Source organism: Chiloscyllium punctatum, chromosome 2 (assembly GCF_047496795.1).
Source record: "Chiloscyllium punctatum isolate Juve2018m chromosome 2, sChiPun1.3, whole genome shotgun sequence".
NCBI lineage: Eukaryota > Metazoa > Chordata > Chondrichthyes > Orectolobiformes > Hemiscylliidae > Chiloscyllium > Chiloscyllium punctatum.
In genome coordinates this window covers 91,174,195-91,750,910 of record NC_092740.1, presented here as the reverse complement: position 1 = coordinate 91,750,910, position 576,716 = coordinate 91,174,195, and the positions used below count along the sequence as shown (strand labels likewise).

The 576,716-nt window shown below is 40.5% G+C and overlaps 3 protein-coding genes across 5 annotated transcripts; all 3 read left to right on the top strand.

The window, feature by feature from the left end:
* Positions 1-21,701: 21,701 nt before the first annotated feature.
* frmd3 (FERM domain containing 3) lies at positions 21,702-239,940 on the top strand. Of its 2 annotated transcripts, XM_072585498.1 has the most exons (15): positions 21,702-22,173; positions 93,676-93,780; positions 101,819-101,861; positions 114,256-114,334; positions 119,224-119,321; positions 125,864-125,987; positions 141,842-141,929; positions 152,885-152,983; positions 161,047-161,135; positions 172,184-172,247; positions 191,016-191,104; positions 193,407-193,481; positions 202,826-202,894; positions 204,207-204,328; positions 238,354-239,940. In XM_072585498.1, the coding sequence occupies exons 1-15, from the start codon at positions 22,069-22,071 to the stop codon at positions 238,953-238,955; spliced, it is 1,851 nt and encodes a 616-aa protein (XP_072441599.1). In that variant the 5' UTR covers positions 21,702-22,068; the 3' UTR covers positions 238,956-239,940. The 2 variants fall into 2 exon arrangements, with proteins under 2 accessions (XP_072441599.1, XP_072441609.1); XM_072585508.1 differs by lacking the exon at positions 152,885-152,983.
* A 22,590-nt stretch (positions 239,941-262,530) lies between these two features.
* On the top strand, positions 262,531-395,046 carry LOC140492364 (uncharacterized). Its single transcript, XM_072591285.1, has 15 exons — positions 262,531-262,620; positions 273,572-276,188; positions 279,862-279,976; positions 308,633-308,718; positions 312,210-312,365; positions 317,762-317,811; positions 319,003-319,153; positions 337,791-337,960; positions 349,981-350,135; positions 351,179-351,256; positions 370,250-370,439; positions 374,789-374,916; positions 380,880-380,996; positions 393,759-393,869; positions 394,587-395,046. Exons 2-15 carry the CDS (start codon positions 273,575-273,577, stop codon positions 394,711-394,713), a joined length of 4,248 nt encoding a protein of 1,415 aa, XP_072447386.1. The 5' UTR covers positions 262,531-262,620; positions 273,572-273,574; the 3' UTR covers positions 394,714-395,046.
* Positions 395,047-426,591: 31,545 nt separating this feature from the next.
* Positions 426,592-503,802, top strand: rasef (RAS and EF-hand domain containing). 2 transcript variants are annotated; one of them, XM_072585479.1, is made up of 18 exons: positions 426,600-427,464; positions 446,079-446,225; positions 453,502-453,592; positions 456,261-456,356; positions 457,413-457,490; positions 459,285-459,400; positions 459,506-459,574; positions 462,677-462,761; positions 464,278-464,369; positions 470,607-470,841; positions 471,970-472,110; positions 481,851-481,991; positions 482,990-483,137; positions 487,670-487,751; positions 492,982-493,096; positions 495,698-495,817; positions 496,777-496,853; positions 503,148-503,802. In XM_072585479.1, the coding sequence occupies exons 1-18, from the start codon at positions 427,166-427,168 to the stop codon at positions 503,254-503,256; spliced, it is 2,241 nt and encodes a 746-aa protein (XP_072441580.1). In that variant the 5' UTR covers positions 426,600-427,165; the 3' UTR covers positions 503,257-503,802. The 2 variants fall into 2 exon arrangements, with proteins under 2 accessions (XP_072441588.1, XP_072441580.1); XM_072585487.1 differs by lacking the exons at positions 495,698-495,817; positions 496,777-496,853; positions 503,148-503,802 and adding an exon at positions 493,392-495,638 and having other exon boundaries at positions 426,592-427,464.
* The last annotated feature ends 72,914 nt before the right edge of the window (positions 503,803-576,716 follow it).

The following is a 576,716-nucleotide window of genomic DNA, read 5'->3' as shown; positions in this document are numbered from 1 at the left end:
CCCCATAACCCTTGGTCCCCTTGATATTCAAGAACCTATCTGTCTCAGTCTTAAATATACTCAATGACCTGGCCTCAACAGCCTTCTGTGACAATGACTTCCAAACATTCACCACTCTCTGGCTGGAGAGGTTTCTGCTCATCTCCGTTCTAAAAGGTCTTTCGTTTACTCCAAGAGTCCTAGTCTCTCCTACCAATGGAAGCATCTTCCCAGCATCCATTCTGTCCAAGCCATTCAGAATTGTGTATGTTTCAATTAGATACCCCCATTATCCTTCTAAACACCATACAGTACAAAACCAGAGTCCTCAAATGTTCCTTAAATAGAGTAATAGAGTCATAGAGATAGCACGGAAACAAACCCTTCGGTCCAATTCATCCATGCTAACAAGATATCCCAACCCAATCTAATCCGACCTGCCAGCATCCGGCCCATATCCCTCCAAGTCCTTCCTTTTTATATACCCATCCAGATGCCTTCTAAATGTTGCAATTGTACTAGCCTCCACCATTTTCTCTGGCAGCTCATTCCATACATGTACTACCCTCTGCATGAAAAAGTTGTCCCTTAGGTCTCTTTTATATCCCACCCCACAAAGCTATGCCCTCTAGTTCTGGACTTCCTCACCACAGGGAAAAGACTTTGTCTATTTATCCTATCCATGCCCTTCATGATTTTTATAAACCTCTATAAGGTCACCCCTCAGCCTCCAATGCTCCAGGCAAACCAGTCCCAGCCTATTCAGCTTCTCTCTATAGCTCAAATCCTCCAACCCTGGCAACATCCTTGCAAATCTTTTCTGAACCCTTTCAAGTTTCACAACATCCTTCTGATGGGAAGGAGACCAGAATTGCACGCAATATTCCAAAACTGGCTGAACCAATGTCCTGTACAGCCGCAACATGACCTCCCAACTCCTGTACTCAATAATCTGACCAATAAAGGAAAGCATACCAAATGCCTTCTTCTTACTGTCCTATCTACCTGCAACTCTACTTTTAATGAGCTATAAACCTGCACCCTCCAAGGTCTCTTTGTTCAGCAACACTCCCTAGAACCTAACCATTAAGTGCATGTCCTGCTAAGATTTGCTTTCCCAAAATGCAGCACCTCACATTTATCTAGATTAAACTCCATCTGCCGCTCCTCAGCCCATTGGCCCATCTGATCAAGACCCCATTGTAATCTGAGGTAACCTTCTTCGCTGTCCACTACACCTCCAATTTTGGTATCATCTGCAAACTTACTAACTATACCTCTTATGCTCAATTCCAAATCATTTATATAAAAGATGAAAAGTTGTGGACCTAGCACTGAATTTTGTGGCACTCCACTGGTCACAGGCTTCCAGTCTGAAAAGCAACCCTCCACCACCATCCTCTGTCTTCTACTTGTGAGCCAGTTCTGCATCCAAATGGCTGGTTCTCCATGAGGTCTAACTTTGCTAACCAGTCTCCCATGGGGAACCTTGTTGAACACCTTACTGAAGTCCATATAGATCACATCTACCACTCTGCCCTTCTGATACTTCTTCAAAAAACCCAATCAAGTTTGTGAGACATGATTTCCCACGCATAAAGTCATGTTGACTATCCCTAATTAGTTCTTGCCTTTCCAAATACATGTACATCCTGTCCCTTAGGATTCCCTCCAACAATTTGCCCACCACCGAAGTCAAGCTCACCGGTCTATAGTACCCTGGCTTGTCCTTACCACCTTTCTTAAATAGTGGCACCACATTAGCAAACCTGCAGTTTTCTGGCACCTCACCTGTGACTATTGATGATACAAATATCTCAGCAAGGGGCCCAGCAATCATGTCTCTAGCTTCCCACAGAGTTCTAGGTACAACTGATCAGGTCCTGGGGGTTTATCCACTTTTATATGTTTCAAGACATCCAGTAGTTCCTCTGTAAAATGGACATTTTTCAAGATGTCACCATCTATTTCCCTATATTCTCTATCTTCCATGTCCTTTTCCACAGTAAACACTGATGCAAAATATTCATTTAGTATCTCCCCCATCTCCTTTGGCTCCACACAAAGGTTGCCTTGCTGATCTTTGAGGGGCCCTAGTCTCTCCCTAGTTACCCTTTTGTCCTTAATGTATTTGTAAAAGCCCTTTTGGATTCTCCTTAATTCTATTTGCCAAAGCTATCTCATGTTCCCTTTTTGCCTTCTTGATTTCCCTCTTAAGTATACTCTTACTTCCTTTATACTCTTCTAAGGATTTACTCAATCTATCCTGTCTACACCTGACATATGCTTCCTTCGTTTTCTTAACCAAACCCTCAATTTCTTTAGTCATCCAGCATCCCTACATCTACCAGCCTTTCTTTTCCCTGCTCCTCATCCTAGTTTCAAACTTCCAGCTCAGCACTGTCTCCTTGACTTGTCCGGACTTGTCCGACCTGCCTATCTCCTTTTCCACCTATCCACTCCACCCTCTCCTCCTGGACCTATCACCTTCATCTCCTCCCCCACTCGCCCATTGGACTCTATGCTACTCTCTCCCCACCCCCACCCTCCTCTAGTTTATCTCTCCACGCTTCAGGCTCATTGCCTTTATTCCTGATGAAGGGCTTTTGCCTGAAACGTCGATTTCACTGCTCATTGGATGCTGCCTGAACTGCTGTGCTCTTCCAGCACCACTAATCCAGTATTTCTTTTCACCCTGACAGGAATATACTTTCTCTGGACTCTTGTTATCCAGCCGTCCCTTTACCTGCGAAAATCTGCCCCCAATCAGCTTTTGAAAATTCTTGCCTAATAACATCAAAATCAGCCTTCCTTCAATTTACTACTTCAGCTTTTAGATCTGGTCTATCCTTTTCCATCACTATTTTAAAACTAATAGAATTATTAGATTAGATTACTTACAGTGTGGAAACAGGCCCTTCGGCCCAACAAGTCCACACCGCCCCGCCGAAGCGTAACCCACCCATACCCCTGCATCTACATCTACACCTTACCTAACACTACAGACAATTTAGCATGACCAATTCACCTGACCTGCACATCTTTGGACTGTGGGAGGAAACCGGAGCACCCGGAGGAAACCCACGCAGACACGGGGAGAACGTGCAAACTCCACACAGTCAGTCGCCTGAGGCGGGAATTGAACCCGGGTCTCTGACGCTGTGAGGCAGCTGGGCAGCACTGTGCCACCGTGCCGCCCAGCAAATTTGTAAGCAGATGTTAGTTATCTGTCAGAATAATAGAGTGGTTATGATTGGGGATTTTAACTTGGTTGCTGGCCCCACAGCGCTCCCCCACTTACACCTTAATCACGTCCCCTGCCTTATTTCCTAAGAGTAGGTCAAGTTTTGCACCTTCTCAAGTAGGTACATCTACACCACGAATCTGAAAATTTTCTTGTACACTTAACAAATTCCTCTCCATCTAAACCCTTAACACTATGGCAGTCCCAGTCTATGTTTGGAAAGTTAAAATCCCCAATCATAACCACTCTATTATTCTGACAGATAACTAACATCTGCTTACAAATTTGCTTCTCAATTTCCCTCTGACTATTAGGGGATCTATAATACAATCCCAATAAGGTGATCATCCCTTTATTATTTCTCAGTTCAACCCAAATAACGTCCCTGGATGTATTTCCGGTATGTTAAACTTTTCATTCCTGGGACCATTCTTGTGAACCTCCTCTGAACACTGTCCCAGGGCCACCACATCCTTCCTGAGATTATGGGGCCCAAAACTACGAACAATACACCAAAATGTGGTCTGACCAGAGCCTTATAGAACCTCAGAATTACATCCCTGCTTTTATATTTGTAGGAAAAGATTTGCTAACCTATGATAGGCCCACAAAAGCAAAGTTGGCCAAAATGTATCAAATCACCCAGAATTCCCAAGCAGCTCACAAGCCGAATCAGACAGCACGCAGACAAGGGAATACGCTTTAAGCTCCCATGAACAATGACAGAGCATCACAGATATCTTAAAGCCCAAAGGGCATTTTCAGAACCCAGCAATACCAAAGCCACACAAAAAGCAGGTTAGACAGACAGGCACCAGCAAGGATGTGCTCCAGGAACAGGACAATGGAAGCACCTCACCACTTCAGAGGAGAGATTCACCCCTACCTGTGAAGAGGAATGGAACCATTGATACTGTCAAGATGTTGCATTGTGTAAAGGAACAGGACAATCATCCGATATTTGTTTTCCAATTAGCTTGCTTGCAACTAGATTACTCCATTTCCAGATACATTGTAGTTTCCCATTTCTTAATCAGTGTCATTGTGCAGCATTACTATAAACCTGGTCTCACCCTCAGCTCTGGGAAGAGAAATCTGATCTACCTGTACAGACTGTCAGTTCTGTATCAGCTGGACTGTTTCTCTTCCAGTGATATCGCTTGCAATAAACTGTTTGTCAATTTCACTTTGAGCTGTGTTTTGTGATCTCTAACCTATTGGCCAAATTTCTCCGACAATATTCAAGTCCTCTCAAGATAAATGTCATCATTGCATTTGCCGACTGACTCAACCTGCAAGCTTACCTTGAGAGAATCCTGGACTAGAAACTCCCAAGTCTCTTTGCACTTTAGACTTCTGAATTTTCTTCCCATTTATTCTTGTGACCAAAGTGCATGACCTCACGCTTTCCCACATTGTACTCCACTTCTTTGCCCACTCTCCTAACCTGTCCAAATCCTTCTGCAGCCTCCCTGATTCCTCAATGCTACCTGTTCCTCTAACTCTCTTTGTATTGTCTGCAAACGTAGCCAGAATGCCCTCAGTTCCTTCATCTAGATCGTTAATGTATGATTTAAAAGTTGTGGTCCCAACACTGTGCCTTGTGGAACACCATTTGTCACCGGCTGCCATCCTGAGTAGCACCCTTTTATCCCCACTCTCTGCTTTCTGCCAGACAGCCAAGCTTTATTTCCATGTTCGCACCTTGCTTCTGACACCTTTGGCCCTTATCTTACTCAATAGTTTCCTGTGCTGCACCTTGTCAAAGGCCTTCTTGATGTCCAAGTGGATAGCATCCGTGGCTCTCCTTGGTCTAACCTGCTAAGTACTTCCTCTAAGAATTCTAGCAGATTTGTCAGGCATAACGTCCCCTTGATGAAACCATGCTGACTTTGCCCTATTTTACCATACACTTTCAAGTATTCAGAAATCTCATCCTTCACAATGGATTCAGGACTTTACCCACGACCAAGGTTAGGCCAATTGGTCTGTAAGTTTCCATCTTTTGCCTTACTCCCTTTTTAAACAGGAATGTCACATTAGCAATTTTCCAGTCCTCTGGGACCCTCCCTGATTCTAGCGATTCCTGAAAGGTCACCAGTAATGCCTCAATTATCTCTTCAGCTATTTCCCTTCGAACTCTGGGGTGTAGTCCATCTGGTCCAGGTTATTTATCCACCTTCAGGCCATTCAGTTTTTCTATCACCTTCTCCTTTGTGCTGGCAATTATACTCAGCTCTGTCCCCTCACTTTCTTGAATTTTTGGAATATTACTCATGTCTTCCACTGTGAAGACTGACACGAAGTAATTATTCAGTTCCTCAGCCATTTTCTTGTCCCCCACTACTATCACTCCAGTGTCATTTTCCAGTGGCCCACGTCCACTTCTGCCTCTCTTTTGCCCTTTATATATCTAAAGAAACTCTTACATTCTTCCTTTATATTACTGGCTAAATTATATAGGTTAAGGTGGACTAAAGTAGAGTATAATATGGAGCAGTAGGAGGTCATTTGCTTTCTTTTTAAGAATAGAGAAACAGAATAATCTCAAAGTGAGAAAGTTATAAATATTGATCTTCAGAAGGACTTCAATGTACTTCCACAAGAAAATCAAAGCTACCATACAAGAAATTAGGAAGTAATTTAGCATATTGGCCTTCTCTTGCAAGGAACTTCGAATACAAAAGTTAAGTAATTTTGTTATTTTACAGCCATGATGTAGAGGAACCAGTGTTGGACTGGGGTGGACAAAGTTAAAAAAAATCACACAACACCAGGGTATATTCTAACAGGTTTATTTGGAAGCACTAGCTTTCTGAACGCTGCTCCTTCATCAGGTGTCACAACCACAACCACAACCAGCTGATGAAGGAGCAGTGCTCTGAAAGCTACTGCTTCCAAATAAACCCTTTGGACTACAACCTGGTGTTGTGTGATTTTTTAATGTTATTTTACAGGATTGTGGTGAGACCACACCAAGAGCACTTTGTGCAATTTCAGTCTCTACATTTAAAGATTATTCTTACATTTGAGGCAGAGCAGCGAAGATTCAATACATTGTTTCTTATAATGAGCAGGCTGTCCTTTTTTGAGTGAGTAAATTGGCCAATAGGCTGGAATTTTGAAACATACTAGGTGAAGAAATGTACAAGGTGATAAAGGGGTTTATTAGAATATACAGAGATAGTAAAGATTATTTCTTCTGGCTGGGGAATCTAGTGCATAGTTGCACTGTTTCAGGAAAAGAGACTGTTAATTTGGACTCTGGATAAGAAGAAATTTCTTCCAAGATTATGAATTCTCTACCCCAGAGGGCAGCTCCATTTAATATGTTTAAGGTTGATATGGACAGCTTTTTAGTATCTCAGGAAATAAAAGGATATCAGGATTGGGTGGGAAAATGGAGTTGAAGGCAAACGTCAGCCAGTATAGTATTGCATGGTGGAACATGTTCGATTGGCTGTGTGGTCTACTCCTACTCTACTCCTATTTCATGGCACATTGGCATCGGTTTTGGAACCAGGGAATCTGTACTGATGGGACAGACTCCACTGAACCAATCAGGAAGTAGTGTTCTAGCGAAAAGGATAAATAGGGTAGTCACTAGGACTTTAAACTTGTGAGTCGGGGGGAACAGAAAGGGAAAGCGACAGGGTGTATGGAGTCAGGTAGAAAGATAAGCAGCAGGTTAGCATGTACGCAGTTCAAGGCAAACTAGGAATTGAGCAAAAAGGGAGGATAACTTAGGACATATTACTAGAGATATTGGAAATCATGAGGATAAGAAAATTAGCATTAAGGTGCTTTACTTGAATGCTTGTAACATTTGTAACAAAATAGATGAATTAACAGCACAAATCATCGTGAATAATGAGTATGTGGTAGGTATCACAGAGATGTGGTTGCAGGGGGTTCAGGACTGGCAGTTAAACATGCAAGGATTTACAACTTACCGAAAAAACAGGGAGGTAGGCAGAGGGGGCGGGATGCCTTGTAGTTAAGAATGAAATTAAATCTATGGCACTGAATAACATAGGGTCAGATGATGTGGAGTCTATGTGGGTGGAGTTGAGGAACTACAAAAGCAATAAAAAACCATAATGGGAGCTATGTACAGACCTCCTAACAGTGGTCAGGACAAGGGCCACAAGATGTACCGAGAAATAGCTAAGGCATGTCAGAAAGGCAAGGTCACGGTGATCATGGGGGCCTACAATATGCAGGTGGACTGGGTGAATAATGTTGCTGGTAGATCCAAAGAAAGGGAATTTGTGGAATGCTTACAGGATTTTTTTTTTTGGAACAGTTGTGATGGAATCCACAAGGAGCAGGCTATTCTGGACTTAGTGCTCTGTAATGAGCCAGACTTTAGAAAAGATCTTAAAGTAAGGGAACACTTAGGAGGCAACGATCATAGTATGGTAGACTTCAGTCTGCAGTTTGAAAGAGAGAAGACAAAATCGGATGTAATGGTGTTACAGTTAAATAAAAGTATTTACAGGGGCATGAGAGAGGAACTGATGAAAATTGACTGGAAGCAGGGCCTAGTGGGGAAAACAGTAGAGCAACAATGGCAGGAGTTTCTGGGTATAATTGAGAACACAGTACAGAGGTTCATCCCAAAGAAAAGAAAGATCATCCAAGGGCAGGAGCAGGGATGGGGGTGGGGTGGGGGGGAGAGGCAGCTACTAAATAGCCATGACTGACAAAGGAAGTCAGGAAATATATCAAAGAAAAAGCGAGAGCCTATAAAGTGGCCAAGAGCACTGGGAAATCAGAAGATTGGGAAGGCTACAAAAACAAGCAGAGGATAACAAAGAGAGAAATAAGGAAGGATTGGATCAAATATGAAAGTAGGCTAGCCAGTAATATTAGAAATGATAGTAAAAGTTTATTTCAATACATAAGAAATAAACGAGAGGCGAAAGTAGACATTGGGCCGCATCAAATTGATGCAGGAAGGCTAATGCTGGGAGATAAGGAAATAGACGAAGAACTTAATAATTACTTTACGTCATTCTTCACAGTGGAAGACTGGAGTGATATCCCAACAATTAAGGAGAGTCGGGGCCAGTGTTGAGAATGGTAGCCATTACAAAAGGGAAAGTCCTGGAAAAGCTAAAAGGTCTAAAAATTGATAAATCTCCTGGCCCTGATGGGCTACATCCTAGAGTTCTAAGGGAGGTGGCTGAGGAAATAGTGGAGGCGTGGATTGTAATCTTTCAAAAGTCACTGGAGTCTGGGAAAATCCCAGGTGAGGGCGGCACGGTGGCACAGTGGTTAGCACCGCTGCCTCACAGCGCCAGAGACCTGGGTTCAATTCCCGACTCAGTCAGTCGACTGTGTGGAGTTTGCCCATTCTCCCCGTGTCTGCGTGGGTTTCCTCCGGGTGCTCCGGTTTCCTCCCACAGTCCAAAGATGTGTAGGTCAGGTGAATTGGCAACAGTAAATTGCCCATAGTGTTAAGTAAAGGGGTAAATGTAGGGGAACGGGTGGGTTGCGCTTCGGCAGGTCAGTGTGGACTAGTTGGGCCGAAGGGCCTGTTTCCACACTGTAAGTAATCTAATCTAATCTAATGATTGGAAAATTGCTGTTGTCAGCCCCTTGTTCAAGAAAGGATCAAGACAAAAGATGGCAAATTATAGGCCGATTAGCCTAACTTCAGTTGTTGGTAAAATTCTAGAATCCATCATTAAGGATGAGATTTCTAAATTCTTGGAAGTGCAGGGTCGGAAAGAAGAGGTCAGCATGGATTTAATAAGGGGAAGTTGTGCCTGACAAACCTGTTAGAATTCTTTGAAGAGATAACAAGTAGGTTAGACCAGGGAAATCCAGTGGATGTTATCTATCTAGACTTCCAAAAGGCCTTTGATAAGGTGTCTCATGGGATGCTGCTGAATAAGGTGAGGGCCCATGCTGTTCAAGGTGAGCTACTGGCATGAATTGACAGAAGGCAGAGAGTTGGGATAAAAGGTTCTTTTTTGAAATGGTTACTGGTGACAAGTGGTGTCCCGCAGCATTCAGTGTTGGGGCCGCAGCTGTTCACTATATATATCATTGATCTGGTTGAAGGGACAAGGGGCATTTTGGCAAAGTTAGCCAATGATACAAAGTTAGATGGACAGGCAGGTCATACTGAGGAGGTGGGGAGGCTGCTTTATTTAGACAGTTTAGCACAGTGGTCCAGGAAATGGCTGATGAAATTCAACGTGAGCAAATGTGAGGTCTTGCACTTTGGAAAAAAGAATACAGGCATGGACTATTTTCTAAACAGTGCAAAAATTCAACAATCCAAAGTACAAAGGGATCTGGGAGTGCTAGTCCAGGATTCTCTAAAGGTTAACTTGCAGGTTGAGTCCCGTGATTAAGAAAGCAAATGTAGTGTTGTCATTTATCTTAAGAGGGTTGAAATATAAAAACCGCAATGTGCTTCTGAGACTTTATAAAGCTCTAGTTAGGCCCCATTTAGAATACTGTATCCAATTTTGGGTCCCACACCTCAAGAAGGACGTACTGGCACTGGAGCATGTCCAGCGGAGATTCACACGGGTGATCCCGGGAATGGTAGGCCTAATATAAGATTGTATTCATTAGAGTTTAGAAGGTTGAGGGGAGATCTAATAGAAACTTACAAGATAATGCATGGCTTAGAAAGGGTGGATACTGGGAAGTTGTTTCCTTTAGGCGGGGAGACTAGGACCCATGAGCTCAGCCTTACAATTAGAGGGGGTCAATTTAGGATGGAAATGAGAAGACATTTCTTCAGCCAGAGAGTGGTTGGCCTGTGGAATTCATTGCCATGGAGTGCATTGGAGGTTGGGAAATTAAATTTCTTCAAGGTAGAGATTGATAAATTCTTGATCTTGCAAGGAATTAAGAGCTATTGGAAGAATGCGGGTAAGTGAAGTTGAAATGCCTATCAGCCATGAATAAATGGTGGAGTGGACTTGATGGGCAGAATGGCCTTACTTCCACTCCTTGGTCTTATGGTCTTACTCCTATTTCTATTGTTCTTGGTTTCTTCATTTAGACATTCAAAGTTTTATTTACTCTGAAAATTCAGATGAAAATTTTTCAGAACATTTTCTGCAATTTGTACAGAATGGATAATGCAGTGTGTCCTGCTGACTAGATTAAATAATTACAATATTTGTCTATATGTAATTTGCATTATAAATGAGGAAACATAAAATAATAATGCAATAAGTTTATTCAAAGCTGTATTAAGAATTAAAGCTTTGTGAGCAAGAACTGCAGTTTACCGATGAAGAGAACTTTACCAAAGTTATGTTAAATATGGAGGTTGGAAGAACAGTGGGTAATATATAAGTTGTTGAAGAGGACTAGAAAAGCTGATTCATTTCGAGATTGTACACTACCTAACCTGGAGGAATGAATTCTAGGATTTCTGAAGGAAACAAGGGTAGAAGTTGTGGAAATTCTAATCACAAATTTGCAGTCCTGCTTGGTCACATCATTAGTGCCAGTGAATTCAGAACTGCAAATATAACACCCTTATTCAGGATAGGTGAAAACATAAACCTAACCAATAGACTGGTCAGTTAAACATTCCTCGTCGGAGAAACTTTTTGGTTCATATTCCAAGAAAAAATTAACAGACATCCAGACTAGTAAGAAGTAATATCAAGCAGCCAGCACAAACTTGTTTGGGGCAAATTGTATTTGACTGGATACATATTTGAGGGAGAAAACAAAAATATAAAGGAAAGGTAGTGTATGAAATTAATTGGATTGCACAAAAGAGCTGACCCAGATTTAGTGAGCTGAATGACCTTCTTCTGTGATGCACCATTCCATGATCCCATATCCAAATGTCATGAAGTAAATTTTATGGTCAGCAGCAAAGCAAGAGTATTCATAGTTTATTGAGAAGTAAATTTAGTAGCCTCTTTAATAAATATTTCACCATTATCACTGAAGTGGTGCTGCTTCTGAGTGCAATGCTTTTTATTACTGGACATGCTCAGCTTTAAGCTGGAATGATAGAATAGACTGTAAGATTATGATTAGATTCCCTACAATATAAAAATAGGCCCTTCAACCCCACACTGATCCTCTGAAGAGTAACCCACTCAGACCCATTCCCCATATTAACCCTGACTATGGGAAATTTTTAATGACCAATTCACCTAACCTGCACATCTTTGGATAGTGGGAGGAAACCGGAGCACTTGGAGGAAATTCATGCAGACATGGGGAGAATGTGCAAACTCTGCATAGTCAGTTACCCAAGACAGGAATTGAACCTGGGTCCCTGGTACTGTGAGGCAGCAGTGCTAACCACTGAGCCAATGCCAATCATATGTAAAGATTTTCACAGATTCTGCAGCCATCCCCTCCCACTCTCTATCAGTAGGAACAAAGAATTGATAAACACATTTTTAAAACATTTTTACATGGAGCACGTTAAAGATAGGGTATACATGGGAGTGAATATAGAAGATAAACTGTTTTTTAATAAATTAGCTTAAAAATCTACCAATTAAACATTTAATAGCACATCATGATTATGAATGTTATTTTAAGAGCCAATTCTGTTGTTCATCAAATCTCATTTAATCGCATTGCTATTTAAAGCTCAGTTAAATTGAACAAGGTGTAAATTTTTTATGCCTCAAAGTCTAAGAGTACTGGTGCTTGGTCAACTCAAAGGGGCCTGTTGTCAGTCAAACGTTCCAGCACAAGAAGTCAAGGGTATTGTCCAATAGCTGTCCAGTGGCTTCAACATGGTCATTCAGGTAGTTGTGGTCCACAGTGAGTCTTGCAGGTGCAGTGCAACCAGACTAGAGACTAGTGATAAGTCAGTCAGCAAGCTGCTCAGAGATAGCATGAGACCATAACAAATAGGAACAGGAGTAGGCCACTTGGCTCCTTAAGCCTCTTCTACCATTAAATAGGATCATGGCTGATCTGACATTCCTCACATCCACTTGCCTGAATTTTCCCATAACCCCGATGAATCAGGATCTTGTCAGTCATTAGTCTGGCATCTTTCCACGTCAGTCAAGGGTCTGTGCCACGTTCAGTCTGGGGATCTATTCAATGAATGTCAGATGGGTTATCAAAGGCCATGACTACGGTGGAAATATCATCTGTGGGAACTGGAGACAACATGCTGGATTGCAGAAGGAGTAATAATCGTGAAGGGGAAAGGGATAGGGAATGGAAGGACAAGGGATAATGCATAGGGGGGAGCGGTGCAGTTGGGGGTTATCAACAGTCATCATCCCCTTGGCTTTGATTTTTGTAGGAGTGGGATGTGAAGGGTGGCAAAGAGGGACTGTATAATTAAGCTTGGGGTAAAGTGGGGAGTTTAACAATTAAGTAAGAGTGGGAACATGGGAAAGATCAAAGCTGATAGGGTTCACAGGGTTGGAGGGGGCAAGGCAGAAAGGAAAAGAAAGTTTGAGAGAGAGTGGGCTCTACTTTGGTGTAGTGTGAAATCTTTCAAAGGGCAACAGCATTAAACGGATGCTTTGTCAGTACAGTTTAAAGACATCAAGTATCATACAATTCTGTATGTGGTCCTCCTGCTTTGACCTATTGTGTTGATTAAAAATCCTGCCACGAGCACTCTGACCACATCATTCAACAATACACAAATCCTCCTAATGGCTGCGAAACACAAGTCAGATCAGATGAACTAGGAGAAAGTGAGGACTGCAGATGCTGGAGATCAGAGTGGAGAGTGTGGTACTGGAATAATGTAGCAGGTCAGGCAGCATCCGAGGAGCAGATGAATTGATGTTTCGGGCATAAACCCTTCATCAGGAAGCCCATATCAGGTGAACTGTAAAGATTTACCCGAGTTGCAAAACTTGTAATCATTTTCCAAGGTTTCCCAGCTTTCACAAAGTGCAAGAGCTGCTCATTTCACATTCTGGACTATAAAATGTCCATATAGAGTCATAGTCACAGAGATGTACAGCATGGACACAGACCCTTCAGTCCAACCTGTCCATGCTGACCAGATATTCCAACCCAATCTAGTCCCACCTGTCAGTATCATCATCCTACGTAAAATGCTCTCTTTCTGAGGTATGAGAAATGTGCAAGGAGAGGTATGCCACACATACAATTTCCCACTGTGCGCCAGAAGACTTGAACTGCATACATTTGAATCATCAATCATGTGCAAGGTCCACATCAAAGAATTCCATAGCCCTCCTTGTAAGAGGCATCTGTGTCTCAATATTCTGAGGATGCTTTCTGTGATTGCTGAATGATACATTACTCAAGAGCTACTTTATTTCTGATATTGTCCATACATTCTTATTGAAACTGACTAATTAATTCAGGCTGTGGTTATTTCTGTGGCTGTTGGACCAAGAGGTTCCACTTTAATGATTGAAATATCTGGAAATATCTTGAAGTATCTGGAAACCCAGACCAGTTTCCACATCCAGTAAATGTGGAGCAGCAAACAAAACAGTAGTTTCCAGCCACAAATGCCCTCATGGTGTGTTGAAGATGCAGAAGAGCCACATGGAATTCAATGCAGATGAGAGGGGGGTAATGGCGCTATACTCTGATAAGGGGTGGAGGTCAGTATCCCATGACATAATGTTCAACATTTCTGTAATTGACTTTCTTCCACTGGGACAACTAAAACTGTAAGATGACTCCTTTATATCAGGTTCTCATGCAGATCGTGACTAGGAGTTCATTGCAAAGAACCCAGTGAATCCATCTAGATGTTGTGGGAGGGAGAAAGAAAAATTGTGAGTCACTCATGCAGTGAAAGCCACATTCTGGTGAGCATATCGTTGCCATGTCTCTGCAGCTGGCTGAAGAAGAAATGCCATAGATTGTTAACAATGTGGAAGGGTATTTACAATAAAGTTTCACATGTATCAACTTGTTATTTTAACTGCAACTACTGGAATGAAGTTAGACAGACTAGCCAAACTTAGTCACACATGATGTCCGAACCCTGCATTTGTATTTAACAGGGGATGCTGATCTCTGCATCATCAAAACATTTACAATCAGTGAAATATGAATTCATGCAACTCAGTTCCACGGAATGAGGCTTACAAATAAATCCTGCCTGTATTCCTTTGGCTGCTGCACTTTCTGATGCTAAAAACGCTATTTCTTCCGAAGAACATCCTCATTGAATGCTGCAGCCTTCTAAGTAGTAAGACACTGATCCTCATTCACTACACTTAGCCTCAGTGCTTTCTCCAGTTTCTGAAGCAAAGAATTCAAGAATTAAGCATTATCTGTCGATATGATGGTGTCCACGGTAGATGCAACCTGTCTGGAGGCCGCATGGATCAGAAAACATTGGTGGGGCTCTTCCAATCTTTGAGTTAGTTTCCAGGCTCCACCTGAAAAAAACTATCGATTGTTTCTGTGTCTGTGAATTTGAATGAAGTTATCATGAAGACACCAGTGGGTCATCTCCAGCTGGCTCTGAGCAGGTACCTGGCCTCTGGCAGTCATGAGTGCTAACAATCTGGGGAATTTCTTCTTGAGCCAGCTGCAGAGACATGGCAACATTGGAATGTGGCTAATATACCCCTGGAGCCTTAGTATCTGAGCTGGTGAACGGGTACAGAAGGTAGCCTTGAGGATCTAAAAATTTGAATTTAGGCTGTTGTCAGAAGCAACAAGTATATGTAAATTTTTATTAACCACAAAATGGCTTTTCAATTTAAAATAACACAACAAAGTGGCTGAAAGTAATGATTTGACTCTGTGAACTTGTGCTGTTGCTTTGCTGAGTTAAGCTAAATAAGAGAATACAATGGAGTTTTCATAATATGAATTATAAGACAGTGATTTGGTATTTGAACGAACCTTGAGCTAGCAAACATGTGGTGATTCTGTGCATATAACAATTTCTTTCGCAGGAAATATCATTGGATTAGCCTGTTGTTAATCATGTCACCTTATTACAGTTGAGTGGACTTTTCTTGTAATTAAGAACCCTCTCCCAGGAAATATCTTTGGATTAACTTGCTGTAAATCATGCCACTTTATTAAAAGAATTCTGGATAATCCAAGATGGAGGAAGGGAAACATTTCTGGCTGTAACAGCTGCTCCTTTTTTGAGGTATTTTAGGTGCTGGAGGTGATTTCCTCGAATTCTAGGAGCAGCAATTACTGTTTCATATGCTGTTGCTTTGTTTTGGAACTTTGGGAAAAAACAGTCAGAACAACGGCAGTTTAAAAGGGAGAAGAACAGACAAAGGAAGCACATGGTGAGGACAGTGCAGGAGACAGAGAGAAAACACCTGCACAGTTACTGCCTTTGCTGTTTTGAATTCATGTATTGCTGGACATTGGAGAGCATCTGAGAAAATTAACAAACAGTGAAATTCACAACTAATCTTGGAGGAACCTGTTTGGGCGAAGTTCACAGCACAGAATCAGATAAGTTAAATGTTGTTTTAAGTGTGTCCAATAGAAAGGCTGCAGTAATGAGTAGAGTGGGTTCTTTCTTGATTATATGTTTTTGGAGACACGTCACTTGATTAAACTTAAAATACAAGCCATAACTATTAATTTAATCTGGAGCAGTGTCTTGTAGAGGAATAAGATGGTGTTATTTTCAGGGCCTATAGATTGTGAAGGAGCAAAAATGGCCAGTGATATGTACTTCTTGTCAGGTGTTGGAGTTTAAAGAGTGTTTAAGGGTTACTGTGGATTATATCTGCCATAAATGCTGTTGGATGCGAATCTTATCAGATCGAATGGATCAGTTGGAGAGACAGTTAGAAGCAATGAGGAATTTGCAACAGCAACAGTATGTGATGGATGGCAGTTATCGGAAGGGGGGAAAGTCTCAGATACAGTCACATAAATGGGTTAACTCCAGGAAAGGTAAGAAAGGTAGGCACCTAGGGCAGGAGTCTTTTGTGGATATACCCATTTCAAACAGGTATGCTGATTTGGAAAATGTAGGGGGTGATGGATTCTCAGGGGAATGTAGCACGATCAGCCAAGCTTCTGGTATTGAGACTGGCTCTAATGCAGCAAGGGGTACATCGGCTTCCAAGAGATCAATTATGTTAGGGGATTCTGTAGTCTGAGGTACAGACAGGCATTTCTGTGGCCAGCAGCGAAGAAACAGAATGGTGTGTTGCTTCCCTGGTGCCAGGATCAAGGATGTCTCAGAGAGGGTGCAGAATGTTCTCACGGGGGAGAGGGGCCAGCAAGAGGTCATTGTCCACATTGGAACCAACCACATAGGAAGGGAAAAGGTTGAGATTCTGAAGGGAGATTACAGAGAGTTAGGCAGGAATTTAAAAAGGAGGTCCTCGAGAGTAGTAATATCTGGATTACTCCCAGTGCTACGAGCTAGTGAGGGCAGGAATAGGAGGATAGAGCAGATGAATGCATGGCTGAGGAGCTGCTGTATGGGAGAAGGATTCACATTTTTGGATCATTGGAATCTCTTTTGGGGTAGAAGTGACCTGTACAAGAAGGATGGATTGCACCTAAGTTGGAAGGGTACCAATATACTGGCAGGGCAATTTGCTAGAGCTGCTTGGGAGGATTTAAACTAGTAAGGTTGGTGGGGGGGGGGGTGTGGTGGTGGTGGGAAGCGGGTAGGACCCAGGGAGATAGTGAGGAAAAAGATCAATCTGAGACTGGTACAGTTGAGAACAGAAGCAAGTCAAACAGTCAGGGCAGGAACAAGGTCAGACTAATAAATTAAACTGCATTTATTTCAATGCAAGGGGCCTAACGGGGAAGGCAGATGAACTCAGGGCATAGTTAGGAACATAGGACTGGGATATCATAGAAATTACAGAAACATGGCTCAGGGGTGGGCAGGACTGGCAGCTTAATGTTCCAGGATACAAATTACAAATGCTACAGGAAGGATAGAAAGGGAGGCAAGAGAGGAGGGGGTGTGGCATTTTTGATAAGGATAGCATTACAGCTGTGCTGAGGGAGGATATTCCCAGAAATACATCCAGGGAAGTTATTTGGGTGGAACTGAGAAATAAGAAAGGATGATCACCTTATTGGGATTGTATTATAGACCCCCCAATAGTCAGAGGGAAATTGAGAAACAAACTTGGAAGGAGATCTCAGCTATCTGTAAGAATAACAGGATGGTTATTGTCGGGGATTTTAACTTTCCAAACATAGACTGGGACTGCCATAGTGTTAAAGGTTTAGATGGAGAGGAATTTGTTAAGTGCATACAAGACAATTTTCTGATTAAATATGTGGATGTACCTATGAGAGAAGGTGCAAAACTTGACCTACTCTTGGGAATTAAGGCAGGGCAGGTGACTGAGGTGTCAGTGGGGGAGCACTTTGGGGCCAGGGACCATAATTCTATTCAATTTAAAATAATGATGGAGAAAGGCCAATTTTGACAGTATTAGGCAAGAACTTTCAAAAGCTGATGGGGGCAGATGTTTGCAGATAAAGGGATTGCTGGAAAATGGGAAGCCTTCAGAAATGAGATAACGAGAATCCAGAGAAAGTATATTCCTGTCAGGGTGAAAGGAAAGACTGGTAGGTATTAGGAATGCTGGATGACTAAAGAAATTGACGGTTTGATTAAGATAAAGAAGGAAGCATATGTAAGGTATAGACAGGATAAATCAAAGAAATCCTTAGAAGAGTATAAAGGAAGTAGGAGAATATACTTATGAGGGAAATCAGGAGGGCAAAAAGGGGACAAGAGATAGCTTTGCCAAATAGAATTAAGGAGAATCCAAAGTGTTTTTACAAATACACTAAGGACAAAAGGGTAACTAGGGAGAGAATAGGGCCCCTCAAAAATCAGCAAGATGGCCTTTGTGTGGAGCTGCAGAAAATGGAGGAGATACTAAATGAGTATTTTGCATCAGTATTTACTGTGGAAAAGGATATGGAAGATATAGACTGTAGTGAAATAGATGGTGACATCTTGCAAAATGTCCAGATTATAGAGGAGGAAGTGCTGGATGCCTTGAAACGGGTAAAGGTGGATAAATCCCCAGGACCTGATCAGGTGTACCCGAGAATTCTGTGGGAAGCTGAGAAGTTGATTGCTGGGCCTCTTGCTGAGATATTTGTATCATCAATAGTCACAGGTGAGGTGCCGGAAGACTGGAGGTTGGCTAACGTGGTTCCACTGTTTAAGAAGGGTGATGAGGACAAGCCAGGGAACTGTAGACCAGTGAGCCTGATGTCGGTGGTGGACAAGTTGTTGGAGGGAATCCTGAGTGACAGGATGCACATGTATGTGGAAAGGCAAGGACTGATTAGGGATAGTTAACATGGCTTTATGCATGGGAAATCATGTCTGACAAACTTGATTGAGTTTTTTGAAGAAGTAACAAAGATGATTGATGAGGACGGAATGGTAGATGTGATCTATATGGACTTCAGTAAGGCGTATGACAAGGTTCTCCATGGGAGACTGATCAGCAAGTTTGGATCTCATGGAATACAGGGCGTATTAGCCATTTGGGTACAGAACTGGCTCAAAGGTAGAAGACAGAGGGTGGTGGTGGAGGGTTGTTTTTCACACTGGAGGCCTATGACCAGTGGAGTGCCACAAGGATCGGTGGTGGGTCCTCTACCTTTTGTCACTTACGTAAATGATGTGGATGTGAGCATAAGAGGTACAGTTAATAAGTTTGCAGATTACACCAAAATTGGAGGTGTAATGGACCGCTAAAAGGATTACCTCAGATTACAACAGGATCTTGACCAGATGGGCCAATGGACTGAGAAGTGGCAAATGGAGTTTAATTCAGATAAATGCGAGGTACTGCATTTTGGGAAAGCAAATCTTAGCAGGACTTATACACTTAATGGTAAGGTCCTAGGGAGTGTTGCTGAACAAAGAGACCTTGGAGTGCAAGTTCATAGCTCCTTGAAAGTGGAGTCACAGGTAGATAGGATAGTGAAGAAGGCGTTTGGTACGCTTTCCTTTATTGGTCAGAGTATTGAGTACAGGAGTTGGGAGGTCATGTTGCGGCTGTACAGAACATTGGTTAGGCCACTGTTGGAATATTGTGTGCAATTCTGGTCTCCTTCCTATTGGAAAGTGAAACTTGAAAGGGTTCAGAAAAGATTTGCAAGGATATTGCCAGGGTTTGAGGATTTGAGCTATAGGGAGAGGCTAAACAGGCTGGGGCTGTTTCCCTGGAGCGTCAGATGTTGAGGGGTGACCTTATAGAGGTATACAAAATTATGAGGGGCATGGATAGGGTAAATAGGCAAAGTATTTTCCCTGGGGTCAGGGAGTCCAGAACTAGAGGGCATAGGTTCAGGGTGAGAGGGGAAATATATAAAAGAGAACTAAGGGGCAACTTTTTCACACAGAAGTAACAAAGATGATTGATGAGGACAGAGTGGTAGATGTGATCTGTATGGACTTCAGTAAGGCGTATGACAAGGTTCCCCATAGGAGACTGATCAGCAAGGTTAGATCTCATGGAATACCGGGAGGTGGTATGAGTATGGAATGAGCTGCTAGAGGAAGTGGTGGAGAGTAGTACAATTGCAACATTTAACAGGCATTTGGATGGGTATATGAATAGCAAGGGATATGGGCCGGGTGCTGGCAGGTGGGACTAGATTGGGTTGGGATATCTGGTCGGCATGGACGGGTTGGACCAAAGAGTCTGTTTCTATGCTGTACATCTCCATGACTCTGTGTTGCTGGACAAATCTGCACCAGGCTGCCTTAATTTATTAAACTGGTATCCTTGGTTTAAACACACTGTACTCCTAGTGATTCTTTTTGACCGATCCTGAGACTGAGAGGCCCTGCAAGGGGGGTCTGGATCTTCAGCCTCACTCGTGCTTTCTCTGAGGGAGCTGTGGCTTCTTACTTAGCAGGAAGAGATTGCTTCTTCATGACAGATGGTGTGCAGATGCTACTGGTGCCTGCAGGAGACAGAGATAATGAGTTGTGAATTAAGGACAACATGCTTGGACATGATAAGAACATGTTCACAGTGGTGGTAATTGGTAAACAGCCAACACTTGACAATGAATTTTATTTAATTCTTGGAACATGGCTATTTTGTTTTGACCATAATTGCTTATAGTCCTCTCCTCTTAAGGTAAGGATTCCCTCCTCATACAAGGTGACATGACAAATGTTAGGTATCCCCATTACCTGACTTGGTTCTGTTTGCCCTATTTTGGCGACAGGAAGGGACTGAGTAATATTATAGCGGTTGGCACAGCTTTCTTGCTGGTGCAGGTGGGAGAATGTTGATGAGGTGTCTGAGTAGGAAATGGAGAGATTAGATTACTTACTTACAGTGTGGAAACAGGCTCTTCAGCCCAACAAATCTACACCGACCCGGCAAAGCACAACCCACCCAGACCCATTCCCCTACGTTTACCCCTTCACCTAACACTACGGGCAATTTAGCATGGCCAATTCACCTAACCTGCACATTTTTGGATTGTGGGAGGAAACCGGAGCACCTGGAGGAAACCCACTTGTGGAGTTAGTCTGTGGTTGAGATGGTTAGGAGCAATGGAGGGAAGCAATTGATGAGTGGTAAATCCATGGCAGGAAATGGTGCAGTGGCAGAGCTAGAAAGAATGTGAGTTAATAGAGGGAAGATGACTTGCAGAAGTTAGAGGGTCTTTAACTTTCTTCTTCTATTGCTGGGCATTCCTTTAGATTGTGAACACCATACTGACCAGGGTGGAGACTTTGGACCAAGTCAGCAAGGTCTGGTGTTGTAGTCACCTCTGGCAGTACCAAGGAAACGACACTATCCCGGGGTGCCAACTTGCCCTTGCTGGACGTCTCCGGGGCAATTCTTCTAACATTGCAATGGTAAAGGCCAGTTACTGGCTTGCAGCGATTGGCCTGGGGCGCAGCTGCTGAGTGTCTCAGCTGATGTTTGGTCGTTTTCACCGGAAGATATTCGTATTGGGACAGCGTCCAGAAGGAAAGTAATACGAGAGGAAGGTCAGGCCAGAACGATGAGCGGAGCGAGAAGGAAAAAGTCATGCCGGATAGCACCCCTAACAATTCAGCGCAGCTGGGTTCTCACCCAGCTTGTAATCATCTACAAAGATTCTCTTCAGCAGAAAACAATGGTTGCAATCTGTATCTAATTGACTTGTTTGGGGGAAGGGGTGGGGGGGGGGGGAGGTGGAGGTGGGAATTAATGCGAACAAAATTGCATTCAACTGGTAAATAATGCACCATTTCACTTAAATAAATCTCCCGTTGTGGAAATAAAGTAACATTGCAATGATGACAGAAAAATGTCAGAAGTATGTATCTAAATGCAGGAAATAGCATCGAATGGCAATGTGCAAGCAAACAGTACAGCCGTGTATTCCACATGAATGGGAGATGCTGTATACCATCCTCGCACGGCTCTTTGTTCCTGCGACGGCCCGCTCCGCGCGCACCTGCTGCGCGTAACCGCGAGGAGAGCACGGAGCGCTGTGATTGGCTGAGCCTTGACTTCTGGCGCGGCGCGGCGTGCCCGCCCTCTGAGTGAGGAGGAGCTGGATCAATGCATCAGAGAAGCATCATTGAAGCAGGCACTGTGAGCTCCAGCTACCATATACTGTACATCGAACAGGTGTTTGACTTCCAGCCTGTTCTTATCCAGCAACGGAAAGAATACTTTCTGGTTTAAAATTCTATTGTTGGAGTTTCCACCCTGCTTCTTATGTTCTTCTTGCCGTACAAATGTCTACGAAATCTTGAGTGAGCATCTGAGATAGACTCCGCTTGACGCAGTCAGTGTTCTTCTCCATGTGGTAGTGTTTTCTTCATAATACGATACACGCCCAAGGCGTTTTCAGTTCAGTCGGGAGATGTTTGTTTTTGAGGTTGACGGCTTCTATGATTAATTAAGAGAAATTAGAACAGAATGAAAATGCTCCGCTTTCGCAGTTCAAGTATCAAGTCCTTAAGCCAAGAGATCAAATGTACAATCAGACTGCTGGATGACACTGAACTACCCTGTATTATCCAGGTACAGTAATGGGGTTGATAGGTTTAACATTTAAAAATCTAGCCGCAAATAAACTATTTCGAAGATTCTTACATGAATTCAGTTTTCTCTTTGAAGCACGAGTATTTATTTGGTTGCTGTCAAAAACCTTTTGTTAATTTTCTTTTGGTAATATTGTTCTAAAATAGATTATAAACTAAAAGTACATGATGCATGTTTAATACCATATTATTGAAATACACTGATAGTTCCCCCGCCCTCACGTATCGTACTACGAAGTGATAATGACAAAATTATCACAACCATGTTGCCATTGGAATGATAACGATTAATTATAGCTTTTGATTTTCAGTTGATATCTTATGTGATTGGATACGTTTACTGATCTGATTCCAGTTGTTGCTCCTTCTGAAAATTTGTTTTTTTTTAAATAAATGGACAAAGTAAATATGTGTTGTATGAACGCACACATGGGTTTCAGTGTATTTATCGTGGAAATTTTTAAAAATTATTTTACACCTCTTGACTTCTGGACGCTGGTAGAGTGGTTAGTTATGAAGAGTTGCGTTCATCTTTGCCTTTGTGCTTTATTTGCAATACGTGAATTTTCTTCCAGCGCACTGATGCATATGGTCAGTTTAAGATCAATACATTACTCTATACCAGTACCGTGGAATCACAATAATAATGAAGCTGTTTTCACTTAGGATAACACCACATTAAATATAGAGGAAAACATTTCAGAAGTGTTTTATTTTCTTACATTTCAATCACATTATTTAAAGCATTTAGGTGTATATTTACAATTTTTTATCCAAGATGTGAATTACTGTATTTGGGCAACATTGATGAGTTGATATTATTAGTATTCCATTTTGTAGACAATTGTCCTAACTAAATGAAACAGTTCTACATATCTTGATAAGGATATGTATTTTGAATCCATGCCTGCCAATAGATATTATATATAATGTCATGTTCATTTATTTGAAGTAATAGCCTAGCTATTGGGAATAACTAACCCTAGAATAATTGATTTATCAAACATCTTATGTCTTGTTGTTGCAAATTAGTTTGATTGTTAGTCAAAGTTCGAGAATGTTTTCTCTAATATGGTTTTTTGGTCAATCATAGCAACCATTGTAGCTACCTTTTTATAAATTATATAATTGGTCTTCCAGCAGTAGTATGAATCATTGAATACACTATAGAAGAGGCCCTTCGGTCCATTGAGTCTGCTACAACAAAATGACTCTTATCTAAATCTACACTCGTTCCACTTTCTAGTACTTGTCCCATAACTTTGAATGTTATGACATTTCAAATGCTTATTCAAGTACTCTTTAAGGGTTGTTTCTACCTCAACTACCTTCCCAGCACTACATTCCAGATTCCCACCATCCTCTGGGTGAAAAGGAATTTCTTCACATCTCCTTTAAACATCCCGCCTTTTACCTTTAAAATTATGACCCCTTGCTATTGACTGTTCAACTAAGGGCAACATCTGCTTTCCATGCACTCTTTTCATGCCCTCATAATTTTATGCAACTCAATTGGGTCCCCTCTCAACCTTCTGTGCTTTAAGAAAACAATCCAAGGTTGTCCAACCTCTCTTCACAGCTACAGTGTTCCATTCCAGGCAAAACCTGGATCTCGTTGTTCCTCGAGTCTCATGACCAGAACTGCAAGCAGCATTCCAACTGTGGCACAACCAAAGATTTATAAATCTCCAACATAACCTTCCTGCTGTTATAAATCATATCATGACTGATATATGCAAGTGTTCCATATGTCTTCAGAACTATGTTATTAATCTATCTTGCCACCATCAGGGATCTCTGGACAAGCACCCTGAGATCCATCTATTCCTCTGTGCTTCTTGGTGTCCTACCATTTGCTGAGTATTGCCTTATTCCAAATGCATCACCTCACAATTTTCAGGCTTAAATTCCACTCTGTCACTGATCTGTCCATCGGATTAATCCATTTATGTTCTTCCATAATCTAACACCTTCTTCATTGTCAACCATCCACCCATTCTTTGTCATATCTGCAAACTTAATTACCCACTGCTCACCCAAACAACATTCTCATCTATGTTGTTTATATGTATCACAAACAGTAAGGGATGCAGCACTGACCTCTCTGGTATGCCACTGGACACCAGCCTCCAGTCACACAAACATCCTTCTACCATCAGCCTTTGTCTCCTACCATTAAGCCAATTTTGCATCCAACTTGCCAAATTACACCAGATCCCATGAGCTTTTACCTTCTTTAACAGTCTCCCATGTGTGACCTTGTTAAAGGCTTTGCTGAAATCCATGCAAATTATATCAACTGCAGTAACTTCATCTACAGACCTGGTAACCTTCTCAAAAAATTTTCGAACAAATTAGTTAGGCCTCCCTCTGACAAAGTCATGCTGACTATCCCTAATCAAACCTTGCCTGTCCAACTGGCGATTAATTCTCTCCTTCAGAATTTTCTCCAGTAGTTTCCCTACCACTGATGTAAGATTCACTTGTCTGTAATTTTCTGGTTTCCTGTATGAAAAATTGAACCACATTTTCTGTTCTCTCGTACTCTGGCACCTTCCCTATGGCCAGAGAGGAATTAAAATTTGGGTCAGAGCTCCTGAAATTTCCTCCCTCATCTCCGACAGCAGCCTGCGATGCAACTCATCCAGACCTGGGGATTTGTTGACTTTTAATCCCATCAAAACCTCCACTACCTCCTCACTCCATATGTCAATGTTCAAGAAGCTCCAATCTCTTTTCCCAAATTTTGTACATGCATCCTCCTTCTCCCATGTGTAGAAAAATGTAAATTACTCATTTAATATCCTACCAATGTCGTCCAGCACCACACACAGATGGCCTCCTTTGTCCCTAATGGGCACTCCCCTTAGATTAGATTAGATTACTTATAGTGTGGATAACCTTAGTTATCCTCTGGCCCTTGATATGCTTATATAGTATCTTGCCTTTTTCTCAATCCTATCCACCAGTTTATTTTCATTCTTTCATGGGAAAGTGGGCACTGCTGGCTGGCCAGCATTTATTGCCCATCCCTAGTTGCCCCTGAGAAGCTGCCTTCTTGAACCACTGCAGTCCATGTGGTGTAGGTAGACCCGCAATACCATTAAGATGGGAATTCCAGGATAATGACTCAGCAACAGCGAAGGGAGAGCAATGTATTTCTGAGTCAGAATGGTATGTGGCTTGAATGGGTAATCGCAAGTAATGGTGTTCCCATGTACTATATCTGCTGCCCTTGTTTGAGATGCAAGTGGTTATGGTTTGGAAGGTGCTATTTAAGGATCTTTGGTGGATTTTTGCAGTGCATCTCATAGACAGTACACACTGCTGCGATTGAGCTTTGGTGGTAGAGGAAGTGAATTTTTGCATCTGTGATCAGTCAAGCAGGCTGCCTTGCCCTAGATTGTGAGAATGTTCTTGAGTGTTGCTGGAGCTGCACGCATCCAATCAAATGGGGACTATTCCATCAAACTCCTGACTTGTGCTATTTATATGCTGGAAAGGCTTTGAGGAGTCAGGAGATGAGTTACTTGTCACAGTATTCCTACCTCTGACCTGCTCTTGTAGCCACTGTATCTACATAATGAATCCAGTTGAGCTTCTGGTCAATGATAACCCTCAAGATGTTAATAGTGGGGTGTTTATGGATGGTAACACCACTGAATGTCAAGAGGCAGTGGTTAGATTGTCTCTTATTGGAAACATATCACATTTACATTGTGCAACTGTTACTTGCCACTTGTCATCCCAAAACTGGGTATTGTCCAAGTCTTGTTGCAGTTGAACATGGGAAACCTCAGCATCTGAGGAATCATGAATGATATTGAACATTATGCAGTCATTGGCGAACATCCCCACTTCTGACCTTATGATGGAGGGAAGGTCATTGATGAAGCAGCTGAAGATGGTTGGGACGAGGATGCGACCCTGAGGAACGTCAGCAAAGATATCTTGGAGCTGAGATGACTGACCTCCAACAACCAGAACCATCTTCCTATGTGACAGAGAGTTTGCCCCCGATTACCGTTGATTCCAGTTTTGCAAAGGCTCCTTGATGCCACACACAGTCAAATGCAGTCTTGATGTCACTGTTGCCTTACCTCTGAATTCAGCTGTTTGAACCAAGACTGTAATGAGGTTAGGAGCTGAGTGGCCCTGGCAGATCACAAACTAAGTGTCTGTGAACAGTTTGTTACTGAGAACTTGCTGCTTCACAGTGCTGTGGATGATCCCTTCAACTACTTTACTGATTATTGAGAGTAGAGTGATGTGGCAGTAATTGTCAGGCTGGATTTGTCATTCCTTTTGTATGCAGGACATACTTGGGCAATTTTCCACATTGCTGGGTAGATGCCAGTGTTGTAGCTGTACTGGATTAGCTTGGCTAGGGGTGCGTTAAGTTCTGGAGCACACGTCTTCAGTACTACTACTGGAATGTTGTCAGGGCTCACAGTATTTGTAGTATCTTGTGCTCTGACCGTTTCTTGATGTCACGTGGAGTGAATTAAAGACTGGCAACTGTGATGCTGGAGACCACTGGAGGAGGCCGAGATGGACCATCCACTCAGTACTTCTGCTGGAAGATTGTTGCAAAGACCAATATTTTCTCATGACCCCTCTTTGCTCTAAGGAAATTAACTGGGGTCAATAATTTGTATTCTAATACATGAATGCTAATATCAAAATGGTCAAGATTCCATTTCTTAGTATCATTCAGCTGAGAAAACTATTATCTCAACTGGGTTTTGAATTTGGATTCCACTGGGAAGTATTTTCTAATTCTCACTTGGATCTAAGGTGGATATGCTTTTCTTAACAGGGTGGGTACTGCAGATGCTGGAGGTTAGAATCAAGATTAGAGTGGTGCTGGAAAAGCACAGCAGGTCAGGCAGCATTTTAGGAGCAGGAAAATTGATATTTCGGTCTAAACGTTGATTTTCTTGCTCCATGGATGCTGCCTGACCTGCTGTACTTTTCCTGCTTTTCACACAATAACACCACTTGACTGAAGGAAGTATTTTGAAAGATCTGAACTGATAATTTCTTTGCACTACAGAATTTTATTTTCATGCACTCATACCAAATAGCAATTGTATGTAATGACACAATGGGCGAGGAGAGCTATAATGTACTAAAAATACAAGTTTTTCCTTATAATTCATTCTTAGTCTTTGGGGATTGCTGGCAAAGCTAGTGTTTATTACTCACATCTGATTACTCTGAGAAGATGATGTATCTTCTTGAACCACAGTAGTCTTTTTAACTTTGGAAGTAGTTTGATACAATGGAGAGGTTTCGTAGACCATTTCAAAGAACAGTTAGTGTCAGCTTCTTTGTTGTAGAACTAGAGTCACAGGGAGTCTGGACTAAGTAAAGACTGTATATTTCCAACTTAAAAGGACACAGTGAAGTTGTTATGTCCAAAACATATACCCAGGAGACAAAGGCATACTGATATTTTCACTTGACTGTTAATCCAGAGAACCAGGTAATGTTCTGGGGATCTGGGTTCAAATCCTGCCACAGCAGATAGTGGAATTTGAACTCAGTAAATGTGACCAGGATGAAGTATTGCGATGAAACAGACTACTGATGGGAGGTGGAAGATCTGGAAAAATGGAGCACTAAGAATAACCTAGCTCTCAATGCCAGCAAAACCAAGGAACTCATTATTGACTTTCGGCAGGATGTTACTCATGCTCCTCTACACATAACAGCACAGAGGTGGAATGGGTGCAGAGTGTCAAGCTCTTAGTAGTGGTCATCCACAACAAGCTTTCTTGGACTCTTCATATGAATGCACTGTTTACAAAATCTCAACAACATGTCTTCTTTCTCAGGCAGCTGAGAAGATTTGGCACGATGACAAATACCCTTGCTAACATTTATAGGTGTGCTATTGAGAGCATTCTGACTGGATATATCACTACCTGGTATGGCAACTGTACCATTCAAGATCGGAGACGGTTACAGAGAGTGGTGAACTTGACCCAGACAATCACAAAGGCCAATGTCCCATCTATAGAATCTATTTACCAGGCCTGCTGTTAAGGAAAGGCTGCCAGCATTCTCAAAGATCCATCCCACCCTGGCAATGTTTTTCGACAACCTCTACCATCGGGGAGAAGGTACAGAAGCCTGAACACATGCACCAGCCAGTTTCAAAACAGTTTCTACCCTACTGTTGTTAGAATGCTGAATGGACTCTCAAACTTTTAACATTCGTCTGTACTTGTGTTTTGGTTTTGCTGCTGCTTACCTATTATTTACTATCTATGCTACTTAACTCTGTGATCTGCCTGCTCTCAAGACAAAGCTTTTCACTGTGCCTCGGTACGCGTGACAATAAATTCAATTCAATTCATTCAGGTATCCATTGCTGATTGTTGGAAAAACCCATCTGGTTTACCTGCCCTTTAGGGAAGGAAACTGCCATCTTTACTTGGTCTGGCTGACATGTGACTTCAGACCCACAGCTATATGGTTGACTCTTAAGTGCTCTCTGGGCAATTAGGTGATGGGCAATAAATGCTAGCAAGTCAGTGACGCCATCATCTCATGAATGAATAAAAGTAATATAACAGGTACAATACCGATAATGGATATTTGGACTGATTTCAAAACTCTAACAGCATTCAGATTAACTTGTAAATAATTGTTTAATGGATAATGTACAGCATCTGCTTGTATCTCTATCCATTCATACTATTAAAAAAATCATAAGCCATATAGACCAAGACGGTTCCATGTTTGTATGCTGTTGGATGTTAAGTTGCCAAATTTCAATTAGGAGGAACTATGGGCACTACAATTGCCTTTAATTTTTACCAACTAGAGGGACAGAAAAAAATGTTCATGGTCAATAGAGTGACTGTGACAGAAAGGCTCAACAGGTCAGGCAGCATCTGTGGAGAGAAATCAGAGTTAATGTTTTAGGTCCAGTAACTCAGAACTGATGTTAGCTAAGAAAAAGTTAGGGTGGGGAGATGGGGGTAAGGTATACATAATAGGTGGAGATAGAACCTACAGTGAGAGAAAGACAGTTGGACAGACAAAGGAGTAGATAATGGTCAGGTAAGGTGGAAGAATAGCTAATAATGGGGACTGTTAGTGGTTAACAATGGATAGTGCGATAAAGCAGACCATGTGAGGACTGTATCTGGAGTGCAGGGGTTGGGGTAAGGACATGGGAGAATATCAGAACTGACTGTAATGTTCTCTTCAGTCAAGTAGCCTATTGGTACTTAATGTGCAACCTTACACATTAAAATAACAAGCTTTTTGAGTAAAATACTGGAGACTGCTGGCACCCTGAGCACTATCCCATAGGCAAAGAGAGAGAGAGAAAATTTGAATAGGGAAGAAGGTTGCAGGAGGCTGGAATCTGTGCTAGTGATTAGAAATGACTTAAGTTGCAATAAACACTGAATGCATTTTTTTTCAACAGTTCGTTATCACTTAAGAAGTGTGAAGCATTTGCGTCAGCGCACCTAACAGTCCTCTTGCAATCTTAATACTATGCAGTAGAAAATTATGATTTCTGGCAGGTTATAGCATTAAGATTAGATTCCCTACAGTGTGGAAACAGGTCCTTTGGCCCAACAAGTCCACACCGACCCTCTGAAGAGCAACCCACCCAGACCCATTCCCCTACAATTACCCCTGACTAACCCACCTAATACTACGGGCAATTTAGCATGATCAATTCACCTAACCTGCACATCTTTGGACTGTGGGAGGAAACCGGAGCACACAGACACAGGGAGAATGTTCAAGTTCCACACAGACAGTTGCCTGAGGTGGGAATTGAACCCTGGTCCTTGGCGCTGTGAGGCAGAAGTGCTAACCATTGAGTCACTGTGCAACCCTCTGTTCCCATAAAATTGGTGACGTAACCCTCCTGTTAGCTGAAATTGTGAATAATTATTTTTCCTCAGGTGCTGACCATTTTCTTTTAAAATTAACCATATACCCTGAGGGTTTTTGTGACACAATAGTAGTGTCTCTACCTCTGAGCCAGGAGGCCTGGGTTCAGGTCCCACCTGCTTCAGAAGTGTGTATTAATATTTCTGAATCGTTGATTAAAAAAAATTAACCATATATTGTACTAAAAACTCTTTGAACATACTGTCCTTGCAAACTTCCACTCTATTTCCAACTGCGCTTTCTTCTCAAATCTTTGGAAGTGCTGATGCCTCCCAAATTTTCCCAGAACTCCATGTTTGAATTTCTCCAATCAGGTTCTAGGCCCTGCTACAATACTGAATCTGTTTTTTAATCACACTGGCCTTCTATGTGATTATGATAAAAGTAAACTATCCCTCCTTATGCTTCTCATCAGCTCTGCAGCTAACACCTGGTTGACCACACCAACGTGCTCCACAGTTGTCCATCTGGATGGGACTGCTTTCAACTGGTTCTATTCTTATATAATAAAAGTAGATTAGTGTGGATGCCAATATCAAAATGGCTGCATGGTGTGTCCAGCCCCTGGAAAGTGCCTCAACAGAAAATGAGTTGCTGTTCTCTAGCTTGTTTTGGGCTTCACTGGAACACTGCAGCAGGCCTGGGGCAGAAATGTAAGCAGGACAGCAGATGATGTATTGAAATGGAGTGCACCTGCAGGTTTGAATTCATTCTTGCAGACTGCTCAGTGATGCAAAGTGGTCAAGCAGTCTGTGTTTAGTCTCCCCAGTGTGGAGGCGACCACATTGTGAGTAGTGGTAGCAGTAGACTAGATTGTAAGAATTACAATTAAAATGCTGCTTCACAAACAAGGAATGTGTGAGGCCTTGGACTGTGACGAAGGAAGAGGTAAAGTGTTACATCTTTTACAATTTCATGGTAAAATGTTGGGATGTGGAATAACATTTTGGGTTAATGGAGGAATAGACCAGGGTGTTGCAGAGGGAACAGCTCCAATAGAATGCTGACAGAGAAGGGGAGTATCTGTTAAGCGGTGTTATGCTGGACGTGATGGAAATGTCAGAAAATCTACATTTGAATGCCAATGCTGCTGATGTGGAAATAGAGGAGTGGGGAATTCTAATCTGGTCCTTGAGGTAGGGGAAAGGATGAGATCAGAAGTGCAATTTATCTTTTTGCCATTGGATGCTAAATGTGCTTTCTGATCTTGATCTTCCGATTGCCAGCTAGTAATATTTTGTTACCGGAGGACTGCTGGTAGGCAAAAGAAGTTGCGGAAAGATGCTTAAAGTCTGTTGTGGCATCTCATGGGTAGGATGGCTGTTGTCAACCTCTCTCAGTTTCCCTCCTGGGAGCTGAAATCCAATGTACAATGTTGGCTTCTAACCAGGTAATGTGTCATTTGTGACTCAGTGAAACTATGACATTTATAGATCCTGCAGAATACAACATGAGTAGCTTAATGTATTTATACAGTGGTATGTTTTTGTTTGCTAATTTAGTTCCCATTCTCTTCCTTGACTACCCCCACCCTCCAGTCCCTCCCCTCCCCTCCCCTCCCCAAACCTAGCCATCCCCACTTCTGTTCTGAAGGTGTTGATTCTTTCCTCAGTGAGATACTTGCTGTTTGTTAATATGTTATTCATATCATCTCATAAGGGCTATAGCAAAGGATAGTTATGACTTAATGAAAAAGTGTTGCGCTCAAAGTTAGTGTCCCTACTTCTGAGCCATGTCGACCTGGGCTTAAGTCCCACCTGCTCCAGATGTGTGTAAAACATCTCTGAACAGGTCGATTAAAGAAAAAAATAGTGACTTAATGGAATAAGGGAACAGATGATGGATAAACTAATTAAGGGTTAATTGGGTACGAATTGGAGAAGTCAGTAAGTGGGACATGAGTTTTCTGGAGTATGGCTAACAGAAATAAAGCTCTCATTTAAAAAGGTGAAGTTAAGGTAGTGTTTTAAATCAACTATTCACACATATTACAACACAGTTCTGGAGCAGGTGGGACTTGAACCCAAATCTTGTGGCCCAAGGGTAGGACACTACCACTGTACCATGAAAGCCCTCCAGATGTGAACTTAATTATATTTAAACAGTATTTATCTTTTGGTGTATTCATTGAGTGTTGACCAGTTATTTGTGAGCAGCATCTCAATCCAACCAGATTCTGCCTTTTACTGATATGATCATATGCTCCTGCCCATTCAATTAGAGCTGCAGCTTGTTAGTTAGAATCTTTTGTTTTACTCCCTAACCTGTGCACAATGAAGTCAAGTTCTACGCCTGAATTGCTGTCCTTGATTAAATCAACTAATGCAGCAGTGGCCAAATTTTATATTGGGTTACTTGGTTAATCTGACTTAAATAATCACTGGGCAAATTTATTGAATAACTGGAAAAGTGGAGCATATATCTTTTTTAAGGGAAATTGGCAAAAAATCTTGCAGGATCCAGATAGTATTTCCACCATCTCTGTTAGGCATCATGGACTATGCTTCACTTCTCAGTTGAGAGCTTGGGCTAGCCACAATGAACAATGCTTTATTTTTTCCAATTAAAGCAGTAGAAGGAATAGATCTATCTGGAATTGTTCTGCAATTATTTTTCTTCATTACACTGTTTTACCCTAATGTAATACAATGATGGAAATCTTATATTGTGGTAACCCAAGGGACTGCAATAACTGAACCAATAACTGCTATATTGAAATATATGACAAAAGCCCTGTTTCATTAACAATGATTTGACTGGCTGATTTAAAAATTCAATTAGACTTGATGTATATATTTTATTGTTACACTAAAGTTCCTGTCACTAGCTGGTACTGCATTCAGTCCAACAGTAATCATCTCAGTAGTGTGTTGATTTGGAAAATAAACGCAATTCACATTTGAGTTTTGCTCCTTTGTTGCCGTTGGCATCAAGAGAGTGTATGTTGAGTGTTTATGCTTTCATTGGCATTTCTGAATCACACTTTTAAATAAAACTCATTTGTTAAAATGTTATGAATACATTTACTCAACAAATTAATGGTTGCCTTTATACTTCCAAGCACTGATTCTAAGCTATAATTGGAATTCATACGTTGCCAGAATTTTGAAATGATAACTTCATCCACTCATGCAATGTCGTATCATTTGAAAATTCCTAAGGGTTATCAGATTGCAAATGGTTTGAAATAAAAATGCTGAGACTTACATAAATCTTTCCAATGAAATTGTTCATGTTTCTGCTTAAAACATTTCATTTTACTTCATTGTGGCTTGAAGCACTGTATATATTTGAATAACATCTTATCTTGTGTGATGGTCTTTCTTTTAGCCAAGAAGCTTATTTTTCATATACCTTGTACAAAATTCAATCTGAGTTTCTTAAAGATCAAACCGTATTGCAATTATTAATTATTTACTGGTGATCATTATTGTTCATTAGTTTAAATTTACTATGGCAACCTCCACCAATCCTAATGGCAATCTTCAAGCCAATTGACAAGATTAATGTGTATCATGTGCTATATCCTGATTAGAGAAAGAAAAACAATTACGTGGCTCAATTTAAACAGGAAAAAATAGTGTCAAAATGGTTAAATGAATATCGGCAAAATAGCCATATTATCACGTGGAGAACCATACAATCAGTGAGAAACAGTAATGACCTCCTCAAAAGACAGACAGGGATGCGACCGAAAGGGCACCCTTCTTTGTCCAGTACTTACCAGGAGTGGAGAAACTATGCCATGTTCTTCACAGCCTGCAGCACAATATCAGTGAGGATGAGCACCTCACCAAGACCTTCCCTATGCCTCCACTTCTCGCCTTTAAACAACAGCCAACCTTAAACATGCCATCATTTGCAGCAAATTGCCTATCCTTTAGGGTAACATCGACCACAACACCACACAACTGTTAGGGCAACCCTGCAAGATGTGTCAGAGTGTCGATATGGATACAACCATTACAAGTGGGGACCCCACCTACCATGTACGAGGCAGGTACTCATGTGACTCGGTCAACATTGTCTATCTCATATGCTGCAGGAAAGGATGCCCCGAGGTATGGTACATTGGCGAGATCAAGCAGAAACTGCGACAATGGATGAATGGACAACGTGCAACAATTGCCAGACAGAAATGTTCCCTTCCAGTTGGGGAACACTTCAGTGGTCAGGGACATTGGGCCTCGGATCTTCGGGTGACTGTCCTGCAAGGCGGTCTTTGGGATATGCAACAACGCAGAGTGGCTGAGCAGAGGCTGATAGCCAAGTTCAGTACCCAAGAGGATGGTCTCAACCGGGATCCTGGATTCATGTCACACTACAGGTTTGATCCCACTTCACGATACACTTTTGCATTCACACACAAACACAAACACAAACACAAGCACGCACACACACGTATGCACGCACGCACACTCGCTCACTCGCTCACCTCACTCACTCACTCACACTCTCTCTCTCTCTCTCTCTCTCTCTCTCTCTCTCTCTCTCTCTCCCCCTCTCCTGCCACATGCATGCACACACATAAGTCTATGGGATGAATTTGCATTTGCAGAATTATAATTGCAGATACATTCTATTTTGTTCAAAAAGCACACAATCTGCATGTAGTCAATGTAAGCAGTCAATCCATGTGACATTTTATAAATTCATACTTTGGAAATAGAACCAGCCTGACTCAAGATTTGGATATACCTGTAGACAGAGTCTAACTTCACACCTTTAATGCATTGTCTGAACGGCGATGTCACCTTTTTTTTTAATAAAACCTTAAGTTATCTCAAGAATGTGACTTGAAAGAAGTTCTGGGATTTACATATTAATTAATTGAAATCTGCAGCCCATTTTAAAAGAGGAAAGACAACAGCAATCTAGGTTTGTTCAGTATATTGTATCAGTTGCATGCATGACACTGTGATCTTCTGCTATAAATTCTATGTCTTATGATCCTGCTCCACAGCTATCTGATGAAGGAGCAATGTTTGGAAAGCTAGTACTCCCAAATAAACCTGTTGGACTATAATCTGGCATTGTATGATTTTTAACTATTTGTTCAGAGAAGTGAAGGAAGATGGTATTTCACAATTCGGGTACCAGGTAGTACTTAAGATTTAAAATAAAATATTTAATTTATAACTTAATTGAGAAACAAACAAATCACAGCCTTTGCCATGTGAATTAATAAATTTCTACAGTATTTAAGTTAGCTCACTGAGCTTGAAGGTTTGTTTTCGGACACTTCATCACCATACTAGGTAACATCATCAGTGAGAGTCTCCGGTGAAGCGCTGGTGATATGTCCTACCTCTCTATTTATAGGTCTTGGTTTCTTAAGGTGGGTGATGCCATTTCTGGTTCTTTTTTTCCAAGGGAAGGTAGATAGGATCTAAGTCGATGTGTTTATTGATGGAGTTCTGGTTAGACTGCCATGCCTCTAAGAATTCTCATGCATGTCTTTGTTTCACTTGTCCTAGGATGTATGTGTTGTCCCAGTCAAAGTGGTGTCCTTCTTTGTATGTATGTATAGAAACTAGTGATAGTGCGTCTTGTCTTTCGATTTAGATCCCATCTACCTTCCCTTGAAAAAAAGAACCAGAAATGACATCACCCACCTTAAGAAACCAAGACCTCTAAATAGAGAGGTAAGACATACCACCAGCATTTCACCGGAGACTCTCACTGATGATGTTACCTAGTATGGTGACGAAACGTCTGAAAACAAACCTTCAAGATCAATGAGATAGCTTACATACTTATCATCTACCTGAGCTACAAGCCTTCTTAAAAATCACTATTCTATGGTATCGTCGTCAGATATCAAAAAAGAATGTGTAACTATTGGTCTGCAAAGGAAATATGATTGACTTGCTCTCGCTCTCCCCTACGCGCTCTCACTGTGTTGCCAGTTTTTCACAATCACACTTTGAAACAGTTAAATGGAGCATCGCTTCATAGAATGCAGGTCAGGCGCATGTAAAAAGATGCAGACACTTTGGGTTGAATTTACCAGAAACTGGCTGTGTCCATTTCAGGGACTTGCATGGAAAGTTTCTCTCCATGAACACTACCAAGTTATCTCGTACAGTTCTCCGCATCTCACCCCATAACCAGTGCACCATGCCTCCATAGCAACCCACTCATGCTATTGTGCACTCAGCAACAGTGGAAGTACTCACCACTGCCAGGACTTTTCTTGCTCCCTGGTGCTTGTGCCATTTCTAAAACTCTGCTGTGCTCCAGGTCAATCGCTGCCAGCTAGAAGTAGCTTTCACGGTACTTGTTGTAGGAGGGAAATGAAAGATATTTTTGAGGGAACTTGGCTGAGACATTGTTGCAAATACAAGGTCACATTCACAAGTACATTTGCCATTTTACACCATCACTCATCTGATCGACAGTCATTGCAACAGCGCCTATGAGAACCAAGCTACTCAAGTTACCTATTCGTGGAGTCATCTGACTTTAGAACTCTGTCTAAGGGAATGCTACTCTTGCTTTAATACCCAGTGTAGCACAACATTTTCTCATTGTTTAATGTGAGACCATCATGCACTGGAAAATGTTAAATTTTTATTTATAAAAAGCAAAATGAAGAAATGTCAAAAGCTCCATCTACGTCTGGCAATAGGGACAAACTGCTCAGCCTTTGATAAACAGCACATTTACAGTCTATGAAACATCACTGCACCCAGCTCATACCTATTGGAGCCGGGTGTCAAATAAGTCCTGTGGCTGGGCCTGATACTACAGCACTCTATCATACAGAAGGTGATATTTCTCCTGTTTAATGTCCTCACTTTCCTCCTTGGAAAATTGCTGCTACTGTCCCAGCTTTTCAGCATCCATCACATCTCTTCTTTGATCGCGCCAGTTGTGCAGAGTTTTGCAGCATACTAGGATTATGTGGCACACTCTGTCTGAAGTGTAGTCAGGGCCTCCCCTCCAAAAAATATCCCCAATAGACCGATCAAGTGTGTAATCTGTTGTCTGCTGCAGGATGGGCCTTGTTGAAGAATGTGGTGCATTGAATTACACTCAACCTGTCAAGAGGTTGCACAATCTTCCATGGTTGAAAAGGGTACCCCTTGTTTCCCAGTAACTATCATTGTAAAGCATCCAGCCCTTGAAGTGAAGCAGTACCTGAGAATTCATGAGAATGTAGGCATCATAATGTATTTGGCTTAGACTTCTTAGATGTACCAATGATCACAGATGAATTGTATATTGATGAATTAGAACCTGTTGATGCAGTCAGCTGATTTATGAAATAGTGCTTTCAACGTGACTTGTGTATAGTCTGTAGTATCCTAGACCGAGGTAGGGCAACCAGCTTTGTAGCTGAGCTGACTACCTGAGCTGCAGCATTGCTCTCGTCATGGGGAAATGAATGAAGCAGTGTGACAATGCACAATTTACATTGGTAATATGTTTTGGAATATTTATGGGTCAAGACTTGCAAGATCTCACACGGAGGCTCAGTGGACCATTGGGAACAGCCATTTACATAAACATTTAGCGCAATTATCACCTTAATGGCTCCAAGATAGGATGACTACCCACCCCTACAGGTTGCAGGTGCCACTTCAGCAGAAACATAATTCTGTGACTGTGACCTAGGAATCTGCAATCTGTGGCAACACTGCGCCCTCACTCTTCTGGAAGGAATGGCATTGAGGACAATTGATTCTGGGCTTTCTGAAGGAGCTTTCAGCTTCTTCATGTAAAGGTATGTCAGTAGCCACTGGAGTGGGTACAGGCAGTTGCTGCCCATTGAGCATATCTGAGGTGCTAGTGACTGCTGTCCAAGCTGGAGATTTATAGGAGTAAGTGGTGAACTGGATCTGCTAGCTATCCCCTCAGCCTTTCATGTCAGGAATTGTCACCATCTCTTATCTTTATTTTTAAAATATAGCAAGTTACACAGCCCCCAATATTGCACAGTAACAAAAACAAACTTCAGAATGAGTAATGGAAGCTTATCAAAACTAATTTCCAGTGTCACCTCTGGAGGTGGTGATATAGATCAGCCCCTGTAGAGACCACCAGTCCCTGTCGGTCTACATCATGCTTGTGGATTCTGATTGTTCCTTTTCCAAGGACACCTGTGCGGACTTAACCACAGAACAGGGACAGACAACCGGGTGCTAAACCCCTTCCACATCCCAGTGCATTGACCTGTTGATGACTATCTTGATGGATAGGAGGCATAGAGCTGAAGTACAGTCAAAAAAATAAAAGCAGTTATTTAAAAACAAAACTAAACAAGGGCTACTAACAAAATAAAATCCAAGCAAATGTGGAAAACTGCTTCCTCCAGGCTGGCACCCACTGAACCGACTTAACGTTTTATTGCCTGGGACTGCAGCATGCAACACTCTCCACCTCCAAGCCCCAGTGCAAAGAGGGAGGGCCTCCTTATGTCACACGGGATCTTCACCACCAGAAGGTACAGTAACATGCCAACGGTTTTTTTTTGTCAGTGGACAAAGACAAAGAAGTGGAGAATGTGTATCTGCAGACCATACAGGAAACTCCTCCATGTTGTTTTGAAGGGAATTTCCTCAGTGGTTCAAATTGTTGGGTGGGGGATCCTGAGGGATGGTTTGGCATCTAGGGTCAATGACAAATTGGGGTAATTTTCTCTAAAAGGTCACTGCATACCTGAGCTGCCTCAATCCCATGTGCATTTTCAGGGTTGAGTATTAAAGTCATCAGACTTTGTATAACTTTAGCCAAGTAGCAGATATTGGCTGACACTGTAAGGATTAATTGTGTCAGGACCATCTAGTGTCCACCATCCGCAAGGCTGGTGAGCCCAGCATCTCAAGCCCTATCCTTCCCCAACCACCTAAAACACTGCTGATGGACACCTATACGACAGAATTCAGAATCTTGCTGAATCCAGAGGGGATCTCTGGAGGTTGTGTGCAATTGGCTGTTCAGGAACCAGTGGCTGGAGCTGTGAATGGACTCACTATGTATTCCATGAGGCTGCGACCATTGTGGATAACACATTTAGTGAGCTGGTAACAGCATAAGTAAGGGCTACACAGAGAAAGAAATGTTGGGTGACCATCAGGAAGACCAGTAAACTTAGGTAGGCAATGCACAAGTCCTCTGTGGCCATTCCCCTGTCAAATAGGCATACCAGGTTTTGGATACTGGTGGGGGGGGGGGTGTGGTGGGGTGTGGTCAGGGGCGCAAGTTACCTCTTGGGGGAAATCAACATTACTGTTGATTTCCCCCAAATCAATGGTACCGCAATTGGTCTGTTGTACAGCAGGGAGGGTTGAAGTAGAGGCAAATGGTGGTGATGGGGTCTCAACAGTCATGGACACAGGCTTTTCAGTGGCAATGAATAAGGCTCCAGGATGGTTTATTGCATTCCTGGTGCCAACGTGAAAGATGTCACTGAGCGGGCACAGGATATTCTGAAGGGGCAAGATGAACAGCCAGAGGTATTGGGCCATATTGTTACTAACAACACAGGCAGAAGTGGAGATGAGGTCCTGTAGAAGGAATTTAGGTACTTAGGTAAGAAGTTGAAAAGCAGGACTTCTAGGGTTGTTATCTCAGGATTGTGCCATGTGGTAGGGAAGCCAGAAATAGGAAGCATTTGACAAGGTCCTCATGTTAAATTGGTCCAGAAGATTAAGTCACATGGCATCCACGGTGAGTTGGTCAGTTTGATACAAAATTGGCTTGGTCATAAAAGACAGACAGTAGTCGTAGAGAAACGTTTTTCTGATGTGAGGTCTTTGACCAGTGTTCTGCAAGGATCAGTGCTGATCCTGTTTGTAATGTTTGTAAAGTGTGTACATACATAAATGATTTGGATGAAAATGTAGGCAGCCTGATTAGTAAGTTTACAGATAACACAAAAGTTGGTGGAGTTGTGGATAGTGAGGATACAGAAGAATGTAGATTAGTTGGAAAGTTGGACAGAGCAATGGCAGATGGAATTTAATCTAGACAAGTGTGAGGTGATGTATTTTGGGAGGTCAAATGCCAGAGGAAGGTATACAACTGATGGCAGGTCCCTCAGCAATGTTGACACACAGAAGGATCTTCGGGTCTAAGTCCATAGTTCTTTGCAAGTGGCAATGTAAGTAGATGAGATGGTAAAGAAGGCATCGGTCGGGGCATTGAGTATAAAAATTGGCAAGTCATGTTGCAGCTGTATAAGACCACATTTGGAGTACTGTGTTCAATTCTGGCTGCCACACTATAGGAAGGATGTGGAGGCGTTGGAATGTGTGCAAAAGAGGTTTACCAGGATGCTGCCTGGACTGGAAATGTATTAGCTATAAAGAGAGGTTGGACAAAATTGTTTTCACTTGAGCGTCGGAAGTTGAGGGGATGCCCGATAGAAGCATAAAGAATTATGAGAGGTGTGGGTAGGATGGATAGTCACAGTCTTTTTCCCAAGACAATTGGAAATGTGACATACTCTGGGGGATAGGTTCAAGGTGAGAGTGGAAAAATTTAAAGGAGATATGCGAGGAAAGTATTTTACACTGAGGATGTAGCTGCCTGGAATGCACTGCAAGGGGAAAGGCTAGAAGGAATTGTTTACAAAGTTTAACAGGCACACAAACAGACAGGAAATAGAGGGATATGGACATTGTGCAAGGAGATGGAATTTAGTTTAGAATGGTATCGTACTTGGCACAGACATGGTGGGTCAAAGGGCCTGTTCCTGTGCTGTACTGTTTTAGAGGAAAATTTTGATCTTTTATAAGCTGCAATCTAAGGGAAAGCCAACACCCATGTCCCAAACCTTGATGAATAAAAGACAAACAATTCCTGGAAGAGGACAGAATTCAATAAGGAGAAACTGCATGTCTTAATTGAGGTATGCACTTGACAGCGCACTGCCTTGGAAGAAATTCAGCATCAAGGTCTGCAGTTTAGTTTCAAACCTACACGTGGACGATTTAGAAAATGCATATCAAAGAGGTGAGATTCAATACTAGTAACAGACAATGGCATGCAAATAGGCTTGTCACCATGCACTAGTGAGATTGTCACGTCACTGTTCAAAATTTGGTCGTAGAATCAGATGTCTTCCCTTGACATTAAGAATCTCTTCTTTCGATGTCGCCATATTTTCCTGACTGACACACCATTACCCAAGTTGTTCAAGGACCTGGGAAGATTGTTTTCAAATTTTCCACTGTCTCATTCTCCTTAGCTCTGCAATTTGCCTAACCCCTACAACTCTCAGAGATTTCTGTACTCTTCCACCTCTGGTCTCTTGCTGATTTGTGATTTTAATAGATTCACAATTCAGAGCTATGCCTTGAGCTGTCTAAGTCCTGAGTTTTTGAATTTCTTTTCTAAACCTGTTTGCTTTTCCATCTTTCTCCTCTAATACATTTAAAACTCACCTGTTGATCAAGTTTCTCATCATCCATGATTGTATCTTCTTATGCGACTTGGTGTTAATTTACAGTTAATAAACGTACTGTGAAGTGATTTGGGACATTAAATTCTGTTCAAGAGGTAAGATAAATGCAGACTTAATAGGAGGTCATTTTTGGCTGAACTTTTGCTTTGGGTTTGAAACAAGAGTTGGAATTGTGTCTGAATCTTGAACCCACAGTGAGCAGGTGATAGTCACTTGATGAGATTTTGACTGGAGTATCCTATTATTGGCAAAGAGAATTGTTCCCTCTTTAAAAGAGGGTTCTTGAAACTGATGGATATGCTTACTAGCAGCTTTGCTTTTTAATATCAATGTAAAAGCCCATGGTAAAAGAAGCATTAGATATACAAAATGGAGTCACAATTGGAAGACAATTGATGAAGATAGTGTCATTCTCAGATGTTAAGCTTTACTAACTAGCATAGAAGAAAATAGACCGATGTTAACAGTTGAATAAATGAAATGGTAAAAACTTGTGGAATGAAATTTAAAATAAAAACTGATGAATATTGTGAAGATTGGAATAAGTAATGGTAGAATGTAGTGGTTAAGTTAAATAATGAACAGGTATCTTGTCTGAAGAAGAAATCAGAGCTTCAGCAATAGCAAACAATGCATTCTCTAAACATAAAGAATCGTTCCACATGAAAATGAATTGATCCCTTAAAATCAGAATTATCAGTGCTATGACTTAGAGTGTCTTGATGTACAGGACTGACATGGATCATGAGGTAAGTTGACATCCAAAATCTTAAAGAAGCTCTGAAATGTGGTTCTAGAGAAGAATGGAATGGGTTTGTAGGTCTCTTTGGAGCAATTAAGAAGTTCTTGGGATGGTAGAGGAGGAAAGACTATGACTGAATATCATCATTATAGGGATGTAGAACAAGAAAACGAAAGGGAAGGATGATGTTAGAGAATTTGAAACTGAAAATGAGAGTCTCCTAAAAAGTAACTAAAGAAGAAAGTACAGGAATGTGAAGTGACTTTGGAAGGATATAAAAGCTGAATGTATAATACAGTAAGATTTCTTTAAACAGCTAGGAAACAGGTAAGAGATCTTATGTCCAGTTTTAATATGTTCAGATCAGTCCCCAGCTATGCTGCTCTCAGACAATTTCATTAGAAATGTTCTCATGTCACTCAAATAGGAGTGAATGTAAGAAAATGTTTCAATGTGATTTTTGAAATATGCACATTCTGTTTGCCAGACATTCAACATTGTCAGGTCACCACTGCTCCAAGCAATTTATGGAGAGCTGCATTTCACTGACAGTGTGTCTCTTTAAAAAACAATAATATAATGCAAATCTTAATACAAACTAGGAGCAGTAGTAGTTCATTTAGTTCCTCAAATTTACTCTGTGATTCAAGATGATCATAGCTGATCTGATTGTACAACTTCACAACTTGCTTTCTCATCTATCTTCGTGTCATCAGCAATTTCGACAACCATACCTCTGACTCTTCATCCTAGCACTTACATCAAATGTAAATAGTTGAGAAACCCCAGCATTGATCTCTGTGGTATACCACTTGCAAACTTGAAAATAAATGAGAGTGTATCTCATAAAATACTATAAAATTCAAACAGGACTAGACAGGGCAAATGCCAGAAAGATGTTGCTAATGACCAGGAAGACCAGAACCATGTGTCACAGTGTAAGGATATGGATAGGCCACTTAGAGTTGAGAAATTTCTTCACCCAGTGAGAGGTTGAGGCCAAAACATTGAAGTTTTCAGGAGGGACATAGATATAATTCTTAGGGGTAAAGAGTGTGGGACAAAAGTGGGAATAGGTATTGAACTGGATGTATGGCAATGATCATATTGATAGGATCAGGTTTGAAGGCTGAATGGCCTACTCCTGTTCCTGTTTTGTATGTTTCTATGTTTACAAACAGAGAAGTCTGACCTGTTCTGTCAATTTATACATGGTTTGGGTAACAATTCAGAGGATATTTGGAGTTCTGCATCTTAATTTTGTTTAGCTCCTCATTAACTATACAGGGCCTCTTTCTTTGTCCCGTCTGCAAAGATGCCTGCAAAGATTATAATGACTGGATCTTCCCCATTTCACTATAAGTTGCTGTCCAGCCCTGAGCAGGTATCCTGAACCCTGGCACTGGGAGGCGTCAAAGCTGTCTGGACTGACTATCTTTGCTGCAGATAGTGGTGTTGATTCCCCTTGCAAAATTTTTCCCCACTACCTCTACCACTACCACCCCTTGCCTTAATGGTTTCCTGTTCCAGTTTGTTCATTCATCCTGCAGTCCCCACTCTCACTGAAAATAATCTTATGTTCTTCAACTCAAACCACTTGAACAGTTGGAAAGGCTCAGGCTGCTTCTGTCCTGTCTTCCGGATCTCCTTACCTACTTTTCTCATGGTTACACCGTCTCTGAACATTGACCAAATCAGAGGAGCCTGTCTTGAGAGGTGTGACTGCCTCCTGTTACACATAATACAGGAGACTTGCCAACTGTCTGATGAATGTGTACCTGTTTCAGCTTCTAGCTCATAAACTGTAAGTTGAACTCTAAGCTCATAAATTCTAAAATTCAAGCATTTACCTCAGATGTGTTTGCTTTGAATCACATTGTCATCTAGGAGCTCCCACATGCTGCAACTCTGATACATCATCTGCTCTGCTTCGCTTCGTGTGTTTGACATAGCAACTTAATTACTCTATTCAGTCATATACTTACTTTTTAAGTGTGTGTTATAAACCCTGCCACCAGTAACTATATTATTTTGAGCCTTAGGAATAGAATACACTTACTATATACTCACCAGATAACTAGCTTTTATTCCTATACCAGTAAAAGAACCAATTCCTGGAAGCTGAAAAGTTAACAAAAACAAAGAAGCACTTCCTTCCCTTCCTCCCCAACTCTCTTAATTATTAACTCAGCGATCAGCTTAACTCACCATTAGATGTTAAGTTGCACATTTTGACTATTTTTCTACATTCCAAGTTCAAAAGCTAGCTGATGTAACTAACAGAGCGAACCTGTTTCAGTTGCTTCTTTAATTAACTCAACCCAAGTGCTCTTCCACTGGGGACCTTGTTAAAACTCTGCTGCAGGTGAGCAACTTTACAATTAAAGTAGTTAGGCTCTTGTGACACAATCGTAATATCCACGTCTGTGAGTAGGAAGGTTCAGGGTCGTGTACCACTTGGGCCAGAAATGTGTCACAAAATGTCCGAATTGATTGATTCAAAATGCTTAAATTTTATCTTACAGTTTTAAATGCTAACCAGAAACAAAATTAGGCATGTGCCAAAAAAGAGATTTTGACTCTCTTTACAATGATCTGCCAGCATTCACTCTGAGCTTGATACAATACCATTCATTATATATTAGTTAGTATTAGCTAGACTCAGAACAAATTACTACACTGTTAAAAAAAATTATCAAAAGAGGAAGATGGGAAAAGAACTAAGGAAAGATCAAACTTGTAACTCTTTATCATTTCAGTGTTACCTAACTATTGTAATGAACAGCAGCAACCAAAGAGAGTGATGAAGTTCAAAGTATGTGTAAAGATTTGTAGCTTGGTTGCTGGTTTCGATAGTTGTGGATATGTTCATTGAGCTGAGAAGTTGGTTTGCAGACATTTTGTCCCCGTTCTAGGTGAAATCCTCAGTGTTGTGGAGCGTCCTGTGAAGCACTGCTGTACTGTGTTGGTTGGAATTTATATGGTTTTGATTCCACTGCTTCCAGTTGCCATACCACTGCAACGAACAACTGGAACTGGCAACCGGAACCAGTGGGAGCTAAACCTTATAAATTCTAACTGACACAGTACAACAGTGCTTCACAGGAGACTCCACAATACTGAGGACATTACCTAGAAAGGATACAAAACATCTGCAAACCAAAGTTCTAGCTCAGTGAACATACCTACAACAACTGCAAGAGTAATGAACTATTCATGTCATTGCGTAAAATCTATATAGATCTAGCTGTCAGAATCTGGAAAATGAAAGAAAAGAACAATCGATCGAAGGTCATATGAAAATAACTCATTCTTTGCTTTCTGCTGTGCTAAGTTATCAGTTGGATGGCTCTCTGTGTAGTTTAAAAAATAGCAGGCAGAGCAATTCGCACATTTTTGAAAAAAGTCTCAATCCTTATTATGTTTAGAAATATTGCCATTATTTTAGTTGAGCAGTTTGGTGATTGAATATTATATGATGATTTCTTTTATCTGAAATATGTCTTTGGAGAGTTGTAGAGGCTTCTTTTAAAGTGAAGCATGATTACTCAAAACATAGGTACAGCTAAAACTCACTGGAGTTACTGTCCAATTTTGAAATGTTCACCATTATTTTTATTCTCATTATTTTCTCAGAGCTGCTCTCACAATGCTACAGCCAGTCACGGAAAGTAGCCCTACTTTCTGATAATTCCATACCATGCATTTTGATTTGTCTGATATGCAATGTACTCTTTAGCCTGTCAAGAGAATATCTGGTTTATTAAAATTCAGATATTGTAGACTGACAATATGTAAGCCTTGGAATCTCATAAATTTTGAAAGGAGTACTGTTGGAGTCAGATCAGCTATAACTATGCATCCTAGCTGGTGAGCTCTTCACTTCTTGTTTAGTCAGTATAACCCTGCTCATACAGATTTATTTGGAGAGTTTTGTAGTGCTGTGGTAGTGTTCCTACTTTTGAGTTCAAGTCCAGTCTCAGGATGTGATAGACAAGGTGGTGTGCCATAATGTGTTGTTATGATCCCAGTTATGATAATACTGGACAAGTTATATACCAGAATGAAACCTGGCTTGTTAGATAAAATGTTTAGGGTCTTGTGGCACAAACCCCCACCTTGGAAGTCCTTGGTTCAAGATTCACCTGCTCCTGTGCTGTGCCATAACATTCTGAGCAGGTTGATTGAAAAGATTTAGTTTGGGCTAATTAGGAAGAATCCCAGCTTCCAGATTCAGTACTGAGCCAGGTTAATTGGTCAATTTTCAACATTGGTCTAAATACTGAATATGCTACAGTTATATTTCCACTGATGTTGGGTGTAAGGAACAATTAATTATTTTGGATGCAATCCCAAATCCCAATGAAAGTGTTGAAGTACGGAAATCAACCAGTTGCTTAAAATGAATATATTTAGGGAATTTAGATTACAATTTATTTTTATTGGAGTTCAGTTATTTTAGTTTGGTATAATACTTTTTATTAGAATATAATGATTTGCTTTCCAGGATCTGGTGTTTTTACTACTATTGCAATGGAAAGATTAATTGTAAATGAATCTTAACAGCAGCAAATATAGCTGAACTTTGTATGTGAATTTAGAATTCAGTAATAAAATTGGAAAATGTTGGAAATACTCAGGTAGAGGCAGAAAGAGTTAATCATTTCGGTCAAACACCATTGGTCAGATCACTTGTGATCTGATTAAATGTTGTTGACGTGAAATGTTAACTTTGTTATCCTCTCCACATATGCTGCTAGACATGCTGAGTGTTTCCAATTCTTTCTGTTTTATTTCAGATTTCCAGCATCTGCAGTATACAGATCTTAGAATTCAGTGCTTTCACAAACTGAAAACTCTACTTGAGTTGCATGAGAAGATGATTGATAAATTGCTTGTATATCAATTGCTTGTGGTTTGTAATATATTTGATAGTTTAATGAAGATATGATTCTCTACATTACTTTTATAAACTGAATGTATAATATCCTCTTCTTTAATATTGACTGTTCACTTTATTTCACTGCTTTAAGGATATGGTCCTTAGATCTAGGCAAAGTAGTACTAGAAAGTTTATATGCTTAGAGTGGTTTTATTTCCAGATTTTTAATTGAAGTATTTATGGTTTGAGCAGCATTGATTTCTATTAGAACAACGGTTTTTGGTTTGAGACGTGAGCAGAAGTAAGTCATAGAGTCATAGAGATGTACAGCATGGAAACAGATCCTTCGGTCCAACCCGTTCATGCTGACCAGATATCCCAACCCAATCTAGTCCCACCTGCCAGCACCCGGCCCATATCCTTCCAACCTTTCCTATTCATACACCCATCCAGATGCCTTTTAAATGTTGCAATTGTACCAGCCTCTACCACTTCCTCTGGCAGCTCATTTCACACACACACCACCCTTTGCGTGAAAATTTTTCCCCTTAGGTCTCTTTTATATCTTTCTCCTCTCACCCTACACTATGCCATCTAGTTCTGGACTCTCTCACCCTAGGGAAAAGACCTTGTCTAGTTACTCTATCCATGTCTCTCATGATTTCATAAACCTCTATAAGGTCACCAGTCAGCCTCTGACGCTCCAGGGAAAACAGCCCTAGTCTATTCAACCTCTCCCTATAGCCCCAATCCTCCCAAGACTAATGGATAAAATTTGCTGTTCCCTTACTGCAGTACTTCCATACATTTTCCTGTTGTGACCCCATTTTAATGGCATGGATTTCATTTAATCCAAGAGAAAATTTTGGATCACAGATACTTTTCACCAGACAGGGAAGAAGCATCAGTTACTGAAAGGGTGGAGGTGGCTTCACTTGCTGTGGAGTAGCCAGTGAAAGCTTTCATTCTGGACATGAGGGACTGTGGTGGAGACAACAGGAGTTGACCATTTGTGGAAGATGAAATGTTAGAGTTTCTACACCAAAAAAAAATCACAGGCTTTTTTTCAGCAGCAATAATCAGGCAACAGAGAGCATTCTATTAGGCCACATATTCAAACAGAAATGAAGGCGAGGATTTAAAGAGGGTCTTTCAGTATTTGGAAATCAATCTGAGTTATACCAGTAACTATTGCTGCCTTAGAGCTTGTGACCCCAAAGTCTTGTCGTACTGCCTTAATGTTGAAGTTTATACATTTCAATTCTCTAAAGATCAACTATTGTGAACCTCTGCAGAGTAGACTTTATCAGCTTATAAGAATTGAATAAAGTACAGAATGGCAATTACTGTGTAAATCTTGTTTTTGTTAGTCGTTTACGCAGTGATTGCTGCTAGGGAAAGAAGACAAAAAAAGAAAGATAAGTCATAATAAAAAAGACCCCAGAAAATACTGGAAAAATTCAGTAGATCTTGCAGCATCTGTGGTGAAGAAAACTGACATTTCAAGTCGCAATATGATTGTCTTTCAATGAGTGGTAGAAATGTTTCAGTGCTGTTGAGAAAGTGGGCAGAGAGATAAGTGGAGAAACAAGAAAGGTCAGGAATAGGTTAATGTGCAGGAGGGATTAAAAGTGTCATGAACCACAGAATTGTTATAGCACAAGAGGAAGCCCTTTGTCCTATTGTGTCTTTATTGGCTCCCCAAATGAGTATCATACATTACTCTTCCTTTTCTAACACTGCACGTCATTTCTTTTCAAATAACTATGTAATTCTCTTTTGACAGTCTCAATTAAACATACCTCCACCACACTCTCAGGCAGTGGAAACACTTTTTCTTCATCACTTTTGCTTATTTTATTAATTACCTTTAATTCTCCTCATTCTCAATCTTTTGTTTAGTTTTTCTAATAAATAGTTGTAGGATGTGAGTGTCGCTGGCTGGCCAGCATTTATTGCCAATCTCTACTTCCCTTGAGAAGGTAGTGGTGAGCTGCTTTCTTGAACTGTTGTAGTTCACTTGCTGTGGGTTGACTCACCATGCCACTAGGGAGAGAATTCCAGGACTTTGACCCAGTGACAGTGAAGGAATGGTGATACATTTCCATGATTGCTGCTCTTGTCCTTTAAGATGGAAGTGATTGTGGGCTTGGAAGGAGCTGTCTGAGGATCTTTGGTGAATTTCTGCAGTGCATTATGTAGATAATGCACACTGCTGCTACTGAGCATCGCTGGTGGAGGGAGTGGATGCTTGTGGATGCAGTGCCAGTTAAGCGGGCTGCTTTGTCCTGGATGGTGTCAAGCTACTTGAGTGTTGTTAGGTCTGTACTCATCCAAGCAAGTGGGGAGTATTCCATCATACTCCTGACTTGTGCCTTGGAGATAGTGGACAGGCTTTGGGGAGTCAGGAGGTGAACTACTTGTTGCAGTATTCCTAACCTCTCACCTGCTGTTGTAGCCACCAAGTTTATGTGGTGAGTCCAGTTGTGGTTTCTGGTCAATGATAACCCCCAGCATATTGATAGTGGAGGAATCAGTGATGGTAACACCACTGAATGTCAAGGGGCAAAGATTGGATTGTCTCTTATTGGTGATGGTCATTGTCTGGCATTTATGTGGTGTGAATGTTACTTACCACTTTTCAGCCCAAGCCTAGATATTGTCCAGGTTGTGCTACATTTGGACATGGACTGCTTCAGTATCTGAGGGGTTGCAAATGGTGCTGAACATTGTACAATTGTTGTCAAACATCCCCACTTCTGATCTTATGATGGAGTGATGGTCATTGATGAAGCAGCTGAAGGTGGTTGGGCTGAGAACACTAACCTGAGGAACTCCTGCTGACATGTCCTGGAGCTAAGCTGACTGATCTCCAATTATTTTCCTATGTGTCAAGTGTGACTCCAACCACTGGAGAATTTGCCTCCTGATATCCATTGATTTCACTTTTGCTAGGGCTTCTTGATGCCACACTCGGTTGAATGCAGTCTTGATGTCAAGGGCTGCCACTCTCACCTCACCTCTAGAATTCAGCTCTTCTGTCCATGTTTGAACCAAGGCTGTAATCGGGTCATAAGCTGAGTGGCCCTGGCGGAACCCAAACTGAGTGTCACTGAGCAAGTTAATGCTGAGCAGGTGCTGCCTGATAGCACTGTTGATAGCATCTTCCATCATTTTACTGATGATCAAGAGCAGACTGATCGGGCAGTAATTGGGCGGGTTGAATTTATCTTGGTTTTTATGTATAGGACATACCTGAGCAATTTTCCACATTGTTGTGTAGATGCCAGTGTTGTAACTGTACTGGAATAGCTTGGCTAGGGGAGCAGCAAGTCCTGGAGCACATGCCTTCAGTACTATTGTCGTAATGTTGTCTGGGCCTGTAGCCTTTGCAGTATCCTGTGTCTCCAACCGTCTCTTGATATCACGTGGAGTGAATCAAATTGGCTGAAGACTGATATTTGTAATTCTGGGGACCACTGGAGGAGGTCAAGATGGATCATCCACTTGGCACTTCTATCTGAAGATTGTTGCGAGAGCTTCAGCTTTATCTTTTGCACTGATGTGCTGGGCTCTTCCATCATTGAGGATAGGGATATTTGTGGAGCCTCCTCCTCTCGTGAGTTGCTTCATTGCCCACCATCATTCACAACTGGATGTGGCAGGACTGCAGAACTTAGATCTGCTATTTGTAAGATAACTTAACTCTTTCTATCACTTGCTGCTTAAGTTATTTGGCTTGCAATTAGTCCTGAATGGTGGCTTCACCAGGTTGACACTTTATCTTCAGGTATGCCTGGTGCTGCTCCTGGCATGCCCTGCTGCACTCTCCATTGAACCAGGGTTGATTCCCTGGCTTGATGGTTGAGTAGGGGATATACCAGGCCATGAGGTGACAGATTGCGCTGGAGTATGATTCTGCTGCTGTGGATGATCCACAGTCCCTCATGGATGCCCAATCTTGAGTTGCCAAATCTGTTTGAAGTCTATCCCATTTAACACAGTGATAGTGCTACACAGCATGATGGACATTATTCTCATAGTGGAGATGGAACGTTGTCTCCTCAAAGACTTTGTAGTTGTCGCTCTTAGCAATACAATAATGGATAGATGCATCTGCAGGTGCAGCTTGTCTTGTTGGTTCCTTCACCACCCAGATTCTTAATTCCAAATTTTTTAAATTAAATCCAAATTCCACCAATTGCCATGGCAAGATTCCAACCTGGGTCCCCAGAAAATTAGTTGAGTTTCTGGATTAATAGTGTAGCAGTAATACCAGTAGGCCATTGCCTTCCCACATGGCAACACTTTTTCATATTCATGGAACAAAAGACAGAGGGAGTGGTGATAGTAGTTCAAAGTTTGGGAGAAGATTTGTAGCTCGGGTGCTCGTTGTTGTGGTTCTGTTCGCCGAGCTGGGAACTTGTCTTGCAAACGTTTCGTCCCCTGTCTAGGTGACATCCTCAGTGCTTGGGAGCCTCCTGTGAAGCGCTTCTGTGCTTTTTCTTCCGGCATTTATAGTGGCCTGTCTCTGCCGCTTCCGGTTGTCAGTTCCAGCTGTCCGCTGTAGTGGCCGGTATATTGGGTCCAGGTCGATGTGTTTGTTGATGCGCTTCACAGGAGGCTCCCAAGCACTGAGGATGTCACCTAGACACGTGATAGTAGTGTTAAAGAAATAAAGCATTGGTCCAGAGCAAAAATAGAAATTGTTGGGGAAACTAGCATGTTTTGTAGTATCTGTGGAGACAAAGCAGAGTTAACATTTTGAGTCCAATGACCCTTCTTCAGGATTTCAGCAATTTCTGATTTTGTTTTAGAATTCCAGCATCCACAGTTCTTTGTTTTGTGAAATTGGCCTAGAGCATGTGTGAATAACAGAATAAAGGTAACCTCTTGGAAATTAGACACATTTGGAGCATGAGATGGTCTGGCTGTTTGAATGGGAATGGGAATGGAATGTAGAAACAGGAAAAGCCAGTTCACAGACAGCTAATGGATGTTAAAAGCCTGTCTAATAAATGTAATATATATCTGGTCGAGTTAGTGTGCTTTTGAGAGCTGAACTGACACACACTGCATATTCTGAGTCATTTTGGACCCACTAGTTGGTAATGACAATCGATCTTCTTCACAGCCAACAACATAAACTAGTCATTTAATGTTTTTATTGATATTGCCCTTTCACATTAGTACAAGAATGGATGAAAGGAATAAGAGGACATGAGTATTAATTCAAATCTGATCTATGCATTCTAATGGTGAGATGCCAACCTAACACCTCAATCAACTTAAATATCTTGGAATGGGCTTCACTACAGAAGAAGTTGATTTCGCCGTGTTTTATAAAATTCCTACAGTGTGGAAAGAAGCCATTCAACTCATCGAGGTCATACCGACCCTCCGAAGAGCATACCACCCAGACCCAACCCATCCCTATAACCCTGCATTTCCCGTGGCAAATCTACTTAGTTTACACATCCCTGGACACTATGGGCAATTTAACATGACCAATCCACTTAACCCGCACATCTTTAGACTGTGGAAGAAAACTGGAGAATACCCACTCAGACGTGGAGAATGTGCAAACTCCAAACAGACATACAAACTTTCATCCCTGTGAGTAGAATTGATCCTGAATCCCTGCTGTTGTGAGGCAGCAGTACTAACCACTGAGCCACCATTCCATGTCCAGTTTCTAAGCTTCCCTTCATTTATATAGTTCAAGTCAGCACTTACTCAATTTAAAGCACATAGGAATATGGGAGCAGGAGCAGTCAATCGGTTCCTTGAGTTTGCTGTGCCATGCTAGATCATGCTGTCTGTGTAAAACATTGCCCCTCATGTTTTCTTTAAACTTTTCTCTTCTCACATGAAAAATATGCCCGCTTAAAATCCTGCACCCTGGGGAAAAGGCTCCTGCCATTCACCTTATCCATGCCCCTCATGATTTTATAAACCTCTATAAGGTTGCCCCTCAATCTCCTATGCTCCATTGAAAGAAGTCCCAGCCTAACCAGTTCTCCTTAGAAGTCAAATCTCTTTTGAACCCTCTCCAGCTTAATAACATACTTCTTATAACAAGGCGACACGTTAGTTCAGAAAAGACCTCATCAATGTCCTGTGCAACCTCAATGTACTGTTCCAACTCCGATACTCAGAGATCTGAGGCAATATAGGCAAGCATGCTAAACACCTTCTTAACCACTCTATTTAAGCATGATGCAAACTTTGAAGAATTATGTACCTGAACCCCTAGGTTTCTCTGTTCTACAACACCACCAAAGGTCCTACTTTTAATTGTACAAGTCTTGCACTTGTTTGTTTGCTATACCTCACATTTATCCAAATTAAACTTCATCTGCCACTCTTCAGCCCATTGACCCAATTGATCAAGATCTCTTAGTAATGTTTGATAACATTCGTCACTGTCCACAAAACCATAAATCATCCACAAACTTATGAACCATGACTTCCATATTCTCATTTAAATCCTTTATGTAAATGACAAATAATAGTGGACCCAACACCAATCCCTGTAGAACACTGCTGGTCAAAAGCCTCCAGTCTGAAAAACAACCTCCAATTGGCAAGCTCACCACAGCCTAAGTATCTTAAAAGATGTTTAAGGAAAGTACTTATTCTTGCTACTCTTGTTTTGGAAGTCAGTGATCTGTAACCATTTGCAAGAGGGAAACCTGTATTGTAACCATAGATCATTATGTATAAATTGACCTCATTTCTTTGGTGCATAAAGTCATGCTTTTGAATATACAGAATGCTCTACTTGTATTAATATTCTCAATTTTTCATATTAGAAATGCTTGTATTACTCAGCTTATGATGTATGTTGGCACATGGGATCAAATAGGTGATAAGGGAAGTGTTCTGCGAATTTGTGTAGGCATTTAAGGCATGTCCACACAAACCAGATTGTATATATTATGGCAAATGATGAACAAAGCTTAGTCCTCTAGCAAAACATATTAAACAAAACGAATGGAAAACGTAGCAGCTCTAGCAACATCTGTTGAGAGAAAAACAGAGTTAGCTTTTCAAGTCCAGTAATCCTTCAGGACTACACTCAAAACATGAGTTCTGTTTTGCTCTCAACACATGTTGCGAGACCCGTTGTTTCTCCAGCACTTGCTGCTTTTGTTTCAGATTTCCAGCAACTGTAAATTAAACATGATGTTGCTTTCAAGCCAAAAGTTGTAACACTTGCTCGCTCATCAATTAATTGTGCTGCAGTGAGGGAATTTGACATTAGTGAAGACCGGTGTGAGAATGAAACATGATGCTGAAAGCCAAATATGCCATCGGAACAGGGGCTAGCTACTGATCTGATCTTGACAAATACATATTGGAGAGATTCCTCAAAAGTTGTGAAATAAGTTACCTCATCATCAGAAATGAAATGAGTATTTGTAGGCTAAATCAACTCCTGACTCCAATGAAAATTTCAAATCAACAATTAGTTGCTATAACCGTCTTGTCTAATGAAGCAGTATTTTTGCAGAAGACCAAGATTGATCAGAGTCTATCAAAGACTTTGAAGCTAAAATTACCAGTTTCTAATGAATCATCATAACACAGCAGCAAGAACTTGAGTATACATTAGGTCATATTGGCAACATAAATCAAAAGTGCATCAATTTGCTCAACAACCAAACCATGGAGTAAATATAATTCTCATGAAAATAACTGGACATGAAAGAACAGACTCACAGAAGTACAGATCTTCATTACTGACAGAATGCATTAAAAGCCTGTGATAATTTTCAAATGTAAAACTATGCTGAACATTAAGTTTTCTGCATGGTTATTTGTTTATGTCTATGATATTGGTAGGGATGGAGTGAGATTATAGATCAATGATATATGTAATAGATACCCTACTGGTTTCTTGTGAAGATTACAACATATCAGTATAGGAGATGCGCAGATCCTAAATAATCAATGATATCAAGAAATGCTTGCAAAGAAGCAACACCAACACCATGGTTTTATCTAGTCTGTAGATCAACCTCAACCAGTAGAAATCTAAGAAGGAAACAACATCAACATTGCTCATGGAACTTCAATATGCAAATGACAATGTCATCTCTGCTGTCTTTGAAGAGCTTTGCTTAAAGTCTTTACGAATGCGTACTGAAGAATTGGTCTCAGCCTCAACCGTAAGAAGACTCAAGTTCCAGGTCTATTCCTCCATTAAGATCAATGGAGAAATCCTCCCAAATGTGGAACATTTCCACTACAAGGGAAGCTATCTCTCATCTAGGGCTGGCATTGATGCAGAAATCCAACATTGCATCCAATCTTTGAGCACTACCTTTGGAAGCTTAAGATTGAGAATCTTCTACTGAGAAGATTCTTGTGCATGAGATGGTTATCCATCTGATTCTTCTATATGGCTCTGAAACTTGGACCACATATGGATACCATTTCAAGACTCTGAAGCAGTACCATCAGTGTGCTCAAGATGGATTCTATGCATCAGTTAGAAAGGCATTTTACTAACATCATCATGGTTGAAGCAGCAACAGCACCAATATTGAAGCCATGGTCATCAAAAACAACTCAGCTGGGCTTAGGATGCCTGAGTTCTGACTACCAAGGTCGAAAAGTGCAGTGCTGCAACAGCACAGCAGGTCATGCAGCTTCTGAGGAGCAGGAGAATCGACGTTTCGGGCATAAGCCCTTCATCAGGAGTGTGGAGGGGGAAGGGGGCTGAGTGATAAATAGGTGGGGGGTGGGTGGGGTGGGAATGGGGGGAAAGGATGCTGGGAAGGTGATAGGTGGATGCAGATGGTGGGTAATTGTGATAGGTCAGTGGGGCTTGGAGTGGATAGGTGTGAAGGAAGATGGAGGGGTAGGACAGGTCAAGAGGTTGGCGGTTGGTTATGGGATGTGGTGGGTGGGGATGTTTGGAAACTAGTGAAGTCGATGTTGATGCCATGTGGTTGAAGGGTGCCAAGCCGGAAGATGAGGCGTTCTTCCTGCAGTTGTGGCTTGGATTTGGCGATGAAGGAGGCCCAGGATTTGCATATCCTTTGGGGGAGTGGGAGGAGGAGTTGAAGACTACCAAAGCAAGTCTTCTTTGCCCAACTCAAGGAAGGCACTCAAATGAGAGGAGGACCAAGGAAATGGCTAAAAGTCTTCTTGAAGGCTTACCTCTAAAAATGAAACATACGTGTCAATAAATGTCAATGCAATGGAGAGCCTCGCTCAGGAGAAACTGACTGGGTGGGAAGGTGGACATAGGAAGCGACACTATTCTTTAAGAACACCTGTTGGCAAGAGAGAGCCTGGAAAAGGGACCTGAGAAGGGAATGCCAGGGATCTCAAGGCCAAGAACAATTTCCACTTTTCAGAAACACCTGTCAAATGTGTGGCCAGTGATATGGCTCTGGTATTGGGCTCATCAGCCACACAACCTTTCACAGAACCCATGACCAGTGACATGGAATTTGCCAAGTGATTGCCAATGATGATGTTCAAACTTTGGATATACTCACCGAACCATTCAAGGATTATGTGTGCACCAAAAGAAAGAAGTGAATGGTTGATGGAGGAAATCTTTCCTAAGAAGTGGAAATATGAGTGCTACCCCAACTGATGTTTTGTGTGGTTTTGCTCTTAAATCATGCAATACTATTTGTGTACCAATTGTCACTAGATCATAAAAAAATGCAGAATATCTAATTCAGTGAATGGGGAGGAAGATGACTTATTGTTGAGGACCAACTCTGAAAACGAAAGCTTCACATCTGATCCAAATTGGGATCCTTAAGATGGTGCTGCAGCCAAAATCATTGAGAATGAATTTGATGAAATGAATTTGACAGTTTTAAAAGTATCTTTATACAATTAATTCATTCATTAAACTGTGCCACTTTAATATGAATTTCCATTTTACAAGGAGCTGAAATTTTCCAGCAGCCTGGGAATGAGCTAAGAAATGAGTGTTCTTGTGAACAGTCAGAAAGGGGAATGACTTGTTGTTTACCTGCTGTCAGGTCAACTTGCCCCAGCAGAAAAGGTGACAGAAGACCCTTCTGCAGTGGCTTACTGAGCCACAAGTCCCCACATAACGTTGTGTTCCTGCTGCTTGTGGTTTTCCAGATGGCTGGCAACCTTTCTCTTTGCCTGCCTGACCTCGCCATCAGCCTTCTATTAACTCCCAGTACTTTCTTGACTGGCTTTGATGGCACCAAACTGCAACTTCTTTTTGGCTCAATGGTGTTATCACAAACCTATGAATCCAGAAACTCAATTAATGGTCTGGGGACCTGGGTTCAAAACCCTTCATGGCAGCTGGTGGAATTTGAATTCAATAAATATCAGGAATTAAGAGACTAATGACCAATGTCAATTGTCAGAAAACCCATCTGAGTGACAAATGTTCTTCAGGGAAGGAAATCTACCATCCTTATCTGGTCTGGCCTACATGTGACTCCAGACCCATAGCAATGTCATTGACTTTTAACTGCCCTTTGAAATAGCCTGGTAAACTACTCAGTTATAGCCATCGCTATGAAGTCTCAAAAAAGAAATGAATCTGAATTGATCACTTGGCATAATCCTGGGCACCAGAAATGGCAAGAGCAAAAACAGCTCTGTTAACCCTGCAAAGACCTCCTTACTAACATATGGGGGCTAGTGCCGTAATTGGGAGAGCTGCCCCTCAGACTAGACAAGCAACGTCCTGTGTTCTGAAGAAGGATCACTAGACCTGAAATGTTACCTCTGCTTTCTCTCCACAGATGCTGCCAGACTCACTGAGTTTCTCCAGAAATTTCTTAATTTGAACCTGACATAGTCACACTCTCAGAATCTTACCTTACAACCAATGTTTCAGATACCACTGTCATCATCCCTAGATATGTCTTGTCCCCACCAACAGGACAGACCCAGCAGTGTTGAAGGCACAGTGGTATAGATTTGAGAGAAGGTGCCCTGGTAGACCTCAACATTCATTCCAGACACCATGAAGTTCCATGATGTCAGGTCAAACATGGGCAAGGAATCCTCTTGCTGATTACCATGTATTAATCTCCCTCAATTGATGATTGTGTTCCTCCATGTTGAACGACGCTTGGAGGAAACACTGAGGATGACAAGGGTACAAAATGTAGGGAATTTCAACGTCCATCACCAAGCGAGGTTTGGCAGCAAAACTACTGGTTCAGCTGGTCATGTCCTAAAGGACATAGCTGCTCAACTGGGTTTGCAGCAGATGGTGAGGAAACCAGCAAGAGGGATAAAATGCTTGACCTCATCCTCATGAATATGTCTGCCACAGTTCCGTCTGCCCATGAGAGTATTCGTAAGAGTGACCATTTTAGAGTCCTTGTGGAGACAAAGTCCCAATTTCACATTATAACACCTTTCCCGTTTTCACACCGATAGTGCTTTACAGTGTTGTGTAGCATTATCACTGTCCTAAATAGGACAGACTTCAAACAGATCTAGAAACTCAAGACTGGTACCTATGAAGCACTATGGTCTGTCAGCAGTAGCAGAATCATACCCTAATACAATTTATCACCACATGGCTCTGCATATCCCACTCTTTACCATTGCTATCAAGCCAGGAATCAGCCCTGGTTCTCTGAACAGTGCAAGAGGACATGCCAGGAATAGCACCAGGCATATCTAAAACTGAAGTGTTGACTTGGTGAAACTATCAAACAAGACTACTTGTGTGCCAAACAGCATTAGCACAAATGATAGTCAGGGCTAAATGATCCCACAATCAATGGATCTAAACTCTGCAGTCCTGCCCCTTCAGTTGTGAATGGTGGTGGACAATTAAACAACTCACTGGAGGAGGAGTCTCTGCAAATACTCTGGTGCCCAATGTTGGGAGAGCAGAGCAGATTAGTGCAAAAGATAAGGCTGACATAATCGCAGCTATCTTCAGCCAGAAGTGCTGAGTAGATGGTCCAACTCGGCCCCCTCCAGTATCAGAGAGGCCACTTTTCAGCTAATTCAATTCCTGCATGTGATATCAAGAAACAATTGGAGGCACTGGATACTGGAAAATCTATGGGCCATGGCAACATTCCAGCAACAGTACTGAAGACTTGTGGTTCAGAACTTGTTGCACCCCTAGTCAAGCTTCCAGTGTAGCTCCAAGACTGGCAACCTGACAGTATGTCTTGTTCACAAAAAGCTGGACAAATCCAACCCAACCATCAATCTACTCTCAATCATCAGTAAAGTGACTGAAGGTGTCATTAATGGTGCTAAAAAGCAGCCCTAGCTCAGCAATAATATGCTCACTGATGCCAGTTTGGATTCCCTGAGGCCCTGTCAGATTCTGACCCCGTTACACTTTGGTTCAAGCACCATCAAAAAAGCTGAATTCCAGAGATGAGGTGAGAGTGACAGCCCTTGACATCAAGGGCACATTCAACTGAGTGTGGTATCAAGGAGGCCTAGCAAAAGTGGAGTCACTGGTAATCAGGAGACAACTTTCTGGTGGTTGGAATCACGTCTGGCACATGGGAAGATGGTTGTACTTGTTGCATGTCAGTCATCTCAGCTGCAAGGCGTATCTGCAGAAGTTCATCAGGGTAGTTTCCAAGGCCTATCTTCAGCTGCTTTACCAATGAACTTTCCTCCATCATAAGGTCAGAGGTGGGGATGGTCATTGATGATTGAACAATGTTCAGAACCATTTGGTACTTCTCAGATATTAAAGCATTTCATGTTCAAATGTAGTAAGACCTGAACAACATCCAGCCTTGGACTGAAAAGTAGCAAGTAATATTCACACCACACAAATCCAGGCAATGGCCATCTCCAATAAGAGACAATCTAACCATTGCTCCTTGACACTCAATGGTGTTACCATTGCTGAATTCCCCCACTATCAATATCCTAGAGGTTACTATTGACCAGAAACTCAACTGTATTTGTATTATAAATATAGTGGCTACAAGAGCAGGTCAGAAGTTAGGAATACTTGTGTGAGTAACTCACTTCCTCGCTCCCCAAAGCCTGTCCATCATTTTCAAGGCACAAGTCAAAGGTGTAATGGAATATTCCTCACCTGCCTCACACTCACACACACATTTTACCAAGCAAACACACACTCTCTCATGCACTCATGCTCACAAGCACACACATGCACACAGTCACTCTGTCTCTCTCTCTCATGCATGCGCACACACATATAAGTCTATGGGGTGGATCTGTATTTGCAGAATTATATTTGCAGATACATTCTAATTTGCTCAAACAATGCACAATCTGCAGCCAGTCAATGCAGGCAGTCAAACAATGAAATATTTTGTAAATTCCACTTAGGAAATAGAACCAGTCTGACTCAAGATTGGGATACAGACAGACTCTGACCTCACACCTTTATTGCATTGTCTGAGCTGAGAGGTCACTTTTTTTTAAAATAAAACTTTTTTTTTAGATTAGGTTACTTACAGTGTGGAAACAGGCCCTTCAGCCTAACAAGTCCAGTTCTGGGATTTACATATTAATGAACCAAACCTGCAACCCATTCTAAAAGACTTAACAATAATCTAGGTTTGTTCAATATATCATTTCAGTTGCATGACTCTGCAGTGTTTTGCTATATATTCTGTGTCTTATGGTCCTGTTCCACAACTACCTGATGAACTACTGCTGAAAGCTAGTGCTTCCAAATAAACCTATTGGATTATAACCTGGTGTTGTGTGATTTTTAATTCTGTCTGGATGAATACAGCACAAGAAACATTCAAGAAGCTTGACACCATCGAGGGCAAAGAACTCGCTTGATTGGTACCATATCTACATTTAGTCACTCCATCACTTATGCTCAAATCTATAACATGCATTCAGAAATTCACCAAAAATCCTTAGACTGCACCTTCCAAACTCATAATCACTTCCATCTAGAAGGACAAGGGCAGCAGATATATGAGAACACCACCACCTCCAAGTTCCTGTCCAAAAACCACTCACCATCCTGACTTGAAAACGTATTGCTGATCCTTCACTGTCACTGGATCAAAATCCTGGAAATCCCTTATTTAGTGCATTGTGGGTCTACCCTACATCACATGGGCTACAGCGATTCAAGGATGCCACTCACACTACCTTCTGAAGGGTAGCTAAGGATCGGCAGAAAATGCTGGCCAGCCCGTGAGGCCCATGTCCCATATATGAATGAAAAATAAATTTAGCTGTGAGGGCTTACTTCATAAGGTGCTGCCTCTGCAGCAACTGTCACTTCTAGTGTCACTTCTGATTTATCAGTCTTCTGACTGGCGGCTCTTAAGAGTGGGCATTGTCCTTAAAAGGGATTACTACTCTGGTGGTTGCTGTCCAGAGTGTACCTGGAATGCATTAAGGTCTGGCCATAGAACATAATATGCTCACCTGTACTGTGTATCTACTGTCAATGTTAGTAATTCTAATTGGCAAAATAATAGTGGAAACTCACTATGATTGGATTTTTCCATCTTATAATTCTTGGTTTCTAGATTTTGCTGATTTAATACCAGAAGATTGAAAAAAAGGACTTGTTTAAATAATTGTTGGCACCTTTGGGTGATTTACATAATCAAATAAGAACATCTTAATAGTGACACAGGTGGATGTGAAGTTATCACACAAACCACATTAAGTGCAAAGATTTACAGGTATTTAAATCCTGTCCAGTTTTGACATTTTTCTTTCTCACGAAAACAGCGTGGAGATACAAGTAGAAGCAGACAAAGTGCCTTGATATATTTGTGGAGAGCACCCTACCAGTTGATTTGCAGTATCTGGTTATTGCAATTACAATACACATGTGATCCAATTTAGTGCTTTATGCTTTCTCTTTAACAGTTATAAAAGAATTGTGTGAATGCATATGATGCATATTAATATAGTCTGTTAAATCTTGTGCAGATTACAACACAGAAACTGAAAGTTACTTTCCATCTTGAAAATTTATAAGTATTTAGAATGCTCCATTTACCAAAATTTATGCCTTTGACTGACTAATGATTTTTAAATGGAAATTTCAGTTGGGACATTACTTCAGGAGCCACTTTCACTAATTGGATTTAATTTACACTGCTACAGTTCTGCTAATTCTGACAGCTGGGTCTGTGTTGCTATATAAAGATTAGGTGGGAAAATGTTTTGAAATGGCACAATGTATTTGCATAAACATTACCTTGCCATCTGACATTTCAAATTTATCACTAACTGTGTGTTTTATTTAGAGTTAGGTTTGTGCAGACTTCAACTGACTTTTCTTTGGAAGGTGGTTAGATATTGTACGTTTATTGACACAATTATGTCAAATTATGCATCCACTAGTCAGATCAGGGATTGAGCCCCATGCTGCTGGCACTAATCTGATCTATATGCTAACTGTCTAGCCAACAAAGTGACTGCCCCCAGATTTAAGCATTATCGCATAAAAATTATTCAGGTATCTCTTGGCTTAATTGCAAAATTTCAGTTGGAAGGGTGGGAGACACATTTTTGTGTCCTGAGCAATCTCAAGGTGGTCTACTTGGTAAGTCAGGATTGGCTGGGACTCAGGATTTATCTACAAAATTGTGGATATCCATTGAGCCCATTAGAGGTAGATGCTGTCCCTTTGAGTTTGTATATTTTAGCTGACCAATAATGGAGCTCCTGGGCAAGTCAGTAAATGTCAGGATTGCTGATCTGTGTATTTTCATCACTAATTTATTGATATTGACTTTGTCCAATTGGGAAATTGTACTGAATATGCTATTATAGGAAGGATGTTGATGCTGATTGTCTGTTGCATTTGATTGAATGTAAGTGTTGGGTATTAATAGAGATTTAATTTGAGTAGTTATGAAGAGATGCTTACTGAAACTAGAGGCGGAGTTGAGTTCGGAGGTTTGTGCCTGTAATCTGACATTTCTTGTGTGCCAAACAATGCTAATACCGGACAAGTCAGATTCCAGATTGAAACCTTGATTGTTAGGCCAATAGTTACTGTGGTGATTGGTCACTGAATGAATGTATTCCATGCACTTTTAACAGAAGAAAATTACATTTAATGTGCCAAAGAGAAAGTTCATATGTGTATATATGATAATTTTAAAAGAGCTGATAATAAATGGTAAAAATAATGATTTACTTTTCTTTCCCTGCAAGCTTATTTACAGTCACTCATCCCAGATAGTTCTTATCTTAACTTGAAAAACATCACATTCAACTGACAAAGTCACAAGCATTTCTGTTCAACAACTTTCTACATATTAAATAGATGTGATTCTTTCTATCTTTTCCAGAGAGACAGACACTGGCTAACTCACTGACTTCTCTTACTGAACTCTCCAAAAAGCTCAGAGCATTTTCCAGCCTGTCTATTTAGAGGGTTAAAACAGCTCAAGGCTTTCTTCCAGCTTTGGTAGCATCACACTGCCAAATCTAAACTGTCCTTCTGCTGATATAGATTTGCTTTGATTTCTGAACTGAACCTGCTTGTGGCCCTTGTAGGTCCTAATGGCTCAACTTTGTGAACACTTGAACAATTATCTCACCAGGTAACTTATTTACTAATTTAGCTTAAGTGTGGCTAACATTTAAGGAGGTAGTTCATGGAGCTAAGCAAAAACAAATCCCTGTAGGGAGGAAAGATCTAAGATAGGGATAAACCAACCATGGCTAATCAAGAAAGCTAAGGAGAATATTAAGTTGAATGGAAAAGCATATAAGAAGACAAAAGTCAGTGATAGTCACAAAGACTGGGAAAAAATCAAATTCTGGCAAAGGAGGACTAAAAAGGTAATAGAGAAAAACTAAACTGTGAGGGCAAACTAGTGAAGAATACAAATAATGAAGAACTTCATTAAATATATAAAAAAACAGAGAAATCAAAGTGAACATAGGCCCCTAAGAAAATGAACATAGAGAGTGACGATTATGTGGAATAAGGAAATGCTAAAGAAGTTAAACAGATATTTTACATCAGTTTTTACAGTGGAAGATACTTTGATCATTCCATTCATACTAAAGAATGCAGGGGTGGAATTAAGTACCATCACCATCACAAGCTAAATAGTATTAGACAAACTAATGGGACTAAAGACAGATAAATCCCCTGACCCTGATGGCTTCCATTCTAGAATCATAAGAAGAAATTGCTGCAGAGATACTGGGTGCATTGGTTGTAATTTTCCAAAGTTCCTTGGTATTTCTTTCAACGTAATATTCTCCTTAACATTTTTGGTTGGCCATTGTTGGTTTATCCCTCTTGTGGAATCTTTCCTCTTTACTGGGATGTACTTCTGCTGAGAAACATGCATTCTCTATTTAAGTGTCTGTCACACCTAAGATAAATTAATACATCTCTGAAGAAGTACCAGAGGATTGGAACACAGCCAATGTGACACTGACTTAAAAAGGGAAAGAGGCAAAAAGGGGTGACTATAAGCAAATTAGCCCAACATCTATAGTTGGAAAAATATTTGAATAAATTATTAATGAAGTTAAAGCAGAATGTTTGGAAAATCAAATTCTTCTCAAGGAGAGTCAGCATGACTTCCTGAAAGGGAAATTGTGTTGACTAATTTATTAGAGTTTTTCAAGAAAGTCTAAACCAGAAGATGGAGGGGAACCCGTAGATGTGTTGTATTTGGACCTCCAGAAGAAGTTTGACAAGGTACCCTATGAAAGGTTAAGTCATAAGATAAGAGTCCGTGGTGTTGAGGTAGTATATTGTGATGGACAAAGAAATGACTAATAGGCAGGAAACAGCGAGTAGGGAGTAAGGGGTTCTTTTTCACCTTGTCGACCTGAACCAGTGATCACAGTTGTTTACAAATATACATGAATGACTTGGAGGAAAGAAGTGAATGCACTGTAGCCAAATCTGCAGATGACACAAAAATATTTAGAAAGACAAGTTGTGAGGCAGGTAGAATAAGTTTACAGAGAGATATTGATAAGTTAAATAAGTGGACACAAATTGGTAAATGGAATATAATGTTAGAAAATGTGAAGTTGTGCATTTTCAGAGGAAGAAGAAAAGAACAGAATGTTATTTAAATGGAGAATAACTACAGAAAGCTGCAACACAAAGGGACTTGGGGATACTTGATTATGAAACACAGAAATCTAGCACTTAGATGCAGCAGGTGATCAGGAAGGCTAATGGAATGTTGACCCTTATTTCAAGAAGGTTGAACTGTAAGAATAGGGAAGTCTTATTGCAACTGTTCAAGGTACTGGTGAGACTATAACTGAGTACTGTGAGCAGTTTTGGTCCTCTTAATTAAGGAAGTATATAATTTCATTACTGGCAGTTCTCTTGGATGATCACTAATCTGGAGGGCATTTTCTTATGAGCAAAAGGTAAGCAGGATGGGATACTATTCACTGAAATTTAGAAGACTGAGAGGTAATCTCATTGAAACATATAAGATTGTTAAGGGGCTGGTAGGCTAAATGCTGAGAGGATATTTTCCCTCTTGGAAGAGTCTAGGACCAGAGGTCATGGTTTCAGAATAATGGGATGCCAATTTAAGACTGTGATGACAAAGAATTCTTCTCTCCAAGGGTCATCAGGTTTGGAATGAGGTTTGGAACTCCTTGCCATGGACATCTCTGTGGCCAGATTCCTTGAGTATGTTTAAAGTTGTGCTGGATTCTTGATCTGTAGGGGATTTTGAGAGCTATGGGGAAGGTGCTGGAATGTGGATGTGAGGAATGTTGGATCTGCCATGATCTTGTTGAATGGTGGAGCAGGCTTGAAAAGGCATACTCCTGTTCTGATTTCTTATGGGCTTAAGTCACAAGATTTTTTGGAAATGCTGTTTTGTGTTTAACATTCAAAATGACTTTTTTGAATTCCCCAAAGAATTACAAGTCCTCTTTACAGAACTAAAACCAAAAGCTAACTCCCCTCTCTTTAGAATCCATGTCTTTAATAATAATAGTATTTTATGAACCTTTAGGAGGGGAGGAAGGATGTGTAAAGTGATGGTTGAAACCTAAAAAAAAGTCAGAAGAAAGACTATGATCCTAATAGCCCCATGATAGCAGTGGCAGACAGCAACTGCACGTAGTTTTGATATTATTTGATATTATTATGAATCTTTGATTTGTCTCAAGAGTTTGAATATTATGACCAGTGGATATACAGACATGAATGACATCCTTACCATCAAGGAAACAAAGTAGGGCCTCAGTATTGCCACTCGTCACCAGAAGTCAAATCAGAAATAAAGTGATTTCTTTATTTGGTCTATGGATGTGGGTGACACTGGCTATGTTAGAATTTATTGTCCTTCACCAATTTTCCTTGAGAAGGCCATACTAGTTGTATTTTCAAATGCAGCAACTGACAGAATGTTACTAAGGGGGATGGCTAAAGCATATCAAGGGAACAACCAGGCTACAAGCTGTTGAAATGGCAATGTGAAAAAGACCTAAGGGAGGCACAGAAATAAAACAGACTAACTGTAGTGGTTTCCACAAAGATTACTATTTCTACAGGCCATTTAAAATGACATCTCAGTGACTTAATGCAGCTAGACTTTCTGTCTGGAATTTAAATGGAGCAACAGTGCTGTTTCATTAATTTCAACTTGATTTACATATGCCAGTCCACATATGTGGCTCAACTGTTGAGAAAATATAGGCAAAGTGGAGCATTGCAGAAGCACATTCCGAACCAGTTTCTTAATCACATTAAAACAAAGTTGGCAGACACCAGAAGGGAAAATGTTGCTGTCTTGCTTTTGTGGCTTTTTTTGCTTTCTTTGGCCAGTTTTCACTTATCTAAAATGCTATGTTTCCTTAATTACTTCGGTTTTTTGGTGTGAAGCGTTTTAGTTTCAGTGTAGAGTTTTGATACAATTAGAGTCATAGAGTCTTCGAGATGTATAGCATAGAAACAGGCAACTTTTTGACGCAGAGGGTGGTGCGTATATAGAATGAGTTACCAGACGAGGTGATGTAGGCTGGAACAATTACAACACTTTTAAAAACATTTATATGGATATTGGAGGGATATTGGCTAAATGTTGGCAAATGGGATTAGATAAGGTTAGGATATTTTGTCGGCAATATACAGATAAAAGGTGGGACACCATTTTAACAAAAAGGACAGTTTCGTATATACATTTAATTATGACCTGTGCACTGGGTTCCTTCGAAACTAAATTTTCTAGGTTTTCCTGTGTAGCATGAAATCTCATTTAACTGCTTTTATAGCAGTTGCTTGTTTTCTCCCAACATAAATAATTTTCAATAAACAAGAGAAATGCAAGTGACAATAAAAGCCACTATGTTTAATAGGCTGATGCCAAAGAACTCTATGGCACCATATGTAGCCTGCAATTAATGCAGTGTTTAGAAAAAGTAATGTTTTTTGTTTCCAAAAAGGATGATAATTAACCATCAAGTGAAGGTGGGCAACAGAGAATGTTTATCCTGACAACTTGAGTACCTGTCTCAAGTCCATTGGCTAGAAGGATTCAAAAGGATAACTGACACAAAGTGAAACACCAGCTGCTAGAAGTAGGGTAAATCAACAAGACCAGTCCTCATCAGTCAGTCCTTGTAGAGGTGAATCCTCAACAGGAAACTTTTTTTTTCAAAGGAACGTGATCAGAGGATTGAGCAAAGACCCAAGGAAAAGTTCTAACACTTTGAAATTGACCCACTCCATATCACTGCCTGTTTGTCCTCTGGTATCAGTGAACCATTCTCAATTGTCACATGTTTTATGTTTTTTGTCTAATTAACTGAAGTATCAATTCTAAACTGCTTCTTCGCAAACCAAAATAAACTGTTGGAAAATTTCTTATGAAATGATCAACTCCCTGTGGTAGGTAACTGTGATCACAAACTTCCAAAAGTCTAATCATTACCCTCTTTGAGTTCTATATTCTTTTTATTAATTGTTTATATGAATTAAATTAAGCATATTTGATAAGGTGACTGGACTAGTGAATGGGCAGGAAGCAGAAAGAGGCTAAATGGGGCATTTTTAAGTGACTGGGCTAAAACTAGTGGGGCCACAAGAATGAGTGCTGGGCCCTCATCTATTTATAATGTACATTTATGACATGGATGAAAAGTCAGAGAGTAATGTAAGTTTGCTGATGGTATAAAGTTGCATGAGAATGTAAGCTGTGAGGAGGGCAGAAACAGGCTACAAAGCAATGTTGATAGGTTAAATGAGTGGGCAGCAAAACAGTAGATGAAGTATAATGTGGGGAAGTGTGATGTTATTCACTTCATATCATAACAATACTCAAATGCATTGTTTTTTAAAAGGTGTTTTTTTAAAAACTTGTAAATGTTGTACCTATTGAAATTTGGATATACTTTGTATAAGGAACACATGCAAGTACAACAAACAATAAGGAAAACAAATAGCGTGGTGATCTTAATTGAAAGGGGATTGGAATCAAAAATTAAGGAAATCTTGCTATAATTGCACAGGACTTTGGTGAGACTTATGGGAGACTGTGTGCAATTTTGGTTTCCATATTTCAGGAAGGATATACATGCTTGAAGGCATTACAGCAAAAGTTCACTAGATTGGTTCCTGGGATGACATGGATATGCTAAGAGCCTGAGTAAATTGGCTGTATATTCTCTGGAGTTTAGAAGAATGATGGTTTCAGTTAGATCACCATTCAAGATTATGGCGGCTATGACAGAGTAGATACTGAGAAACTGGTTCCTCTGGCTGGAGACTCCAAAACAAGGGAATACAGTTTCACAATAATGGGCTGATCATTCAAGATTGAAATAATGAGAAATTTCTTTGTTCAAAATATTGACACATTGGAATTGTCTACCTCTGAGAGGTGTTAATTCTTTTGTATTCATTTATACGATGTGGATGTCACTGGCTTGGCCAGCATTTCTTGCCCATCCCTGGTTGCCTTTGAGAAGGTAGAAGTGAGCTACCTCCTTAAAATGCTGCATTGCAGTTTGTGCAAGTTGATCTATAATGCTGGTAGGAAGGGAGTTCTTTCATTCCACCGTGCATCATTATTAAACATATTTAAGGCCGAAAGAAACATTTTTCTGGTGTCTTAAGGAATCAAGGGATATGGGATAGTAGGCAGGAACGTGAGATTGAATTCCACATAGGCTTGATAGACTGTATGGTGTTTTGCTATTCCTATTTTTTATGTTGTTATGCTTGTACTTCAGGAAAAAAAATAGATATAGTGTTGAAAAGAGCACTCACATGAAAGATGAAATTTAATCCACAAAAGTATAAAGTGATGCATTTTGGGAAATTTGGGACAGTACCAATGATATAATTTCAAAGGTTTGGAAAAAAATGAATGTGATATGACTGTCCCTCAGAACTTTTGCTATTATTTTATAGAAAGCAGATGGGATGAAAGGAGGATTTGTGGAGAGAAACATACAATTCACTTCAAGTCACTTCAGAAATCACTGATGTCAGGTTTATGAAACTGTTAAATGTGGTGTCACTATAATGGCACATCTTATTGGTTCATGTGGCAGTGTGGTGTGTTCTGTGGTGAACCATAACACTATATATTTACCATAGATCCATGTTTGCAATTTACACAAAGCAAATTATTGATTTGAGACTGTATCAATTATAAATGGTGCTTTCAGATGCCAGAGTGAAAATTACTCACTTCACCCACTCTTTTTCAGAGTGAAATAAATTAGGAAAATTAAGAGAACTTGATGGACTGAATTTTTGCTGGATCTAATAAAATTAATCACAAGGGGCATTCTGTAGACTCCTTGAGGCCCACTTCCACTTTTAGGATTTTCCTCCATAAATGACAGAAGTTTACTTTAATCAACTTAGCATAGATAAATGTATTCAAATGATATGCTGTAAATGGAGAATGCAGTAAATGTTTGTCATGTCATGAATTCCATAGCAGCATTGTGCATTGTGTTCCCATTGTTATGGCTGATGGAGGAAGACTTTAAATCAATATTACTTCTCTTCTCCCAAGTGAAATGAAATCCCTTAAAGTCCCTCTGTTAGCAATTTGAAAATTGAGAAAAAACATAAACCTGTGGAATTCCTTACTACAGAAAGCATTTGGGGCCAGTTCATTAGATATATTCAAGAGGAAGCTGGAGGTGACCCTTGCAGCTAAAGGTATCAAGGGATTTGGAGAGAAAGCAGGAGTGGGATACTGAAATTGCATGATCAACCATGATCACATTGAATTGTGATGCAGGCTCGAAGGGCTGAATGGCCTCCTCTTGCACCTATTTTCTATGTTCCTATGTGCTTCAGCGCATGAGACCTGCAATGAAAATTTTTCACTCTCCCCAAAGGCATCCTCTCACTCACAGACATGAGGCTCAATGAAAGTGTAAATTAAACTGACCCTGGGAAAATAGTAATGTAAATGGCACACTCAGGGAATGCTGGAAGACCCATCCTGCTAATGTTATGGTGGGATTAACCTGAGTGTCCTTTTCACTCAAATATAGTAAATTTCTCTTGTAAATCTGTAGTATTGAGACACGGGAGCATTTGAGAGCGGTAATCTTCGTTAACTTTTTCCTTTTCCCCAGTCCAAGGATGCAAGAGCAATTATAACACTTGTCCTGGTGCCATGGCTGAGATCTTTCACTTCTGCACAGCTTTGGAGTTAAACCAAGCACAGTCTTAATTTGTGGAGTCCGCAGTACAATTACTGAGCAATTGATAGATTTGTATACATGTATATCATATTAACACTGACAAGTGACTGACAGATGGCTTATAATTGCAAAAAGATTCTTGAATCTTTTTCTTGAAGATTCACTATTTTTAAGAAGTCAGTTTGGTGAAACAAAGACAAATTGTTTATATGAAATCTGATTAGTAACTTACAAAATTTGAAGTTATAGGCCTATCATTACTTTGAGAGAAGATTTTTAAAATAAGATGAGTTCAGATAATATCTATCAAACATTTGTATTGTATAGTAAAAGAAAGAAAACTTCATTTGTGCACTGCTACTGCAGAGTGGCATGGTAAGGTTGTATTAATTTGTAATCAGAAATTACAAACATACCTTCAGGAAAAATTAGTTTATTCTTGTGCACTGGTAGTATAGATCAATAGTAGCATCGACTGAGGCCTTTAAAAAATATGCATATCAAGCCTATTAGTTGAAGGTGGTTTGCTGTTTGAGGGAAGCAAAACCATGTTTGCAAAAGACAGTGCAGAAGAAATTAATTGACCATAGTAATTTTGTTTCCACCAATATTTAAATCTTGAATTGTGAATTTAATCCTGTCAACAATGGACTGGGGTGCAAAGTAATGGGGTGCAATTAAAATGACCCCAGTTCCACTCTACATTCACCTTCCTCGATTGTCATAAGTCTCCCAGATTGCCAACTTTGATGGAGACTTTTTTTTCCTGAGCACTCTATTTTCTTGGCTGTGGTCATTCAATCTTATACTGCTGCACTTGGCTTCAATACCTGGAGTGACAATTGTTTGTACCTTAATGTACCATTGTGGTGCTTCCATGTTGTTTGAACCATGTGTCCCTGCATTCCCATTCTAGGCTAAAGTCAAGGCTTCATTCTCTGCATGCAACAGAGCGCTGCTGAGCAAGTGAGATTATTTACAATGTGCAATTTTGCTTCGGGTTTATTTTGTACACACCTGTTGGATTTGCATTTTAGTTTTTTTTATCTACTATGTATTGTGGGAAATTACACCCTTGAGTATAATCAGTGCCTTGACAACCCTTAGATGTTGCTTGGCACATCATCACATCTGTCAGCTGGGAGATTTTACATTTATTTATGTTTATGTTTATTTATATACATGTGTGCAATGTTTTCTAGCAATTTGATACTAGCATAAATAATGTTTTCTGGATGAAGTACTGACTGCGCAGTGAACAAATCCTGCTTGTTGCCGCTTATTTAGGTTAGTACCTTGCAAATTTTAACTGTCTTTGCCAGATTAATTAATATCATATTTAGTAGGTTTCTTTCTTACCACGGTGGCTCAGTGGTCAGCACTGCTGCCTCACAGCACCAGGGACCTGGGTTCGATTCCAGCCTTGGGCAACTGTCTGTGTGGAGTTTGCACATTCTCCCCGTGTCTGTGTGGGTTTCCTCTGGGTGCTCTGGTTTCCTCCCACAGTTCAAAGATGTGCAGGTTAGGTGAATTGGCCTTGCTAAATTGCCCATAGTGTTAGGTGCATTAGGCAAGGGGAAATATAGGATTGGGGTGGGTTACTCCGGAGGGTTGGTGTGGACTTGTTGGACCGAAGGGCTTCTTTCATAATCTAATCTAAAGCAGCATCAGTAATCCTAATGGACAGACAGAAGTGGAATTTTCTGCATGTTTATGCTAAACAACTTCATTTACAATTGAAATTACAATGATGTTAATTGCACAGTCACTTAAAAAAATTATTTTGTTTAATTTCTTGTCCCTAAAAAGTCTTTTTAAATTCCATTCATTTGAGTGAAATGGAATAATAACAGAAATTTTCATTGATTTATTGAATTCCAGCCCTTTTACAAAATGGTCAGTTTTTGTTTGCTCCAGGGATAATGTCATTCAATAATGAAGAAGGGCCAGGAAAGAAAGTGCAAATTGATTATTTGAAGAGCAAGATGAAGGCTAGATTGAGAGTAAAGGACGCCTCATTACTTAAATGCCCTGATCTTCAATCAGTATAATTTAAAATGTTGAATAGACTATATGATTTAAGTACAAATCATATAACACCAGGTTATAGTCCAACAGGTTTATTAAGTACAAGCTTTCGGAGCACTGCTCCTTCGTCAGATAGCTAGTGGAGCAGGATCATAGGACACAGAATTTATAGCAAAAGGTCATAGTGTCATACAAGTACTGCAATATATTGATCAAACCTAGATTACCATTAAGTCTTTCATCTTTTAGAATAGGTTGCAGGTTTTGATTCATTAATATGTACATCCCAGAACTTCTTTCAAGTCACATTCCTGAGATAACTTAAGGTTTTATAAAAAAAATTGTGACATCTCAGCTCAGACAGTGCATTAAAGGTGTAAGGTTAGAGTCTGTACGTATTCCAGTCTTGAGTCAGACTGGTTCTATTTCGAAAGTAAGAATTTTAAAAAATGTCACATGGATTGACTCTCTACAGATTGTGTGCTTTTTGAACAAAATAGCACGCATCTGCAAATACAATTCTGCAAATGCAAATTCACCCCATAAACTTGTATGTACGTGTGTATGTGTATGGGAGAGAGAGAGAGTGTGTGTCTGTGTGCGCGTGTGCTTGATGGAGTGTGTGCGTGAGTGTGATGGAGTATATGCCTGAGAGAGAGAGCATGTGTTTGAGAGAGAAATACATACAGACTCTAACCTTGCACCTTTACTGCATTGTCTGAGCTGAAATACCACAAGTTTTTTTTATAAAACCTTAAGCTATCTTTTACATATTAATGAATTGAAACCTGCAACCCATTCTAAAAGATGAAAGACTTAGCAGCAATCTAGGTTTGTTCAATATATCGCACCAGTTGTATGACACTATAATCTTTTGCTATAAATTCTGTGTCTATGATTCTGCTCCACTAGCTACTTGACAAAGGAGCAGTGCTCTGAAAGCTTGTATATCCAAATAAACCTGTTGGACTATAACCTGGTGTTGTGTGATTTTTAACTTTGTCAACATCAGTCCAACACCAGCATCTCCACATCATATTTAAAGTATATTCATTTAAAATGCTTCAAGCTCTCTTGTGACCAGGATGCAGCCTGAGTTCTCTGGTGAGGTGCAGTTATGAATATAACAGTCGGGATACTGGATGGTCCTGATAGCTGATGTTTTTTCTCCAATTTCATAACAAATACTTTTCTACATCAGTTGCTTGCTACTTTTAAAGCTACATTTCCAAGTTGTAACAGTTGAGGGTAAAGTTGGCTGGGAATGTTCAGTGGCAGTTTCTAGTTTTGTTTCTAAATTTAATTGCTGCAAAACTATTACTAATGCTGACTCCAACTTCTTCTTTCCACCAACTTTCTCAGTCCTTTCGGTGGGCACTGTGTCTGTACAGGTTTTAAAATATAAGATTTTGTATGGTTAGATCATCTGCATAACTTAGTCACACCATTTACAGAGTCTTGTAATTTAGGCCCATGCCACTAATACATTTACAGTTGTAGATCATTCAGGACCACACTGGTTCCTGGTCAAGCGATGATTTACCAGAATTTGGAGAGCAACTCAGCTACCTTTTCAGGGTGGTCTTCCTTTCCCATCTGGTGCCTAATACCCTACAATTACTGGTGGCCCAGGTATACTCCATAATGTCAGCTTTCTTGATCATCTTGTCATGATCGGCATTTATTAGTCTATGAAGCAATGTGTTTCTGTGAGAATTTTCATTGTGGAGAAATTAATAGCATGATTTTCATAGAAATGTATACAACAAGTAAAATAATTTATCATGGCATAATATTTTATAGAAGGATATGCTTGAAAGGTATTTCTAATTGACTTGATGGTTCTATACTTTTCACTTGATGTTTTTTGCACATTTATTATTGGACAATACCAGAATCTGAAGAGTAGAGAAATAGAAACACAGAAATAGGAACAGAATAGGCTATTTGATCTTTTGAGCCTGCTCTTTCATTCAATGTGATCATGGCTGTTCATTCCAAATCAGTACTCTATTCCTACTTTTACTCCATACCCTTTGATCTCTTTAGTCTTTGAACTATACTTACTCCTTTTTGAAATGATTTAATGTTCTGATCTTAACCACTTTCTGTGGCAGAGAATTCCATAGACCCACCACTTTCTGGGTGAAGAAATATCTCCTAATCTCAATCCAAAATGGCCTTCTAATAACCTTTAGACTGTGATCTGATTGTGGATTGTCTGGTCATTGGGAACATCCTTCCTACATTTATCCCGTCTGGTTCTCTTTGAATTTAATAGGTTTCCACAAGATTCCCCCTTTAGTCTTCAAAATTCAATTCATAACTGATTCCAGTGTCTCCTCGTTCATCCATCCTGCCATCCCAGAAATCAGTCTGATAAGCCTTCATTGCTCTCCTACCATAACCAGAACATCCTTCCTCAGGTAACAACGTAAAACTACACACAGTGTTCGAAGTGTCAACAAGGCCCAGTTCAATTGCAGCAAGACACCCCTGCTTCTGTACTCAAATTCAAATCCTCTCGCTATGAAGACCAGTCACAATTTGCCTTATTCTTTACCTGCTGCACCTGCATACTTACTTTCAGTGATTGGTGTACAAGGACACTCAGGTCTCATTGCACCTCCACCTTTCCTGATCTATTACCATTTAGGTAATAATCTATCTTCCTGTTTTTGCTAACAAAGAGGATATCCTCACAATAATCCACATTATGCTGCAAGCATTTGCCCAGTCACTCTCTCAGCTTGCCCAAATCACAGTGAAGTATTTCTGCATCTTCCTCACAGTTCACCCTCCCATCAAAGTTTGTGTAATCTTCAAACTTGGAGACTGGATGATTGTAAGACTGTAACTTCTTCAGGGAACTCAAGACTTTTGCAGGATGTTAGCTTGTTTGTAATCAAAGTAAGGAATTAGCTAAAGGAAATAAAGCAGCAGTTACTGTGAGGATAGATGATGTCATGGTGGTACATTTACAAACCCATATTAATTAATTTGCAGCTATTAGCAAGGTGAAGGACAGTCATTTGGAGGTGAGAACCTCCCAAGTGAGTTAAATAATATCTGCAACTGGAGTTAAGTGCAAATCCAAGGAATAGTAGATGTCACAAGCGGAGTATGGATTGGCAGGAATAGCAAGTAGTGAAGAAGGAAGGGAAATAGGCATAATAACAGAGTCAGCAATTAACCTGTCTCATCAAGTCCTGGAATATTTGGAGAACTCTGCACCTCCCCAACTTTTTTGTGGTGTCTATCAACATAAGATGCCTTTTGTGTTTTCACTATAAGTACTAATGCCAACAATTCAGTCATAGGTTCTGTTGAAATTCTGTGGGCTTGATTTCCTTGGTTTATAATGCTGTCAGCTTTATGTTATCCTGCATGTTTCTATCATAATATTATTCATTCTATTTGAGAACTGTCACATTCAGTACTTTATCATTCACTAACAGCTTGAGTCTAATCAGCATAAGCTCTTAAAATGTGCATACTCTCTTGTGTATTGTTGCAGTAAAATTCCAATCTTGTAAGTATTACTTTTTCATATCACAGTGCACTTTAAAAAATCTCTTCATGTAAATTCTGTACCAGCACTTAAATAAAAAAAGTCTGCTTGCCCAGTTAAGAATGTAATGAATTATTATACTTTTTAAGCCTCCACACAATTTGTGCTGCAAATACCTAAAGAACAATTCAAAGTACAGAAAGTGTGAAATTAATTTTTATATTTTTGCATAAAAAGTAGCATCGTTTTCTCTAACCCCTCAATCCTCATATCTAGAGCGCACAGAATCCAAAGTAATTTCAGTTTCATAAATAACCATGGTGATAGCTTATGTTTTGTTAGACATGTCTGTTCAGTTGAAGAAGAGTCAAAAGGAATCTAATTTATTTGATCTTGTAATCAGCAACTTTAAAGTTGATATAGGTCAAATTAGCTTTTACTTATATAATTTCTGGTGCATTTGTCTGGCTCAGGAAAAACTAAAAATTAGAGGCTTTTTAATTTGTATATGTTCATAGGATGTGAGGATTAATGGCTAGGCTAGCACTTATTGTCTATCCCTTATTACCTAGAGGGCAGTTGAAAGTCAACAACATTGCTTTGAGTCTGGACCTTTGTGTAGCCAAGAGCAAGAACATAGTGAGAACTAAAGATGCTGCAGATGTAGTATTGATAAAATGTGGATGCTAGAAAATCACAGCAGATCAGGCAGCATCTCAGGAGCAAGAGAGTCGCCATTTTGGGCTTAGTCCTTCATCAGGCCTCTACATGGTTGAGGCCAGATGCCAAATCGCCAAAACCTCCTCCTACTGTCCCCTCGACCATGACCCCACCTCTCATCACCAAACCATCATCTCCAAGACCATCCACAATCTCATCACCTCAGCTGATCCCCCATCCTCAGCCTCCAACCTCATAGTTCTCCAATCCTGCACCACCTGGTTCTATCACTTACCCAAAATCCCCAAACCTGACTGCCCCGGTCGACCGATTGTCTCCACCTGCTCCTGCCGTACCGAACTCATCTCTGCTTATCTTGACTCCATCCTCTCCCACTTGGTTCAGAGATTCGTCACATAAGTTCAAGACACCACCCATGCCCTCCACCTCCTCCATGACTTCCAATTCTCTGGCTCCCAGCACCTCATCTTCACCATGGACATCCAGTCCCTCTACATCTGTATCCTTCATAAAGAAGGCCTAAAAACCCTCCATTTCTTCCTCTCCCGCTGACTCACCCAGTCCCCCTCCATGGATACTCTTATTTAATTGGTGGAACTGGTCCTCACCCTAACCAATTTCTCCTTTCAATCCTCCTACTTCAAGTCCTGATGAAGGGTTAAGTCAGAAATATCAACTCTTGCTCCTCAAATGCTGACTGACCTGCTGTGCTTTTTCCTACACCACACTTTATTGACACTGTAGCCAAGAACAAGTGAATTTTGGCAGATTTTTTCTAAAAAGGACACAAGGCTCTTCTGGTAAAGAAAACAAAATACTCAATAGAAGTATGCTAATTTATACAAATTATTCTGGTATCCATAATTTTATGAACATCCTTTTACTAGCTGAATAATTTTTAATCGGCATCTGAATACATCTGAACATTTTTTTTGGTATGATTAGTCCTTACCAGAAGATTTTTATGCACCCATTAATGCTGATTGACAGTCAGATACAAACATACAGAAAAGGACAAAAATAGATCATTTGTCCCCCTGAGTCATTCTTTAGTTTCATGGCTGAACTATGTTTGAATTTAACATGATACCCCCCCCCCCCCCCCCCCCAACAATCCTCGATTTCTCTGCCGAAAAGAATCTACGTTTGTCTTAGAAATATTCAATGACCCTGCCTCCACCACCATGAGGGAGAGAGTTACAAGGTCATATATCCCTCTGAGAGAAAAATAAATGACCACGTCTGACCTCAAAGGGTGATCTCTAATTTTAAAACAGTACCTTGTAGTTCTGTGACTGACACACACAAGGAAATATCCTTTCCACATTCACCTTGTCAAGATCATTCAGGATCTTCTACACGTCAATCAAATTATCCCTTCTGAACTCCAGTGGAAACAAACCCAGCCTGTCGAACATATCTTAATAAAACAACTCACTCATTCCAGATATCGATCAAGTAAACTTCCTTTGAGCTACCACTAATGCATTTACATCCTTCCTTAAGTTAAAAAAAAACAAAACTGCACTCAGAGAAATGGTCTTACCAATGCCTGTGTAACTGAAGCATTACATCCTTTAATGTTCAATTCCTCGTGATAAGGGATAACATACCATTAGCTTTCTCAATTAATTTGTTACAAATCACACCAGGCTTAGGCTGAGATAAATAAGGTACAGTAATTCATTATTTTAAAAATAACGATCTATGAATAATCTATTCACAATATTCAAATACCTTTAACTAATTAATCCTTTATGCAAACAATTAATTGTATTCATTGTCCCAGTCCAGGATTTTACAAATGTTTGGAGCTGTCAATCAAACTGTGACAGACAGGAACCCCATGATAATAATGGTAGTATTTAAATTCTGTCACACAGCACAAACCTTTAAATGATAACTATCAAGCTTTATGTAAGGAGACAGAGTGAAGTAGAAAGCATGGATTTTGTTTAATTTTCTTTCAAAAACTTTAAAGGTCAGGAGATTTAAATCCTTTGGTTGCCTGACAATTCCAATCTGCTTGCTGGTTCCCTTGACAGTTTCAATTGGCTTGACAGCTCAAATACGTTCCAGTTAGATTACCCACTGTACACACATTCACATCTACTTTTAACAATCTCAAATGACACTTGACCTCTTCCAAAGAATAGCTGATCTCTCCCAAAGCATCCTTCAACCTATCTAAATGGATACCTATCTTTTGAAAAGGGTATCCTATCACTCTGAAGGACATTGGCATTTTTGATCTTTTCCTGAAAAGCTTAATCTAACATCCCAGTTGGATATCCCAGTTAGAACATGTACAAATCATTACAACATATATTACATTAGCTACTGTTTTCCCACAGAGGTTGTGCTGAAGACCAATCAGAAGGAGGGTGATACTGTTCCTGCTGAGAGAGAGCTGTTAGCAATATCAGCTCACAAGGCCAGGAGTGGAAGTTGGCTGTTCAGTGAAGGCAGGTTCCTCTGTGTGCCACAGATGTACACAATGCAATTTACCCTATTGCTCCAGTGAAACTGACGGGTGCTGTGTTTGATGCCAGGACTTCTGGAATCTACCTCCATCATCACTTTTACTATTATGAAACTTATGATCAAAATAGTTAATCATTTCCTATATCCTTCAGATTAACATCTTTCCTCTTCTAAACTCTTCTTCTATACCCACTTCAGGTAAAAATAAAACTGTTCTACAAAACTCTTTCGAATTCCCAACTGTCTGGTCTTTTTATTTCTATTTACTCCAACATTTCAGCAGCTATTGTTTTCTCAATTATAGATGTACCTCCATGTTTAATGTTTTTCAACATACTAATTCTATTACTGTTTTGTTTGCTTGAATGGCACACATCCAAAACGTAGACTTGAAAGTCATTGCCAATTAGGTCGGGTTCGATTCTAGCCTTGGGTGACTGTCTGTGTGGAGTTTGCGCATTCTCCTGTGTCTGTGTGGGTTTCCTCCAGTGCTCCAGTTTCCTCCCAGCAGTCCAAAGATGTGTAGGTTAGGTGAATTGGCTGTGCTAAATTGCCCATATTGTTTCAGGGATATATAGGTTAGGTGCATGAGTTGGGGGTAAATGAAGGGGAATGGGTTTGGGTGGGATACTCTTTGGAGGGTCGGTGTGGACTTGTTGCACCGAAGGGCCTGTTTCCACACAGTAGGAATTCTAATTGTAATCTATGTATATTGTTTTTGGGTCCTGCTGTCCTCGTTCAAATCTGCCTAGTATTCCATAATCATCTAGAATACATTGATTACCTCAGACTTCTCTTCACTACAGACTATCTTTTAAAACTCATCTCCCCATCCTCTTCCACTCTCACTTTCAGCAAGTGCAAATAGCTCAGGGTTCCTATATCATTAAAGTTGAAACTGCCTGTTCAGCTGCCTCTGTCATTTCCTTCCTCTGTCCTTAAGTACCAAGCTTAACTTTCTGACAGAATTTACATGTAGTCCTAAACTTTCATATTTTTCCAGCTTCTCTCCTATCATGCCCACTCTGAACCAATCTTATCCATAAAATCCATTGCCCGCTCCCTTGACCCAATTCCTGCCAAAACACTGAACACCCAACTTCCATTCTTCGCCTTGTCAGCTGATATTGCTCATAGTTCTCTCTCAGCACGTAATGTACCCCTCCCCTTTCAGTCTGCTTTTAGCACCACATCTTCACCTCTGTGGGAAAACAGTGGCTAATGTAAGATACCTGGACAAAGAAGTGTGTGAATTGTAATGTTTTGTATAAAGCTTGGAGGTGTAAAGCAGAGTAAATTAGCTTCCCTACAGTGTGGAAACAGGCCCTTCGGCCCAACAAGTCCACACTGACCCTCCAAAGAGCAACCCACCCAGACCCATTCTCCTACAATTACCCCTGACTAATGCACCTAACACTACGGGCCAATTCACCTAACCTGCACATCTTTGGACTGTGGGAGGAAACCGGAGCACCCAGAGGAAACCCACGCAGACACGGGGAGAATGTGCAAACTCCACACAGACTGTCGCCTGACGCTAGAATCGAACATGGGACCCTGGTGCTGTGAGGCAACAGTGCTAACCACTGAGCCACCATGCCACCCCTAAGTAGTTGGACACTTCTTGATGATAAGACTAGTTTTCCTTGCATATGCATGAAAATAATTGATTGTTTGACCTGATCCCTGACTCTTCTGAAAACTTATTAAGTTGTATGACAACAGTCCTGATCAGAGTCACAGATGATATACTGTATGATTTATATAGTGTTAAACTATTCCTCCTTTATCCTTGTTGGTCTGTTTGCAGTCTTTGAAATAGCTGACCATACATTATACTTTATTCTCTTGTACTGTTTTGATCACTCTGTCTGGTCACTATCTGAGGCTGAGTAAGACTATTTGCAATATTGGTGTTCCTTTTGATTCAGAGTGGAATTTTTAGCTGAATGTTCTGCCTGACACCAAAACTGTTCTTTTCTTGCCTGCAATATTACCAATTTATACATTTGTCTCAGCTTACCTGGGTGAAATAATGACCTGAATACAACACTTGCAATATCTTTGATCAAGAATTTGTTCACTCATTTGTCTCCTTTTGTGGTCTTGATATTGTGTAAAATATTGTGCCAAATTTGATTTGATGGCATCCCTATGAAACATCGTCAGATATTTGTCCATGTTAAAGGTGCTAGACAAAATTGTCACTAATTTGCCATTATTTCCCTCATCTACCTGTTGTAAGATATTGGTAACCTAGTGCAATTGGACAGAAAGGACACAGTGGAATTCTTCTGTCCCTTGAACCTGATTCCCAGGTACTTAACATTTTTTGGTCTCTGCTGAGGCTCACAATGTTTGGAGCTTTCTTCTTTGGGCCTGTTTTGTCTGCTGTTACATCAGGTGCACTAGTACTGACTTCGACCATTGCATTATGATGTTCCTTGATAATGCTGAAGGCATTTTGGTCAAGCCTTTTGGTGGCAATCATCATGCTTCAGGCTGTGGGATTGTTGAAGAAGTGGATAGAGGTATCACACAGTTTATGATGTGTTTGATGTTTCTGTTGGTCATCATCTTTCACTTTATGTTTCCTTTAGGTACTTTAAATTAATCAATATTTAACTTGCGTATCAAGCTAACTCTTCTGAAATATATCAGTGATGATTTTTATGTGATCATTTAGACCTAAATAAAATGAAATAAGTAAATTAGCACTTTTTCCTGAGCTGCTTCATAGAATTAATTGCACTTCTGAGAATGGAGCCCCTCATTACTGTACTAAGGGCTTCAATTTAGATGATATGCTCAAATTCTGGTGTGGGTTTTGGAGTCCCAACCATCTGACTTTATGGCAAAAATACTAACTGAACCAGAGAATTACTATCTCAGAATATTGCCTTAAACCTCTAAAACTTCAGCTACATTTTCTGTAGAGTTGGGCTGACATTCTTAGAAGCTGTCTGTTTGCTATATTTAGAGATGAACTTGAAATGAGTGCGTTTGAACTCCTGAATTTTCCTTGATTTGACCACTTTGGTGTTTGGGTTTGCTGATGGCTGAAAGATAAGTGGGACTGCACAGAATAGTTCTTTGTAAATACACACGCCTTTTTTTCAAATGTCACAATAAACATCTGTTTCCAAAGGCCTCCATTTGTTGTCTGTCATGTGATCCATATCACAAAAGCATGTTTGTTATAAAAACAAAAGGTCTTATGGTATGAATAGTGTCGGATAACTAAATCTGAATAAATAGTGTATTTTTTCCACCAGTATTAAATTTTGCATAGGGACTTCTGACTGCTCATTTCATTTGTCCATCTTGTAACTGCCTTCTGATTAGGATAAGGGAACATTGTGGTGATGGTAGGGATAGGTTTAGATACCACTTAAGAGTTAAGAAACTTTCATGACCCTCTTGTCTGTTGTTCGTTCATTTCTTCCTTTAGATTTTTTATATCTGTCATTGGCTGTAGCTATTATAAGACATTTGAAACCATGGTTCTGTTTAATGTTTTAATTCCTTTATCTTGTAGGGTTAGATGAGCTCCCCAACCTTTGATAATATTATTCTATTTCTTAAAGCATGCTTTATTCAGATTATATATTCAAAGTCCCTTCCCAAACTGAAGTCCAATTAGCACCTGACCCTTTTTATGAGAAATTAGCAACTTTGCAGCATTATCATTTATCTTGTATGTTAGTTGTATCACTAGAATGTGTGAATTTGCTTCTTCTTATTTCCAACTATAAATGCAAAGAGAATTAAATTAAAGATTTATTGACAACAAAGCTAGATATCTTTATTGTTACACTTTGTGTTAATTCATTCACTTTACCATTTTGTCACCATGATAAGGTTTGTTTCAAGTGCTTGCAATCAACTTTAAGAATGATCCACAACTGGAAAGTAATTGTAGAAAGCGTCAGGAGGAATTAAACATGAAAAAGACTAATGGTTGAGAATAGAGTCCTATGAAATTGAACGTTAGCTTTAAATATTTTCTAAACTTGTGCAGATTAGTTAGGTCTTGATTGTTCTTTGATACTGAAGCAGTCTGTACCAATATGCAGCTAGATCTGGACAATATTCAAGCTTGGGCTGATAGTGGCAAATATTATTTGCATCACATTAGTGCCAGGCAATGGTTATCTTTATCAGGAGAGAATCTAATCATCACCCCTTTACATTACATAAGATTACCACCTTTGAATCCCTCAAGGTCAACATCTTGGGAGTTAACATGGACCAGAAACTGAATGGAAACAAAATATTATCAATACTGTGGCTATGAAAGCTGAGCTACAAGTCAGAGGTTGAGAACTCTGTGGCAAGTGACTTGCTTCATGACTCACCAAAGTCCATCCATCACTTACAGGGTTCAAGTCAAGAGTGTGATGGAGCCCACCTGAAGGAGTGGAGTTCCAGCACACTTAAGACACTTGACACCAGGTAGAACAAAGTCGCCCACTTCCTTGATATTCTACCCACAACATTAAACATTCACTTCTGCAGCAGTGATGCATTGTTGTAGCAGTGTGTACCATTTACAAATTGCACTGTGGCAATGTATTTAGCCTCTTCCAAACCTGCAACCTCTGCCACCTAAAATGACAAAGGCAACAAATGTATAAAAATACCAGTTCCTCTGTAAGGCAAACACCATCCTGACCTGGCACTATAATTGCTGTGCCTTCATTGTAGTTGAACCAAAATCCTGGAACTCCCTTCCAACAACAATGTGGGTGTACCTGAACCAGATGGAATCCATTAGTTTCTTTTGGCAATTAAACATGGGCAACAAATGCTGACCTTGCCAGTGATGCCCACATCTAAGAAAGGAAAACCAAAACAAAATGATAATCATGCACACGGTAATACCATTTAGATAGTTTTGTTTCTATGGTGGAATTCTGCAGCACAGAAGAAGACCATCTCCGTAACTCTCTGGGGTGGAGAATTTTAAACATTCACTACTCTCTGGGAGAAGAAATACCTTTGCATTTCAATTTTAAATGAATTCTCCTTAATCAGTAACTATGATCCTTCGTTCAGGACTCCCCCATTACTGGACAAAGAAGGGTATCCTATTGGTTGCATCCTGAGGAGGTCACTACAGTTGCTCACATTTGCAGAATTATTTGTGCAGATACATTCTATTTTTGTTCAAACAGCATACAGCCTGCAGGCAGTCAATGTAGGCCATCAATCCATATACAATTTTTAAAAATTGTACTTCGGAAATAGAACCAGTCTGACTCAAGGTTGGGATATAGATGGACTCTGATCTAATGCCTTTAATATATTGTCTGAGCTGAGTTTTTTTTTAATAAAACCGTAAGTTATCTTGAGAATGTGACTTAAAAATAGTTCTAGGATTTACATTTTAAGAACCAAAACCTGCAACCCTTCCTAAAAGATGAAAGACTTAACAGCAATCTAGATTTGTTCAATATGTCGTTTTAATTGCATGGCACTGTGATCTTTTGCTATAGCTTCTGTGTCTTATGATCCTGCCTCATTAGATGCCTGATGAAGGAGCAGCGCTCTGAAAGCTAGTACTTTCAAATAAACCTGTTGGACTATAACCTGGTGTTGTGTGATTTTTAACATTGCCTTTATAAATGCTTTACAAACAGTCAACACACTTAGTCACCTGCAGAGACTTATTATCTGATGCTTCACTCACACCAGTTGAATGATCTTTTGATTTCTCAGATCTTGATCTCCTTGCCCATAAATTCTGTGTCTGTTTTGCCCTACTTTCTCACTGCAGCTGATGAAAGGGCTGCACTCCAAAAGCTTGTGTGATTTCAAATAAACCTGTTGGACTATAACCTGGTGTTGTGTGACTTCTGACTAAATCATAACTTGGACATTCTTCAAACGAAGTGTAGCACCAAATTATATGCAAAAACTGTATAGTTATAAGTCATGTTGGCTATAGAGCATGACAAAACAACAAAAAGGTGGGGGTGGGGGGGCGGGGTGGGCGACAGGAAAATGGTAAGCCTTCAAAAATTAGATAATGAGAAGCTGGAGACAGTATATTCCTGTTAAGATGAAGGGCAAGGCTGGTAGGTGTAGGGAATGCTGGATGACAAGAGAAGTTGAGGTTTTGATCAAGAAAAAGAATAAAGCATATGTCAGCAGAGATCAAGTGAATCCCTAGAAGAGTATAAAGGCAGTAGGAGTATACTTAAGAGGGAAATTGGGAGGGCAAAAAGAGGATATGAGATACCTTTGGTAATTAGGGTTAAGGAGAATCCAAAGAGATTCTACAAATACATTAAGGACAAAAGGGTAACAAGGGAGAGAAAAGGACTCCTCAAAGATCAGCAAGGCTGCCTAAATGTGGAACCAGAGGAGATGGGGAAGATACTAAACGAGTATTCTGCATCAGTGTTTACTGTGTAGAAGGATATAGAAGATATAGAGTGTGGGGAAGTAAATAGTGACATCCTGAAAAATGTCCATATTGCAGAAGAGGAGTCTTAAAACACATAAAGGTGGCTAAATCCCCGGGACCCGATCAGGTGTACCCTTGAATTCTGTGGGAAGCTAGGGAAGTAATTGCTGAGCCCTTTGAGATATTTGCATCATCGATAGCCACAGGTGAAGTGCCGGAAGACTGGAAGTTGGCTAACGTGATACCACTGTTTAAGAATGGTGGAAAGGAAAAGTCAGGGAACTACAGACGAGTGAACCTGACGTCAGTGGTGAGCAAGGTTTTGGAGGGAATCCTGAGGGACAGGATTTACACCTATTTGGAAAAGCAAGGACTGATTAGGGATAGTCAACATGGCTTTGTGCATGGGAAATCATGTCTCACTAACTTGATTGAGTTTTTTGAAGATGTAATAAAGAGGATTAATGAAGGCACAGCGATGGATGTGATTCATATGGACTTCAGTAAGATGTTCAACATGGTTCCTCATGGTAGACTGGATAACAAGATTAGATCACATAGAATACAAAGAGAACTAGCCACTTGGATAAAGAACTGGCTCCAAGGTTGAGGCAGAGTGCTACCTTTCAGACTGGAGGCCTGCGACCGGCAGTGTGCCACAAGGATTGGTGCTGGGTCCACTGCTTTTTGTCATTTGTATGAATGTGGATGTGAACATAGAAGGTGTGGCTAATAAGTTTGCAGATGGCAGTAAAATTGGAGGTGTAGTGGACAGCGAAGAAGGTTACCTCAGATTACAGCGGGATCTCGATCAGATAGGCCAATAAGCTGAGGGGTGTTAGATGGAGTTTAGTTTAGATAAATGTGAGGTGCTGCACTTTGGAAAAGAAAATCAGAGCAGGACTTATACACTTCATGGCAAGGTCCTGTGGAGTGTTGCTGAACAAAGAGACCTTGGAATGCAGGTTCATTGTTCCTTAAAAGTGGAGTCTTAGGTAGATAGGATTGTGAAGAAGGCATTTAGTTTCCTTTACTGGTCAGAGCATCGAGCGTAGCAGTTGGGAGGTCATGTTGTGGCTATACAGGACAATGGTTAGACCACTTTTAGAGTACTTTGTGTAATTTTGGTTTCCTCCTACTGGAAGGATGTTGTGAAACTTGAAAGGGTTCAGAAAAGAATTACATGGAGGTTTGGAGGATTTGAGCTATGAGGAGAGGCTGAACAGGCTGGGGCTATTTTCCCTGGAGTGTCGGAAGCTAAAGGGTTACCTTATAGAGGTCTATAAAATCATGAAGGGCATGGATAGGGTAAATAGACAAGGTATTTTACCCAGGGTGGGGGAGTTCAAAATTAGAGGGCATAGATTTAAGGTAAGAAGGGAAAGACATAAAAGGGACCTAAGGGGCAACGTTTTCATGTAGAGGGTGGTGCATCTCTGGAATGAGCTACCAGAGGAAATGGTGGAGGTTGATACAATTACAATATTTAAAAGGTATCTGGATGGGTATATGAATAGGAAGGGCTTCGAGGGATGTGGGCCAAATGCTGGCAAATGGGATGAGATTTATAATCGATATCTGGTTGGCATGAACAAGTTGGACTGAAGGGTCTGTTTCCATGCTGTATATCTCTATGACTCTAAATGACAAAGGTAATCCCTGTCCCAAGTTCAGATTATTTTTTTTAAATGTATGAAATTCAGGAATTAAATGCAGCTTAAACATGAAATTGACATTTTAAAGCAATTCAAAGCACGTGTAATCAGCAAATTGGTGATTGACTGCTTACTAATTAAAGGATACACATGTTTTTAGTTTTTGTGGGGAAAGGGACATGTATAAATCTTGGCAAGACTAAATAAATTTAAATAAATCAGTTTCAACTTCCAGCCAGAATTCACAATAAATAAATTTAATATCCTGGTTGAAAGATTCATGTGACTTGTGTAAAACAATGATCATTTAATTGCTGGCTGCTTTCAGAATGGAAGCCCAATGAAAACACACCATGCCACTAACAATGGGGCCCTATGCAAAGCTAACTTTCTATAGATGATTTAACACATTTTTACAGCAATAAGTGCAATAAATTCTTGAGTCTTATGGGGAATTTGCTGTGTTGCAGTTTTTGTTAGATTGATGGTAGTCCAACAATTAGTGGCAATTCATGACCCCTGACAAATCACATCATTACCTGAATTTCGAAAGTTTTGATATACTTAAATCATCAGTATTTTGACAACATGTTTGGGCCCATTCTGTTGATTCATGTTGCGTAAGCCCTATTTGAGTTAAAAATCCCTCCAAGTTAACAGTTTCATTTAAACTAGGACATTGTAGCATTAAATATTAATGCTTATAAAACCAACTAGTCAAGCAGTACACCAAACCATGTAAAATAAATGTTCACAGAAATGATGCTCATATTGAACTTATGTATTGACACAACTTCTTTCATCACGTTACAATTTGGGACTTTAGTGAAATTTCAAGTAAATCAACAACTAATCCTTCAAGCAAAAATATAATGTAATCTAATAAGAATTGAGACCAAAGATTATGCACGAGAATAGCTCTTTCTAACAAATGTTTGGTGAAGGATTCCTAGAGTGATATTCACCACATAAGTTGAGTCATGAGAATAAGTGTTATTCCCTAGTTTTTCTCACACATTGTTACTTTTGACAATCAGAGTACTTAATAAAGTTGGCTTTAATAAAGCTGTTTAAAACATATGCTGTCAACTAATTTAGGAATATTAATTGGGCTTGTACTGGAAGCTGCATATATTAATACAGAGAGCCCTGTTCTTTGAAGACAGAAACAATCTGTATGCACACTGCACCTGTTTCAATTCAACAAATAGGTGACAGCTGTTTGACGTTTCATTTCTAAGGGTAATGCTCTGACAATCAACAACAATCTGCCTGGTTTAAAATTTAAACAAATCTTGGCTGTTAACTGTCAATCAGCAGTAATGGGTGTAGTCTCCATGGCAATGCCTCTTTCTGTCAAGGTCCACTTGCCACATAATCAGCACCTCCACTTATGCTGTATTAATGTTGGTTTTCCCCTTGAACTAGTAATCTTGTGAAATGTCCTGATGACTGCGAGACCAAAAATGTTTGGACAAAATATACCTTTCCTCAGCAATAAATTAGATAACGAGTAAAGCATAATGGATTTCTTTCTTCCTCCTCATTCTTAAGGTTTTGAAAATGAGCATTTTAACTTTCACTATAGTTGCACTGAGAGCTAGTTTCATTTATCCATGTGTATCAGTCAGCATTCCATGCTACATTTGTTTTAAATCATTTTCTGTTTTCCCTTGGAAAATATCTTGCTCTGTTCTCTAAAATCTCGTAGGATTAACATTTTTATTTCTTGTCTCCTGTCAGGTTATTCAATAATTCAAAACATGAACAGACAGGCATGGTTAACAATTATTCACTTTTTTCCCCCAAAACTTATAGAAAATTGCAGGGAGTTCTGTTTTTAAAACTTAAAATTTTACTGGTGTATGGTATAAGAGAAACTCAAAAGAAAGATAATATTTCTGCCTACAGCAATATAAAAATTGCAATTTGAAATTCAGGATTGGAGGCAGTCCATAAAAGGTTCACAAGATTGATAGGAGGTTTCAAGGGACTGTTTATGAGGAAAGGTTGGGTAGGGTGGGCCTGTGTTTGTTGGAATACAGAAGAATGAGAGGTGATCTTATTGACACATAAAAGATTCTGAGGGGATTGACAGGGTAGATGCAGAAAGGCTATTCCCCTGTGGGGGAAGAGTGAGACCAGACAACATAATCTCAGGACAAGGGGTCACCCATTTAAGACAGAGGTGAGGAAGAATTTTGTCTCTCAGAGGGTAGTGAATCTGTGGAATTATTTACCATGGTTTTGTTGAGGCTGTGTTAAGCATGTTCAAGACTGAGACAGATTTTTAATCAATAGGTTTGAGGCTTATAGCAAAAGACAGGACTTACAGAGTTGAGGATGATCAGATCACCCATAATCTTATTGAATGTTGGAGCCGACTAAATGGGCTGAATAGCCTTCTTCAGCTCCTATGTCTTATGGTTTTAAGATGTGTTTGCTTGCTCAATTAAAGTAAGGTGTATTCTTAGTTCCATGTTACTATGACCGATGCCAAAGGTGGCTGTTGCTAAGATCTATGAAATATTCATCTGTTGCTGCACTGATCATAGCTTTGTGCTTGTGATTCATATTTAATGGATTGTTAAATGCTTGGTTGTTAATCTAATTTGACATCTTGCATACTTAATTTATAATCTGCAGGATCTCCTATTTCTCTATTCAGTTCTTCTCTTATGAGTTGACAAAGAACCGGCTTATTCTCTGATCTGAAGGTTTTAATGCCTTTGTTGTTTGGTGTTTGGCTGCATTCTATGGATATATTATAAAACAAGGACAGCATTTTATCACAGAATAGCTAGTACTCTTTGACTGTCAAATCCTTGATTTTCTGACAGGCTGGGTTTTACAAATTTATGATTGACAGTGTGAGGAGGTGCAAATAGACTTCTACAGTGGTTATGCATTGTGAATTGTCAGCTATTTAAATCGATAGTCAGCTTTTCACCTTGTGCTGAGTTATCAGTATTTTGTGTATGAAAATACATTTTATATTAGGAATTTGAGGTTGTTGGTAAGAAGTGTTGATCAAGTACAGTGTGTAGTACCTGGAGGCTATTGGATCCAATCAGCTTGGTTGGAATATAACTTTGAAAGCTAATGAACAATATTATTTCCATTGTTGTTTGCACATACGTTTAAGGTAGAAACATTTAATAATGAATTGATGCTTCCTTAGATTGAAATTGGATTTTGCAGCACAAGACCACATACTTATGTTCATTGGCAAATGATTTTCTACCCCCACCAATGAGACAGCTTGCCAGATTAAGCTCCAATCAGTTTGCTAAGAGCTGAGTGGTGAGTTTCTCCATGAGTCATAGGTGTTGACTTTGAGGTTCCGCCTCACCAGCTAATCAGAGGTCAGCAAATTCTGGGTCCAAGAGGTCATTGCTTGATGCTAGTCTTCAGGGGTTCCAATGGTGAGAAGACAAGTATTTTTCTTTTGGGCCTTGCAGGGTAGGGATGACAGGGAAATTGAGTGGTCAGAGAGGCAAGAGCTGTGGAGTCTTTCATGCCCCATGCATGAAGTAGCCACGGTAAAGTCAATGTCTTAATCTCTGCTCAACACATAATCACATTCTTTGGGAGATTTGCTGGATTATATGAAAAGTTGAACTGTCCCCTATTGCCTCTCATCCCTATCACCTGATTGGCCTCAGCCTTCCAAATGTGACAGAATATGTCAGGTCTCCCTGGTTTTCCAGTTGGGGAAGACGTGGAATCAAGTTGGAAGAGAGTTGAAGCCCTTAATTATGTACGATTTCACCACTGCTGATGAGTCAAAGAGGTCCCCATTGAACCTTCTAGCCCAGCACTGAATTGCTGAAATATTGAGAAGGGCGAACTCACTCAATTATTTGTCCTTCCCATCACCTCTAGAGAAGTAAAATTGCATCCATAGATTCTGAGGAACAGGTGACTTTATTTAAAAGCAATCCTGCTGGAAATCTGAATAGAAACAAAGTGCTGGAGAAACTCAGCATTATCTGTGGAATGACAACCAGAATTAAAATTTGAGTCTGATATGATACTTCTTCAAATTAAGTCAATGAAGGTATTTTTAAAGCAATAATACAATCTTTTAAATTCCTTTTTTTAGTTGTATGTTGATTTGTAGTGTTCTTAATCTATGATGCCAAAGTGCTCATCGAATCAACAGCAAATAGAAGCTATATAATAAAGATATTGATAGTGTCCACTCTATTACCTACGTTTCTACTTTCACTCCTTCCTGTCCATCCTTGGAGTCATTATTGGGTTATCTCAGGCCTCAACTTCATTTCATGGGTTTCCACATTGAAACTATTCTTCACTATTACCTTCATCTTCAGAGTTATGCCAACACCAGTATCTCTTCCCATTTCAGTTTTCAAAGGACCATTCCTTCCATGACACTCTTGTTTACCTTTTTGTTCACCCCAAAAATCCCTTCCCCATTTGCAAATGATCTCCTTATGCAAATGCATGAAATGCGAGGCTTGTACTTATACTAATTCCCTTCCCACAGTTCAGGGGTAACAACAACTTTCTTGCACTTCTTTCAACTAATATACCCATTTGTTGTTAATAATGTGTCCCCACTCCACCAGGAAGACCAAATCTTCTGTTCATTCCCTGAGTATGATCCCAAGCTACTGCCATGTTAATTTTTTGCTCACTCCTACTTTGATCACTTTGTTCTCAACCTCTGCCTTTCATTTCAGTTTAATGAGAAACACCTCCTTTAAATTAGGCTCTTTACAGCCTTCTGGACCCAACATTGTGTTTTCCAAATTCAGATAAAAAGCCCTCCTGCTATTTTTGTGGACACAGATATTAGTAGAGTTTTTAATATTCCCAGTTACCCTCTTGATCCATTTTTATCTGTTGATTTTATTTTTATCTGTTCCTTTACTGTTCTCTTTTCCTTCATATCATCATTTCAAAGGTTTTGTGCTTTAGATTTCCTAGTTTGCTTGGGAACCTCCCCAAATAGTGGGACCTTCATTCATAGGGTGAAAGTGGGGTGGGCTGTTGTCTGGTCTCTTGACCTCCAATGCTGATCAGACTCAGCCACTGACGCTGATGAGTAACAAGGCAGTCAAATTAAAGGGCTTGCCTCAGTTTTCTGTGACTTCATCAAATATGAGTGTTTTCCTCATATTTTAGACCATTTAATTTTCACTTTGAATGCTTATCCTATGCCCCTGCCCCATTCATGCCAAATCTAGTTTCCCCTTCAGCATACAATGGTCCCTCATCCTTTTCTGTGCAAATGCATGCTCCCCACCCCACTTCTAATGGCCCTTCCTTCCCTCTGTGCCAACAAATGCATTCTACTCTCCCCCAATAGCTCCTCATACTCATCATGCTGAATTCGTGATTTTGTCAGGTGTGAGTCATGCCCCCTTGCATTTATCATCATAAATGGGATGTTTCAAATGAATCCTGGTCCCAGCCACCATTTTGGAAGGTTTCCCAATCTCCATGACTCTTTGAAAATTTCTATAATCTCATTAACACAGACCTCTCTTTTTGTTCTTTTTTCCCTTCCCTCTTTCCTGGTCCTGTACTTGGTTTATAGCTGTTTTTACCCAACCTGATTAGAGGTCACCAACTGAAAGCGTTAACTTTGTTTCTTTATCTTCTAACAGTGCTGAATCTGATGTGTTTTTCTAATATTTTCCGATTTCCAGTATCTAATTTATTTTGCTTTACTCTTTGGATGAACAATACAAAATTCATTCAGAAGCATGATTTATTTTGTCACTTAGCCTCTAAAGGTATGAACTATTAAGTTTTCAAAATTGTTGAATCACTGTTATAATATTGTGGCCATTTGAACAGCCATTGAATAGAACTCATAGTTCATATCCTCAGTCAATTTTCAAATGATTTAATCTTAGCTCAGGTAGGAATAATCTGAAGCTATTTATTCAATCATAGAGTGAATATAACAAAATTGCAGCCCTATTATTTTAGCAATGTGCTGGTACTATCAAACTGTTCTGGGAATCTTTTATTGATTGGAAGTAATTTAATGGCCTGCATGTTGTCAGAAAGGTTGACCACAAAATGCAAATATAATAAATTAATAATGTGTGAAATGATGATTACACCCATTAATGCTTATTTGAGAGGAACACTGTTCTTTTTGTTTTGCAGAGAGACACCAAAGGTCAATTCCTCATTGATCATGTTTGCAACCATTTCAGCTTGTTGGAAAAGGATTACTTTGGCATTAGATATGTTGATCCAGAAAAACAAAGGGTATGTATTAATGATCTTTAGCCAAATGGAGATGAAAAACTCTTTTAGTTTCTTATAAGGCAATACGAAATAGGAGCAAGAGTAAGGCTTTTCCACCATTCAGTAGGATCATGGCTGATCTGACATTCGTCATATCCACTTTCCTACATTTTCCACATAACCCTTGATTCTCCTACTGATCAAGAATCTATCTATTTCAGCCTTAAATATGCAAGGACTCTGCCCCACAGCTCTCTGGCAAAGAGTTGCAAAGACTCACAACTCTGAGAGAAAAAAATCCTCATTTCAGTCTTAAACTGGCACCCCTTTATTCTGAGATTACACCCACTTGCCGCGGACTCTCCCCTGAGGGCAGGAAATTTTTCTCTCAGTATTTACTTTGTCGAACCCCTTAAGTATCTGATGTTTATGTGAGATCACTTCTTATTCTTTGAAACTGCAGTAAGTAGAATCCCAACCTGTTTAGCCTTCGCTCATAAGACCTCCCCACCGGGGAGCATCCTTGTGAACATTCTCTTATCTGTCTCCAATAAAATGATATATTTCTTTAAATAAAGGGACCAAAACTGCTTACAGCACTCCAGATGTGGTCTCACCAGCACCTTGTACAGTTGCAGTGAAACTTTCCTCCCATTACACTTCACGCCCCTTGAAATAAGGACCAACATTCCATTACCTTTCCTGATTACCTGCTGTACCTGCCTGCTAGCTCTCTATGTTTCATGCACAAGTACTCCCAATTCTCTTTGTGTTGAAGCTTTCTGCAGTTTTCTCTCTTTAAGAAATATTCTGTTCTTTTGTTCTCCCTTCCAAAATGAACAATTTCACACTTCCCCACATTATACTCCATTTTCCCACTTTCCAAACCTATCACATCTCTCTCTAAACTGTTTGTATCGCTCTTGCAATCTACCTTTCCAACTACTTTTATGACATCTGCGAGTTTGGTTTCAGTACATTTGCCTTGATCTCTGTCGAATCCCACTGATCACAGGTCACCAACCTTATACCCTCTCGCTGTTTCCTGCCCATTAGTCAATTCTCTGACCATGACAACATATTACGTCCAACACTGTGGGATTTTATCTTATGACTTAATCTTTTTTGAGATACCTCGTTGAAGCCTTCTGGAAATCCAAATACAGCACATCCACGGGTATCTCTCTATCCACTCTGGTTGAGACATCCTCGAAGGGCTCTAACAAATTAGTCAGATACAATTTCCCTTTCGTGAAGTCATGCCTTCTGCTTGATTAGGTTATGATTTTCTAAATGAGTTACTATTACTTCTTTGATAATTAATTCCTCTGCTGTTTCCAACAGTAGATGTTAGGATAATTGGCCTGTAGTTACCTGCTTTCGTCTCTCTTACTTTTTGAACTGGAGTGTGACATTAGCAGTTTTCCAATCCTCTGATACCTCTCCAGAATTCAAGGATTTTTGGAAAGCTACAATGAATGCATCCACTATCTCTGTAGCTACCTCTTTTAGTATCCTAGGATGCAAGCCATCATGGCCAGGGGACTTAGCTGCCTTTAGCTCTATTAGTTTGACTTGCACTATTTCTGCAGTGATGGTGATAGTATTTAATTTATCACTCATTCTTTAGTATTAATGGGATGTTCGAAGTACCTTTCACTGTGAAGACTGATGCAAAATATCTGTTTAACTCCTCTACCATTTGCTTGTTTCCCCATAACCAGATTTCCAGGTTCATTTTCGAAGGACTTAGGTTCACTTTGACCTCTCTTTTTTTCATATATTTGAAGAAGCCCTTACTGTCAGTTTTTATAATGCTTGTTAGTTTGGCCTCATAGTTTATTTTCTCTTTCTTTATTATCTCTTTATTGTCTGTGCTTGGTGGCACAGTTGTTAGCATAAGTGCCTCATAGTGCCAGGGACATGGATTCAATTCTAGTCTTGGGTGACTGTCTCTCTGGAGTTTGCACATTCTCCCTTGTCTGCATTAGTGTCTGCTGGGCACTCTGGTTTCCTCCTACAGTCCAAAGGTGGATTGGCCATGCTAAAAATTGCCTGTGGTGTCCAGGGGTATGCAGGCTAGTTGGATTAGCCATGGTAAATATGGGGTTATGGGGATAGGGTGGAGCTGTGCTGGGTCTGTTTGAGGTGCTCTTTGGAGCTTTGCTACAGACTCAATGGGCCAAATGGTCTCTATATGCACTGTTGAGATTCTACAATCCTAGTCCTCCTTTGCTGAATTCTGAATTTATTCCAGTCTTCGGAGCTGTCACTGACTTTGATTTCCTTGTATGCTTTTTCTTTCAACTTAATACTTTCCATTAACGTCCTTGGTTAGCCATGGTTGGTTTGTGCTTCTCTTTGAATCTTGCTTGTTTACTGGGATGTCTTCATGCTGAGAGTCATGAATTACCTGCTTAAATGTCTGCCACTGATTACTTACTTAGGGACAAAAAAAACTGCAGATGGCCCAGTCCTGAAGAAGGGTTACACCTGAAACGTTGTCTTCTCTACCTCCTGATGCTGCCTGGCTTGCTGTGTTCTTCCAGCCTCCTGCCTGTCTACTTCTGATTACTTACTGTCATTTATGCTAACCTATCCACCAAGTTTACTATAGCTAATTCTTTCCTCATTTCATTGTAGTTCTCATTATGCAAGTTATTTTCCCCTCCTTCTGAATACATAACTTGTACTGAGGTGTTGTGCCATGGATTCTGCCAACATTCTCATATCGTGTTATCTTCACTTGCAAAGATAGGCAGGGAACATCAGTTGTTCATTAGATCATCATTAAGCTTAATTCCAGCCTTGTTTGATGCTCCTATATGTGAACTTCAAATTAAGTCAGTGGATTATCATTAAGTCTCAGAGTTAATATTTTTACTGAGCAAATTGTTGATGCTCAAATGAGCTTAGGTCTTTCCATTGTTACCTTTTCTGATGTCTCAGTAAAACTGGAGACATTTTGTTATAGACTGCTGTGTATTTGCATCAACACCTTTAAGCAGAGAGTTAAAAGTATTGCAGGATCAATGCAACAGCAGATTTACATAGCTCAGAAATGTAAAGAGCATGCACAACAAAACAGGGTTAAACTTAGGGAAACACTTACATTAAAACTACCTATTATATATAAAGAAAACGTAGTTGTTAGACCTGCTTCATCTTTATCTGACAACAGCTTATGATGCCTTGAGGTTGTGCTGTCAGTTGCTGCCTCTTGATGAATACTGTTCCTGTATTACTAGCCATGTTGAGGAACCAACATTGACAATACTGATACTAAAATATATACTCCATCACATTAACACACACACTTTACCGAGCATGCACACATACAAACATACACACTCTCACGTGCACTCACACTCATGCACACACTCATTTGCACATGCTCACAATCTCTTTCTCTCTCATGCACGCACACACACGTATAAGTCTATGGGGTGAATTTGCATTTGCAGAATTATGTGTGCAGATGCATTCTATTTTGCTCAAAAAGAACACAACCTGCAGGCAGTCAATCCATGTAACATTTTATAAATCCCTACTTTGGAAATAGAACCAGTCTGGCTCAAGATTGGGATACAGACAGACTCTAACCTCACACCTTTAATATATCATCTGAGCTGAGATGTCACCTTTTTTTATAAAACCTTAAGTTATCTCGAGAGTGTGACTTAAAAGAAGTTCTGGAATTTACATATTAATGAACTGAAACCTGCAACTTATTCTAAAAGATGAAAGACTTCACAGCAATCTAGATTTGTTCAATATATCATTTCAGTTGCATGACATTGTAATCTTTTGCTACAAAACCTGTGTCTTATGATCTTGATCCACAGCTACAGATGGAGGAACAGTACTTCGAAAGCTAGTGCTTCCAAATGAACCTGTTGGACTATAGCCTGGTATTGTGTGATTTTATTTTAACTTTGTCCACTCTAGTCCAACACTGGCTCATCCGTATCATGACTAAAATATATAGGTGACCTCACCTATTTGATCCCCGTTGAAATAATTTCATAAGCTTTTCTTCCTCATCATTCCCCAATCCAAAATCTCTTGCCAGCAGGAGCATTGATTACTATGTTAACACTTTAAAAGTGTTGTTCCTTTAAAATGCTTAATTTGTAGATAAGCCAAAAAGCTGGATATTATCACATGACTTGAGGCCATGGCCACTCTGCATTGTAGAACCCTAGACAAATGATATCTCTAAAAATTATTGTGTTTGTTGTTTCAACTGTAAACAAGCTCACTAGAGATCTTCAAGCAAATGGAATCCATGTTTTTTTTTGCACGTGGATAGCAATTATGGTATGCAGTGGCCATTGTCTCTTTAAAAAAAGCAGAACAAAGAACACAGCAATGCAGCTTGAAAACTGTGGGGGGAAAAAAACACCAGGCAAGATTCTGAAGTACTCCAGAAGTTCCTGCTGTATACAGAACAGAAGAAAATAAACACAGAAAGCGGAACACAGACACAACAGTATGTCAAAAATGTGAAGAGTGCACCAAAGACTTATGTAAATACAAACCAATGTACATAATTCAGTCAGACACACCCAAGACAATTGGAGCAGCTTCAACCATTAGATGGCCAGACTTTCAACATTGTGAAAGTAACACATTGCATAGGAGAAGTCAGACAATTATAAGATTTTGTTTCAACCAATCTCATATCCCCAATGAAAATTGGCAAACACATTCTCAAAACTAAAATTGACAGACCAGGCAGTGCAAATACATACTAACAGTCCTCATTTTGAAAGCATGTTCCAGGATCATTGGAAATCAATGGGACATGCAACAACCATGAAATTAACTGGATATAATGGATTACGTATTCCTTGCATTGATAAGTTAACAATGCAATACAGCTATAGTAAGTCAGCATCAAAAGCACACATAATTTACTTGGTAGGCTTGAGCAAACTAACAGTGGCAGGACAACCAGTGTGTAAGGATCTCAAAATTGTGGCTGTCCACAAGATTACCAAAATACTCATGACAACAGAAAAGACCATGCATACTTGCATTGAGTCAGCTGAGGCATTATAATAATTGTTCCTGCAGCAGTTTAATGCGATTGGCAGTTTCAGATGTGAAGCTATCTTACACTTCAAAGAAGATACCATTCTATCAATTGATATCCCAGAAAGTGCAGTGTTCACATATAAGTAAAATCTAAGTGCAGTCGAGATGATGTGGAATGCAATGGGATAATTCCTGTATAGGAGACCAGACAAATTAGTACAGTTCAATAATGTGCATTCTAAAGAAGGATGGCATTTTCAGAATACATCTAAATCTAAGACATATAAACCTCACTATAAAAGGATATCCAAAAAAAAAATCAAGTTTGAAGAATTGAATACCGGGATCATTGGAGGTAAATTTTTGTAAAACCTGGCAGCCAAACATGAATATTGATTGATGCACTTAGCTAGGGAATCTCAGGAAGTCATGACCTTTCAGTTTATCTGTCAGTTATACCTCTTTCAAAAGCATATAGATAGAGTTGCATGAAACATTCCTGTAAACAAATGCATTGCTGATGGTATTGTGGTAATGGAAAAAACCAAAGAAGAGTAAGATTGGTTAAAAACGAAAGACTGCAAATGCTGGAAATCTAAAATAAAACCAGCAAGCAATGGAGAAAGTCAGCAGATCTGTTCAACATCTGTAGAGAGAGAAACAGAGTTAATGTTTTGAGTCCAGTCTGACTCTCCTTTGGAACTCTTTTTACTTAAGAGCACAATTGGAACCTCTACACCGTGATGGTGGTTTTTCACAAGAAGGACTTTTGTTCAACAGCAAGACCTGCCAACTGATTGTAAGTCAGATCAATTCTTTATGGCTCTGTATATTCAGGTTATGAAATCTTCCCCAAGCCAGGCAAAGGTAAAGATATAAGATGCATGCTGTTCCCCCAAACCAAAGAAAACCTAAAGAGATGCTGTGGATTCTTCAACTTGTCTTTATGAATTCTGAACTTTTCTGAAAAGCATCATTGTTGAGAAAGCTCATAAGAATGGTGTGACCATATGTATGGCAGAAGGGCCATATTTAAATCCCTTAAACAACATTGTCAGCAGAAAACTGTACTTTGAAGTACTATGATCCACAATTCTGTACCCTGATGTTTCTCCTTTTCCAATGTGAAGACTAACATGAAGTATTCTTTGTGGACTGTACTGGCATCTTCTGTGTCCACACACAGATTACCTCTTTATGGGCCCTACTCTTTGCCTAGTTACTTTCTGTGTTTCCTTTTATTTTAACCATCAGTGCTTTCTTATGAACTATTATGGCTTTCCAAATTTTCCTTTTAAGTTATCCCCTGCACTTTTTACGTTACTGTAAGCACTCTGCTGTATTGAACATCTGGTAGCTGTAGTAAGCTTCTCTTTCTTTGTCCGAGTGGTTGCATTCTTTAAGTTCCTAGGGTACTCAGGTCTTTATCCAGCCTTTGTCCTTATGGAAATACATTTACCCTGGGCTTTTGTTATTTCCTCTTGAATGCCTCCCACTGCTCTGACACAGTTTCATCTATAACTTCCTAGTCCATTTGGACTATTATATCTTATTAAAATTACTGAAATCAGCTTTTCCCCAGTTTAGAACTTTTATTCTTGACCTAGTCCCATCCTTTTCAATAACTGTTATAAATCAAACTGACTTACAGTCACCATTTCCAAAATATTCCCTGACAGAAATGCCTTCTACCTGCCCAGGCTTATATTGGAGCCAGAATTGCACCCTTCTTTTTTGACCTTTTTACAAGGCTAAAAATGGTCTCTTAGCTGCAATTTAAGAATTTTCTCCCTCCTTACCTTTCATACTAAAACTATCTTAGATAATATTTGCGTTGTTAAAATCCTCTAATATTTATGATTCCCCTCCACTTTAATGAAATCTCTAACTCTCCCTGACTGTTCAGGGACTCAACCATGTGTTGAATCCAAGATCAGCTGCTAAAATTAACTAGGCACCCCCAATTCAGCTGTTATTCTTGAACTGTCCATCTATCACAGGGTGACATTTCCACTCAACTCTTAAAGTTACCCATATTGTTTCAGGGTAAGACATGGTTTAAATACCGGCTCCAGGCATTGACATGTTTAATGAACAAGACAGAAATTTTGTTTAAGAAGATGATGTTCAAAATCAGATGTGTTCAAATCCTGTTTGCATGCTTTTCAGTGACACTGGCCTGGATTATCTTCATGGTCAAACACCAGTTTTCCTGCCCTCCATGGATTGGCAAGATGCCTGTCAATGTTTTCTCAACATTAATAGCTTCCCGTGTGCATTAAATGAGATCCTTGCATTAAAATGGATGGAATGGACTCTTTGTCATCTGCCTCATTTATGTACAGAATAATCAAATATCTCAAACCCATTATGTTCACTTTATATAATGCAGAACTAACCAATTTTGAAAAATAAAACATTTATTTTTCTGCTTCCAAGTTTCTGGATATTTTTATCAGAAATACCAAAGTTACATTATTGGGAAAATAAATTAGCCTTTTTTCTACCTAGATGGAGTCATGTGACCAGACCATAGATTCAAATACAATTGCTAATATTGTTTAAGCATTCCATCTTCACTAGTGCTCTGTTTCCTGACTCCAGCCATCCTCTCTGATTTTGTGCATATTTCACATTTGCTCTGGGTATTCAACTGAGTCCTGTTAATGTATGATTATAGCACTAAAACCTTTTTTTAAAAATAGTACTATAATTAGGAGGCAGTGATTACTTAATAATGTTCTTTCTGATTCCTCCACAAACATAACAAGAAATTCTATTGTTTAATTGCATTTGAAATTTGGTATATGATTGGTATATACACAGTCAATGCTGACCAAATACTTCTTTGTTTTGTAGATTCACATTCCTAATCTACTCAACTGAACATTTGAAATTAATTGGCAGCTATATTGCACAACACAAAGCGATTTGTATGTGTGAGAAGAGAGAGAGAAACAAGGTTTAAAAAAAACATATATAATATTGTCTAATTGTTGATCATCGTTTTCTTTCACAGCATTGGCTGGAACCCAACAAGTCAGTTGTGAAGCAAATGAAATGTAAGTTTTGACAGATTTGTTTTTCCTTTGTAAATACAGATTTAAAATTATTGACAGTTTTAAAATTTATTTTTTAATCAGTCTGGTCAGATATGTTATGACACAACTCTAGGACTGCTGGGGCTTGAACCCAAACCTGCTGGCCCAGAGGTAGGGACACTACCATTTTCTTGGCAATTCCACATGGATCAGGCATATACTATATTATGGTATTAACAGTCAGTTGAGAAAAATGCTGAAAAATTCAGGTTGAGTTGTATCACAAATTCAGTTATATTACTATTTGATGATGGATCATTTACGAATAACTGCCACTCTATGTTGGTCACTTGCATTTTCATATCCTATATGTTTTCATCCTGTGTATTTTAGTTAGTTATTGATTTTCTACTGCCTCTTTGACATGATTCTAATTAATAAATAAGACAATTGAGTGCTGTTTAGTGACATCCATAATTGCTGATGCTTTGAATATTCATCACAAGAAGATCTTAAGACATCTACACTGATCTAGTAATCATATTTTGACTGGACAATATGTGTTGCTACTATTTCTGGCATAAAGTAGTTAAAGTATCTGCCAAACATGCCTAAAACCAGGTACTTGAGTCTTGTTAGAAATTGATTCTTGGTCAATGGGCATTCTAATGCAGCTTTTCAAACAGGGGTCCTGTCATGCTGGAGGGCTAAGATGGAGAACCAGCCCACTGATCGATCCATACAGGAAATGGGAAAGAGGAGTTAAATAGAGTGACAACTGGCACGACCAATCATATTGCCGGGTAATCAGAAAAAACTCAGATGGTCTTCAGCAGTCCCTTTGGTCATTTTAAGGTCTGCCAGATAAACTTGGAAAATCAAGGGAAGTATGCATTTTTTACTTCAAGTCCAGAATAGCTCTGACAGCAAATGCCAAAGCACCTATACTGAAAATGACCCCTTGGGATGGATTTTATAGGGCCAGCTTAGCAATCTCGCAAACAGTCTGAGTGACTGGGAACTCTGTGTCCCAGCAGGACCAGGTTTGATATCTTAGTGAGGCCTGGCTGTCTCCTAGCATGGGGACTAGGGACTAGCGCTCGCGGTAGTGGGGGGAGCAAAGTTTAAGATGGCGTTAGGGAGGCATAAATATAGTATGTAATCTTGGAGGAGGGAATGCCTCAGACCGGCAAAGAAAATGCCTCCAGAGGAGGTCCCAAAACTTGTTAGTTATCATTAGCTCTTCTAAGAAAGATTGCTGGCTACTTTCTATGTGCTAAATAGAGGCAGGGACAGGATGAGACTCTTAAATAACTTACGAATTAGTTGGCATAACACTCCCCACACCCCCTCAGATTTCAATATTGTGGAGATGTTAGATCTGACATTTTTCATATGTAATAGATGAAATCTTCCTTTCTTGAGACTCAGTATGCCAGTGAGACTAAATGTTTGGGGATGGAGTTGGGATTTCATAGAATCACAGAATTCCTACAGATAGAGGCCATTCAGCTCACTGGGTCTGCACCAACTCTCTGAAGTGATTCCACCCTATCCCCGTGACCTTGCATTTATCATGGCTAATCCACTTAGCCTGCATATCCCTGGATGCTACAGGGAAAGTTAGCCTAGTCAATCCACCTAACCTGTACAATGAAGTTCTTCTCAGCTCATTGTCTATTCATTGTCTAAACACCAAACTTTACAAAGAGGCAGGAGGAGGTTCCACCCACACCTGGGATTTCCTGATTTCCAACTTGTGGACACCATTTTTAAAAAGCAGCTGGACAGCAGATGGTGTCACTCTCTGCAACCCAGGAACATCACTCACCCTCTACTAATCAGCTCCACCCACCCATGGAAATGTTAGTGACCAGATAAAAAGCTATGCCATACTCTACCAATGCCTTACTAGAGGCTCTCTTGAAGGCTGTTCAGGAAATAAAGGAAGTGCTTTTCCCTAGGGGTGGCAAAAGGATGCCATCTTGATTGATGAAGAGAGCCTGGATAGACATGGCTGTGGAGGTCAGTGCTTATAAGTGGCTCAAGAGATCCTGCTACAGTGTCACAAGAGGAAATATGATCTGCTGCACTTAGCTAGGGTATGTGCTATAGTCTTCAATGCATCACACCACCATGAGTTTGAGTTGGTATTGTAAAAACACTGTCACACATAAGATTTGTGTGACAGGAATCTCCATCAGATGTCTCATGTGTAATCAGTTTATATAAGGGTTTTGCAGCTACCAATGTAGCACAACTTGCACCATAGTGCTAATGGCTCTTTAAACAGCGAAGGAACTACAATACTTAACAGCTGTTAGATCATTGACAGTTCTTGATTTGAATCTACTCTTCAACAACACTGAATGATCTATCATTCAGAACCATTAAATTCGTAACTTACTAATACCACATTCTGCTTCCTAGTAATACACATAATCACAACTCTGGGGTTTGACACCTCTATCTGTATCTGTCAATGCAGGCAAAGTATACAAGTATCTGTGCTAGTACTCACATACCCTCCACAATTTGAGGGTGAAGGCAATTAGTTCCCCAAGGTTATCACAATAAGGGCCCTCTTTTAGACATTGTGATTCTGTATAAGTCTGTCCAAAAGTAAATGGCCTTATTGCTTTTATGCAATATACCTTTTTGTTATCCAGGAATAGTGCCTCTTCTTCAGATTCTGTACAGAGTTATATCCTCTAACACTAATTGATGGATTGGCCGAAGACTCAAATAACACTTAACCATTATCACTTAGTGGTAGAAGTGACATTCACTGCAAGGTGGAAGCAGTGTTCATCTGGGAAAATACCACAGTACCCTTCTTGTCAAAAGCTCGTGAATGATGAGACATGGTCAAGATGTTGATGTTTGGAATTGTCAAAGCTTATTCACTCTATATTGCAATGAGTGCTTTCCTTTGCTGAAAAGCTCTTAGTTGTCTGCTGATATAGTAATATTTTTCAGTTTATGTTTCAATTCCCTCAGTTAGATGTGTTTGCACTATGCAGGAATACATGCAAACAGATCCATTCACCACACTTTGCTTTGTGCATTCGCTAATCCTTGTTTAGAAAAGTAATTTCTGGAAAGATGGTGATGGTAAACCTTTCCTTCAAATTATTCACTCTCTAACCTCTCCCTCTCCCTCTCCTTTTAGAGTGCACTCTTCCCTCCACCCCGCCTTAAGAGTAGATGGCCTTAATATGCTGTGGTATCCAACTATCCATCTTCAGTTGCCCTGCCCACCCCACCTAATGATTGTCAGCCCATTCACTGTCTCCCTTCATATTCCTGCTCATCACTCAATCCCACTTCCTTCCCAAATCCCATGCCAGTCTTAGTCTTACACTATCCATCATTCAATGCGCTGTTCTCCTTCTACCCCGTTGTATTCCCTACCTTTTTGTATACTCTTCCTTGTCAATGTGTTTCTATTGCTGCCATTCTCTCCTTTATTCCATTTTGCTATCATCCATTCCTCAGTGCTTCCAGTGCCCCAAACAAATATACCCTTACAGTTCCATTCACTACTGTTCCTCTCCACCGAGTCCACCTTTCTCCGAATCTTTTTCAGTTTCATTTAAGATCCAATTTTAAGTTGAGTGCTGCTTTCCTGCCCTGGGCACGTTTACTGATGGAAATCAGCTTGGCTACTTTTTTTACTCAGGCTAGTGGGCCTGGCCAACCTTCCACCATTACACCATAGCCATCAAATTACAACAGGCAATACCACATCTAATTGAAACTCATAAGCTAGTTGATCTGGTTAGGCTTCACCTCTTATGCTATAAGTGATCAAGAAATCCAGAACATTAATGGGTGAGACTTGTTGGAGGGGCTTCATGGCTTATTCAACGAGTGTTTAGAAACGTGAAGCAAGACTGCATAAGACTGAGATTTTCATTAGCTGGTTGGCACACAGAGGCTTCACCACTTATGTTGTGAGCATTTGTGTAAGGACCAGCATGGTTTATAGGAGCAAAGTAATGGAAGAAGTTTGTACTTATTGGAACTTAGATGAAGAAGAAAACTCTGGTAGGTATATGCCTTATATCATTGGGTTTGTGAACATATGTATTTCCAGTTTTGGCTTACAAGATGGCTTCTGTGAATGTAATTCCATCTGGCTGGGGTGCTAATGAGTATTTGTGGAATGCTAATGTACGCAGAAGTGATCCTTCTAAAAGCTGAGTTGCCTGAAAAGCTCATACCAAAACATGAACCTGCTGTTGTAAAACTGAGTCTTTGCGACACACTCAATTATGTTCCCCTGCCCACCCTTTTAAAAGGCCTATATTAGCCCAGAAAATGTTGGCTTTTATGTCTCAGAAGCATCGCACTGTTGGTGAAAGGCTTATTGGTTATTATTAAACTTCAGAAGTGATCCATAGAGACTGAAGTGAGCTATGTTGAGGGTGTGCTGTATAAATACAAGGTACTTATTTCTCACCTAACCCTTTACGAGTAATCTACTTCTACCAATGCAAAATAGCCCTCTTTAAATGCGCATAATTTCTATTTTTAAAAAAACTCCAGTGGGCCCAGTTGTACATTAGGATGTATGTGGCCAACCACCTGACTCCTCAATTACTTAAACTGGTCTTGAACTAAAAATATGCAACTTCTGTCAATGTGTAATCCTTATATTATGTTCATTGTGTTTTCCTGCTGTTTCTCCTTAGAGTGGAAGTATATGGCATGTCTGGAATTGGATAAGCTGTGCTGTTTTTTATGTGCTGCCTTATTGAATGAAGGGAATAATGTGGATGTCTGCTGGGTTTCAATATTTGCCTGTAGGGATTAAGGTGATCCAATCCCCCTGTGAACTGGTTATGAACATTAAACTGCATGTGTTAGCACCATAGATGAGTGGAACAATGTGAAATGTTTGCACCCACAAATCACGAATAGATCCTGACCCATAGAGAATAACAAGATATTGCAAGGTGCTAAGTAATGGCTGTATTGTTTGCTGAAAAGCCACATGACACATCCTCTTGGTTACCTGAAAGATTAGAATGAGAACACAATTTTCAATGCTTGACAGTAAAGCAAAACCCTTGAATGCTACTTTAGGGAGATTTTCAAAGGTTGACATATATTGGATAATCTGCATACATTGCAAGTCCATAAGTAGGACAGGTTGTAGCATACATCTGTAAAGGAACCCATCTGATTTTGCTTTGTTAACTTAAATGGAAAACAAAATTAGATAGATTCTTTTATAGACTGTGGTCTTCTGTTGCCTAATGGCTTGGATTCAGATCCAGCAATGTGTCTCCTGGAAGTTGATTGTGGTCAGTCAGACCAAAATGCTGGAGTGTAACATGAATTAATAAATAAGGAGGCATGCAGTGAGAAACAAAGAAGATTAAACTTGAAATACACCATTTATCAAGCCCTCTATTGCTTTAATGCAAAGAGGTCATGTGGACAATTAGGAGATTTCTTGAGTGTGCCACAAAGTTGTTACAAAACTCCCTACTGTCATTGCCCTGTCTTTTCTCTTGGGAATCCAGTGGGACATCTACCCTATCAGGACAACCAGTGAAACACTGCCCATTTTATGCAACCTTCATGTCCTCCGTTCATAAGAAGTGAAATGTGCTAAGGACTCCTGAAAGATGAGTTCATAGTTTCTTTCTGACTGTTGGGTGTCAACCTGCTGCAATTAAATCAGCCTTATTCTGGTCACCAGTCCTGCAAATGCAGAAACAATTTATGGTTGGATCTGAACTGTGGAGAGCCACCTGCAGAGGAAGTGGGAATTGGGGCCCGATGATGTAGGTTACCTTACTGGTACCTAAAGCTGTTTCCTGTCTGCCTTGCCTGACCCTTACCTTGTATTGAAATTTTTTGTTGCCTGTTCTGAATCTGACACTGCTGCATCATTCTGGTCTCTGAAGTTGCTTCCTGCTCGGATGTTGATGCTGTTGGCTGTGCTTTTTTTATATAGATGATATCTCTATTAATTTAAAGTGTTACTAGTACATGTATTAATTGTTATCCTCAATAGTAATTCATAGTGTTGCTGAAAATCGCTCTATGTTCTTAAATTGAGGACTATTTGCTGCCATAGTACATGCATGTTAACCCGAATAGAAATCTCTGGTAGGCACTTGTGCAGTTTGTGATTTATTTCCTTGCAATTTGTGGTAATACATGTGAGCCAATTGCAGATTCGGTGTTGCTTTAATCTCAGTAGTGATTTGTGGCTTCCTAACAGATGCCGTACTGTGATTCATGCTTCGGGCAAGACAAACTGCAAGCAGCTTCACTATTTACAGGCTTCAAGTTTCAGTTAAGCCAGAGAAACAAGTTTGTTTCAGACAGAAAGGTTAACAAAGCAACGTTTCCTTTGCATCCTGTTCTCTGAAGTCTGGGTATATACCTGGGTGCATGTGCAGCTTTGGAGGTAGTGTGTATGCATAAAATGGCTGATATTCCTTGCAATCACTGTGTCCAATTTTAGCAAGTTTTTGGCTGTGGAACTGTTAATCAAAATAGAATATCCCTCAGAAACCTATCTCATTCATCAACCCCACAAACTATATCTTGCATTGGTAAATATGGTTTTCTGTATATTGAGACAAGAGGCACAACTGATAGCTGGTAGGACTGTTGAAAAAATTATCTTGTCAAGAGTTTTCAGATGCATTATGACAGTTTTTGTAAAATACTTTGAACTAGATGAGAATTTTAAGCAAGTCATACATTTTTTATTATACCTTATGATTTTTAAATATTTGTCTTTTGATTTAATAGATGGTGTAGGTGATGGGATTGACTTGTCTGGCACTCTTTTGGGCCCCACAAAAATAGTGTGTGCTGCTGCTGTCCCAGCCACATCTCTGCACACTAACCACCCCCTATTGCCTCAACTTCCAACCTACCCTTTTTCCACCGGAGAGGCCATCCCACCATTGCATCACTAAAGTGAGCTATACTGAGATACCCTTTTTAACACAGGCAAATCATTGGCTTTATTTAAATGAGGTCCAGGTCTTAAAACAGCTCAAGTCTCTTTGCTGAGAAACTGAACAAGTGATTAGCCATAAAAAAATGCTGAATATATGAAAATCTAGAACTTCATATCCGAACCTCTATGGATCTTCATCTGATTTTCAAGGCGATTTTAGTTAGATTCTGAAAATAACTGCAAATGGACAATTGCATGTGTGCAATTATGAGTTGGCTGATGAATATACTATGCAATATAACCACAAAGGAACCAAGTTATTTTATCAAAATATAACGTGTTATGAAAGAAAAAGATTGGCAAATGTTTCAAGTTCACTTTTCATTGGTGACTCAATGAATGGCCACACACACGACAATCTTTTATTTTCAACTGGTTGTGAAGTTCTAATATTTTCTGCTGGCCTTTCAAATTTCCAATATTTGTTGTTTATTAATTTATATCTTTAACACTCACATTAGAGATGAAGAAAGATGTCTATTGTGCACTCTGCTCTAACTATTAGGCATATATTTAGGTATTTACTTCGATGATCAATATTTTGTATTTCATTTTTACTGAGTGTAGATGTGCTAAAGATGTTATTCAAATGAAATGGTAATGTCTAGTTTACAACCAGTAGTAGGAAAATAGCTTCAAATCAAATTGATCATAAAATGCTAAACATCTAGGTAGTACAAAGGTAGAGGAAATGCTAGACAGTGAGTGGGTTATTTTTGTAGTTTTTTTAATAATCCGTGTTATCTTGAACTTGCTTCTTCAACATATGTGTGTGCTACAAGAACCAAGAAGTGACACCAGAGTTGCCTTTTGCCAGGTGGGTGTGCTGGTGAAATACGCACAATATTACTTATATTTTGGATAGTAGCATGTTACCTCAGAGCATTAGCTTCTTACTCAATCTTGCACTGTTGATGGCTTGATTAATGCAGTTAAAGTTATTAAACAGGTGAATTCTTATATGTCAGAAACAAGCAATAGTTTTAGATCAGATTATTTTAAGCTAAAATTTAATTACTGTGCTATTTTAGGTAATCTAGGCATTACCATTTTAATATACAAAATAAATAATATTTACTTCTCATGAGCATTAGCAATAAAATTAAATGTATTATATCAAAGTAATCTCTGATCCATAAATTTACAATTCTTTCCTGCATTTTGCTTGACTACCTCCAGCAAAATATGAAAAAAAAAATTATTTAAGTGTGGGCTTTAGGTTCCTTTTTCTTTTCTATGCCAAAATGGTAGGGAACTTACTTTTGGCTCATACTGATCAAATGCTCCTCTGTTTATTAGAGGCTCAGTAGGTTGTGCAATCAGTATTTCAGGCCAGTTTACTTAGTGTCTCATTGGTGCTACATTTGCTTATAGTTGACAGATAAGGAGACAGAGTAGTAGATATGATACAATATAAACCTTAACAAGGGTATAGTTTGATATGTTCTGATGGATCTGTGGCACCTAGCCTAACTGCAATCCTTATTTAGGAGAACATGCAAAATATGGCACGGAAGCTGGTCAATTGATCCAACCAAACCATACTATTGGTACACTCTGGTTGATCTACTTTTTCTCATTTAAATTTAACTTTGTAAGCATATGTTTACTTCTCCCTCACTGACTTCAAGCTTCCCCAAAAATATATCTATTATTTGCTTCAACTGTGGCAGCACATTCCGCGCTGTCATCACTCTTTGGTTAATAAAGCTTCTTTTGATTTTTATATTGGATTTCTTGGTGATTATCTTAAGTTGATGGCTTCTAGATACCCTTTTTTCCACAAGAGAATACGTTGTTTCTGTATCTACTTATATCAAAACCATTCAGGATTTACATAAAAGACTTTAACTGTGTTATGCCTCCATGTTTTTTTCCAAGTGCAAAAAACATCCACCCTGTCATCCATTCCAGATACAGCTACTTATAGATTTTTGTTTTCATCCTTGAACATTCTCTGTGCCTTCTGTACTGACTTTGAACTAGATGAGATTTAAAAAAAAACCACCAATGAGATTTTTGAGCAAGTGACCAGAATATTGTAATATTCCAAATATGGTCTAATCAAGGTTTGATATAGTTTTAGCTATAACTTTTCAATTCTATTCCTCCAGAAGTAACGCTTAGTAGTTGCATTGCTCTAACTATGACCTTGAATGCATGTAACATAATATGTAATGATTGCTGGCTTTCTATTCTGAGATTCCTTTGTTCCTCTACCCAACCTAGTCCAGTATCTTTAAATAAAAAGTGATTTTCTTCTTGTTATTAAAATGAATTTATTTGCCAATTATTTCCCATCCTGTAATTTTGTTAATGTATTCCTGTAATTTGCTGTGGACTTCTTCAATATTGAATATTCCTCCATTTAGAATTACTTGTAAATTGAACAGTTCTGTTTTTGATTCCAAAGTCCAAATTGTAAATGTAAATTGCAAACAATTGTAGTCCCTGAACTTTTCCTTGTTGAAAACCACTTCCGACCTTCAGCTGTTCTCACTCTCTGTCTTTTGTCTTGCTAATGGTTTATTTTGCCGCCTATCCCATGACTCCATATTCTCTAACATTTTAATTGATCTGTTTATCCATAGACTATAACCAGGGTTCAGGTTGTTCTTTCATTTTAGTGAAACATATATTTCCCCACACTCAGTTGAACACTGCTTTAAATGTTTCCCTCATTGCTTTGCAGTTTTATTTGCCAGTATAGCTCCCTATTTTACTTCACCAAGATCTATCCTAAATCCCTTAAAATCAACATTTCTCTAAATTACTAACTTGATTTTCATCATACTTTTGCCTTTCTCTATTATGATCTGAAAACATACTATGGTCACTATTGCCTAGCAGTTCCTTTACTTCTATCTCTCTTAATTTGGCATTAATGGAACTGAAGTGGGAGTTCAGTCACCCGGTTCATTTGCAGTGATCAGACAAGACAAGTTATTTCTTCACCGGTTTATTTAAACATATGCATTGGGTGTTGAATATATCTGACGATGATGCACGAGGTCCTCCAATCAGTTACATTTTGTTACTATTATATATGTCCAGTTATTGTAGTTCATTTGTTTCTACCAATTGCAGATCAATAGTTATTACTGCTCCATGGTTATTCAATGAACTCCATAGACACATAGAGTAATGATACTACTTGTCACAACTGAGCATAGCTTTAGTAGATTACGAATTGTCCTTACCCTAGAAGGAACATCTTATGATTTATCAAATACTCCTACTCTGCTTGTTCTGCATTGACAGCTGCATTCCAGTTTTAACAATACGTTTGAGCCACAGTTCCTGTCTCCTTGAATACTCCCCCATCAGAATCAAGTGTAAACCTTTCACTTTTGAGCTTTTCATGTCCTGGGTTAGAAAGGAATCTTGTACATATTGTAGGAATTTAATTCTCTTATCTCTTTTTGCGTACTTCTTCTGCCTAATTAAAACTAGGGAATTTAAAATCTCCATGATTATTATTTGGTGCTTTTTACTCAAATCCCTAATTTTTACATATCTTCCTCCACCTCCCTCCACAACTCAATGGTCTGTAGACTGGATCTTTTAGATTGATTGATCCTTTACTTTCATGTATCTCTGTTCAAAAAGTTCTGAAAGCTGAGTTCTATTGGTGTTACGTTAACCAGAATAAGTACAACTTTCCATTTCTCTATAATTTCTAAATATATTATACTTTTAATGTTAAATCCTGATTTTTTTTTCTGTATTCTCATCTCAGTAATCCTTGCTATGTTTTGTTCCTCTTTGCTATCAGTTGTTTCACCTCCCCTGTTTACTTATGAGCATTGTGTGCATTGCTGTACAGAAATCTTAACTCAGTGTTAGTAGGGGTTCCTCTCATGTCATATTAAAATATCTCATGATATTCCCATTACGTATCTTTACTTATTCCCTTGCCATGAAAATTCCTCCCTTATTCTTTCCTATTTAACACTGTGTGTTTACATTTAGGCTGCTTGTGTATCTTGTACATTGATTTCTCCTGCAGAATAGTTTAAAGCCACCTCCATTTTTGTCGAGGATATGGTTCCCTTCCTGGTTCTTTGGGTCTCATCCCATTGGTACAGCTCTTGCTTGTCCCAGAATTGGTCTAATCTAACAAGTAAAACAAGTCTTTCTCACATCAAACCTTCATTTTAGCACGTGACTCATGCAATTATCTCGAGATTATTTCCCTTAATATCCTGAATTTTAAATTTAGAGCCTAACTCCTAACATTCTTTCAGCAGGATCTTCTTCCTCTTCCCATTTATGTCACATAGGTCCACAAGTGAATGTGTATAACACTGGATAATGCTGTACATTATTTTCTCCCTCACGAAGACAAGAGAACGCTTATAAAGCTATTGCTAATTAAAGCAAGCTTTTGAATCATTTTGGATTGACCATCTTAAAAAAAGATTCTCCTCTATCACCATTGATGAAAATTATTAAATTCAGAGAAGATCTGAATGTAATATAGGGGATTTGTTAGCTCAGTTAGCTGATTGCAATGCAGAGTGATGCCAACAGTGCAGGTTCAATTTGTGCACCAACTGAGGTTACCATGAAGAACTTTCCTTCTCAACCTCTCCCCTCACCTGTGGTGTTGTGACCCTCAAGTTAAACTAACACAAGTAATCCCTCTCTAATCGGAGAGCGGACCTTTGATCTGGTAGGACTACAGTGACTTTACATTTAGACAATAGACAATAGATGCAGGAGTAGGCCATTCAGCCCTTCGAGCCTGCACCGCCATTCAATATGATCATGGCTGATCATTCCTAATCAGTATCCTGTTCCAGCCTTATCTCCATACCCCTTGACTCCACTATCTTTAAGAGCTCTATCCAATTCTTTCTTAAATGAATCCAGAGACTGGGCCTCCACTGCCCTCTGGGGCAGAGCATTCCACACAGGAATTTATATTGATTGCAGTTCTCAAGAAGAGTCATTGGACTCAGAATGTTAACTCTGCTTTTCTCCCCACAGATGCTACCCGATCTGTTGAGTTTCTCCAACACTTTCTGCTTTTATTTCACATCTCTGGCATTTAAATATTTTGCTTTCATTTCAGTGTTGTACCATTAGGCCAAGGGAGTAACACAAAAATTGCATTGCAAAATGAGGCTTAAGTTTCAAATGTTTTAATGCAGTAAGTATCATGAGAAGTAAATGTTATGTATATTTTATTTATTGACATGCACTCTGCTTTGAAGCTGCCTTTTCATTGCATCTTCATCCCATTTTTATAAATGAGCTTTCTTGTTCACAGCAGTGGTATGCCTGAAATTACAGAGCTCATTATCGCATGAGGTAATGTTTGGCTAAGAACAAATTTTGAGATAATATCTGGTTTACGGCAGTCATATAAAACATATATTTTCTACTGCTTTCACTTATTTCTTTGTGATATTACAGCTCAGCCTCCGTATACCATGTGTTTTAGAGTGAAGTTCTATCCTAGTGAACCAGTGAAGGTCAAAGAGGAGCTCACCAGGTACTTCTGTTCTCTTATGAAAATGAAACTGTAGAATTCGAGAAAGTACATGGTTATTTTAAAATTAATCATTCGAACTTGGGTTGCTGAAATATGGTTAATGTTATGTATATGGACTTTCAAAAGGCTTTTGATGAAGTGCCAGATAATAGACTTGTCATAAAAATTAATGTCCAAAGTGTAGGTAGCAGCCAATCTCCCCATCTGGAAAATTGTAACCTCCAGGCTTTCCCCCCTGCGTGGACTTTAAAACCCTGCCGAAGGTCAGCCAATGCCTTTGACTTAAATGGATCCTTTGCGGAGCGGAAGTCCCACGTAATACTAATTTATCCCACCCACAGCACACCATGGCTGTGTGCAGGCTTCTTTCCAGGCCTTTGGGCTAACTGTTGACTTTCTTTCTGGTGGGGGGGGGGGGGGTCAATCCAAACATTGTAACTCTTTCTCCCCTCACCTCACCAAAGTTGTAAATTTCAGTCCTGGACATACATATTTAGTGCACTTTCAAAGTTTGTAGGTGAGATGGATCTTAGAAATGTAATTAACAGAGAGGAGGATAATACACTTTAGGACGACATGCTAGATGAATTTCAATGCAGAGAAGTGATACATTTTGATACCAGAAATGAGGACAGACAACATGAATAGGTGGTCCAATTTTAAAGAGGCTACAGGAGAAGGGCCATCGTTTATGCATAAGCCTCTGAAGATGATACAGCAAATTCAGACTGCTCTTTGAAAGTATACCCAGGATTCTTGACGCTATTGGGCCAGATATATAATTTTGGAGGCAGGAATCAGGAGGCAGGCAATTTCCAATGTTTTGATTCTGTCTCCTCCGTATTAATGCCCTCACTTACTATTTGTATGGTGGAGCAGCAGAGGGGATTGGAATCAGGGCCACTGTCCCGAGAAGGAGGCAGTTGCTGCCCATCCATCAACATGAGTTCAGTTGACCCTTCTTGCTAACCTGAGTTAGATGAGGAGCAATTTGAGATTCTAGTTATTTTATCTATCTCACTGGCTACTTTACATAGTTCACACTCAGAATCATTGATTGTATTACTAGGTCTTGCTTTTTATCACTGATCCCAGTCTCTCGATAGAGATGGTCATATGTTCAGAAGAGAGAGAGAGATTGTTTGATCTGTATCATCTCAACTATCATTCCTACTGTATATATACATCCTCAGGACTCTCTGATAGATCTTCATGCACCTCTGTCTGACCATTAAATATCAGCAGCCTTAAGGATGACTCCAGAATCTTGTCGTCTGCCTGGTGCTTTGCAACTTCTTTGTCTCTGACAATTCCCTGAAGATCAGAGGTCTAGATTGCCACAGTCTCTGGCAATTATTGGTAATTGGTATTATCAGTCTGATTATTCATGTATACTTACTGAAGTACCAGTCTCTGAGCTGGTGCTAAATATGTAGAAAGGATGTAATGATGCATTCCCTGAGATCTTGACCTGTTCTTGAGAGATCAATGCCTGTATGTTAGAAATAGTACCTGTAGGGACTGTTAACTGAATTGCTAAGGGAATAACTCAAATGAATGCAACTCAATATTGCATGAATACTATACAAAAATCATTGCATCTGCAAAAGAAATGTGTAAGATATAAAGCTTCTCACAGAGGTAGACATTTGTTCCCATTGAAACTCAAAAGCTCATCCCATCCCTGTTTAATTCAATTACTGTCACCCTCATTGCCAAGAGAGGGTAAGGTGGACACCCACAATCCTCAATACTAACTCCATGTTGCCTCTTCCAACTGACCTGACACTCTGTGGACTAGCCAGATCCAAGATGCTCTCCTTGAGGCCAGTGCCAAGTTTGAGATGACTCCACTTGTCATTGGCCTTTAATGGACATTGTGGGTTCTTTCTCCTGTAATAGCAGTTTGATGATGTATGAATTCCACAGGATTTTCTGTTGCTTTTGTACTGCGTGGCATAATACTGCTTCCTTCACAGTTACCCTTCCCAAGAATCACATCCCAGCCCTCAGAGATTTAGAGGATGCCAAGACTCCCTGACCTAGATGATGGGCACCTTGAGACCATTTATCCACTCTCCTGGTGGAGATCTGCTTACTCATAGCACATCCACAACATTTCATAGTTGTGAACACATTTTTAGCTAAAGGATTCTCACTCACTCTTGCAACAGCACATCAAAGTTTGTTTAACTTTGTTTTGGCAGAATGAATGAACCCATTACAACTGACTTCCCCTGCTGTCTCCATCCAAGGCTTCCTACAGACTGGAGAAGGGCACACAAGGTGTCATCATTAAACAATGGGACCAGCCACGATAATGCCGCTGCCACTGGTGACAGGGTATTAGGTAGTCTTTCTTTAAGTCATGTAGTGCTTCAAAATTGATCTTAGTGACCCGTGCTTTTAAGTTCTTCTTGATGACTGGGACTGTCAGGTAGCTCCTCTGGCTCTAGCTGACTGCCAGTGCCTGCTCCATACTCCTCAGGCTCTCCCTTGTACTCATATTCATTGCTGACCTCCAGAAACTGTTTTACTCTTAAAACAACAAACTTTAATGGATTAAACAGCCCCTTGTGGGGCACTGTAATCTGTGCAGTTACCCCTTTCGCTGCCTGCAATTGCCTGGAGTTCCATTGGCTGGACATTAATTGGCTGGCAGCATTAAAATGTTATGAGACCACATGATTGGATGGGACCAGGTGAGTCACTTGTGTCCACACCACCTTCTTGTTTTCCTTTTATTCACACAAGGAATATTGACATCACTGACTGAACCAGTATTTATTGCCTATCCCCAGTTGCATTTGATAAGTTGATGGTGAGCTACCTTCTTAAACTGCTGCAGTTCATGTGCTTTAGCTAGATTCGCAATGCCTTTAGGGAGGGAATTCCAAGATTTTGACCCAATAAACTGAAGGAATGGTAATATGTTTCCAAGTCAGGTTGGTGAAAGGGTTGAAGAGGATTATGCGGGTGATGGTGTTTCCATGTATCTGCTGTCCTTTTCCTTGTAGATAATAGCGGTAATGGGTTTGGAAGGTACTGTCAAAGGATTGTTGTTGAATTTCTGCAGTGTATCTTGTAGTTAGTACACACTGCTGCTATTGAGGGAGTGGATGTTTATGGATGTAAGCTGCTTTTAAATATGAAATTCTGCTGAATGGATTGGATTTTCCTGGCTGCAGTGGTTTAAAGTGATTTGTAGGGGTGGGAAAATAGCCAGGGAGGACCATTGGATAGATTCTTGATTTATTCCTGAACCCAGGGAACATTGAAATTGTTGGGCTAGTAGCTGGTTTTACTGCCTACTCTAGACTGGCTGGCAGGCAGTTTCTGTGGTAATTTTATGGTATTGGAGGAACATTCCCACCAGTGGAATGTTCCCCACATCAGCAGAGCAGCAGATCATTGAGGTGGCCTCTCTGTGGCAAACTAATGGGATATTGGAGTCAGAGTCTCCATTCCCCAATGATAAATTGGATTATGGATAATATGGATTAAATGCTGCAACTGTGGTCATACAGAGAGGCTTTCCATTCACTTCAGTGATGATACTGGTTTTGAGAGTGTTCTGTGCTGACTTATTGAGGCACTTTGCAGCTCTTAATCAGCCTCAACAGCACCCACACCTCCTGGTGAGGCTACTGAAACTTCAAAGCTGCTGGCCATCTGATTGGCCTGGCAGCACGAGTTAGCCAATGAGAAGACTTGCATTCTAGCTGGAGAATTGTGCCACTGAACTTGCTGCTGGCATGTGTGGGATTGGAACCTAATTTACTCTTAAAATCAGGGTCCTGCTGCATGTGAGAAAACTGAACCTTATCATGGACCATATATTGCTTGCTGTGACACTTCATGATTATCTCCACTCCCTGTCTCTGACACCACTTGCAGCTCTCCATCCACCAAGGTATGTGTGCCTTTATGATTCTAAAGATATTGCTTTTCTTCATACATCACTGGGCATTCCTCCAGATCACTGAGACTGCTTCTGTATGGGTGGCATTCTCAGACAATGTTAGCATTGTCTGGTGTGTGGTCTCCACTGCTACTCCTGGGGGAAGACAGCGTCCCGCTGTGCACCGTCCCATCCACCATCAATTTCCTCCTGTTGCCATGTCTGGGATAAATATCAGGAACCATGCAAGGCAGCTCTTAACTAACCATGCTTGTCCAGGTGCACAAAGGCCATTTAAATATGGTGTCATCACCAAGGATGTTGGTCAATCCTGGGATCTCTGCTGGGGATTGGTGAGTGTTAAATGGGATGGAAATAGTGTGCGATTCTCGCCATGAGATGCAAACTGCAATTAAAGTGGTGAGTTTGGTAAAATACAATGAGGAAACCTGCTCAGCCTTGCAGCAAGAATCACTCCACCAAACCTGACGCAGCCTGCACTTAGCCAAAAAAAGGTAAGATTCCACCCATAGCCTTTCCACCTGTAGGAATGATAGTTGAGATGATACAGATCAAACAATCTCTCTCTCTTCTGAACATATGGGTGGAATCTTAATCCAGACTTGGTCTTCCCCATTACCCTCTTCAACAACTCTTTCTTCATCTTGTTCCTGTGATGCTTGTTCCTGTGGTGGCTGGCTTGCTTGATCCTTCAATGTCCTCATTGCCTAGCATACAGCAGGCCACCATACATCTAAAGACTTACCCAGGACAATACAGTAGGACTTGGCTGGGTTCATCCAGGCAATGGAATATTTATAGGAAGCTTTTGGCTTGTTTAGTTACTCCCCAAAGTTGAGTTTGATTCTCCTCTCAGTGCAGCCTTCGTGCCAGGAAGTGGAGTTAAGGTTAAAATCAGGTCTGTTGTGCAGGCTTTTTAATAATGATTTTGTGAAATAATTATTTGTTTAAATGTATTGCTTTACAGGTATTTATTGTATCTTCAAATTAAAAGGGACATATTTCATGGACGGCTTCTTTGCTCTTTGTCAGATGCAGCTTCTCTGGGTGCATATACTTTACAAGGTAAGTCAGCAAATACAGTGTGATGCAGTTACACACAGTATTAGAATTCATGTACATTACAATCTTGTAAAAGTGGTTCTTAAACCGAATGTCATCCATCTAATTAAATTGATCAAATATTCTAAAGTGATATTTATCCTTTTTATTTGTCTTTTAATTGCAATAATAGTTTGCATTTTATGCACCTATTTATTTGTCGAATATTATTGAATATGAAAATAATGGATGAATTGATGTATGCTGTTTCCTGGTACCACTGCTGCAAGGACATAAGTACAAATATCCAAATCATTCAAAAAATAAGAGTAATGCCAATGCAAAAATTTCCATTGCATAAATATTACACTCCAGTAAATTAAAATGATACAATAGTTACAAAGCAGAAGGAAATCACTTTGATGATTAAATTCTTACTAAATCTCTGCAATTTAGCTCGTTCCAATGCCCTGCTTTTCCTCCATATCCCTGAATTCATTCCCCCACCACTTCCCCATCTTCCTTCGGGTAATTATCCAATTCCATTTTTCATTTCATTTTGAAAGCCACAATTAAATGTGTAAAAGCATTTCAATGGTGAATGCACTAGTTTCTATTTTCTGACAATTAACAGCTAAGCTTGTTTAAATCTTGCAAAATGCAGATTAACTATGATTCATCAAGGTATTCCCTAAGGAATGAACAAGAGAACGTCTGTCACCTATTTTGTTAAAAACCACATAACACCAAGTTATAGTCCAACAGGTTTACAGGAGAACCTCGATTATCTGAATGAGATGGGCGGGCACTATTTCGTTTGGATAATTGATTATTCGGTAAATTGATTAAATGCCTTTCCTCTGGGGCTCGGAGTTTTTAAAGTCTGCTCCCCATTCAGGAGACTGCAGCAGCACACAGCATGTGAGCCGGGCCCCCAACACTACCCCCATCCAACACTGTCCCCCTGCCCTCCATCCCATCCAACTCCACCCCTCTCCTGCCAACTCTGCCCCTCCCCCAACCTGTCCAACTCTGCCCCCCCCCGTCTCCGTTCAACACCACTCCTGTCCTCCAACTCCGCCCCCCACCCCCAAACCCATCCAACTCCGCCCCATCCCGTCCCCGTCCAATACTGTCCCCCTGTCCCCGCCCCCATTCCCGTTCAACACTGCTCCCGCCCCCAACCCTGTCCAACTCTGCCCCCACCCCGCCCCCAAACGCTGTCCACCCCTGCCCCCCCACCCCCTCTTCAGGGCAGCCAGACTGGACACCAACAACAAGACTGCTGCTGCAGTTGCCTTTGTGGGGTAAGTCTCCAAATAGCGTGCGAGTATACACACACACACCCTTTTACTGCAACTTTGAGAGGTTCCGTGTTTGCCCTGTATAGGACAATGTTAGAGAGATTCCCTGGGGAAGTGGGTGGAGGGGTTTTGGGTACACCTCTCTATAGAACTCCAGGGAAAGTGTGGGGAGAGAGAGGGCGGGAGGTCAGTCATTTGGAGCCGGTGCCTGTTTAATTACTGTAAACAAAAGATGTGATCACAGTTGGAAACATGTCTTTGATGTAATGTTTCTATCGGGACCTCGAGATCTCTTTTGGATAATTGGTATTTGGATAATCGAGGTTCCTCTGTATTTGAAAGTACTAGCTTTTCGAACGTAGCTCCTTTCATCAGGTAGCTGTGGAGCAGCGAAATAGGTGTTGAGGTGCCAGTGTAGAACTGGGGTGGACGAAGTTAAAAATCACAACACCAGGTTATAATCCAACAGGTTTATTTGAAATCACAAGTTTATGAAGCTCTGCTCCTTCATCAGGTAGCTGTGGAGCAGGATCATAGGACACAGAATTTATAGAAAAATATCAGTGTCATACAACATCAATATCTTGCTGTTAAGTCTGGGTAAGATGAAAGACATAACAGAAATCTAGGTTTGTTCAGTATATCGCATCAGTTGTATGACACTGATATTTTTCTATAAATTCTGTGTCCTATGATCCTGCTCCACAGCTACCTGATGAAGGAGCAGAGCTTCATAAACTTGTGATTTCAAATAAACCTGTTGGATTATAACCTGGTGTTGTGATTTTTAACTTCGTCCACCCCAGTTCTACACTGGCACCTCAACACCTATTTCGCTGGCATTGAAACAGGCCCAATGACATTAAAAGTACAACATTTGCTCCACAATCTTGTGGTTATTTTTATTCTTTTATGATACAGGCATTGCTAGCCAGGCCAGCATTTAGTGCCCATCCCTAATTACGTAGAACCAGAAGTCTCGCAACACCAGGTCTTGTCAAACAGGTTTATTTGAAATCACAAGTTTATGAAGCTCTGTTCTTTCATTGGTTGAAGTCACAAGAAAGCTTGTGATTTCAAATAAACCTATTGGACTATAACCTGGTGTCATGTGACTCCTGACTTTTTCTGTCCCTGTCCAACACCAGCACCTCCACATCATAATTATCTAGAGGGCAGAGGAATTATGCTGATAACCAATGTAGGGTTGCTGGTCTACTGGTGGTAGGGCACTGTTCTTTCTCACGGAAAGAACATGTGTGTAATGTTAGTGATACTAAACAGCTTTTCTGTGAGAGACAGCAACGCACCGTCATTGGGTTAAAACTTTTGGGGAGCCCCTTAGAGAGTCAGAGCAACATTTTCACTTCCTTCTGATGGGAACTTACAGTGAGAGAGCAGTGAGTGATGAAGTTGCTGACAGTTTTTTTTTATCTGCTCACAGAGGCACTGAGACACTGACCATGAGGCACAAGAAATAACTAAATTTTGTGTATTCAGGAGGTCATTCAGTTTAATTTATGTTTGGAACATTTAAAATTTTAATTTCTGTTATTTTGCAGAAAATACTTTCACTTGTGGGTGAGTTCAGAATAGTGGTGTGGGTAGTATGGGATATAACAATCAGTAATAGATCCATGGAAGAAATGCTTCTATACATAGAAAATGCTGACAGTGTGGAATGCACTGTTGAATGGAATGGCACAACACCACTCATTTGGCTTGATAAGTTATATGACAGAGAAGGGACTGGAGTGGGAGGAGGCAGAGTATAGAGATGTAATTGGAGTCGTAAGAGATTATTTGAATTGGTAGAAGAAAATTAAAGAGCAGATTGTAGCTATTTTTTTGTCGTTCTGCCTGCAAAGGCCACTTGCAGTCATTCCAACAGAAGTGACATCAGGCATAAAGTTGCAACGGAGAAATATGAGGGTGTATTATTATAATGAGAGGCAGTCGGTAGGCATACTTTGTACAATGTCTTAGGCTGAATCTTCATCTGAACTTGGGTGCTACCCACACTGAGGGTTAGCTGGCCAAGCTTCAGTCAGTCAGCTGGGTTTGTCCTTCTTCTCTGAACTCAGGATCCTGCCTCTGCAATAATTGTTCCTAGGTTATGCTGATGATCTCTTCCAAGCACTTATTTTTATATGTTTTTCTCTTGCAAGTTCCAGAAAGTTTGATTCCCTCCCAGGACCCTATAAGGTAATCCATCTGAGGTTCTGACAGGCAAGATACACCTGTTTCATTGTCCTGCCTTCTGTCCTTAATTTAGTAGCCTTGACAGCCATGATGGTCAAGCAGCCTTTTAGCAGTCCTTACCTTGAGAATCCTGTTTAATGAGCAATGTTTGGTTCTGCCTTGTACAGTGGGCTATTGTTCTTGTGAAGTTGGTCACTTTTTCTCATCATCTCATCATCCTTGTAGAGGTTTAGCTGTTAACCATTTTTGTGCAGTGTAGGAATTAAGATGCAATCATTCAGCTACACATGCAATAACATAGAAACTAGAAGCAGGAATAGGCCATTTCAACAATTTGATAATTGCTCCACAATTCAATATGACCATGACCAAATCTCCATTTCAATGCTACATTCCTGCTTTCTCGCTATACCACTTAATGTCTTTAAATCTAAAAGAAAAATGTCTACTTCTAGAATGTATTTAGTGACTTGGCCTCTACAACCTTTTACAGTAGAGAATTCCATAGATTCATTACCCTTTGAGTGAAGAAATGTTTTGTCATCTGAGACCTAAATAGTCTACCTTGTATCCTGCAACCGTGTCCTTGGATTCTAGACCCCTCAGTCAAGGAAAACATCCTCTCTGCATTTAATCTGTCTAGCCCTGTTACAATTTTATGTTTCTGTCAGATCCCCTCTCATCCTTCTAAACTCTAAACTGTAATGAACATCTGCCTAGTTGAGAGTGTGGTGCTGGAAAAGCACAGCCGGTCAGGCAGCATCTGAGAAGCAGGGGAATCAACGTTTCGAGCAAAAGCCCTTCAAGAAACCCAAAACATTGATTCTCCTGTTCCTCGGATGCTGCCTGACTGACTGTGCTTTTCCAGCACCACACCTTTGACTCCAGTCTCCAGTATCTACAGTCCTCACTTTCGCATAGGCCTAGTTGAGCCAATCTCTCCTTGTAGGAGAGTCCTACGATTCCTGGTATCGGCCTGTAAATTTCCACTGCACACAGTTTATGGCAAATATGTCCTTTTTTTAAGTCGGGAGACTAAAACTGTAGGCAATATCCTAGGTGTTGTCTCACCAAGGTCCTGTAAAACTGTCATAATCATCCATCCTTCTGAACTCAAATTCTCTTGGTATGAGGGTCAATATTCTATTTGCCTTCCTAATTGCTTGGTATATCTGCCTGTCTACTTTCAGTGATTTGCTGCTATTTATCTCCGGCATTCCTTGGGGAAGAAAATAAGTCTTTCACCTCTGGTGATGAGGTGCCTTCTTGAACCACTACAGTCCATTTGCTGTAGGTAGACTCACAAAGTCATTTGTGAGGGAGGTCCCAGATTTTGATCCATTGAGATGTGGGAGCAGCAATATATTTCCAGTCCGGATGTTAAATGGCTTGTTCGGGAAACTGGATGTGGTGGTGTTCCCATTGTATCTGCTGCCCTTGTTCTTCTAGATCGTGGTGGTCATGGAGTTGGAAGATACTGGTTATACTAAGTTCCCCTTACTATGTTCGCTTTTGTAAATTGTTTGTTTGGACAATCTTAAGGAAGTGTCCAGCATTCCAAGCCTCTAATATTGATATTTTGGTTATTTGTCTGCTTGATGTTCCTACAATGTATAAAGTTGTCAATTTCTTAAAAAACGGATATTTGCGAATGGATGTTGTCTTGCCATTGTTATTAGATGGTTTATTAGTTCTGCAAATCAAACATATTAAGTAAATGGACGTGGAATCTTCTAATACAACTGGGACAAAGTTCCAGAGTGCTAGAGTGGGCTTTCTAACCAACCTGCCTCAACATTCTTTAGCCTTGTGGCCACCAACATCTACATCTGGAGTCAGCCAGCTTGGCTGTATCTGTTCCCAGAAATCTCACACCCCCCATCCCTTGGAGCAGAAGTTGGTTTTAATTTATATTGAGGTAAATTTGGGGAGTTGGGAAATTTTCGTATATGAACATACCATGGTAGCTAAAACCTGGCTCCAGGCATTCCCAGTCAGCAAAAGTGCAGGTTGGTCCTCAAGAATTCAGAAGAATAGTAGATTTCCATGAAAAATAAATTAATGGCTATTAACACCCCAAAATATGCCTCTATACCCAAATGAAAATTTGGCCCCTTGAATTTAAACTTTTGCAGTAATTCTCTCAATTTCATGCCAAATATATTTGGTCACTTTTGCATGTATGCTTAATTAATGCAGACTGGAGTACTTGGAGCATTGGGGTAGAGTCAGGGTGTGGAGGGGAGAAGTGAATATTGATTTCCTGCAAATAAAGAAAAACACTAAAAGCCAACCTAATACAGGTGAGGAAGTGCTGCAGAGGATGCATTGAAAGAGGATTACAATCTGGGGTCAGATGATCTGTATAGAAGGCAATGTAATTTTGATTTTGTGCTATAAAATATTGTGAGCATTACATATGTCACTAGATTTTCAGTCCCATCGATCTCAACAATGAAAATACAAATTATGTATTTCTCTGGGATCTTTTCAAGTGACTCTTTTAAGGGAGCACTTGGAATGGTCAACAGATGGAAATAAATCACATGGTAAGTTTAGATGATGGTACTGTTTACAGTTTGACATTAATAGATAAACAAGCACCAGATGGCAGAGAATAATGGTAAGGCTGTGGTATTTATGGTCAGACCAGTGGTGATTATTGTCTGATTGAGCATGCAGTTTTAATGGAAACTGTCCTTGCTACTGCAATTTTAGAAATCTTCAAGCAGAAAGAATGTTGGTTCGGCTTATTATTTTGTATTGTTGGTGGCAAAACTTTTCTCCATGGATCATGCAAACTTTATGGAAAAGTTAGGTTGTTTTCAAATGCATACTGAAAATTATTGCAGTAATTAGTAGAACAGTTACAGGCATATAGTGCTATGAGGTTTATTTCTGGAATATCAATGCGGTTTGCAGTGGAATGAACAAAATATTAGTTTTACAGTGCACTGGAATTCATTTATGAAAAACGGATAAAACAATTGTTATAACATGCATATTTCTTTAGAAATGTTCAACAATTACAATTCAATTGACACATTTTTCTCTTGGCAGCTGAGTTGGGTGATTATGAACCAGATGAACACCCAGAGGGATATGTTAGTGAAATTAAATTGTTTCCCAAGCAAACTCAAAAACTGGAAAGAAAAATGGAGCAGATTCACAAAAATGAACTAAGGTATCTTATGATGCTTTGGGTCTTTAATAGCCTTTTCCTTGGTAACTAAATTTCTGTATTTTGGATTGTTCCCATATTTATGATTTAAAATAAAAATGATTCTCAGACATTCTTAACTTTTTATTGTGTATTTTAAGTGGGTACCTTTTTTATTAATTGTGGTATGGTTGGCAGTGATACTGAATAGAAAATGATTCTTTAATAGTTTCCTTGTGATTGCATCTGTCCTGTGCCTCGAAGAAGAATTTTCCTCATACCTGCATATAGTATCAGAGAATTGGATTAATTTCAGACTTATTGTTTCAGGAAATATCTTAATCAATAATGACCACACATATGTACAGTAGTTATATTTTTCTCACCTTGAAAGGAATTTTTTTCACAAATTCTATGCTAATCTATTATTGTGACCAGACCCTAGGCAAGGTTCCCCAGGTTATAACAGGTCCAGATTGGATATCCCAAATTGTTAAGCCTCCAGGTGAGGAAGAATGACCTGGACCCTCTTCTTTATTCACCCATGCCCTTGGATGATTTCAATGAAGTCAGTTTAAAAAAGATTCCTCCCCTGTGGATGCCTTTCTTCCAGACCAAATGAATCTATGTTTTAAAAGAACCCAACTTGACCATGCTTTCTTAAATTAAAGAAAGAGTGAATATTTTCGTTATTAAGCATGAAAACAAATAGTAACATAATGCACAAACACATAGATCAGGAATAAGAATGGAGTTCAAAGAAAGAAAGAAGTTAGACGATATATGGATTAGATTCTCTAAGTGGTCTATGAAAAGTAGTTATTAGAATGTTAATAGTTGAAGAGTTGATTTTGGGATTCTTGGCTTTTTCAAATTAGTTGAAATCCTTTTGTCCTGTTTCCTTTTGGCAGTGGTTGGTTGGCAGCAGTCAGAGCAAGACAGTCTTTCTATTGCCCCAGTTCTTTTTGACTCGTTAACTAACTGGCTGTCTTCCAACATTCAGTGTTTTTTTAAATACTATATTTTTCTTGCAATGCATGGATTAACGGCATACCCACTGACTAATGGGTGAGTTGTTGAATTTCACCTTCACAGCATACTAGCACTTGAACAGAGACCAACACTCAAGTGTCTCAGTTCACTCCTTCCACTAGCACACCTCCTTCCATTAGTGCACACAAATGAGGGTTACAGTGGATTTTAACCTGTTTCTTTTGTATGTTCCCAGAAGGGCAAAATGCAAAGAATATCTGCAGGAGGTTGGTTTCTGCTACAAAGGGGAAATAGTAGAAAGTGAGCCCTGCAGATGCTGGAAGTCAGAGTTGAGAGTGTGGTGCTGGAAAAGCACAGCTGGTCAGGCAGCATCTGAGGAGCAGGAGAATCAACATTTTGGGCATAAGCCCTTCATCAGGAAAGTAGGAAATGGGACATAGTCATTTTCTCCTGTTACGTTTATCTCTGATTTTAGTTGCCCTGATACTGTACAGGTGTGACATCCCATAGATTCCACACAAGACTTTGCCAGCCAGTATTTGAACTTGCATTTGTAGTTTTTTTTTAATCCATAACAACCCACTTATGAAAAAACACATTTCTGAATTAAAATCTAAAAGTGTCCCTCATACTTTGGGGTTCTGAAGTGTTGTCATGACACTTTTATGCTGTGTGTTAGCATTATAGAAGCAGTTATCTACTTCAGAAAAAATAATGGTTTATTTCTCTTAATTATACTATGATTTCCATAGTATCCCTCCACTGTGGAAACAGGCCCTTTGGCCCAACAAGTCCACATCAACCCTCCGAAGAGTAACCCACCCAGACCCATTCCCCTACATTTACCCATAACCTACACACTATGGACAATTTAGCATGGCCAATTCACCTAACCTGTACATCTTTGAACTTTGAGAGGAAACCGGAGCACCTGGAGGAAACTCACACAGACACATGGAAAATGTGCAAAATGTTCTTTGTTTGAATGCACTTTCATCGTAAGACTTTAGGGGATAGCTCCTCTCAGCTTACAAAGGTGAATGAGGAACTAAAATAAAAAGAAAAGAAGCAGTCTAAAACTGAAGTTTTATATCGATAGAAAATAACCCAGTTTACAGGGAGCTGTGGAGCACATCAATGAGATCAGGTTTAGCAGGACTAGCTGTAGAAACTAGTATGGTTCACTTACAGTATGGTCCTGTTCTTCAGTGTTATACTTTAGAGCACACCAGCACCTTTCATTGTAATGTTGCTGCAAGGGATGCTTTACAAGCAGGGACATTCTCATGGTTTCAACCAAAGTGCAGCTCAGGGCTTGCTTGCGTGTTCTCTTCGTGCTTGCTCACTTTGTACTGACTTCAGAGCATTGCTGTGTTGCTGTTTTATGACCCTTCAGCCACTCCTTAAAGGCTTACAGTACTTTTGTCTTGACTTTAGCAGACACAAAGCCAGGTGGCTTGTCATGGTTGTCAAGAGCCAGGGGTGTGGACATGTTGCTGCACGGTGCAGTCAATCTCACACTACAGCATGTGCCAGCTGCAAGGACACGACATGTGCTTTAACCAGATGGCCATATTCCAAAATCATAGGGACTTGTCAAGTCCTCAGTCCATTAAAGGTCAAAAGATGTCAGTAAGTGGGTCCCAAATGGTCAGTCAAGGGCTTGGGCATGGTTAGTCATCTGCTTAGGGCAATTAGGGTCAGGTTGTCCGCCTAACTACAATTTAGGGAGTGGGCCATGGTCAGTCCTGCAGTCTGAAAATAGGTGGTGGGTGGCAATAGTTCGGGGATCAGGACTGTCTAGGAAGTTCCAGTAGAAAGAGGCTTGGAGGTTTGTAGGGGTAGGAGAGGTCCTTACTTATCAAGCTGAGCCTGCAGTTCATCATACAAAGTGCAACCTGTGTGGCTTTCTATGTTCTCTCACCACCTAAATGCAGATTTTGAATGGAAAATGGTTGCAAACACATCTGGAATGGACGGATTCAGTTTTTGTTTTCTGTTTCACATGTTGGCTTCACCTTTTATGGATGGGAGGCCCATCAAGATGCAATATCATCAATCATGCACTTGCAGGGTACAGATTGTAATCATGTCACTGGTGTATGCAGTATACAGCGGTGTAGGGGTAGAAATGCTGGTCAGAAGCAATCTTGGCCATGTCATTGATCATTACAGATTGAAGACATCCATCTCTAGGAAGCTTAAGTAATCACTGGTGATTTTAAAAGTGAAACCCTAAAGGCCATAAAGTGCAAAGATAAGGCAAGACCACAAGCTGCAGGACATGGAACTGATTTCCTATCATCTTGAACTGTGAGTATAATGTAACATGCTCCTATATATAATGATGGTTTTCATAGATGATGTAGGACTTGGAGGATGAGGTCTAGTATGCATGCATTTACAATCTTGCACTGTGTCTTTGTGACATAACAACTGATACATGCATAAAAATACAGTGCAATGTCAAAGTACCATGGAGAGATATTCCATGTCCCTCTATGCCAAAGTGCTGTATGTCCCATTATTTGGAACAGTATTGTAAATTGTCATTTATAAGTGATGTGTATGCTGACTCTTCATATTACTTAGGACCTCTTCTGTTTCTTATGTTCCTTACAAAGGTTCATTGCAAAGATGATTGATGGATACAGACACAGCAAGAGTTACCATCACTGTAGCTACAAAGCAACAAAGATGCAGAAAGATGGAGGAGCAACAGATCCATTGGCAAACCCAGGATTAGCAGCAACCTCCACAAGAAGGGCACAACTGAATTTACCTTTGGGTTATGGTGGAGGTACATGATGCCCAAAGACTTCAGTCCTCCATAATATTTTCTCCAGATGAGTGAGATACAATTTTTGTGCTGACTGCAGATGTCCTGGGACAGCCATAGAAATATGAGAGGTTCTGGAGTGGGTCCTGCAACATGAACAAATGAGTGGTGATCCTTTCTGGCTGGCCATCAAGGTGACAGTTGCATTGAAATTTTATGCAACTGGTGTTTTTAAGGAACCGCTAAGGACCTGTGTGGAACTTCTCAATTGTCCACCAATAAATGTATCAAGGCTGATACTGATAACATTTGTGCCAGGTCACACTGCTTCATCTCATTACCCTGTGATGATGTCAGTGCTACTGCCTGGGTAACAGGCTATACCAAGAGAGCTGGCTTCTCCCAGGTGCAAGGCATAGGAGACTGCACACACACTGTAATGAGAGGGCCATATCATCACGCAGCTCCGTTCATCAGTAAAAAAGGGCTGCGTTCCATCAATGTGTAACTCATCTGTGATCATTAGTTCCGCATCTTGGATGTGTACACCAGGTATCCTGAGAGCTGCCATGATGCCTGTATTTTTGTCAACTCTTGTGTTTCTTCGAGACAGTCCTGAAGAAGTGTCCCGATCTGAAACGTTGACTTTTCTGCTCCTTCGATGCTGTCTGATCTGCTGTGCTTCTCCAGCTCCACATCTATTAATTCTAATTTTTCTGCTGTATTTAAAGGCCAGATGCCTTGCAAAGATGGCTACTGGGAGACAAGGACTACCCTTTGGAACCAGGACTGATGACTCCATTATAGAACCGCTTCACTGAAGCTGAGCATTGATACAGTGTTGCCCATCCATCAACCACAACTCCAGTTTAGCAGAATGTAGCGTTTGAATTTGTCTAAGATACTTACAGTACGGGGGGAGGTGATGGCCTAGTGGTATCGTCAGTGGACTGTTAACCTAGAGACCCAAGTAATGTTCTTGGGACTGGGTTCAAATCTTGCCATGACAGATGGTGGCATTTGAATTCTTTAAAAAAAATCTGGAATTAAGAGTCTAATAATTACTATGAAACCATTGTTGACTGTTGGAAAAACCCATCTGGTTCACTAATGTCCAGATGCCATCCTTATCTGGACTGGACTAAACGTGATTCCAGATCCACAACAATGTGGTTGACTCTTAACTGCCCAGTAGTATGGGCAATAAATGCTGGCCTAGCGAGTGGCACTGTCATCCCATGAATAACAAAAACAAAGTCCGGACACAGTGTGCTGCATTATCCGAGCATGCTTTGATCTGAACAATGAGATCAGTCAAAGGGGGTTTACTGATGCATAGTAATGAGCTGAATGAGTGGGAGCAGTCTCCTGAGGAGAAGGTGAGCACATTGACCAGCAGGAACATAATCTTAACTCGAGATCAGATGAAATTTGTAAATCTACAATAGTGAGTAGAGTTGGTTCTTTCTTGATTGTACATTTTATTGATTAAATTTTAAATGTAAAAAACATAGGTTCTAAGTTTGCTTGCAGCATTGTTTTTTAGAGCAGTAAGACTGTGCTATTTTCTAGGTCTGTAGATTGTTAAAGAGTAAAATAGTATTTAGTAGAGTGATGTGCTCTTCCCGTCGGATGTGGGAGTTTAGGGAGAGTTTCCATGTTACTGATGTTTTATGTCTGCAGTAAGTGTGTTTGGTTGTGAATCCTATCAGATTGTATGATCAGTTGGAGCGGTAGTTAGAGGTAATGAGAAATTTTCAGGAGCTGTGGAGTGTGACGGATGGCAGTTATAGGAAAGGAGAAAAGCTGCAGATACAGTCAGATAGATGGGTTACCTCCAGATAAGTTGGGACAGGGAGGCAGGTAGTGCAGGAGTCTCCTGTGGCTATCCCCATTTCAAACAAGTATGCTGTTTTGGAAAATGTAGGGGTTTGGAGACTGTTTGGAGAATGCAGCATTAACAACCAAGTTTCTGATACTGGACTGGCTCTAATAAGGAGTACGTCAAGTTCCAACCAATTGATTGTGATAGGGGATTCTCCAGTCAGAGGCACCCCCAGACGATTCTGCAGCCGGCAATGAGAAATCACACTGGTATATTGCCTCCCTGACGCCAGATTCAAGGATATTTTGAAGAGAGTGCAGAACATTCTCAAAGGGGAGAGGACCAGCAGGAAGTCATTACACACATTGGAACTAATAACATAGGAAGGGAAAAGGATGAAATTCTGAAGGGAAAAAATAGAAAGTTAGGGAGGAATTTAAAAAGTAGGTCATTTGAGGTTAGTAATATCTGGATTACTCCTGGTGCTACGAGCTAGTAAGAGTTGGAATAGGAAGATAGAGCAGAGGAATGCGTTGCTGAGGAGCTCGTACGGGGAGAAGGGTTCGCATTTTGGGATCATTGGAATCTCTTCCAATGGTAGAAGTGACCTGTACAAGAAGGACGGATTGCACCTGAATTGGAAGGGAGATTTGCTCGAGCTGCTCAGGTGGATTTAAATGAGTGAGGTGGGCAGATGGGACCCAGGGAGGTAGTGAGGAAAGACGTCAGTCTCAGACTGGTACAATTGGGAAAAGAAGCAAGTCAAACAGTCAGGGCAGGCAGAGGCAAAGCAAAGAACAAGGTAGAACTGATAAACTAAACTGCATTTATTTCAATGGAAGAAGCCTAACAGGGAAGGCAGAGGAACTCAGGGCATGAGATATCATAGCAATTAGAGGTGTGGCTCAGGGATGGACAGAACTGGCAGCTTAATGTTCCAGGATATAAATGCTAGAGGAGGAATAGAAAAGAGAGCAAGAGAGGAGAGGGAGTGATGTTTTGATAAGGGATAACATTACTACTGTACATAGGGAGGATATTCTGGTAATACGTCCAGGAACGTTATTTGGGTGGAACTGAGAAATAAGAAAGGGATGATCACCTTATTGGGATTGTAGTATTAGACCCCCCCAGTAGTCAGCTGGAAATTAAGAAACAAATTTGTAAGGAGCTCTCCGTTATTTGTGAGAATAAAAGGGTGGTTATGGTCGGGGATTTTAACTTTCCAAACATAGACTGGGACTGCCATGATGTTGAGGGTTTAGGTGGAGAGGAATTTGTTAAGTGACACCAAAATTGGAGGTGTAGTGGACAGCGAAGAGGGTTACCTCAGATTACAACAGGATCTGGACCAAATGGGCCTATAGGCTAAGAAGTGGCAGATGGAGTTTAATTCAGATAAATGCGAGGTGCTGCACTTTGGGAAAGCAAATCTTAGCAGGACTTATACAGTTAATGGTAAGGTATTGGGGAATGTTGCTGAACAAAGAGATCTTGGAGTGCAGGTTCATTGCTCCTTGAAAGTGGAGTCGCAGGTAGATAGGATAGTGAAGAAGGCGTTTGATATGCTTTCCTTTATTGGTCAGAGTATTGAGTACAGGAGTTGGGAGGTCATGTTGCGGCTGTACAGGACGTTGGTTAGGTCACTTTTGGAATTGTGGTCTCCTTCCTATCGGAAGGATGTTGTGAAACTTGAAAGGGTTCAGAAAATATTTACAAGGATGTTACCAGGGTTGGAGGATCTGAGCTACAGGGAGAGGCTGAACAGGCTGGGGCTGTTTTCCCTAGTGCGTTGGAGGCTGAGGGGGTGACCTTATAGAGGTTTACAAAATTATGAGAGGCATGGATAGGATAAATAGGCAAAGTCTTTTCCCTGGGGTCGGGGAGTTCAGAACTAGAGGGCATAGGTTTAGGGTGAGAGGGGAAAGATATAAAAGAGACCTAAGGGGCAACTTTTTATCACAGTGGGTGGCACATGTATGGAATGAGCTGCCAGAGGATGTGGTGGAGGCTGGTACAATTGCAACATTTAAGAGGTATTTGGATGGGTATATGAATAGGAAGGGTTTGGAGGGATATGGGCCGGGTGCTAGCAGGTGGGACTAGATTGGGTTGGGATATCTGGTTGGCATGGACGGGTTGGACCGAAGGGTCTGTTTCCATGCTGTACATCTCTATGACTCTATGTGAATGTGCCCACTAGAGAAAATGCAAAACCTGACCTACTCTTGGGAAATAAGGCAGAGCAAGTGACTGAGGTGTCAGTGGGGGAGCACTTTGGGGTCAGCTACCATTATTTTATTAGTTTTAAAATAGTGATAGAAAGGGAGAGACCTGATCTAAAAGTTGAAGTTTAATTGGAGGAAGGCTAATTTTGATGGTAGTAGGCAAGAACTTTCAAAAGTTGATTGGAGGTAGATATTCACAAATGAAAGGATGGCTGGAAAATGGGAAACCTTCAAAAATGAGATAACGAGAGTCCAGAGGAAATATGATCCTGTTAGGGTGAAAGACAAGGCTGGTAGGTGGAAGGAAGCTGGATGATGAGAGAAATTGAAGTTTTGGTCAAGGAAAAGAAAAATGCATATGTCAGGTATAGACAGCAGAGATCGAGCGAACCCTTCAATTATAAAGGCAGTAGGAGTATACTGAAGAGGGAAATCTAAAGGCCAAAAAGGGGATGTGAGTTGGTTTTGGCAAGCAAGGTTAAGAAGAATTCAAAGGGATTTTTATAAATACATTAAGGACAAAAGGGTAACTCGGGAGAGAATAGGCCCCTCAAAGATCAGCAAGGAGGTCTATTTGTGGAGATGGGGTGATACTAAATGAGTATTTTGCATCAGTGTTTACTGTGGAGAACGACATGGAAGATATAGAGTGTGGGGAAATGGATGGTGAAATCTTGAAAAATATCTATTTTACAGAGGAGGATGTGCTGGATGTCTTAAAACGCATAACGTGGAAAAATGCCCAGGACCTGATCAGGTGTAACCTAGAACTCTGTGGGAAGCTAGGGAAGAGATTGCTGGGCCCCTTGCTGAGATACTTCTATCATCGATACTCATAGATGAGAGACTGGAGATGGGCTAATGTGGTGCCATTATTTTTAAAAAGTGGTAAGCAAAAGCCAGGGAACTATAGACCAGTGAGCCTGACATCGGTGGTGGGCAAGTTGTTGCAGGGAATCCTGAGGGACAGGATTTGCATGTATTTGGAAAGATAACGACTGATTAGGGACAGTCAACATGGCTTTGTGAGTGGGAAATCATGTCTCACAAACTTGATTGAGTTTTTTGAAGAAGTAATAAAGAGAATTGATGGATGTGGTCTATGTGGACTTCATTAAAGTGTTCAACAAGGTTCTGCCTGCAATTAGTATGTTTGGTTGCCAATCCTAACAGATCGCATGGATTGGTTGGAGAGGCAGTTAGAGGCTAGAAGGAATTTACTGGAGCTAGAGGGTGTGATGGATGGCAGTTATGGGGACAGAGAAAAGCCGCAGATAGAGTCAAGTAGATGGGTTAACTCCAGGTTATCCTAATCAGTATGCTATTTTGGAAAATGTATGGGATGATGGACTCTTAGAAGAATGTAGCACAAACAGCCAAGTGTCTGGTACTGGAACTGGCTCTAATGTAATGAGGGGTGCGTCAGATTCCAAGCAATCGATTGAGATAGGGCACTCTCCAGTTAGAGGCACAGACAGGTGTTTCTGTGGTCAGCAGTGAGAAATCAGAATGGTTTGTTGCCTTCTTGGTGCCAGAATCAAGGATATCTCAGAGGTTACAGAATATTCTTAAAGCGGAGAGGGACCAGCACGAGGTTGTTGTACACATTGGAACTAATGACATAGGAAGGGTAAAGAATGAGATTCTGAGGGGAGAATATTGAAAGTTATACTGGAACTTAAAAAGCAGGTTCTCAAGGATAGTAATATCTGCATTACTCCCGGTGCTACGAGCTAGCGAGGGTAGGACTAGGAGGATAGAGCAGAGGAATGCATTGCTGAGGAGCTGGGGTAGAGGAGTGTTCTGGAGGTGAGGTCTGGAGTTTGCATTTTTGGATCATTGGACTTTGTTCTGGAGTAAAAGGATGGATTACATCTGAATTGGAAGGGGACCAATATACTGACAGGGAGATTTGCTGGAGCTGCTCGGGATGATTTAAACTAATGAGGTGAGGGGATGGGACCCAGGGAGATCATGAGGAAATAGATCAATCTGAGAGTGGTACAGTTGTGAAAAGGAATGAGTCAAACAATCAAGGCAGGCAGGAACAAAGCAGAGAACAAGGTCAGACTGATAAATTAAACTGCATTTAATGTAATGCAAGAGGCCTAACAGGGAAGGCAGTAAACCCAGGGCATAGTTATGAACATGGGAGTGGGATATCATAGCAATTACAGAGATGTGGCTCAGGGATGGACAGGACTGGCATCTTAATATTCCAGGATACAAAAGCTATAGAAAGAGTAGAAAGGGGGGCAAGAGAGGGGTAGTATTTTTGATAAGGGATAGTGTTACGGCTGTACTTAGGGAAGATATGCGTGGGAATATATCCAGAGACGTTATTTGGTTGGAACTGAGAAATAAGAAAGGTATGATCACCTTAATGGGATTGTACTACAGACCCCCCAGTAGTCAGCGGGAAATTGAGAAACAAATTTGTAAGGAGATATCCCCAGGACCTGATCAGGCGTGCCCTAGAACTCTATAGGAAGCTAAAGAAGTGATTGCTGAGCATAAGAGGTATAGTTAGTAAGTTTACAGATGACACCAAAATTGGAGGTGTAGTGGTCAACGAAGAAGATTACCTCAGATTACAACGGGATCTTGATCAGATGGGCCAATGGGAAGAGGAATGGTAGATGGAATTTAATTTAGACAAATGCGAGGTGCTGCATTTTGTGAAAGCAAATCTTAGCAGGACCGATACACTTAATGGTAAGGTCCTAGGGAGTGTTGCTGAACAAAGAAACCTGGTGTGCAGGTTCATAGCTCCTAGAAAGTAGAGTCACAGGTAGATAGGATCGTGAAGAAGGCGTTTGGTATTGGTCAGAATACTGAGTACAGGAGTCGGGAGGTCATGTTGCGGCTGTACAGGACGTTGGTTAGGCCACTTTTGGAATATTGCATGCAGTTGTGGTCTCTTTCCTATCGGAAGGATGTTGTGAAATTTGAAAAGATTTACAAGCATGTTGCCAGGGTTGGAGGATTTGAGCTATAGGGAGAGGTTGAATAGGCTGGGACTATTTTCCTTGGAACATTGGAGGCCGAGGGGTCACCTTATTAAGGTTTATAAAATCATAAGGGGCATGGATAGTTGTAAATAGACAAAGTCTTTTCCCTGGGTTGGGCGAGTCCAGAACTAGAGGGCATAGGTTTAGGGTGAGAGGGGCGAGATATAAAAGAGACTGAAGGGGCAACGTTTTCACTCGGAGGATGGTACATATATGGAATGAGCTGCCAGAGGAAATGGTGGAGTCTAGTACAACTGCAACATTTAAAAGGCATCTGGATGAGTATTTGTATAGGAAAGGTTTGGGAAGATATGGGAAGGGTGCTAGATTGGGATGGGATCTCTGGTCGGCATGGACGAGTTGGACTAAAATGTCTGTTTTCGTGCTTTATACCTCTATGACTCTAATTTTCAAAATTTGTTTGGGGGCAGATGTTCATAGGTAAATGCACCGCTGGAAAATGAGGAGCCTTCAAAAATGAAATAAAGTGAGTCCAGAGACGGTATATTCCTATAATGGTGAGTGGAAAGGCTGGTAGGTTTAGGGAATGCTGGATCACTAGAGAAATTGAGGTTTTGGTTAAGAAAAGGAAGGAAGCATATGTCAAGTATAGACAGCAGAGATTGAGTGAATCCTTAGAGTATAAAGTCAGTAGGAGTATTCTTAAGAGGGAAGTCAGGAGGGCAAAAAGGGGACATGAGATGGTTTTGGCAAATAGGGTTAAACAGAATCCAAAGGGATTCCATAAATACATTAAGGACAAAAGAGTAACTAGGGAGAGAATAGGGCCCCTCAAAGACCAAAAAGGCAGCCTATGTGTGGGACCACAAGAGGTATGGGAGATACTAAACAAGTATTTTGCATCAGTGTTTGCTGTGGAGAAAGACATGGAAGATATAGAATGTGGGGAAATAGTTAGTGACATCTTGAAAAATGTCCACATTGCAGAGGCGGAGGTGCTGGATGACTTGAAAAGAATAAGGTGGATAAATCCCCAGGACCTGATCAGGTGTACCCTAGAACTCTGTGGGAAGTGAGTGAAGCAATTGCTGGGCCTCTTGCTGAGATATTTGTATCATCAATAGTCACAGGTGAGGTGCTGGAAGATTGAAGTTGGCTAATGTGGTGCCATTATTTAAGAAAAGTGGTCAGGAAAAGCCAAAGAGCTAAATACTGGTGAGCCTGACATGGGCGGAGGGCAAGTTGTTGGAGGGAATCCTGAGGGACAGGATTTACAAGGCAAAGACTAATTAGGGATCGTCAACAAGGCTTTGTGCATTGGAAATCATGTCTCACAAACATGAATGAGGTTTGTGAAGAAGTAACAAAGAGCATTGATGAGGGCAAAGCAGTGGGTATGATCTATATGGATTTTAGTAAGGCGTAAAACAAGGGTCCTCATGATAGACTGGTTCGCAAGGTTAGATCTCATGGAATTCAGGGAGAACTAACCATTTGGATACAGAACTGGCTCAAAGATAGAAGACAGAGGGTGGTGGTGGAGAGTTGCCTTTCAGACTGGGAAGTCTGTGATTGGTAGCGTGCCACAAGGATCGATGCTGGGTCATTGATTTTTTTTGTCATTTATGTAAATGATTTGGATGTGAACATAGCAGGTATAGTTGGTAGGTTTGCAGATGACATCAAAATTGGAGATGTACTGGACAGTGAAGAATGTTACCTCAGAGTGCAACGGTACCTTGATCAGATGAGCCAGATGGGTTGAGGAGTGGCAGATGGAGTTTAATTTAGATAAATGTGAGGTGTTGCATTTTGGGAAAGACAAATCAGAGCCAGACCTATGCACTGAGTGGTAAGGTATTGGGGAGTGTTGCTGAATAAAGAGACCTTGGAGTGCAGTTCATAGTTCCTTGAAAGTGGAGTCACAGTTTGATATGATAGTAAAGTAGGTGTTTGGTATGCTTTCCTTTATTGGTCAGAGCATAGAGTATAGGAGTTGGGAGGTCATGTTGCGGCTATACAGGTCATTGGTTAGGCCACTTTTGGAATATTGTGTGCATTTCTAGTCTCCCTCCTATAGGAAGGAGACCATAATTGCACACAATTTTCCAAAAGTGGCCTAACCAATGTTGTGGAAGGGTTCAGAAAAGATTTACAAGCATGTTGCCAGGGTTGGAGAACTTGAGCTATAGAGGGAGGCTGAATAGGCTGGGGCTGCTTTCCCTGGAACAGTGGAGACTGAGGGGTGACCTTATAGAGGTTTATAAAATCATGAGGGGCATGGATAGAGTAAATTGACAAGGTATTTTCCCTGGGGTGGGGGAATCCAGAACTGGAGGGCATAGGTTTAGGGTGAGAGGGAAAAAATTTAAAAGGGACCTAAGGGTCAACTTTTTCATGCAAAGGGTGGCGTGTGTGCGGAATGAGCTGCTGGAGGAAGTGGCATTTAAAAAGTCATCTGGGATGGGTATATGAATAGTAAGTATTTGGAGAGATATGGGCCAAGTACTAGCAAATGGGACTAGATTAGGTTAGGATATCTGGTCCACATGGACGATATGGACTGAAGGGTCAGTTTCCGTGCTGTACATCTCTATGACTCGGTGACTATTTGAAGCTTTACCTGTATGCAATGGTCCCACACTAAACGATAAGACGCTAGGCTACATTTGGTATCGGGGAAAGAGTAGCAGTGACTTAGAGAGGGACATAAAACATCACAGCATAGGAACAGGCCGTTCAGTCCACAATGTCTGTGCCAACCATGATACCATTCTGAAGTAATCCCATGTGCCTTCACATGGTCCATATCCATCTTTTCCTGCCAGTTCATGCATCTGTCTAACTGCCTGTTAACCATTGTCAACATATTTGCTTCTACCTTATCCCCTGGCAGTGCATTGCTGGCACCTATCATTCTCTGTGTAAAAAAAAGTTGTCTTGTACATCTCCTTTAAACTTACCCCCTCTCACTGTAAAACTGTGCCCAGCAATATTTGACACTTCCACCCTGGGAAAAGACTCTTCACCCTATGCATGCCTCTCATTTTATATATTTCTGTCAGGATGTAAGAAGGGATGTGGCCAAGTATAGTTAAGCTGTGTGATTTAGTGCTTAAACAGCAATAGATGTAGAAAGTGCAATTGTACTTGAATGAACTATTAGTTGTGTCACCACACTGCCCTAAGAACCATGGTTTATGGTTGCTCTCCCACTAAGTGCACAGTGAAGGACAATTCTTGACTGTAAACAATTGACTGGATACGTGGCTAGACTTCAAACATGGCACGATCACCAGTGATCCTGGAATATCTTGGCAGTGGTGAATGCTTTTGCCTATGGCGTGTGGGAAATTCAACCTAACATCAGGTGAGTGAGGTGTTATAGCGACAATGTATCTTGTTATTGAGGTGAGTTTGGGAGATAGCATAAGAAAACTCAATAGGCCTTATAGAAAGAAACCCTCCATGAACCTTGATGAAAATTACACAGCAGATTTCTGGTAAGTTTCAGCCCATTATAATTGGACAAAATCAGGGGATGACTCACAGTGCACACAATAGGGAGCTCCAGATATCACCCATGAGACTTTCAGAAACAAATGCAAGCAGCGATGCTCTCATGAAAGAATTCCAACAGGATATAGATGAAGACGATCACTGAAGTAGAAGTGGAAGAGGTCCAGGCTTTAAAGAAAGCCAGAAGTAAAAATGTGTTGAAGAGCCTAAACACTTGTTAAAGCAGATTAAGAAAACACACATGAACTGGACCAAAAACAGCTAAACCTTTACTTAGAATACAGCATGTAAAACCAGAAGGTTCAAAATTCAAGTTCTTATGGAACAAAACAGAAATGAGGAATAAGATCAATCAGTAGTTAATCTGCAACAAATCTTACCTGTCGTGCATTCGGACAAACAAATTCTGGAACAATAACTGCAGTCTGTGGAAGAAAGATTTGTTAACATGAACTGGACTGATAGTCATTATCACTGATGATTGGGCACCTCCAGACAAAATTACTATCATAATTCTGGATTTATCAGAAAATTACTTATATGCTGGAGAGACTCATAGACTTACTTGTTATTATAAATCATTAAACTTTCATTTTGGAAGGAAAAAAAATACGTATGTGTACCTTGCCTTGAAAAATGTTCACTTTTAAGGAATCCATATGCTTTGAGTATCCAATATTGCAACAGTGCTTAGCAGTCAGTCTGCTTTGCATTTGCAAGCTGCATAGATGGAAATCAGTTGATTTGTTGTAATTTCTGCTTTGTAACAGGCAATCTGTTTTACCATTTTATGTAAATTAACACAGGAAGTTAATCAATCCTTGAAGAATGTTTGATTATAAGACTGTTATCATTAATGTGTCAATAGGAGCTATGCAAATGCAAGTCTTTCTTGGAACAGTGACTATATTTAAAAAATGTCATTGGCTGTAAAGCACTTTGGAACTTCCTCAGAAAATATTCTATAAAAATGCATGCTCTTTCTTTAAAATAAAACAAAGAACTGTGGATACTAAGAATGTGAAACTGCTGGAGAAACTCAGTAGGTCTTGCAGCACTTGTGAAAGAGAAAGCAGAGTTGTGAAGAAGGGTCACTGCACTCTGTTTTGTTAACTCTGCTTTGTCTCCACAAATTCTGCAAGACCTGTTGAGTTTCTCCAGCAGTTTCACATTCCTAGTATCCACAGTGTTTTGCTTTATTTTAAAGAAAGACCATGCATTTTTATAGAATATTTCCGTGGGAAGTTCCAAAGTGCTTTACAGCCAAGGTGTGTTTTTTTAGAATTTGCCAGAATTTGTGGAGACAAAGCAGTGTGAGTGCATTTTGAGTGCAGTGACACTTCTTCAGAACTCTGCTTTCTCTTTCACAAATACTGCAAGTCCTATTGAGTTTCTCCAGTGATCGCGGTTTTTGGTTTCAGCTTTTTCTTTGTTTGCTTCTTCTTCGGGATGAGATTTTAATTTCAATGACCCTTAGCTCTTTTTCAGTTAATCCACATGAATGGTTTTTGAATTTACATTAATGCTTGAATAATTAAGGATCAATTTAATTATCCTTTTAGGGGACAGACAGCAGCTGTTGCGGAACTGAATCTGCTGCAGAAAGCTCATACTTTAGAAACCTATGGTGTTGATCCCCATCCATGCAAGGTAACAAGAAACTGTTTATCTGCATTTGAATTATAGATTGCACTTTTGATTTCCTTTTAGTATCAAGACATATATCGTGAAAACATTATCAAAATAGAAATAAAAGGAAAAGCTGGACAAATGCTGAAAATCTGAAATAAAGGAAAGCATGCAAGTGTAAGATAGCCTAACATTAACATTATATCAGAATCCACTCTATTTTCGTCATTTATATAAATGATTTGGATGTGAATATATGAGACATAGTCAGTAGGTTTGCAGATGACACCAAAATAGGTGGTGCAGTGGACAGTGAAGATTATCTTAGAGTACAATGGAACCTTGATCAGATGGGTCAATGGTCCAAGGAGTGGCAGATGGAGTTTAGATAAATGTGAGGTGTTACATTTTGGTGAGACAACCAGGGTAGGACTTATATAGTTAATGGTAAGGCCTTGATGAGTGTTGCCAAACAAAGAGACCAAAGGGTGCAGGTGCTTAGTTCCTTAAAAGTGGAGTCGCAGTAGACAGGGTGGTGAAGAAGGCGTTTGGAGTGCTTGCCTTCATCGGTCAGAACATTGAGTATCAGAATTGGGACGTTATGTTGTGGCTGTACAGGACATTGGGAAGCCACTTCCAGAATACGCAAGGGTACAGAAAATATTTGCAAGGATATTGCTGGGAATGGAGGATTTCAGTTATAAGGAGAGACTGAATAGGCTGGGGCTTTTTTTCAGAGCATCGGAGGCTGAGAGGTCATCTTATAGAGGTTTATAAAGTCGTGAGGGGCATAAATAGGGTGAATAGCAAAAATCTTTTTTCTAGGGTGGGTAGTCAAAAACTAGAGGACATAGGTATAAGGTTAGAGGGGTAAGATTTAAAAACACCTGAGGGGTAACTTTTTCACACAGAGGGTAGTGCGTAACAGAACAAACTGCCACAGGAAGTGGTGGAGGTGGGTACAATTACAACATTTAAAAAGGTATCTGGATGGATCTATGAAGAGGAAGGAATTAGAGGAATATGGGCAAATGCTGGCAAATGAGCCTACGTCAGATTGGGATGTCTGATTGGTGTGGACGAGTTAGACCAAAGGGCCTGCTTCTGTGCTGTATAATCCTCCAACTCTAACATGACGTGTCTCACTTAAAATTTCAGTCGTCTTGTCATCATCAAATAAAACTGAGCCACTATTGAATTCCAATATCTGCGTTAATTTGACTTCTTCTTTAACTATGAATTATTACAGCTTTTAGTTGAGTAATTTCCTCTCGTAAATCAAGTATTGCTGGAAAGTTATCTCAGTGTAATTGTACAAATTATCCCTGCTAAAATCATTTTGTCCTCATAAGAAAGTCTTTTATATTTTTAAAATGCTTTTGATATTTCAAAACAAATTATTAAACAAATTGGCTCTGTAGTCATACTTCGCAGACTTAAATAGAATACTTAAGTCAAATTCTTATTATTCACAAAAATGCTGGAAATGCTCAGCAGGTCAGGCAGGGTCTGTGGAGAAAGAGATAGTTAAGGGGAAAAATCTTTTAGGGTGCTGAATGACATGGTCTGTGGAAAGAAACATGGCAGAATTGTGTAAGAGATCTGATGAGGTCTATCTCGACATTGGGAGCATCTCATTGCATCTTTTTACTAACATCTTGGGGTCAAGTAAAGATTCATAGTAGGCAGCAGCAAGTTGCCTATTAACAAGGGTTATTGCTTGTTAATGACTTTATTAATTGTACATCTCACCTTATTAATATGCTGCCTTTTATCCTACCACCCAAAACAAGCAAACTAGTCACTGAGAATGTTTGAAATGGAAGTCAGAGTGGGTACTTGGCTTCAGTTCATCCCCTGATTGAGGAGATTCCTTGTAACCTGGCGACAGCATCTCTGGACACAATCTCCAGGCACCAGCTGCACACGTTTCTCGTCCAGGGATAGTAGCATCTAGTAATTGCCAGCTTCTTAGGATCCTCATGGCACATTTCCAATCCATTTGCAAAATGCTAAGGAAATTGAGAGCTGCACTGGCAGCTTGCATTAAAAGGCTGTTGCACTGACACTTTGGCAACGGGGACAGGGTGCCAGCTCATGGATTAGATGTGTGAACAGCTGACCTGGCAAACACAGTGCATGTGCAGCAAGCAGGCAGCCATGTCATAAGAATTTATCCTTACTGAAATCCATGGAGGCACTTGTCTGTCCGGGTTCCCAACAAAGAAAGCCAAGGGCAATGTCCAGAGGATTGACCATGTTCAGGTTTCCAGTTTGTGTGTTCTGTTTGGAAAACCTCTGTATCCAGAAAGTGGGCTGTTGCAGCCAATCTGATGAGGAGGGAAGGTTGAGGAGCTAAAGTTGTCAGAGAGATATCCAACTGTCAGGGGTCTGAACATGCCTTGTCCAGGGTTGTCCAGCTATGTCTGTCAAGACGCACAGCTGGTCTGTTGGGACTGAGAACAAGGGGTGTTGCTGGAACCTGTGTCTGGGGATTGGGAGCTCCAGGCTGTGGAGAAAGGTGTGGTGATGATTCTGAAGGTGTGCCATGCTAAAGCATGAATTGGAATGGCGTAAAGAAGGAGGGTGTTTGTCTGTGGTTAGGAGCACACTAGCTTCAAGGAGGGGAGCAGTGTATGACCACACTTGAAGGGACCTGGGATTGAGTAAAGTCTGAGGAGTTAATAGGAAGGCTACCAAGAAGGTGATCTGGATGTATGAGGCCTCACTAATACTTAGAAGTGGAAACTGGAAACTTTGTCCAAAGTGAGTTTACTGTCACCTTCCATCATGCTGCAAATCAAAAGTACAAATGGGAAAGAAAATGACTGTGACCACAGCCAAGGTGAATGTGTGTCTCAACTTCCGAAGGAGGCGATGCAAGGCCTGTCAATGTGATGCCCTTTAGAGGGCAAGAAATTTATACTCAGACCTAAGCTCAGTACAGGATATAGACCTGTGGCTCCCTAATTCCTACCCATCCCAAAGCAATGTGTGTGCACTGTGTGCAAGGAGAAAATGGGACTGCAGATGCTGGAGATCAGAGTCAAAGAGTGTGGTGCTGGAAAAGCACAGCAGGTCAGGCAGCATCCAAGGAGCAGGAGAATCGACATTTTAGGCATAAGCCCTCCACCAGGGATGAGGCTTGTGTGTCAGATCTGAAAGATAAATGGGAGGGGGGGTTGGGGCATCAGGTGGTAATGGTTTGGTGGTGGAGGAGGACCACGACCTGCATATCCTTGACAGAGTGGGAAGGGGAGTTGAAGTGTTCAGCCATGGGGTGGTGGGGTTGGTGGGTGCGGGTGTCCCAGAGATGTTCTCTGTAATGATCTGCAAGAAGGTGTCCTGTCTCCCCGATGTAGAAGAGACCACACCGGGTGCAACAGGTGCAGTAGATGACATTGGTAGAGGTACAGGTAAATTTCTGACACCACAGGATCCCTTGGGGCATTGGATGGAGGTGAGAGGAGTGGTGTAGGTGCAGGTTTTGCACTTCCTGCAGTGGCAGGGAAAGATGCCAGGAGTGGGGTGTAGATTGGTGGGGGGTGTGGACCTGATGAAGGGAATCATGGAGGGAATGGTCTTTTCGGAACGCTGATAGGGTGGGGAGGGAAATAAATCCCTGTTGGTGCTGTACACCTCCCTGCCCCACATATTGCTAACCACTTTATTTAACACCAAGTTTTTCACAAAGAGGCCAGGGAAAGAATAGGGTTGTTTGATTAAGAGGGACAATGTGCAAAAGAACTCGTTGCCCTTTCTAATATTTATTCATATTGTTTACATATGCCGCAGCATACTCTCAACAGTAGACATCGATCCATGGTCCCATGCTTCGGTCAAAAGCATATTGCATTTTTGTGTCCTGCATTTCTGATTGCTGCGTCTCTTCCTCCCATGCATTTGGACAAAGTCCCTGATTTCTGACACCACAGGATCCCCTCCTGCCTGGGCTGACCATGTGCCTGGCCTTTGGCAGCCTCCACATGTCAGAGGTTGGGTGCATTTCTTTCTCGGCCAGCTGCAGAGTGACTGCAGTGAGGTTCTCACCAGTTTTTGTTCTATATGTTCTAAACCTGCTGTTTCCACTGAGTGTCTGTATCTGAGCTTGTGGGGCATGTCAGAGGCACTTTTGCTGATGCTTCCTCTCATTTCTCTGAATCCTCTTCCTTGGACGTCGAGGAGATGCCTTCCAGCAGAACAGGCCATTTCTCTGTGTGGTCTTACTCCAAGTCACAAGAAAGGTGGCATGGTGGCACAGTGGTTAGCACTGCTGCCTCACAGCACCAGAGACCCAGGTTCAATTCCCGCCTCAGGCGACTGACTGACTGTGTGGAGTTTGCACATTCTCCCCCTGTCTGCGTGCGTTTCCTCCGGGTGCTCCGGTTTCCTCCCACAGTCCAAAAATGTGCAGGTTAGGTGAATTGGCCATGCTAAATTGGCCGTAGTGTTAGGTGAAGGGGTAAATGTAGGGGAATGGGTCTGGGTAGGTTGTGCTTCAGTGGGTTGGTATGGACTTGTTGGGCTGAAGGGCCTGTTTCCACACTGTAAGTAATCTAATCTAAAGAGAAGGCGTCACAGCCAATTGTTAGAATCAGTGTGTTATGAGTGACACTGACAGCAGGGTTGCTTTGAGAGACCCGGTGCAGTGAAAAGTGGTACTTACTCAGGTGGCAGGACATCGATATTTTAACATTACAAGGAGTGATCCATTACCTTTACTGATGTGAACTGGGATTCTGTCCTCATAGTAGGTGAGATGCCTGATGTCAGGCTCCCCTGCACCTACCCTGACGTTTAGCGTCTGTTATGGGCTGTTTTCTCCTGGAGTGAGAGAGCAGGTAGGATAGAGTGAGTGGGTGATAGAGAGATGTGGGTGCCATGGCTATTAGTGCTGTTACAGGTAGTCAAAATTGAATTGAATTTATTGCCACGTGTACCAAGGCACAGTGAAAAACTTTATCTTACGAGCATTACATTAGCACTGCTGCCTCACTGCGCCAGAGACCCGGGTTCAATTCCCACCTCAGGTGACTGACTGTGTGGAGTTTGCATGTTCTCCCCGTGTCTGCGTGGGTTTCCTCTGGGTGCTCCGGTTTCCTCCCACAGTCCAAAGATGTGCAGGCCAGGTGAATTGGCCATGCTAAATTGCCCGTAGTGTTAGGTAAGGGGTAAATGTAGGGGTATGGGTAGGTTGCGCTTCGGTGGGTCAGTGTGGACTTGTTGGGCCGAAGGGCCTGTTTCCACACTGTAATGTAATGTAATGTAAGTACATGCAGATCACATAGTTAAATAGCGGGGATAGTAAATAATAGGTAAACAGCGGCAAAACCAAAAACACAGGTACAGATGAATGTTAAGAGTTTGTGAGTGCTTTCAGTATTCTAACAACAGTAGGGTAGGAACTGTTACGAAACTGGCTGGTGCGAGTGTTCAGGCTTCTGTACTTTCTCCTCGATGGTAGAGGTTGTAGAAAAACATCGCCAGGGTGAGATGGATCTTTGAGAATGCTGGTGCCAACAGGCACCAGGCTTGGTAGATTGATTCTATAGATGGGAGTTTGGCCTTTGTGATTGTCCGGGTGAGATATGCTGAAGTGATGAGTATGCAATTTAGAGTGCATTCAGGGTTAGTGATGCGGGTAGTTGCGGGGGAGTGAGAGTGAGTGAGGGAAGATGTTGTGTGCAGTAGTGAGAGTGGCAGGACGTGAACCTTGATGGACAGTAAGTGCACTAGAGCAGAGAGAATGAGCGTGAGGTAGCTGACAGGAGAGTGTACACTTAACCTCATGCAGTGGAAAACATCTCGCAGCACTGCTGGCTGTTGTTCTGGACCATGCATATGGCACTGGACCTGAGTGACAACCTTGGAGCAAATTGCCAGGATCTCCTTATGTGGTCTCCTTGCCATTCCTCCTCTGGACCGCCTTGTCCATCAGGACCTCCAAGTGCCTGTCAGTGAATCATGTTGCAATTTTACCCTTCACAGGCTTCTTTGGAAAGACTGCCCTTTGACAAGCAGGGCAATTTCAAAACGCCAGTGCTTGTTTCGTACACAGCAAGCATCTAAATATAGTATCGATTCCAGTTATGCTGGTCCTGTCATGGATATTTGGTGAATGGAAAGTTGTTTCTGGAATGGTGAGTGGTAGGATGGGTCTGGAATTGGGTGAGAAGGTGTGGGTGGAGTGGGTAATTAATGAGGCAAATTCAATAAAATACGGCAAGAGATCTTGCTGGTTTCATGGAGAGGAGAGAATCCCTCTGAAAGCTGACTGTTGGCCAAAAACAGTAAGATCCAATCCCAACAATCTCTGCATTTCAGATGTATGGCAATTGACCTGAAACATTAAATCTGTTTTACTCTCTCAGCAGATGCTGTTGCACTTGAAGAATATTTGCAGCAGTTTTTGTTTTCTATTTCCAGCTTCTGTTGTATTTTGTTTCTATGATTCCTTTGGTTAGGTCAATGATGTATGCAAATAAGCCTTTGATATCATAGAATTTTCTTAAGTGATGGAGGTTTATCTTTGATTCTCCCTTAGTGGTGAAGGTGCTTTTTAAATTGCTGTCACGTTGTAGCCTGAATTGACAACCATTGCTGTGGCTGCTGTCTGTGCATGGCATTAACAAATGAGGGGATCTTCATGTTCAGGATAAAAGGAGGACAGAAATTTGTGATAAGAGGGAAAAGATTGGTGACTAAAATTTTGTTACTTCTGAGGACTTTTTGCCGACATTACCACTTTTTACACTTAATGGAACTGTTCCAGTCTTGCTGAATCTGCCAAGTTGCTGCTCACTATCTTCAAAGATCTCCTAATGATTGCCAAACTCCATGAAAATCTTGGGAGGTCAGAAGGTGAGCTCTTTTCCAGTTCCCTAATGTCTAGTTCAAAAATAAGGGTGGATTGGAGCACAGTGGTTAGCACTGCTGCCTCACAATGACAGGGATCCAGGTTTGATTCCAATCTTAGGTGACTGTCTGTGTGGAGTTTACATGTTCTCCATGTATCTGCATGGGTTTCTGCCGGGGGCTCTGGTTTCCTCCCACTGTTCAAAGATGTACAAGTTAGGTGGATTGGCCATGGTAAATGTGGGATTACAGTACAGGGTGGGGGGCTGTGTCTGGGTGGATGCTGTTTGGAGGGTCAGTGCTGACGTAGTGGCAGAACGGCCTCTTTCCCTGCCGTAGAGATTCTCAGCTTCTAAAGTGTCTGCAAACTACCTGATTTAATGAGTAGCAAATTAACCTGTTCATTGTTCTATGCTTTGGAAAATCATTAGAGTCAGGAATAGAGGTGGTAGACATCCTTGCAGGTTGCAGCTGCTATTTTCCCCTTGTTTATTGCTTCTGTTCTGTTCTATTCCATTTGCTGCAGATATATTTAGAAAAAAGAAATTCTACTTGCCAGATGTTGTTGTATTATTGCATAGACCCCAGACAAGACACAGTGCAGCTTTAAGATAGTTAGATGGCATCACAACATATGATGATCTATAACAGAGGATATCTTCAGAAGCAGTCGTCTTCTTGGAGTTATTGTATAATTGCATGCAGATTATGTGTAAGTCTTAGGTGTTATTAACAGTGTAATAGTTGATGTTGTCAATAAATTTCAAGATATTTGTCTCAACAGTCTTATGGTACATATTAGTCTTAGAGAACAATCTGACTAAATCATACTGGCAGTGGTGTTTTACCCAGAAACCACATCACCAGAGTACTGGAAAAGACATTTGCTGTGTTCAAAAATTAAACATCAATGATTAAGTTAAATATAAATAAAGCTGATGTCATATGCGAACTGAATTTTGCTAAATATTAACAACAAAATTTGACAGTGTAGGCATACTGAGATGCAGAGAAATTTCTTTGACCATTAACTTAACTTCATAATAGTTCAGATTGTATTAACATTAGTGAGCGTTAGTAAATAATATGATACATGAAAAGGAAGTGAATCATAACTACATATCAAGAATAAAAGAATGACGAAAGAAAGATTATGACCAACCTAGGATAGTAGTGGGAAGTTGTGTGTGGAGTCTGGGGAAATAGGGAAAGCACTAAATGAATATGTTTCCTCAGAATTCACTCTAAAAAGACAGTGTTATCAAGGAGAATACTGAGATACAGGCTACAAGACGAGACAGGATTGAAGTTCACAAGGCGGAGGTGTGAAAATAAGACCCCTGGGCCGGATGGGATTTAGCCTCGGATTCTCTGGGAAGCCAAGGAGGAGATTGCAGAATCTTTTGCTTTGATCTTTATGTCGTCATTATCTATAGGAGTATTGCCAAACGACTGAAGGATTGCAAATGGTGCCCCCTTGTTCAAAAAGATGAGTAGAAACAACCCCGGTAATTACAGGCCAGTGAGCCTTATTTCGGTTCTGGGTAAAGTGTTGGAAAAGGTTATAAGAGATAGGATTTATAATCATCTAGAAAGGAATAAGTTGATTAAGGATAGTCAACACAGTATTGTGAAGATTAGGTCATGCCTCACAAACCTATTGATTTCTTTGAGATGGTCTTCAAACAGGTGGATGAGAGTAAAGTGATTGATGTGGTGTATATGGATTTCAGTAAGGCATTTGATAAGTTTTCCCACGGTAGGCTACTGTACAAAATACAGAGGCATGTGATTGAAGATGATTTAATGGTTTGGATCAGAAATTGGCTAGCTGAAAGAAGACAAGAGCGTGGCAGTTGATGGGAAATATTCATGCTGGAGTTCAGTTACCAGTGGTGTACTGCAAGAATCTATTTTGGGGCCACTGCTGTTTGTCATTTTTATAAATGACCTAGATGAGGGCCTGGAAGGATGGGTTAGTAAATTTGCAGATGACACTAAGATTGATGGAGTTGTGGATAGTGCTGAAGGATGTTGCAGATTACAGAGGGACAAAGATGCTGCAGAGCTGGGCTGAGAGGTGGCAAATGAAGTTTAATGAGTAAAAGTGTGAGGTGATTCACTTTGGAAGGAGTAACAGGAATAAAGAATACTGGGTTAATGGTAAGATTTTTGGTCGAATGGAAGAGCAGAGAGATCTCTGTGTCCATGTCCCTGAAAGTTGTCATGCAGATTGATAGTGTTGTTAAGAGGGCATACGGTGTGTTAGCTTTTATTGGTAGAGGAATTGAATTTCAAAGCTGCGAGGTCATGCTGCAGTTGTACAAAACTCTGCTGCGGCCATATTTGGAGTATTGTGTATAGTTCTGTTCACTGCATTATAGGATGGATGTGGAAGCTTTGGAAGGGGTTCAGAGGAGATTTACTGGGCTATTGCCATGTTTTATGAGGAAAGGCTGAGGGACATGAGGCTGTTTTTGTTAGAGAAGAAGGTTGAGAGGTGACTTAATTGAGACATATAAGATAATCATAGGGTAGACAGTGACAGCCTTTTTCCTCAGGTGGTGATGACTAGCACAAGGGGATAGTGTTATAAATTGAGGGATGATAGATATAGGACAGATGTCAGAGGTAGTTTCTTTACTCAGAGTAGTAGGGGCATGGAAGGCACAGCCTGCAACAGTAGTAGACTCGCCAAGTTTAAGGGCATTAAAATAGTCATTGGATAAAAATGTGGATGAAAATTTAATAGTGTAGGATAGTTAGGCTTCAGATTGGCGCAACATTGAGGGCCAAAGGGCCTGTACTGTGATGTGATGTTCTATGTCTGTGTTCTAATCATTGGATATTAATGTATTCAAATGAACTTCAATTTTAAAATAGGTATTTACAGTTTCAATTGATTTTAAAATTTATTTTACACTGCTTCAAAAGCTCAGGTTGTCAGATCATTTTGAGAACACAGCATGAAATTTCAACCTTAGAGAAGCTCAGTAATTTATCTAGGTAATATTAGGCTGCTGATAAAATAAAGATGTGAATTGTTTATTGCAATGTACCTATTTATATCGACTGGTTTAACATTTAATGCTATTTTGTTTATTGTTATCAAAACCTATTGATTTAGAATCTACTCACACCATTTACATTTGCAAGAAACTTGCTACCATGACAAATAGCATTATCTTATCTTTATTGAACTTCTAAGGCATTTTGCACATATCCAGTAAGCATTTACCTCAGCTTTGCCTTTTCTGTTAATTATAGTGTCCACCATTCATTACACTTATGTCTTCTCTATTAAAAATTCTTTCCATTGTCATTCTAATCGCCATTCTAACCTTATAATTGTAATTACCAGGTCACAACACTGAACTCATAGGGTCTAATTTTCAACAGCTTTCTGACATTGTCCTGTCTAAGAAACAAGAACCAAACAGAAAAATCAGAGGGAATATTTAATTGCCCCTTGGCGAAAATTCCATCTATTGGAACTTTCAAGCACATCTCCATATCTGCCTATTTTTGAGCTGGAGGTTATTGAAATATACGAACATCGGATCCTACATCCATTTTTTCATACAATGAGTAATGTAACCAGTGATCCATAAAGCAATTTTTGGCAATTAATCTGCAATGGAGACCAGAACCACTTTATATTTTGTTTTTGTAGAGCCATTTTAGTTTGCATGCACACATGTGACATGCTATGAATCTTGTCTACTTGACCACATTGTAAAACCTCTACTGGTTTTCCCATCCCAAACAGTTTTGACAAATATTTTAATAAAGGTTTTGTTCCTTGTGTTTGTTCACATTTGATGTCACATCAGACTTATTGCTATTTTAAGAATGGTTGTCAGACATGTACAGATTTTGTGTGAATCCTTAGGATTATTATACTCCCCACTTGGATCTGCTTCATAACTATTGGAAACTTGTTTCCATCCTTAAATTCTTTTACCCTGACATTTAAATCATAGACAAATATCAGAATGAATTAACTAATAATGTTTAATCAATAACTAACCTGGTCACTCAGTGTCATCAAATCCACTCCAAATTAAAAGTCAGTGTACTCTCCCATCCATAACCCATTTTCCCTTTACTCCTAATCCCAGCCAGTGTTTACGTGCAAACAGGCTGCCGTAACTTCTCCAGAAGTACGGCGGAAAGGGAGCAGCTCCGAGGAACTATCCAGCCAATGTTTTCAATACAATGTAAGTTATTGTTTAAAATTTAGGTTGCACATTTTATCAAATGTACATCATCTTTTCAGAACATGGTTCATTGCATTCCCATGCAACAAAGGCACTTCTAGGGACAGCATAAGGCCAATAATTATAACAAGTTGAACGCATTATAGAACAAAGATTTACTGTGACCTGCCTGCCTCCTCAAATAATTTAATTCTTTTTCATTCTCAGAATATGAGCTTCAATGGTATTAGGTAAAAACAATGACTGCAGATGCTGGAAACCAGATTCTGGATTAGTGGTGCTGGAAGAGCACAGCAGTTCAGGCAGCATCCAAGTAGCTTCGAAATCGACGTTTCGGGCAAAAGCCCTTCATCAGGAAGGGCTTTTGCCCGAAACGTCGATTTCAAAGCTACTTGGATGCTGCCTGAACTGCTGTGCTCTTCCAGCACCACTAATCCAGAATCCTTCAATGGTATTAGCCCAGCTTCTCTAAATTTGATGCAATTGACTGTCTTCAAATATGTGGCTGTGGAACTAGTTTACTTTCAGGGAATTAATTAAGCACCATTTACTTTTAAACTGAGTTCAAGTTCTCAATCTGCCATGGTGGATTCATATTCCATTGGGATTATTAGTTAAGAAACTTTAAATTATGAACCTAGTGACAAAGAGCTAAGTCTTGTGAAGGAAAATAGAGTCTTGACAACTAGCTGGGGGCTGGAGAGAGTCCTATTGCATCTCTTTTAGAGAGAACCCATTGCCTCTTCCACTCAGGTATATGGCAAACCAGTGGCCAACGGGCCTATAATCTTGAACCCACTTAGCCTGACTACCTAACTGCCTAATATGGTTTATTTTCCATGTTCGTGTCTTAATTTATTAATTTCTACTTCAATTCTTAATAAACTAGTACAATAACATTTTAGTTAGGCTCTTTGGAAAACTCTCCTTGCAATCGAAGACAAGTTCACATGTGTTAATCTTAAGTCATACCAGCAGTAGTCCACATGGCCTTATGCCATTTGTGCCGCTTAATAACTTTGTGGCTCATCATCAAAATCACTTTTTTGCCCTATCCCTAGATCCCTAAATTCCTTTAGCGTCTGATAATATTGCAGATCATGTGTCTGTGCAATTATCAAATATCTATCTTTTCTGATCCCATTTTCCAGCGTTTGGCCTGTAGCCCATTTTTGTTATGGTGTTTGAAGTACTCATCTCAATATTTCTTAAATGTTCCTGCTTCTATCACCCTTTAGATAGTGAGTTCCAGAAACCCACTGTCCTCTGAGTGGAAAAGAATTCCTCAAATCTTCACAAAACCTCCTGTTCCTTATCTTAAATCTGTGCCCCCAATTATTGATATTTGAACATCTTGGTGCATGAAGCACGATACTAGTGGTAGAGCAATGCTTAGGAAGTCAAACTGAATATTGTTCTTTCAATGGCAATGGAATACAAAAGTAGGGATATTTTGCTATAGAGTCACACGTGTTAGGTGGGATCACATCTGGAATATTGTGTTGAGTTTTGATCTTCTCAAATAAGAAAAGATATAAATGCCTTGTAAGCAGCCCAGAGAAGGTTTATTTGACTGATACCTGAGAAGTGGGAGTTATCACATGAAGAAAGGTTGGTCAGGTTGAGTTCAGAAGAATAAGCAGTGATTTTATTGAAACGTTTCAGATCCTGAGGGCGCTTGACAAGGTTTTCCCCTTTGTTGGAAAAACTGAAACTAGGTGGCATAGTTAGAAGGTTTCCATTTAAGACAAGAATGACCACACCTTTATCTGAGGTGTTTCAATTATCTGTTAACAATTCTCTTCCCAAAGTGTGGCGGAAGTGGGACATTGAGTAATTTTAAAACAAAAGCAAGTGGGATGGCCTTCTGGTCCAGTGTTCTTGGAAGAGACTGTTCCTTCTGTCAAAAATCTCAGTGAGCATCATTCTAAGCGCAACATGAGTAAAACAGGGAGCCATCATAGCATTTAGGCTGACATTTCTGGGCTTCTGTAGGACAAGGGGAAATTCCTAATTTGCAGCATCAAACATTATGTCAAGCTGGCCTTTTAGTATGATGTCAGAACCTTCGTCAGAACCTTTGATTGCCGAAGGTGCCGTCATTTCTGTGAACTTGCGGTTCGTTTGCTATATGATTTGTTGTGTAGCTGATGCAACATCATGCTTTTGCAGATAATGAGCTGAGAGGTTTGTGATCACGCAAGATAATGTGCCCGAGGTAATGGCAGATATGCTAGAATCCAACATGCTCAAGGCCATAGCTTTTAGAAAATATTTTGAAAGCTTCAAAGTGGAAGAAGACGCGCTTAACATCCAAGGTACTGGATTTGTTTGATTCCAGTACCATTGCTTCCTCCAGTACTACTAATTGTTCTAATTCCTTTAAATTTTTCATTCTCTGGACTCTTGGCTTGCCATTATATTTGGGCTGTCTTTTGTGTCTTACATGATGAAAGCAGATATGAAGAATTTGCTCATTGTCTGTTTCATTTCTTTATTGTAATTTCATTGTAATTTCTACTGTCTAATATTACCATATTTATTGATCTCTTCCTTTCTACACATATACAGAAACTTTCACAATCTAGTTTTATGTTATGTTTATTACTCTACCTTCTCTTTCTTTAGTCATTTCTTGATCATTCTAGATGCATTCTAAAATTCTCCCAATGCTCTGGTCCTTTAATCCGATGTTATATTTAACTGCTTTAATTAGCAATGATTACATTTTTGCTGTTTTTATTTTTATTCCTTCTTGGAATGTATATTTGTTAAAACTCTAATTATTTACACATTTGCTATTGTTTAATTACCATCATATTTTAATGTGATTGGCCAACTCACCTGACTTGTTAACATAGTTTGATTTTTCAGATTTAAGTCCCTAGTTTCAAGCTTAACTTAAATCTCTTTCATGACTTGTAGGTGCCGGTGTTGATCCAGGATGGATAAAGTTATAAATCACACAACACTAGCTTATAGTCCAACAGGTTTATTTTGGAAGCATTAGCTTTTGGAGTGCTGCTCCTTTATCAGGTAGTTGTGGAGGTTAATATCATGCTCACAGAATTTATAGCCAAAGGAGTCCAGCATCGTGGAGATACGATACAGCAAACAATCATAGATTAAAACTTTCATCTTTTATAATGGAATATGCTGGTCTCTGTTCTTTGATATGTAAATCCCAGAGCTTCTTTTAATTTACATTCTCAAGATATCTCAACTTTTTAAACAATAGATGTGACATCTGTCTGTGTCCCAATGCTATATTAGACTGACAAGCACTCTGTTCAGTTTTAGAGTTTACAGAGCATGATGCAAAAGTTATAGTCCAAATTATGATCACTCTACCCTGGAGGCCTGTTCACTGCAAGATTATAAATGATTCCTTAGTATTTTTGTGGTGCAATGGTTGTGTGCCTATATTTTAAGCTAAGGAGTCTGGGTTCAAGTCCCATCTATCCAGCGCATATAATTACTTCACTTATCAGGTTGATTAGAAAATGTCCATAAATTACCCTGTTTTATTGTCCAATATTTCAATCTGAAATAGTCAGTTCCTTCACATACTGGTTTGGAAAACTTTGATACAAGTACTGAATGATTCAATGTGTCAAAGATCCACACACATCTGAATAAAGAAATTCCTCCTCTTCTCAGTTGCAAGTGGTTGGATTCTTGTCTTTAAATGGATTGCTATGAAATTTGGTCCTTTATCATTTTCTGGTGTTGATACTTCAGAAGTCCTGATTTTAGGAAATGAAAGTCAATCCACACAGCTATCCTGATTTACAAATCTCTTGCATAGGTTTGTTTTCTGTGAGTGCTGAAAGCTTGTAGAATGAGCAGACCATGATGTCAAACAGCCTCCAGTGCTAATTTGGTGCACAACTTATTGTCTTGGATTGCCCATGTCCATTTAACACTCTCTCTGAAAACTGTCCCAGCTGAAAGTGCTTTCAGTAGCACACAACTGACTACCTTCTGGCATTATTTAAAGAGTTAACCTTGAAGGGTGCATTTGCTGATTTGTGACAGAGTGACATGAGCAGTGCTCTGTCCTGCCTTCTAAATCTTGCCTCTCACCTGAGCATGGTTATCCTGAGGTTAAACTCACCACCTGTCATCTTTGTTTAAATAGAGAACAGCCCTATGGTCCTTTGGGTCTATGGCAAAATTACCTAAGCAGAAATACTGTATTCAGCATTATGGGTGGAAGTAGTAAACTTACTAGGAATTTCAAGGGAGTGGTGCTGAATTTTAACAAAGTGGTCAATGGATTAATTGATCTATCAAGAGAAAGTCAATAATTTGAACTCTAATTGCAGATTATTTCAGACAACAGCATGAATTGGAAATGAACTCAAAAAGCAGAGGGGAAAGTTTTGTGGACAGGGAAAAGGAGGAGGGTGCTTTCAATTGGCGACTGTCTGCTAAAAGTCTTTGAGAGGCACTTCTCCTACTTCTACCTAAGTTCAGTGAAAAGTTTTGTTTTATGAGCAGTACGGGCAGATCAGGCAGTGCAGTGCTTAGCGAGGCAAAGAAGGTTATAGCTGCACAGGAGGTGCACAAAGCAAGATCAACATTAGATTGAAAGTACGGAAGACCATTCATATTCTAACAGTGGGGTAGAAGCTGCTCTTGAATCTGTTGGTGCATGTTTTCAAGCTTCTGTATCTTCTACCTGACTTTCTGCCTCTTTCACAACATGACAAGGCCAGTGCGACCACTGGTCATCGGGTCACTGTGACCCGAAACTTCTATTCCTGTGGACCCTTTCAGATGGGAACAGGTGACATGAACAACAACTCAGAGTTCATTTCCCAATACTGGATCAAGGAGTTTCAGAGATACTGTATGGAAGGACTTTATCGTCTTTTCACTCTCACTGAACAAAGAGAGAGCTTGTAGATTTAAGCTTCTGAGTACTACAAGTTACTATCAACTGCACACATGTCTTTGCTGGCAACACATGTCAATGAGCAAATACTCCTTAACCCTAAGGCTACCCTTCTATTAACATCCAGCTGTTATGAAACTGTACACACCAGATCTTTGCAGTGAGTACTCACTATCTTGACAGCAGTCATGACATATCCATTCTATGCTAATGAGCTGTGCCATTTTTGTTGAATATACAGAATTGTTTGTGGATGTAGGTTTGCTTGCTGAGCTGAAAGATTCATTTCCAGACGTTTCATTACCTTACTAGGTATCATCTTCAGTGGACCTCATACGAAGCAATGCTGAAACTTCCTGCTTTCTATTTATATGATTGGGTTTCTTTGGGTTGGTGATGTCATTTCCTGTGGTGAAGTCACTCCCTGTTCCTTTTCACAGGGGATGGTAGGTGGGGTCTAACTTGATGTGTTTGTTGCTAGAGTTCTGTTTGGAATGCCATGCTTCTAGGAATTCTCATGCATGTCTTTGTTTGGCTTGTACTAGGATGGATGTATTGTCCCAGTCGAAGTGGTGTTCTACCTCATCTGTATGAGGATACTAGTGAGAGAGGGTCATGTCTTTTTGTGGATGGTTGGTGTCCATGTATCCTGGTGGCTAGTTTTCTGCCTGTTTGTCCAATGTATTGTTTGTTACAGTTCTTGCACGGTAGTTTGTAAATGACGTTAGTTTTGCTCATTGTCTGTACAGGGTCTTTCAAGTTCATTAGCTGCTGTTTTAGTGTGTTGGTGGGTTTGTGGGCTACCATGATGCCAAGGGGTCTGAGTAGTCATTTCCGAGATGTCTTTGATGTAGGGGAGAGTGGCTATGATTTCTGGACGTGTTTTGTCTGCTTGCTTGGGTTTGTTGCTGAGAAATCAGTGGACTGTGTTCATTGGGTACCCATTCTTTTTGAACACACGGTGTAGGTGATTTTCCGCTGCTCCGTGTAGTTCCTTTGTCTGCAGTGTGTGTTGGCTCATTGAAATACCATTCTGATGCAGCTTCGTTTGTGGGTGTTGGGATGATTGCTTCTGTAGTTCAATATTTGGTCTGTATGTTTTTCTGTAGATGCTGGTTTGAAGGTCCCCATTGGCTAGAAGTATGACATTCTTAGAATTCCTAGAAGCATGGCATTCCAACCAGAGCTCTATCAACAAACACATCGAGTTAGAACCCATCTACCACCCCCTGAGAAAAGGAACAGGAAGTGACTTCACCACAGGAAATAACATCACCACTGCAAATGACATCACCAACCCAAACATATAAATAGAAAGCAGGAAGTTTCAGCATTGCTTTGCATGAGGTCCACTGAAGATGTTACCTAGTAAGGTAATGAAACGTCTGGAAATGAACCTTTCAGATCAGCGAGCAAACCTACATCCAAAACCTCAGCCTGAGCTACAAATCTTCTCAAAACTCAGTAAGAAATTAGATTAGATTACTTACAGTGTGCAAACAGTCCCTTCGGCCTAACAAGTCCACACCGAACTGCCAAAGCGTAACCCACCCAGACCCATCATTTACCCCTTCACGTAACACTATAGGCAATTTAGCATGGCCAATTCAGCTAACCTGCACATTTTTGGATTGTGGGAGGAAACCGGAGCACCCGGAGGAAACCCACGCAGACACGGGGAGAATGTGCAAACCCCACACAGAGAGTCGCCTGAGACGGGAATTGAACCCAGGTCTCTGGCGCTGTGAGGCTTCAGTGCTAACCACTGTGCCACCATGCCGCCCACAAATGTTTACGTTCCACCACAAAAAAATTAGATATTTGAAATTAGATGTGATAGAAATGTCACAAGTGTTTGAGCAACATAGGCAAATAAACCACGAATTGAAAATTAAAGACTTTAAACAAGTGAGAAGAAAATGGGATCAAAGGGGCATGTACTTATGAATCAGGTCAGAGTCAATGGGAGAAGAAAGTCGAACATCAGAGGGAAAATAAACTGTATGGTTATTCCTTTGGTTGGAATGCATTGATAATACTTTGCCATTTACTTCATACAAAATTACATTGAATGTGCAACATAGAACTGTCTAATCAACCTAATTGATCTGCTTATGCACACACAATCCTCTTCTCATCTGAATTGATCTCACCCTATGTTCATGTGGTTCTGTTTCTTTTCCACCCAAGTTATTATTCTACATCCCCTTAAAGGGATCTTTACTATCCTCTCCTACTACACCGTGTAGTAGTAAGTTTCACATTCAAGCCAAAATTTCTTCCACTGTCTTTGGATTTAGTGGTGACTATGTTATATTTATGATGTCAAGTGTTGAACTCGCCTACAAGAGGAAATAATTTCTATGTCTACCCTATTAAAACCCTTTGTAGTTTCAAGACGCCAATTAGATAATCCATCTGTCCAGCTCCAGCCTGTTGAGATCTTCCTGTATTATCCTGTAAATTATTTTTACACCTTCTCCAGTACCTCTATCCATTTTGAGGTATTGAGAGTTGAACAGTGTACAATATGTATAAGTGTGATCTAACCAAGATTCTGCATAAGCTTAACAAAAGTCTCCTTTTCAATTTTAGCTCTAAAACAAAACTGCTTTGTGCAGATTTTTATGACCTTGAAAACTCACATCACTACTTTTAATGACTTGTTACTCTATCCCATTTAGCCTCTTATTTTCAAAGGCAAATGCAAACTTCTTATTCATTTGATCTTATCGTGATTTTGATTCATCAAAAAGTAGACTCCAATCCCAAATCTCTTCAATCTTTTCATAATTCCTTGCTGATGGTTCTTACCATATGATTGGCTGCAAAATTTGATTTTGTTTCACATTGGATCTGTGCACATCTTTACAATTAGCCACAGAGTTGGAGATGGGACTGCATGTTAGGCCAATTGGAAAGTCATATAGTGGGAACACACACATTCTGTCTCCATGGAATAACTATTTGATTAGGATGGTATATTTGGGAAGGTTCCAATAAAATATAAATAAACTGTATAAACCATCAATGCTAAACTGATTAAGACTTATCTTAAAACAGGGTGGAGAAAAATGCGCTGTAGAAATATTAAGAATTGACTTGCCTATTTCTAGGTTGCAGTGCATTGAAAGTATTCTAAATCTTATCTTTTTCTTCTAAGGATTCATCAGGAGCTACAACTTTCATTGGATTCACTGCCACAGGTTTTGTTGTGTTCCAAGGGAATAAAAGGATTCATCTCCTGAAATGGTAAATTTGCTTATGTTCACCATGCATTTGATGTGCATTTAAATGCAAAAAGAATGTGTCTGAATATGAGTTTAAGATTGTGCTGCATTTGATACAGATGAGGTGCATCAAAATTGGCTTTGATATGTAATTGTGATTTATATCATGATTAATGTTTGAACTGTGATAGAATAACCGATCTCAAAGCCATAACCTGTTATTTAATCAAGGAGCTCAGAATACGTCATGAACCATTTAAAAACAAAAAAAATTCTGGAAAAGCTCAGCATATCAGGTTTCATCTGAGAAGCATAATTGGTAGGCAAAATCCTGTGAGCAGGAAGCTTGGCATCTTGATTTTATGGAAGCACAAAAATCATCATCCTCATTCGGAAAAAAATTAGGGGATTAAATGTTCTCAGAATTTTGACTGCAAATTGCAGTGCCGTGTCATCTATGCTCATTAAATGGCAATCTTGCTAGAATTCATAATGTTTTATTTCAATTGATTTATCTGTGAATGAGATACACATGCCTTCAGATTCACGACTGCATACAAGTGGCATGCAGCAGGAAGGCAGTCTAATTGTTTGAGTAAACAGCAGCTGCTTTTAACTCTGTGGGGAGCAACATTCAACAGCGCACAATTATTGAGATCAGTTTGAGTCAGGCAAAAAGCAATGGGGCATGGCTAACCAACTGGGAGAGGGAGGTGGCAGTCTAACAGGAAGAGGGTATGGCTTACCAAAGGCATGAGAGAAAAAGAGAGCTGACCGTTTAAGAGGAATGGGACAGGGATTACTGACAAAGGAAGGAAAACAAAAGGAAGGTGCAAGGACGTGGGAGCTAAAGGCTCAGGGATGTAGTTGTGGGGGTTCTTCCTAAAAAGTGATTATCCTTCAATATTCAGGTCCCAATCTAATCATTTGCTGCATGTCTCTTTCATGGCTATCAGATTATACTTACTTACTTCCATTTGTGCAATCACTTCATTTGTTGTGTTTTGAATGCGATGTGCATTCAAATACAGAACCTTTAGTTTTGTCTCTGCAATTATCTTTATTTTCTTAAATTTGTACTTCCTGTTACTGTCTGCTTTTTATTTCACATATTAATGCCATTCTACCTTGTCTCTACTCTTTGATTTACCTTGCATCAGGTTTAGAAATTGTGCTAGATAGAGTGAGGAGGACAGACCATTCAGGGAAGAGCAATGTCAGGAGACTGTAGAAGAAAACACAATTGTGGGCAGAGAAGTGGTGCATAGCAATGGTATCCATTTCCAGAATCTTTGTTTCAGTGTCCATGCACATGATTACATTAAGAGGAAGAAATCTCAGCAATGAACCTCCCATATTCTATTGAATATGGTGGAATGAGTGGTGGCTAGGTGACTCTCATGGTGCGTATATGGCTTTGCTTGGGGGATTCTGGGTAATCCAAGATGGAGGACAGGAAAAATTTCTGGCTGTAATAGGCTCCTCCTTTTTTTGAGGTATTTTAGGTGTTGGAGGTGATTTCCTCTAATTCCAGGGGCAGCAATTACTGTTTTATATGCTGTTTGCATTGTTTTTGAAGTTTGGAGAAAAAAAAATCAAAACAACAGCACTTTTAAAAGGAAGAGGAACAGACAAAGGCAGCACATGGTGAGGTCAGTGCAGGAGAGAGAGAGAGAGCGAGCAAGAGAGAAAGAAACCCACACTGCTCACTGATGCAGCAGTGAACCTGTGCAGTTACTGCCATTGCTGTTTGAATTCATGTATCGCTGGACATCAGAGTGCGTCTGGGAAAATTAACAAACAGTGAAATTCACAACTAATCTTGGAGGAGCCTGTTTGGGAGAGATCACAGCACAGAAACAGATAAGTGAATATTTCTGAGTGTGGCCTTACAGTAAGTCTGCAGTAGTGAGTAGAGTGGGTTCTTTCTTGATTATATGTTTTATTGAGATAAGTCTCCTGGTTAAACTTGGAAATATAAGCCATAAGTATTAAGTTAGCATGGAACAGTGTTTTGTAGAGGAATAAGACAGTGCTATTTTCTGGGTCTGTTGATTGAAAGAATCAAAAATGGCCTTTAGTAGAGTGACATGCTCTTCTTGTTGAATGTGGGAGTTTAGGGAGCGTTTGTGTTACTGATGATTATCCCTGCAATAAATGCCATTGATTGCTTATCCTATCAGATCAAATGGATCGGATGGAGAGACAGTTAGAGGCAATGAGGAATTTACAAGAGCAAGGGGATGTGATGGATGGCAGTTATAGGAAGGGAGAAAAGTTGCAGTTACAGTCACATAGATGGGTTAACTCCAGGAAAAGTGAGAGAGGTAGGCAAGTAGTGCAGGAGACTTCTGTGGCTAACTCCATTTCAAACAAGTATGCTGTTTTGGAAAATGTAGGGGATGATGGATTCTGGGGGAAATGTAGCACGAACAGCCAAATTTCTGGTATCGAGACTGGCTGTAATGCAGTGAGGGGTATGTCGGGTTCCATGAGATCAATTGTGTTAGGGGACTCTAGTCTGAGTCACAGGCAGATGTTTCTGTGGCCAGCAGCGAAAAATGGAATGGTGTGTTGCCTCCCTGGTGCCAGGATCAAGGATGTCTCAGAGGGTGCAGAATGTTCTCATGGGGGAGAGGGCTCAGCAGGAGGTCATTGTCCACATTGGAACCAACGACATAGGAAGGGAAAAGGTTGAAATTCTGAAGGGAGATTACAGAGTTAGGCAGGAATTTAAAAAGGAGGTCCTCGAGAATAGTAATATCTGGATTACTCCTGGTGCTGCGAGCTAGTGAGGATAGTAATAAGAGGATAGAACAGATGAATGCATGGCTGAGGAGCTGGTATATGGGAGAAGGATTCACATTTTGGATCATTGGAATGAATTTGCACCTGAATTGGAAGGAGACTAATATACTGGCAGGGAAATTTGCTCGAGCAGCTCGGGATGATTTAAACTAGTAAGGTGGGGTATGGGACCCAGGGAGATAGTGAGGAAAGATATCAATCTGACACTGGTACTATTGAGAAAAGAAGTGAGTCAAACAGTCAGGGCAGGCAAGGACAAAGCAGAGAACAAGGTAGGACTGATAAATTAAACTGCATTTATTTCAAGGCAAGAGGCCTAACAGGGAAGGCAGATGAACTCAGGGCATTGTTAGAAATATGGAATTGGGATATCACAGCAAATACAGAAACGTGGCTCAGGGATGGACAGGACTGGTGGATTAATGTTCCAGGATACAAGTGCTACAGGAAGGACATAAAGGGAGGCAAGAGAAGAGGGGGAGAGGTGTTTTTGATAAGGGATAGCATTACAGCTGTACTAAGGGAGGATATTCCTGGAAATACATCCAGGGAAGTTGTTTGGGTTGAACTGAAATAAGAAAGGGATGACCACCTTATTGGGATTATACTATAGACCCCCTAATAGTCAGAGGGAAATTGAGAAACAAGATCTCAGTTATCTGTAAGAATAATGGGGTGGTTATGGTAGGGGATTTTAACTTTCCAAACGTGGATTGAGACTGCCATAGTGTTAAGAGTTTAGATGGAGAGGAATTTGTTGAGTGTGCACAAGAAAATTTTCTGATTCAATATGTGGATGTACCTACTAGAGAAGGTGCAACAACATGGCCTACTCTTGGGAAATAAGGTCGGGCAGGTGACTGAGGTGTCAGTCGAGCACTTTGGGGCCAGCAGATAGACCAGACCTAAAAGTTGAAATTCTATATTGGAGGAAGGCTAATTTTGATGGTATTAGGCAAGAACTTTCATAAACTGATTGGGGGCAGATGTTCGCAGGTAAAGGGACGGCTGGAAAATGGGAAGTCTTCAGGAATGAGATAACGAGAATCCAGAGAAAGTATATTCCTGTTGGAAAGGAAAGGCTGGTGGGTATAGGGAATGCTGGATGACTAAAGAAATTGAGGGTTTGGTTAAGAAAAAGAAGCAAACATATGTAAGGTATAGACAAGATAGATCAAATGAATCTATCAAGTGAGTATAATTGCGGTAGGACTATTCTTAAGAGGGAAATCAGGAGGGCAAAAAGGGGACATGAGATAGATTTGGCAAATAGAATTAAGGAGAATCCAAAGGATTTCTATGAATACATTAAGGACAAAAGAGTAACTAGGGAGAGAATAGGGCCCCTCAAAGATCAGCAAGGCAGCCTTTGTGTGGAGCCACAGGAGATGGGGCAGATACTAAATGAATATTTTGCATCAGTGTTTACTGTGGAAAAGGACATAGAAGATATAGAATATGAGGAAACATCTTGCAAAATGACCATATTACAGAGAAGGAAGTGCTGGATGTCTTGAAACACATAAAAGTGGATAAATCCCCATGACCTGATCAGGTATACCCTAGAACTCTGTGGGAAGCTCAGGAAGTGATTGCTGATCCCCTTACTGAGATATTTGTATCATCAATAGTCTCAGATGAGGTGCCGGAAGACTGGGGGTTGGCTAATATGGTGCCACTGTTTAAGAAGGGTGGTAGGGAGAAGCCAGGGAACTATAGACCAGTGAGCCTGATGTCGGTGGTGGGCAAGTTGTTGAAGGGAATCCTGAGGGACAGGATATGCATGTATTTGGAAAGACTGATTACAGGTGGTCAACGTGGCTTTGTGCATGGGAAATCATGTCTCACAGCCTTGATTGAATTTTTGGAAGAAGTAACAAAGAGGTTTGATGAGGGCAGAGCAGTAGATGTGATTTATATGGACTTCAGTAAGACATTTGACAAGGTTCCCCATGGGAGACTGGTTAGCAAGGTTAGATCTCATGGAATAGAGGGAGAACTAGCCATTTGGATACAGAACTGGCTCAAAGGTAGAAGACAGAGGGTCTTTGTGGGTGTTTGTTTTTCAGACTGGAGGCCAGTGACCAGTGGAGTACCACAAGGATCGGTGCTGGGTGTGCTACTTTTCGTCTTTATATAAATGATTTGGATGTGAGCATAAGAGGTGTACAGAGGAACCTTGATTATCCGAACGAGATTGGAGGGCACTATTTCGGTCGGATAATTGATAATTCAGTTAATTGATTTCCTCTGGGGCTCGGAGTTTTCTGTGAAGGTTGCTCCCCGTTCAGGAGACCCTGCCCCCCACCCCACAATCCTCCCCCCAACCCTGCCCCACCCCAGCCCCGCAACCCCACCCCCAATCTCTGCCCGCCCACCCTGCCCTCAACCTCGGTGCGTCCCCAACTCCATCACCCCCATCTTGCCCCAACCCCACCCCTGCCTCTGCCCCCCAACCCCTGTCTGCACCAAATCTCTGACCGCCCCCCACCTCACCCAACGGCATCTGCCCTGACCCACCATGCCAGCCCCACTCCCAGCCCTCCCCCAACCCCATTCCCCCAACCCCATTCCCCCAACCCCATCTACCCCGACCTCACCCTACCACCAACCCCTGCCTGCTTCCAACCCTGCCCCCAACACCTGCCCACCCCAACCCCAACCCCAGCCCCAACCCCTGCCCACCCCTAATCCCAGTCCTCCCTCACCCAACCCCAAACAACTGCTTCCCATATTCACCCTGCTCCACCAACTCAGCTTTCCACCCCCACTTCCCCCCATGCCCCTGTCCACTGCCCTCCCCCCCACCCACTGGGGCAGCCGGACTGGACACCAATATTAAGACTGCTGCTGCCTTTGTGGGGTAAGCAAATAGCGCACACACACACACACACACACACACACACACACACACACACACACACACACACACACACACACGTTTTACCGCAACGTTCTGACATGTTCCAGCTTTGCCCTGTATAGGACAATGTTGGAGAGATTATCTGGGGAAGGGGGGTTTAAGGGACACTACTATGTAGAACTACAGGGAAAATGTGGGGAGAGAGAGAGAGAGGGCAGGAGGTCAGTCATATAGAGATGGTGCCTGGACTGTCCAATACTGTGCTCGGCAGCATTTCAGTGAGCCGAGTTCATTTTTAATCCTTGTACCTGTGAACAAAAGATGCGATCAGGGTGAAACAGCGCTTTGATCTTGAGATCCCATTCCGATAATCTGACATTCGAATAATTGATATTCAGATAATCGAAGTTTCTCTGTAGTTGGTAAGTTTGCAGATGGCACCAAAATTGGAGGTGTAGTGGGCAATGAAGAACGTTAACTCGGGTTACAATGGGATCTTGATCAGATGGGCCAATGGGCTGATAAGTGGCAGATGGAGTTTAATTTAGATAAATGTGAGGTACTGCATTTTGGGAAACCAAATCTTAGCAGGATTTATACACGTAATGGTAAGGTCTTCGGGAGTGTTGCTGAACAAAGAGACCTTGGAGTGCAGGTTCATAGTTCCTTGAAAGTAGAGTCGCAGGTAGATAGGATAGTGAAGAAGGCATTTGGTATGCTTTCCTTTCTTGATCAGAGCATTGAGTGCATGAGTTGAGAGGTCATGTTGTGGCTGTACAGGAAATTGGTTAGGCCACTTTTGGAATATTGCGTGCAATCCTGGTCTCCTTTCTGTTGGAAAGATGTTGTGAAACTTGAAAGGGTTCAGAAAAGATTTACAAGCATGTTGCCAGGGTTGGAGGATTTGAGCTATAGGAGAGGTTGAATATGCTGGGGCTGTTTTCCCTGAAGCATTGGAGGCTGAGGGGTGACCTTTATAGACTTTTACAAAATCATGAGGAGCATGGATAGGATAAATAGACCAAGTCTCTTCCCTGGGGTGGGCAGTCCAGAACTGGAGGGTATAGGTTTAGGGTGAGAGGGGAAAGATTTAAAAGAGACCTAAGGGGCAAAATTTTGATACAGAGGGTGGTACGTGTATGGAATGAGTTGCCAGAGGAAGTGGTGGTGGCTAGTACAACTGCAACATTTAAAAGGCACCTGGATGGATATATGAATAGGAAGGGTTTGGAGGGATATGGGCCGGTTGCTGGTAGGTGGGACTAGATTGGCTTGGGATAGCTGGTTGGCATGGATGAGTTCCATGCTGTACATCTCTATGACTCTATGACTCTGTGCTCAGGACAGGAGGAAAGGTCTTGAAGTTTCTGCTGACAACATTGTTCCCTGCAATTTGTTCACAGATTATCTCAGGCAGGCAAGATGATGAGTGAAGTACACTCATTGTTTCTGCTAACTGGTAAATTGGTGCAGCTGTCGAGAAATCTGTAGAGGGTGGTCCATGACCAGCTAGAGCGGAGACCACGACAGTCACAAGGAGTGACAGTAAGTGGTCAAACAGTGCAGGATGCTGGGTAACCAAGATCATGTGTGACATTGAGCTATTGAATATCTCACAGCCAGTACAGCTTGCTTCAAATATCAGAGTGGCATTGCCAGAGTTGGCAGAGAATATTACATGATGTCATCACTCCCCTTTGACCATTCCTTCAGGAAGTTCTATGAACTCTTGGATTAGTAAGCAATACACACTGTCAATGACGCCATCACCTGCAGAGTCCTGCAAGAGTTGACTCTCTTGCTCCTCAGATGCTGCCTGACCTGCTGTGCTTTTTCCAGCCCCACTCTTTACAGACTCTGACTTCTCAAGCATCTGCAGTTCTCATTATCTCCCACTTGCAGGTCTTTCCAGGGTTGCACTGAGGATGTGTGTGGTATATCCCAGTTTGCCACACATAACTGCATTCAGGAAGTAACACTTTTCAAAGAATGAATGAATTTATTAGGTTGTTCAAAGAACAAACAGATAGCCAACGTTATTCACTGACATTGCTGGATTTCCACAAGTGCAGGAGAAAATGACTACACATAAAAATTGAATGAACTACGGATGCTGTAAATCAGAGACAAAAATAGAAATTGCTGGAAAAACACCGCAAGTCTGGCAGCATTGTGGAGAGAAATCAGAGTTAATGTTTCAGGTTGAGTGACCCTCCTTGAAAACTATGTACATGTAGCACCCGGACCTCCCTGGTTACCATCTGGAAAAACAAGATTAATGGAAACGTGGACAAATGTGGGTTATTAAGTAACTAGCATGGATTTCTTGAGGGAAAGTCATATTTAACTAACTTGCTGGAGTTTTTGAAGAGATAACATAGAGGGTTGGTGAGTGCAGTGCTGTTGATGTAGAGTTTGAACTTTCAACAGGCTGTTGATACAGTGTCGCACAGCAGACTTGTGAGCAAAATTAGAACTCATGAAATAAGATGAATAGTCATAGTATAGATTTTTTAAAAATAGCTAAGTGACAGGAAACAGACAGAAATTGTTCATAGTTGATTCTTTGAATTAGTTGCAGATGAGTTCCCATGAATCAGTATTAAGATCTTTGCTTTTCTGGATTATATATTAATAGACATTGGTGTCCAGGGCAAATTTTCACAACTTGTGATTAATATGAAACATGAAAGCATTTTAAACTATGAAAAGGTTAGTGAAAACTTTAGAAGGACATAGGCAAGTTGATGAAGTCAGCAGATAAGTGGCAGATTCAATGTGGAGGAGAGTGAGATGTGTGTTGGTAGGAAGAACATGGACAATCAATATAGCATAAAATGTATAACTCTAAAGTGCAGAAACAGAGAGACCTCAGTTTATATGTGCATAAGTTATTTAAAGTGGCAAAACAGGTTTGGACAGTAGGTGTTTCTTTGCTTGTTGGTTGAAGTAGTCATTGAATGCTTTTGTTACTTCCTTCTCCATTGCTTTTTTAGCATCTAACATTTGCCTGAGTAGGATATTGTCTGCATAAGTACCCATTCTATATAATATTGTATTGACTTGCACTATGCTTGGTTTTTAGCGAAGCTGGCATGTGTAATAATTGTAAATCATCTCACCCACTCAGCACACATCTGCAGGACCTGTGACCTGTTTGCAGCATTTTGACAATGGCTGAGACCTTTCTAATTTGTTCTTTCACTCACTGCCACCAAGTAATATTCTTAGTCTTGCTGTGCTGCAAACAAAAAATTGAGAGTGCTTGAAGTAAGGAAAACATTAATGTTATTGAAGAAACATCTCTGTGACTGTATTTTGCTACAAGGGAGAGCAAGATCAAACGACATTGCATCACGACCTTTGATAATACGTACTATCTCATTAGCATATTGAACAGTCTTAACCTGTTATTCTAATATGGGTTTAATGCTAAATGTCTTAAATGTTGTTCTATATTATGTTTTGTACTACTGTGTTGTGAACCTGTATCCCTCACCACTAGCAGCACATTTGGAACTCCTAAAGTGACATCTATACTCACATTTTTATGTGGTGTTATTTAAACAGCTACAGTATTAGCATAAAACTCACAGCAAGTTTTTGGTAAACCTTATCAAGGAGTTAGATCATCTATTGCAAGAAAACTGAAGAAACTTGTGCAAAATAGGATGGTTTCATAGAAAGCTCGGAATATAAGAAATAAAGAAAAATAAATCAGTTGCATTTGTAGTTCCTTTGATTTCCTTAAGAAATCCCAAAGTGCAACCAATTAAGTACTTTTGACATGTTGTTCTCATTCTTAGCTTCTAAGCTATGAAGCAAACAGTGTGCTCATCTGAGAAGGACAGCAGCCAGGCGAGTTGACCAATTTTAACAGCCTCCTGCCTATTTCCAGACCTGGGAAACAGGCAGTGAATGATTGCCTGGCCACTGAAATCAGACAGGATAAGGATGTCACTGGGGACCAAAGGAACTAAGCCCTGAAAGAAAAGGATATTAGAGCTAAAACACTATTTGGTGGAGTCAGGAGAGAATAATGCTTTTCTAGGAGAGAACAAATGGCCTTCATCTCAAATTTTAATTTCAGGGATCATAATAGTTTGCACATGAAGAATAGGGAAAATCTACAACTCTGTCCTTCAAAAGCTGTTGTGGCTAGGTTAATTGAAATTAACAGAACTGAGATTGGTCGATTTTTGTTTGATAGTCTATTAACACTTATGGTATCAGGCTGTGTAGCTGGAATTAAGATCGATATCCAACCTAATTTAATTGAATGGCTGAACAGACGGAAAAGGGTGAATAGCCTCCTCTTAATTCTATATTCTTTTTTGGCTTGATAATTTTCTAAACTGATCATATTTTTACATTTCCCATGTGTGGAGAGTAACACATTTTGATTAATTTTCCATCATTGTCATGCTTCTCATGTGTCGAGAGTGTGGTGCTGGAAAAGCATCTGAGAGGCAGGAGAATCGACGTTTCGGGCATAAACCGTTCATCAGGAATGAGGCTTGTAGACCAGGAGGCTGAGAGGTAAATGGGAGTGGGAGGGTGGGATCAGGGGCAAGGTAGCTGAGAATGTGATAGGTAGATGAAGGTGGGGGAGAAGGTGATAGGTCGGAGAGGAGGGTGGGGTGGATAGATGGGAAAGATGATAGACACGTCAAGAGGGTGGCGCCGAGTTGAAGGCTTGAGACTGGGACAATGTGGGGGGAAGGGAAATGAGGAAACTGGTGAAATCCACATTGATTCCGTGTGGTTACAGGGTCCCAAGGCGGAATATGATGTTCTCTGACACCGGCACCAACCAACCCCACCGCCCCATGGCTAAACCCTTCAACTTCCCCTCCTTCTCTGCCAAGGATGTGCAGATCCTGGGCCGCCTCCATTACCAAACCCTTACCACCCGACGCCTGGAGGAAGAATGGCTCATATTCCATTTTGGGACCCTGCAACCACATGAGATCAATGTGGATTTGACCAGTTTCCTCATTTCCCCTCCCCCCACATTATCCTAGTCCCAAGCCTCTAACTCAGCACCACCCTCTTGACCTGTCCATCACCTTTCCCATCTGTCCGCTTCACCCTCCTCTCCGACCTATCACCTTCTCCCCCACCTTCATGTACCTATCACATTCTCAGCTACCTTCCCCCCACCACCTCCCCCCCCCCCCCCCCCCCCCACCCCATCCCCTCCCATTTATCTCAGTCTCCTGGCCCACAAGCCTCATTCTTGATGAAGGGCCTATGCCGGAAATGTTGATTCTCCTGCTCCTCGGATGCTGCCTTACCTTCTGTGCTTTTCTAGCACCACACTCTCGATTGATCTCTAGCATCTGCAGTCCTCATTTTCTCCTAAGCTCCTCATGTGTTTTTTTTCCTTTTTTTTCCAGGTCTGATGTCAGCAAATTGAAATTCGATGGGAAGACATTTTATGTTCATGGTGTTCAGAAAGAGGTTAGATATTGTCAGTGCACAATAACATAGAAAAGACAGGAAAAAAAATGATAAAGATCTAAAAGCAAACAAACTTGACTAACAAACTTGTTTTGTGCATGTCTGTCTTCTAGCATACATTGCAAATAACATTTTGTGTGTGAATATATGGGCATGTTTTCTCTCCATTAGGAACAATTATTAAAGTGTGCCTATTTCTGTGGACTAAACCTCCAGATGCATGTCAGTATTTCCATCAGCAACATGTTTCAGAAAAGTGTTTTCACGAGGCAGAAACTAACACCAAGGACTGTGTATCTGCATTCATTCTCATTTTCACACTTCAAGCTGTTGATGAGCTGCTTAAGCACCAGTACTGCCAAACAAATCATAGCTTTGTCAAGCAGCACAACTTTTTATCACAATCTCACAATCTTTCTTGATTAGAAACAAGATCAGAACATAAGGTCTTACAGAGCTATGTTTTACAAGGTGGGGGTGGTGGTGCGGACAGTGTACTGCTCTCCTCCCCAGTTCCCATGACACACATTACAAAAGATCATTCTGCAGCAATAACATATGTAGGTAGCCTTAATCGAGAATGGGACTTCCATCCCTCAGTGAATGAAAGCATTACTCTTGCAATCTGCTAGCTAATCTGATTTGTGGCTAAGGAGAGGAGTGGTGAGTGAAAAGAGACAAAGGCAGGGAGTTGGGTGGTAACATCTTTGAGGGGTGCTCCTGATGCACACAGAGCACCCCTGAAGTATGTATGCCCCCTTCCTTCCTATCTTTTAATAGTCTAATAAAAAAAAACCTACCCACTCATTTTCCCATGCCAACCACATTATGTTCACAGCATAAAATTAAGTACATTTTATTATGAAACTCAATTGCTGTTAATTATCATTTTAAAGATTATATAGAGGGTGCTGATTTTGATGTTTTCCTGGCTTCATTTTTATAGGAAAGGTTCAGGGACAAGCAGGAAGGCAATAGGCTGGTCATTGCCCTATGTTATGTGTTCTCATTGAAAACCTCTCACCGGGTCCCATAGTATCGTGATGATGAAATAAAAGCAGGAGTAGGCCAGTGAGCCCATTGTGAAGTTTGACATTCAGCAAGCTCATGGCTAATATTCAAAACCAATTCTAGTTGATTGCACTCTCCTCAGATCCACTCTTCATCTGGGGGACTTAGCTGCATATTGTCAGAGAAGTTGGATATTTGACAATCTGCCCCCTCACCTTAGTCATTACTGTAGATTGTAAATAGTTGAGGCCTAAGTGTACCATACTAATTATAGGCTGCCTTTCAGAAAGTATTATATTTATTTCTACTCTTTGCTTTCTATCAATTAAATAATCCTTATTCCATGCTTATACATCACTCCCAATCCCTTGTGACATAATTAAATATCATAAACTTTTTTGCATGACAACTCATTAAGTGCTTTTGAAAATCTGAATACATTTCATTCATTGGTTCTCTTTTATCCAACCTCCTAGTTACATCCTCAAAGAATTCTTATCAAATTTGTCAAATTAAATTTATTGTTCATAAATTGATGTTAACTCTGCTTGAATATATTCCGATTTTCTAAGGTCTCCGATTATTCATAATTGATTATTTCACTAATGATGTTAGGTTCACTGACCTTTAGAACTCTGTTTCCTCTCTTCACTCTTCCTTAAAGAACAAGGTTATGTTTGCTGCCTTCTAATTCTTGGAAACTCTTATGGAATCTAAAATTCTGGAAAATCAAAATTTATGCATCCAATTTTTAGGTTATGACTTTTTTTTTGGATCATAAGATGCAGATCATCAGGTCCATGCCACTTAGACTCATTAATTTCTCCAGGGCAAAAGTGAGGACTGCAGATGCTGGAGTTTAGAGTCGGGAGTGTGGTGCTGGAAGAGCACAGTAGGTCAGGCAGTGTCTGAGGAGTAGGAGAGTCAATGTTTCAGGCAAAAGCCCTTCATCAGGAATGAGCCCTTCCTGATGAAGGACTTTTGCCCGAAAAATTGACCCTCCTCCTCCTCATTAATTTCTCCAGTCAAGTTTTTTTACACTGATTTCTTTAAGCTCATTCCTTCTAGACTCTGTCTTCCTGATGACTTCTGGTATTTGTTTTGGCTTCAATAGACATAAAAATATGAAGTTTCATTCAAGAGGCAATTAATGGGAGTTGGGTGAATTTCCTGCTTTGTGCCTTTGCCTCTGGAGAAAGTGACTTCATTCCTGGAGGGTGGAAGCCATCTGCAGTCAGGGCAGCCAACCTGGGCAAGAGGATGGAGACAGCCAATGGACCGTTTGCTATAGTATTGGGCTGCTTAAAGAATTTTCATCAGTGCTGTGGGATTTGTTCTCTTCAGTTTTCATAAAAACTCTAGTCCTCACCCCTGACATCCTGTCACCACCTACCTCATTTAAGTTTGAGGAGGAGGAATTTCTTCACTTGGAGGATAGTGAATTCTTGGCATTCTCTACTCCAGTGGTTTTTAACTGGTGGCCAAGGTAAGAAGTATGCTGCAAAAAGTTTGCATCCGAGCTACCAACTCCTCCAAATCCTTGGTGTATATTACTGAAGCTGGAAAATGTGTTGCTGGAAAAGCGCAGCAGGTCAGCAGCATCAAAGGAGCAGGAGAATCGACGTTTTGGGCATATTACTGAAGGCCGTGCATGCTGAAATTTGTCACCATGCATGTTAAGGAGAATGGAAATGTACTTAGTCATGCAGCACGAGTCTTCATCTGAAAAGGCTGGGAACCAGTGCTCTACTCTTGAGGGCTATGGAAACTGAATCATTGGGTGGGTTCAGGACAGAAATCAATAGGTTTCTAGTGATTAACAACATTAAAGGATATGGAGATAGTGGCATTGAGAAGTTAAACATCTAGAATGGAAGGACAGACTTGCTCTAATCTAGACTCTGAATTCCAGCATCTGTAGTACCCACTTTTGCCTTGCTGGTCTGAATGACCTGTTTCTACTCCTATGGTCTAAATAAACATTATACACTTGACAAGATGGAACAGAAAGCCAGAATTGTTAATCAAGCAGTGTTTCCTCTGGGTCTCATCCATTTCAGCACTCCAATGGATATTTGGGCTCTCAGCCAAGCCTCATTTATGGTATTGACACTTTAAAGAGCCTGGATGATTGAACTTTTATTGGCTTGCAGAAAGAAGAAAATGGTGAACGAATGACTCATTTTTATAAAAATCTTTCTTTACACGTCTTATTGTTGCTGCAGGTTTCATTGTTTCTATAGATTGTATCGTGATTTGATCTGATAATCCTCAACTCCAGTTTCCTGTCTTTTCCACATTGCCCTTGATGCTCTTACTTATTAATGATCTGTCTATCTCAGCCTTGACTATACTTAACAATCTAGCCTCTGCAGTAAAAAAATTCAACAGATTCATTATCCTCTGATAAAGAAATTCTTTCTCATTTCTGTCTTACATGGTAACCCCAACTCTGAGGTTATACTCTCTGACCACAGACTTTCCTGCAAAAGGAAATAACCTGTCCGCATCTACCCTGTCAAGTCCCCTAATAAATCTGTATGTTTCAGTAAGGTGTCCTCTCATTCTATTAAACTTCAATGAGTACAAGTCCAACCTGCTAAAACTTTCCTCATAAGAAAATCCCTCCATGCCCAACCTTCTCTGGACTGCCACCAATGTAAGTATATATTACTTTAAATAAGAGGACAAAAACTGTTCACAATATTCAGGATGTGGTATGACCAGGTTCTTGTATAGCTTTGACAAGATTTTCATATTTTGATTCTTCATTCTCTTTGTTATTTATACAAAGTTACAAGAACACAAGTGCTTGGAAATTTTGCTGTGGAAAGTAATGAACAAATAACTTCTTATGAAAAGATTTTCTTGCACATTTCATTGCCACTGTTTGGTTCATTATTCGATATGTTGTGTTGTGGGCAATGAAGTGCCATAGGCTAATATGGAGGTATGAGAAACCATGGGATTTGATTGAAGGGGGCATAGGTTGGCTTGGGGACATGAGGAACCATGATGAGTGATGAGGGAAGGATAGAACATGGCTTGTGGACAGAGTGAGCATCATGATCCATAAGCCCTTTAGAAACTGGCCCAACTCCATCAAAATTGCAAAGTTGTAGGCCATGCCTGTCTCTGCACTAAACCCGGCAAGGATGGAGACCAGGTTGCCTGTTCATGCCATTAAACCAGCCTGCACCTTTGAATAACTCTGGTGGAAATTGGAAGCCCTGGGAATGGGATCAGGAAGCTTGAAATGAGACCCAATTGCCATTTTTAAAGAGGTTCCAAGTCATCTGGCTCAGCAAAAATCCAGGCCTATATATTTGGTTAGTATCTCTGCCATTTTGTTATTCTCTGCTACAAATTCACCTGTCTCTGCCTCTAATGGACCAAAGTTTATTTTCACTAAGCTCTTATTTACATAGTAATAGAAACAATCATAAATTGTTTCTTTGTCTTTAGGTAATCTACTGTCATTTTGTTCTTCTCTTACCTCATCAATTTCTTTCCTCTTCTTTGCTGAAACTTTGGGGATTCTTGTGTGCAGGGCTTATAAAGCAATAACAAAAATAAGAACATAGCTACTATTAAAGAGATTTCTACTTGCATGTAATCTGCAGCTGCATGATCATTTTGATTCTATTAAAAATAGTTAATGTAACATACTGTATTGGCTTCTGATAATAAGAATCCCTAGTAATAAATTCAGTGTCCTTAATCTGTATCCATAATTTTCAACAGGAACTGATTTCACTTGTGACTTTTGCTGCCTGCTTATGCAGTATTATTACTGCATTACTACATGTTCTGATTATGCACAGTGTCTCATCTATCAATTTAATTATGGATTTCATTTGATAACTGAACTAGTTTTATTAGTGACAATCAGCACTGACAGTTGCTATAAATAATGAACTCTGTGTAGTCTTAGCAATTAGCCCATAATCCACAATGTGTCAGTGCAATGATTCATATTACAGTCATTTTGTGCTTTGATGACTAGAGTTCACATTTATTTAATACATTATTTTGTAGCTTATGGAACAATACTATTTAAAAATAATTTGTAATGTACAGCATTTTAGAAGATGTATAGTTGTTTCCTGCAGTTGTAGTAGAATCTTTTAAAATGATGAATGTACTGTTCTATTCAACGAGTATTTAACAAGTTTACACCTATAACTCCATCTTTGCATCCTGTCAAGATGGGTGAGTTGAGACCAAAGAGGGAGGGATAAATGCTTGGGACTGCTTTGTTGCAATTCCTGTCTCCTAGTTTTAGAATAATATTGATGCAGAGGTGCTAGTAATGAATTAACAAATAAAACTAGAATTTAATTCCCTTTAAAAATGAGCACCAGAAATGCTTAGTCTGAAAATCAATAAGATGCTGTCCCTGCATGTGGAATTCCCACCTCCGTTTTTGTCATCAACATTTTAACTGGTATGAGGAAGGAATAGAGTCATGACCTGATACGTATGGTGAGTCTTCTCAGGATTATCTTGTTTGAGTAAGGAATTATATTTCCTACTTTTTCAAATCTTCACAGTTATTGCATAATATTGATGCAGAGGTGCTAGTAATGGGCGGCACGGTGGCACAGTGGTTAGCACTGCTGCCTCACAGCGCCGGAGACCCGGGTTCAATTCCCGCCTCAGGCGACTGACTGTGTGGAGTTTGCACGTTCTCCCCGTGTCTGCGTGGGTTTCCTCCGGGTGCTCCGGTTTCCTCCCACAGTCCAAAGATGTGCAGGTCAGGTGAATTGGCCATGCTAAATTGCCCGTAGTGTTAGGTAAGGGGTAGATGTAGATGTAGGGGTATGGGTGGGTTACGCTTCGGCGGGGCGGTGTGGACTTGTTGGGCCGAAGGGCCTGTTTCCACACTGTAGGTAATCTAATCCAATCTAATAAACCAAAAAATTTACTGTGGAATTGTATCAAATAGTTTCCCTATTTCCATACTAAAGATTGTGGTGTATAAGTAAACTATTGGAGATGTAGAGATAGAAGCCATATGACTGTGGCAGTCTAAGTCGGTCATTTGTACATGATAGCATTTTAATCCAAATGTCTCTTTTTTTTATTCAAAAAATTGCATATATTATCATATACCAAATCTATATACGTTCTCATCCCTTATTTCCATTGGTCAATGCATATGTGTTACACACAGAATCCTTAAATCATGCTGGTTTCTTAATAGAATGCATGCAGGTTGTTGTTATTGGCTCAAAAAAAAAGAACTGCAGATGCTGGCAACCTGAAACAAAAATAGACATTGCTGTAGAAATTCAACAGGACTGGCAACATCTATGGGAAGAAAGCAGTGTTAACATTTTGAATCTGGTGACTCTCATCAGAACTGTTAATATCTAGGAAAACTTGATATTTATGCTGAAGCCGAGATAGAGGAGGACGTGAAAGGGGAGAGGTGAGCGTATAGAGCCCCAAGAGAGAGAGTGATCAATGAAAGTAGAAGATAAACAAAGAGATAAAGGATATCAGGCCAGGACCAAAGAAAAGCAGAATAAGAGATAATGAGAGCTAAGAGTGAGAAAATAGGTTAGCTGTGTACAATGCAACCCATTTACTGTGATAATGGGCCCAGGTCATATGTGAGAATGGGTAAATATGCTAAAAGCAACCCATGTCATGACAGGACTGGGTGTGGGATAGGTAAAAAAACATGGAAGGATGAAATCTAAATGAATCATAGAATCCCTACAGTCCATCAAGCCCACAGACCCACCCCATCCCTGTAGCACTGCATTCCCTGTGACTGTTCCACCTAACCTACATACCCTGGATACTGTGGGCAATGCATATAACCTGCACATCTTTGGACTGAGAGGAAACCCACTTAGACACAGGCAAATATGCAAACTCCACACTGACTGTTGCCCAAGGCTGGAACTTAACCCAGCTCCCTGGCACTGTGAGGCAGTTGTGCTTCCCACAGTGCTACTCTATCAGTTTCTAAAGATATTGAACTCAATGCTGAGTCCTAGAGGCTGCAGGGTCCCCAAGTAAAAGATGAGATGTTGCTCACTGAGCTTGCACTGAGACTCTTTGAACACCCCAGCAGGCCTGCAACAGAAATGTTGGTATAGGAACACAGTGGTATATTGAAGTAGCAGGCAACTGAAAATTTGGGGTCATTTTTATGACAGAGCGTAGGTGTTCTGGGAAGTGGTTACCTAACCTGCATTTTGTTTCCCCAGTGAAGAGGAGACCACACTTCTGGTGGGAGTAAAAATTGCTAAAGGAATCATAAAGAAATCAAGTAAATCCTATACAAATATATACAAGTCAATTCGTCAGTGTAGAAACACACTTACTGAAGGCATGAAAAGTAGTCCAGTATAAAAAGGGAATTCAATAGGATGTATACTGAAAGGATCTTTCCCCTAAAGTTAGGGGAGCACAGTTTTAAAAATAAGGGGTCTCCCATTTAGAACAAAGATGAGGAGAAATATGCTCTCTTAGGATTGTTACTGTGTGGAATTGTTTTGACTCTGGAAAGGGGACGAGGCAGGATCACTGAATTTCAAGAAGATTGAGTTAGATTTGTTGCTGACAAGTGAGTGAAAGGATAGAGAGAGGATGGATAGGAATGTAGAGGCAAGGCTACAAAAAATATCAGCAATGATCCAATCAAATGGTGGAGGTGGCTTGAGGGGCTGAATGATCTACTCCTTTTCCTAATTTGTATGCTTGTATGTATGTATGTATGTACATTCAGCATGATTTTGCATTTGAAAATAATCATAAACTTCAGTTTGTTTTATCGGCCACGCAGGCTTGTACCACCATTCATCATGTGTTTTCTCTTCTGTTGTTTTAATTTGAATTATTTTTGAATCTTTACTTTACACAATTTGATTGCCAGATGTTTCAAAATTCCTGAGATTTAATGGGCATTCATGTTTTTACCATTGTCTGATGGTGAATCACTGAAAACTGATTTTGGCATCAAGGACTTTTGGTAATTCTGAGTAATCATGATCTTCTGCTGAAACGCAAGACTACTTTGTTCCTTTAGCGACATCAGTTAGGTCTTTTCATACAGCTCCTGACTCTGTACCATACATAGACCCAATGAAGTGAACGTACCTATTCTGATGCCTGGTGAGTTATCTGGTGTAATAGCTGCTTCCTTGGACAATGCTTTTTCCTGGAGTCTGAGAATGTAGCTATGTGGCTCCTGGGGTTGGGATGACAGTGCTGGGACCTGAGGCAGAAAAAAAAAGAAGCATGTAACTGCAAGGCTTGAAGACCCTAATGACCATTGACAACACTGAACATTCCATCAATAGTTCAACATGCAGCTAGGTTAAACTGTAGTGGCAAATGCCACCAGCACCCTCCGTCATTCAACACTGCCATTCCATAAGATCTGCATCAGACTATTCCCAAGGATGCCATATCCTGCTGTGGGATGGCATGGTGGCTCAGTGGTTAGCACTGCTGCCTCACAGCACCAGGGACCCGGTCTGATTCCAGCCTCTGGCGACTGGCTGTGTGGAGCTTGCATGTTCTCCCTGTCTCTGTGTGGGTTTCCTCTTGGTGCTCTGATTTCTTCCCACAGTCCAAACATGTGGATTGGCCATGCTAAATTGTCCATAGTGTCCATGGATGTGCAGGCTAGGTGGATTATCCATGGGAAATACAGGATTATAGGGTAGGGCGTCTGGGTAGGATGCCCTTCAGAGAGTGTGGACCTGATTTGTCGAATGGCCAGTTTCCACACTGTAAGGATTGTATGATTCCATAACCTTTATACCTGAATGGGGTATTAGCTGTCAACCAGATGCTTAATAGATGGAATACTTGTGATCTCCTTTTGCATTCTCCTCCACAGTTTATCTGGCCCTCAGCAATGCAGTCCCACTTCCTCTTCCTCTTTTGTGCATCCTGTGAGAATGACGGAAAGGGTAATGAAGCAGCTCTGTGTTGCACAGCACAGGGATTTTCCGCTGGGATTGAATTTGATTTCCCTGTTTGGTTGATGCTATCTCAATGACTTGGGCACATATTTCTCCAAGGGTGAGAAACATCATGCACCTTGTGACCCTAAATACTTTATATGTCTGTGATCCACAGGGAGCTCTTGGTGAAAATCTTGCTTGTCTTACCAGTATACAGCAAATCATGGAAATGTTTCTGGCACTGCACCCATGTACATCAGTGACCAGCTGACCACCTTCACAATCCCTATTCATACCTTCTTTGCTATGATTGGGGCAACCTATGGCCTGGAGGATAAGTATGACCCACCTGTCTTCACCTATGCACTAAAATCTTGAGCTCTCTATTGATGAACTGAAGGACTGGTATGTCCCTGTTTTCATGGCTGCTTCCATTTTCAGCCATCCTGGGATTGGGGCTGATGAATTCCATTTATTCGTATGTATGTCGCATTATTAACTTGGCATGATAGTAACTGATAGTCTTTTATGTTCAGAATATCAGTATTTTTGCCTTGTAGAGATTTGGTAACCTCACTGTTACTGTATGGGTATCAGGGTGGGATGCATTGTGACTGAGCAGCAACATTTTAAGGGGACAGAGTTCCTTGAGGGGTACACATGCCTTGGTATCAGGTCAAACTTGGATTAATCAAGGAATTGCTCAGTCTCTCACCTCCTCTACTGAGGTGCCAGAGACCAGGTAGTTGTAAAGAATTGTAGGATTGTAAAGAACTGTATAAAACCTGAGCTGAGCTGCTGTACCAATAGTCGAAAGTGAGGACTGCAGATGCTGGAGATTAGAGTGAAGATTAGAGTGGTGCTGGAAAAGCACAACAGGTCAGGCAGCATCTGAGGAGCAGGAAAATCGACATTTCGGGCATGAGCCCTTCATCAGGAATCTCTGCTGTGTCCACTAGTACAGCTGTGTCTATTTGACAGGAGGAAGTCAGTTGAAGAGAGAGCAGCTAAAGACTGCTCTCAAGAAATCTGTGCTTCAGCTTCAAAGATAACAGATTAGTCAAGCACTGGGTTGGGAGTTCACTTAAAAGTTTTTTCATACTATACCAACTTTTAAAGGGCAGCAGTAGACTACCAAATGAGCTAATCAGCAATCGGGCTTACAGTTGTCTCTCGGTGAGCTGTCTCCTCACAGAACATCTTACAATTTTTTCAGCACTAAGATGGCACTGCTTGTGAGTCTTTTATCAGTCATGGGACAGAATGGACTCATCTGTGCCCAACCCAATGTCTACCCTCATTTACTTCCCCCAATGCTTCAGGAAGTGAGAGCCTTGACTCCAGGTTTTTTACAGGAACAGCTATTCAAGAGATGGTCAGAAACAGCTACTCAAGGTAGTATCATGATATTGGTTAATTGCCCAACTCCCCAATTCCTGGCTTCAGGACCACCAAGGTGAAAATCTTCTGAGGAAGGGTCACTGGACCCGAAAGTTAACTCTGATTTCTCTTCATAGATGCTGCTAGATCTGCTGAGATTTTCCCGAAACTTCCGTTTTTGTTTCTGATTTATAGCATCCACAGTTCTTTCAGTTGAAAATCTACATACTGTTTCATTGGTGGTGGAGGCATAGATAGCAAATGCTGGTAGTTATGTTTTTTTTCTTGAGCATCCTACTATGCAGAGTTGAAAACCTGCAGCTTTTTATACAATCAGCATTAATTATGTTTGACAACTTTACCTCAAATCTTTTAATTTGCTTTCCTCCTGATTGTACATTCTCCTACCTTCAGTAAATGTAGCAACATTAACTTTGTAAAATTCCATTTCAATCTGAGTAATTCTGCTTTATTTTATTTTTCTCCACACTTGTGACCTTTTACAATTGTTTAGACGATAAGACATTAGAGTAGAAATAGGTCACTTAGCCCATTGAATCTGTTCTGCCATTTAATGAGTTCATGGTGGATCAGATAATCCTCAACTCTGCTTTTCTACCTTTTCACCATGATAACAGACACTTTGTATTCACTAGATTTACTTCACTAAGCTCAAAAATAATGTGTTTATTATAAACAAATATATTCTTACAAGGCAAAACTCTGTATCAATAAAGTCAGCTGCTAGGAGTTAAACTTTGTCCCCTTAAACATGCACAATCACGTGACAGACAAGACAGAACAACTCTATAGCGAGAAAGGGCAAATGGGAAAATACCCAAGTGGGACCAAGGGTTCAAAGTCAAAGAAAAAAAAGACTTTTCATAAGTCAGTCAGCTTCCTGTCATTGTACAACTGTCAGAATTGTGATTTCAATCAGTGTGATCATCAAATCAGATGAAATTCAACTAGAAATCCTGATATTTAAGTTTATCAGATTCTTACAATATTTTAGCCAAGAGAGATTTTGACAGTGGTTTCTGGTTTAGAACAAAATAGAGTAGAACAGCAATTTATTGTAATGTGTATTTTTACAAAACAAAGTGAAAAGTTTTATAAGTTACCAAACTATGGCACCTAAATTAATGATAGAAGTTATAAATAAGAAGAAACACATGTAAAGGTTCATTACAGATCAGTTAAAAAATCCTGGGTTTGGGGTACATTGGAAAACCAGACCAAAACAGCCATGCTTGACCAGGCCGAGACTACCATGATGGGCTGAAACCGTCTTGCCACACCGAGACAAGCCCTCCATGCCAGGACTAGACCTCCCCACTGGGCCACTGGAGATCCAGAAGCTGCCTCTGAAGCAAGGATGAGACTTCTACACTAAGATGAGACCTCTGCACCAGAACTGGATCTTCATGCCAGGCTGCTGGAATACCCAGAAGCCACTGAAGAAGACCACCATGATGGGACAGGACTTCCATACTGGGACAAAAATGCCACTTGAGGTTGAGGCTGTCCTTCTTGGACAAGACCTGCCACATTGGGAGACTGTCTAGCCAGGCACTAGGCCTAAACCGCCATTACAGGCCATAAGAAGCCACTTGGTCTCTAGGCCTGGGATAGGGGAAGACGCCTTCCACTTTAAAGTTGCTAGATAAAGGTAAGATATGATGGAAAATATAGCAACTGCAGTCTACAGAATATTGCTAGACAAGATAAGTCAGGGCTTCCAAGTCAGGACCCCTTAAAACAGTTTGTCGAATCTCATCTCTTATCTGTTCTGAAAAGTTTTGCTTCTCCAAAATCACTTGATTTGTTGTAAACAATGAACGAACTATAGCAGATTATAATCACTAACCCTTCAGTACTTATTGCAAAATATAACTCCCAGAAACTACACAGTAAACATATTTTTTAATCTGAAATGTCCAAACAGTTCTGTGTTCCAGTTCATCACAGTCCCTATGTGTATATGTATTTCAAACCCACTGCATTCCCATGGGAATTGGTCACCCAACAAGACATTATATATGTGAATTTTCACAGCAAGTCATAAAGTTATAGAGATGTACAGCACAGAAATGGACCCTTTGGTCCAACTTTTCCATGCTGACCAGATTTCCTAACCTAATCTACTCCCATTTGCCAGTCCTTGGCCCAAGTCCTAGCAGGATACTTCAGGATATTGAGACCAACTGAACCCATCCTCCCTCCCTCTCTCATGTCTTCCAGCTGTACAACAGCACTATATTGATATTTAACACAATGAATCATTCAAAATGCTTCACTGGAGCATTAAAACAAAGTATGTTACCAAGCTAAATGAGGCAATGTTGGGTTGGATGACCAGTTGGTCAAAGTGGTAGATTTTAGATTAGATTACTTACAGTGTGGAAACAGGCCCTTCGGCCCAACAAGTCCACACCGACCCGCTGAAGCGCAACCCACTCAGACCCATTCCCCTACTTTTACCCTGCCCCTAACACTACGGGCAATTTGGCATGGACAGTTCACCTAACCTGCACATTTTTGGATTGTGGGGGAAACTGGAGCACCTGGAGGAAACCCACGCAGACACGGGGAGAATGTGCGAACTTCACACAGTCAGTCAGTCACCTGAGGCGGGAATTGAACCCGGGTCTCTGGCGCTGTGAGGCAGTAGTGCTAACCGCTGTGCCACCGTGCCGCCCATAAGTGTCTTGAAAGTGTCTTAAAGGAGGAAATTTAGGTACAGAGGCGGAGAAATATAGACTGGGATGTAAAGATCTTGAAACCAAGCAAATGAATGCAAGGCCACTGATAATGGAACACTAATGATTAGGAGTGCACAAGAGTCCTGAATCAGAGGATCACAGATATTGCGGATGTTGTCGGCCTTGTGGAGATTACAGAGATAAGGAAGTGGAGTGACGTGAAACAAGAACGAGAATTTGAAAATCAAGATGTTGTTGTGGAGTCAATGCAAGTCAACAAATACAGAGCTGATAGAACAGGATTTACTATGTGATAAGACTCAGACAACATGTTCTGGATGACCTCAAGTTTAGAGAAGAAAGAGAATTGGGCAGACCAACCAGGACAGCGTTGGAATAGACATCAGGAGGTTAGGAAGGCATGGATGAAGGTTTCAGATAAGCTGAAACAGGAAGTCAAGCAACATTATAGAGGTGAAAACAGGTGCTCTTGGAAACAGTACAAAGCTGACGTGGAAGCTCAACTCAGGATCAAACATGATACCATGTTGTGAACAGAACAGATTTATCTTAGGTTTGCTAGTGAAAAGGATGGGACAACTGAAAACAATGGCTTCCTTTTCACCAATATTTAATTAGAGACGATTTCTGCTTATCCAGCACTGGAAGTTTGTTAAGCAGTCTAGTAAACTTTTGAAAAATGTATTTCTCCAACTCTGGGGTCAAATTCATCCAGAGAGTTATTTGGGTAGCATGTTTATAGATGTGTATGGAATGAGCTGCCAGAAGAAGTGGTGGAGGGTGGTACAATTTCAATATTTAAAAGGCATCTGAATGGGTGTATGAATAGAAGGGTTGAGAGGGTTATGGGCCAAGTGCTGAAAAATGGGACTAGATTAATTTAGGATATCTGGTCGGCATTAACGATTTGGACCGAAGGGTCTGTTTCCGTGCTGTACGTCTCTATGATTCTATGGTCAACAACAGCTTAAGAATATGTTGAGAGGGAATGGGTGACTACTAAAAGTCACAAAGGACCAGGCAGATAATGCAGGAATACCCTGAATGGATCTAGCTCCAACCACTTCTAAATACTGATGAGGGTGATATTTAATCTCAGGAGTTGGGCGGGGGTGGCAAACATGAACAGCCAATACTCCACAGCAGAACCAATATAGGGAGAAAGAGGATATGGTCCTGAGGTCAGAATTTAGAGAACTAAGGAGAAAATGATCAATCAGGGTCTCAAAAATAGCAGCCTCTGATTCACTCCCATGCATAAGTGACAAGAACAAGTGTGTTCAGTAAAAAGGGAAATAAGGTGATTGAATGGGTGGGTGGAAATTTGGAGCAACGGGTTTGGCTTTGGATTCTTGGGATATTGGGATCAGCTTTGAGGCAGATGGTACCTGTACAGACAATATGGGTTACACCTAAACAGAGCTGGGACCTGGAGTTCATTGTGAGCTGTTTTGGTGCTGTTGGAGAGGGTTGTAACTAAGATGATACGGAGGTCGAGACCTGAGGATAGATTCAGTTGGGACAAAATCAGAAATAAAAATAGAAGGGAGGCAATTAGTGGATAATGGTAGCTCAGTGTTACTGCTTACAGACTTATAAGATGGAGATGGGGAGAGGTTTACAAAAGAAGGGAGCTGACAGTTTTGGATCAATAAACAATTGCAGCTGTGAGAAGGGACGATGTGTCAGAAGGATTGTCAAACAAAGCCATATGGATTGACTGAAGGAATTGAAAAAGGACAATCATATTGCTGAGGTTATATTATCCAGCCCAAATTAGCCTGAGACCAAAGATATAGGCATATCTCTGATAGGCTCAACAAAATGGCAGTAAAATAACAGAATTTTAAATATCCTGATATTAACTGGTATAGTTTTAGCGTGAAAGGAATGGAGGAAGCTGTATTCTTGAGGTGCATCCAGAAGGACCTTTTTGTATAAACTACTTTGTAACATATAGTAAGTCCAACAGGAGAAGGGCAGTTTTGGACTTATAGTAAGGAAATGAAGCTGGGAAGGTGGAAGGAGGGGCACTGGCAAAATATTTTGATGGTAGTGATCATAATTCAGTTAGTTTTAATATAATTATGGAAAAAGATACATAAAAGAAGAGGTTGAATTCTCAATTGGAGCAAGGCCAATTTTATTAGGCTGATTGAGCAAACATTGGCTAGAAACATCTACTTAAAAGTAAATCAGTGTCAGATCATGGGAGGCATTCAAAGTAGAGATTCAAGGGGTTCAAAGTAAACATGTTCCCACAAAGAAAAAGGGTGGGACAGCCAAATCTAGAGTTCACTGGATGTCAAGGATCTTACAGGAAATTAGGAAAGGAAAGAGAGGGTATTAAATAATATTGACAAGTAAAATCAAGGTGAACTCAAAATGTTTTATCAATACATTAAGCATAAGATGATAATTATGGAAAGAATAGGGCCCATAAAAGACTGAAAAGATACCCAAGGTGTAGAGTGTAAGATGCTCCTATGGTTCTTAAAGAATGCTTTGTGTTTATTAATAAAAAGAAGAGTGGTTCAGATATTGTATTTGAAGAGGGGTTAAAGTATTGGGTGTGATAAATGTTAGGAGAGGGGAATTATTAATGGAATTAGCATCCTTGAATGTGGATAAATCATAGGTCCAGATGAAATGTTAAAAGAAGTTGGAGAAGAAAGGCAGGAGGCCTGAACATCTCTTTCCTATCCTCACTGGATATAGGTTGGAGGTTTGGAACACTGCTGGTGTTTTATGTTTGTTTAAAAAGGGAGCAAGGGATAGACCAAATAATCACAGACCAGTCAGGCAGAATAACCAATCATTTAGAAGGACATGGATTAGTTAAGGAATGTTAGTATGGATTCAGGGAAAATTGTATCTATCTAATTTGATTGAATTCTTGAAGAAGGAGTACTGATGAGAGGAGTGCAGTTGAGGTGGTCAATGTTTACTTCACAAGGCCTTTGACAAGATATCACATGACAGATTTGTTAAAAAATTTAAACCCAAGTGGGTTCCATGAGAATGTAACAAGCAAGCTAGGTATAAAGTAGGCTCAGTGACAGGAAACAAGGGGTGATTATTGGTAAATGTCTTTTCAACTGAAAGGCTGTTTCCAGTGATGTCCTGGAGGGCGCATTACTAGTAAATGTTTCTTGTGCTGTGTGTTAATAATTTAGATATAAATGTACAGAGCATGATCAAGAAATGTGTAAATGAGAAAAAAATAGCTACATGGTTGTTAGTGAGGAGGATAGTCTTAGACAGTAGAAAGATATCAATGGACTGGTAGGTGGGTAGAAAAGCACAAATAGAATTTAATCCAGAAATGTTTGAGGTCAAGCTGAACAAGGCAAAGGGATCTATAGTTAATGGGGAGTGTTGAACTGAGAGACATTGGAGTAAATATCCACAGGCCCCTAATGATTGTAAGATAGGTTGATAAGTTAGTTAAGAAATATGGAATTTTTGCATTTTGTTTAAACAGAATATCTTTATGTGTAGAACATTTCAGAGTTGAGCCAAGTTTATTTCTCACTGATTTGTTATGGCATGCTCCAGGATGAATGATAGTCAGTGTGCACACTCTGTAGTATTTACCACAAACTATACCTAGTTAAATGTTGTTGCTACTGTAATGGTACATGCCAGTCTTGGCTAACAGCATAAAACTGAATCTTCAACTTCCTCAAGACTGAACAGTTATCGACAAGAATATTCAGCTTGGCTTTGGTTTGATGAGTCATCTTCAAAATCTCTTTGTAGCTTAGCACATAGTTGTGATGTTTCATAATCAGCTGGAGTTGATGGACTCCAAGACTTTGTCTACTTGGCTGACAACATCTTTGTCTGCCTGGCTGCCCATTTGCCTGTTTTTTGCTAAGCCCAAGGAACAATGTGTGAGGAGGAGGAGGAGGAGGAGAGGGGAGATTTGATTGAGATATACAAAATTGTAAGGAAATGGATAGGATGGATGGGAAGGGCCTATTCACTTGAGGCCTTGACTTAAAGTGATGACATCATGAGCCAATTGGCCCTTTTCTGAGCCATAAACATTCTATGATTCTGTGAAGTCTTGATCATTCTCCACTTCTCTCAGTTTTGATAGTTGTGCCTTTAGTTGTCTAGTTCCTAACTCTTTCAAATCATTCTTAAGCTTCCTTATTGTTTTATTTCTCTGTCCTCCTTTAAAGTCGTCTGTAAAACCTACGTTTATGATCAATGTCTTTCCAGCTCAAATTATGCTCCTGTGAAGCACCTTAGATAGTTTTTGTAATTGCCAATAGCAATTATGGATTTATGGAAGAATAAGTAAAAGATAATATTGCCTGAGACTCAACATAGGCCAGATACAATACTTGCTCCAGAGGAGTTAGGGTTGGGAAATAGTGATACTCTCACCCCATGAATGAACAAAAAAAACTTACCTACTACGTAGGAAACAAAAATGAAAGAATGTGCGTTTTGGTAGAATTTCTCAGATCCCCATGACATTTCAAGTGATCAACTACAGCCAATTAAGTACTTTTTGAAGTGTAGTCATTGTTGTAGGCAAGCAGAGTAACCAGTTTATACATATCAAAATGTTTTCACAAGCAACATTAATGTACATGACCAGTTAATCTGTTTATTTGTGATGTTTGGCTGAGGGCCAGGGCACTGCAATAATTTTTTGCTTTGGGATAGTGTTTTGGGAATTTTTTGACTTATACCACAGGAGGATCATAGAATTTTGATTTACTGCCTCATCCAGAGGAGGTCCATGCCATTGATAGCTTACAGTTCTTCAGAGAACTTATATGCAAAGTTTAAAACTTCAAGGGAATGTTAAAAATGCAGGCTCATATTATTTTGCTAATAAACATATTGTTGATTATTGCATTGTACTTAAACAACCCCAGATATGGGAAGATGATAAACATAACCTAATAATTGTAAATAGACAAATCCTTTAAAGATTATCTTAGCCAGCTTCTTGTTTATTTTTAATTGTTCTTATTCTCTTCCTCTGCTGTTCCATATATATTTATTGCTCCTGTTCCTTTATCAATAGTTTCTGAATGAAGCCCTCTCTGGTTTAATGTTCCTTCTCTTCATGAGTGTGATATTTTGCCCTTAACTTACTGATCTGCTCTTATTAATTTTCACCAGATTTGCATTGTTGCAGTGATATGTACCTGTGTTCTGTCTTTCCCAACGTATCGTTGAGTGGCATCCAGTCACCTAGTAATGCATTGTATAGGCCAAGAAGTTAATAGATTAGGTCACAGGTTTGTACAGCTCTCCGTGACAACTGACTTCACAGTCTGTTAGCAGGAGAAAAATATAAGCAAATTATGTCAATTCTAATCACTATAGATGTGACCCTGCTGAAGAGTACAGGTGTAAATATTTGGTTGAGTACATACTTTCAGTCCCACATGATCAAATAGCAAATAAGAACTTGAATGAAGCATCAATACTTTGAAAGATGACCATGGTAATAGTTAGTAATTTTGCTCATTTTTAAAAATTTCCTTATGGAGCGTGGGCATCACTGGTTGGCCAGCATTTACTGCCAATCCCCAGTTGCTCTTCAGAACATAGTGGTGAGATGCTTTCTCGAACTGCTGCAGTTCACGTGCTGTAGGTAAACCCACAATACAATTCTATTTGCCTTAATATTTTTATTATATGTATTTTTAGACACCAGTTTAATAATGGTTGTCATTTCACATTCTTAGAAGAAAACAGTACTGACTTATCATACATCAACCCCAGCTGCTTGCAAGCATCTTTGGAAATGTGGTGTGGAGAACCAAGCTTTTTACAAGTGAGTTTATGAATACGGAGATGTTTTTGTGGAAAAGTGATGAAAGTGATATAAAAACTGAAAATGTTGGAAATACTCAGCAGGTCTAGCAGTATCTCTGGAGAGAGTAAAGAGTTAATATTTCATGTTTGTGATCTTTCATCAGAGGGTTGTTGACCTGAAACATTAACTGTGTTTCTAATTTCAGGCTTGCTGTCAGACCTACTGAATATTTGGGGTATTATTTGTCTTTATTTCAGGTTTTGAGCATCTCCAGTATATTACTTTTATATGGATTAATGTGATAGATTTTTCTCAATTTATTTACATATTGTCCCATACATTTCCTCCATCCCAATTTATCATGATTACTTACAATTTACAATTTAACATAATACACATAATTTTAAACATAGGCACTTAAATTATTTTTCAATGTTCAATTTTAACAGTTTGATTTTCTAATAGTGTGATGAATATTTAAAAAACAATTCATTTGCCAGTTTTGATATTTTTTTCAATATAATACATCGAGGAAGGGAGGGATTTGATGAAGTACAGTTATGTTGAATGCTTTCATTTGATATTAACTCAAAATAGCTAAAAGAATTGGTCATAGAAATAAAACAATCATAAAAATAAATGAATTAGGAACAGAAGTAGATCAACTGGCCTTTCAAGCCTGCTCCATCTTTCAATAAGACCATGACTGATCTGATTACTCCATGATACTGCCTACCCTTGATAAACCTTCACTTCTTGTTTATCAAGAATCTACTCATCACTGTATTTAAAATACTCTCAGACTCTGCTCCACTGCATTTAGAGAGCAAGAGAGTTCCATAGACTCAAGACACTCACTGAGAAAAAATTTATAATTTCTGTCATAGATAGGCAATCCTTTTTTTCAACAAACAGTGACCCCTGGTTCTATATTCTTCCACAAGAATAAACATCTTTTTCCAATCTATGCTGTCACAACTCCTCAGGATTTTTTACATTTCAATCAAGTTACTCCTTGCTTTTCTTAACTCCAGCAGATACAAGTTGAACCTGTCCAATCTTCCTCATAAAATAATCCACCCATTCTAGATATTAGTCTAGTAAATCCTTCCTTATGTAACATGACTAATGTTGTACACAATACTTCAAATGTGATTTCACCAATGCATTGTGTAACCGAAACATAATCTCATTTGCCATATCTTTATTTTTCGTTATTAATTCCCCAGACTCACTCCTTTAGGATTGATGCTTTGTTTATTGACTCTGCTTTTTAGAGTACCTGTAGAAACACCAACTATCTGTTTATAAATTTCCTTGTTAGCTTTCTCATGTATTCTAGTTTTTCTTTTCCTATTAATATTTTAGTTAATTTCTTTTTAATAATATTCTATCCAATCTTATGAGCTACCACCCATCTTTATGTAATTATGGGTTTTGTTTTTAAATTTTATTAGATGACGGGTCCACTCTTGGGAATTTTTTTTATCATTTATATAAAAGTGTAAAAAGGACAACCTTGATCCTTGTGGCACATCAGTCATTACATCTTGTCAACCAGAATATGAGCCTTTACATCTGTATGATTTACATATACTTGTACTGTATTCTGAATTGTTCCCTTGTCTGCTGCTGTATCTCTACTGACCTATCCCTTAACCTAATTTTTCAGTTGACTTTAGCTAGCTCTGCTTTCATGCCCTTATAATTGCCCTAATTTACATTTGAAATACTAATCTTTCCCTCTAAGTGAATGTGAAATTCTTCATATTATGATTGCAAATATTTGGAAATGTAATCTCAAATGAAAAAAAACAAGTCCAATGTTTATCACCTAAACAGTATGTGGACCTTCATTAGTATTATTCTTCTATAAATTTTTGTTTAGCAGATGTGAACTAAATCATAAACATGTCTCTCTGGCACAGAAAACTAGAATCTCTTAAAGCTGCTGTTTTAGATTCTGCTTTAGAAATTCGGGCGTACTAGCATTCCATAGTGGTATTCCATTCTGAAGAAGTCATATCAGACTCAAATGGTAAATCTGTTTCTCTCTCTGCAGAAGTGGCCAGACCTGCTGAGGTACACCAGCACTTTCTGTTTTAAATTCAGATTTCCAGTATCCAAAGTATTTTGTTTTAATTAAATTAGCATCTGTATCTCTGAATTGAGCATTTGGCTTGCCCAACTTCTGACAAAAGCAGAATTAGTAAATCGTAGCCAGGAAGTAATACCTAATAATTTGGGTGGATTTTTTTCCTTTGTAGTCCTTTAATCAAAATGCTAGTTACACCAAATACTATATTTTTCATATTTTTAGGTATGAAAAATCCAGTCAGATCAAGACTGTGTCCAGCAGCAACATTTTTTTCAAAGGCAGGAGATTTCGTTTCAGGTGGGTTTTTCTGTCAAAGGATTCTGTGCCTTATTATTTTGCCTTAAGCTTATAAATTCAATAAACAATTTATTTTATGTAATAACTTAGAGACTAGCTGTAAATGCAGTAGCTAAACCACTTACATTCTAATTCTGACCATGAATTACAAATTCCTGAGTTGCATGAGAACAGAATCTATAGATATGCCTTAACATCCAAGTATTCAGTTTGCTCTTAAGTAACTAGTTCACATGTTTACACAACTTGTAAGGTTTACATTTAGGAACCACAGCTTAACCTGAAAAGGGAATCAAGTTTGAAAGTGATTTAAAGTAGTTTAGTAAGAATCAATATGTAAAAACTTATGCATAACTAATGACTCATGACAGTTGAGAACAGTTTAATGGTCCTGAAGGACAAATGAACAGATTGTACAGAGTGGGTGTTAATATCCATAGTCAGTGGTGGGAGCCTTCTGCTGCCAGTATTAGGATGTTCTTACCCTGGTCTTCCATTACAAACCTTTTTGCAGTCAAAGAATGCCCAACCAAAAATACTCTGTTTCTTATCCTTCAGCCAATTTTGTATCCATGTTGCATTTTACTCTCTGACCAATCACTTTCCTCACATGTTTGTTTTGGTAGTGAATGCCTTTTTGAAGATGCATGTACATCACCACCAGTCCCATGTAAGCCTTCCCCTTATTAACCCTCTTTGTCACCTCTCCAAAAAACTGTGAGCAAGTTAGAGATGACTTTTCCTTGACAAGTCCATGCTGACATTTCTGAATCAATTCACATTTTGTCATGTGGCTACCTCCCTATAGTGCAAGGATCAAGGACACCTCAAAATGATTGCAGCATATAGTCAGTTCTGCCAAAGAACGTGTTTCTTCAACACAAATTGGCTTTAATGGAATCGAAGAATTTCATCTGTTATTTGTAGAATGCAAACTTTCCTTACCTGTATTGGCTATAACATGTTTCTGGCTCCATTATTTTAAATGGTGTGGCTATTGCACTATTTTCTTATAATGCGAGATTAAACGAGAACGGAACTATCATGTTATATCAGAACTGACTGTGTTGTCAAAGGGGAGAGTGAAAAGCCAGAAGCTGTTGTACATATTGGTAAGAATGACAAAATTAAGGAGAGTGTTAAGGCTTTGCAGAGTGAATATAGGAAATTAGGTGGAAGCTTAAAAAGTGGAACCTCAAAGGTAGTAATCTCTGGATTTCTCTCAGTGCTATATGTTAGTGAGAGTAGGAAAAAGAAGCTAGGGCAGATAAATCAATGGCTGAGGAGATGGTGCAATGGGCAAGGATTCAGATTTTTGGATCATAGGGATGGGTTGCACCTGAACTGAAAAGGACCAAATTCCTGGTGGGAAGATTTGATGGAGCTACTTGTGTGGATTTAAAGTAGTCTGGCGGTGAGAGGGCGCAAAGTAGTGGTGAGAATGGAAAGACAGATGAAGATGGTTCTCAATTGAAAAACCAGCAAGTTAATAAGAAAAGGCGGGCAAGAGCAAGTGAGAGAATGAGGTTACTGAAGAATTAAACTGCATTTATTTCAATACATGGATCTTGTAGAAAAGGCAGATGAATTCAGGACATATATGGGGAAATGGGACTGGGACATCATAGCTATTATAGAGACATGGCTGAGGTAGGAATAGAACTGACATCTCAATTTTCTGGGTTTTAGATGCTATAGAAATGTTAGAAAGGGAAGCAAGAGAGGAGGGGGAGTGGACTTTTTCATTAAGGAAAACATTACTGCTGTACTTAGAGAGGATATTTCTGAGGGATTGTGTAATGAAGCTGTACAGGTATAACTCAGAAATAAGAAGGGGATGATCACCTTGATGGGATTGTAGTATAGACCCCCCAAGAGTCGGGGGAAATTGAGAAGCAAATATGTAGAGAAATCTTAGATATCTGTAAAAAAAAAGGTTGTAAAAGTAGAGGATTTTAGCTTTCCATAAATAGACCAGGACTGCTATCGTGTTAAGGGCTTGGATGGTGAGAAATTTGTTCAATGTGTTCAAGAAAATTTTCTTCATCAATACGTAAATGTACTTACTGGAGAAGGAGCAAAACTTGACCTTGTCTTGGGAAATAAGACAGAGCAAATGACTGAAGTGTTAGTGGGGAGCACTTTGAGACCTGTGACCATAACGCTATTAGTTTTAAAATAATTATGGAAAAGGATAGGCCTTGTATAAAAGTTAAAGTCTTATTTGGAGTAAGGTAACTTTTGATGGTATTAAACAGGAACTTTAAAGAATTGATTGGAGTAGACTGTTCACAGGTAAATAAATGGCATTTGGGAGACTTTCAAAAGTGAGATAACAAGAGTTCAGAAACATTATCTTCCTGTTAAGAGTGCAGGGTAAGACTGGTAATAGTAGGATACAATGGATGAATAAAGGTATGGAGCTCTGGTCAAGAATAAGAAGGATTCATGTATTAGGTATACACAACTGAGATCAAATGAATCTCTTGAAGAGGATAAGGGGTGCAGGGGTATTCTTAAGAGTGAAATCAGGAGGACAAGAAGAGGATACAAGAGAGACTTGGCAGATAAGATTAAGGATAACCCAATTCTACAAGTACATTAAGAGCAAAAGAGCAGATCCCCTCAAAGATCAACAAGGTGGTCTAACTGTGGAACCGCAGGAGATGGGAGAGATACTACAAAAATATTTTGTCAGTTTTTACTGTGGAGAAAGAAACGGAGGCGAGGGAACTCTGTGAAATAACTATTGATGTCTTGAAAACAGTCCACATTACAGAAGAAGTAGTGCTGGAGGTCTTAAAAACTTAAAGATGGATAAATCTACAGGATATGACTAAGTGTATACTAGGATGTTGCAGGAAGTTAAGGAGGAAATAGCAGGGTCCCAAGGAAAGATATTTGTATCGTCTACAGCTATGGATGATATGCCAGAGAACTGGAGGGTGTGTAATGTTGTGCCTTTATTTAAGAAAGGCTGTAAGGAGAAGCCTGGGATCTATAGACAGGTGAGTCTGACGTCAGTGGCGGTTAAGTTCTTGGAGAGGATTCTGAGAGATAGCATTTACTTGCATTTGGAGAGTCAGAGACTGATTAGGGATAGTCAGCATGGTTCTTTGCTTGAGAAATCATGTCTCACCAGCTTGATTGAGTTTTTTGACCAAAAAGATTGAGGGTAGAGCAGTAGACATTGACTACATGGACTTTAGCACAGCCTTTGACAAGATTCCGCATGGTAGACTAATTGTTAAAATTAGATCACGTGGGATTCGGAAAGGGTTTGCCAATTTGATACAAAATTGGTTTGATGGTAGAAGACAGAGGGTGGTGTCGGGGGATTGTTTCTCTGGTTGGAGGCCTGTGACCAGTGGTATTCCGCAGGGATCGGTGATAGGTCCACTTTTGTTTGTCATTTATCTAAACAATTTGGATGAGGATTTAGGAGGCATGGTTAATAAATTTGTGGATGACACCAAAATTGCTGGCATAGTTGACAGTGAAGAAGGTTATCAAAGATTACACAGGGATCTTGATCAATTGGGCCAATGGGCTAAGGAATGGCAGATAGAATTTTAATTTGGATGTATGTGAGGTATTGCAGTTGGTAAAACAAACAAGTGCAGAAATCATCCAGTTAATGATAGGCCCTGGGTAGTGTTGTTGAACAGAGAGACATAGCTGTTCAGGCACATAGTTCTTTGAAAGTTGCATCATAGGTAGACATTGTGTTTAAGAAGGCATTTAGCATGCCTGTCTTCATTGCTCGGACCACTGACTACAGGATTGGGACATCATGTTGGGATTGTACAGGATATGATGAAGCCACTTTTGGAGTACTGTGTACAGGTCTTGTCACCCTGCTATAAGAAGGATATTATGAAATTGGAAAGATTTCAGAAAACGATTTATCAGGATGTTGCTGAACCTGGAGGTTTTGTGTTATAAGGAGAGGCTGGGACTTTTTTTTAAGTGGAATGGAGGAGGTTGAAGAGCGTCCTTCTAGAGGTTTATAAAATCATGAGGGGCATAGATAAAATGAATAGCAAAGCTCTTTTCCCTAGGGTGGGGGAGTTCAAATCTAGGGGGCATATTTTTAAGGTGAGAGGAGAAAGATTTAAATGGGACGTGAGGAGCAACATTTTTATCATAAAGTGGTTTGCATTTGGTATAATCTGCCAGAGGAAGTGGTAAATGGAGGTGCAGTTAGAATATTTAAAAGACCTTTGGATAGGTACATGAATAGGAAAGGCTTAGAGGGTTATTGGCCAAATCCAGGCAAGTTTTAGTTTGGGTTTAGTTTAGTTTGGGAATCTTGGTCAGCATGGACAAGTTGGATCGCAGGGTCTGTTTCCATGCTGTATGATTCTATGACTCTTAAGACTGTAAGACTCTAAATGATACTTTCTAAAAGTATTCCCCACCACGTAAAATTCTTCTTTTTGGACTGGGCTGCCTCTAATTTGCTCCTTTGTTGGTTTAATTTTGGCTTTGCGCCAGTCCCAAGTCTGTGACCTCAGTTTAAACTGCCTTTGTGGTCCTTGATTTGCCATGCTGTAGTTATGCCTCATTTTATCCCCCAGCTATGGTGGTAATTGTTAATGAGGAGACAAGTACTACTTTCCAGCCTGTGTTCTGTGTTGTTCTGTAAGGTTTTTAAGGTTATTCCTTACCCATTGGAGATCTTAACTTTGGAGCCTGGAGTAACTGTTTAGTCCCCGATAAATCTTGACCACCAGCAGACAATGCAGTTTGCATTTGTTTTAGGAATTACTAGTTCTCCTGCTCCATTGAGTTCCTAACGAACCACCTCTTTTATGCATTCATGAGACGTAGGCATAGTTAGCTGGCCAGCATTTATTGCCCATCCTTTGTTGGCTTTAAGAAGGTGGTGGTGAGCTGCCTTCTTTAACTGCTGCAGTTCACATGCTGTAGGTAGATGCCTAATGCCATTAGGGAGGAAATGCTAGGATTTTGACCCAGTTAAAATGAAGGAACGATGATCTATTTCCATGTCAGGATGATCAGTGGTTTGGATGGGAACCTGCAATGGTAGTGTTCCCATGTGTATGCTGCCCTTGTCCTTCTAGTTGGAAATGAATGTGGATTTGTCCTGGATGGTGTCAAGCTTCTTGAGTTTGTTGATGCTGCATCTATTCAGAAAAGTTGGGAGTATTCTACCACACTCCTGACTTGTGCTTTGTAGACAGTGGACAGGTTTGGGGAGTCAGGAAGTGAGTATACTCATTGCAGTTTTCCTAACCTCTGACCTGCTCCTGTAGCCACTGTGTTTATGTGATCAGTTCAGTTTAGTTCTGGTCAATGGTAACCCCAACGATATTGATAGTGGGAGATTCTGTGATGGTAACATTCAATGGCAAGGGACGGTGATTAAACTGATGGTCATTGCTTGGCATTTATGCAATGCAAATGTTACTTGATATTTGTCAGCCCAAGTCTCGATATTGTCCAGATCTTGTTGCATTTGAACATGGATTTCTTCAGTATCTGAGGAGTCCCTGATGGTGCTGAACATTGTGCAAACTTTAGTGAACATCCCCACTTCCTACTTTATAAGGGAAGGAAGTTCAATAATGAAACAGCTGAAGATGGTTGGGCCTTAGACACTATCCTGAGGAACTCCTGCAGACATGTTCTGGAGCTAAGATGACTGACGTCCAGCAACTACAACCATCTTCTTACATGCCAGGTGTGACTCCAATCAGTGGAAAATTTGCCCCTATATCCATTGCTTCCAGTTTTGCTAGGGCTCCATGATGCCACTCTCAGTTGAATGTGACCTTGATGTCAAGGGCTGTCACTTTCGCCTCACCTCTGGAATTCTGCTTTTTTGTCCATGTTTGAACCAAGACTGTAATCATGTAAGGGACTGAGTGGCCCTGGTGGAACCCAAACTGGGTATCAGTGAGCAGGTGCTGCTTGTTAGCACTGTTGATGATACTTTTCATCACTTTACTGATAAATGAGCGTTGATTAATGGAACAGGAATTGGCTCAGTTGGATTTGTTCTACTTTTTATGTTCAAGACATATTTGGGCAATTTTCCACATTGTTAGGTAGATGCTATTGTTGTAAATGTATTGGAACAGTTTGGTTATGGGTTGTCAAGTAATGGAGTACAAGTCTTCTGTACTATTGCTGGAATGTTTTCAGGGCCCATAGAAGTATCCAATACCTCCAGCTGCTTTTGATATCATGTGGCGTTAATCAAATTAGCTGAAGACTGCTATCTTGATGTTGGGGATCACTATATGTGACTGAAAAGGATCTTCCACTCACCTCTTCTGGCTAAAGATTGCTGCAATTGCTTCGCCTTATCTTTTGCACTGATACGTTGGTCTCTTCCATTATTCATGATGGGGATATTTGTACAATCTTCTCCTCCAGTGAGTTGTTTAATTGTCCACCACCATTCATGACTGTACGTGGCAGACCAGCAGTGCTTAAACCTGACCCGTTGTTTCTGGGATCACTTAGCTCTGTCTATCACTTGCTGCTTATCCTGTTTGGCATACACATAATGGAGAAAGTGAGTACTGCAGATGCTGGGGATCAGATTCGAGAGTGTGGTGATGGAAAAGCACAGCAGGTCAGGCAGCATCTGAGGAGTAGGAGAATTGATGTTTCGGGCATAAGCCCGTCATCAGGATATTGTGTTTGGTAGCCTTATTACAGGGAGGCCTGGTGTTGCTCCTGACATGCCCTCCTGCACTCTCCATTGAACCAGGGTTGATCCCCTGGCTTGATGTTAATGATTGACTGGAGCATATGAGGTTGCTGATTGCGCTGAAGCACAATTCTGCAGCTGTTGATGGCCCACGGCACTTCACGGATGGCCAATCTTGAGTTGCTAGATCTGTTTGAAGACTGTTCCATTTAGCATGGTGCTAATGCTACACAACATGATGGAACGTATTCTCAAAGTGAAGGTGTGACTTCATCTCCACAAGAACTGGTCACTTTTACTGAAACTGTCATGGATAGATGCATCTGCAATTTGCAGATTGGTAAGGATGAGACCAATTTTATCTTTCCCTCTTCTTCAGTCTAGAAGTTAAGTCCTTTAGGACCCAACCAGCTTTCTCAGTAACTCCTGCAGCAAATCTCTCACCATGTCTAAATACTTTTACCTTGTGGAACCTTCCCACAAGAGTTTCTTCTGTGGGATTACAGAATTTTCAGTTCTTCCCTGCTGCTGATTGATTGCCAGTGCACCATGAATTAAGATGAGTCTGATGATCTCACATCATGACTCATCATTTTGCATATGAAGTCAAAACAAGTCTGTCTCTCACCATGTGGCAAGGTTCCTGCCACTACTCTCTTTTAAGTGTGGATGTGCACAGGTCCTGCTTTGTCTGGTGTGGGTAAAGGAAAAGCACTTCTTGGTTTAATTAAAAGAGGGTTTTGTATTGACCAAGTAGTTGATGTTAGCAACTAGTTACAGGTTACACTGATATGATAAACATTTTACAAGAACTATGAGAAAGTGCCTCATGTTAGTTCTGACTCTTTTGAGACCTTAAGCTGTTCTGCCCACAAATCTATCCTCAATATGAACCCTTTGGGATCCTTAGGGCCTGTTACAACAGAGATTACATGCACTATGAAAATCTGGACACAATGTGACTCATTGTATTGTGAGGTTTCTCTTCAGTAAAGTCTTTGCCACTCTAACTTAGATAGCCTTTCTCTAACCACAGACTTAATACCAAAAAGTCCCATTTCCCAACAAAAATCAAAGAAGTCCAACAAGTAAGTTTTTCAGTGAACAAATTTACCCAAGAGCATATCAGTCGTTCTTGTGAACCTCAATAGGGCCTTACTAACAGCTGTCTTCCTGGTGCTCCTCCACAATGCTACCTCAATGGACACAACATGGCTGGTGAAAGAGTGCTAACTTCCATTCAAGGAGCTATCTGATGCCTTGAACTGCTCTGGATATCATGGACCCGGTTTCAAACTACACCATCTAAGCATGGATGACATCAATCTGGTTGAGACAAAAGCTAGGACACTGGCTGGGGCCATGAATGCAGTCATCCTGAGAGATGATAATAGGTTTGTGCTCCCTAGTACCATTACCACACATGTGGGCAGGATCATAGCAGTCCACTTAATCAGCTAGGATGCAAACTATTGGACTATCAGGAATTTGCAAGCCCGATGAACATTGAAAGCAACAGCCATGATGGTAGAGCTACATGTTAGCAACCATGCATCTCATGATCTCCATCTGAACTTTGAATGCAACAATTGACATTAGGAGGCCTCTACTAATCTGCTCCTGGCTGATCACCTTACATTCCCAAGCCTTTGGGCTGATATTGGAGACTGCCTTTGACTTACAGTGCCAGGATCCCATACTGAAGAGAGTCTTCGTGGACTTTACTCCCCATAGGACTACTCCACTTAGACTTTGAGACACGAGTTGGTTGATACATATGCATATACATTGATGTGTATATGGCATGTGTATGGCTGGCACATGGAGCAGGTATGAGATTGACATAAGACAATGCCTTGCAATAAAATATGCACTCACTCCCTCTTGACAGTTGATTGCTGACCAGCATGACAGCTGTTTGGCATTATGTCTGCAATAAAGTGCAATGCAGGACAAAGTACTGTGAGCCTTTAAGATGCAGCTGAGGGCAAAAAATCAAACACAAGGCAAGACAAGACCAGGCAGGATGCTGTGAATATTTAAATAGGCATAAAGTGATTGAGTGCTCAGATTAGCTTGGCCCAGTCAGTGAGTTAGGTGCCTATTCCTGAGGACAAAGTGTTTGTGCAACAGCATTACAATCGGTGGTGCCAATGCCCTCCAAATTACAACATTGATGTTCAGAAGTGTATTGTAAGAGGAACAGTGATGTGCCGTGATAGTGCAGAAAGTGGCACATGTCAGCTGCAATGGACATGAATTGCACGTAGCTGCTGCTCATGAACATGTCTGAGATGCTGGGTGTCCAAGATGGAGCTCAGAGAAGCAAGTGGTGAGGAGTTGCTCAGGTATATGCTCAGATTTACATGTCAGGAATTCTCAATGTCTAGTTTCAGTCAAAAGAGTGGGAGAATGGGAACCTGCATTTAATAAGGATGATAATGAGTGATAACTCATTAGTGAGAATCTTGTCTCACCATCCAGGGTTTGGTTGGAAAATGCAAGCTGTCAGTCTCAATGCTGAGAAAAGCTTCACCCTATTTTCCTAAATTTCTGACCACAGTCATATCATTCAGGATCTGAGAAGATTTTGCTTGTTATTTTCATAAGGTTAAACTAGAAATTTGTAAAAAATTAACATTTGTGTTGTTGCTTGTAGTGGAAGAGTTGCAAAAGAGGTTATTGAAGCAAGCACCAAAATTCAGCGCACCCCTCCTGAAGTTCATAGGTAAGACGAAAAATATATACACTTCAAGCTCTTAACACTCAGCAATCCAGCATCCATAGTGAGATTTAGGTCAGAAAACATTCAACATTAGGGAAAAAAAAATAACTTGTATACATTTTGTCAGGAGTCATTCTTGGGAGACGATGAGATTTTCAGAATTCATTTCCTCCCTCAAATCCTTCTTGGATCTCCCTATGCCATCCACCAACCTTGGGTGACATACATTTGTTGATGTCGGCCTGAATCTAGATCTACTATGTTAGTGAGTGTAAGAGTTTATCTCCCATAATTGGGTAAGTGATTGCACCATTCTGCTTCCTCCTACCAGCATATGATCTCAGCAAATGTGTGTGAAAACAAAAAGAACTGACAGTTGTTCAATCCAAATGAGGAGACATCATCAGTTCTCTTTTTAAACCCTATCTTGGTCCTTTGCAATAATCTTTTTTAAGCATGTAGCTACTTCAATTAAATTTAGTTATTCTGATCCAAAATGGAAAAGCACCAATTCCAAGGTCTTCTTGAGTAAAAGAGTAAAGTTTTATTATGTCATAAACCAGAGAAAAATAAGGAAAAGTGACAGAAAATGCATGCACACAAAATATTAGAATATTGTATATTCCTGGTCAAGGGATGGAATCTGTATCAACTTAGCCTGTGTGGCTAAATACCAAGTCAGGTATTTAACCACCAATTATTAGGAAATATGAAAAACAGGCCATACTTCCTACTAAGATTGTATTAATTTGTACTTTGCTATGCCCTTTGTTTTGTGTGTTTATAATATTTTTCTCTCAGAAATTGACTTTTCCCTGCCCTCCTGAAGCAGGAACCAATATTCTGTCCAAGTGGTCATTAGTCACATCTTAGTCTAGCCAGGAATGTTGGCAAAGTATTTGATCAGAGTGTAGCATTGACCAAACTAATTTTGCTTCTCGGATGCTGCCTGAACTGCTGTGCTCTTCCAGCACCACTAATCCAGAAAATAATTTTGCTGTCAGCCAGCTGAGGAAAGACACGTCAGTAGTTGGTTTTGAACCTCTGTCAAGTGATGTTTACTGGTATACTTAATTTCAGATTAAACCTTTTGAAAACTCAAAAATAACACACACAGTAGTTACTATAGAACAATAATGAAAAATCAACACATTTAACATTAAAAATGGTTTTTAAAAAACTAATGGTTGCAGAAGACAGGTTGCTTATGACGATGTATCTAGAAAGGAGAAAACTAAGAATTTGAGTCAGTCTCATACTTAGCATTGTGCAAAGCAAAATTTCAATCTTTTTAACTCTGACATTGTACTTTTAGGTCCACACTTGCCCAAAGTCGGAGTTACAATTCTTTATCCAAGCAGTTGATATTAAGCACTGAGACAACAAAATCATGGCTTCCATCTCCTGATGAATCCGAAGAGCAATCTGCCATGGACGGTGAGAATTCATATTGACTCTCAACTTGATCAGCTTTGTAATTCTAAAAGCAGATACAAAACCTGTATAGATTGAAATCGAATTGGAAACCAGGCCCTTAATCATCCTAATACCTTATTCTTGCTTCATTAGTTTTTGAATGAGCAATATTCAGACTGGTGATACTTGCATGTTCACATCCATGCGAAAGTAATTAAACCAGCTTATATGAGGCAGAACCACAGGAGAAAATACTAACCATTCACAGCCCTCAGTAAGGTAATGGAAGGTTATCAGCACTGTTGAAAATTGTAAACAAGCAGAGATTAAAGAAAAGAAAGTGAATACTATGTGATGTTTTGATAATTTTTGTTTATTAATTCATGGGATGTGGGCAGCGCAGGCCAGGCCAACATTTATTGCCCATCCCTAATTGCCCAGAAGGCAGTTAAGAGTCAACCACATCGCTGTGGGTCTGATGTCACATGTGGGCCAGACCAGGTAAGGATGACAGATTCAATCCCTAAAGGACATTAGTGAACCAGATGGGTATATCCTGACAATTGACAATGGATTCATGGCCATCATTAGACTCTTAATCTTGATTTTTATTGAATTCAAATTCTACCATATGCAGGATTGGCAGGATTTGGAATCCAGGTACCAGAACATTTCATGTGCCTTTGGATTAACAGCCTAGCAATAATACCACAAGGCCGTTGCCTCCCCAAATACAATGGAATCTACCTGTAGTCAGTTTCGGCTTTATTATTTGAGCTAGTTGTGTACAGTCACATTGTTCAAGTCAAATAAGTTAGCAAGTGAGAATGAAGGCCCTTGAGTGTTTATTTTAATTTAGTTAACCAATTTTTTAATCAACCTGTTCAGAGACCTTATTACATACGTCTGGAACAAGTGGCACTTGAACCTTGGTCTCTCAATCCAGGGGTAGGGACACTACCACTACACCATAAGAGGGCCCTAAGTTTCATATCACTAAAGCTAAAGTGAAATATATATAATTGCTATGTGTGTGTAACATTTGTTAATAAGGCAAACATTATTTTTTATACAAGTTTATTAACACACTGTACTGTTTGGTCTGCCTGCTTGAGCATCAAATAGTTTAATCATAAGAATGTGCTACATTTCTACACATAGGTTTCCCTTGTCCCATTGCCACCCATTTTCTGTCCTTTCTGTCCCACTTGACTCAATGACCTAAATCAATTCAATTAGACAGATTTCTGATGAGTAAATCCAGATTTCTGGTCAACAGGCAGGAAGTGGAGTGAAGGCTATAATTAGATCATCTACGATCTTATTGAATTAGGATATAGGTTTGATGGCTGAATGTCCTGCTTTAGATCATGTTTCATCTGATCTTATTTTGAATGGGCTCCAGTCAATGGTGGTTGAAAAATAGAAAGTCAGCTATGACAGCGTGGGTGCAGTCATGTTTACACTTGACAAAGGCATGGAAAACTGTTTCAACAGCACACGATCTGAGGCAGAGTCAGGAGGGGCAATATTGTAGAGCTAATCCTGCAGATGTGGAGTTGGCATATTATCTCAGGGTTAAAAAGCAAATCAAAGTTGCAAGTTAATTGGTTCAGTGCAATAATGACCACAGAGACAAATGGAGTTGTTGGCTAAAAAATGGAATTTGTGCTCTGAACAAAGACAATGGTTTCAACCTTTCCACTATTTAGTTGGGGGAAATTCCTCTTCCTGTAGTACTGAATGTTGAACAGTGTGACAGATCAAAGAGTAGTGGGGTTGAGCATAGTAATGGTCACTTAGAGCTGGTGTTGTCAGCATACATGGGGTACCAGATGTTTGTTTTTGGATGGTGTTATTGTCACTAATGCAGAACAGAAATAAGAGAGGGCCAGGGAAGAATTCTTGGTGAACTTTAGTGCTACTGATGTGAGAGTGAGAAGTGAAGACATTGCAGATATTTATCTGCATGTGATCAGACAATTAGGAAAAGAACCAGATGAGTCTAGTCCTAACCAGCTGGAGAATAGAAGAGAAGCAATGGGGGAGCATAATACGATCAATCATGTCAAAGGCTGCAGACAGGCCCAGCAAATACACTATGGAAGCCTACCTGCATTACAGCACTGGATATTGCACCTATTGTGGAGGAGTTTAGCAAAGCTATTGACTTGCTTGTCACAGGCAAAGCTCTAGATGCTGATGTTTAAGTGCCTGAATTTGTCAACCATAGGATATCAACTCCTAAAGTATCCAAATAAACTTCTTGGTATTTCTTGGAGGGATCAAGCCCCAGCATAGGCATGATGTCAAGGTTTAACTGTGTACAAGAATAAGGGCAACTGCAGGAATTGCAACAACTGTTGAAGTAACTCCCTGCTCGGCATTTAGAAAAGTATATGCCAATACTGCCATGTAGATCAGACCATAGAATTCCAGTGTGGTTTCTGACTGGAAGATCTACACCTGATGTGATCTTCTCAGTCCAGAAATTGTATGAGAAATGCCATGAAGAAAAGAAATAATTACATATTGTGTTTATCAATCACACAAGGAATTTGATTGTGTGAGCAGAGGCTCTCTATTTTAGCCCCTGGAGAAAATTGGCTGCCTGTTGAAGCTACTCAGTGTGATCTCCTTTCTCCACAAGAACATGATGGTAAGATCAGCTTTGTCAAGGCAATATCGGGATCTTTTGAGCTGCACGGGATCAAAAAAGTTTTGTTGTGGCATTAACACTTATGATATTTTTCTCTTTGCTGCTGTTATATGCCTTCAGGCCATCTACAGGGGGTATGCTCACTTACACACCAGAACTGACAGAAAGCTGTTCGGACTTGCCTAACATACAAATCCAAATTAGAGTGTTGCTATACATTAACAATGTCATACTAATGTTGCATATTGAGAAACACATGTACTGGAAAATGGACAGACTCTATCATGACTGTGAAGAGTTCTGTTTGATGATCATCACCAGGAAGACAAATATCATAGTCCATGAAATTGCCATACTGCCAACTGTCAGTATTGTCAAATGATGCTGGAGTTACTGCCAACTTTGAGAAAGTCAGGACTGCATATGTTAGAGATCAGAGGTGAGAATGTGGTGCTAGAAAAGCACAGCAGGTCAGGCAGCATCCAAGGAGCAGGAGAATCGATGTTTCGGGCATAACCCCTTCATCAGGGATCCAAATGAAGGGCTTATGACCAAAACGTCAATTCTCCTGCTCCTTGGATGCTGCCTGACCTGCTGTACTTTTCCAGCACCACACTCTCTTACTGACAACTCTGCATATTTAGGTTCCACAATCACTAGCAATCTGTCACTTGATGCTGAAGATAACAGCTGCAGATTTTGCTATATAGATGTTATGTCCAAGCTGGGTAAGAGAGTGTGAAACAGTAGCATCAATACCTCTGTTACATGGGTGCCTATAATGCAGAAGGAATAAAACAAGTAAAATTTGCAAATGGTGAACATTGACCTGGCCCAACTAGTGTCATATACCTTAAAATGGAGCTCCTGTACAATTAGTCTTTTAATTTCCATGTATTATGTTTTTATTGATTCTTCCCACTGGGAAGCAAGATACAAAGATGGTGGATATTGACACTGACAACTGGGCGACAGTTACTGAGAGCCATGAACTCTGCAGGTTGACTGTTTGGAAGGCATTGGAAAAAGAAGCAGAAGCAAAACGCTCAACTGGCTAAGAAGGTCAAGGGCCCAGAAAAATCAGAGGCCAGTAAGTCATGAACCTTCTTAGCTCACTGTCTTGTTCTGCAGCAAATGCAGTAGGTACTGCCATGGTAGATTAGAACTTCTGAGCGGCACCAGACAATGCTTAAATTAATTGACTACCACAATGCAAAGCATTGTTGTACATTGGGAAATTGCCTAAGTGACCAAAAGCATGACTGTGCTTGACTACATTTGAAACATTTAGTGGACAGAAAAGTAATTAATAAGTTGGTGTGCAAACAAGTTTCTCAGAGTTGCAAAGCCATAATGATTAAAACATAGTAATATCTTTAATACCCTTTTAATATCTTTATCCTTTTAAATGTACAATAATGGTTTAGACTGCACTGGTGGGATTCCGTAATTTAAAAATGAAAAGATTTATGGAAGTTAACAAACAGAGACTTATCAAAATTAAATAAAAATATCATTACTAAGGTGATAATGCATTCCAGCCCTTGTGGTACCCACCAGTCACTAAAGGCATCTTTTGGTCTGATGGACACTGTATGATCCCCTCTATGGACACCCAAGCATGGTTTTGGCCTGAAATGTCGGCTTTCCTGTTCCTCGGATGCTGTCTGACATGCTGTGCTCTTTCACCATCGCAGCTATTGGCTATGACCCCTTCCACTGCCCACTGCCTGGACCTGTTGATGGCAACCTTGGTCAGGCCCAGGAACAGGTCCACGAAGAAACTACCCACTCTCCTCAGCACAGATTGCCCATGCATCAGGAGCATTGGGCTAAAGTAGAAATAAAAATGTAAAAGTAGCCTCTTTAAGAAACTAAATAAGGGCTGCAAATGAAAACATTCAGCATAAACATGAAATACAGCTTTCTCCAGGCCACAAAAAACTGCACGTGGCCTGGCACCCAATGAATCTATTTAAACACTTATTGCATAGGACCATCGTATGCAATACTCTCCATCGGAGATCACTAATCTTAATGTTTACCCACTGATACTCATGTAGCTATGCGTTGATACAAGCTGAGACTGTTACACAGTGACACTTGGTGGCTGGAGCTTGCAATTGTAGACAGTCACAAACTTTCTTTATGAATTTCCAAAATATAACTTTCTCTTAGTTCTGTAGCTAAAGTTATGTGGCATTTAACAATGAAAAGTCTTAATATCATTTCACCTATAAGTGTAACATATATGGTCAAATTATGACAATACAGATATTCTATGTAAAAGTAGTATCATGTTAGACAAAACAGTCTCCTGTGCTGTGTGATACTGTAACATGGCACCTTTTAAGGCATTTTGAAATGAAATGCAGTAACCACTCAGCAATAATTAGTCGATATGTGGCCATGTTGCAAACAAGCAGTCAAATTAGGGATTGACAATGGAGGATAAGGGGACAAGGAGATAAGGGGAGGAAAAACCAAGCAGGGGAGAGGAAAAGTGAGAAGAAGGAAAGGCATAAGGGGAAGCCAAAGAGAAGTGAGAGGAATATAATTTTGATGATGAAGGGAGAGCAAAGAGTAGAAGAAAGCAGAGAAACCAATCAGTTGGAAAGGGGAATAATAGCTCATGGAAAATGTATTGGGGATGGGTGGGGGTTGGGTAATAAGGATAATAGCAGTTGGCAGTGTTGAAAGAAGTGAAACAACAGATGGGAAGCCAATGAGGAGCAAATTCAGTCAGCGGAAAGAAAGGGATTAACAGCTAGCTCAGAGGTGCAAAGGAAAATTACAGTTAATGAGGACTTGTTTATTGGGAGAGTAATTTTCAACTTTGTCTTAATTTCCTTTGTTAATTGCATGCTTAAATGCTAGTGCTTGCAATTTCTACTTCTAGATTTGAGTTAACCAATTATTAATTTTATTATTTATATTATTATTTATTAATAATAAAATTAATAATAATTGGTTAACTCAAATCTAGAAGTAGAAATTGAAGCAAGAGCATTTATTATTATTCAGTAAAGTATTATTACTGAAAATAATGATATTTTCAGTATTATCTAAGTGGAAATAATACTGAAAATAGCATAACTTTACAAACCTCTCTTCAAAACAAAAATTTCTCAATCTTTTCATCATCTTATGAAATCATCTTCTTAATAACTTTGACACCCTTCTAATAGTAGTACCCAAAATCCAGACACAATATTCTGAATGTTATTTTCAAATAATTTTTATGGGGCTGAATGTAACATTTCCTACTTGTGCTTATGGGGTCATTAAAGCACAAAGAGGCTATTTGCCTGTCAAGTCATTGCTGGCTCTCTGGAGAACACGCCAGTGTGTCCCTTGTGAGGCGCTTTCGGTCATGGCTGACCATGGGTTGCATCTTTGTTGTTCTAGCTTTCTGCTTCCCTGAAGCAATGTCGTTTGTGACTGAAGAGACCAATGCTGGCATGACAGTCCCGGTCGCAGAGGTCACATCTATATGTGTTCGTTGATCTGCTAGAGCTGCCGCACTCTTTCCTGCATATCTGCTTGTCTGCTACAGCACTCATCAGCTTCTTTTCCCCTGTTTTGTGGTGTTGGTTCAAGGTGCTTCTTCATCTCATGTGGTCAGCTGCAAGCCTTTCCCAGGACTCCGTAATGATAACAAGCGCCTTCATGTCCATCATGCAGATGTCCTTGTAGCACAGCTGGGAACACCCTGTGGGTCTTCATAGAGGATATCCTTTGGGATGCAGCCATCCTCTATGCGTGTTCCAGCCAATGCAGTCTCCCCTGCCTGAGCAGAGTGTACATGCTGGGAAGGCCAGCGCAAGATAGGACCGCTGCGTTGGACACTCTGTCTTGCCAGGATATGCCCAGGATACGTCAGATAATCCTCAAATGAAAGGTTGTCAGTCTCCTCTCCTGTCTGGCATATGTGGTCCACATTTCACTGCCGTACAGCAGTGTGCGTATGACGCAGGCGTTGAAGACTGACATTTTTGTCTTCACTGTCAGCTTGGGATTGTCCATATTCAAATCGTGAGACGAGCAAGAGTTGAGGCTGCTTTTCCAATCCTCTTGTTAATCTCTGTGTCCAAGGAGAGGTTGTCAGTATTGGTAGAACCAAGGTACGTAAACTGATGGACGATGTTGAGAACATAGTCGTCGAAGGTGATGACCAGCGGTGCTCCTGTGTCCTGTCCCAGATGATTATATTCTTCAGAAATACTTGCAAGTGTGGGAGAAGTGATCTGTCATGATTGAAGTTCTGGCTCGGTGTGTGTTGCAACTACAGCAGCATCGGCAAACAGCACATCCCTAATGAGTGCCACATGTACTTTTATCTTGCCTCTGAGGCAGGCCAGGTTTGCTTATGCCCGAAACATCGATTCTCTTGCTCCTTGGATGCAGTTTGGTCAGCTGTGCTTTTCTAACACCACATTCTCGACTCTGATCTCCAACATCTGCAGTCCTTGCTTTCTCTAGGTTGAAGAGCCTGCCATCTGATCTAGTGTGTAGGTAAATCCCCTCCGTTGTGGTGCAAAAGGCATGTTTCAGGAGCACAGCAAAAAATCCCAAAGAGTGTGGGAGTGAGGACAGTCTTTTTTGACACTGCTGTGGATGTCGAAGGGCTCAGAAGAGCTGCCGTTGAACTGCACTGTCCCTTTCATGTTACCATGGAAGGATTCTATCATGTCCCATTCCCTACAACTTTAATTTTCTCAAATGCCTATCCAGTTTCCTTTTGAAATATTGATTGTCTTTGCTTCAACCATCTTTGTAGGTAGAAAGTTCCAGGTTATGACTGAATTCTCCAACACACATTCCTACCTATCTTTAATTAGGGTTCACTAGTCATTGCACAATCAGCTAATTGGAACAAATTTCGTTGTCTACCTGAACTAAGCTTGCCACGATTGTCAGTTTTGTCAAGTTTTCCTTTCATTTCTTTTACTCTAAGGAAAACAGCCCAGCTTCTCTAACTCAACCTTGTACCTAAAACCTGTCATCCTGGAACCATTCTGGTAAATCTCCTTTGCATATTCTCAAGGACCCTCACAGTCTTCCAAAAATATGGTGACCAGGCTGGATGCAATACCCTATTTATGGCTTAACACTTTATAAGGGTTGAATGTATTTTTCTTGCTTTCGTACTCACTCCCTATATTTGTCAAGCCCAAGATCCCAAAAGGTTTGTTATTTGCTCTCTCATTATGTCCTGCACCCAAAAGGATCTAAGCACAAATGTGTGGGTCCTTCTTTCCCTGGACAGTCTTTAGACTTGTACTATTAAATTTATACTCCCTCTTCATATCCTCAAAGTGTGTCACATCACATTTTTCTAATTCAAATTATATCTGCTACTTGTCTACCCATTCTGCTAGCCTATCTATGATCTGCTGCAATGGTTAAGATTCAGATGTAGACTTTATTATCAAATGTATTCAAATACAAAAGTACAGGAATACAGTGAAAGGTTTTTCAATGTCACCACACACGATGCCATCTTAGGTACAAGTACCTAGGCATAAAAACTTAAGAACTAAGTTATTCATATTGCACCTTGGGGAAGACCACTGTCTACCACCTTTCAGTTAGGAAATGCTTTACTATTTCCTATCTTTAAGCTTTTGTTTATCCAAACTAACAGTGACCCTCATAATCAACAAGATCAAGAAAAGTTCACCTTTTATAATTCCGTGCTGGCCTTTCTTGGTGAATGCTCCCAAAACAAAACAATCTGAGAAAGGGTCACTCAAGCAGAAACGTTAACTCTGATTTCTCTCCACAGATGCTGCTAGACCTGCTGATCTTTCCCAGCAATTTCTATTGTTGTCTTTGATTTACAGCATCTAAGTTCTTTCAGTTTTTAAATCAAATTAATTAAGTATTCTTGTTTTGCCCTCTGTCTTGAAATATACAATACAGGTAGTTCTTCTATAATGCGATAGTTGCATTCTTCCGCAACTCTGTGTTATAGAAAAATCACATTTTGCCGACTCTTTGAACATGGTTTCTAATGTAATTGTGTTACAACCAACAGATGTTTTAAAAGTTTGTGCTTCAGAAAGTGTCCTCATTTCATCAATAGCATTATAGTGCATTTGCGTCAACGAAACGCATGTTATAGCAGAATGACCTGCACCCCTTACATCTTTAATGGAACCTATTACACTTCTTCCACCCCATTATTCTTTACCTCCTCATTGTTACAACTCAGGTGGGAGGAAATCAAGTCCCATTTCTCCACAAGGTACTGCAAAAGTATAAGAATCATAATCAATCACAAACAAGATCGATTTGTTTCTGTTTATCACTGTTAATTAGAAGAAAGACTTTCACTAAACGTTTTAATCAGCAAAAAAATACATGTTTATTCGAGGAAAAAAAATTCCTCAAGCAACTCATAAAACTGGTTATCAAACTACCATACAAATTAGCCCTTTAATTCTTCCTTTTAATTCCAAGCACACATACATTTATACACAAAGCAAAGTTATGGCTGACGCAGCTCTGCAGGACAATTATGAATAGAAAAGATATGGAAACCCTATGGATAAAGATTTCAAACTGAAAGAGTAAAATGAAGTAACTTTCTCATAGTTCCCTTGGATTCTTGTCAACAGGCTCAAGATGGAAAATCTTCAGAGCAGATTTCAGATACAGATGAAAAATGGAAGACCTTATATTTGAAACTGAATCAGTTTTTGTTTCAAACTATTCTGTTAAAACATAATAGAGAGTCCTGCTTTCACCTTCAAGTTCTGACTCTTACAAACTATGAGAGACCGTACACCATCCTAGCAAACCTCTCTAACAACTATCTACAGCTTTTCAGTGTGTACTGATAAAACACACATTCTATCAGTCCAGAGACTATTACTGGATGACAAGAGCAGTGACCCATTCAGGTTTTTCAGGTATGTTTGCTCAACAATTAAAGCAATAAAACTCCACCCTTATCACTCTCTAAAATATTGCTGGAGACTGCCTTCCAAAGTCACCTTTTCTTTTGTAAATAGCAAATACACTATAGTTTCCTTTAACGTGTTAATCGCAGTTCCGGGAAATCACATGATAAATTCTTTGCAATCCAGTAATGTTCAAAGTCCATTTTCCAGTTCACATAATTCATAATCTCATAATCCCTGCAACATCTATTTGTCTAATCTAACAGTTTGTTTGTCAAGTCACACAGAGTTAAATATACTTTCTCTTCTAATGTCATTTGCAAATTTTTGTATGGTACCAAAGTCCAGATTGTGAATACAGATAACGCATTAACACTGATTCTGTCAAATACTTTATTCATCAATCCTCTAGACTGAAAAGCATCCATTAATCCTTCTTGTTTCTTGTCCATTTTCCAATAGATGCAGTTTCATTTGGACAAATGTGATGTATTACATTTTGGTAAAACAAACAGGGGCAGGTCTTATACAGTTAATGGTAGGGCCTAGGTAATGCTGAAAAGTTTGGCAGTGGATGACTCTCCAGCATCTGCAGTCCTCACTTTCTCTCTGGGTAGTGTTGTAGAACAGAGGGACATAAAGGTTCAGGTACAAAGTTCTTTGAAATTTATGTCACAGGTAGATAGGGTAGTTAAGAAGGAATTTATCATGCTTGCCTTCATTGCTGAGAACTTTGAGTATAGGAGTTGGGACATCATGCTGAGGTTGTACAGGATGTTGATGATGTCTCTTCTGGAATACTGTGTGCAGTTCTAGTCGCCCTGTTATAGGAAGGATATTATTTAATTAGAGAGGGTTCAGAAAAGATTGACCAGGATGTTGACAAGAATAGAGGGTTTGAGTTATAAAAATAGGCTGGGCATTCTTTCAGTGGAACACAGGAGGTTGAGGGGCGACCTTTACAGAAGTTTGTAAAATCACGAGGGGTATAGATAAGCTGAATAGCAAAGCTCTTTTCCCTAAAGCGGGGAAGTTCAAAACTAGGTGGCATATTTTTAAGGTAACTTTCCCTTTATGAATCTGTATTGATGGTCTTAATTAACCAATATCTTTAAGTACGTTATTAGATAAATTAATTTTGTCCTGGTCTTAAGAACATACACACAACTGATTTGCATTTTGCAAATCTATATTAACTGTCCTTAATTGAATCATATTTTTCTTAGTCAGCATTAATTTTATTATATTTTATACTTGCAAGGGAATTAACCATTGCCAGGTAACATATTCAGTTTTTTTTTCCTTTTCCTGTTTCTTGAACAAACACTTTGCATTTTTTGCAGTCCTTTGAAAGTACTCCCAACTTTCAACATTTTGGAATGTTTGCACAGTTCAGCTGTGAGTTCCTGCTGTTATTTCTCTGATTTTCCTTGGTATACCGGAATAACATCAGCACCTAGTGCCTGTACTACTTCAAATGGAGAGATGCTTGTGTAATGTTTATGTCACTGTTATAGTAATCCAGCAGCCCAAGCTAATGAGACATTAAATGGGACAAAACCCAACTGGAAACTGATGAATTTAAATTCAGTTAGTAAAATCTAAAATAATCTGTGTGACACCTTAACAAATACCTTTTGAAAATCGTGGACAGAACACACACTTCATTTCCCTAATCAAAGGACTGCATTATTTTCTCAATTTGTCTGTTATAGATCCATGTTAGTTGCTCTGAGTTAATCCATATGTTATAAGTAGATTTCATGCTCTGAATCATTTGGAGTGCATCTTTCAGTATTGCCCAATGTGTAGTAAAATAATGGCATGACTAAGGGATTGTAACTGTGAATACGTTCGACACACGTCAGCTACTAGATAATTGTTTGCATCATTATGTATACCCTGCTTCCTTAAAGCAGGCTAATTAGCACCCTGTCAAGAAACTGCTAAATTTGAAACCAATAACTTTATTGTCATGAAGTATCTGGATGAATACTGTATAGTTTGAACAATAAAGACAATCAATTTCCTGTAGTGCTATAAGCAAATAAAGGGTAATAAAGTTAACACCTTGTTCATCTCTAGCTATAGTCCATTTTTTACTTAAACTACTCTGAAACTAGCTGCTCTAGATGTTAAGGACTAGCAATTCATAGATTCTACATTTGTTTCATTGGAATAAAATAGGTTTCTGAAGATACTTCACAACATGGGCTTGTGCACATTCTGTACTGCCATAATATGAAGGCCCCAGCACATAGCTGTCCATGGTCCACAGCTGGAACAGGATTAGGGATGGAGAGCATAAGCAATGGGGAACTTAACACCTATTGTAGAATGCCATAACAAAATTAGGCTGCCACAAATGAAGCTGACACCATAGATAACCCTGGCTGCAGTAAGTGATTACAGACTTTGAGGTTAAAGTTGAGCTTGGTTATATCAATTTTTGGGATACCAAGTGCCCTTTAAGAATTCAACGTGGTAGCTAACCTCTGTAGGGATAGTGCAGAAGGGGCAGATCAAAACAGATTTGCTGCCTCTCAGACTGCCATTGCTAAAAAGGGGTTTCAGCAGCATGAAGGACTTCTACCACCACCCCAACTTCCGTGTTGCAAGAGCAACATTTAGAATCAGTATTGTGGGTACCATGACCAGACTGAAATAATCATTTTGAGAAATTCTGAGATCATTGATTCTTGTGGTTTCCAGTTCCATTGCTTCTACCAATGCTTGAATTGTCCATTGGACAGCCATGAGTAAATTGTGTTAGAAATAATTACCACACAATTTACTACAGTAGCATATGAAATAATCGTTCTAAGTAATGCTGTTCCCAGAAATAAATTTTGGAATCTTGGTGGGAGGAAGGGGAAGGAAGAGGGATCTGGAAAGTCAAGTCTCCACCATCCATGGAATGCAATAGATTGTGGGGCCATGGAGATACATACACAGTGACAGAGGCACATGTTATTTTCTGGCTGGCCTGATCCAGGCAAATACCTGGGGTTGTGGCCTATGAATCTTTGGGGTTGGTGCTTTTAGGAATGGAGAAATAAAATTTACAGAAATCTTCCAACTGTTATCAAAGTATAAAAATTATATAAACACTTCCAATAAACATCTTCTGTTTAATAACAGTCATTAATTAGTAAATTTTAATGAAAAAGCTTTGGACTAGAAACTACTGACTGAGACAGTTTGTGACTAATAAACTGATGTGGAGCCATTGAATGAAAATAGTTTCAATGTTAAGCAATGTTAGTATCTTAACAAGAGGGTATTCCTCAAAACCTGGGACATTTTTATACTGTTACAACTAGTATGTAAATTTTATAGATATTCACTGGATTGTATGTATCATTGCAAAGTGTCATAAGGCACTTCACACAAGTGTTATCAAACAAAACTTGACATCACATTATTGTAGCTATATGATTTAAATATGTAATAACATCAGCCCCTCAAACCACAGATCTAACAGGTGTTTGCCAAGGGAGGCAATCAATCATCTTCTGAATTCAGCCCAACAGCTGACACTGCTCCCAGGCTTTCCTAATAGTCCCTGTGGTATTTAAAATTCTAATCATAAAGCTACTTATCTGTTATTGATCAGGGAAATTATGCTGAGGATCAGCTTGGAAGCATTATTAAGATCATGAAAGTTGGACACATCATTCTGTCTCTCAATCTCAGTTAAAATTGGTTCCAATGATTTCAAGGTCAGGATGAAGAAAAGATAATGGATTTTATGCTTAATGGACAGGATCAAGAGAATCTCACATTTCAGAATATTAAACTGTACGATCATGAGATGCCATCTACTCAGATCACATTCTTCATGCAAACTGGTTATTTATATAACATCAAATAGTTGTATTATCCACAGAACACAGACTATTTGTCCTAGTTGTTCATACAAGCATCCTTTTGTGCCTCAATGTCTAACTCAAAAACATATCCTGCTGTTCCTTCCTGTTAGTATTTATGTATTTTTTTAAATGTATTTAAGCTGTTCATTCAACTACTTCTGGTGGTGCACGTTCAAGATTCATACCACTTTTCAGTAAGTTTCTCCTTAATTTTTACTAGATTTGTGGTGATTAAGTAATATATATGACCACAAGTTTTAGATGCCTTTACAAGTGTAAACAATAGGCCACGTATTCTCATGACCGGAGTAGTGAAATCTGGACTTTAGTCTGTAATGTGCATTGGGATTCTGACTACATACTTGTGCTGGAATTGCCTGGCAAGTTTAAATTTGCAGTGGGCTTCCCATTAGCTCCTGGCTGAATATTTGACATGACTGAAAGCAAATATGACTAACCCACCCCAACCTGACTTGATTCACCACCCCAGTTCGATCACAGTCCTGACCAGATGGCCCACTCTCCTAATCATTCACCCACTCACTCACATACTCAGTTCCCATTCACTCATCCACTTACTCATTTCCCTAGTCACTCATCTACACACTTAGCCACATCACTCACCTACCCTACTCACCCAATAAAATCACTCCACTCTCTCACTTGATCATATCACACACCTCACTCACATGCTTGCTCACTCATCCATTCACTAACCTACAATCATTCATTAGAAGAAGTGAGCCTTAAAATACATACCTAAATAAGGTAGCTACTATTATATAAAGGGGATGTGTCCACTCTTTCCTTTGACTTCCTTTTGTTTTCTGGGCCTATACTGGAAGCTTTGCCCTGACTTAATTTTGCTTCAGCTAAGATCACATGGACAGCTCTGACTGGAGGATCTGGGCAAATTTCTCTGTTCTGACCCTGTCAGAGGCCTTCATCACATCTTGAGCCTTTTCTTTTGTAGAGAGCCCAAACTTTTTAACCTTCCCAGGTTTGTGTAACCTCGCAGTTTTAGTTTTGTCCTTGGAAGTCTTTTCATCCTGTTTAGAATATGGAGACCAGAACAGTTCACACTACTTCAAGTACTCTTCCATTCAAGCTTTTTGTAACTTTTATTTGTTAATTTGATGAATAAAGCTGCAACAGTACAAACACAATTCAGAACAAAGCTTGATAGGCATCCTATTCCTACCTTCCACAGTAAACAACATTTAAAAGGCATCTGGATAGGTATATGAATTGGGAGGGTTTAGAGGGATATGGACCAAACGCTGGCAAATAGGACTAGATTAATATAGGATAGCTGGTTGACATGGACGAGTTGGACCGAAGGATCTGTTTCTGTGCTGTACATCTCTATGACTCTATGACTTCCTTCACTATGAATGCATAGCGGTGACAGTGTGCAGCTTGTACAAGATGCTTTGCAGTAACCTACTCAGGCCCATCTGTCGCATCTTTCAAATCCGTGTCCTCGACAACCCAGAAGGTCAAAGGCGTCAGATGCATGGGAACACCACCAGCTTCTAGCTCCTCTCCAAACCACACATAATCCTACTGAATAATATTGTCATTCCTTCAGTCTCCACTGAAGATCTAAATCCTAGAACTCTCTTGTTAACAGCACTGTGTGTCCATTCATCATGTGGACTGAAGCTGTTAATAAGGCAGCTCATTTCTGAGGGCAATAAGGAATGGACCATAAATGCTGTTCTTCATCCTGTGGGTAAAAAAGTTTAAAATTGTCTGGTTATGATTTGATAGCTAAGTGTGAAATCAAACATGAGCTGGACAACCCAGAAGATGTATTAGAGGGAATAGTGTGATTTGCTAAACTAATGTCAGAATCAAGGAAGACAGAATATTAGTTGGGTGACCACTAAATGTAATTGAGGAAGGTTGAGTTTGAAGTTGCTATTCCAGAAAATGCAAGAGAAACCAGAAAAAGTCCTGATTCAGGTCTGGTTAGAACAAAAACAAAAGGTTTGAACTTTAAAATTCTTCTCTTGACCACAGAACATCCCAAAACACTTTTCAACCAATGAATTACTATTAAAATACTGCAAAAAAGCAAGTAATTTGCATACAATAGGCATCTACAAACACATATTTCATCGTGATCAGATATTTTCTTTCTGCGAGTTTGAGAATAAGTATGTAACTCACTTGCTCTTCCTTAAGATAGTGCCATGAGATCTTTCACATCCATCTGATCCTTGTGACATCTAATCCATAAGATAGAACCTCCAAAAATGCAGCATTTCCTCAGTATTGCCCTGGAACAGTAGCAGAGATTTTTAAGCTCCTATCTCTAGTGGGAGTTGAATTCAGGTACGAGAAGACTGCCAAATGAGCTTCAACTAACACATAAATAGGGAGCAGAAAGTGAGGGATGCAGATGTTGGAGATCAGAGTCAAAAAGTGTGGCACTGCAAAAGCACAGTAGGTCAGGTAGCATCTGAGGAGCAGGACAGTCGATGTTTCGGACATAAGCTTTTCATCTAAGGCTTGACTCTCCTGCTCCTCGGATGCTGTCTGACCTGCTGTGCTTTTCCAGTGCCTCATTTTTCGACATAAATAGGGAACACAGGAAAAGTAACTTTCTCAAGGAGACTTTGATTTTAAAGCTGTTTGTATGTAAATTTTCAATTTCAGAGGCAGCCTGAATTTTCTAACTTACCCTGCAAAACCAGTGTCAGACAAGTTGGGATGTTTGTGGCATGATTTTCTTGGCAAGGCCACTAAATAAGTAATAGGGCAGCACCCTCAGTGATAAAAAGATGGCAGTCAGACTGAGAACATGGGTGGTAAAACCAATGACTGCAGATGCTGGAAACCAGATTTTGGATTAGTGGTGCTGCAAGAGCACAGCAGTTCAGGCAGCATCTGAGGAGCAGCAAAATCGATGTTTCGGGCAAAAGCCCTTCAACATGGGTGGCCAATTAGAGCACTCAAAGTAAATGATGGCCATCAAACCCACTGTGACTGCTGTGTGCTATTGAGGTGCATGGAGAAGGATAGGAGGGAAGCTTTCTGAGGCATAGAAGGCAGTTACATCCTAAGGGACATTGCAGGTATCTACATTAATTGGGGAAGTTGGGGAAGAAGGTTATCCACAGCGGGTTGGTATGAAGGAAAGTTCTCTAAGGGACTGAAACTTCCATGGAGGAAGATTTGGAGGGAAGTTTTCCAATTTTGGGAGCGAAGACAGGGGTACAGAGATATCTGGAACAGAGAACAGATTAGTGTTTTGAGTGTTGTGGTTCTGTTGTTGGGTGCTTGAAGGGCTCTCTGGGAAAGATGATGGAGAAAATGGTCCTAAAGGGCAGGTTCAATGGTGGAGTCATAGGATAACTGAGGGTACTGGACAGTGGAGGATGCAGTCGTAGTGAGGGGGAGTAAAATGTGGTACATAGGAAGACAAAGCATCACATGGCCTGACTGCAGGAAGTCATGGAAGCTATCAGAATTGGTGACATGGATATAACAAGAGGTTTCAGGTTAGTGTGAGCATGGTTGACTGTATTAGGTGTGGGCTGAGGGTGGAGAAAAGGACGTGGATGGTTATTGGTTTAATTTGAAGGGTAACGGAGGGGAAATGAATTGTTATATTGGGTGGGTCAAGGATGATGGAGGTAAACTGGTAGGTTACTGTGGTGGAGGGTTGGAAAGTGGAAAGAGAGACTAGAATGTGAAGCACAACATTTTAAAAATGTCTTCATAATGTACTCACTCTGAAAGTGCAATCCTTTGAAGGTGAAGGAAGATTGTTATTGTTGAATGGAGTTAAAATTGGGCACAACGGGCCAACTTAATGGACACTTTAATAAATACTGAAGAGATTTTCTAATGTTCAGAGATGTTATATGACACCTCTGAAGAAGGTGGGATCTGAACCTGGGCCTTCTAGTCCAGCGGGCTAATAATCCTAAACAAAATAAATGAGAAGCATTGCTAGGTATGTTTTCATCTCTAATGTAACTCACCGAATGCAGCCACATTGCTGCCAGATGAATGTCTCTCATTCAAAAGAGATCCCAGAAAGGTCAAGAGAAGGAGAGAAGGATGCTCTGAAGGTCAGCTCCTGCTGACAGAATGAGGGTGAATGTGATATTCTTACGATCTCTTGTGGGACACAGTGGAAGGATACTGGAGCATACAGGAAATTTCAATGATGGAACATGTAGTCTGGAGGGTAGAGTAAGGGTTATACTAGGAAGGTTAATCTAGAAGTCCTGAGAGTGGAGGGAAACTGTGGGAAGCTCAAGAATGATTGGGAAAGTGCCAAGGATGATGGAATGCAGATTACAGACAGAAAATGTACTGTCGGTGGAATCCCAAGGTGCATGGCTTGCGGAAGTGGCTGTGCGGAACTACCTGAGGGTGAGGCAAGAGTGATGGGCTGAGGCTTTATGGTGGAAAATGCATTAATGATCATGGGAGGGTGAACAATCAGTCTTTCATATCCAGGATCCATCCATGTGAAGAAGAATAACAGAATCAATAAGAAATTATGTCAGCATTCGATGAAGCTCAAGGCTGGTGTTATTCAGGTTTATGTTTATTCATTCAGGGGATGTGGGTGGTGTGGCTGTGCAAGCAATAATTGCCCAAACATAGTTGCCCTTGAGAAGGTAGTGGTGTGTTGTCTTGTTGACAGTCCATTTGCTTTAGGTAGGCCCACAATGTTGTTAGATAAAGAGTAGCAGGATTCTGACCCCGCTATGCTTAAGGAACAGCATTATATTTCCAAGGCAGGATGGAGAATAGCTTGGAGGGGAACTTGCAGGTGAATGTTAGTAGTGGTGTTCCCATGTATTTGCAGCTTTTGTCCTTCTAGATGGTAGGGTCGAGGGTTTAGACGGTGCTGTGTAAGGAGTTTTAGTGAATTTCTGCAGTGCATCTTGTATTATACTACTAAAGATAACTATATTTAAACAGAATTCAAGTCAAATCTTTTCTGTGAAAATTTTATTTCAGTTAAACACAATTCAGCACAAGAATTAGTTTATTTTTATGCACACTTCCTTTCTCTCTAGAGTTTTGGGCATTGGTCCAGTATGTTCACTTGTCAGCACCAGACTTGAGGTGTTCTTACCAGATTGCTAAACAATTCTAGTTTCTCCATTTATGAAGGCATGGTTCTACCTGGCTACTTCCACAGCCTCATCCTCAGCAGCAGTCAGGATTCATGTGTCCCCAAGAAACCTCCACCACTTTTGGGCGCTCCTGCCTATTACAGGCAGTCTTCACTTGCTGACAGCCATCCAAATGGCCACATAAACATGTTACGACCATGCATACCATGACAGGTCCTGAGCCTTCCCAGTTAGTATTCCAACCCCTCATTCTCCTGCAACTGGTACAACATTTGCAGCATGAAGTGACTCCCGTACATTCTGTCCATGTGTTCTATTTCCTGCTGAGGTCTGCAAACCAAACTTCTATGAAACATTCCTCTGCACCAACACACTGACACTGCTTGATGCCCCTCTGAATGTCACATTTCATGAACATCACACAGTGCCACTTATCCTTGTGGAGCACAGCAGATTGTTCATCCTCTTTCTGCACTGGATCGATGTTCTACTCAGCACATGGCTGCTAACCTGGATTGCCTCCTCCGCCCAGAACATCTTGATTGCTGGGAGGATCCCTTGCTACCATCCCTTGGAAACAAGACCTACTGCGTTTTCTGAAGCCTGAAGGAGAGCCTACAGTGAGGAATTGCTAGACCATGGGGCTACATATTGTCTTCTTGAAGAGATCACCCTGGTAGCAGCAGTTGGTTTTCTCCAGGAGTGTAAGGTCAAAGCATCCCAACTGTCAAAGTCTCCAGTAACAGTCACACTGATGCTGTTATTTTGAAGCCACAACACTCTAGAGCAGAGAATTCCAAGACTCATAACCTTCTAAGGGACAGAAAAGCTCCTCACTTTAGTCCTAAATTGTCAACTCCCTAACCTGAGACAATGCTCCTTACCAGGGAAATAGACTCTGCCAAAGCCCTTCAGAATCTTACATGTTTCAATGAGATCACCTCACATTCTTTGAAACTCCAGTATTGTTTTACACTCTGAGTGCAGGGGTTTGGCACTAGATAATGATGCTCATTTGAAGAGATGGTGCAGGCATGGTGGGCTGAATGGCCTCATGTGTTGTAACAGTACTATGATCCTGTAAAGACATCCCATTATTCATCAAGAAAGTTGCAACCCAGCAACCAAAAATGGGCAAGACTTGCAAGTAATGAATTTTATGTGATTCTCCCAAAAAATAAAAAAATCATAATATAAGTTTTTCTCACATGCACATGTGCCCACACTTGTGCAGTTTATAACATTTTGTGACTTATTTTCCTATCATACCTGCATTCCTTCAGTAGATGTAGGACAGGCTGCTTAAATTTATGCGCTAAGTGTTGACAACCCTTGGTTAATAACAACAAACCCAGACTATGTATCTCTTGAACCTTGATGCTTGAAAAAGAATGAGGCATGGGCACATAGTAATTACGATTCTCAAAAATTTTACATTGTAGGCAAATAGAAAGACAATAGCATTCAGTTAAAACTTTCCTACAAGTCTTTTTAATCCAATGTTACAGTTGATTCAGGCAAGCAGTTTATAAATAACTGTAATCTTAGTCTTCAGTTCCCTCATGGCCTGTTCCAAAGCCCTTTCACACAGTTGACATTTAATCTAACTTTAATTCTGTATGCTATATTGACAACTCTATAAAGTCTAGATTAGGGAGGAAAGTGACTGTTTTTTAGTGTTTTCAGAAGAATTTGAAAGGAGTAGACATGGTGAAAGGCTTGCTAAGGATCCAGACAAGGAGACGCATTCATTTTCGGATTGTGAATTACTGCTACAGGGATGTATGTGTTCGACTGTTGAAACATGGGCCAAAGATCAGAGCCAAAGGATTTGGTAATGTCTTCAATATCACCCTTGCTGTACGATTATTTTTGAATCACAGGGACTAACTGATTGAATTGGTCACGGGGAAAAACTACAGATTAACAAGCTGATTTATTTAATTCAATCTGTGCTTTAAACAACATCAAAAAAGTGTTACCACTGAATTTGAGATAATAAATACACAAGCAGCTCTAATATGAAAGATATGAACAGTCATAGTTGATGCTATTATATAGTAAAGTCTAGTAATATAAATGAGCTATGACTACCACTTTCTGTGCTCTTCAGGCAGAGATTTTAGTTCAAGAGAAAAATGAATGAATGGGGTAATTTATGGGAATTGTATTCCAGTTGTGACACTAATTACCATGCTTTCTCAAATTACTATTGCTGAAGTTGTTTTTTTCTGTTATAGCAAAGGTAACAATTCCAGCTGCATCTAAGTTCTGCAAGATATTGACACACAAAATCCATGTGCTGTTATGAAATTATTTGACAAAAAATAACCCAGAGGACTCTGGATGCTGGAAATCAGAAACAAAAGCAGAAATTACTGGAAAAAAATATCAGCCAGTCTGGCAGCAGAGTTAATGTTTTAAGTCCAGTAGATTTGATTTTAGCTCGGTACATGCTGAAGATGGTGTGGGTGGATGGGGGTAGAAGTAAACAGTAAGTGAAAATGGTTCCCAGAGAGAGAAAAAAAACAGTTGGACGGACATAGGAATGAGTAAAAATCAGACTGGGAGAATTAATAGCTGATAATCGGGACCAGTAGTTGCTGAAAATTTGTTGTTTGTGGTAGCAACCCATGTGGTGACAAAATCTGGTGTGTAGGGGTTGGGATAAAGACATAGGAGAAGATACTCAGGACATAAAATTATTGAACTCTGTATTGAGTCTGGAAGACTGCAGGGTTCCCAAGCAGAAATTGAGATGTAGTTCTTCCAGCTTGCACTGAGCTTCGTTGGAGCACCGCAGTAAGCCTGACAGAGATTTTGGCCAGGGAACACAGTGTTATGTTGAAGTGGCAGGCAACAGGAAGCTCAGTGCCATTTTTACGGACAGAACAGAACGGCCCAGTTTGCACTTCGCCTCCCTATGCAGAGGAGGTCACATTGTGAGCAGCGAATACAGTAGAATCGATTAAGTGAAGCACAAACAAGTTGCTGCTTCACCTGGAAGGAGTGTCTGGGACCTTGGATAGTGAGGAGAGAGAAAGTAAACAAGCAGTTGTTGCACCTTCTGTGATTGCATGCAGAGGTGGTGTGGATTGTGGGAAGAACTAAACATTCAGGGCTACCTGACATTTCAAAAGGACCATCAGTAAAGCATGAAAGTGGGGTAGCCATGTTAGTACAACACAAGTAAGTACAATACCATGAAATAATCTTGGATCAGAAAATGTAGAATCTTATGGGTAAAGGTAAGAAATAAGAGTGGGTGAAAGACCAGTCGTCAGTTTCTACCATAAATTGGAGGCCCATTACATAATTTGAATGACAAAATCTACCTATGTTGCTTTTAAAGTTTCCTTTTCATTTGTTGCATATTGTTGTTTTGACTTAGTTAATCTCCAGTACTGCTGCAGACCTATCTGTTGCTATTAAGGTCGGCAGATGCAGATAATCATGTGATAGAATCTTTGATGAGATCAGAACTTGCTTGATTTTGTTAAACAGTGTTTTCTGTTCAACAGTTCAACATCATTGTTGATCCCTGCAAAGTAGTTATCTCGAAGACTCACCATAATGTATCACAGCAGTGAAAGTTCTTCAGTTGCTTTGGTTTTCTATGGGTCTCTTATGATTTCTACAAGGGGTTGGTTAGCTCAGTTGACTAGATGGCTGGTTTGCAATGCAGAGCAATGCCAACAGCATGAGTTTAATTCCCCAGTCAGCTGAGGTTATCATAAAGGATACTTCTTCTCAACCTCACTCATCTCCTGAGGTGAACTTCCTGTTAAACTGCCACCAGTCATCTCTCCCTAATGAGAGAGCAGATTCACAATCCAGTGGGACTATAAACAATTTTATTTTTACTGTGATTTTAGTCCCTTTGATTATGTGCCCAAGAAATGTTATTATTGGCTGTGAAAATGTAACTATTCTCATTTAACATTGGACTTGCATTCTGAACCACTTTTATGTCTGTTTTAACTCTTTGATCATTGTTTTCCTTTGTAGCTCCATCATGTCATTCATGTGACATGTTACCCCCTCAATACCTGACAATGTGTTTGATATTGTTCTTTGGAAAACCTCTGCTTTTTCAAAGGGTAGCCTGTTAATGTAATAATGCTCAAAAGGGTTAATGAAGGTCATCAACGATAGTCTTCAAATACAGGTAACTGCCAGAATTCACTGTTCACATCCAGTTTGATGAACAGGGTCAAATACAAACAAAAACTGAAATTGCGGGAAAGTTTCAGCAGATCTGACAGCATCTGTGGAGAGAGATCAGAGTTAATGTTCTGCGTGCAGGTACCCTTTTTCAGAACCATCAGATTGATGAATAGGGTATTCTTAGCTGGTTTTGCTAGACTATTCATCCAATTAAGTCATAGATTAAATTTCACATTCCATTGCTTTATTCATTTGAGTTTGATCCAAAAAGATTCTTGCTAAACCTTTATGCACAGTAACCATTCATACCATCCCAACAATACTGAAACAAATTAAACTACTCCTTATCTGCGTGTAGAACCTATTTCTATGTCCAAGTGTGGGTATGGCACCCTCTTGATGTGTACAAGCTTATTAGTTTTGCTTTATCCCTAATGTAGCTCTCTCTACCAATTTACTCAAACCTGTAATCTTGGGAATTCTTTTAAAAATTAATTTCCTTTGTTTGCATATGCAATCTCATCAATTTTTTGAATTAATTTATTCATTCCTGATAGTAGAGAACATTCTTGATTCTAGATGATATATAGAGATTCTGTGATCTGGATGAGAATGTAAAAGGATTGGTTAATAATTTTGTGGATGACACCAAATTTGTGGTATAGTCAACAGTAAGGAAGATTACCTAAGATTAAAAAGGGATCTTGATCAATTGGGGTCAATGTGCTGAGAAGTGGCAAATGGAGTTTAATTTGGATAAACGTGAGGTATAGCATTTTGTTAAAGTAAACAGGGGCAGGACATATACAGTGAATAGATTCATATAGCAGAACCTACACTTTGGCTTATTGAGTCTGCACTGACATAATTACTACTAAAATTGTGCTAATCCCAATTTCCTGCACTTGTCCCATATCCTTGTTCTGATGTTCTGATATTTGAAGTACTCATTCAAATTTTTTTTTAAGGTTTCCAGCATCTACTATGTTCCCAGGCAGTGCACTCCAGATTCCCAACACCTGCTGAGTGTAAAAGTTTTTTTTTGCCAAATCCTTTTTGAATCGCTTACCCGTTACCCTAAAACTATGCCCTCTGATGATTCACTCCTCTACCAATGGGAACAACAGCTCTCTATTCACCCTGTCCATACTCCTCATAATCTTATACACCTCAATCACATCCATCCTCAGTCTTCTCTGCTCAAAAGAAAACAATCTAAGCCTATATAGTCTGTCCTTTTAGCTCAACATCTCCATCCTAGGCAACATCCTGGTGAATCCCCTCTGTACTCTGCCAGTGCTAACACATCCTTCTTGTAGTGAGGTGACCAGAACTGCACACAGTATTCCAGTTGTGGCCTGACTAATACTCTGTACAACTCCAACTTTATCTCTTTGCTCTTATACTCTATGCTATGGCTGGTAAAAGCAAGTATCCCATATCCCTTCTTAACTAGCCTATTGATGTGTTCTGCCGACTTCAGGGATCTGGGAATAATTACCCCAAAATCCCTCAGTTCCTCTAAGCTAACCAGTGTCCTGCCATTCATTAAATACTCTCTCGTCTTGTTTCTTTTTCCAAAGTGCATCACCTCTCATTTATTAGGATTAAATATCATCTGCCACTTGTCTGCCTGTGACAGACAACCATCTTTTTCATTATTAACCACTCTACCAATCTTGGTGTCATCTGCAAATTTGCTGAATATTCCCCCCACATTTTCATCTATATCATTAATGTTTATAACAACAATTAGGGTCCCAGTACTGATCGTTGTGGTACACCACTGGATACCGGCCTCAGTCACTCAGACAACATTCCAGCAGTACCCTCAGTATCATATTACTAAGCCAGTTTCTGATCCACCTTGTCGAATTTCCCTGAATTACACATACTTTAACCATCTCAGTCAGTCTCTCATGTGGGACCTTGTCAAAAGCTTTGCTAAAACCCATATAAACTACATCGACTGAACTTTCCTCATCCACACACTTGATCACAAAAATTTGAAACAATTCTAACAAATTTGTTCGGCATAATCTCCCTTGAACAGGAACATGCTGACTATCCCTCATTAACCCATGCCCTTTCAAATGGCTATTAATTTGTTATAGAACGTAGAACATTACAGCGCAGTACAGGCCCTTCGGCCCTCTGTTGTGCCACCCTGTCATACTGATCTGAAGCCCATCTTACCTACACTATTCCATGTACGTCCATTTGCCTGTCCAATGACGACTTAAATGCACTTAAACTTGGCGAATCTACTACCGATGCAGGCAAAGCATTCCATACCCTTACTACTCTCTTAGTTTCATAGAACATAGAACATTACAGCGCAGTACAGGCCCTTCGGCTCTCAATGTTGCGCTGACCTGTGGAACCAATCTGAAGCCCATCAAACCTACACTTTTCAATTCTCGTCCCTTTTCCATATACAATGACCATTTAAATGCCCTTAAAGGTGGCGAGTCTACTCCTGTTGCAGGCAGTGCCTTCCATGTCGCTGCTACTCTCTGAGTAAAGGAACTACCTCTGACATCTGTCCTATATCTATCACCCCTCAACTTAAAGCTATGTCCTCTAATGCTAGCCATCGCCATCCAAGGGAAAAGGCTGTCACTGTCTAACCAATCTAACTCTCTGATAGTTTTATATGTCTCAATTAAGTCACCTCTCAACTTTCTTGTCTCTAACGAAAACAGCCTCAAGTCCCTCAGCCTTACCTGGTAAGACCTTCCCTCCATACCAGGCAACATCACAGTAAATCTGCTCTGAACCCTTTCCAAAGCTTCCACATCCTTATTATAATGTGCTGACCAGAACTGTATGCAATACTCCAAATGTGGCCATACCAGAGGTTTGTACAGCTGCAGCATGATCTCATGGTTCCGAAACTCAATCCCTCTGCCAATGAAAGCTAACACACCGTATGCCTTCTTAACAACCTTAGCAACCTGGGTGGCAACTTTCAAGGATTTATGTACCTGAACACCAAGATCTCTCTGCTCATCTACACTACAAGAATCTTACCATTAGCCCAGTACTCTGCATTCCTGTTACTCCTTCCAAAGTGAATCACCTCACACTTGTCTGCATTAAAGTCCACTTGCCACCTCTCAGCCCAGCTCTGCAGCTTATCTATGACCCTCTGTTACCTATAACATGCTTCGTCACTATCCACAACCCTACCAACCTTCGTGTCATTTGCAAAGTTATTAACCCATCCTTCTATGCCCTCATCCAGGTCATTTATAAAAATGACAAACAAAGTAGACCCAAAACAGATCCTTGTGGTACCTACTCGAAACTGAACTCCAGGATGAATATTTCCCATCAACTACAATTCTCTGTCTTCTTACAACTAGCCAATTTCTGATCCAAACCACAAATCACCCTCAATCCTCTGTATTTTTTGCAATAGCCTACCATGTGGAACCTTATCAAATGCCTTACTGAAATCAATATATACCACATCAACTACTTTATCCTCATCCACCTGTTTGGTCACCTTCTCAAAGAACTCAATAAAGTTTGTGAGGCACCACCTACCTTTGACAAAACCGTGTTGACTAACCCTAATCAACTTATTCCTTTCTAGATGATTATAAATCCTATCTCTTATAACAATGGAAGTAAGGCTCACAGGTCTGTAATTTCCAGGATTGGCCCTACTCCCCTTCTTGAACAAGGGAACAACATTTGCTATCCTTCAGTCTTCAGGCACTATTCGTGTAGTCAGTGACGACATAAAGATCAAAGCCAAAGGATCGGCAATCTTCTCCCTGGCTTCCCAAAGAGTCCTAGGATAAATCCCATCTGGCCTGGGACTTAATTATTTTTACACTTTCCAGAATTGCTAACATCTCCTTCTTATGCACTTCAATCCCGTCTAGTCTAGTAGTCTGTATCTCAGTATTCTTCTCGACCACATTACCTTTTTCTAGAGTGAATTCTAATGAAAAGTATTCATTTAGCACTTCCCTGTCACCTCTGACACCATGCACAACTTCCCACTACTATGCTTGATTGGCCCTAATCACACTCTAGTCATTCTTTTATTCCTGATATAGCTATAGAAAGCCTTAGGGTTTTCCTTGATATTATCTGCTAACAACTTCTCATGTCCCCTCCTGGCTTTTTGTAGCTCTCTCTTTAGGTCTTTCCTGGCTAACTTGTAACTCTCAAGTGCCCTAACTGAGCCATGATATCTCTTCCTAACATAAGCCACCTTCTTCCTCATGACAAGAGATTCAACTTCCTTAGTAAACCATGGCTCCCGCGCTGGACAACTTCTGCCCTGCCTGAAGGTATGTATTTATAAAGGACCCGCAGTAGCTGGTCCTTGAATAAGCTCCAATTTCAATTATGCCCATCCCCTGCAGTTTTCTTCCCCATCCTATGCATCCTAAATCCTGACTGATCACATCGTAATTGCCTTTCCCCAAGCGATAACTTCTGCCCTGCTTTCTATCACTAAAGTAAACATAACCAAATTGTGGTCATTATCACTGAAGTACTCACCTACCTCCAAATCTAACACCTAGCTGGGTTCATTACCCAGTACTAAATCTAATGTGGCCTCACCCCTTGTTGGTTGTATACATACTGTGTCAGGAAACCCTCCTGCACACATTGGACAAAAACTGACTCATCTGAAGTACTTGAACTATAATATTCCCAGTCAATATTTGAAAAGTTAAAGTCCCTCATAAAAACAACCCTGTCACTCTGGCTCCTATCGAGGATCATCTTTGCTAAACTATCCTCTACATCTATGGAACTACTTGGAGGCCTATAGAAAACTCCCAACAGGGTAACCTCCTTTCCTGTTTCTGGTCACAGTCCATTCTACCTGCGTAGATGGATCCTCAAACGTCCTCTCTGCAACCGTAATACTGTCCTTGACTAACAGTGCCACATCACCCCCTCTTTTACCATTTTCTCTGTTCTTACTGAACCACTGATGTGAGACTCACCAGCCTGTAATTTCCTGGTTCATCTCTACCATCCCTCTTAAAATGTGGAACCATTTTAGCCATCCTCCAGCCCTTGCCACTTTCCCTGTGGCCAGCCAGGAATTAAAAATTTGTGTCAAAGCCCATGTAATTTCCTGCCTCACCTCCCACAGTAGCCTGGGATGCAATTCATCTGGCTCATGGCATTTGGCTGTTTTTAAATCCCAACAGAGCCTCCAATCACCTGCCCCTTTCCTATGTCAAACTGTGCATGTTCCTCACAGCCTCTTTTCCGGAATCTGTACCTACATTCTCCTTTTCCAGAGTGAAGACTGAAGAGAAGTATTCATTCAACATCCTTCTAATATCCTGTGGCTTCACATACAGGTAGTCCCCTTGGTCCCTAATGGGCCCAACTCTTCCCCTGGTTAACCTCTTCCCTTCAATATATTTATAAAATGATAGGTCCCTTGGTTATGTTGTCAAAGAGGGAGACCTAAGGGTTCAGGTACATAATTCTTTGAAAGTTGGATGACAGGTAGACAAGCTGATTAAGATGATGTTTAGCACTCTTGCCTTCATTGCTCAGACCATTGAGTAAAGGAGTTGGGAAATCATGCTGAGTTTGTACGGTGTTGACGAGGTGCTACAGGAAGGATATTATTAAATTAGAGAGGGTTCAGAAAATATTTACCAGCGTGTTGCCATGTCTAGAGGATTTGTGTTATAAAGAGAGGCTGGATAGGCTAGGATGCTTTTCACTGGAGCATAGGATGTTGACCGTATAGAGTTTTAGAAAGTCACGAGGGGCATAGCTAAGGTGAATAGCAAAGATCATTTCCCTAGGGTTGGGGAGTTCAAAACTAGTGGGCAGAGGTTTTCATTGGGAAGGGAAATATTTAAAAGGGACTTGAGGGGCAACTTTATTACACAGAATGTGTGTGGAATGATAAACAGTAAAACTTACAAATGACACATACTGGTCTGAGTGATCGTGTGTACTTCAAAATGGAGCTCCAGTATGACCAGTGCATTCATTTCCAAGTATTTACTGGGTTGTTAAATTGGTTTCCCCTCAATTGGCCAAACATTTTCATAGCAGTCATTTCCACTCTAGTGAAAACTGAAAGAACTGCAGATGCTGTGAATCAGAAACAAAAACAAAAATTGCTCGAAAAGCTCAGCAGGTCTGGCAGCACCTGTGAAGAGAAATCAAAGTTAATGTTTCAGGTCCAGTGACCCTTCCTCAGAACTGATGGCAGCTAGGAATATGTTGGTTTATATGCAGAAGATAGGATAAGGGGAGGGTAAATGATAGATAGAGATAGAGCTCAAAGAGAGAGATAAACAGTTGAACAGACAAAGAAGTTGGTAACGATCTGGCTGGGAGGATGAATAGCTTTAATGGAGACTGTTAGTGGCTAACAATAGGTAGTGTGTAATGGCAGATGGCAGATTATGTGATAACAAGGCTTGGTGTGTGTGATAGGGGGCTAGGACATTGGGCAGTTCAGGGCCTAAAATAATTGAACTCGATGTTGAATCTGGAGGGCTGCAGGGTTCCCAAGCAGAAAATGAGTTTTTTTTTTATTTCAAAAATATACTTTATTCATAAATGATTTGATGGTCTGTACATTGGATCATGCCATACATATGTCCATATTTACAAACACAGATTCGACTTTATTCTTGTCCTTTACAATCCTGTGCATTTTTTCAATCTTGTATATATACATATATTTGGCTGAGGCATCAGCAGAGCCCAAAAAAACGTCTGTATGGGCCCCCTGTTCTTCTTTCGGCAGGCCGATCTTACACGGTGGTCTTTCCCCACCGCGCCTTGGCGGCAGCTGCCCCAAGCTTCAGCGCGTCCCTCAACACGTAGTCTTGGACCTTGGAATGTGCCAGTCTGCAACACTCGGTCGGGGTCAACTCCTTCAGCTGGAAGATCAACAGGTTTCGGACCGCCCAGAGAGCGTCCTTCACCGAGTTGATGATCCTCCAGGCGCAGTTAATGTTCGTCTCGGTGTGAGTCCCGGGGAACAGGCCGTAGAGCACGGAGTCCCGCGTCACGGCGCTGCTCGGGACGAACCTCGACAAGCACCACTGCATTCCTCTCCAGACTTCCTCTGCATAGGCACATTCCAGAAGGAGGTGTGTGACAGTCTCGTCCCCCCCGCAGCCACTTCGAGGGCAGCGTGCGGTGCGGCAGAGAGTCCGGGCGTGCATAAAGGATCTCACAGGCAGAGCCCTTCTCACCACCAGCCAAGCCACGTCTTGGTGCTTGTTGGAAAGTTCTGGCGATGAGGCATTCTGCCAAATGGCTTTGACAGTCTGCTCAGGGAACCGCTCGACAGGATCCGCCCTCTCCTTTTCCCGAAGGGTCTCAAGGACGCTACGTGCTGACCACTTCCTGATGGACTTGTGGTCAAAGGTGTTTTTCCTCATAAATTTCTCCACGAAGGACAGGTGATACGGAACGGTCCAACTACTCGGAGCGTTCCGCGGCAGCGAGGCCAGGCCCATCCTTCGCAACACCGGGGACAGGTAGAACCTCAGTACGTAGTGACACTTGGTGTTTGCGTACCGGGGATCCACGCACAGCTTGATGCAGCCACACACAAAGGTGGCCATCAGGGTGAGGGTGGCATTGGGCATGTTTTTTCCCCCATTGCACCGGTCTTTGTACATTGAGTCTCTTCGGACCCGGTCCATCTTTGATCTCCAAATGAATTGGAAGATGGCCCGGGTGACTGCGGCGGCACAGGTCCTGGGGATAGGCCAGACCTGTGCCACATATAGCAATACTGAGAGGACCTCACACCTGATGACCAGGTTTTTTCCCGCGATGGAGAGCGACCGTTGCCCCCATCTGCCTAGTTTCTGTCTCATCTTCCTGATCCGCTCCTCCCAGGTCTTGGCGCACGCCCCAGCCCCCCCGAACCAAATACCCAGCACCTTCAGGTGGTCAGTCCTGACGGTGAAGGGGATAGAGGATTGGTCGGCCCAGTTCCCGAAGAGCATGGCCTCGCTCTTGCCTCGGTTTACCTTGGCCCCCGAGGCCCGTTCGAACTGGTCGCAGATGCACACGAGTCTGTGCACGGACAGCGGATCCGAGCAGAAAACAGCGACGTCATCCATGTACAGGGAGGCCTTAACCTGCAGGCCCCCGCTGCCAGGAATAGTCACCCCTCTCAGGCTCGCATCCTTCCTGATGGATTCGGCAAATGGCTCTATGCAACACACAAACAAGGCGGGTGAGAGGGGGCATCCCTGCCTGACTCCAGATCTTACAGGGAAGCTATCTGATTCCCAGAAAATGAGTTGTTGTTCTTCTAACTTACATTGAGCTTTGCTGAAGCACTGCAGCAAGCCTGAGTCACAGATGTTGGCTGGGGAACAGGGTAGTGTGTTAAAGTGGCAGGCAGCTGGAAGCTCAGGGTATTTTTTTGGGTAAAACTTACATGTCCTGCAAAGCGGTCACCAAGTCTACACTTCGTTTCCCCATCATAGAGGAGACCACACTGTGAGCAGCAAATGCATTAGACTAGATTGTGAGAAGTGCAGGTAAAGCACTGCTTCACCTGATAGGTATGTTCGGGCCCTTGGATAATGAGTGGGGTGGAAGTAAATGGGCAGTGTTACACCTTTGGTGGTTGCTGGGGAAGGTGCTGTGGGCTATAGGGGTGGTGTTGAGAGTGAAGGAAGAGTGGACAAGAGTGTCCAAGAGAGAGCGGTCCCTGTGAGAGGCGGACAAGGGAAGGGAGGTGAATATATGTCTGATAGTGGCAACTCACTGGAGGTGGCGGAAATGGTTTTTGATGATCTTCTAGGTGTAGATGGTGGTGGGATGGTAGGTAAGGACAAGGGAGAGGAGAAAGTAAGGACTGCAGATGCTGGAGATCAGTCAAAAGGTGTAGCGCTGAGAAAACACAGCAGGTCAGGCAGCATCTGAGGAGCAGGAAAATCAACGTTTCGGGCGTTCCTCATGAAGGACTTATGTCTGAAACATCGACTCTGCTGCTCCTCGGATACTGCCTGACCTGCTGTGCCTTTCCAGCGCCACACTTTTTGACAAGGATAAGGGGAACCCTATCTCTGTTGCGAGAGAGAAGAGGGGGATGAGGATGAAGGTGTAGGAGATGAGTTGGACCTGATTGAAGGCCCTATCGACAATGGTGCTGGGGAATCCTTGGTTGAGAAAGAAGGTGGACATTTTGGAGGTTCCCTTGTTGAAGTTGGCCTCACTGGGAAATTTGCTATCCCTGTGTTCAGCAATCTGTCTGTTTTCTCTCGTACCAAATCCTTTTTGGCTGGTAAAAGCTCTGAGAAAACCTCATGTGAAACTCCAGATTACATTCAGGTGCAAATTAATTCTACCTTCAAATACTCCTCGTTTGCTGCTAGCAGGTAAAGGTCACTTATGAACAAATCCATGCTTTCCTTATGTCTCTGTTTTCTCTGATTACACTTCACATGTTCTTTAAATTCTTGAAGTTAAAGAACTTAAAATTCTTTCACATGTTATTAAATTTCTGCTGACAGTGAAGTAGCATGAAATGTCCTCAATACGTCTTTGTTTGATTCTGTATTTTCGCCAAAATCTGTTCTGCAACTACATCATTCACAATAGTCCCCATCACGTATAGGTCTTTTCCTTTTTCCCTTTAATTCTGAAGATGTTCTAAACTTCATAAATCTTTTCTTCCAAACTTCCCACTTCTGAGTCTGTTTCAGACCCTTGATCACCTGGAAGTGGCAAGGTTGACTCTATGATTCTCTGGACCTGCAGTTTTGACTGTGACCCTAATTATTCTGCCAGCTACTGTTTTGGGTCTGTGCTCATTGATGCCTGGTCTTTGAGTGTGTTTCTAAGTTCTCAGCTACCTGTGATAACTCTGACATCTTAAGATAATTCTTGAAAATCTTTCTTTCTTCTTTCTTGACCGTGAGGTTCACTAAATAAAATCATCATTACCGTGCTCTCTCATTAGAGAGGGATGACTGGTGGGGTTTTAACCTGAGGGTCACCACTCTTCAGGTAAGGGGAGAGGTTGAGAAAGTGGGGCCTTCATGATAAACTCAATGGTGCAGGATTTTAAGCTATACTGTTGGTGTTACTCTGCATTGCAAACCAGTAGATAGCCAACTGAGCTAAACTAGCCACTTAAATGACTGCATTTGACACATATTTTAGTTTATCAGAACTCTTCATTTACAACATTGCAGATATACACATTTCTGAAGACTCTAATAGAGCTTCAGATCACTCTACATAATCATGTGGTACTGACATCAACTTTACATCATTATACTTCATCATCATTGTGTATTCTGCTCAGGTCTCATTGCTCTAAAGCCACAGCACAAGAGATGTTTCAATCCACTGTGCATGTATAGATTCTTTGAGATAACAATCTGATTAATCAAACTGCTTTCCCTTTTCTCCGTAATCATGTGGATTTATTTCCTTCACATATTTAGCTAGTTCTCATTTGAATATGACCACTGAATCTCTGTTTACTACTTTTTCAGCAATACTTCTCTGATCACGATAACTCACTTCATAAAAAATAAGTTTCTTTACATTGCTTCTGGCTCTTTTGAGAGACACCTTGAATCAATGCTTTCTGATTATCAACTCTTTTGCCACTGGAAACAGATTGCCCTTATTTAGTCAGTCAAAACCATTCATAATTTTAAATACCTCTGTCAAATCTTTTCTTGTCCCTTCCTCGACCAAGAACAACCCAAGTTACTGCAGTTTCTCCTCATCCTAAGTTAAATTATAGTAAATCTATTTTCAACTCTGTCTAATACCTTGACATTTTTCCTAAAGTGTAGGGCCCAGAACTGAACACAGTATTCCAGTTGATTCTATTTGGATATTGATAATTTAAAAATTTATGCTAAATAGTGGAAGTTGTACATGTATGGACAGCAAAATGATAGCATGAGACCAATCTGTGTAATTTTACTTAAATGTATCATGTTGCTTAAACTCCGTGCTGAATGTTATCGAGTGTAGTAATCAAAATCACTTTTCTAAGTCCAGAACAATCTATGCCCTTTCAGCAGAGAAACGTACAAACAAACCCAGCAGTCAGATTATGTTTTGTCAGAGAAAATAGCAAATGATCAGTGACCATCTTCCAATTGGATAATTAGGTCCATGTTTCTCAGATGACTTGAGAAAATTGCTTTTAAGATAATAAGGTGTAATTAGACAAAGTTAGAAAGCTTAATGTAGGAGACAAGTTTGGACCTGCAGTCTCTCACACATTGCCTTAGGTTCAACAGGAAGAGAAAGATTGTGCAATGTCATGTTAAGATCTTTTCTTGTTCTTGTACTTAACTGTTCTTGTACTTTTCAGGTGGAGAGTTGTTGGTGTTGAATGATGAATCTCCTTCTGAAGCAGAAAAGGAGAAAGAGCCACAGAGTGAGAAAGGAGAGATGAGTGAATTCAAATGTGAGAACAAAGAGGAAAACAGTGATGAAGCTTTAACCATATCAGAATTAGTGTATAATCCAAGTGCCAGTGTCCTGCCTACTCCTGTAGAAGATGGTGGGATTGACTTGCTCTTTAATAGTCACCCATTTGGAAATCAGAGGGATGAAGGAAATTTGTATGATGAGCTAGATGCAAATGAAACCACACCGCTGATTGCTGAAGAAGAAGAATTAAAGGATGTAAAGCGAGTACTCACCAGCAGCTTTGAATTGTTAACAAGCAACAAACATCTGAACGCACTCGCAAAAAGCTTTGTGAAACTTCTTCTGGTGGGGTTGGGCTTGATGCTGTTTGCTTTCCCACTTCTTTTGGTCTTGCTGGAATCCGACATTGATGCTTCTTTTCTGAGGGAAATCCGGCAGACACCAGAGTTTGAGCAGTTTCACAATGAGTACTACTGTCCGCTTAGAGAGTGGTTGGCATGTAAAGTACATTACATCTTTGCTAAGCTAGGCAGCACCTGAAACCACACCAATGTCCAGCTGGACTAACAGTAACAACTTATGACAACTTCGTCTCTGAGCAAAACTTATTTCTGCTGTTTTTACTGTTTTTATGTTTTGTACCTTTTTAATGTGGTTTAAAAAGTATTTCAGGAAATTTTATTGATTTTTTGAAGTGAAAATTGCTCATGAAATGATTGAATTGTAATGCACAAAGTAATAAGTGTGGCATGATGGAGTATTTTCTGATACTCCATGGTTGTTGTATTTGTGTATGCATATACAGCATTTTGTTTCCATCTTTTTCAAGATGGATGCAAGATTCCAAATGGTCTATACAGATGAATAACTGTTATGGCAATGGACCTTTCTTGTGTATTTGCATAAAATGTGTTGGCTGGGTTACATGTGGTAAAATGCATGAATTTGGAGGGTGGGCACTTGGTATTTTCATAGGCTCCAAAATCAAAACAACATTTTATTTAAATGGAAATTATTTATAATAATTGGAAACACCAAACTCATTTGGGGTAAATTTCCATGGAGGTGCTTCCACTTCTCTATTGTAACTGGAGGAAAAATACAACAGAATGCCTCCAGTCCATGGAAATACACCCTCTTGTAATTAAGTTCTACATAAACTGAAGATGTTTTCAAATAGGTGGATTCATGAAATGATGAATGTTTTTGCAATATAAAAGGAGACAAAAGTCGGCAATGTTAGACAAGCTGCAAGAAAATGTTGTGTTTGAGTAAATTGAGATTGCAAATCATAAACAAAGGAAAATTGGCTCAACTCTTCGGGTTTATAGCATGCTTTCACTTCATTCACATCATTATGCAAACTGAAAGATTATCACAAGATATCTTTAAAATACAGGATTCCACAAGGCTTCAAATTGCTATACATATGTTAACATATGTAATGTAAATAGCTTAGCAACTTCTAACACAAGTGGACCAGGAGAAAATTATTTAATTTAGGTTGATTCTCTGAGGTAGTAAACACGGTAGGCTGCTACCTTCACAGCAATCTTCAGTGATATCAAGGAAGAACTGGGCACACTCCATGGGAATTGAAGTCATGATGTGGAGGTGCTGGTGTTGAACTGGGTGGACAAAGTTAAAAATCACACTGTACCAGGTTATAGTCCAATAGGTTTATTTGGAAGTACAAGCTTTCGGAGCACTGATTCTTTATCAGATAGCTAGTGGGGCAGGATCAGAGGAATTGAATGTAGTGATAAACTACTTGCCAATATCCTAAACCTGCACAGAAATATCAGCTAGTTTCTGTGTACACAGGCAAATGAAACTCAATGGTGGTTGAAGACAACATTAAAAGCATTGATTAAATTCCCATTTCAGCTGGAGTGTGTCACCTTGCCCTACCCTGTGGTGAGTGGAAAAACAATGGCAAATCACCTTTGAAAGGGAACAACTATATAAAAAAATCAGGATGAAGCATTAACAGACAATGAGCTGAGAATTTATCTTCTGGCAGAACACACATCACTCATTCACACTCCTACATAGTTTCAAATTTCATGAATTGAACCAACAGTGTCAAACAGTAAAGCTGTTACCTTGCAATGAAAGGAAAGATTGTTTCAAGTTAGAAGCTAAAAACTATTTCAGAAAATAACAAGAAGTGTAAGTATAACCAAATCTGCTTCAGCTGAAATGGAAATTGAACCCATGCTTTTAATGTTGTTTTTGACCACTCTTAAGGTGAATAGTCCATGTACATCAAAAACCATGTGATATATCTGGGCAGATTAAGGATATTGGTGAGAATTTACTCACTACCACAATTCTCATGCAGCGTGCCCAGTTATTCCTTGATATCATTGAAGGGTGCTGTGTGGTTAGCAGTCCACAGTGTTTACTGCCTCAGGGAATCAACTAAAATCAAACAATTATTTTCCAGATTTCATAATTAAGATTTTCAAATTACTGCTTCTCAAATTTGGTTGGGAAAACAACTTTTGACAATTGATAATGCTTAATAAATTGACTATAATCACTGTTGTCAAAACTATAAACAAGAAATTTCACTATTAGCCATTTTGATAACACTTGCAGTGAGATATTTTGGCAAAAACTTTTAAGTAATATTTGGAAATATATACAAGAGAAGCTCGAGATATCATTTCTGAATGTACCTAGGATGGAGGGTATTGCTTATCACTCCCCTAATTGCTTTCAAGAAAGTGATAGTGAACTACTACAATGAATTGCTGCAATCAATATGATGTAGTGTACCCACTATGCCATGAGAGTGTTTTTGAGTCAGATGGCATATTGCTTGAAGTGCATGTTGCAGGTCGTGATGTTGGTATCATTGATTTTCTAAATGATTGAGATTGCAGATCTAGAAAAAAAACTGTTGAAATAGACTTCACAAATCACTGCAATGCATCTTGCGAATAATATGAACTGCAGTCACGGTCGGTCGGTGGTGGAGGGAGTGTTTAGGGTGGTGGGTGGAGCGCCAGTCAAGTAGATTGCTTTATCATGGATGTTGTTGGACCTTGCGTGGTTTTTGGAGTTGCACTTATCCAGGCAACAGTCCTGACTTATGCTTTTTAAATTGTGGACATGTTTTAGGGAATCACAAGATAAAATACTAGATACATAATACCAAGCATCTGAATTGACTTGCTAACAGGGTTTATGAGGGTTGTGAAATTAAGCTCTGATTTTGATGGTGTCATTTTCAGAGATTTGTAATATGAAGAGGAAGTGGTTAGATTCTTTCTTGTTGAAGCTGGTCATTGCCTGGCAACCATGTGGCATGAGCATTATTTGCTGCTTATCAGCGTAAGTTTGAATATTGTTCAGGTAGTATTTTCCCATTGTAGTAGTATCACACTTCAGCAAAAAAAAACACTCCCCTCATTTTTATTGCAAATGCATGGCAGAGGTCTTAGGATTTACAAGTGGAAGATACCTTTCTTGCAGTCAGACAATAACTGTTCTATCCAAATAACTAAAACACAGCAGCTACTTGATCTGAATTATGGAAACAAGATATTTAATGGTACTCATGAATTATGATTCACGAATAGGCTGTGAATTTTGCAAAATCAGGAGTGCATAGGCTGGGATTTACTGATGGTAAAAAGAATGTACAAATAATTAGTAAGTTCTTGGCAATGATTCTCCCAGATGTGTTCATTCCCTATTAAGATATGAACATGAAGTCACCCTTATCATATTTTACTATAATCATAAATAAGTTTCAGAAAAAAATCGATCACCTTTCTGTACATTGTAATCCTGTGTTGTGAATCAGCTAATAGTCCAAGTAGTAAGTATAATCCAGTCACAGGGAATCTGAAGCTATAACATTGACCACTTGATTTTACTTTCTAATTATGTAAGATTGTGTGATTTTCAGAATTTCCTATCAATCCATTCATGTCAGTTTCCTGCTAGTTGAATTATGTTACCATTGTTCACTGGTGTCCAGTGAAAAAATATCAGACAGTGTATCTATTCAGAGAGCAAACAATTGGTTATCTCTAAGCTCCATTTCTTACTTGTTAAAAAATAGAATTAAAGAGTTTATTCAGCCCTGTATATGGCAGCTTCATGGCTGTGCTAAGAGAGAAGGAAAATGACCTGATCCTGGATGCCAGACCCAGTACAATTAGAAATATGTTTTCCTGATGAATGTCAGAAATTACCAATGCTTTTGCCAGTTAAAATACAATTTGATTATAATTAAAAAAAAGAATTAAATTGTGTATAAACGCATTGAACATATATGAACTTCCTACTACTTTAGTGAATGTGTCTGGTGAGCTGAACTACACAGGCCAGGATTCTTGGCTATTGCTGATTAAATTATTCTAAGAGGTGGAGCAACCGGTGTTGGAATTGGGTGGACAAAGTTAAAAATCACACAACACCAGGTTATAGTCCAACATGTTTATTTGGAAGCACTAGCTTTCGGAGCACTGCTCCTTCATCAGGTAGCTGTGGAGCACCACTATAACCTGGCGTTGTGTAATTTTTAATTATTTCAGGATAGGTTGGCAGAATGACTGCTACAATTGACTTTAATCTTGCAGGAGAAATTTGGCTGTGTTTCTGTTCTTGATTGTTACACACTGACCCATACCAGAGGTTAGCAGCACTTGTACAGCTGAGGAAAGGATCCTGTATGGCTATGATCTCTTTTTGCATAATTGAAATGGCATTGGAGGGTTCCACCTGGAGAACCATAGTCCATCATTAAATCAATTAAATTGACAAAGAAGAAATTATTCTGCCAGAGGGTCATTGATAATATAGCTTTCTAATTTAATAATTTATGATGTCCAGGAACAGAGGAAATGTCATCTTAACCACTGAATCAGGTTACAGTTTTATAGTTAATTCTTTGGAATTTACAGTTTTACTTAAAAGTATAGAGAATTGAAAGTAAACCTTTAAAGTTTCATTATTGATAACAATAACAAATTACATTTGTATAGCACCTATAACAAAGTAAACTGAGGTAGATAGCACTTTCCAGGGTCATTATTAAACCAAGTTTGACACCAGGATACCCAAAAGCTTGGTCAAATGGTTGATTTTATGGACTAACATAAAAGGAAAGAGAGGTGGACAAGTTGAGGGAGTGAATTTCAGAGCTTAGAATCTAGGCAGCTGCTGATATGACTATTAAGCATGCATCTATTAAAGTGAAGAAGTGCAGAGAAAACTGAAGAGGTTGTGGTGGGCTGAAGGGCTGCAAGAAATTAGAGAAAAAGAAGAACGAGACTTTGGATGAATTTGAACATGGCAATAAGAATTATGAAATTGTGACAATGACAGACTGGAAGCTAAAATAGGTCAGCAAGCACAGGACTTAGAGGTTAGAGCTGAATAAGACTTGATGTAAGTAAGCAGGTAGGCAGCAGAATATTGGCTTATCTTCATTTGCAGATGATGAAAGGAAGGAGGCTGGTCTAGAAAACTTGGATTAAAGACTAATTAGTATTTCTTCTCGTACAATTTTTAAAATTCAGAATTCAAACATTGTCTCATTATTCTTTTGGCTGCAATTGAATGACCATGATTTTATTGGGTTTCTTATGAGGTACACTGACTGTTTGAGAGAATTGCCTGCTGAGAGAAGGGAATTAATGGAAACCAATAAGTCAATATCAAAGAATGAAATAAATAGGAATAACAAAATTGCTATTGTCAGACTACAATCTGTGCTTGACCATCCCTATACATCTTGGTGACAGAAGACCTCAAGCAAGACTATTTCAGTGTTGCACTCAACTGACCTTAATCTACAAATAAAATTACTTCATTAATTACTGAGGAATCCAATAGGAATGAATCAGTTGTGATAAAGGAGTAGATCTAGGCCATTTAATCCACCAATTCTGCTCTACTGTTCAATCATGGCTGACTGGTTTTTCAAACCCATTCTCCTATCTTCTCCCCATAAGCCTTGATCCCCTTACTAATCAAGAACCTATGTATCAATGTCTTAAATTCACTCAATAGCTTGGCCTCCACTGCCTACTGTGGCAATGAGTTCCAGAGTCACCACCCTTTTACTGATTAAATTCCTCCTCATCTCAGGTTTAAAGGGTTGTCCCTTCACCCTGAGGCTGTGCCCCTAGGTCCTATCTGTTCCTACCAGTGGAAATATCTCATCCATGTATACTCTATCCAGGCCTCTCAGTATCCTGTAAAATTCAATCAGAGCACCTCTCATCCTTCTAAACTCCATTGAGTACAGAGCCAGAGTCCTCAACTGCTTCTCATCCTCCAGATGATTCTTGTAATCTCTTCTGGACACTCTCCAATGCCAGCACATTTTGCCTTAGACACAATGCCCAAAACTACTCACAATCTTCTAAATGTGGTCTGACCAGAACCTTATACTATTTTGGCAGTATATCCCTGAATTTGTTTTCTAGCCCTCTTGAAATGAATGCCAACATTGTATTTGACTTTCTAATCATCACCTGAATCTGCATGTTAATCTTAAGAGATTCCTGAACTAAGACTTTCAAAACACTTTGCGCTTCAAAATTCAGAAGCCTTTCCCTGTTTATAAAATAGTTTACACCTCTATTCTTCCTTCCAAAACATGTATGCACACACTTTTCCACATTGTATTACATCTGCCACTTTGCCTACTCGCTTAGCATGTCCAAATCTTTCTTCAAGGCGAAAGTGAGGACTACAAATGCTGGAGATCAGAATCAAAATGAGAGTGGTGCTGGAAAAGCACAGCAGGTTAGGCAGCATCTGAGGAGCAGGGAAAGCGAAGTTTCGGGCAGGAGCCCTTCCTGGTGAGGGGCTGCTGCCCGAAAAGTCAATTTTCCTGCTCCATGGATGCTGCCTGACCTGCAGTGCTTTTCCAGCACCACTCTAATCTCAAATCTTTCTGCAGCCTCCCCACTTCCTCAATGTTACCTGACCCTCCACCTATCTTTGTGTCATCTGCAAACTTAGCAACAACGCCCTGCGTTCCTTCAACAGATTGTTAATGTATAACGTGATTAGTTGTGGTCCCAACACAACACTATGTAGTTGTCAATCAAACAACAACCTTTATTTATACAGTGTCTTTAGCATTGTAGAACATCGTAAGGGACTTCACAGGAGTACTGTAATGTTTATCACAGTGAGGTATTAAGTCAGTTAACCAAAAGCTTGATCAATGATGTATGTTTTATGGTCTGCGTTAGAAGAGTTAAGTGAGGTTGAAAGGCAAAGAAGTGTCAGACTTAACCGACTGAATATGCTGCCATCAGTGATGGAGCAATTAAAACCAGAAATGCTGATGCAGCAGGAATTAGATGAGAATTGTGGGGCTGGAGGAGATTATGGAGCTACAAATGGATGGCTCATGATGGAACTGTAAACAAGAATGGGAATGTTAAAAACAATATGTTAATTTTTTGGATTCAATGTAAGTCTGTGAGTATCGTGATAATGGATGATTGGGACTCATCGTTTGCTTTTGATACTGAAAAATGGTTGGTTAAGAATAGGTATTACTGAAGCCTGTCAGAATATATTTATGGTATACCTTGCTTTTTCAAAAATTTAGACATAATGGTTGAGTAGAACTTACAAATTCACTTTGCCAGTGACTCTGGTTCTGACTTGATTTGATTTATTTATTATCACGTGTAGCTTAGTACAGTGAAAAACTTTGGTTACGAGCAGTAAGGCAGATCATAGTGTAAGTAAGCACGTACATACAGATTATAGGGTGAGGAAAAAAACCTAGAGGCATGCAGGTTAGGTCACACACGGCATGCGCTAGGCAAGATCAACATTAGTAAGATCAGCATTAGCAAGATCAGCATTATTTGAAGTTAGAGAATCCATTCATCAGTCTAATAATGGGTGTGAAGAAGCTGTTCCTGAACCTGTTGGTACATGTGTTCAAGCTTCTGTTTTTTCTGCCTGACAGAGAGGTTATAGGAGAGTAGTAACATAGTGCGACTGATGTTTGCAACCTTTCCACTGCAACCAGGCATGTAAACAGAATCCATGGATGGAAGGTTGTCTTCCGTGATGGTCTGGGCTGTGCACACAACTTTCTGTAGTTTCTTATGGTCCTTGGGCAGAGTATTTGCCTACCAGGCCGTTATGCACCAGGACAGTATGTTTTCAATGGTGCATCTGTAAACGTTGGCGACAGTCCTAATGGATATGCCAAATTTCATGAGCCGCCTGAGGAAGCTGCCTGTTGTGCCTTCTTGACTGTCTCATCTGCGTGGGATGCCTAGGACAGGTTGTCAGTTATTGTCACTCCTCGGAACTTGACACTTGCCACCCTCTCAACCTTTGCTTCGTTGATGTAGATGGAGGCATGTTCTCCTCCTTTCTTTCTGACATCAATGATCAGTTCTTTCATTTTGCTAATGTTGAGAGAGAGGTTGTTCTCACTGCACCACATCACGAATCTGTGTTCTGACACGTCATTGTAGGATACCCATCCTACCACGGTGGTGTCATCAGCAAATTTGTAGATGGCATTCATTCAGAATTTAGCAACACAATAGCAGATATATAGGGAGTACAGTAGGGGGCTGAGGCTGAAACCTGGGGGTGGGGTGCTTCAGTGTTGAGTGTTATCATTGAGGAGGTGTTGTTGTCTATCTTCACTGATTGCAGTCTGTGGGTCAGGAAGCTGAGTATCAGTTGCAGAAGGCAGAGCCGAAACCAAGGTCTCAGAGTTTTGAGATCAGTCTGGACAGGATAATGGTGTTGAAGGCGAAATGTAGTCAGTGAGCAGAATTCTGACGTAGGTGACTTTGTTGTCCAGATGTTCCAGGGATGAGTGCGGGGCTAAGGAACTGGTATCTGATGTGGACCTGTTGTGTCAGTAGAATTGTGGGAGATTAAGACAGGCTGGGAGACTAGATTTGATGTGAACCATGACCAGCCTCTCAAAGCACTTCATGATTATGGAGGTCAGAGCCACTGGGCGGTAGTCATTAAGGCACGTTGCAAGTGCTTTTTTACGTACTGGGATGGTGATGGTCTTCTTGAAGCAGGTGGGAACTTTGGCTTATAGGAGAGAGAGGTTGAAGATATTTGTGAATACCTCTGCCGGTTGGTCCTCACAGGATCTAAGTGCTTATCTGGGGACTCTGTCTGGGCTCGTCATTTTCCTTGGGTTGACTCCCAGGAAGACTGAACTTGCTTGCTAATGCTTCACTAGTCCTCAAGAATATTTTTCATAGAAATCATGTTGGACGTTTCAACAGAGCCGGACAGGCAGTTGAAGTGTCTGGTTTGACCAGGAGTATCTCTGATGATCACACACCAAATCCTATTGACAAGTAGGGATACATGAATTTTTTTGTTTTGAGTTCCCATCTGTGCCTTCACAGTCAGACGTTTGGGATTAGAAGAGCTTCCAACCCCAAATGCCCAGTCTATACTGATCGGGAGCTCTTACATATGCTTAATTAATTGAGGGAATGATTCACATAGCTCTATACTGAATCAAAGATGTCTTCAATTCCCACTAAAGTGCCTAATTGATATCAGTATATATCAGAATGGTAGATGACATCCCACATGTTAATTATTCTAAACATAAAAAAGTTTCTCTTTATGTACTGTTTATACTTCAATGTTTATAATATGAAAGCTGAGAGCAATAGCAATGCAATTCATGCTTCCAGCCAGAAGATTATGCTTGCCAGAAGCATGACCATGAATGAGGATGACAAAACTATATCGATTTTTCTGACTCATAATAATTATTTCATGGATACCGGCTTTGATTCTGTTTGTAAAATACAAAATGTCGCTTGGCATTCAATTTGTCTATTTCCTCCTATTTGTTTAAAAATTTTATTCATGTTTCCCATCCAACAATTCCATAGACTGAACTTTATTCTCTGCATAAAAATGAATTCCATCTGAATCTCATCCTAATCAAATGATATCTTGCCACACTTTCATCTTTTCTTGACTGTGATAACACAACTGTAACACTGTTGATGCTTTTGTACAAGATCAGTGTCACTCACTTTGATTATATTCTTCAGATCTGCTTATTTGTTCACAATTATATTTGTCTAATACCTGTGTTGAGACTTGCAATCTTTGGCTCCCTATTGCACCTATATCTTATTCTTGGCTCAACATATTTACTGACATAGCCTGCATTTTGTAATCAAATTTACTACTTTCTTCCCTTAAATACATGTTATTGCACCTTCCACAATAGCATGCGTTTTACCTTTCACTTATCGAGCTGTAGTGTCTGCAGAGACCGCTGAATCTTATTTCTCTTTTGCTTCTCTTTTCGACTGAAGATATAAATCTTAAGAATAAAAAACCTACATCATATTTCTGATCTTTATTTAAAAAAGACAACCTATTGTTCATCTGCTTCCACACTTGAATTTCTTGCGGAATTAAATCTTTTTATCACAAAAGCCAGTATTTTTATTGCTTTGATTAGATTAGATGATTATCGCTATAGTGTGGAAACAGACCCTTCGGCCCAACAAGTCCACACCGACCTTCCGAAGGAGCAACACACCCAAACCCATTCCCTTACATTTACCGCTGACTAATGCATCTAACACTACGGGCAATTTAACATGGCCAATTCACCTAACCTGCACATCTTTAGATTGTGGGATGAAACTGGAACACCCGGAGGAAACCCACGCAGACACGGGGAGAATGTGCAAACTCCACACAGGCAGTTGCCTGAGGCGGGAATTGAACCCGGGTCCCTGGCACTGTGAGGCAGCAGTGCTAACCACTGAGCCACCGTGCCGCTGATTTTTTTTTTAAAAAGATTAATTTCCCAGAAACTGATGGGAAGAACTGAGGGAGAAGAGATAATTTTGTAAGACTGTTATTGTAACATACTAGAATCAAAATGTATTAAACAATACTTAACAGATTTAAAAAATACTTGTTAAAAATACATTAAATGAAAGAAAAGGTACTTTCATCACTATCACCAAAAGGTACTTCTGCATTTTGGAAGATGTGTAGCATTATAGGAACCAACCCCTGCCACACCAAGCTGAAACTTGTATTCCTTGACAATTATTTCATTCCCGGTCTTAGTTTTCCCAACCTAGTTATCACCAACAAGGCACACCTTGGTGACTCTCCATTCAGTTGTCAAGAAACTCATTTGTTCTGTTTCTTTTTTTCCGAACAGAATCAGAACCACAACAGCATCCTGCTTAGTCGATAGCACAAAACAGTCAATCTGCTTTCCCATATTAGTAGCTTCTTCATTTCTATATCTCAAAAGCTGCTGTGAATAACTGTTAAAACTGATTCCTGCCACTTCAATGGGTCTTTCTGTTTGAGATTGCCTCCAGTGTTTTTGTAGATACCAATTCCAAGACTAAAGCAGTTAATCAGGAAATGGATGCTGTCAACATCACAAACCAATTTAGAGTATATTAAGGAAAAAGGAAGGTGGTGAATGGGGAGGTAGGAAAATATAGAGTTCCTTGTTGCTCAACCTAACCTTTACAAATATATTTAAGATTCCATAGAATTCTATCAGGAAAGTTCCAATAAAATAATTTAGTTCAATCCTAAACAAAACATACTCAAGACATGGTTCAATGATGATTATTTTAAAGGTATCAATAATAAATTAATATAAAGTTAACTTAAGAAATTTATTTATAGATTTGTTTCTAGATTGAATTACTTGGTAGAGTAATAAAAGAGAAATACTTGTCAAACTTTACTGAGTTTCAAAGCTGCATTTGCAATATCTAATTTGATTGCAAAGACACTATCTATCTTAATATAATGACTGAGGGGATCAATTCATGTGAATTATTATCATCTGTAATACTGTAATGACAATAAATATTTTTAAAAAACTTGTGTATTAATCCAGTGCCCTTGTCCGTTTTCACTTCCATTTCATAAATCTTTAATATTAAATGGACTTAGTTATGCACAGACTGATTAAAAGGTTGTTCCTATTGATGGATTGCTGTAATAAAATTTCAATTGTCCTTAAATGACTTAGTTAAATTAAATAATTAAAGAAAATAAATTGGCAAGTCAAACTTTATAAATACTTTAACAGTTTCACAAGATGCTTAATTGTTATATGTTCATTTGTGCTTGTATCTGAAGAAGAAAAAGCAATAAATGCTTTACTTTCAAAGGCAGGAGAGGCAAATTAAGAAAACAAAACATTTTCATTCACAACATATTCTGCTCTTTACACCATTTTTTGTTTCAAGTGAAATTATAAAATATACCAAAAATCTTGCTTACAAATGTAACACTATTATTGCATTCATCATGGATTGTTTCCCCTTGAAATTTTGATAGGATTGTAATTTAATCATACACTAACTCATATCATTAATGGAAGTTAATTGAATTGTTGATTATACATACATGGGGTATCATTTATGTGAAATTGTTAAGAACTGTGGTGGATAGCAGAGATAGAATGCGTATTCTATGTTCACATTGTGATGTTTTTGCTGTGATTTGCAGTGTAAGTAGGCGTAGTTCATCATTAACCATTGTTTTGCTTGCTTTTATAAACACAGCTCTGGGAAAGATGGAAGATATTTACCACAAATACATTCAATCAAACAGGAATAAGCACATGTAACTTTAGGCTACTAAACTTTGAGAAGGTTGGCATTTCATATTTATATGGAAATACTGACTGGATTGTTTTATATGTAATTACACCCATAACAAATCAACAATAAAAGTAAATTCAAATAAAAGCTGTTTTAATTGTCTCCTCAGTCCACTTTTTTGTTTCTTTTCTTTGTTTCTCTCTTTTCTCATTTTTTTCTCTTTTGTTTTACGTACCTGTTGTTGAAGAGTTCAGTTGTGACAACAACATCAGCGATGGCGAGTGGGCCCAGTGCAGACATGAGTGAACCCAGTGAGGACTCATGGTATTGGTGTTGGAGATGAGTTTGTGTTCTTGGCACTTATCTATCGATGAGGTGATCCTAGTGTGAACTGTTGCAGTGGAGGTGAGTTTCGGTTCCCACTGATGTCTGCGTCCAGTGCAGATTCATGGAGATAGCCACAGACACATGTTTGGGCCCAGTACTACAGCATTGGTGACAATTGGGTGGAGAGGATTCATTGTGGTGTCAGCAGAGGTTAAATGGTGCTGAAGAGGGGCCACTTTGATTCCAGTATTGGCACAGTGAAGGGACTTGTGTCAGGCCACCAGCTGCATGGCCCACAGTGGAGCACTTAACAAGAAAAATTGTAAAGTTGAATACTTTTTCTTTATTTCTTGAATCTTCTGTCTTTGTTGTTTTGGTTTATTTTGTGGTGCTTTTAAGATGACACCAGAGAATGGTGACATTACACAACATTACTATTCACTGTATTTTGTAACAGATTATGCATGGCTATTCCTGATGAAGGACTTTTGCCCGAAATGTCGATTTTCCTGCTTCTCGGATGCTGCCTGACCTGCTGTGTATTTCCAGCACCACTCTGATCATAAATCAAATCAAATCAAATGTTGAAATAATTAAATTTCCCTTTTCTTTGAGTTTTTAAATTCCAATGGATAACATTGAAATTGAAAACAAATTCACAAATATTTACCTCTCAATATAGGTCTGTATTTTCCTCCTGTAAAAGCAGTTTTACCTGGAACGTTTATCTCAACAAGAGAAAAGAATTAACTATAGTGCAGCCTCAAATTAAGAATAACTTTGACAGTAGATAGTATTAGTTCACACTTTTAGAGTTTTAAGAATATTTCATATCTTCGCATTAGAATGCCAGTTTTTTTTAAGAAAGTGAAAGGCTAATTACTGCACAGTTCCAATGATATCCTGACTGATTTCCCACATCTTCCACTTTCTGTGAATTACAGCTCTTCCAAATCTTTGCTACCTGTACCCTAAAATGCACCAAATCCTGCTCACGTATTATTAAACTCCACGTATTATTATTAATAAGGCCCTTTGCAAAACAGTGCCTCAAATTTGAAGTTGTCATTTTTACATTCAAATTTCTTGATAACTTAAATTCGTACATTTGTAACCAACTCCAAGCCCTTGCAATCAGCAATCTCTACATTAGTTCAATTCTGGCTTCTTGTGACTTTCTGACTTAGTTTGATCCATCATTTGCAACCTGCCTTCAGCCTATGTCCTAAATTCCTGTTCCATCACTCTTCCTTTAAGATGCTCTTTGACCTAAATTTTGGTCACCTGTCTCAATTTCTCATTATGTGATATAGCCTCATATGTTGTTTGATCCTGTGCGATGCTTCATGGCAATTGTAGGGGTGGCCTGTCCCCTGATAGCGCAGTGACTAATTCACAACTTTCATTAAAAAGAAGGGCCTGGATAATACAGCACTGTGGAGCCATTCAAAGGAGGATTTCTGATACTTTATTTAGTCTTGTGGCCTGATACAGTTGTAAGCAGACTTGCTTATTTTTTAAACTCCAACTCCTTGAAATGAAGGCCAAATTCCTCTTGCCTCGTTAATTATTTGCTGCACCTGCACATTGTGTTTCATATACAAGAAATCCCTGTTCCTGTGGGTGGCCCACATTTTTGGAGTTTACCTTTTTGGAAAAGAGGCAAGAAACCCATACAAATGTGCTGATGGACAGAACCTATCCGCTTTAAGATTCAGCCCCTGCACCAATGGTAAGAATTTTATCTTAATTTCTAGTCATTATACATACATTGCCTCACCCAAAACCATGCCTGCTAACGCCCAGCCCTCTTACCTAGCTGACATTGAAGCACAGATTGTACTACTTGAGAAACATTTCCTTCTGCCTTTGATTTATGGACCTGACTCTCGAATCAGAGAATCCCAAGAGACCATTCAAAGGGACCCTCCAAAAAGCATCCCACCCAGACCTCCCCATCCTATCTCTGCATTTACTATAGCTAATCCACCCAGCTTGCACATCACTGGATACAACAGGACAATTTAGTGTGGCCAATCTTCCAAACATGCACATCTTTAGACTGTGGGAGAAAACCTGAACACACAGCGGAAACCCATACAAATGTGTGGAGGACACGCAAATTCCACAGAGACAGTCTGTCCCAAGGCTGAAATTGAAGCCAGGTCCCTGGCACTATGAGGAAGCATTGCTGACCATGAGTCACCATGCTGCCCTTTCTATGGCCTGTGGGCACGTCAGGGTATGAAGTGTTTTATAAGCACTGATAATAATGTTAGAAATTATTTGGTCGTGTTCACTTCACTTATAACTGTTGATTTTGGTAATGCTGAACTTTTTTACATTTGATTAGTCTGTTATTTCCTGGTATAAATCGTGCTGTCAACATAATGTTTAACCTCACAAGATAGGCCCAACAGACCAGAGTTGGAAGGTTCATTTTCAGATATTTCGTCACCATACATCTTTAGTTAGCCTCCGGACGAAGACCAGAGTCCCAGAACTAAACTATTGCACCAAAAATTTTTTTTTGATTGTTCACCACAGTTAATTTACCTAATGGAAGTGTATTTACATTGAAATCTACAAAAATGTCACTATCACCACTTAACCAGATTGACCTGCAAATCTCTCTATAATCTTTTTATATTTCTAAATATATATTTTTAATGTTTGAAAGTATTCCCATTTCTATTGCAATTTCTTTATCTACACCATGGCGTTCTCTAATATTTATCACCTCCATGCACCTCATTTGGTATCACCCACTCTCACATGCTCTGTTACTTCTTCAATATATTTCTGCATCCAATCATTCCATGTTAGTGATTTGCAAATACTCCTCTACTTATTTTGATTTCCCCATTCAAGTTTATCATCTTTCTCTATACAGAATATATGAAATGCCCTGTTTACATAAACTGCCTTGTTTTTGCTATTATGAATGTGGATCAGAGAATGTACAGGAAATATAACTAAACACAAAATGTACCACCATAAAATTTGATATGGTTTTTATCTGCTGGACTTGGGAATAACCAACTTCATCTCAAGATTGCTCCAATTGTTTTAGAAGATAGCTTATCAAAGGGGTTATGGTAGCAGTGTGGCTACATTAGTCCAACTTTTAGGCACTAGGAATGATCCAGTTACATATCTCACCAAGGCAGCCTAAAACATTAAAATTCAGTTTTTCTATTTGGGAATGGTCGTGCAATGTCCCTGCACAATCAGAGGCCAGGCCAATGCTCTGGGGACACAGGTTCTATTTACACAATGCCAGCTTGTGAAGTTTGTATTAAATTCATAGTCTGAAATATAAAGCTCATCCCTGTAATGGTGACCATGAATATATCATTGTTTGTTGTAAACACATCTGCTTGGTCTGGCCTACATGTGACTCCAGACTCACAGCAATGGGGTTGGCTTTAACTGGACTCTAAAGTGCTCTTGTATCCTAGAAAGTTGATCTTATTACTTTTACAATGCCAATTATTAATACACAATATTTGGTTTTATTTTTTCATGCTATGTGTTGATGATAACACCTAAGGTGGGGATGCTAGTATCCAGTTCTAACTTTTTGCTGAATGATACCCAGTGGGATGTTGATGGTGTGGAGTGCAGCAATTGTAATATTGTTGAAGGTTGGGGGAAATGGGTAGATCTTCTGTTGTTCTGCTTTGCAAGCAATGTTTGAACCTATGAATGAATTTATCAAAAAATTGTGTAGCTCAGAAAATTATCTTGTCATTTTCCTCCACCTCTTGAGATGTAACAAGCAGGATCGATCAAGGGAGTCAGTAGATGTAGATTGCATGACAAGATAAATAGTCATGGTTTTGGCAGCAGAGGTGCAGCATGGACACAGAACGTAAAGAAATAGGATAAATGATCAGTTTTTGGGATGGTGAACTGTTCCTATCTGGATGCATCACAGTGTGGTTTGGCAACTGCTCTTTCTAAGACTGAAAGAAACTAAAGAGAATTGAGAACACAGCCCTCTCCATCAAGCAAACCAGCCTTCCATCCATTGAATCCATTTTACTTGTCACTGCCTCAGGAAAACACCCAACATAATCAAAGAACCATCTCTTACACCCTCTTCCGTTGGGCAGAGGAGATAGTACATGCCGCGGCAGTAGGCAAGGAATCAAGGCAGGCTGGGTGATTGAAGGACTTTATAATTTTGGAGGTCAGAGCCACTGGACAAGTAGTCAATGAGATACGCTGCATGAGTTTTCTTTACTACTGGCATGATAGTGGTCTTCTTGAAGCAGGTGGGGACTTCAGACCGTAGTCAGGAGAGGTTAAAGATTTCAGTGAATACTCCTGCCAGCTGGTACGCACAGGATCTGAGTGCATGGCCGTGGACTCCATCCAGGCCAATCACTTTCCATGGATTCACTCTCAAAAGGACCAATCTAATGGCTGCAATGTAACTGAGGGAACAGATGCATCTGAGGCTATCGGGGACAGTGACACCATTTCATTGACTGAACAAAAGCCTTTATTGGAAGGAGAAAATGGAGTATAACTGTAGGGGTGTATTGTGACCACAGATCATAATCCTGAATCCCTTATGAAAGTTTGAACAATTTGAACTTTTAATTGATTTTGTTTTTACTTCAGAGATGCAGCCAAGAGATGATTGTAGATGTAAATTCAGTGCCTGTATGGAGAGGAACGTTGGAAAGAGATACCTGAGGATGTCAGAGATCTGATAGTATCTCATGATCTATGTTGTTCAGCTAGCTCAGAACCAATAACATAACTGGAGTAGTGAGAACGTGGACTGGGGGGGGGCTGCTGCCAGGAAGGTAAACTTTCCTGTTCAGTACTTACCTCGTGAATAGGCAGAGCTCAGGCTGAACAGGAGTGGAAGCAGACATGGGGATTACGGGGCAAGTGAACTGATATATTCAGGCTATGGCTAAACCCGAAACACTACACGTGTAGTGTCTCCCACCCGACTCCTCCTCTAACCAAAAACATAACACCATGTATGGTGGATTAGTAAGGTAAAGCTTTTTTTTTCATTTATTCAAACTGTCTTGGCAAGTTAGAGCAGAGGGAATGGAGGCTAGGGCAGTTGCATGCTCCTCTTGAAGGATGTGGGAGGAAAGGGTCACCACTTGTGTCCCTGCTGACTTCGCGTTAGGGAACCGGAGCTGGAGCTGCATGAATTTTGGATCATTCAGGAGGCTGAGAAGGTGATAGAGAGGAGTTATAGGAAAGTAATCACACCTAAATTACAGGATAAAGGTAGCTGACCATTAGGAGAGGGAAAGGGAAAAGGCAGATAGTGCCGGGACCCCGTGGCTGTTCCCTTCAATAGTAAGTATACTGCTTTGGATAGCGTTGGGGAGGACCCACTGGGGAAAGCCTCAGTGACCAGGTTTCTGGCACTGACCCTGGTTTTGTGGCTCAGAAGGGAAGGTGGGGAGAATAGGAGAGTGAAAGCGATAGGAGATTCAATTGTGAGAGGAATAGACAGGAGATTTTGTGGGCGCGAGCAAGACTCCCGGACGGTGTGTTGTCTCCCGAGTGCCAGGATCAGGGATGTCTTGAATCGAGTCTACAGGATTCTTAAGGGGGAGGGAGAGCAGCCAGAAGTCATGGTACACATCAGTACCAATGACATAGGTAGGGAAAGGGAGGAGAACCTGAAAAGTGAATATAAGGAGTTAGGTTGCAAGCTAGAGGCAGGACAAGCAGAGTAGTAATCTCAGGATTGCTACTGGTGCCACGTGCTAGTGAGGCTAGGAATAGAGAGCTAGTGCAAATGAACACGTAGCTGCGGGGCTGGTGTAGGATGGAGGGCTTCAGAAATGTGGATCATTGGGATACCTTCTGGGGAAGGTGAGACCTGTACAAGAAGGACGGGTTGCACCTGAACTGAAGGGGCACCAATATCCTGGGCGGGAGGTTTGCTAGAGCTCTTTGGGAGGGTTTAAACTAGACTGGCAGGGAGTGGGAACCAGAACTACTGATCAGATAGTGGAGTAGGTAGTGAACAGCCAGATACACCTTGCAGAGAGTCTGTGAGGAGGGATAGGCACTTGATTAGGCAAAGATGCAGTCAGTGTGATGGGTTGAAGTGTGTCTATTATTGCAAGAAGTATCAGGAATAGGATTAGATTAGATTACTTACAGTGTGGAAACAGGCCCTTCGGCCCAACAAGTCCACACTGACCTGCTGAAGTGCAACCCACCCAGACCCATTCCTTACATTTACCCCTTCACCTAACACTATGGGCAATTTAGCATGGCCAATTCACCTAACCTGCACATCTTTGGATTGTGGGAGGAAACCGGAGCACCCGGAGGAAATCCACGCAGACACGGGGAGAATGTGCAAACTCCACACAGTCAGTCACCTGAGGCGGGAACTGAACCCAGGTCTGTGGCGCTGTGAGGCAGCAGTGCTAACCACCGTGCCGCCCACAAATAAAGGTGACAAATTTAGAGCATGGATCAATACTTGGAACTATGATGTTGTGGCCATTACAGAGATTTGGATATCACAGGAGAGGAATGATTGTTGGATGTTTCAAAAGGAATAGGGAAACAGGTAAATGAGGTGGAGGAGTGGCATTGCTGATCAGGGATCGCAGAGGAGGTCATTGAGGAGGGTTTGTCTACAGAGGCAGTATGGGTGTAAGTCAGAAACAGGAAAGGAACAGTTAATTTATTAGGAGTCTTCTACAGACCCCTAATAGCAACAGAGACGCAAAGGAGCAGACTGGGAGGCAGATTTTGGAAAGGTGCAGAAGTAACAATGTTCTTGTCATGGGTGACTTTAATATTGATTGGAACCTCCATAGTTCAAATAATTTAGATGGAGCAGTTTTTGTCAGATGTGCCCAGAAAGGGTTCCTGACTCAATATGAGATAGGCTGACTAGAGGGGATGCTGTATTAGATTTGGTGCTTGGCAACAAACCATGCCAGATGTCAGATCTCTTGGTGGGAGAGCATTTTGGTGATAGTCTTCACAACTCCCTGACCTTTACTATACTGCTGGAAAGGGATAGGAGCAGATGGTACGGGAAAGTATTTAATTGGGAGGGAAGAGGACTTACAATGCTATTAGGTAGGAACTGGGCACCTAAATTGGGAACAAATGTTTTCAGGGAAATGCATGACAGAAATGTGGAGGTTGTTTTGGGAACAATTGCTGATAGTGCTGGACAAATTTGTCCCACTGAGACAAGGGATGTGGAATATCTAGTCAAGAGGAAGAAAAAAGCTTACTTAAGTTTGAGGAGGCTAGGACTAGAGAGGGCTCCAGAGGGTTACAAGGTAGCCAGGAAAGAACTGAAGAATGGACTTAGGAGAACTAGAAGTGAGCATGAAAAAGCTTTAGCAGGTCGGTTATGGGAAACCCTAAGCTGTTCAACACTTATTTGAGTAACAAGAGGATGGCCAGAGTGAGGGTAGGGCCGATCAGGGATAGTGGAGGGAACGTGCACCTGGAGTCGGAGGAGGTAGTGAAGGTCCTTAATGGATACTTTGCTTCAGTATTCACTACTGAGAGAGACCTCAATGTTTCTGAGGACAGTGTGAAACAACATGATATGCTCAAACAGGTTGATATTAAGAAGAAGGATGTGCTGACAATTTTGAAATTCATGAGGATAGATAAATCCCCTGGGTCAGATGGGATATACCTACATTACTACACAAAGCAAGGGAAGAGATTACTGCACCTTTGGTGATGATCTTTGCATCCTCACTGTCCATTGGAGTAGTGCCAGATGATTGGAGGGTGGCAAATGTTATTCCCCTGTTCAAGAAAGGGAATAGAGAGAATCCTGGGAATTACAGACCAGTCAGTCTCACGTCTGTGGTGGGTAAAGTATTGGAGAGGATTCTGAGAGACAGGATTTATGATTACTTGGAAAACCATACCTTCATTAGACATAGTCAGGATGGCTTTATAAGGGGCAGGTCATCCCTTACAAACCTTATTGAATTCTTTGAGGATATGACAAAACACATTGATGAAGATAGAGAAGTGGATGTGGTGTACATGGATTTTAGCAAGGCATTTGATAAGGTTTCCCATGGTAGGCTCATTGAGAATGTAAGGAGGCATGGGATACTGGGCAATCTGGATGTCTGGATCCAGAATTGGCTGGTCCATGGAAGACAGAGGGTGTTGGTAGATGGAAACTATTCAGCTTGGAGCTTGCTGACCAGTGGTGTTCCACAGGGATCGATTCTGGGACCCCTGCTCTTTGTGATTTTTATAAATGACTTGGATGAAGAAGTGGAAGGGTGGGTTAGTGAGTTTGCCAATAACATGAAGGTTGGTGGAGTGGTGGATAGTGTGGAGGGGTGTTGGGGGTTGCAGCAAGACATTGATAGGATGCAGAGCTGGTCTGAGAAGTGGCAGATGGAATTCAACCTGGAAAAGTGTGAAGTGATTCACTTTAGAAGATTGAATTTGAATGCAGAATACAGGGTTAAAGGCAAGATTCTTGGCAGTATGGAGCAACAGGGGGATCTTGGGGTCCATGTCAATAGATCCCTAAAGCTGCCAGCCAAGTTGAGAGGGTTGTCATCAAGAAAGCGTATAGTGTGTTGGCTTTCAGTAGTAGGCATGATTTGGAGACGCTGGTGTTAGACTGGAGTATACAAAGTTAAAAATCACACAACACCAGGTTATAGTCCGACAAGTTTATTTGGAAGCACTAGCTTTTGGAGCATTGCTCCTTCATCAGGTGATTGTGGAGAATAAGATTATAAGACACAGAATTTGCTAAAGATTCTGCTAAAGATTGAGTGGATTGCCAGAGTTTTTCCCAGGGTGGAAATGGCTATCATGAGGGGGCATAATTTTAAGGTGATTGGTGGAAGGTTTAAGGGAGATGTCAGTTCAATCGGTTCTTTATACAGAGAGGGGTGGGTGCGTGAAATGCACTGCCAGTAGTGGTAGTGGAGTAAGATACATTAGGGACGTTTAAGCATCTCTTGGATAGACACATGGAAGATAGGTTAATCTGATCTTAGAGTTGGATAAAAGGTCGGTACAACATTGAGGGCCGAAGGGCCTGTATTGTGCTGTACAATTCTAAAAATGCCATCCCATATTCCCAATTCCTTCACCTCCATCGCATCTGCTCCCAGGAGGACCAGTTCCAAAACCGAACAACCCAGATGGCCTCCTTCTTCAAAGACCGCAATTTCCCCTCAGACATGGTTGACAATGCTCTCCACTGCATCTCCTCCACTTCCCGCTCCTTCGCCCTTGAACCCCACCCCTCCAATTGCCACCAGGACAGAACCTCTCTACCACCCCACCAACCTCCAGATACATTGCATCATCCTTCGTCATTTCTGCCACCTCCAAACGGATACCACCACCAAAGATATATTTCCCTCCCTTCCCCTATCAGCATTCCGGAAAGACCACTCCCTCCGCGACTCCCTCATCAGGTCCACACCCCCCACCAACCCAACCTCCACTCCCGGCAACTTCCCCTGCAACCGCAAGAAATGCAAAACTTGCGCCCACACCTCCCCCCAAAGCCCCAAGGGATCCTTCCATATCCGTCACAAATTCACCGGCACCTCCACACACATCATTTACTGCATCCACTGCACCCGATGTGGCCTCCTCTATATTGGGGAGACAGGCCGCCTACTTGCCGAACGTTTCAGAGAACACCTCTGGGACACCCGCACCAACTAACCCAACTGCCCCGTGGCTGAACACTTTAACTCCCCCTCCCATTCCGCCAAGGACATGCAGGTCCTTGGCGTCCTCCATCGCCAGACCATGACAACACGACGGTTGGAGAAAGAGCGCCTCATCTTCCGCCTAGGAACCCTCCAACCACAAGGGATGAATACAGATTTCTCCAGCTTCCTCATTTCCCCTCCCCCCACCTTATCTCAGTCCCAACCCTCAGACTCAGCACCAACTTCTTGACCTGTAATCTTCTTCCCGACCTCTCCATCCCCAACCCCTCTTCGGCCTATCACCCTCACCTTCACCTCCTTCCACCTATCGCATTCCCAACGCCCCTCCACCTAGTCCCTCCTCCCTACCTTTTATCTTAGCCTGCTTGGCACACCCTCCTCATTCCTAAAGAAGGGCTTATGCCTGAAACGTCGATTCTCCTGCTCCTTGGATGCTGCCTGACCTGCTGCGCTTTTCCAGCAACTCATTTTTCAGCTCTGTACTATTCTATGACTGTTGGCAGACAGAAGGCCTTTGCCATCACTAAACGGTGACTTGTCCACAAATTTATTACCCCTGTTACTGGCCAAACCTCCATTTGGGTACACCCTTGACTCCAGCTCATCTACACCTCTCCTGCTACTGCTTGAACTTGCAACAATTCTTACAATGAATGTCCACACAACAAGAAGCAAAACTTCAGCAACCAGCACAAATGAGGAGGATTCACAGGCTAAGGCTTCCCCCTATGCACGTTCTCATTTCCTTACACTCAGCTCCACTAACTCACAGGTACCTTGTCATCCCCTCTCAGCTTCTCAATATCCCCCTCACCCAGCATACTGGTCTGTAAATCTAGGTGTCGCTTTGTTATAGTTGCCTTGTCTTCCTTGTTCCAACATCCTAAAAAAGTATGTACTCTTGAAATAGCAGAGTTGGCTTCTGGAGCCTACCTGGTGAGGCAAATCAACAGTAATGGCCCTGGCAGAGTCCTCTGTGCTTGAATAGCCCTGTTCAGGTAAGTAGAGCGGTCAGTTCTAGGGAATGAGTAGTCTGTTCCAGCAGAGTAATTATCGCTGGGGAGAGTCTCACTCGGGTAAGTCGAGCCGACGGTGATTTGAGAAGAATAAGTCATGTTAAACCGAATGATATTGGATGCACACAGATTATCAGCCACCGTTTATTACTCTGAAACAACGGCTGGCCATAAGATAACTATATTTAACTACATAACTCCTATAGGCAAGATTACACACTGGTAATCATTTTATTGTCAGGAGGCGGCGAGCCCAGCTCCTAATGTCCTGGAATAAACCCTTTTTATCGAAAGGGAACACTTTACCTAATGAAGAGCCGTAATAAAGATGTAGCACCTCCCCCGCCCCTTCACCAAATCCTGCGCGGAACTCCCGGGGGGTACCACGTGCCCGCAGCCATGGAAACGGCTGGATACACAGGGTGACGTGGAGCCGGTAGCGTGTCTCGCTGCTGTAGAGAGAGGGACTCCTGCTCTCTCCCTGGTATGTGTATTCAAGAGCCAGGTTTCGGTGGACAGGGCACGGGTTCGGCGTTTGCAGGTAACACCACACTTGGAACTGTGAGGTGGATGATGTAGAACTTCAAAAGGCTCACAGTGGGGAAGTGGTGGCTGAAAGTTCATTCCGAGAACACAGCGCCAGAGACCCGGGTTCACTTCCCGCCTCAGACGACTGACTCTCTGTGTGGAGTTTGCACATTCTCCCCGAGTCTGCGTGGGTTTCCTCCCACAGTCCAAGGATGTACAGGTTAGGTGAATTGGCCATGCTAAATTGCCCGTAGTGTGAGGTGAAGGGGTAAATGTAGGGAATGGTTCTGAGTGGATTGAGCTTCGGCGGGTCGGTGTGGACTTGTTGGGCCGAAGGGCCTGTTTCCACACTGTAATTGACCTAATCTAATCAAGACTAGGATTCAGTTTGATAGGAAGGAGCCAGCAGGACCATATGAAAGGAAGTGCAGGAGGGCGACTTGAGTGTACACTACTGTAGAAATGGCTTAGCACATAACTGAACTTTTTTTGTATAGTAAAGTTGTAGACAACGTTTTATATAAATCAGAGGTGGGGAAGGATGGAAGAGGAGAAATGTAGATTTTAAAAGCAAGAATTATGGCAGAATTACAGGGCAGCTATTTGGATGATAAAACCAGAATAGGACAGGTAGGGAGAGAGTATGTAAACTGAGTGGTAATTAAAGTCAAAGTGGGGAGGGGGGAAGGAATGATAAAAAGACAAAATTAATGCCTCTTTTCTTGAATGTATGTGGTGTTCAGAATAAAATTGATGAATTAACTGTTCACCTGCAGTTTACTGGGTATAATCTTAAAGCCATTTGGAGACTTGGTTTCAAGGAAATCAAAGCTGGGAACCAAATGTTTGGGGTCCATGACTTTTAAAAAGGACAGGCAGGAAGAAAAGAGTGATGGAGTTGTTTGTTAATGTAGGTTGGAATAAGTGTAATGGCAAAAATGATCTTGAATCAGAAGATGTAGAATCTGTACAGTGGAGATAAGAAATTAAAAAGAGAAGGAAGACATTGGTAGAAGTAGTCTGTAGGCCTCTAAACAGTGGGTATATGATGGGACTGAATCTAAATCATGAGACAATAAGAACATGTAATAAAGGCAGTACTTTAATCTTTGTATAGATTGGGATAATCAGATTGCAAAGGAAACCATGAGGAACCACCTATAGATTGTATCTGAGACCGTTTCCCAGAATAATATGTTGTGGATCCAACTAGGGATCAGGCTAATTTTACATCTGGTAACGTGTAATGAGGCAATTTTAATGAATGATGTCACCCTCAAATAGTGGTGGAATTTAGTGTTCAGTTTTGAAGGGAGGAACATGGGTTGGAAACAACTGAGCTCAACTTAAGTCAGAATAATTGATAGAGTTGGCTGGAATGGACTGGGGCAGGAGGTTGGCAGCAAAGCTGGTTGAGGAACAATGACAGATGTTTAAGAAAATAGTTCATGGCTCACAGGAAATACATCTTCCGGCGAGGAGGAAGGGTTCGAACAATGGCAAGGGCTAACCATCACTATCTAAGCAAGTTAAGGATAACAAAAATGGAACATGCTGGAGAAACTCAGTAGGTCTGGCAATATTTGTGGAGAGAGAAACAGAGTTAATGTTTTGAATCTGGCATGATTGTCTTTTAGGATTGAAAAGTGTTGGAAAAATGTTTCTTTTTTATACTTTTGACCGAGGCAGAGGAGGATCAAGAGGGCAGATAGTGTAGATGGGTTCAGTGCAAAAGACATAGGGACTGTTAATAATGGAGAAAGAAAAGAGAGAGAGAAACTGGGTGTAAATTTAATGTGCAAGAGGGAAATAATTAGTCCTTTCTACTGAGTGTAAAATAAACAAGGGACAAGTCAGGAGTGTTCTGAAAAACAGTTATACAGGATTCAAATCATTAACTCTGTTTCTGTTCTCCTCAGGTGCTGCCACACCTACTGAGTTTCTTTAGCATGATTAGGTGTGGGGGAGTCAGGCCTTGTTTGGCTGGTGGGTGGCAGGGTGGGTGGGAAGGTGGGGAAGAGGAGTCACAAGTGCTACACAAATGCCAGGCAATCGCTATCTAAAATAAAATACCATCTAACTGTCTCCCCTTAACATTCAATGGTGTTACCATTGCTGAATCCCCCACTATCAACATTCTGAGGATTACTATTGACAAGAAACCAAACTGGACTAGCCATATAAATAGAGGTTCAGCTGCCTCTCCTCCAACCTAGTATACTGTATTCTGTGCTCTTGATGTGGTCTTCTCTACATTGGGGAGACCAAATATAAGCTAAGGAACATTTCACCAAGCATCTCAGCTGGATCCGTGGGGGCCAACCTAACCTCCCAGTCTCTGCCCACTTAAATCCCCTTCCCATTCCCTTTCCAACATGACCATCCTTGGCCTCCTCCATTGCCACAATGAATCAGACCACGAACTGGAGGAACAGCATTTCATCTTTCGCCTGGGTAGCCTACAGCTCAGAGGGTGGCATGGTGGCACAGTGGTTAGCACTGCTACCTCACAGCGCCAGAGACCCAGGTTCAATTCCAGCCTCAGGCAACTGTCTGTGTAGAGTTTGCACATTCTCCCCGTGTCTGCGTGGGTTTCCTCCCACAGTCCAAAAATGTGTAGGTTAGATCAATTGGCCATGCTAAATTGCCAGTAGTGTTAGGTGAAGGGGTAAATGTAAGGGAATGGGTCTGGGTGGGTTGCTCTTTGGAGGGTCGGTGTGGACTTGTTGGGCCAAAGGGCCTGTTTCCACACTGTAAGTAATCCAATCGAGTAAAGTGTCACCATTGAATTCTCCAATTTCAAATAACTTCCCTTCCCAGCACCTGACTCCTTTCATACCCTCTCCCCCTCCCTTCCATTCCCCTCATCGACCCTTCCTTCCAGCCACCAACCTGATTTACTCCTTCCATTGACCAATCAGGTTGTACTCTCTATCTGTGTTCATCTATCCCCACCTCACCATCATGCCCCCACCCCCCAACCCCCTTTATCTAGCTCCCCTTACACCCACCCCAGTCTTGAAGAAGGGTTACACCTGAAACATTGACTTCTCCACTTCCTGAGGCTGCCTGGCTTGCTGTGTTCTGCCAGCCTCCACCTCGTCTACTTTGGATTCCAGCATCTGCAGTTTTTTTTTGTCTGTATATAAATACAGTGGCAGCAACAGCAGGTCAAAGGCTAGGAATACTGCAGTGGACAACTCACCTCCTGACTCCCCAAAACCTGTCCACCATCTACAAGGCAGAAGTCAGAGTATGATGAAATACGTCCCGTTTGCCTCAGTGAGTGCAGCTCCAAAACAACTCAAGAAGCTTGACACCATACAGAACAAAGAAGCCTGCTTGACTAGCACCACACCTACAAATATCTACTCCCTCCACCACCAGAAGTTGTTGAACATGAATCCAGAAGGCTATAAAGATCTAAAGCAGAAAATGAGGTGGTGTTACTGTGGCTTGCTTTGTGTTTCACTGGAACAATGCAGGACAGAAATATGAACATTATACAAGATGATGTATTAAATGACAACTGACCAGAAGGCCAAGATTATGCTGAGTGGAGTGTTCGGCAAAATACTCAACCAGTTTTGCTTTATCAGTGTTGAAGAACTACATTGGGAGCAGTGAATACAGTAAACCAGATTGATTGAAGTACAAGTAAATTGCTGCTTCACCTGGATGTGGTGTTTGGGCACTTGAACAGTGAGGATGGTGGAGGTAACATGGCAATTGTTACAGCTTGTGCAATCAAATGGGAAGGTACCACCAAACATACTTTCCTCTGTCAGTATTCTGAAGGGACAGTTCCCTCCAGAATACCCTTGCCCATTCCTCTATCACCCCGACATCACATTCCTCTCCCATGATACAATTTTAATTCTAAACACCTACTTCCCGGAGTTAAAAGAAAACAAAACTGTAAAAATAAAATTATTGAATTTCAAACTGTCTAGGCTATTTATGAATTTCTGTTTGAGGTTATGACAGATGTGGACCTTATCATAGCATTAACCTCCATTTGTTTTGACAAACATACTCAACCATTCTCCAAGGTGAGGGGGGAGGTGCGGGCACAGGGATGGAGGTAAGGGGGGAGATATGGGCATAGGGATGGAGGTGAGGGTGGTGCTGTGGGCACAGGGATGAAGGTGAGATCGGTTACATCGACTATAACAAGGTAGTGAGTCTGCACCTCTACAAATCACTCATTAGATGACATTTGGTGTATTGTGTTCAGTTCTGGGTACCTCATTTAAAGAAGTGCCAATGGTAGTCATGATGCCGGTGTTGGACTGGGGTGTACAACGTTAAAAAGCACACAACGCCAGGTTATAGTCCAATAGGTTTAATTGGAAGCACTAGCTTTCGGAGCGCTGCTTGATGAAGGAGCAGGGCTCCGAAAGCTAGTGCTTCCAATTAAATCTGTTGGACTATAACCTAGTGCTGTGTGATTTTTTTAACATCATTTAAAGAAGCCTTGGAGAGTGTGCAAAAAAAAAATTTACTAGAATGATGCCAGGAATTAGGGATTTTAGATACAAGGTAAACGACAGTAGTCTGATTTGTGTGTTACTGTGGTGATAGTCTTGCCTGAGATACTTCTTCAGATTATTTTTGAAGTTGCAGTAGTTGTTAATACACCACATAAGTCAGCTGTTTCCAACTTTAAAACATGGAGTGTGATGCCTGATGATTCCCTCTTGGTATCTTAATACTTTATGCTGTCTTCTTTCTATAGTGTTAAGTTTGGTATTCATTTCTGTTTCACTCAATCTTCGCCAACAGTGGTTTTATGTCAGATGTTTAATTTTGTGAATGCAGTAAGAGGATAAAATGCTACAGTCACTGTGCACTGAAGGATCTCAATCATTAAACTCTAAACCATCGGTAAGATGTGTTTGTCTTTTTCAGCTCCTTGATTCATAAAAACACTTGGTTAATAATTATTGCTTGTTACTTTCTGAATGCAAATTAGCATTACAAGTAGTTGTTAAACTGATTTCTTCACTGTTTGCGAATTTTCAATGTGACAGACTTATGAACTCTCAAGAAATAGAGAGGGTGAGACAGTGCAATCAAAACCCAAGGTCAGTTGTATTCAGTGGTAGAACAGGCTCGATGGGACCATATGATCAACCTTTGCTGGATTTTTTTTTTGTGTGTACAAAATGTACAATCAGAAGATACCCATCACACTCCACAGGTTCTCCAACATGGCTGCAGAGTAACAGGACTGTGTGCACACTCCTGAGTCCAGGGCTCGTATACTCCCATCTGCTTTCTAAAAGAACATTGCTGTTTTTCCTTTTCTTTAGCCTTTTGCAGTAGGTTAATCAGCAGCTTCAGCACGGCATGAGAAGGGGCCATGTGCTGAATAATAGCAGCCTCCTGTTGATTGCAGGCAGCCAACGAGCTCCTCCAGTGATTGATACGAGACAGGCTGGTTGGCCTAGACTTCAGGCCATGGCTAGGCCTGGGTCCTTGCATCAGTGGCTGAGCGTTTCAAACACCTTTATGGAGTTAGACATAGATTTTAAGATCTTTACCTTGTTACCTTTTGGCTTTCTTTTATTTCTGCTGCTTTTTCTTGGTCTTGTAACAAAGATGGAGCCGGAGAATGGCAATTTATACACGCTTCTCTGTACTCCTGTATTCCAATACTTGAAGCGAATTTAATTGAATTGAATTTATTGTCATGTGTATCGAGGCACAGTGAAAAGCTTTGTCTTGTGAGCAACACCGACAGATCAGAGGTGAGTAGCATAGATAGTAAATAATAGGTAAACAGTGGCAAAAACAAAAACACAGGTACAGACAAATGTTAAGAGTTTGTGAGTCCATTCAGTATTCTAACAGTGGGGTAGAAACTGTTACTAAACCGGCTGGTGCTTCAGGCTTCTGTACCTTCTCACCAATGATGGAGGTTGTAGAAAAACATTGCCAGGGTGGGATAGGTCTTTAAGAATACTGGCAGCCTTTCCTTGACAGTGGGCCTGGTAGATGGATTCTATAGATGGGAGGTTGGTCTTTGTGATTGTCCAGGCTGAGTTCATCACTCTCTGTAACCGTCTCCGATCTTGAACAGTACAGTTGCCATACCAGGTAGTGGTACAGCCAGACAGAATACGTGACAATAAAATCTAATTCTAATATGAAAAGGTGCCCCAAATAGTAAAGGAAATTAACACATGAGCACTACCACATCCAGTTATGAATAGTGGTGGGTAAGTAAACTACTCACTGGAGGAGGAGGCTTCACAAATGTTCCCATCCTCAATACTGAGGGAGCCCAGGTCATCATAGAGTCATACAATTTTGCAGTGTAAAAGGGATTGTTTAACCCATCTTGTCTGTACCAGCTCCTGATAGAGCTACCCAGCTCACACAATTCTCTACCCCTATTCAAAGTTTGTGCGAAGATTTGTAGCTCGGGTGCTCGTTGTGGTTCTGTTCGCTGAGCTGGGAATTTGTGTTGCAGACATTTTGTCCCCTGTCTAGGTGACATCCTCAGTGCTTGGGAGGCTCTTGTGAAGCGCTTTTGTGATCTTTCCTCTGGTATTTATAGTAGTTATGCCGGAGGAAAGATCATAGAAGCGCTTCACAGGAGGCTCACAAGCACTGAGGATGTCACCTAGACAGGGACAAAACGTCTGCAGCACAAATTCTCTACCCCTATCTCTGTAACTCTCTAAATTCACTTTCAAATATACATCCAGCACACTTTTGTAACCAACTATTGACTGTGCTTCCATCACTCTCCCAGGCAGTGTATTTCAAATTCTAACTACTGAGTGAAGAAGATTTTTCTCATTTCACTTTTCACTCTCTTGCCGACAGTCTTGAAATTGTGACCCCTAGATATGCACCTACCAACTAGTGGAAACAAAATATCCTTTTTTTTATCCTGTCAAAATTGTTTGTAATATTTAAATACTTTAATAAGGTCACCTCTTTATCTTCTCTGTTCCAAGGAGAATAAGCATAGTTTATCGAATTTTGCCTTCTATCTAAAATCCCTAATACCAGATATCATTCTAGTAAATATTCTTTGCAAACTTTCCAGGGCTGCTTTAAATGAGGTATCCAGAACTAAACACAATACTCCAAATGTGATCTAATGAATGATTTGTAGAGGTGCAGCATCACCTCCTTGTTATACTTGATGTAAGAGACCTTCGTCCCTGCACCCACACCCTTTTTCCCCCCCCCCCCCACCTCCGTCCTTGTGCCCACACCTCCACTCTCTCCCCTCATCTCTGTCCCTGCATCCACATCATCATCCCCCCCCCCCAATCTCCATCCCTGTGCCCACACCTCAGCCCTCACTTCCGTCCAAGGCCTCAAAGGATCCTTCCATATCTGACAGAGATATACTTGTACTGCACACATACATCACCCGCTATACCACTATATCTATTTCTCTCGATGTGGTCTCCTCTACTTTGGCTAGACAAGATGCCAACTTGCGGAACATTTCAGAGAACATCTCTGGGATACATGCACTAAACAACCCCACTGTCATGTGGCCAAACACTTTACCTCCTCCTCCCACTCCGCCAAGTCTTGGGCCGCCTCCACTGCCAAAATCTAGCCACCTGACGCCTGGAGGAAATACACCTCATCTTCTGTCTTGGGACCCTCAAACCACATGGAATCAATGTGGATTTCACCAGTTTTGTCATTTTCCCTACCCCCACCTCATCCCAGATCCAGCCTTCCAACTTGGCAGCGGCATCTTGAACTGTTCTATCCGCCCACCTATATGCTCCACCCTCCTCTCCGACCTATCACCATCACCTCCCACCTTCATCTATCACATTCCCAGCCGTTCCCCCAGCCCCTCTTTTTTTTTTTCCCCCACCCCCACCCCATTTATCTCTGTCCCCTTGGGCCACCCCCTCATTCCTGATGAAGAACTCATGCTTGAAACATCAACTCTCCTACTTCTCGGATGCTGCCTGACCTGCTGTGCTTTTCCAACACCACACCTTTTGACTCTGGTCTCCAGCATTTGCAGTCCTCACTTTTTCTCTTAATTTTCTAACCAACTTGCTATGTGACACCATATCAAATGCTTTCTGAAAGTCCAAATAGACAACATCTGTTGCGCTACCCTCGTCCACTGCCCCTGTCACCTTATCAAAGAACTCCATTAAAATTGGCAGATATAACCTGCTCTTGCCAAAGCCATGTTGATTATCCAATATGAGCTTAATTTTCCCTAAGGTGTATGTTTATCTTCTCCCATATTACGGCCTCCATCAACTTTCCCGCAATTGAGTCAGGCAGACAGTCTGTCATTTCCTGGGTTACCTTTTGCCTTAAACAATGGCAGTATATTTGGAAATCTTCAGGCCCTTGGAATGAATCCTGACTTTAGAGAGACCTGGAAAGTTTCTATCAGTTCTGCAATTTGCTCCCTTACCTTTCTCAGTAATCTAGGATGCATCCCATTTGAGCCTGGCGATTTCTCTACCTGGAGTGCAACCAATTTTTTTTTCGCACCTCTTCTTTATCTATCACTACGCTGCTGTTACTCAACACCCACGTTTTCAACTGGGCCATTGTAAATGAATACAGTACCTCAACCATACCCTTGGCTTCAGGTAGCAGCTTACCCTTCCTGTTCCTTTATGGGGCTCCACTCTATTCTTTGCTAATCTTTTGCTATTAATATGTTTGAAGAAAACGTTATTATTTGTTTTAGTGCAGCTTGCCATCCTTTCCTCATGCTTCCAATCAGCTATCTTATTCCAGTTTTAGCCTTTCGCCTGATTTGAAATACTCTTCCTGATTTCTATTGCTGTTGTTATTCAGTGCAAAAGATAAGGCTTTAGCATTTGCAGCAATCTTCAGCCAGAATTGCTGAGTGGATAATCCATTTCATTTCCTGCAGAGGGGGATCTGGTATCACAGATCCCAGAATTCAGCCAAATAGATTCACTCAATCTGAAATTAACAAATATCTGTAGGCACTGGATACTGCCATGACTATGGATTCTGACAACATTTTAAAAATTCATTTGTGGGATGTGGGCATTGCTGGCTGGTCATCCCTTTTTGCCTATCTATGATTGACCTTGAGAATGTGGTGGTGAGCTGCCTTCTTGAATCACTGCAGGCCATGCACTGCATTTAACCCACAATGCTGTCAGGGAGCAATTTCAGGGTTTTGATCTAGTGACAGTGAAGAAAAGGCAATATCTTTCCAAGCCAGGATGGAAAATGACTTGGAGGGGAGCTTGCAGGTTGTGAGGACCTCCAATATCTGCTTCCTTTTAGATGATTGTAAGTTTGGAAGGTGCTGTCGAAGGATCTTTGATGGATTTCTGCAGTGCATTTGTAGGTAGTACAAACTGCGGATGTTGAGGATGAAGTTAAAAATTACACAACACCAGGTTAAAGCCCAGCAGATTTATTTCGAAGTACAATTTTCAGATTGCTGCTCCCTCGTCAGGTAGCTAGCTAGCATGCCAAAAGCTGTTCTTCCAAGTAAACCTGTTTTGACTATAACCTGGTGTTGTGTGATTTTTAACTATGTCCTCCAGTCCAACAATGGTACCTCCACACCATGGCAGTTGAGGATGGTAGAGGGTGTGGATGTGGTGCCAAACAAGCAGGCTGCTTTGTCCTGGATATTATCAATCTACTTGAATGATGTTGGAGCTGCACCAGTCCAGGCAAATTGGGAGCATTCTGTCATGCTTTCTGACTTGGGCCTTGTAGATGATGGAATTCAGCTAGTGAGATGAAAGTGAAATCCCCTGACTTCAAACCTGCATTTGACTGAGTGTGACATCAATGAAAATTAGGGGGAAAACACTCTGCTTGATTAGAGTCATACCTGGCATTTAGGAAAATGGTTGTGATTGTTGGAGGGTCTGTCATCTCATCTCCAGAACATCTCTGCAGGAGTTCCTCAAGGTAGTTTCCTGGGCTCAACCAACTTCAGTTGCTTCAGTAATGACTTTCCCTCCAGTGTAAGGTTAGAAATAGCAATGCTTGCACCATGTTCATCTGCATTTGTGATTCCTCAGATACTAAATCATTCCATGTCCAAATGCAGCAAGTCCTGGAAAATGTCCAGGCTTAGTCTGACAAGTGGCAAGTAACATTCATGTGACATAAATTCCCCAAGCAATGGCATCTAAAATAAGTGCCAATGAAACCATTGCCCCTTAACATTCAATGGTATTACCATTATTGGAGTCCTCCACTATCAACATCCTGGGGGTTTCCGGTTTACCAGAAACTCAACTGGACTAGTCAGAAAAATGTATTTGGTACAAGAGAAGGTCAAGGCTGAGATTACTGCAGTGAGTAACTCACTTCCTGACTCCCATTGTGCCTCCACCATCTAAAAGGCACAAGCCAGGTCTGTAATGGAACATGCCCCACTTGTCTATATGAATACAACTCCAACAACACTCGGGAACATTGACACCATCAAGGACAATGCAGCCCACTTGATTGGTACCACATGCACTCCCTCCACTATCCACACTCAGTAGCAGAAGTATGTGCCAACTAGAAGATGCACTGCAGAAATTCACCAAGACTCCTCAGACAGCATCTTCCAAACCTACGGCCACTTCCATCTTGAAGGACAAGGGCAGTAGATACCTGGAGCACCACGACATACAAGCTATCATCCAAGCCACCTTGTTGCCTTAGAAATATATCACCATTCCTTGAGTGTTATTGGGTCAAAATCCTGCAATTCCTTCTCTAACGACATTCTGGGTCAGCCTACAGCATACGGACTCCAGTGGTTCAAGAAGGCAACTCGCCATCTCAGGGTAAACTAGAGATAAACAATAAAAACTGGGTCAACTAGAGATGGCCATATCACAATTGAACATTCAAACAACTAGGAGTGGTATTTGTTAATAATACTTACCTCCCTCTGTGTATTCTTATTGCATATGGTAAATAATAACAATATTATTTCTCATATATTGCAGAATATGTTTACAGCTGCAAGAACATCAAAGCATTTAAATGCTGAGACCATCCTAAAAACAGACACTCCTCGCACACGCGAACTGAAGACACTTCGAGCAAAACGTTTGGCTTACTTTGTAGGCCCTAATCATGACTGCACAAATATATCTGCAGCTGATAGCAGTTCAGAAGCTATTGACATACAAGAAAGTTTTGAACATAACGTGAGTTATCCACCAAAAGAAAATTTGCCAAATGCTGAGGACAAAATAAAAGTATTTGGTTTTAATGAATCAGTTCAACATACAAGATTTCAGCATAAAGAAAAGGACCATCATAGTGATTTAGAACCATCATTGGCACTCTCTAGGAATGACAAAGCAATTATTTGCTTGCCAAAACCAGACTATAATTTGCTGCAAAATCCAACTGTATCAGAGATCCAAAAGCTCAGGCATATTCTAAGCTGGGCTCAGAAAATCCTAAAAAATAGTGAGAAAGATATGACCATCCCAATATTTCAAAACACTTGTGCATTAAATGAAAAAGATTTTGTGAGCCACATGGATTCTGACACTAAACAGTCAAGTACTTTTCATTATTCTCAGGATACTGATCGAAGTATCCACACCAACTCTTCCACTGAAAGATTGGGTGGGTCTCATTACTCTGCAGATGCTTCCAGATCTTCTGATAGCAGTAGCTCACTTGACTTATTAAGAACTCGTAGGACATTAGTTCAGAATTCCTCCTTAGTTACAAGACTGGTTGAAGAACAACGTAATTTAATAGATTCTGATTATTCAAGCAAGGGCCATACTTTTGATAATAATTCTTGGAAAGGACTTTTTTCTGAAGAAGAAAATGCGCATGGAGATAATGTTTCAAAGAATAACTGGAAAATTAGAAGTGTAGAAGAAGGTAAAGTGCCTGAAACACCATTAGAATTGATGGCAAATAAAAACCACCATTTTATGATTAGTGATATGTGTGCACTAAATAGGGATAAATACTTCTGGTCTCCTCTTGAAAGCAACTCCGATGAAGATAATGTCAGTGGAAGTAGTGAAAGAATGGAGTCAACTAGAGCAGTAACACTCAAAAAATTGTCTGCAGCATGTTGTTACACCTCCAATCAATTAACAAGTCCTGAATCAATTAGTCAACTGAACACCACAGAACACAGCGCATCAAGTCTTTGTGACAACGGAAAATGTAATTTTACATGGGAGCCTCTTGAGTCAAAAGAATATCTATCAGCTGGTAATCATAAGGTGTCAACAGAAGATTCAGCAACTGCAGGATTCTCTGAAGTTTTATTAAATCTTGAAAATGCTAGATTTGAATCTCAACCAGCTATTCCAAAACTAGATCCTTCAACCATATGCGAAGGAACAACTGTAATCCCAAATGAAGCAACATCAGCAAATGACGTAAGTGAAGGAACAAAAATAGTCAGTAATTTCCAAGAAGGACTGTGGGTTGAACAGTTCTCTGAAGAACCTAGAAATTTAAATTTTACAAATGGAAGTGAAGCATTGCTTTTGAATTCATCAGTGTCTCCAAAATGTGTCAGTGGCAAAATATTGGACAAAGGAGTGACACAAAATCTTCTAGCTTTGAGAAGTGATCCATTAAAAAAGGAAACAAATCATAATCATGATGAAAATGAAATAAGGCAAAAAATAATTGATTATCAGCCACCTAGTACTTTGATGTCATCTCCATCCTCTTTGCTATTATCCTCTGATTCGAGTTACTCTCAAGAATCCAATCCACGATTTATCAAAGAGCAGACTAATGGAGGAGAGAAAGACCAAATTATGGATGAATATAGTGAATCTCTCTTTCCTGTAAGTAATCTGATCAAATTCTGCCCAACATGTGCAAGTGGTAACAGTTCAACTGATAACTGGTGCATGGAATGTGGATGTGTTCTGATTGGAATAACACCACAGTTTAATTCAATCGCCAGTAATGTTGATGAAATATCATCATGGAATCACAGAGAGAGTTCTATGCAAAATAAATCCGACATGTTGCTAGCAAAAGCAATTGCTGCATCAGATGAATATTCTGACATTGTGGACTCTGACCAAATAAATAGTTGGAAATATTCTACAGTTTTCTCAGAGACCAGTGATCCTCAGCTGAATACTTATGATAAATATCTTCTGTATATGGAACACCTACAGAAAATTCGAGGTCAACATCAAGCTAAAGAACAGCAGCCAACAGATGTGCTTTTAGTAAAAGAAAATGGAAATCAGAAAGAAGTGGATAAAACCATTAACTGTTGTGGGAAACAGGAAATGGCAAAATATAATACTGTCTCATTCAAAGCATCTGCATGTTTCTCTGGCTTTCCTGACAAAAACCAACTTGATGATGGGCAAGACTCTGAAGGCATGCCTATGATTAAGCCAGACATAGGAGCATTATGGTCAGAAGAAATCTGTATTATACCAGAAGCTTCAGTATTACATTGTACTCCAGAGAGCAAAGATATTCAGCAAATAAACCCTGTAGAAACAGCCAAAAACATTGAACAAAGAGTACTTTTGAAGCATACTATTGGATCTGAGCAGGCAAAACAAATTTCTACAGAGGGTGAAAACAAAAAACTAACTTCTAAAGGTAATTATTGAATAGTTCATAATTCATCTTTTTTCCCCTTGTTTCTTGCAAATTCTATGTATATACTTTGCTCTGTTACTTACTAAACTGAAATTTACATTTTGAAAGTTCAAGATGTAAATATGGAATGATTATATTCATGAAACTACTCAGGTTTGTGATTTCCCAAATAAATTTTATCAAAGAATAATGCATTATATAGCCATGTTAACTTGAGCCAGTCCTGACAGGATATCTCAGACTGCATTCTTGCAGTGCAGTGTATGCATCAGGGCTTGCAAGGTTCTGGAGTTGCTGAGTTTGATAAAGTAAATGCACAGTGCAGTTCAGGTTCACGTTATGGGTAAGCAGCCAAGGGTGTATTTTTGACAAGCAGTTCAACGCTCAAATCATTTGAAAAAGGTTCTGGAACTTTGTTCTGTTATTCCACCTGTTCGCTCAAATATCAGAGCTGGTTACTTAGTATAAGTGTGTAGATAAGCTAAGTGAAAACATCTTTGTTATCTATTCTCATGAAAGAAAGAGTGTATTTACATTGTATCTTCTCATTTTTAGGATGTCCCAAAGCACTTCCAGCCAATTAAATACCTTGAAGTGTCTCTGCTGCTGTTATGTTGGAAACTGTGGCACCTAGTATGTGCACAAGGTCTCACAAACCGCAAATTAAGAATGATGAAATGATCTGTGATGTTTGTTTACACGGTCGTATGATTGTTGTTAAGTGTGGATCAAAACCAGTCTAGGATCTTTTGTGTATAAGGTGTAAATTGTGTTTGTTCTGAATTCCATCAATTGTTTGGAAAAGTAGTAGGAGGGGAGAAGGTGGCGAACTGATAATGTCACTGGACAAATTAACCAGAGGCACAAGCTCATGCTTTGGAATATGATTTCACATTCAATAAGCCTTACCTGATGAATAGGATAAAAAGCCACAGCAACATTTTTCTTTTCAGGAATGTTCAAATGGTATTTCATAACTTCCAGAAATTCCAGCAGCACTTCATTTCAAATGAGCTATTTTTAAATGTAGGAGAAGGCAACAGCTAATTTGAATGCAACCTGACAAACAATAATGATGTTAGTGACCAAATACCTAGTTTCACTTATGCTAGGTGACAGATAAATATTGTTTTGGATGCTCCGAATCTATCCTACAGTTGGATTAATAGAGTGGGACTTTTTATATGCATTTGAGAGAGCCAATCATTTCATGAGAAATAATTGTAAAAATTTGTTCAGGGAATGTGGGCTTCACTGGCAGAGAAGCTTTATTGCCCATCCATAATCGCTTTTGAGAATGCAAAATGGTGAGCTAACTTTATTGAACTGTGGCACAGTCTATTTGGTGTGAATATAGCCACAGTTCTGTTAGAGAGGTGTTGTCAGGGTTTTGATCAGCCCCAGTAATGAATGGTGATATATTTACAAGTCAGAATCGCAAGTGGCTTAGAAGGAACCTTGCAGGTGGTGGTATTCCCATTATTCTGGTACCCTTGTCTTTTTTGATGTTATTCGTTGTGGATTGATAAGTGCTCTCTGAGGAGATTTGGTGAATATCTACAGTGTGTCATTAGATAGTGTACACTACTGCTACTGGGTGTCTGTGGTGGAGGGAGTGAAAGTGATTTTAGACAAGCATGCTGTTTTGTCCTGGATGGTGTCAAGCTTCTTGAGTGTAGTTGGAGCTGCACTCATCCAGACAAGAGGAGACTATGCTATTACTCTCCTGACTTGTGTCTTGTAGATGGTGGATAGGGTTTGGGGATTCAGAAGCATGTTACTTGCTATGCAATTTCGAGCCTTTTCAGCTGTTCTTTTAGTCACTGTATTTAAATGACTACTGCAAACCACTTTGGTTTCTGTTTAATGCTGAACAAAAGGATCTTCATCGTTGTACAATCATGATGCCTTTGAATGTCAAGTAGAAATGCTCAATATCTGGCACTTATGTAGCATGAATGGCAGTTGGTGCTTTGCAAAGAGCTCAGGAGATCTGTGCAGCTGGAAAGAAAATTAGAGGGAATACTGGTTCCAAGGTATGATCCTACAAGTATGACTACTCTGTGAGACAACTCTCCCAATTTTAGTACAAGCCACCAGATGTTGGTAAGGAAGACTAAGCAGGGTCAGCAGGACTAGGTTTGCTGTTAATGTTTCCAAAGTCAAGGTTGATTTTGGGTGATCTGTCTGGTTTCATTTCTTTCAGATCTTTTAGCAGTTCTGGTGCAACTGAGTGGCTTGCGAGGCCATTCCACGGGGCAATTCAGAGTCAACATGACAAAATTCCTTTTGTTTCCTTCCTAAAGAACATTAGTCAATCAGATGGGTTTTTACAAACATCAACAATGTTTTATTTGTCATCATTTAGGCTTTTAAATCAAGTTGTGTTTATTGCAATCAATTTTATCTTCTATTCTGGTGGGATTTGAACCAAGGAACATGTGTACCTGGTTAACTAGTCCAGTGACAATACCACTATTCCATTGCCTGCCCTAGACACTACGCTTTAATAGTACATCACTTCCTCAACTAAAATGCCAGCCTGCATTTTGTGCTGAAGTGTCTAGAATGGATTTTAAACAAAAATGACTAATTTTAGCTTTATTAGCATTAAGATTCTAAGAATTAGGAAAAGCTGAGGATGGCAATGAATTCCATTTGGTTTCATTTCTTAAGGCAGCTACAGTCAGTGCAGGAAATGGTGCGTTAAGTTTTATATTCATAAATGATAAACTTTTTTTAATGCCTTTTTGTTCGTCATGACTTAATTCATCATGGGCATGATGTCAGACTGTTTAAATGTCTGAATGAAATACTGTGTATATATCCATTTTAAGAATGTTGTAGTGAAAACTCCATGGCATTTGTACGTTGCTGGATTAACTGCAGAAATGCACTTTGTGGAATCTGTCCTGCTGCAATCAAAGAAATCTCTGCTGAAAAAATACTGACCTAATATTGAATAATGGAGCTGCAAATATGGATCGATATTGTGTTATTGTACTTGACTATCTGGGTTAGGTGTTGATGAGGAATAATGGGGAAACAAAAGAACATCCTTTCTTTATTAAGCTGAGTAAGTGGAAAGTGAAATTGAAGAGCTTAATAGCCTTCCTATGTTCCAATTACTTTATTTCTTAAGAACATTTAAAAAATAGAAGCGGGAGTAGACCATGATAGACCTGGAGCCAACTCTGCAATTCAGTATGATCATGGTTAATCAGTGGCCTCACTTCCACTTTCCAGCCAAGGCACCTTATCCCTTGGTTCCCTGAGAGGCCAAAAATCTGGCTACCTTGGTTTCTTTTTACACTCAGTGGTAATGTATCCAGAACCTTCTGCTACTGGGGTAGACTATTCCAAACATTCACAATTCTTTCAGTGAGGAAAGTTTTCGGCACTTGGTCCTAAATTATCAGACCCTTATCCTAAGGCTATGCCCCTAATTTCTAGATGATCCTGCCAGTGTCTCTAAGTATCTATCCAGCCAAGAGTCTTAGGCGTATGCTGAGAAAATATGTTTCTGGGAAAATAACAAAACACCACTATGTAATCAGATTTGTGAATTAAAATTCTGTCATTTTTTAACATCATAATTTCAATGCAGAATATCTGAACCAGACTCTTAAATTTAAAACATAAATCAAAAATCTATTTTATTTTTATGATGCAGATGTAAAGCCCAGAAGGCGGGCAAGTATCCAATCACGTTTGAATGAATATAAAAGGTGCTGGGAGAAATCCAGCATTGCATGGTCATCTTATGCATATGGAGCACTAAAGCCAAGGTATAGTATTTAGTTACACTTGATTAATACTGAATCTCAAGTTGTTTGATTTCTGCCTTAAATTTATCACCTCTGCTCTTGCATGTACCTGAGTTCCTCAAGCTTGGATAACTATCATTGACTAATATTGACAGAAGGAGAATGTTCAATTGTGCCTGCACCAGCACTCTGAGCACTTTGTCTTGGTGTCAATCTCCTCCCTTTTTTCCAACAGCCCTGCACATCATTTCTATTTAAGTAATTATATAATCTCCTCATGAAAACCTTAATTAAGTCTGCATCACACTTCCAGACAAGGCATTCCAGAATCTAGCTACTTGCAGTGTACAAAAGATTTTTTTTCCCTTGCATTTGTTCCAAGGAAAACAGTCCCAATTTCTCAAATATCCCCTCATAAACTAAAGTTTCTCATCCATAAAGCCATTCTTATAAACCAATATTGTACAATTTCTTTGCTGAGATCACCTGTTCTGCAAATGAACTAAAATTCTGCATCATTCAGTTTGACGGAACAGATTACACTTAAGAAACAAAACACCTGGAGCTTGGTCTGATTTCATTGTCAAGTGATCTTTGCAAACACTGTAAAGTGAGAATGGGCTGAGAGATACTTGTTAGCAATTTTGTTCTCAAAATGAGAAGTGTTTCACAGCTTTTGATGGAAGAACGTTGGGTCCTGTGTGTTACTGAGTGACCACAAATGACACTAGTATATGTTTGAGTTTCAAGAGTTGGTGGCTACAATTGATAAATTCTCACTTCATCTGACTTTAGTCCTGTACATATACTGGTTTTGCAAAAGCAATTGAATCACCCTAAAGACTTGCTTTCAAATTTGGTGTTACTTATGAACATTAATGAACTCAATTGTTATAACATGCCACTTAGTTTTTATTTCACCTGTGTAGCTGCATATAAAGCAAATGTTGATGCAGTTTGAAGCTGAGGAGCTAGAATGGTACACTGTCACTCTCATGAGAAATTGAGTTAACACTTTGAAATTACTTCAGTAGAGAAGAAAAATAAAATCAATCTTAAAATCACCTTAAAATAAACTATCTATGATGTTTTCAAGATATTTAGGATTTCTTTTAGCTGAACCTATATATTAATCTTCCCACAATGTGTTTGGTTTGAACTGGTCTTTGTAACCTGTCAGGTGCCTGAAGTGTACTCTAATCTGCCAGAATGCACCCATCTCCACTTTTTATGGAGGTGGATGTTAGAATGTCTGAATATCCTGTTGTCCCTTGAACTGGACTCCTACAACCCAATTGTGAGCCCAATTCTTTGAATGCTGCAGAAGTTTCCTAAGTTTAGCAAACTAACCCAAGGCTAGTTTGAATGTCACTTTATCAAGATGGTTACCATTCAGGAGGCCGGAACTGAATAAGACTTTAATGTCAAAACTTTAAAGTTTTCACCCTTTTTTTTGAGAAATGGTTTGGTAATAGTATTTATTGTAAGGATTTACTTGTATTGTTTTCAGATGTTGACACGAAGGACATTGGGAGCTGTTTGAGTAAATGCATTTTTAAGCTATGGCTTATAGCTTCTACTGTTGGTGTACATAGCTTCACCATGTCTTTGCCTCATTTTTAGGTATGGCTGGTGCTGCTCCTCGCACGTGTTCCTACGTTCTTCATTGAACCGGGATTGATTCTCTGGTTTTGATAGTGGTAGAGTGGGAGATGTACTGGGCCATAAGGTTACAGGTTGTGTACAGTTCTGCTGCTGACATCCCGTAGTACCTCATGTCAAGTCTTGAGTTGCCAAATCTGTTTCAAGTCTATTCCATGTAATACAGTGATGATGCTATACTGTTATGAAGAGGTGGGTATAACTTTGAGAGTTAAAAGCAGCAGAACTACCAGACCCATCACCAAGTGTACTCAAAAATGGTAACAATGTAACACTGGGTCGAACCACTCAATTAGTTCATTGCTTGAAGACTTAAACAAATTCAAATTTGGCCAATCAGTTAAAATTATACCTGAAACATAACAAACTCCAATCAAGTTTGAATTGAGTATATTGACAATCTTAAAAGCCAATAACACAATCCGATGCTCGGAATATAAGATTGGGGAAAATTGAACAGTTGAGAGTAGATCTACCACACCCTAGCATGTAAGAGACTGCTTGAAAAAATATCTTTCTTAAAAGTCCCTTTTTGATCAGTAACCTGTAACACAGAAATTCCTAACAAGGAGAAAAGAAGACACAGGAAGATTTAAGACAAAAACCTACAGCTGCCTGGTTTTGAGATAAGAAGTTTTGTTTTGTAAATTTTAATTGGCCATGTTATCAGACTAATATTATAGAAGGGAAACTAAAAGATAGGTTAGTGAAAGAAATTGTAAATAGTGGTTAGTTAATTATTCTCTGTTATACTTTAAGAAATAAAGTTGTTAATTTTTACTTTAAATAGTTCTTGGCCATTCAATTTTTACAAATGACTGCACAGATAAATCTTTTCTGTGTTGCTGGTTTTAAATTAAGCAGGAGAGCTTATCCTGTGTCGTAACAGTTTGGAGGCACAAGTCCATGATTTGAACTGGTTTATACAGATTTGAATAAGTTTATGTACGAAATTTCCCTGCAGATTTAGACACTTGCAGGTTAGTGTCCTAGATCTTTAACTAAAATATAGGTCAGACAGTTTCTTTAATTTTGGTGACTTGTGGTTGATTAAATTAAAAGTGAGAGAAATGGCTCTTAAAATTGCAAAAGACATTCTGGAATTTGAAGATGATTCTCAAATTTGCCAAGAAAGTAATAGAAGGAAAGAAAAGACCATACTTTTAGAATTAGCAAATACATTAGATTTGGGTTTAACCAAGGACAAAAGTAAGGATTGTAAGGGAGATATTCAAATACTTAGGTGTGTCAGAGAAATAGACACGTGCAGTAGAGGTAGAATTCTGCTGCTGATGTCCTGTAGTCTCTCGTGTCAAATCTTGAGTTGCCAAATCTGTTTCAAGTCTATTCCATTTAACAGAATGGTGATGCTACATAACATGATGGAGGACTTGGTCTCCATAAGAACTGAAAGTTGGTAAACTGTTCATACTGTCATGGACATGTACATCTGTGGCGAGCATATTAGACAGGATTAGTCAAAATATATTTTCGCTCTTGTTGGTTCCCTCATCATCTTCTGCAATCCCAGTCTCGCAGCTATATCCTTTAGGATTTGATGAGTTTGGTCAGGAGTGGTGCTGCCAAGCCATTCTTTGTGAGGGACATTTGAAGTCACCCACCCAGAGTACATTCTGTGCCCTTGCCAACTTTATAAATCCCTCCTATTAGTACTCAACATAGATGAGTATTGATTCATTAGTTGAGGGAGGGAGGGAGATACGTGGTAATCAGTAGGACGTTTCCTTATCCATAATTGACCTGATTCCATGGGACGACTTGGAGTCCAAAGTAAATGTTCAACACTCCCAGGGCAATTCTTTCCTGAGTGTTTACCATTGTGCACACCTTTGCTGGGTCTGTCCTGTTGGTGGGCCAGTATTCATTCTGTAAAAATGACATTATCGGGCTGTTTCTGACTTGTCTGGGGACAGCTCTCTCAGTTTTGGTACAAATGACTTTGTAGAGTTGATGGGGTTGAGTTTGCTGTTGACCTTTCCAGTGGCTTAATTTTGCCAGGTAGTCTGTCTGCTTTCTTCCCTTTTTGAGATGATCTAGTGGTTAATATAATTGAGTTGCTTGCTAGGCCATTTTCAGAGCATAGTTAAAAGTCAATCACATTGATGTGTGGCTGGAGTCACATGTAAACCAAATAGCTAAGGCAAGTAATTTTTCTTCTGTGAAGGATAATAGTAAACCAGACAGGTTTTTATGACTGGAAGAGCATAGCAGTTCAGGCAGCATCCAACGAGCAGTGAAATCGACGTTTCGGGCAAAAGCCCTTCATCAGGAATAAAGGCAGTGAGCCTGAAGCATGGAGAGATAAGCTAAAGGAGGATGGGGGTGGGGAGAGAGTAGCATAGAGTACAATGGGTGAGTGGGGGAGGAGATGAAGGTGATAGGTCAAGGAGGAGAGGGTGGAGTGGATAGGTGGAAAAGAAGATAGGCAGGTTGGACAAGTCAAGGAGACAGTAACTGAGCTGGAAGTTTGAAACTAGGATGAGGTGGGGGAAGGGGAAATGAGGAAGCTGTTGAAGTCCACATTGATGCCCTGGGGTTGAAGTGTTCCAAGGCGGAAGATGAGGCGTTCTTCCTCCAGGCGTCGGGTGGTGAGGGAGCGGCGGTGAAGGAGGCCCAGGACCTCCATGTCCTCGGCAGAGTGGGAGGGGGAGTTGAAATGTTGGGCCACGGGGCGGTTTGGTTGATTGGTGCGGGTGTCTCGGAGATGTTCCCTAAAGCGCTCTGCTAGGAGGCGCCCAGTCTCCCCAATGTAGAGGAGACCACATCGGGAGCAATGGATACAATAAATGATATTGGTGGATGTGCAGGTGAAACTTTGATGGATGTGGAAGGCTCCTTTAGGGCCTTGGATAGAGGTGAGGGAGGGAAATTGCGGTCTCTAAAGAAGGAGGCCATCTGGTGTGTCCGATGGTGGAACTGGTCCTCCTGGGAGCAGATACGGCGGAGGCGGAGAAATTGGGAATATGGGATGGCATTTTTGCAAGAGATAGGGTGGGAAGAGGTGCAATCCAGGTAGCTATGGGAGTTGGTGGGTTTGTAAAAAATCTCAGTGTCAAGTCGGTCGTCACTAATGGAGATGGAGAGGTCCAGGAAGGGGAGTGAGGTGTCAGAGATAGTCCAGGTAAATTTAAGGTCAGGGTGGAATGTGTTGGTGAAGTTGATGAATTGCTCAACCTCCTCGCGGGAGCACGAGGTGGCGCCAATGCAGTCATCAATGTAGCGGAGGAAGAGGTGGGGAGTGGTGCCGGTGTAATTACGGAAGATCAACTGTTCTATCTGCTCCCAGGAGGACCAGTTCCACCATCGGACACACCAGATAGCCTCCTTCTTTAGAGAACGCAATTTCCCTTCCCACGTGGTTAAAGATGCCCTCCAACGCATCTCGTCCACATCCCGCACCTCCGCCCTCAGACCCCACCCCTCCAACCGTAACAAGGACAGAACGCCCCTGGTGCTCACCTTCCACCCTACAAACCTTCGCATCAACCAAATCATCCACCGACATTTCCGCCACCTCCAAAAAGACCCCACCACCAGGGATATATTTCCCTCCCCACCCCTTTCCGCCTTCCGCAAAGACCGTTCCCTCCGTGACTACCTGGTCAGGTCCACATCCCCCTACGACCCACCCTCCCATTCTGGCACTTTCCCCTGCCACCGCAGGAACTGTAAAACCTGTGCCCACACCTCCTCCCTCACCTCTATCCAAGGCCCTAAAGGAGCCTTCCACATCCATCAAAGTTTCACCTGCACATCCACCAATATCATTTATTGTATCCGTTGTTCCCGATGTGGTCTCCTCTACATTGGGGAGACTGGGCGCCTCCTAGCAGAGCGCTTTAGGGAACATCTCCGAGACACCCGCACCAATCAACCAAACCGCCCCGTGGCCCAACATTTCAACTCCCCTCCCACTCTGCCGAGGACATGGAGGTCCTGGGCCTCCTTCACCGCCGCTCCCTCACCACCAGATGCCTGGAGGAAGAATGCCTCATCTGCCGCCTCGGAACACTTCAACCCCAGGGCATCAATGTGGATTTCAACAGCTTCCTCATTTCCCCTTCCCCCACCTCATCCTAGTTTCAAACTTCCAGCTCAGTTACTGTCTCCTTGACTTGTCCAACCTGCCTATCTTCTTTTCCACCTATCCACTCCACCCTCTCCTCCTTGACCTATCACCTTCATCTCCTCCCCCACTCACCCAATGTATTCTATGCTACTCTCTCTCCACCCCCACCCTCCTCTAGCTTATCTCTCCATGCTTCAGGCTCACTGCCTTTATTCCTGATGAAGGGCTTTTGCCCGAAACGTTGATTTCGCTGCTCGTTGGATGCTGCCTGAACTGCTGTGCTCTTCCAGCACCACTAATCCAGTATTTGGTTTTCAGCATCTGCAGTCATTGTTTTTACCAGGTTTTTATGACTATCAACAATGGTTTTATGGTCCTCTTTAGGCTTTTTATTAAATTCAAATTCCCCAATCATTAAAAAAATCCAATTGATGATGGATTCATGGTCACCATTAGATTCTTAATTCCAGATCTTTTAATTGATTGTAGGGCAGTGGAATGTTCCTCCTGCAGAATGTGGGAAGTAAGGGTCACCACTAGTGTCCCTGCTAACTACATCTGTGGGAAGTACACCCAACACCAGCTCCTCGAAAACCACATTAGGGAACTGGAGCTGGTGTTGGATGAACCTCCGATCATTAGGGAGGCAGAGGGGGTTATTGACAGGACTTACAGAGAGGTAGTCACTCTCCAGATAAAAGAAAAAGACAGATGAGTGACAGTTAGGGTACAGAAAGGGGACTGTCAGGCAGTGCAGGAATCCCCTGTGGCCATTCCCCTCAAAAATAAGTATACCGTTTTGGATACTGTTGGAGGGCATGACTTACCAGGGGAAAGCAGTGGGGCACCTGCTGCTCAGAAGGGAAGGGGGAAGAGGAGCAGAGCAGTAGTCATTGGGGACTCTATAGTTAGGGGGACAGATAGGAGATTCTGTGGGGACAAGAGAGACTCGCGGTTGGTATGTTGCCTCGCGGGTGCCAGGGTCCGTGATGTCTCTGATTGTGTTTTTGGGATCCTTCGGGGGGGGAGGGACAGCAGCCCCAAGCCGTGGTCCACATTGGCACCAATGCCATAGGTCGGAAGAGAGATGGGGACGTGAGGCAGAAATTCAGGGAGCTAGGATGGAAGCTTAGAGCTAGGACAAAGAGTTGTTTTCTCTGGTTTGCTGCCTGTGCCACATGCTAGTGAGGTGAGGAATAGGGAGAGAAAGGAGTTGAACACGTGGCTACAGGGATGGTGCAGGAGGGAGGGTTTCAGGTTTTTGGATAATTGGAGCTCTTTCTGGGGTAGGTGGGACCTCTATAAACAGGGTGGTCTTCATCTAAACCAGAAGGGTACCAATATCCTGGGTGGATTTAAACTAATACAGCAGGGGGATGGGAACCAAAATTGTAGGACAGGTACAGAAGAGGATGAGAGTAGGGAGTTCCCAAATCAAGTATCTGACACTGGCAAGCGAGAACCTGGTTTGAAGTGTGTGTACTTCAACGCGAAGAGCATCCGAAATAAAGTGGGTGAACTGGCAGCGTGGGTTGGTACCTGGGACTTCGATGTTGTGGCCATTATGGAGAAATGGATACAGCAGGGACAGGAATGGCTGTTGCAGGTTCCGGGATTCAGATGTTTCAGTAAGAATAGCGAAGATGGTAAAAGAGGGGGAAGTGTGGCATTGTTGATCAGGGACAATATTACAGTTGTAGAAAGGATGTTTGGGGACTTGTTAACTGAGGTAGTATGGGCTGAGGTTAGAAACAGGAAAGGAGAAGTCACCAGGCTGGGAGTTTTCTATAGGACTCCGAATAGTCCCAGAGATGTAGAGGAAAGGATAGCAAAGATGATTCTCGATAGGAGTGAGAGAGGCAGGGTAGTTGTCATGGGGGACTTCATCTGTCCAACTATTGACTGGGATCACTACAGTACGAGTACTATAGATGGAGGAGAAAGTGAGGACTGCAGATGCTGGAGATCAGAGCTGAAAATGTGTTGCTGGAAAAGCGCAGCAGGTCAGGCAGCATCCAAGGAACAGCAGAATCGACGTTTCGGGCATAAACCCTTCTTCAGGAATGAGGAAAGTGTGTCCAGCAGGCTATGATAAAAGGTAGGGAGGAGGGACTTAGGGGAGGGGCATTGGAAATGCGATTGGTGGAAGGAGGTCAAGGTGAGGGTGATAGGCCGGAGTGGGGTGGGGGCGGAGAGGTCAGGAAGAAGATTGCAGGTTAGGAAAGTGGTGCTGAGTTCGAGGGATTTGACTGAGACAAGGTGGGGGGAAGGGAAATGAGGAAACTGGAGAAATCTGAGTTCATCCCTTGTGGTTGGAGGGTTCCTAGGTGCTCTTCCTCCAACCGTCGTGTTGCTATGGTCTGGCGATGGAGGAGTCCAAGGACCTGCATGTCCTTGGTGGAGTGGGAGGGGGAGTTGAAGTGTTGAGCTACGGGGTGGTTGGGTTGGTTGGTCCGGGTGTCCCAGAGGTGTTCTCTGAAAGGTTCCACAAGTAGGCGGCCTGTCTCCCCAATATAGAGGAGGCCACATCGGGTGCAGCAGATGCAATAGATGATGTGTGTGGAGGTGCAGGTGAATTTGTGGTGGATATGGAAGTATCCCTTGGGGCCTTGGAGGGAAGTAAGGGGGGAGGTGTGGGCGCAAGTTTTGCATTTCTTCCGGTTGCAGGGGAAGGTGCCGGGAGTGGAGGTTGGGTTGGTGGGGGGTGTGGACCTGACGAGGGAGTCATGGAGGGAGTGGTCTTTTCGGAACGCTGATAGGGGAGGGAAGGGAAATATATCCCTGGTGGTGGGGTCCGTTTGGAGGTGGCGGAAAGGACGGCGGATGATACGCTGTACACGGAGGTTGGTGGGGTGGTAGGGGAGGACCAGTGGAGTTCTGTCAGTTTTTGTCCAGTGTGTGCAGGAGGGCTTCCTGACACATTATGTAGACAGGCCTACAAGGGGGCGAAGCCACTTCAGATTTAGTACTGGGTAACGAGCCTGGCCAGATGTTAGATTTGGAAGTAGGTGAGCACTTTGGAGACAGTGATCACAATTCTGCCAGGTTTACTTTAGTGATGGAAAGGAATAGGTGTACTCTACCGAGCAAGAGTTACAGCTGTGGGAAGGGAAATTACAATGCAATTAGGAAAGATTTAGGAAACGTAGAATGGGGAAGGAAACTGCAGGGGATTAGCACATTAAAAATGTGGAGCTTATTCAAGGAAAAGCTCCTTTGTGTCCTAGATAAGTATGTACCTGTCAGGCAGGGAGGAAGATATAGAACGTGTGAGCCGTAGTTTATTAAGGAAGTGGAATTGCTGGTCAAGAAGAAGAAGGCTTATGTTAGGACAAAATGTGAAAACTATTAGGGCGCTTGAGAGTTACAAGGAAGTCAGGAAAGACCTAAAAAGAGAGCTCAGAAGAGCCAGGAGGGGACATGAGAAGTTGTTGGCGGATAGGATCAGCGTTAACCCTAAGGCTTTCCATAGGTATGTCAGGAATAAAAGAATGACGAGAGTTAAATTAGGACCAATCAAGGATAATAGTGGGAAGTTGTGTGTTGAGTAAGAGGAGATAGGGGAAGCACTAAATAAACATTTTTCGACAGTGTTCACTGTAGAAAATGAAAATGTTGGCGAGGAAGATACAGAGATACTTGCATCTAGACTAGAAGAGATTGAGGTTCACAAGGAAGAGGTATTAGAAATACTGCAGCATGTGAAAGTAGACAAGTCCCCTGGGCCTGATGGGATCTATCCTAGGATCCTCTGGGAAGCAAGGGAAGAGATTGCCAAGCCTTTGGCATTGATCTTCAAATCATCGTTGTCTACAGGAATAGTGCCTGAGGACTGGAGGACAGCAAATGTGGTTCCCTTGTTCAAAAAGGGTAGTAGAGACAACCCTGGTAATTACAGACCAGTGAGTCTCACTTCAGTGTTGGTAAAGTGTTGGAAAAGGGTATAAGAGATAGGATTTATAACCATCTAGAAAAGAATAATCTGATCAGGGACAGTCAGCACGGTCTTGTGAAGGGTAGGTCGTGCCTAACGAATCTTATTGACTTTTTTGACTAAGTGACCAAACAGGTAGATGAGAGTAAACCGGTTGATGTGGTGTATATGGATTTCAGCAAGGTGTTCGATAAGGTTCCCCACAGTAGGCTATTATACAAAATGCGGAGGAATATGATTGTGGGAGACATAGCAGTTTGGATCAGTAATTGGCTTCTTGAAAGAAAAGAGGGTTGTAGTTGATGGAACATGCTCATCCTGGTGTCCAGTTACTAGTGGTGTACCACAAGGGTCAGCGTTGGGTCCACTGCTGTTCATCATTTTTATAAATGGACTGGATGAGGGCTTAGAAGGGTGGGTTCGTAAATTTGCGGACCACACTAAGGTCGGCGGAGTTGTGGATAGTGATGAAGGATGTGGTAGGTTGCAGAGAGACACAGATAGAATGCAGAGCTGGGCTGAGAGGTGGCAAATGGAATTTAATGTGGACAAATGTGAGGTGATACACTGTGGCGGAGTAATCAGATTGCAAAGTACTGGGCTAATGGTCGGATTCTTTGGAGTGCAGATGAGCAGAGAGATCTCTGTGTCCATGTACACAGATCCCTGAAAGTTGCCAACCAGATTGACAGCGTTGTTAAGAAGGCATACAGTGTTTTGGCCTTTATTAATAGAGGGAATTGAGTTCCGGAACCAGGAGGTTATGCTGCAGCTGTACAAAGCTCTGGTATGGCCACACTTGGAGTATTGTCTACAGTTCTGGTCACCGCATTATAAGAAGGATGTGGAAGCTTTGCAAAGGGTGCAGAGGAGATTTACTAGGATGTTGCCTGGTATGGAAGGAATGTCTTACGAGGAAAGACTGAGGACCTTGAGGCTGTTCTCGTTAGATAGAAGAAGGTTGAGAGGTGACTAAATAGAGACACAAGATAATCAGAGGGTTAGATAGGGTGGACGGGGAGAGCCTTTTTCCAAGTATGGGGACGGCAAACACGAGGGGACACAACTTTAAAGTGAGGGGAAATAGGTATAAGACAGATATCAGAGGTAGTTTCTTTACTCAGAGAGTAATAAGGGTATGAAATGCTTTGCCTGCATCAGTAGTAGATTCGCCAACTTTAAGTGCATTTAAGTCGTCATTGGACAGGCAAATGGAATAGTGTAGATGGGATGGGCTTCAGATTAGTATGACAGGGTGGCGCAACATTGAGGGCCGAAGGGCCTGTACTGCACTGTAATGTTCTATGTTCTATGATTTAAAATTTCACCATCTACCATGGGAGGATGTGAATTTGGGTCCCCAGAACATTATTTGGGTCTCAGGATTAACAATTTTTCAATTGTTGGAAAAACGCACCTGGTTCACTCATTTCTTTTAAGAAAGGAAACTGCCATCATTACCTGGTCTGGTCAACATGTGACTCCAGACCCATCGAAATGTGGTTGACTCTCAATTACCCTCTGGGTATTTAGGGATGGACAACAAATGCTGGCCTAGCAGTGGTGCCATCATCCCCATGAATGAATTTTTAAAAAAATAGATTTCTTTGTTAAGATAGAGAGTGATGTAGTCGAATCCTAAAGCCGGGTCATGAATCTAAATAAAGGGAACTACGAAGAAGCACAAATTGACCAGGATAGATTGTGGAACCTTACTGAATAGTGTGATGATAGATACACTAATGTTTAAAGAATGTGTGCACTGATTGCAATGATAATTCATTTCTATCTGTCACAAAAATAAGATAAGAAAGGTGGCTCAATAATGGTTTACAAACGTAATTAGTGATAATATTAGATCCAAAGAGGAAATATTGCCAGAAAAGCACAAACCTGCGAATTGGGAGCAAAAGAGGGAAAATGTTTGATCAAGAGGGGAAAAAATAGAGTCTGAGAGTAAAATTGTGGGGAACACAAAAACTGACAGGAACCACTTCTACAAATACGTGAGAGAAAAATCAATTGTTGGTCCCTTACAGTCAGAAACGAGGGATTTATAATGGGGAGCAAAGGAAAGGCAGAAAAATTGAACATGTACTTTGGTTTTGTTTTCACAGAAGAGGGCACTAATATCCTTCGAAAAATGTAAGGAACCCAAGCATCTAATGAGAGGGAGAAATTGAAGAAAATCAGTATTTGTAAGAAAATGATGCTGGCGCAATTAATAGTGTTAAAAGCTGATAACTTACATCCCAGAAATCTAAAGAAAGTGGCCCTGGAAATAATGGATATATTGGTTTTCATCTTCCAAAATTATGTATACCCTGGAGCAATTCATACAGATTGGAAGCTGATAAATGTAACTGCTGTATCTGAAAAGGGAGAGAAAAAAGTACAGATTCCAGACTAGTTAATGTAACATCAGTTGTGGGGAAAATGCTATGTTTATCATAAAAGATATGATAACAGAACAGTTGAAAAGCATTAAAGGGATTGGGCAAAACCAGCATGGATTTATGAAAGGAAAGTCCTGCTAAACAATCTTTTGGAAGTTTTTTTGAAGATGTAATTCAGAGAATGGATAGGGGGAGAACCAGTGCATTTGGATTTTAACAAGGCTTTTGGTAAAGTCCCACAAGAGACATTAGTGGGCAAAATTAAAACACAAGGAATTGATCAAGTGAAATAATATATTGGCATGAATAGAGAATTTGTCGGCAGGCAGGAAACAGAGTGGAAATACATTATTTCCAGATTCACTGATGACACAAAATTGGATAAGATTGTGTGCTATGAGAAGGATACAAAGAGGCTTCAAGATCATTTAGACATGTTGAGTGAGTGGACAAACAGTTGGCAGATGCAATACATTGTGGCTAAATGTGAAGCGATGCACTTTGGTCTTAAAAACAGAAAACAGAGTAATATTTAAATGGTGCTATATTAGGAAATAAAGATTTACAAAATAATCTGGGTGTCCTTGTACATCAGTCAATGAAATTTGGGTGGAGAAATGACAGATGCAATTTAATCCGGACAAATGTGAGATGATGCATCTTGGAAGACCTATTGTAGGAGGGAAGTCTACAGTAAATGGCAGAAACCTTAGTAGCATAACCATACAGGGACTCAGGTGTACAGGTCCACATTTCCCTGAAATTGGCAACACAAGTGGATAATGTGGTTAAGAAGACATATAGCATGTTTGCCTTCATTGGTCGGGGAATAGAGTATACAAAAATGACACGTCATATTGCAGCTATATAGAACTTTAGTTAGGATACATTTGGAATATTGTGTACCCTTCTGGTCACCACAAGATGGATGTGAGGCTTTGGAAGGGGTACAGAAATGGTTTACTGGGATGTTGCCTGGTTTGGGGCATATTAACTATGAGGAGAGATTGGACAAACTTGGTTTGTTTTCACTTAAACACTGAAGGATGAGGAGCGACCTGATGGAAATTTACAAAATTTTGAGAAGTATGGATAGAATGAATAGTGGACTTTTTTTTTGTTTGCTCCCCCAGTATAGAAATGTCAGTCATTAGGGACATGGGTTTAAGATAAAAGGGAGTAACTTTAAAGGAGAGCTAAGAAGTAAGATTTTTACACAGAGGGAAATCCACTGCCAGAGGTACTAGAAGCAGATACAATAACAATGTTTAAGATGCATCTTGACAGAAAGATGAATAGATAGGGAATGGATGTATGTGGACTGTGTAGAGGCAAAATATTTTTAGCTCATAAAAGCATTATGTCTCTTGGTGAACCAAAAGGCTTGTTCCTGTGCTGTAACTGTTCTTTGCTCTTTGAAAATAGTGACGCACCTCCAGCAAGCAATTGGGAAGGCAAAAAGTATGTTGGCCTTCATTGTAAGAGGATTCGTAATCAGAATAGTAATGTCTTACTGCAATTATACAGGGCCTTGATGAGACCACACCTGGAATAGTGTGTACAGTTTTGATCTCCCTACCTAAGAGAGGATAGAGTTGCCACAGAGAGAGTACAACAGAGGTTTACTAGATTGATACTGGGGATGGCAGGACTATGAGGAGAGATTGGTTTGACAGGACCTGTATTCACTAGAGTTTAGAAGGATGAAAGGGGATCTCATTGAAACTTTTTAAATTCTAGCAGGGCTGGACAGCATCGAAAGTGGGGGGGATGTTTTCCCTGAATGGGCAGTCTAAAATCCAGGGATGCAGCCTCAGAATATGGGGTAGACTATTTAGGACTGAAATGAAGAAAAGATTTTTCACTCAAAGGGTAGTGAGTCTGTTGAATTGTCTACCACAGAAGACTGTGGAAACCAAGTCACTGAATACATTCAAGAATAATATAGATTTTTAAAAAATGAAATGCATCAAGGGGTATTGGGAGAAAGCAGGGATATAGCATTGAGGTGAAGGATCAGCCATGTTAATCTTGAATTGTGGAGCAGGCTTGAAGGGCCACATGGCCCAGTACTTATCCAAGTTTCTATGTCATGTTCAATTAATTTGGAATTAAATGCCAATCTTACTAATAATAATGATCAATAGATGTTTTGGATTGTTCTAGATGCCCACCCCTTTTCACTAATGTTTTTAGGGAAGGAAATCTGCCATCTTTATCCAGCCTGGACTACATGTTATTCCCAACCTACAATAATGTGCTTGACTCTATCATTCGCTGAACTGGCCTGGAACATCACTCAGTTTCTAGAGTAATTAGGTGACAAATGCTAGCCTTAGCAGTAATGCTCACACCACAGGAATGAATAATAAAAAACACTTGGAACAGAATTAAATGCCCCTTCTTGAGATGTGTTTGGAAGCAGGGTGCAGGTGATTGGGAGGGAAGGTGCCAATTGTGATTTTACTGTCTTCCCACTCCTTGCAACTTAGTGCAAAATGGGAATGCTCTCAAGACCAATGAAGGGTTTCATCCACTACATTTGGTGATTAGTGGGGCTGTGCCACTGACCCTACAGTTAAGGGAATGCTGGTGCAAAGATCTGGGGGCTGGGCAGCTGCCAGTGTGAACGGAGTGAACTGGTATAAGACCTACCTTTGTACTTTCAAATTAATCCCCTCAGCCCCCACTGAATCAACCCTGTCTACTCCCTTGTGAATCTGCCAGACTGATCTTGCTGTTGCCTGTCCAGTGATCGTCCATGGTATAAGCTTCGCTGCAGAATGCTGAGAATCACTGACCTCTTCTTGCTGCTGATCCATTTCTTGCCTCTGTGCCCTCAGCCAGATTACTTATTTCTAGCCTGTGTTGCTCTGCAAATCTGGGGCTCCAGTGAATGTTTTTCCTGCAGCATACCAGCTGTCCACTGTGGCACGACTGAACATGAGCTGTTGGCATCCTGGTATCCTTTCTCTTCCCTAGTGTTCCATTTAAATTAATTTAGTGCAGTATCCTGTGACAAGGATACCCATAACCATAAGAAATGCAGACTGGATGATTCAAAGACTACAGGCAGCATGACAAGGAAGCTAGCAGTGAGGGACCATGTAGTCAGACCGATGAGGGGAGAAGCCATTTTGGATTTGGTGTTCGGCAATGAACCAGAACAGGTATCAGATCTTGCAGTGGGAGAACACTTTGGTGACAGCGATCACAACTGCCTCACGTTCTCTGTAGCCTTGGAGAGGGAAAGGAGCAGTTACTGAGGGAAGATATTTAATTGGGGGAAAGGAAATTATGACACTATCAGACAGGAGTTGGGAAGTACACACTGGAAGCAAGTGTTCCACAGAAAGGGCACAGTAGACATGTGGATACTATTGAAGGAACTGTTGTTGCGAGTGATGCACAAATTTGTTCCTCTGAGACAGGTAAGAAAGGGTAAGATTAAGGAACCTTGGATGATAAGAACAGAGGAGCTTCTCGTCAAAAGGAAGAAGGCAGCTTGCGTAAGGTGGAGGAAGCAAGGATTTAACACCGCTTTAGAGGATTACAGACTTGCTAGGAAGGAGCTCAGAAATGGACTGAGGAGAGCCAAGAGGGGGCACGAAAAAGGCTTGGCCAGAAGGATTAGAGAGAATCTAAAGGCATTTTACTCATACTGAGGAATAAGGGAATGCTCAGGGAGAAGGTAGGGCCGATCAGGGATAGCACAGGGAATTTGTGCATGAAGGCTGAGCAGATAGGGGAAGCCCTAAATGAGCTTTTTGCTTTGATTTTCATTAAGGAAAGGGATCTTGTTGTGAATAAGAACTTTGAGGAGCTGGGATATAGTCTTGACCAGATCAAAATTGATGAAGTTGATGTGCTGGAAATTTTGGAAAACGTTAAGATCGATAAGTCCCCAGGGCCAGGCCAGATTTATCCTAGGCTGCTCCGGGAAGTGAGAAAAGAGGTTGCTAGGCCACTGACGAAGATCTTTGCCTCCTCACTCTCCACGGGGATCGTACCGAAGGACTGGAAGAAGGCGAATGTTTTTCCCCTTTTCAAGAAGGGTAATAGGGACATCCCTGGCCATTACAGAGCAGTCAGTCTTACGTCTGTGGTCAGCAAAGTTTTGGAAAGAATTCTGAGGGACAGGATTTATGACTATTTGGCAAAGCATAGCGTGATTGAAGGCAGTCAGCATGGCTTTGTGACTGGTTGTCATGCCTAACAAATCTTATTGAGTTCTTTGAGGAGGTGAGGAGACAGGTTGACGACAGTAGAGCAGTGGATGTGGTGTATATGGACTTCAACAAGGCATTTGATAAGGTTACCCATAATAGGGTCATTCATAAAGTCAGGAAGTATGGGATACAGGGAGATTTGGCTGTCTGGATTCAGAATTGGCTGGCTGACAGAAGACAGAGTGGTTGTAGATGGAAAGTATTCTGCCTGGAGGACAGTGTTGAGTGGGTTCCTGCAGGGGTCTGTTCTTGGGCCTCTGCTCTTTGTAGTTTTTATAAATGACTTGGATGAGGAGGTTGAGGGTTGGGTTAGTAAATTTGCCGATTACACAAAGGTTAGAAGTGTCGTTGATAGTATAGAGGGCTACTGCAGGCTGCAGCATGACATAGACAGGATGCAGAGCTGGGCTGAGAAATGGCAGATGGAGTTCAACCTGGATAAAAGCAAAGTGATGCATTTTGGAAGGTCGAACCCGAATGCTGAATATAGGATTAAAGACAGGACTGATTAGATTGGATTAGATTTCCTACAGTGTGGAAACAGGCCCTTCGACCCAACAAGTCCGCACCGACTCTCCGAAGAGTAACCCACCCCACTCTGACTAATGCACCTAACAATTATGGACAATTTAGCATTGCCAATTCACCTGACCCGCATATCTTTTGGAATGTGGGAGGAAACCGGAGCACCCTGAGGAAACCCACGCAGACACAGGGAGCATGTGCAAACTCCACACAGACAGTCGCCCAAGGCTGGAATTGAACATGGGATCCTGGTGCTGTGAGGCAGCAGAGCTATCCACGATTCTTGGCAGTGTGGAGGAACAGCGGGATCTTGGTGTGCAAGTACATAGATCCCTCAAAGTTGCCACCTAAGTGGATAGGGTTGTTTTAAAAAAAAGCCTATGGTGTTTTGGCTTTCATTAACAGGGTGATCGAGTTTAAGAGCCGCAAGGTTTTGCTACAGCTCTACAAGTCCCTGGTGAGATCACACTTGGAATATTGTACCAGTTCTGGTCACCCTACTATAGGAAAGATACAGAGGCTTTGGAGAGGGTAGAAAGAAGGTTTACTAGAATGCTGCCTGGACTGGAGGACTTCCCTTATGAAGAGAGATTGAATAAGCTCGGACTTTTCTCTCTGGAGAGAAGGAGGAAGAGAGGTGACTTGATCGAGGTATACAAGATAATGAAGAGGAATGGATAGAGTCAATAGCCAGAGACTTTTCACAAGGGCAGGATTGACTGTTATGAGGGTTCATAGTTTTAAGTTATTAGGAGAAAGGCGTAGAGGGGATGTCAGAGGAAGGTTCTTTACACAGAGTTGTGAATGCATGGAATGCGCTGCTGGCGGTGGTGGTGGAAGCAGAGTCATTAGGGATATTTAAGCGACTGCTGGACATGCACATGGATAGCAGTGAATTGAGGGGTGCATAGGTTAAGTTATTTTATTTTACATTAGGATTAACCCTCAGCACAACATCGTGGGCCAAAGGGCCTGTTCTGCGCTGTACTTTTCTATGTTCTATGACTAGCTTAACCCACAGTAGAACCAGGAAACTGAGGTTGGAAAACTTGTGTGCTGTCCACATCCTGATGGACCTGGCACCTGTATGGTGTGAATTGCAACCTCTGCACTAAAAAGGAGTAGCCAATGAAACACTTGCAAAATTTGTTCCATACCATTTTCCTGCAAGTCCTTCTTATTCATTTCCACTATGACAGATAGGAGAGATCCAGGAATCTCAATCCATGGCTGCCTGTTAACTAACCAGAGTGGTTTCTTGGATTAAAACTCAACTCAAAAGTGAAAAAGTACATTGCAATTTCTGTTTTAGCTAATTTATTTGTAAGTGTAGCGATGGATAAATAATGAATTCATTACTTCTATTCAGCTTTTCTTCACTAACCTTCTATAAAATGAAATTTTACTCATGTTTTTACAGCATTTATTGAGAGCCATCTGAATTTAATGTTTTTTAATCCCATGTTTCTCAATTTATTGACCTTTTTTAATAAAGCCTTGAAAACAGTAAAGTAATCTCTGACAGAGAATAAATGTTGCATTTTTCATTTCAAGATTTCTAGAATGATCATATGCTCCATCATGAAATTGGCAGTGTGTTCCAGTATCTGCGTGTCGAACCAAATTATTTAAGCCTCTGCATGCTTAATCATGATTTGAGCTTGTCAATGTTAAGTGGACTTAGTTCTATATTAGAAGAGTAATACATTGAGTATAACTATGTTTATAAGTTCTATCTTTGTAAACAAACAGCCCTTCAACTGACATATCATGAGCAATACTATGAGAAATTCCTTGTTTCATGTTTTGAGCAGTTCTATACTATGAAAACAATTCTCTGTTATTCATTTGTGTGCTATAAACATTGCTAGTATTTATTAGCAATCCATAAATAACTTTGTGGAAATGGCGGTGAGCCTGCAGTCATGTTTTGTGGTTGGTACACCAAGAGTACTGTTAGAGAGGGACTGCCAGACGTTTGGCCTAATGATAGTGAGTAGTAATAGAGTTACAAGTCAGGATGATGTGTGACTTGGAGAATAATTTGCAGGTGTTGGTATTCTCATGCATTTGCTACTCTTGTCCTTTTATGTGATATTTGTCATGGGTTTGAGAAGTGGTATCAAAGGAGCCTTGGTGTGATCTTGCAGTTAATCTTTTGGCTGGTGCACCCTGCTATCATTGTGTGCCACATGTGAAGTGCATGAAGTCTATCTAAGGAACAGGAATGTGGTCCTGGTCAAGTATGCCAAGCTGCTTGAGTGCAAATGCAGCTGTACTCAGCCAGGAATGGAGAAATATTCTGTTACATTCCGAGCTTCTATCTTGTAGATGGTAGACAGGTTTTAGAGAGTCAGGGAATGAGATGCATGCTGCAGCATTCCAAAGCTCTGATAGACAATTGTAGTCACAGTATTTATACGACTGATCTCATTAAGATTCTGTCAGTGATGTCCTCCAGGATGAATATAGTGGGACTGTTCTGCAATAGTACTTTATTTGAATGTCAGAAGGAGATGATTAGATTCTCTCTTGTTGAAGTTGGTCATAGCTGGGCCCATGTGCAATGGGAATGTTACTTGCTACTTATCAGACAAAACCTAAATGTTATTAAGGTCTTGCTGCGTGGGGATGCAAACTGCTTCAGTATCTGAGGAATTGCAAATAGCCCTGATTTTTGTAATTATCAACGAGCATACCCGTCTCTGGTGCGTTTTGAAGAGACGCTGTCATGAAAATATGCACTCTTATTACAAATACTAACAGCTGATGTAATACATAGGACCTCTGTTAGAAAGAAAACAGCTTTTCATGAAATGGGTCACTGAATTTTAAAATGGGTGCCGAAGGTAACTGTGGAAGAGAGGCCAAGTTTCTAATAATGAACAGCTCTTACGTGGGTCAACAGCTATGTCTTGGTAGTTTCCCTGCGGTATTCCATACTTGCAATTGTTCAAACTATCTGGCAAAAACCTCAGAACAATGAGCAACAGCCACCTCATCTGCAGCAACAGTGGAAACCTGTTAAAACCCGTTATGGAAATATATGGAAAAATGACTTAATGGGACAAATGCCTAATTCTGCTCCTGTTACCTATGGTGACATTTGCCCTCGATTTCTTTACAGATCAGTTTTGCTTGATTCTTGATGTCACACTAGTAATGATGTGCTCTTGATGTCAAGGGCTCTCATTTCATGTCTGAAATGGATTTCACATCCAAGTTTTAACCAAAGGCTGTAATAGGGTCTGTTGTTGCGTAAGCCTTGTAGAACACAAATGGGCTTCAGGGAACATCATTGCTGAGCCAGTGTTGCTTGACAGCACTGTCAATGACACCTTAAATAACTCTGCTAATGACAGATAGCAGACTGATAGGGTCTGAAATAGTCACATTGAATTGTCCTTTTTTTTGTAGACCTGACATAACTGGGTAGTTTTCCACATTGTCAGGTAAATAGTAATGTTGCAGCTTTACTGGATTGGCTAGTTCAGAAGACTTGTGCTGTATTACTATTGCTTAAATTATGCTAGGCCCATAGCTTTTGTAATATCCAGTGGCTTTAGTCATTGAGAGCATGTGGAATTTTTAAATTGGCTGAAGACTGATGTCTGTGATATTAGGCCATTTAGGAGGAGTTTAAAATGGATCATTCACCCAACCCTTCTAGCTGAAGATTTTATAGCTTAGTCTTTCAAAAGTGTTGAGCTTCCCATTGTCGAGGTCAAAATCAATTCTAAAATCGATCGAGTGCACTGTGAATGACATAATCTATCGTGTTGCTGATAATTGAGAATAGAATGATGGAATGGTAATTGGCTAAATAGGATTGTTCTATTTTGTCTGCACAGGATATAGCAGTTGCACTGAAGAGTAACTGATCTTATTAGGTGAGTGGTTTAGTCCAGTTTTTGCTCTGTATCCCCAGAGATTGTAAATACACAGGTCTCTGTGCAGCTTTTAGGCAGAGACAAATTTCAAGGAGGGTGAGTTTGGTGAAGTACTTGGCAATTTCTTTGGTGCAACAGAAGGAACTGTTGATGAGTAAATGGTAGATTATACTGTTTGTAATAAATGGTCAGGTCAGTTAAAATATGTCAGGACACCTTGGCTGAATGGAATGTACAGCATATGGAATGTGTGGAATGGTGGGCCCTCCATGTGATTGAGATGAGCATGTATCTAGGAAGTGTTTGTGCAAGCTTGATTTATTGGTTTTGGAAATGAAGCAGCTGCAAGCGTCACTGTTGTGTATCTGCAAGGTGATGGGAATATAGGGGTAGCAGGAAGGTGATGACCCCACTGCTTAGGTGTGTGCAACAGATAAGGGATGGGTGATCTCCAGGCAGTGTCAAGAGAACCAGCTGCTGGAGTAGTCAGACTCTGAGACAGTCTCATTTGAAACTCTCTGTTATCCGCTTTGAATACTGGTGAGGGTGATGGTTCCTCACAGTACTGCAGACCGAGCCAAATCAGTGGCACCACAGATGCTTAGTTACACAGATCGGGAGGTGGAAGAGTGAAAGAGCAGTACTGATAGTCAGTACTTTAGTTCTTTAGTCAGGAGAACATTGGTATTTCTGTGTCTGTGATTTCTATTTTTTTAATACTATTTCTTTCTTCTTTCATTATCAAATCATGGAAGGACTGTTATTCTAAACTTGTTATTTCTTTATTTTTCTACATTTTTCCCCAAGAATTTGTACTCCAGAATCTGTACCTCAGCATCTTTGTACCTAAGATGGTGTGGTGAGTGGTGACTTGTAAATTTTTCACCTACTGATGTGAGTATGTGTGATAATAAAGCTAATTTGATTCAAAATATCACTCCAGAATGTATGCTACCTCCCTGGTGCCAGGGTGAAGGATATCAGAAAATGGCTGCAGCACATTTTTCGGAGGGGGGTATGATGATACTATCACTTTAAAAAGGTTATTTTGTCCTGGGTTTTTTTTTAAGAGAAGTTGTAAAGGCAGAGGTGCTGAGAAATCTAGAGAGCTAGAAAGCTAAAACAGTTTAACAATGGAAGGGGAATGGCCAGTTCTCCCAGTTCAGGGTTTTCTAGTTTGTTGTAGCATCACAAGATGTGAGTACCTGAAGGGTTGGAAGCTTCAGTAAATGATTTCTAACTGTCTATCTCTGATATCTCTCGCTGTTGTTCCCTCCCAGATTGGATTTCTGCCTATAAGAATCTGTGTTTGAATTTACTTTATTGCCAAGGAATATGTTTATGGGATGTTACTGTATTGGAACAGTTAATTAGTTAAGTTGCTGTATCGGGTCAGTTAAGTTTTCCAGTAGTTAGGTTTAAATTCTGCTTTCTTTTCTTCGTGTTTCAACTGTAGTGTTTAAATAAAATTCTGCTTTATTTATAGCCAAGTGGTTTGAGTAGTTGCATCACACCTGGAACACCCACTTCACATCTGCCTTTAAATTAAGATAAACTTAGGGTCTGGGCAACCTTCTTAAAATATTTTGTTGGGGTCTGGCCTTGTCCATAAGAAGGGTGAGCAACTGGAAATTATGGGCCATATCAGTGCCAGTGACTTGGGTAAGAGGGATGAAGTCCTGAAAACTGTCTTTGAGCAGTTAGGAAGGAGATTGAAAAGCAGTACCTCCTAATTTGTAATTGTAAGATTACTTCCAGTCTTGCATGTTTCTGAGCATCGAAATAGGAGAATTGAACAACTGTTCACATGGCTGGTAATCTGGTGTAGGAGGAGGGGCACCAGATTTCTGAGGAAGGTCAGGTTGCATCTCTGCAGGACGAGGAATAAGTTCCTCATGGGGAGATTCTAGTAGGGCAGGGAACTTATGAGGGAGCTCAGATTCAAGAGAAGCACAGTTAGGAAAAAGAAGCAGAAAAATTGTAAGCTATAACAAAAGGCAGATGAGTCAATGGCGAACATCATGTAGAACGATAATGGAGAATAATGTGAATGTGGCTGAATTAAAGGTACTCTCTTTGTGCGTAGCATTCACAAAAAAGATGTGTTTTGAATGCACATATTGTAATTAATGAATGTGATTTTATTGCCATTATAGAGATGTCTCTTTAGCTTCATCAAGTTTGGAAAGTGAACAATCAAGGTATTCTACATTTAGAGGAATAGATGAAAAGGAGGTATGTCAATGCACCCAATTAAGGATGACATCAGTAAAAGAGGATCCTTGATCAAAGTGTCACACTGTCAAATCAGTTTGGGAGGAATTAAGAAACAGCATGGAGAAGCTGACATTGTTTATAGAACACCAAACTATAACATTAATGTTGAGCAAGCTTTGAATCAGTAAGTTAGAGATGCACATTATGTGAGTAATACAATAATAATGGTTATCTTTAGTTTACATAGAGACTAATCAGCACTAATATTGTGCAGAATGAATTCCTGGAGTATGTACAGGATGGTTTCTGGGACAGTTTGTTGAGGAGCCAATTCAGGATCAGGCTATTCTGGATTTGGTATTGTGTGATGAGGAAAGGCTAATTAATAACCCTGCTGTAAAACAACCGTTTGGAAATAGTGAAGTATGAATATTACATTGTTTATCCTGAAGCTTGGATCTTAAATCTGAGCAAAGAAAACCAAGGGTATGAAGGGCCAGTTGGCTAGGTTGGATTGGGAAAAGAACTAATAGTAGACAGGCAATACTATAAGGTCTACAATAGATATACGTCCTTCTCAGGCACAGATTCTGAAAGAGCAAGCTGATTAGCCATGGTTAATACAGGAAGTCAAAAATCTATTAAATCAATGGAAGTGACTTATAAGATTGTCAGAAATAGTGGTAAGCTTAAGATTTGGGAGCAATTTATGACCCAGCAAAGGAAGGAAAAAAATTAAAAAGGTCAGGCATAAAAAATATGAATCTAAGCCAGTGAAGAAAATAAAGATGAACTGTAAAAAGCATCCATCAATGTGCAAAGAAAAAGATTAGCAATGATAAATGTGGACCCATTACAGATGGGGAGAGGAGAATATATCATGGAGAGCAGAGAAGTGGCAGAGAAACTAAACAATTCCTTTGCATCTGTGCAGGAAATCTCCCAGAAATACTAGGCAACCAAGCGACATGTAAAACCGAAGAGCTAAAAATATGTAATATTAATAAAAAGGTAGTACTTGAATAATTTGCTGGATTGAAGGTAGATAAATCTGATACATCAGGTGCGTTTATTGCAGAGTGTCAATGGAAATCATAGTGGAGATAGTGGATGCATTGGTGATTATCTTTTGTAATTCTATATATTCCAGAAAGGTTCTTGCTGACTGAAGGCAACAATTTAACCCCCCTGTTGAAAAAGGGAGAAAGAGATTGAATGGAGAACTATAGACCTATTAGCTTGATATCAGCAATAGGATAAACATCAGAATTTAGAAAAAAAATGTAAAAGTAGGCAGAGTTGACACAGATTTATGAAATTGTATTTGACAAACATGTTAAAGTTCTTTTTTGAGGATGTAATTTGCAGCTTAGATATAGGAGAACCAATGGATGTGGTGTATTTAAATTTTCGGAAGGCTTTGATAAGGTCCAACATAGGAGGTTAGTGAAGTAAGTAGAGCACATGAAATTGAAAAAGGTGATGGATAAATTAGTATTGAGAACTGCTTAATAGACAAAAACAAAAAAGTAAGAATAAATGGGTTTTTTCTCAGGACTAACAAATACTGAAGGGGAAATGCTAGGTCCATGACTATTCACAATCTACATTGTGATGTAGGGACCGGGCATGATATTTCCAAACTTGATGATGACACAAAGCTGGGTGGAAATACAAGTTGTAAGCAAGATTCCAGGAGGCTTCAAGAGGATTGGAATGGGCTTGAATGTGGCAGTTGGAGTATAAAGTAAATAAATGTGAAAATATTCATTTTGGTGGATAAAACAGAAATGCAGAGCATTTCGAAAATGGACAGATGCTGGGAACTGTGGGTGTCCAAAGGGATCTGGCATCTTTGCCCATGAGCCATTTCAAGCTAGGATTCAACAAACAATTAAGGCAAATAGTATGAGGTTATTCCTTTCAAGACAGTTTGAATATCAAAGTAAAGATGTCTGGTTGCGGTTATATGGACCCTTGGTAAGACGACACCTGGAATATTGTGTCCAGTTTTGGAAGGAAGTAAGTACTTGCCATAGAAGGAGTGCAATGGGGATTCATCAGATTAACCCCTAGGATGGCAAATTTGTTTTATGGGGAGAGATTGGGAAAACGGAGTCTCTAGAATTTTGAAGAATGAGAGGTGATCTTATTGAAACATACAAAGTTCTTATATTAGCAGAAGAAAATGTGGATACAGACAGGATATTTCTATTTGCTCGTGACTTGAGAACAAGGGGACATAATCTCAGGATTGATGAAGCTATTTAACACTGAGATACAGCATCAGGATTTAAACTGCAAGATATGTGTTTGTGACATTTCTGAGGTATTACTTAAACTCTATAGAAGAAAATCATATCACAGTTATCAAAAATTTTAAAGCTAGTGTTTAAATGTAACTTTTATTTCTTAAAAATATTTTATGATATTGCTATTTAAAAGGTAGGTGTGTGGGCTTGGGGAATTGGGTTAGGACAGTTAATCGGAGGTCAAGACTGGGGAACTCTATATAAAACAGAATGCAGGAGCAAAAAGAAAACTATGGGAATGTATCCTGTGAATTTCAACTCCTGACCTTAGTTGAGGTTCCAAGCTGTGATCCTAGAGGATGGCCCAGTCCAGTGACCATTCAGTCTCTAAAGCCTGCAGATTCTTTAGGGAGATGGAATGCCAACAGCAGGGAAATGGATAACAGCAGAATGAGGTGGCGAACAGTCTTGCTGCTCCTGCTCCTGGTCCACTATCAATACTGTAGGGGATATTTTCTTTACTCTCGTTCTTGTCCTTGTCTTCCTTGGCTGCCAAATTTTCTGATGGCTGTAAAATTCAACTGTAGTTAGAGACAAAAAAAACCCTAATGCTAACCCATTCCTGAAGAAGGGTTATACCAGGCTGGCTGGCTTGCTGTGCTCCTCTAGCCTCCTGCTTATCTACTGTGAAATTCAATTAGTCAGGCTCCAACTTATGAAACAGAGAATATAATTGTTAATTTTTTTTAAACTTCCAAAGGACAATTCCTCTACTACTTGTGACAGATCTATCCAATTTCCCCTAGTTACGAAGGTAATAGTTACTTAGGAATGTCAGATGATTTAAAACCTGGTCTAATGCCTGGGTAATGTCACAACTGATCCCCTGCCACACCCCCAAATCCCAAGCCACCCCTCCATCCCTTCCAATTATCCTCTGACAACCTAACCAAAACCAGATCCCTGGCTCAACCTGTCTGCTCCAACCACCTAACTACCCTGATCCTTGATTATTCAACCAATTACCTCCCCAGCTGCTCATGTTATGCACCTACCTATTCATTCATGCAATCTTATTCATTAACACATTGCAAAACATTGCAGCCTTTAAGGAGTTACCCAAATACAGCAACTGATATTGTAGAAAGGTGGCATGTGATCCACAGTGATCCTTTTTGCAGGTCTTTCTGTGGATTCCTACATTGAGGGATTCCTTCTGTATCCTGCATTGAATATTTAGCATTTTTAAACATAACTAGGAGAGAACATAAGGCCGGATTTTCTGAAGATTGACAATTGCATACACAATGCACTCTGCACCTTCTTTGTTATGAAATGGGTGAGCTCCACATTTTTGACTGGAGATTCTGATCAGGGCTCTTTCAGAAATTGGAGCCACATGTCCATTCTGAGAGATACCCCATACAGAGTCTACGAAAGTTAAATGCTCACTTTTTCACAACAATCAGTTACCAGATTCTATCATTTAAAGGCTCCGCATCAGAGATGACAACTTTTGCAACCCCTTCTGAAAGGGTACATTTGTAAGCTAAGTGTGAGGTTCGTGTGTTAGGTAGGGCAAGCTGCCAAAGTGGATAGGGTGGCAGGGAGGTGAAGTGGTACCTGATTAGGGGTATTAAGGAATTCCGGATATGAATGCTGTCTGTACTTTAGACACTTTGGCTGGCTGACGTATTAAAAACGTTGGTGGCCAAAGTGACACAATTTGGTTTGGGATTCAACTCTGTTTAATTAACAAAATCTTCCATGTGAGTATTTCCCAAATTCCCACAGTATTTACTCGCTATCTAACTCTATCTGTCTGAGAAAGGATAATACCCACAGTGATCCATGTATTTGACCTGGGCCATTGGAATCTCCTTCCTCTCTGGGTAGGGCTGGCTGTCTCCATGAAGATAAGTCCTGCAGGCCAGGGCAGATCTTCCCCTGGATCACTACATGTTCTTCTGCCATATTCACAGATTACTGTGAGTCTTTTCTCTGAGTCCTTGCTGATTCTTCACTGAGGGCGCAATGTCCAGTGTATGCTTATCCCCACTTCACGGCTAAACTTCCAGAATGTTACATGACCTTTTGGCCAATGGGGTTGTGAGCTGGGTTCAAAGTGAACACTGTTGTAAAGTGAAGATATAAAGTGCACAAACTGAGGCAGTCAGGGTGACATTTTTTCAGTACACAGGCTGGTTATAACTAGCTCCCTCTGTACCTTTGTGACTTATTTGACCTTGGTTTCCACTGTTCTCTGTAGTCAAGAGCTGCTGGCTGATGTTAAAGTTCGTTTGGCCAATTTTTTATCAAGCCCGATGACATCACTGGTGGGTCAATATCGAATGTCCAGGTTTGGGCCTGTAGTCATGTGAATGCCAAGTAGGATGCCAAGTGATTGCCCGGGAGAAGGATGGCAGGTGGATAGGGTGCTGGAGACAGGGGATAAGGTACTGGGACACAATGTGGCCACTCCAGGTGAATGGAGTATTTAAGGCATGTTGTGGTGAGGGGACATTTTGGGTCCATAGGTAGAGGGGATGTGGGATGTGAGATATGGGATGTAGGATTGGGAGTGGTATTGCTAGATTCCAGGGTTGGGGGCTGGGTGAGATGGAGGGCTGCAGAGTACAGAATGGGGCGGTGAGGTATAGATAGTAATGCTGGATCCGGTGGTGGGAGGATGCATAGTGTCTGGGAGAAGGTGTATGGAGTCCTCAGTTATGAATGGACTTTGTCAGGTCAGGGTCCAAAGGGTTTAAATTGTTTGGGGAATGTTGTTGGGGGTGGGGGGGGGGGAGGGTGCTCTGAAGTAATTTGTTGTTCTGACCAATTGGTACTCTGAAGTTAGTCTCGCTGTTTAATAATCTAACCTTTCCTGAGTTGCTATTTACTTAACTTCAGCAGAACTCTGAATTTTCCAGTTTCAAACGTTATTTTCAGAGGATTCCAAGTGCAGGGGATTCCCCAGTGGAATCTTCAATTTCCGAGGCAATTCCCTCAGTCTGTTGTGATGGGAAATCTGCAGAGTGCTAACATGCAATTCTCATCTGCGCTGCAGAGTGATTACCTGACCATTGAAACATCCAGACCATAATTTTCTGTCAAATCAGCATCAGATACCATGGTTCTGATTGGCTAGGAAGGTTTGAGCCAATATTTATTTTTGATACAACATCTATTTATGCCTCAGTAGAGATTTTACAAATCTTGTTCCAGTTTTATTTTGTGGAGCAGTGCATTTCTGCCTCAGTCTCATGGATTGGTACTTAAATTTTAAACTCTTATCTGGAGCTCATAATAAACAGGAGCGTAGAAGATGCAATGGTTTCCAAAAATAATATGACATACAATCTGCAGGCATGCAGATTTTCCACATGAAAGCTCCAATACTTGTTTTGGATAGCATAAATTGTGTCTCTGAAAACTGCCATTAGAGTAAGTTTAAGAATAAAGTTATTATTTTATTTCTGTAGGTCAACAAATACAAATCGACCACGATCAGCTGATGACTGTCAGAAATTCAGAAAGGATACAGCCTTGCACAATGGCTCTTCAGCTGGTATGAGCTTACAAAAATGCTAATTCTAACTCCTTGTTGCTACTTTAGTATTTCCAGAGCTTCCCATGGGAAGCAAGGCAAGACAAGTGCTTGTTTGCATAATTAGAGAAAATTCCTAGGGCACTGATTTAATTTTCTGTGATCGTGCACAAAGGAGTACTGTTTCTGGTTGTGCTTTCAAAAGCTGGTGGGAGCTTTGTTCTTGGAAACTGTGGCAAGTTGGAAATATTCAGACAGTCAGTTATTACTATGGAAATGCATGTGGCCTCCTTTTTATTGCAAAATCCAGTGTGCTTTCAGATCTTGAACCAGAAGCGTAGAAGCCATGGATGGGCTGATCCCACAAACATCTATAATTGAACATAGTAATTGCACTTCCTTTCTACCCCTAAGTTTTGGCACAGTGGGTAGTCCAATGCTTGATGTTGCAATTGTACCAGCCTCCACCACATCCCCTGGCAGCTCATTCCATACACGTACCACCCTCTGCGTGAAAAAGTTTCCCCGTAGGTCTCTTATATATCTTTCCCCTCTCACCCTAAACCTATGCCTTCTAGTTGTGGACTCCCCGACCCCAGGGAAAAGACTTTGTCTATTTATCCTATCCATGCCCCTCATAATTTTGTACACCTCTATAAGGTCACCCCTCAGCCTCCAACGCTCCAGGGAAAACAGCCCCAGCCCGTTCAGCCTCTCCCTGTAGCTCAGATCCTCCAACCCTGGCAACATCCTTGTAAATCTTTTCTGAACCCTTTCAAGTTTCACAACATCTTTCCGATAGGAAGGAGACCAGAATTGCATGCAATATTGCAAATTGGCCTAACCAATGTCCTGTACAGCCGCAACATGACCTCCCAACTCCTGTACTCAATACTCTGATCGATAAAGGAAAGCATACCAAACGCCTTTTTCACTATCCTATCTACCTGCGACTCCACTTTCAAGGAGCTATGAACCTGCACTCCAAGGTTTCTTTGTTCAGCAACACTCCCTAGGACCTTACCATTAAGTGTATAAGTCCTGCTAAGATTTGCTTTCCCAAAATGCAGCACCTTGCATTTTTCTGAATTAAACTCCATTTAATAATTTCTTGTGTTGTCTATTTCAATACTGGAATGATATCTACTTCAACTTTCTTCAGACTTCCGTAAGCTTTCAGTTGGAAAGTGTGTACTCATTTAATCTCTTCAGTGTTACGTTCTTCTATTTGTTGTAAATGTATGAATCATACAGCAGAATTGCTGGAACAAAAATGTGTGTTGTTTATTTGAAGGTAAGAGCATATACATATTTGTAACTTTTCTCCTTTTAGGGAGTTATGGATGTAGGTTTGCTTGCTGAGCTGGAAGGTTCATTTTCATGAAAATGAACCTTCCAGCTCAGCGAGGAAACCTACATCCAGAACCTCATCCTGAGCTACAAATCTTCTCAAAACTCGCTAGGGAGTTATAAACAATATATCAAATGCATTCAAGACAAACCATAAAACGTAGGAGCAGAAGTGGACCATTTAGCCCATTCCGCTTTTCATGGCTTACCTGATAATCTTCAACACTAAATCCAGTTTCCTACCTTTTCTCCATAGTCCTTGATTATTAAAAATCTGCTATCTCAGTCTTGAACGTAATTAACTACCTAACCCAATAGCTTTCTGTGGTAAAGAGTTCCATAGATTCAATACATTCTGAGAGAAAACAATCCTCTTCATTTCTGTTTTAAAAGTGAGATTCTTTAATCTAAATTATGCCTTCTGGTCCGAGACTCTTTTCACATCTATCCTGTCAAGCTCTGTATGAATCTTGTATGTTTCAGTAAGGCCACCTTTCATTCTTCTATATTCCAATGAGTACAGGCCCAACCTGCTCAACCTCTCCTCATAAGACAGTTCTTCCATACGTGGTATCAATCTTCTGTGGATAACCTCCAATGCCAGTGGAATTTCCTTTGATAAGAGGACCAAAATTGTTCATGTATTCTTTCTTTGCTCTGGCTAGTGCCTTGTATAACAAAGCCTCCCTACTTTTATATTGAATTCAGTTTGATATAAATGTCAATATTCCATTTGTCTTCCCCATTACCTGCTGAACTTGAATTTTGTGATTTTTGCACCAGGAATCCCAAATCATCCTCCTGTAGCTTTCTGTAGCACTTCTCCATTTTAATAATATCAACTCTGTTCTTCCTGCCAAAATGTATAACCTCACATTTTCCTCCAGTGTTATTCCATTCGCTAAGATTATTCCAACCAGCATTCTTTGAGTTATCCTCCTTCCCACTTATTTTTGTCATCTCCAAACTTGGCTACAATACATTCATTTTCCTAATTCAAGTCATTCATATATAGTGCAAATAATTGTGGCTCCCCCAGCACTGAATCACTGTAACACTTCATAGTTACAGTTGCCATCCTTAAAATTCCCCTCTTATCCAAATCCTCTGACTTCTAATGGTTAACCAGTCCTCTATCTATGCTAATATACTGCCCCCAATGTCACAGGCTCCTATTAAGTAGGTTAATGTGAAGTACCTTAGCAAATGCCTTCTAAAGATCCAAATATATTCCAGTTACTGCTTCTCCTTTATCTTGTTTATTCCATCCCCAAAGAATTCTAATAAATTTGTCAGGCATCATACCCCCTTCATGAAACTATGCTGACTTTGCTTGATCATATTATGTATTTCTAAATGCTCTATTATATCCATTGTAATGGACTTCCCAATAACTGACGTTAAGGTAACTAGCTTTTGGTTACCTTTGTTTTTGTCTCCTTCCCATTTTGAATGCAGGCATTATCTTGGCGGTTTTCTAATCCTCTGGGACTTTTCCAGAATCTGTCTCTGTAGCTACTTTAAAGGCTCCTTACTGAATGAAAGATATACTCAGCAAAAAGAGAGTGAATGAAGATTCATCAACTGATCCTTGGGATATTGGAATTGCTCAGTGAGGAGAAATTGAGGAGTCTGTATCAATATTCTTCAGAGTCTAGAAGAATGAGAGGTGATCTCATTCAGTACACAACATTTTTACAGGTCTCTACAGGGTAGATACAGAAAGGGTATCTTTGCCTGGGAGCCTAAAACTAAGAGGACAAACTCAGATCAAGAAGTAGGCTGTTTCGGACTGAGGTGAGAAAGTATTTCTTCAGTAACAGGCTGTTGAATCTTTGGAATTCTCTACTCTGGAAGGCTGCAGAGGCTGAGTCATTGAGTATATTCAAGACAGAGATGGATAGATTTCTGATATTAAAGTTATTGAGTGATGTGGAGATGCTGTAAGAAAATGGTATTCAATTAGATCCAGTTGAATGGTGGAACTGGCTTCGGGGGCTGAATGGCCTACTTCTGCTGCTATTTCCTATATTGCAAGGAAGAATATTCAAGAAAGCTGGTATTGTATGGTGTGGCATAACTGTGAAAGTTATTTTTGGGAATTTGAAGTAATTGCTTTATTAAAAAAGGGTAAAGCAATGTCTTTCTCTCTATGCCTTTAGGGCTGACAACAACGAACAAGGTGTCATCCAGGCAGCTGACTAAACGGCCTGTAAGTGCTAAGGTTCTAAATAGCAAACAAGTGCCACAAGAAACATCAAGATCCAAAACAGTGCTTCAAAATCCAGCAGTGACTTCATTGGCAACAATGAAATCGTGTAAGTTTAAAACAGTGAACACTTCCTTCAAATGCAGTTTAACTTTTGAATTTTGCAATGAATATTCAGGTCCTATCTATTAAAATTTTAAGTAAATTTTCAGGGTGAATTATTAATGGCATATAATCATAATCGATTAAAGTATTTTATGTATTAGGGCATGCTGCGGAAAATGATTTTTAGGCACATTTTGGTGTTTCCTTTCTCACTTTTTTCTCTTATAAACGTTTCACTGCTTTTACTGGCACGCACCGTGAGAGAGATCTCTAAGGCCCCTTTGAAAATGAATCTGGGAAGATTGGTATGGGGAACAAGGAAATGACAAAGAGTTAAAAAGATATTTTGTGCCAATCTTTATTAAAAGTAGACATTTTGAACATCCCATTAACAGTAAAGAATATAAGGGGAGAAATTTAGTATCATCACCATCACTGTGAAGTAGTAATAGACAAACTATTAGGGCTAAGGCAGATAAACCCCCTGACCCTGATGGCTTGCATTCTAGGATCCTAAAAGAAGTAGCTACAGCGATAGCAGATGCGTTGGTTGTAATTTTCCAAAAAAAACCCTTTGGAATTGGAGAACTACTGGAGGATTAGAAAACTGCCAAAATGCCCCCATTTTCCAATAAGAAAGCAAGGCAAAAAGTGGTAACTATAGGCTGATTAGTCTAACTCAATTGTTGGAAAAATTCTAGAATCAATTATTAAAGGAACAATAACAGAACATTTAGGAAGTTAAAGTCTAATCAAGCAGAGTCAACATGGCTTTGTGAAAAGAAGATCATGTCTGACTAATTTATTACAGTTTTTCAAGGAAGTATGGATAGAGGGGTACCAGTAGCTGGGTTGTACTTGGACTTGTGGAAAGCTTTTGACAAGGTACCTGGCAAAAGGTTAAGTCATGAGATAAGAGCCCATGATGTTGGAGGTAGTATATTGGCATGGATAGAGAATTGGCCCATGGGCAGGAAACAGTGGGGGGGATAAGGGGTTCTTTTTCAGGTTGGTGACCTGCATTTAGTGAGTTTCCACTGGGATAAGTACTGGAACTGCAACTGTTTACAATAGATATTAATGACGTGGAGGAAGGAACCAAATGTACTGCAGCTAAATTTGCACATGATACAAAAATATTTGGAAATGCCACCTGTGAGAGGGATACAAACTGTTTATGAGAGATATGAAAGGTTGAGTAGGTGGGCAAAAAGTTGGCAAATTGAGTATAATATGGGAAAATGTGAAGTTGTTTAATTTTGAAGGAAGATTTAAAAAAACAGAATATTATTTAAATGGAGAAAAATGCAGAAAAACAAAACATAAAGGATCTTGGGTATATTTGTGCACGAAAAACACAGGAAGCTAACACAAGGTGCAGCAACTAATCAGAAAAACTAACGGAGATCTCATTCCAAGGTGGTTGGAGTATAAGAGTAAGGAAGAACAGCTTGATTAACAATAGAAAGATAAAAGTGACTCATTGCAGCTCCACATAAGAAAGGAAATTTTAAAACATGAGGAAGACTTGAGTGAAATGGGTACTGAGGTCAAGCAAGTATATCTGGCAATTTGGTTCCAAGTGGGAATTTGATGCAAAGAGGGTAAAAGGCACTTGAAGTAAGTTTTGTTGTAGTAAATAAAATGTGCTGAGTGGGGAGTATGGTGAAAAGAAGAGGTGCTATTTCTGTTGACTGTTTTTCTAAACTTCAATTGTTCTACACTTTTCAGTAGGTTCATTGGTTGATAAGAAACCACTCTCTGAGGCTAACTTAATTGCTGTGTATTTGAAAAGTATTTATTTTTTGGAGAAGTATTAAGAAGTAGCTTTACTTTGATTTAATGGAGAAACACCAAAACTAGAGGAAACTTGGGGGCAAGTATAATAATGTAATATAAGTTACCCAAAGCAGGAAAAAAATTAATGTAAACGAAGTAAAGTTAAGACATGACAGCACAGCTCAGTCAAGTGGAATATGTAACCTGTAATTTGTAGGATGTCATGAACCCTACCGGTGCCCTGGACGAACTGTGCAGAAAGTTGAGTTCCAGGTTTCAGAGCTGGAGCAATGGCTGGAGTCACAGTGGTCCATCTGCAAAGCTGAGTGTTATGTCATTGCCAAGTTCAGAGAGGTGATCACAGCACAGCTTAAGGGCCTGGAGGCAGAAAAGGTATGGGTGACTACAAGGCAGTCCAAGAGAAACAGGACACCCTAGGGGTCCTGCTCACAAATCTATTTTCAGTTTTAGATGCTGATGAGGGTGCTATTCCTCAAGCGAGTGCAGTCAGTGTGTGGTTTATGACACCACGAGCAGCTTGGCTGTAGCAGAGGGGAAGGCAAACAGTAGTGATAGGGGATTCATTCAGTAAGGGAACAGACCAGTGGTTCTGAGAATGTAGCTGTCATTCCAAGTTAGTATGTTGTTTTCCTGGTGCCAGCACAGAGTAACTGTCGGACATTCTTCTGGAGGAGGGTGAAAAGCCAGAGGCCATGGTCCACATTTGTATTTAAAGCTTAGGTAAGGTAGGGATGTGGTTCTGCAATCAGAATTTGGGGATCCAGGTAGAAAATTAGCGAGCAGGACCTAAAATGTAGTCATCTCAAGATTGCACTCCATGCCATGTGTAAATGAGTGCAGAAATAGGAAGATAAGTTATGTGAATTCGTGGCTGGAAAGCTGGTGTGTGACGGTAGCCGTTAGATTTGAAGGATACTGGGACTGACTCTGGGGAAGATGGCACCGGTACAAGCTGATCATGTTGCACCTGAGCAGAGCTGGTACTGTTCCTTGTGGGAAGTTTTTCATTAATGCTGTCGAGAGGGCTTTGACACTGAAACAGAGAGAGAATGTCTGAGAAGAGGTTTCACAAAATACTTGGACAGATAGCACCAGGGTAAAGGATGGTAAGTTAATAGATAAAGTCATAGTGAGGGAGAAGTAATTAAGTCAAAATCAGGATTACTGTGCATGTATGTAACAGTGTGCAGTATAGTAAATAAAACTGCAATGTTTTTGGCACAAATTGCTATTTAGAATTAAGGTGTTGCAATAATAAGACAGGCCTAGCTCAAAGAATCGCCAGACTGGGTGTTCATTATTCTTAGGTACACATTGTTTAGAAAAGACAGGAATGGAAGATGGATGGCTGTATTGGTAAGGAGGGCATTGCAGTGCTGGAGGAAAAAGGCTATTCCAGAAGGTTGAGAAGAATCAGTTTGGCTAGAGCTAAGTAACCAAAAAAAGCAACAATTCCATTGTTCAGTGTTGTCTATAAACCAACAACTAATAAGAAGGATTAGTGGAGGAACAAATCTGCAGGGAGATTAGAGACATGGCAACATTTTACAGTAGTTATATGGCAGACTTCAATTATCCAAATATAGACTGGGCTACGGGTAGAGTGAGGGGAAAATATTTCCAGTTTATGTTCAGGAGAATTTCCTTTGCAGTGTGTCCAGACCAACAAGATAAAACTAATAGTGAACTTTGGAAAGGAGGTGGGCCAGTTGGATCAAGTTTCAGTTGGGGAGTTTTTGGGTGTAGTGATCATTATATCATAAAGTTCAAGATAGTAGTAGTGAATTACATTAGACAATCCAGAATATGAATAATCAGTTGGTGGGGAAGCGACTTTATTGGGGCAAGAATGGAGCTGGGCCAGATAGATTGGAATGAAAGGTAGGTGGGAAATCTGTAACTGTGCAATGGACTATCTTCAAAAAGAAACAATCAAGGTATGTTCCCTCAAAAAGGACAAGCCAATCCATTGCTCCTTGGATGAAAAATGAAGAGACATTAGTGAAAATAAAGAAGAAAGTGTGCTTCTGGCAGGTGTCAGGTAGAAAATACAAATTGATAACCAAGAGAAATACAAGAAGGAAAGTGAAAAAGCATATTAGGGAAGCAAGGAGGAATAATGCAAAAAGACCGACAGGCAACGTGTAGGGCAACCCCAAAGTATTATAGACTTCTAACTAGTGAAAGAGTGAGAAATGGGGGACCAAAAAGAGGGTTAAAGCAAGCAGATAAGCTAAGGTATTAAATGAATTCTGCCACTAGAGTGGTTCATAAGTGAAGAAGGTAGAGGTGTTGGATAGGCTTAAAGTACTTAAGGTTAACAAGGGGACAGAACTGGATGAGATGCATCTAAGGATATTAAAGGAGTGAGAGTGGACTGCCTGTGTGATCATCGTTATCATTTCTAACATGGCAATTGGTACAAGTTGTGCCAGCAATCATTGGGAGTGGACCCCTTTTATTTTTCAACAGAGCTATGTTTTGCAGCTCGTTTATTTTAATTAAACATACATAATATTTAGTTTACCAACCTCGCATGTTTTATGTTAATAGTCAACTTATGGTTTCACAATTTGTGTTGGTGGCTAAAGCACAGCATGGATTTAAACTCTCCGTGATTCCTGTAATTGCTTGATATATTACCAATGCATAGGCAGAAAATGTAAATGATTCGTAAGTGAGCATTTATGATTTGAGTGATGGCACTATGGTATTCTTTTTATAAGTTTCAGACAAAGTGGTTAAGGAATAGTGCAATTTTCTGTTGGGCCATTTAATCTCATCATTGTTGTTTAAAATACAAATTTATTCCTATGTTTGAATTTTAATTGTGGTTTGTTTTCACAAGTTGGAAGCAATATTTAAAGCCATCACACCGTGCCTGGTATTTCATTGTACAACACGTGAGATCTTTGAAGAGTCAATATCCAACTTGTAGCTGGAGACCACCCCACCCCATTTCTTCACTTCTATACTTTTCCAGCTAGGCCATAAAATTTAGCCTGCCCACTGGTGACCATCTGTGCACGTTAGTCATATTTTGGTGTGTTCAGCATATTATCCAGGTTAATATGTTTGACAATCTAATAGATCATTAATTATGAAATATGGTGAGTGGTTGATTGATTTTGGCACCTGCCCACTTCGTGTATAGTAGGGGTCACCCTGAAAGTATGGTGGTGGGCTAGCCGCCTATTTTACATGTTCCCACCCACCTGCCAAAGGAGCCATTTCAAATCCACCTTTGTATTTTTGCATTTTGTGCCCTTAGATATAAAATCAAAGAATACTTTTTGATGATTTTATATCTATTTGTGCTGCTGTCTATAATGACTTGTTTCTGCATGCTGAAATCCTTTTTCTCCTATTTTGGATCTCTCAACTTCAGGTGTATTTTCTTTCCTCTTTGTTACATGTGAGATATTCTGCATCACAATTCATACATTAAATTGTCCCTGCTACCTGTCTTTCCAGCCTTCCAGCTATTCATGTTTGTCCACAGTTTTTCATAATCATCAAATGGTGCTCCCGTATATATTCTCGATTTTCTTATACTTTATTAATTACAAAATGGTGTGAAATGTATTGTTTTGTTCTTAGGTGAAGTCAGTGAAAGTTTGAACAATGCCTTGCAGCCCTGTGACAAACTGGCAAGTATTTTATCCTCATTTATATTGCATTACAAACTTAGAATGCCAAAGCTTCAGGAAATGTTTATTTGAGCCACAAGTATTTGTCAGTTTCACATCCATTTTGTGCTGAGTTAGCTGACCTCACTCCAGGGTAAAGGTTGTCCTTGGCACATCTTTAAGGAAGAGCATTCTGATTCTTGTCTGGTGATGTCTGTTCCAAATTCCCTAAGTGAAAATATTGAGAAGGCGTTGGCTACTTAGAGACTTGAAAACAAAATTTACTCTATTGCAGGATGAGGCAGTACCATTTTTCAAATTGGGTATTAAACAGAGGCCTCGATTGTCCCCTCAAGTGGATGTGAACATCCAATGATATTGTTTGAAGGGTAGGGAATTTCTCCCTCATATTTTTCCCAGTAATATCCAAAAAGCAATAACTAAGCCAGATTATATGATCAGTTGTAACTCCTAAACCAGATTCTGATCATTATCACCTTGCTGTTTATGGATTCTTACGGTGCACAAATTAATTTTTATGTTTATTATATTACAATGTTAAGAAATACTTAATTGATTATGAAGTATTTGGGATGGCCTGTGGTCATGAAATACACTATATAAAGGCAAGTGTTCCTTTTTGTTAATGTAGGATTAGGTGTGGCTATAAAGTAGTGCTTTATGACTGTGTGCCAAATGGCTCCTGAAATGGAGATAAACTGAGCATCGTTCTTCGGCCATCATTTGCATTTCTTTCTTGTTGTTTGCAGAGAAGCCTTATGAAAATCTAACAACTGATAACTTCCTTGTTATTTTGGCTTTAAATGATACAGGAGTGGGTAAAAGAAAGAAATGCAAAAGTAGGTGGAGTTTTATCGGTAACTTGCCTCACAAACCATTCCACGATCTATTTTCTGCATTGTTTGACAGCACTAGTGGGAAAATGGATCACCCATCAATGAAAATATTCAAAGGCCTTGAATTATGAAAGCCATATGGGTTACTGTCTTACATATATGAATTCTTTAAAATTTGATCTCCTTTCAAGCAGTGTGATTTCATTGGAAAAGTAGTTCAAATTGCCCTCGTTGTTTTCTACGCACATTGAAGACAGCTATATCATTTGTCCACTAGATGGTATTGTGTGTTTCTATTGCGCAGAGTATCAAACACTAATGATCACGATCTTTTGTTTGTGTTATCTTAACATAGATTGGTCAAGGGGCTGATGATAATTTACTATGGCTTTATCTTCCTGATGAGATCTGGATTCGGATTTTCACCCTCTTATCACACCAGGACCTCTGTCAAGTTGCCCAAGTCTGTCACTGCTTCTATCGCCTGGCAAATGATGAAGCGTTATGTGAGTTTTCATTTAACAAGTAAATTATCTCATAGCTATCTTAAAAAAGTGATTATTTTTGAGAGTGCTTTCATTTGTTGCACTATTTAAAATCTATTTTCTTCCTAAAATAATCAACAAATTAGTGAAATCTGACTGAAAGATTTTTTAGAAGATAATAAATGCTGGTAATCTGAAATAAAAGCGGAAAATACACAGATTGTCCAGATAATTGGTCAAAATCTGAAAGAGTTAATTTCAAATACTGATTCTATTGGGTAGATATAGATTTTGAATGATGTGACAGGATCACATGCTGTACTCTGCATGGTGTTGAGCACTTGAGGATTGCCATTCCTCCCATCCAAGTGAGTAGTGAATATTCTCTTAGTCTCGGAATAAGTCTTGTAAAACGTGGATAGGTTATTTTTTCAGGTCAGGTGAAGTCGCTATTTCAAATTATCTTACAACTACTATGTTGTTGTATCTGCTTCAATTAATCTTCTAGTAATTAATGGCTTTGATGATATTGATACAGGGATTTGGCTGCATCTAATCCCCCAGTGCCAAGAATACAAAATGAGGCTTGATTGAAAATCCCATATTTTGAAACAATGGTGCCCAAAGTGAAACATTGCTAGAGTGACAACTCTTTCTCTTGGATCCATTTTTCTATTGCTCTGATGTATTTAAATAAGATAAAGGTAGCAAGTGCTTGCAATTTCTACTTTTGGTCCTTTAAAGGCCTGGTTGATTTGATATTTTGAGAAGGCTACAGTAAAAGCAATACCTTTAAGAAAATTATGAATAAATTACTTCTTGAAACATTATTTTCATATCGTGGTTCTATGCCCCTGTGTACTGGATAAATAATTGACTTGGATGTGGGACCATGTTGTAATATTTACAAGTTTGCAGATGATAGAAACTTGTTGGAAATGGGAGTTGTGAGGAGGTTGCAGAGAGGATTCAAAGGGATTCAGACAGGCTGAGTGGGCATGAGCAGGATAGATGGAATATAATGTTGGTAAGTGTGGGATTATCCTCTCTGGTAGGAGAAATGAAGGTGCAGAATATTTCTTGATGGAGTGAGATTATAAAGTGTTGAAGTCCAACGAAATCTAGCTGACCTTGTTCATAAGTCATTGAAAGCTAGCATAAAGGTAGGTGCAGCAAGCAATTTGGAAGGCATGGTATGTGAGCCTTTATTAGAAGAAGTCTTGCTTCAGTTGTGTAGAACACTGATGAAACCACATCCAGGATTATTCAGGGACCTTTCCCTCAGAAAGTTGCCCATGGGGGGAGGGGTGGGGGGGAATGCAGTAAATATTGACCAGTCTGATTCTTGATGTAGTGAAACTGTTTATTGAGGAACTATTGAAGAGACTGAGCCTTTATTTTCTGAAGTTTAGAAGAATGAGAGGTAATCTCACGAAATGTGCAAAGATTTTTAAAGGGATATACAGTGCAGTTTCAGAAAGGATGTTTCCCACGCTTGAGATTCAAGAACCAGAAGCCACAGTTTCAGAATCAAATAAATATTAGGATTGAGATAAAAGGAATTCCTTTACTCAGACACTGAGTCTATAAAATTCTCTACACCAAAGGGATATGAAGCCCAATCATTTAAGTAAATTAAAGAGAGATATTGATGGATTACTACTATCAAGGGACATGGGAATTGCATTGTTATATGCCGTTCACGTAGATTATCAGGCCTGCTGTAGAATGGCAGATCAGGTATGAGTGGCCTGTTCCTGTTCCTACATTCTTTCAGGTGCATGTAAATGCTGTAGTTTGTATGGAAGATATGAGACACCAAGGTCAATGGGTGAAAGGAGATAGGTTAGTATGGAGAAATGAAGAGCCACAGGGTGCTCGGGTTGAAAGGGAGTGGGCTTGTGGAGTTTAAGGGTTGTTGAAGTGGGTGAGGAGTATGAAGCAGTTTTCTGTTGAAATAAAAGTACTAAAACTGGACAAGGTCCCAGTGGATCCAGTCAGCCCTTTAAACTGCTCACTTCCACACCTGGTAGACCCTGCTACTGCCTCATGCAAAATCATTTGTATTTATATAATTCAAGAAGGGCTGCCATATTTTATGAAATAATTTGGTCTTTCGGTGCCCCATATTTGTAAGGAAGTCAAGGGGAATACATTCCATAATTAATCTGTGCCAATTTGAAAGTCCAGGGGGGCCCTCAGCCACTCAGTTTAACAAAATATTTTTCCTTGCACAGAAAGAGAGAATAGAAAATAGTCTCTTCCCGTGCATATCTAGGGAGGGTAAGTTTGAAAAGCCCAAAAGGAGAGATACAGGGTCCACTTTAATTTCCATTCCTAAAATTTCAGTCAGGGCACTTGCTACTTTAGTCCAGTATCTACGGATCTTATGACCGGTCCATAGGCAATGTATAAGAGTGCCCACTTCTATTTTACATTTGGGACACATTGGAGCTGCTCCTGCCTTAAGTTTTGCCAATCGATCCGGTGCTATATGGGCCCTATGAAGTATATTCAGCTGGATAGACTGAGTTCTGTTGCAGATGGTGATTGTTCTGGCGTTTTCCCAAATATCATTCCACGTTTCTATAGAGATTTCTAGTCCCAAATCCTGATCCCATGTTTTAAGCAGATTGTCCATATCTCCCGATACTTCATCATGTGGTAAATGATAAATAGTACTGACGGAAGATACCCCCATTGGTCGTAGCACTCGACATTCTCGATCTGATTTATAAAGACTATCTAATAACGTAGTCTTCTTCTGTATATAATCTCGAATGTGGAAGTATCGAAAGAGGTCTCCATTAGGTAATCCGAATTTCTGACGCGGCTGTTCAAAAGACATCAGGACCCCTTCTTTAAATAGGTCCCCTAAACATGAGATACCCCTGGATCTCCAGAGTTTAAAAGTGGCATCTGTAAACCCCGGTTGGAATCCCCATGCTCCCACTATCGGCGCATTGGGGGATGTTTTATGTGAGTTGCCCTCATTTTGCCGCATCGTATTCCAAGCTTTAATTGTGTTTAGTATTATAGGGTTTTTACAGTGATCCGTAATGATTTTCTTCTTGTCTGAAAATAAAAGGTTAATAAGTGGGCATTTTACTTGAGAAGCCTCAATGTCCAGCCAGATTGATCGCAGATCAGATGACCCAATCAGCTATGTAACTTAATAGTGAACTTAACTGATATTTCCTAAAATCTGGGAAGTCCAATCCTCCCCTTGCCTGTGGAAGTTGTAGCTTCTTCAGCTTAATGAAGGGCTGTCTATGATTCCAGATAAAGGAACCCAACCAGCCATATAATTTACGTAGAGCCATCCTCAGCAGCATCACCGGAAGCATTCTCATAGGATATAGGAGATGGGGCAGGACATTCATTTTAATTAGTGCTATTCTACCCAGCCAGGAAATTGGAAGGTCTCCCTATCGCTGGAGGTCCTGCCTTATCCTTTCCAGTAAATGCACAAAATTAGCCTTATATAACTGACCAAATACTGGGGTAATAAAAATACCTAAATATAAGAAACCCTCCAGGGCCCACCGAAAGGGAAAGTGTGATTCGTCCACTAAGTGGGGTATCATAGCAAGGCCACCCATTGGCATAGCCTTCGACTTTGAGAAATTAATCTTCTCGCCTGAGAATGCACTAAATAACCTGAGAATGCAATAACTTGGATTGAGCGAGGCACTGACATCAGAGGATTACTGAGGCATAGAAGAACATCATCTGCATAAAGGGTAATTTTATGTTTATCTGTACCAATCCTTGGGCCATTATATTAGGATCAGCCCGTATAGCTTCTGCTAGTGGTTCAATTATTAGCGTAACTAACAATGGCGAGAGAGGACATCCCTGACGGCAGCCCCTACCCACACTGAAGCTATCCAAACCTAATCCATTGGTAACCACAACTGCTTTGGGATCACTATACAATGTTGAGACCCATTTGGTAAACACCTTACCAACGCCAAACCTTTCCAATGTGTAAAACAAATATGACCATTCAACCCTATCGAATGCCTTTTCCGCGTCTAATGAGATTACTACTCCTGGTATCTTTCCCTGATGGCAGGCTTGAATCATATTCAAAACCCTTCTAAAATTATTGGATGATCTATGGCCCTTAATAAACCCCGTTTGATCCTCCTTTATAATATGTGGCAGTACCCTTTCTAGTCTCAATGTTAAAGTTTTAGAAAGGATTTTAAAATCTACATTTAGCAAGGATATTGGTCTGTATGACGCGCAATCTTCTGGGTCCTTTCCTTTTTTAAGGATGAGAGATATTTGCCTCTTTTAAAGAAGGCAGGAGACAGCCCTGACTGTATGCATAGTTATACATGTCCATAAGTGGACCAGCCAATATTCCTGTAAATTCTTTATAGAATTCAGCTTGAAAACCATCTGGGCCCGGTGCCTTACCGCTCTGAAGTTGCCTGATTGCGTCAAGTATTTCTTGGACTGTTAGGGGAACATTCAAGACCGATACCTGTTCCGGAGTTAGGTCCGGAAAAGTCAAATTTTTAAAAAATGATTGCATCCTCCTAGTCCTGTCTTCACAATCCTGCGATTTATATAAATCAGAATAAAATTTTCTAAAGATTGCGTTAATCCTTTTATGATCATGAGTCAAAATATCTGTACTTTCCTTGTTAGACGTGATAGTTTGAGGGGCCTTCTTTTTTCCTTGCAAGAAATGCTAAGTATCTACCTGGTTTGTCGCCAAATTCATATAACCTTTGTTTTGCAAATAATATTTCTCTCTTAGCCGTTTGGGTAAGCGTGGTGTTTAGAGCTGTGCTAAGGGCCGTAATCCTTTGCAATTTGATAATAGAAAGTCTGTCAGCGTATGCAGTTTTAGCTGCTTTTAAGCGAGCTTCGAGCAGATGCTGTTGTTCTCCCTTTAATTTTTTCTGGGTCGCTGAGTATGAGATGATCAAACCTTGCACGTAAGCGTTGATGGTCTCCCACATCATTGATGGATTGCTAGCTGTACCTAAATTAATTTATAAAAAAGTTTTAAATTCTTGAGAGAAGTACTTTACAAATTTACTATCTTTCATTAGGAAGGGGTCCATACGCCAATGCCGAGGGGATGTCCCATTGTTCCTCGCCTTGATTTCCATATATATAGCAGCGTGATCGGAAATTGCTATACTACCCATTTTACAGGATGATATGGAATTTTAAAAAATCAAGAGGGCAAAAAAAATATCAATTCTGGTATGACATTTATGTGGATTGGAGTAAAAAGAAAAATCTCTGCCCTGTGGATGAAGACATCTCCATACATCTACTAATCCTAATTCTTTGTTCAAATCCACCAGTTGTCTAGATCTGGGAGATACTCATGCAGTACTCTTGGGAATCCTATCTATTTCGGATCCATAATACAATTACAGTCTCCCCCTATAATTGTATGACGAGCACCGAGAGCTATCAGTTTTGAGAAGGCTTCCGTTATAAATTTAAAAGGATGTGCCGGGGGACAGTACAAATTTAAAATCCCATATTCCTCTCCATTTATAAGGGCTTTAATCAGAATATATCGTCCAGATTCGTCTTTTATCTGATTTAAGATTTTGAAAGGGAAATTCTTCCGAATAAAAATAACAACGCCAAAGGCCTGATCAAATCCACCCTGTCGTAATTTCAAGTGTTCTTTATCCAGTAAGTGTGTCTCCTGTAGGAGAGCTATATCAACCCTTTCTTTCTTGAGATTTGATAATATTTTCTTCCTTTTGACTGGCGAATTACTCCCCTTGACATTCCAGGTGCACCACTTAACCGACTGATCAACCATAATCGTCCGGGCAAATCCGAGACCCCTCGGGAGGGGAAACCCTATCCAGAACATCCCGAGCATAGCGCATATAAAATTCACAAAAATAAAGGCTCTCTAATACACTCACTACAGTATAATAAAAAACTATTTCTAAATAAAAATAAATAAAACGCATTTAACTGGAGATTTTCCCCCTTGTTCCCAGGGGGTATCACTTCCTTTCCAAAGGTCCATCGTATCCTCGCCCAACCAGTGCCCCACCCTTGACCCAGGCGCTCCTCAATAGGATGAGGAAAATTCAAATATACTACAGAGCTAGAGTTAACAGTGAGCACCCTACCCCCCCTCCCCACCCACACCAACACCTGAATATATTTGGTAATGTTAATACCATGTATAAACACACATATATATATATATAAACTATAAAATTACAACCTCAACAAGTAATAATTAAATATAATAATACAAAATAACAAGGGAAAACAACCCCGCTCCTAGAGACAGACAACAGTTTCCTCATTTCCCCTTCCCCCCCCCCCCACCTCACCCCAGTTTCAAACTTTCAGCTCAGCACTGTCCCCATGACTTGTCGTACCTGCCTATCTTCTTTTCCACCTATCCAGTCCACCCCCCTCCCTGACCTATCACCTTCATCCCCTCCCCCACTCACCTATTGTACTCTATGCTACTTTCTCCCCACCCCCACCCTCCTCTCATTTATCTCTCCAAACTCTGCCTGTATTCCTGATGAAGGGCTTTTGCCCGAAACATCAATTTTACTGCTCCTCAGATGCTGCCTGAACTGCTGTGCTTTTCTAGCACCACTAATCCAGAATCTGGTTTCCAGCATCTGCAGTCATTGTTTTTACCTATTTTAGTGATTCACCCCAACCCTGTTTTTCCCACAGGCCCCATCATTTCTGTTGCAGGATTTTCCAAAACACAAGGTCACACAAGAATGCAACCATCATGCTATAGCAGAACAGACTGTAGTCAGTATAATATAGTTTTCCGTATTTAAGGATAGATATGTTTGTATTGTACTGAAGGCAGTACAATGAAGGTGCATGGAATCCCTACAGTGTAGAAGCAGTTTGATGAAGGGAATATTGAAATGGTATGACGTTATTGGAACTGGCTGCCTTAAACTGGGTGTGAAACATGTTTGGATGTAGACGTTCCACATGGCTCCTTTCAGAAGAACACAATGTCCCTCTGTTAACCTCTTTATGGCCTTCTGCTGCAATATTAACTGCTCATTTGTCCCTTTATTGTTTCTGAATCTTCCTCTTGCTGTGCACAACTGAGAATCACATTTTCCAAGAAAGACAGCCGGGCCCGCGTATTGCGACCCGGTAGGCCCATTCCACCCTTACCTGGCCTGATCCAGCCTCCAGATTTAATAGCTGTGGAAGCCACTATTCAAGGAACCTTGTAAGCTGGCCTTCCTCTTCCCGTTCGGGAAGGCCCAGCAAACGAATATTTTTTCGACTACCTCTATTCTCAAGGTCGTCAATGTGGTTCTCTAAAGTCTGGACCCACTGTTCGAGAGTCCGGACCCTATCCACAGCTGATTGTTCTGTAGTTTCGGAGTTCGCAACCTTTAGCTCCGCCCCTCCCACTCAGCGCTCGATTTCCTTCATGTCTCAGTCGTGCTTTTGCAGCGCGGCCGAGAGTGAGTCCCTTTGACTTCAGGATTCTTCAATAAAAGCGTCGATCTTCGCATCCAGTTTGGAGATTATTTCCACAAGGCTCGTCACCGTAGGTAAGTCCCCCAGGGCGGCTGTGGATGCCTCTGCTGCAGCTGGAGAGGGTGGGGGAGGGGTTGCTGCCTGCTGAGAGCTGCGGGCTCCCTTTCCTTTAGTCATTTTTACTGAAGATTAAATTGTTTAAATTCAATACTAAACAACTAATTAAATTAAACAGCTATTTTAAACGATTTAGTGAGTGTGGTGGGGGTGGGTGACACACTTTGCCCAAGTCTTGGGAGGAGCACTGTAGACTCAGACTTGCTGGGTCGACACCATCTTGGATCCCCCGTAAGTACATTCTTAGGCCTCCCAATTTTAGAGAAAGCATATTGCAATCTCCTAACAAAGGTTAAAAACCTTTCCTGCATTTTTAAGAGATTGAATTCGTAAGTATTTGTAAGTTTAGGAATGCAAACAAGTTCTTGACCAATAGCATCAGATATTCCAATTATCTTTGTAATGGGTAAAGGAATGCACACACAGGTGCATGTGTGGATGCCAAAATTCATTATACTCCACCTGAAAATAAACCATTATTGTGAAGTACTCTAGATGTTCAGTAGATTGTACATACTCATTTATTTTAAAGAAGCAATTCGGCTATGATTCAGGGCTGATGTAATCAAAGATCAAATATTCATCATATTAGACTTACTACTGTACAATAAGTGATATTTTTGTCTTAGTAAGGTATTTTCATTTGATACTAGCCTTCTGTCATCTCTTTCAGCCTAATTCGATCTGTGCATTCTTTGAACTTGTCAAAATAATTAATTTTCCAAAACTTCAAAACATTGATCGTAGAGCATACATGCCCTCTGATAGCTAAATGCATAAACATTCCATTTCTTTTTGCAATATTTGGAAATTTGTATGTTCATGGAATGGTTCTACATGAGTACTAATGTATGTTAACAAAACTTAAATGATGTCTAAATTAGATAACTCATAAAATGGGCATGTGATTGCTGTATGTAATTGACCCATGTTGGATATTTGTTCAGCTACATTGATGCTATTTGCTGATTGCAATAGTTCCTGCATAAAGGCACCATTGGCCACACTGTATATTGGATGGTTGCATAGGCAAAAGAATTGATTATTGCAAATGTCTAGCATCACTTAGAGGTTGTTTGCTCCTCTTAAAGAGCAACTGCATTGTGGCTGCATAAAAAGGGCAGAGGTCCATTGAAAACTGAAATATGATGTTTTGAAGAATGACTAAACATGTGAGCAAAAATTCACCAAGCTTTTTTAATGATGCATTGCACACTTTAGTGAAAAATGTAGAGAGAAGAGACATCCTGTACGTACAAGAATGACAGGTCTCTATGAGGACAAATGCTCAAGATGAAATAGGAAGTTAAAGTGGTAGAACTCAATTACGACCTAAAGGGCAATGTTTTCACGAAGAGGGTGGTGTGTGTAGGGTGGACCTGCCAGAGGATGTGGTTGGAGGCTGGTACAGTTAGAACATTTAAAAGCCATCTGGATGGGTATATGAATAGGAAGGGTTTAGAGGAACATAGGCCAAGTGCTGGAAAATGGAACTAGATTAGTTTAGGATATCTGGTTAGCATGGACGAATTAAGTCTGTTTCCGTGCTGTACATCTCTATAACTCAATAACATGAATGCTGTGCAGGAAGTAGTCCAAGAAAACGTTTCATGATTTGACACAAGGTGCAAGTAGTATCTCATCAATTCCGCCTCTAGTCCATCCACTGTTCAAGTCATGGCACCTCCATTATCCATCTACCAATAGTTTCCTCAATTAGTACTCCATTCTAAAATTCATATGGTTTACCTCAGACCTCACATATAGACTATTGTATGCCTTACATCAATAAATCACACAGATTTTCACACAGTGGCAACCAATGAATTCTGCAAATACTGTGGGACATTCACTGATGCACTCCCTTCCTCTTTGCGGGAGAAAATGGTATACAACAGGAGACAGCAGGAAGGGATAGGAAGAGAACAAATGGACTGACATGTTTTGATAATCTTGGAGTAGACAGTGTTGACCATGATACGAAGATGCATTGCTGAGGCTGTGGCGGTTGCTGGATGGGCACAGAAGGATTGATGATTAACAACTGTGTATTTAAGCCTCCTAGTCTGTTCTAAAACACACATTTTAGATGCTATAATCATGTAATCCTTTCTTCCTTCTCTCACCTCACCACAACCCAATGCTTACTGATTTGTATAAGCTCCTTATTGATGTCAGCTGGAGTATTGCAAACAGTTCTGGCCGTCACACTGTAGACTCAATGTGAATGCATTGGAGAGCATGCAGAAGAGATTTACAGAAGTCATTCCAGGAATAAGAAACTTCAGTTATGATGATATTTGGGGAGGTTGGGATTGTTCTTGAAGAGATGAGGAGATCTGATTAGCGTCCTCAAAAATCATGAGGGTGCTGGATATCATAGATACTGAGAAACAGTTAACATCCCGAAGGATCAGAAATGAGCAGACATAAAATTGCAAAAGAAGCACAGCTGATGTGAGGGAAAAAATACTATCAAACAATGAATGGGTCAGGTCTAAAATGGACTGCCTGGAAGTGTGGTGCATGCAGGTTCAATCGAGGTATTCAAGAGGTGATTAGATGTGCAAGATATTGGGGGAAAAAAGCAGGGAAATGACTTTGAGCCATAAATTTCACTTGGAGAGTGACTGCAGTTACAATTGGCCAAATGGTTCCTCCCACACTGTGACAATTATAGAGTCATAGAGATGTACAGCATGGAAACAGACCCTTCGGTCCAACCTGTCCATGCCGATCAGATATCCCAACCCAATCTAGTCCCGTGATTTTTAAAAAAAATTCATTCATTTGCAAAGACCTGGAAGCTTCCAAGAGTAAAGTGCGTATTTAGAAGCTGGAGAAGAGATTGGCACATGAGACAATGGACACACAGGATGAAGGGTAGGAGGAAAGGATAACGCAAGTTCTAGCCTGCTGAAAAGCTGCCTTACATTTTAATTATGCCGTAGAGGACTTTGATGAAGATTGCAATGAGCCAACCTGAAGAAAAAAACTCATTAGTGTATATAAGCAAATGTTTGGGACAGCAGGAGGTCTGTCATAAAACTTGTGTACAATGTCGAGGAGCATGGCATAGTTTACCTCCCAAGTTGTCCCCAACTGTGAACAGATCTTGGAAACCTTACTTTCAAACATAACGTGAATAATTAACTCCATTGCTTCTCCTGTGCAATCCACAATTATGCAGCATCTGTTGATGAATAGTAGAACTTTTGGTGAAGGCTTGATTGGAATCTCAGACTATTGCTGTTTTGACTGTAGTTACCATGAGCGAGGGGGTGGATCAGTTAGCTCAGTTGGCTTGCAATGCTCAGCTGATATCAGCAGGGTGGGTTCAATTTCCACACCAGCTGAGTTAACATGAAGGACTTTCCTTCTCAACCTCTACCCGAGCTTAGGACTTGGTGACCCTCAGGATAAACTCTCATTTAGAGTCATAGAGATGTACAGCACAGAAACAGACCCTTCGGTCCAACCCGTCCACGCTGACCAGATATCCCAACCCAATCTAGTCCCACCTGCCAGTACCTGGCCCATATCCCTCCAAACCCTTCCTATTCATATACCCATCCAAATGCCTCTGAAATGTTGCAATTGTACCAGCCTCCGCCACTTCCCCTGGCAGCTCATTCCATACACGTACCACCCTCTGTATGAAAAAGTTGCCCCTTAGGTCTCTTATATATCTTTCCCCTCTCACCCTAAACTATGCCCTCTAGTTCTGGACTCCCCTACCCCGGGAAAAGACTTTGTCTACTTATCCTATCCATGCCCCTCATGATTTCGCAAACCTCTACAAGGTCACCCCTCAGCCTCCAACACTCCAGGGAAAACAGCCCCAGCCTGTTCAGCCTCTCCCTATAGCTCAAATCCTCCAATCCTGGCAACACCCTTGTAAATCTTTTCTGAACCCTTTCAAGTTTCACAACATCTCCCTGATAGGGAGGAGACCAGAATTGCATGCAATATTCCAACAGTGGCCTAACCAATGTCCTGTACAGCCACAACATAACCTCCCAACTCCTGTACTCAATGCTGTTGGATATTTCAGAGTTTAAATGTTTCAAAAGGAATAGGGGTAAGATAAAAGAGGTAAAGGAGTGGCATTGCTTATTAGGGATAGTACCACAGTTGCTGAAATGGAGGTTGTTGAGGAGGGTTTGTCTACAGAATCAGTATGGTGGACGTTAGAAACAGGAAAGAAGCAGTCACTTTATTGAGAGTTTTCTATAGACTCGCCAATAGCAACAGAGATACAGAGGAGCAGATTGGGAGGCAGATTTTGGAAATGTGCTGAAGTAACAGGTTGTTGTCATGGGTTACTTTAACTTGAATTGAATTTGAATTAACTGTCATGTGTACCGAGGCACAGTGAAAAGCTTTGTCTTGCGAGCAATATAGACAGATCACAGAGTGAAGGAACATAGATAATAAATAATAGGTAAACAGGGCAAAAACCAAAGCAGAGGTACAGGTGAATGTTAAGAATTTGAGAGTCCATTCAGTATTCTAACAACAGTAGGTAGAAACTGTTATGAAACTGGCTGGTGCGTGTGTTCAGGCTTCTGTACCTTCTCCCTGATGGTAGAGGTTGTAGAAAAACATTGCCAGGATGGGATGGATTTTTAAGAATGCTGGCAGCCTTTCCTTGACAGTGGGCCTGGTAGATGGATTCTATAGATGGGAGGTTGGCCTTAGTGATTGTCCAGGCCAAGTTCACCACACTCTGTAATTGTCTCTGATCTTGAATGGTACAGTTGCTATACCAGGTAGTGATATATCCAGACAGAATGTTCTTGATGGTGCACCTATAAAAATTGGCAAGGGTATTCACCATCATGCTAAATTTCCTCAGCTGCCTGAGGAAGAAGAGATGGTTTTGGGCCTTTATAACCAGTGTATCCACATGAAGAGTCCAAGAAAGCTTGTTGTGGATGACTACTCCCAGGAGCTTGACACTCTCCACTCGTTCCACCTCTGTGCTGTTAATGTGTCGGGGTCATGAGTAACATCCTGCTGAAAGTCAATAATGGCTTCCTTGGTTTTGCCGGCATTGAAAGCTAGGTTGTTCTCAGTGCACCATTTTTCCAGGTCTTCCACCTCCCGTCTGTAGTCTGCTTCATCGCCATCTGAGATTTGACCGACTATAGTGGTGTCATCCGCGAACGTCTAACTGGCGTTAGTCTGGTATTTGGTGACGCAGTCATGGGGATACAGTGAGTACAGTAGGGGGCTGAGTACACACCCCTGGGCGGGCTCCAGTGTTGAGTGTTAGTGAGGATGAATATTGTCCCTAATCTTCACTGATTGTGGCCTGTGGGTCAGGAAACTGAGGATCCAGTTGCAGAGAGTAAGGCTTAGTCCGAGATCACTAAGGTTAGTAATCAGTCTCGAGGGGATAATAGTGTTGAAGGCTGAACTGTACTCAATAAGTAGGATCCTTACGTAGTTGTCCTTCGTATCAAGATGTTCTCGGGAGGAGTGAAGGGCAAGTGATATGGCATCTGATGTGGATCTGTTTGTCCGATAGGCAAATTGGAGTGAGTCAGGAGTTGTGGGGAGGCTGGAGTTGATTAATGCCATGACCAGCCTTTCAAAGCATTTCATGACCACCAAAGTTAGGGCCACTGGGTGGTAATCATTGAGACATGCTGCATGAGCCTTCTTAGGTATAGGGATGATGTTGGCCCTCTTGAAACAGGCAGGGACAGTGACCTGCTGCAGGGAGAGGTTGAAGATGTCCGAGAAGACCTCTGCCAGTTGATCTGCGCATGCTGTGAGTGCATGGCCTGGTACTCCGTCTGGTCCCATCGTTTTCCTTGGATTCACATGAAGGAAAACTGATCTGACCTCTGAGGCAGTGACTGTTGGGATAGGTTCGACAGGACTTGTCAGAAAAGGTGTTACCTCTCCGCCGAAATTCTGCTTAAAGCGAGCTTACAGGTGTTGCGACGATCTGGGAGGGATGTGTCATCGTGCTATCTTGCACTATCTCTCTTTAGAATCTGTGATGTCATTCAGTCCTTGCCATAATCGCCAGGTATCTGTCTGGGTCTCTAGTTTGGATCGGTATTGGTCCTTGGCTGTCTTAATGGCTCATACTTGGATTCATTATATTTGAGTGGGTCTCCTGATCTGAAGGCCTCACACCTGGTTTTTAGCAGGTTCTGTATGTCCTGATTCATCCAGGGTTTCCTGTTGGGGAACACCCGGATTGACTTCCTCAGTATGCAGTCCTCCGCGCGTTTGCTGGTAAAGTCTGTGATGGTGGTGGCGTACTTGTCCAAGGTACCTGTGGACTGTTTGAACATATAGAGATGTACAGCATGGCAACACATCCTTCGGTCCACCCCATCCATGCGGACCAGATATCCCAACCTAATCTAGTCCCACCTGTCAGCACCCGGCCCATATCCCTCCAAACCCTTCCTATTCATATATCCATCCAAATGCCTCTTAAATGTTGCAATTGTACCAGCCTCCGCCACTTCCCCTGGCAGCTCATTCCATACACGTACCATCCTCTGTGTGAAAAAGTTGCCCCTTAGGTCTCTTTTATATCTTTCCCCTCTCATCCTAAACCTATGCCCTCTTGTTCTGGACTCCCCCACCCCAGGGAAAAGGCTTTGTCTATTTACCCTATCCATGCCCCTCATAATTTTGTAAACCTCTATAAGGTCATCCCCCAGCCTCTGACCCTCCAGAGAAAACAGCCCTAGCCTGTTCAGCCTCTCCCTATAGCTCAAATCCTCCAACCCTGGCAACACCCTTGTAAATCTTTTCTGAACCCTTTCAAGTTTCACAACATCTTTCTGATAGGAGACCAGAATTGCACACAATATTCCAACAGTGGCCTAAACAATGTCCTGTACAGCTGCAACATGACCTCCCAACTCCTGTACTCAATGGCCCAATTAGCCGATTCCAGACAGCACTGGAGTTGATCCTCTGGCCAGCACTGGACCTGTATCCAAGAGGGGGTCTCCTGCTTGAGCTTTTGCCTGTAAGCCGGGAGAAGAAGCATGGCATTGTGGTTGGAGTTCCCGAAATGAAGGGGGAATGGTGCGGTAGGCATCCTTCACAGAGGTGTAGCAGTAGTCTAAAATGTTCAGGCCCCTGGTGGGGCAGGTAATGTTCTGGTGCTAATTTGGCAACACCTTCCTTAGGTTGGCTTAATTGAAATTGCCAGTCACAATAAACAGTGCCTCCGTCTTCAGGGTGTTAGTGGTGTGTACAGCACATTCAGAGCTTCCTCAACCTTTGCTTGTGGTGGTATGTACAGCTCCCTAATATTGATTGGAGCCTCCATAGTTTGAACAGTTTGAATGGAGTAGTTTTTGTTAGGTGCACCCAGGAAGGGTTCCTGATGCAATATATGGATCAGCCGACTAGAGGGGAGGTCATATTGGATTTGGTGCTTGACAATGAACCATGCCAGGTGTCAGATATCTTGGTGGGAGAACATTTTCGTGATAATGATCACAACTCCCCTGACCTTTACTATACTCCTGGAGAGGGATAGGAGCAGATGGTTTGGGAAAGTATTTAATTGGGGGAGGGGGAATTACGATGCTATTAGGCAGGAACTGGGGTGCCTAAACTGAGAACAGATTGCACAACAGAAATGTGAAGGTTGTTTAGGAAGCACCCGATGATAGTGCTGGACAGGTTTGTCCCACTAAGGCATGGACGGGATGGTTGGTTGAAAGAACCTTGAGTGACAAGGTTTGTGGAACATCTAGCCAAGAGGAAGAAGGAAGCTTATGTAAGGTTAAGGAGGCAAGGACCAGACAGGGCTCTAGAAGGTTACAAGGTAGCCAAGAAGGATCTGAAGAATGGACTTAAGAGAGGTAGTAGGGGCATGAAAATGCTTCCACAGGTAGGAATATGGAAAGCCCTCGGCAGTTCTACACTTATTTAAGCAACAAGAGGATGGCCAGAGTGAGGGTAGGCCTGATCAGGGATAGTGGAGGGAACTTGTGCCTGGTGTTGAAGGTTGTAGGGGAGGTCATTAATGAGTACTTTGCTTCAGTATTCACTACTGAGAGGGACCTTTGAAATTTCTGAGAACAGTGTGGAACAGACTGCTATGCTGGAGTAGGTTGATGTTAGGGAGGAGAATGTGCTGAAAATTTTAAAGATCATAAGAATAGATAAATCTCCTTTGCCCTATACCCTAGGTTACTATAGGAAGTGAGGGAAGAGATTGCTGCACCTTTGGTAATGATCTTTTCGTGCTCCCTCTCCACTGGAGTAGTTCTAGATGATTGGAGGGTGGCAAATGTTATTCCCTATTCAAGAAGGGGAATAGGGATAATCCTGGGAATTACAGACCAGTCAGTCTTACATCAGAAGTGGGCAAAGTACTGGAGAGAATTCTGAGAGACAGGATTACTTGGAAAACCATAGTTTGATTAGAGATGGCTTTGTGAGGGGCAGGTCATGCCTCACAAACCTTACTGAATTCTTTGAGGATGTGGCAAAACACATTGATGAAGGTAGAGCAGTGGATGTGGTGTACATGGATTTTAGCAAAGTGTTTGATAAGATTCCCCATGGTAAACTCATTCAGAAAGTAAGGAGGTATGGAATTCAGGGAAACCTGTTTGGCTGGATACAGAATTGTCTGGCCCATAGAAGACAGAGGGTGTTGGTAGATGGAAAGTGTTCAGCCTGGAGCTTGGTGATAATGATGTTCTGCAGGAATTGGTTCCGTGGCTTCTGCTCTTTGTGATTTTTATAAATGACTTGGATGAGGAAGTGGAAGGGTGGGTTAGTAAGTTTGCCAATGGCACGAAGGTTGGTGGTGTTGTGGATAGTGTGGAGGGATGTTGCAGGTTCCAACTGGACGGGATGCAGAACTGGGCTGATAGATGGAGTTCAACGTGGAAAAGTATGAAGTGATTTACTTTGGAATGATGAATTTTAATGCAGAATACAGGGTTAAAGGCAGGATTCTTGGCAGTGTGGAGGAACAGAGGACCTTGGGGTCCATGTCCATAGATCCCTCAAAGTTGCCACTCAGGTTGATAGGGTTGTTAAGAGTGCATATGATGTATTTTATTAGCAGGGAGATTGAATTTAAGAGCTGCAAAGTTATGTTGCAGGTCTGAAGAGCCCTGGTTAGACCACACTTGAAATATTGTGTTCATTCTGGACACCTCATTATAGGAAGGGTGTGGAAACTTTAGAGATGATGTATCGGATGCTGTCTAGACTGGAGGGCATGTCTGATGAAGAAAGGGTGAAGGGAGCTGAGGCTTTTCTCATTGGAGCGAAGAAAGATGAGAGGTGACTTAATAGAGGTGTACAAGATGCTGAGAGCCATAGATAGAATGGATAGCCAGAGATTTTTTTCCCATGCTGGAAATGTCTATCACAAGGGTACATAATTTAAGGTCATTGGAGGAATGTTTAGGGGAGATGTCAGAAGTTGGTTCTTTACACAGAGTGTGGTGGGTGCGTGATGCAGTCAGATACATTAGGGACATTTAGGCGACTCTTGGATAGGCACATGGAAGTTAGTACAATGAAGGATATGTTGGTTAGTCTGATCTTAGAGTCGGATAAAAGGCCGGCACCATACCGAGGGCTGAAGGGCCTGTACTGTTCTATGTTCTAATGAGAGACCAGCCCGATAGTCCAGTAGGCCTATTGACTTTACCTTTTGGTTAATTACCATGATTCAAATGGAGTTCCAGAACATAGCAGCAATCTAGTAATATGTTCAAGAACAGATACGTAGGGTTGCTATGGCACTTTCCAGAGAGTATGACAGTAGCTCCATGGAAGAAGAACCTGTGTGCTCTCCTTTGGTGCTTTGGTGTTACATGTTGGTTATCCACTTTGCCAGTCCTTTTTCGAATGAACTCCATGTAAGGCACAGATGCGGCTCATTGAGGGGCCAAGGCTGGAGGTCAGGCTTTGACATTAATATCAGTTGACAGTGCAGCAGGTTCTGGGACTGTATTTAAAGGCCTGCCAACCCTGCATGCACTGTTGCCTGAATGAAGGAGTCCTTTCAGTGACTGCTGCCTTCAACCATTCTGTCGTTGCTACACCTCAGGTACTACTTTCAATAAACCTAGGGGCTAACTGGAAAGCTACAGCAAGAATGACAGAATGAAAAGCCCAGATGGCTCACCTCTGTGGTTCATCTCCTTGAAGGTTCTCCTCTCAGCTGCAAGGACAAAGCTGGAGCTCCTCTTCCTCAGGGGTGAAATGAGAAGACAGCCTGAGTGTCAGCCCACGTGCAAATCATAGAGGTGGCGTTTTCTGGCTAGAAGCCAGGAATTTTTGTGACTTTGAAATTGTTGTAATTTCTCACCAATTTGTTTGTGTCTGTGTGTGTGTGTAACTTCAGAATAAACCATCTTTGGATATGCAAATGCAGTGCAAGCGTTTTGAAATCCCGAGATTTGCCGAATTGGTACCATACTGAGAATGCCAATTAAAAATACACTTCTGACTTTTAAGAATTCTTTGTGTCCAGAATCAGGGTGGTATCGCAGGTTGGTGGGGGGAGGGTGGTGCTCATAATGCAACATTCTTCTGCACCTTATTGCCTAATTTCACAGCAATCATTTTGAAAATTAGGAAGGGGGTTGCATGCCTACATTTTGGCCAATGCTTATATGAACTGAGTAGGAAACTAAAATGAAGCATGGGTAGAATAAACTTAAAAATACAGCAAGATCCTTACTCTGCAAAGAAATGTAGCTATTTTTCTGAATTTTGGACCTCGAAGGGCAAAAGAAGAGTCACACTGGAGTCATAGAGATGTATAGCGCGGAAACAGACCCTTCGGTCCAACCCGTCCATGCTGACCAGATATTTCAACCCAATCTAGCCCCACCTGCCAGCACCCGGCCCATATCCTGACTTTTATTCTCTTTCTTGCTCCACATGTGCTACCAGACCTGTTGAATTTCTCCAACATTTTCTGGTATCATTTATTTCAGATTTCCAGCAACCGCAGCATTTTTAAATTATAGCTGATTTTATTTATGTTTTTATGTGATCAGAACTTTGAAGTTCAGTACTTCTCTTCCAGGGAAGATTATTCAGATTGAAAATTGCAGTTGTTTGAATGATGACAGGCTAGCAAACATTGGACGACATCACCCACAAAGCCTCAGACTTTATCGATGCAATGACAGGAGAAAGTGCATTAGTACCTCTGGAATAAAGAAGCTGTTCAGCCATTGTAAGGACTCACTTCAGGTACAGTGTATTAATTTAACTTTCTGACAAATGCGTGTATTTTCCTGCATTAAACCCTAAGAACTAGGAGCAGCAGTAGGCTATTCAGTCCATCGAACTTGCTATACCATTCCACAAGACTGTGGTTGCTTTTTTCACTGCCCCCCTTTAACCTTTGATTCCCTTGTAAATTAAAAACCTGTCTTGCACAGCATTGACTATCGTCAATAATCCAACTTCTTCTCCTCTCTGTGAAGAAGAATTCCAAAGACCACAAAGTGTTTGAGAAGAAATTGCTGGTCATCTTCATTGTAAATGGGTGGCCCTATATTTTTAAACAGTTTCACCAGGTTTTTGATTGCTACACAAGGGGAAGCAAAGCACTCAGCATTTGCTCCATCAAGCAAGCTCACAATCTTATGTTTCAGGAATCACTTCTCATTCTTCTAAATTCAGATGATTAAAGGCAACCACTTGATTTAAAAATATGTTATGGAATTTGAGCATCACTAGCAATGGCATTTGTTGCAAATCCCTAATTACCCTGGAACTGAGTGGCTGAGCCACTTCAGAGGAAAGTGAAGAGCCAAGCACATAACAGTGGATGTGGAGCCACATATAGGCCAGACCAGGTGAGAATGGGAGATTTATTTTCCCAAAAGGTATCAATGAACAAGGCAGGTTTTCATGACCCCGTGACTAAAACTAGCTTTCAAATCAACATTGTTTAACTTAGACTATACCAGCTACCATAGTGAGATGTGAACATATGCCCCCATTTGTGTGGGCCTCATTACCAAGGTGCTACTGCCTCCCCTACATTCCAGAATCAGCCTCACAAACCTCTGCTGACTGATTGCAATGTCAGTAAATCACTTAAGTAAGAAAATCAACTTTACACCAATGCTCTTTGTGCAGTCTCATTGATACAGTTGTAACTAGATTTCCTAATTTCACAATACATCCCCAAAGCTGCTGCTGCACATGGACCTCAAAAGTTATACACAGTGGAGGAAAAATTAAAGCGAATGTAGTGTTGAATTTACAACAAGTTTTTATCTAGTGTGCTTCAGAGATGTTCAACTGGTGGCAGGAGCTCCCAAACCAGAGGCAGTCCCACCTGAGAATAAGTGCCTTATTTTGTTATAGTATATTCGGAGTAACAACAAGAAATAGTTATAATTACAGAAATTGTATTCTATTCTTTTATGTTTTTCATGCAAAATAAAGCAATTTGTTATATATAGAGTACTTGTCACTATTTTGACAACTGACCCTACTCCTCAGTAGATCAGTTGCCAGTTCTTCAATCCACCTTCATTCAAACTGGGTTGCATTTAGGCTTCACATGCTTTTTTATTATCACTAGATGGATGTAAAGTATTTGCACATTTATCCTCAACCTTGCTATTAAAAAAGATGAATTATTTGTTTGTTATGTTGTTGATGTGATTTAGCTGTGATCAAATTGGCTGACACTGCAGAAAAAATGTAACTCAGTGGCTAATACTAACTCTGCTGTGCTCGTGATATGAGAGTGCAGTAGAATCCCTACAACATGCACCCCACCATGAGCACTTAAAAGGAAATCGTGGTTCATTTTCAATGACAAGTATTTTTCAGAGACACCCCCCCCAAATAGGCATGGCCTATGATTTTGTAAAATTAATTTTGTGGCCTGAAAAAGCACCAAACAAATTAATACATTGTATCAGATGAGATACCAAAACTGTTGGTTTTGACAGAAAAATAAGGACATCATCCGCATACGATGTAATCTTGTATGACTTTTGTCCCACTTCTGAGGCAAATATGCTGGGTTCCTATGAATGGCCTCTGCCAATGATTCAATCGCCGAAGTAAAAAGCAATGGTGAGAGGAGACAGTCTTGTCGACTGCCCTTGTGGATACTAAAATTACTTGATTGTACACCATTGGTGAGAACCGTGCCCAGAGCATCGCTATAAAGGACCTTTACCCACCCAACAGAGGCTTCACCAAAGCCAAACCGTTCTAGAGTATAGAAGAGGTACAGCTACTCAATACGATCAAATGTCTTCTCTGCATCTAGTGAGATCGCTAATCCCTGTATACCTTGTTGTTGGCATGCTTGGATTATATTGAGAAATCTCCTAACATTGTTGGAAGATCTGCAGCCCTTTCGAAAGCTGGTCTGGTCCTCTTTGATAATGGAAGGCAGCACAGTTTCAAGCCTTAGTGCAAGGGTCTTAGACAGGATTGTGAAATCGACATTTAAAAATGAGATGGGCCTATAGGAGGCACAGTCCTCTTGGGTCTTCCCTTTCCTAAGAATAAGAGAGTCGTTAGCCTCTCAAGGATGTTGGGAGGCAGTTGTGACTGTATGAGTGATTGAACATGTTAAGCATTGGTCTTGATAGTATGTTTATAAATTCTTTATAAAATTCACTCGGAAGTCTGTCAGGACTGAGTGCCTTTCTGCTCTCGAGCTGCTTCACAGCCTCCTGCATTGATAATAGGGTGTTAAGAAAAGTCTCTTGCTTAGGGGTTACACCTGGAGGATCCAGGTTCTTGAAAAAAAATCCTATTATTTGCTATCTATTCTACTTACCTATGTGATCTGCCTATATTGGTCACAAGACAATGCTTTTCACTGTGCCTCAGTACATGTGACAATAAATTAAATTCAGTTCATTCTAACCCTCCCATCCTCACAGCATTCAAACTGATATAATTTGGAGCAAAATCTCAGATATACTGCATTAATCTTTTTAGAATTGCAAGTAAGGGTCCCTTCCCTGATTGAGGTATTGGCTTGATCGGCACTCTTTTTCCTGGCAAAATATGCTAACTACTTACCTGGTTTATCACCGTGCTCAAACAACCTTTGTTTCACAAAAGTGAGTTCCTTCTTGGTTGTCTGTGTGAGCATGGAGTTCAGTGTATATTGAAGCGCTCTGACTCTCTGTAGCTTAGCCATCGTGGGTCTTATAAAGTCTGCCTTCTTGGCTGCCTTCAGCCATATTTCAAGCAAGCATTGCTGCTCTCCCTTCTGTTGCTGCTTACTGGCAGAATAGGAACTAATTATCCCCCACGTTAACTTTAGCAGTTTCCCAGAGGATGGATTGGTTACTGGCCGAGTCTGAATTAATGGCTAGGAAAGCTCTGAATTCATTGGAGAAATACTCAATGAACTTACTCTCCTTAAGAATGAAGGAATCCATTCGCCAGTGTCCTGCAGCTGTTATATTGCCCTGAAATTTAACTAATAGGTGTAACAATCTGTAGCAACATTTGGACTCCAGTCTTCTAGAATAGAATAGAATCCTTACAGTGTGGCAACAGGCCCTCCAGCCCAACAAGTCCACACTGACCGTCTATGGAGTATCCCACCCATTCCCCATCCCTAACCTAGACATCCCTGAACACTATGGGCTATTTAGCATGGCCACTTCATCTAGCCTGCACATCTTTGGATTGTGGGAGGAAACCGGAGTACCTGGAGGAAACCCACGCAGACGCTGGGAGAATGTGTAAACTCCACACATATAGTCACCCAAGGCTGGAATTGAACCAGGGTCCCTGGCTCTGTGAGGCAGCAGTGCTAACCACTGTGCCACCTAGAAAAGAGGAAGAATTTGAATCACAAATCACTGAGCCTCAATGTAAGCAAATCCTCAAAACATGAAAACTACAGTCTAAAAAACTACAACTAACAAATCTTCAAAATTTTCAAAAACTATGTACAACAAGAATCAAAAACAAAACAAAATACAAAGAGCCAATGGCGCTGAATAGGGGAATTTACCCCCTCTCCCCCGCCCAAAGGGGGTATCTACACAAATCAAAACCTTGTCTTCTGACCCATTGCCAATATGGCAACCAGGGCAATTAAATACAAAAACCAGGCTTGGAGTGCCCATAGATAGACATCTAGCCATTGCAGACACCTTCCTAACTCCTAGCTACAGCCGCACCACAGACACAAGCAAAAATAGAAAAAAAAGTAGAATTAACAAAGGTGTTAAAAGTGAGTACTCTGATTATCCCCAAGTATAATTTAACACTGGTTAGTACCTGAAAAAAACCCAACAACACTTTCTTTGGAAAGAAAAAAACATTATTATCTATCTATTAAATTGACCAGTCTAATTTAAAGTGTCCACAAAGTTTTTTGCTTTCTCTGGAGAGTCGAATGAGTGTGCGGATCCATTGAAAGCAAACTGAAGCACTGCTGGGTACCTTAAAGAGTACTGGATCCCAAGATCCCTTTATCTTTTCTTGACATCATCGAAAGATTTTCTTTTGTGGATCACTGACGTTGTGAAATCCTGAAAAAACATGTTCCTGGAGTCCTTCAGATCTTACACCTAGGTTCTGGAGACTTCCAAGATTATTTATTTGTACCTGTAGCTGTGAAATCACATGAGGATAGGGCAAGGCGCTGGTCTGAACCTGACCTGCATGCCATAACCTAGTGAGCGCTTTCAATTTTCACCCATTTCGACATCGTAAGTTGAGAAATCGCGGCTGCCAGTTCTCGAAAGATTTCACTGGCTGACCGCCTTCCATTCCCTCTGGCAGACCAACAATACTGCCTCTATTCTTGAGATTGTCAACTTGATCAGTTAAATTACGAGCTTGCTTTTCAATGGCTTGGATCCGATCTTTGGATGCATCAATCGCGGTCTCTGTCACTGTGGTTTGGCACTCGACCTCACTCGCTCTCTTCCCGAGGTTTTCAAGCTGCTGGTCATGTTTTTTGAATTATGACAGGGAGCAGGCCCAACTTACTGTTAAACCTTTCTTTGACCTTGTCTTCAAGCTTTTTGCACAACTGTGCTAGTTCTGCGACAAGGGCCTAGTGAGTAATCAAGTCTATCGAGCTGGGGTGGGGGTTGGGGGGGGGGGGTGCTGCAGGGCTGCGGTGTGACCGTGGACGAACTAGGTGCCTCTGGCAGGGGCCCCACTTGTTGAGATTTAGTCGATCCTTTTCCGTGTTTTGTCATTTCTGCTTGGAGGTAAAAAAGGGGTTTAATAGAGATTCTATAACTATTGCAGCATTGGAATTTAGCGAAATCATTTGAGTGGGGATGGTTAAAGCACTGCTTTGCTTGTGCTGTGATGCAGAGCCCAGCAAAGCAGTCTTTTCAGATTGCTGCCATCTTGGATTCCCCAACCATTTGTAAGTGATATTTGCAAGAGGAATGTTGGCCAGACTTCTCTTTTTTTTTTCCTTTCTTCTGATTAGAAAGGTGAAACCTCAGTTTAGATTAGACTAGATTCCCTACAGTGTGGAAACAGGCCCTTCAGCCCAACAAGTCCACACCAACCCACCCAGACACATTTCCCTCTGACTAATGCACCTAACACTATGGGCAATTTAGCATGGCTAATTCACCTGACCTGCACATCTTTGGACTGTGGGAGGAAACCAGAGCACCCGGAGGAAACCCACGCAGACATGGGGAGAATGTGCAAACTCCACACAGACAGTTGCCCATGATTGCAATTGAACCCGAGACCCTGGTGCTGTGAGGCAGCAGTGCTAATCACTGAGCCACCATGCCGTTTAATGTCAAATGTGAATGGCAACACTTCTCAACAGTGCAATTGTGCAAAGGAAGGTGGTTGTAGTTATTAGCGGTCAGTTGTCTCAGTTCCAGGACATCTCTGCTAGAGTTCCTCAAGGTTGTGTCCTAGGCCCAATCATTTCAACTGCTTCAACGGTGATCTTTCCATCATCATAAGGTTAGAAGTGGAGCTGTTTGCTGATGATCGTACCATGTTCAGCACCATTCATGACTGTAAACCAGTCTAAATGCAGTAAAATTGGACAATACTCAGATTGAGGTTGATAAGTGATAAACAACATTCACACTATGCAAGTGCCTGACAGTGACCATCTCCAACCTATCCATTTTCTGTTGATGTTCAATGTCATTACATCATTGATTTTTTTTTCCCACTACCAAGATCTTGGAAGTTGTCAATAACCAGAAACTTAGCTGACTAACCACACAAATACAGTGCTTACTGAAACAGGATACAGTCTGGCCGTTCTGCACAAGTAACTCACCACTTGAGTTTGCAAACCCTGCCACTATCTCCAAAGCACAAGTCAGGACTGTGATGGACTGCCTGGATAAGTGCAGCTCTAACAATCTGCTTTAACAGCATTCAAGGCAAAACAGCCTGCTTAATCAGCATTCTGTTAACTACCTTAAACAATCACTTCATCCACCCATCAGCACATTAGCAAAATCCAGAAGATACACTATATCAACTTAATAAGGATCCTCTGACAGCATCCTTCAAACCCAGGAAGCCAACAAAACAGAAGAAGATGGGCATCAGATCCATGGAAGCACAATGGCCCCCAAGAGTCATTCCATGTCTCTCACCACCCTGATTTGGAACAATGACATTATTTCTTCAGAACTGTGGGTTTCTCTACCATACTGGGTCAACACTAGTCTTCACCCACAAATCAATCGTTGGCCCTATCTCAACAGGCATTTCTAGTTTCTTGTTTCATAATCTGTAATCCTCTGGCATTTTGTTTTATAGGTACATCTTTGGTTCAATTGGGCGTCATCTCTGTAACTCTGTTCCTAAACTCCTGCTCTTCTCTACATTACCCTCACCATGTTGTATAGCTTTCAGAAAGGCTGACTTTGATCAAGCTTTTGGTCAGTTTCAGCATCTATTCCATCCCCCCCCCTCCACCCCCTTTAAAACATCTAAAATAGAATCTCTCTATGTTAAAAGGTGTTATAGAAATCCAGGATTTTATCATTTAGTAGAGATGACTCAAAATAGTTACACATGGAAAGTTAACACAACAGATAGTTAACACTATTAGACAGTTAACCTTTTCTTATCCCTTGCTTGCCCATTAGTCATCAGAGTAATTATGGTATAGAATTGAGAGAAATCTGGGAACAGATTAGCTGCTGATGATGAGGAAAGGCTAGACATGAAGTTTCAGAGAATAGACCCAGAGACACACAGTTTAAGTAGATATCTTATTTCCGGAAAGAGAGGTTTTGGCAGATTTAGTGCTTGCCAATTTGAGATTTGGAGTGCTAAAAGGAACATGTCATCATTACCATTTTTTTCCTTGGGAGATGAGCACTTCTGGCATTTATTGCCCATCCCTAATTGCCTTGGGAAGGTGATCATGAACTATCTTCTTGAACACTGCAGTCCATTTAGTAGAGACGGACCCACTGTGCCTGTTGCATCTACTGAATATTTACCTGGAAATCAACATAGCTAAATGCTAATTTTGTCCATCTCACTTACACCTCTTCTTGAGGCAATGACTTCTTACTGCAATATGGTTCTATATGTATATGTTGCTATTAATGTGTTAACTGATCACACCTTTAGTTATTTAATGCATCAGAAAATTACATATTGAATTATTTTAGTCTACAATTTTAGTGGAGCGGACGTTAAGAGGAGTACTTATATGATGGGTTGAATGGCCTTATTCTGTTCCGTATGATTTTATGAATAGGATTCTTAATCATAAACCAATAGTATTAATGTCAGAAAAAGTACTTAACTATACATGGCTGGTATTTCATGATGACACCATGATATTAGCTCTTTTAAATATTGTGTCAATTTGAAACCACTCTTGAGTCCTCAGAAATCTTTAAAATATCCATGTTTACTGTTGGGAAATTCCAGGCAGATTAACAACAAGGAACTTATTTAATATTTAGTAACAGGGCTCACTGCTTAAGGCTTTCATTATCTTGGAACTGTTAAATTATATCCTGGATCAAAGGTTGGTAGGTAAATAGAGTGAGACAAATTCTAATGCTACTATAAGTGACACACCTCTATCAGGTGACTGAAGTAAATTAATGATGACTATGCTTGTCAACTGCTTCTTATAGTGTTAAGAAAGAGCATTAGAGAAAGATAAATAATGTGTGTGAAGGATGAGGGAATTAAATTTTATGCTTATTTAACACTGAAGAATAGAATGACATTGCTGCAATCAAATATGATAAAAAGTTAGAGGGCTTTTGAAAGAAAGGTGATTCCCATAACGTTTTGAATGTGTTTAGAATAGCCATTTTTAGGATTCTTCTGTAAGTTTAAACTAAAAGCCGCAGTTGTTGCAGAAGCATCTTGAAAGAATTATAAAATTTTTACTTGGTTTGGTAGCTTTGTCAAGTTAGTAGTTTGTCTTTCCAAGTTTCATTGCTAAATAGAGTGTGTAAGTGATTGACTGTAGTATCTTATTGAGCTGTCATGAACATCTGGTTGTAATAGCATGTATTAATCAAAGACCACGTAGGGAAGAAAAAGGAACAAAAAAAGAATTCTCATTTCTCAAAACTGGCTTTGAGAGTGGACTCCATGAGAAGCAGCTACAGTGCACAGATTAAGGGCCAGAAAAATACGTTATATTTTGGTTGCAGTATTGAAAAGTCAATAGACTTTGTTTAAGGCCACAAGGGGGAAAAGTGTTAAACACAGAAAAATATGTCTAATGGAAGAAGAAAGTTAGAAGAATTTTAAGACTTATGGAAAGTTAGGATGCTCAGAATTAGGGCTGTAATTGTATAAAGGGATAAGTTTTGTGACTGAGCAATGAAAAGCTGGCAGTCATCTTTTTATCCAGAAGAAGCAGAAAGGCCCTACTTTGGTTATAAATGATGTGACCTCCATCTCACCTTTTTGTGTAAAATGGACCCAATAAAATGAATGATTGGATATCTTAGAAGAAACAAATCTTAAGATACAGCACTGCATCAAAATGAAATACTAATCTGAACAAGTTTAGACATTATTACCTTCAGCAGGTTGATTGATACCAAGAATCACAGTCGGTATTGTAGAACAGTAACATCTCACATGTATAGCCATGATGATATAATAAAATACCTGTAAGATTGGAGGTTGTTTGTAGAATAAAAATGCCCAAGTAAGATACATTGTTGCATTGAGGAACTCCAGCAAAACTAGAGTCAATGGAAATGGAGAGGGGCAAGTGGCAGGGAAGCTCTCCATTGGTCAGAGTCACCTTTGATCCAAGAGCAGGTGGTTTTGCCGGTTGAGTTCAATCATCTCACTTGCAGGACATCTCCGCAGGAGTTCCTCAGGATATTGTCTCAGACCCAAACATATTCAGATACTTCATCAAAAATCTTCCATCGATTATGAGGTCAGAAGTGGGACTATTTGGTGATGATTTACACTATGTTCAGCAGCTTGTCTAACTGTGGTTCAAGACCAAATGCAGCAAGATCTGGACAATATGCATGCTGAGGCTGAAAAGTGAAAAGTAAGATTCACATCTCACAAATGCCAGACAATGAGCATCTCCAGCGTAAGAGAATCTAGCCATCATTCCTTGAAATTCATAAGAATATAAGAACTAGGAGTAGGCCATCTGGCTGTTTGAGCCTGCTCCGCTATTCATTAAGATCATGGCTGATCTATTCGTGACCTCAGCTCCACTAACCTGCCCTCTCACCATCACCCTTAATTCCTTTACTGTTCAATTCAATGGAATTACCATCACTGAATCCCCCACTATTAACACTGACCAGAAACTAAACTATACTAGTCATATAAATACAATGGCTACAAGAGCAGGTCAGAGGCTGGGACTCCTGCAGTAAGCAAATCCTCTCCTGACTCCCTACAGCCTGTCCACCATCTTCAAGGCACAAGTCAAGAATATGGTTGAATATTCCCCACTTGCCTGATATCATCCAGGACAAAGCTGTTTATTTGATTAGCAACATATCCATAAACATCCACTCCCTTCACCACCAACATTCAGTAGCACCAATGTGTACTATCTACAAGATGTATCACATAAATTGCCAAAGCTTCTTAGATGGCACTTTCCAAACCCATGACCACTCCTATCTGAAGGGCAAGGGCAGCAGATAAATGGGAACACCACCATCTTCAAGTTTCCCTCCAATATGAAAATGCACCTTGAGGAACAAGTGGTTACCTTAACAAGATCAGCAGCTGGAAGGCAAAGGATTATGAACTAACTCATACACCTCTGAGTCACAGCATATCACAATGTCTATATAAACAGGTATAAGAGAAAAGGAGGACAGTGGAAAAGAAAATCGATCCTAAGGGAAAGAAAATGTGAAAAGTGATGCCAGACTTCTACACCGAATGTAGAATATAGAGTTGCAAGACCATCCATGTTTGTTTAAATTATGGTAGATCATGACACATGAAAAACCATTGCTAACATACAAAGAAAGCCACAGGTGACCTTCCAACACACATCAGTTATCACGAAAGTTGTAACGCCTTGTGCAAATATGAAGGAAGGAGCAGAAACTTAATAGGATTTCATGTGAAACGGGAAAATAACCCTAGCAGGGGCCAGGGAGAAAACACTGAGGAAATGTTCATGTCTACAAGCAAACATAATGTTGGTGTCCTTTGAGTTCACCTGGGTGAGTTGAAGATGATGGCTGGCAGTAACTAGAAACTAGTGTTTCTGTGTTCTGAATGATGGTTGATGGAGAAAAGCTCTCGGATAAATGAGAGTTGGTTAGGGGTGATGGGAATCATGTCAAGTGTCATTGAAGGTAAGCTAGGTAACAGAGTTAGACCCCAGGCAGGCTTGTGAATCTCGGTTCCAGTCAAAATGAGGCCTGTGCAAGACTTCCATCTTGTATAAATGCAAGCAGATATAGAGAATATAAACTCTCAAGGGTCATACTGAAACAAACAGAGGACATACTACTAGTGTTAACGTTCCAAGTCCATTATGACTTTTCTTCAGAAGTGAAAGGTGTTGGAAAACAGAAGTGAAGGAAGGATGAAAAGAACAGGGAGTATGAAGGCTTAATACAGATGAGAAAAGAGTTATTCATTGTGTTGAAAGAACAATAGAAATGTGAAATAGCGAAAAAGGATCTTCTCTACAAAGAGCACAATAACAATAAATACAAGACAAGACCAAGGGTGAGGACAAGAACGTAAGAAAAATGGAGAACAGATGTCATATGGTCAGGCTTTGAAGTTGTGAAATTCGATATTTGTGTTTTACAGGCTGTAAAGTGCCTAATTGGAAAATGACGCGCTGGTCCATGAGTTTTTGTAGTGATTCATTAGAACTTTCCATTAGGTCCGGGAGAGAATTGTTAGCCTGAGAGCAAGACCGGTTTTCAAAATTGTAAGCAACTGCAAATTTGGAGTGATTCCTACAGATAGAGCAGAGGTGTTCTGCAAAGCGATCACCCAGTCTGTGTTTGGTCCTGCCAATGTAAATTACACCACATTCTGAGCAGTGAATCCAGTAGACTAGATTGAAAGAGTAAAAGTAAAATGCTGCTTGGCCTAGAAGGTGCATTTGGAACTTTGAACAATAAGAATATAAAAGATGAATGGTAAATGTTGCATCTTCCGTGATTGCATGTAAAGGTGCTGTGAGGAAGTGTCAGGAGTGATGAAGGAGTGGACCACAGTATTAGACTGATCTTGCTGAGTGGCAAGGAATGGATTTCTTTCCAGAAGGCATTCAAATGTGGCACTCAGACATTCAACCCTTTGAGTTAATGGTGGGGCTGGCAACTTCCTGCCACTCCTCCTGCTTGCTTGGCTGCGGCACTTGCTCTGCTTATGCAATTGGCTACACCAGCGGTTGCAGGTGGCAGCTCACTAGCAGAAGAGCAATTCCGTCAGGACCCTCAATGTGAGACAAAGATATTGCCGTAATGTGAAGTAAAATTGCTTCACGACAGTTAAGACTGGTTGATAGAAACAAAATATTTTGGTAGAAGGTTGCCCTTCTATGTCATTCAGTCAAACAAAATAGTGTTCATTTAAACTCTGCTGATGGGTCAGATAAACAGTTTTACCTAACCAGTACAGTACGCAGAATATTATGATTCTTCTAGTTTTATAAATTGTTGTGCCCTCTACATTATTAGTAATGCACTAACTTGGCTCAGAAAGATATCTATGGCAGCAAAACAAATTGTGCATATTTTGAATACCAAGGTAAACTAATTCAGGTTCCTATTTGAAAAGCAACATTTCTCAAAATACAGGAGCTGAATGTTACAAGCTGCAGTGGACCAGTGCTGACAGGGGACACAATTCTACTCTGTGCAAGCGCAGTTTGTCTCAAGTTAACTTCAGTGGATGTCAGTTGGACAGCAGCTACCAGCAGAGGCATCATAGCACTTGCTCAAGCTTGCTCAAGGTACAGACCTTGCTCTGAATTCTATTAACTCTTCTAGTGATTGGTGGAAATAGAATTTATTTCTAATTAGTTTCGCAATCAGGTTTTAAAGAGATGGTATTCTTTCTGATAGAAACATTCCAGAAAAGATTGCTAAAATCTGAGTGTTTGTAAAACCCCACCCAAAATAGAAATTTTCCTGTAGTTTTTGATAAACAACAGAATGCTATATGTTGGCTTGTCTCAGATTACTTTTCTCCTGCTGTTTCTGAGACTAGAGCACAAAAGCTCTAGGTGTTCATCCTCTGCACTCAGTGCTTGCAAGAGAACATACAAAATTGAAATTTTTGTCCATTATATTTAAAAATAATTATTTGATGTTTTTTCCCAAATGGTTGAATAAGTTTATTGATTATTATGAAAAAGGCACTGAGTCCTAATGAAGTTTATGTCAAAATCTCAACTTCCCTAGTCTTGTGTATAATTGTACCCTAATTAGCATTTATGTTTGCCAGGTAAATACTCTAGTTGGGCTTCAGCACATTTTGGAATCAAATCCAAAACACCCTTCACATTTTACTTTAGACTGCTTACCTTCATATTACAAATTAACAAAACTAAAATAACCCAGGTTTCAAATATAATATTAAAAGAAATTTTAACCATGTTTTAAATTAGCATTAAATATTGGAAGATTATTTCAGCATGGACTCCTTGTTCAAATAATTGCAAAGACAAAATCAATTATTTTGCGCTTTCTAGATTTCTCTTTAAAGTGTGTTTATTGTTTTCTTGAAATTCAAAGGAATGGTTCTGTAGTGTATGCTCTGCCTTCCTCTTTCAACACTTATGGAAAAACACCAGGCATCTGTAGTTCAGCTAAAAGAATAACAGGGTTGGATAACTCCAGATTCTGGCCCTTGATGTCCACATCCCATGAAAGTATTAAAAATAGCCAATAATTGTTATTTCTTATACTGTTTATAGTTTCCAAATAGCAACAAATGTTCTGTTTTGTATGTGCACAAATGTCATTCAGGATATAAGTCATGTGCTTGTTGTAGTCTTCGCAGACTCCTTGTTAATGGATGCCAGCTTACTGATGAAAGCATTAAAGTATTGACTGAAAAGCACAAGACAAGGTAATGCTTCTTCTTTATTGTTCATATTGAAATGTGGTAATGTCTTCTGGAGAAAATTGAGGTTCTAGAATAAATATAGAGGGAAAGATATATCTTCCAGACAAGAACAACTTGAGCTGAGACATTGGAAGAGAATTTTCACTTATTACACTTAGATCTATAGGATTACTTGTGATTAGCTGATGTATCAAGATGAGCTGAAAAGATTAAACACCCATACAAAGCTTCATAGTTTTTTTTAAAAAATGTTGATCACATGTTGAGTGATCTCAATTAGTGGCATCAAATGCTCCACAGTTAGTTCCTTTATGTATATTGCACATATATAAATCAATCATTCGAAGACCTGGAGTATGAAATTTTTATAATGGAAGGAAACAACGTTGGTTGCATTTTGGCATCCTTACAAATGAATCCTTACAAATGAATTTGTTATAGTTTACTAAGACATGTTAATTTATAACATTATTAGAATCTGTTGAAAGCTCTACTGTTAACTCTGTTCCCTCAACTATCTCCTAGTCTCTCTTGTGAAATAAGCATTTTGAGCCATACCAATTTGATTGTGTTGGTTGAGAAACATTGCTCATGCTGTGAATGCCTAAGCTCCAAACCAGATTGCCTATGCACATGTCATTTCTCATGTTCTCACTACTTAATGACATATTTTTACAAGATTGCTGCTGAGGTTAATTTTGTAGTACATGAAGTTATACGAATCCCACTGTGGACATTGCATGGTTAAAGTCGGTTGTTGTAGACTATAGTAGAAAAAAATGAGCAAATTTTTAAATAGCAACTGAAGGCAAGTTAAAGTGTTATTCATAATTCATCTCAAAAGTGAATTTCAGCACAAAATGTAAAAGTAAAGGAAAAGTCTCCATATTCCCAGAGGACCATAGGGCGACTCTCTCAATAGAGAGAGAGGTAGACAACTGGCGTTAGTTTATCCTGAGGGTTATCATGCCAGGCGAAGGGAGACATTGAAAAGGAAGGATCTTCATGCTAATCTCAGCTGGTGTGGGAATTGAACCAGTGTTATTGATTCACTTAGTATCACAAACCAGCCATCCCACACACTGAGCTAACTGAACATTGAGGTATGCAAGGCAGGTTCAAAAATTGTGAAAATATAATTTGCATATCAAAATGCATGTGGTAGGAGGCTACTGTCATTATATTGAAAATGCATTTCTCATGGAAACTGATGAAAATGTTAACGAACACTAGATCTTGAGGAGATCCCATGCCTACACCATCCATTTATGCAAATACAGTGCCAATCAACTTACTAACAGCAGCCTTTTCTCCTGTGATATAACATGTCGTGATTGTTTGACATTTGGCTTTCTTGTTTTTGTCCTGATTAGTGCAAGATGGAAAAAGATTGGCAATTTATCTCATTTATCAGTATATTGAAGTTCTGCATTAGCATAATGTGTCTCTGAATAGACAGAATAAGAATGTTATCATTTGTATACAATCCCAGCATGTAGACATCCCAGCCATTGCAATTTGTCATTGCTAGGCACACCTGTTTGGATACCTGTGATTTATTTTGGTGGCAGTCTGAACTAAATTAGTTTTTTGTTACAAATGAAATGTTTATCTAGGTCAGCAAGGAACCAAAGTCTCTTCAAAGCCGACTGCAGTTTTAAGTAACTTTATATCCTGAATATGATCTTCTCATTTGATACGTTAGCATTTGATGTTAACGCAACAATTGGTGTAGCAACAATGTGGTTTTTAATTTGAGGATAAAAACTCTCAAAGATAATGTTCACTGGGAGGATATAGGGAATATGTATGACTTCTGTCTAGCTACTATAGAGCTTAGCCCCAGAATTGTCAGCCAATATAGTGCATCATCTCAATGTGTAATGATTGACAGCAGTTCAAGATACGTTTACCCAAAGGTGTATGCATATTATATCACAGCCTGCCCCTTTTGTTCTAAACAAAATGTTTACCCATAAAGAATCAGTCTTTACATGAAAGCAAAAAGAAGTAACATTGTGTTTGAATGTACTTTACTGCAAATAAATAAATTGTGATAAACATATTGGTGTTTTTCTTTATTTGTCCAACTTTAGTTATGTGATGTTTGTTGTTGGCTGCTGTATTCAGAAAGCTGTTAAGACTTACTTTGTGTTATATCATGCTCTAGACACAATAGGGTTACTCAGTGTTTCTGATGTCCCGTTTTGGCATGTTTTGTTACATTGCTATGTCATTTGCTGTTTGAACTTGATACAGTTATGATTGTGGCAAATGCTGATTATTTCTGTTGAATTCTATGTGCTATCATTTAGATGTTGTACTCAAACTTTCCATTCAAAGCTAACTTTGCGTAATTCATTATGCAGCTCATGGACATCATTCACCTTTCCATGTTTTTCAAGTAAAGCATCGCATAGTTCTTGTCAAATCAGTGAATGATGACTGTTGATGTTCTTCTGCATTTGTCGGACAAATAGCCATTTTGTATTAGTTCTACATATGAAGTTTGCACATTCAGAATAGTTGTACATCTTCAGGTCAAGTTGTATTATAGTCTGTTGGTTGATGACATACATGAATGTTTCAATGATCAGAGTACGAATGGAAATAGATGTGTTGGTTGTTAGCTTCCAATACTTTGTAGATTCTAGAACAGTCCCAGAAGATTGATGTTAGAAAAAAAGAGAAAGAAAAAACTGGTAACCGGTTAGCTTAATATCAGTAATAGGGAAAATTCTTTCATCTATTACAAGGGATGTGATAACAGAACACTTAGAAAATGCTAAACAAACTACACAAAGTCAACACAAATTTTTAAAAGAGATATCACATTTGACCAACCTGCTAGAGAGCTTTTTTTGAAGATGTGATGAGGAAGAACCCATGAAGGTGTTGTATTTGTATTTTCAGAAAGCTTTATGATAAAATTTTACGTAAGAGGTTGAGAAAAATCAAGGCACTTGGGATCAGTAGTAATATACTGGTCTGGATTGAGACTTAGTTAGCAGATAGGAAATAGACAGTTGGGGGAAAAAAGGGTCATTTTGAGAGTGGAAGGCAGTGACAAGTTGTGGAGGCTAAGTCACTGCTTATGTTTAAGAAATAAACAGACAAATGTCTAGAGAGGATAAGAAGAGAGAGAGAGTGTATGGCATTGAGGTAGAGGAACAGCCATGATCATGCTAAATGATGGAGAGCACACAATAGGCTGTATGACCTACTCCTGCTCCTATTTTATCTTTCTTTGATCTTCTCCCAGATGAAGTGCAAGTGAAATGGTGTTCCTTGCTGTCTGTGGATCTTGTCATTGCCTTGACCATACCCTGGATGGGTGTCCAAGGACTTGTCTTTGTATGCCAGTAGGCCTGCACCCACTTAGACCCCCAGTGTCCATAACAAAAAATATTGGTGACCAAACTTAATATTTTACGATGAAATTTAATTGTGATGGATCCTAGGGATGAAATTTTCATCTCGCTCTTCATGGTGAGTGGAAGGATGATCATAGCTGCATTAAGAGCCAGTTTTATATATAGAGTATGTTGACCCTTCATCTGTGGGCATATTGTCTAGATGGTGGCAAAAGCTGTGATTAGTACTATTGCACCAATGCATATTTTTGATAGCCATTGTGCTGAATGTCAGCTCACTTTACCTGTCAATTGTCTAGTATCCTCAAAATCTAACCATCATACTTGACTAGATTTTGTCTTCATGCCATTGGATCACTCTCTCATTTGGTTAATATGCTGTTCTTGTCTAGCCTCTGGATTCTCATAATATTGCACCACTTATTTGACCTTTTGTTTCTAGACTGGAGTTTTCAGTGTTTTACGTGGCTTGCAAACCATGTTTAAAAGCTGGACATACCTTTTAGACCCCAGCGCCTGCATTATTTGCTTGGCTTGCCTGCATTAGAGTCATAGAGATGTACAGCATGGAAACATACCCTTCGGTCCAACTCGTCAATGCCAAGCAGATATCCTAAATTGACATAGTCCCATTTGCCAGCACTTGGCATATATCCCTCTAAACCCTTCCTATTCATATACCCATCCAGTTGCCTTTTAAATGGTGTAATTGTACCAGCCTCCACCATTTCCTCTGGCAGCTTGTTCCATACACAGACCACCCTCTACGTGAAAAAGTTACCCCTTAGGTCCCTTTTAAATCTTTCCCCTCTCACCCTAAACCTACGCCCTCTAGTTCTGAACTCCCACATCCCAAGTAAAGTATCTTGGCTATTTACCCTGACCATGCCCCTCATGATTTCATAAACCTCTAGAAGGTCACCCCCCCCCCCAGGTCAGGCTCTGACATTCCAGGGAAAACAGCTCCAGCCTATTCAGTCTCTCCTGATAGTCAAACCCTGCAACCCTGGCAACATCCTTGTAAATTGTTTCTGAACTGTTTTAAGTTTCACAACATCCTTCCAATAGGAGGAAGACCAGAATTGCACACAATATTCTAAAAGATGCCTAACAAATGTCCTGTACAGCCACAACATGATCTGCCAACTCACTTTCACAATGCTTTGACCAGTAAAGGAAAGCATAGTAAATGTCTTCTTCACTATCCTATCTATCTGAGACTCCACTTTCAAGGAACTGTGAGCTTGCACTCCAAGGTCTCTTTGTTCAGCAACACTCCCCAGGACTTTACCTTTAAGTGTTTAAGTCCTGCCCTGATTTGCCTTTCCAAATTGCAGCACCTCACATTTATCTAACTTAAACTCCATCTGCCACTCCTCGGCCCATTGGACAATCTGATCAAGATCCCGTTGTACTCTGAGGTAACTGTCTTCGCTGTCCACTACTCTGCCAATTTTGGCATCATCTGCAAACTTACGAACTATATCTCCTATGTACACATCCAAATTATTTATATAAATGACAGAAAGCAGTGGACCCAGCAGTGATCGTTGTGGCACCCCACTGGTCTCAGGCCTCCAGTCTGAAAAGCAACCCTTCACTGTTAGTTATCATGTAAATGGCAGATGAATCACTCATAGCTTGAAGGCTTCGTCTTCCTATCAGTATTGATCTACTGCTCGTTATACATTTTCCAAAGCAGATAAAGGGAGTCAGTTTGTCTGCTATCGCGATTTATTTGCATTTCATAGACCAATACTTAATATACTTAATGATAGGTCCTGGGGAGTGTTGCTCAACAAAGACAACTTTGGGTACAGGTACATAGTTCCTTGAAAGTGAGGTCACTGGTAGATAGGATAGTGAAGAGGTGTTTGGTATGTTTGCCTTTATTTGTCAGTGCACTGAGTACTGGAGTTGGGAGGTCATGTTGTGGCTATACAAGACATTGGTTAGGCAACTTATGGAATACTGTGTGCAATTCTGGTCTCCCTCCTACAGGAAAGATGTTGTTAAATTTGACAGCGTTTTGAGAAGAATTACAAGGATGTTGCTGAGGTTGGAGGGTTTGAGCTATATGTGAGGTTGAATAAGCTGGAGCTATTTTCCTGCAGCATTGGAGCCTGAGGGGTGACCTGATAGAGGGTTATTAAATCATGAGGTAAATAGTCAAAATCTTTTTCCCAAGGTGGTGGAGTCCAAAACTAGAGGCACAGCATTAAGGTGATGGGGAAAGATTTAAAAGGGACCTAAGGGGCAACTCTTTCATGCAGAGGGTGGTGTGTGTATGTAATATAAACCCCACCCCACCCCCTTGCTGTGTCCACTTCCTAATCAATTCCTCTTCCTGCTGCAATGAGGATCCACTGCTGTTTACAGACCCTGGACCATGTCTTGTTCATTCTTAAAGAGGTCATCATTTGTAAAATTGTCAATTATTGCTTCATATTTGCACCTACTTTGCAGTGGTTTAAAACAATATAAACTTTCCATTTGTTGAAGGTTTTTTTTTGGAATGCTTCTATTGCAGCAAATATTGTCACAAGCTCAATTATTCTGTTGTCCAGCTTTACTGCTGTAAAATTACAAGCATGCCCACTGACTCTGCATCTGCTTAAGAATGAATTAATGATCTCTTTCAGTTGTTGCATAAAAGGCCTGAAGTTGAACTTTACATGTAATTCAAGTGTTGACCATGCTTTTTTCTGTATTTTAAGGTGACCACTTGACAGACCTGAAATATACAGTCTGTAGGGGACTTTATTGGCTCGCAATTTTAACTTTAATGTCAGGAACAGAAAAAGAAGTTGCTGGAAAGGTTAGCAGGTCTGGCAACATCTGTGGAGAGAAATCAGAGTGAATGTTTTGAGTTGAATCTCCCTTCCTCAGGGTCTTTTCCAGCAATTTCAGGTTTTGTTTATGATTTATAGCATCCACAGTTTTTTCACTTCTATCTTTAAAGTCTTGATCTGGTTCACAGATGGTGAGATGCGCAACCGTAACTCATTATGTTTTTGAAATGAAGCAATCTCAGTTGGGAGTTCTGAAGAAGGATTTTTGAACCCAAAATTTTAACACTGCTTTCTCTGCACAGATGCTGCCAGACCTGATATGTTTCTCCAGCAATTTCCATCTTTGTTTCAATTAGGAGATCTGATAGTTTCCAATTGAGTGTCAAGAACTTTGTGCTCATCTTTTAACTTTTTCTCAGAATTTTTCATGCTCTGTGGAGCTTTTGATAGCTATGCAGGTTTCTTAGAAAACTAAGGTTAAGTTAGATGAGTTGCTTTAGTGGCCATTGCCCTAGCTAATCATAGATTATTGCTTGACTACAATACTGGCACTGTTGAGTTCTTCATGACTTTTCCCAATGTAACTCTAAACTTTACTCATAAAGCAATGAGTTTAGAGGAAAAAATGGCTGCAGGATTTCCAAAATGAAAGCAAATGTGAAATGTAATATAATAAGACAGGACCTTGCAAAGTTTACTTGGAGCAGCTACTTGCAGGAAAATGCATATCAGATAATGGGGAAAAAGATCAAAAGGATAGTAGTGAGAATGCTAGGCCAACATGTTCCTGTAAAGGTGAAGGGTAAGACCAGCAAGTGGAGAGACCTCTGGATGTCAAGGGGTGTACAGGATTAGATAAGCAATCTAAAGGATCGTATGACAGATTCCAAGGGCTCAAAACAGAGGATGTGCAAGAGGGGTATAGTAAATGTAGGGATTGCTTAAAAAAAATTAATGTGTGAAGAGGAGACCTGAGAAAACACTAACAGCAGCATTACGGAAAATCCAAAGGCATTATTTAATTATATTAGTGACATAATTATAGTCTGGGAAAGTGTAGGGTCCATTTGAGACCAAAATGGCAATGTGTGGGTGAAGTCAGAAGAGATGACTGAGGTTTTAAACAAGGTATTTTGCATATGTATTCACTGCACAGAAAGATGATGGAGGAATATAAATTAGGGAGAGGGACTGGGATATACTTGAACCAATGTAGCCATTATGTAGACAGACCAACGAGGGGAGAGGCCATTTTGGATTTGGTGCTCGGCAACGAGCCAGGACAGGTGTCAGATCTCATGGTGGGAGAGCACTTTGGTGAAAGTGATCACAACTGCCTCACATTTAGCATAGCCTTGGAGAGTGAAAGGAGCAGTTACCGAGGGAAGATATTTAATTGGGGAAAAGGAAATTATGATGCTATCAGACAGGAGTTGGGAAGTACAGACTGGGAGCAATTGTTCCACAGAAGAGGCACAGCAGACATGTGGAGACTATTTAAGGAACAGTTGTTGCGAGTGATGCACAAATTTGTTCCTCTGAGACAAGTAAGAAGGGTTAAGGTTAAGGAATCTTGGATGACGAGAACAGAGGAACTTCTTGTCAAAAGGAAGAAGGCAGCTTGCGTAAGGTGGAGGAAGCAAGGATTTAACACAGCTTTAGAGGATTACAGACTTGCTAGAAAGGAGCTCAGAAATGGACTGAGGAGGGCTAGGAGGGGGCACGAAAAAGGCTTGGCCAGAAGGATTAGAGAGAACCTAAAGGCATTTTACTCATACGTGAGGAAAAAGGGAATGCTCATGGAGAAGGTAGGGCTGATCAGGGATAGCGGAGGGAACTTGTGCGTGGAGTCTGAGCAGATAGGGGAAGTCCTAAATGAGTTTTTTGCTTCAGTTTTCACCAAGGAAAGAGAACTTCTAAATGAAAACTTAGAGGAACTGGGATACAGTCTTGACCAGATCAAGATTGATGAAGTTGATGTGCTAGAAATTTTGGAAAACATTAAGATTGATAAGTCCCCAGGGCCAGACCAGACTTATCCTAGGCTGCTCCGGGAAGTGAGAAAGGATGTTGCTAAGCCGTTGGCGAGGATATTTGCCTCCTCACTCTCCACGGGAATCGTACCGGAGGATTGGAAGGAGGCGAATGTTGTTCCACTTTTCAAGAAGGGTAATAGGGAAATCGCTGGCAATTACAGAGCAGTCAGTCTTACGTCTGTGGTCAGCAAAGTTGTGCAAAGAATTCTGAGGGATTGGATGTATGACTATTTGGCAAAGCATAGTGTGATTAAAGGCAGTCAGCATGGCTTTGAGAGAGGCAGGTCATGCCTCACAAATTTTATTGAGTTCTCTAAGGAGGTATCAAGACAGGTTGACGACAGTAGAGAAGTGGATGTGGTGTATGTAGATTTCAGCAAGGCATTTGATATGGTTCCCCATGGTAGGCTCATTCATAAAGTCAGGAAGTATGGGATACAGGGAGATTTGGCTGTCTGGATTCAGAATTGGCTGGCTGACAGAAGGCAGAGAGTGGTTGTAGATGGAAAATATTCTGCCTGGAGGACACTGTTGAGTGGGGTCCCGCAGGGCTCTGTTCTTGGGCCTCTGCTCTTTGTAGTTTTTATAAATGACTTGGATGAGGAGGTTGAGGGGTGGATTAGTAAATTTGCTGATTACACAAAGGTTAGAAGTGTCTTTTTTAGATTAGATTACTGACAGTGTGGAAACAGGCCCTTCGGCCCAACAAGTCCACACCGCCCCGCCGAAGCGTAACCCACCCATACCCCTACCTCTACATCTACCCCTTACCTAACACTATGGGCAATTTAGCATGGCCAATTCACCTGACCTGCACATCTTTGGAGTGTGGGAGGAAACCGGAGCACCCGGAGGAAACCCACGCAGACACGGGGAGAATGTGCAAACTCCACACAGTCAGTCGCCTGAGGTGGGAATTGAACACGGGTCTCTGGCGCTGTGAAGCAGCAGTGCTAACCACTGTGCCACCGTGCCGCCCACTAATTGTCGTTGATAGTATAGAGGGCTACTGCAGGCTGCAGCGTGACATAGACAGGATGCAGAGCTGGGCTGAGAAATGGCAGATGGAGTTCAACCTGGATAAATGCGAAGTGATGCATTTTGGAAGGTCGAACCCGAATGCTGAATATAGGATTAAAGACAGGATTCTTGGCAGAGTGGAGGAACAGAGGGATCTGAGTGTGCAAGTACATAGATCCCTCAAAGTTGCCACCCAAGTGGATAGAGTAGTGCTGGAAAAGCACAGCAGGTCAGGCAGCATCCGAGGAGCAGGAAAATCGACGTTTCGGGCAAAAGCCCACGATCAGGAATTTGCCCGAAACATCGATTTTCCTGCTCCTCGGATGCTGCCTGACCTGCTGTGCTTTTCCAGCACCACTCTAATCTAGACTCTGGTTTCCAGCATCTGCAGTCCTTGTTTTTACCCAAGTGGATAGGGTTGTTAAGAAAGCATATGATGTTTTGGCTTTCACTAAAAGGGGTATTGAGTTTAAGAACCGCGAGGTTTTGCTACAGCTCTACAAGTTCCTAGTGAGACCACACTTGGAATATTGTGTCCCGTTCTGGTCGCCCTACTATAGGAAAGATACAAAGGCTTTGGAGAAGGTGCAAAGAAGCTTTACCAGGATGCTGCCTGGACTGGAGGGCTTGCCGTATGAAGAAAGGTTGAATAAGCTCAGACTTTTCTCTCTGGAGAGAAGGAGGAAGAGAGGAGACCTGATTGAGGTGTACAAAATAATGAGAGGAATAGAGTCAATAGCCAGAGACTTTTCCCCAGGGCAGCATTAACTGGTACGAGAAGTCATAGTTTGAAGATATTAGGAGGAAGGTATAAAGGAGACATCAGACGTAGGTTCTTTATGCAGAGAGTTGTGACTGCATTGCCAGTTGAGGTGGTGGAAGCATTGGGGACATTTAAGCGACTGCTGGACATGCACATGGATAGCAGTGAGTTGACGGGTGCATAGGTTAAGTTACTATATTTTACGTTAGGATTAAGTCTCGGCACAACATTGTGGGCCTAAGGGCCTGTTCTGTGCTGTACTTTTCTATGTTCTATGTTCTAAATCGGTATTGTGAGGGAGTAGGTGTTAGACGTTATAACCGGCTTGAAAATGGATAAGTCTCTGGGCCCAAATAAGATTATTCCCAGGCTGTTGTGGGAGGCAAGGAAGATGATTTCAGAGGTTCTGACATTAATTTTCAAATCCTCTTTGGCCACAGGAAAGGAAACAGAGGATGGGAGGACCATTGTTAAAGAAGGATGGTAAAGGTAAACCAGGAAACTGCAGGCCACTGAGTCTAACATCTGTGGCAGGGAAAATACTGAAATAATTCTCAGGGATAGAATTAATCTCCAGTTGGACAGACAAGGATTAATTAAGGGTAGTCAATGTGGTTTTATCAGGGAAAGATAATATCTGAAGTTGGATTTTACTTTTGAGGGAGGTGATTAAATGCTGTGGGAGCCTGGTTAAGAAGCAAAGAGTCCATGGGATCCAGGGCAGATTTGCAAATGGATTCAAAATTGACTTAGTGACAGGGAGCAAAGGCTGATAGTTAGAGGGTGTGTTTGTGACTGGAAGCCTCTGTCCACTGCCTTTTCACAGATCTGGTGCTAAGACCTTTCTGTTTGTTGGGTACAATAATGATCTATGAGTGAGATTGGGAGGTATCATCATACATGAAACAATAGTTGGTAGTGTAGTAAATAGTGAGGAGGAAAAGTTTAGATTAAAGGATAATATAGACAGGCTGGTCAGATGATGTGAACAATGGCAAATGAAATTTAATCCTGAAAGGTGTGAGATATTGGATTTTGGGACAACTTAAAGGGCAACGAAGTTCACAATGTTTGGCAGAATTCAAGGAAGTACTGAGGATCAGAGGAACCTGGATATGCACATAGTTCCTTAGACAACAAGATAGGTAGTAAGATGGTTTAAAACATTTCTGGGATAATTTTCTTTACTAGTCAAGACATTGAAAAGAAAGGAGGTTGTGTTGGACTTGTGTATAATGTTAGTCATGCCACAGCAAGAATGCCATGTGCAGTTCTGCTCACCACACTATAGCAAGAACATGATTGCACTGAAGAGTGTGCAGAGGAGATTCATGAGCATACTGCCTGGGTTGGAGCAATTCAGTTGTGAAAAGGAATGAGAGAGGCTGGGTCATTTTATTTAGGGCAGAGAAGATTGAAGGGGGACCTGATTGAGTTGTATAAAGTTATGTGGGGCAAAGAAAGGTGGATAAGGAGAAATCTATCCCCTTGGTAGAAGAGTCAATACTCAGTGGACATGATTTCAAGTGAAGGAGTAGGAGGTTTAAAGAAGGTTTGAGGGAAGATATTTTTCACCTAAAGAGGAAACCAATCTTTCATCATCTAGTTATCTTTTACTTCTGCTTGAACTTTGCAGAAGGGAAGCTTTTACTATGAAGTTCCTCCCAATTTAAATCTTTTTGGGACCCAATACTTGCTGATTCTAAAGTATGAACTTTCAGACAGAAGTGTGCTCTGTTAAGATTCCTACAGAGCTATGGAATTTTGTACAGATGATCAGGCTTGTAGTTGATTTCATAACAATTATTTTCCTCTGATGTGTGTGAAGAATTGGGACTGTAATTCTGCTTAGTCAAATTTTCAAAACTAGGCCATCACCCTGCCTTTATATTATGTTGTGCTCTAAATGTAAATGTACCATTCAAACACCAGAATTGGCAAAGCAATAATTTATTTGAAGATAAGACTGTTTGCAGATAATGTTCAATAGAATACCGTGAGGCACATGTCTGACTTCTGTCCTGCTGCTTACATACTAGCTACAGGTCACGGGACTAGTACACCATATCCTGTTCAGGTATGTAATTATTGATAGCAGTTGACTTTTAAAGCTAAATATAGGTACTATCACAATATGTGACACAGGTATATTTTCAAGATATGCCTTTGGAATCTGCAGTATATTGATTTGAACATAATTTTTGATTTTGGTTTTTGTAATATTGTTTATTTCTTATTAACATTCTCCTTATTTTCACAAGAGCAACTGTGATTAAAACTCATCATTAAATCTACAGCAAGTGAAAGGATGCAGCAAAGAATGTAGAATGTTTCACCATGTGCAAAGTGTAATTCAGTCACACTAAATTGAATCGAGCATTGCCCAAATCATCATCATCATCCTAAGATGGTCATCCCTTCAGTTCCAAAACAGCAGTGGTTCCAACAAAAGGTCAACACTTTAAGCAGCACTCTACTGAGGTGCTTTGATTTCCAGCAAGTGATACTGTTGGAGGTAAGCAATGCTTGAAATGTTTGCATTGAAGAATGGCCTCCATGTGGGGTCTGGTTGGTTCAAATATGGACAAATGAGCTGAATTCCAGATGTGAGGTAAAAGTGACAACCCTTGACATCAAGACTGCATTTGATCAAGTGTTGCATTAGGAGCCTTAGCAAAATTGGAATCAATGGGTATCAGGAACAAACTCTTCGTAAGTTGAAGTAAACCTGATACATAGGAACCGAAAGAACTGCGGATGCTCTAAGTCAGAAATAAAACAGAAATTGCGGGAAAAGCTCAGCTGGTTTGACAGAGAAGGGAAATCAGAGGTAACCTTTTGGGTCAGTTCTGAGGAAGGGTCACTAGACCCAAAACATTAACTCTGATTTCTCTTCACAGATGCTGCCAGTCCTGCTGAGTTTTTCCAGCAATTTCTGTTTTAGGAAATGGTTGAGGTTGTTGGAGGTCAATCATCTCAGCTCCAGGCCATATCCCCAGGAGTTCTTCAGGCTTGTGTCCCAGGCCCAAGCATCTTCAGCTGCTTCATCAATGACCTTTTCTCAATTATAAGGTCAGAGGGGGGTTACATTTGCGACACCTCAGATACTGAAACAATTCATGTTCAAATGCAACAAATCTTGGACAATATCCAGGCTTGGGTTGACAAGTGGCAAGTAAAATTCACACCAACAATGACCATATTCAATAAAAGACAATCTAACCACCATCCTTTGACGTTTAATGGTATTGCCATCACTGAATCCCTAATATCAACATCTGGAAGTTACCATTGACCAGAAGCTCAGCTGGACTTGTCACATGAACACAGTGGCTACAACAGCAGGTCAGAGGCTAGGAATACTGCTGAGTAATTCCCCAACTCACTCCCCAAAGCCTGTCTACCATCTACAAGACACAAGTCAGGAGTGTGATGGAATATTCCCGAATTGTCTGGATGGGTGCGGCTGCAACTTAAGAATCTTGACAGCATCCAGGACGAAGCAGCCTGCTTGATTGCCACCACATCCACTCCCACCACTACTGATGCTCAGTAGCAGTAGTGCACACTATCTACGAGAAGTATTATAGGAATTCACCAATGATCCTTAGACAGCACCTTTCAAACCCGCAGCCATTTCCATCTCGAAGGACAAGGGCAGCAGATACAGAGCAGCACCACAAACTGCAAGTTCCTCTGCAAGTCACTAATAATCCTTTTTTGGAAAAATATCGCCATTCTTTCATTGTTGCTGGGTCAAAATCATGAAATTCTCTCCATATGAGCATTGTGAGTCTACTTAAATACAGCATGTGGATTGAGGCAGTTCAAGAAGGTAGCTCACCATCACATTCTCAAGGGCACCTAGGGGTGGGCAATTAAATGCTGGCCAGACAGCAACACCCGCATTCCACGAATGACAAATAAAAAATTAACCTTAGACATAAAAAAATGCCTATCACTAATCCAAACCTACAATAAATTGTATTAAATATATATAACATATAGAAAAATCATACTGTCCATATCACATCAGGAAAATGTTTATAAATTACATAGCCAATGGATTATGAAGAAAGACAGGGAAAGAAAAGAAAACAGAAGTAGAATGTGTTAGTGCCATTTTCATATCCCATGCACCCGATATGGCAAAGTGCTGCTTCTTGCTTTTAATTGTGTTTATTCTTGCAGTGTGAGTTGACGGTTAAGTGATATTTTATGAAATCATCCACCTAACAACTTTGTATTTCAATGGTGCCTTGAATATCATAAAACATCCCAAAGTGTTTAATTAGTGGATGGAAAGTTTTAACCATTATACCATTGAATTCCTGATCTGTAGTTCTGGCCTGAATTGCTCCCCACCAAGGGTGCCCATTCATTAAGGCATCTGAATCAACATGGCAGATTTTACACCTACATTTTGTGTTGTCTTGATGACTTTTTAATCATACAAGCATAAAACATATGAAGGTTAAATAGTTCCCAAAACTAATAAAGGACACATCTAACTCTTGTGTATGGTTACAAGTGGCTGTTTCATCATATTTGCAAGTCCTGGAGCCTAGTGTTGTCACGGTGATGGGAGTTTTTTTAAATAAAGGTTCAGAACAAAAGAAACAAAATGCATACTTCAGGTGTGATTGACAATTCACATCAAGCTGTGCTTTCTCTGTTAAAAATGAACGATTAATTTCCTAAGAACTTTGAACATGCAAATCAGCCGTCATGCTGACTGAACATATACAATAAACCATGTGCTCCTGTCACTGTACTGCTTGTACAGTACATCTTGTAAAGCAAGTCAGCTCAAAGCTCTCCTCTTGAGGAATTTAAATTCAACACAGGAAGTGTAGTGAACTGATCACTTTCAAGTGTTCTGTGGATAGATTTTACAAATTGACACTTTTTTATCATGAGGTTCAAACAAAAGGGGTGTATATTTGTGTCATATCATAAATAGGATGTTTGAGACTGAATTCTGGAGATGAAAAGAGGAAGCCACTTTGCTTGTATGTGTTGCTACAAAAGTTTTGAAAAATAAAATATTAATGTCATGTAAGGTAATATAAAACCCTCTTTTAAAATTCTGTATTACACAGTGCTAACCTGTGGTATTTTCTCCATGTATCTGCCTGCCTGTTGTAGCTTAGACTTTAGATCTGGTTTAAATGCTGGGTTTTTTAACTGTTCAGTATGTCATGTTACTCTATAAAAGTTGTCTGGTGAGCTGATATCTATGTGAACCCATTCTCCTACCCTGGCTGCTTGCCACGTATACCTGGTGACTTATTGCATTCTGATCCCGTCTCTGTGCTGCCCTCTAAAGAGGATACAATGCCAGTATGTACCTTGACACACTATTATTTATCAGAAAGGGCTTTTGCCCGAAACGTTGATTTTCCTGCACCTTGAATGCTGCCTGACCAGCTGTACTTTTCCAGCACCACTCCAATCTAGACTCTGATTTCCAGCATCTGCAGTCCTCACTTTTGCCACACTATTATTTATCACTACCCTGCTGCTGCTGGCCTTCACACTCTAGTACCAGCTGTGGCTGAATAGTTGGCAGTTCTTGAGAATCTGAAAAGAGAAATGCAAAAGGGTAAGGGAGGGAAGTGGAAATTAATAGATGGAGATGGTGAAAGAGGCATATACACTGTCTGTAACCTGTATTAAAAAATTGCAGTTGAGATTGTTGGATGATGGGAAATGTGAGTAAAACTGTGGATTGCATCAATACCTGGTGTGCTTTTCTATGGTCTTATTCTTGCTGCTGGCCATTGCCTCAGTGACTGGCATCTCCTTTGAGGATGAGGATATGTGGCTTTGCCTGAACCCTAACAGCTAATGGCTGCTGCCTCAGATTTTGTGCCATCTGGTCCTGGAAGATAGATGACAGTGAATGTGGAGCAGTCTAATTGAGTGATATCACTGTCACAAATGAATAGTTAGCAGGATATCCAAGCTATGAAAAGTGAGTATTAAGATTGTAACAATGCTAAGTGTATGAGGTTGAGGTGAGGCTACAGTTGTGAGCTATGTGTCATGATTGATTAAGGTGTTGATAGGTGAGTAATTTGGTGGTTCATTTGAAAGCTTATGATGTTTGATGATGAATCCACTGTGTTGGGCAACATGTGTGGTCACTAAACAACATGGGACACCATATTCACGACTGCATGGTGACATAACTCACACTGACCTATGTGGCTATTTGCTCCCATTCCTTTCTCACTACTTGTGTGGAAGGCCTCCTACATCTTAACTTCTCTCCAGCACATGCAACAAGGTCTCTGGTGCAAATCTAGGAATCATGTGCTCTGGCATATTGTGCCATCTTTATCCTTCCTGTAGGTCAGGTGCATTTCTACAATGATTTCCAGTATTTTCTGCAGCTAGAATGCATCTTGATTTTAAAAGGTATAGTTTGGATTTAAATGGGGTTAGCCTCATATTCACTTGGGCCCTTTGCCAATGTATGAAGCCCGTCAACATTATTTAAATTGTCAAGCGACATGATGCCTGATTACTTTGAACAAGTGTGCATTAATTGACCATCATGTTACCAATGTCCATTTTTGATAAGCTATCAAAGATTTAGCTCCATAAATAGAGTCATTGAATTTTACATCACAGAGACAGACCCTTCTGTCAATATGTCCATGCCAACCAGTTATCCTAAACTGAACTAGTCTCGATTCCCTCGTTTGGCCCATATCTGTCTAAACCTTTCCTATTCATGTAACCATCCAAATGTCTTTTAAATGTTGTAATTGTACCTGCCTCTACCACTTTCTCTGGCAGCTCATTCCATACTCCCTCCACCCACTGTGTGTTAAAGTTGCCCCTCAGGTCCCTTCCAAATCTCTTCCCTCTCAAGTTAAACCTATTCACTCTAATTCTAGATGCCCCCATCCTGGGAAAAAGACCTTGACTATTCATCTTATCTATGCCACTAATGATTTTATAAATCTCTATAAAGTCATTCCTCAGCCTCCAATGCTCCAGGGAAAAAGGTCCTTTATTAATATGTGCTCCATTACTTCCTGTATGTAAACAGTTAGTTTTGAAAACTGTTCATGTAGATGCTTTCTTATTGCACTCCATAATGATGACAGTGAGTGTCGTAAAGAGTAAAAACAAATTTACATGCACCCCTCTTTCCATGAGTTACAGCTAATAAAGAAACTTCAACATGTACTTTCAACAAAACAAACAAAACATCAAAAGTTAGTCATGATTTGGAGGTGCTGGTGTTGGACTGGGATGTACAAAGTTAAAAATCACACAACCACCTGATGAAGGAACAGTGTTCCGAAAAGCTAGTGCTTCCAAATAAACCTGTTGGACTATAATCTGGTGTTGTGTGATTTTTAACTATGAAAAGTTAAATTATACCATCTTTCCTTTGTAGATAAGGGGCACCAATTGCTGTGATGCTGAACAACTATGGAAAGACTCAAGGTACCAGTGGACACTGCATGCTCCTTGTCCAAGGCCATCCAAATGCAGCCAAGACCATGTGTCCATTCTGGTCAGGTTCAGAAGACCAACAAGAGTGTCATCTAATTTGTCTGCCTCCACATTTCCCCCATCCACATGCCAGTCATCAGGAACATTGCATAAATGTTTAAATATTGAAAAACTTCTCACTTTAAATGTGTTGGTATTCTAACAAAAAAAAGCCATTTTAGAAACAGGATCCACAAAATATTTTCAGAAGCTGTTCAATCAAAACACAAATGTATGACAAAGTGAACTTACGATTTTGCTTTCAAAATAGTCCCTATTCTAAACATCTATTAATTTGTAGCTGCAGAGAAAGTCAATGAGCTTTTAAGTATTTCAGCAGACGTTTTAGTCACAAAGATGTAAATGTTTGGTGGATTGGCCATGCTAAGTTACACATCGTGTTCAGGAATCTGCAGGCTAGGTACATTAACCATGGGAAATGCAGGGTTACCGGGATAGGGTAGGGAATGTGTCTGGGTGGGCTGCTCTTTCGAGCGTTGGTGTGGACTTGGGCCAAATGGCCTATTTCCACACTGTAAGGATTCTAAGAAAATACTGAAACTCCATTTACTATTATGTATCACACTTTAAAGGAGATTCAGTCCTGTTTTTGAACTAGTTATTATCATATTTTCTGGGTAGATTTCCTTCCCTAAATCTATTACAGTCTCGCTGCTGTGAAGACACAAATGTATATTTCATGATATGTTAAAGTTTCTAATTCTACAATTGCTCTTTCCTGTAATTTATAAAGACCATGCACTTAGTTTGCCAACCTTCTAGATTCAATAATATATATGGCTCAAAAATATGAACTGCTTTCATCAAATACCTTGCGGGAATGAAAATCAAAAACCTTGATTTCCAAACTTTACAGGGGAGTGTATGAAAGTTACTGTTAAAATGAGGCTACAATAATACACATTGTAAACCTTACTAATTATTTTCACTACCACCAGTGATTAAAATAATTTTGAAAAAGCTGCAGAATCTATTTCAGAGCAGGTGTTTATATTGCTAGATCCATTCCTATGTCAGTGAGGCATATTAAATTAAATGGCTGCACTTTTCCAAGGGTTTAGGTAAACAGATTTCTCATTTTTATGGCCAGATCAGAATTATCTAGAAGATGGTGTCAAGTGGACACAAAGTAGGACATACTTCAAATATCATGACGTGATGTGGCTACCAACATTTCATAGTAAATCTATAAAACTGATGTATGAAAAATAATGGGGAGGTCATACACGACTTCCTGATATTTGCTTCTGGCAGGTAGCCTCTCTACTGGAGCACTAAATCATAAAATTAGCTCTTGCATTTTCTCAAGATTTAATTATTATGCAAGGAACAGTTGTGTCTTAGCTGGTCATTATCTTAGACATTTTGTTTTCAGCTTTATTCAAGAGCAGAAAAAGCAAGCTCACATCATTTCTACTGAAAAAAGAATCTCTGGCACTAAAATAGCTAATTGTTCTCTTTGTTTTGTCACTCAGTCTGAAAGAGTTGGAAGTGTTTGGATGTCATGAACTAAGTGCACATTGTTTGAGCTTTATGGCGCAGGTGTGTTCAAACCTACGGAATCTGAACATTGGCAGAATACCAAACATTACAACCACTTGTCTGATTCAGATGGTGACCAGCTTGCAGCATCTAACTGTTTTGAACTTATCAGGACTGAATGCGGTAAGACTAGAAAGAAATCTGATGCTTAGATAAGTTTACAAATTGAGGCAGTAATTCTGTGGACAGCAGCTCACATGCATTATGAACTATAATTGTGCTCCCTGCCATGTTGATAAAAGAATTGATATATATGGTGCTGAAACCTGAAGCAGGACTGGACCTTTACATTTGCAATCAGGAGGTGTGTTTGAGTCTCTCATTGGTTGGTTTTCTCTTAGGCCAACTGCAGAAATAAAAACTAGGCATAAATGCATCATGTCAAATTCTTCAAGAAGCCATTTATTATGCGGCAGTTGACAAACCAATGGTTTAAAATGTACTTAATGTGCAGCTCCTTAAATGTTCCAATCTGATGCAACATCCAATTGACCACCTCATTCCCCAGATCCAGCAATGATGCCTCCTCATAGGCCAGAAGTGGAGTGCTGAAGAAAACCTTCCTGAACAAACTTCAGAAACACACCTCTCTTCCCTTTACAGTATTACTTTCTAAATCTATATTATGATAAGTGATATTCACCATTATCTTTACCTTGTAGTACTTTTGGTAGGTATTAAGGATTTGGAATGATTTGTGGGATTGGAAAAGTGTGATTTGGAGGAAGATAGGTGTAGAGAGGGAACTCCAGAGAAGGAATGACCAAACAGGGATGTACAAGAGATTGGTATTACAGGAGCACAGATCTCTTGGAGGGGTGTGGTGCTGTCAGAAAGAGGAATGTGAAAAACTATGAGGATATTGAAAACCAGGATTGTAAAAATAAAACCTTGGATTAATAAAAGCATTATCCCCAACATCCTAGGCAACAGTGTGAGCAACTGAGTATGCATCATCTCAATGATCATGCTCCTCCTCCTTTGCTTCTTTCTTCCCCAGTCTGAATCATTTGAGGACAATCTTAGCCTTTATCCTCATAAAGGTTCAAGCCTTGCTGTTGTGGAGTGCACAGCAAGCTGTGACCATTCTGTAGGAATTGTCTGCTGTGTATTGCAGGGCCCTCCAAATCTGTCCAGGATAATGCTTTTACTGAATTGCATCTTCAATATGCTAATGATCTGTTCACACTTTGGGTGATTACATGCTGTTCATTGTTGGGCTTCATCATTTTGATATATTATAGCACATTGCTCAGCAAGCATCCTTTAAGTTAACTTTAAAGTTCAAAGAGATCATTGAGCTGTGGTGCTGCAGGACAAAAACATTATGGCAGCTGTCTGGGAATCTCATTGACACCTACAAAAGATTTTCCATTGGGTGCTCATTTGCTGTGTGTTGTTGGAATGGGAACCCATATGGCTGTTCTATGGATGCCTGGAATGTCAGGTATGCATTCATTGCCAGCATCCATTGATAGAAAGTTAACTGAAGCTGTCAAGCTGAGTGTGCACTCACTTTGAACAATATAATTACAAGCAAAGTTGACAAAATTGCCATTTCTCGCAAACGATCCATCAGAAACATACCTCATTTGTGCTCAACCAATAAGATCCTGAATATGTTTATAGCAGACCTCTCTAAGGAGCTGAAACAAAAATGCTGAAATCATTGCTAACTTTCAGCAGGTCTGATAATGCATGACCATCAAACCCCAGCAGGCAACAGATCTTCTAGCAGGCTATAGATGTCTGCTCCCATCTGACAGGAACATGAGGTGGAGTAGGCCATGCAGTACCTTGCGCCTGTTGCGCCATTTGAGATCATGACTATCAACTTCAATGCCACATACGTGTGCTATCCCAGTAACGTTTGGTGTCATGAACAACTTCCAATTTCTGTCATGAACTTACTTAATGATTGAGCTTCCACAAACTACAGGATAGAAAATTCCAAAGACTCCTTATCATTCACATTCCCATCATGTTTTGGATCATTTGCTAACTTTTAAAAATATTAAATTGATCATTACATTCCAAATCTTATGAAAAGCTGGGACGCAAGCACAAATCCTAGTGGTACTTCACCGGTCACAGTTTATCAATTTGAGAATGTTCCATTTATTCTTTTATTCTTACTATCTCTGCTTTCAGCTTGTTAACCAATCCTCAATCCATGCTGGTTTCTCACCCCAATTCAATGTATTAATTTTGTTTGCTAACCTCCAGTGTCGAACTTTATCAAAAACTTTCCAATACTTCATATATCCACTGGCTCCCCCCATTGACTGTTCTATGGATGCCTGGAATGTCAGGTATGCATTCATTGACAGCATCCATTGATAGAAAGTTAACTGAAGCTGTCAAGCTGAGTGTGCACTCACTTTGAACAATATAATTACAAGCAAAGTTGACAAAATTGCCATTTCATCAAAATAACTATCAGATTTGTTACAGGATTTTCCCTCCATTAATCCATGTTGACTCTGTCCAATCTGATTTATTTTTATACCAAATATCCAATTGTCACACTCATTATAATAGTGTCTAGTATTTTCTCCAGGACTGACTTCAGCTTAATAGGTTTGTAATTCTGTTTTCTCTGTCATTCCTTTCTTAAACAGTGGGGTTATAATTGCAACCTTTCAATCCGCAGAGATCAATATAGAATTTGTGGAAATTTGAAAGATGATCCAATACATCCACTGTCTGAAGACATCTTTTTTAAAACTCCAGGATGATGGTCATCAGATTCCAAGGATTTGAAAATTTTCAGTCCCATTAACTTCTTCAATACTGATGTTTAATATTAATTTCTTTCAGTTCCATGCACTCTCAGTTGACCCTTGGATCTTAATTATTTCAGAAAGATATTTTAGTATTTCTTTCGCTTAAAGCCATAGAGATATACAACACAGAAATAGACCCTCTGATCTAACTCATCCGTGCTGACCCGGTATCCTAAATTAATCTAGTCCCATTTGCCAACATTTGGTCCATATCCTATTAAACCTTCCTATTCGTATACCCATCCAGATGCCTTTTATATGCTGTAACTGTACCAGCCTCCACCACTTCCTGTAGCAGCTCATTCCATATACGCACCATTCGCTATGTGAAAAAACTGCCCCTTAGCTCTCTTTTAAATCTTTCCTCTCTCATCTTAAACCTATGCCATCTTGTTTTGGACATCCCCCACTCCAGGGAAAAGACCTTGGCTAATCACCCCATGTGTGCCTCTCATGATCTTATAAACCTCTGTAAGGTCACCCCTCAGTCTTCGAAGCTCCAGGGAAAATAGCCTCAGCCTTTCAGGCTCTCTCCATAGCTCCAACCCTCCAACCTTGGCAACATCCTTGTAAATCTTTTCTGAACCCTTTCAAGTTTTACAACATCCTTCCCACAGCAGGGAGATGAGAATTGAACATCATATTCCAATAGTGGCCTAACCAATGTCCTGTACAGCCACACCATGACCTCCCAACTCCTATATGCAATGCACTGACCAATAAAGGCAAGCATACCAAACACTGCCTTCTCTATTTCCAAATCTTTGCCTGTAATGCATCCACATTTGTCTTTACTAATGTTGTCCTTCTTACATATCTGTAGAACCTTTTACAATTGTTTTATGTTTCTTGCTATGACCTTTCATATTCTGTTCTCTATCAGTTACATCAAACTCCAACAGCTCTGGCAAGATCTATGGAGAGGAATCAGAGTTAGTGTTTCAGGTCCAGTGACCCTCCCTCAAATGGGAAGGGTCTCTGGACCCTACAGGATAACTCTGACTTCTCTCCACAGAGTCGAGAGTATGGTACTGGAAAAGCACAGCAGGTCAGGCAGCATCCGAGAAGCAGGAGAATCAACATTTTGGGCATAAGTCCTTCATCAGGATTCCTGACTTTCTCCTTCTCTCTACAGATCCTGCCAAGATTTTTTCCAGCAATTTCTGTTTTTGTTTCAGATTTCCAGCATCCGCAATTTTTTTTAAAGCTTTGTAGAAAATCTATTACTCAAGAATGCTAATTAGGCCTTTCTAATTTCATAAGTCAAGATTTAAAGCAACAGGTGCCCTAGTTGATAACTCAATATGTTGTTTGGAAAACACTCAAACATGTTCTAGCAAATCTTCTTTCGTACCATTGGTGTTCATTGGATTCACCCCATCTAAATGTACATTGAAATCACCCATGATTACTAGGTTTCCCTTACTACTTACACTTCTAATCTCCTGATTTATACCACTTCATGGGACATACAGAATATGCTTGGTAAAAGGAAAATAGGGTTAGAACAGAAACCTCATATTCCATTACCTGCTCATACAAAATGACAAGAGTTCAAAACGTATTTAAAAATCCAATTGGCAGAGAGTTGAGCACTGAAATAATGTTATACATGTCTCTGTTGATTTTACTAATTGTTTGAGGAAAAATAGGATTGACTAGGGTGCCATATTGTCATTTTTATAGGTTCATGATCGTGTGGTGCATCACATTGTTAGACAGTGCCCAAAAATGGACCGCCTCACTCTCAGCTTTTGCCCTCAACTGACAGATGTCAGCCTGTTTGAAATAGGCACCTACTTGCCCACCATAAGGTAAGAAACAAAAGAAAATCTATTCATAATCAATACAATGATTCCCTGGCATTTTGGTATGCTGCTTTATGGACAGGTAGGATAAAGCTTTACATCTTTGAGTCTCCATTTTATTGATTTCAATCATAACTAAACAAAATTTATCTACAGGAAAAGAAGCAAAATGAGAGATAAAACAAAAAGTTCCAGAAATACTCATTAGGTCTGGTGGCATCTGTAGAACGAGAGAAAGAGACTTAACACACAGCATTAACATGCACCTAAGGGTGAGCCAACAAGTTCCTGCTATGTTGGTCTCTCCGTACGGCCTCCCCTCTGGGCCAATCTTTGCAGGCAGGACTGTGGTTAGGAGAGCGGTGGCTGTTTAAAGTAGAGTAGGGCCTATTAACATCACTTTGCAGGGGTTGGAATTTTCTAATCAACATGCATTGAGGCTGAATCATGGCAAAGAAATAAATGCAAAGTCCTGGTGGCAGACGAAAGTTGGAGGGGTAGGCTCCCCACAATTTAGGCACGGCAGCTGTGGCCTTTTTGAATTATTAGAAGATAAAAAAAGCTCTTCAAGCTGAAGCCCTCTCTTTTATCCATCTGTGATGGTGGAGCTGTTGATTAAGAATAGTTGTTGTACATTTTGTTTTCTGCTAATGGAAACATCAAGAAAAATGCAGATAAAATTTTGTCCACTCTGACCCTTCACAGTCAAAAGAATAGGAAACATGGTAAATAGTTACCTTTATGTAAATAGATTTGCAGTCTCTAAAATTAATGAAGCTACAACCCACTCCATATCCATTAATTTATGTTTATAAAATTACTCCTGTTGCATTTGTGGTGAAATTATCTTGACAGAATGGGAGCAGCTTGAAGAAATTCTGTGCCAATGATTCGATTGACATTAAGTCAACATATCTAAAATTGTGTAACTCATTGACTGTGTACACATGCTCAATGTTTTAAATGCCATAAGATAATGTTATTTGCACATAATGTGGCTGTCATGGAAACAAAGGTGAATACAGTTTAAACTATGCCTAATAGTAAATAGAAAAATGCCATCACAAAACTTGATGATAAATCCTGAGTTATTTGCATATTGATGCTGAATACTTTCATGATACAGTGGAGGTGTGTGTGTTTGCCCAGACTGGTGACAGGTATGAATTGCCTGACATCAGGTGCACAAAATTCCCAGATTGTGGAAGGAGTAGATAAGATTGCAACAATTTTGTTTTGATTTTGTGTTACATAGATTGATACTACCTCTGCAAAATACTGTGAAATGGCTTTGCATTTCAATCCAATATATACATTCAAATTGTTGTGGTTATAGAAGTACAAGACTAGTTCAAGGAAGTAATTTATTTCAAACTAGATCTTATGCAGAATTGTGTCAATTTGGAGAAAACATTACCTGGTACGTCTGCCATGTGTATAAAATAAGCATATCAAAAATACTGGGGGTTACGCTGTTCAAAGGAGTTTCTTAAAAGAATATTAAGAAATGAATGGATATTTCTTATAAAGGATCAGCCCTCCTTTTAGGTTACGTTCTGCAACTATAGGTCCTTAGCCGTTCAAGAATCTACTTGAAAGGATGCAGCGGATCAGATTAGTCACCTTGGAATTTGATTGCTGTCAGCTATTGTGTAAGGCAACTGTTCAGTAAGGGTTAATGTTTGAGACTGCGTAAAATTCCAACCAATCTGATAATGTCATATTAGCTTGGATAGGGATAAGACAGACCATCTCAGCATCTTGTGGAGTGTAGACCAATATCCACAGGTGTAATCACAGTCTTATTAACCACTTCTAATGCTCAGATGTAATTTGTATCGAATTCCTGTCATGCAGTGAACTACATCTTGTTATGACAAAAGCCTCTTGTTGTTAAGACTCACTACCACTGTAAACCAAATAGGTTCTTAGACCCAGTCAGGGAAAGAGAATTGGTGGCAGAAAACATCAATGCACAAATTTGATGTCAACTGCAGCCTGTATCATGCAGCTTTTATTTCTTAAAAGAGTATGAATAAAGGACAGAGGTTCAAATAACACTTCTCTAGATGTGCAACAAAATAATAATTTGCATAGCCTTAGAAGACAAATCAGCAAAATTGAAATGCATAGCTACCATTCTCTTAATACTTGTATATTGTAAAATCTGAGAACTCATAGATTGGTTATACTGCCCAATCTGCTGAGAATATGTAGATAGAGCTGGTCCAGTCATAGTTGCTTCCAGTTGAGCATGTTGTACTCTGCGCAATACACAACAGAAAAATAGCGATGAGGCTCCGAAGGAAATCTTTTTACATTCATTTGAGGAAATTATGAACTGGAGAACATTATAACATACTCACTGGAAATTCACAATTTAATTTTGAGGGATTTTGAGCAAGTTAAAAGGTGGATTTGTGTTTGCTTACTGTGCTCAGGTACACACTGAGTAAAAGCAACATCTGCAATTTGAAACATAGCACTGCTGACCTAATAGAGGAATTTAACCCTGACAAAGAGTAATAATAATTGAAGCTTGCAAATTCGGCTGAAAATGAACAAAATAGGAAATGAAGTTGAAATAAATGTTTTCTTCACCATGAAGGAGCTAAATACTTCTGAAGTGGTGACAAACCAACTGTGCCCACATCACCTCAATATTATGGATTATTCTGAAATTAATTAAATTCTGTACATTATTGACATGTCTAATAATAGGATTGCACTGAGAGCTATGCTTTATCAAAGGGTGCAATTGCTAAGTGAGACTATTGCAGATTACATTTTTAAGACATTGGACTTAGGAGCAGATGTCGGATATCCAGCCCATCGAGTTTGTTCTGCCATTCAATGAGATCATGACTAATTGGACAATCCTTAACTTTCTTGTATTTTTTCCCGATAATCCTTGATTCCTCTCTTCACTTAATAAAACTCTGCCAGGTTGGGGGTATGGTGTGAACTTAAACAGCGGCAATACAGACACATTGTAGGTTGCCTAAAGAACCATAAAATTCAAGCCAAGCTGTAAAGACAATAGGTTAATGTACAGGGGAGCCTTGCCATGAAGCCAAAGCCATAGAAATGGCAGAAAGAGAGAGTTGGAAATCGCAAGGGAGTTCTGTTCCTGAGCTTGTAGTTGAGATTCTCCTGAGTTCAGTGGGATCCAGGCCACAGCAGCTAAGTTCACTCTCTGAATCAGAAATTATAACCACCAGACATTTAACTGTGTCCCCCTTCCACTCAAAGTTTGTGTCTGTGAGAAAGTTAGTCATATCAAGGTGACATGTAGGAGTAGAGGAAAAAAAAACAGGTCATGGTCAGCTGCAGATTAGACTCTTAATCTATTGATTTGGTAATGATCTAGGACCTGGGTTCAAATACCATTATGGCAGATGATATTTGAATTTGATAAAAATTTGGAATTAAGGATCTAATGATGGTCATGAAACTGTGGTAAATTGTTAGAAAAACACATCTGGTTCATTAATGCCCTTTAGGGAAAGAAACTATCATCCATACCTCGTCTGGCCTACATGTGACTTCAGACCCAGAACAATATGGTTGAATCTTAACTGCCCTCTGGGATGGGTAATAAATACTGGTCCAGTCAGTGATGCCCACATCTGTGAATTAATGATAAAAAGGTTTTCGCCATAAACTAGGTCACAGTAGATCTAAAGCTAGATATAGATCAGAAGTTGATGTTATTGAACAGGCAGATCAGGAGTTTTATTTAGTCAGAGAGCAAGAAAACCAATATGCGAAATATGAGAGTCAGGGCTGAAGACCCCCAATTGCTGTACCCCCAATAGCTATGCAAGTCAGACAGTCAGTTCTGCTATACTGCCATAGTCATTTTGGTCAACTTTAATGCACTAATACTAATTTAAAAAGCCCAAGAGTTACTTCATGATGAAAGTCATAGAATCCCTACAGTAAGGAAAGAAGCGATTTGACCCATTGAGCCTGCACTGACCCTGCGAAGATCATTGCACCAAGACCCAGCCCATCATCCTATCCCCATATTTACCATGGCTAATCCATCTAGCCTGCACATCCCTGGACACCACAGGATAATTTAGCATGGCCAATTCACCTAATTTGCACATCTTGGAACTGTGGGAGGAAAACGGAGCACACAATGGAAACCCATGTCGATTCCGGGAGAACATGCAAACTCCACACAGTCACTTGAGGCTGGAATCTAATCCAGATCCCTGGCACTGTGCAGCAACAGTGCTAACCACTGAGCCTCCATTCAACATGTAACACACTAAGATCACCAATAAATGCTGACAGTATCCAACCAATGCAAGATTTGAAAATAAAAAGGTCAGAGATTACAGAAGTGCTTAGAACATTCATAGGAATTGATGTATATCATTCTAAGTTAGTTCCTGATTTAGCTAATATGTTTGCAACATTGTACAGTTGCTCATCGATTGGATGGATGCGGATTTGACTGTGGAGTGTTAGAAGGCATTTGAAGACATGAAGGAAGCAGTGATCAGTCGTGATGATATTTTGACTCACTGTTCCCAAGAAATAACTCGATTTAGTGTATGATGTCTCGCCATAAATGTAATATATTTCTCAACTCATGGAAGATGATTAGAGAATCCCGTAGCATATGTTTCATGTACTTTACTGAAGTGAGGGCAAAATTACTCCCAATTCGAGAAACAGGCATTTATGATTATACACACATGTGGCATTACTAAACTTCACAAATACTCTTATAGTAGGAGGTTCACGTTGTTTGTTGACTGTCAAGCCCACATGACCATCTTTGACTCAAACAAAGTAGCACCATCCCTGTCATCACAGCTTCAGAGTTGTTCATTTTGTTGGTCCATCACCATCAGTATAAAATCAAATGTTAGCAGATCTGCAAATGCGAGCATTTTTTGAGATGTCCCCTGAAGACTGATTTATTTCTAGCCATAGCAAAATAATTCACTAGTAACTAAAACGTGAATAATATGCTGGTGTCTGCAAGAGAAGTTAATGAAGAAACTCACAATTGTGTGGTTTTCAGTACTCAATTATGTCATCAGTGATAATGAGAAATTGCAGAAAGGTTTCACACATAGAAGTGAACTGAGCGTAGGTCAAGGCTGGCTCCTTTGAAGTTTGAGTTACTTTTTGTCCAAAGTTGAGGGAAATTGTTATAGACACTTGAACAAGAGCACACATGGATAGTCAATATGATAGCAGTAACAAAAAGTTTTTAGAGTATCCAAAGGTAGAGATATCAAAGAGTTGATAGAAACTTGTGTGTAGTTTTTCTCAGAATAAGAAATTAGCTCATCAAGGTTCGTTTCACTCCATGGTCAAATACAGAAATCCATGGAATTGAGTACATGTCAATTTCTTTTAAGTGGAAAAGAAAGAGTGACCTGTTTAGGTTGACAGCTTTAACAAGTGGAATAATATTGATTTTATATATCAATTGCTACATGTACCAAAACTGTTGAGATTTAGAAATTTTTTTTTAATTTATGGGTTCCTGGAGATGCTAGTGTTAAATAATGATCCACTGTGAACATCAGGAGACTATAAATACATTTCTGAATACGAGTAAAGCACATTCTGCATTACCATGCCACCAAGCATCAAACAGTGCTGCAGAAATAAGTGTGCAGGTTGTGAGAAGGGCTTCATAGAAATACTTGCAAGGTGACAAGTGAGGCAGTTATTTCCATGTTTCTCCCCAACGCATAGTTTTCTAATGTCTTGTAGAACAGCCCCATAGTCTGCAACAGATTGTTCCCCTTATGAAATGGTGTTAAAGTGTGCTGCTTGGATTTTGTTTGTCTCACATCAATGGCAGAGTAAGAGAAAAACAAGACGAAGTGAAGTTGAGTCACTCTCTCTTCGAGCAGGAATCAGTTTACTTTAGTGAGATAAAACACTCTAGTTAGTCTCATCTCACTGAGGTTCTTTTTCTTTTTTATCAACAGGTACCTTGATGTCAGTGGCTGCAAGAAAATAACAGATACAGGTGTGCAGGCCTTAGCCATGAGCTGCCACAAGCTACAATATCTTGACCTCAGCTCCACAACAACCAGCAAAATAGGGTAAATGTTCACCAGATCATGATGAATCTTTTGCTGCGTTCTGTACGTTGTCCGATGTTTTCTTTATTGTTTTAGATACAGATCCGGAAAATTATTCTAGTAAGTATGCAAATGCTTAATACATTCATGTCATATTCCCATGTCCCCTGTCTTAACAGAAATGTTCATTTCAGCTATTTGAACTACTCCCAGGGTGGTCAGAAAAGTTAAAACTTTTATTAAATTACTCATAATCGCCAACTTGGTTGATAAATCCAGGTTGAACGGAAACACTGACCAGGTTTATGTACCTAACAAATTCTATTGTTTATCAATTCTAACCAGAGGCAAGCAAAATATATCTTGTCAACTTACAAATCTTTAACTTAAAAAGTGCCCTTTCTTAAGCCATTACACACACATGTAGGCAAACACTGACAGAAGCATGTTAATTGTGGAGGGGAGGAAAGTTAGAGGGACACCGTTTAATAGCACCAGTCCACAGGATTTAGTGAGATGCAAAAATGCCATCCCGTATTCCCAATTCCTCCGGCTCCGCCAGATCTGCTCCCAGGAGGACCAATTCCACCACAGAACACACCAGATGGCCTCCTTCTTTGGAGACCACAATTTCCCTTCCCACGTGGTTAAAGATGCCCTCCAGCACATCTCGTCCACATCCCGCACCTCCGCCCTCAGACCCCACCCCTCCAACCGTAACAAGGACAGAACGCCCCTGGTGCTCACCTTCCAACCTACCAACCTTTGCATAAACCAAATCATCCGTCAACATTTCTGCCACCTCCAAATAGACCCCACCACCAGGGATATATTTCCCTCCCCACCCCTTTCCGCCTTCCACAAAGACAGTTCCCTCCATGACTACCTGGTCAGGTCCACGCCCCCCTAAACCCACCTTCCCATCCTGGCACTTACCCCTACCACCGCAGGAACTGTAAAACCTGCGCCCACACCTCCTGCCTCACCTCTATCCAAGGAGCCTTCCAATGCAGTCTCCTCTGCATTGGGGAAACTGGGCGCCTCCTAGCAGAGCACTTTAGGGAACATCTCCGGGACACCCGCACCAATCAACCACACCGCCCCGTGGCCCAACATTTCAACACCCCCTCCCACTCTGCTAAGGACATGAAGGTCCTGGGTCTCCTTCACCGCCGCTCCCTCAAAACCAGATGCCTGGAGGAAGAACGCCTCATCTTCTGCCTCGGAACACTTCAACCCCAGGGCATCAATGTGGACTTCAACAGTTTCCTCATTTCCCCTTCCCCCACCTCACCCTAGTTCTAAACTTCCAGCTCAGTAACTGTCCCCATGACTTGTCCGGACTTGTCCTACCTGCCTATCTCCTTTTCCACCTATCCACTCCACCCTCTCCTCCCTGACCTATCACCTTCATCCCCTCCCCCACTCACCCATTGTACTCTATGCTACTTTCTCCCCACCCCCACCCTCCTCTAGCTTATCTCTCCACGCTTCAGGCTCACTGCCTTTATTCCTGATGAAGGGTTTTTGCCCGAAACGTCGATTTCGAAGCTCCTTGGATGCTGCCTGAACTGCTGTGCTCTTCCAGCACCACTAATCCAGAACTCGGCAATCTCCTCCTTTGTCTCCCTCAGTATCCTGGGATAGATCAAATCAGGCTCAAGGTACTTGTATAGGAGAAAGTGAGGACTGCAGATGCTGGAGATCAGAGTCGAGAGTGTGCACAGCAGGTCAGGCAGCATCCGAGGAGCAGAGAATCAATGTTTCGGCCATCCGATTCTTGATGAAGGGCTTAGCCCATAACATCGATTCTCCTGTTCCTCGGATGCTGCCTAGCTTGCTATGCTATTCCAGCATCACACTCTCGACCCAGGTACCTGCATAGCTTAATGTTTTTTTAAGACATTCAACACCTCTTCCTTAGAGTCATAGTCATAGAGTCTTACAACACAAAAACAGGCCCTTTGGCTCATTCATCCATGCCAGACAGGTTTCCTACACTGAACTAGTCCCATTTGCCTAAATTTGGCCCATATTCCTCTAAATCTTTCGTATCCATGTACCTGTCCAACTGTCTTTTAAATGTTGTAATTGTACCTGGCTCTACCATTTCCTCTGGCAGCTTGTTCCATAATTGCATCATCCTCTGTGTGAAAAAGTTGCTTCTCAGGTCCCTTTTTAATCTTGCCCCTGTCACCTTAAACCTATGCCCTCTAGTTTTGGGCTCCCAACCCTTAGGTAAAAGCCTTGGCTAGTCACCTTATCTCTGCCCTTCATTAATCTATAAACCTGTATAAGGTCATCTCTCAGCATCCTACGCTGCAGCAAAAAAAAAGCCACAGCCTATCCAGCCTCTCCTCCTAACTCAGGGAAAAAGTGAGGACTGCAGATGCTGGAGATCAGAGCTGAAAATGTGTTGCTGGAAAAGCGCAGCAGGTCAGGCAGCATCTAAGGAGCAGGAGAATCGACGTTTCAGGCATGAGCCCTTCTTCAGGAGCCCTTCTTCATTTCCTGAAGAAGGGCTCATGCCCGAAACGTTGATTCTCCTGCTCCTTGGATGCTGCCTGACCTGCTGTGCTTTTCCAGCAACACATTTTCAGGCCTGTAGTATAACCCCATGATAGTGATTTGCAACTTCCTTATTCTTGAGTTCTTTCCATACAGTCTCACTGGATGAGCCTACCACGATATCATTTCTTAGCGTAGCTATGACATTCTTCTTAATCAGTAATGCAATCTCCCACCCCTTTTTGAGTCCCTCTCTATCTTGCCTGAAATATCCAAACGCTAGAACTGAGCTGCCAGTCCTGTCCTTCTCTCAACCAAGTTTCTGTCATGGCTACAGCATTGTATTCCCATGTACTAATCCAGGTTGAGTTCATCTGCCTTACCTGTTATAAAATAAAATAAATATACTTCTAACCACCACCTACTGCTGTGTTCATTAATCTGATTGAGCCTGCTTTTCCTGTCAGACTTACTTGATTTAACCTCTACCTTCTACTCAATCACTCCCTGTGCTGACCTACTGTTCTAGATCCCACACCCACCATCCTAGCTGATTTCAGGGTGTTTGATTTAGTTAAGATCCTTTGGTGTTCTTTTGATGTTGGTTGGTAAAATGGTCTCTCTATTTTCCTATTTCCTTTTGACTGACTTCTTAGCTAGCTTGTGTCTTGCACTGAGAGTCAAAGAATCATTTTACCTGCAATGTAGGGGTGACTAGTAAATGGTTCTTTAACTGTGACCTTCACAGTGCACCAACACTCAAATCCAGGTTAGTACTCACTTCACTGTATGTCTTTTTCCATTAGCCCACCTTTTTTTTTCACTAACACAAACAGATCAAGACTACAGTCAGTTTTTTTAAACTTTGTGTTTTGCTCTTATGTCACCTTTTTTATAAAACCTTAAGTTATCTTGGGAATGTGACTTAAAATAAGTTATTTACATATTAATGAACCAGAACCTGCAACTCATTCGAAAAGATGAAAGACTTACAGCAATCTAGATTTGTTCAACATATCATTTCAGTCGCATGACACTAGACCTTTTGCTATAAATTCTATGCCTTATAGTCCTGCTCCACAGTTACCTCATGAAGGAGCAATGCTCCGAAAGCTAGTTCTTCCAAATAAACCTGTTGGACTATAACCTGGTGTTGTGTGATTTTTTTTAACTTTGTCAAAGAAGATAGGTGAGTTATCCACTGAGTAATATCTATCCCTGGATTAACATAATTTAAACAGAAATGCAGAGCAGCAAGGCACAGAAAAGTACAAGTGTACAGCAATTTAAATGTGATTACCAATTACTATGGTAGATCTAGGCCAAAAATACCAATTGTGTATTTTTGAGTATCTCAGTGTAGTTAGAAGTGGACAATTACAAACTTATTTTTTTTCTCATATATTGAGTACCAAGATGGAATATGTTATTGCCAATTCTTTGAAGCTTAACGAGAAGCACAGAGGGTTATTTTTGTAAAAGGACATTGAATGAGTATAATGAGTACAAGAAACATCAAATTCAAAGCCTGGCTTCAGCTCTCAATTTTGCAGCTCATTGATGACTCAGGATTTAAACATGACACTGGTTTAGCACCCAGCCATTGTTTAGAAGCAATTTCCAGGGTTGTGAGTGGCAAGGTGGGTGAGGTGTATCATTAATCAGTAGATTATTTTAAAAACCAGAAAACATCTTTTAAAAAATCGGTGTACTTCAGATCACTCATAGCTACATGATAGTATTTCTACTGCCACATTTAATGAGGGAACACTCTTTTCAACATCATCGCATTTGTTCAGTTCTTGCTCAATCTCGGAAGAGCCTGCTAATTAAAATATGAACAACTAACGAACCTGAGCTTTCTGTCTATTTCTATTCCCATTCCTTGTTTGCAGTGCTTTTGAATTTGAAACAGAAACTTCAGTGTTGTCATGACAACTACTCATTTGTACTTCACAGGAGATATGTTGCTGAGCATCTCTCAGCAACATTTACTTCAATCTCTGATTCAAAAGTGATGTACTCAGTTTAAAGGGCCTTGTTACACTCAACTCGTGCTCCAGGTGATATGGGGTGGGAAAGAGTCAGGGCTGTAGGCATTGGACGCAAATTGCAGGTAGCCACGAAAGTGGCAGATACGGAGGTGGGCTTATTAGAAGACCTGTTTCAGTTCTCTGCCTCACAATCACATTTGTTTTAGAACCTGTTAGGCTTTTTGGTCCTTTCTACTCAAATTCCTCACCCTCCCAGCATGCCACATGCCCCCTCCATCCTAATCCATGCCTATCAGTAACACGCATGCCTCCTTAGTAAGTTCAGACCAATTTAAGGCCTACAATTCAAATTATGTTTTCTTATGCCCCACAGCCAGACTCCATATCCCCTCTATGACACCTCATATTCCCATTCCAGTTGCCTTGTCATGCTTGCTTTCTTTTGGCAGTTAGCACAGTCTGACAGCTGGCCATGCACATCTTGTTGTACATCACGATGTCCCAGTGCTCCTCTAGCACCTACACCATATGGCCAAAGTGTTTCCTCCAAATATCTAGCACTGCAACAAGCTGTGGGGCATATCTGAGAGTCCTAGGGGAATAGTCCACAGTGAAGTCCATGAGGGCAACTGTCAGACAGTGGGTTTCAGCACGGTAGCCAAAGACAGCCTCACATCCCAGTCCTGGGCTTTGCCCCATGTTCAGGTGAGCTAGCGTGGCATTGTGTGGGGGGGTGTTTGGGGGATTGGGGAGGGAAGATATCTGATCCATGCCTCTGAGCTACAAAGAGTGATTCGTGGTCAATCCTTTTTTTGCCATAAGGGCTCGTCCATGGGAGGACTGTCACAGTAGAAGACATGTCTTTCCATAAGCCAGGTTTCTGGGCAGGTGTGAGTCAGTGTTGGCAGATCAGGTGGCTCAAGGTGGTGAGGAGTGAGCCAATGCCATGTACATGCATGGCTCCACATTTGGCACTTGTCCACCTGTAATCATTGCACCTTGTTACTGTCCACATTTGTCCCATGTAGATAGGGACAACTAAATGAATGGTGCAATGTGATGTTTTATGAAATGTTTCAACTATTTACATAATGTTATCATTGAAAGAAACTTTAGACATAAAATTGTTTTCTCAATAAACTGTGCACATTACATCATATGGTAAACTAAGTATTTAAACCAGATATAACAATCAACAAGCTATGTAAAAGTTTTCCAGCTATCAACCATGTATGCCATTTGTACAATTTCTCCTCCTCTCCCTCCCACTGTGACACACTGAGCTCCCCTACTTTGCAGATGGAGTGGAGGGAGACTCCTCTGTAGTGGAGTATGATGGCCCTGGAGGTTTCATTAGGTAACCCTGCACATTTTATAAGTTGGACCTCCTTGTTTGGAGCTTCCAAAGATCAGATAGGTCCAGGAATGGTGGAGGTGTAGGGCCCAGCTACTACACGATCTCCTCAGTGGAAACTGTCAAAGGGTGTCAGGTGGCTTGACCTTCAGCTGGTACCTCCTAGCACTGCCCTGTCTCCTTGTGAATAGCAGTACCTGGAGCAGGCTCAAGGCTCCATGTCCCACTGTCACCCTGCCTTCAGTCCTGAGGACCAATGCATGGGGCAATGAAGTGCATATGTCGTTGACTTTCCAGTAGTCTCTGGACTGGGGCTCGATCTCCATGGCAACTGCCAACTTCTCCATGGAGCAGAGAGATGGTTACTGGACTGGCTGCAATTCTGCAGAACTAAGGTCTTGCTGCATCACCCCAGCTCCTCAGCAATGTCGACAAATACCCCTGCTGCTGTTCCTTGTACATTTGGACAAAGTCCTTCATCAGCAAGACTATAGAGGCATTTCCTGTCAAGTACTCAGCAGATGCCTGGTCTCTGCAGTCTCTGATTGCTAGTGGCCTGGAGTGTTTTTCTCTCTCTCTCGCTCTCTCACTGTCTCTCTGAGCCCGCTAAGATGTCATTTTCTATGCTGTTGAGGGATCCGGGAGGCAGATGATGACCTCTCCAGTGTGACTGAATGATCATCAAGCGATGTTGGGGATATTTCCTCTGTGGGACATGGGCTGGACTTTGCAAGGCATGTTTCACAAACCTGATTGAGTTTTTTGAAGAAGTAACAAAGAAGATTGATGAGGGCAGAGCTGTAGATGTGATCTATATGGACTTCAGTAAGGTGTTTGACAAGGTTCCCCATGAGAGACTGATTAGCAAGGTTAGATCTCATTGAATACAGGGAGAACCAGCCATTTGGATACAGAACAGGCTCAAAGGTAGAAGACTGAGGTGGTGGTGGAGGGTTGTTTTTCAGACTGGAGGCCTGTGACCAGTGGAGTGCCACAAGGATTGGTGCTGGGTCTTCTACTTCTTGTCATTTACATAAATGATTTCGATGCAAGCATAAGAGGTACAGTTAGTAAGTTTGCAGATGACACCAAAATTGGAGGTGTAGTGGACAGCGAAGAGGGTTACCTCAGCTTACAACAGGATCTGGACCAGATGGGCCAATGGGCTGAGAAGTGGCAGATGGAGTTTAATTCAGATAAATGCGAGGTGCTGCATTTTGGGAAAGCAAATCTTAGCAGGACTTATACACTTAATGGTAAGGTCCTCGGGAGTGTTGCTGAACAAAGAGACCTTGGAGTGCATGTTCATAGCTCCTTGAAAGTGGAGTTGTAGGTAGGTAGGATAGTGAAGAAGGCGTTTGGTATGCTTACCTTTATTGGTCAGAGTATTGAGTACAGGAGTTGGGAGGTCATGTTGCGGCTGTACAGGACATTGGTAAGGCCACTGTTGGAATATTGCGTGCAATTCTGGTCTTCTTCCTATTGGAAAGATGTGTGAAACTTGAAAGGGTTCAGAAAAGATTTACAAGGATGTTGCCAGTGTTGAAGGATCTGAGCTACAGGGAGAAGCTGAACAGGCTGGGGCTGTTTTCCCTGGAGCGTCGGAGGCTGAGGTTTACAAAATTATGAGTGGCATGGCTAGGATAAATAGACAAAGTCTTTTCCCTGGGGTCAGGGAGTCCAGAACTAGAGGGCATAGGTTTAGGGTGAGAGGGGAAGGATATAAAAGAGACCTAAGGGGCAACTTTTTATCACAGTGGGTAGTACATGTGTGGAATGAGCTGCCAGAGGAAGTGGTGGAGGCTGGTACAATTGCAACATTTAAGAGGCATTTGGATGTGTATATGAATAGAAGGGGTTTGGAGGGATATGGGCAGGGTGCTGGCAGGTGGGACTAGATTAGGTTGGGATATCTGGTCGGCATGGACGGGTTGGACCGAAGTGTCTGTTTCCATGCTGTACATCTCTATGACTCTATAAGTCCACTATTGAGACAGAAGAGGCAGATGATGTTGCAGCCAATGGTTGGTTATGATGTTTGACATCTGGTTAATGTGACTTTGTGTGGGTTGACAAGGGTTACTGACTTGGATGTTGGGGCATGGATGCCCCTGGATCTCTACAGGAGCGGGCCCTGTCTTCTCCTGCCAAGGCAAGAACAATTTCCTCTGAGACAATGAGGACACGTCTTTCCAGTACCCCACGACTGTCTGAAATTGGTCTGCCATGTTATGGGATGTCTTCTGCTGCAATGACATAAAGCTGGTGAATGAGTAAGACAGAAGTGGATATTACTGCTGGTGCATGTGCGGGAATAGGTGTTGAGGTATACCAAAGGTCTGAAAAGTCAGTGTGCTGGGGGTGCAGGGTTAATGATATGGGAGTTTGTGGGACATGAAGTGGTATAAAGTCTAAGTGAGAAAAGCTGTTAATGCAAGCGAGGGGGTGTCAGAGCATATGTATTGGTGGGAGGTGGGTGTGGTGGACAGAGTATGAGATAGCAGATTATTACATTTACCCTGGTGGAGCAGAGAAGATCATTGACCTTCTTCCTGCACTATTGACAGTCCTCATCACCCTGGAGATGGCACTGATATGGCAGAGGAGGCCATGCCAACATGCAATGCCAATATCTGACCATACTGGCATAATATGTTGGCATGCCCCCTCCCCCCTTGCCGGTCTTCCAAGAAGTAGACTCCTCTCCTCTCCAGCACCACATTCACAAGGACCTCCTGGTCATATTCTTCTTCTCTGCCATCTCTACTGTTCCCTAACAGAGAGCAGCAGAACTTTTGGATGGCAGCATTTCTGTAGGTGCATACAGTGCTTCGAATGATGGCGTGACCCCAAGGGATGCTGGTCTTGTAGAAGGCCCCTGCTGAGCAGTGCATTTCTACTGAATGATGAAGATAGGATGTGAGTTTTGCCATGAGAATTGAAATGACAATTAATACAGCAAGTTTGCAAAGATAGGGTGACAGAACTCATTTGGCCTCTTGTCAGGAATTACTCCACACCATATAGCCATGACTCACACTTAGCCAAAAGAATGGTAAAATTCAGCCAATGGTATTAGAATAGTGGATTCCATAATAAAATGAAAACTGTGGCAGTGTAGTGGCATTCCATGAATTTGGTATCACCACAAGTTACTAGACAATTGGTAGCTAGTCTGCTATTTATGAAGTCATACTAAACTATTCCATGGTGTTGATGTTTGCTTAAATTTTGCCAGTCACTGCTTCAATATAAATTGCAGATTATACAGGACAAAATTACCTTTGGCTGCTTCCGTCGTGCTGTGTAAATTAGAGTCATAGAGGTCTACAGTATGGAAACAGGCCTTTCGGCCCAACTTGCCCACGCCACCCAGTTTTCACAATTAAGCTAGCCCCATTTGCCTGCGTTTGATTCAAATTTCTCCATAGCTATTCCATCCATACATCAACCTAAATGTTCCTTCAATCACAAAATTATACTTACTCCCACCACTACCTCTTGGAGCCTGTTCCAGACACTGATCACCCTGCTCTGCAGGACCCTTTTTTATCTTTCCCCTCTCGTCTTAGATAGATTAAGAGGACTGATGCATAATGTTATCATAGCCTAGAATAGACAATCCAGTGAAATCAATTGATAGCAGACTGTTTTCACCAAATATTGGGCAGCATACCAGCAGAAATAGCAGGAAAACAAACATTGTTTGAGCAGCCTCTCCCCCCATAACCTTACCGAGGCAATATATAAATTTTTTTTCAAAAAAATACTGTCTTCATAACAATCTTTAAATACATATATAGACATGACACTGTGTAAATATCTGCATCATCACAGCCTGTAACTGTCAGTCCCCAGGGCTGCACGTTGTTGAAAGTTTTGTTAAACACAGGGTGATGACATTAATGACATGAGTCTATAAATAAGGGTTTCGTATTAAGCTGTTCCTTGTCCATTCAGATAGTCACCTCTTAGCCCTCACATCACCTAAGAATTAAAAACTAAATCTAAATTTTTCTCTTCAGGGATTTTTCATTCCTTTAACTGACTTCTATTATTAGAGATGTCCGCATATGGTATTTGAGTTGCTAGGACCTTCAATGGGAGGATATGCTGCCAATGACCTGTCTTGTAAAATTTGTTTATTGGGGCTGACTAGTATTAATTGATGAAGGACTAACCAGTAGTAAGTCTTCAACAGATGAGGCACATACTTGAGTAATGTAAACTACTTTAATGCATAATAGCAAGATAGTACGATATATTAGCCAAAGACTAGTTAACTATATTTACATTGGGTAAGAGACATTATTGTTTGCTAAGATATAATAACTGCATATATGCCATGTGGCTGTAGACAATAAGATTCTGGACTAGTGGTGCTGGAAGTGAACAGCAATTCAGGCAGCCCTTCATCTGAAGGGCTTTTGCCCGAAACATCGATTTCACTGCTCCTTGGATGCTGCCTGAATGCTGTGCTCTTCCAGCACCACTAATCCAGAATCTGGTTTCCAGCATCTGCAGTCATTGTTTTTACCTTGTAGACAATAAGAACTGATTAGCAACTAACAATAAGAGAGAACAATTACTTAGAAATGTCTAGCTCCTTCCAAAGACTACCATTTAAATCAACGGGAGGAACTATCTTGTTTACGCTTTGAGGCCAATGGTTGTAAAGTCAGAGTCCTACAGCGTAGCGACAGGCTCTTTAGCTCAAACTGGTCCAAAGTGTCCACCCACGCTAACCCCATTTCCCTGAATTTGGCCCATATCCTTCTAAACCTTCCCTATCCATGTATTTGTCCAACTGCCTTTTAAAAGTTGTTCATGTACTGGTCTCAACCATATCTGCTGGCAACCATCCATATGCATAGCACCCTCTGTGTAAACAAAAGTTGCCTCTCAGGTTCCCTTTTTTTCTTTCCCCTCTAACCTTAAACTGATGCCCGCTAGTGCTCGATTCCCCAACTCTTGGAAAAAGACTGAGTGCATTCACCCTATCCATGCCTCTCATGATATTATACACTTCTGTCATATCCCTTCTCAGTCTCCTACACTCAAAAAGAAAATGTCCTAGCTTGTCCAACCTCTCCCTATAACTCAGACCTTTGAGTCCTGGCAATATCCTTGTAAATTTCTACTGCATTCTTTTCAGTTCAACAACATCCTTCCTATAGCAAGGTGACCAAAACTGAGCACAATACTCTTCAGTGCGGACTCATCAACGTCCTGTATAACTGCAATATAACTTCCCAATTTCTATATTCAATGCACAGACTGATGATGGCCAGTGTTCCAAAAGCCTTCTTCACTGCCCTTTTACCTGTTCACTTTCAGAGAACAATGAACCTGAACTCCAAGGTCCCTATGTACCTCTACACTCCTTAAGGCCTTCCCATTCACCATGAAACTCCTACCTTAATTTGACTTTCCAAAATGCAAGACCTCACACTTATCTATATTAAACTCCAATAAATGAACTTCTTTAGACTCTTGGCTTGAGATTGCTGCAGTGCCCTGTGTGTTGGCAGAGATCTTATTGGGAACTTGTTCATGAATGACCCCATTCATAGGATAATGGGTGAGGGTGCTGCTAAATTTAGATGGATGGGAGGACATCTTACCTCATTGCTATCCCACCACTAGAAAGAAAGTGTCATTCTTGAAGTCAGGCAGTTATTAACACTCAGAATCAGGAAATTGGATCGCTGCTTTGAATGCATGAAAAGATACTACTTATTTGTTATATTATATTATCAATTGTTGAGTTTGAAATATTTGTTATTTATAATCATGTGATGTGAATTTTTAATATACACAGTATCATATGGCATTATGAATTTGACTCTAACTTCACACTATTAATACTAGATTTTCTAGAATTGCATATACACTGCTAATATCCTAAACTGGCAAAATGTCATTGGGTTGACTTTAACCTTTTGCCAAGAGTCAACCTCACCCAATAAATGAATTATAATGAGTAACTCAAGTATGTTATTACCAATAAGCCAATGCATTTTATTTTAATTTGGACATTATTGTTATGAAAGTGTAAGGGGTACTTTACCTTTAAGAGAGTGGAAGAGCTAGCAAGGACTTAGAGAAGCACAGAGAGTCCAGAAGAAGGTAACAACATAACACTTGGTTGAACAGCTAGAGTAGCTGGCTTGCCTGGATACAAAACCAAATTCAAATTTGGCCAATCAGTTTAAATTATGCCCCAATTTAGGAAACTCCAATCAAGTTTGAAATTAGTATTTTGACAATATTAAAACCAATGAAACAATCTGATGTTTTGGGGCATAAATATCAGACATTTTGAACAGTTACCCAGAGTAGCTAGTACCAACAGCTATTGATTGCAGAAAGATTTGCTCTCTTAAAGGTACCTTTAGCTATCAAAGACCTGTGAAGCAGAACCTCTAAAAAGAAGAAAAGAAGACAGAGGAAAATCTACAAAGGACGCTCGGCAAAGCTGACTGGATTTGAAATGTGACTTTTTTTTTGTAAATCGTAATTGGGATTTTATTGGACCAGTAGGGCAAGGTAAAAAATAGGTTTATAGAAAGGAGTTGGAAATAGTTATTAATTAATTATTCTCTGTTAAACTTTTAAAAAGTTGTTAAGTTTTACTTTAAACACTGATTTTTGGGATAGTTCTTTGATGCTGTAGTCTTAACAAATTACAGCATGGAGTCAACCTTTTCTGTAAGGGAGGTTTAAATTTACAGAGGGGTTTACCCTGTGTCGTAACATCATAAACTGCGTTATTGGCTGCTGAAGTTCATTGTGTCAAGGCCTTCAGTTTAGTTAATTGGCTCCCAGCTCTATTGGACATGCTTGCAATCAACTGCATAAATTAATTTCTAGACAATTAAACATATTGACTGCACTGGTACATTTTCATCCTTTTACCCAACCTAGGATTTGTCTACTGGCTGTTTACTGCAATCAAAACTTAGAATGTGTGAAACTCAGTTTCTGCAAAGAAATTACTGAAGATACCATTAAAAAGTTATGTAAAAACTGCAGACGGTAAGTATGGAAATTTTAATTAAATAATTTTGCTTAGAATTTATCTTCATAACATGCTGTTATTTAAACATCCCAAAAATAATGAGGGTGGTGCAGCACATGTGTTATAACCTATTGTGCTACCGTGTGATAGAATCCAGATTTGCAGCCATAATTTTTGTTGTTCATCCCCAATGACATCCACACCTATAGGAGGAGGTGATGATCATAGATATTGGGTTTCATGAAACATAATCCTGGACAGCTGTTATGCAATTGCTATTCACCTGATCAGGTCCAATCTTGTAGATGGACATTGTTATCTGAACCCCTAAAGGGCAGGAAAGGTATAATGCCTTAACGTAAAAATTGGAAGAAATGTAGTGCTGCATAGTTTCACCTCTTTGTTTTATTTATCACTTTTAGGATCATTTACTGTAATTTTCCTGCTCAGAATCAGTTCTATTTGTGATGGAACTGAAAGTGAAAGCCAAAGTTTGAAAATGTAAAACAGTTTCTTTTGAGGCTCAGGCTTCCATTTAGGCCTGATCCCTGGAATTTCTTGTATTTGCATTAGACATCATATTACACAAGGATTCCAGTTCATTGTTTTACTGAATAAAAATGTTGTCATTGAGTTGACTTTGATAGTACCAGTCTGAGTTTAATCACTGTAAACGCAGTTTATTCACATGTATTTAATGCCATATTTTACATATCCTTTTTTATTGTTTTTAGACTGAAGTTGCTTCATCTGTACGGCTGCCACTCTATCCATAATCTGAAGGCTATTCAAGATGTGAACAAACAAGTGAAACTGCACCACGATTTTCCACTTAGTACTGTCACAAATCAAGGATGCTGAAAATAAAAAGTTTCCTTTGTTAGTTGTGATTTCTACCGTGCTATACTTTATGAACTCTCACTTCCTAATGTGGGAGTTAACATTTATCAGATTGTGACTCAGGACATCAACATTAGGCTCCTCCACTACTTTTTTTTACAATGACATGACCTATAATATTTCCATATGAGGAGGTAACAATGTTGCAATTTTGCATTTTAGAATTGGCTTGATTTTACTGTGAGTGATGAATGGGATTTCAGCCATTCATTATACTTCTTGTTCATAAATTTCAATAAGACTTTGTGCTGATACTTGCTGTAATTATAGAGCAAAAGTGGTGTTCAGTGGAGCATCTCAGGTCTGTGTGGATAGCACAAGCAATTTATATCTTTCTGATCGAAGGAGCAGTAATAGGCAACGCAGAGTCCAAACATGAAAATGTAAATTGGAAAAGTGAATTCAATGTCAAGATAGGTCTTGAAAAGATAGTTTGTATTGAGAGAGACATAGAAAAAATAAAATTAAATTTCTGAACAATTGAGACTTGTAAATGTTCATTTTCAGTATTAGAAAGATCATTCAACAATCATAAAGAATTATCATGATGTTAAAAGTTAAAACTTACATTGTACGGACAAATCCAATATTTTTCTGATGTGTTTAGTTCCTATATCTAAGCGAAGCACAACATCATGATTTTCACTGTATTTGGCTAGTAAGATGGCAAGATACCTTAATACCACAGCTTTGCAGCAACACAGCATCTCAGGCTATAACTTTCTGAATGACATCATTGGGAGGTAAAACAAAATGCTGACTGAAACAAAAACAGAAATTGCTGAAGAAACTCAGCAGGTCTGGGAAGAAGGCAAAGTTAGTGTTTGGAGTCTGGTGAGTCTTCTGTCACTGGTCTCAAACCATCCACTCTGCTTTCTTCTCACAGATGCTGCCAGACCTGCTCAGCTTCTCCAGCAATTTCTGTTTTGTTTCGGATCCCAGCATCCACCGTCATAGAATCATACAGCACGAAAACTGATCCTTCAGTCCAACCTGTCTATGCCGATTGGATATCCCAATCTTACCTCGTCCTATTTGGCAGCACTTGGTCCATATCCCTCTAAATCTTTCCTATTCATATACCCATCCAGAGACCTTTTAAATGTTCTAATTGTACCCGCCTCCACCATTTCCCCTGGTTGCTGGTTCCACACACACACACACACCACCTGCATAAAAAAGTTACCCTCAGGTCATTTTAAATCCTTCCCCTGTCACCTTAAACCCATGCCTTCTAGTTTTGGACTCCCTACCATTGGAAAAAGTCCTTGGCAATTCATCCTAACCATGTCCCACATAATTTAATTAACCTCTATAAGGTCACCCCTCAGCCTCCAGTGCTGCAGGGAAAAATGTCCCATCCTATTCAGCCTCTTCCTATAACTCAAACCTTCCAGTCCAGGCAACATCCTTGTAAATCTTTTCTGTACCCTCTCCTTCCTATAGAAAGACAACCAAAACTGTATGCAGTATTTTGAAAGTGGTCTTGCATAGCAGATGTCTGGGTGGAGCCAGATGCATAGAAGTTCAGTGTTACACTGATACTCATGGCTTTGACTGCCCACCAAGTCCATCAACTGCAAGTTGTCCAGCAGCATTGTGTGGGAACTGGTGATGGCCTCCCTCAATGGACACAGTCTTTTCCTCCACTAGCTCCCAGACATCTTGCATGGAAGGTGGTGGCATAGCATTAATCCAGAGCACCAGGCTACTACTTTAGGGAAATAGGTTCAAATCTCATGATGGCAACTTGTAGAATGCAATTTCAATGAATAAATCTGAAATATAAAGCTCTTGGACATCCATGGCGGTATGGTGGAACAGTGGTTAGCACTGTTGCCTCACAGCACCAGGGAATCTTGGTTTGATTCCAACCTCAGGCAACTCCCCTGTTGACAATTGATCTCCTTCATCTATGTCATTTCCAACAGCTAGGTTCAACAATTCAATTTTTTTAGTTGGACTGCACGCATATCACTTTAGTAAATTTTCCTGAACACAATCTAGTAACATTTGCCCCTCTCTCACCTTAATACCACCAGTGCCATGTCTACATTTGGATAGATAAAGTCCCCAGTTCAACCACTCCATAACAGTAGTATTTCTCTATAGTTTACCTGCAGATTTGATCCTCTACATCTTCCCAATAGTTTATCATCTTCAGATAGCAATGGTACTGTCAAAACAAAGTGGTCAACTTATGAATCACAGAGAAAGCCTGATGCCATCCTTACACGGTCTGGTTACATGTTTCCATCAACAATAGAGTTGACTCTTAACTGCTCTACCATTCAGTTCAAAGGTAATTAAGGATTGGATAACAAATACTAACTTTGCTATCGATACCTACAACCTATGAAAAAGGAAAGAAATTGGAAGCCCTACAGCCTAAATCAGTGCAAAATGTCAATATTTCTAAACTATGGTTAATGGGGTTTGCATAGGTTTACAGTTATCTTGCAATTTAGCTGAGTCTCAAAATTTAATGTTCGGTCGTGCATTTGCAATCATTTTGACCTGCACATGGGAAAATCCTTCGAACTACCTGAAGAAGAAGTTGAAGATGCCAAAAAAGAGCAAAGGCCTTTAATATTCTTATGTGCTAGAACAGTAAATCAGCAAATCATCAAGGAAGACTGGTTGAAGTGATTAAAATTGCAGACTTACAAGAGGGCAGAATTAGGGAGTGCTGAGTAACTCAAAGGACCAATAAGGTTGGAGGAAATTATAGAGATAGGGAGCAGGCAGTCAAAGAAGGATTTGGAAATAAAGATAAGGAATTTTAAAATTATGCTATTGCTCATCCAAACGCCAGTAAACCTATTGGTGATAAATTCGGATACAGGCTGCACAACTTTGGATGATGTCAAATTTTCAGACCATTGATCAACCTGGAATGCGTTCGAATTGTCAAGTCTGCAGGTAATAAAAGCATGAATGAATGGTTCACTTGCAGATAAGATGAGGTAATGGTGAAGTTAGGCAGTTATGGAGGCTAAACGAACAATTTTAGTGAAATTGTGGAAATATAGCTGAAAGCTCAACTTGAGTGGTTCTGGCTGTGAAGTATCCAGCCACAGCCTCTTCGCAGTGGTTAGTGCCACTCTCAGGATTTTGTTTTTAGCACTCTCACTGTTCTGTATGAAAACAAAGTTTTAATGTTCAAACATAAGAATAAGAACAAGTGCTGAAAATTGGGATTATATGAGGTGCTTGTTTTTGATCAGCACAGATGTGATGGGATGAAAGGCCTTTTTCTGTGCTGACTATTTCTAATACTCTACGACTTTAATTTGACTTCAAAAATCTAACTTTTCCAATCTAGTCACATTCTCACAATGACTCCCTACTAACAGAATTGATCAGGGATTGAGAAAATCCACCCTATGCAATAACCATATCAAATGACTTTAAAAATAGTGTGACAATTTGAATATGTAGGCATAGGTCAGTTATATACTTAATTAAACAATCTTTTCCCAATGTGAAAGGCTATTTAGGTAGTTTTTATGCAGTCCTTATGCAGGCATTTTTATCTGTGCATCGTTTGGCCAGAACTTTTTGTGGTTTTGTTCAACCTGACATTTTCAAAGTATCACGCTGTGTGTTATATTAACGTTTTAATCCACAACTGTGGGAAAACACATACTTTTCTTTCTTGGTGCCAACATGAATGACGTACAGTTTGGGCACACACAAATGGTTCACTTCTGAAAGTTAATTAATAATACCTACAGCTTGCCTGGTATTTAAAGGGGCAGCAACATTGTCAAATTGTTGTATGACTAAGTTTGTTTTGCCTATTTACTATCATATAACATACCAAGATGCTAATTGTATCAAAACAACATTGAACTGATCTGGCTGTTTTCTCTCCCAAGATAGCAAAAGATTTCTGTAAACACCTGTTCCTAAAAACAATATCACTTTAATTTATATCCTTAAAGTCTGTACACTTTGTAAAGCATTAACTCAAATTGTTTGAAGTTGAAGGCATATTAACTAGGTTGACACTTTAAAGACCTGGAATGTTCTTAATCTGTTTCCGTGCATGGCTGTGTACAGGACATGCTCTTCTCTGTCTTAGATTTCTAGGATGTGGCTTTCAATTTGTTACTATGGCTTCACTCACTTGTTTCACAACTATTACCATGGTGATACTATCTTGGGTTCTAGGCTGGCTAAAACTATTTGCATTCCTGCAATCAAAATGTTGTTAAGCTCTGCTACACGATTTACTATTTATAAGTAATTTTATTAACCCTTCATGATCTATCAATGAAAAACGAGAATTTCTCTCTCTCACACACACAACACATAAACACTCACACACCCTCTCACGGACGTATACTCCATCACACTTACGCACACTATCAAGAACGCACGCAGTCTCTCTCTCTCTCCTCCATGCACACACACACTCTCTCTCCCACACACACATGCACAAACACATGCACTCTCTCTCTCACATGTATGCACACATGCATATGAAGTGAATTTGCATTTGTACATACATTCTATTTTGTTCAAGATGCATACAATCCGTAGGCAGTCAGTCCATGTGACAATTTATAAATTCCTACTTTGGAAATAGAACCAGTCTGATTTAAAGTTGGCGTACAGACAGATTCTAACCTTATAACTTTAATGCATCGTCTGAGCTGAGATGTCACCTTTCTTTCAAAAAACCTTAAATTATCTCGGGACTGTGACTTGAAAGAAGTTCTGGGACTTACATATTAATTAATCGAAACCTGCATCCTCATTCTAAGTGATTAAACACTTAACAGCAATCTAGGTTTGTTCAATACATTACATCAGTTGTATGATACTTTGATCTTTTACTATAAATTCTGTGTCCTATGATTGTGCTCCACTCGCCACCTGTTGAAGGAGCAGCGCTCCAAAAGTTTGTAGTTGCAAATAAATCTGTTAGACGATAATCTGGTGGTGTTGTATGATTTTTTTAAACTTTGTCCACCCAGTCCAACACTGGCACCTGCACATCAGAACAGGAAAGGCAAGGCTCATACTCACAAATCTGTTAGTCCCTCTTCAGCACTGCGCTACTTGTAGCACCAGCACAAACAGACCTTCCACCCTCTGTTTTTTATCACTCGCTTCCAAAGAATGCAACACTTAATTGAACCTCCTTCTGTTGATACTAGAAGTCACTATTCTGACTTCTGACCTCAAAATTACACCTCTCATGTCTGTGCTGAACTTATGCATAAACTAAGTAAGCTACAGCTTCAGATTTCCCATTATGAGGGACCACTAAATATGAAAATGGAGTTAGTAAATTTTGAGTTTAATTTGTTGAAAAAAAAAGAGATGGGGAAAATAGATTCTCTAAACCATCATTTAATTCTGATATGACAAATATACACTTATCTGGTTCAATAATTATTAAATGGCTCCAAAATTGTTATATAAAACAGTCCTGCTTGAATATTAAACATAATCAGAAATTTTTGATTTGCTCCCAGCGTCCATTCAAGAAACGCTGCTGCACTCAGTCTTCCAGGCTTCTGTCACACACTGACAAATAACAGTGCATCTCCATGGTGCTATGCTTTTCCTTTGACCTACAACAGTCATAACATCCATTTAGACACTTCAATTACTAACTGTAAGTGCCTTATATAGCTTTTTCAGACAATAATAGATACAAAAAAGATTTTGAATTTTGAAACATTTTCGTTTTTAAGTATCAAATGGATTTTCTAAAAACTTAAAATGTGAAAAATTCACTGCCTTCTCTCTTTGACACCAGGAATATACATGTTATTGAAATGTATGCATTATATTATTTCACTTTTACTTTATTTGTAAATGTAACAGATTGAGTTCAAATAGATTGTCCATGGTTTTTGTTTCTAATTATTATAGAGAGGCCAATTAGAAATGAAGATAAAATGTTGAAGTGGATGATCAGAGAAGTAAAAAGGAATTGCTGCTTGAAGAGTGATTAAAATAATGACCAAAGGTTGATAAATATTTCATTGTAATAAAGAAGGGGTCTCATACAGCATTAACATTGGAACAGCCTGTGTGAGAAATCAAAATGCTCATTCAGAAACCAAATTAGCTATTGTTCAGAGAGCCTAGTTCATTCAATGCAATTTAATGGTGGGCACTCTGAGGATAATAGAAAAGCTTCGCTTAAGTTTTTGGCAAGATGGGTTAACCTTGGATTCCCACCTAGTGGGACAGATTAACAAGGAGCAAGAGTACTGAAGACATGTCCTTTAATGTGTTATTGCCATTGTCTGCACATCAGCACAATGGGCTGATCATTGGTTATTATAGTAATCTCTGTGAAGCATAAATGATTAAAGGCAGCCTTTAAAATATGACCTGTGGGCCACAATTCACAAAGACAATCCAAGGTATTAAAGGCTGCACAAGGGCTCAGAACTAATTTCATCTCACCTCGCATTTCAAGTACTTGAAACTATGCTGTTTTATCCAATGCTGTCTTTTTTGGGTGATGTTGGGGTTGGAGCTGAGATCATGGTTTCAGAAATCCCATCACATTTACTATTTTCAACTGTATTTGAATGATATGACTTGTACTGCATTCATCAGAATATGGTCCAAATGTACAGACATCCCATGGCCTTCCTTGTTGGAGTCCTCCATGTCCCATTGTAGTGAGTGACTGTCATTTGTGAGGGGTGTGAATGCTGCCTGATGTATCATTACAGACCTCTTCCACGTGGAACATAGAACATAGAAAAGTACAGCACAGAATAGGCCCTTTGGCTACGGCGTTGTGCTGAGGTTTAATCCTAATGTAAAATATAGTAACTTAATATATGCACCCCTCAACTCACTGCTATCCATGTGCATGTCCAGCAGTCACTTAAATGTCCCTAATGACTCTGCTTCCACCACCACCGCTGGCAACACATTCCATGCATTCACAACTCTCTGCATAAAGAACTTACCTCTTATGTCTCCTTTATACCTTCCTCCTAATATCTTCAAACTATGACCCCTCGTGCCAGTCAATCCTGTCCTAGGGAAAAGTCTCTGGCTATTGACTCTATCTATTTCACTCATTATTTTGTACACCTCGATCAGGTCTCTTCCTCCTTATCTCCAGAGAGAAAAGTCTGAGCTCATTCAATCTTTCTTCATAAGGCAAGCCCTCCAGTCCAAGCAGTGTCCTGGTAAACCTTCTTTGCACCCTCTCCAAAGCCTCTGTATCTTTCCTATAGTAGGGCGACCAGAACAGGACACAATATTCCAAGTGTGGTTCTGTTTCTGATATTTTCCAAGTTAATTAGAACTGCGACCAATAGATCTAGCCAGAGCAGGGTTATTGTCACTGTGGCAATGAAAGTGCAGAGAAATGGAGGAAGAACAAACACGCCAATAAATCCAGGAGCAGCAGTCAGCAGCCTCCACATTGCGACTTCACAGCTAAAGGTCCCATCAAGGTGTGGAGGAGGTAAAGAAAGTTCAGAGGTTGTTGTCCTCAATGCTATTTCCCCCAGATGAGTGAGGGAAATTGCTCCTGCAGACTGCAGATGTCCCTGGATACTGTCACATTTAATGGAGCAGGGTTGATGACCTCACCGGGTATGCGACATTCTGACCAAATGGCCATCAAGGTGAGAGCTGCACTAAATCTTTATGTAACTGGCTGCTTCCAAGGTGCTACTGGGGATCTGTGTGAGATCGCTCAATCCTCAATCCACAAATGTAGCATGGCTCTTACTGAGGCAGTTCGTGCCAGGTCACACTGCTTCATGTTGTATCCCCATGACTAGGCTGTGCCAACATAGCTGGCCTCCCTCACATCAAGAGCACCATTTCATAATGAGGGTGGACTCAGTAAATGTACAAGTCATCAATGATCACCTTATCCCACCTTAGATGTCTGTACCTAATATCCTGAAAGGTGCCATGCTGCCTACATCCCTGATGATTCTCAAGTGCCTGCTTCATTTAATTTTGCTTTACGGGGAAAGATGCTGGAAAACAAAGGCTCCCTTCTGCAACCATGGCTAATGCAATCTCCTGACTAAGGCTAAGTGCAGATATGAGGCAGAGTTGACAATGTGGTGCTGGAAAAGCACAACAGGTCAGGCAGCATCCGAGGAGCAGGAGAATTGACATTTTGGGCATGAGCCCTTCATCAGGATGTGAGGCATCTCATCTCCATTCAGAACCACCTTGGAGCAAATGGTAGGCATCCTGAAGATAATGTTCTTATTCTTGGATTGGCCTGAGTGTGACTTTGCAGTAAACTTCAGACAACTGTACTCTATAATCCTTGCATGTTGGGCTGTGCACATCAGGAGTAAGAAGAGATGTGAGGGATGCTGAAAAGCTTGGAGAGCAGTAGCAGTCTTCAGCAGAGGAAGATGAGGACATTGCCCATGTGACCATAAGAAACAGGAGCAGAAGTAGGCCATTCAGCCCATTATTTCTGCTCTGTCATTTACTGAGCTCACGGCTGATCAGATAATCCTCAATTCTATTTTCCTACATTTTCCCAACAGCCTGTATGATTACTGGTTTAAAAGCTTTCTATCTCAACCTTGAATATACTCAAAGTTCCAAACTCAGCAGCTGTCTTGGTAAAAAATTCCACAGACTCAATCTCCTTTTACAGAAGAAATTCCACTTTACCTCTGTTTTAAGTGGGTGATCCTTCCCTCTGAAATAACTTAGCTCTCCCACAAGTGGAAACAACCTTTCTGCATCCACCTGGTAAAACCCCCTCAGGATCTTAAATATTTCAATACAACCGTCTCTTATTCTTCTAAACTCTAATGAATACAAGTTCAGCCTACTGAATCTTTCACAATAAGAAAATGCTTCCATACTCAAAATTAACTGAGTGAAATTCTCTGTACTGCCTCAAATGCTAGTGTATCTGTCCTTTGATATGGGAGTCAAAACAGTTCACCTTATTCTGGGTGCAGTTCCACGAGTGCCTTGTATTTATTTTAGCAAGATGTCCCTATTTTTATACTCCATTACAGCTGAAATAAAAGCTAACACTCTATTTGCCTTCCCTATTAGCCACCGAGTTTGTATTAATGTATGAGCACTCCCTCTGTGTTGCAGTGCAGTCTTTCTCGATTTAAATAATAATCAATTCTTCTACTCTTCCTGCCAAAATACATAACCTCGCATTTTCCTCATTTTTTTTCCATTGTCCAAGTTTTTGTCCTATGAACTTTACCTAGCTTTGTTCTTTTCTAGACTTTTTGTATTATCCTCAACACATGCCTTTGCACCTATTTTTGTGTCATCTACAATCCTGATGATAGCAAAATCACTTCCCTCATCTAAGATATTGACGTATGTTGTAAATAATCGTGGCCTGAGCATTGATCCCTGTGTCACTCCTCAAGTTACAAGTTGTCATCCTGAAAACTCCCCCTTAACCCAACACTTTGTCTTCTACTTGTTAGTCAATCCTCTGTACATGCTAGTATACTACTGACAACACCATGGACTTTTAACTTATTAAGTAGCCTCATGTGTGGTACCTTTTCAAAATCCAAACATATTATTTTTTCCGGTTTGCTTATGACTACCAAGTCCTGAATATCTGCAGTAAGACTTCCTTTCTCCTGTACTCAAACCCTCATATAATAAAGGCCAATATGCCAGTTGCCTTCTGTACTGCTTGCTGCACCTGCATGCTTCTTTCAGCAATCTGTTCATAAAGCCACTCAGGTCCCCATAAATATCAATGTTTCCCATTCTATCATTCTTTACAGAATATTCTGCCATTCTGTTTTGTCCACTAAGATGGACCACTTCACACTTATCCACTTTATACTGCATCTGCAATGTGCATGCCTACCCACTGAACTTGTCTAAATGACCTTGAAGCCTCTTTAAATTTTCTTCACCTTGTCACCATTCACAATCCTCCCTAGGTTTGTGTGGTCAGCTAACTTGGAAAAATTACATTTGATTCCCTCAGCCAAATCATTGATATATATTGTGTATGGCTGAGACCCAATCATTGATCCCCAATCACCAATACTATTATCCCCTTGAGACTGATTATTAAGCTTAGTGATCTCAGACTACGCCACACTCTCTGCAACTTGATCCTCAGCTTCCTGACCCACAGGCCACAATCAGTGAAGATTGGGCACAATATTTCATGCTCACTAACACTCAACTCTGGAGCACCCCTAGGGGTGCGTGCTCATTCCCCTACTGTACACACTGTATACCTATAACTGCTTCACCAAATAACATACTAATGCCATTTACAAGTTTACTGATGATTCCACATAGTCGATCAAATCTCAGATAGCGACGAAACAGATGACAGACGGGAGGTGGAAGACCTGGAAAAATGGTGCACTGAGAATAAACTAGCTCTCAATGCCAGCAGAACCAAAGAACTCATTATTGACTTTTTTGTTACTCATTCCCCCCCGGCCCCCGGCCCCCCCCCCTACACATTAACAGCACAGAGGTGGAACAAGTAGAAAGTGTCAAGCTCTTGGCTGTGGTCATCCACAACAAGCTTTCTTGGACCATTCATGTGGACACACTGGTTACAAAGGTCTAACAACGTCTCTTCTTCCTCAGGCAGCTGAGGAAATTTGGCGTGATGGTGAATATCCTTGCCAACTTTTACAGGTGCACCATCGAGAGCATTCTGTCTGGATGTATCACTATCTGGTATGACAACTGTACTATTCAAGATCAGAGACGCTTACAGAGATTGAACTTGGCCTAAACAATTACAAAGGCCAACCTCTCATCTGTAGAATTTATCCACCAGGCCCACTGTCAAGGAAAGGCTGCCACCATTCTCAAAGATCCATCCCACCCTGCCAATGTTTTTCTGCAACCTCTACCATCAGGGAGAAGGTACAGAAGCCTGAACCCACGCACCAGCTGGCTTCGCAACAGTTTCTACCCCACTGTTAGAATATTGAATGGACTCACAAACTCTTAACATTTGCCTGTACGTGTGGGGTTTTTTTTGCTGCCTTTTACCTATTATTTACTTATCAATGCTAGTTAACTCTGTGATCTGTGTGTATTACTCGCGAGACAAAGCTTTTCACTGTGTCTCAGTACACGTGACAATAAATTCAATTCAATTCAACTCCCCACAGTGTCCCCCTGTTCATCAGCTTCCACACCAAAAAAGAGCCATTTATTTCTACTTTCAGAGTTCTATCTGCAAACCAATTCTCCATCTATTTCAGTACATTATCACCAATTCATGTACTTTAATCTTGCGCATTTTTTCTAAAGCTTCCTTTTCATTATGTGATTTTCCTTTCATAAATCACTTTGACTTTGTGCATTCCAATTAAGATTTTCTGCAAACATGAGGCTTTATATACAGTGTTCAAATATCCCAATGCTGTGCTGCAAACCACCAAGTAGATATGGAATATTAACAAGGGAAAAGGAATCTGAGTGGTAACAGGTTATGATTTTGGAAGTAGATGCATCATTCTCAGGAACGATCTTCAGAAGATTTCGATTTGAATCTGGGATTGAATGGATGAAATCATCAAATTCACAGTGAGAAAGATCTCATAATTATGCACCTATTATAAGTGCACTTATAAATTTACCTTCATATTTTAGAATATCATGAAGCTTGTTTTTTCAGCCAATGAAGTAACCTTCAAGTATAGAACTATATTGGAGACATGGAATAAAAGAAGAGACTCTCCAGAGATTTAATGCAAGTAACATTTATTACTCAAACTCCATTGTTTAAAGTTGCAGATGTTCTTGTTAAATTGAAATTTTTAGATTAGATTAGATTACTTACAGTGTGGAAACAGGCCCTTCGGCCCAACAAGTCCACACTGATCTTCCGAAGAGCAACCAACCTAGACCCATTCCCCTACGTTTACCCCTTCATCTAACACTATGGGCAAGTTAGCATGGCCAATTCACCTGACCTGTACATCTTTAGACTGTGGGAGGAAACTGGAGCACCCAGAGGAAACCCACGCAAACATGGGGAGAATGTGCAAACTTCACACAGACAGTTGCCCGAGGCGGGATTTGAACCCAGGTCTCTGGCGCTGTGACGCAGCAGTGTGCCACCATGCCACCCCGGTGCAAGTTCTTGCATTGATGTTATGTTGGAAATTTCAGAATGATGATGAAAGAATTGTTCTATTTCCTGGGGTCTAATTGTATGGACTTGAAATGGAATTTGAAGTGGAATATATTTCTGCAATATTGTTGTCCTTGTTCTATTGAATGCTAGTGGTCATGGATCAGAGTGGTGTTGTTAACACCTTGGTGAGCTGGTACATTTTCTAAACCCATGACTATCATCAAGATTGACAAAGGGAACAGATAGATAGGAGCTAGGCTTGATCTTTTACAAGATTTTTATAATCCCACATTTCGCTTGAAATTGTACTGCTGTGTCTTCATCATTGCTGGATCAAAAGCCTGGAACACTCTCAAATTCATCACAACTTTATTAAAGACAATAGAATTTGGTAATAAATATTGGCCTCAGTGATATTCACATCCAATGAAAGAGTAAGAAATGCACACTCAGCTGAATAGTGAGGATTACAGCATACACCTGAGGTAAATAGACATTTACGATTTCAGGAATGAACCACTCATTGTTGATCAACCAGCATTTGTCAACTTATTGCTAGAGTCTAGGGGATGTTTTATAACAAATTAAGATTATCAAAATTAGATGGAAATATAGTAATTTAAAAGCTAATTGATGTGAGAACTGTGAACTTATTATAGTTGTTGCACTTTTAATTCGTCATTTAGATTATATTGTATTATCATATTCATGAAATACAGAATGTCACCAATATAGAATAAACTCCAGACTCTGACTGATAGAATTTCATGCTTATATGCTTAGCTTTTATTAAGCTAATTATAATAAGGAGTTACATTCTTTTCACTATTCATTCCATTATAAAAATGTGTACATACCTGTGCAAAGCAGCTAGTGCATTCAGGAAAGCTTTAGGCATGCTCCCCAGAAACTGTCAGCTACTGAATGTTATGTAATGGATACGTAGCTGAATACTGCAAGCCTTGTTTGTACTCAGCCAAGGAACATTATGAACAGAACTAGAATTGTTATTATCGAATACAACTGCTGAAGATTGTAATCACAGTTTTGTTCCATAGTTCAGTGTTGGGCACATAAGCCATATAGAAAGGGAAAACCTGACCTCCATCTGCAATGCAAGATTTGTTAATAATAATGGTAATATGAAAGAAAGGGAATTGAGACAGAACATATTGAATCTTTCCCTTTTGTACCAAGAATTACACCTGAAAAAAAATAAAAACAACCTTTGACAGAGTCTAATGATGTTTGGGCTAGTTGTAAAAACAAATTATTAATCTTTAGCTAATATTTAAAGAATTAATGAACAGACTAATTATATTGTGAGTGAGGCCTATTTCTAAAAGGGCTGATGTTGTATTACTATACTAATTATTATGAGTGTATACATCCTGGGGTGCTATAAATTACTGCCACACTGCAGTCATGTGCCAAGTTACAATGCCTATCAGTCAACCAGCTACTTGGAGAGTTAAAATCAATTCACTTCATGTAGCTTCAGCATTTTGAGTCAAATGAGTGGCTGGAACATATTATGGGAACCAGGAGATATAACACCATTTATCTCATTAAACAACTCTGTTGTTAAAATAAAAACAAAGAACTACGGAAGCTGGAAATCTGAAATCTGAACACAAAGTGTCAGAAAAACTCAGATGCTATAATAATTTGCTTTTAGAGTGAAACTGAGCACCTTTAGAGTCTGTTAAAGCTTATTTTCTCTAATATTATTCTCAGTATAATTTCATCGATAAGCGTGTGCCTCCATCTTGTAAATTTGGTATTCATCACTTACAGTGGTGACTCAGCACCCTGCAAAGACGATGCTGTGTGTTAATCCAGGTGCTGTAGGAGTCTTACTCCATGTTATTAATGTTGTGTCACTTGTTGATTTTGCTCTGTTTGTTGGTGATGCTGTTGATGCTATCAGAGTCACCTAGACATGAAATGTTCGCGTGCTCTCTCTCCACAGATGCTGCCTGACCAGCTGTGATTTCCAGCATCTTTTGTTTTCAGTATAGATTCCAGCATCTGCAGTCATTTGCTCCTGCATTATGACTCCAAAGTCATGGATTCAATACCAACTTTCAATGTTTAGGAGCGAATTACTGCAGTTGCTGGAATCTGTACTGAAAACAACAAATGCTGGAGATCACAGCAGGTCTGATAGTGTCCATGGAGAGACAGCAAGCTAACATTTCAAATACAGATGTCCCTTCATCGGGGCTGAAGTAAGAGTTATCTGGACTTGCTCTCTCTCCATGGATGCTATCTGACCCACTGTGATCACCAGCATTTGTTATTTTTAGTGACTATTAACTTCTACTGGCTTCCAGGTTTTCATGATTGGATTCTACACCAGGGCTCAAAAGCTTTTTTTTTGTGACGGCTCGTCTGGAGATTTTTCAAAAGCTACGTTTTGATTTTCAGGGTGACTTTTTCAGTCTCACTAACCCTTTCATTAGGTGATGCAGTCACTTAGTAACAGTAAATTCTGTGTTTTTGTTGATTTATGGGGGGTCTGGACTCACACAAATACAAAAGTAGATTTCATCAAAACCCCTAACAACTAGCCTTGCTCCCCAGCCCAGCTACTTCACTTCCCATTCCTGCTTCCTCTGGCCTTATTAACTCATATCAGTCTGCCAACCTTAGGCTAATTCTCTCCCACATTTGATGCTGATAGGTTCATTGTGAGCTTATCAATAATGCACACATGAATAAATTAGCCTATGATTGGAGGAGCATCTCCTCACTTATTCCTCAGAGGTTGTGCCTCTGATTGGATTTTTCAGGGTTGTCTAGGGGTCTTGGGGCAGACCTGCCTTCTTCCCTCATATTTTGAGTGCAGTCCTATACATGCCCAAATTTCCTCTTTTAACAGCTCAAGCAGGGAGTTAGCGTGTTTATTCAAATATTAACTTCCTTTAAATCAGCATGTTGTGTTCTTACTTCCTCCTGACCACTTGCAGCAAGTACCTTAATTGGTAGAATTGCCTTATTCTTTCTTCCAGTCACCAGATCTGCAGGTGATTTCATGCAGGCTTGAGACATGCAGATTGGAATGAGAATAAGGTTGGCATTTCATGAGGTTTCTCTTGACCAATTAGCTGTTTATTTCTATTTCACCATATTCATTTGTGTACCGTTGTGATGAGGCGATAATTTTAAATTCATAGTCTTCAGTGAATCCTTTAATTTCTGTGGAACTGAATTGCTGCATATAACTCTTTAGGAAATCCCTTTCTCGACAAATAGAAGTCATTACTAATAAGTTGATAGTTGTAGCTGTTAAAGCTTTCAATTAAACAGAACTTTGAGTAATGTTAAGACACCATTCGTGATAGTGTGTTGACTCCTGTTTCAGTGCTGTCATCTCTTTCTGCTGTGTATTTCTGTACTCCTGGCATATATTGCACATAGACATCATTTTTTCACAATCTTTGTAGATACCACCAGTACCCAGCACCCAGCTGTACTGGTCCTGAGATACATTTCTCCATTCCAACATAGTCTTAATGTATCTTCTGGAGAAGTTTTACTTTCATTGTTTTGGGTATGGATCATTCAGGATCCAGTGAGCAAAATGCCAACTTTTGATGAGATACCATCTCTGACTGACCAGTACTGCCTTGCTGTTGGCTGTGCTTGTTGTATCTTATCAGACTGTCCTAAATCACTTACTGAATGGACATTAATAATTTATCACTATTTTATCTCATCTCATCAATTTGGCTCAGTTTTGGTGGTTTTACATTCACTAGGTTCTGGATCTTCATAATTAGACCCATGTTTAACTGAAATAAACCACAACTGCTTGACCTAGCAAATCCCCTGTAGTCATTAACAGGATTTGTTTTTGCTTTCAGAATACAAAGGACTTTTCTAGCAACCTTTCATCTGTGTCTTTAAATGAACATTTTTCAGCTGTGTTTTTCAATCTTGTTATGAATTGAGCAACGTACTTGACTGATTCAGGTTATTAAGTTCATGTTGGTAAGGCTGATGATTTGATTTGGGTAAGAAATATATGCTAAATTTTTCTGCAAGTTTGTGTGTCCTCTACATTGAAGATACAGAAGCTGATGAAATGATGCTGCCTTTCCTGGAAGCAGAGAAGACTGTAAGAAACATTCTGCTTGTGGGGCAATTGGACTGTATTGTAGTATCTAATTGCAACTTGGTGCTGTGATCCTAAACCCCATAACTCCAGAGGTAATACATTGATTGTAAAGTGCCTTAAATCATCCAGAGATCGTAAAAGCTGATAAATAAAACAATTTTTTTTGTTCTATATCTGCATCCTCTGCCTTTGCTGTGTTGCTTATGCCTCCCATTATCTGTATCCTCTTGAAAAAAACTACAGAGTGCTCGGGAAAGGGAGAATGACAAGGTCGGAGAGTGGATGATGAATAAGAAGTAGAGGATAAAATAGTGGCATGTTCTGCAACAATCTTCACAATTGTAAATACTCTTAATGAACTGTTTCGGCATGTTATGACACTTCTGCTTGACAGCTTTATATCCTGACTTCCAACTTCCAGAGAGATTGATGTACGAATGCCTTAAAGTCCCTTTCTTTTAATGAGCTCCATAGGGAACAATATCATTCAACAATTCATCCAATCATCAATTGTCTCTGCTTCAAGCACCCCTGTAGGCAACGAGTTCCAGGTCATTGCTACTTGCTGTGTTAACACAGCCTTCCTCACATTTCAATTCACTTCTTGCCGAAAACCTTATATCTATACCTTTAGTATTTGTACCATCCACTAACGAGGCCAGCTTTTCTTTGTCCACTTTATCTAACCTTATCACACTTCTTTTAAATCTTCCCTCAATCTCTTTTGTTCCAAGGTGGAAGTCCCCAGATTTTCCATCCCAGTCTTGTATCTAGAATTGTGATAAATTTCCTTTCCACTTTCTCAAAGTCTCATATTCTTCCTAAGCTGTGGTGATCGGATGGGATATTCTAATTGTGGCCTAATCAGAGCTTCATCAAAGTTTAGCACCCTCTTTTCACATTCAATGTCTCTATTTATGAAGCCCATGATCTAATATTCAACGGTTCAAATCTATTGAACAGAATCCTATTTCTCATCCTGATCAGACAAAAAGTGTACACTTACCTTGATCCAACTTTTCGTCGCAATTTTCTGATGGAGGATCTTTCAGAATTGATTCACAGCAGGATCCTTAGAAGAAGCACAGCAGAAAATCGATGCAGAAGCCACCAGCCTATTTTAACAATACCATCTCCAGTATTCTTCTGGAAAGTAAGGAGTTTAAATGTCCCAAAGCTGCTTTGAAAAGCTACAGCGAGAAGATAAAATGTGTAAGTGGATAGGATTGTAAAGGGTAAAGGATAAGTAAGGAAATAGCACGGGTAAGGAAAGAGGGTAAGGTGGTTAGGTTAGGTAAAGTTGGATGAGGGGGAAGATTGTACGAGATAAGTGAGTAAAATATAGAGTGATATAATTGGTGAATAAGGAAGTAGGGTGGGTGCTTCAGGTGAGTAAGAAGGTATGATGGATAAGGGAGACAGGTGGATTGGTTGGGTTGGCAGATAGGAAGGATGGCAGGTGGATCAATGGTTAGGTCAGGAGCGAAGTAATGTTGGGTTGGAAACCAGTCAGGTTGGTTCAAGAGTAATTAGGAAGTGTAGGTATTGCTGTTTGTTCATAGGGGCTGGTTAGATCAGTGAGTGGTGAGTTGAGTTGTCTCAGGAGTCACTAATCAGTCCATTCTGCTGGCTTATTTATCCCTGCTGCAGTGGCTTGATATCCTCACCATCTGCCTTCCATAATTTGTTACCATTGGCAAATTTTGGTACTTGTAACCCTTTCTCGACCAGCCCTGCTATCTTCAATAACTTGCTTTTTTGAAAATTTGTGCTTGGATGACAGCATTGCTGGGTCGGGCCAGCATTTGCTTTCTATCCATACCCTTGTGACATATGTTGATCTATCTTCTTGAAGCTGTACCGCAATACTGTTAGAGAGGACCAAGTTGATAAAAGTGTACCTTGTAGGTCAATGTTGGTGCTGCAAGGAGTGAATGTTGACAATAATGTTTGGGGAGTTGATCAAGGAGTCCCTTTTACCATGGTGAATATTAATGTCTTGAGTGTGGATGAAACAAAAACTGAAAATTTTGGAAATGTTACATTTCAATTCTGTTGAAAGGTCAGCAATTTGAAATAATAGCTCTGTTTTGCTCTACAGAGTAACCTGAATATTTCCAACATGTTCTGTTTTTATTTCTGGTGTCTAGGATCTGTAGTGTTGACTTCTGTCTGTCTGGAGTTGCACTCATGAGAGTGCAACTTCTGACTGGTCCTTTGTAGATGGTAGATAGCATCTGGGGAGTCAGTAGATGAGTTATTTGTTCCAGTCTCTGACCTGGTCTTGCAGCCATAGTATTTATATGGCTGGTTTAGTTAAGTGTCTGAACTATAAAATCCCCATCATCTGATGGTAATGCCATTAGACATCAGAAAGAAATTGAGATGGCCATTGTCTGAAACTTGCATTGACCAAATCTTCCTTATCACTTATCATCCCAAGGTTGCAAAATACTGCAGAGACTGAAAAGCCATCATTGAAACAGAATATTCTTGAAGCCTTGCAGTTACTGTGGAGAAAAAAGGCACTATTACTATTATAGGGATGGGATGACCTTGTGTTGTTATTGCTGGACTAATGATTGAGCTACTGTTCTGTAGACCCAGGTTCAAATTCCACCATGACAGATGGTGGAATTTGAGTTCAATAAAAATCTGAATCAAGGGTTTAATGAGGTCATGAAATCATTGTCAATATTCAGAAAAACACATCTGTCATTCCCTAATGGGTTCACTGATGGCCTTACCTGGTCTGGCCGATGTATGACTCCAGATCCACAGCAATGTGATTGACTCTTAACTGGACTCAGGGCAATTAGGGACAGGTCATTAATGCTGGCTTAGTCAGTGACACCTATGTCTTATGAATTAGTTTAAAAAATATATTTTTGGTCTGTGATTTTTCACCAGAAATTTTTAATCTTAACTACTGATACATCACTGCAGAGGGTAATGCTGTGTATGAATCTTCAAATGACTCTATACTGCCAAAATGTTAGATTGTAGTGATTAAAAAAACACTCTTTCCTTTTCTTGTCTTTTTTTTTAACTCTCCTTCTTCTCATGTTACTTATGTTAGAGTATAAATCTGTAGCTCTTGGTAACTCACTACTACTTCTTCTGAAAAACCATTCTTGTCCCATTTTGTCATGAGATACATTAAACTATTCAACAATGCTCAGTCATAGCTGCCCTCATCAAATACTCAGGCACGTGCATAACTCACTATATTGTGATCAGAAATGTAAATCCTAGGTGATATTTCTTTTTTCCAGCCTGGTGAGCAGGAATTCCTTCATTATCTTGCCATCCAAGATGGACTGAATAAGAATAGATGGATTTCAAGCCTATGATCATTCTGGTCAGTACAGTTTAGGATAACTCCACGGATGAAGTTATCCACTGACTTCTTATTAAATTTGCACTATAATTTGAAAGTTGTGTTTATACATAAGTGGATGGAGTTGACTATCTAAGCCGTTATTGCATTGTAAGTAATATGTGCCCTGTGCATATTGCTCAAATTGCTTCTGGAAATGAAAAGCAACAAACTGTAAATGCTGTAACTCTGAAACATGCAACATGGAACAAACAATGTTGGGTGATTAAAATGAGTTTGGTTAAGATAGCCTGTTTGACATTTCAAAATATCCAAAAATGTGTTTAATTTCACCCATGTGTGACTGGTGAAACAAATGCGATACTTCTCCATTCTAAAAGCATAATTTTGTAGATCATATAACCCATTCATCAGTGATTGTAAATATAAATAAATGGAATTGAAATTAGTCTTTGGTGTTTTTGATGTTGCAAATCAATTTGATCTACCCTCCATGTGATTTTGTTTTTCACTGATTGTCTATTGACTATTGTATGCAATGTTCTTTTGGCCTTAATACATCAACCCAGTTTGAGAAATCTTCGCACATACTGAAGTTTTCAAACAAATGTCAACATTGAAAGGAATGCAGCAGTAACAACTTGTTCTTTCTTTTCAAAAGAGAAATAAAGATCAGAAATAGATCCAGACGTGAAGGATGATTTTTTAAAAAAATCAATTAGTTTTATTTTTGAACCATGATAGCAGAATGGGAACAGAACCGATATTGCTGGAAAATGTCCGCAGGTCTGGCAACATCCGTGGAGAGAAATCAGAGTTAACATTTCGGGTCCAGTGACCCTTCTTCAGAAGAAGCTCAAAAATGGAAGTTGCATGTGTCTGAAAGAAGGAATGGCAGTGAATTAGTGAAGATGAGAACGAGATGGTATGTAAAAGGTAGGAGTGGGGAGAGAGTGGGAGAGAGGGAAAAAGCTTTGACAAAGGGTCAGTTAGACTCGAAACGTCAGCTCTTTTCTCTCCTTACAGTTGCTGCCAGACCTGCTGAGATTTTCCAGCATTTTCTCTTTTGGTTAACTGGCTAAGGACTTGAGCCAATGCTCACAAATGGGGGATACTGTGTTTCTTTTGCAGTGACACTGCCTGGTGCTGTCCAGATTAAAGGAAGTAGATACACAATGGAGGACTGGTGATGGCTTGTGCCCCGTAAACTTGGCCATTACCCAGGTGATGGCCAGCATCCTTGGCACGCAAAGATGTTGGGAAGAGTGGACAAACAGAATCAGGCTGTGTAGAAGATTGTGACTCTTCCACATTATGGGACCATAAGAGTAGGAGGAAGACAACCAAAGGCAATTGGGTGGTGACCCGATCGCTATGGTGGAGTAATTCTCAGATCTTGGACAGCATAGGAATGAGAGGCAGTAGGAAGGACAAAGCTCCAGGTTTTAAGAGATCAGATGAGAGAACCAGGGCAGGAATGACATGTATGATCTACCAGTGGAACTATTTGCAAATGACTAGTGCTGAAGGAGACTACAAGTGTCAAGGCAGATGGTCATAGACATCTGAGCTGTTTTCACTGAAGAACTCACATCTTTCAGCACTGGTCAAGATGCCCTTCCTGTAGCTGTTAGAACCATTATGGTCTTAAACATTTTTACTTTTAGCTCTTTCAAGGATCAATTGGGATTTTGGAGTTATCTTACAATGTACTGTGTGCCACTGTATCTCATAGTCTCAATGATGCCCTCTTTTTCATTAGTGATCCCTCGCAGATGAGAATGACTCTTTTTCACTCTCGGGGTGAGTCTGTAGTGGCTACGTAGACAAATGCGGCTACCACAGGCTCTGTTACACTTGGGGCAGAGGGTGGTGCATTGGTATGGTATCACGTTCCTTTTGCTGTTGTTGGCTGGCTTCCACTTTTTCCCGCTGGCAAGTCTCAAGATGCTCAATGCCTTCCCGGATGCTCCTCCACCATTTTGGTTGGTCTTGGACCAGTAATTCCCAAGTGTCTGTGGGAATGCTGCACTTCACCAGTGAGGCATCAAGGGTATCACTGAAGCATTTCCTCTCTCCACCTGAAGCTTGCCTGCTGTTTTGAAGCTGGGAGGACAGCAACTGCTTGGGGGCAGGGGGGGGTCACATGTTGGTCATGTGGATGACGTGCCCAGCCCATCGCAACCAATCAAGGGTGGTAGGGATGTTAGCCTGGTTCAGGATGCTGGTGTGGTGCATCTTTCTTCCCAGCGGATTCACAGTTTCTTGCACAGGCAGCATTGGTGGTATTGCTTTAGTGCCTTGAGGGATCTGCTGTAGACAGTCCATATCTCAGAGCCACCAACCACAGGGTTGGTGTTGACCTCAAACCCTTTTCCTCAGGCCTTAGAGAATGTTGACCACTTCCAAGGAGAAAGTGAGGACTGCAGATGCTGGAGATCAGAGCTGAAAATGTGTTGCTGGAAAAGCGCAGCAGGTCAGGCAGCATCCAAGGAACAGGAGAATCGACATTTCGGGCATAAGCCCTTCTTCAGGATTCTCCTGTTCCTTAGATGCTGCCTGACCTGCTGCGCTTTTCCAGCAAAACATTTTCAGCACTTCCAATACCTGGTGAGTATCCTAACAGCCTGCCCTCTTTACCCCAGAACTGGACAATACATCCCTTTTATAACACACACAGCTTCAGACACAAAAAGCAGAAATTTCAGCATTATCACTGGATTTCCTTCAAGTGCAAGGCAACATTGGTTGTACCCTTGTGGAGTTTCAAGGCACAGGAAACTCTTCCACTTCCTCAAAGTGCAGCTGCTCTGTGACTACTGCAAGACATTGGATGGAATGGAGCATTTCAGCTATGAGGTTGGATAAGCTCAAGTTGTTTTCTTTGAAGCAAAAATGGTTGAAGAGGTCCTGATAGAGAGTAATGGGGGAATGGACAGGATGATTAGAAAGCAGCTGTTCCCCTTAGTTGAAGAGTCAACATCAAGAGGACATAATGTTGAAGTGAAAGGAAAGACATTTAGAGAGGATTTGAGGAAGATCTTTCTCATCCAGCATGGGGGTCTGGAATGCATGGTTGGGGGGAATACTTCAGGAGGGAAACTTCACAACCTTTATCAAGTACTTAGATGAGCACTTAAAGTGTCATAACATTCAAGGCTATGGACCTAGTACAGGAAAGTGAGACGACTGTCGATAGTGAGATACTTTTGATGATTTTGATAGGCTGAAGGGCCTCTTCTGTAACTGTGTGATTCTATAATCTCCACCAGTTCCATTTTCCTTACTAGAGTCACTTTGTCTATACCTGTGTGAGGGCCAATCGAGGTAGCTATATTCTCACTGGTGGAAGGTGCCCTTGGAAGGTGTGACTAGTTTTTCAGATCTTTGTTGGTCATCTTTGATCAGTGGTGGAGAGGGAGAGGAATAAAGTTTCTTTGGGTGGAATACTTATTGGAAGATATCACAAAACCTAACTTTGGTGAATTGAATTCTCTACAGTGCCAGAGCTTCCTAATGCAACCGAGTGCTTTGCATGATTTTAGAAAGAATGGAATGCAATGCTCCTCTTAATGAGCACTCTGTAATCACCATCTCTACTGTCAGTTCCCATCACCAGATCTGACTTCCACATGATCTGCAATCTTAGCTACTTCTATCACTCTGATAATCTGAATCAGAAGTAACACAGCACCAGGTTATAATATAACTGGTTTATTTGAAATCACAAGCTTTCGGAGCACTGCTCCTTTGTCAGGTAAAGTGGAGGGAAGTCACAGAATTTAAATGCAGAGAGATAATTGCAAGATAAGGCAGAGCTTTAATTATTTAGATCATATATCACATTTCTTCACTTGTTATTCAGCTGTTGACACTTTACTCATACCATTTGATACTTTTGACCACCTGCAAAGAGTTGTTTTTGTTATTCAGCCTGTCGACACTCCAATTGCACTATCTTTTGACGCTCCTAATTACCTGGAATCATTTTGCCATTATCTTTCTCCATGTAAATTCTGTTCTTGTGCACTTCCCTCTACTTCACCTGATGGAGTCGTGCTCCCAAAGTTTGTGCTTTCAAATAAACCTGTTGGACTGTAACTTGGTGTCATGTGACTTCTGACTTTGTCCACCCCAGTCCACACCTGCACCTCCATTTCTGACAATGTGAAAGTAGGGGACCAATCCATCTCTCTTGGCACTCCCTTCAACATTATGCGCAAAAGGCAAAAATGACTGTGAGAAAGCATTGCTGCCTTCCGTGGCCAATAACAGCTGCACCAACTCACTGAAGGTTACATTTTTTCAGTCCTGGCAGGTTCTCAATAACACTTTGTCTCTGAGGGTAAGTAAAGTAAATACCCTGCAAACATAATCATCGCATGTTCACATTACATCCGGAGGTTCCTCAGCTGTCTGTTAGAGGGTAAATATCTTTTCTGAGGGCGTGGGGGTAGCACTTACATTGCTGGAGTGTATCAGATTTTTGAAACAGTTCCTCCATAAGATCTAAATTCTTCTGACCACCCTGCTTCTGCTGATTGTGGTAGTGATGACCATCCACGTCTGTCCTTTCTTTGTGTCTTCCTGCCATGTCCTTCTGGGAAGGGGCCTTCCCTCATGTTTCACAGCATCATCTCCAGGTCCACAGCTGAAAACTGAAGGGTTGTCTTCCCCTGGTACCACTTCCCAGGCTGCTGAGACATCACAGAAGTGAATGTTTTCTGATTCTTTAGGTAGCACTCAGAACAGTGAAACAATAGACTCAGTAATGACAGTTATGATCAATTTAAATGAGAACTGCTCCACATAGGACTATAGGGACCATTTAAATATTACACTGCTTTTCTAACATTCCTGCCAAAGTTGGCGAATTCACGTTTTTCCACATTATACTCTATCTGCAATTTTGATGAAGAATCATTTAAACTCAAAATATGAGCTTGCTTTCTCTCCATGGATGCTGCTCAACTTGTTGTGATTTTCAGTTTTGTTTTGCTTTTAGTTCTTTTACTCACTCGCTTAATTTGTCCTTATTCCTTGGCAGACTCTCGACTTAATCTTGACAACTTTCTTTCCTACACATCTTGGTGTTATTGGTCAATTTCACTACCATACATTTACCCATTCATCAAACTCATTGAGATAGATTGTTATTCGTTGGCCCTCTGCCATCTCACTAGTTACCATCCTGAAAAAATTAACTACTTTCCCCTACTCTTTGCATCCTGTTAGTTAGCTAAACCTTCGTCAATGCTAATATGTTACCCGTACACCCTACAGTAATCTTTGTGCAGTACCTTGGATTTAGAAAAGCACAGCATGTCAGGCAGCATCCGATGAGCAGGAAAACAGATGTTTCGAGCAAAAACCCTTCATCAGAATGAAGGCCTTCATTCCTGATGAAGGGCTGTTGCCGAAACACCGATTTTCCTGCTCCTCGGATGTTGCCTGACTGGCTGTACTTTTCCAGCACCACTCTAATCTAGACTCTGATCTCCAGCATCTGCAGTCCTCACTTTCGCCTAGTACCTTGGATGTAGCAACTTGAAAAAACTTAAAGGTGTTATGTTTACTATTTTTCTGAATTCCTTCCAGAATCTAAGGAATTTTGGAAGATTGTAACCTATCTTGTTTTAAGTCTCTAGCATTCAAACCATCTGGTGCTAGGGACTTCTTGGTCTCATTGGTCTTCCAGCACTCTTCCACTAGTGATGTTGAATGTTTGGAGTTTCTAGGTGAAAGTGAGGACTGCAGATGCTGGAGATCAGAGTCTAGGTTAGAGTGGTGCTGGAAAAGCACAGCAGGTCAGGCAGCATCCGAGGAGCAGAAAATTGGTGTTTCGGGCAAAAGTCCTTCACTAGGCTGATTCCTGATGAAGGGTTTTTGCCCAAAACGTCGGTTTTCCTGCTTCTCAGGTGCTGCCTGACCTGCTGTGCTTTTCCAGCACCACTCTAATCTTGTTTGGAGTTTCTCCCTTCTGTTAATCTCTTGAGGTGTAAGTATCTTTAGGGTGTCATCTAAGTCTTCTACTATGAAGAGAGACACAAATATCTCTGCCATTTTCTTGTTTTCCATTATCGATACTCCAGGCATTGGATGCAGTCACTAGGGTGATAACAGGTATGGAGGGATTGTCTTATGAGGAGAGGTTGAGTGGGTTTGGGCTGTGCTCGTTGGAATGTAGAAGAATGAGAAGTGACCTTATTAAAAATACAAGATTCTTAAAAGACTTGACAGGGTAAAGGCAGAAAGGTTGTTTCCCTTTGTGGGAGAGTCTATGTATAAAGGACATAACCTCAGAATAAGGGGCCACATATTTAAGAAAGAGGTAAGGAGGAATTTCTTCTTTCAGATTTTGGTAATCTTTGGAATTCTTTACCACAGAGGACTGTTGAGGTTGTGTTGTTAAGTAAATTCAAGGCTGAGATAGACAAAGTTTTAATTTGTAAGGGCAATCAAGGGTTAGGGGGAAAAGGCACGAAGAGTAGAATTCAGGATTATCAGATCCACCATGATCTAATTAAATGGTGGAGTGACTCAATGGATTGAATGGCTTCTTTCTGTTCCTATATCTTATGGTTTTATGGACTTACTCTTGACTAACACTAGCTTTAGTTAATAATTTCCTACTTAAACATTCATAGAAACACCGTTTGTTTTATATTAAAAGCTAGTTTTCTCTTACACCCTCCTTTTTGTTTCACCTTTTTTTTTCCTATTTCTTAAAATCTGACTAGTTTTCTGAACAGCCACCATTGTTTTTCAAACTTGCGCAGCGTTTTTTAAAATACTATTCTTAACTTCCTTCTTTAGTCACAGATGATGCATTTTTCTCAAAGAATCTTTGTTTCTTCCTGGATAAATATTTGTCAAGAGTTTTTGAATATTTCCTTAAAAGTCTGCCACTAAATTTCTACTGTCCTAACTTTCAATCTAGTTTCCTAGTTCACTTAGCTCTGCATTCACACCCTTAAACCTGTAGTCCGGTTTGAAACAGTAGGTTTAGAAACATATTTTGCCTTTCAACTGAACAGGAAATTCTATCATGTTATGATTACTGTCACATGGAAGGTTCCTTTGCCATGATATTAGTGATTGTCTTATTGTTTACTATTAGGTCCAGAATAGTCTAATCGCTGGTTGACTATAAAATGAAATGTTCTAAAAAATTGGGCCAACTACACTCTGGAGTTATTTTTTCAAGCTGCCTTTGATTCACCAATCTCCATGAAGATTAAAGTCACCCATAATTATTGCCATGCATTTCTTACATGTCCCATTTATTGCTTCTATACTCTGTCTTATAATGTAAAAGCAGTTAGAGTGACTAAAACTGTTCAAACAAGTGACCTATATATATATTTTAAACTGTTCATAAGATGTAATTGTTACTGGCTAAGCCAGAATTTACAGTACTTCCCTAATTGTCTTTGAGAAGATGATCATAAGCTGCTTTCTTAAACTTTCTTGAGGGGGTAGGCACACCACAGAGCTGTTATAGGATGTTCTGCTATAATGTGATTGATGAATTGCGGATGTTGTTTGGATAACCTGAATGGATATAGTGATTTTGTAAGAGTGATGTTCTTCACTGTGATTTTCTGTAGCCGCTTTTCATAGCGCGATTTTCTATGGCGCGAGATTGCAAAAGAACATAACTATCGTGTTATTGCAGGATGACCTGTACTTAAACTGATTCTATACCTTGCTGTTTCGAGCTAAGGTCATTACTGTACTAACTACATTGTTAATTAATGCAGTGAACCCACTACAAGTTCCTAGTTTCCTGCCTTTTCAAAACAATAAATACTTTCAATATTCAGGCAGCAACCTTAATCACCCTGCAACTAACAATAGAATCTCCTTCTGAAGAAGTTCAGAGACAGGATCTTCCAAGGGTAGCTGGGACAGGTGTTCTTGTGTGATTACATAATGGTCAGCTAATGATGTACAAAGAGCAGAAGTATACAATATTACTGAAGAAGCAGGCAGAATGACTGTGTCCTACCCTTTGCTCACAGTGTCAAAGGGCTGGTGCCATGTTTAAAGGGATTTAGTGATTCCTTGTAAACCAAAGGTGTCAATGTGGCTATACTCAGAGGTGTTGATAATTTGCACAAACCTGTGGAAATCCTACAGCTGTAACCATTATGATGTCCCAGAGCAGATAATGAGTGGCCTCTTGGTGCAGAGATGCCTTGCTGCAGGCTTTTCTCTAGGCCATCTGGAAAAATGAAAGGTCCAGTTTCCAAGAGATGGCAACAGGAGGCACTTCCATCGAACCAAGATGGCCTGGATGGAGGTCAAAGGCAGTACGACCCACTATTGATCCTGAATCCAGTGCATGAAGAGGGTGAATGCTGTGCTCTGCGTGGGTAAGTGGCATTGTTTAGTCACTGCAAATTTACAACCATATGAGCAACAGACAGTGTAAACATGTTCATACAGGAAGATGTCAAACAAGTGTTTGGGCCTCAACAGCAATTGGAAGGTGTGGACTGAATGTATAGGAGTCACCTTATTATCTGAAAGTTATATCAATTGCAAGACAGTGTGAGTCTCTGGCCCTCACCGGGATGGGTTCAAGAACTACTAAAGGCATGTATGGAATGACACTCAATCATTCTATTTACCTGTCTGCAGATGAATGCTCAACAATCATTGGGAGCAGAGTTTGATAGGAGGAGATATCTCCAACATCACCTCACCCCCTTTGAGGAGGGAACTGGGAAATTGTGGGGGTGGAACAGGATTGAGCCTGCACGGATGGAGACACCAGAAACTTGCAGTAATCTATTGAGGATGCCTCCAGTCTGCTGTGGCTTAATGGACATACAGGGCCGAGGCCTGAAGTATTGTTGAGAAAAAAGATTTGCATAACCATCAGTCAATTATTTTTGTTTTTTGCTGCGGTTTAGCAGCAAGATCATGCAGAAGAGACTGCATTTGCCCTTGAACACCACCTCTGATGATGACGGCTTTGAGAACAGACTGAAAGTTCAATCACAGCATCCCCTGCACTCTCCATCAATGCAAACATGGTAAGCACATCAAAGACATGTGCCCAGTGCTGACAGAGGATGTGTGGACCAAGATCTCTGACACGTGGAGGGCTGCAGGCCACTGCTGATCCAAATACAACTGATAAGCCTTTGGATGTTTCTGTAGGAGATGAGAGGTGCAGAGAGAGAGAGAGAGAGACAGGGGAACATCAGACAAAAGTGCCAGAGGCCATGTGTTGATTTAAACAATGCCTGGAAACTCTGGCCATGTTATGAGTAATATCATATAAGCTCTTAGCTTCATCTATGAAGAGGGCGTCAATTGGCTTGAAGGATCTGATCAAGTACTTAGTGGCTGCCAGATCTGCACTCAGATCTGTGCTTCATTGCTGCAATGCAGCAATGGCGAGGCAAAGGCAATGAGGTGTCTTCACCTCCCACCAGCATCCCTTTTCCCTTGGGGACTTTATCCTAGGACATTACTAAGGGATCCTATCTTTCAATCTCTGTTCTGCCAGTGACCCCATTATCTCAGCAGGTCAAGCCAATGAGGCTGCACCTGCAACAGTGCAGTGAGCTGTAGCCCTACTGCAGGTTGGAGCACTCTTGGGCTTGGACCACCAGAGGACAGCTACCACCGTCATCCCAAGCAAGTGCATGTGGCAGTTTGCAGAATGCCTCCAACTCAGTTGTGGACATCAGGGCTGCATCTGGACATAGTGTTCAGGAAAAGAAGGATGAAGACGTTATAAGGGCAGTAATGGTACACAGGGATTTAATCACTACATAAATATGTAACACATTTCACTTTAATAAAGTATTTGAGTACTTTTGTCATGCTTGTCTGGATTTATGGGCTTTGCATACTGTTCCCAATTAGTCTTGGAGGACGTGGGCTTAAGGGTACACCATTTATTGTGTTCCATCATCAGTAGTGACACCTCTGAGTATCCTGATGTGTACGATTGAACCTTGGGCATCATTTGTAAAGTTGAGTCCATGGATACATTTGCCAATCCATTTATCGATCCATTTGTCACCCATTTATCACCCCTGTGAGGTCACTGTCAGGGTAGCAACAGCAGAGAAGTCTGCAGCCAAATCCATATAACAGTGTTCTTTGGAAGTCCCAATTTGGAGAATGTTAGTGAGATATGATTGTATTTCTGTGACATTAAGATTGCCTCATTCTTATCTAATTTATTCATGATTATTAGTGCTCCTTTTGTCAGCCATTGTTTTCAGCTTTAACTTCATCCACCTGAAGTGACCTTACTCCCAATTCATTTGACTACACTTTCATGTAGAGAATACACTATGGTATATGTTACCTTTCAAACATGATCCACCACCTTCAATTCTTCTCCGGTAACCCAACAAACTCTCCATTCAGACTTGACTCACCCAGTGTAACAAGTCCACTCCTTGTTACCCTTGAAACCTTACTTAGCCCACTTTATTACTGTTCCCATATGTGTCTCTGTCCTGATTCTTCCTGCTGTCTCCACCACTTGTTTTCTCTATTTCTGTGAACCCTCTCCCCCCCATGAGACAATATGCAACCTAAAAATAACTCTGTCAATCCAAAGCATCCAACTTCCCCCGTCACTGGTCCCTCTGCTGCCCACGTTCCCTCAATTCAATCCCTAGGATCCCACCATACATTTACTTCACCCTATAGGACCATCTTTCTCACACCATCCCTGCTTGAAGACTGCAACCCCCAGCTTTTATGTGATCCCAACAGTCAAGCACATGGCCCTTGCCTCCATCTGATCTTCCTGCACCCTTGCCTTCCTACCATACCTCCCTCTCTTGGCCAGTCTCCCTCACCTATGCACCTCAGAGTATCTTTCCTGATCTCAAGCATCACCTCCAGTCACTGATAAACACTGTCCCAGGAGGAAAACTGTGCAGTGCACATCACTGATACATAGTTGGGAACTGGAAGGTGAGTAATGCTTGCTCGTTAACAATTTAGTTGAGAAGATTAGATTAGATTGGATTACTTACAGTGTGAAAACAGACCTTTCGGCCCAATAAGTCCACACCGACCCTCCGAAGAGTAACCCACCTAGAACCATTCCCCTACATTTACTCCTGACTAACGTACCTCACACTATGGGCAATTTAGCATGGCCAATTCACCTGACCTGCACATCTTTGGATTATGGGAGGAAACCCGAGCACCTGGAGGAAACCCATGCAAACACGGGGAGAATGTGCAAACTCCACACAGACAGTTGCCCGAGGCAGGAATCGAACCTGGGTCCCTGGTGCTGTGAGGCAGCAATGCTAACCACTGAGTAAGGGGTACTTAATTTTAGTGAGATTGCCCTTTAATGAGCATGCATGAACTAAAAATAGGTTTCCCAAACTTGTGCTAAGGAGTTTCAAATGTTACTGAACTTAATTACTTTGCTTCATCCCAGGAATTTTACTTTTAGCCTCCTGCCCAATTAAGGTTCCTTGCCCACCAAGCTTCCTGCTCCTTGAAGCAGCTCAACATTCTGCAGATGGCCTGTCTCTGGACTGGCTATCAAATCTTAAATATACCAGCTAGCCCACCTTCACTCCTGACTGTTACTGACCTTCCCTATCAATTCAGTGGTTGCCTCTGTGAAACTTGAAGTACAGTACGTGTTTGGATTGCCCTTCAGTGTTTGGTTCGGAGCCTGAAATGGTGGTGACTGTTTCTCACCTTCCCGTCAAACATTCAATCCCTCCAAGACCTAAGCACTTACCCCCTCTAACAGCCTGTGATGCCGGACTATAAATAATCTCTTTCATCAAACTATTCAAATGTGTAATGACACACCTCTGGAACAGGTAGGACTTGAACCCATGCCTATCAATCTCAGAGCTGAAAATGTGTTGCTGGAAAAGCACAGCAGGTCAGGCAGCATCCAAGGAACAGGAGAATCAATGTTTTGGGCATGAACCCTTCTTCAGGAATCCTATCAATCTCAGAGGCAGGGACACTACACTTCCTGAAGAAGGGCTTATGCCCGAAACGTCGATTCTCCTGTTCTTTCTATGCTGCCTGACCTGCTGCACTTTTCCAGCAACACATTTTTAAGCTCTGATCTCCAGCATCTGCAGCCCTCACTTTCTCCTAAACTACACTTCACCACAGGATCCTTCCTGCCTTTACAGTAATAATGCTCATCAAACTTGGACGGTGGGGAATATCCCCTCAACGTTCCTAACGTGCAGAAGTAGGTGGTATCAGTGGGTCGAGGGAGACTGTTTAAAGTGAAGTGAGCCTGTTGTTTTTTTCTGGATGACAGGGAACGCCCTGCAGCAGTCATTCAGCTATCCCGTTTCCACCTCTTGGGTCAATAACGTGGGCACTGCACGTAAAGAGAGCGAGAAAGAACACAAATCAACCTGAAACAAATACGTTGGAGAGGTAGGTCCGGTTGTGAGGCTGACGTCAAAGCGGACTGCCCGTTCCCGTTCTGATGTAGGGGAGACACACTGAGGTGAGATCCAGCCCTCGCTGGGTGCAGCCTGACTTAGCCCAGCCCAGCCAGGACAGGACAAAGACCAGGCCAGCAGCACCAATCTCCCCAACTCCCCCCACCCCAACTCCCACAACCTGAACTAAATCCATCAAAGTGCTTCAAGCCGCTTTAATTAGCTGCTTTGCCTAGCAAATCTGATTCGCAACCAAAACAAAACAATAATGAGCAGAGGTGCTGCCCTGAGAGGGGGAGTTCCTGACAAGATGGTCATCGCCTCACCGCATCCTTTGCATCAAGGGAGGTGCTGAGAGGGTGGGGAGCTCAGCTGTTGGATTCTTGCTTCTTTTTTTGCATCTTATCTCCCAACCCCCTCCCTCCCTCTATTTCCGGATGGAAGAAAAGGAGCCGAGACTGCGCGCACTTTTCCACGCCTGTGATATTAACCGTTCCGGTCAGATCGAGTATGAGGAGTTTTTCACAGTCTGCCGGGAGCTACAAGTACACGAGTCCCACATCGACACGATCTTCCACAAACTAGACTCGAACAGGGACGGCTGCATCAACTTCCACGAATTCACCGAAGGCTTTCACGAAGTTTCCAAGATGAGCAACTTGGGGGCTGTGGGTGCTGACCCTGACTGGGATGAGTTCCAGCAAAGACTGGGGGACGAAGCTAAGTTCATCCCAAGGTGAAATCTGACCCTTATTTGAAACCAAATTCTTTGACAGAGTTTTTTAAACGTGCTGTGATAATTTAAAAAAAAAATTAGGATTTATTGGTAGGATCTGCTGTTTTTGTGTAAGAAGTGTTGGTGCTGGAGGGGTGGCCAGGCTAAGTAGTGGTTCAGCTGCCGGAACCGGCTGCTCTTGGCCAGTCTTCCCCCAGCTCCTGGCCAGCGCTGTGCAGCTTCGCGTCATTGTGTCTGACTTTGGCCAAATCCCCCCCTCTCTCTCTGCCTCGTTCACTTCTTCGCAGTTACGCACATGAGATTCTGATCGAGGGTCACATGTCGACTTTAAGCTGATTTTAAACTAATGAACAAAACCCACTTTGCTTGTGAGCGCTGCAGCTGACCGATTTGAGAGAAAATAATGCCGTATTTGACTGCCCAGAGCGTGCCTTTAGAGTTTTCTTTTACTTGTCAGTTCCGCATCATAAAACAGCAGTCTATTCATGAGAAAAGTCGGACTTTTTTTTAAAGATTAACAAGACGTTCCGATCTAATGCGAGTGAAAATGTCACTGGTTTGGAAATAGACTTTTTGTCTTTTCTGGTGTCAGTGCAGGGAACATCCTCGCCCTTATCATCTCCCCTAAAATAACCCGGGTGTCTTTTGGCCCTTTCCAAATAAAGTGGATTTCAGGAGTTAGTTTTACGGTATGCAAATACAATGATCTGTTTTCAACGCGTGTTTTTTTTTGTAGGATAGACAGTGAAGCTTAGAAATGAATGTTAATATCCACGGTTAACAGATTGCTTTGCACAAATGAAAGAAAACATATTATAGATGCTGGAGAAATTCAGCAGGTCTGGCAGCGTCTGTTGAGAGTTCGCAGTTCGCAATCCTGCGTGACTTCTTCATGTTGGGTTGAGACGTTAGTTCTGTTTCTCTGTTCAGTAGTGCTCGCAGTTTTTAAGCAGCCCGGAGGGAGTTCTCACTCCAGCCCTGTGTGCTGTACATGGAATGGCCGCTCAACTCATGGTGTGGTGGGGATCTCACTTAGAGTCATAGAGATGTACAACAGGCTCTTCGGGCCAACTTGCTCCCGCGGACCACATATCCTTAACTAATCCAGTCCCATTTTCCAGCGCTTGACCAATATCCCTCCAAACCCTTCCTATTCACATACCCATTCAGATACCTTTGAAATGCTGTAAATGTACCAGCCTCCATTCTTCCATTTTGGCAGCTCATTCCATACATGCACCACCCTCTGCATGAAAAGGTTGCCCCTTAGGTCCCTTTTATATCTTTCCCCTCTCACCCTAAACCTATGCCCTCTAGTTCTGGACTCCCACATCCTCGGGAAAAGACTTTGCCTATTTATCCTATCCATGCCCCTCATAATTTTGTAAACCTTTATAAGGTCACCCCTCAGCCTCCGACACTCCAGGGAAAACAGCCCCAGTCTGTTCAGCCTCTCCCTGTAGCTCAAATCCTCCAACCCTTGCAACATCCTTGTAAATCTTTTCTGAAACCTTTCAAGTTCCACAACATCTTTCCGACAGGAAGGAGACCAGAATTGCATGCAATATTCCAACAGTGGCCTAACCAATGTCCTGTACAGCCGCAACAAGACCTCCCAACTCCTGTACTCAATACTCTGATCAGTAAAGGAAAGCATACCAAACACCTTCTTCACTATCCTATCTACCTGCGACTCTACTTCCAAGGAACCATGAACCTGCACTCTCTTTATTCAGCAACACTCCCCAGGACCTTTTTTCTTTAGTGAACAGGAGGTCTGACACTCCTGTTTTTATTCTTTATTTTTGTGTGTACAGGTGTGAGACACAGTGAAAGACACAAGGTGTACCAATCTTTATTCAGTTTCCACCACCAGGAAGAAAGGAAACACCTGAGTGGCCAGTGACAAGCAGCACCCTTCACATCAAAGGGCAATGCTGTGTGATCAAACAGTGAAGGGGAGGGCAGGGATTAAATCAAAATAGAATTGGAGGGAGAAATAATGCAAAATAATCCCTGCGGTGCTCACCTCTCCTTGAACAGCTCCAGGGTGATGGTGGACACCGCGTGCTCCTTCTCCAAGGACACCCGGGCTCTAACGTAACCCCGGAAGAGGGGCAGGCAGTCTGCCCTAACGACCCCCTCCACGGCCCGTTGCCTGGACCTGTTTATGGCCAGTTTGGCCAGGCCCAGGAGCAGACCCACGAGGAGGTCCTCGGACCTACCCTCCCGACTCCGTACCGGGTGCCCAAAAATCAGGAGCGTGGGACTGAAGTGCAACCAAAAACAAAGAAGAAGGTTTTTTTTAGAAAATCAAAAAGGGAGTGCAAGTGCCCACAGCCAATATACACATGGTCCACGGACTCCACAGCACCGCAGAAGAAGCAGTTGGGCTGGGGGTCCGTGAACCACTGCAATTTGCGGTTACACGGGACCGCTGCGTGTAGAACCCTTCACCCCAGATCCCCGAGAGAAAGTGGGAGGACTCCCGCGTAGAGAGCCCGCCACTGGGGATCCCCACCGCCCGGTGGTGAATGGGCACGACAAGGTGTGTCCGCACGGTGGATGAGGGCGAGGAGGTGGACGGTGTGCAGCAGCAGTCGATACAGGGCCCGCCATGATACTTCCTTAAAATGGACAAAATTAAAATTCCGGAGATGGCTCAGGTTGAGGGGCACAGGTTTCAGGGGGAAGTATGGGACCTTGGGGCAAATGTAAAATTCCATCAGGACAGGGGTGAGCACAGATGGGATCCCACCGTACACCTGAGCATCCTCCAACTGGTGCACTACGTCGGGTCCGAGCACCGCCATTTTGATGCATAGGACCTTGCCATTAAGTGTATAAATCCGCGCTCTGATTTGCTCTTCCAAAATGCATCACCTCGCCTTTATCTAAACTCCTCAGCCTATTGGCTCATCTGATCAAGATTCCATTGTACTCTGTGGTAACCTTCTTAGCTGTCCATCACACCTCCAATTTTGGTGTCATCTGCAAACTTACTAACTATACCTCTTATGCTCACATCCAAATCATTTATATAAATGATGAAAAGTAGTGGACCCAGCACCGATCCTTGTGACACTCCACTGGCCACAGGCCTCCAGTCTGAAAAGCAACCCCCATCACCACCTGTTTTATACTTTTGAGCCAGTTCTGTATCCAAATGGCTGGTTCTCCCTGTGTTCCATTAGATCTAACCTTGCTAACCAGTCTACCATGAGGAACCTTGTCAACCAGTCTACCATAAGGAACCTTGTCAAACGCCTTATTGAAGTCCATATAGATCACATCTACCGCTCTGCCCTCATCAATCATCTTTGTTACTTCTTCAAAAAACTCAATCAAGTTCATGAAACATGATTTTCCATGCACAAAGCCATGCTGACTATTCCTAGCCTTGCCTTTCCAAATACATATAAATCCTGTCCCTCAGGATTCCCTCCAACAATTTAGCTATCACCAATGTCAGGCTCACCGGTCTCTAGTTCCCTGGGTTTTCCTTACCACCTTTCTTAAATAGTGGCTTGGGAGGAAAGCTGCTAACACCAGAGCGAAGTGACCTGCCCAGACAGTACTACAAACCAAAATAGGACAACCCCCTGCCCCCAACTCCCCACTTGTCTCCATGTTTCTAAACTTATTAATGTGTGGAATGGCCGATATGTGACACAGATGTTTATAAAATGGCGTGCAGAGCAGTCCAGGAAAGGATAGTTCAGGACCAAATTAATATCACTTGGTCAGATAATGAAGGAAAGCCAGTGTAGATTTGTTGGGGGCAATTTGCATTAAACTAACTTGTTTTTTTGATGAGGTATCAAAGGGCTGATGTGGGCAATGCGGCTAATGTGATGTATGTGAACTTTAACAGGTATTCAATAAGTTACAGCTCATAGAATAAGAGACTATAGACAAAAGAATACAAAATTGGTACAATGTCAGGAAAGAGTAGTGGTTAATGAGTATCTTTTCACTAAGGAACACTCACCCCTCTCTCTTCCTTCCCCTACCCAACTCAAGGAAATTCTGCTCTTGGGTGTCCATGAGTACCTTCAATAGATGAACATTTATTAATTTTTATGCTATGTTGAGAATAATTGGCTTGATTGCTACCTTTTGCTTCCTTCATGAGTGACTCATGGTTAGGTCACCCTAAGTTACTTTAGAGTACATTTTCATGTTTAGTATCATAATTATTTTTCTGTAATTAATTCAGTATTTTATAATCTATTAATCGGATGTCTGCTGGAGGTGTACATTTTCTTTTGCTTTTACTGCTGGTCCATCACCATTCACCAAGCTGGGGGGCGGGGGGCAGAAAAGGAAGCTTCTCGACACTTTATAGTCACCTACAGTTCTTGTTAATCCTTCAAAATGTGAACATTTTCATTTTGCCATGTGGGTTGTTGAACTCTTACTGTGGCTGGCAGATTTGTGCAGGAATATCCATAAACTGGTATGGATATCCTCTGACAAGATAGTTCAAAGAAAGATTGATCATCTTGATGGTGTAGTGCAGGCAACTACTTTCGATATGCAATAATGGTATTCTGCTGCTTCAGTTGAATTTTATACATAGGTGAGTGTGTGGCAAAAGAGGACTTTTGTTTTCTAGTTAACACATTGATTCTGTAATGCCCCCTGTTGGCAGTTGGAAGGTCTGTACGGTCTACAGCTTCCTTTCACTGTCAATGGCACAACAATGTGAATTACTTGTTTTACAATGTGTACTGCAGGACAGCACAAATTAATTAGCCCACTCCAGTATTAACCTCCTTTCAGATCCTAAACCTTATTACACACACTTCTTCAATTATCCTTGATGAAGCAGAACCTGAGGCAATGTTATCTGCGCAAACCAGTGATTTTCTTATGCTAGCCTTACCGTTCTGATGTGATATTAATGGAAAATGACCTCAGCACACATTTTTCCAGGATGGGAATAAATAGCATGATCGTTATGTTATTATAAATGAGTTCAAATCCCACGATGGCAGCTGGAAATTTAAATTCAGTTAATAAGTCTAGAATGTTAAAAAAAACTGATATCAATAATGATAGTCATTGGACTACTAGATTATTGTTAAAATCCCTTAGGGAAAGAAATCTGCTGTCTTTACCAATACGTATAGAATTTGTTTTGTATTGCAGGTGATATATTTCAGTGCTTAGTCCCTTTTATATTATTTTGGGCATGTCCTGTGATTTAAAGGGGCCGGTTGTGCACAGGGACTTCTGCTTTAGTGTGCTATTTGCAGGGAGCATTAGTACATGCCCGGTTTTACCAATTTGTCATGCTTGACTCAGAAATATGATTGATTATCAACTACCTGATGAAGGGCTTATGCCCGAAATATCGATTCTCCTGCTCCTTAGATGCTACCTGACCTGCTGTGTTTTTCCAGCACCACACTCTTGACTCTGGTCTACAGCATCTGCAGTCCTCACTTTCTCCTGATTGTCAACTACCCCTTGAAATGGCTTAGCAAGCCACCTAATTGTGGGCTACTAATGTCTTCTCATAGGTGATTTGGAATGGGTAAGAAAAGCTGGCCTTGCTATCGACACACACATCCTGTGATTGAATCAAAAATAAATTAAACCCCTGTACGGTGAATGGTTTACTTACACAGGCAACTCCTGTATTCCATTCTTACTGCTAACTTAACACATGAATCAACATATTTTCTTTAATGTGTGTCCAAATGGAAAAACTGTTCATACCTCCTAACTGTTCATTAATCTCTTTGCTGCATTTTAGCAAAACCCTCACATATATTCCATAGATCCATTTTAAACAGAAACTCATGAAGCAATGGAGGATAATTTTCTGACTCATTTTCCAACCAGATTAGTTATTAATACTCTTTTGTTGATAAGCTTTACACAAATAGGAGTGCTGAAGAATATTTTGTAGGTTTGCATACATGTCCATCAGATCATCTAAGCACAACAGATCTCAAAAAAAAATTAGATACCTCTAACTGATAAAAGAATCTATCCATTTTCTTCCATTTTAAATTATAGGAAACTATTTCCCGTCAAAGCTAACTCATTGAATTTCCAAATATTCATTCAGCTCTGGTAATCTATTACACTTGGGTTCAGACTCGGGAAGGTCATATCTAAGGGCAGAATATTTCCACACTGTGAAGGTTGTAGACTACGATAAGATGAGTAGAATCAGGTGAGAGGGTCCTTAAGGTGTCAAGATCATCTCGCTGCAATGTCCCCTCCCACTCGTTTGTTCATAATGGTGTGGCAAAGTTCTCACCAGGGAGCAGCGAGTTCCCAGTTGGTGCTTTTCATTACTTGTTAAACAGCTTGCTAACAGCCCAATTCACTATGGGTAGCAATCTTGCCAAACCCACCATACAAAGTAGCCATGAGCAAAACCCATCAGTAAAACCAGAGCAGGTAACTCTGCTTCTCCATGAATCCATGTTAGCTATGGAGAAACTAGAGAGCAGGGCACAATCAGTCAGCACCAGCTGCACATACCCTTCTATAAATGCTGACATTCACTTTCAGGTATGTCAGCCACCATGCTGACATACTCCAATTCTCTGGCACTGTGAAAGGGCAAACTGGTCTAGCATGGCACACTGGTACCCAGAAGCTTACGGCTGCATTGGGTTCAGGGTACTGCATGGGCAAGGAATCCATTGCATGACTTTAACTAAGTCATCCATGAAGACTGCTCATTTGCACATTCATCTGGGTAACTATTGGCGTATTACAGTATACTTGCCTTGCAGTGCCTTATTGGCAACTGGCACAGTCTCTCCACCCCACCCCCAACCTGTGTGGTAATTCTCAACTCTGTTAAGGGATGCCTTCTGTAATGATGTAAGTGGGATGAATGAGTAAGATACAAGTGGCTGGCTAGGCTTTTAGGGATGGTGAGTGTTGGGGGAAAGGTGTTTGGGGTATTGCAAGGGAGTGAGGACGCAGCATGGAGGGTTAACAATGTTGGAAGATGGGAGTGAAGAGTGTGAGTGAGGGAAGATGTTGCATGCAATAGAGGGGTGTCAAACATGAGGCAGCAGAAAACCGTATACTACAAAATATTACTACCTTGGTCAAGTGGAGTAGATCATTAGATTAGATTAGATTAGGTTAGATTCCCTATAGTATAGAAATAGATCTTTCGGCCCAACAAGTCCACACCAATCCTCCGAAGAGTAACCCACCCAGACCCATTCCCGTACCCTATATTTACCCCTGACTAATGCATCTAACACTATGGGCAATTTAGTATGGCTAGTTCACCTAACCTGCACACCTTTTGGATTGTGGGAGGAAACCAGAGCACCCGGAAGAAACCCACGCAGAATGTGCAAACTCCACACAGACAGTCACCCGAGGTGACAATAAGACAATCATTGACCACCTTCCTGCACACGAGTCCAGTCTTTCTCACTCTAAAGATGGCACTAACTCAGTGGCAATATCTGGTCAGACTAACCATGGTGTGATTTACTCTGCTGACTCCTCTCCACTACCCAGTTCACAAGAACCTCTCCAAGGTCCCTCTCCAAGAAACATGGTGCCAGTTTACCCTGTCACGGTTGTCTCTCCTGATGCCTAACAAAGCCAAGCAGCACAACTTACAGAGAGCAGCATTCCTGTTGATGTGTAGTAGCCTTTGAAAGGTGGTGTGGCCCAAGAGTTGCTGGTCTTAGGGAGGACCTCTTAGTGGCAAGTTCTTCTATGAAATATGCATGGTAAAATGGGGTAGAGATAGGATATGATTCTTGCTGCGAGGCCTCGAAGATAATTAAAGCATTGAGTTTGGAAAGATAATGTAAGAAAACTCACTCGACCTCACAATGAAAATCACTCCATAGAAATAGATGTGACTTGCACTTTGCCAAAAAATGATAGGGTTCCTCCTTTAGTGTTTGAAAATGTCAGACTTTGTTGAAAGAAATTACTTGCAAACCTGTTGAAAATGGGTAGAAGTGCTACAGTACAAAATTAAGTAATGATACGTTTTAACAACGTGATCTTACAGATCACCCATTCGTCATGGTGTCATATTTCTGAATGCTGTGAATTTACTAAAGGATTATATAGTTCCAAGATCACTGTCATGTGAGCTTTAACATTGTATCTTCTGAAAACTATTCTTACAATTTGTATTTACGCACATTTTGTGAAGTCATTGCATACTTTCATTATATATTGATTATACAACGAGTGCATTGAGGAATTCTGTTTACTCTATGACTGTTTTTGTGCTGGAGGCAATTTATGTCAAGCTTATTTCACTTTAAGGATAGATAAATCTGGGGATTGATTAATCTCAGGTGATTGCCCTCCATGATCATAGTCTCTGCATTGGAGTCATTTGTTTGTGTTGAATGATCTTCAGTTTTGTGGAGATTATCATAAATTTCAAGTAAGAAAGTGCCCACCAGCTGTTATATTGATGAATTGGCGTCATGGCAAAGAAATATTGATGGAAAGAACCTTACTATTGCCAAACAGGAAATTATATTTGAAAGTGATCTGACTGATCTCCAACCTCGAGTAACTCTAGATGTGAAATGACAGTAGCATATGGGTCAGTAAGACTGTACATTGCATGAGCTAACACAAAAGATGTTAAAGAGTTTAACACAAAGAAAATCATTAGGCATATTTGGAAAATTGCACTAAGGTTACATTCTCCTATTTAGTGCTCCTGGCACATCGTTTAGCTTGATTGCAGAACAGGATTAGGCAGGAGAGTGATTTTCAAATTGCCTGTGAACTGTAATCATGTTACTACCTAGTAGAGCTGAAGGGGAACTTCTAATTTATTAGAAAATTACATTCACTATAACTACCCAAAGTGAAGAAAGGAATGAGATCTGCAATTCCAGAAGATTTATAATTGTTTGAATGGTTCTTTGAATTTTTTGTTTGGGGAATCTAAAATAATAGGCAATTCACCAAGGAATTAGAAAGACAGGTTAGGAGTAAATGGACCCTTCTTGCAATGGCAAGTTATGTCTAGTGGGGTACCGCTGCTGAAAAATGAGTTGTTAGAAAAGCGCAGCAGGTCAGGCAGCATCCAAGGAGCAGGAGAATCGATGTTTCAGGCATAAGCCCTTCTCCTGCTCCTTGGATGCTGCCTGACCTGCTGCGCTTTTTCAGCAACACATTTTTCAGCTCTGATCTCCAACATCTGCAGTCCACACTTTCTTCTAGTGGGGTACCACAAGGATCAGTATATGGGTCCTCATTGTTCATAATTGTTCCACCCCACTGAATAACACATTGGAAAGCCTCATATTTCTTGTACTCATTATAAAATTTAAAGGTTTAACAAAAGTATACACAGTTTCCTGATATACCTTTAAGATCCAGGTTGGCAGAAAGCAAGGACCTTGTTTCTGTATTGACAACAATTATGATTTATTACGAATAATTAGATTCTCATTCAAGATAAGCAATTATGAACCATTGATATATAACTCTACTGGTTAAAACTCTAACCTACTTATAACATTCCCTCCATACACACATATATACAGATAGCCAGAAACTCAAAAGCCATAGGTGTAATGGGCAGAGGGAAAGACTGGGAAAGGTACTTGTTCACAGGTTTGCTGAGATGATCATTTCAGCTTAGCTACTGTTGCTTCTCAATCTTCCTTTTCAAGTATTTCACTCACTTGCAGGAAGCATTGGACAATTGGTCACACTTATTCATTAGAAGTCACAGCTTACAGCAACTGATGAAGGAAAATAAACTGGTCTTGTTCAGGCTTATTGCAAGAAAATCTGAGTAGAACAGTAGTGTGTCTCACTTCAATTATTAAGGAGCTTGGTTAGATCAGAGTACTGTATGCAGTTTTGGTCTTGTTATGGATGTAGGTTTGCTCGCTGAGCTGAAAAGTCAATTTTCAGATGTTTCATTACCTTATTAGGTAACATCTTCAGTGGACCTCATGCGAAGTAATGCTGAAACTTCCTGCTTTCTATTTATATGTTTGGGTTTCTTTGGGTTGGTGATGTCATTTCCTGTGGTGAAGTCCTGTTCCTTTTCACAGGGGGTGGTAGATGGGGTCTAACTTGATGTGTTTGTTGCTAGGGTTCTGTTTGGAATGCCATGCTTCTAGGAATTCTCGTGCATGTCGTTGTTTGGCCTGTCCTAGGATGGATGTATTGTCCCAGTCAAAGTGGTGTCCTTCCTCATCCGTATGTGAGGATACTAGTGAGAGAGGGTCATGTCTTTTTGTGGCTAGTTGGTGTTCATGTATCCTGGTGGCTAGTTTTCTGCCTGTTTGTCCAATGTATTGTTTGTAAGTGTTGTACCCTATCTACCACCCCCTGTGAAAAGGAACAGGAAGTGATTTCACCACAGGAAATTACATCACCAACCCAAAGAAACCCAAATATATAAATAGAAAGCAGGACGTTTCAACATTGCTTCGCATGAGATCCACTGAAGATGTTACCTAGTAAGGTAATGAAAGGTCTGGAAATGAACCTTTCAGCTCAGCGAGCAAACCTACATCCAAAACCTCAACCTGAGCTACAAATCTTCTCTAAACTCGCTTGGTCTTGTTATCCCAGGAAAGATTTTATTGCAATAGAGGAAATGCAGCAAAGGTTCACCAGGACTGTCCTTTGAAAAGAGATTGGGCAAACTGATTCTGTATCCTCTAGAGATTCAAAGAATCAAGAATTCAAAGAATCTCTAAAGGATAAAGTGCGATCTGATCTCACTGAAACTTAGAAAATATGAAGAGGGATGGACAGGTTAAATGCAGTGAATAGTCTTGAAACAGGGAACACAATTTAAAAAGAGGAGAATTATTTTTACTTAGTGTGTTGTGAACCTTTGAAACTCTACAAAGAGGACTGTATTTGAGTATGTTTAAGGTAAGGATTTCTAAATACCAGTGGTGGACAGGATTATTGAGATAGAGAGGTTAAAAGTAATTGAGGTGTTTGACCAGTTCTGAAGGTAATGAATGTTGAGGCAGGCTTGATAGGCTGAATGGCCTACTCCATTCCTGTGTTCCTATGTGACTTTGGTTGAGATGTTGATCCCTTGGAAATTGCCATTACAGCCCTTCAATCAGTAATTTGATGTTAAATAATATATATTAAATGGATTTTTTGAATGATTTTGGTTTTATAAATGTGTGAACTGCTTCAAGGCACAATACAGAACACTTTTTATTTGTAAGCAAAAGTTTGAATACTGTCTTTCATAGACAAGAAAACATCTCAAGGTGTATCATTGTGCTATTCTAAAACAAGATATGACAGAGCAAAGAGGTATTAGATGAGACGACCTAAGGGTTGGTCAGAAGTAAGCTTTGAAGAATTTCTTTAAAGGTGCAAGGTAGAGAAGCAGAGGGGTATAGGGAGAACATTCCAGGACTTAGGGCCAAAGTATCTGAAGGCTTTGCTATTGTTGATGGAGCACTTGAAACCAGCAATGCTCAAATGTGGATTAGAGGAGAAGATATCCTAGACAGATATCTGGGGGAGGTTAGTGGCAGGGAGGGATATAGTGTGATTTGACAAGAAGGATGAGAGTTTCAAAATCAAGATGTTGCTTGACTGATTACCAGTGTATGTCAGTAAGCACAGGCCTGATGGATGAAAGGAACGTGGTGTGATTTAAGATACAACAGAGTTTCGATGACTTTAAGTTTTCAGAGGGTAGAATTTGACAGGCCAACCACGAGTCTGTCACAGTCGTTACATCAAGCTGAACAAAGAGGGTTTCAATGGCAGATGAGTTAAGACAGGTTGAAGTTGCCTCACCTTAGGGTCAAATATCACACCAAGGTTTCAGACACACTGACTGATTCAATCTCCAAATGTTCTTAGGAGAAAGATAAAGTCGGTACCGAGGGAACAGAGTTTGGAGTAGTGTAATGCAGATGTAAGATGAGAAATCTGACGATGAAGTAATATTGGAAGAATGGAGAGAAGAGATGAGATAGAATTCTGTGGCTAACATGTGAAAATTAATTCTGTGCTTACAGATGGTGTGGTTGAGGGGCAGCATGTAGATGAGAAACAAGAATGGTGTCCTTGAATAGATTCTTGGGGACTGTGAGGAATATGTTGCATTATCTTGCATTGGTAGGATGAGAAAGCATCTGGCTAGGATTAGATAGATATGAATGGAATCAGTGAAAGCAGTCCCACTGAGCAAGATAATAGTCACGCAGAGGCATTAAGAAGGATAGTGTGGTCAGTGTGTCAAAAGGTAAGTGGAGGTGGAAAAGAATGAGGAGGTAAACGTTATCTATGTCAAAGTCACATAGATGACATTGATTAAGGATGTTTCAATACTCTGGCATGCATGGAAACTTGATTTTGGAGAGATTCAATGTGGAATTCTGAGAAAGGTAGGTACAAATTTGGGAGGTGACAACATTTCCAAAAACTTGCATTTTAGATGTATGAAGAATTTTTGATTTTTTTTAACCTGCTCTTGCATGTAATTTTTACAATTAAGACAATTCCATTATTTCTGTTGGAATAATCTAGTGAATAAAGCTAGAATTTGAGTAAGATTCTAGTTTATGACAGTTAATGAACATTCACCCAAATGTTTAAGCATTGCTACAAAAAGACTGTTAAACTTCTCATTTTATTACTGAAGATCTTCAACTTGGCAAAACTGTGTTTATATCTGAGGGCACTAGTTAGCATCGTTGACACTTCACTGCAAGTAGAAGCTCATATTCATAACCGTATTGCCATTTTACATCATCACTCATCTGATAAACTGCCATTGTTACTGCACATACAAGAATAGATCATCATTGGCTCCACATCCTTAGTGCATACTGTATTTGGATCTTGTTTACTCTTTCACTAAGGCCCAAGTAGCATATCATCTTGTCATTGTTTTGGGATTGCCAGTGACCACCTCGGTAACTGAATTGGAGGGACAGCCATGACTCTTCCACTTAGGTTTAAAACATGGCCATTTGGTTGAAGCATGTGCAGTGTGTTTGCTGTGTAGGCTGCTTGCATATGCTGCAGGAGTGACATTGATATAGTATGGTACCATAGAGCAATATGTCCACCCTGCCCCTCCTATCACTTGACTGATCACTGCTATTAACTGACAAGCTGTCTGGCCATATGTCTGTGCTCAAATAGAAGACAAGAAAATTAATGAGAGTCTGTACATTCTGAATGAGGCAACATTGTGCAAAAAGGGTGCACAGAGATGTGATGAGCATCCAAGTTGTGCAGAGTATGTGAGTACTAAGGGATAATTTGGAGGTGCCGATGTTGGACTGGGGTTTACAAAGTTAAAAATCACACAACACCAGGTTATAGTCCAACAGGTTTAATTGGAAACACTAGCTTTCGGAGGTGGTTGTGGAGGAAACAATGTATAATTCCAGTTACATCACACTGTAAAATTTTGCTATAAATTCTGTGTCTTACAATTGTGTCCTCCACAACCACCTGATGAAGGAGCAGCGCTCCGAAAGCTAGTGTTTCCAATTAAACCTGTTGGACTATAACCTGGAGTCGTGTGATTTTTAACTTAGCACTAAGAGAGTAAGCTAAGAGCCCAGTGATGCAGCCTGTTATGATGAATGAGATGGTTGCCTGCCCATGTGTGTACAGAAGCCTGGCAGCAATTTGCCAATGTAAGGTGTCAGTGTGCTCCAAGTTGCTGCATCCAAGTGTTAAACTGTACTCCAACTTAGTCCTCAATCAGCCTTGATGATGTAGTGAGCCTGGTGCGCATTTGATTCCAACCTCCATCATTGAGGAACTGTGTTTGATCACTGCTCGGTGTGTAGATTAGATTAGATTACTTACAGTGTGGAAACAGGCCCTTCGGCCCAACAAGTCCACACCGCCCCGCCGAAGCGCAACCCACCCATACCCCTACATCTACATCTACCCCTTACCTAACACTACGGGCAATTTAGCATGGCCAATTCACCTGACCTCGTGTACTCGTGACGTTGGGGATTGCTGGCCAAGATGGAGGCTGAGAGGAGCAAGTGGTGAGCAGAATCCTGCTCTGCTCTTCATGTTAGGACAGTTGCCATTGAGTTTCTCTCTGCCATGTGGAAGAGTTGAAATTGCATTTAACTGAAGTAAGTTTGGTTTGCATGAGATGCCTACTGCTGCTCACTAGTGAGATTTTCAACTTGCTGTTCAAACTCTGGATGGAAAATCAGACTCTTTTCTCCATGCTGAGAACCTAATTTTTCTGATCTCCTCATATTTTCTCAACTCAATTGCCCCCATCATTCAGGGGCTGGGAAAATTCAATTGATTTGGATTTAGTTCACACCTGCTACTCTGTATTTTCATTGAAATAATCAGGTTTAGAGTTGCTTCCAAACTGACGTCAGAAAGAAAAATCTGCAGTAAACTACTCACTGTAAAAAATAACCAACATTTTGTAAAACTTAAAATAAGGCTTTTTAACATCTCATTGTTTTTTGCTGTTTGACTGGTCTGTGGCAGATCATGAAAATTCTTCATTCAACTACGAGCAAAAGCTGTCTCTGATGCCCCCTTGTGTTTACAGGGATAAACAGTCAGTGCCATCAATCACCTATGATAAAATAAATGTAGGATTTAACATTAAGTTGAGGTGGATATGGCTGATACTTCAGACTTTTTCACAGAAAGAATGTGTTAGGATTAGTGTTAGAGTTTTGCGAATGTGGTACAAGAATGTTATACAGTATTTAAGAACGGGAAACTCAATTTTATATTAAGATGATTTCAGAACATGAAATAATGATCATTGACACTTAGACGTGTTGCTCCTTTGATAGATACACCTTTCCGTGTTGCTTGGCAGTCTGCCAGAAGCATGGTAATGTGTGAATGTCAGTACTGCAACCTATTGTTGCCTCAACCATTGTGGATAAATTGTTCCGAATATTTTGTTAATTACCACCTTTTATTGAATAGATTTATTGCTCTTTGCATTTCAGAAATATTCAGAATTTTGGATAATAGGGGCGGCATGGTGGCTCAGTGGTTTGCACTGCAGCCTCAGAGTACCAGGGTCCCAGGTTCAATTCCAGCCTTGGGTCACTGTCTGTGTGGAGTTTGCACATTCTCCCTGTGTCCGCATGGGTTTCCTCCGGGTGCTCCGATTTCCTCCCACAGTCCAAAGATGTGCAGGTCAGGTGAATTGGCCATGCTAAATTGCCCGTAGTGTTAGGTGCATTAATCAAAGGGAAATGGGTCTGGGTGGGTTACTCTTCGGAGGGTCAGTGTGGACTTGTTGGGCCGAAGGGCCTGTTTCCACACTGTAGGGAATCTAATCTAAACGTATATTTGTTCTGATAGTGTGGAGGAATTGAGTTAATGTCAAATTTGAGGCAGTTCTACTTTTGGGTTTCTATCTATTTCATTTAATGCTAATTAAGAGTCTTAATGGTCAGGGTCCCTCCATGTACTTAAAGTAATTCTTTTGAAAGAAATTCCCCAGGCTTTGCAGATGTAATAAAGACAAAACTGTCTATGTTTGCATCAATATTCTTTGAAATGGACAACAACTTCTGGCATTGACAACTTGCAAAGTTCTCACATAGAAATCCAGATGTTTCAGTCAGCCATTCCTCCACACACTGTTGAAGACCTCACAAATGGAAATCTAAGAAATCATTTTCACATGAACTTTCACTTTTTATGATGCTCATCTTGCTGAAGGAACTCTTGACAGTCCTCTTTGGTAAAGAATTCCACAGATTTACTGCCATCTGAGAGAATAAATTCCTTCTCATCTGTCTTAAAAAGGTGACCCCTTACTCTGAGATTTTTCACTCTCATTATAGATTCTCCCACATGGGAATTAGGTTCTGCATTTACGCTGTCAAGTCCTTTAAGAACCTTGTATGTTTCAGTAAGAATGCCTCTCATTCTTCTAAACCCTAACAAATAAAGGTGCAAGGATCAGCCCAATGCACTAGCACCAATACCAATATGTTTTCCCTTGGGTAAAAGGGTCAAAACTGTTCATAGCGTTCAAGGTGTAGTCTATATAGTGCCTTGGGTGGCTAACTAGGCGTTGGGTGGCTAGAGTTTGGCAGTGGAGGAGGCCGAGGACTTCCATATCCTCAGAAGAGTTGGGATGGGGGGGTGTTAAAGTCTTTGGCCTCAGGGTGGTGGGGTTGTTTAGTGCATGTGTCCCAGAGATGTTCCCTGAAATATTGTACAAGTAGGCGTTTTGTCTCCCCAGTGTAGAGGGGACCACATCAAGAGCAACTGACACAGTAGATGACGTGTGTGGAAGTACAGGTAAATCTCTGTTGGATGTGGAAGGATCCTTTGGTGCCTTAGATGAAGGTGAGGGGGGAGGTGTGGGTGCAGATTTTGCAGTTCTTGTGGTGGTGGAGATGATGCTGGGAGGGGAGGGTGGGTTGGTGGATGTGTGGACCTACAAGGGAGCCATGGACGGAATGGTCTCTTGGGACTCAGATGGGATGAGGAGGGAAATATCTCCCTGATGGTGGGGTCTTTTTGTAGGTGGCGGAAATGGTGGAGGGTGATGCAATGCATCTGGGGGTTGGTGGGGACATATGTTGGGGACACCACCCATGCCCTCCATGACTTTTTCTTTCCCCAGCCCCCAACTTGGCACCACCCTCTTGAACTGTCCTACTTGTCCATCTTCCTCTCCAATCTATCACCTTCACCCCTACCCAACTACTTTCCCCCCAGCTGCATGCCACTCCCATTTATCTCTCAGCCCCCTTTGGCCACGCCCACATTTCTGATGAAGAGCTTATGCCTGAAACATTAATTCTCCTGCTCCTCGGATGCTGTCTGACCAGCTGTGTTGTTCAAACACTACACTCTTCAACTCTGATCTCCATCATCTGCAGTCCTCACTTTCTCCTAACTAATGCCTTGCATAGTTTTAGCAAGACTTTCCTACTTTTATACTTCATATCCTTTGAAGTAAAGGTGAACATCCCCTTTGCTTCCTCTATGATCGGTTGAACTTGTTTGCTAGTTTTTGTGATTTATGGAATAGCTTTCTCCATTTAAGTAATATTCAGTGCACTTTTGTTTCAAGCCAAAGTGTGTAACCTCACATCTCCTCACATTCCATTCCACCAACCAGGTTTTTGTCCACTTGCTTCACTTGTTTTGTACCCCTTTGCAGACTCATTGTATTGTCCTCAGTACTTGACTTCTTATCTATTTTCATGTTATTCACAAACTTGCCCAAAGTACATTCACATTCCTCATCCAAGTCATTCACGTATTTTGTAAATGATGTGGCCCAGCAATGATTTATGCGGCAGTCCACTCGCTACAGGTTGCTTTCCTATAAATTTCTCCTTATCCTAACTCTTCTATTTGTTAGCCAAATCATGGGGTTTTATCATATTAAGTGGCCTAACATGCAGTACTTTATCAAAACCTTCTGGAAATTCAAATATATACATGAGCACTATTTCCCCTTTATCCTGCTTGTTACATTTGCAACGAATTCCAGTAAATCTGTGGCACATGGGCGGCATGGTGGCACAGTGGTTAGCACTGCTGCCTCACAGCGCCAGAGACCCGGGTTCAATTCCCGCCTCAGGCGACTCTCTGTGTGGAGTTTGCACATTCTCCCCGTGTCTGCGTGGGTTTCCTCCGGGTGCTCCGGTTTCCTCCCACAGTCCAAAGATGTGCAGGTTGGGTGGATTGGCCATACTAAATTGCCCATAGTGTTAGTTAAGGCCTAGATGTAGGGGTATGGGTGGGTTGCGCTTCGGCGGGGCGCTGTGGACTTGTTGGGCCGAAGGACCTGTTTCCATACTGTAAGTAATCTAATCTAATCTAAATTTATTCAGCATGACTTTGCTTGACCGTATTATGTATTCTTAAGTACTGTCCTCTTATATCCTTTATAATAGACTCTCAACATTTTCCCAATAACCTTATAGTTGTGTTTTTTATCTCCTTCCCATTTTAAATAAAGCTGTTACATTGGCAATTTTCCAATTGTCTGGCACTTTTCCAGAATCGAGGGATTATTAGAAGATTGCTACCAGTGCATCAACTGTGTCTGCAGCTACTTCCTTTAATATTCTAGGGTGTATCCTGTCTTTGTCTTCTTTTTTTCACCATCTTCTTCCTTAACGGAATGTAACTTATTGACAGTTTGTATAATATTTGTATGTAGCATGCTCAAACAAAAATGTAAACACAGTGGTAACCTGGGTATTTCCACTAATCTTTCTTTATTTTTCCATGGTGAGCATGATTACACTTCTAGATCATGGAATTTGGAAAACTCTGAACTTACTCCAGTGGAAAATGGCATGGTTTGAGATACATTTGTCCTGTTTAATACCTTTCTATCTTATTAATTATTGACATTGGGCATTATTTAATTTGCTGTGTTTAAGGTTTGTGTGAAGGGATGTGTGTTTGGTGCTTGGTGAGAATCCTCCAAATGTTGGACACAAACAAAAAAATCTTGTAAGAGATTTAGACACAGACAACAATGTGTAAGGAGATCCCACACATTGTTAGAATGTGTGAAATGTGCATGACGAGACTGCAGATAACAGTGACAACATCACCATCTGACAGTACTCTGGGATGCTACTTATTATGCCTCATCCCTCATTTATTATATTTTCAAACAGACCTGCACAAGTTGCTGCCCTTTACGAGAACCTGACAACAGCAGAACCCAGGCTGATTCTCCAGTTTGAATCTGTGATCATGAACTTCATTCGAGATTCCATGTTGCAAAACACAGAATTGGAAAAACTAGCCCACAGTGTGAAAAGGTAAGAACAACTTACAATGAATGTTCCTGGATAGATTTTCCTTTGTTGTGAATGGATTTAATTAAGAGGCATATATAGAGGAAAGACAGACTGGAAGAATTGCAACTCGACAATGGAGATTTCCTAACTTCCAACCAGTTCGTTTGGATAGATGGAAAAATTGGGCAGAATCCATGATTGGCATTTCTCCCAGTTTTGGTTTTACCTGCACATTTTCCTTGTGCTCAGGTGCAAAAGAAGAAAAGTGGGTGAGGATGACAGATTTCCTCCAACTCAAGGTTATTCATGAACTAGACGCGTTTAAAAGGACAGTTGACAGTGATTACATGGTCATCATTAGGTTAGCTCTTTTTTTTAATAATTACAGATTTTTAAAATCGAATTCAAAGTTCACCGTCAGCTATGTTGGGGTTTGAACCTACACACCTGTTGAGGATAATAAGCTGTAATAATTCTGACCTGACCACTATTTATGTACTAATATCCAGACACAATATTAAACATTAGGAGGTCCAAAAACGTCTCTGGTTTCCACCATATACCTTATCATCTGTAACGTTTACATTGATTTCATCCCCATCTCTGGCCACTGTCTTTGACTGAAGCACATTGTTGGCGAAGTCACCATTTTGTTCAATGTGAAACTGAGCTTATGATTCTATATCATACTTAAACTATCAGTGTTATCAGCCACATCTACTCCTTCCACTGTCTTTCTGCTGAAACATTCATCCTTGTTTTCAGTTTCTCTAGAATGAACAGGCTGGCTTAAATGGAGAAGACACGATCTCAGCTGGAGCCCGGCAATGCCTCCTGTAGGGAAGGCTTTCTAACTTAAGTGCGACTCAAGATCATAACTGGAAAGCATATGATTTTCCTGAGATTAAAGGACCCAGTATCACTGCTGGATCCTAGGATACAGGTGACCAATGGAAAGATGGAGTTGAGGAACACTGAGGAGTGTTGGCATCAAGGCAGTGGTGGATGCTGGTAGTCTCCTCCTTCCTGATGCCAGGTCATACAGTCATAGAGTCATAGAGATGTACAGCATACAAACCCATTGATCAAGCGCTAAATAGCTTTGAACCTGCGAATCCCGTGAGCCCTCTGCCAGCTGCTTGGTTAGTACCAGCAGCAGCAGAATGAGATCCATCAGGTATTAATTTCCACTTTAGGGTCTCAGTTGGTGATGGGGCATAAAGGCCTTCTTGTCCATGAATTAACTGGGGTAAAAAAGGCAAGATTGCTGTCCTCAGATGGGGCATTAAATTCCAAAGTTTCTTGACCATTCTCCCACTTTAAACTTCAATCATCTGAACCCAAGTTGAAATTTCCTTCCTAAAGCAATTCATGGTCCCACCTCTTGCTCCCCAAAATCTACCTCTTCTTCCAAGCTTTTAGTTAAACATTCAGACATGGCAATTATTTATATTTTCATTTAACTGTGCACTTCTCCTGTGTCAAGTTCTGTGCAAATGGAAGTTGTTGCTGCTGACCTGAACAGATTAAACCGGTTCAGTGTTTTAGCTGAAATGCAGCATTCCATCAGTACTGTGCTCAGTGCCAGTTTATGTGTTCAGTCTCTTGTCTCCAGAATATTCTGACCTGGAGGCAAGAGGTGTAATCTCGAATAAAACTGCCGATCTTATTAGGAACTGTTCAAAAGGAACGTGGATCAGAGAATTGCTGCTCTAGTGTTCTAGCTCTACCTCTGATCTTTTGAAGAATAACTCACTGCCAGGGATGTGGGCTAGGTGAATATATCCATAAATTAATTTTTAAAACATTTACCATTACTCAATCTGTAAATGCTATATTTACCCAGCTAAGATGCTGGTTGTCAACTTGCCTCAGCATGTTTACAGTCTTACTTTAGGACAACCACTGAGGAATGGCCAGAGGTGATTCAAGGTGATTTGCCATCTATTTCCTCTCTCTTTTGTGTCTAGAATAGCCTTTGCTAGTTTCTTCTTATTATGACGTTATTGGTATATAGGATACCAAAATGTAAAGGATCTCAAATCCACTTGTTTCATGTGCAGTACATTGGGACTTACCAATTACCTAGTGATTAGACATATTCCATCAACCTTTTCAGAGATGCTGACACCTCTAGAGCAGGTTGGACTTGAACTTTCTAGCTCAGACGCTGGGACACTACCACTGCAGCACATGATCCCTTCCTCATGTTTAAATTAACAGAATAATTTGTAACACGTTTTTGTTTGGCTTATATAACTTCTAGTTCTGACATGAAGAAATAGTATAATTATCAAAATGAAGTCTCCACCGGCGTGACAGCATGAAATGTCTCTATTAATATCACGTCTTGTGATAAGCTACAATTCTTAATGACCGTTTTGTTGTGCTGATTTTCATAATTGAAAAACATTATTGCTCAAATGTTTTGTTCCCCTGTGCACAATACATTTGATATCACATCACAGTAAAAGTTACGGTGTGGTTGAAAAAACTGTTACCTTTTGAACAGTATGCCCTTTATGTCAGAAATAAAATGATAATGCTTGAAAAACATTCAACAGGCCTTTGTATTCAGAGAAATTCGATCATTTTAATTATACTTGGCCAAGTCTACCAAACAAAAGAAGTCTTTGAGCTATTTTCAATGCCATTGAAGTCATTGATATTGAGTTTTTTTTAAAAAAAGGAAATTACTGTCAGTTCTGAAAGTTTTCAGAACAATCAATGTTGTTCCTTCATGACACTATGTAAAAGAAAGGACCATTTTTCTCATGCCAACAAATCTGAATTGTTTTTATTTATTAAATTGATTCTAAATATTTTAAGAGCATTTCATACTTTGCTCATGACTTATAAGCCATTCTGCTTTTCATCTGTATTCACATAACACATTTAGTGTCACATCACACTATTATTAATGAACTATTCAATGATCAATAACAATGTACTGACTGTAAATGAACAAGAGACTGACATATAGCTGTCCATATTTATAAACAACAATATCCATCACATTAAGAGGAGAGAATAGCTGCTGTTTACAACAAAGTAGCATTTGACTGAGTATGGTACCATCTGCCACGACCATCCATCTAGGGGGCCAAACCTTCATCAATGGAGAGTGCAGACATATATGCCAGGCATACCTAAAAGTGAGGTGTCAATCTGGTGAAGCTGTAACACAGGGCTACTTATATGCCAAAAAATGGAAGGAGCATGAAATAGACACGGCTAAGTGATCCCACTATCAACTGGTTAGGCCTAGGTTCTATGGTCCTGCTACATCCGGTCATGAACAGTGGTGGACAATTATAGGTGTGGCCCTATTCAGTTCTAACTCCATTTACAAATTTGCTGATGATGTTTCTTTCGTGGATCAGATCTTAAACAACAATAAATCAGATTATGGAAAAGAGATAGATAGCTCAATGGCCTGGTGTAATCATAGTATCCATGGTATTCCTACAGTGTGGAAGCAGACCATTCAGCCCATTGAGACCCCACTGACGTTCTGACTCCCTTCCCCCCCACCCCCACCACCCCCACCCCCACCCCCACCCCCAATCCTCTACCCTGTCCCTGTAACCCTATATCTGCCATGGCTAATCCAGCTAGCCTCTACATCCCTGAACACCATGGGTAATTTAGCATGGTAAATCTACTTCATCAGCACATCTTTGGACTGTGGGAGGAAACCCATACAGATATGGGGAGAATGTACAAACTGTACACAGACAGTTTCCTGAGGGGGGAATTGAACCTGAGCCCCTGGTGCTGTGAGGCAGCAGTGCTAACTTCTGAGCCACTGTGCCACCAGTAGACAACAATCTCTGCCTCAGTGTCAGCTAAACCACGCAGCTGGTCATAGACTTCCAGAAGGGGAGTGGTAGACATGTTCCTAGGAGTAAATATCACCAATGACCTATCTTGCTCCATCTTGGTTGATTCTACAGGCAAAAAAACACACAAATGCTTTTGCTTGCTCAGAAGGCTCAGGAAGTTCAGGATGTCTAAAATGACTCTTACTGATTTTTATAGATGACAATGGAAAGATGACAACGACATGCAGATGCATCATAGCAGGGCTTGGCAACTACTCTGCCCAAGACCGCAAGAAATTATAGAGTGTTGTGAATGCAGCCCAGTCCATAATGAAAACCAGCCTTCCTTCCATTGACTCCGTCTACACTTTTCGCTGCCTCAGGAAAGCAGCCAACATAATCAAAGACACCTCCCTCCCTATTTATACTCTCTTCCACCATCTTCCATTGGGGAGAAGATACAAAAGTTTGAAAAACACATGCCAACAGAATTAAGAACAGCTTTTTTCCCGCTGTTATCAGACTTACAGACCTCTGTTACATTAGAGTTGAGCTTTCTCTGCACCTTCTCTGTAGCTTAACACTATATTCTGCATTCTGTTGTACAACCCTGACGTACTTATGCATGGTATGATTTGTCTGGCCAGCATGCAAACAATACTTTTCACTGTATCTCGCTACATGTGACAATAATAATTCACATCAAAGTAAGTAACATCCCCACCTTCAATGGTGGGGGACCCCAGCCCAACAGTGCAAAAGCCAAGGCTGAAGTGTCTGCATCCATCTTCAGTGGTGAAGTGCTGAGTGGGTGATTCATCTTGGCCTCCTTGGGGGGTTCCTCATGGCCATAAATGTCAGTCTTGAGCCAGTTTGATTGAGTCCATGTGATATCAAGACATTGCTGAATGCATTAGAATTTCTGAAGGCTATAGGGCCTGATAACATTATGGCATTAGTACTGTGCTCCAGAATTAGCTATACCCCTAACCAAGCAGTTTCAGTTCAGCTATAACATTGGCATTTACCTGACAATATGAATAATTGCCTTGGTATTCCATTACAAAAAGGAGGACAAATCCACTTGTCCAATTACTGTTTTATTTGTCTACTCTTGATCATCTGCAAAGTGATGAAAGTGATCATTGACAATGCTATCAAGGGTCAGTTAGACAGCAATGACCTGCTGACTGACACTCAGTTTCAATGCTGTTGGGGCTACTTGGCTTTTGACTGCATTACAGCCTCTGTGCCAACATGGAGAAAAGAGCAGAACTCCAGAGGTGATGTGGGAGTGAAATTGGTGGAAAATTTTGGAGGTCACTCATTTCAGCCAAGGATATCACTCCAGGAGAGCTTCAGGTGGATGTTTTTATTCAAACTGTTCGAAGATGTTACTATACACCTCTGGAGCAGATGGAACTTGAACACGCGCCACCTGGTAAAGAAGGTAGGCATACCTACACTGTGTCAGAAGAGCCCTTGACAAAATCTTCAGGGTATTTGCGGCAGGATTCCTAGCCTTTGACCTGCTCTTGAATCTACAGCATTAAAATGGTAGGTCCAATTCACTTTCTAGTCATGGTGGTCCTCAGGATCTGAATAGTGGGGATTCAATGATGGTAATGCTGTTGACTGTCATGGAGTAGTGGTGAGGTTCTCTCTTTTTGGAAATGGTCATTGCTTGACACTTGTGTGACACAAATGTTCCTTGCTACTTATCAGGCCAAACTGGGAAGTAGTCCGTTTCTAACCATGCCAGGCCTTGAAATGGCCTATCCAAGATCACAAATATTATCTTCTTTAAGATGATGACTTTCTGCTCCTGGTCTTTCTAAGCATCTGTGCAGCCTTTGACATAAGGCTGATGCTTGTTCTCCATCATGCTGTTCAATATGACTGCTTTTGTTTGGTTCAAACCATACCCAGAGCATGCCCAGAAATGAAAACAGGAGTCTGGTGCTTTACTCCATGTGGTTTTCCTACCCACCCTTAATTTTACTAGTATAAGTTAATTAAACCATACAAAAAGTAAAAGCTGCTATTCGTTAATGAGAACACATTACTAATACTTGCACTGTAAATTAGTCAGATTCTACTGACATCAAAGCAGTCCATTGATAGTTTGTTGATACTAAAGTCCAAAATTCTGAAGACTACCTTTCTTTCCAGACTTGCCAACTTTAAATTCATTCTTGAATTGCAACTTTTTCATTCTGTTGCAAGTGGAATCTTGGTTGAGTATTTTTATACTTTCTGTTCAGCTTCTCAGAGGAAGCATCTCCTGCAATAGCTGTTGATCCCAGCCCTGGACTATTACTTGAAATTCTCCGACACGTATTCTTGTTCCCTTCCTCCTCTTGGTTCAAATGCTTCCCTATAATTTTCCATAGAGAAATTCTAGATTGCTTTACAACACTGTTCGGAAGTGTTACATTGTCTGTTGTATGAATGATTTTCTAACTTGTAGTCTCACAGTATTTTCCTCCATTGCCATTTTGAACTTCAAAGTCATAAACTTTGATTGCCCTTCCCACAATCTCCAAATGCTTGCCATCGATTCGTTTCGCTCCCAGGGCTTTCTTGAGTCAAATTAAATATTTTGCAATCTTTATTATTTACTTGACTTGAACACAGCTTCTAAGTCTATATCTTCTCCATCACAGGAACGCCTGTTGCACTTCCAAAGCATTGCCTGCTTCTGCCTTTTCGTTGGCCTGTACTTTGCTAAAGTCCACATAGAAGCCTCCACTGTTAATTATATCAATACTCTCACGTTAATTATATCAATACTATCCTGGCTGGCCTCTCATCCCTTTGGTATTTACATGTTTAAGCACTTCCATAGTCTGGATTTGGAACTGCTATCCCTTTTTATATCCTACATCTATCCTGCTTACTAACTTTGCATTCCTTGTTGGCCCACAGTGCATGGCAACCTCCCACAAGTCCAGTTTTAATTCTTATCCCTGTGTTTAAATCTCTCTATAACATCTTGTCCGTCACTTCCTTCAACCCTATATGTTTTTAGGACTCTTCATTCTTTCTGCTCTGTTCACTTGGGCATCCTTCACTCGCACTACCTCGTCATCAGTGACCACCAAAGTCCACTACACTCCACCTGTTTTATCTCCTGTGTTTCATATCCATCTCCTTTAATGACCCTCATTAATACTCACTTTCCTGATTGAGCTTTTGGTCACCCAACCTAATTTGCTCTCTGTAGATTAGCATCATTTTTTTCTGGTTTTGTTATACATGAATGGTGTCACCAACGCCAACTATATATTAAAAATAGACAACTGTTGGTATCAGCTTATCTTAAAAATGGTCCAGGTGAAACCAGTTGATATCTAGACAGAAGTGCCAATGAATGTAAGCAGACACTTTGCACTTGCTACAATAATCTCTAGATTGAGGTGAAGCAGACTGTACAGTACAGGACTCAAATTACTCTTTTTTGTTTGTTTCAGGGCACAGGATGAGGCTGCAGAACAAGTGACTGAGCTCGAGGAGGATATAGATCAGCGAATAAAGGTTGCAGTCCAGGCTTGCCAAAAAGAGGTGAGATTGTAAAACAAGTTCCATCTCTTCTTGAATAATTGTTTTGACCTTGTAGCTCAAAAACATAGCTGAAAGCACAGATAATACTGTGGGATTATTTTTCTTTATCAACTAAATGTAGATTCCAGTCATGTCGAGGGTAATTTTGAACTTCACTACTTGCCTATTGTAGAACCTGCCTGATTTTATCTCATAACCAGCCGCTTTACTGGGATGTTGCTCAGATGTGAATTTGAACACAATCCCTTTTGCTACCTAAATATCTTGATTTCAGGTTGGTATGAATGCAAATAGTTTGCCAGTAGATTTTCACTCCATACTGCAATGCACCCTGAAATTACAGCATGATATTTCAAATGAAGCATTACAGAAAGAAATTTCAGGTAACATTTGTGTTTATTCCCACAGTCGAACGTCAGAACTTGTTACTGTGTTTAGCTATGCAATGTCTATTTAGAAGTGATTTATTGACACTTGAAAGCCTGAAATGGAAAAAAAAGTTCCATTTCTGAGTGCCAATGCCTTTTGCCTTCAATGAGCCTGAAATTCAGCACACACGGCAGATTCTTCAAAGAAACATTGTATTTGCTGCAGTTTGCATTGGCATGGATTTAGCTTTCTACAACATATATGGAAAGGGCAACAATTTCTACAACAATATTTCACACCTTATTTTGATCTCCTTTATGTTATAATTGTCTGCAGGTGCTAGAGGAAAGGCAATGCTGATAACATAAAGCATCAAGTGTATTGTGATTGTTAAATATTTACTTTCTTATTTATGACCTTCATTTGAAGTTGTTAATTCAAATGTGCACTTGTGTCCAGATCCCAGCTGTAATATTACTAGATGCAGTAACCACACTCATCATTCCTGTCACTCTCTTGCCTATAATCGATATATACAATTCTACATTTGGAATAGAATGTTTTCCAGAAAACCTTTGGCTTCAGTTGGGAGGCTGACTGTAACTCAGAGCAACAGGTTCATTTCCCAGGTCAAAACTGAAAATATTTCATAGAGGTGCACTGAGTATGATATTCATATTTATCAGTTTTTTGATTTCAAGATACGTTAATGTCTTTTGCTCTGTAATATTTTCCATGCTTTATAAATATAACCTGAAATATCACCATGTAATCACTGTTTAAATAAATACTTAATAATTTAAAAACAATTTTTGAATAGTTTTCAAATCAGTAAGGTAAATAGAATTAGTACTTTAAATAACATTTCTGACTTGTAAAGGAGCATGCATGTAGTTTTAGTCTGGAGCAAGTATCTTTATGGTTTTGAAAAGATGTGCCTGATGTCAGATTTTGGGCTCAAGTGCTTTAGAAAGAGTTTATGCATTTAAAACTAGTGGGTCAGAACAACTTACAGCTTTTTATAACTTTTTTTTTTGAGATTTGGGGGTATAAGTCACTTCACATTTTAGTGGAGTAGGCATGTTGCTACAGCAACAAATTATCATTCCAAAACATATAATTGTGTTTGATGTGGAGATGCTGGAGTTGGACTGGGGTGGACAATGTCAAAAATCAAATGACACCAGGTTATAGTCCAAAAGGTTTATTTAAAATTGCAAGCTTTTGGAGCTCAGCTCCTTCCTCAGGCATGGTATGGTAGAGAGGTACAAGACATGGTACTTATAAGCAAAACATTAACAACTTCAAAATTAGCTGCTCTCAAATACACACACACACACATGCAGGCACGGACACACAAACAGATGTACACAGGTGCGCGCACACGCGCACATTGGGGGGGAATTATTTCATTCAAGATTTTTCTCAGTCAAAACAAAACCTGACCTCAGCTTAAAACAGACATATTTGCAGCAGGACCTCACACCTAAACTGCATTGTCTAAGTTGAGATATCACCTCTTGTACATTGATAAAAGCTTTATCTTGGGACTAAGACTTGAAGGGAATTTGGATTTTTCTTATTAGTCAGCAGTCTACCTCCTAACTGATTAAAGAGTTCACGGAGGGCAGCTAATTTTAAACTTAACAATTTGCTAAAAATACTATGTCTTACATCTTTCTATCATACCAACCCTGAGGAAGGAGCTGAGCTCTGAAAGCTTACAGATTCAAATAAACCGGTTGGACTGTAACCTGGTGTCGTATAATTATCTTGAAGTTGGGTGGCACAGTACGTCAGCACTGGACCTTTACGAATCTTTTCAATAAAGTCTGACTCAGAAATGCAAGTCTTTTTCTGACTGTAGATTTTGTCTGAATTAGGTTTAGACAAACTCAATTTGATTGCAGACTCAATTTAATTCTTCTTTGGCGTTGCTGATAAGAATTTGATATACGTTTCAGTAATACTCAGGAGCAGAGACCTAATGTGAGTCTTCTAACTATGGTCCTTGAGAGTCTGAGATTTAGAACTTCTTCTAAGACTTCTGACATTGCTCAAAGGTGTCTTCACGTTCTTGCCATTTGAAATATAATTAATCATTACCCCCTCATTTGTAGAAAAGTGGAGTATTATGGCAGAAGTGCAAATTATTTGGGATGTCAGTTGTGTTGCTGATCGTGTAAAATAAGATATTAACTCAAACTACACTGTATTTGTAGTTTGAGTCAGCAATATTTTTGTTGCGTTATACAATTTGCTTTTATATAGCTCAAACTATCTGGCTTTATAATTACAGGAACAAAGAAAAGCTGAGTTTGCTTTCAGTAACCTAAAACATCAATATGATGGTAATGTAAATGAACTCCAGATAACAGTAACAAAACTGAAAAAGGTAAGGTTTGTCTCCAAAGCTGATTTTAAAATAGCATGAGAGTGCAATCTGAAGGGATTTTGATTTATTTTGCTGAAAATTAGCATCAGTTTAATTTTACAAACTGCAAAGCCACGTGGAGTTAACTTTGCCAAAAGTCAAGAATCCATTTTAGTATATTTACCTCTCATGCTTGCTCATTAGAAGCCTAGCTCAGCAGAGTTAATTTCCATTTCTCAGTGAGGTTCTCTGTAGGCGAGCCAATCCTGACTGCATACAATAAAAAGCAGGCAAGTATCTGCTGCTTTGTCCTCTTAGGCAAAGTTTGTCTCTGCCATGCCATGATTGAGATCAGGTGGCAAAGGTCAATGTTGCTGAGAAGGCAGGAAGGAGATTGCATTGTATTGGCCTCTGGGGTGAAGGTCTGTCCAGTCGTCGGCGATAGGTAGACCAAGCCAGGGTGGAAGGGATTCTATGTTTCAATGCAACCATCCACTCTTAGAGCCCAATTGATGCTCTTGGCTTGCAGTGCGTGAATGCCTGTCCAAATGCCCTTTAGAATGGTGCCAGAATCATTGACACCACAAGGTAAAGGTAGGGGTGCTAACTTCTTACTGTATTACTTACAAAATTCACTAGTCTACTCAAATCTGATTCTGTACTGACTTGAGAACCATATAATCACATTAGAAAAGCCAACCTGCTCCCAAGTGAAAGTGATGCTTAAGTGTTGCCTGATGCTGAACTTAGTCAAAGAGTGTAGTGCTGGAAAAGCACAGCCGGTTAGGCAGCATCTGTAGAGCAGGAAAATCGACATTTTAATCATAAGCTCTTCATCGGGAATGATTTTATTCTCCTGTTCCTCAGATGCTACCGACTGGCAGTGCTTTTCCAGCATCACACTCTTTGACTCTGATCTCCAGCATCTGTGGTCATCACTTTCTCCTCCTTGATGCTGAATTTAGGCTGCGTATCGGAAAGTTTTACCCATTGTAACTTTGTACAAAAATGTTCTTCCTGATTTGCTTTCATTCAATCTGATGGAAAATGTAGAAACGCTTTCTTTTCCTCTTACAGTTAGAAGAACAATACAGATCATTTAGTCCAAAGGAGGAGACTGTTGCATTGAAAAGAAAAATAAATGATTTCACTTTGGTAAGAAAACACAAATGTGCATATGTTCCAACACTGGGATTTTACTAAATCTCTTGAAATGCAGACAACATTCAACAAGTAGAAGTAAATCTGGTTTTGCAATTAAGTATAATTATAACTATGTTCTGTTTAAAATTTCTGGGCACATTTCTTGTGTGCTTTTTCAACTCCTTTTCAATATATAAACAAATTTAAGGATGCTTGTAAATGAAACTAATTTGCCAAACTAAAATTAGGCCATGAAAGGTAAAATTGGGTGCAGTGTATACAGTATGGCGGATCTGTTCCTGCCTGTTTTTTGCTATGTAGATTATGTTAAAACTGTTCTGTTACTTACAGTACAGCAGTAGCTTTGTAAGAAAACTGTAGGTTTGAATGCAAAGAAATCTGAAGAATATCCAGCTATGTGAGAATCATTATTTTGATCTTGGCAATAAAGTTTTCAACTTTTTGAATATGGAAACTCCTAATGTTTCAGATACATTATCATGTGGCCAGGTAGTTAATTTACTTACTATACTTTTTATTTTGCAAGATTGTATAAACTGTAATAGTACATCCTGCCACAGAAAGTGAGTCTTTGAAATTTGCTGAGAGCAGTCTCATTGCATTAAATTTGAGTTGCATCATTTAGGTGTGAAGATTCTAGATTTTTCATTCACTTGTTTGACGTTGTTGAGTAGCATTGTACATAAAGTGTAAAATCATGAAGTGAATCCAATGCTCTCATTACTATTACCCACATCTGAAAGCAATTGTTCAAATATCAGCATTCTTTTCATTGACTAATCTACAAACATTCATCTGTGTATAAAGTCTTTTTAAAACTATTTATCCAATGGCATTATGACTTTTATCTAGTGAAAAACTGAATGTGAGAATGTGCAACCACAACCCCAATTACTACTGAGTTAGCAGTGAAGGCATTAGAATTAATTTCTGCTGCTCATTATTGGGGAAAGGTGAATGGTTTGGCCAGACTCCCACACCTGCTTGCTTTGCTGTAATCTGGAAGTGTGCTTTCTGGATGTTGATGAGTACAAAATCAAGCATTACAGTGTTGCATCCTACATCTATATTTCTTAAAGTTCATTGTGTAATGTTCTATTGTTGGAATTCTGTACAATTACACCAGGAAGGGAAGTACTCCTTAAGAACAGATAGAAGGGGAAATGTCGAGAGTATGGAAATATTTTGTAGTTTTATTCTCTTTATTCTCCCATTGTATACTCACAGTGGTCCAAAGATGGTGCGGTAACTTGCTTCCAGTCTGCACAGAGATCTGTTCCCTCACTGATGTATCTTCTCAGAACATGTACAAAAGTAACATGAGAGTGTCTTGTACTAGCGAATTCCTTCATTTTCCTCCTTCTGGGTTCATTTTCCTCCTTCTGGGACAAATACTTGACTTACATATGGTACCTGGGGTCATTTAGTTGGCTGAATGACTGGTATGCAATGCAGATTGATGCTAACAGTGCAGGTTCAACTTCTGTACCAGCTAAAGTTTTCATAGAGATGCCTCCCTTCCCAATCTTTGGCACTTAACATGAGGGTCATGGAGTCTCAGGTAAATATACCACCAGTCATTTCAATCTAGTGAGAGAGCAGCCTGTGGTCAGCTTGGAAGTAAGTGACTGGCTCAGACGAGTTTATGTAAAAATTTGCATTATTTTGTTATAAAATCTGTTGTCAATTTAAAATAGTATATAAATGAAATCTATGAACAAGGGTGTTGAGGCTCACAAACAGAATTCAGCAATGTTAATGCTCTCTTTTTGGCTTCTTTTACAGGAAAATGATAAACTGAGGAAAGAACTACTTGAAGCACAGACAAACATAATGCTGCTGCAAAGTGAAATAGATACTTTGAAAAGTGACTATGCAGATCAAAGTTTGAATTTAGAACGGTAAAATAAATAGAATGAGGATTTCAAGTTAAATTGTGATCATTTTTATTGCTTTGTATAAAAAATGCACTTTTTAACCTCCTTTCTGTTTTACATATATTGCAGGAATCATGAAATGGTCAGAGGGTATACGGATGATAGGGACAGCCTAACACATCAGATTGAAATGCTTCAGTAAGTATCTTTACTTTAAACTGCTCAATAACACTTTATACTGGTAAATAATCTCTTGTCTATGTGTTGTTTCTGAATACTTTGATCCTTTATAGGCTGGTGAATTTATATTTCCACAACATGGTGTGCACATTTGAAATGATAATGGATGCAGCAACACTACATGTTGATTTATAGCATGAGACATGCTGCTGTTTAATCTCCAGGCAGTATGAGCCAGCTGAAATGTTTCAGAAGGGTGTGCTCCTGTATGTGCTGAACATGAGTGACCAAGATACTGCTGGTATTAATCAACACACTAAAATCAATGTACCACAATTGATCAATCAAAGTGCAGGCCATGCCTTTCTTATTCACAACTGAAACAAAGACTTTTGGAATCAAGGTGAAGTATGTTCTTAGGCTACTTTAAGGGCAACTGTGTATACTGTGGCTGAGGTGTTTTTGATTTGTGTTCAGGTAAACTTGGTGAAGCACTGTGGAGAAGTACGAGAGCAACTTGGAAGTTTTTGCTGAGGGGGGACAGTAGTTGCCATATCATATTCTACAACATGAGAAGTACATGCAGAGGGTGACACAGACAGGAGAAATAGGGTTCTCCTCAAGAGGTGTGAACCCACACCAAGAACTCAATCACTGAGCACTTGTTACCCTGGCAATACCCAGGGAAGGTGATGGCTTAGGATATAATCACTAGACTATTAATCCAGAGACCCGCTAATGTTGTGTGGATTTGGGTAGGATTTGAATTCAACAAACCTGGAATTAAGTAAGAGTCTAATGGTGACCATGAAACTGTTGATAGGCAAAAAAACATCTGGTTCACCAATGTGCTTTTGGGAGGGAAACTGCTGTCCTACATGTGACTGCAGATCCACACTTCTGTGTTTGATTCTCTGTTGCCCTCTGGGAAATTATGGATGGACAACAAATCCTGCTTGATCAATTGCCAGACACATCCTGTGAATGAATAAAACACCCACAGTGCTTTTTAATTTCACAACAATCAGAAAATTCCACTGTTTTCAAGGCAGACAACAGGATGTCTGCTAGATATAGCCCACGATCGTCTTCCACCATCCAACACTTGGGGCTTTCAATCAAGTCACTCAACAAAATTCTGCTGCAAGCCATCAGAATCCTGGAAGAGATTTTGCTGTTTAGATTAAGTGGGGTTTATTGACAGTTCCTATCTGAATGGGTACCTGTTTATGCAGGGGTGCTCTGTCTTTTGTGACCTTGCAGTTATGAGGGCCTGACTGCTTGTGCTTGGGATTTCAATGCAGAGGAACAGGAGGAAAACAAAGGGAGATCATCTGCACCAAGTGCAACTGGATGAATTGAAAAGGACCATACTGAAGTTTTTAATTCAGTAATCCTAAAATTTGCCGGGTCAGCGAAAATGAGTCCCCATGCCAAACAATTTGGGTTTTTGAATTTCATGTCAATAATCTATCAAACTACTGTTACTAACTTGGGACTCTCCCTTGGTCTGGTGATAAAGTTGCTTGTTTAGCTGCTCATATACTGAGGAGAAGAGATTTCCCTAACACCATGCTTAAAATGCACTTACTGTTTCCCTCTCCCCTCAGAAATGCAGCTTTTATGAGGGTCTGATCACACTTAAAGCTATTTTTGCAAAAAAGACAGCAGTTCTGGGAGGTATTGGAGTCTTCTCATTGTTTCCAGAAACTATTTGAAAAAGCCATCCTTTTCACTGTTGCTCGGTTCTTGATGTGCCATCTCTCATCTCGATGGAACAGTGTAAATCATTGAAATTAGCAAACTATTTGTTCATTTTCCAGACGTGTCTGTTAATGTACATTTTCCAAAATATCTGTTGTAAAATATTATGGCCTGGATTTTGTGGAAGTAATTTTGTTGTGACCGTCATCCTCATTATTTCCTTGAAACTGACAGCAATTCCTGCAGATTGCACATGTGCAATTAGACGTGTAAATTTTCATCAATGGTTGTTTCACCATATGCTGCATTATTTGGTATCCTGTAGGCTGCAATCAAGTAGAAGTGACGGAAAATTTGTGATATTTTATGCTGTTAAAATTTCTTAAAATGTTAAATCTATTGAATGAGATGTGACTGGTTTTTAAAAGCAGTTAATTTTATACCCAGAATATGTTCCCAATACAGGAGATGGTGTCTACGATTTTTTATGGACTCTGATCCATCTGCACATGCGTCTTTTGTATATAGGCTACATTTAAACACATTCTGTTTGTAGTGTACAGGGAGAGTTGTCACTGGAAAAGTAAATTCTAAAAATGATCACTTCCAAAAGGTGGAAGTCTGGGGTTTATTACCACTTAAGTCTTTTACGAAAATGATTTCAAAGATGATAAATTTTAGTTAGAATGATAGATTGGAGAGGTTGGGAGTGTGTTTTTTTTCCTGGAGGGAAAGCCAACAGGAGATCTGACAGAAGTTTTAAAATCATATGGTCACTTGCCAAGGTAAATGGAGTGAAACTGTTCTTGTTTATAAGACAATTGAACACCAGAGGGCATAATTTTAAAAAATATTATGTCAAATGTGGGCTAGGAGAAAAAACACTTTCACAGTGATTAGTTAGCGTTTGGAATTCACTGCCCGAAAGAGTGTTGGAAGCAGGTATAATTGTGATATTCAAGAAGGATGATTATTTAAATAGGAACTAAATGATGTGTTACAGGGAAAGGCAGGAGTTTAACACTAAAATGCTCAAGAGAGCTGACGCAGATATGATTAACTTAAAGTTGTTCCAGTGCAGAAAAAGCCTGTGAACTTGTGTGAAGTGCCAGGGAGAGCTGATTGCTTTTTTTTGGAGGGAATGTGAGTAGCCAGATCATGTTTATTGCTGAGAAAATGTTAAGCTGGTTCTAGACCACGAAGATTGATTTCTTCAAGGTCCATTGCAAGTACTGTCACTTTGTCATTGAGTATAAAATCCAGATCTATGAGAAGTATAAAACCAATGCCCCTGAATAGTCTGATGAAAGGGTTTGAATTTCTCTCTCTTGGCATATAATGTTACATCCTTCTTGAAGAAGTCAGTTTTCTTTGAAATCCAAGTGTGATATCTGTTCTTCCCCTGTCCTTTTACAGGTCAGCTAACAGAAAGCTACATGATAGCAATGATGGTTTACGATCGGCCCTGGAAAACAGTTTCAGCAAATATAAAACGTCTTTGGTAAGTGTACAGCTGAAATATGCCATTGTCATGTAAGTGGATAATGCTTGTAATGTGAAGCACATTCTCTTGCTTATTGACTGAACATGTTACATTATTTACTTAAAATCTATATGCACATCATTGGAGTATGAGCTCTTTTACACTCCAATGTGAGGTGACAAGTTTTACTTCCAAATCCTTCTCCTAGACTTGATCATGCAACTCCAAAGAGAAAGTATATTTAAAATGAGTCATTGTGTTTAAACTTTAGCTGCTAGCTCAGGATGCAAAACATCTCATGGGATTATTCAGCAAAAAGTGGGAGAGTTCTGTTGGTGTCCAGGTTAATATTTAACCAGCCAATACTGCCAAATACTATATGTTTTATTTTACTGCAAGTATTAACTCACTGAACAAAAGTGATGACAGTTCAAAATGTACTCCATTGAGGGAAAAGGCATTTTAAGGCATCTCAAAAATGGGGCTTGTAGCAAGTAACATTCACACCACAAATGCCAGTTCACACCATCTCCAAGGAGAGAATCCCACCATCTTTCTTTGACATTCAGTGGCACTACCATCACTGATTCTCCATTGTCAATGTCTTTTGGGTATGGATGACCAAAAATTTAATGGAACCAACAGTGTAAATACTCTGAAGAAAAGAGCAAGCCAGATTTGGAATTCTGTGGAGAGTAGCTCATCTCCCAACTCCCAAAGCTGTCATCTACAAGGAACAAGTCAGAAGTGTGAATAATATTCCCCACTTGCAGTTTCAACAATAATCAAGAAGCTTACCATCATCTAGGACAAAGGAGCTCACTTGATAGCACTCCATTCACCGTCTTCATCATTCACTCCCACTAACATTGCCACATGGTACACACTGCTGCCACTAACTACAAAATGTACTGTAACAACACTCCCAAATCAATGACTTCTACCACACAGAAGGGCAAGTGCTATGAATGCAAGGAGGCACCATCACTTGGAAGGTTCCCTCCAAGTCACACAGCAATCTTACATAGAAATCACTGTTCCTTACTGTCACTGGGTCAAAATCCTGGAGCTCCCTCACTAGTTGCACTGTAGTGTACCTACCTTTCCATGGACTGCAGTAATTCAAGAAGGCAGGTCACTACCACTTTTTAAAAGGGCAGTTCAATGAAATGCAGTACATGGGGGCCTAACCAGTAACACCCACATCCCACAAATGAATGAAAGGAAGAAAGGTGTTGCTCCATTCATCAGCTAATGATTCTGTAATATTTAATTAAACAGCTAGTGCCAGTGATATTGTTGTGCAATGCTAAGTACAGGGAAAACAGACCAACAGAGTAAGTGCAGCAAAATGCACTTAAGTCTTTACAGCTACAGAGGAGATCATTTAAATTTAAGACCTAATGAGAGCTGTATAATAAATCACAACTATCCTTTGTCCTCCACCAACAACTTTCTAAAGAAGGAGGTTTGGACTTTTAAACACAAAATATTGTTATGTACAAATAATTGGATTTTTTTTGTAATATTGCAGCATGCAACAAGTTCCTCACCAGGAAGTGCCATGTTTAGAAGTAGCCCAAAGCATTCTGGATACCAGAGTCCTCAGATTTTACCATACGATAGGCAAGTATTTTTTTAGTCCATCTTCACAAAATCAGTACAATTTCTGTGCTGAGTAAAAAGTAATATTCAGATGATCCCAAAATGGTGATCAGGCAAAATTGATGGCCTTATTATGTCTGCTGAAATAATGAAGTGTGAACAATTTGATTATCAATAGTTTATCATTTTTCAGCATTCTGTACTCATTCATTTTCAGAAAGACAACCAGATTTCAGATTGCATTGTCCGTCAGTGGTACAGGCACAAGATAATTGGGAAGAAATATGAATAATTTGAGATTCACATTCTGGAATGTACTGACTGAAAAGATGGTAGTAACCACTAAGTGATTAGGATATATATCCAAAAGTTAGGGCAGAGGTGACATTTCCACAGAGTGGGGAAAGGCTTGCCTTTTAAAGTGAATGGGAGCAGGTTGCCTGGAAGGTCATGGGGTCTTGGATGAGCTCATAGAGTCATACCGCATGGAAGCAGACCATTCGGTCCAACTTGTTCAAACTAAACCACTTGCCTGCCATATTCTTTCAACCCTTTCCTATTCATGTACTTATCCAAATGTCTTTTAAATGTTTGTACTATACCTGTACTCACCACTTCCTCTGGCAGTTCATGCCACACTCTTTGTATAGAGGTTGCCCCTTGTCCTTTTTAGGACTGTCTCCTCTCACCTTAACAATATGCCCCCTAGCTTTGAACTCTCCCACCTTAGGGAAAAGACCCTGGTTATTTATTTTATTTATGTCCCTCATGATTTTATAAACCTCTATAAGGTCATGCCTCAACCTCCAATGCTTCAGTGAAAAAGGACCCAGTCTTTCCAGCCCCTAATATCTGAAACCCTTCATTCCTGGGAACATCCTGGTAATTATTTTCGGAACCATCTCCAGCTTAATACTATCCTTCCTATAATACAATGACCAGAATTGGACACGGTACTCCAGAAGAGGCCTCACCTGTACAAGCCCTAGCTCCTTTACTCAAAGATCTGAAAGCATGTTAATCACCCTGTCTACCTGTGATGTAAATTTGAAGGAATTATGTACCTGAATCCCAGGTCTTTGTTCTACAACACTATCCAGGGCCTGACCATTAATTATATAAGTCCTGTCCTTGTTTGTTTTCCAAAATGCAATATCTCACATTTATCCAAATTAAGCTTCATCTGCGACTCCTCAGACCATTGACCTAATTGATCAAAATCTCCTTGTAATCTCAGATAACCTTCTTCACTGTCCACAATACCACCAGTTTTGGTGTCATCCACGAACTTACTAACCATGCCTTAAATAAATGACAAACAAAAAAAATGGATCCAGTACTGATCCCTGTGGAATACTACTGGTCACAAGCCTCCAGTTGGAAAAACAACCCTCCACCACCATCCTCTGTCTCTGACCATAATTGTATCCAATTGGAAAGCTCACCCTGAATCTCATGTGATCTAACTTTAATAATTAGTCTACCATGCGGAACCTTGTCAAAGGCTTTACTAAAGTCCACACAAAACCACATCTACTGCTCTGCCCTTAATCTCTCGAGTTTGAAAGAATTAAAATCATGCTGTTTATCCCTAAACAGCCCTTGCCTCTCCAAATGCTTGTAAATCCTATCTTTCAGAATCATCTCTAATAACTTACCCACCACTGATGTCAGACTCACAGGTCTATGTAGTGCCAGAAAAATGTTTAACATTCTCACAGTGGTGATCATGTTCAGTGAATACATTTTAAAATGCTATCTCCTACCTACACCACCACTAGTCTCACACACTAACCCCATCAGTAATCAGGGCAGCCTAATTTTCAGATGCTGAATTCAATTGCACCCGACCCTCACATGTTCAGCAATACTTACCAGCCTCCCACCTCTTTGTTTTCACTTTTTTACAACCATTGAGATAAGGTAAGCCGTCACCCACAGCACATTATGAGATTTGTTTCTTTATATGAATGGTGACTACAGTTAAAAAAAAGCTGTCAATCACTGTAGGATTTGATGTTGTTAAAAGGTGCTTTATATAAAGCAAAATCTTTACTCTGAAGCTACAATTTTACCTCATATTTTTCATTCTGAAGTAATTGAGCTATATTTGTTTGTAAACATTTCTGAGATTGGTTCATGCTTTAAAACGTTGTTGCCATATTTATCAGCAGTCTTGTTTTGTAGTGCGTTGGAGTCTCAATCTGCTTTGGACCGTTGCTGTTCACTTTTGTTCTGAGAAATGATTTATGGGAATTATTAATCGTTCGATATCAAGGTTTTAAAAAATTCATTCATGGGATATGAGTGTCACTGGCTAGGCCTACATTTATGGCCCGGCCTCTTTTCCCACAGTGCAGTTAAGAGTCAACCACATTGCTGTGGGTCTGGAGTCAGTTGTAGGCTGACCAGGTCAGGATGGCAATTTCCTTTAGCAAAGGATGTTAGTGAACCTGATTTTTTTTTTGTGACAGTCAGTTATGGATTCATGGTAATCATTAGATTCTTTATTCCAGATTTTAAAAAATAAGTGAATGCAAATTCCACTATCAGCAAAATGGGATTCAAACCCAGGTCCCCAGAACATTCCCTGGGTCTCTTGTTTAACAATCCAGTGATAATATCATTAGGTCATTGCCTCCTCTGGAGATAGTGTGGAAGAAAAGAATCTAGGTTATGTTCTGTACTGATTTTCTTCACATTTATGTGATTTGGGTATTGCTGGCAACACTTGCGATTGTTGCCCATCCCCAATTGCCTCTTCAGAGGGCAGTTAAAAACAACCACGTGTTTTGCCTGTCTGGAATCACATGTAGACAAGACCAGGTAAAGATAAGCAGCAGTTTCCTTTTCTTTAAAAAGGACCCAGTGAAGCAGGTTGTTGTTAAGAACTAAGGATAGTGCCCACATTTTGTTTTGTTAATTGGCTTCAAATTGTATTAGCTGCCATTATGAGATTTGAACTCATGTCACTAGAGCCTAGGGCTGTGGATTACTAATCCAGTCACATTACTATTACTCCTCTACGTAAACCAAATGTAGTTAAAATGTTAACCTGCCTTTTTTTCAGCATCCTTCACTTAATTTTATTTTCCTAATTGATCCAACATCATTATGTCAAATATAACACATTGTTTTTCCTATTTGCTGAGCTAGCTTGTTACTCAAGATATTTTAACAAATTCAGATTTCACTATCTGCCATGGTCAGATTTGAACACACATATTAACCTTAGATTACCAGTCTAATTACATTACCACTATGTCATTGTCTTGTCCTTTGTTTCATTTATTACTGAGACAAGCTATCCAACAAAAAATTAAAAATTGATCCAGAACATAATTTAGACAACAATCCTACTGGCCACACTTCACTCCTCAGTACTTTCATTTTGCAATTTGACAAAATTGTTTAAGAGACTTCTCTCTAGATGGTTTTAACACAATTACTACGGCCTGGCAGATGGATACCATTTACTAATGATGTAAAGGGCAGAAAAATCTCCAGTGTGTAAGAAGAATCGGTTAAAGTTTTTGTTAATGCAATACAACAAACTGTTATCTCTTTTCCTGGTCTCAGTCTGTGTTCACCTCCCAACCTCTATTGTGAACATATTCTCTGTTTGCAGTTCTCAAAATGAGTTTTTTTTATTTATTCACAGGATGAGGATGTCACTAGCTAGGTCCAGAGGGCAGTTAAGAGTTTATCACATTGTTGTGGGTCAGGAATCACATGTAGGGAAGACCAGGTAACCGACAATTTCCTTCCCCAAAGGATATATTAGTGAAGCAGATGGTTTTTTTCCCCCAACGATTGACTAATGGTTATCATTAGACTCTTAATTCCAGATATTTATTGAATTCAAATTCCACCATCTGCCATGGCAGGATTTGAACCTAGATCCCCAGAACATTACCTAGGTCTCTGGATTAATAGCCCAGCAATAATACCACTCGGGTATTGCCTCCCCTACCTTTTTTACTCAGTTTATGATGAGCATTTAAGCGCAAAAGATTGCAGTCAATGCACTTATCGTAACAGGATTTTCAGTACTGGTTCTGTCTCCAAGATGTCTATCTTTCTTATTTTTAAGTTTGGCTTGGATCAGAATAGACTTCCAATCTCCATTCTGAATTCACCATGATACAGACAAAATATGGTCAGCCGTGTAACTACTACAGGTTCATTAATACCCATTCGGGAAGGAGACGTGTCCTGTTTACCGAGTTAGGCAAGCAGATGATTCCAAACCCACGTAATGTGACTGATTTATAACTGCCCTGAGGGTAAATAGGGGTGGGAAATAAATGTTGGCCGGCAGGTGACTCTCACATTCTATGAATGAATAGAAAAGATAAGTGTTATTTATAGATAGTGAGATTCAGAACCCTATTTCCTACTTTGTGTGCTTTTAACAAATGACAAAAATGGGTTTCTTGTTAAGGTTTTTCATTTCGCAGAAGCAAAAAACGGTAGATGAAGCAAAATCTTCAGTCTTGCTAGATAAGTTATACAGGTGATTCCTGTTAGATTTGGTGTGGTGGAAGGGAAGGCATTTTGCTGCAGGATTTTATTCTCACAGGAATGTTCTCAAAACAGTTGCTGTCACTTTGAGGCACATCTTGAAATCTAACTGAAGTGAATGAAACACTTTATGTTGTCACTTTCCCTGAACCTACGTAATGTGTTGAAAAGACTAATAGAATCTAATTGAGAATAGAGTGTAATTAGAATGGAAATGGGAGGGAGAGAATTGTAATCTGACAATATTTAATTACCTAAGTGTATATTCATAGATGAGCAAAGTGACAAGTACAAATGTTTCCAGATAAAACATATTTTCCATTGTTGCTCACCTGAAATAAATGTAAACATGCTTTTAAAAATTCATCATGTGGTAATTTTAATCGGCCAGGCAGCAATATTTTACAAATATCTAGATTGAAAAGCTGCATATAAATTCTGTGCCTGTGCGTGTCCCTCCACTTCACAGAATCATAAAATCATAGAGATGTACAGCATGGAAACAAACCCTTCGGTCCAACCTGTCCATGCCGACCAGATATCCCAACCCAATCTAGTCCCATCTGCCAGCACCTGGCCCATATCCCTCCAAACCCTTCCTACTCATATACCCATCCAAATGCCTCTTCAATGTTGCAATTGTACCAGCTTCCACCACATCCTCTAACAGTTTATTCCATACACCGATGTCAGGCTCACTGGTCTATAGTTCCCTGGATTGACCTTACCTCCCTTCTTAAACAGTGGAACCATGTTAGCCAACCTCCAGTCTTCCAGCACCTCACCTGTGACTATTGATGATACAAATATCTCAGCAAGAGGCCCAGCAATCACTTCCCTAGCTTCCCACAGAGTTCTAGGGTACACCTGATCAGGTTCTGGGAATTTATCCACTTTTATGCGTTTCAAGACATCCAGCACTTCCACGTCTGTAATATGGACATTTTGCAAGATGTCACCATCTATTTCTCCATAGTGTATATCTTCCATATCCTTTTCCACAGTAAATACTGATGGAAAATACTCATTTAGTATCTCCCCCATTTTCTGCGGCTCCACAAAAAGGCCACCTTGCTGATCTTTGAGGGGCCCTATTCTCTCCCTGGTTACCCTTTTGTCCTTAATGTATTTGTGAAATCTCTTTGGATTCTCCTTAATTCTATTTGCCAAAGCTATCTCATGTCTCCTTTTTGCCCTCCTGATTTCCCTCTTAAGTATACTCCTACTGCCTTTATACTCTTCTAAGGATTCATTCGATCTATCCTGTCTATACCTTACATATGTTTCCTTCTTTTTCTTAACGAAACCCTCAATTTCTTTAGTTATCCAGCATTCCCTATACCTACCGAGCAATGCTCTGAAAGCTTGTAATTTCTAATAAACCAGTTGGACTATAGCCTGTTGTCGTGTGATTTGAAATGCAGCTTCTTTCCCCTCTCACTCCTTATATATTAAAAAAAGTCTTATGCCTCAATGCTCAACAGCCTTTAAGTGCACTTCTTCTCCTTCAGTAGAAACTTAGGAGAGCTTCAAGTCAAAGTTTCAATGAGACAAAACTAAAATGTTTCTGTAATGTCCTCGCATGGAAACATGGAAGACTGACCACTGTTGGTTTCGATGATTCCTTCAGTTGAAGGGGATTACCTTACATTTATAGGATCTCATTTCTTTGACTCCAAACTTCAACAGCACTGATAAACTAAAGCGTTGGATTTTCATTGTTGTTTCCAATAGGTCATCCAGATCTTCCTACTTAGATGAAGACATGGAGTCACTTGCTGTATGTGACCCAATGCGCAGAGCAAGTTGTGAAGTTGAAAGCTTAACTGAAAGCTGTTTTGACAGTGGCATGTCCACAATGAGAGATTCAAATGAATATGATTCTGAGGGTGAATTCAAACATCACAGACATTTTGAAAGAGCACATTGTGCGCAAGAAGCCTTTGGAGAAGATGCTTCTGACACCGATGTAAGCAACCAAACAAGCTGTGTGACATTTTGATGCAAATCTTTGTTACACTATGAACTACATTTATTGATCTGCAAAGAAATGAATGATTCCTCTTTGGAGAAATAGATTGTAAATGAATTCCGGAGTCTGTATTTTTGGTCAGGTCTAAAACAATTAACCATATAAGTGATTAATTTTACAATAATTTAAATGTTTGACTATCTGGTTACTAAATGCCAGATTGATTGTTACAGTTAGAGAATATTCTGCTATGTTTGTACACTTCACCTGCAACAATTGCATTTGGTTTGAGCATTTGGAGTGTGCCCTCCCAACAGAGCAGAGCTTGTCCACTTGTATAGAAAGAAAGAGAATGAAGGATTGCCACATCTGAAAGAATGCTAATAATGTAATGCTACTAGGCTGAGATCTTTTGAATACAATTAAATGCATTGGGCAATTAGCAATTGGAATTTAAAAAATTGTTACGGCACAATGGTTGACACAATGAGTACAGAGTCAAGCACAGCAGGTGTGAGAAAGTGAGTATTTCAGATGCTGGAGATCAGAGTTGAGAGTGTGTTGCAGGAAAAGCACAGCAGGTCAGACAGCATCCGAGGAGCAGGAGAGTCAAAGTTTTGGGCATAAGCCGTTCACCTGCTGTTCTTTTCCAGCACCACACTCTTGTCACTGATCTCCAGCATATGCAGTTCTCACTTCCACCACAAAGAGTACAGTGCCTCAAATTAGTTGCTTGGTGATTTTCAGCCTAAGAATAAGGGGTAAGCCATTCAGGACTGAGATGAGGAAGAATTTCTTCACTCGGAGTTGTGAATCTGTGGAATTCTCTCCCACAGAAAGCTGTTGGGGCCAGTTTGTTAGATATATTGAAGACGGAGCTAAGAATGGCCCTTGCAACTAAGCGGATCAAGAGGTATGGAGAGAAAGCAGGAGTGGGAATTGAAATTGCATGATCAGCCATGATCACATTGATTGGTGGTACAGGCTCGAAGGGCCGAATGGCCTACTCCCATACCTCTTTTCTATGTTTCCACATTTCTACATTTTTTTTTCAATAGTGAGATTTAGTAACGCCAGCCTTCTACTGGCTCTGTAAGTTTAAGTCTATTTGTGATTTCTCTCTAGGTGCCTGAAATTCGTGATGAAGTAGCTTTTAGCCAAGACAGTCCAGGCACGGTTCTAGAGTGGAAACCATCCCAAGCAGTGAGCCGGAGCAGTTCTGGAGCCTCTTCATCACATGGCTATAATACTGCATTTTCAAATCAGGTAGCTTCTGTTACAAATTTTTAAATAGTACTTTGCTTCTGTGAGTTCACATTTTTGTTGTTTATGTAAATCAGATTGTTATATTGTATTGTAGAATTGAATATATGAATTCCGAACAGAATGAGGCTATTCAGCCCCTCAAGTCTGGTCTGCCATTTAGTTTCATAATTTCATAGTAATAGAAGCAGGAGTAAGCCATTTGGCCTGTTGAGCCTGCTGCACTGTTCATTAAGATCATGGCTGATCTTTCCATTGTCTCAGCTCCACCTATCTGCAATATCCCCATAACCCTTAATTCCCCAACCATGCAAACACTCATCCAACTGTGTCTTGAGTCTATTTAATGAAGCTGCCTCTACTGTTTCCTTGGGCAGAGAATTCCATAGATTCACTACTGTCCGGGAAAAGCAGTTCCTCATCATCCCTGCCCTAAATCTACTCCCCCTAATCTTGAGGTCGTGTCCCGAAGTCCTAGTCTCACCCACCAGCGAAAACAACTTGCCTGCCTCTATCTTCTCTGTCCCTTTCATAATTTTATATGTCTCTATAAGATTCCCTCTCATTCTTCTAAATTCTAGTGAGAACAGTCCCAGGTGGCTCAACCTCTCCTCATAGCGTAACCCCGTCATCTCCGGAATCAGCCTGGTGAATCTACTCTGCACCGGCTCCAAAGCCAGTATATCCTTCCTCAAGTGAGGAGACCAGAACTGTGCATAATGCTCCAGGTGCGGCTTCACCAACACCTTGTGCAATTGCAGCAGTACCTACCTGCTCTTAAATTCAGTCCCTTGAGCAATGAAAGCCAATATTCCATTTACCTGTTGCATCTGCAAATCAACTTTTAGTGATTTATGTATGCACACTTCTAAGTCCCTCTGCACAACAGCATGTTGCAATCTTTCACCATTTAAGTAATACTCTGACCCACTACTTTTACTTCTAAAATGCATAACTTCACATTTACCAACATTATACTCCATTTGCCAGACCCTTGTCCACTTACTTAACCCATTTAAATCTCTCTGCAGACCCACCATGACCTCTACACAGTTTGTCTTTCCACTCAATTTAGTGTCATCTGCAAACTCGGATATGTTACACTTGGTCTCCTCTTCCAAATCATTTATGTACATCGTGAACAGTTGCAGGCCCAATACTGACCTCTGTGGTACCCTGCTCATCACTGATCTCCAACCCCTAATATTGATCTGAATGTGGCCTCAGCTCCTCATTCATTCCTAATCCCGATAACTATTGACTTCCTTGCTAGTTCAGATCTATTCTGCCTTAAAAGTATTAAGTGACCCATCTCAAATGCTGAATGGTGAAGAGCATTGCAAAGTCTCATGACTGTCTGAGTGAATGTTCACTGAATCGCTTCTATTGCATTTTTCTTCTTTCTTATATAAGGAGACCAAAGCTGTACACAATACTGCAGGTGTAGTCTCACCGAAACCCTGTAGAACTGTGCAAAGCATCTGTTTTAATACTAATGATAAAGGCTTATTAATCAGTCACACAACAGAGATTGATTAACTCTATGGGTGTGTATATTTAAAACAGTAAAACATGTTATAAGATCTGAAGCAGACATTACAGCGAACCAGAGTTTCTCTTTGCGCAACTTGCCGACCCAGAGCAGACTAACTGCCAGTTGCAGTATTGTATACACCTAATACATGAAATCCTTTAAAAGTGCACAGTCCAAAGGCAAGGTGTAAGCACAGCTTTACACTCCTTCCCACAAGGAAGTTTAAGTCTTTACATTTACAAGTAAGCCTATGAGTCTTTGTAATATGTAAAGTAATGCTTACAGATCTTGTCTGGAGTAGTAAATGATTTCCTATTGTCAGCAGTGACCTGCTTGTGTTTGGTGTCTTTATACATGATGCAACAATACTGGGACAGACCTGATTTGTCCTCTGTTTCATCTCAATATAGTTCTGTCATGTGTACAACCTTACAGGATCTTTGTTCTGAATACATTCTTGTCACTTTGACTTTTTCCATAACCTTGCTGTGGGATTCTGGATGCCTACCTAATGTCCCACTTGCGATGTTGGCAACTCTGTACTCACATTTTTTATCATGCACGTGCTCTTGTAGTTTTACAGTCTTCTCTTGAGTTTCAGAAAGAATTATTAATGAGCCAGTAAATTGATTATTACTGGTCTGCCATTCAGGAGCTCTGGCGGTGATGGAATAGTTGCACTCTGTGTTGCTCTTAAATGTAACATTGCAATAGATTGGCCTTCCTTGGTTTGCCAATTCTGTATGTGAAGTTTAGATCTTTGACTGTGCAAATTGTGCATTCTGCTAGTCTGTTCCACTTGAGATAATGTGCAGAAGTAGTATGATCAAGAGGAGTTTAGAGCATTTGACATTTTGTGTGACTGACAAATCATGGAGTAATTGGTAAGGCAGTCAACTTTATGACAATGTAGTCATTCCCATGAACACGAAAAAAGGACAGTTGCAGTTTTGGATCAAGGATGGGCATGGATCACATAGACTGTTATTGGTTCTTATCCAAACTTGTCATATCCTTTTGACAAGCCTCTCAGTCCATGAAAAGGATTTCAATGCTGCAACCTGGTCAATGTACTGAGTACAGTCATAGAGTCATAGAGATGTACAGCACAGAAACAAACCCTTTAGTCCAACTCGTCCGTGCTGACCAGATATTCCAACCCAATCTAGTCCCACTTGCCAGCATCTGGCCCATATCCCTCCAAACCCTTCCTATTCATATACCCATCCAAATGCCTTGTAATTGTACCAGCCTCCACCACTTCCTCTGGCAGCTCATTCCATATACGTGCCACCCTCTGTGTGAAAAGGTTGCCCCTTAGATCTCTTTTGTATCTTTCCCCTCTCACCCTAAACCTATATCGTTTAGGTCTGGGCTCCCACACTCCAGGAAAAAGACTTTGTCTACTCATCCTATCCATGCCCTTCATGATTTTATAAACCTCTATAAGATCACCCCTCAGCCTCCGATGTCTCCAAGGAAAACAGCCCCTGTCTACTCAAAGTTTCCCTATAGCTCAAATCCTCCAACCCTGGCAATATCCTTGTAAATCTTTTCTGAAACCTTTCAAGTTTCATAACATCCTTCCCATAGGAAGGAGACCAGAATTGTTTGCAATATTCCACAAGTGGCCTAACCAAATCATTTATATAAATGACGAAAAGTAGTGGACCAAGCACCGATCCTTGTGCACTCCACTGGTCACAGGCCTTTAGTCTGAAAAGCAACCCTCTGCCACCACCTGCTGCCTTCTACCTTCAAGCCAGTTCTGCATCCAAATGGTTAGTTCTCCCTGTATTCCATGAGATCTAACCTTGCTAACCAAGCTCCCACAGGGAACCTTGTCGAAGGCATTACTGAAGTCCATATAGATCACTTCTACCACTTTGCCGTCACCAATCCTCTTTCTTACTTCTTCAAAAATTCTCTTGCAATTTTTCTCCTCTGACCTATGCCCTTGTGCATAATAAATCTGAAATGATGACTTACCTTTCTTTAAAAATGTCTCCTTAGGAGATGTCTAGTTCATCCCAAAAAAGCCAATGTGATCTCACTTAGCATCATACAGCACAGAGAAAGGCCTTCGGCCAATCAAATTTGAGTTAATCTTTCTACACTCATCCCACTTTCCATCGCTTAGCCTATAGCCTTGAAGTGCTCATCCACAGAGTATTTACAGCTTGTAAGAGTTCCTGCCTCTACTTCCCTCCCAGGCAGTACAGTCCAGATTCCCAACACTCTGGGTCTTTCTCAAACCCCCCAAGATGTTGCACCCTGGTCATTGACCCTTCAACTAAGGCATTGCCTGGAGGAAGAACGCCATATTTTCCACCTTGGGACCCTCCAACCACATGGCATCAACATCGACTTCACCCGTTTCCTCATCTCCCCTCCCGCCACCTCATCCAAGTTCCAACTCTCCAACTCAACATTGCCCTCTTGAACTGTCCTACGTGTCCATCTTCCTTCCCACCTATCCATTCCACCTTCCCCTCCAACCTATCACCATCGCCCCTCACTTCCATCTACCTATTGCCTTCCCAGATGCCTGCCCCCCCCCAGCCCCACCACCACCCTCCTACTTACCTTTCAGCGCCCACCTCCCTCCCCACCCCCACCCCCCTGCCCCCTCCACCACCACCATTCCTGATGATGGGCTTACGCCCGAACCATCGATTCTCATGCTCCTCAGATGCTACCTGACCGGCTGTGCTTTTACAGCACCTCGCTTTGTATACTCCAGCTGTAGCCTAACCAAAGTTTTGTACAGCACCAACATGACCTATGCAAGTGTCCCATTTGCTTTCTTAACTATTGTCTTGTCATCTCCAGGGATCCGTGGACAAGTATCCAAAGATTACCATGCTCCTTTGAGCTTCCTAGTGCTCTGCCATTCCTTGTTACATCTTCCAAAGTGCAACACCTCACACTTTTAAGGGTTAAATTCTATCTGCCACTGGTCTATACATCCGATCAATCTGTCTATATCTTCCTTTAAGCTAAGACCTTCTTCCTCACTGTTAGCCATTCAGACACCTTCATATCATCTGCAATCTTACTGATCATCCCCCCACATTCTCAGATATATTTCATGGACAACAAGGGGCTCAGCACTTATCCCCGTGAGACTCAACTGGACACCGGCCTCTAATCAAGCAAACTGTCATCTTCCACCACTCTGTGTCTCCTACCACTGAGCCAATTTTGGATTCATCTTTCCAAATTACCCTGGATTCCATGTACTTTTACCTTTTTTATCAATGACCCATGTGGGACCTTGTCAAAGGTTTTGCTGAAACCTATATGAACTAAATCAGCAGCATTACCCCTGATCTAAATATCTGGTCATCACCTTGAAAAATCAGATTTGTAAGGCAGGATCTCCCTCTGACAAAGCCATGCTGACTATCCCTGATCAAACCTTGTCTCTCCAAACGGAGATTAATTTTCTCCAGAATGTTCTCCTTAGCTTCCCTACCACTGATGGTCACGAGTTCTGAAATTCCCTTGTTTATCCCAACCATTCTTCTTGAAAAGGAACCACATTAGCTGTGCTCCAGTCCTCTGGCACACATCTTGTTTATGAATATGCTGAACTGAATCATTCCTTAAGTAATGTTTTACCATAATTTCTGTAGTTTGGATTCTTTTGATTCTTACATTGTGCGCAATGTATCAAGTAAATTTGGAAAACATCTTCAAGTTCAATGCCAATGAAGTCAACTTGCAGATCCAAAGGTATATCTTCTTGTTAGCCGAGCTAAGATAGCTGTGATAATCAGGTTACCTGTTTTGAACTAAATTTCATAGTCATTACTTTGGCTCTTTATTGGTGAACCGTGTAATCTTGGCAGTGATTTTCGCAATCACCTGCAGTGATTTGTGGTCAGTCTCCACCACAGATCTTTTATAGAATAGATAGGCATGAAAATGTATGATTCCACAAACTCAGGCAAATGTTTCCAACTCTTTGTTTGAGTAGCTGAATTGCACTGCAGACAGAACTTCCAGAGCAAATGCAATTGTCCAGTTTTGTTGATTAGGTAGGCTCTTCAGCGTTTTTGTGAGGCATCTATTTCCTTGAAATTCACTTTTATCAAAAAGTTCTAGTTATTTGTGTTAAGTTTTGAATTGAAGTGGTATGCAAAGTTTCTGATCTTGGTTTGTCATCTGATGTCTGACTAATTTCATGAATGATGACCAGGGTTAGGTCAGAGCATGCTGGTATATCTGCCATTGCTGGTCCAGCAGTGTCTATGATGGAGAATAACTGACATCCAGGCAGATTGATTGTCCTTACACTCCACCACTATTGATCCTCCACATGGAACTGATAAATCGTTGCATGTTGAAAATTTTATATTTGCTGGTTTCATCATGGCTTTCCATGTGTGGCGCAAGTTTTTAAAAAAAATTCAGAGTTAGTATATTGACAATTAACTTGGTGTTACTCTTATCCAGTAACTAATAGTCACCAGTTTCTTACGGCAGACAGCATGAATTTTTGCAAACATTTCAGATAGAGTGATGACATTAATTTTTCCATGAGAGATGTTTTCAGCATGTTTTGTTTTATTATATACATTGTCAGATTCTGGTTTATTGGCCACTTTCTGTATACACCTCTGATAGGATGCCTGATGGTCTTTTGTAGCTTAAAGATACTCCGTGTGCTTGGTGTATTTAAGGTTGGTGCACAGCTCTTTGTAGCTGCATCAGTCTTTGATCGAATGCACTGTCTCTGTGAATGGCCTTTCTGCAACACACCTGTCAAAATTGATTGAAAGCTTGGTATTTCTTTATTGCCTAAAGAAGGCCACACAGTCTTTGACACTTTATGACACAGTACAATTTTTAGTTTTTCTAGCAAATCTTTCTGGAACGGTTCTATGAAGATGACCGTGATTACCAACTGAATAATTCTGTTGGGTAGCCTTTATCTGAAGAGTCGCAAAATGAGCCCTTTTCACTGTATATGATCATGGTTCTGTGGACTTTAGTCTGAATGGCATAAATTCTAATCCTGAATATCGACGTTAACTTTATCTCTAATTTGGTCTTCTATTGTATTCCAGGTCTTTTGGGGATCTTTTAGCTGTTAGTTCTGACATATTAAATCTGTGTAGAACTTTGTTCCCAGTTGCTAAGAAAATTTTATTGGTTTGTTTGTTTGCATTGTACACACTGAATCTAGAAGCCATAGTTCTGAGTGCTACTCAAATGTGTTGATTTCTGTTAGTTCTGCTTTGTTCCAATATAAGCTAGGGAATTTTATTGCCGTTCTGACAATATGCCTTTAACCTGCATTTTCTTGATATTGATCCAGCATGCACTCTGATCATTTGCCTTTCTCAGTTAGTTGTTAAACAGGTCTCTCAACTAAGACTGGTCTGCTTAGAAGGAATCTACATTTTCAAACTCTATGACTCTGTACTGAACAAAGACTTTGAGCTCTGTCACATGTATTTTAGTCTGATTTAAGTCTGTTGACCATGTGTTTTGCCCGTAGATTAAATTGCTTGCTGACATTATAGGCCTTATCAGCATGATGTTTTGCATTATTGTTCAACATGTCATGTTAATGATAATGGTCTAATATCAATTTATCATCAGTGACTGATCAACTGTGGATTAGTTTATTTAAAACATTAAAACACACCATGTGTTCTGAACAGACATTACAGCAAACCAAATTATTTCTGTGTGCAGCTTCCAAAATCAAGAGCAGACTAACTTTCTCTACATACAACAGAGTTCTTAAAGACAAGATACGCATCCAGCAGCCCCTATTTTACCATTCTCCTTGTAATAAACAACAATGTGCCAATGACTTGTTAATCACTTGCTCTACCTCTGTGTATTTTTGTGATTCATGTAAAAGGACACTCTGAACCCTCTCTAACCACAGCATTCTGCAATCTCTTACCATTTAAAGAATATGTGATTTTTTTTTGGTCTTCCTACAAAGCAGCCACTTTACTCCCTCGAAGGTTGGTGATGGCCTAATAGCCTTATAACTAGACTATTAATCCAGAGATGCAGATAATTCAGTGGGGATTTGCATTCGAATCCTGCCTTAGCAGATGGTGAAATTTGAATTCAGTAAAAACTTGGAATTAAGAGTCTAACTGTAGCTGTAAAACTGTTGTTGATTGTCAGGAAAAACCCATCTGGTTCATTGATGCCCTTTAGGAATGGAGACAACCATCTGTATCTAGTCTGGCCTACATGTAACTCCAGCAATGTGATTGACTCTTTGCTGCCCCCTAAGGCCCCCTAAGTACACCCACATCCTGTGAATGAATGTGAATCCTGTGAAAAATAGCTCTCTGCCAGTTTTTTGCTTACTCATTTTACTTACTTGTAGACTCCTTTTGTCCTTTTTCCAACTTACGTTTTTACTTATGTTTGTCTCATGAGTAAATTTAGCTACTGTATGTTTGTTTCCATTATACATGTTGTTGAGACAATTGGTAACTAGTTGAACCCACATCAGTGATCATTATGACACATCACTTATCACATCTTGCCAACCTCAAAATCAATCTGTTTCCTGTTAGGTGAGCCATATCTCTATCCTTGCAAATACCTTAGCCCCTAAACTACATGCACTTATTTTACATAGCAATCTTAGATGTGGCATTTGTCTTCTGCAAATCTAAGTACAGCATATCCACAAGATTCCCCTTTATCCATGTTGTGTTTAATTAGAAGCTGGAGGGTAAAATACTGAGTATATCTACTTGTGCAGATACAGATTCAGGTGGAGAATCCAGCATGAGGGGCGCAATCTTAAAACAGCAGGAAAAGGAGTTAAATAAGGAAGTAGCTTTTTTGCACAAAAGATGGTAGAAATAAGGAAAATAAATATCCAAAAAACTTTGAGACTGTGATCAAAAGACTTCTGTTAGGCCAAGGTATCGAGGGACATAGAACAAAAGCCAGTAAATAGAGTCAAGATATAGATCAGCAGTAACTTAATTAAATTGTGAAATGGCCTCAAGGAACTGCATAGCATTCTCCTCTTATCTTTCTAAGCTTCATTTTCTTCGAGTATTGAGAAAGTATGTCATGCATAATAGAACTGAACTATTTTGGAATTGAACAATTTACAGCACAGATTTCCCAGGATCTTTTGTACTCATAACTTACTCTATGGAAACTGACTGCAAAGTACCATAATGATAACAAACCCATTTTTGACCCCACGTTCCACACTTAATTAAAACGTACCTTTCTGTTTGCTTTATCCTTTTGCCTACTCTATACTGCCCCCTTTCTTTGTGCCTGAAGGACAGGCTGGTGATCTGCTTTCAGATTGCTAACAAAACCACATTTCAGAGCTCAGTGGTACCTCAAATATCCCTCTGATCCTCTTCTGTTACCTATCTCACTGGTTGCTATTGATTGAGATTATTATCTTACTCTGAGGAATCACAGGCTTTGTACTACTCAATGGATGCAGTACATTAAGGGCAAATTCATCAGCACATGTACACCTAACAAGGCACGCAATCAATAGCGAGATAAATAAAGCAGTTATCCATTGGGATAGAGTCGAATGTGCATTGAATGTTGGTGAGAGAATTGAATCAATTTACACTGTTTTTTTGAGTGTTGGAACAAGATTTCTTTTCGTGCACTAATAAAAGGTAGACATATCCTCTCTTTAATATTTCATCTGAAAAACTGCAACAGTGAGAATGCGCGCATCCCCTCAGCACTCTATTCTGTATGCGCCGTCTTGCTATTAAGAGGATGGCTACTAGATTGAAACATCTGGAATGAAATTAAGGGTAAAAAGCTCATCAGATGTCGGTCTTGGCACATGGTAGTGCTTTAACCTCTGAGACTAGACTTGAACCACACTCCAAGACTTTAGCACATTGCAAAGGCTGAGGCTTCAATGCTGTCCTGTCAAAAGTGCTGTTTGTTTTTTTAGATAAACACTATACACAGGATCCATCTACTCTTCTGGTCGAAGTAAAAGATCCTGTGCTATGATTTGATGAAAAACGGTGCAGTTTTCTTGGTGTCCTAGCTAATAGATTTTGTTAACTAATTTCATAAAAATGAATTGCTATTTGTCTTATTGTTTGCCTAGAAGCGGTTGCTGGAGTAGTTACTGATGATTATTGTTAGAGTGAGTGGAGGTGGTCTACTACTTTTAGCTCTTGTGGGTTACAGCATATTTGTGAATTCTTTGTAGGTGCTCGACATGCAGGATGAGATGGCTTTTAGCCAGGACAGTACAAACACTGTTTTGGACTGGAAACCCTCGCAAGCAGTGAGTCGGAGCAATTCTGGAGTCTCCTCTTCACGGCGCTGTATCTCTGCTTTTTCACCACAGGTAATACTTGTTACGTATTTCTGAAAAACACTTTACCTCTGTTAGTCCCATTTTTTAAAATGTTAGTGCAAATCAAGTGGTTGTTGATTTGTATTTATTTAGACTTTATTTATAACCCTGATTTAAAAAAGAATGCTGAATTCCCAGTGTCATCAGGGATAATTCAAATCAGTCTGTTACTAGTATTGACTTAGCTAATATCAATGAGACTTAGCATAGTTGTCTCCTGGGTATGTAATCTCTCTACTTTCATGTCCAATTTGCAGTGACTGCAGCTGGTGGGTGAAGTAAATCCAGGGGTAGGCGTGAAATTTAAGATTCTCTTTCATCCCTTTATCCCCACCCCCAATCCTTTCTCTTTCTATGGTTAGGTTTCCCGTAGATGACCGTACCACTAACTTCTGTGGACCTCCTTTACGCTGTCATAAATTCAGGAAGAGTCCTGTAGAAGCACTGAAGCAAAAGACAAAAATAGAAGTTTTGGCCAGTGCTGAAGGATATTGGTCATGTAAATTCAACTCTTTCACTCCCATTCATGTATGAACAATATCTGTTTTGATAAATGTGCCAAATGAGAATAATAGAAATGAAAACACATCTCAGTAGAAATGAGTGGTCTCAGCAAAAGGGAGGAAAATAAATCCATAACATAGATACTTAAATTCTCTCTGGTGGCTTTTAACTACATTAGCAATAGCACTATTTAAAAGCTAGTTTTATTTTTTCCATTAGGTCACTAAACCTCATTTAAATGGAAGCACATGACATAATTAGAATTTAGTACTTTTCTTTAAAACAACTTGGAATGTAGAAAAATATATTTTCAAATCAGACTGTCCAATCACCTGAGTAGATGCGAGCAACATGTGAATTAGCGAGCAGACTAATTGATTGATTTGCCTGACAGTCAAAAGTACTTATTTTGCTCGGTTCAGGACTCATAAATGTACTTTGAATTGAACAAAGTGATTTCTGATTGAAACATTTCCTTTATTCAGCCTACTAGCACAGCTGGGAACTTCAAATATCCTCAGTCAGAAAAGACTTTCAAGATAGTGCTTGCTGGGGATGCAGCTGTGGGCAAATCAAGCTTTCTGCTACGACTCTGCAAGAATGAGTTTCGTGGGAACACCAGTGCCACTTTAGGTATGTTTCATCAGTTTAAATACCTTGCTTCCTTTTACTTTTCCCTATCTTTATTTCACTGTCAGTCAGCTTCATTAGCATTTCAGTGGCTTCCTGTTTTAGACGCATCTGCCAGAATGGCCAGTGATTCAGTTTCTACTTGTTCATATTGTTTATATGCTTTTGATTTCTATGAAATTTGCTGGCTCAACCTTCTCAAGTTGATGTTGAACCACACCCCCAGCTCTGGGAAGAGCTGACTTAGTCATAGAGACATACAACATGGAACAGACCCTTTGGCTCAACTCATCCATGCCGACCAAGTATCCTAAACTGAACTCGTCCCATTTTACTGTGTTTGGTCCATATCCCTCTTAATCTTTAATAGTCATGTACCTGTCCAAATGTCTTTCAAATGTTGTAATTGTATCTACTTTTACCATTTCCTTTGGCAACTCATTCTGTACATGCACCATTCTCTTGTGAAAAGGTTGCCCCTCAGGTCCACTTTAAATCTTTCTCCTCTCATCTTAAACCTATACCCTCTAGTTTTGGATTCCCCTACCCATGAGAGAAAACCTTAGCTATTCACCTTATGTATGCCACTTGTGATTTTATAAACCTCTATAAGGTCACCCCTCAGCCTGCAACCTCCAGGGAAAGACTTCACAGCCTATCTCGTCTCTCATAGCATCCTTACACTGTGGAAGCCAGCCATTTGGTCCATCAATACCACGCCAATCTTCCAAACAGCATGGTACCCAGACCTACATCCCTACCTTATTTCTGTAACCTGCATTTTCCATGGCTATTCCATCTAGTTTGCGCATATCTGGATACTATAAGTAATTTAGCACAGCTAATCCACCTAACCTGCACATCTTTGGATTGTGGGAAGAAATCAAAGCACCAGGAGGAAACCCACATAGACACAAGGAGAATGTGCAAACTCCACACAATCACCTGAAGGTGGATTCAAAACTGGGTCCATGTTGATATGAGGCAGCAGTGTTAACCACTGAGCCACCATGCCTCCCAGAAATCAGGGTTCATTCAGGATAACTGTCCTTATAACTCAAACCCTTCAGTTCCAGCAACATCCTTGGAAGCTTTTTCTGTGTCCTTTCTGGTTTAACAACATCTTTCCTATAGTTGGGCAACCAGAATTCTAAAAGTGGTCTCACTGACGTACAACCGCAACATGACCCAACTCCTATATTCAGTGCTCCGAACAATGAAACTAAGCATGCCAAATGCTGCTTTCACCACCCTGTCAACCTGCGATGCCACTTTCAAGAAACTATGACTCTGCATCCCTAAGTCTATCTGTTGAACAACACTCCCTCATTGACTGGTCCAGTGGTTACAGAATTCACTAGAAAACAAAATGAAGTTATTATGCTTTTCCCAACAACCTAAGAGGAGGCATTTGCTGCTGATTTTGAGGGTACGAGCTTTCAAACTTATATCTGACTAAGAACAAGGAAGTGAGAACACCAGCATCAGGATGCACTGGTCTTTAGAGACAGATGGAGGTTCTTTCTTGTAAGGTCTCAAGAAAAGAACCGTGCAACATCTCATAGTTTCTAACCCAGCTCTGCAACTAAAAGGCCACTATAAGTGTATTTTTGGGCCTTTGTATTTCTTCTGTATCTTTAAAACTGCAACACATCATTTACATTTCCAAAATTGCATTTATATAGTGCATTTCAGAACTGTATGATATCCAAAATGCCTAATATCTTCTGAAGTACTTTTGAAATGTAACAACTAATATGCTGAAGATCCACAAAAATCAATGGAATTAATTAGCAGATGATGACCCATCTTTTGCAGTGTTAATGACAAGGAAAGTGTTAATATTTACTATAATATTCCACTGGGCCAACATCTTGGAAGTTTGCATGTGCACAAATAAGTTGAAAATCCAGAAGTTATTGACAGTGAATCTCCGTTGCTCCAAATGATTGAAATCCCATCTCAAATGCTGCGGTCAGTGGGTAGTCTTTGAACTGATGAAAATACCTACTTTTTTACTTTTACTTTTTTACTTTTTTTGATGATGATATGCGGGCATCACTGGATAATCCAAAATTTATTGACTATCCATAATTGCCCTGCAACAGATGGTTTGCTGGGTCATTTCAGAGATTGGTAAAGAGTTGACCACCTTGTTTTGTATCTGGTCTCATATGCAGGTCTGAACAAGTAAAGATGGCAGATTTCTTTGCTTCAAAGATATTAAGGAACAGATGGATTTTTATGACAATTAATAGTGGTTGCCATTAAGCTGTCCTCCATTTACAAATCTTAGTGAATTGAAATTTCGTGATGTGCTTTGATGGGATTTGAAACCATGTCCCCAGTGCAGTCTCGGATTTTGGATTACTGGACCAGTGACATTACCATTCTGCACCTGTCTCCCTAAGTGCTGTTTGTCTCACTGTAAAAGCTCTTGCATGAGTTCTAAACATACCATCAAAGAATAAGAGTAGGCCACTCAGCCCTTTGAGCTTGCTCCACCATTCAATAAAGCCATGGTTGATCTGATTATAATCTCAACTCTGCATTTCCACATATCCACGATAATCTTTCATCTTGCACTTAACTCCCCTTGCAATAAACCATAACATTCTATGAGCTTTTCCGATTACTTGATGTACCTGCACATCCTGTTATGATTCATGCACGAGAACACTCTGATCTCTCAGCGTCTTAGAGCTCTTCAAGCTCTCATCATTTCGATAGTATGCCTTTTTATTTCTTCTGCCAAAATGGACAGTTTCTCACTGTTTCATATTATACTCAATTGTCAGATGATTGTCCACTCACTAAAGCTGTATCTATGTCAGCTCCTATGTCTGTTTCACAATTCACTTTCCTAACCATTTTTGTGTCATCAATAAATTTAGTCACCATTCCATTGGTCTCTTCATTCTAAATCCTTTCTGTAAATTGGGAAGAGTTGAAGCCCCAGCACCAATGGTCAGCCATGTATTTCAGTGATATTGGGTGATGGATGTTATTGACCAAGCCAGCAGGAGAACTTCTACGGTCTACTTTGAATAGAGTCATGAATCCTGTACATCTACCTCAGAGAGGAGAGGCTGGCTCAACAGCCTCAGATTAAAGACATCACTGCTGGATGTTGCAGTCCTCCCCCTGCAGAGCACTGAAATGTTAATCCGATTTATGTGCTTAGGCCTTGAATCTACACAGATACCTAAAGCTGATACTAAATTTACAGCCGAATGATATATTGAATTTAGGTTTACAGATTACATATTCAATAATATTGCTCCCCATGGTTGTTAAAATGTTTAGAGTATTTTTATAGAGAAACTATTTTTGTCTTGTACATTTCACGGACTTCAGAACATAACGGTTATTCAATTATAGGATAATAAGCAAAGAAATCTCATTATTGCATCTGTAGATTTTAAATTCAGATGTGAAATGAAGAGTTGAGGCAGCTAATGGGTTTGCCATCAGTGGTACAGTCAAAGAGAGGAGGCAGGCTTGGGTTTATGAAACAAAGAGTGAAGGAAGGACTTAAGGCTGGAGGGTGCAGATGCAGAGTGAGTGAAAATGAGCAAGAGAATGAAAATTTTGAATTAAATGTGATGGATGACTGAGACTGCATTGATCAATGGGGGACGATATGAAGTGTGTTTGGGCACATTGGAATATATGCAGCTATACACAGTGGAAGAATGATGTTTGAATCGACTGTAGAGGTAAGGAATGTGCAGATAAAAAATGTCACTGTGGTAAACAATCTTCTGGAGGTTTAATCTTGATGATGAACTTGTGATTTTAAAACATAATTCATAGTCAGAATACCAGAGCATTTCCATACTTGATTCAGCCTGTGTAACGAGCCAAGAACAGTTTGGAGTCAGTGGCGAGGGAACAGATTTAGAAAATAAAGCATAGAACTATAGATGCTGAAAGAATCCAGAACTTTCGGATTTTGAGTAGGTTTTGATGGTGAGAATCAAAAGCAATGGATTTAATCTTCCAAGTGATCAGCTGAACCAGATTTTAAAGCACCCATAATTTGATATTAGACAGGCAATCTGATAGTATAGAAATACCGGAGTTTTAAAATTTGGACACGATATGAGCATCACTGGCTAGTCCAGCATTTATTGCCCATCCCTATTTGCCCTGAGGGCAGCTAAGAGTCAACTATGTTGCTGAGGATTTGGTGTCACGCATAGGTCAGACCAGGTAAGGACAGCAGATTTCTTTTCCTTAAGGACATTAATGAATCAAATGGGCTTTTATGAGAATTAACAGTGATCACCATTGGGCCTGCATTTTATTCCAGATTTTTTTAAAATTTAAATTTCACCATCTGCTATGACTCCAGAACATTAACCTAGAATTCTGGATTGCGAGTCCATTAATATTACCACTATGCCAACATTGCCTCCCTTGTATTGAGAATATATGACTGTAGCTGGGTATTATCAGGATGTGAGCAAAAAACTGCCTGTCACTGAGAGCAGCATGAACTTATCTCCATGTCCTTCTTATTTTTCAAACAGGAGTTGATTTTCAGATGAAAACTTTAATTGTTGATGGAGAACGAACAGTGTTGCAGTTATGGGACACTGCAGGTCAAGAGAGGTAAAATAGAAATGAGCAAGTTTTAAACTGACAAAATTACACATACATTAAAACCAAGTGTATATGTTGTGTGTACGTTTTATCATCTGTGAATTAGCTTTTGAGCAGGATGACATTTTAAGGTATTGAAAACAAAAGAGGGTTAATTACAGCCTGAAACACACTCTCCTGCCTTGTCAGTAAGCAGAAGTGTGTTGGGATGCTACATGTCAGTGATAATTTAAGAAAAAAAATCTTTTATCTACTTAACTTTATCTGAAAGTAACACCACTCCCATGCTAGTGAGTTCAGTAGGCATAAACACACTGTTTTTCAATGCATTTGTATTTTATCTGTTCATTTGCTTGTGTTGTCTGTAAAACGTGTGCAGTCACTGACAGCCCCTACACAATGAGAGAAGACCACTGTCCTGCCAAAGCTACATGCGTGCTCTGCCTGCTTCTCTCTGGTCTGAGAGGACACAATGTACTCACGTCTACAGGTGTAAAAATAATTTGCCTTTCCCCTGAATGTTCATAGTCATCAAGCTAGGAGATGCTGATCTAAAAACAAAAATGTTGAACACATTCAGCAGCTCAGGCAGCATCTATGAAGGGAAAGATCATTAATGTTTCAGCTCAATGGATATATAATAGATATTGAATAAGTGGAAGGGGGTGAGGGGAAGGAGAGCAAATGTAAATGTCTGTGATAGGGTGAATGGCAGAAGAGATTAAATGACAAAAGATTTCATGCTGCAAAGGCCAAATGGGACAGGTAGAGAAGGAAAGAATGTGTCCAGATGAGGTGAGAATAGCCGAATAACAACTGTCCAGGTGCCATGTGAAGTAAGATTGAAAAAACACAACAAAAGAAACAAAACAAGTGGACTCAGAGGTTGTGATCTGAAGTTGTTGAACTCACTCCCAAGCCCGCTGTTCAGTCTACAAGCATGGCTCTGAGTGTCTTTTTTTTTTTATTTCAAAAATATACTTTATTCATAAATGATTTGATGGTCTGTACATTGGATCATGCCATACATATGTCCATATTTACAAACACAGATTCGACTTTATTCTTGTCCTTTACAATCCTGTGCATTTTTTCAATCTTGTATATATACATATATTTGGCTGAGGCATCAGCAGAGCCCAAAAAAACATCTGTATGGGCCCCCTGTTCTTCTTTCGGCAGGCTGATCTTACACAGTGGTCTTTCCCCACCGCGCCTTGGCGGCAGCTGCCCCAAGCTTCAGCGCGTCCCTCAACACGTAGTCTTGGACCTTGGAATGTGCCAGTCTGCAACACTCGGTCGGGGTCAACTCCTTCAGCTGGAAGATCAACAGGTTTCGGACCGCCCAGAGAGCGTCCTTCACCGAGTTGATGATCCTCCAGGCGCAGTTAATGTTCGTCTCGGTGTGAGTCCCGGGGAACAGGCCGTAGAGCACGGAGTCCCGCGTCACGGCGCTGCTCGGGACGAACCTCGACAAGCACCACTGCATTCCTCTCCAGACTTCCTCTGCATAGGCACATTCCAGAAGGAGGTGTGTGACAGTCTCGTCCCCCCCGCAGCCACTTCGAGGGCAGCGTGCGGTGCGGCAGAGAGTCCGGGCGTGCATAAAGGATCTCACAGGCAGAGCCCTTCTCACCACCAGCCAAGCCACGTCTTGGTGCTTGTTGGAAAGTTCTGGCGATGAGGCATTCTGCCAAATGGCTTTGACAGTCTGCTCAGGGAACCGCTCGACAGGATCCGCCCTCTCCTTTTCCCGAAGGGTCTCAAGGACGCTACGTGCTGACCACTTCCTGATGGACTTGTGGTCAAAGGTGTTTTTCCTCATAAATTTCTCCACGAAGGACAGGTGATACGGAACGGTCCAACTACTCGGAGCGTTCCGCGGCAGCGAGGCCAGGCCCATCCTTCGCAACACCGGGGACAGGTAGAACCTCAGTACGTAGTGACACTTGGTGTTTGCGTACCGGGGATCCACGCACAGCTTGATGCAGCCACACACAAAGGTGGCCATCAGGGTGAGGGTGGCATTGGGCGTGTTTTTTCCCCCATTGCACCGGTCTTTGTACATAGAGTCTCTTCGGACCCGGTCCATCTTTGATCTCCAAATGAATTGGAAGATGGCCCGGGTGACTGCGGCGGCACAGGTCCTGGGGATAGGCCAGACCTGTGCCACATATAGCAATACTGAGAGTACCTCACACCTGATGACCAGGTTTTTTCCCGCGATGGAGAGCGACCGTTGCCCCCATCTGCCTAGTTTCTGTCTCATCTTCCTGATCCGCTCCTCCCAGGTCTTGGCGCACGCCCCAGCCCCCCCGAACCAAATACCCAGCACCTTCAGGTGGTCAGTCCTGACGGTGAAGGGGATAGAGGATTGGTCGGCCCAGTTCCCGAAGAGCATGGCCTCGCTCTTGCCTCGGTTTACCTTGGCCCCCGAGGCCCGTTCGAACTGGTCGCAGATGCACACGAGTCTGTGCACGGACAGCGGATCCGAGCAGAAAACAGCGACGTCATCCATGTACAGGGAGGCCTTAACCTGCAGGCCCCCGCTGCCAGGAATAGTCACCCCTCTCAGGCTCGCATCCTTCCTGATGGATTCGGCAAATGGCTCTATGCAACACACAAACAAGGCGGGTGAGAGGGGGCATCCCTGCCTGACTCCAGATCTTACAGGGAAGCTATCTGATTCCCACCCATTGATTGAGACTGCACTGACAATGTTGGTGTAGAGCAGTCTGATCCAATTTCCGATTCCCTCCCCAAAGCCCATTTTGGAGAGGACATCCCATGAGTGTCCTGTCACTTGTCATTTTAATTCCCCACCTTACTCTCACTCCAACTGTTCTGTTCTTGGTACACTGTAGCTCAATGCATGTTTGAGAAATGTCACCTCACGTTTTAACTTGCAACTCTGCAGCTTTCTTGACTCAACATTGAATTCAAAGATTTTTGATTATAAATGCTGCCTCCATTTTGTTCCTTTTTGCTGATGACTTTCTTTAATCTCTTTCATTATTCCTTCACTTTTTGCATAATTTAATCTCTCTTGCCATCCATCCAATCACACTGCTGCCCTTTTGTATTTCTTTCTCTTCCTCATTTACTTAGACCGCACTGCAATTCAATAGTTCCTTTCTGATTACGGGTCATCATCCCGAATATATGAACCCTATTTCTCTGCACAGACCTGACCGGCTGAGTATCTTTAGCACTTTCGGTTTGTTTTGCACTCCAACATCTGCAGTTTTTACTTTTGTATTTGTGTGGGAGAAGTTAAAAGGTGACACTTTCTCTACACTGGGAGGATCCCAATGCTAAGAAGTTCATTGCCATGCTTTATCTTCATAGCTATCAATGGTACCAATGTCACTAAGCTCTGAGGTTACTGTTCTGCCTGAAAAGGTGGCAGATTTCCATAAGCACCTGTCTTGTGAAGCAAAAACACAACACTTGGTTTAGATTTTCACCTTTGAAGCAGGTAGCAGGTTGATAGATTTCTTGTCTCAACATGCTTGCCTCAAGAGAAAATGTGAGAAATGTGGGGCTTTTGTTTAAATGTGATGATGCTGTTCCTTTAACAAGGTTAAGTTGTCCTTAGTTTCTTTTTCAGAGGGGTCATAAACACATAGATTCTGATCTGTCTGGTTTGTATGAGTAAGGACCAATTTGATTGTAGCTAACAGATACTGCCTTAGGAAAAAAGGCTTTCGAGTTTTGAAAACAAAAGATTTGCACAATGAAAGGGGAGTGGTCATTTCTCCCAGCTCAGCTTTTCTCTGATTTGGTTTAGTTTGGTTTTAGCAAGCAGTCAATATTTGAGGTTGCTGTTCAAGGAAACAGCTCCATGCTGGTTCTCTCTCTCTCTCTCTCTCTCTCTATCTCTCTGGAAGAACCTGAGTTTAATTTTACCTTTTTTTGCCAATGGGGTGTTTATGGGGATGTTTGCAAGTATTTGGAACAGCTTCATTAAGTTGCGATAGAGTTGATTGGGTTTTTAAATAGTTAAGCTATTCTATATTCTGTTCACTTTTGTTTGTGTTTCATTTGCAAGATAAATTCTGTTTTGTTTAAAACTAAGTGGTTGGGTCCGCTACATCACTCCTAGAATATCCACTTTACACCTGCTTAAAACAACTAAAAAAAATTAGGGTCTGAGCTACCTTCTTGAAATGTTTTAAGGGAGTCTGGCCTGGTCCATAACACAAGGACACAGATGCTTGCTTCAGTTGGCTCTGCTACCCCCAGAAATAGTTTTGAGTGAACAATGGAGACTACAACGTGCTGAGGAGGTTTGGGTAAATGACCTGCCTCAGTGCTCTGGGACTCTGTGACAGGTCCCACACCGTTCCAGTTCCCACAAACTCTCCATGCTATCTTATGCCCCTACCCTCCATGTCATGCTTTGCCCTACACTTTAACCATTGTCAGAGGCTTGAGATCTGAGCCAACTTATCCCATTAATCTTCACTGTTGAAAATTGGAGACAACGGGTAGGGAATCCTGTAATTGAGTCCCATGGAATTCATGTGTGAATTGAGTCCCATGAAATCTCTCCAATTCTATGAAAATCCAGTTGTGCTCTCCCTGTGCATTCTTGTTCCTCTCTCAGTAAGCAGTTTTTCTTCTTCTCTGCTCTCTCTGCTCGACCTCCCTTATATGCTACAGGTCAAGGATACTTGTAATTATAGATTCCATGACCAGACCTTAATATCCTTTTAACTGTCCTTGATGGTGAGCCGTGGTTCATTTGATGTAGGTACATATGTACATTCTTTTGCCCCCTTTCAAATAGTATTGACTGAATCATGTTTGGTGGTGCGTGTTTGAGATGGCATTAGCTGGAGCACAGAGGTCAATAATGGCATTGCTGGCATCAGAGCAGCAGTACACTCTGATTACTCTCCCAGTCTGCTGACTCCATGTACTTCTGAAAATTCTCCTAATGTCCAGCATCAAAATGTTACCTGAGGTAGTTCCTGCAGCATTGTGCGTACATGCAGTATCTGAAGTGCTGAAACTACAGACACTGCAGAGCTGAAGTTTGCAGTGGAGGTTCTGAAATTAGTTTACAAGTCTTCTCCTTAATGAAGATAAACAATTACCAAAGAAAAGAAAATGTAATTATTGATTATGTGTTAATGGTTCTAGAAACATATTAGTTCAGCAATGTACTACTTTTTAAGAAAATGAAATGTTTAGCTGTGAAGTGGATGCCATGGTCTTGTTGTTTATTTTTCAGATTTCGGAGTATTGCCAAATCCTATTTTAGACGCGCTGATGGTGTTTTATTGCTATATGATATCACGTGTGAAAAGAGTTTCCTCAATGTACGAGAATGGGTTGACATGATTGAGGTGAATAATCTTGTTTCCATATTAAGTAGATTTGTGCTTATTAGATAGTAACTACAAGGTAGTGTAACCTCATGAGGGGAAAAACAAATTGTTCTGCCAATATTGAGCCTTCTTGTCCTGCGACACGTTTCATCAAATTGTTTCACAGTCCCCACAATATTTAATCTATTAAAAGCATGCTTGGAGCATAATTTAGGAACATTATTTTGATATCGCGATGCCCAGTGTGTAATGTCCACTGCATCATTCTCCTATTCTTATGCCATTTTACGATTCTTGTTCATTGTCTTCACAGGGCAGACAATTTCTTCTTGCCATCTATAGGGAAAATAATTTGTGGGCAGCCTACATGAAAATCTCAAGGGCGGCTTTGCTAATGTGTGGTGCCATTTTTTGCCTAGTCTCTGGTTTCTCCAGGAAAGATTGGGGTGATGAGAGGCTAAGGGATGCTCCTGGGTTGCAGAGAATGAAGTGCTGTCCAGGTGACTGTTAAACAGGGTGTCTGGATGTTGGAGCCTGGAAGGTCCTGGCAGAGGAAAGAATTTTCTACCCATTAAATGTGATGATCTACCCATGCATGAATGTGTGATGAGATGAGAAGAACATAATCACATGGGAAAACATGACCTAACCTCAAGCACATGTCCTCCTGCTTTTATGCATTGTTCAACATTTAGTTTGGAAAAAATACTCCAACCAAAGTGGCATTTCATTGTCACCAAGACGAGGTTCAGTTTGGGAATGCCTTATGCAAAGAAATCATACTGCGAAATATAACATACTGAAAGCCAACATACTGCATTAGAACATAGAACATTACAGAGCAGTACAGGCCCTTTGGCCCTTGATGTTGTGCCAACCTGTGGAACCAATTATTCCTCACTTTTATGCTCAGTACTATATCCATTCAAGCAACTATGGTGATTCAGAATAGAGTCATGAGGCTAACTTTGAGAGTTATTAGGTAGATCTTTTACTATATAACTGTTTTTTGCCCACTGCGAGGTGAACCAGCAGCTGGTCAGGAACCCAAAAGCTTGTGGAGGGCATTTTCCCTTGGCTTATAACTCAAACATGATATTGGCACCATGTGTTATGGTTTTCCAATCAATCAGAGCAGGTAGGCGTGATGATGACCTGCACTTGACAGTTGAAAATTTTAAATTTAAAGGAACCTCACCAAAGGTTACAGGGCCATTTCAGACCAATGAGAAAAGAGAAGGAAAGCATAATGCTGGAGTGTTGGACCAATTCCAAAGACCTTTATAAATGGCCTGGATGTCTCTAACTGGATGTGGAGGTTCCACCCAGATTTCTGACATTACATTCTTCCTATCATGAAGTGGACAGGATATGAGTCATAAAGTCAGGAAAGCCAACCTCAGCAGGACCATTTGAAATTATTGCTGAGTTCAAACCGAGCTCATTTTTATTATTCCAAGGGCAACTTGCAATGTGAGATTCACAATTTTATTGAGTTGACAGAAGACTCTTGAAGATTATATAAATTTGGTTTACATGTCATGATGTGAAGTTCTTTTAATTCCTTGTCCTTTAAATATTAAAATAAACAGACTGAAGCTAATAGTGTTAGCAGTTTCAATAGAGTTTTTGTTCATATTTCTTAAGTGTGTTCTTGCAGCTGGATCATTGTGAATGCTTGGCTGAGTTTCAGATACTAGAAATGCACCTGTGTAATTAACAGTGACTGAGTTTAAAATTTGATCACCAGCTTGAAGAGACTGTTAAAGGACTAGCAATTTTTGATGTGTTATTGACTAGAAGTTTTTATATTACAAATTCAACACTGATTGGGTTTTTAAAATTTTAGAATTTATTAATGAGAGTTATTTTCAGTTTTGTGTCAGAGTGAGGGGTTTATTAAATTTTGCTGTTAACTTCATCTCCATCTGGGTCTATAGATCTGGCCATACTGAATACTGGATGAGTAACTATAGATATAATATGGAGGGATTCTGAGGGCAAAGGGTAAATTGAGAGTATGAGTTGGCATGGAGGTGATGAGTTATGGTTAGGTAGACCTTTTAACCAGTCCACCTGGCACTCATGTGCTTACCTGCACTTATAACCACCTATGGTTAGAGGGCCAGACTCTAATCCACCCTTGCATTCTTAGAGCATTGAGCATTCAAGCAACACCATGGGGATTATGGTTCAATTTTTAAAATTATATTTAGAAAGAGTGTCCGTTAAATGAATTAAGAGAAAAACAGCTATAAATACAGAAAGTAAATATTAGACCCACACCGCACTTGAGCAACATCTAAAACGGCTAAATGCTTCATCTGGGAGGGAATCGGAGTCAAGATAAAAAATAAAAGCTGAAAGAAGAAAGAGTTCGTTAATTTCAAAATTTCCTGTTTGCGGTCATAAAGGATAATGATATTAGCAACATCACATCACCTACATATAATATTGGCAAAATTATAATGCTGTTTCAGGTTCCAATTTCATTCAATACCAGATTTTACAAAAAAGGTGGCTTTCAATGAATAGATTCAGGGAAAACATAGTGATAATTTATCTGAGATTATAAAGAAATGTTACGATAATATTATTCATTTTTTGCTTAATTTAAAGGATTCAACCAATGAGAATATTCCCATTATGTTGGTGGGGAATAAGGCAGATCTAAGAAACAAAGCATCTCAAGAAATACAGAAATCAGTCCCCACAAGCTATGGGGAGAAACTGGCCATGGTGAGAATCAAAGAACTGAATCAATCATTAGCACTGGAATGCAAGAAACCAAACTTTGAAAGGGAAGGGGAAGACATCTCAAAATGTTTGAACAACAGGTGAAGCCAGATGTTACCTTGCAGTAGACACATGAGTGGTATTATTCTCCACTAACAGGTTTACTGTCATCAAGCCAAAAAGACATTCTGCCTACTACACAAACCAGTAATGTGCTTTCTGAGTTTTAGTGTCAGTGTTATGCTAGATACATAAACTATATACTTCAAGATAGGCAGACAGCATATCCCTTTGACTGAATGTGGTGGGGAGCTTGCTGACTGTGCTTGTCTAACCTGTGCTTGTAAAACTCAAAGCTTAGGCTCTAACACTAGATTTCATTCTGCAATTGGACTGCATTTTACTAGATATCTAGACTGTGATAAGAATGACACCAGAAACCAGTTTAAGGTTATAACGGACTTATTTCTGTGAATTAGAAACTACAAATATTAACAAACAAGACCATGTTCTGTCTAACAAAAGGACTTTATGCATATTCTGCATCTTTTTCATTGAGAAAGGATTATGGAAGCTACCTTCCCCATGGCAGTACCCTCACTGAGTTTAATCAGCATGCTAAAATTGATCATTAACAGAACAAGCTGTATTTCCATTTCAAATAATTAGCAGTCTCTTTGGAAGTGTTATGAATTATGGTTCCCTTTCAAAGTTGGTTTCACATGTCAGCCCTGAGGAGTACAAGGCAAAAAACATTTGAATTTTGTCTCTTTTCCTAGCAATGTTTGAGTGTTACATTGCCAAGCAATTAGCTGAAACAGTAAGAATACTTTTGTTTTAAATTTGGAGAGTGGGTGTGTATAGAGTCAAAAGTTGTGATTTATTTCCTATTTGTTATTATGTTTTCATTAAGGATACTAAATATAAGAGTGAGTCTTTTTCATTTTTTTGTTTTCTTACAGACATACAATGCGCTATTTTGTGAAACAAGTGCCAAAGATGGCTCAAATATTATTGAAGCAGTACTTCACCTTGCTCGGTAAGTACTAGTTTTATTAACCAGCTCAGCAGGCCACTGGAAACATCCAGTATTTCGAGGAAAAGGTCAAAGGCACTTTGATAGAATGTGTAAATAATGGTGCATCCAAACTCTGACTAACGTCCCTGGCTAATGAGCTGTTTGTTTTTTGGCTCAGGTGGCAAAGGGCAAATTTTACATTATATTTATATTGAGAGAGATTTAAAAAGAGACCTAAAGGCCTGGATGTACTTGAGCCAAAAAAGTGATACGGCTTTACTGGGATAGTTTTAATTGGCCAAATGTAAATTTCTCTTTGGTATCTCATTAGTTAAGGCCAATGTGGAAGCTAGATGTAAATATGTTAGGGACTAAAGTTACATGTCAACAAGGAAGATTGGATTGGGAGGCTGAGCAGAGACAAACAAAAGCTAATGTAGTCACGTCTGAGAGGAAGCAGTGATAATTCACTTTCCTCCCCTCACCACTTAGGAACAGTTACAGGGAATTCAAAATAAGAATAATATATTCATTTCCTGTTACCAAAAACACTGCACTGTGATTCTGGGTTCTATACTGCTGTAAACATTATACTTCACACTATAACATCAGTGGGGATCCTTACTTATCTGGCAAGTAAATTGCAAAACTATACATGCCTCAATGGGTTTTCAACTAATATTTCAAAATAATTAATTGAAAAATGGTTTGAAATAATATGTAGTAGCTATGTGAGTTTATAACAAACTCCTTCAGTGAATGATGAGAGGAGTGTAAAATGTGAAAATTTCTTTCATAAGTTGAACCGTTGTCCTGCATTTTAAACTTTGGTTTGCATAGAATGTTATTATAATCCGGGTGGGTATCATCCAGCTGGAACATGGCTGTTATTTGTTGAGTGCAATATCAATATCTAAAAAAAAAATTGCTATTTACCATATGGACACTGCTAGTCTTGTCAACATGAAGATATGATGAAATCATTTCATATCTTGCAATGATTTAACAGGGATCTGAGAAATTTGACGTCATATAAGGATCGTGTTACTCTGGGCATAATCTCAAATACATATTCTTCAGCTTACTGGCCCCCACTTTTATGTTAAGATATCTTTGCTATTTCAGTTTTTCATTGAATGTGTTGAAAAAGGGGCTGGACAGATGACTGTTCTATCTGTATTTGGTAGGTGGTTTACAAGAATAATCTTGAGCAATTCTTCCTGCACTGTTTTCATCAGCCTTTTAGGAAGCTGCTTGGTTTATACTCATTGTGTTCCAATATAGTCATGGCAGAAATTGAACTCCAGTATAATTGAGCATGAATATAAAACAATGCTCCTTTGTGCTACCTGCTTCTTCACGCTCAACTCTGAATAGCGATTTCCTCTGCTGTTTTCTGATTATTTGTATCTATTGTTATATAAAGATATAGAAAAGTAGTTATATTTTTAATGTTAAATGTTCTGAATAATTGATGTGAAAAAGCAGAGAATGATTTTTTTTGTTATTTCTGTATCAGATAAATTGTATATAAGAATGACCATCTTGTGTCCCATTGTATTGAAGAATTCTATGCATCTCTATTTTTCTGAATATGTGTAGGTTGCTTGGGTGAATAAGATACAGATTGAATTTTGCTATTACTAAAAAACAATTTAGTATTATTCCAGTTCATTTACTTTTGGGCAGGTTTGCAAATTTTTGTATATTCTCAGAGCTGTTCAGGCCCAAAATGTACATTGATGAAAGAAAGAGAGAGAGAGACAGAAAACATATCTAGTAACAATAACAGAACATTTTTATTTAAAGAGTCCTTTGCTCAGCAATTTTCCATTGGGGGCAGCTTTTTTTTTGAAGAAAGATCGTTTGATTTGTGAGGTTGGTATAATTTAGGCATAGATTTTCATTCTGTTAAAATGACTCCAAGGCCATTTAAAAACTGCAGTCAAGACTCAATAGCATAATGTTCAGCAGTGCATGATAAGCATGCAATTAGAAAGCCTGGCTGATACCATTCTGAGGTTGGACTTGCCCAGTTCCCCATTGTTTTGGTGCAGCCAGGCTAATTTGTCCATGACTCATGGTTCACAACCACTCAGTGGAATTGGTCTTTGCGGAGGTGGAATCTGTACCAGATGGATGCGTTAAATCTGAACAGGAACAGGCCCAATATCCTCATGGGGAAGTTGCTAATGCTGTTGGGATGGTTTGTCAGGAGAATGGGGTCTTGACAGGAGGATTGGGATGAAAGGTAGTGGCAGTCACACCATTAATCAAAGAATCAATTGTACAAGTGAGTAAGGATGATTTCTTGGCAAGATCAGGTCATGTTGCGGCTGTACAGGACATTGGTTAGGCCACTGTTGGAATATTGCATGCAATTCTGGTCTCCTTCCTATCGGAAAGATGTTGTGAAACCTGAAAGGTTTCAGAAAAGATTTACAAGGATGTTGCCAGGGTTGGAGGAGTTGAGCTACAGCGAGAGGCTGAACAGGCTGGGGCTGTTTTCCCTGGAGCGTCGGAGGCTGAGGGGTGACCTTATAGACGTTTACAAAATTATGAGGGGCATGGATAGGATAAATAGTCAAAATCTTTTCCCTGGGGTGGGGAGTCCAGAACTAGAGGGCATAGGTTTAGGGTGAGAGGGGAAAGATATAAAAGAGACATAAGGGGCAACTTTTTCACACAGAAGGTGGTATGTGTATGGTATGAGCTGCCAGAGGAATTGGTGGAGGCTGGTACAATTGCAACATTTAAGAGGCATTTGGATGGGTATATGAATGGGAAGGGTTTGGAGGGATATGGGCTGGGTGCTGGCAGGTGGGACTAGATTAGGTTGGGATATCTGGTCGGCGTGGACAGGTTGTACCAAAGAATCTGTTTCCATGCTGTCCATCTCTATGATTCTATGACTCTAAGTAACAAAAACAAAAAGGGGCAAGCATGTTGTTTGATGTGTACTGTAGGGAGTAATAGTAAGGGATTTTAACTCCCCAAATATTAGCAGGGATAGTTCTAATGTACAAGGTAGGAGGGAACAAAAATCTTAAATGCATCAGGTGAACCTTTTTGTAGCTGAAATGTGGAAAGCCGAACCAGAGAGGTGAGCAGTTTTGAACTTAATATTCAGAAATGAGCTTGCCAGATGTACATTGTAACAGCAGGAGGACACTCTGGTGGTTGTGACCATCACTCAATTACATTTAGGATCATTATGGAAAAAGGTAAGGATGGGCTATGAATAAAAGTTCCAAATTAGGGAAAGGATAAGGTAAAGATGTGATTGGTAAATGTTCACTGGGAGCAGCTACGTGCAGATAAACTGTGACAGAGCAGTGGGAGGCATTCAAGAAAGGAATGGTAAGAGTACAGAGCAAAGATGTTTGTATAAAGACAAAGGGTGTAAGCAAGACCAGAAAACCCTGGATGTCAAAGGTTGGGATTGGAGGAAAAAATAATTATCTTATGGTAGATACAAAGGGCTCAATATGGCAGGGGTAACTTGAAAAGGGAAGTTAGAAAGCTAAGAGAATGCATAAGAATGCACTGATTGGTAAAGTAAAGGAAAAGCCAAAGGGTTGATTTCAATATATGAAGTGTGACAAAATAAATAGGCAAAGAATCAGGCTCATTAGGATTCATAAAGGTAGCCTGGGTGTGGATCTGGAAGATGTGAGTATAGTTCTTGATTAGCACTTTATATGGGTATTCACAATTGAAAAGGATGACACAACTATACACATCCATGTGAAGCATTGTGAAATATGTTAAGGCCCTCACAGGTTTAGTGGCTTTAAAAATGAATACAAGCACAGCTATAAATGAGATGTTTTCAGGTAATTGAGGGAAGCAAGGGAGGACGTATATTTTATCTCTCCATCCTGGAGGCTTCCTGCCTCTATTCCTGATGAAGGGCTTTTGCCCAAAACGTCAATTTTCCTGCTCCTTGGATGCTGCCCAACCTGCTATGCTTTTCCAGCACCACTATGATCTAAACCCCAGTATCAAGAACCTAGGCTGTAACGTTCAAATTTTTTCTGGTCACAGTATGGTGCTGGAGGACTGGAGAACTGCCAGTGTTGTCCCATTATTAGACAAGAGTGGAAGAGAAGAGTAAGAACTTAGGTTCAGTGGTGGGGGAAATCATAAGAAATATTCTGTCCCTCCGAATTCTGTCTGCACCTGGAGGGACAAGTTAATCAGGGATAGTCAGCATGAATCTTTTAAGGGAATGTGGTGTCTGATTAATTTGATTTTGTTTACAATGATAGCAGTGAGTTTTAATGAGGGTAATGCATTTGGTGTTGGTTTACATGTACTTTAGTAAGGCTTTTGATAAGCCCCTGATGGCAGGCTGGTCAAAAAAGTAGGACCCCATGAATTCAAGGCAAAGTAGTGCACTGGATCCAAAATTGACATGTAGGAGGCAGAGGATGATGGTAGAACAATTTCTGTGAATGGAAGTCTGTTTTTAGTCGGGTTCAGCAAGACTCCGTGCTGGGGCCCTTGCAGTGTGTTGTATACATTAATGATTTGGACATAAATGTACAGATATGATCAAGAAGTTTGCAGATGTGACAATAATTGGTAAATAGTGAGAAGGATAGCATAAGCTGCTGGAGATATCACTGGGCTGGTCAGCTGTGCAGAGCAGTGGCAAAGGAATTCATCCCAGAAAAGTGAAGTTTTTGGAGAGGGCTAACAAGGCAAGGAATCACACTATGAATGGTATGATCCATTCAGATGGGTCAGAGGGACCTTAGTGTGTATATCCATAGATCCCTGAAGGTAGCAGGGCTGGTGGATAAGGTGATTAAGAAGGCATGTGGGATGCTTGCTTTTATTAGTCGAGGCAGAGAGTACTAGACTAAAGAGGTTATACGGGAACTATATAAACTGCAAGTCAAGCCACTAAATTTCTACATGCAATTTTGGTCACTACATTACAGGAAGAATGTGATTGCACTCGAGATGATGCGGAGGACAAGATGTGCCTGGGCTGGAGGATCTCCGTTATTAGGAAAGGTTGGATAGGCTGGGATGCTTTTCCTTAGAGCAGTGAAGGTTGAGAGGGGACCTAAACTGGAAGGGCACAGAGCATGTGGATAGAAAGGCACTTTCTTTTTTCCATTAGTAGTGAGTCAATAATGAGTGAGCATAGATTTAGGTGAAGTGGTAGAATGCAAGAGGAGAATTTTTCGACCAGAGTGTGATAGGAGTCTGGAATTCTCGAGGGGTAGTTGAGTCCAAAACTTCTGGAACGTTTAAGCAGTATATAAATATTTACTTGTGTTGCCATAACCTCCTGGGTTATGGGCCAAAAGCTGGAAAATGGGATGAGTGTAGTTATGTTTTTGACTGACACAGGCGTGATGAGCCAAATGATCTCCTTTCATGCTGTAATGTCTGGGTCTGTTGGCCTCAGACCATTAGTCTGGATTCCAGATTCCTAATCCAATGATATTATCACTATGCCACTGCCTCCTCTAATTCATTCTTGGCTCAGTTTATATGCAAGAGTATTGACAAGCTCTCGACCATTAAAGCGTCATTAAGCTCAGCATTTTCACTCAATATCAACTGGCCTGGATTTTCTGATAGGGGCTTCTTGAAAGTATTCAGCATCAAGAACTTATGTTTGCTTTTTCATTGATTCAAGGCTGCTGAAGTTAATTGTAATATTTCTCTTGCTGCAATCAGCTAACACATGATTGAAATTCTGACTTTCTGATGGCCTTGTCTACGAATTGCTAACAGTATCAGAAGCTAACTTTGCAAATGCTTTTATTTTAACACTGCCATATTAGATCTTCTGACCATGGTCTAAATTTCACCAAGTTGCACATTGAGTGAAAACATTTCTTGTAATTATGATTTAAGACTTTTCTGTTCTTCTTGATTATATCACATTTCTGAGTCATAGTTAAATGACAGTGGTAGTTGTTTGTCAATTGGCTATCTATCCAAATGATTTTCTTCTGTGCTTATAAAGGCAAAGGATATTTGTGTTGTGGACAGGAATGCACTTCCCTTTTAGGCACTCAGAATAAACATTAGTCACTGATAATTTAAGTGTACCATAATTAGATACAGAACAAAGATATCCTATCTTTTTGGTTACTGTGGTATTGTGCTAGAGTTCCAAATTCATTAGTATCATTGAAACCGATAGAAGATTTTCCTTCTCCTTATAATGCACAATAATTCCAAATTTCAGTTCATGCCTTTTCACTGTAAGTTAGTATTATTATAACTTTAACTATATTTGATATATCTGCCCTTTTGTTTACATTGACTGTCGATTCCATTCCATAGGGAAGTGAGGAAAAGACTGGATGAAGAAACAGACGAGGATTCTGTAACTAGTTTGTCCAGCACACACTTGAACAAAAAGTTGGCCATGAAAAATTGCTGTACTACATAATTATGAAGAATAATCATTGGATTGACCTGTTCTGCATTTTTGCATACATCTTATGATCAACACCTTGTTTAGTGCCTTAGAAAATACTGAATGATGGAGATTATAGCGATGAAGAAGTCAAAAATATGAAGGATTGAGCAAATTAAAAGACTGGTGAAAGAGCAAGATGAAATGAGAAATTTAAATAAAATCCAGTTAGTTGTGTTTGTACTTCACTTATTTCATTTTTCCTCAGTGTTGCCAAAGCGTCAGCCAACAAGATGGCTGTCTGAAACAAAAGTGTATTAGTCTCCTTAATTATTTGTATATAGTGGTCATATTTACATTTCAAATTTAAAGGATGTTTCTGAGAAATAATGCTGCTTTATAATGTTTTATCTCCTGTTACCTCCATAAATGTATTTATTTTTTAAAAAAAAACAAGATTAAGGTAAAAGCAGTCTTTAGAAATGTAATTAAGTTATTTTTATGTGATTGAAGTGGAAGGATATATAGGTATTCTGTAATGTTAGTGAAATATATTAAATGGTGCATTCCATTTTACTATGTATTGTGATTCCATAGTAGTTTCCTTCTTAAAAGTAGTGGATCAGTCTCCTGTGCATTCCACAGAGAAGATTGTGGCATTTGTTGCCTGTTTTTGATGTCTTCATGTCGCTTTTTCTCTTACCTCTCCCTTTCTACTTTTTTTTATATATCGTGTGTTTGTGCTTCTCTCCCGTTTAGGTGGAATTTAGTAAATAGTATGCTGTGGTAAGGAGCCAAAAACTACAGCAAACTGGATTTGGCAGGAGGAGAAAGGAGAGGCTGACAGGCAATGTGACCCATAGCAGCTTCCTTACCATCTCCACTTTCAATCAATTGTTCTTTCTCTCCATCATGAACTTGAGTACTTGCAGCATGAACTGCCAAATCAGCTATGATAGTGCCATTGAAAGGAGTAAGTGAGGACTGCAAACGCTAGAGATTAGGGTAGAGAGCGTGGTGCTGGAAAAGTACAGCAGCTCAGGCAGCATCCGAGGAGCAAGAGAATTGAAGTTTTGGACATAAGCTCTTCGTCAGGAATGAGGCTTGTGGGCTGGGGATATTGACATAAATGGGAGGGGAGTGTGGGGTAAGGTAGCTGAGAATGCAATAGGTAGATGAAAGGGGAGATGGTGATAGGTCAGAGAGGAGGGTTGAGTGGATGGATGGGACATTCCTAATTTGGACGTATGTGATGGAGGGAAAGCTAATGATGAAGCAGCTGGTGATTGGTGGGCGTAGGACACAACACTGAAAAACTACTGCAGAGATGTCCTGAGGCAGAGATAGAGTCATAGAGCTGTACAGTGTGGAAAGAGACCCTTTGGTCCAACTCGTCCATGCCAACCAGATGTCCTAAATTAATCTAGTCCCATTTGCCAGCATTTCGCCCATATTCCTGCAAACCCTTCCTCTTCATATACCCATCTAGATGAATGTTGTCGTTGTACCAGCCTCCACCACTTCCTCTGGCAGCTTATTCCATACAAGCACCACTCTGTTTGAAAAAACAACTGCCCCTTAGGTCCCTTTTAAATCTTTCCTCTCTTGCAGTAAACCTGTGGTATCTATTTTTAGACTCTACCCCTCCACCTCCGCCGCCCCCCCCCCCCCCCCCGCCTCAGGAAAAGACCCCCTCAGCCTCCAAATGCTCCAGGGAAAATAGCCTAGCCTATTCAGCCTCTCCCTATAGCTCAAACCCTCCAACCCTGGCAACATCCTTATAATTTTTTTTCTGAATTCTTTCAAGTTTTGCATCAATGTTCCGATAGCAGGGAGACCAGATTTGCATGCAGTATATTAAAAGTGGTCTAACCGATGTTCTGTACAGCTGCAACATGATCTCCCAACTCCTAAACTCAATGCTCTGACTAATAAAGGGAAGCATACCAAACATCTTTACTATCCTGTCTACCTGCGACTCCATTTTCAAGGAACTATGAGCCTGCACTCCAATGTTTCTTTGTTCAGCAACATTCCCTAGGACCCTACCATTAAGTGTATAAGTTATGCCCTGATTTGCCTTTCCAAAATGCAGCACCTCACATTTATCTAAATAAGCTCCATGTGCCACTCCTTGGCCTGTTGGCCCATCTGATCAAGGTCCCATCACTTGGAGGTAACCTTTCTTGCTGTCAACTGTACCTCCAATTTTGGTGTCACCTGCAAACTTACTAATCACCCCTCTACATTCACATTCAAATTATTTACTTAAATAATGAAAAGCAGTGGACCCAGCACTGATTCTTGTGGCATACTGCTGGTCACAGGCCTCCAGTCTGAAAAGCAACCCTCCACACCACCCTCTGTCTTCTACTTTTGAGCCAGTTCTGTATCCAAATGGCTAGTTGTCCCTGTATTCCATGAGATCTAACCTTGCCAACCAGTTTACCTTGGGGAACCTCGTTGAATACCTTACTGAAGTCCATTTCAATTATGTCCACTGCTCTGCCCTCATCAATCCTCTTCGTTATTTTTTCAATAAACTCAATTAAGTTAGACATGATTTCCCATGCATAAAGCCATGTTGACTATCCCTAATCAGTCCTTGCCTTTCTAAATATAAATCCTGTCCGCCAGGATTCCCTCTAACAACTTGCCCACCACCAACGTCATGATTGTCTTCCAACAGCCACAAACCATCTTCTTGTTTGCCAGATATGAATAACCAGTGGAGATTGTTCCCTGAATCCCATTGACTTCAGTTAGGACATCATGATTCCAAACTCAGTCAACACTACCTTTAATGTTAAAGGCAGTCAATCTCATCTCTGCTCTGGAATTAAGCTCTTTTGTCCACGCTTGGATCTGCAATGATGCCAGGAACTGAGTGGCACTGGTGAAATCTAAGCTGTGCCTCAAGGAGCAGGTGATTGCTATTGCTACTTGCATGTATTTTGACAACTACTTCTGTCACTTGCCTCATGTTTGAGGGTAGACTGATGGTATAATAATTGGCCAGCATAGGAGTAAATCTTTCCAGAGATAAACTCAGGAGACAGCAGAGCTTGAGGCATGTGGCAAATTTATTCATGTATTCCACTGGTGCAATACAAGGAGAGGGCAAAGACTTCCCCCGATCTGGTCTATGTGAGAGGGTTTAATTACCCTTTTAATCTGCAGCTCAGATTAGAACAAAAGTCAACGATACTCTGATTTCAACTTCAAGTAAATTGTCTTTTATACAATTTTATACATGGCGGCACACTTCCTCCTCATGTATACTATTTGTTAATTAATGCTGGATTGTTCAACTAAGATTAGGTTCATTCAATTGTAATCTTGTTACTATGACCTGAATGGTCCTTTTTAGTATGTGGGAAACCGAACTTTCCATGATTGCTTGTGACCTCTTATCTCTCAACTATGACAGATAAGGAAGGCCCCTCTACAACTAATTTAAGCCTTTCTTTCTAATATTTTATTGATTAATATATATCTTTCTATAGCACCTCAGAATCTACATCTATAATTATCTTGACGAATATTAATTAAAAGCTACTTGTAGTAATATAACTAATTGATTACAAAAAGACTTAAAAGAAATAACTACTTGGTACGAAATGTTCTTATCTTTAGGATAGCAAAGTATGCTGCACATTGTATCTTACTTTCTATGTCTTAAGAACGTTTGCCTAATAAACTTCCAAATGGCAATCATGGTACAGAGTTAAAATAGCAGCTGTGAGTTGGCTATCAAATGAAGAATAACACTAAATGTAGCATTTCATCAACAATCAGTGTGCACATTCAAAAGTCAAAAATTACACAACACCAAGGTATAGTCCAACAGGTGTATTCGGAAGCAGTAGCTTGTGGAGCACCTATCCTTCCTCTGAAAACTAGTGCTTCCAATTAAACCTGTTGGACTATAACCTGGTGTTGTGTGATTTTTAACTTTGTTCGCCCCAGTCCAACACTGGCACCTCCACATCATACATTCAAAAGTCAGCAGAGAATGGAACATTCTAGTACTTAACAATTGCATTCATTTATGAAATGTTTGTGATTCATTATCAATATTTCAGAAGATATTCTTAGATGACAACTTTTATGTAAAACCTCCCCTGTTAACACGTACCAAAAATTGTGGTTATAAGTGGGCAGTGACTTTTAAAAACTCAGATGATCAACTGTTCTATTTATTATTTTTCTATTTTTTAACAAATCCTCTGATGCTTTGAGAAAAATGTTCAGTTAAGGCATTTTTTTCCCTGTGGTTTACCAACTCCGATCAAATGAAAGATTTTTCTTGGGCCACTTGAGAGAACATACTTGTCAAAGTCAAGTTGTATTTCCACAGATGTGACAACTTAATGACAGAATGGCAACTTCAGAGAATAAAAATGCTTATTAAAAGAAATATTTTGTGAATCTACTTCTCATGTTGTAAACAGAAAATATGGCCAACGACATATCATAAATAACCTCGGTGAGGAGGTGGTGATCATAATCATTTGAAAGCATAATCAATGCATTACAAGTTCTATCACAGAAATACATTATTATTAATTCATTTTTAATTCCTTTGTTAAGTGTTGTGATATTAATTTTAAAAGCTTTTTTGGACTATTTTATCTGCAGTGAAAGGCAGAAAATATGAGAAAGACATTTTCTTTTATTGCTGGTTAAAGCACATTAACTGAATGATTCTCAAGTGCAACAGAATAAAGGTTCCTGTGCTCAAGATAAACATAGGGAATTAAAAGGGTACAGAGGTTGTAGAAAGACAGGTCTTTTAAATTGATTGGAACACTATTATTGGGTATCAAAATGTAACAACAGTTATTTAATCGATATAGCAACAAGGGATGAGATGGCTGAAGCATTAGGGGTGGAAATAAATATAAGAACAAAATAATAAGTTTATGCAAAGTGAGAAACTTAACTTTTCAGTTTACTTTGTCCCAAAGCTCATTAAGACTATTTTCTGGAACTTGATAATTGCACATTAAGAGACAGTATTGGCTTTGGGCATGGACTGCAGTGGCTCACCAGCACCTTTTCAAGGACAAGTAAGCACTGGCAATAAATTCTGGCCAGGGAGCAATACCCATATTCCATGAGTGAATGAAAAAATGGGATCAATGTCCAGAACCTGGGATAGCAAGTTGTTATTCAGAGAGCTGTTCTGTGAGCTGTTCTGACCATTTTCTATTATTGATATTTGTGGAATGTGGGCATTGCTGACTGGCCAGCATTTATTGCCCGTCCCGAGTTGCCCTTGAGAAAGTAGTGGTGAGCTGCCTCCTTGAACAGCTGCAGTCCACAAACTGTGGGTTGACCCACAGTGCCATTAGCCAGAGAATTCAGGATTTTGACCCAGTGACAGTGAAGGAGTAGCGATATATTTCCAAGTCAGGATGGTGAGTAGCTTGGAGGGGAACTTGCTGGTAGTAGTGAGTACGTATCTGTTGCCGTTGTCCTTTTAGATGGACATGATCATTAGTTTTGGAATGTGCTACCCAAGGATCTTTAGTGAATTTCTGCAGTGCATCCTGTAGATAGTACACACTACTGCTACTGAATACCGATGTAGGATGCAGTGTCAATCAAGCATGCTGCTTTGTCCGAGACAGTATCTAGCTTCTTGAGTGTTGTTGGAGCTGCATCCATCCAGACAAGTGGGGAGTATTCTGTCAAATTCCTGACTTATGCCTTGTAGATGGTGGGCAGGCTTTGAATGATCAGGAGGTGAGTTACTCGCTGCAGTATTGCTAGCTTCTGATCTACCTTTGTAGCAACTGTGTTTATGTGATGAGTTCAGTGAGTTTCCCACCAATGGTAAACTCCAGGTGTTAATAGTGATGGCAACAACATTGAATGTCAAGGGACAGTGGTTAGGTTATCTCCTATTGGTGATGGTCATTGCTTGCCACTTACAAAGCATGAATGTTATTTGCCACTTGTCAGCCCAAGCCTGGATACTGTCCAGATCTTGTTGCAATTGAACATGGAGTGCCTGAGTATTTGAGAAATTATGAATGGTGCTGAACATTGTGCAATCTTCGCCGAACATTCCAACTTCAGACTGTATGATGGAGGGAAGATCATTGATGAAGCAGTTGAAGATAATTGGGCCTAGGACTCTACCCTGAGCAATTCCTGCAGAGATGTCCTGGAGCTGAGATGACTAACCTCCAACAACCATGACCATTTTCCTATGTATGATTCAGGTATGACTCCAACTAACAGAGAGGTTGCCCCTTGTTTCCCATTGATTCCAGTTTTGCTCGGGTTCCTTGATGCCACACTCGGTTGACTGTAACCTTGATGCCACTCTCACCTCAGCTCTAGAATTCAGATCTTCTGTCCATTTTTGAACCAAGGCTGTAATGAGGTCAGGAGCTGAGTGGCCCTGGTGGAACCCGAACTGGACATCACTGAACAGGTTATTGCTGAGCAGGTCCTGCTTGATAGCACTATTGATGGCATCTTTCATCGCTTTACTAATGATCTAGAGTAGAGTCATGGCACGGTAATTGGCCAGTTTGGATTTGTCCTGCTATTTATGTATAGGACATAGCTGGGCAATTCTCCACATTGTTGGGTAGATGCCAATGTTGTAACTGTACTGGAACAGCTTGGTTAGGAGAGCAGCAAGTTCTGGCACACTGGTCTTCAGTACTATTTCCAGAATGTTGTCAGGGCCCATACCCTTTACAGTATCCAGAGTCTCCACCATTTCTTGATATCATATGGGGTGAGTCAAATTGGCTGTAGTGGAGTACTGTGTACAGTTCTGGTCTCCAAATTTGAGGAAAGACATTCTGGCTATTGAGGGAGTGCAGCGTAGGTTCACGAGGTCAATTCCTGGAATGGCAGGATTGCCTTACACGGAAAGACTGAAGCGACTGGGCTTGTATACCCTTGAGTTTAGAAGACTGAGAGGGGATCTGATTGAAACTTATAGGCTTATGAAAGGACTGGACACTCTGGCAGGAGGGAACATATTTCCGTTGATGGGGGAGTGCCGAACCAGAGGACACAACTTAAAAATACGGGGTAGACCATTTAGGACAGAGATGAGGAGAAACTTCTTCACCCAGAGAGTGGTGGCTGTGTGGAATGCTCTGCCCCAGAGGGCAGTGGAGGCCCAGTCTCTGGATTCTTTTAAGAAAGAATTGGATAGAGCTCTCAAAGATAGTGGAGTCAAGGGGTATGGAGATAAGGCTGGAACAGGATACTGATTAGGAATGATCAGCCATGATCATATTGAATGGCAGTGCAGGCTCGAAGGGCAGAATGGCCTACTCCTGCATCTATTGTCTATTGTCTATTGTCTATTGTCTATAGTGCTGGGGACCACCGGAGGGCGCTGAGATAGATCACCCACTTGACAATTCTGGCTGAAGATTGCTGTGAATATTTCAGCCTTATTCTTTTGCATTGACAGATTGGGCTCTTCCATCGTTGAGGATGGGAATATTTATGGAGCTTCTTCCACCACTGAGGAATTTAATAGCTCATCACCTTTCAAAACTGGTTGTGGCAGGACTGCAGAGCTTAGATGTGATCCATTGGTTGTGGGATCACTTAGCTGTGTCTATCACTTACCGCTTATGCTGTTTGTCATGCAAATGATTCTGTTTGGTAGTTTCACCAGGTTGGTATCTCTATTTGACGAATGCCTGGTGTTGCTTCTTGATGGGAATTATTAACTCAGGGACGTGCCAGGCCGTGAGGTGACAGATTGTGCTGAGGGACAATTCTGCTGCTGTTGATGGCCCATAGCATCTCATGGATGCCCTGTCTTGAGTTGCTAGATCTGTTCTAAGTGATAGCGCCACACATGATGGAGGGTATTCTCAATGTAAAGACAGGACTTCACCTCCACAAGGACTGTACAGTGATCGCTCTTACCAATACTGTCATGGATAGATGAATTTGCTGCTGGCAGATTGGTAAAGATGAGGTCAAGTGTGATTTTTCCTCTTGTCGGTTCCCTCACCACCTGCTGCAGACTCAGTCTAGCAGATATGTTCTTTAGGACCTGACTGGCTTGATCAGTAATGCTACTGTGAGCGATTCTTGGTGGTGGATATTGAAATCCCCCATCCAGACTACATTTTGTTCCCTTGCCGATGGAGGAGTACTGATTCATTAGCCAAGGGAGGGGGTTATATGGTAATTAGTAGGATGTTTCCTTGTCCATGTCTAACCAAAAACCACAAGACTTTGTGGGGTCTGGAGTAAACATGAGGACTCCCAGACTAATTTCCTCCCGATTGTATACCACTGTGCCTCCACCTCTGCTAGGTCTATCCTGCTGGTGGGACAGGGCATATTCAGAGATGGTGATAGTGGTGTCTGGGACATTGCCTGTTAGGTACGATTCTGTATGTATGACAATACACATAGCTCCATGCTGCACGCCGTTTCTCTGAACTCTTTAAAATAGTTCTTTTCCTTTCAAAAAAGGTCTTTTGGAAGGCTGCCACCGATTCTGCTTTCACTACAGTTTCTGAGATGACAGATGGACCTTTGGTCTTCAGTTTACTTTATCAGAGCAAAATGAAAATTGTATTTTAAAAATATGGCCAATATCACAAATATTTGGCAGTGTTAAATATGCCTGAGAATTATTAAAGTAATACACTTAAATTTAAAATGCATGTTGTGACAATACTATGGATTTAAGAGATGTATTTTGTCCTTTTTTAAATGAAGAGCGGTTAAGACAGAGGTGTCAAGCAGCCTGTTTCAAGTCAATAAAGTAAACAGCTTATGCAACCTTAGGGCTTTTTAAAGCGTTGGAACAATGGACGCAGCATGAAGGTGTGGGTCACGCTCACACAGAAACACGATTTTTAGTTTCATTTTCAACAGCTTTTGATGTTTGCATCACTCCCTGCTACAGTAAAACACTTGAGTTCTCTCTGTCAAAGTTTTTCCTGATGTTTTTTCCTTCTGGTTTGGAGAATTACATGTGAGACAATCTACTGAATTTGCCTTTGCCAAGGGTGTGTTTATCATATGTTACTGTATTGGAACAGTTGGTATTTAGTAGTTTAATAATATATTATTGTGTACTTCAAGCCTGGTAGTTTGACCAATTGAATTGCATCCACAACACAATGCTTTACACTTGTCTTAAAGGTGGGGTCTGGGCTATCTTCTTAATACATTGTGAGAAGATTGTAGAGAGGTGGTGTGGGGGTGGGGGTGGGGGGGTGGAGGAGATGGTGGATGGGGAGGTGTAAATTTTGTCTAGGAAAATTGAGGGCTGTTGTCAGAATCAAAGTCTTTAATTCCAGTTTGGGTTTAGGGTTATTGGACTCAAAGGCAGGTATTGCATATGGTTGGTTTACAAAGGGTTGGCCTTGTGTAGTAATGCCGGTGGAAGAAGTCACTTTGGGAGGTTTACAGAGAGTGAGCAAGGCAACGCTTTTGGCATTGGCAGACAAGCTGGAGCTGGGGTTGCCTTTGCACAAAAAGGGGAAGTAATTGCAGTAATAGCTCGGCATTCATGATTTCCAAAAAAGATATTGGAATCTTTGGAAATGGCTAAAATTCAATTGTAAACGAAGCAGCTTGAATCAGAGGCAAAAAGAAAGAAAGAAAGAGAAAAAGAAATGAAAGTTTGAATTATGTATGAAGATCAAAGAAACTCAGAAAGATAGAATAGCACTAGCAGAGGAAAAAGAGAAGAAAAGGAAGGCCCTAACAGAGGAAGGGGAGATGGAGAAAGGTTTTGAACTTCGGAGGTTGAAATTGAAAATGCAATGTCGACTTAAAAAAGTGGAGGTAGGGGTGGAAAATAGGAATAATGATGAGAACAGTGATGAGCAATCCCATCTTAGCCATAGGCCCAGTCAGGATCTGTTTAAATATGTCCCAGCATTACCTAAGTTTGACAAGAAAGATGTAAAAGCCTTCTTCATTTCATTTGAGAAGGTGGCGAAACTAATGAAATGGCCAAAGACCATGTGGGTAGTTTTGATCCAAACAAATTTGGTAGGTAGAGCTAGTGAGGTATTTTCGTCTCTATCAGAGGATATATCTGGGGAGTATGAAGAAGTGAAAAAAAGGCATCTTAAGTACATATGAGCTAGTACCAGAAACCTACAGCTGTTTTAGGAATCTAAGAAGGGAATCTGGTCAAATGTACATTGAGTATGAAAAGATCAAGCAAAGTAATTCTGATTGGTGGATAAGGGCATTGGAAATAGATCAACACATGATGCTCTTAGATTATTATTTTGGACGAGTTCAAAAATTCCCTTCCTGATGTTGTGAGAACTCATGGGTGGTGTAAAGAGTTAAGACTGCATGATTAGCAGATGATTATGAGTTGGTTCATAAATCAAAGTTTGGCTTCCGACATCAATTTCAATCAATGGGGATAGAAATTGGGGAAAGGAGAAATCCTCAGGCGGTAAGGGAAAAGGAGATTTCATTGACGGTAGTAAAGATAGTTTACCACAGAGTAAAAAGGAAACCCATAAGAGGGAAAGAAAAGTAAATAAAAAGCTCAGTTGTTTTCATTGCAATAAATTAAGCCACATGAAATGCATTGTCGGTGGTTTAGAAAAAGCACTGGGAAGACAGATGTGGGAAAACAATATAAGCCAGTGAGTCCTGTTGAACTGGTAAAGGAAAGCATAGTGGAAGCTAAAAAGCTGCAAAAGAATATACAACCTGATCAGGGGATGTTGAGAAGAAAGTACCAGATCTCTTTAAAGAATTTACTTACGTGGGTAAGATTTACTTATGTATGTCAGGTGGAGCAGATAAAGAAATTAAAATTTTAAGAGACACAGGAGCAAATCAATGTTTGATGATGAAAGATGATGAGAAATGCAATTCCAGAGTATTGCCAGAAAAGGTGGTAACATATAGAATTCATGGTGAAAAGAGTAGTGTTCCATTACATAAAGTGAGATTGGTCAGTCCAGTGAAGAGTGGTGAAGTGGTGGTAGGAATAACAGGTAAATTCTCAGTTCCAGAAGTACAGTTTACCCTTGGGAATTATGTAATTAGATCACAAGTAGGAGTGATGCCTACTGTGGTTGAAAAACCAGTGGAAAATCAGACCACTGATGTGTTACAGCAAGTATATCCTGGGATTTTTCCTGACTGTGTGGTAACAAGGTCACAAAGCTACAAGTTGAAACAGGAGAAATCAAGGAGTAAGAGTAGGGAAGTTGAATTTCAATTATCAGAAACTACGTTTGATAAAATAGTTGGAAAAAAGCAAGAACAGGTAGGGAGCAAAGTGGATATTTTTAGTTCAGAGAAATTAGCTGAATTACAACTGAAAGATGAAAAACTAAAGCAGTTTATCAAAAAGTATATACAGAAAAAGAGTGTATCCCATAATATTGCTATCTTAAAAATGAAGTCTTGATGAGGAAATGGAGACCACCACATACTCAGGTGGATGAAAAGTGGGCAGAAGTTCATAAAGTTGTATCACTGTGGGTTATAAAAAGGTGTTGTGAGTAGCACATGAATTACCAATAGGAGGTTATTTCCAAATAAGGAAAACTCAAGCCAAAATACAAAAATCATTTTTTTTGGCCTGGACTACATAAGGATATGGTTGACTTTTGTCAGACGTATCATATGTGTCAGGTAATTGGAAAACCTCAGCATTAACCAGCACCTTTAATACCCATTCACACATTTGAGGAAACGTTTACAAAAGTCTTAATAGATTGTGTGGGACCCCGACTTAAAATAAAAAGTGTGAATCAGTATTTATTGAGCATAATGCATGTATCTACTTGGCTTTTGGAGGCAATTCCATTTTGCAATGTTGTGGTGAAAAGGATTGCGAAGAGTTACTCAATATGTTTTACTAGGTAAGGACTACCCACAGATCAAGGGTCAAATTGTACATCAAAGGTATTCATGGATAGCTTAGGAATAAAACAGTTCAAATCCACTGTGCACCATCCAGAATCATGGAGCATTAGAATTGTGGCATCAAACTATGAAGACCATGTTGAGGGCTTAGAGTCAAGACTATTCAAAGGATTGGGATAAAGGAATTCCATTTGTACTTCTTGCAATTAGGGTGTGCTAAATTAATCTACTGAATTTAGTACATTTTAATTAGTTTTTGGTATGAGGTAAGAGTACCACTGAAATTAATTAAGGAGAACTTGGTGATTCAGAGTTCAGAAACCATGACATGGTGGCACAGTGGTTAGCACTGCTGTCTCACAGCGCCAGACACCCGGGTTCAATTCCTGCCTCAGGCAACTGTCTGTGTCGAGTTTGCACATTCTCACTGTGTCTGCGTGGGTTTCCTCCGAGTGCTCCGGTTTCCTCCCATGGTCCAAAAATATGCAGGTTAGGTGAATTGGCTGTGCTAAATTGCCCGTAGTGTTAGGTGAAGGGATAAGTGTAGGGGACTGAGTCTGGGTGGGTTGTTCTTCGGAGGGTCAGTGTGGGCTTGTTGGGCTGGAGGGCCTGTTTCCACACTGTAAGTAATCTAATCACATATCTGGACTATGTGTCAATCTTTCGGTAAAGATTGAATAGAGTGGGTGAGTTGGCTAGGCAGCAACATCCTTATAAAGGATGACTCAGGTTCAAAAAGAGATTGAACACATACTCACAGACAATATAATCGCCATAAGTTGTAGAGAATAGAGGTCACCTTTAGTAATGGTACCAAAACTGGAAGGTGCACAATAATAATTAACTCTGTTGCAATGTCAATGCAGTTACAAAATCCGATACATTTCCTATTTCACGCTTGGAAGACTGTATTGAGAAGGTGGGAAAGCAACTTTATCTGTAAATTGGACTTACTTAGAGAATACTGGCTGGTACCTTTATCCAAAAGAATGAAGGAAACTTTGGCTTTCATGACAATGAATGTGCTGTACCATTTTAAAGTCACATGGTATGAAAAATGCACCAACCACATTTCAAAGACAAACCAATAAGGTCCTTTTGGGATTACCCAATTGTATGGATACATAGATGATCTGGTGATTTTCAGTCATGAGTAGAAGAAATATTTGGAGCAATAAGCAGAATCATTGGATTCAGGATGAACCTGGTGATGAACCTGGCTAAGAGTGAGTTCGAAAAAGTCCAAGTCATGTTCCTGGGTCATGTTATTGGACATGGACAGATGGCCCCACAGGATGTGAAAACAAAGGTTATTGGGGAGTCCCCAATACCATTGATGAAGGGGGAAGTGCTATGATTCCTGGGACTGAATGGGTTTTAGCAGAAATTCATAACGAATTTTAACAGTGTGGTTGCTCCACTGACTGACCTGTTGAAAAAATGCAGAAAATTTCAATAGATGAAAGAATGTCAGAAGGCAATTGGCAACCTGAAAGTTGGGTTGAACACTTCCCCAATGTCAGCTACTCCTAACTATGCAAAGCCATTCAAGGTGGTTATTGATGTGAGTGATGTGGGTGTCGGTGCTGTACTCTTGCAAGATGATGACAAGAAGATAAAAAGACATATTGGGTATTTTTCTAGAAAGTTGAATATCCATCAACAGAAATATTCCATGATTAAGAAGGATATTTTGAGCTTGGTGTTGACGTTGCGACATTTCAACATTTATATTGCTAGTAATGTGCCCGAGACATTTGTGTATACTGATCACAACCCAGTAAAGTTTTTGGAGAAATTTAAGAATAAAAATTCCAGACTGTTTAGATGAAGCTTATTATTGCAGCCATTCAATTTGAAAATTATACAATGTGGCAGAATGAGAAAATCTAATTGCTGACTTGTTGTAAAGATGGGGGTGTTTGGTGGAAGGAAGAAATGGATTGAAATAGACTGTGGCACTGAATGTTTGTAATGTACTGTATATGTGTTGTAGTGTACTACTAATGTAAGACTAAAGGTTTTGAAAATTGAAGCGATCTTTGTATTTTGATGTTTCTTTTTTTAAAGGGGATAAGTCTGACGGTACTATGGCCTTAAAAAGCATAATTTGCCCTGGTTTATTTTATGAAGAGAGGTTGAGACAGGTGTGCTGAGTGGCCTGTTCCAAGCCAATAAAGTAAACAGCTTGTGAGGCCTTGAGTTTTGTTTTAAATTTGGAACAACAGAAACAACATGAAGGTGTGGGGTCAAGCTCCCACAGAGCCAGGATTTTAATTTAATTTTCAGTAGCTGTTGGGATTTGAAAGTTGCCTGAAATCTCTCACTGCTATAGCAAAACACTTGATATCTCTCTCTCAAAGTTTTCTTTTGATGTTTATTCATCATGGACTGGAGAATTGCATGTGAGACCATCCATTTCACTAAATTTGCCTTTGCTAAGAATGTGTTAATGGGACAGAAGAGAGTGTGGTTGATTGAATGGTTTTTGCCAGGAGCTAGCATAATCACAATTGGTTAAGTGGTCTCCTGCAATATCATTTTATGTCACTAAACTCGAAACTTTCAGCATGAGACAATGGGGATAAATAGACATAAACACAGGATAAACAGGGAAAATATAAGAAATTGTTATCACAAGTGGTGACTATCTATCTTGAGACAAAGTAGAACTGATAATATTGCCACACATATGTGAAGTATATGCTTAAATCAATGTCAATGTCTTTTGCGTGAAGGCTTTGGGATCCTGGAGCAACTATATAATGATGTCATGGAGATGCTCCAAACTGGGCATAACTGGCATGATGTGCGGTGGAGTTATGTCAGGAAAGATTGGAACAGAGAAAATTGAGAGACAAGAAAGTTCAGATAATGTAAAAAGAGACAAATACATGTAGGAAGTATGTGGAACAGATCAACTAGAATGAAGTGATGAAATGAGTTAAAAACTATTCTTTCAGAAGTATAAGAGAAAGATTAGAGCCGGGTAGATCTCTGATTAACAAGTATCATTATATTTGCTCTTAATATGTACATTATAGAAGACTATGCCTGAAGACATTTCTAGAGCTTATCTTCTTCTCAACCGATTTGTCTTGAACCCAAACCCATGGATTTGTGCCTAAAACCACATGAGAAAAGATCACTTACTAGCAGTCAACCTTGGGATCATAACAATTATATGTTGGATTCTATCCATCAGTTCTTTTAGTTATTAAAAATTGCACCAATACTTAGGATTGACAAACTCCATCTCGACAACCTCAGGAGAAGCTAATTAAAGGATAGCTTCCTCAAAGTATATGAAATATTCAAATGATTAAATAACTGATATGTAACTTTAAGGCAGAGAAGTGGGATAATAATTATAAACCAGTACAAAATACATTTCAAGAGCTATCAAAGTCTCTTCACACAAAACATAATAAAGGTCTGAAATAAATGTTGGAAATACTCCACATGTCTGATAGAGCCTGAGCAGAGAGAAGCAGCATTAATGGGGAGAATTTTAATCTCAGACAATGAGAAAGTGTGCAAAGGGGTGTAAACTTAAAAGAATTGAAACTGTCAGCTTGTTGGTGATGCCAATGGGAGGTCGCTAGCTTCTACCTTTGGTAGATGGTGGCAGTGGAGAGGTGGCGTCAGGGGTCCTGTGCCCAGTGCTCGTCCACTCCATCTGCTTTTCTTTGTTTCCTTTTTTCCTCATTTTTTTTGGCAGAGGAGGTAGGAAGGCAGCTTCTTTGGGGTTCAGTACATGGCAATGGTTGGTGAGCCTGAAGATGGACTCTGATCGAGTAGGTGGCTGGTAGAAGGGTAGGCATGGGGACCTGTATTGGCTGCCACATCTGCAGAGGTGACTTTGGCTTCAGTGGAGGAGAGATGTTTCGGAAACTGCTATGGCGGTGATGGTGCTTCCTCATGGCTATTGCGGCCACACCTAGAGGTGGTCTGCTTCGGTGTCTTTAGCGGCAGAGCCCAGGATTCCATTGGATGGGTCCATGGTAACTTCAGCGATGAGGTGGTTTCCGCCTGAAATTCCCTTGAGCAGTTTTTGCAATGTCTTCCTTCCCAGGATCGGTGACAAGATTGTTCCTTGTGGTGGCTTCTGTGGAATCTTGGGATTCCAGTGGCCCTCTGTGGTGGTCTTGCAGTGGTACTGTGTTTTCCAAAATTCAGTAACTATGAATTGAACTAAGATGGGCTTTGTCTTAATTTTTAAAGGTTTTTCTTATCTATGCCTTCTGTTATTGATGTAGGTGCCATGGATTGGCGACTTAAACACTTTCCACTGTATGTTTTTTGTAAAATAAACAAATGACAATTAACAACTATTCTATTCTATTCTATCTTTAATCTGCAGTGTGTGAGAACCCCCAAAGGGACCGTCAGATTGGCAATTTAGATACTGCCCACTATCTGATTTTCTCATTGTAAATTCACACATTAATGTTGTGCGTGGGTTTCCTGGAATATGCCAGAAATATGAAACTGCTGAAGTATGCTTCAAGAGTCTACCAGAAGTTATTAAGCTGGAGAGGGTTCAGAAGAGCTTTACCAGGATGTTTTTGGGTACGAAAGGTTTGAGTTATAAAGAAAGACTGAATAGCCTGGGACTTTTTTCACTGGAGTGTAGGAGTTGAGAGGTGACCTTATGGAAATTTATAAAATAATGGAGAAGATAGATAGAGTTAATAGTATTTGTGTTTTCCCTTGGATGGGGGATTTCAAGACTAGGGGGCACAATTTTAAGGTGAGGGGAGATAGATTTACAAAATATGTTAGGAGTAGATTTTAACACAGAAGGTGGTTCGCCTGTGGAATGAACTTGTTGGATGTGGGTACAATTACAACTTATAAAAGAAATTTGGATCAGTATATGAACAGGAAATGTTTGAAGGGATATGGGCCAGGAACAGGCAGGTGGGGCTAGTTTAGTTTGGGATTATATTCGGTATGGGCTGGTTGGACTGAGGGGTCTGTTTTCATGCTGTATGACTCTTTGATTCTCTGAAAGTCTTGAGTTAGAGCTGACAATGTTATTTGTATGCCAACTGGCTCTGTGATACATAATTCTGTCACCAGGGAGATGGGAGACCAATTCCTTTCCATCTTTAATGGCCAGATCTGCTGAGATTTGATTTATCCCCAGCACCTGTTGTAAGTGAAGATGACTAGAGAGGAAGTAAAGAATTGAATAGGAGAAATGGAATGTTGACAGGATGGAACCACTCTAGTAGTCAGAGCGTCATGCGAGAGATGGGTGTAGCATTGCATTAAGATGAGATTGAGTGTCACTGATGGAAAACTAGTTGGGGATGTGATGAGGTAGCTATATGAGGTAGTAGGCACCATGACATGCAGGTGAATACTTGGGAAAGCAAAATGAGAGTAGTTGAGTTTCCAGGATCATTAGGATATCGTTAAATATGCCAAGCCACTCACCTTTCTTGGCCTTATCAGGTAGTTGATCCTCCTGCTATGCTGTATCTAGGAGTGTGGGACCAAGTACCTCCTCCTCTATCTAATTCAAACAACTTGCTTTTTTTCCTCTCATCCACAGCAAACACTTTCTCTGCAAACCCTTAGAGACCACAGTATCATGACGAGATATGCAAATCTGATGTGCGTGCTCCCTTGCCTTGTTGTATCCTCATTCATGTAGATTCTGTCTCTGCCTGATGATCTCCATCATGCCTTGGGTCGGTCTAGTTGAACTGAAACAATCTACTGCAGATCATCATCATAAGTGCCCCCTCTCATTGGGCAGAAACTGGAAGTCAGTTGCAAATCCACTGACCACATCAAACAGCCAGTGCTAAACCTGCCACTGAACCATTTGAGTTCCCAACCTGCTAATCGTGTTGTGGAGAAAATATAGAGAATCACCAGGAGACGCAGAGAGTTCTTCAAGAAATAGGTCTTTTATTTGCAAACAAAAAACCATGACACTGAGAAAACAGATTCTCGAATGCCCATGAACCTCAGGGTCCGTGGATTTTTATATTTTTTTAAATCATGTTTCTGTTAGCTTATCAGCATGTCCAACTATATTAATCAAAGTACCTAAATCTAATTATACAATAAATCAGTGATGTTAGTTCCCATTATCTCTTTAGTTGTACATTCTACTTAATGTTATTCTAATGTCACGGTTAGATATTTATTACTAACTGTGCTACAGTGATCTTTCCACTCCAGACTAACCTGTCATGATAGATATTTAGTTATTCCATCTGTTACAATAGTCTCCTGTCTCAAGCTGACTCTACTAACTATTAATTAGATATTTTAATATCATGTCCCAAATATTTATTGTCCCAATCCTGTCATAATAACATTTAACAGTAAAATTTGCTTTATTACTTGTGTTATCTCATCTCGCCATAGTGACCTTTCAGCCTTCACCTTACTCTGTTAATTGGTGTAAGAATGTTCCACTATGGTTATCCCATCCTGCCTTCCACAGAACACAGATTCTAGTGGTCTTCATGCATTAACCCTTCCCATGCTTTCATGTTCTTTATTTTCCATAATGGGGGTTGGTTAGCTCAGTTGGCTGGATGGCTGGTTTGCTATGCAGAGTGATGCTTAACAACATGGGCTCAATTCCTGTACTGGCTGAGGTCACCATGGAAGTCGCACCTTCTGAACCATGCCTCTTGCCTGAGGTGTGGTGACCCTCAGGTTCAATTCAGCACCACTCATCACTCTCTAGTAGGTCAGTATTCTGGGATTGTGACAATCTTTAACTGTGTTCTCTACTGTGAGCATGTCAGTAAGGTTAAAATTCAACCGAATATTCCATGTCAATGATTTCAGCAGACCTGGAAAGGTTAGAAATGTCATGTGTTTTAAACAATTGTGTGGTTGATATAGAAGAGAAATTAAGAATAAAAGAGAAAGTCTGTGGTAGGATACAAGGCCAGAAAGTGTGGTGCTGGAAAAGCACAGCAGGTCAGGCAGCATCCGAGGAGCAGGGAATCGACTTTTCGAGCATAAGCCCTTCATCAGCTTTGTCAGCTTCTGTTTCTTTTCTTGTCCAATTACCATCTCTATTTTTGTTATACATCTTTCTGACCTTGTAGGAGAAAGTGAGGACTGCAGACGCTGGAGATCAGAGTCAAGAGTATGATTCTGGAAAAGCACAGCAGCCCTGATGAAGGGCTTATGCTCGAAACGTCGATTCTCCTGCTCCTCGGATGCTGCCTGACCTGCTGTGCTTTTCCAGAATCATACTCTTGACTCTGATCTCCAGCATCTGCAGTCCTCACTTTCTCCTACAAGGTCAGAAAGATGTAAAACAAAAATAGAGATGGTAATTGGACAAGAAAAGAAACAGAAGCTGACACCAGATAAAATGCAAATGGAAAAAAAAAGTAACATCAGAAACTGGGATGGCAGGACTCACCAGGAGGAGAGATTGGATCAATTAGGACCAAATTGACTAGAGTTTAGAAGTATAAGTGGGCATCTTATAGAAACCTACAAAATTCTAACAAAACTAGACAAGGTAAATACAGGAAGAATGATCCCAATATTTGAGGAATCCAGAACTAGAGAGCCACAGTCTAAGGATACAGGGTTTGACATTAAGGACAGAGATGAGGGGAATTGTTTTCACTCAGGAATGGTGAGGCTATAGAGTTTTCCTCCACAGAAGGTGGTTGAGGCCAAAACATTGAATATTTTCAAGGAGATAAATATAGTTGTAAAGGTTAGAGGGATCAGACGATACAGGGCGAACGTGAGAACAGAGTATTGAGTTGGATGAACAGAGGAGGCAACAGCTTCATGGATTAATCGCTGGACTGTTAATCCATAGATTCAGGTAAAGGTCTGGGGACTTGGCTTTGAATCCGACCATGGCAGATGATGGGATTTGAATTCAATACAAATCTGGAATTAAGAATCTCACAATCATCATGCATGTGTTGTCTATTATTGGACAAACCCATCTGGTTCACTAATGCCCTTTAAGGAAGTAAACTGCCATCCATACCTGGTTTGACCCACATGTGACTCCGGACTCACAGCCATTCGGTTGACTCTTAACTGCCCTCCGGGCAATAAGGGATAGGCAATAAATGTTGGCCAGGGATGCCCTCATTCCATGAAAGAGTATTAAAACATTTTTAAATGTCATGATCTTATCAAATGTAAGAGCAAGCTTGAAGAGCCAAATCGTCTCCACCAGTTCCTGTTTTCAATATTTCTAAGTTCCTAAAACAGAAAAGTAGGAGGCATATGATATGAAATTGTTCAGTGCAATGTTGAGTACAGAGATCTGTAAAAATTTTAAGTAAAAAATGAAGTGATATTCCTCATGCTTACATTGAGTTTCAACAAAACAATTGGGGAGATTGAAGACAGAGCAGGAGAAGAATAGAGAATTAAAATGACACAGGCAAATTTAGGAGTGCACTTACAAATGCAATGGAGGTGTTCCATAAAGCAGTCATTCAAACTTTATTTGCTCTCCCCAGTGCAGAAGTGATTAGATCATGAGCAGTGAATATGATAATTTCTGCTATAACATGGTCTCATGCAATGCCGTGTGATAAGAAACTCATGCAGTAGCAGCACCATTTAAACTTAAAGGGGCCAGAATCGTATTATAACCAGTACACACTTTAAAACTTTGTGCTTTAGAAACAATTCGTCAATTATGTTATAGCAAATTCGCATTAATGAAATACTCATTATGGCACGATGACCTGTGCTGTGCAATTGAAATAAGCACAAGAAAACCATGGTTTCACTGAAGGGAGTATTTGGGGCAGTGGACTGTGAGAGTGTAGAAGGATAGAGAGCAAGCTGTTGTATCTTATACATTTGCATGGGAAGGCATTGTGGGCGGGTGGGAGCATGTTGGGATGATCAACATGCCTTAAGGGGACTCTTGTAGTGCAGAGGTAATGTCTTTGCCTTTGAGCTTGGAGACTCAGTTTCAATTCCTATCTGACTACGTTGATTTTGAAAAAAGTGCCTGACTTCCTTGAAGTTCTGTAATCCATTTTCATGGTTCATGCAGTTCCTGTTTTGTTGGGTGTTTTAATTCTAAATGAAGCTTGAGAAATACATGAGCTGCAACTTTAGGGTTGCAACAATAGTTTAAACACCAAGAAATATGACAGCCTTTCCAACTACAGAAGTACACGCTGAAATCTGTTTTAATTTTATCCTTGAGGTCATGGGCTAGGGTCATAACAGTGATCAGACAGTCAACAGTGTGTTTCTTTGTGCAATTTGACTTCAATAGTAGATAATCTAACTGCTTTTTGATTGAAGATCAGGAACATTAGCTGATTGCTCGTCCAATGCATGTAGAAATTTATGGAATAGGAGCAGAAGTAAATTATTCAGTCCCATTAAGATCAGATATGTTTATGTCTCTAATTTAACATGCTCATCTGCCTCTGATAATCTTTAATTACTCTGTTTTAACAATTTTCTATCCACCTCTACATTTAAAATATTCAGTGACCTGCCCTCCATTGCTATCTGAGGCAGAGTTTTGAAGTCACAAAACCCACTGAGAGAAAAATTTAAAAATCCGTAAGACTGAAGCAGGCCAATTGGTCCATTGTGATTCTGTTCATACAATCTCAATATTAATCTGTAACGCTGACACAATCTAGATATTAATCTGTAACGCTGACACAATCATAATAGAAGCAGAAACACGTAATTGCTCTTTGAATTGTGAAACTAGGAAGAATGTAAAAGGGGTCTGAGTGATTTGGGCTACATTGAGATAAGGGCCAGAATCAGACAGGAAGTGTAGTGAGGCCCATCCCAATATTGGGATCAACTCATGCTGTTTTTAACACTTTTCACAAAAAGCATGGTGAGATTCTAGGCAGCGGTGTGTTGCCAATTCAGAGATTATTGCTTGTTAAACATCTTGTTAATGACCCAACGTGAGAGTGCTCAACATGGAAATTAGAGCAGATACCTGATGAAATCAGCTCGCCACTTACTCCAATGACCTCCATGTTGGATGACAAGCACCAACGTCTCAGGCCATGTGGCCATTGATTGTGACATTCAGCGTGTTCTAACCTCTAAGAAACCTCATGGCATATCTCCAATTCACTTATAGGATGCTTCTACACTTCAGTGCTGCATGTTGAGCTGCACATGTAGCTATCATTGCAATACTGCAGACACTGCATTCTGGGACACCTACGTGGCTCATGAACTAGACTAGGTTACATCCCCAGATTCTTCACATTCCCATCATAGCAGTCATTTGCCCTGACCCTACCTGGATGCTCACAACATTCCTGCATTGCCTTGCCTTTTTGCACTTTACTCCTCAAACTGATAGACGGGGCTCACGCTATACTTCTGACATCCTTTGTTGTTGAGCGCAGACACTTAAGGAAGGAAGTTTTGTCACAGATGTCGTGGGGTCAGTCAATCCAGTCAAGGAGGATAGCCTTTGCTGAGGGAGTCCCATCACAGTAAATCAAGGGCATTCCCCAATTCTATCTCATTGGCTTGGGAATTATCTTTTAACTACTCAGGCTGTTCAGAGACAGAATGATCTCCACATAAGAAGTAAGGAGCTGAACATCAGAGAGTCAGGCAGCCCATCACCCATTTTGAGCCTTTCTAAGCTACTGGTCGCTATTCTCCTTCAGGAATAAGAGTGAGACAAATATTAAGGGAGGAAAAGTGAGTTTGCGCAGTTGTTACTTCAAGTGAATGAGTGGACAGCACTGAAGACATGCAGTGTTAATGCTGTTAGGGTTTGGGATGGGTGAGAGAAAGTGACGGATGATGCAGTGGGCAATAATGAGAATGTTAGAGTATGAGCCTTTGTGGGAGGTGGGTACCATAGCAGAGATAGAGTGAGAGTGAGAAGGTAGTAACACTTACTTCCTCTGTCTGCCATGTTCAGGGAAAATGTCAGGAACGATGCAGGCAGCTCTGGACTGTCAGTGTTTGAGTGCACAACGGGCTTTTAAAGATGGCGCAGGTCCAAGGAATGTTGGTGAATTTTGGGGATATCCATTGAGTGGTGAGTTGTTCTGGGAATGGTGCATGGTAAGATGAATTCAGAATTGGATGTGAGAGATGCCACAGGAGTAAGGTAGCTAATGAGCCATTTGGTATGGCACGGTGAAATTAAGTGATTGGCTTTATGGTGAAAAGAATCTCCAAAGAACCCAACTCCATTTTGACTTAGCCAAACAAAGATGATTCACCCTACTAATTCTCAGGTCTCTGATTATGCAACTACTTAGCTAACCCATTTAAGTTATGCTACTTGTACATGCTAAGACTTGCTTTCCCAGCTTAAATCCATTTCCCACGGCTGATCCACCTAACCTGCACATCCCTTGATACTATGGGAAATTAACATGGCCAATCCACCTAACCTGCCCATCTTTGGACTATGGGAGGAAACCAGAGCACCCGGAGGAAACCCACGTAGACATGGGGAAAATGTGCAAACTCCACACAGTCAGCCACCAGAGGCAGAAATCAAACTTGGTCCCTGGTGTTGTGAAGCAGCAATGCTAATCACTGGGCCAATTTACCAGCCCTAATTTTCTGCAATGTGTTTAATTAGAGCCTTAGAGTTATAAACCATGGAAACAGACCCTCTGGTCCAATCAGTCCATGCCAAACATAATCCCAAACTAAACTAATCCCACTTGTCTGGGCTTAGCCCATATCACTCCAAACAGTTCTAATTCATTTACTTATCTAATTGTCTTTCTGCATTTACCACTTCCTCTGGCAGTTCATTCCACACGCGAATTACACTGTGTAAAAAAAATTGCCCCCATGACTTTTTAAAATCTTTCTCGTTCACCTTAAAAAATGCCCCTTAGTCTTGAAATGCCCTACCCAGGGAAAAGACAACTGCCATTATCTATGATTTTATAAATCTCGAGAAGGTCACCCTTCAACCTCCTATGCTCCAGTGATAAAACATCCCAGTCTATCCAGCCTTCTTATCACTCAAACCCTCCATTGCCAACAACATTCTGGTAAATCTCATCTGAACCCTCTGCTGCTTAATAATATCCTTCCTATAACAGGGAGACCAGAATTGGACGCAGTAGTCCAGAAGAGGCTTCACCACCATCTTGACTACCTCAAAATAATGTCCCAACTCCAATACTATAAGGTTTGAGCAATGAGCGTGCTAAATGCATTCTTAACCACCCTATCTATATGTGATGCAAACTTCAAAGAATTATGTACCTGGACTCCTAGGTACAACATTAGCCAAGGCCTTACTTTTAATTGTATAAGCTTTGCCTTTGTTTGTTTTATTAAAATGCAATACATCACATCCAAATTAAACTCTCTTTCCACTCTTCAGCCCATTGACTCAATTAGTCAAGATCTCTTTGTAATCTTAGATAAACTTCTTCACTGTCCACTATACCACCAATTTTGTGTCATCCCCAAACTTACTAAGCATGCCTTCTATATTCTCATCTAAACCATTTATATAAATGATAAACAAAAGTGGACACAGCACTGATCCCTGTGGAACATCGCTGGTCACAGGTGTCCAGTCTGAAAAAACAACCCTCTATCAATTGGCAAGCTCACCCTGAATCCCATGTGATCTAATTTTGTTAATTCGTCTACCATTAGAAGGCTTCACTCAAATCCACAGAAACAATGCCTACCACTCCTCAGTCTTCTTGGTTGCTTTTTCAAGAAAGTCAATTAAGTTTGTGAGACATGATTTCCTTTGTAAAAAACCATGATGACTATCCCTGATCATTCCTTACCTCTCCAATTGCACATATAGCCTATCTTTCAGAATCACTTCCAAAAAACTACCCACCACTGAAGTCAGACTCTCAGGTCTATAGTTCCTAGGCGTTCCCTTACATCCCTTCTTAAACAAAGAATTTGTTTAATTGAAACTAATTTAAATTGAATTTAATGGACAATTAATATGCAAGTACAGCAATGTCTTGGAACTTCTGAGTTTGAGGGTAAGGTTTACAGTTGAGCAGCAGAAATTCTTTGCAACTTCCAGTGATATGCAATTTATGCCATTTCTTTTTTTCTGAAGGATTTCTATGTTAATAACAGTAAGAGCCATTAAACTCATCATTATTTTGGCAGCCACATATGGGCTTTTGAGTTTTATATTTTTCATTTATTGCAATAATACTTTTTGGCTTATGTCAACCAAGGATATTCCAGAAAGAATGGTCCATTCAAGTTTTTGCCCTTGATAAAAGTGATAAAGCTTTTTCCCTGCTTACCACAAAGATAAGTAATAGAATTCACCACAAATTACTACTCCCATGAGTTATTGTAGCCAATTAATGGGCTGCGAAAATACAGCTGCATATTTGATGTCAGAAGCAGATGGTGGGAGGTGCAATATGACAGGAATTGATGCATTAATGGATTACTGGGTTTTTTTTCCATCGTAATGTTTAATTGGTTAAATGTAGATGCCTCTGAAATATGATAGGAAATAGTCAAATGCTGTACACATAGAAATCATTTAGCTTTCATGTATGCATTAAGAATTACTGCAAAGAGAAATTTAGGCAATGCATGTCTGATTGTTAATATTAGCTCTCTTTAGTGTGTTTTATAAATATAGGAACAGAAGGAGGCCACTCAGCCATTTTTTTCAATAATAGCTTTGTTGATATATACCTTAATCTCATTTTACCTTTGTTTGCTCTATAAGATTTATCTACTGAATCATCTGTTGTACTCTGACATGAAAATTTCAATTAATAGCCAGGATGTTGCTATCCATTTAATACTTTTTTATTCAGTTTAAATGTCATCATTTAACTTCCATTCACTGAATGATCAAATTCAATATTACCCTAAAGGAAATGAAATATCCTTTACTACTTTCAATACAGCTAGTTATTGTACTATATTAAGTTTTTTAAAAAATTGTCAAAAATGTATTCTTAGTTTTATATACCAAATGATTGATGGTGAGTCAACCTTTATTATAGTGAGAGAAGCTCTTATAGAACCCTTTCTGCTGAGATTTGAGCTCAACTGTAGGTGATAGAAGGCACCCATTTTTAATGAATGGGTCTTTTTTTTCTTGGAGTATTTGAATTGTCTTCATATATTTATTAAAAGAAGGATACATTTCTGTTTAAAGCAGCTCCAAAATAGTCTGTGTGCAACTGATTTATCATCTAGTAATATGATCATAAGTAATTGTTTGGTCACACGGAACTTGGGTATTGTTGAAAAAAAGATACATTTTGTTGAAACTTTTCACCTTGCTTTCTTAGGACAGTTTACAAAAGTATTAATCTAAAGAGGAACAACACCTTTATACAGTGTGAGCAGAGCATGCTGAAGAGTTGGCCAGTGTATTCTGATTGCTAGAGTAATAGAGAATGCTCCAGTTGGCTGATGACTGACTATTAACTGTCAAGCTTTGTTTAATTTTTAACAAAGCAGGTTGACATTGATTGGCTAAGGGATTATTGTGAAGAATGCATCAAAAAATGAGTGTCACCTACTTTGTTTAGTTGAAACAACCGCAATGTGTGTACATGTTCTTTCTGCTTCTAAGAATCGAGCCTTGGGTATTAATATATGTAGTTACCTATATGCACAAATAATGCCACACTACAAACCTAATTGACAATCTTAAATTCTTTGTCAGTATATTCTCAATATAATCAGGATTATGCAGAAAGTATTGTTCAATCATGGGATCAAATCTAATGTTGGACACTATCGTTAGAATTCTGTAGGAAAGGTTGATTAGGACTGGTGGGCACATTGCCTGTTGCAAATAACCAAAGGAGCATGCTGATTTGATTGGCCATTCCTTGAGATATGTAGCCTACATGTCGAGAATCACATCAGCATTGAAATTTATCTACCATTTATGTGATGGACAGGCAACTGGTTTGGTTTGTTTGCAGCATTCTGTTACTGGTAAATAGAACTCGTGTTGCTTATATTTTTGAGATAGCTTAGCCTTCCAAGGTAATCAGAGGCAGAATGAGTACTTTACAGTGACAGAGTTAGCAGCTCAAGACTGGGTACACATGAGGTGCTGTGGGCCATCAGCAGAACCCAAATTATACTGCAGCACAATCTGTGACAAGGATGGAGGTGGTGGCTGCCCTTGGGGCCTGCCATGAGATGCTGGCGAATGGAAGTGAATTCGATCACTGCATCCACCAGGCAACCGAATTTTAATTCAGGTTTGGTGCCACCGTATTTCTCACTAGTGCCTGTGAAAATAGTGAATTGTACAGAGATGAGGCAAGATAATGAAAAATGACATGCAAATGCATTGAATTAAGATCCTTGATGCTTACTAGTGAGATTGTCATCCAACTATTGACACCTTGAGGTGAAAATCAGACATTTTTTTCTCACATTGAAAATCTCATTTTTTTCATTCTGACCACATTCTCCCAAACATCTTCTGCCCATCTTAGTCAGATGCTGGGAAAATTCCACTGCACATTGTTGGAATGCTGATGATTAGGGTAGTTATTTATGCTGATTGTACAACCCAAATTACATTTCAGTCCTATTGAATTCTGGATTTCTTTTACAATTACAACAAATTAATGCCTTTGTTGTTATCACATCATAAATTTGTCTGGAGTAGATATGAAGTCGATCGTGCGATGGAGACAAATGAACATTTACATTGTCAGCAATGTAAAGTGCTGTGACAATCTTATCATTTTCAGTTTGTTTTAAACGCTATGACTTAAAAATACATCCTGAATGCAATAATTTTTATTATAGTGGTGCAAGTTATTTTGTATATGAAGGACATGATTAAGTTTAGTTCAATCCAATTCAACAATGTAACTAGATTCTGCAGTAGCAACACAAAGATATATTATTAATATGTAAATTGAGACAAGCTGCAAAACATGACATGAAAATTATTTTTTCTGGTTGAGCTTCTGAGATTTCCAGTATTTTTGATTTTTCTCTTTATTATATCGCTCAAGTCTCATTTCATAGCCTTGAAACTTTGTCATATTCTCTTTAGTTTGTGTGGATAGTCAGTACTGTGACTGAGGTTCTATTCATGTGAATGCTCATTCAAAGGGCTCTTGTCATTGAAATCTGATTTGTGTGCTGAGGTCGATGCAGTGATCTAGTTGGTGCTCACTGATCATGTGCAACTAGGCGAATTAACCATGAGAAATGCAGGCTAGGTAGATTAGCCATGGGAAATACAAGGTTGCAGGGAGAAGATAAGAAGGTGGGTCTGGATGGGAGATACCAAGCAGGTTAGACTGAGGAGAGTCAATGTATGTTATTCATCTGGACTTTCAGAATGCCTTTGATAATAAGCTGCACCGGAGGTTGCTGAATAAAATAAGGGCCAATGGTGTTAGAAACAAGGTATTAGTGTGGATAGAAGACTGTCTGCCAGAAGGCAGAGACTGGGGATAAAAGAGCCAGTGACGAGTGGTGTTCCACAAGGGGCAGTGTTGGGATCACAACTTTTCACTTTATAATGATCTGGATGAAGGAACTGAGGGCTAAGTTTGCAGATGATGCAAAGATAGGTGGAGGGGCAAGTAGTATTGAGGAGGCAGTGAGGCTGCAGAAAGATTTAGACAGGTCAGGAGAGTGAGCTAAGAAGTGGCAGATGAAATATAATGTGGGAAAGTGTGAGGTCATGCACTTTGGTCAGAAGAATAGAGGCATGGACTATTTTCTAAACAGGGAGAACATTTAGAAATCTAGAGTGCAAAGGAACTTGAGAGTTCTGGTCCAGGACTCTCTTAAACTTGCAGAATGAGTCAGTAATTGGGAAAGCAAATACAATGTTGTCTTTCATCTCGAGAGAACTAGAATATAAAAGCAGGAATGTACTTCTGAGGCTTTATAAGACTCAGGTCAGACCACATTTAGAGAATTTTGAGCAATTTTGGGTCCCCTACCACAGGAAGGATGTATTGGTCCTGGAGTGGGTCTAGAGGGTCATGAGAATGATCCCAAGATTAAAATGTTTAACTATACTCGATCGAGTTTGGAAGGGTGAGTGGGGGTCTGATTGAAACTTACAGAATACGGAATGGCCTGGACAGTGTGGACATTGGGAAGATGTTTCTATTGGCAGGAGAGAAGAGGACCTGAGGGCACAGCCTTAGAATAAAGGGAAGACACGTTAGAACGGAGACAAGGAGAAACTCCTTTAACCAGACAGTGGTAAATCTGTGGAATTCATTGTCACCGTGGGCTGTGGAGGCCAGGTCACTAAGTATATTTAAAAAAAGAGATAAGTTCTTGATTGCCAAGGGGATAAAAGGTTATGGGAAGAAAGTGGGAAAATACGGTTGTAAAACTACTGGCCATGATCGAATGGCAGAGCAGACTAGATGGACTGAATGCCTAATGTCTACTCCCATGGTCTTGTGGTCTTATGGATGCTCTTTGGAGGGTCTACTTCTACACTGTCGGGATCATATGATTTTACAATTATAAGAATGAGTGATGGCCTCGTGGCATTATCATTGAACTGTTAATCCAGAGATCAGGTAATGTTCTGGGGACCCGGCTTCAAACCCCGCCATGGCAGATGGTGGAATTTGAATGCAATAAAAATCTGGAATTAAGAGTCTATTAGTGACCACAAATACATTGTTGATTTTCAGAAAAACACATCTGGTTTGTTAATGTCCTTTAGGAAGGAAACTGTCATCCTTACCAGGTCAGACTGAATCTTCACTGTCTCGAGGTAATTAGATTTGGGAAACAAGTGTTGGTCTGTGGAGTCCACATTTAATGAATAAAAGAAAATTTTCTAATTCTTTGATTTGAGACTTTTGATTCATTTTTGATAGGAGATGTTGGCAGACAGAATTAGTACGCAGGATGTCTGATGAGTCTTTGATGTTGGCCGCCCAGATTCCTTTTGTCATCGAGTCATAGAGATGTACAACATAGAACCAGATCCTTCGGTGCAACTCATCCATGCAGACTAGACATTGTAACCTAAAATAGTCCCATTTGCCAGCACTTGGCCCATAATCCCTCTAAACCCTTCCTATTCATATGCCCATCCAGATGCCTTTTAAATGCTAAAATTGTAGCAGCCTCTATCATTTCCTCTGACAGCCCATTCCATACACGCGCCACCCTCTGCATGAAAACGTTGCCCCTTAGGTCCGTTTTAAATCTTTCTCCTCTCACCCTAAACCTACGCCCTCCAGTTCTGGATTCCCCCACCCCATCGAAAATACCCTGTCTTTTTATCCTATCCATGGCCTACATGATTTTATAAACCTCTATAAGGTCACCCCTGTTAAACGACATTCAAAAATAATGTGTATTGTCTGAGGCAGTACAATCTGATCCTCCTTTGCTTTCAGCCCCTCTTTCATAAACTATGGTGGAGCTCAAGTTGAAATTTCATCGTGAATGTAAATCTTTTGCAGGAGATATGCCCTGCTTGAAAAGTCCCTAACGAAGCAGTGATGATCCTTCATCAATCTGCCACATGGGTTCTGGGTGAAGCTATAACACACATTGCACATTTTAGAGGAACATCTGCTGAGGTAACAATTCATTCTCCATGTGTTCAGTAATGCTTACTTTAATAGAATATTTAGTAAAGGGAACAATTTTTTCCATCATATACACCCTAGGAATTTGAGGAAAGGGATAGTTTGGAAAGATGGATACTGATATTTATAGTATATTAAACATGATTGTAGGAAACGTTGAGGTAATGAAAGTGATGAAGTTAGGACGAGCCAGGATATTTAAAGCCTGAATACTATGTCTTTGTCCTTTCATCACATCAAAATGATCTTCTGTCATCTACCGCCACTGAAGAAAATTAGACATGCTGGCCCATCTGTTTCACTCTGATGTAGCCCTAATGAGGCATGGAAACAAATTTATCACATATCGTGAATTGCATTCTCAGATGTTTTAATCAAGCGCGAAGGTTGTTTTGAACAGGGTTAATGCTTTTAACAGATTGAACTGTACAGAAGGCGAAATTAAATCAACAGTGCATCAATCTAATAATGTACGGTGCATTGTTCATTAATGGCATGCAGAACATGTCGAGATGCCCATGTGGTGAGGGTACAGCAACTGATGTAGTGTGACTAGATGGCAGTGTGAAACTGAAGTGATGGAATGATGGTCAAGCTTGAGAGGAGGCAGCAATGAATCATGTGAAAATGCATTGTTGCTCATTGAGCATGCAGTAAACAATCACTTACAATCATTTGAATGTCTCATGGCAGGCTGAGAAATGTTTGCATTTTCTGCTTCTCCACAACTGTCTACATGTTTGGACGTGTAAATATGACATTTCTGTGAAGTTAATTTGTTTTTTATTATTAAAGTTTGTTTAGAGGCTTATCTTTCTTGAGCGAATGGTTCCAGTTCACTAAATGATTTTTATGATTAGATTTAAAGAGAAAAAAAACTCACATCATTTCCCAAATGAGAGAATTTTTGATGCTCGCATCATCTCTGTGTTGATAAATAATGACAGTTTATGTCGGCTAGAACGCTTTATTGCGATAAGGTAAGTAACTTTGCAAATGTATTTGTTTCCAATCCCTCTTAATTGGCAATTCTTTGTTGCTGAGTGAGAAACCTGTCATGCCATTTGTGATAAGTGTAAAAGTTATGCAAGTTGTGCATAAGTTATGCAAAATGTAAGTTGTATGTGTTGCTCCCGATGTTGAGAAAACTTTGGTTAGGCTATAGTTTGAATACTGTGGGTAGTGCTGGTCACCACATTATAGTAAGGATGTGATTGCATTGAAGAGGGTTAAGAGGAGGTTCACCAGGATGTTGCTTGTGTTGGAGCATTTTAATTATGAAGAGAGGCTGGATAACCTCATGCTGTTTTCTTTAGGGTAGAGAAGGCTGAGAGAGTACCTGATTGAGGTGTATGAGATTTGGAAGAGCGTGGATTTTGTTAGAAAGCAGCTATCCCCCTTAATTGGGGGTCAATAGCATGGGGGCATAATTTTAAGGTGAAAGGTAGGAGGTTTAGAGGGCATTTGAGGCAAGGTTTATTCACCCAGAGGGTGGTGGGGATCTGGAATTTACTGCCTGGGAGGGTAGTTAAGGTACGAAACCTCATTAGCTTTAAAAAGAATTTGGATAAGCACTTGAAATGTCATAACCTTCACAGCTATGGGCCAACAGCTGGAAACTGGGCCTAGTGTAGATTTAGGATAGTTTTTTGTCAGTGCAGCCTCAATGGACTGAAGAGCCTTTTCTGTACTGTATGATCCTGACTCCATGTTATTCCTTGTCATTCTTCTTTCACGATTCTGCCTCAAATCTCACCATAGCTAATGTCACTCAAACCCCTAATAAGGATACATGAATGGTCATTTCCAGTACAGAATGAGCTATTCAGCCCACTGAGCTATCACCTGCTCTCTGTCGAGTAAACTAATTTGTCTAATTCTCTTGTCGTATCCCAAAAATCCTGCATGTTTATTTCATTCAATTCCTATTGAAATGTGCTACCACCAGTGAGTGGCGAGTAATGAGTTCAAAGAATAGCAATTGCAGATGTTTAAACCACAATCTTTCAGTCATCCTTTTGAAGGTTATATGAAGGTTATATATCGTTGTTGTGTATGGGCTTTAAGAAGATGGTTATTACAGAACTACATAATAGATTTGCTCACAAAATTGAAGCTCAGTGGATTAAGGGGCAGTTGAAATGTCTTGAGATAGAAAGGGATGAACTGTTACTTTTCAGATTGGAAGGAAATGTGGAGTGATGTGTCCAAGATGGTGGTGTTGGGAATACTGTATTTTTTCTCTGATGAGTGGCCTGAATGTATACGGGAGAGTTTTGCCTTTGACATGAAGCTCAGCATAATAGGAAGGATATGGAGGGAGATGGGACAATGCTGACAAATGGGACTAGATTAATTTAGGATGATTGGTTGGCATAGACAAGTTAGACTGAAGGGTCTGTTTCTATGCTGTACAGCTCTATGACTTTATGACTCTATGTATTAAGAAGTGAGATGGATCTTAACTGACTTCAGCAGGAACTGAATGGGCACGTGAAATTTTACACTGTAGAGTGTTATTTGGAATGAATAATGAGAAAAGGCACTGTTAACCTGAGGGGAGGCGATGGCCTAGTGGTATTATTGCAGGATTGTTAATCAGAGACCCAAGTGATGTTCTGGGCACCTGGGTTTGAATCCAGCCACAGCAGATGGTGGAATTTGAGTTCAATAAAATATCTGAAATTAAGAGTCTAATGATGACCATGAATTGATTGTTGTAAAAACCCATCTGGTTCACTAATGTCCTTTAGGGAAGGAAACTGCCATCCTTACCTGGTCTGGTCGACATGTGACTCCAGACCTACAGCAATGTGGTTGACTCTGAACTGCCCTCTGGGCAATTAGAGATGGGCAATAAATGCTTGCCTAGACGGCTCTACCCTCATCCTCTGGATAAACTAAATGGTCCAATTTAAATGGGTGCAAGAACAGAGGAACCTGGGTGTGCATGCAAATGAGTCTTTGAAGATGGCTTGTGAGGCTGGGAAGCTATTACCAAAGGCTGTGGGATCTTTGCTTTTATAAATGGAGCAAGTGAATATAAAAACAAGGAATTCAAGTTAAATCTTCATAAAGCTGGGCTGTATCCCAGCAGATGTACTCCGGACACTTCTGAGCACCACGTGTTCAGAAAGATGTTTAGGCTTTAAAGATGTTGCAAAGGAGATTTACCAAACTGCTCCCACAGTTTAAAAGCTTCAATTATATGGAAATGTTACAGAGTGGACTGACTAATTTGGTAATTCTTTCAAACAGTAGATACTGTTAGAATTTCAGCTCCTAAGTTGTCACAGGCAATGTCTATTCACCTAATTACACAGTATTTTATAAACTTATTTGAGATGGTATCACCTCCCAATACCATGGCATGTATGGCCAGGTTTAAAAATGTCAACAGGTAGCATTAAGCCTCATCTACCCGAGGCAAGTGATGGAAATTGTTAACCTCTCATAATTTGTGTGCAGGGGCCTCCATTTTTAAAATAGGTTTTTGGATTTTGACTCTAAGAGTTATGGCATCAAATGATTCTTATATCTATTGATTTTTAAGTTGTAATTTTCCTGAATGCAGGTCTAAACATTGGATGAAATCAGCGAAACTTAAATTTATGCCTTTTCAAATCAAAACTAAAATGTGGGGCAGAATTTTATTGGGGTCTGTGCAATAGGAGTTAGAATGAGATTTGTGGCAGAATCAGGTGACAAGTGCAGTAAGGACAATCTTACATTGCTCCATCTTTTAGACGTTTCTAATCAACTCGTTCAGACATGTTATGACACACATTTGGAGCAGGTGGGACTTGAGCCTCTGCAACTCCATGTTTTAGCTTTTCATAAGTGGCCAGTTCAGCGGTCGGTCTGATTGGGCAAGCACCAGCTGGCTGGAGAAATCATGTCTCAGTTGGGGAACTGCAAACACAGAAGTCAGGGGTATGGTTGATCATGTTCAGGGGCTGTTTGCTGAAGTTGGTCAGAGGTCTGGGGCAAATACAGTCCTGGTTCATGATATCACTGGTGAGGACCAACTCCAGACTGTCAATGCTTGTCTGGGTAATTTTTGAAGATGGCATGGGCAGAAGGGATGCTGATGTTTCACTGGATATCTGCTGAGTGGCGAGGTGTTGTGGGTGTGTACATGGTAAGATAGAGCAGAAATTGGAAGCGAGTCATGGTGCAAAATTAGTGAGGCAGGTTTGTTAAGATAGAAAACTCATTTGGCCCCATAGTTTAAAAAAAACACTCCAAAAAACTTGGCCCAGCTTGCTCTTAGCCAAAAAAATCAAAGGATTCTACTCTAAATATTTATTGTTGAAGGTGATCAGATTTAATCAATGAAACAACTTTAGAAACAAACAAAATAAGACATTTTGAGTAAATAATTTTTCAAAAACTTTAATTCCAAATGAATTGAATCCCTTTATTAGCCTCACCCTGAGCATCGCCTCACTGTTAGAATTTCTATCTGTATGCTGAGGGTACTACTGCTTGTTAGTACAAAGAAAATACTTAATATTCCCATCTCCAAAATGTACGTGGCAGGGACATTTAACTAGAACTGCAGTGTAGAAATATTTTTTTCAGAGTTTATTGAGTTTAACTCTGAAATTTTAAGATTTGTTATTCAAGGAAGTGGTAATGTCATGTGCAGTATTTCAAAAAGTGCAATGTCAATTCTGTTCACTTGAAGATACCATACTCATTTGTACCACCATCTATGGAAAGGTTAATGAAAAAGGTCATTATCAATGCACAATTTTAATTCTGTCTATATCTTTGTTACGAATCATAAACTATTTTCTTTAATCATCAGTAAAATCAACTACTAACACTAATCCAACAAAAAGGTGCCATGTGCATGTATCACAGCAAAACCACGAGAGAATGTTGAGTGTGGATATATAGAGAATGTCATATACTTATCAGTTTCCACACAGCAACAAATCTGCACGTGACTAAAGTTGTAACCTGATTCCTATGCAAACCAACAACACTTTCAAATTGAATGCTGACCGTTCAATGGCTTTCAGCAAACTAGAACTGTTCCATGTTGTTGTCTCCAGTCACACATCAATGATGACAAATACCACTTCATGTCAGGCTGGGAAGGATGATTAAAATCTGCTTGACTTCAGCACTCCCAGGAAAGTTGTGGATGAGCCTACTCATTGGGTGTCGCCCAAACAAGTCAGTAAGAAACTGAAGAGTGAGAACCAGATTAAGATCTGTGTTAATATGTGCTCACTGAGCCAAGCCATACAGTTGGAAAGGTGCTTGACATCAATAGTTAATGATATTGTGAAGGAAATGCATCATTAATCTATCAATATCCTGGAGGTTACAAATGACCAAAAATTTAACTATACCAGACTTATAATTAATGTGTCTACAAGAGCAGGTCAGGGGCTGCAAATCTTCAATGAGCAACCTTCCTTCTAACTCCATGAAGTATTTCCATCATCTACAAGGCAAAAGTCAAGAGTGTGGTGGAATTCTCCACATTTGCCTGGAAGAGTCCAGCTAAAATAAAACTGAAGAAGCTAGACACAATCCAGGACAAAACAGCTTTTCTGATTGGAGCTTAACGTTGCATTAATATTTATTCCCTCCAACACTGACTCACTGTGGCAGCCTGTGTGCCATCTACAAGATGTTCTGTAGCAGCTTGTCAGAGTTCCCTCGACAGCACCTTCTAAACCCACTACCTATACCACTGAGAAAAACAAGGGAAACAGATACATGGGAGCACCACCGTCTGCAAGTTCCATGCTTGCAGCAACAAACCATAATGACTTAGAACTATTATGAAGTTCCTTTATTGTTGCGGGGTCAAAATCCTGGAACTCTGTCCTTAATAGCATAGTAGGTGTGCCCTCACCAGATGGATCATAGTGGTCAAAGAAGGTAGTGCACCACTATCTTCTCAAAGTTAATACAGTTAGGCAGCAAATGTTAGTCTTGCCAACTTGTGGTGATTATATCCCATGAATGAATAAAACATAGATAAAACCTGGTCCATGTGAATTGATTTTTAATCAACTGAGGTAGTTGGAAGGCAATTGTACTGATACTTTTTTTTTCCCCTTTTTTATCATTGTCTGTTTCCCTCGGTTGGGGGATTACATAACCGAGCTGCAGGCTCAGTGGGCTGAGATGCTGCAGGTCCTAGTGGGATGAGCGTTGGAGGTCAGAGGTCAGGAGAATTATTTTATTGTGATGGTTCTGCCGCCATGTGGTGGGCCATCTGGTCTATTCTTCATTGTCAGTTTTGCATGTTATGATTTATTATTCAACCTTATGCTCTCCCACTTTTTCCTTTCAACTTTCGTGCTGTCCTAAACTAATGAGCTTTGGACTATCGCTTAATAATTTAAAAAAAGTAAGGTTAAATTGTCAACTCAGTCACAAAATAAAGAATAGAAGTCTCAAACCATGAACTAAATGAACCCTTTGCAAAGCTAAGACTTGTGAAACCTACAGATAACATTTAATTAGTTGTGGTTATGTAATTTTCTTCTAATAAATGCATTTGCATGACTATGACAGTACCAAAAAATTCACAAGACTATGAAAAATCTTTTTTTATATAACCATATCATAGTGTGAGTGGTATAATATTCATTTTATTGCTGCATTCATTGTTTCTACATCTGTTCAGTCCTCAAGTTCTTTACAATGGAATAAATCTTAGTTAAAAGGATTATTAGCAAGTTACCTTCCCTGGCACTAAGAGGTGAGATTTGTAAAATTGTGAAGAGGATAAACCTTTCCTTTAATAATACTTGCTGAGTGAAATGACTGAACTGTTGGAGGGCAGGTGAGGATGTATGAAATAGTTTTCATTTGGTAGATTTATTATCTCTGAAGCAGTCTGCTCTGATAGTGTGAACTTTATGTTGTCAGTTGAAAATTGTTTACACTGGATGGTTCGTGTTGCTGTCTATTGTTGAATTAGACAGGTTCCACTTGCACATTCCCCGATGCCAGATAGAACCACTTCCCTGGTGCAATGTTACATGAAGATACACAGATTGGAAATGAAAGATTTCTTTAAAACGTTTGTCAAATAGAGACTACAATATTAATCAGCAGCATTATTTAAATGCAGATTGCTTGGGTTCAGCATATAATATTATGTCCAAATTTCCATTTAGATAGCATTCTATTCTACAGACATATAAGAGGTTCGGAATATGTAATCACATTCTTCCATATATCAGAAATGTACTTTGGGGTGATAATTTCCTTTTCTTACCAATTGGGGCCAACAAATGTTGGGCAAGCAATAGAATTAGCAGATGGAGTCCGATGTTAAGATTCTCCTCCCACTTTCACTGCAGGAAACTTTGAAGGATCTGTAAGCCTTCATGTAGCCGTCCTGATGTTGACGACTCCATTGTGCGAAAGAGCATTTCAATCCCCCTTTGGTTCTCATGGCGTCGACCAGTTTTTGAAGGTGGCATGGTTTGCACCAGCTCAAAGGTGTGATGAAATCTGTTCTGCATTTGGAAGCCAATTGTTGAGTAGGTTCGAGCGGTGCTGCCAACTTTACAAACTGAATTTAATCCCCTCAAAAATAAGGTCAGAAACCGTGGTCTTGTCATTGGGGAAAAATATCTGTAAGGAAACAATAATATTTGGAAATGAATGTAATGGTCTTATTGGAGCTCTAATTTGATGTGCATGAGATGTTTTGGACGAGTATGTGTCAAATACAAGTTTGATTGTTTTTCCTTCTGAGAATGAACCCTGTGATATTCAGCTGTAGCTTTCTGAACAACAGAGAAGTGGTGATGGTTCAAAGGCATTCTGTGCCCAATTGAGAAACCCAGCATTGGAAAAGGGGGAGCTGCAGGAAGTAACTATCTTCCTCAACCCTTGCTGTTGATCACCGCCTCCACACACTGTTTGATGTCCCTTCCTTGGAGCACCATACTGTTCCAGTTATATGCCCTGAGGATCTATTGCTGTTCCTCTGGGTGCACTCCACTGCTAAAACTGCACTGTCCTCTGCTCATGGTGATAATGCAGAGCCATTGGTCTGTGAGTGGTCAGTTGTTCTTGGGGCAAGATTTCTGCATCTTGGGACTAATTCAAAGGGGAGTTTTCTTGGAGCGGTGGGAGGTTTAAGTAAATAAACGTTTATTATTTGAAGATAATCACTGCAATGGAACATTTGACAATATAATGTAAAACCCCATTTTAGTTTGCTCGATTTTACATTGTTTTATTTTAGCACTCATCATTTAATGGGGCCTGTGTCTTCATTTAGTGTCTATCACAAGTTTTAAAATCATTTTGTTCCGATCTGTCATTGGGTCACATGAAGCAGTCAGCACCATTTTAGAGCAGCCTTTCTCACTCCCTGACACACCTTCTGATGGCTAACCCTCCAGCTGGTGACCTGTCCAGCTCTCTACCCCATGTTGCTGCTGCCAACTCTTTACCTCACCAAACTTTGCTGCCCCCGAGCCTACCCTCTCTCTGCGAACTCTTTGGCTCATGGTCTCTGCCATTTCCTTAGCTACCCTCTCACTGCCAACTTTGCAGTTCATGACTTAGCCGCTGGTCCTGGCCCTTGTTGTGCATCAACACAATCTTCTTTCAAACTGATAGTTTAAGAAAGAGAATCACTGAGTGGGAGGTTCAGTCGGAGGAGAGGTTAGCGAGTAGAAGAGATAAAGAGGAGGAGAAACTTTGGGCTTAGATGGGGGACTATAAAAGGGTGGGTTTGGGTGTGGAAGAGGACATGAGCCCAGAAGATCCCAAATGGGGGTGTGATTTGGGAGTGGGTGAGATGGTCCTAATGAGAAGGAGAGTCAGCAAATTGAATTTATGGCAAGGGAGGCTTGGGAAATAGCATCATCAAGAAGCCAGAGGTAAATGAAACATTACTGTCCTTGATTTATATTTTCAAAATTTATTTTGTGTTAAAAGTTATTTAATTTACCAATATAGGAACTTAACAATGTAAAGTATTTCAACTTACATTGTACAATGTTTTAATGTTTTGTTTTCTCATGAGAAAGGGCCTACAGAATACAAATATAGCTTTACATTGGTTTTATAGGAATAATCTGATTTGCTTAAAGCTGCTCACTTTAAGATTGCACTTGTCAGGAATATGCAAAGTTATATGAGAATATTTTGTATAAGCATGATCTAATAACTTTCAAAACACTTCAGTGTGGTGACAATAACTCAGCAAGGCCTAGCTGGATGTCAGGAACAACCTGCACAATCTATTAATTAAGGTCAAGGCTTCAAGATGAAATTCTCGTTAAGCAGCTGTGAGTTGTCTACAAAGGAGGATTATTGCTTGTTAATGACCTTATCAGCTGCAGATCTCACCTCACTAATGTGCAGCTTTCCATTATAGTACCCACCATTAGCAAATCACACAGTGAGAATTCTCAGTGTGGAGGTGAGGGCAGGATCTTGGTGACTAAGATCGCTGTTGGCTGCAAAGAGCTTCTACATTGTTCATCAGACAACAGCATCTCATCCCCATGGGAATTGGCCACACCATCCCACTTCCACAGATACTCGTGTCTAACATGTGCCAACCTTGAAGAACCCTCATGGCACATCTCCAATCCACTCACAGTACACTTCTGTACTTCAATGCTGCACCAAAAGCCCTGCCAGCAATTATTATTGTAATGCTGTAGCAAGGACATTTTGCAAGCAGGAACACTTATCCAACTCCTGGGTTAGAGTAGCCTGCCTATAGAACCTCTCCAGGATGTTCACCTCCTCATAGTGCTACGCAGATGCTCAGAGCATCCCTGCCTTGCCTTGTTATTTTGTGTCTTACCCCAGGATAGATCAAGTGAATCCTCAGAGTATAAAGGCAGTAGGAGTATACTTAAGAGGGAAATCAGGAGGGAAAAAATAGAACATGAGATAGCTTTGGCAAATAGAATTAAGGAGAATCCAAAGGGTTTTTACAAATAAATTAAGGACAAAAGGGTAACTAGGGACAGATTAGGGCCCCTCAAAGATCAGCAAGGCGGCCTTTGTGTGGAGCCGCAGAAAATGGGGGAGATACTAAATGAGTATTTTGCATCAGTATTTACTGTGGAAAAGGACATGGAAGATATAGAATGTAGGGAAATAGATGGTGACATCTTGCAAAATGTCCATATTACAGAGGAGGAAGTGCTGGATGTCTTGAAACACATGAAGGTAGATAAATCCCCAGGATCTGATCAGGTGTAGCCTAGAACTCAGTGGGAAGCTAGGAAAGTAATTGCTGGGTCTCTTACTGAGATATTTGTATTATCAATAGTTACAGGTGAGGTGCCGGAAGACTGAAGGTTGGCTAACTTGGTGCCACTGTTCAAGAAGGGTGATAAGGACAAGCCAGGGAACTATAAACCAATGAGCTTGACATCAGTGGTGGGCATGTTGACAGGGGGATTCCTGAGGGACAGGATATACATGTATTTGGAAAGGCAAGGACTGATTAGGGATAGTCAACATGGCTTTGTGCATGGGAAATCATGTCTCACAAACTTGATTGAGTTTTTTGAAGAGGTAAAAAAGAGGATTGATGAGGGCAGAGTGGTAGATGTGATCTATATGGACTTCAGTAAGGCATTCAAAAAGGTTCCCTATGGGAGACTGGTTAGCAAGGTTAGATCTCATGGAATACAGGGAGAACTAGCCATTTGGATACAAAACTGGCTCCAAGGTAGAAGACAGAGGGTTGTGGTGGAAGGTTGTGTTTCAGACTGGAGGCCTGTTACCAGTGGAGTGCCACAAGGATCGGTGCTGGATCCACTACTTTTCATCATGTATATAAATGATTTGAATGTGAGCATAAGAACTATAGTTAGCAGATGAGGTGAGTTTGCAAATTGGAGGTGTAGTGGACAATGAAGAAGGTTACCTCAGATTACAACAGGATCTGGACCAGATGGGCCAATGGTCTGAGAAGTGGCAGATGGAGTTTAATTCAGATAAATGCGAGGATCACCAGTTTGGGAAACCAAATCATAGCAGGACTTATACACTTAATGGTCAGGCCCTAGGGAGTGTTGCTGACCAAAGAGACCTTGGAGTGCATGTTCATAGATCATTGAAAGTGGAGTCGCAGGTAGATAGGATAGTGAAGAAAGTGTTTGGTATGCTTTCCTTTATTGGTCAGAGCATTGAGTACAGGAGTTGGGATGTCATGTTGCGGCTATACAGGACATTGGTTAGACCACTGTTGGAATATTGCGTGCAATTCTGGTCTCCTTCCTATCGGAAAGATGTTGTGAAACTTGAAAGGGTTCAAAAAAGATCTACAAGGATGTTGCCAGGGTTGGAGGATTTGAGCTATAGGGAGAGGCTAAACAGGCTGGGGATGTTTTCTCAGGAGCGTCAGAGGCTGAGGGGTGACCTTATAGACATTTATAAAATCATGAGGGGCATGGATAGGATAAATAGACAAAGTCTTTTCCCTGGGGTTGGGAGTCCAGAACTAGAGGGCATAGGTTTAGGGTGAGCGGGGAAAGATATAAAAGAGACCTAAGGGGCAACTTTTTCACATGGAAGGTGGTACATGTATGGAACAAGCTGCCAGAGGATGTGGTGGAGGCTGGACCAATTGCAACATTTAAAAGGCATTTGGATGGGTATATGAATAGGAAGGGTTTGGAGGGATATGGGCCGGGTGCTGGCAGGTCGGAATAGATTGGATTGGGATATCTGGTCGACATGGACGGGTTGGACCGAAGTGTCTGTTTCCATGCTGTACATCTCTATGACTCTAGAGATAGCAGGCTTATAGTACTTCTGTAAACTTGTCGTGTTTGTTAGCAGTCCTCATTGTTCGCAAGTTACCACAGTTTTTCTGCACTTAATTGAATTTTCAAGCACATTTAATAAAGCAGAGTTAAAAATCACACAACACCAGGTTATAGTCCAACAGGTTTAATTGGAAGCACACTAGCTTTCGGAGCGCCGCTCCTTCATCAGGTGATAGTAGAGGGCTTGATCGTAACACAGAATTTATAGCAATTGGAAGCTAGTGTGCTTCCAATTAAACCTGTTGTACTATAACCTGGTGTTGTGTGATTTTTAACTTTGTACACCCCAGTCCAACACTGGCATCTCCAAATCATTAATAAAGCAGTGTATTTACAAACTTTAGGAAGTTCATCTTTCTCATTTCCATTAGGGGGCACTATTGCCTAACTTGTGAATTGTTTTACTTTAATATTGTATTTTTAATTCATGGATATTCTGTCTTAATATAACTGGATCTCATCAGATCTTCTTTTATGAATTGATATTTTATAACAGTAATTTAGTCAGTTAGTTCAGTTGGCTGGATAGGTTGTTGGTGATGCCAGATGCGTGGGTTCATTTCCCACACTGACTGATATTTCTATTAAGGACTCTCCTTCTCAATCTCTTCCCCCTCTCTTGAGGCGTGGTGACCCTTAGGTTAAACCACCACCAGTTGTTTGTGTGTGTCTCTCTCCCTCTCTGTAATAAGAGTGCAACCCTATAGTTTGGAGGAATTATGACAACTTCACTTATGTAGGAATTTGAAGCCAGGACTTGCCTTAATTCTTATTATTGGTAAAAGAATCAGAATGTTTTAAGACTTCTGATAAATTCCTGCTCTGACACTGACGGGTGAATGGCAGGGAGCTATGAACAGCAGAGACCTGACTGTGTAGTTCCCTAACAAGACAGATGCTGTCAAGTGTGGGCAGAGCTAAGAGTTTAAATTCCCTTCACCAGGAGTTCTCACTGCAGTGACTCAGTCGAGCATATCTGAGGAGGTCAGGAACATAGGTAGATCAGGGTCCATTTTCTGAGAAGCAGCCAGACAAAGCCCAGTTGGAGGGTGTTGTTATCAGTGTCCAATCAGTGGTGACTGTCCCCCCCACTGCTAATCATAAAGGGAAGATGCCAATGTCTATATGATGGTCTGACCATGTGGAATATGGTCACCTCTGCTGCTGGTGACAAAATGAGAAATGGCCCTTGATTGGTCAAATAAGACACTGAATTAGCAAAAAAACAGGAAGAAAGGAAGACAAATCTCAACCCTCCCCACTACTCCGAGTTAATTTGGGATAAGGGTACAATGTTGGTCAGATGTACTTTGTAACCTGCACCTTCCCAGTCGGTTATTAGACTCACTCCGCACCTCCACTGTGTTAAGATAACTGTGAAGGCATGGGAATATTTCAAGTGTCTGTCGTCCACCCTCCCAGTCACTAACCTGGAATAGAAAGTTTAATTTTAGCATTCAGGAACTTTCCCACAGGAGCCTTAAATCAGAGGTTTGTGTTATTCTATTATTTATGTCTTTATTTCATATTAATGCAGAATGACAAGTCAAAGGGCCCTTTGCCATATGACCAATAACAGAAATATAAAACAAATGTTCTGACAAGATATATATGCAGCAGTGTTGCTTTTCAGTAACCACCTGCTAGTGCAGCATTGTAACAATATAAATCCTTTTGTATAAGCCACTTGGAAAAACCAGGCAACAATAACACAACAGTGAAGGAGAATTCAAAGGTAACAATTTTCCTAACATTGAAGTGCTGAAGACAAGGAGCTTGCTTGACCCAATGCTTCAATTACAGTGAAGAAATGACAGCTGTGGATCACTAATCCTTCTGTAAGAGCACATTAAAAATTGTTAACAATATTCTGCACTGCATGATCATATGCAGTTTTCAAAGCAATTTGCAAGCTAATAAAGACCAATAAACCTGCTCCCTACCTTGATGATCCTGATCTATGTGTAACACAGTTAAATGGAGGCAGCATTAATAGGTAAAATCTTATTGATGTGAAGACTAATTGCCAACAGGCCCTTCCTTGTTTGTTCTGGGTCAATCATCTGGTTAAGGATGGTGGGAGGCTGCAGGACCAGGCAGAGGAGCTGCAGCCTGGACAGAGGGCAGCCCCACTCCTGAGGTAGCAGCTCCTATTTCAGATGGGGTACCTCCACCTTGAGACACCATCTTAGGCCACTGTTTCCAGGCTGCTACTATGGAGGGGAATTCCGTCACATGATAGACTGTGCCTGAGGTTGTTGTCCACTATTCACTGCAGCTCCATGGGGGAGGTATACGATCATAGAAGAGGGTCTTTGGCCCATCAAGTTTGCACTGCCAGAAAAAACACATTACTACTATCAACACTAGTCCCACTATGTTGTACTGGGCCCATAGCTTTGAATGTTCTGACACTTTAAATGCTCCTCCAAGTGCTTTCTAAAGCTTGAGGTTTCCTGCCTCAACTACCTTTCCAGTTTAACACTTCTGTTAAAAAAAAAGATTTCCCTCAACTCTCCTCTGAACCTCCTGCCCTTCGTCTTAAAGTTATACCCTGTCTTTAATGACCCTTCAATTAAGGGGTACATCTGATTTCTATCCAAATTGTCTATGTCCCCCATAATCTTATAGGTCTCCATCATACGTTTAACCTCAGCTTTCTCTGCTCTGAAGAAAACAATCTGAAGCCTATCTAGCCTCTCTTCATAGCTAAGCTGTTCCATCTCAGACAACATCCTGGTGAATCTTCTCTGCAATCCCTCCATTGTGTTGAGCTTTATTTTGTTAACCAGAACTGCACACAGTACTCCAGCTATGGTCTAGCCAAAATTCTACTTTTATAATCTTATAAACTTCCTGCTCTTGACTGATAAAGACAAGTGTCTTGTATGCCTTCTTAACTATACTATAAACCTGTCCAGGGATCTGTGGACAAGCACTATACTGCTGTTCCTCTGAGCTTTCTGATGTCATCTTGAACAGGAGGCTTGCATGTTTGCATGTAACAACAGCTGCCATAATGAATCTGTTGGTACATGCAAACACATAAAACAGGAACAGAAGTAGACCATTCGGCCCCTCAAGCCTGCTCTGCCTTTCAATAGAATTATAGCTGATCTATGTTTTAAATTCCATAGTCATCTAACCTGCTGATAACCCTCGATTGTTCTGCCTAACAAGAATTCATTCACCTCTGTCTTAAAAATACACAATGACTTCACCTCCACTGTTTTCTGAGGCAGAAAGTTTCAAAGCCGCATAACTCTGAGGGAAAAAAACTCTCACCACTGTCCTAATTTTAAATCAACTTCCCCTAGTTCTGATATACATATAAAAACATCCTTTCCTCACCCACTCTTTCAAGACCATTCAGAGTCCTATACACTTAATTCAGGTCATCCTTTACTCTTTTAAACCGCAGTGAAAACAAACCCAGCCTGTCCACCATAACCTGGTCATTCCATGTATTATTCGAGGAAATTTACTCTGAATTGCGACAACGCATTTACATCCTTCCTTCGGAAGATCTAAACTACATACAAGTATTCAAGATTTGGTCTCACTAATGCTCTTTGTAAATGAATCATAACATCTTTACTTTTACACTAATTTCCTCTTGTAATGGAACATAGCAACAAATTAGTCTTCTTGATTATGTGCTGTACCTAGGAGAGCGTGAGGATGGTAGCTTCTGGAGATCAGAGTCGAGAGTGTGGTGTGGAAAAGTACAGCAGGTCAGGCAGCATCTGAGGAGCAAGAGAATCGACGTTTCGGGCATAAGCCTGAAGAAGGACTTATGCCCGAAACGTCGATTCTCCTGCTCCTCAGATGTTGCCTGACCTGCCATGATTTTCCAATACCACACTCTCTACTATGTGCTGTACCTGCTGTTATGATCCCAACTGACATTATTACTGGACAAGTCAGATCACAGACTGAAATCTGGGTTGATAGATCATATTTTGATTTGTTTTGACTTTAACAAAGGAGTGTCTCATTGAAACATAAGCATGCAACACTGCAGATTTGTCTTTAATATTAAAACAGGAGTTTATTACCAAAATAAATGAAAATAAATAGAATAAATCTATCTACTTTCATCATAAACGAAGATTTTTAAACACACAGTAGAAGTATAATACCATTATTCCCAAAATGCTTGTGTATAAACTGAGAAAAAACCCCAGCTTTTGTATAGTACACAAAACACACCCTTGGTACAATACCCAAAATTACACCCAAAATGCCACTCATGCAGTGTTCACATCAGATTTCCTCTCTGTACATCTCGATAGGTTTAGCTACAACCTTAATTCCAAGTATGGAAATTCTGACAGTTTCTTCCTACAGTTATTATATATGTGACTTTTAATGTATCCAGCTTTAAGAAACCTCTTCAGGGTTTTAACCCAACACTTCTAGTTTTCAACTATCACTAATTCTTTACCCTAAGCCAATCTAGTTTCACCACTTCTCAAGAATATTGGTCTATAGAACCATCTTCATCTAAGGCCTTTGTAGAATTGCTCAAAACTCAAAGTAAAACTAAAAAAACTCTAAGATATAGGTACCAAAAACAATCTCTTCTGATCTTCTAAACCATGTTTGTTTATCTTTCTTGGTCATGAAACCTTTCCAATGTACATAAGACTTCATTAACTCAAAAACTAGGCCTTAAATACTTCTAAAAGCAATTACCATAGTTATGAAAACAACTAATTTCTAGTTGATTACTGATTATTAATTAAATTAATTATTAACCTTAGACTCAGAAACACATGCCACTCACTAATTTAAATTCAAGAATACAAACTTCTAATAAATGACAATAAACATATATTAATCACATAATTTATATTACGTTGCATACTAACTTTTGACTCATGTGCTAGAATATCTAAATCTCTCTGAATGTCTGAATTCAGCATTTGTTCTGTGTGTAAGTAATACCCTGCATTTTATTCTGCATGCCAAAGTAAAAGACTTCATGTTTTTCCAAGTTATACTCCATCTGTTAGAATTTTGTCCATTTACTCAACTATCTCTATCTACCCACAACATCCTTCTTTCTTCTTCATGACATATTTTCCTACCAATCTTGGAGTCGTCTGTGAAATTTGCTGCCATCCCTTTGTTCCCATCAACTAGTTCATTGATATAAATTTTAAAAAGTTGAGACTTCAGCACAGGGCCCTGTGGGATCCTACCAATCATGCAAAGACCTGTTTATGCACACCGTCTGGTATGTGCCAAACAGATAATCTTCCAGCCATGCTAATAACTTGCCCCTTACACACCATGAGCGTATGCCATATACCTCAATAATGTTTGATGTGATGCCTGATAAAATTCTTTCTGGGAATCCAAGGGCTGTATGTCTACAGACTGTCATTGCTGCTCCCCCACCTTTCCGCAGCTTTATTCACAGTGCATGTTAGTCCTTTAAAGAACTCCAATACATTGACGAAACATGATTTCCCTTTGCCACAATCATGCTCACCCTTCCCACATACCTTGAGTTTGTTTAAGTGTCCAGATATGACCAGTTTAATAATTGATTCCAGTACCTTCTCCATGACAGAAAACAAGATAACTGGCCTATCTTTTTTCCAAATTGTTGCCTCCTTTCCTTCTTCAACAAAATTTATATTTACTGCTTTTTTGACTGATGGAACCTTTCCCGAATCAAATGAATTTTGGAAAATTAACACCAATACGTTTATTAACCTATTAGCAACCTCTTTTAAAACCCTAGGATGAAGTCCACCTGGATTGGAGACTTGTCTGACCAGTAATCTGATGGGACCTGCCCATATATCTACATATTCAAATTATCTACCTGTGCTGTTAGACAGATAGCTCTTCCTGATTCTATCCTGTCTCTGGTAACATCAGAAAGAAGCCAGCATCTACTAGCTCAAGACCCATCACCCCTCCACTCCTACCAGTGTTGGAGGGAAGAAAATGTTAGTATAAATTATGTATAAACAAAATAAGGATGCTATATAAAAATATGTTTTCACACAGTGAGTTGATAGGGTATGGAATGCACTGCCAGGAAACGTAGTGGAGGCAGGTTCAATTGAGGCATTCAAGAGTTTTTATGGATAGTAATGGCATGCAGGGAAATGGGGAAAAGAAATCAGCACTAGATAATAGAGCTGGTGTAGGTATGATGGGCCAAATGTCCTTGTCTTGCACCATAAAAAGTCTGTGATTCTCTTCACAACTAAGATGCTTTAAAGACACCCTCAAGCTCTCCTTGAAGTACAGCATTATTTACCTTAATGACTGGGAGAAACTTGCTACTAATTGTTCTGAATGGTGACTACTTCTCCATCAAGTTACATTATATTTTGAGTCCAAATGCCATAATGATGTGGTAGAACAGCAGGACCATAAGACCATAAGATATAGGAGCAGAAGAAGTAGGCTATTCAACCTATCATGTCTTGCTCCACCATTTGATCATAGGCAATATGTTTCTCAATCCCATTCTCCTGCCTTCTCTCCATAACCCCTGTTCTCCTTACCAATCAAGAGTCTATCTATCTCTGTTTTAAATACACTCAATGACTTGGCCTCAACAGCCCTCTGCAGCAAAGACTTTCACAGATTCACCATCCTCCGGCTGAATAAATTCTTCCTCATCTCAGTTTGAAAAGATTCTCCCTTCACTTTGAGGCTGTGCCCTCAGGTCCTAGTCTCTTATTTGTGGAAACATCTTCTCCACAGCCACACTCTCCCAGCCTCTCAGTGTTCTGTAAGTTTAAATGAGAATGCCACCTCATCTTTCTAAACTCCATCAAGTACAAACCCAGAGTCCTCAATCACTCCTCATATGACAAGCCCTTCATCCCTGGGATCATTCTTGTAAACCTTCTTTGGACCCCCTCCAATACCAGTGCATCCTTCCTAAGATAGGGGGCTCAAAACTGCTCATAATATTCCAAATCGGGTCTGACAAGAGCTTTACACAGCCTGAGCAGTACATCCCTGCTCTTCTATTGTAGCCCTTTCAAAACGAACACAAACATTTCATTTGCCTTCTTAACTGCCAACTGAACCTGCATGTCAACCTGAGGAGAATCCTGAGCTGTGACTCCTAAGTCCCTTTGTGTTTCAGATTTCTGAAGCTTTTCCCCATTGAGAAGATAGTCTATGTTTCTAACAAAGTAAATGAGCTGACAATTTTCCATATTGTATTCCATCTGTCACTCTTTGCCTGCTCTCCTCGCCTCTCCAAATCCTTTCATAGCCACCCTGCTTCCTCAGTACAACCAGTCCATCCACCTATTTTTGTGTCATCTGCAATACTATCAGTCCCTTTATCCAGATTGTTAATGTATAACGTGAATAGTTGTTGTCTAATACAATCCCCTGCGGAACTCCACTAGTCACTGGCTGCCATCCAGAAAAAGATCCCGTTATCCCTACTCTCTAGCTTCTGCCAGTCAGTAAATTCTCTAGCCATGCCAGTACCTTGCCTATAACACCATGGGTACTTATCTTATTTAGCAGCCTGCTATGCAGGACCTTGTCAAAGATCTTCTGGAAATCCAAATAGATCACATCCACTAGATCTCCTTTGTCTAACTTGCTTGTTACTTCCTCAAGAATTCTAAAATACTTGTCAGGCATGACATCCCTTTGATGATGCCATTGTTACAAAGTCAAACGAGTGTGTGGTCACTTTAAGAGAGAGGTACCTTTTCCGAACTGAGAGACTGTGACAACACATGTGTCTGTGATTAGCTGACAGATGCAGAGAGTGCTGAGAATTGATAATATGTAACAATCAGATGTGTTTTGATGTTAAGGCATCCAGATTTGCATTTAACCAATTAATTTAAATTGTGCCCAGGAAACCTAAAACCAATTGAATTTAAATATCTTGTATTGACAACATCTGGCCAATGAGAGATCATCATTAAAGGAAGGGCATTTTGAAAATTGGTCAGAGCTAATTGCCCATTGAAGTAGAGAGCCAACTGCTGTCCATAGAAGTAAACATCTTGCTCTCAAAAGCAATCTCTCAGAAGACATCATCTATTAAAGGTTTTATATAAAGACACTCGCAGTAAGAAGACTACCCAGGGGGAAAACAGCAATTGGAAGGAAGGGTGCATAAGAGGCTGTATGGACTTTAAGAGATTAAGATTAATTTAATGTTTAGTAATTGTGTTATTGGAGCAGCATTTTAATAGAGTTGGGGTCAGATGGTGTTTAGTTGTTAAGAAAAAGGCAGCTTGAGTTTGTTAGTAAATTTTGTTTAGTGTCCACTGTTAAAGTTAGAAAAATAAATTATTTTTTTCCTTTAAATAGAAATCAGGAGTTTTCTTTCACTCACTCTCTCTTTTTAGCAGATGGCAAGGTGAACTTTACTGGGTGTCTTTGTTTTAATTAGCAGAGGGATTTGACTTTTGCGTCCTAACACTGTGTTGACTCAGCCCTTATTTTACTATGTACTTCCAAGTACTCCACAATATCATCCTCAATAATGGACTTTAAAATCTTATTAACAGCCAAGGTCAAGCTAACTGACCTACAGTTCCTGTCTTCAGCCTTTTTTCCCTTTTTAAACAGGAGTGTTACATAAACCATTTTCCAGCCCTGACTCCAGTGATTCCTGAATGATCACCACCAATTTCTCTAAAAATCTCCACACCTATCTTCAGAACTCCCAGGATGTAGCCCATTTGGTATAAGTGATTTATCCACCTTCAGACCTTTCAGCTTCCTCAGCACCTTTTCCTTAGTATGAGTGAAGGAAAGAAAAGAAGGCATATCCTGTGTTCTGGGTCCCACTATCTCATGGAAAATCCTTCCCCATGTGTCGAATGGGCCACATGTCGAGAACTGGTTTGTTTGGTCATGTAAAAACTTAACCTGAGTAGATATCATATTGAAATTGAGGGACGAGCCTTCTTTCCTCCTGTCGGCCATGAATGTTGCTCCAGAAGGTTCCTCTGCCCTACCTGCAGCACAACTGCAGAAGTGTTCACCACTCATTGAATCTTGTAGTGTTCATGCCACCAGCAGACACTACAAACCAGGGATTACGTTGTGGTACTTAACCATTATCATGGAGGATGTGGACCAGTAGGAAAAGCTCAAACCCTGTTTTGCAGACAGGGACCTGGAAGCGCTGGTGAATAGCATAGTGGAGAGGAGGGACTGTCTTTTATCCTGCTGACTGCCACAGGAGACTGCTGTATCAGTCCCATCCAACTTTGCCTCAGCGCCCTGGGTCAGTGCTGTGTCCTGGGTTAAAAAGAACTCCCAGAAGGAAGGAGGTCAATCACCTTTTGTACTGGGCAAGACTATTCTCCACATCTGCTCTCTACTAAGTCGCACCCACAAGGTCACCACTGACACTAACTCAGTTATTGCGCACACATCACATCAGGGCTCATGGATTGAAACTCAGTAATGTCTACTTTAATGACTTTCACCCACCTATAAGTTGTTACTCAGATTTCAGTGAGGAACATAACAAAAGAGAGGTCAAATTAAATAAAGTTAAACTGAAGGACAATGAAAATAGCATAATTGAAATAAAGTTATGAGAAAGATTTCATAATAAGTTTAAATGTATTCAAAGGGTGACAGATAGTAAGTTTTAAGAGTTGCAGGATGGCAGACCAACTGGGCCAAGTGAAGTTTACATCATAGGGCAAAATAAAGATAAAACGCAAAATGAATGGCTCTTTCCTTGAATGCATATAGTATTTGGAACAAAGTAAATTAATTAGTGGCGCAAATAGTAGTTAGTTGGTATGATCTTATTGTCATTAGGGAGGCATTGTTATAAGGAGAGCAAAGCTGGGAACCAAATATTCAAGGGTATGTGACTTTTTGAAAGGACAGACCAGAATGAAAGGGTGTTGGAGTAGGTTTCTTAATGTGGGATAGAATAAGCCCACTAGCAAGAAATTATGTTCGATCAGAAGACATAGAATCTATATTGGTGGAGTTAAGAAATAACTAGGGAAGGAAGAAATTGGTGTAAGTTGTCTACAGGCCACCCAACAGTAGCTATGGGGTGGAACAAAGATCAGGAGATCATGGTGCCATGTAAAAAATGCAGTATGCTAATCAGGATGACTTTATTCTTCATATAGATTGTGAAAAACCAATTGGCTCAGGTGGCCATGGGGAAAAATTGATAGAGTGTATTCAGTTAGCGAGAAAAGTTAAAGTCCATTGGATTGCAGGGAATGTACTTGCATAGATTAATAATTGGCTAAATAACCAAAAACAAAGGGTAAGGATAAATGGGTTATTCTCACCTTGGCAGGCTGTGACTTGTGGGGTACCACAAGATTCTATACTTAGTCACAAACTGTTTACATTATATATGATTGATTTGGACATGGAGACCAATGTAATATTTCTAAACTTCCTGATGACATAAAACTAAACAGGATTGTTAGGAAGATGTAAAGCAGTCTCAGGTGAATTTGGGCAGGCAAACTCTAGATTAGAGTGGTATTGGAAAAGCAGGTCAGGCAGCATACAAGGAACAGGAAAATTGATGTTTCAGGCAAAAGCCATTCATCAGGAATCAGGAAATTGGGCAGGCTTAGTCAATAACAACTACATTGCCAATGCTATATAATATGGAAAAGTGTGAGGCTATCCACTTTGGTGGGAGAAACAGATAGGCCCAATATTTCTTAAATGGTGAAATGTTGGCGAGTGTGGATGTGCAAAGGGACCTAGGTGTTCTTGTTATTATGTCACTGAAGGCAAACATGCAGGTTCAGCAACCTATTAGGAAGGCTAATGGAATGTTTGTTATCGCAAGAGGATTTGAGTGCAGAAATAGTGAAGTCTTGATTCAAATGTACAGAAGCTTGGCTAGATTGCACTTAGAGTACCGTGGACAGTTTTGGTATTCTATCTCAGAGAAAATATTATTGGCTGAGAGGAAGTGTTCACCAGACATGTTCCTGCAATGGTAAGACTATCCTATGGAGAGATTCAGCAAACCATGCCTGTATTTTCATTGAAATCTACAAAATACTTTAAGGTATAGACAGGGTTAATGCGGATGAGATGATGTCCCTGGTTGGGTGTCAAAAACAAGGGGCACAATGTGAAAATAAGGTGGAATGCAATTTAGGATCAAGATGAGAAGAAATTTGTTTACTTCATGAGTTGTGAATATTTGTAATTCACTACCACAGAGGGTTATGGAAGTTCAATGGAAAGGAAAATTAGAAGGGGTGTAGACATAGGACGAATTCACAAATAATGAAATGCATATTCAAGGAGGCCGCTGCTCAATAGTGAGGTTCTGATGTCACCATTTAACATTTATGGGAAAATTGGAAAACATTTTCTTCACGCCATAATTTTGAATTTTATTTTTCATTTTCACCATATTTTCCCCCAACTTTTTCCCCATTGTTCATATAAAACAGAGAGGGGAAAATTTCACCATAAAATATTTAATGGTGTAACATAATCGGTTTACCATACTCTAGGCCCCTCTTGCCAAATCAGTATATATTCAACTGCTTTCTTATAAAATCTCACTTTGTGTCTTCAAATAGTGGAAATTATGTGCAAAGACAGTTGAATAAAATTTTTCCTTTCTCAGGAGAAATAATTAATAATTGATTTTTAAAATGTTCTTCCTGATTTAGAAAGCTCTGATATTCAGGTTTCGATTCGCAAAGCATTTATCACATTTACAAACTGCTTGGGAGTCATTATATTCTTTTTCAACTTCATTTTGTCCATGTCTGGTATGTGTAGTGAATATTAAGATCAATATTTTATTGCAAATTTGTGTCCAATTGAATAATGAGAAATTGAATTAAAGGAATCCACTGAACTTTAAACATTCTTATCTCCTTTTCAACAAAGGCACAGGAACTAGCTAGGACTAAAAAAAATTAGCCAACTTAAAAATTAATTTAAAAAAACAAAAAAAAACCCAAAAAACAAAAACAACCCAACAAGGGACATCTTCTCATCTGCATTAACCTTGTCTATATACCTTGAAGTATTTTGTAGGTTTCAATAAGGATACAGATCTAGTTTGCTGCATCTCTCCATAGGCTACTTTTACCATCACAGGAACATGTCTGGTGTTGGAATCAGGAACAAAAACAGAAATTGCTGGAAAAACTCACCAGATCTACCAGCATCTGTGGAAAGAAAACTGAGTTAAAGACTTACCTTGTGGATCAGTGGTCTCCATTTCAGCAGCAGGAATGGTAAGAGCGAGGACCGTGGGGCTGTGGGAAGGGAAATTCCCTTCTTATAGACTTACCTCGTGAATAGGCGGAGCGAAGGCTCAAAAGAAGTGGACACAGAGATTGCTGGGCACGTGAACTATTATACTCGGGATACCTTCTGGGGAAGAAGGACAGGTTTCACCTGAACTGAAGGGGCACCAATATCCTGGGCGGGAGGTTTGCTAGAGCTCTTCAGTAGGGTTTAAACTGGATCAGTGGGTGGGGGTTGGGAACAGGAGCTACGGATCAGAGGATAGACAATAGACAATAGACAATAGGTGCAGGAGTAGGCCATTCTGCCCTTTGAGTCCGCACCACCATTCAATATGATCATGGCTGATCATCCTTAATCAGTATCCTGTTCCTGCCTTATCTCCATAACCCTTGATTCCATTATCCTTGAGAGCTCTATCCAACTCTTTCTTAAATGAATCCAGAGACTGGGCCTCCACTGCCCTCTGGGGCAGAGCATTCCACACAGCCACCACTCTCTGGGTGAAGAAGTTTCTCCTCATCTCTGTCCTAAATGGTCTACCCCGTATTTTTAAGCTGTGTCCTCTGGTTAGGTACTCACCCATCAGTGGATACATGTTTCCTGCCTCCAGAGTGTCCAATCCTTTAATAATCCTATATGTCTCAATCAGATCCTCTCTCAGTCTTCTAAACTCAAGGGTATACAAGTCCAGGATGAAGTAGCTGGTGAACAGCCAGGTACAGCATGCAGAGAGTCTGTGAGGAGGGAATAGGCACTTGATAGGACAAAGGTGCAGCCATGTGATAGGTTGAAATGTGCTTATTTTAATGCAAGAAGTATCAGCAAGAAGGGCGATGAACGTAGAGCATGGATCAGTACTTGGAACAATGATGCTGTGGCCATTATAGAGACTTGGATATCACAGGGGCAGGAATAGTTGTTGGATATTCTATGGTTTAAATGTTCAAAAGGAATGAGAGCAAGGTAAAAGAGGTAAAGGAGCAGCATTGTTAATTAGGGATAGTATCACAGCTGCAGAAAAGGAGATCATCGAGAAGGGTTTGTCTGGAAGTCAGAACCAAGAAAGGAGCAGTCACTTTATTGAGAGTTTTCTACCGACCTCTTCAATGGCAACAAGATTCAGCTGAGCAGATTGGGAAGCAGATTTTGGAAATGTCCAGAAGTAACAGGGTTGGTGTCATGGGTGACTTTAACTTCCCTAATAGTGATTGGAACTTATTTAGTTCAAATAGTTTGGATAGAGCAGTTTTTGTCAGGTGTGTCCAGTAAGGGTTCCTGACTCAATATGTAGATAGGCCAACTAGAAGGGAGCAATCTTGGATTTGGTGCTTGGCAATGAACCAGGCCAGGTGTCAGATTTCTCATTGGGAGAGCACTTCAGTGACAGTGATCACAACTCCCTGACCTTTACTATTGTCATGGAGATGGATAGAAGCAGACAGTATGGGAAAGTATTTAATGAGAGGAGGGGGAATTAAAATGCATTAGGCAGGAACTGGGGTGCCTAAATTCAGAACAGATGTTCTTAGGGAAATGCACAACAGAAATGTGGAGGTTGTTGAGGAAGCACTTGCTGATAGTGCTGGACCAGTTTGTCCCACTGAGGCAAGGAAGGGATGGTAGAGTGAAAGAACCTTGCGTGACAAGAGATATGGAGCATCTAGCCAAGGGGAAGAAGGAAGCTTACTTAAGGTTGAGGAGGCAAGGACCAGACAGGGCTCCAGAGGTCATAAGGTAGTCAGGAAGGAACTGAAGAATGGACCTAGGAGAGCTAGAAGGGGGCATGAAAGAACTTTAGCAGGTAGGATTAAGAAAAACCCCAAGGCATTATACACTTAAGCGAAGAACAAGAGAATGACCAGAGTGAGAGTAGGTCTGATCAGAGATAATGGAGGGAACCACACCTGGAGTCGTAGGAGGTAGGGGAAGTCCTTAATGAATAATTTGTTTTAGTATTCACTACTGAGAGGGACCTTGGATTTTCTGTTGACAGCATGAAACAGACTGATATGCTTGAACAGGTTGATGTTAAGAAGGATGTGCTGAATACTTTGAAAAACATAAGGTTAGATAAATCCCCTGGTCCAGATGGGATATACCTTAGGTTACTACAGGAAGTGATGGAGGAGATGGTTGTGACTTTGGCAATGATCTTTGCCAAAGATCATTTATCAAGATCATTTATCATTTTTCACTTATCAGGATGCAGAACTGATAAGTGGCAGATAGTGTTTAACCTGGAAAAGTATGAAGTGATCCACTTTGGAAGGTCAAATTTTGAATGCAGAATACAGGGTTAAAGGCAGGATTCTTGGCAGTGTGGACGAACAGAGGGATCTTGGGGTCCATGCACATAGATACCTCAAAATTGCCACCCAAGTTGATAGGGTTGTCAAGAAGATGCATGGTGTGTTGGCTTTCATTAGTAAGGGGATTGACTTTAAGACCCCTGGTTAGACCACACTTGGAATATTGTGTTTAGTTCTGGTTGCCTCATTATAGGAAGGATGTGAAAGCTTTAGAGAGGGTGCAGAGGAGATTTACCAGGATGCTGTCTGGACTGGAGGGCATGTCTTATGAAGGAAAATTGAGAGAGTTAGAGCTTTTCTCATTGGAGCGAAGAAGGATGAGAGGTGACTTGATAGAGGTATACAAGATGATGTGAGGCATAGGTACAGTGGAAAGCCAGAGACTTTTTGCCAAGACAGAAATCGCTCACATGAGAGGGCATAATTTTAAGGTGATTAGAGGAAAGTTTAGGGAAGATATCAGAGGTAGGTTCTTTATACAGAGATGGGTGGGTGCATGGAATGCACTGCCAGCAGTGGTAGTAGTCAGATACATTAGGGACATTTAAGCGTCACTTGGATCGGCACATGGAAGATAATACAATAAAGGGTATGAAGTCTGATCTTAGAGTCGGATAAAACGATCATACAATATTGAGGGCCGAAAGGCCTGTACTGTGCTGTACTGTTCTATGTTCTATGTTCTTAACATTTCAGGTCCAGTGACCCTTCTTCAGAATTAATTGTGATTAGGAAAAGGTTGGTATATATGGTAAATAAAGGGTGGGGGAGGGGGAAGGAGTGAACAAGTAGAGGTGGAGCCCAGATAGAGAGAAAAATAATTGAGCAGACAAAGGCGTGGGAAAAGGTCAGCCTGGGAGAATGAATAGCTGCTATTGAAGACCATTAGTAGCTGGTAATGAGTTATTTGTGGTAGCAGCCCATGTGATGACAAGGCCTGGTGTGTGGGGAATGTAGGTAACGACCTGGAAGAACATGTCAGATACACTGGAAGAGTTTTGTTTCTTTTTGGGGTATATGGAACATTCCTTGTTCTACTCTTACTCTGGTCCCTATCCACAACTCTTTCTCTGGAACATTGATGACATCTGCTTCCCTCTCTTGTCTGGAATTGGAAAATCTTTTCAATTTTGCTTCCAATTTCCACCTGTGCTCCCTTCATCTGGTCCATCTCTGACTCTTCCCCTCCCTCTCTTGACATCTCTGTTTCCATTCCTCTGCATTGGCTGGTCACCAGTATCCACTGCAAACCATTGACTCTCATTACTTTGAATAGACATCCTCAAATCCTCCTTCCTGTAAAAACATATTCCATTCACCCGGTTTCTCTGTCTCCATTCAGTCTGTTCTGATGATGCCACCTTTCATGGGGCCTCTGAAATGTCCATCTTCTTTCTCAACCGAGGACTCCCCAGCACTGTGGTCGACAGGGCCCTCAGCCATGCCCAACCCATCTCCCTCTCTTCAGCCCTCAACCGTGCTCTCCCTGTCCACAACAACGATAGGATCCCCCTTGTCCTCACCTACCACCCCACCAGCATCTACATGCAAAAGATCATTAACCATCATTGCCAGCAGGATGACACCACTAGTTACATGTTCCCCATCTTGCCAGCCTTCTGCAGGAATCTGAGCACCTTCTCTCATGTCCTTACCCCAATTCTCACACACCAGGTCTTGTCATCACGTGCTACTATGACAAACAACTCATTGTCAGCTACTAATGGTCTCCATTAGCAGCAAATCACCCCCTTAACCTGACCTTTATAAGTTCCTTTGTCTGTCTAGCTGTTGTTCTCTTTCGTTGGGCTCCCTCTCCACTTATCATTCACTCCTTCTACCTCCCCACCTATTCTTTAGCAAGTAAGCCAACCTTTTTTTTTAAGATTAGATTGCCTACAGTGTGGAAACAGGCCCTTCAGTCCAACCAGTCCACTCCGACCCTCCGAAGAGTAACCCATCCAGATCCACTACACTCTGACTAATGCACCTATCGCTATGGGCAATTTAGCATGGCCAATTCACCTGACCTGCACATCTTTGGATGTCGGAGGAAACCGGAACACCAGGAGGGAATCCATGCAGACACAGGGAGAATATGCAAACTTCACACAGTCACTCGAGGCTGGAATTGAACCTGGGACTCTAGTGCTGTGAGGCAGCAGTGCTAACCACTGAGCCACCATTTTAACAAATGCCTGTTGAATTCTAGAGCTGTTGAATATTGTAAATATTTTGAACATTTATCATTAGAAGAATTTACAAACCAGGTACAATTTTTATATATTTTTATTTATTATTGCATTCTTGGTAAGCAACTTGAAACAACGCTCTTAAAACAAAGGTTCTAATTGACACCCTCAGAATAAAATATTAACTAATCTTGTATGTATCACATTTCAACATCAATTTTTATTTTCTTCTATTTAGGTAGAATTAACCTTCATAAAACAAATAATTAGCATTTGTTGTCTGTCCTATTTGTGACAACTACAAACTAGCACTGTGCTTAGTGTACTAAATATCTGCTAGTTCTCAGGCTTGCTTAGTGAACAGTTAAACTCATTGTTAGATTTTATTTTCATTGGCTATGGTTGAATGATTCAGACAATCAGGTTGTACGGATTGTTTATGCCACGCTCCAGTAACTGGAAAGCATTTATCCCTAGAATGGTGTGACCTCCTATTTCAATGATGATCTAACCCACATGGTTCAGTGAGTATAGACACAGATGAGAAATCACTCTGTCAGCTTTATTTTATGAGTGTCTCTTTAAGAAAAATCAATCATATTCAGTAGACCAAGAATAAAGCTCTGCCCTATAATACGTTCCTGAATTACTACACTAACAAAAGGAAAATAAGTCCTAACTGCAAACGATACCCTATGCTTCCTAAATGTTATTTTTATTTATTTGGTAATGTTATAAACATTTCAATAATTTATTCACCCATAAGATCAAGTGCTTCCAAAGGATTGGTTACAATTAATCAGTCTTGTGTGTAATTATGGCAACCAAAATAACCCATTTAGTGTCAGATGTGGCTCAAAATTAATTTTAAAAAGCAATCATGCAGTGTTTTGTTAATGTGTAAATTCCTAGTAAAGTGTTATAATTATTATACAACAAATTCACTTTTTTACATTATTTTTCAATTTTTTTTATTTTTGAGACAACAATGGCATGTTCTGTTAGAAAATTTTTCTATTACAGGATTTTGAATATTAAATTTTGATAGGGATGGAACGTGTTCTTTTAGATATGTCATTATATATCAATACAGTATATTGTAGACTGAAATCACACAACTACAGAAGTAATTCAGCTGACTAGAGTGATGTGGCTGGAAAGGTTTCAACAAATATTAATGGCTAGAAATGCCCTTCTTGTATTTATGTGTCTTAAACACTTCTTTATAGAGGTATGGATCATTTAGTGACGACAGTGCTTAAAATATAATTATAGTCAATTCCCATTTGCTACACTGAATTAAACACTGCTTTAGTGGACTGCTGCATAATAACTAAAACACAAATTAAAGCAATTATTGAGTAGGTGGGCATGACTGAAATAATCCAACCAGCAACCTGCTGGTAATGTGTGCTGTAAATCATGCTTGAGATTCAGTTTTAATAACCCTTGTGCTTTTTAAGACAAATATGAATAATAAATCTGATGTACTTGACTAAGTCACAGTAAGGCAGTATATCAATATGTTGTGGCTTGATAAACTTCAGCAGTCATTGATCTTCACTTTTATAGACGATATTATTTCATTTTCTGTATTATTGTTTGTGAACTAATATGGAAAAATGATTATTTTACAACCAAGCACTGTGAGAGAAATTGCTGCACTTTTAAAGACAGGTTATGAAACTCAATGGGTATAGTTTTTACACTGGTGCATTTTACAATAGTAGGGGAGGATGTTTATCAATGACACGGCATTAGGTGTCAGTGCAGAGTGAGATTTGGCTGGCAACAGGTAGCTGACCGGTTCGTGCAATCATGACCAATAATATATACCATAAGTCATCAGTCTAGTGACAAGACTGGTAGCTGAACAGCTTGTGGATGTGAACAATACAGGCACTACATGAAGATTACGTATGTCTTTTTCTGCAGTAAAAATACTTGAAAGCTGAAGAAAGTGAGTGTTTGTTTTCTCCCACCAGTTGCTGCCACCTGTTGGCTTTAACCAGTAACAAAGAGATTTTATAATTAGTGTGCCAATCATCCTCTGCCTCCAGAAAAGAAGTGAAAGGATCTGGAGAATGGTGATTGAAGAATCTTGGCAAGTGAATGACTCCAAGGCAAGTTTTGAGGTGGCACAGTGGCTTGCACTGCTCCCTGACAGCATTAGGGACCTGGGTTTGATTCCACCGTTGGGCAACTGTCAACGTGGAGTTTGCACATTCTCCCTGCATTTGTGTAGGTTTCCTCTGGATACTCTGGTTTTGTGCAGGTTAGATAGATTGGTTATGTTAAGTTGCCTCATAGTGTCCAGGGATGTGCATTCTAGGTGGGTTAGCTATGGAAAATGTAGGGCTATGTGGACAGAGTAGGGACGTGGTTCTGGGTGGAATGCTTTTTGGAGGGTGGATGTGAACTTGATGGGCTGAATGCCTGCTTCCACACTGCAGGATTCTATGAAGTGAAAGGAACATCTTAATAAGTCCTGTGGGCTGGTGCTGTTCAACAGTGTTTCTCTGATTTTCCTACCCAATCTACTACATTTTTTATTCATCTGCATTTGTCTGCATGTAGGTGTGGGTTTTTTGCGTAAACAGGGTGAGAATTATATCTGGTAGAGTCATACATGGATAGTTCATACATGTGTTCTTGCGTTTACAATTTACTTAATTGTAATAAATAGTAGTTCTTGTTAAGGATAAGTGTTTTCTCTTCATTTGATTCCAGCAGACCTGTAAATTTGGAACATTGTGTCCTTTGATTTAATCACTAATATTTGTGGTGACCATGGGAGTAGTGGGGCTTGAGAATCAATGCACATTTTTACTTGAGTTATAACATACTCCAATAGAACAATGGAATTTTAGGATTTGAAAGTAGTCAAAGGTTTTTTTTTAAATGACTTCTTCATGCCATATCTAAATAAATAAACTTTATTTCAAAGTTTCGGTCACCTTAATGAACACAGGATCTTGATTTTATGTCTCGTTCAAAGGTAATACACCTGACAATGTGTCACTACTTAAATAAAAAAAAGAAAGAACTACCGATGTTGTAAGTCAGAAACAAAAATCGAAATTGCTGGAAAAGCTCAGCAGGTCTGCAGCATCTATGGAGAGAAATCAGAGTTAACATTGCAGGTCAAGTGACTCTTGCTCAGGACACCTGAGGGTCACTTGACCGGGGACAAATGTTTGCCAGGGCACCGAGAGAACTCCTCTGCTCTTCTTCATGCCATCTTTTATAAGATTATGCAGGTGGGACATTGATTTGTTAAATAATCAATTGCCACCTCTGAAACTGCTGCACCCCATTAGCACTGAACTGAAATACCAGCTGAGATTATGGCTTGAGCTTTTCATGGGTGTAGTGACCCTGTCCAACAGTTGAAAACCAAGCTAGCATTCATGAGCCTGGGAAACCTCTCTAGGATTTCATGGTCATTAGGAAATGAATGGCACGTGAAAGGATATTCTGTTTCCAAGACCTGCTGGACCATCAGATGGCTGTCAACTCTACAGTCTCAGCAGAGCTATCAGGATTGCAAACCACCTCTGCTACTGCAGGCAGACTCAACAAAGAGCCATGGGAGAGATTGCATACTGAGGCAAGATGGGTGCTCCATGGGCTTGTCCATCAACCCTGGATGGGCGGGGTGTGTAGTTAGTTGGGAAAGTTGCCATCTGGCTGCTGGTGTGGTGGAAGTAAATAAAATTCTGGCCTATGAGCTTAAACATCTGTTTGAGAGCTTGAGCACACAAGCCTTTAATTCAGAGATTGCAATGTTAACTGAATAAATCAGCAAACATGAACAATTTAAGAATTTGCAAGTAGTGGGTGAATAGCTGTCTTCGTGCAGAAAGTTCTGTAAACTAGGAATTGTGATAAGTACTACATCTATAGGTCTGACGGGAACAGTTAAGGATGTACAGAAAAGCAGCAATTTGGATGAAATCAAAAAGATAGGGCTGAATTTTGCCACCGAAGTAAAGTCAAGATCCTATAAGCCTATGCAGGAGCAGTGGTGAGATTTCTTTTCTTGAGATTCTGTCGTCTTCAAACCTCTGACAGGTGGGAGAGTGGTCAATAACAGGTGATGGATGATAAGTTGATGGGAGGCACCGTTTTTAAAGGACAGTCCACAAGCTTCATAAAGGCTGCAAACAATGAGTGCATTGGGAAGGATAGAGAGCAAGGGAACCCATGTGGAGAATTGGTTGCCATGGGGTGAGAGTGGCTCCATGTCTAAATGATAACTCTGTGCATATGTTACTGCAGTCACTGAAGCGAAAGACAGAAAGGTTCTGTTCCCACTGGATGGAAGGAGGAGGTCAAAACTAAACTAGTCCCACTTTCCTATGTTTGGCCCAATTCCCTCTAAACTTTTCCTATTAATGTACCTATCCAAATATCTTTTTAATGTTGTAAGCACTTTAATGACCTTGTGAGGTCTTGTAGAGTAAAGAGAATCCTTGAATGCCTGATACCCATAAGGAATGATGTAAGGTGGCTGGTTCTTTCATCAGGAAGAAGCAGTTTCATATGGAGCCTCAGCGTTACCTCATGCAAGAAGTCTACGGTCAATTGAAAGTATTCACTTCACTGACAAGAGCTGTTATTAATGACATCAAGGGATTTGGGATATAGTATAGAAGTACATTGCAGAGCACATGAGACAAGTGTGGCACTGTGTATTTCTGTCATCACAGAACAACTGCACTTATAATGTTCGGGAATTGAGAAGCACAGAAGGTGATGGGTTTTACATTATTGTAGTCATGCAGTTCCGTCGATTGCCTCCTTTCTGTGGTGGAGAAGTGTGAGTGTTCCATTGACCTGAGCGTGATGTCATCAGGAGTTCTCAATGCCTAGTAGAGCTATCCATATGGTGACATCAGAGGGGAGAAACCAGACAAGGCCCAATCAAAAACAAGGCTTCAACGATCCAGGTGGAGGATATTCATGTGATATCAAAGGTTAAGTCAGCAGACGAAGTCTGCAGCAGGGCAATCCTCAGTCATTGAAGTTTCCTTGCCCCTGGAACTGCATCTAACTTCTGTCATAGATTGTGTGTCTTTTGATGGGCAACAGCATTCCCAAGTTAAAAGATATCCTATACAATGCATCTATCTAAAGGAATTCAAGCGCCCTTCAAGAACACCTGTCGGCTAGAGGAAGTATAGAACAGGAACCTGGGAAAAGAATGCCAGCTATGGGGTCTCTTATGCTGATGGTTGCCTAGCAACCTAAGCTAGTTTTAACTTCCACTTCAAACACTTGGAGGCAAGGAAGGAAAAGTAGGGCTGCAGTCAGGCTGCTTGATCTCTCTCTCTCTCTCTCTCTTTATTTTCCTGGTTGAAATCTAAGAACCTAATAAAGTCAACACCACAGATTTTGGACCACCTTGTAAACCTTGGAAAACTTTGATAACAAGATCTTTCATTTGTATGTGACTATCAGTAATTCAATTTTTTCAACTTGATAAACAGTAGACCATGAGAATTCATCAACTTCTTTCTTTTGTTTTACAGACCATTGGTCAATGAAAGTGGTTCTTTCCTTCTTTTTAAATACAAAGTTATTCTTTCCTATGTGTGTGTGGAAACATTTTTATTTGGGATTAAAAGGGAATATTGCAATTTTGGTTATATATTAGATATTAATCAATGCTGCGTGTTTTAAGAATAAATTCATACATTGAACAGATTTTTTGGGTTTATTTGAGAAGTCAATTCCTCAGGAAAACAATTGGCCATTTTGTTGATTGATTTTAAATAGTTATATAAATCATGTGATTTATGGAATAATGGGGTTTAATTAACAGCACATTCCTCCCATCATAGTTGTAACACTGGTGCATCTTTGATGCAGATACAGTATCAGCCACATGGTGTGTGTCTCTCATCCACTCTTTTTTTCACTAGAGAAAACAAATTCAGAGGTTAGAGCACACATTGACATTCAGAACCTTCAATTTTCAATGGCTATCAACTCGCTTATGTTGCTTACATTTGCTGCAGTGGTCTATTGGAACATCCTTACGCCAAGTTGTCTCTTCTATGCTTCACACTTGACAACCTCTCCAAATTTGTAAACCTTTGTCCATCTGAAGCTCAGTTTTCCTGCTTGACAACTCCACTGTAATTCATGGCTGCCAAATCCAGCCACATGATGAGGTCTCACCACAACAGATGATATCCTGTGAAACTCTTGTCCTCAATAGCAATCTTAAAAAATTTAACCAATTTTCTAATCTACTTGTTCAGAGGTATTATTACACACCTCGAGAGCACAGGGGTAGGGACACTATCACTGTGCCACGAGAGGGCCGCTCACAATAGGAAATTTTAAAAGACCAACAACATGGCTTTCATTCAGCTACTGAAAATTTCAGTTGCCTAAACCTTTTACTTTCTTAGCATTCCTGATCCCCTGAAGTATTTGCATGGATGCAGGAATAATTAAGAGATACTTCTTTCACATTCCTCTATCATTTTACTGGCCCCTGCAACTTCAAGCCCCATGCTACAAATCTGATTGAACTCACATTGTGTTAGGAAGAGTAGTGTGCTTGACAATGATAGTAGAGTATCAGCAATTCAAGTCACATCAGGGAGCATAAGAGTAAATAGTTAAACTAAAAGGACTATCTATGAATACATTAAACTCTTTTTTGATAAGATAAATGAATTAGTGCAACAGACAGAGATGACTAGATTTGATATAGGTGCCATTGCTCAGATACCATTACAAAGAATTTGATATTAGGGAGGTAATGTTCCAGGGTGCTTGGTCTTTACAAAAGGTATGGAAATTGAAAATGAGATGGCATGACCCTGCCAATAAAGGATAAAATAGAGAGAATAGTAAAACATAATTCTAATAAATTAGTAAAAGCATGGTCAGCATGGGGGGAAGCTCATAAATAGCAAAGGACAGAGAATACTGGAGTGAATCAATTATAGGTCCCATAACTGTAATTATAATGTTGAATGGAATTCAAATTTGAAAATTATGGAGTATATAACAAAGCTAATGCATAATCCCGTAGGAATTTTATCTTTCATTGGACGTGCCAAATCAAATTGGCAAATGTGGCAAATTGGAGATGAGTTTGCAAATTTACTTGAGACAATTTTCTGGAACAATATGTTGTGTAACCAGTGAAGGAACAAAATATTTTAGATCTTGTATTAGTAACATGGGACTAATTGGCATCACAGTAAAGGATGCTGTGATGACAGAATTTCATACTGATTTTGAGAATGATGTTGTACTTTAAACAACCAGTTATGATTGTTAGGAAGTCAACTTGGCTGAGGTAGATTGTGAAATTTAAAGGTAAGATAACACATTGTAAAGGCAAGCATTTAAATATAACTAGCAGAATTTTCCCTGTATTTGAACAATCTGGTGAGAAATTTGGAAAATATAGCGAGAATGGAGATGTCAACAACAAGAGGTTTGCTTTTCTCCTAAAGGTTTCAATTTAGATGAGTACCGCACTAGCATGTAGCAAGGACTGTATTTATATGCATTTGCATCTCATTAATTAGACCATTAGGTGGAGGATCAGAAGTAGGTTATTCTGCTCTGTCATTCAATGAGATCATGGTTGATCTGATAATCCTCAGCTCCATTTTCCTGCTTTTTCTCCATAAATCTTGGTTTCCTTACAGATTAAAAATCTACCTTAGTATTGAATATTATAAATGACCCAGCCTCACAGCCCTCTGTGAGAAAGTATTCAACAGATTCACAACCCTGTAAGAGAATAAATTCTTCCTCCTCTCTGGGCAACTTATTCTGTCCATTTGTGGCCCTAGACTCTTCAACAAAAGGAAACAGCATTTCTGCTTCCACCCTACCAAGTTCTCGAAGAATTTTATACATTTCAATAGTTCAGGCTCAACCTGCTCAATCTCTCCTCCATATCTTGGATCAGTCTTGTGAACCACCTCTAACACCCCTGTATATTTTTTCTTTGGAAAGGAACTCAAAGTGTTCACAGTATTCCAACTGTGGCCTGATTAGTGCCTTTTACAGTTTAAACACAATCTCCCTATTCTTTATACCCAATCCCCTTTGAAATAAACACCAACATCCGTTTACCTTCCCTGTTACCCACTGAACATGTACGCAAGCCTTTTGTGACTTAAGTAAAGGACTCCAAATTCTCTGTATGCTGTCGCTTTCTGCTGTCTTCCTTGATTTAAATAATATTCAGCTCCTTTATTCTTCCTGTTAAAATGCATAACATCTCATTTTCCAACATTATATTACATCTGCCAAAGTTTTGCCCGCCTGCATAACCTGGCGATATCCCTCTGCAAACTCTTTGTGTCAACCTCACAACTTGCTTTTTCATCTATTATAATTATCCACAAATTTGACTGTTATACATCTACTTTCTTCATTCAAGTTATTGTACATTGCAAACAATTGTGGCTCCAACATTGATCCCTGTGACATACCACTAGTCACAGGTTGTCATCTGAAAATGGCTCCCTTATCTCACAAAGAAGAAGAACAAAGAAAATTTACAGCCCAGGAACAGGCCCTTTGGCCCTCCAAGCCTGAGCCGATCCAAATGAACTGTATAAACCTGTCAGTCAATTCCTAAGCATTTGTATCCCTCTGCTCCCAACCTACTCATGCATCTGTCCAGATGCATCTTAAATGAATCTACCGTGCCTGCCTCTACCACCTCTGCTGGCAACGCGTTCCAAATGCCCACCACCCTCTGTGTGAAGTACCTGCTGCGTGTATCCCCCTTAAACTTTCCACCTCTCACCTTGAAAGCATGACCTCTGGTTATTGAAACCTTCACCCTGGGAAAAAGCTTGTCTCTATCCACCCTGTCTATACCCTTCATAATTTTGTAAACCCCAATCAGGTCTCCCCTCAATCTCCTTTTTTCTAGTGAAAATAAACCTAACCTACTCATCCTCTCTTCATAGTTAGCACCTTCCATACCAGGCAACATCCTCGTAAATCATCTTTGCACCCTCTCCAAAGCGCCCACATTGTTTTGGTAATGAGGCGACCAGAACTGTACACAGTATTCTAAATGCGGACGAACCAACGTCCCAACTCTCTGTCTTCTATTAGTTAGCCAATCCTCTATCAATGCTAATATACTACCTCCAGCACCATGAAGTAGGTGCTGAAGGTAATATATGAGCATTGATATTAGTCATCTAATTTGAAGTAGTCTAATATCTGGTAGCTTATGAAATGCCTTTTGTAAATCCACTGCTTCTCCTTTATCTATCCTTCTTGTTATCTCTTCAAGAGCTTTAATAAATTTGCCAGGCTTGATTTCCCCTTTGTGAAGTCATGCTGACTCTTTTTGACTCAGACAGTCAGCAGGCAGTGCCATTGTCTCTCCTGGCAGTCCAAGAAAAAGAGAATAGCCCTCTGGGAATCCATGAAGTGGAATGGTCATTTACTTTCTTCTGCCTTTTTTTTTGGATTGTGGATGAGCAACAGACAGTCTCAGGCTTGCATATTAAATTATGTGCAGATGACATTAAAAATAACATTAGTGGTATGAATGCTATATGGTCTTGTCACTGGTGAGCACCTCTGCCTCTGCTGACCTGAGAACTGTATGAGTAGGGTGCCATGAAGCCTGGATATGTAGTACCAATGAGAGCAGACAAAGGTTGCATGAGAAAAGTTGTCAGAGTTCATGAAAGGAAAACCCTCCATGTAACTCAATACAGTGGTTGACTCTTCACCAAAATATGGGAAGCTTCAGTCAGAATTCAGAATTCTCAATGAATATACTTTCCCTAAATGAATGAAATTTCCAGAGGGAAAAAAGTATGTAATTGAGGCTAATTATAAGATTTAAGGATTAAGGTCAAAAGAAGAGGCTGACTATGTTGCTAACCAGTATAGTTAGCCTGAGGATTGGGACAGATTTTAAAGTCAGCATTGGATGAAAATCAGAACTGAAAAAAAGTCTTACTGGACACAAATCATTAACTTTGCTTCTCTCTCCACAGATGCTGTCAGACCTACTGAGTTTCTCCAGCATTTTCTCAATTTGTTTAAGACATTGCCTTTCTGCGAGCACAGTCCATTGAGGAGATAGGGCAGAAGAAGCATGTTGCTGGCTGAATGAAAGGCCTTGTAGTGATGTCCTGCTGGTGAGCAGGAGAATGTAGTGATGTGTCAAGTTGAAAGTTGATGTGTGATGATGTTAAAATTATTTATGGCTGTTCTATAAGGTAATGGTTCTGAAAAAGTTAGCATTTGAGCTGTCCTGAACTCCACCCAGTCTGATGATGTTATTGCTGCCTCGGGGTGACGAATCAGTTGGAGTTTGGCACAGGGAGGGGTCATATGTTTCTCCCCTAACTTTTGTTAGTAATAGCTAATAACAATTAATGCAATGTATGAATAAACTACACCTTGACATCTCAGACTCTTCTGCTTGAAACTGATTTGTGGTATACCCTCTACTACAGATGACTGAATAACTAATATACGAAGGAGGATTGGCAACAGCAGTCTATCCCAATCACAACCCACCAGCAATTGGTATCTCGACATCACACCAGAATATCTCGTTGCATCAGCAATGTGCATCACTTTATAATACCACATGCTGGCAGGGGCAGACATGTCATCTAAAGTTTAGAAGAGATTAACAGTGAAAATAACTCAGAAAAACTAAATGAAACAAAGAAAATGCTTTTGTAGACAAGTGAGTCATCACTTTAAGACCATTACCATATCATGAAAGGATTAGCAGGCCCACTTGCAGCTATTTTTAAACAGTTGTCAATCAGCCTGGGCACATGGTAATGGTAATAACTTAGTAACCGTTCCGCGAATCAAAAAGGCAGCCAGACCTGGAGGAAAGATGTGCAGGGAAGCTTGTCATAGTTGTCAGCAGTAATCCGTCAAAAGGGTGGACATGTTACTTTATGGCAATGTGCTGTATCAATATCATACCTGCAGCATGTGCCAGCAGCTGATGCAGCAAACACACAGAATGTACTTCAACCAAAGGACCATGATGGGAGTAATCCTCAGTCAAGTCAGGGGGATTGCTGTCAGCCAGGGAGTCCCTGCACAGTCAGTCATGGGCATCTGATATTAATCCAAAGATTTGGACATAGTTAGGGTGTCAGACTATGAGTTCGTTCCCATCACTGTCTGGGAAGTAGGCCACTGTCCTGCACATCCAGGACAACAAGTCAGTCAGGAACAGCATAGACATTCATCAGGAATCTGATCATTCATCCATTTGTCTGTCTCTCTCAGTGAATTATGGAACTGGGCCATGGTCAGTCCTGAACAATGATGAGATGTTATGCTATGCTGGGCTTGAGGGAAAGAGTAAGCAGTCCCTTAGAGGGGTTTGATCACGGTATGACACGAAGGACGGGTAGCCTTGTATCTCAATTTTTGAGGTTGCAGTTGTGATTATCATGAAATTGAGATAGGTATTGTTGTAAAATAGCAGTAAATTTATGAATATGCATTTCTGTTTTCAATGAAGAGTCATTTCTTGCACCTATGTGCCTTCAGAAGCTTTTCTTTATTAATTCCCTTCCATTTTGTGTATGGTGAAGGACTATTCGTGGTTTGCAGTGACTGAACTGGAAAAGAATGGGGATTTAAATATGGCACCAGCGGCAGAAATCCTGGTAGATGTCATTATTCCTGCTGCTGGGAAGTGCTGGTTAGGGTATGAAAGGATGCCACAGAGGCATGGTGCACACATAATGAGGTAAGCAGCAAAGAATTGCATAAAACAACTTGCTAGAGCTCAAGAGAAATACTTCTAAATCAAAATTTAGCTGATAGTTGAGAAAATTCATCTGGAATATACAGACAATTTTAATTTTAAAAGGCTGGAATTAAGTGTCTAATGATGACCATGAATCCATTGTCAATTGTGGAGGAAAATCCCCCTGCCTCACTAATGCCCTTTAGAGAAGGAGACTGTCATCTTTACTTGGTCTGGCTTACATGTGATTCCAGACCCACAACAATGTGGTTGACTTTTAACTGCCCTCTGGGCAATTAAGGATGGGCAATAAATGCTGGCTGAACCAATGATGTCCTCATCACGTGAATGAATAAAACAAAATTGTGAGTCCTTGCATTCAGAAGTCATAACAGATAGAATGGTTAAAGGAATATTTGATCAGTCTTTGTCAGGTCTATTACAGTCCAAAGACAATTGAACTTTAGAGAAAGCTGTTCAAATTGTGTTTGGAGCAGAGGTCAGGAAGAATTATAGTCAAATCCTGACGGGAGATGAACAGCCTTATCACAGAGCAACAGAATCTATTAACCTGAACACACCTCTCTCCTTTTCCTGCAAAATCCTTTCCCCTATTTCTAATCTGGGTCCTGAGTCAGTCCTTTGATCCTGGGCCTCTAGTGGGTTTAGCTTTGTAAGCTGTCATGGCCTCTGCAGTCATTCTGCCATTCAAAAGATCTGCTGAGCTCTAATCGACCAGCAGTGTTTGGCGAACTAGTGTGTTTCCACCCATCACAACAAAGGCCTGTTAAGTGTTTGAGTGGAGTGTCACTTAAAACATTGGCCTTCCTGGAGGAGGCAGTGTGACTCAGACTCTCTAGTCCGGTGTCCATAAGTTTCAGCCTGAGCTTTGGGATTCACTCTGAATACAGTTGAGCTGACAACTTTAGCATGATACTGTCTGAGATTTGCAGGTGGCCCTGCATTTAGATATTCTCCTTAATGCTTCTTATATGTGAAATTAATGTTGGCAATAGCAGCTACCAGTGAGACTTGTCGACAGAATACAATATCTGTTATTGTTTCACACTAAATTTAACAGGCAATTGCAAAGAAAGAAAGAAAAAGATTGGAACTTTGAGAGGAGAAGGAGATTCCTGAAGTGGAATTGAGATAGCATTATCCAAATAAAGTACTGAAGCTGTGAACTACTCCTGGAGCAAGTCTGAATGCAAGTTTTGGCAAGGTACAAAACCACACAAGTCACTGATGTTTCCTGCAAACTGTTAAGTTTATCATTCATTCTCCAAAATTAGAGCTCAATCTCTCCTCTAACTCCTGCTGACTGAAATTCTTTTTGTCCTGGTTTAGTTAAGTATATGGATGTAAGAAGTAACTTCTAGCATATTTTTCCAATGCTGAGTTGACTTGAATCATTTGTCAATTAAAAGTGCCCAATGCTGTTGCTGAGCATAAAAGGGAAAATATTATTTTTCTTCATACATGCATGTGTGCAATGACATGCACAAATAACATTTTGTTTATCTTCACTCCATTTTTCTTGGTCATTTGCATGTTGGGTCATTATATTATTGTAAGGTGTTATTTGGCTATTGTATATTCATTATTATGTGTTCATTTCGTCTAACATTTGCATAATTAATAGTTTTGATGTGTATTGATAAATTTCAGATCAAGGTTCTGTTCCACTCTGGTGAAAAGATCTATGTAACATATGGACAAAAAGAAACTCTTGGATCATTTTTGAAAGATAAAAATTCTGATCAACTGTATGTAGCATTCGATAAATGAAGAATATATCTGATATGAAGGCCACAAGAGAATTTCTAGCTGCTGCTCTTTTTGATCTTAAATTTCCCTCATTTGCTGTACTGATGTGCAATTTGAAGTTCATTTAACTTTTGTTTTCTGTTCCTTCATATTGCAGATGCTGCATGACGTTTTGCAATCAAACAGTTCAGTGAATTAGAATTAACTAAAAAATCTTGTAATTTCTGCTTCAAGATAGTTTAAAAGTTGAATGCTGATGCAATTGAAGGAAATGAATTAGAAAAGTTATCGAGCTTGACAGTGCCACTGAATTAACATACATCATTAAAGTAACAATTATTGAGGCCCTGTGGGAGAATGATTGTGAGGCCTATACTCTGAGTGGCAATTTTTAGAATGACTACTGTCATGTTAAAAATGGTAGTCCAAGCATGAAAACTCCCTTGGGCGATATTAATGCCAGTTTACATATTCTAATGTAGAGTGACACTGATTAAATGCTTAGTGTGTGAACTGAAAATGCTGATTGAGCCAGATATTGTGGATCAAATCCAATTAACTGAAGTCACACAATACCCTTTAAAAATTATGTATGCACCAATGCTATGTCACATACAAGCTAGACCTTATTCCTGCAGGTTTATGCCAATATGGTGCAGGAAAACAAATCCTTCATTGCCATTCATTCACTGGATGTGGACTTCAAAGGTAATGGAGTCATTTATTTTTGATCCTTGGTCGATTTTAAGCTGCCTGTAGTAAACCTTTGAGAGACATGCTCACGGCATCCCCACTAAATCATGAAGACCAATGAATCTTTCTCCAGTGTTTGGTTGCTGACTGAGATTCATCACCATCTTGAGACTCCTGTGTGACCACCACTGTGCAGAGTGGAGGATCTGAAGATACAGACCAGAGTCCAACAAAGTTATGTGATTGCTCCCATCTCAGTCATCATCCTGCTCGGAGATAACTTACCTGGCCAGATATGTCCAAGAACACTGCAAAATGCGAGAAAA

What these genes read in the sequence shown, in the direction of transcription:
- frmd3 (XM_072585498.1), top strand. Translation starts at nt 22,069, where the DNA reads ATGAAAATGCTCCGCTTTCGCAGTTCAAGTATCAAGTCCTTAAGCCAA. An exon ending in GCCAATGTTTTCAATACAAT is followed by an intron (nt 152,984 to 161,046) that starts GTAAGTTATTGT and finishes TTTTCTTCTAAG; the next exon opens with GATTCATCAGGAGCTACAAC. An exon ending in AGAGCAATCTGCCATGGACG is followed by an intron (nt 204,329 to 238,353) that starts GTGAGAATTCAT and finishes TGTACTTTTCAG; the next exon opens with GTGGAGAGTTGTTGGTGTTG.
- LOC140492364 (XM_072591285.1), top strand. Translation starts at nt 273,575, where the DNA reads ATGTTTACAGCTGCAAGAACATCAAAGCATTTAAATGCTGAGACCATC. An exon ending in ATTGTAAGGACTCACTTCAG is followed by an intron (nt 337,961 to 349,980) that starts GTACAGTGTATT and finishes CTCAAAATACAG; the next exon opens with GAGCTGAATGTTACAAGCTG. An exon ending in ACTGAAAAGCACAAGACAAG is followed by an intron (nt 351,257 to 370,249) that starts GTAATGCTTCTT and finishes TTTGTCACTCAG; the next exon opens with TCTGAAAGAGTTGGAAGTGT.
- rasef (XM_072585479.1), top strand. Translation starts at nt 427,166, where the DNA reads ATGGAAGAAAAGGAGCCGAGACTGCGCGCACTTTTCCACGCCTGTGAT. An exon ending in GCAAATATAAAACGTCTTTG is followed by an intron (nt 462,762 to 464,277) that starts GTAAGTGTACAG and finishes GTAATATTGCAG; the next exon opens with CATGCAACAAGTTCCTCACC. An exon ending in CAGATTTTACCATACGATAG is followed by an intron (nt 464,370 to 470,606) that starts GCAAGTATTTTT and finishes TGTTTCCAATAG; the next exon opens with GTCATCCAGATCTTCCTACT.